At 35.1% G+C, this 576,716-nt stretch overlaps 4 protein-coding genes across 5 annotated transcripts; 3 read left to right on the top strand and 1 right to left on the bottom strand.

Annotated features, from left to right (window-relative positions):
* Positions 1 to 116,889: 116,889 nt before the first annotated feature.
* LOC126972314 (transcription factor BTF3 homolog 4-like) lies at positions 116,890 to 118,091 on the top strand. Its single transcript, XM_050818979.1, has one exon. It carries the CDS (start codon positions 117,060 to 117,062, stop codon positions 117,582 to 117,584), a length of 525 nt encoding a protein of 174 aa, XP_050674936.1. The 5' UTR covers positions 116,890 to 117,059; the 3' UTR covers positions 117,585 to 118,091.
* Positions 118,092 to 123,407: 5,316 nt separating this feature from the next.
* LOC126972301 (TGF-beta-activated kinase 1 and MAP3K7-binding protein 1-like) lies at positions 123,408 to 128,487 on the top strand. Its single transcript, XM_050818956.1, has 6 exons — positions 123,408 to 123,785; positions 124,374 to 124,508; positions 124,727 to 124,832; positions 125,086 to 125,350; positions 125,960 to 126,116; positions 127,688 to 128,487. Exons 1-6 carry the CDS (start codon positions 123,649 to 123,651, stop codon positions 128,223 to 128,225), a joined length of 1,338 nt encoding a protein of 445 aa, XP_050674913.1. The 5' UTR covers positions 123,408 to 123,648; the 3' UTR covers positions 128,226 to 128,487.
* Positions 128,488 to 135,836: 7,349 nt separating this feature from the next.
* Positions 135,837 to 498,267, bottom strand: LOC126972303 (26S proteasome regulatory subunit 10B). Of its 2 annotated transcripts, XM_050818958.1 has the most exons (9): positions 147,165 to 147,342; positions 146,813 to 146,932; positions 145,885 to 146,021; positions 143,435 to 143,533; positions 142,637 to 142,786; positions 141,881 to 142,004; positions 139,101 to 139,311; positions 137,164 to 137,329; positions 135,837 to 135,947 (listed from the first exon to the last, which is right to left on the bottom strand). In XM_050818958.1, the coding sequence occupies exons 1-9, from the start codon at positions 147,247 to 147,249 to the stop codon at positions 135,870 to 135,872; spliced, it is 1,170 nt and encodes a 389-aa protein (XP_050674915.1). In that variant the 5' UTR covers positions 147,250 to 147,342; the 3' UTR covers positions 135,837 to 135,869. The 2 variants fall into 2 exon arrangements, with proteins under 2 accessions (XP_050674915.1, XP_050674917.1); XM_050818960.1 differs by lacking the exons at positions 146,813 to 146,932; positions 147,165 to 147,342 and adding an exon at positions 498,263 to 498,267 and having other exon boundaries at positions 145,885 to 146,019.
* On the top strand, positions 223,580 to 224,437 carry LOC126972589 (ommochrome-binding protein-like). The gene has a single exon (XM_050819445.1). It carries the CDS (start codon positions 223,580 to 223,582, stop codon positions 224,435 to 224,437), a length of 858 nt encoding a protein of 285 aa, XP_050675402.1.
* Positions 498,268 to 576,716: the final 78,449 nt, after the last annotated feature.

Raw genomic sequence — 576,716 nt, 5'->3', positions numbered from 1 at the left:
AAACTAATATATATATTTAAAAAGCTCAGAGCTGCAGCCGATTTCAGCTGTTTAATAACTGTGTACTTTGCGCTTGCCCAGTCTCTTCTGGGGTATTGCCTTACGGTATGGGGTGGTGCCGGTAAAACAGCCATGCTAAGGGTCGAGCGTGCGCAGAGAGCAGTCCTGAAAGTGCTAGCAAGGAAACCAATCCGATATCCGACAACCGATCTGTATACCCTTTGCCAGGTCCTCTCAGTTAGACAGCTATTTATATTTCAAACTGCTCTTCGCAAACACTCCGAAATTACATTTGACCCTAAATGCTGTACCACACGCCGCTCAAATAGGGTATGTAATATTGATTCACGTAGAACCATAGCTTCAAGTCGCCATTACAAACACATAAGCTCTAAAATTTATAACAAAATCAAGAAAAGCTTAAACATCTACCCACTGACCAAGAGGAAATATAAAGCGAAACTTGAATCCTGGTTAAAAACATTAGATCATGAAAATACAGAGAAACTTGTGGATGTGTAAAATATTCATCACTCCCTCACACACCTAAGAAAACCACACACAGCACTAATGTAACAAACTTCACTTACTATATACGTATCTCAAACACTCACCCACACACTTCACCCAAAACTAAACACATAATGTAATAATAATGATGTATATATTTCAAATCACATGTCCTGTACTAGTTTTTAATGTCTTTTATTAATTACCGTACTCTGTTTACTATTTAGATCTTTGTGCATGGAACATCATTCCTTATTGTATTCGGAGAAGGGCGTTGTTAGCTGTGCTGCAGTTTATACTTTTGCAGCTATCATCGTTTTATTTGTTTGTATTATCTTTGTTAAATTGTTCCAAATAAAAGTTTTATTTATTTATTTAATTATCTTTGACCTCCGGGCAAACTCCTCCCCTGTTCTTCTCCACTCTTCTTTATTTGCAGATAGTCTAATCCAGGTTCTTCCAGCCATTTTCACTATTTCATCTTCCTAAATTCTCATTTGCCCACCTATTCCCTACTACCTATTTCTATTGCAACCTCTTGGGCAACATGGAGTGATAGATTTCCTCCATTAATTGGGTTGTATTATCCAAAGTCAAATAGTCAATGTTACATTTAACTTTGACTATCTGACTGAATTTAATACTGTATTCAATTAAACTTTAACTAAGCGCTTTTGAAACGTCACCATAGATATTTATTTTATATTACTGAATATATCATATGTTACCGTATGGAAAAAGGAGAGTTCGAGAGAAGAACATACAAGAAACTGAACGGCCACTCTTTTTAATCATACAGATTACTTTACAATGGCTGTACTTAACAAATTAATATGTAAGGGGCTGCATCCAATATATGAATTATGTTAGTTAAAAGCGTTTTAAATATCAAATATTTCATAAAAAGTAATAAATAATAAACTGTATAAATATAAATTATCTTATATTGGATGCATCAAAGGGTTGTATAGCAGCGCATCAAGACATTGATTTTAAATGAACATTGTATATTCAAATGTTATGAGTCTTCTTGAGTGTAAATCCTACTAAGATTTCTCCTTAACTAATTCGACACGTGTTACACATCTTGTGTATCCATGTCTTATATTCCTGGAAACACCGCTGAATTTTCTTCTATAGTTTGGTTTTACGAGGATGGATTTCTACGGCAATATGGAGGAAGGCCATACATCCAGATGCTAACGATGATATTCAAGTTTATGGTGGAATGTGAATTCAGCTGTACATAATGGAGTGCTTGTCGCCACGTTAATGTGAAAGTGAGAGTTGGGTATGGCAGCATTAACGCAGTTGAGATGCGATCACTGCGTAGTATGTGTGGGGTAAGACTAACTGATAGAATTCCGAATGCGGTAATACGAGCACGCTGTGGTTTGAAAGAGGATGTTGTGACAAGGACTGAAAAAGGAATGCTGAAATGGTTTGGACACGTGGAGCGAATGAGTGAAGAAAGAATGACGCATCAAATATATAAGGCAAGTGTGTGTGGGCAAATCGGTCGCGGGAGACCTCGTAGAACATTCATCGACCAAATTGGGGACGTTTTGAGAAAATGAGAGGTCCGAAGCACCCGCAACAGGCGAGCATGTAGGAAAAGAGTAATAAATGTAGAGGAAGCGCGTGAGGTTTGTAAGGATAGAAGCAAATGGCATTCTATTGTCTCTGCCTACCCCGACGGGAAGAAAGCGTGAGTGTGTGTGTTTGTGTGTGTGTGAATTCAGCGGCAAGAATAAACAACGCAAAATTTAAACTAAGTTTAATATTTATTAATAATTTGTATATAAGTAAAATATTTTCAGTTGACTCATTCTATTATCACAAGTTAAAAACAATGTTACATGCCGCTTACGTCAATTGTTTTTGGATGACTTTGCGCATTACGTATTTCTTTTTTTTTTATGACAATAAGGGACAAGACGAGCATGACGTCCAGCTGATGGTAGTTGTAACGCCCTGCCCATTACAATGCAGTGCCGCTCAGGATTCTTGAAAAACCTACACGAGGGGCACACAAGTGCGCTCGTCACCTTGAAATTTAAGATATTAAGTCTCATTTACCCAGTAATTTCACTAGCTACGGTGCCGTTCAGACCGAAATACAGTAATGCTCACACATTACTGCTTTACACGCGCTTTAGGCGCCGTTGTGGCACCCATAATCTAGCCGGCATCCTGTGCAAAGCATGGTTCTCTCTCCTGGTTCTCCCACCGGTTCCTCCTTCCAAGGTAATAAGGTCGTGAGCCACACTGTAGCTCTTCTTTTTAAGGACGGTTTCCGTAACTTCATGTCATATACGCCTATTTTGCGTGCGAGAGTGGTAGAGGCTACTCCAACCAGTCAAGCTCCTCCAGGCAGTCATCCAACTGACTTAACCATGCCAAAGATAGGTAGGCTTAGGTTTTTTACGCCTGTTACTGCAGGAAAATGTAACAGAACTAAATACTTAGTATTGTTTTAAAACGCATAAGTAGAAAACATTCTAGAATCTACGAATAGTTTGAATTCATTGCGTGTTAACCGTTTGATATCGTTAATACATTGAGGCCAGCCTTCTGTTATTTATCGTTACATATCTAGCAAGGATCTTAGTTTTCACACTCTGAATGTGTTAAGAGTGGAAAATACCCTGAGAATCATAAGATTTTCCTTCACCAACATCAAAGCGTATTTCGCTTTTGTAAATTCAACTAAAACCCTCTAACTTAAGAGCTATAATAGCTTTTAAATAGGCACTAGAAGCCCATGACGTATGTCTATAAATACATTTAAAAAACAAACTCAGTACTATATTACTCCTTATCAGCTTTCAGTAAAGTCCAAAATAGCATTCATGTGTTGTATGGTGTGCCACAGTTAAGAAGTATACAGTTCAAACTGCCCAATTGTGCGCTATCAAAATAGTTAGACTTGTGGAAATAAATTAATGATAGTTAGCGACCTAAAAAGTTCCTAATCTTCAAAAATCTGGGCATTTTTTTTTGTAGATACAGCTTGACGCACTAGAAATTTGGTGCTGGAGACAAATGCTACGCGTATCTTGAACACAACGCCGCACAAACGTTCTCGATACTTGAAGAGCTCAAGGTGAAAGAAAGGCTTTCATCGATAGTCAGAGCGCGTATCCTCAGATACTTCGGAAATATCACGCGAGGTGGGGATCATGCCATAGAGAAACTTGTTTACTCAACATGTGCCAGAGAAGCAACATCCAGGGATAACTGGCGTAGAATCTTCGTCGTTCGACGTGACCACGACTGCTCTGTCAAGAGTAATCCGACAAAGAAGAAGATATAGGTTGCTGAAAGACAGAGGGATGGACAACGAATTCTCAGTAATAAGGCTAATGGTAAATATCGTTCTTATGTGGATTTCCAGAAAGAAGAACTCTATACTGACACAACCTCTAAAGTCTAATCGTTTCACTGACTTGCTTTGCCCATCCTATCCAGTCAGTGGATAGTCGTGTCTTACTTTCAAAAGTTTGAATCCACTACTAGTGTAGCGCGAATATCATTTAATCAATCGAATTTTGGTATAATTTAACGCAAACAGTTATTTCATTATATTCCTTTTTTGCCATCGTTCTTTATATTTTGACTCAGCCATTTACCATCATAAAAAGAAGGTAAAATTTAGAGTTAAATATAAAATACTTTTTGCAGATGACAACGAGTGCTGTAACTGATTAACCCATTAGTGTTTTCTTATGGGAGGGTAAACCGGTTCGTAACGTAACGCGTTACGGCGCCAGTCTGTCTGGCTTCCCTTTCTAGTGGCTTCCCTTAAAGTAAAATTAGAACAGTATTCCAGCGAAGCTACAGAGGAAACATATGGTGTACCTCAGGGCAGCATATTAGGCCCTACTTTATTCCTAATATATATAAACGAACTGTGCAATCTTACAATCGATAATGCTAAAATTTTTTCGTACGCTGATGATACAGCCGTTGTCTTTTCTGGAAGTACCTGGGCAGATGTAAAAAATAGCGCTGAAAAAGGAATGGCTCAAATATCTGCTTGGCTGAAGTCTAATTTACTATCATTAAATACTTCTAAAACAAATTATATATGCTTCAGTATTTATAATAATAATCAGCCCGATGGCAACTTTAATCTGAAAGTTCATAACTGTAAACTTAGCAAACATAATAACTGTAACTGTCCCCAAATCAATAAAGTAGATAATTTCAAATATCTAGGAGTCATACTTGATCAGAGGCTCTCCTGGTACCCTCACCTTGAGCAACTGGCTGAAAGAGTCAGAAAATTAATATGGGTTTTTCGCTCGCTGAGGTACGTGGTCCCAAAGAATGACAAATCTGAGAACGATAGTGATTCCTCTAACACTGCTAAAGAGAATATATACTGCACTAGTTGAATCCATCCTAACCTACTGCATTCCAGTGTGGGGAGGTGCTGCAAAAATAAAGTTTTTAGACATTGAGCGCTCGCAACGAGCATTGATTAAGGCCATGTATTTCAAACGTTACAGATATTCTACAGAACAACTTTACCTTGAGTGCGGTTTACTCTCTGTGAGGAAACTGTTTCTGAAACATGTTTTAATCAAAAAACATAAAGAAGTACCATATCTCGTAAATAATAAACAAAGTAGGAGGCAACCTAACGTAACTAAAGTCCCTCGAACAAAAACAAAGTTTGCTAGCGCACAATACAATAGTCTCTCAGCTCAAATTTACAATAAAATAAATAAAAAACTACATATCCACTCAAAACAATATAACGATTGTAAAAAAATCGTAGAGAAGTGGTTAAAGTCTCTCGACTATGAGGCAACGGAGATTTTACTTAAACAACTTAAATAATGTACAGAGTATAATAACTTATCCAATGTTTACATAGATCAGACAGAAAATATTCCACACGCACTTAACATATATACACGCACACAACACTCACAAAAACACACAGTATCGCACGCACACACACACTCACATATAGTTACACATATTTATCATTTATGTTTATAATAATAAAAAGTGACTTACATGTTCGATAAGAATTAAAAATCGTTATTGTAAATCTTTGTCGCTGTAATTGTTAAGGTGTTCAAAAGTAACTTTCCAAATATTTAAATTGTAAATTTATATTCATTTCATAACCTTTTTAAATTTATATTCATTTCATACCTTATTATTATCTCACCACCATGTCAATAAAACTTTTGTCAATAACACATTGCTGAATTGGAAGAGCGGAGACACCTGGTACAGGCATTATTTGCTTAAAAGGTGACTCCGGCCACTAGCTGCTGTAAACTATGATTTTAAGAGAAATAAATTATTATTAAATTATTATTATTATTATTTCTCTCTCGCGTTATGTAAGCTGCTCCTCCTCTCTCACTCTAAACAACTATTACCAGTGGGAGGCTCCTTTGCACAGGAGGCCGGCTAGATTATAGGTACCACAACGGCACCTATTTCTGCCGTGAAGCAGTAATGTGTAAACAATACTGTGTTTCGGTCTGAAGGGTGCCGTAGCTAGTGAAATTACTGGGCAAATGAGACTTAACATCTTATGTATCAAGGCAAAGTCCGCAATTGTAGTCCCGCTAAGAATTTTTGCGTTTTTCGAGAATCCTGAGCGGCACTGCATTGTAATGGGTACGGCGTATCAATTATCATCAGCCGAACGTCCTGCTCGTCTCGTACCTTATTTTCATAAAAAAAAATATTACTTTTATAGGATTATATAGTTATACTAAGAATGTGCATACAGAACCTAGTGTACATATTCAAGAATTGTAACTAAGAATAAAATATATTTTATAATCAATAAAAGGTTTATTAATAAAAAACCTTTCCTTACATTATCATATTAATATACATAAAATTTAAGTTATAATAACCTAAAGCTTTTCTCAAGTTAAACTATTAAAATATTAAATAGTTCATTCATAATAAGTTTATTTTCTGTCGTTCTGTGGAGTGTACCCAAGACGTACTCGTTTTTTTCATTTTATTGTTTTTACCATAGTAAAATAATAATTATGTATAGATAAACAGAGTGAATAATCCACAAATCTAATGTTACATTCAGTTTACACGCGGTTTAGTCTTTGAAAAGTTGATTTATTTTAATGTGTGTGCAGGTTCAAATTTTAAACTGTATTTCTCTATACTGTGGTTGAAGCTTTCGTCAGATGAATACAAAACAGGCTGAGTTATTAGACATTTAGAAGGGACAATATATTCAAAAGTCTCGTATCTGTCTATATAATGTCACATCAGTAACTCAAGGTGCGCGTGCACAGATTAATAAGTAAAGTTTTAATTACTGCATCCGTTTATGATATCAATATTGTTTTAAAATAAGAACTTCACAATTAATCTTATATTTCTTCTTTTCAGTAAGTGCCTTCGTTATATTTGTCATTGCGTACAAATATGCGGTACAGAAAAGTTTGATAAAGTCTATTTCAATTTTCTTCATTTGGTTTTTATTTGTATTAATATTGAATATTTTGAGGTATATATAATACTGGCTACTACTAACAATTTTTGTCTCCATAGACTTACAAAAAATGTAAGTTTTAAAAATAAAAAATGAACTCTGTTTTTAACTAAATAACTCTTTTATTATTCTGAACAATTTATTTCTCATAGTTTAAATAATTTTAAACGTAGTATAGTTTAACGCTAATATTGTTCAATTTATATTGTATCTATATTGCAGAAGAAAGCTGTCGATGTTATACCATTCAATATATCTCTTGTCTGATTCCATAATTTTTCTAATTGAATAATGCTTAAATATTAATTTGCTGAAATGTAATTTAATACTCTGTTTATGTTATTTAATTGGGGTGAGACCTAAAAAAATATATGTGTTAGTTATTAATAACTAATTGTACCTATCGATGCTGATTTTGTTGGAGGAATAAATAAATAAACTCTCTCCGTTCAAATTATAACTTTCTTGCTTATATAACTTGTAGATGTAGTGTAAAGTTGGTGTATTGCTTATGCTTCACCTCCTGCCTACAAACCACACCCTTACCTACGAAAAGGATGCCTAAATCCTTATTATTCTGCTCTTCGCATTTATTTATTTATTCCTTGCAAGACCTTCCATAACAGATGGATAGGACCTTAACATAAGACCTTCCATTTTTAAGGAACTTTCTACAAAGTACAATCAAACAGGATATTAAACCCTCGATAGAAAACCCTACAACATCCTTCTTACACACCAAACCTGGCCCCAATTGATTGCCATTTTTTCCACGATCTGCACAATTCCTAACTTGGTAATAAATGCCTTCACCTTCACCATAAAGTTGTCACTCATAGTCCACTGTGCAGAGCCTGCATGGCATGGCAGAAAAGACGGTTGCACACATCTTTCTAGAGTGTAAGAGTGTTGCCACATACCAGGTCAAACGCCTGGGGTCACCGAGGACTCTCTCCGCGGTCATGGGTGACATAAGAGGTTTGATAAACGATCTTGAGTAGCTGGGATGGCAGAATTAGCCACCCACTCCACCACGTAAAATAGGCGCGCTGTAATCATCGAGTTGTGAATAGCCCGTGATAGACTAAGTGCCGTCACGGTTTGTTGCGTCCAGGACCCCAGAGTTGTAACGCAAAGGCATAATGTATAATAATCATAATAATCTTTCCGTGAGGTACTAGAAATGTATAGATGAGAGGGTAAATCATAAAGGATCTTTCAACAAGCGCTTGCTATCTTTAAATTTAAAGAAAACAAAGTGTGTGTGAGATATTATCGATATTTTTTATTCGTTTTAAAGGTCTATCGTTGCCATTATGTATGGAATCCTGCAAATATCCGCCACAGCTTCGCTGGGTGGCGCGCATCTGAAATGTCCAATTTTCCATGCCTCTGTCGCATAAATCTGAATGTCAGCAACTACATGGGCTATATTGACTTTGAGGACAGTTGCGGATTGTGGCTTGTTTCCACACATCTGTGACTAAAGAAAACTCCACAAGAAAAAGTTTAACGGGATTAAATTGCACGATCTCAATGGCTACTCACATCACACCCACGTGAGATGACCATGTGTGAAATTGCTCGTGCAGAATATCCAATGTAGCGAACGATTCTATTGAAACCATATGTCGTTAGTGTCCAGATCATCCAATTCAGACCAAAAAAATTGGTAATCATCTATTGCACTCGCCTTTAAAAGTGATAGCCAGGCCAACGTCCGCGTCGTTCTCAAACAAATCCCATGACGCCGTCAGACCAAATTCCTTAGCAAACGGTGACTTTTTCGGGATGCATTGGACGCTCTTGCATCACATGTATATCGGTATCGTCCCAAATGCGATAATTCATCCAGTAATGGGGCTCGTCGCTGAAGATCCTTCTTCGACGGAAATTAGCCTTAAGTCCTTCCTTAAAGGCCGGCAACGCTCCTGTGATTCCTCTGGTGTGTGTCCTCAACGGAATGAGGGCAGAGGTGATGCCTTAATACCTGTACGCTCGTTTGTCCTCCTTTTCCCTAAAATAAAAAAAATCAGTTATTACAATAAGGCAAATTTCAACAGACTCATTAAAAAAAATACCGATCTCCAAAAAATCTGTTATTACAGTGGTAGCAACTATTACATGTGAATTAAAAGAGGAAAGAACGAGATGCTCTTGAACAACAATAATTACCGTACAATATTCTAGTAAACAATACTTAGATCTAAAATAATAGATAATTTTACATTCAATTACATATCGTAGTCGCTATCTCATTCTCTCTGTATCGTCATCGCTTTCACCCGTAATTATGTTACTACTCTACATCCAAGAGGTATGATTAGCAAGTGATTAGGGCCCATTCAACGTAATTATATAATTATTTATTTATGCTTATACGCTGGCAGTATATGCAAGAAATGCAGATGTATCAATATGTTCTGTAATTATTAATCAGGTCCTTTTGATTGAATCAAATTATATTTAAATATGTTGGCTAGTTTTGAGAAAACGAAATCATTTTACTACTTGTCATGATATTCTTTTGTGATTGATTTATTTATTTACAATGACTCTTAATTAACCTTAAAGGTTTTATAATAAATTAATAATTGTTCTTTATCTGGAAGGGAACTTTAACGGTGAGAGATTCGTCTCATATGAACATAGTTAGAAGCAATATTGTAATTCATTTCTTGATTGCCGGCCATTGAAACACGACTTTTTCAATAAAAATATGTTGTTTAATAAATCAGGACTTACCTACAATGAAATTTTAGTTCTACTGAGGATCTCAATCTCAGTTTTGAGTCCTGGCAAAAAAACCTCACGAAAAATTAGTTTCGTGACAATGTAACAAATTGAAAAGACATCATAAGTGAACTCAAATCAATTCATAACTTTCTTATTTATGTATTTTAAGAACAAAGTTATTTAATTATCATGAAAAATAATAATAGGTACATATGATTAATCTGAAATTTAGCATATACTGCTCAACGAGTAAGAATAGCATGCAGTAGGTAAGGCTAACTAGATTGATACTCACGAACAAATGAATAAAATGAAGGTAGATTATATTATAGATTAATTAAGCCCTACTGCAATTGTTTTTAGTTCAAATTTTTTCCTATTGGGTTCCGTAGTAACTGAGTTCGGTCTCTCTGTTTGTCACAGGCATCTAGAACTGAAGAAACTGTTATATAAATTACTGACAGTAGAAGGTAGTAATTTATCTAGATTTAGAAGAATTTTTGAACTGCTAACATGTTTTAATTATGCATAATCTATGATAGTTTAAGCCCTGTAGAATTTTATTGCGCTCATAGTTGATCGCATCGATGTCCACAAACATGTCCTCTATGAAATGTAAAATACAGATGACGTAGCAAAATCATTTCGCCTGAAACAACAATATCTAAATATTTCGTAATATTGTTAAAGTATCAAAATATTTTAAATGTTGACCCATTTGAAAAGAACTCTAAACGATGTGAGACGCTACTTAGAACGAGCCGTTCTGTTTTTCAACAAAGGCCCCATTTATATGTGAATGGCATTTATAGCCTTTAATAATTGGTTTACTAGCACCTTGTTAGTGGGTTTGATTCCGTCTGCCACTCAATGTCTTGTTAACAGACCCTCTATTACACCGTCGCGTAATCCACTTTTTTGTAAACTTAACTTATTTCAGTTTGTACCTTTTTTATTAATTTTGTTAAAATATCACTAGAATAATGATTTATATAAACATCGTAATATGAGCATTAATGTCAAAACGTTTTTTAATTTCATATACTTTTCTAAAATGCATAGCACTTGTTTGGAAGTGATAATTTTTTTTTATGAATATAAGGTACGAGACGAGCGGCATGTTCAGCTTATGGTAATTGGGTAATTTATATGCCCTGCCCATTACAATGAAATGCGGCTCAGGATTCTTGAAAAAGTCAAAAATACTGAGTGCCACTACGATTGCGCTCGTCACCTCGAGACATAAGATTTTAAGTCTCATTTGCCCAGTAATTTCACTAGCTACGGCGTCCTTCAGACCGAAACACAATTACGCTTACTCATTACTGCTTCACGGCAAAAATAGGCGCCGTTGTGGTACCCATAATGAAGCCGGCATCCTATGATAAAGTAAAAGCCGTAGTAGTCTTGTAAGCTGACATTGATACATGTAATTTGGTCAAGTTATGCTTCATTAACTTTAAAAAAATCTATGAGTGGAGTAGTTGCTTCTATTTATGTTACAATTTTTAACTATTGCTGTAGTAATTAATATTACTTTCCATGTATCTATACAACAATGACAATCTAAAATAATTCATTCTTTGCATCGTATAAATGTTTTATTTATGTTTATAAAGTTTTGGTTACACATCGGTGTGAATGCGGCCAACGCTGTTTGTAAAAATTAGCTCATAAATACTTTACTAAGAACTCATTTAACATACGCGCTCATTAATACCAATAAAGTTTGAGTAAACCCTTTATCTTGTTCGTTTTATTGTTCATTTCAGGCATGTTTGAGCTGTTGTAAAAGTTTTTAACAATGGAACTTAATATGTACTTCCACAAATTAAAATCATCTAAACGATACACTCATTGGTGTGTTTGGAAAATTATAATTTGTTTGTTTCCAATACTTCCAGTAGCCATACGCTTGATATTTTAGATATTTTAAAATGTCAATAATTTTATTTTAATGTTAATAGTAGAGAGACGATTTTTTTGTTCAGTTTTACCGCGAAAAGTACTGAAGCGATCGGAACAATACCTTAACATGCATGCATGCATGTTTCGGAGAAGGTTTGATTATAGGAAATGTTTTTGATTACTTATCTGGAACCTATATTTCTTTATTTAGAAAAACTACACAAATAAAACTGAATACAAAATTTTATGAACGATGCGGGATTCGAACCGCGACCTCTCGCGTTCGTGCGAGCGCTCTTTCCACCTGAGCCAACCGTTGCCGTTACCAAGGAAAATCTTTTATGCTTTGTTCAATTCTTAGGTTTGTTTTTAGTTTTATTTATGTGATTAATCCCAGAAGTGAGAGTTATCACTTTAAATCATAACAAATTGTTTAGAAATACTATATTCGCAATACAAATAAGTCAGTCAATCACATTTCATTACATATGACAATTTATACAAAGAGCGGACGCGGGGTATTTAATTTATATGGAAAAACGTTATATAATAATATGCTTCTTTGAGTCCTTTATTGTAATGGTGTCAGGGGTATAAAGGTTCCGGTAAAATGCACCTTATTATGGATCACTGCGCTGTATACGGTCTTGTGCCCAACACTAAAAACTCGCTTTAATAGGCTGGGCAGCCTGGTCAAGAAGAAGCTCGAAGAGGATGCCGCCGAGAGCTGGGAATTTCAGATTACCAACTCGGCGCCCCCAGCTCGCCCGCTGCGTCACCCCGACGGAGCCTTCAGATACGCAGCGGTAGAGCGTGACGACATCTTCGCCGAACATCTTGAACGCCAGTTCCAGCCGAATCCAAGTTCTGACGACGCAGCTCACGTGACAGCAGTTGAGAGAGAGGTCGCCGAATATCTCGAACGACCGATAGCGGCACAAGAAGACGCGGTGTTCTTCTCCCCAACAAAAGTGAGAATCTCCATCCTTCGTACGAGGCCCAAAAAGGCCCCGGGTGTGGATGGTATTACAAACGCCAGCCTGAGTCATCTGCCGCGTCAAACGATCGCGGCGATGACGCGACTCTTCAATGGCATCCTGCGCTCGGGGCACTTTCCAAGTATCTGGAAAGAAGGCCTCGTTATAATGATCCCGAAGCTGGGGAAAGACACCGCACTAGCACAAAGCTACCGGCCGATAACTCTTCTGGCGACCCAATCGAAGATATTCGAATCTCTCCTGCTGAAACTCCTGAGACCCCACATCGAGCTTAGGGAAGAACAGTTTGGATTCCGCGCTGAACACAGCACCACGCTGCAACTGTCCAGGGTACTCCACACCCTCACCGCTTCTCTAAACAAGAGAGAGAAAGCTGTGGCAGTATTCCTGGACATGGAGAAGGCGTTCGACCGTGTTTGGCACTCTGGACTCGTGCATAAAATAGCTGCAACCTCGACACCTCCCCGCCTGGTGAAGATAGTCGCCAACTTCCTCGAAAATCGTCGGTTTCGAGTAAGGGTAGATGATGCCATCTCATCGTCCAAAATGATGATCGCCAGCGTACCGCTGGGGAGCTGCTTCTCACCCCTGCTGTATGCCAAATACACAGATGACATCCCGCTCGAACCGACGGCAACTCTAGCGCTGTATGCAGATGACGCGGCGTACATTACCACGTCACTCAATGTGACGCACGCCGCTGTGAAGATGCAGCGCCAGTTGGACACCATACCAGAATGGCTCAAAAAGTGGCGACTATCGGTGAACGTGGGCAAAACCCAGGCGCTCGCGACCGAGAGTGTGCTCACAGGCCAGCATAGGTTGCAGCTAAACGGACAGGACATTGCGTGGTCCCCGACGGTAAAGTACCTCGGGGTCACCATCGACCGCCGGCTCAACATGAATGAGCACGTCACGAAGACCATCGCGTCAACAAACGTCGCGATGGACTTACTTCGTCCAGTGCTCTCCTCAAGCCTCCCTCTGAAGGTGAAGGTCTTAGTGTACAAGACCCACCTACGCAGCCGACTCACGTTCGCGGCGGCTGCATGGTACGCGCTCGTGAGCCAAACTAATCGGAAAAGGCTTCAAACCGCTCAAACCAAGATTCTCCGTCGCATCACGGGCGCACCATGGTACGTGAGGAACCAGACAATTCAGAGCGACCTAAGAGTCGAGAGCCTGGACGACTTCATTTGTCTTCTCGCCCTCAACATGTTCGCGCGTGCCGACGCGTCCGATCTCCATCACCTGCGAGATCTGACACCCTCGCACGCGCGACCACCTGACGGCCGCCGCTATCCGCGCGATCTCGTGCGGGACGAGGATGAATAGTGACGTGTTTGCACCTCGCCCGGCTGATTGCCCTATTTCTTCTTCGGGGCTGATTGCCAGGGTCCGCGCAAACCGGTGATAACTCACCGGACTTGACACCAGAGCTGAGGGAACAGGCGCTTCCTCAGCTCCTAAGATTACCACTAAGGGGTGTATCCGCTCCCCCGGCAAATGACACCATTTAAAGCGAAGAAAGGACAGCAAGAAGCAATCGCTCCCACCCCAATGACCTGCCCGTATCCACGGGCGGCGAGTGTAATCTGCTCCAGGGGACAAGAAGTCCCGATCAGCATTCCCCCACCGCGACCTCGCAAGCGCGGCGAGAGAAGAACAAGACGATACGGTCTTGTAACACGAGATCACAGTCACAATATTAACTTTATATTAGAGCACCTGAATCGACGCACGCACACATACACTCAATTTACATGGCCGCTAAGCAATCTTGGGAAGATAAAACTATTGAGTGTACGCGTACGCCGCCGAGACTGGTCGCTATCCGAGTTTAATTAGCTGCGCCACGCCGTCCGCGTCGTCAATATTTTTGTATGTACCAACCCAAGCGCTCCGTCCAGACGTAGAGAAGTTCAAGGAGACTGCAGAGTTACGTTGCAGTCCTGTTTCATAAGGATCACAAGAGAGACTTTATAAAACGTAGAATAAAACGTATTTATAAATTCGAAAACTGATAACACATTAGTATAGCTAAACAATTGATAGTAACGCTTGACTTAATTTTAACACGCGTCTTATTATAGGCATAAAAGGCATTTATTCTCTCAAAATTGATTCCTTTGGAATTATTTTTGATGTCGTTTCTAATATACTAGATACAACTAGCGCTTCGGAAACAAATGGCGCTCTGAGAGAGAAGAAACGGCGGAAGAAACTCTCCCAGCTTTTAGCTTGACTTGTATCTATGTAATGTCTACGGAATTCTGTGCATACGATTTTCCCCCTCTTTATAATGTCAAACTGAACGCACACTTATAAAGAAGCGATGACAATATAATCATTTAAACAGACTGTCCCACTTTTATAAGCTTGGTATGAATGCTTCTTTGTATGTACCGTAATTTGAGTTATGTAATTTTTGACCCCTTCGAAATGTAAGATAATTTGAAACTTCGCACTCTAAGTCAAAGTCAAGAATACTTTATTGACATAAAATTTAAAATAGATTGCTCGTCAACGTCAATCACTAAAAATATAATTAAAATATATAACTGAAATTTCAGAATTTGGGGTTTTCCAGGAGATTTCTGAGCGGCACTGCATTGTAATGGGCAGGGCGTATCAATTACCATCAGCTGAACGACCTGCTCGTCTCCTCAAAAATACATAAATGTCTCTTAGTTCTCAGTTTAATATAAGCTCATGTGTAAGACTGTTGTTAATTTAATAATTTAAATAGTCTGTCTTTATTTTTTTCCCATTTTTAACCGCCCATGGTCAGCAACAATACTAGGGCTCATGCAATGCGCTGCCGGCCTTTAAATAAACTAGTAGAGTAGAAAATTATTTCCAATAAGCATTAACTATGAAAATTATGATTATATAAGAAAAAAATGTAATTTATTGAAATAAGCGTATTGGCACCTAAGAAGAACGGGCGCAAGAAACTTACCAGAGGACAAGATGCTACCAGGACTATAGGGACTAGACTGATAGCCACCCTCTACAAATAATAGTAATTGTAATTATCTTAAGGCACATTAATTGATTGTGAATATAATATTATCTAATAATGGAAACAAAATATGGAGTATTGCTGTCATCTCTGGTCTGGCGCACCCCAGTATCAGCTCAATCCATTGGATTATGGATAATTTGGAGACCCAGTGCTCTGTGAACAGCTAGATTACTTGGCGTTGCGTTGAGACGTTTTCATTGTGTGTCTTCTACCGCAATTCATCACAGAGAGTATTCCAAAGAGCTGTACACCTGATTTCTGCCACTGAACTGCCACGCACGATACACCACAAATTGGGATATCATCCCCACTATCTGGATGAGTCACGTTCTTCCACATGCGGTTTACAAGTAACCTTCTTCCAGGTACCGTACAAATCTGCGGAATGAGCTTCCTTCTGCGGTGTTTCAGGGACGGTACTTTAAAAAACTGCATAAACCTTCCTTAAAGGTCGGCAACGCTCCTGTGATTCTTCTGGTGTTACAAGAGAATGTTGGCGGCGGTGATCACTTAAAACCAGGTGACCCGAACGCTCGTTTGTCCTCCTTCTTCATAAACAAAAATACTTAACCCAACAGTTGTAACTGTTTAGCCCAACGTCGGAACCTGAATACCAACAGCTGACTGGGACCTTCCTAAAAATCTAAAGAGTAATAATGTATTACTTGTACTTTACTTAACCTATATACCACTTTTTTAGGTAATGAGAAAAAAAATGCGATGGTTAGATTGGTAAGTAATTGGTAATTGGTAATTTTCACCCGTCAAGAGATAATCTATTTGCTTTTAGATTCAAGATCATTGTCATTTCTAACCAGTTAGCGCAACTTTCTAAGAAAAAAGCGTTTCACTCGATTGTATGCAACGTGCAGTCATTATTAGATTGACAGATGACGACTATAATCTTGTAAAAAACGGAGATCGCCGATATCCACCACGTTTTCAGCAACTGTTCGCTTTCAAACTTAGCCGGATTATACTTCGTCGCCAATCGCCATACTGTAATTACTACTATTTCAAACTTACGTCAAATGTCTGCACGTTTCATACTTAACTAAATTTAAAATTTAACTAAAGCAGTCCTGCCTCTTATTATATAGTATTTACATCCTCGTTGATTTCTGACGTTTTTGAATTGAAACATCGAATAGATTTTAACTAACAAGCTGAAATATTAATAATTTAAATAGTAAGGTAAGGCTAAATACTTCCACTAAAAACGTGCAAACTTATTGCTACTAAAATTCTCAAAACCGATTTCAATTTCTTCAAATAAGAAATAAACAAGTTTTACTCCGAAAATAAAGCATTTAAAGTAATATAATTTAATTGGTAGATATTATTTAGACGTGATCGAATGTAAAAAACATTTATCGTAAAATTGAATCATTACCTCCAATTAAAACACGAAAACACACGGCAATAGCATTAAATCAATCACCGTAATCTCTTATCTAAACCACGTATGACCGTAACTAATGAGCGACAAACTCATTATCGGAATTCCCACAAAACCGATGTAATTATCGCTAAGCTAATCTCGAACTGAACAACCGAAAGTAAGAGGTGTTAAAAAACCGATTGGGACAAATAAACGATGTACAAAAACTGAAAAAAATAAGAATCTCTTGGGATCTTAATTGGGTTAGCCGGTATGCGAGGAATCTTGTGCGACGCGGTACACTCCGTTTTTTATTCCTTTTTTAAACGATTTATCGTTTTTTTTAATCTGTGATTGTTTTCGGCTCCGGCCGTATGTCAGTGTCAAAGCGGCGTCCGTCAGTGTTGTCATTTCACTTTTAAATCACTGTCGGATTTACGCGCGAATTTCGCGAGGGAAAAACGTGTTTGCTCTGAAATCCAACGGCTTTATACAATAGCCCCGATAAATAATGTTTTTACTCTTTCGTTCACGTGGTATTGTTATAAAACAGAAAAGAACAAAACATTTTTGTTTCGTCACACAGGGTTTTTATTTTCTTTAAAATGTATTTAGGTAAGCATCTGGCAACTAATTTATACGTTTTGTTTTAGTTTCATGAATTGGTTCAATTTTCACTCAGATGGAGTCAGACTTTCTTGCAATGGTGCAGTCTCGATTCTCATTAAATTTACTTTCCCCCATTTGGTTGGATTTAGTTATTTTATGATAGAAGTCACAATACATAGATTATTTAACAATAAAATATTATTCACAATTGTGTAGTTATGAATAAGGATCATGAAGTAACATTTATTCGATTTTTTATTTTTTTTATTTATTTATTAAAAACATACAGTTTCTTCTTAAAATATTATAAAGTCCTGTAAAACTGTTTACACAGTTTGTCTACAGAATCGAGCGAGTCTTATAAAATAAATCTTAAAGCGTATTTTACAAATGTTACTGCAACAATAAATATTGATTCAATAGTTTTTTAAATTTATTTTTGTTTGGTTCCCGTCGGATGTCGTCTAGCAAACTATTAAGCAGATGTGGTATTCTTTTCTTTAAAGTAATAGTTTACTCTAGGTACTTCACGTTTGCCTGATGTCATCGAACGGGTACCATGATTATGACTAATTAAGAATGGGCTATAATCTTGAGTCATGGTTATTTAAGGCTAATAGGTATTTGTGCTTTTGACTTATTGGGAGTATAATATTACAAATTTTAAATAACTTTGAGTTATTTAAAATTTGCTTACATTTAGCTTTTGTTTTTTTGTTAACAAGTAATTTTAAAAACCTTATTTGCAATGCTTCAATTTTATCAATATATGTTTTAAATGTAAGACCATAACTATCAAGAGCATAGCTCATAATTGAATCTACTAATGAATAATACATATTCAGGGGTGAATCTGTGAGGGGTAAATATGGTGAGTGAAATAATAACTAGTTTTTTTTCCAAATTCAGAACTATACCATTATCGTGAGACCATTTAACTACGTTATCTATGTCCAACTGTACTGAACTACACGTTTCAGCGAGGTTGGTGCCGGCTAGCAATATATATAAATCGTCGGCAAACATGTAAGATGAACAGAGCCAAATTACTTCACATAAGCTATTTACTTGCATTAGATAGAAGATGGGCCCACATCCGGACCCTTGTGGTACTCCACATCCCACCTTGGTCTCCTCGCTGAACGTGTCACCCACTCTAACACGATAAGAGCGTGAGGTGAGGTAGTCGCGGAACCATTGGTTCAGCGGCTGTCCCACACCACACTCGTCCAATCCGTTCAAAAGGGTGTCCGTTTCTAGTGTATCAAAAGCTTTTTTGAAATCGTAAAATATAGCGACAACTATTTTTTTATTTTCTAAATGTGTATATATTTCATTAGTAAATTTAGATAATAGTGTGTTAGTGCTTTTGCCTTTTTGAAATCCATGTTGGCATACATTTAGAATTTTTTTTTGTAGAAAGGCTCCAAGTTGATTCACAATACACTTTTCAATAATTTTAGTCTATGGTTAGAAAAATCTTTACGATCACCTTGCTTATGAATGGGACGAAAAATAGCTGCTTTTAATTTGAAGGAAATTTATGATGTCTAACAGTTATTAACTAAATTAGCTATGACAGAACAGACTTTATCAACAACTGACTTTATATCATAATAATATTTTTTTAACTACTAGTGACTGGTTGCCATCTCATGCCCACATCACACTTTACCACATAGCTGTCCATTTGTAAAAAATTATCACTACATTTATGTTTAATTAGGTTTATTTCATTTAAAAAAATTGAAGCAAACTTGTCACAAATCTCTTTTTGACTGCCTTGTGTTACCATATTCCTTAGTATCAGATCATCTAAAGATTGTCTAGGTTTACCCAATAAACTATTTATCTTATCCCATATTTTTTTATTATTTTATTACAGTTTAATATAGTTTGTTTATCATACCCTGATTTACACTTAATAATAGCTTTATTACACTTATTTCTAAATTTAGTATGGTATAATCTTTTTATCATATTTTTTGGCTCATTACACTATGGTGTAAAAGAGAAAGAAGAAAGAGATAGGTTATTTACAATATGTTGTTATCTCTTTCTTGTATCATTTTCTTTCCAATCTTCCAACTCTTATTATTCCTATTGTTTTTACTAACTTTACAGGTGTGCGTTTTGTAAAATTTATTGTATATGTGATTAAAAAGACAAGTAACAGCTTTATATAATTCTACTGGACACTTAATATTCAATAACTCATCAAAATTGGTTAATAATAGTTTTTCTCTCACTAAACGATTGTTAAGAACACGGCGGGTGATGGGCTGAACTGAGGCTGGTTGGTCTGATGCGTGAGGAGTACATTTCCATTTCATAGATGCTGCAATATAATAGTGATCGGATATCTTATGTTTTATTACTGCTGAGTCAATTAATACTAATGGTGCTCTAACGTAAATATGATCAAGACACGATTCTACCAATTTGAGGGACGTCCTTTAACAGCGACTACTGAAGATAACATCAGTGCTGTGCGACGCATGATAGAGGAAGATAAGAGAGTGACCTATCAGCAGATACGGGCAAGCCTAGCCATTGGTATGAGTCAAGTTCAAAAAATATCACACGAAAATTTAGGCGTTAGGAAGCTTTGTACCAGATAGATTCCCCATACTTTAACCGATGACCAGAAACCTTCGCATGGACTGGTGTCGCCAAATGTTAGATAAGTTCAACGGCGGTGACCTAAATGCTGTATTTGACATCATCACAGGTGATGAAAGCTGGATATATTTCTACGAACGCGAATCCAAAAGACAATCAGCTCCGTGGGTGTTTCCTTTCGAGGTTAGGCCGACTAAGACAAAGAAAGGAAGAATTCAAGGAAAAAAGATGATTGCCTCATTCTTTGGTCGGAAAGGTCATTTCGCCACAGTTGTGCTAGAAGATGGACGGACAGTTACTGCAAACTGGTATGTCAATCGCTGTTTGTCTGTTGACTTGGAAAAAATTCGACAGCAGCGCCCTCGCAGCAGGATTCTCCTTCACCACGACAATGCTTCAGCGCAGTCCACAAAACGGACTGTTGAATATTTAACTATGGCAAGTGTCGAGATAATGAGTCATCCTCCATATAGTCCTGACCTGGCGCCCTGCGACTTTTATTAATTCCCAAAAACTAAAGATAAAATTCGAGGTATTCGCTTTACGAGCCCTGAAGATGCGGTGAAAGCGTACGGAAATGCCATAGAAGAGACCCCCAAGGAAGAATGGGCCCACTGCTTTTCTCAGTGGTTCCATCGGATGCGACGATGTGTAGAGAGGAACGGTGATTACTTCGAAAAATAATAAAAGTATTGGCAACTTTCTACATTAAGCAGTTTTTCATTTTCTAAACATTTTCAGTTTTACCTAGGTACTACATCTTCCGGTAGTTTTTTTAAGGGATTTTAAGGATCTTGATCTTTTTATTTATTTATATATCATTTTTTAAGTTATTGTAGGTAAACCAGACAGTGTCTTTTTATTTTTATGGGGCTTGTTATTTTTTCAAGCATATTGGTTACTTCTTTAGCTACGGTATCTCTTCCCATGTCAATGTTAAAATTTATATATACCAGTAAATGGAGAGCCGATTTTCCCCGTTTATACTGTAAAAACCATTGAACCGATCAGAATAATACTTATACAATAAGCTACATCATGTTTTGGTAAAGGATTTAGTATATTATATGTTGGTGACTACTGATCCGGATCCCATATTTTTTGGACTTAGAAATGCCTGTATATTAGCAATACAAATAATTCAGTCAATGACATTTTATTACATATGACAATTCACACAATAAGCGGGCACGGGTAAGTACCCGTGCCCGCTTATTACCAGTAATCTATATGGCAAACTAACTTTTACCATGTCAGCACTTGTAATAATAATAAAGCCTTTATTCGGACAACAGATATACAATTATGTTTCGTAATATCAATGCACTGTTTTATAGATATTTTACAATGAAAGGTATTCGTGTATTTGGTGCTTCTTTACATTCTGTATGTCCGTCTGCCAGTTGGAAAAGACCTCCTCCATTCTACTACATTCTGGTCTATCTCTGGCTATTCTACTCCATGTTATACCAGCAACCATCATCATCCCATCGTTTTTGTTGTCTGCCTCTTTTACTTTTACGTTCTCTTGGGTACCAATGTGTAATTATTTTCCTCCATTTTTACTATCCTGACCATGTGTACCAACCACTTAAAAGGCTTAATCTTTTTATTATTATTTAGGGTTACGTCTTATATCTTGGTCTTTTTCATAATGTTGATTATTATTTTTCTCAACCCCCTCTTTGCTCCTATCATGCTTATCTTCATTGCTCGTTTGGCAAATAGCCATTCTATTAGTTGTATCTTTTGTTATTGCCCATGTTTGGCTCCCATATATATTAAGATCTTGCATCAACAATTTGGCTGAATAGAGGTCTAATTGATGGCAAAAAATTCAAATAATGCAATGCAATAAAAATTAGAAAATAATTGTCAGTGTAGCGAATAATGATCGATCAACTACTGAAGGCATTCTCAATCGCGCGTTTTTTTTGTTTCTTCTGTCGCACAGCCACTTTGTGGAATCAATTACCAGCTGCTGGTTTCCGGAACCCATACGACTTAGGGATCTTCAAGAAAAGAGCATATTCATATTCCCACACATAACGGTTTGCTAGGGTTTTAATAGATTTTATTAACATAGGCTTAAACTAAGCGCTTTAGAATTGTCATTATAAATATTTCCGTATGGAAAAAGTAGAGCTGGTGAGAAGAACATATAAGAAACTCAACGGTCACTATTTTAAATATCAATGAGTATTCTATAATACCTGTAATACACTTGCATAACAAATAAGTTTGTAAGGTGCTGCATCCAAATATGAATTGTGTTCAAAGTAAATTAATTATATTAATTCTTAAAACGTACTAGAGAATAATTTTTATAAATTTTAAATTATTCTACATGAAAAATTAAAATAAAAATAATTAAGGGTCCAGAATCGCAAGAAAAACTATCCTATCTCTGAAGTTGGAGGAAACTGGATACAGTGTGCAATATTTATTAAAATCGGTTCAGTAGTTTAGGAGTAAGTTAATCGCGGATAAACAAAGTGACACGAAATTTTTATATATAAAGATAAATATATTACTGTTCATCATTAAAGGGTTACTTTATTATTGAAGTTGAGCAAAATATAATTATGAATGTCTATAATGACTTATTAATTTGAGCAATAAGCTGTTTTTATAATAATATTTCTTTGAGCATCGTAAATATATCAACACAAATTTGTTCACCTTATTCTTTTATTTACAACAACAATTCTTCGGAAACTTCACTAAAACATTCAAAGCCTTACTCACTGCGCGATTGCACAAAGACGTTTCTGCGCAATTAAATCCTATTTTTCATTACAAGAGACATATATACTTTCAAACTGGCATGTATCTGACGGAAACGCTCCTGTGGTTCCTCTGGTGTTGCGAGTGAATGTGGGCACCAGATGATCCAAAATTGTGTTCGTAAAAAAAGTAATAAAAGTGCTTCTTTATTCAAAAGGGTTTATTCTTCAGCTTTGTGGATAATCATCCTTATCATCGGTGAGACAAACCAGTTGTTCCACGGAGATTTAAATCCTGGTTCACTCCTGTATTCCGTAGAATTTCCTGCTTTTCCCAGCGCCACGCTTCTTTTCTCCACTATGTCTATTGTAATAATGAGTAAAGCAAAACTTATCGTGAACTAGCACATGCGTATCTTGCGGTTTTTCAAAGTAATTAAAAAGGTTCTAAGAATGTTTATTGTAATACGAAAATAGTTTTTTTTTGTTATGAAACGGTGACATTAATATCAGAATCCTTGGTATCTATCGATTCTTGTCCAAGTTTGTCAAGAGATGAACCAATATCCGTGCTAAATACAAAGAATTTGCCAAATTTGCAATGTTTGTCACGACAAAAGATTTCAACAAAAATACAAGTTATATGTATTTTAGTATTTTTTACTTTATATGTATATATATATTAACTAGCTGACCAGACAGACGTTGTTCTGTACATAATAAATAAAATACTGTTTTTTATGAATTTGTCAATAATTTTTCATTGTAACATAATATGCTCCTTGTTGTTATAATGAAATTGTTTCACTGTAAGTAAGCAGAACTGTCAAACCACGCGTCAAAAATACTCTCACAGAAAATATGTCCAAACAAAACAAATATTGTAAATAAAAATAATTATGGGTCCCAAATCGAAATAAAAACTATCCTATCTCTTAAGTTGGACTAAACTGCACTCCATGAAGTAATCCCCATTTAAATCCGTTCATTAGTTTAGGAGTACATCGCGGACAAACAACGTGTTACGTAATTTGTATATATTAAGTTATATATATCACAGTTACTAGAAATTTCGCTTATGTGCCTATGACTGAAAGTTTTGAGCTCATATTGTGATATTAATAGATGCGAAGTAAAGTTATTCCATGTTTAAAATTACTTCTCCCTGTCATGTTATTCTGTAGTGTCAAACTTAAGATAAAGACAAACGGCCTTACCAATAAATTTGACATAAAGTTAAAAACCTAAAATAAACCCCGCATATGCTAACTGTTTACAAATTGACATTTTGCTTACGATCGGTTTATCCGGACGTATAACGTTTCCCGCGTTTATTTGCAAGGCTGCTTGTCATTCGGAAAACTTCAGAATTATCATTGTATTGACAGTGTTGTCAGCGATATAGTCAAGTTTATTCGTAAGGCCGAAAAAGTTATAAATTTGGAATAAGTTTACTTCGCGTTTATTAATAACGGTTTACCAGTGGGAGGCTCCCTTGCACAGGATGCCGGCTAGATTATGGGCACCACAACGGCGCCTACTTCTGCCGTGAAGCAGTAATGTGTAAACATTATTGTTTCGGTGTTGAAGGGCGCCGTAGCTAATGAAATTACTGGGCCAATGAGATTTAACATCTTATGTCTCAAGGTGACGAGCGCAATTGTAGTGCCGCTCAGAATTTTTGGGTTTTACAAGATTCCTGCGCGGCACTGCATTGTAATGGGCAGGGCGTATCAATTACCATTAGCTGAACGTCCAGTTCGTTTGTCCCTTATTTTCATAAAAAAAACATAGATTGAGTTTAGTTTTTTCCGTCTCGCACAGTGAGTAGACCACAAAATATCTGCCATTATTTGACTAATGGTGCACCGTTGCCCCCGCAGTTTTTACACGGCATTCACATCGTTACTTTAAATATATATTCAAAAACGTTATTTAAACAGACAGTTCGTTAATTGGTACATTAAGTCGAGGCATTCGGTCAAAATCAATATTTTTGTTTATTCAACTTGTCAATTTGTGGCGCGAAAGCCTTATGATGTATGGAAGCTTTGTGCACTAATTAACTATGTCTTACTTTGTGTTGTTCAAATTTGTATAATCCTTTTATGAAAATTGTAACAAGTATGCATTTAAACAATTTGTTATAATTTAAAGTGATAACGCTCACTTTTGGGATTAATTACACAATTATATATTAAAAAGAGCGCAAAAAAAGAATGCTGGGAGAGTTTCTTGCGCAGCTTCTTCTGTCTCAGAGCGCCATTTGTTTCCGAATCAGTAGTAGTATCTAGTATATTAGGAATGACATCAAAAATAATTCTAAAGGAATCAATTTTGAGAAAATAAATGCCTTTTATGCCTTTTAATTTAAATAATATTTATGAACGATGCGTCACTCGAACGGATGCCTCAGTGGAAGGTCGCTCGCACGGAACGCGTAGGTCGCGGTTTTTTCCTGAAAAACAAGTTTTTTTATTCTAAATAGACGTTTACAACCAGTTAGTGTACGTAAAATTTGCCCACCGATTCGAAAATATACAGTATGTAATCGTTAAGTGTGACCCGTCGATTATTCCGTAACTATTACAGATATCAAAAAACTTTAAACTGATATCGAAAATACGTTTCCTAATCAGTAAAATAACATCAATAACTTTTTTTAAATCAAACGAGAAGTATTCAAAATTTACATATGCAACTCTCATTAACCAAAATTCTGTACTTCAAAATTTGCGTTGCATGCTCTTATAAATTTCCAGCTGCTTAACCTTAGTGTCAATTGTGGTTTAGAGATCTGTTGCCTTCGCTCAATATCTGTTAATCATCTTTCGTCCTTAAAGTCCTTATTTTTATCCTCTGAAGTTAGAGAACGTTTATCAAGGTTAGAAAAGTTCCTTCTATGTTCTACTAGAAACATATCTTTATGTTTGTACCCGTTCACTTATTTTCCTGTAAAACTTTCCTAAATTTAATTTTTATCGTTTTGTAATGAATGCCCTTAATGTAATCTAGGTAATACGTAGATAATCTAAACCAAACCTATTTGTGGCAATCCCCAAAATCCCGAGCTATAAAGTATTTAAGTGACCCTTAAGTGAAGTTACTGGAGTTGACCAAATCCAATTTTTTTTATGACAATTATGGACGAGACGAATAGGACGTTCAGCTGATGGTAATTGACACGCCCTGCTCATTATAATGCAGTGCCGCTCAGGATTCTTGAAAATCCCCAAATTACTCAGCGGCACTACAATTGCGCTCGTCACCTTGAGACATAAGATGTTAAGTCTCATTTGCCCACTACGCTATAGCGCCCTTCAGACCGAAACACAGTAATGCTTACACATTACCGCTTCACGGCAGATAATTGCAAATATCCTTGGATAACTAATAATAAACTCTCCTGATACTTGTCTCGTGGCAAATAAAATACATTGTTAAGTGGAAAATAAAACAATAACCTTTATGATAAGTTCATCGGCTGACGAGTGCGCGTAATTAATTTCACGAGTCGCCAGCTCAAATCAGTAGCGACGCCATTTTAACTGCTGACAACTAGAATGAAGAGCTTGAGGTATTGCTAATTATTCCTTTAATGATTTTTACTTTTTTTACTGATGAGTTATTTTTGTCTCTTTTCTTATCTCAAAGTGGCTGTTATATTTTTAGTCATGTACGAACTGCTAGTTGCAAATTCGATAAAGACATTGTAGTTAGTACTAGATCATCTATACATGTCATAGATTTTTTTGTCTCATCACTAATTTAGCTGTATTCATAATTAATGATCTACTAAGCAATGAATTAGTATTGTCGCTGAAATTTTGTATTGTCTGTGTTAGTCTTTTGTTGACCATTTTAATTTCTTTGTATTGAGAAAAGTTCGGCCATTTTATTTGTTGAGAGCGGGAATAAAGAACTCGAGGAAAAGAATAAAATTAAGTTTATATGTATTTATTAAAGTTTGTTTTAGTATGAATATTGTATTAAATATATAGTTGTCTTGTACCCATAGTACAGGCTTTGCCTAGTTTAGGGCAAGATAATTTGTGTCAAAGTGTGTCAATATGATATTATTATTATAATAAGTTTAAATTATTTCACATGTTGATATTATAATATTGGTGTAATAATATTTTTATTTATTTACAGTATGTGTAGATGCATCGTATGTCCTCAACAACTGTATAAAGGTTTTCTTTAATGAATTATTTACCTTTTCTTAAACTTACTCAAGTTAGCCCAACGTTAGAATTTCATAGATTGTACTTCGATTTATACCACATTTTCTAATTAAACCTAGAATTTTCTGAAATTGTTGTTACAAAGTTTGAAAACTAAGATGACGAGAAGAAACAGCTGTATCAAGATAGATCATTGATTTGTATTTAGGCCTGCATGTGCTTAAAACTATATATAAAATTTTACATTAATTTTTGGTTGAAAAAAGATTTAGGTTATAAAGTAAATAACATTTTTATTTACTAGCATAGTACCTGCACTATGTTAATATTATTATTTTATGATTCCCAACGCGAAGCTAGAATAGTATGCGTTACTCTATCTCTCTCTGGGGTCGGTCCCTTCTGTCTCAGGTTCTTGGTCAATATGAGGGTTGCACCTGTAGCGGATGATCTGCCTCCACCGGTTTTCGTCGCGTCTCTTACAACCGTGAATAATTTGGATGACAACTCTTTAATTTGGTCGGTCGATCTTGTTGGAGAACGGCCCCGCGATCTATTGCCTTCGGTATTCCCAACCATAATTCGTGCGCAAGTGGCCAAAATATATAAAACAAAAATGATTTACTGTTGTTCTGCGTCGTTATAATAGTTCTACCAGAAAAATAAAATCCTTATTCACTTAACCGAGATAATTTTATTGGCTTTTCATCATTATAATAATAATAATGATAATTAGCATCACAGCATAACATCTTTACATCAATCTATAATGCAGATGAAATAAATCGTTGTTTATTTATTAATAACTAGCTGACCTGGCAAACGTTGTTTTGCCATAGAAATTATATATGTGAACCTTCCTTGAGCTTCAACGAATCTACTACAAAAGATTTCATTGAGAGCGGTCGAATAGTTTGGGAGTTATCAGGGAACATACAAACATACATTCTCTTTTATATATAAAGATAGATAATATCCTAGTGATGCTTTTTTTGCACACCGTAACAAAGCGACGATGTGACGTCATCGACGTCAGGTCTAGAGATTAATTAACCGGGTAGAACATATCCAACGCATCTGTCATGCTTTTACTGTAACAAAGGAAGAAAGCAAGCAAATACGCTAAACAATAAATAACACGAGCATTCGTCGTACTGTAGGAGTAATTGAAATCAGCTAACTATCTGAAATATAGCCAGCTCTGAACAGGCGAACACAACGGGGGCGTGCGCAGACTAATTAAATTCTATAAATAATACAACTACCCTCACGTTCGGCGATGCACTTACATAGTATTATTGTTAAAGCACCATTATATTTATTAATTATACACTGTAATAAGCTAACTTTTATAAATTTGTTTTATCTACAACCATGCTTTAAATCCTCTATTAAAGATTCTAAAACAGTTAGCTTACTGCTAACATTAAAACACCCATTGTCCTAATAACTATTACATCATCCAAACGAGTGTTGTAATGAAATTCAGTACAACATTAAATCATCCGTTTTCTCTCTCTTTTTTTCTTCTCTCTTCTCCTTTGGATGATATTATGGTTACTAGGACTGACTTTTTAAATGCTAGCAGTAAGTTAACTGTTTCAGAATCTTTTATAGAGGATTCATATTATGGGTGTAGACAAAGTCTGTTCTGTTGACTGATGAAGAATTCCTTTACGTTAAGATACCTAATCCTGGATGTCCGAACATGCTTAAAATTATAATGTATTTATATCAAAATTAAGAAGAAGCCAAACTGATAAAATTTAAGCACAATCAGTGAAGGATAACAGAATCACAACTCAGATACGGCTGCAGGCGTGTAGAACAGTGAATGATGTTAGTAGTTTATTAGCTATTTGCTACAAGTATTTCCAAGGCAAGGCAGTGAAAAATTGTGATTTGATTTCAATTAATTCAAGAAGAAAGAATAAACTATATACGTTAATAATTTACCTAGAATTAAACCCTTCAAAAAAATTTAATTTTTCAATAAAATACCAGACAATAGACTCACTGAGGAGAAATTCAAGAAATTTAATTCTTTGATAAAGAAGGTTTACTATTGTATAGTAGATTAAGTAATGATAATAATGCCCGGTTCTTGTCTGGTTCTGCGCAGGCCATCTAATATTGTGTAATATTTTAACTAAGTAGGTTAAGTTGTATATATTATGATTTAAAAGATGGGCTGAGAGTTTCTTATCAGTTATTCTCCCCATATCACAGCCCCTTTACGAACTGATGTAGCTTTTGACGTTTAGTAATTGTTGTTGCGAAATGCCATGCTCCTATGGTGAATAAAAATATTTCTACTGCGATACGCTCGCCACTGAGACATAAAATGTTAAGTAACAATAGTCCAGTAATATCACTAGATACAGCACCATTCAAACCAAAACGCAATAAGGCTTGCACATTACTACCAAGTACCAAGCCTCCAACTGTCAAATGTTGCTCAACTTTGTAATCGTTTAAGGAAATACTTAAGAATATTACTCAGCTAGATAACACCTACTTCGAAGCATAATTTTAATAATTATATCAATTATTTTTTATACCTTTTCGCTTTCTAACCGTTCGTGATACAGAAAATTAAAAACAAACCGATAAGTCGATAATTTCGTGCTTCCAAAGTTCGGCCGCGGGCGAATATTATTTTATGAGAGCAATTTGGGCGTTAAAGGCTATTATTTGGGCCAATATCGGCCCAATTATAGGCCCCTTCTCAGAACAAACTCGATTTAGAGTTTTGATTTATCTCGTGGTAATTTATTGGTTTAGAATACTCAGTAGTATGATAATTATACCGTGCTTTTAATGACACACAATATTACTGGTAACTGTTGGTTTGTCGCAACGTAAATTGGTGGTATTGGTATTTCATAGGTATCTAATCCAGTGTTCCGATGTTTGTGAAGTGAACTCCTAAACTAATCAACGGATTTAATGAGGATAACTGCATGGAGGGAGTTTAGTCCAACGTGAGAGATAGGATAGTTTTTATTTCGGTTTGGATACCATGTTTTTTGACAGTAACTTACCAGGGCTAATGCTTTCCATAATTATTAATATTCACTCCTTGAGCTATACGTACCATCTGTATGTATATAGTAAACTAGCTTCGTCCAGTTTCACCTTCTTCATCTTTTTAAGTTTTTAAATCTTTTACTTACCTAGGTAGCATTCATTCACATTTCCCTGTAATGCGTACCTTCAAGATAAGCGAGTCATCATTATCATTTCAGCCGGAAGTCATCCACCGCTGGACAAAGGCCTCCCCCAAACGACGTTCGGTCCTGCGCTGCCCTGATCCAACCTACTCCGGCGATCTTGACTAGATCGTCGGTCCATCTTATGGGAGGTCTATCCTACCAACACTACGTCTTCCAGTACGTGGTTGCAATTCGAGGACTTTACTGTATATTTATTTTTCAAGATTGAATTTACTGAGTATATGATATATTTTGGAAATCATTTACGTTATGTTGGTACTTTTTTCACCTAAATGAATAACTGAATCTTTACTTAATTCCGCTTTGTTCATTATTTTAATTACATAACAGAACCGTCACATGGTTTTCTAAACTTTTTCATCTTACTCGTAGTCAGCTTTCTTCTACGTTCAACCAAGCTGTGGAAATGATCTTCCTTGTGCGGTATTTCCGGGACGATACGATATGGGTACCTTGAAAAAAATCACGTACACCTTAAAGCCGGCAATGCTCCTGTGACTCCTCTGGTGTTGCAAGAAAGTGTGGGCAGCAGTGATCACTCACACCGGGTGACCCGTATACTCGTTTGTCCTCCTCTTCCATAAAAAAATACGTAGCACGATACCTGGCGCTGATATATATGTAGTGGCAATGGGTAATAAGTAACAGATAATCATACAGTTAGTTCTGCTGATATCATCACTTTCTTTCTTTTTCGTTGAGTGTCTTCTCCTCAGTGGAGGTTGGCAATCATAATGTACACACACACATGTAAATGAGGTATATTAGCAGTCTTCCCATAAATACTGAAAAAAAGAAAGAACTTTTCTATTGCAAATAACATTTATTACTTTTACAGTGTGTTAGTTTAGTACATAAATATAAAACAATTTCAAATATAAACTACGGCAACATTTCCTTACTTTTATCTTGGTTCCTGAAGGATAACTATTACTAAAACTGCTGTCCATCCGTCAGTCAGTCTGTCTCTCTGTCTGATAAACCGCAATTGTTGGACGGCAAAAATCTTAATCGGAGTGGTCTCCATTGGCTGCAATACAGTCCTTTAAATGATGAGGCCTGTTATCAATAGAAGCACGCACTTCTTCCATGGGAAAATTCTTCACTGCCAATCGTACGTATTGTTTTAGGGACTCCAAATTATCTTTGCGCTTAGAGCAAGCCGTACTCTCTAAAAGTGACCATAAATCATAATCTGGATTAAGATCGGGACTAGACGACGACCAGTCTTGCCATCTGGAGAGCAAAGCCAAATTGGTTTCGAAGAAACTGGGTGTCATAAAAAGAGCATGGCAATACTTCAAGCCGGCCCACATTCTAGCGCTGTACAAAGTGCAGGTCCGGATACATATGGAGTATTGCTGTCATCTCTGCTCTGGCGCACCCCAGTATCAGCTCGATCCATTTGACCGCGTGCAACGCAGAGCAGCTCGAATTGTCGGGGACCCGGTGCCCTGTGAACGGCTGGATCACTTGGCGTTGCGTAAAGACATCTCTTCATTGTGTGTCTATTACCGCATTTATCATGGGGAGTGTTCCGAAGAGCCGTTTCACCTGATTCCTGCCGCCGAATTCCACCTTCGCATGACACGCCACAAGTTAGGATATCATCCCCACCATTTGGATGTGTGGCTGTCCTCCACAGAGCGGTTTTCAAGGAGCTATCTTCCACGTACTACAAAGCTGTGGTATGAATTTCCTTGTGCGGTGTTTCCGGGATGATACGACATGAGAACCTTCAAAAAAAGCGCGTACACCTTCCTTCAAGGCCGGCAACGCTCCTGTGATTTCTCTGGTGTTGCAAGAGAATGTGGGCGGCGGTGATCACTTAACACCAAGTGACCCGTCCGCTGGTTTGTCCTGATTTTCCATAAAAAAAAAGAAGTCCGAAACTTTCCTTTTTAACCAAGACTGTGTAGACCAAGCTTTATGACCCGGCGCCGAGTCTTGCTGGAAGGACCATTCTAGGTTATTGAACATGGTGTTGCCAAGGGGCTTCACTGCCTTCTCAAGAACGGTATATTGATACACTTGTGCCGTTGTTTTGATACCTTTTTCACAAAAGTATGGCTCAGTCACTCCTTCATAGCTAATACCCCACCAAACCATCACTGAAGTCGGATAGTGCCCAAGTTGCACTCAGTCCACTAATTGGGAAGCTTCCTTAGAGCTTTGAACATAAATACGGTCATTTTGTTTGTTAAAATGTTGCTCAATTGTAAAATTTTCTCAACCGTAACAAAAAATTTCTGTGAGCTCCCTTTGCGTACCGCTTCTGTAGTTGTTTCGAGTTTATCAACCCATTCTTTTTTAAATTATAAGAAATGACTAGTACGTCTCTTAAAGTCTGCAAGCCCTAAGTCATCTTTTAAAATACGCAACATGGTTCTAGGTGCTATATTCATCTCCCGAAACAAAATCTTTTGCTTTCGGACAGGATTCCTACGAGTTCTTTCCCTTACTGCTTTGACCACTTTTTTCGTACGAACACTACGTGGACGGCCAGATCTTTTTCTGTCACAAGCAGAAGAGGTCGCACTGTACCTATTAATAGCCCGGTACACAAATATTTTACTAAAACCATGCGTATGGAGAGTTTTTATAATTGCATTTGGCTCCATACCTACTTTGTGTAATGCAATCACAGCGATTCGGTTATCGTTATCACCCCACTCCATTTTAATATCGCAAAATATTGTACAATGTATTGGCGCCAAAATGAGAAAATTTCAATGAATAATCATATAAAAATTACATATTCCAAATTCAAATGTAATATTTTGTTTATTTTAATTGTAACAGTATTTATGGCCAGACTAAGTATTAATAAGCAAGAAGATATAATAAACTCGACCGGAGGATCATGATTGAAGGTGGAAGAAACTAATTTTATTTAAGCTAAGTAGGACTCGCATTTGCAGGGTTCTGGACAATCTCCTAAGTTACAACTCTATATATTTTTTGATACTTTCTTAAGTAACATTGTTTTTATTACTAAGTAGGCCATTTTGAATACTTTCAACATAGTTATTCTTTATATATGTATGTAATAGTGTAGATGGCATTAATTTTAATATAATACACACTCTTTCAAAAATTTTGCCGTCCAACAATTGCGGTTTATCAGACAGAGAGACAGACTGACTGATGGATGGACAGCAGTTTTAGTAATAGTTATCCTTCGGGAACCAAGATAAAAGTAAGGAAATATTGCCGTAGTTAACACCAGACAATTTAAAAAACCATAACATCTCAATAGCACTTTCTAAACACTGCGCCATTAGATAGATTATGTCCACAGTGAGGCAGCCCTGGGGCCGCTGGTGTAGAATCACCCGTTAACTCGTTTAATTTATAGCTGTTGAAATGTTCTTCAAATTGTTATATTGATGGCGATCGTGAGTGATAGGGCTGCCACTTAATAATTCAGTTATTTTTTATTCCATTTGATTTTTCAACCGACTTCAATTAATGAACAGGTTATCGATTTGCTTGTAGTTTTCGTGTGTTACCTGAGGCGAGGTTAGATTGTAATTATTACAATTCTTTTTTGTTGTGTTCTTATATATTATATATTTTGGAAAAGAAGGACAAACGAGCGTACGTGTCTCCTGGTGTTTAGTGATCTCCAACGCCCACATTCTCTTGCAACACCAGATGAATCACAGGAGCGTTGCCAGCCTTTAAAGTACCCATGTTTTATCATCCCGGGAACACCGCACATTGAAACTCATTCCACACCTTTGTAATTCGTTGTAGAAAGCTTACTTTAAAACGTAAAAGAAAGTTCCTTGAAAACCGCACTGTGGAAGACACATTCAGTCTATAGCTACGTAGGGTAGGCAATTTTGGTTTGAGAGAAAAAGCACCGTACTCGTGTTGCTGTCACACTTAAGATATTAAAGTATACTAATGAATTACATGGAGTTGACAACACGAAATATTTTTATGTGTAAGATCTTCCAATAGGCACTCTATGTACTTAAATCTCTTTTTTTTCGCGCAATAATTCAATTGACAGTTTTTTTTTATATTTATAAATGTCTACCCGCGAATTGGCCCTCGTAAGTTGGTATAGATTTCGAAGAGCAATTTGCTCACAAATTTTACAAATCTTTTCGCATATTCTAAATTAAAAGAAACCTCAGTTACGCCTGTTAACACAGTGAAAGTCTCATTCAAATCAGTCCAGTCGCTCCGGTAATCAAAAAGTATGAAATTTTAATCTAAATCCGACTCAGCGGAAAGCACCACGCCAGTTAATAACGTGGGTAACGCGCAATAAATAAATAAGATAAAAAGATATTTAATTTATTACTCATACCATAAGGGCTCAAAATCAAAAAATATCAGCACAGCCCTAACATAGCCCCGCCTACAACTCGGTGCAAGCTCGGAGGCGTACTAGAAGCCAATTTGATTGAGCACACACACAGACACACAAACAAACGATAATGAAGCACTTGGAGCTAACTGCGTACATTTAACAAATACTGCTTATTTAACTTGCATTTTACATAATTATTAGGTGCTATTTACTTATTACATATCTAAGTGGGCTCAAGAATTAAGTGTAATCTATCTTATTGCTTGAAACGTGATTTTTGTACGCGGAGTTTTAGCAACGTTCTTGTATTTTAAAAGATGAGTCCTACAAGTGGGAGGAGGTTCATGGATGATGGAAAAAGCATGGTGGGGTTTTTCCAGTGGCGTTTTTTAATGCCACGAGACAGTAATGTGCAAGCATTACTACAAAGCGCAGGTCCGGCCACTTATGGATTATTGCTCTCATATCTGGTCTACTTACGCCAGTATCAGCTCGAATAATTTCACCGCATGCAACTCAGAACTATTAGATCACCTGGCATTTCGTAGAGACGTCGCTTAGTTGGAGTGGGGAGTATTCTGAAGAGCTGTTTGACCCGATATCTGCCGCCGAGTATGCCATCTGGAAGTCTGGCATTTCTCTATAACTCTAAAACTTACACATGTAAAATATTATAAATATGGGAATGTCGGGTAAAAAGAAACGCAGTCCCTTATTTTATACCACAGTAACCTTGAGCAAATATAGAGAAATTCAATTTAGCACATACAACTATCGTTTTAGACTGGATCACTTACAATTCGAGTTGCTCTGCGTTGCTCGTGGTCAAATGGTTCGAGCTGATACTGGGGTGATAATAAAAAGCCTGGTCGCTCCATTCCCAATCTGTTGTATCACGAAGAAAGTCATTTATGTTATAGTAACCTTTACACAGACGTTTTTCAACAATACTTTCTAATTTGATAGTACATTTGTTTTAAACATTTTCTGGGATCTTGTTGTAATATACATCGTCCCAAAAAAGACTTACTAACTCGATTTAGTCGAGGAGTAGGCATCATAAGTTTATGTTTGTTCCTAGTGTTAACAGTATGGTTATGACAGTTTCTAATAAACTCACTTAATATGAATATGTACATACATAACATTATCAATAATGTATTGAGAGGCAACAGTCAAGACGTTTATTTCTTTAAATTTCGCTCTCAATGATTCTTTAGGACTTAGGTTATAAATACTGCGAATAGCCTTCTTTTGCAACACAAATAATGTATTGATATCGGCAGCGTTGCCCCATAGCAATATACCATAGGACATTATACTATGAAAATATCCTAAGTAAACTAGTCGCGCCGTATCTACGTCCGTTAATTATCTACTCTTTTTAACCGCGCATGCTGCAGATCTAAGTCTATTAACCAATCTTTCAATATGGGGGCCCCATTATATTTTGGAATCCAGAGTAATGCCAAGAAATATAGCAGATTTCACGAGTTTTATCACCTCTCCGCTTAAAAAACACTCGTATCAACATTTGTGACATTTGGTACGGTAAATTTTATATATTTAGTTTTCTTGCTAATTAAAATATAAAAAGTTGAAGTTTTACTTAAATGTTGCTTTAAAAAAGAGTCAGTGAGTTTGTTGGCATTTCTTATTAGCGAATGTAAACCTTTCAGAAAATATGGTATATGACAAGTATGGTAAATACGTAAGTACCCTTCCCTACTCTGTTGTATAATTTATGACTTTGACATTCATACTCAGATGCAAACAAGGCAAAAGGTATCACTTGGAACGAGGACACCCTCTTCGAATACTTAGAGAACCCTAAGAAATATATACCAGGAACCAAGATGGTGTTTGCTGGCTTGAAGAAGGCAAATGAACGTGCAGATCTAATTGCGTACCTCAAAGAAACTACCAAGTAACTTTGACAAGTTTAGGAAATTATTATAAGAAGCATATTCCAGTAGTTACTGGAACCAACTTCTTATTTCTTAGCCCAATCAGTATCATCTCTTATTTTAATGTATTTATTATTCATCCACTCAAATGACAAAATACAATTGGTATTTAATATGAATATCAAATAGATAATGCAAAACCACTGTGTGTGTGAATGTTATTATGCATGACCGTTAGGAGTAGTGCAACATTGCTGTGAATGCTTTTGATGAAATTAAATTATTGACTTCGACATTCATAAAACCATATTTGATTTACATTTTATTTGAAGTGTCGAGCGGGCCCAACCCACACTTGGCAGGTTTTAAGGGTTTATTCCAATTCCCACAGCAGCTCAAAGTAATGTTTGACCTCTCACCACTTCCGGCTGCTAAGTCTTTGTGATCACCTAATGGTGTTGTTTAAAACAATATTTAGTCACAGATTCCTCTCAAGATTCTTATGTGAGTAGTTTTTAATAGTTGAAGTGTTGGTTTTGAAGGAATTATATGAATATTTACGAAGATAAACATACAAGTCGACTAATATGGGAAATGTCAAACATTTATTATATGCAGGTCGTCTCACGGCCACAAGGAGGGGAAGTACCTCAAATATTGTAAGAAGACTTTATTTTAATTTAAAAAGCAAGTTTAATTTGCATTCATAATTTTTTAAACAATTTCCTAAATGAACCGGGTTTCGAACATAATCCTGTCAGTTGTAGGTCCTTAACTTTGACATTGGTCAGCTATTCATTTATCTGATTAAAATTTATTCCTTTTAATTTTGATGTTATGTTATGTAGCAAAAAGTAAGCCTTATGATGAAAACTTTAGATCGGTATGAGGCTTTTTTTTCTCGTGTGGCGGTTTCGAGTTCCAGTTCCATGAGGCATTCATTTAAAAATCTATGATTGTAGTTTAAATTCTTTGTTAAACTAAAATAAGGTATTCTTTCAATAAAATGTTACATCATCAATATTTAAGTTACTTCCCCTCTATGTTGCATAATCGTGGGACGTTCTGTATATTCGTGATACTTCTTTAGGAGCGTTCGGGAAAAAATATAAGAGTGAATTACTATAATTCGCGCGAAAACCGAAACCCAAATTCGATACCCAGACGTAAGTTAGTGTACTAAACTTTTTTTATGAAAATAAGGGATGAGACGAGCAGGACTTACAGCTGATGGTAATTGATACTCCCTGCCCATTACAGTGCAGTGCAGATTAGAATTATTGAAAAAACCCAAAAATTCTGATCGGCACTACACCTGCGCTTGTCACCTTGAAACATAAGTTGTCAAGACTCATTTGCCTAGTAATTCCACTAGCTACAGCGCCCTTCAGACCGAAACACAGTAATGCTTACACATTACTGCTTCACGGCAGAAATAGGCGCCGTTGTGGTACCCATAATTTAGCCGGCATCCGGTGCAAAGGAGCCTTCCACTGTCTACTGAACCACAACCTATAGACGAGAACTAAATAAATTACAAAATGTATAAGTTGTAAATTAAAAAAAAAACATTCTTTTCTAATTATAATAAAACAATTTTAACAATATTTAAATAAATTTTGTTTTACTTAATTATGCGATATAATAAGATGTATATAATGTGACTCACTTTTACGCAAAAATATAATGTAAAAAAACAGTTACAAGTACACACGTTGTAATGCTTTAAAAAGTGTTTTATTTAAATGTGTAACACTCACGTTAATCAAAGAAAACTCTTTGTCAATATTATTAAAAATAATTAATCCGCGCGTTGGACTTATAATCAAGCGTTTTAATCCTTTAAAAAGTGCTTTATATATTGAAATACATTATAAGAAACATATCACTTCTGTATCGTTACAAGTAAAAATGTTTCGGTTGTAAGTTGCCAACCTGTATAGCCGAGTGGTTAGCGATCCTACCTACTAAGCTAGAGCACTCGGGTTCGAATCCCGGTAGGTGCAAGCATTTATATGATGAATATAGATGATTGTTTCCGAGTCATGGATGTTTAAATGTATTTATGTATGTTTATATGAATTTATGTATGTTTTAGTAAGTATATTGTATTAAATATATCATTGTGTGTAACCCATAACACAGGCTTTATATGCTTAACTTGGGGAAAGATAATTTGTGTAAAAAGTGTGTCAATATTCTATACATATAACAAATTCTAAACCTCCCGTGTAGGTACCTAAAACATCAATTTTAATAACAATTTGTTATTAGCAATGTATGTAACTAAATATGAAACGCGTGTTCAGAATAAAATATTACTCATATGAAATATGTATCTGATAAAATCTCCAGAATAAATTATATATTAATAGTAAACTATCTAAATATACTCAGTCCTTCATTACAATCCGTACTTTCTTACTTCTTAGACCTATGCATGTTTTGACAGAGCTTGTGGAGAACAATATAATGATTAAAATCATTGTACTATTATTGTGAGAACAATATAATAATTGGAATTATTGTACTATTATTGTACTCAAATAAAATTGGAAAAACAAAATTTTATGAACGATGCGGGACTCAAACCCACAACCTCCGGCGTTCCGTGCCGGTGCTCTAACCAACTGAGCTAACCGTTCGAGTGAGTTCGTTGTAAAATCTTGTATGCCTTGTTCAAGCCACAACCTGAGAGTTCAACTTTTATTTGTGAATTAATCCTAGAAGTGATTGTTATCATTTTAAAGACATAACAAATTATTATTGTACTATTACCTACTTAAGTGTAAAACTATGTTCTTGCTTATGCATGTGTAAACAGAGAATTGGTTTAGTTTTGTATAAACAAAAAAAAACAAAGGGAACGTAAAGTAACTACAATAATTTTCTTTGAATTTAACAAATGATTAATTAATTATTTGTAGTCTTTAAATTACAATGTGATAAAGACATTAGAGATTTTCGTCAATAATTTGAATAAACAGTCAATAATGTTGTATTCAGTGGTTTTAGGTGTATGACGCTTTAACCAAGTTCCTTATATCTCGTTTTGATCAATTAGAGTTCATTAGTAAAATGCGTAGATTGCGAAAAAGTGTTAGCCATTATTTCTCTTCCACTATATGAGAGAGAGAGTTAAAACACAAGTCAAATCATATTGCTGGAAAACAAGACTTTTTAGAAAACAGTCTTAACTTCTTACGCTGTGGCCACATTGTGTGGATATATATTTTTTTCTAAAAGACCTGCACCAAAATTTATAAATAAAAAATATATTTGATGCATGTCGTAATGAACTTACCTACCAGAAATGTCCCACAACCCCACACTATATTGTTAGCACTTTAGCACTATACAAATGATTGACGAGAGACGAGACGAGACTTGTCTCTTTTTTTTTGAGTCTCGTGCCAGATTTTGGCGAGACAACACGTCCTGAGGATGTCTCGTGTAGAGGCGAAACACGTGTCGAATTGTTTAAAAACAAATATTGGTGGAATTAACATTAAAGAAAACTTAAATCATTTGTATAATTATGGATTTCTGCAAAGTAACGCCTACTTCAATAAATTTACTTTAGCACTACTTAAAAATGTATATATACCCGTTCTTAAATTGATTATATCATAGATTGTAATAAACAATGGAAAGAGTGCTGCTCTGTCTAAACATTTATTAGTACAGTAATGTTCTATACGTGTTAAATTGATCATCTGCAGCGAAGCTAAGATAAATCTATTAGATTAGCCAGCCTAATAACGTTTATTATTAACTATGTAATCTATAACTTTTGAAGTCACAACTAACGTACAATAATGCATTTAAATTAAAACCATTACAGCGTTCATTTAAGGTCCATTTCCATCAAAATTTGTCCGTAAAATAAAGACTAACATAATTGGGCACAAAACAAATTTCCATTGATACTCGTGATGGGAAAAAAGTATAAAATGCTTGTCGATGAGTATACGAAGTCGATATTCGAGGCAATACAACACTAAAACAGTATCCGGCCAATAAACTTGCACCTTAAGTTTAGTGAAGAGGAGCCATTATCGATTAATTTATCGATATACGTAACTTTGTGAGTGTATAATAGGCCACTTACAGACGCCGCAAATTGTCGAGAATTGCATTGGCTTAAACAAGGTGTCAATTTAGCAGAGTTATGAAAGTTGAAGTTCTTGGAACTATTTGTTTTAAAGTCTTGCATTGGTATCGCGTTTACACGTTATTTGTGCATTGATTGGGCGATAGTGTGGGCGTTGCTTTATGGTTTGCTTTATTGAATGCGAACGTGAAATATTATAAATTGGCTTATTGCAATTTGCTTGTTCCTAGCCGTGTACAATTAGTGATGGGATAAATTGGCTATAATTATTAATATTGTAATAATTTATCGAATAAATCATATATTTTCAAGTATAAATTATTCATTCCATTATGAATGTACGTAGGAATTTCGAACAGTGTTTGTATTTCAAATGAAATATTAGTATGTAGACAAGCTAAGTAAAGTAACTCTTATTATTCAGGCTTTAAAAATGAGAACCAGTACGATTACAATATAAACATTTATGTTCAGTTAATCACTTACAGATTTGAATTTAATTCTTCGTATAAGAGCTGAATGCACACTAGTAAGTAAAATGGCCCAATATTATTAAAACAATGAAACACAATTTTTTGTTGAATTAAATGTTATTAAAGATATTTAAAAAATATATTTGTTTTTCCTTTCGGTATTCCAATTTACAGTAGATAATGTTCACAAACTTACCTTGAGTAAAAAAGTGACCGACTTAATACATGTACACTTCTTGGAATACTAATTTATTTTTAGCAAAATCAAATTCAATTAGAATTCACATATTTTAGGCTTCAATTTAAATATGATATAATGCTAGTATATTGAGATGATCTATGGTACGTCATGATATCATAGGTGAGAGTAATCACCTATCAACAAACACTCGCATTTTGACATATTAAACAAAAAACCCAAAAGCGTCTATCGATAATAAATAATAATTATCGACAGCGGCCCATGCCTACGCCACCGAACAAGATTTATATCACGTCATTACGTATAAAATATTTCTTTTAAACATATAATTAGTTGTTATTAATATAATAAATAATGTTCTCGTTGCCCCGGGGCCCGTTCGGATTAATAAAGGCGTGTTCGACTTTCATTTGTTTTGTTCACTAACTAGTGTTTAGTTAATGGCGTGTTTGGGACACGATGGCTCGTTAACGCTACCATTTATTGACTTGACTTCCATTTTTGAGCCATTGATGGAATTTCTAGGGATTCTATTGGTGACACGTTGTCGTTTTAGCCAATATTATCAATAAGAAGATTTCGTGTCTTACAAAAGACTTGAGGGACATTATAAGTATTTTTATTTTGATATCGTGGATATACCATAAATACACTACGAATTAATCAGATTAACTGCAAAAAATAATAGACGGACTGCGATTCCAAAATGGATCTAATGAAGAGGGGCCATATCAAAAATAATACTAGAGTTTGTATGAAAGGCATGAACATATAGTGTTCTATAACTGAAAAGATCTCCAGTGAGATTTTCAACCATTTGACATAGATATAGCTGTAGACAAGAAATTACTCGCTCATGGTTATGACTTTTCATGTCTGTGTTTAAAATATTATTAAACATTCATAAAAATCGTCACCTTTTTGCTCTAAATAGTGATTTTCATTGTCACCACACTGTAAATAAGGAGTTGCTGGTTCTAGTATACTTCTTAAGATACAAAATTGCTTTAAACCTAAATATATACATTCTTATTACAAAGTACAGCCGCTGTTCAGGCGTTCTTAATAAATTTATTTAAATATAATATTAAATATAAAATTCCCTGCTGTGAGTCTTGCTGTGAAACAGTGGAATATCTAAACAATCGGACAGCCTGGGCCTAGACTGTACCGGAATTACAAATAAACTTGGCATAAAGTTATACTGAGATCAAACCTGGAATATACAAAATGTTGACTATATCGCTGACAACACTGTCAATACAATGATAATTCTGAAGTTTTCCGAATGACAAGCAGTCTTGCAAATAAACGCGGAAAACGTTATACGTCCGAATAATCCAATCTTATGCAAAATGCCTATTTGTTTATACTCAGTATAACTTTATACGAAGTTTATTTGTAAGGCCGTAGTTGTTTTATAGCAATTTAGCAGTGACAGTACAATATTGTATAATATTCCTGTCAACAAAAATTTAAATCTCCACTTTACAATCCTTACTTATTTCTTCTTTTATTTCAGACTACACTACTACTATTATATTAAGTTTTGGGTAAGTTTCTTTCAACTCCATTTAGACAGGCGTCTTACATAGAAGAAGCAAATCATAGCAAAGAGGGATGAGTTGAAAATAAAATACCGCATTCAAAGCATGCAATCGATAATAAATTATTACTGATATATAAAACAATCTTGAAGACAGTGTGGCAATATGACATACAACTATGGGAAACTGCAATCACATCTAACATCAATGTTATCCAAAGGCAGCAAAATATTATATAAATAAATATTTCAAGTGGACTGTGGTTTCTTACTAATGCTGAAATACATGAACACATACCAGTGGGAGGCTCCTTTGCACCGGATGCCGGCTAGATTATGGGTACCACAACTGCGCCTATTTCTGTCGTGAAGCAGTAATAGGTAAGCATTACTGTGTTTCGGTATGAAGGGCACCGTAGCTAGTGAAATTACTGGACAAATGAGACTTGACATCTTGTCTCACGGTGACGACCGCAGTTGTAGTTATATAAATTATTAAAAAGCAACCAACAAATTTTCCAATAGCAAAGAGATATATTAATAAAAACTCATATAAATATAGAAAAACATATATGATACTTTACGCACTTTAGGTTCATGAACGTTGGAGAACTTGTAAGGCAATTAATTACTTGGTACATTACAAAGTTCTGTAAATATCCTACCGTTCATTATACCATCCACTGAACACATTATGAGACCAAGCCAGTAATTTCTGATAATTATCCTTAACTTCAGCAATTTGCGTACACAACATTCGGTGAAATCGCCATCAAATTCAACGCAATTATTACAAATACCCATCCAAACTGAACCTTATACCTCGGACTTTAGGACATAAAAGAGAATTAAAATTAATGTCCAATTTCTTTGGTAATTAACGTTCGAATGTGAATCTTAATCGGTTGCTTTAAGGTTGATTGGAGAGGAACTTTGGATTTAGCAAACACGGTGCTAGCACGATGCTATTATTGAATTTATTTTAAATAATAACGGTTAATCACACGAAATCATCAGACGGTGCAGCCTTAAAGATGCTGTAGGGATGTTTGGTTGTCGGTAATAAAATCGATAGCAAATTAGTTAACCCTTTTCACGCTATTTTATGTCTCGCTTTAGCATAGATCTATTAATTGAACTGGAAAAAAAAGGGGGAAAACGATTATGTATTATTAAAATATAGTATTAATGGGATTATTACGGCTTTTCGAAACAGCTTGTGATGAGAATAATATCTTATTTATAAATTTATCACTAATGATATAGAAATAATGGTATTGTATTCAATCGCATTTAAGGTAAATTATTATGTAAAAACAACGTATTGATTATAAATATTTAATTTGTTTAGCAACATCTTGAACACGAATAAGTGCTCGGTAATTGTGATAAGGATCGATTGAATGTTTGCTGAAAATGACGAAGTATTAAATTATAGCCGTCTTCTATTTGTATGATCTTTGTGATCTGCCATAGTGCGATAGTTTTCCAGTACTTTAGCTCCTAGAGCATAAATGGAACACCTATTTACTGTTAAGACGCGTTGCACTTTATGTGTCCTTAATAAATGTAATATAATATCGATAATTTACTTCGCTGTAGTGCACACATCACTAGTGCCCGAGGCGGTCGCTGGGCGGGGCACTCATTTCCCTCCAATAATTTATACCCTCATCTTTAAATAATCGCTCTTCAGCACTTTTAGCGAGGCTTAAACATGCATCGCTAATTATTGGTTTAGTGGGGCTATCTATAGTAATATATCCTAATGTACATTTGTACGTCCTTTTGTTTGAACTTGGAATACAATGGCGTCGGTAGGTAGGCTGCTTACAAACTCAAACATGTTATTTTTCTCCTGACTTTTTTTAAGTAAGAAATATTAGTCAGGAAGTCAATGAAGTTATCAGCTTAAAATATAGACTCTACTAGTAAGGAATCAGCGAGAAAAATCAAGTTATTATTTTTTCTTTTAAATAAATACTCATTGCTAACATAATTGGTAGATTCAGAAATTAATTCGATTCGAGAGCGCTTAGTTTAAGCCTACTTGAATAAAGTTTATTTGACTTTGACTTTGAACTATTGATAGATATTATCATCTATTTTAAAATCATCTAAGTGTCATCATCAAGAATCATCTTAGAATCATCTAAGTGCATTACCCAAGAAACTAAAGCCAATATTAGAAAATATAAATAAATGACTAACCTAGAAACAAGACGCCATAAACCGTTTTTAACAAGCCGGTTAACGATCACATCAATATATATGACCGCGGCCGCAAACAACCAATTATGTAATTAATAACCGAATAATATTAATCAACGTTTATAGTTAATTTGCGTTTTAATTAAGAAATTCTTCGTTAATTAGAGATGTAGACGAGAGACCGAGTGTTGAATTGTAAATTAGTTTAATTCGAATTAATATTCTACTAATATGTTGGTATTATAAATGTTAAAGTTTTGTGGATGTTTGTTACTGAATCACGCTAAAACCGCTAAATGGGTTTGAATGAAAACTGACAAATTTACGCTGTATAACCTGAATTAGCACATAGAAAATAATTAAATAATTGTTAAATAACCTAATTTACTTTATTCGGGAAAGCACACCTAAGTTAAAGCTAAAGCCACCGCCTGCAACTTTATAAGGCGCAAATTCGGCCTCACATGGAGTACTGTTCTCACCTCTGGGCGGGTTCCCCACAGCCACCAGCATCTTCCATTTGACCGCATACAACGAAGTGCAGCTCGAATCATCGACAATCAAGTCATCTCCGATCGAAAGAACGCCTAATTATATATATTTATATATTATACACGTACACTATACTTACGCGTTTTTTCACGTCCACTGTTCCGATTAGTACTAAATCACTGCTTTACTAGCTGGTAGATTTTAAGCCCGGGTGACATATTTGACGCGGCTATGTCCATTGTTCCATACATAGAGAGAAGAAAACGAATTCCGTTGGTGATAACTTCTTGTAGAGTTGATCTTTTTTTTTTAACTTGAGCCCACTGAACTAAATTTTTTTATCACACATTTCAAAGAAATTGTTTTACACCTCCTGATAAATGCAGATTTCGTATCACAGACAGATGATACGTGTATAAATAATGCAAAAGTAAAGTTGTCTATCATATTAACGATTGATGTTGATTTTTCCAGGTTATAAAAAATTGTTTTATCGACTGGTGTTCGAGCAGTAAGAAATACGTAGTCTACATCTTTAACTACAGGTATAGTTGTATTGGTTAAATTTAATTGCTCGATTATTGCTCAAGGTTACACTGGCGTATAATTTTTTTTATGAAAAAGCAGGACAAACGAGCGTACGGGTCACCCGGTGTGAAGTGGTCACCGTCGCACATATTCTCTTGCAACACCAGAGGAATCACAGGAGGTCGGCCTTAAAGGAAGGTGTGCGCGTTTTTTTGAAAGTACCTACCCATGTCGTATCGTCCCGGAAACACCGCACAAGGCAGCTCATTCCACAGCCTTATAGTACGTGGAAGAAAGTACCTTGAAAAACGTACTGTGGAGGAACGCCACACATCCAATATGATATCACATATGGCGGGTATGATATCATAAATTGTGGCATGTCGTGCGAAGGTGGAATTCAATTTTTTGCGTCATGCTGGAGTATGTGTGTACGTAAGGGAGGATATCTGCTGTCGCCGTCTCGGCAATTTTGAGGGTAGGGACCTGTCTACTCTCTGGCTCCGCGTAGATTTTGAGGACTGCGTCCGCATCTATGCGTGTGTCTACAGGTCCCATAGTGGTAACGCAGAAGCCGATCAAGCGGCAACGACGACGATGTGCTTGCACAGATCCCCTCCGCTGAAATCGTAGTCTTGGATGATTTCAACGGACACAATGCCGAATGGCTTGGATCGCGTACCACAGACTACGCAGGGCAATCTGTGCATAATTTTGCATTGGCGTATGGTCTGTCCCAATTGGTTGAGTCGCCAACGCGGCTCCCGGATGTGTATAGCCACATGCCGTCCTTATTAGATCTTCTGCTGACTACACATCCCGATAGTTACCAGGTCTCTGTCGACGCCCCTCTCGGAACGTCCGACCATTCAGTCAGGAGTGAAGTGACTATCCGACGCCAACGTCGCAGACCACCAGCGACCCGCCGCGTTTGGCACTACAAGTCAGCAGATTGGGATAGGATGCGTTCCTTTTTTGCATCCTACCCTTGGGTCAAGGTTCGTTTCCCTTCGGATGTTATTCTTATACCAAGCTCTGTACATATAGTACCAATCGGTGGCAGATCACAGCCCTGGTTTGATGCGTCAGTTAAAGCAGCACCTGACACACTGCAAAAAACAGGCGTATCGAACTTGGGTTGCGGCGCTGGGCACATGGATCCGAACTGCAAAGTTCTTAAGAGGAAATATAACCAGATTTTTTTAAGCAGCAAATCGCCCGTGCGAAATCGAAGCACGTCGTCAAAATCGGCGAGCAGCTTTCCGTTACCCGATCGGAACGCGCAATTTCTGGTCATTGTCGGTAACTTCAACCAGCCGTCCCTGCCGCCGTTGCACATGAGGAATAACACCCTGGCCCATTCGGCAAAAAGAAAGCCGATCTTCTGTGCGCTCTTTTTGCCTCCAACTCGACTCTTGACGAAATCGGAAAAACACCGCCGACCATCCCGCGGTGTCAGACCTCTATGCCTGAAGTACGGTTCAGACAGAAAATTGTTAGGCGAGATCCTTTTTGCGTTGGACGTCAGGAAGTCGAGCGGGCTGGATGGCATATCTCCAATCGTGCTTAGAACGTGTGCTCCTGAGTTGACGCCGGTGCTAACGCGTTTATTCCGGCACTCTTATTCAAAAGGCGTAGTCCCTGACTCATGGAAGTCAGTCCTTGTCTATCCGATCCAAAAAAAAGGAGACAGTTCGGATCCGGCTAACTACAGGCCTATTGCTATTACCTCCCTGGTCTCCAAAATGCTGGAGAGCATAATCAACCGCCAGCTCTTGGTATACCTAGAGGGTCAACAGTTGATCAACGACCGACAGTACGGATTTCGCCATGGACGGTCGGCAGGTGATCACACAGTATACCTAACACATAGATGGGCGGCGGCTACTATCATACATTGCTATGCAGACGACAGCACTGGTGATGCCGTATACACGGACCATGCAGGTCTCTCTCGGGAAATCGTCAACCAGTACCGGGAGAAACTTGTGTCTTCTATCGAGTCCTCTCTTGAGAAGGTCGCGGAATGGGGTAAATTGAACTTGGAGTTGCGCATTTATCACGGGGAGTGTTCCGTATAGGCAACGGCAGGAATCAGGTTAAACACAATAAAACTGATTCCTGCCGTTGAATTCCACCTTCGCACGACACGCCACAAGTTAGGATATCATCGCCACCACCTCGATGTGTGGCGGTCCTCGACAGTGCGGTTTTCAAGGAGCTTTCTACCACGTACTACAAAGCTGTGGAATGAACTTCCTTGTGCGGTGTTTTTGTATCCCGAGTAAATTGTTTTCCCTGGTGTCGAATCGATGTGGAACTTTAGGTCTCATTTATGGTAGTGTTTTAGAATTTTTCAGCTGAGTGCGAATTTTCATACCTTCGGATGTCTAAATTATCCGGAATACTTCTTATTTAGATTTCTATGGTGTGGTCACTGGTTGCAGTACTGCCCCGGACTAACATTACACATACAGTTCTACTCCCACAAAAACTCCTGTTCCATAAAGAAGTATAAAAGCATAAGTGGCGGCACTAAACTAAACCTGTTAGTCGTTGACATAAAAATACTTGTTAAGTAGACAATAAGGCTCTATAACAAAGTACTTGCCCAATTACTTGTCTAATCCAAAAGCTGTTAAATATGAGAGCATTATAAAGCCTTCATAACTCTCAACAATAACCGTGTATCTTTAATATGTATTAATATGTGATACATTATCAGAGATTATGGCGAGATTATAATTAATTCATACGTCCTCCATGCACGCGAGAATACAACAGATCATAATACTCTGGTCAGCAGATCAATTTATATTTAGACAGCGCAGATGCTCTCCACTTTATTTCATTCGTTTGGTGTTAGAAGCAGTACAACTAATTGAATGAGTAGTCTGCGTCAGAGGAGTATTGCCACCGTCACAGATATTTATAAAGCAAAATGCGAGTAAAACTTGTATGTTAGTAACCGTAAGTGAAAAATGCAATGACTGACCCCAGGTCAAATGCCGCATTAGTGTCCTAAAGCAAAGCTTACCAATAAAAAGGTAACTGTTTGATGGTCTCAGCATGGTGTAGTGAAACAGGCCCGACTCAAGAATCGATCTTCACCATTATTGCTCCATGAAAATGAGGCCTCATACAGCACAAGAAACCGTTTTAACTCTACAGGAACAGCAATTCCGCCAGATCTTGCTCCAATGGACTACCATTTTTTTCGTCCATTGGATAATTTTCTACGTTATACGTTTTCTTCTCATGAGGCAGTACAAAATGCTTTCATACAGTTTGTCTAGATCACCACAGTTCTATTGCAAAGGCATAAATGACCTTCCTATTAGATGGTAGCAATGTATATATAATAATGGTAATAATAATAATATTGTCTTAAAACAAGCAGCCTTCATCATTCGCATAATTAGATTCCGCTGAAAACTTAAATAACCACTCTGGTATGATCATGAGTGTCGGTCGGCAGTTGTTTTTATAAACTGCTAAAGCTATTGCGTTGTGTTGGATTTTAAATTGTTTTAGCGAAATGAAGTGCCCTGTTTAGTCAAAGCACAGACTCTATTATTACATACATCTACGCAATCTCAGTATTAAATTGTTAAACTGTTTGTCAATGAGAGAAAGAGACGCAAACATTCCGCTGCGTGCAAGTGAGACGCACTGAGAATTTACGTCACAGCGGGGCATCTCCCTTCTACACTATCTTTTTTCTCTGAACTTAATAACGATGTATTTACTTTACTGCAATACATTGCTCGTCTGGACTAATATAGAGATTGAATATATTTTATTTTTAGCGATATGACATTTTACAAATTGTAGAACGTTATCATATTCATATATGATAATTTTATATTTAAATAAAAGACTTTAAATAAATGCTATTTTTGATTAATAAGATATTCGATTTTTGCTGACCCCAAAAAACATTTAGAGAAATAATTTTCGCACTGTTCCTAATCCGTGAATATAAATTACTACCTACACATCTTCACGTACTATCAATTACCTTAAAGTCAGGAGTCACTAGGTACTCACAAACTCTAGAGGCAGAAGGAACGGATCTCTATGGAGTACTTCCATCCATGGCTTATTCCAATCGCGAACTGTTTGATACAAGCTAACATTCTTTGTACTCTGACCTATCCCCTTTCCAATAAATTCCCTATAGGATCATGGAATGCACGGCTGGTTTTCCCCAACACTTCCATTCACTGGGCACATTGGCTTTTGTTTGCATAATATTTATTTTTTTGTTTTTATTAGTACATATATATATATATATAACTACATTTATGTATACATTATTGCGCTTTCTCTGCTGATCGTACATCCTTAGTCGACGATAGCTGACTTGATAGTTCAGTCTCATAAATAAAGTACAAGAAGTTTTCACTTCAAATACTCTTAAATGGCAGGGCATTAATGTTTTCATATAAGTCACATGATGCAGGTGAGCATGGCACTTGATGTGGACATTTTTTATGTGCACAAAAGGAAATTGGAGCCAGGCAGTGACGGAATCCAAAGGATGGCAAACGACATCAAGGAAGGCAGTTTACCAGATGGGAGAGTGAAATTAAGTTAACAGCGTGTCTCAACTGGAGGAGAGTAGAGGGAGCCTATTCTAATTCAAATATTTTTATTCAAAATGTAATATGAAACCATTTATTTATTGATAGAAGTTCTCCTGAAAACGTGCTCTGCAAAAGACACGAAACAATCGGGTTAAATAAAATTATAATAAAACTGAATTTTTGCGCAAAAACCTAATGAAAGTATATAGTTACAATTACACGCATTTTAATACTATACAAAGTATTTTATTTAAATGTGTAACACTCGCGTTGATCAAAGAAGTTACTACACTTATTGAAAGTCAAAAACTACCTCCCATTCGGAAATGAATTCCTCAGAACTGAGACAAACCAAGAGCCACGACGAAATTAGGGAAATCTTGTAAATTTAGTTTAGAATTATTGTACTTAGTTTCGGAATAAAAGGGCTCATAATTATTATGAGTCACCTACCATAGTAAATACTTGATGGAGTCATGCTCGTCTGTTGATGAAAACAGGTCAAGAAGAATATAAATAAAAGGAACAATTTTAAATTGATAACTTCTTATAAGAGGGTAAACCGCTTCGTAACGTAACGCGTTACGGCGCCAGTCTGTCTGGCTTCCCTTTCTCTCACACATACGACTCCAGTAGGTAGGTTCTTCCTCTCACTCTAACCAATTGTTACTTTTATAGGATTAAATGATTGTATTAATAATATATGTATTCAAAAATTGTAACTAAGAATGAAATATATTTTATAACCAATTAAATATTTTATTAATAAATAACCTTTCCTTGCATTATCATATTATTATACATAATAATTATGTAAAAAACTAAGCTTTTCTCAAGTTAAACAATTTCAATATTAAATAGATTAGTTAAAGTTATCACTTCTGTTGGGCATCCCGAGACTCACACGTTTTTTTTATTTTTATTTACACGGCGGCCATTTTGAAATCCGCCATGTTGGTTATTATTGTTTGCCGTTTACTGATAGACTGATGGACGGAGGGATGGCTTACCCTTCGGCTATGGAATCAAAAAACTATCCAATCTTAACATAATGCTCCCATTATGCTTAGATAGTAGATACATAAGATATAAACAGTGTGTTATTTATAATCAGCTAAACCTTCACGAGTCCGCAATGTATGTTGTGTATCGTATATAATAAGGTTTGAAAGCAAATTGTGCATAGTAACTCGTTTAGTAAAGACGTGTTAGTTTATTTTCATAACTACCCGTATCTATCACTGTTAACGATGTTTATTCAAGCTCTTTTGACATGGTAACCACACTTTCTGTAAATTTATGATATTTATTTCAATGTTAGCAAGGTAATACTTTAAGCACATGAGGTTCGTGAAGTTGGCTTAAGTTTTACTTCTTGTGGTGAAGTCGTGGAAAGGGTCGTTCCTCAACGAGAAAAGTGATGGCTAGTCTCTCATGGTAGGCTCTAAAACATTAATGTCCGGACCTTTTGATTAATTTAATTTATAATCTTGAGGTTTGTAAGGATAGAAGCAAGTGGCATTTTATTATCTCTGCCTACCCCGACGGGAACAAGGCGTGAGTGTATGTATGTATATTGACCGCGAACTTGAGTATATTTTGTTAGTTATATTTTAAATTGATTGAACTTGATGCCTCCACGTTTTTCGAAGACAAAGTGACTTGAGAGTCGGACAACGAAGAAAAGCGACTCTGCTCTTCATCTGTCCATCCTTCTGTCAGGGGTCTGTCATCTTATAAGCCGCAATAGACAGATGAAATTTTGACAGAGTATGTATATGTATTTCCGCTATAACAAAAAATTATTAAAAACCAAGATGGACAATACAGAACCCTGTGTGAGGGAGTCTGATCTTAATAATTGATAAGTATTTTCTGTTAGCGGTATGAAACTCTAAAAATGTTTACTTATGGTCTTAATGGGCGAACGCTTGCTTACATAAATCCCGAATATTTCAATTTGGTGGTCACCACAGCCCAATATGATGAGGCTTACGATCATATACAGCCACTAATGATGTTGTTGCTTCTATTATACAGTAGCCTCTCCTAACTGTCGGGATTCGAACCTACGACCTCTAAGAGAGTCTGTGCTTTATGCTAATTATTCGCGTATTTAAATAACTCGTTAGTGTAAATCGAATTCATGTGCAACCCAAATAGATTTTAAGAAATGAAATTTAAATATTCTGTAGGAGTATCATCACCATATCAGCTGGAAGACGCCCACTGCTGGACAAAGGCCTCCCCCAAAGATCTCCACGACGATCGGTCTTTCGCTGCCCTCATCCAATTGTAGAATATATTAATATAACTTTTTAAACTATCATATTTTTAAATTAACCTATAGCTTATAATATACCGGGATATTTAATATTATTATATTATTTAATTATTTTCTTTTTTAATTCTAGAATTAAGCTAAGCTTACCGTTGTTTATGTTTATATTGTAGTTATAAAACTGTGTTCTCGGAAAGTTTATTTTGTAAATTATTATGAGAAATAAAATTCTTCAACCGTTAACCATAAAACTAATATAACATTGGTTCGAGGATTCATTATAACTGTCAAATTTTTGTAACATGCTAATAATAAGTAAAGGTAACAATTTACCCTTCCCCAAGATATGCGTGACTCTAATCGTGATTTCTGTGTTAAATTGTTTCTCGGCCATTTCTGGACCGATTTTAAAAAAAATTGAAACTCATTTTCAAAATTTTCTAGGTTATTGACGAACAGACAGAATTTTGAATTTCGACTTGATTAAATTATTATAATTAAAAACAAACATGAATGACCAAATAAGGCGCTTATTAATCATGTTTAAATATAGCGCCAAATTCCAAAAGATTATTTTTATTGTTTCTGTTTGGACTAATTTTGTTTTGTTTTTGTACACAGACTTAGTTTACCTCGCTTCGTTCAAATACACACCGCAGCGAAGTGGTACGACGACCGACTGCGGCATCCTAGTGTACTCATAACTCTTGTGTTTTACTATTTGAAACTACATGCGAACACAGCAGTTCTAATGATTATCTGTAGAGATTCCAGATTCGTTCTAGATACAGAAAGTGTGATAATATATATGATATTTTGTATTTTTCGTATTTATTTATTTATTTACATTAAAGCTTACAAATGAAAATACTTACAGCTAGCATCAGAAAACCACACTGGTTTTGTAATAATATATGCTAACAAAGAGTTAAATCTAGGTACGTTAACTACAGAGCATTAGTGCTAGTCAAATAAATTGTATATATATTTATTTTAAGTGATTAAATGTATGATTTCAGTTTTTTCTTAATATTACGAGGATTTATACAGTTCCTACAGTTCCAGTACATCAGTAGGTAATTCATTAATTAGGCGAGGAACTAGGTAAGCATTCGTGCGTTGACCATATCTATTGAGCGCGCTTGTTACTATTACTTGTCTCACCTCGACCTCTTATTAATAAGCTTTAGATAAACATTACTTTTTTAATCTATTCTATTCTACGTGCACTGATTTTGATGAAATTCGACGTAAATGTTACTCCAGACTACGCTGACGGCATTCATGAATATCATTCCCACCATCTGGATGTGTGTGTCCACAGTGCGGTTTTCAAGGACCTTCTTCCACGTACTACAAAACTGTAGAATGAGCTTCCTTGTGCGGTGTTTCCGGGACGTTACGACATGGGTACCTTCAAAAAAAAGGCGCGCACACCTTAAAGGCTGGCAATGCTCCAGGGATTCCTCTGGTATTGCAAGAGAATGTGGATGACGGTGATCACTTAACACCAGGTGACCCGTACGCTCGCTTGTCCTTTTATAATCTTATATTATGTGTAAACATTACTGTAATGTGTAAACATTACTGTGTTTCGGCCTGAAGGGCGCCGTAGATAGTAAAATTACTGGGCAAATGAGACTTAACATCTTATGCCTCAAGGTAACGAGCGCAGTTGTAGTGTCGCTCAGAATTTTTGGGCTTTTCACGAAACCTGAGCGGCACTGCATTGTAATGGGCAGGGCGTATCAATTACCATCAGTCCTACTCGTCTCGTCCCTTATTTTCATATAATAAATAACTGTATATTATGATTTAAGTCTAGGAGTGGTTCTTGATACTTATTCTCATTCAAGCTGAATTGCTCCGTAGTCACATTTATAAGTGTAATCTAATTTCATAAATAAATAATTGATACTTATTCGATTTTGTAATAACACAGTTTGTATTCTTCGTGCACCCAAAATTATATTCTAGCGCCCTTACGAATCGCTCCTTCAAAATAAAACATTCAGATGCCAATGACCTGTAAAAAAACCAAAAGCTGACATCTCAATAACTCAGTCTCAAAGGAGCGTTAAATAAACACTTCAAAGCGTGACTCCTAATATCTTTATCCGTTTTAAAATATCAAATTATAATATTAAGCGTTTTGAATGTGCCTTCATTTATTTACAAGACACAATGGACCCCTGGGCAGAGCGAGCCGGGCTACCAAGAGATCGGTGAGATTAGAATTAGTTTATATGCCAACTCCAATTATTAATAGTCTTGTGTTATTAGCTTGCTGATGACTATTTAATTCGGTGTTACTTGTTATTATTTGGAATGTAGGTATTTTAATAGAAGTCATAAAAATTATGTACTTTTAAAATTAAAAATCCGGACGACCGAGCTTTGCTCGGATTTAAAAAAAATCTAATAGGACACCTGGATTCGACCCAGGGCCTTCTGCTTTCCGAATCACCCAATGTCCCATCTGAGCTATTAAAGTCTTGTATATAGTGGCTAAATTTACTTTTGTATTCTAATGATATTGTAGTATTTCTCATTAAAACACGGATAAAACTACATTTCTTAAAATTGTTACCTAGATCTATTTTTCGCCCCCGAAACTACCTGTATACTACATTTCATTAAAATCGATGGAGCCGTTTCCGAGATTCAGATTATATATATATATATATATATACAAGAATTGCTCGTTTAAACATATAAGATTCCTTGAGTATTTCGGATATAACACCGTTAACTAAAGAAACGATGCAAGAAATTCTCATAGCGTTCTATTTTATGCTCTTTCAGATCAGCAGATTTTTTATATGAGCAAAACAGGCTCATATGGCAAATAACACCAGGGGTCAAGAGATGCGTCGCCGTCCTTTAAGTTGAGAGATTTCTCTACGCTGAAAGGTCCCTAAGGTTCGAGAAAACTAAAACTGGTAATAGATTCCACAAAGTAGATGTGCGAGGCAAGATGGTTCTCGCAAAACACGCGGTTGTAGAATGCCAGATGTCGACATGATTCTGGTGGTGGTTTTCGACTGCTGGTATCATCCCAAAAAACTCCTCTGACGGGTAGTGCTACCCGTGATATATGCGGTAGAAGATGCAGAGAGAACATAACGCCAAAAAATCAATTTAACGCCAAGCCAGCCAAAGCCTTTGGTAGTTTAAGTTCAAATTTTTTTTGGAGGTAACGTGATCATTGGCAGGGGCTCTATTTTAAGAGAACATTCATCTACCCTGAAAACTATTATGTCTTCTATGAAGCTTACTAAAGTTAGTAACTATCACTAATTTGAGCAAAAAGGTTATATTTGTGAGGATTTATAAAATTTTCACAAATATGCATTTAATGTACAATCATAACTGGTATGTTTTCTTTAAAATTTGTCTCTAAGGCGTAATCTGCAGCGCAAAAACTATGTAAATGAGTACAATATGTGCCCATACTAAAATACTAAATGTCTATTTACCAAACAAACTTGTTACTACATACATACATCGAGGGGAATGTTGGGTGAAGGAACAGCTTCATCAACACACATCATGTCAAAATGCAAAATCTTACGTACTACGTAATCTTACGAATTACACCAACGATCCGTTGGTGTAATTCGACACTTCAACCTTTAGGGTTATATTTCACCGGGACACCGCGGTGGCGCAACCAGTCGCCATCTTGGTGTCCGTAAGCTACCAAACTAGACACCATACAGACAACAGAGTCATGATGTGTTCGAGCTGATTGCGATACCAATTTCGTGACCAACCAAACGGACACTAGGTGAGTTCCTCTCTATTGAGCTTTTTTCTACGGAATAGGAGGACAAACGAGCGTACGGGTCACCTGTTGTTAAGTGATCACGGCCGTCAACAATCTCTTGCAACACCAGAGGAATCACAGACGATTCAAGCTGCTCTACGTTGCACGCGGTTAAATGGATCGAGCTGATACTGGGGTGCGCCAGACCAGAGATGACAGCAATACTCCATGTGTGGCCGGACCTGCGCTTTGTACAGCGCTAGAATGTGGGCCGGCTTGAAGTATTGCCGTGCTCTATTAATGACGCCCAGTTTCTTCGAAGTCAATTTGGCTTTGCCCTCCAGATGGCCACGAAATTGGCAATCGCTCGAGATTTCGAGACCCTGTATTCCGATACTAGGGGAGGCTTTAAGGGAAGTGTTGTCGAAGAGCGGTGATACGACAAATGGAGTTTATTTAGTGGTAAACGCGCAAACTTGAGTCTTCTGGGGGTTAAATTGGACAAGGTTCAATTTACCCCATTCCGCGACCTTCTCAAGAGAGGACTCGATAGAAGACACAAGTTTCTCCAAGGCTGGCACTGGTCGACGATTTCCCGAGAGAGACCTGCATGGCCCGTGTATACGGCATCACCAGCATTCACGGGCTTCGGGTTAGAGCAATATCCGTAGACAACGACCTGTATGCTGCGCCCAGTGAGGAAGCTGGAGGTCCACTTGCACAAGCTCTCGGGAAGCCAAATGAGGGAAGTTTTGAGAGGAGCACCAAAGGCTATATCCAGGCTAACTGCCAGGCCTTCCCCCTTGCTTTCAATAGCCGCCGCCCATCTATGTGTTAGGTATACCAGAAGATCACCTGCCGACCGACCATGGCGAAAGCCGTATTGTCGGTCGTTGATCAACTGGTGACCCTCTAGGCATACCAAGAGCTGGCGGCTAATTATGCTCTCCATGATTTTGGAGAGCAGGGAGGTAATAGCAATAGGCCTGTAGTTTGCCGGATTCGAGCTGACTCCTTTTTGTTTGGATCGGATGGACAAGGGCTGACTTCCATGAGTCAGGGACTACGCCTTTGGAATAAGAGTGCCGGAATAAACGCGTTAGCACCGGCGTCAACTCAGGGACACACGTTCTATGCACGATTGGAAAAATGCCATCCGGCCTGCTCGACTTCCTGACGTCTAACGAAAACAGAGCTTGCCTAAGTTTTCTGGCTGAACTGTACTTCAGGCATAAAGCTCTGACACCGCGGGATGGTCAGTGGTGTTTTTCCGTTGTCGTCAAGAGTCGAGTTGGAGGCGAAAAGAGCGCACAGGAGATCGGCTTTGAGCTGTATACATTTTGTTGGTAGCAGCAACTGGTTGCGCCACCGTGGTCTCCCGGTGAAATATAGCCCTAACACAGCCGTTTTGTGGAATCAGTCAACAGCTGCAGTATTCCCAAGCCTACTACTGTTTAGACTACTACTTAGAAACGAAACAAGACTATATAATAAGAGAATAGACGCACCTTAAATACACACTCTAAAACTTCCTAGCCATTCCATGGCGGTTATAACTTTCCATCAAGTGATTCTCTAGCAGATTTGGAGCTACTAGATTAAAATACAAATATAATATTTATAAGGATACAGGCTTTTTTTTGAATATACCGTATCACTTAACATATAATTCTCCATAAAAAGATCTTTAACTAATTCATGGTTACTACGGTATAATTCTACATTAATTCGGTGTAATAAGTAGTCTATGAGTATATCTAGAGTAATAAATGCGAAAATTAATGAAGAAATATGGATAATTGTTAGTCATTCAGACAAAAACTACGAAACGGATTTCATAATAATAATAATTAGTCGGAAGATGTCCACTGCTGGATCGGTAATGCACTGCCCTCATCCAACGTATTCCGGCGATCATGACCAGATCGTCAGTCCATCTTGTGGGGGGCTTACTAACACTGTGTCTTCCAGTACGTGGTCGCTATTCGAGGACTTTACTGCCCCAACGGCCATCCGTCCGTCGAACTATGTGCCCTGCCCACTGCCACTTCAGTTTCGCAATCATTCGGACTGTGTCGGTAACTTTGGTTCTCCTACGGATCTCCTCATTTCTGATTCGATCTCGCAGGGAAACTCCGAGCATAGCCCTCTCCATTGCCCTCTGAGCGACCATGAGCTTTAGCTTTTAGCTTCATAAGGCCCATAGTTAGCGATCACGTCTGCGTACACGAGTCATCACTGGCAACATACACTGGTTGAAAACCTTCGTCTTCGCACACTGTGGTATTTGGGACGAGAATATTTTAAGGATTTAATAATACATTACAGAAATATAGCTTATGCATCAGAATAACTTTACATAGATTTTGAATTTACATAGATTTTGTATCATTTTGCTTACAGGGATATACTGCAGTAAAGAGATTTCTGGCTCTCTACAACCCGAGACAAAATTTCAGATTGGGCAGCTCTCCCGTTCATAGACTCAATAAAACTGGTACATATTTAAGGTATATGATGTTTGTATTTTACATTAAGTGATTTGGACATACAGTTTAAAAATATGAGAATAAAATTGATTTGAGTGTTATCGCTAATTAGCACCTACTACATACTGCGGATGCTCAGAGATGGGGTGAAAGGGCGTTTGTGAAGAATACAATGTGAATGGTCTGAAGCCTGGAGGAGGACATACGTAGGCTACTGCGGAAGCTAGTAGATTAATGTAAGGTGTAATAGCTATGACGTAAGACGTATTTATGAACACTTTTTCTGATACTTAATCAGAATATTAGTAAATAGCTAGAATAAAATATATAGATATCTTTGAATTTACCGTGACTTAATAAGCCCAGTTTCATTTAAGTCGGTAAGCCGAAGTAAATAAAATCAATTCATAAAATGGCGACATGTTATCCAATCTTTATATTGCACGTTTTAATTTTAATAAATAAAGTCATTCGTACAATAATCGCGATTTCTCGCTGTGACTGCATTTTGCACAAATTACTTTCGATACCCTGCTTTGTATACATTATTACTGGTTTACAAATAAGGTTTAAAATCGCTGATCAAACGCAAAACTAAGTTCGTACTTCGAAACGTGTTTAGTCCCGATGTGTTTTATCGAAAAACTTTATCAAAGTAAATGTTTTTATATTTACAACATTGAATGTTCAGACCAACTATGTTTCGACGGAGCCAGAACATTTTATAAACAGATTATGATGAAATTAATGACATTTTGTGTTGTTTTAAAATCTTTCTTTAAAAATTACATTTAATTCCAACAAATGCAGTATTGCTCTTGTCTAAAGCAACAACTTGTCTTGAGCAAAGCTCTTCGAATTTTTTGGGTTCCTACGTTTTTCTACAATTGTTTAATATGATCCCTTCCTCCAAATTATCGCAGAACACCATAAACTAAAAAGCATTCATACTATCTAGATGTATCTACTCAGTGCGGTTTTCAACTACCTTTCTTCCAAATACAACCAAAGTGTACAGTGCAACCGCACATTTCTCAAGTCAGCATTTTTACGCGACACGCGCGTTTTAATAATTAAGTACTTTAAAATTGCTTCAGTATGATCGATCCGCCAAGGGACTCGTTCGTGCTCATAATCCTTAATTCTCCATCAAGGGAGTCGCGATTAGCCATAAATCAGGCCATAAATTAATTAATATCAACCTATAGTTTTGCCACCAAGGGCCGCGTGTGTTCGTTACCTTTCATTTCATACATTCACAGTCATTAGCTCATTAGAAAAAGTATTCCGGACAATATACTATTTTCCTTACTGACTATCGTAGTTTCACTCATCTTCAACATTCAAAAGAGCCCGTATGGTCATCAACAGACCATACCCAAAGTGTGGAGTTAGAACTTTGAAACCTAAATGTTTCATAGACTAAATCACTATTGCCGCTATAACAAACAAAAAACACAAAATTTCAAGTGTTTATAATTTTTTTTTGTCTATAAACTTTCTCTAGATGTCTTTTATTTTTATTTCTAGTTCTAGATCAAACTGGATTAACCATCCACAGCACGTCTAACGTATGGCTCCATCTATATATAAACAGTCAATGGTATTATTATATTTGCAACATTGAATGCTAATAAAATAATAAGTCCGCCATTGATTCGTGCAACACCCAAGGTAATAAAAACAGTACAACGTGTTCTTAATGATTTCATTTCAAGTGAAATGTTCATTTTATGATATTTCTTCACTTAATTGCGGATGCTATTAACTTAACTAGCTTGATCTGTGGTTTCCACTGTGCGTGATTTAAACATTAAGCAGCTCTCTATAAATTAGGCAACGGAACAATCAGAACCATTTAGCAAGAGCAAGAATCATTTATATTTTAGACTGTCAAGATTCTACTTTTACCATTTGCCACCACTAAGGAAATGAAAGAAGTCGTCATTCACGAGCATGGCGCATGGACCAGCCCTCGCTTTTCTCGACCATATATTATAAATGGGAACCCAACGTGCGAGCCGCGACAAAGTCAAAGTTAAAATTCTTTATTTGCAAGAAACATTAACAGCTAAAGTTGTTTCAAATTCAAGTTGGCCAACGAAAAGCCAAGAGAATGTAGTAAAATTAATCACTAAAGTTTATTCTAAAAAGAATAAGATTGGTGCCAGTTACCACTTTGATATATTCGTGTATTGAGTAAAAACATTTTTTAAATAGCGTGTTTCTATCTGCTCTTGAAATAATTCAAATAACAAGAAAGATGCATTCTGTATCAGTTCGCTGGCTAGCAAGGTCAATACCGTCTATCTTGGAGTAGAGTCACCTGGTTTTGCAAAAGACCGCATTAAGCGTGGAGCGAGGCGTAACACAGCGGTCTCCTTGAAATTTATACTTACGTCTGGACGGAGCGCTAGAGTTGTACATACAAAAAAAGACGAGGCGGACAGCGCAGAACTTGGACAGCAACCAGTCTCAGCGGCGTACAGGGTGGCACTCAATAGTTTTGTCTCCCCAATATTGCGTCCGTGCAGTCCGTGCGTCGATTCTGGCTGTCGACTCCAGCATGAAGTTAAAGTGCTGTCCTATTGCGGCATTGTGATGCTGTGCCCTCACCAGGCGATCCAAGTGAGAACGCTCGGGAAGAAATTCTTCGACTCCAGCAGCGTCGATATCCTCTCAAGTAGTAACTCTTCAAATACTCCTGTCATAATCTGTCTGGGCGAGAAATGGTGTAGTTAGCGCCGGTTCTAGATCCGTCTTTATTCCTTTGAACTGGCTTCAAAATAGAAGGAGGACTGATTTGAAAAATATTGTTTCAGATTGATTCCCATTTTAAGAAATGAATCTCATGTTTGAAAAATTTATTTTACCTGATATACTTTCAAGTTAGTGCTAATATCCTGAGACTAATTAGACTGAAACTAGTATGGACAATGAAATAAGTATTGAATGTCGTTATTTTGAGGTTTAACTTGGCACTAAACATATAGTTAAATGTGTTCTTTTTTACGAATTCAAGTTTTGATTGATAAATTTCTGTGTTTATGTGTTTTACGTGACACGTTGTTTGTCCGCGATGGACTCCTAAACTAATGAACGGATTTTAATGGAGATTACTTCATGGAGTGCAGTTTGGTCCAACTTGAGAGATAGCATAGTTTTTATTTCGATTTGGGACCCATAATAAGTTTTATTTTCAATATTTGTTTTGTATGGAAATATTTTCTATGAGAAAATTTATTGACGCACGGTTTGACAGTTCCGCTGTGAAACAATTTCATTATAACCACAGCATATTTTACGAAATAATTCTTGATGTTGTGAAATATTATTGGCAAATTCCTATAAAACAGTATTTTTTTATCTACAGAACAACGTCTGTCGGGTCAGCTAGTATCTGTATAATATTCGATCAATTTCATCGTACAAATTTGGAATAAACGGAGAATGGTTTGGGATCATATATGTATATAAATGTTTAATATGTTACTTTGTTATCTTTGTGTGTGAATATATCGGGAGCTTCGCCCTAACCCTCATTAAGTCTATATACAAACAGTTTATTATTTTTTTGAAATGCTGAAGCTGCCTACCTAAGGGTCTGTAAATAAATCATTACCATCCCAACCTGTCTCGGATTGTTGCAAGTCATTCTGAGTCACTTGTGATTTTAATGTGCCATTGGGTTCACTATAGTTATTTAAATACGGTTTATTTTTACAGGTATGGAGCTAAAAAATGAGAAATTAGCTCTCTGAGCGACCATGAGAAAGCTCATAGGCCAAGAGGGCGATGGAGAGGGCTATGCTTGAAGTTGCCCTGCGAGATCGAATCAGAAATGAGGAGATCCGTAAGAGAACCAAAGTCATCGGCATAGCCCAAATGATTGCGAAACTGAAGTGGCAGTGGGCAGGGCACATAGTTCGACGGACAGACCGTTGGGGCAGTAAAGTTCTCGAATGGCCACCACGTACCGGAAGACGCAGTGGAGAGGGACCGACGGTCTGGTCAAGATCGCTGGGATACGTTGGATGAGGACAGCGTATGACCGATATACGTTGAAATTTTTGGGGAAGTCTTTGTCCAGCAGTGGAAGTCTTCCGGCTGATGATGATGATGATGGAGCTAAAGATCCCTCTCGAAGGAAATTTTAAATAGTTTTCTGAAAAATACTTTTTTGATTTGCATGGCAGTTAGATACACCATCTTGGTGCTTTTATAATGGAACATGGCCGGACATATTTCATGAATGATTGGCAAACGGTGGATATTATAAACCATTAGATGGAAGGGACCTATACTTACTTACTTCTGACGAGAATACTCCGATAATTTGAGTCCTGTGCGATATCATGCCAATTTATGATTTTCATCTCGCACAGGTCAGCGTTCACCCGCTCTTTCCACCTGTACATATTGAAGGATTGGCGAACAGACTTGAGAATAACTGACATAGATACGGTGCGACTAGTTACTTTAGTTATGTCCTATGGTATATTGCTATGGGGCAACGCTGCCGATATCAATACAATCTTTGTGCTGCAGAAGAGGGCTATTTGCGCTATTTATAACCTAGGTCCTAAAGAATCATTGAGAGCAAAATTATAAGAAATTAATATCTTGACTGTATCTCAATATATTTTGATAATGTTGTGTATGTACATAGGCATATAAGTGAATTTGCTAAAAACGTAATAACCATAATATTAACACCAGGAACAGACATAAGCTTATAATGCCTACTTCTCGGCTAAATCGAGTTAGTATGTCTTTTGTTGGGCCATGTATATGCTTCTACAACAAGATACCAGAAAATGTTCAAAACAAATGTATTACGAAATTCTTGTTATAGCGACAATACTATTACACACTATCAAAAATTCAGCTGTTTACTGTTTATGAGATACATTCAGCAGAATCATAGCTTAGGGTTACAAATTGGGTATAGAATCAATAATGAAAAGGCAATGTTGATGGAATGGGTGAAAATAGATTATTTTCACACCAGAGAAGACTCTACTCTCTAGATAAGACTCTAACCTAATACAGTAAAGACTGTAACCAATAATAACCTTTCAAATACTTTTTTCAGATCTGATAAATAGTTTCACAAATAAAATGGCTTACAGTATAGTTTATGCAACTTTATAAAGTCATACAAAGATTAAATAAGAATAAATGATATTAAATACACATATTTATAATATTAAGAATCTCTCACTAGTCTCAATCTCGTCTACTAGAGGAACTAATTTGAAAGTATTGATTACAAAATTGTTGGAGTAAAGCGGATCACTTTTTTACCTACTAGACAGAGAGTGAACATACTTGTTAAGGTATATATCGATCAGTTAATTCTCATATCATAATTTATCAACACATCTCACGGATCTCTAAATATTGACGAGATCATAACAAAGCGAGCGGAACCCCAGATCATTAGCCTTCATTACCTGCTGATATGTGTCGTTTATCAAAACATCATTAAACAAATTAAGTATCGCTTCAAACAAAGAACCGGAATGACTTAACGAATCGTTATATTGAAACAATTCATTACGATCATTTATTTTAGAGACTACATTTCGGAATGCCAAGGTTCCTGGTAAAAAAATTGTCATTAGGCTGTGCCGATACACATCGATATTTTCATTGACACTTTTAATGAAATTTAAGTGCATTGTCTGGAAGAGCATCATAATTAAGCAAAATTGGTGTTTTCATTTTTGGTAAAAAAAAATATAATATAAAAGCGCAGGATATATAATACCATCTCATGTGTTCGTACGCCCGGCACTGCTTCAATCTGTCATAATTTATGGTGCTTTATGAGAATCACTAGTTTTATTTTGAGAAGTTCTTTACAACTGTGTGTAACCTGTGTGTATGTTTTGTCTTGGTTGTTTAACGAATGTAGACCGACATAGTATTATTTATTTTATTTTCTTACTTTCTTTATAGGTAATGTAACTGTTTATTTTATGTTGGAAGATCACAACGAGAAATGACGCTTGAAGAATATCGTAGCTTCTTTTTTTATGGAAGAGGAGATTAAACGAGCGTACGGGTCACCTCATCTTAAGTGATCACCGCCGCCTACATTCTCTTGCAACACCGGAGGAATCACAGATGATGGCCTTCTTCTTACGTAAATTTAGTTGCGCAGCTCCAACGTAACTATTTCTTGATTATTTAGCTATCGAGTGGTATAATTAAATTTTGGATGTAGATGGTAGATATGAAGTTACCAAACCAATCTGTATCCCCTGATCGGTTACCATAATTTTTCTGGATTGCTTTTTGCAAAATGTGTCGTTTACTTCACAGCGTTAAGGTTACAAATGTGCTAGGTACTGTTACTGCAGTAACTGGCACTTCACGCTGCGCTCTTAGCCCTGAAGATGGAAAGGATCATGTGCCAGTAATTATTATAACAGCTACCAAATTCTTAACGGAGCACAAGTAAAACTGCGCCGCTATTTTGTGCCTCATATACACGTAGTTATAGTACTGCCCTAAACACTAAGGTAAAGGTAAGTAAGGTAAACATATTTAAGGGTGAGTACAAACTCCTCAAGTTATTCCACCACCCTACTTCATGAATTTTTCTAAGGACTAAGGTCTAAGAACAAATAATTTTTAAAGGTTTGTCCCTCGCGTATCTCCTGCCATTGTCAGTACGTTCTAGTCACAGAATAGGTAAAAATCTCTTTAAACTGTTCAGTGGTTCTAGTGACCAAGCCTCATTTTTAATGTAGCTCTTTGGGAAATGTTTGAACTTGAATAGTTTTTATCCAAAACCCAAACACAGACCTTTCCAACAATATGTTAGATATTTCCAAGAATATATCAGAGCCCAAGGTCTGTACCTATGCTGGTTGTTGAGGAAAAAAATCCAACGCCGTGTTTCAACACTTTCTTTGTATTTTATATAATATTTATGTATGAGGTATGGACAGAAGTAAATACTAGTGTCAAATTAGTGATTGGGCTCATACCAGCACATGGAGTTATAAGCTGATAATATGCCATCGTGCCATGGGGAGAAGCATGTTACATGAAAGAAGACTAGACAATATCATAAATAAATACGTTAGAAAAACAAGCAAAGTAGCAGATGTTGAATTCAAAATTAGATCAATGAAGTAGAAGTGATGTGGATGTATAGTTCGTGGTTTAGATAAATTGAGCAAATGGTTCACAGTCTAGCAGCCAAGAGATGGGAAAGATACAGGTAATGTACCTAAACAATGGCGAACTGATATTGATGCTGTAGGCAGTGCTTGAAGGTAGTTTAGGTTTATGCTGTGGACAGATATAGCCAGAATTGTGTAAAGCATATTTTAAGGAATAATGTATCTGTGTGTAGGAATAATGGATTCAGTGCCAGTCTTGCAATTTATGGGCTCATACAGCCTGTGCAGGCCCTGAAGGCGAATATTATATTTGTGATTTTTGCCGTTAAGTTTAATTAAAGTCCAATACATTTAATTTGGCCCCCCCGGGGGTCATATAACCCTAACTTAATGTTATGTTGTGAAAATGTTCTTTTTGACAATAAATAATATTTTTGATTATTCTGTGGTTATTTTATTTACTCTACAGTTAGGCATGCATAAGCCAATGAGTACGGAACGCTATAACGTAGTTGCTTTATTTGTAAGTGTAGTATTTTTTACATGAGGCCTCAAAAACGAAGTAGGGGGCCACATTACCACCATGTCCTCTATATAAAAGAAATTTTTATAACTAAAGTCAAACAATTGTTAACTGTCGTAGTTTATCTAAATAAAGACTTGTTTATTTTTTTTATCACTGACCCCGAAGATACAGTTTTAACTCGTTTTGGGGTCAGAGGTCAAAAAATGTTAATAATTAATATTATACAATAAATATTGTACATTTAGTAAATTAAGTTACTTGCAGTGAGTGTAAGAAAAAGATGAAATAAAGTATTATTATTATTATTTTATTATTAATCAACTTATTTCTATTAAACCGTTTTTCGATCAAATGTTTATAAACCACTCCATACTCCAAATAAATATTTTGTTGACGATCCGTAACAACAAGGAACTGCCTCAGATCCTAATCTGACGATTTATTAACAACCAATGATTCGCCATTTTGCAACTTGCAACTTGTGACTCAATACAATGGAATGTTCAAGAACAATTATTGTTTAGTTTGACAACATTTTTCGCTGTTAGATGGTATTTTAAATTTTTGATTTTATTTGAATTTACGAACTTCTCTTTTTTAATTTTGTTGTGTTAAGCTATGAATACTAGGTATCTATTAGCAGGAATTTAAATTGGTTGTATGAAACGCTTAAACTGGACTATTTTAATACACTATATACCAAATAGGCTTGTAATAATTCATTTAACCGAGTTTTTAAAGATGATCTTCAGCCACTTAAAGAAGTCCGATTCACTTGATAATTTGCGCACTTATCAAGGGCTGATGATAATACAATTTTAAGTGATCACTGTCGTTCATATTTTCCTACAATCACAAGAGCGTTGTTGGCCTTTTAGAAGGTGTACACACTTTTTTTAAGATATCCATGAAAATCGCCCTGGAAATGGAAAAACGCGAAACGGAAACAATAGTGAGATTTGAATTAGTTTGTAGAATGTGGTGTGATTTTCTTGATTACGCGGCTAGAATCAGGCAATGACGGGTATTTAAAACTTCCCGTGATATAACGAAGCGACTTCTCTATCTATACGATCAGCTCTCATCTAACACCAGAAAAATCACAGTAGCGTTACCGGCTTTTAAGAAATGTGTATGCTTCTTCACAAGGAACCCATGTCGTAGCGATCGGGAACACCGCACAATGAAGCTCATTCCACAACTTGATTGGAAGAAAGGAATACCACACATCCGAAATTTCCACACAATGCCATATATTTTGCCGTTCACAAAGAAGTGTGCGTTGCACATGGCCAAATGGATTGAGCGGATTCGGAGGTGCACCAGACCAGAGATGAGTGATGATTCCATGTGTGGCCGGACAACTGCAGTTTGTAAAGTGTTAGAATATGGGCTAGCTTGAACTATTGGCTTGCTCTATTAATGGGCTCCAGTTTATTCGAAACCCATTTTGTCTTACCCTTCTAGATGATCTCAGAATACGGAACACGTAGTATTTCGAGACACATTATTACGACATCAAGGGGATGTATTTCAACCATTGTTGCCAAGCGTTGTCAAAGATTTGTGAGATGGAAAAATGAGAAATTTTAGTGTTTAACGCGCGAAGTTAATTCTTCTAAGGGTTCAACGACGCATTTTTCGTCCTTTCAGCGACCTTCCCAAAAGATACAAATTTTTTCCGGCACTGGTCAATGATAATCCGTGGGAGACTTGCATGGCCCGTCTTTACGGCATCTGCGATACTGCCATTTGATTAACAGTACAGGAGGCATCCAACATATAATTGATATGCGGAAGAAATATTCTGGAGATAGCCCAGGGGTTTGGGACACACAGCTGGTATTAAAATTGTATAATTTATAATTGTATAAATAATATATAAGTTTAAAAAAGACAAAAGTATGCTATGCCTAAATTTTTTCACTGAAGGGAAAATGGAAGTGGGCACTTAGCTCGATACAAGGACGATAAATGTACTAATGACCCTAAGGTCAGTAAAGAAGCCAGGGCCGAGAGGCACCAGAACGAGAGGTCGACCAAGCGCCAGATGAGCAGACGAAATAGTACCTAGTGGTGGCGGGTGGAAGTTGGCTGGAATCAGCTTCCTCAGAGAAATATGGCATACTCTCTCTGGGAGGCTTTTATCCGAACGGGGTATATACAAATAAAAATCCATATATAATAAATACAGGAAATTAACAAATATAAAATAACTCATAAAAAAGACAGTTTTAAATTTAATAAAAATTAACAAAGTTTATATTATGTATATGAATTTATAATTGTGCTTTGTATGGAATTAAATAAAGCTCTGTTATTATTATAAGTGTACAAATGGAAATATTATAGCTATATTTACAATACTCTGACTTCATAAAATTAAAACTTACACATTACGTGGAAGCGTACCTAAAATACTGGCAGCATTTCCACGATGGATAGCTAGACCGATCCGATGACCGAAATAGCTGCCAGTGCTTGGGTTTTTACGGCACGAAGATAGTGCTTTGTTCATTCTCCGCGCCTCTGGGCCCCACGGGCTAAGTGTCTCGACTAACTTGGACATGAGAAGAGAGACAAGAGAAGCCAGAGTGTCAACGGAAGTCGCATCCCGCACTAGCGCCCTTCCCCATGCCCAAGCCACCAGCGTGATTCCATCAGGTTGCTTGCCATCGCAGCGGGTAATTCTGCTCTAAAAAAATGAATGATGAAATGAAATAATAATGAGAAAATGTGTAAAGAAATGTCATTTGATTTTACAGAGCTTAGGGCCTGGGCAGCAACCCTTGAAAATAAAATCTAAATACTGCGCCCCGTAAGGAAGCTACCTAACAAAATTACCATACGTATCGTATATCTAGATAACATAACAATTTAATAATAAATAGGCTAACATTCATGTACATATCTAAGTAATAATTATAACAAAAACGATAAAATGCATAAAGCAACAGATGAGAGATAACAATAATTTGTCGCTTTGACCCAACCATTAAGAGCTTTAAGATTTTAAATACAGTTTAAAACGACGTAATTTTATATTATTTATTACGCAGATTACCAGTAACATGATATGATTTCGAAAGTTATAAAATTAACGCGTTATTTTGTCACGTTTGTACGCTTAATGTCTTTTCTTTGATGTTGTATTTGATATGTTAATCAATTTTATGGAGTTTATTTTATATGAGGTTTCATTACCAATTTGTAATTTCGTCGCTTACAACCTTTATTTGTGGTGGAGTTAAAAGGAACCTTAAAGTAAGTTATAATAAATACATAAATGTAACAGAAAACAGAAAAATTACTAATATTTTTTTAAGTTTTATCATTCTCAAATTTTAGAAGTTACAGGGGGGAGGGACACATTTTATTACTTTGGGAGTATATCTCGCGCAAACTATTTGGAAAATCTATATGTTTTTTGAAGACCTATCCATAGATCATATGGACTTGATGAAAAAAAAAATTTTACTAAGTAACCCCCAAATTTAATTGTTTTTTTTTTTTCTATTTTTGTGTGAAAATGTTAATGCGGTTCACAGAATACATCTACTTACAAAATTTCAACAGTATAGTTCTTAAAGTTTTGGAAAAAAAGTGGCTGTGACATACGCGGACGAAAGACATAACGAATCTATAAGGGTTCATTTTTTGCCATTTGGCTACGAAACCCTAAAAACCTAGGTTTATATAGGTATTGGTAATCCCTGCATACTTTTTTTACCTAGAGGTCTAGTATGAGCCTATTTTGTGAGGAAATACCCTGAGTTCAAATGCCTAAAAATAAATCTATGTATAGGTTTCCTCACAATGTTTTCCCTTCACAATAAGAGCGTCGTATCATCATCATATTCATCACTTCAGCCAAAAGACGTCCACTGCTGGACAAAGGCTTCTCCCAAAGATCTCCACGTCGATCGGTCCTGCGCTGCCTCAACCAACCTGTTCCGCCGATCTTGACCAAATTTTCGAAATAAAATTAAATGATTAAATTATAGAATATCCAGAGCGTTGATGATAGAGTTATTCCCTGTCTGGGCGTAGAGTACTCATGTCCATCCAGTAGTAATTGCTATATCACTGATACAGGCCATCCAAAGAAGTTGATAATAGTATGCTAGCGCACTTTTGATGTTTTGAGCTGTAGTTGTCAACCTTTAATTCAAATTCAAATATTTTTATTCAAAATAGGTTGTGACATCACTTATTTAAAGTCAAAAACTAACACCCATTCCAAAAATAATGCCTATGATCTGAGAAGAATTGGCGCAACTAACTCAACAGGTATACACTCATTTTTTCTCATCAAAAAATATGTTTACAAAGTAATATTGTACAATTAAACTTATTATTTAACAGCCTGAGGGCGGTCGCTCCATTCCCAATCTGTAGCATCATTAAGAAAGTCATTTATGATATAGTAATCTTTACCACACAAACGCTTCTTAACAATTCTTTTGAATAACGTAATACTTTTGTTTTGAATATTTTCTGGGATCTTAGCCGTGTAGTAGTATTAAGTTTATGTCTGTTCCTGGTGTTAACATTATGGTTATGAGTTTCTAGTAAATTCATTTATGTGCCCAAGAACATACATTACATTATCAGGATTAATAAACTGTTGTTTGAACAAGAGTTACTGTACCCAACCGTTAGTTTTACCGCCATTAAATTTTATCATCAGATGTTTTGAGTTTATTTAACGAAATGATTTGTCTTTTCAGTCTTCTTTTATCTACTATTGCTACAAATAAAAACAGAAATTTATATGTTACTACTATAGCAAATAAGCTTTCGGCACTTCTTTTCCATCTAAACCAATGTCAAATCGCACATTTCGCAGCGCCCCCAGTATACCATAGTTTTCGCTACACGATTCTTAATTACTAATATATCTGAGATAATGTTTTAAATTAGCAATTAAATAACAACATGTGACATTTAAAATGACCGAAAGTGTCTATTAGATGTTTATCGTTATTAAAAAACATAATAGCGACAATGTCGGATGGAGTTGGGACTATCAGATCTTGCTTCGTGGAAGGATGATGGCGCGCTGAGATAAGCTAAGGTGATGTATGCGCGACTCTGTAATTCAATGGACCGCCAATTTCATGTACTTTTGAATTCACTATGCAACCAGTAGATGTAAGGAAGACTACACAAAATTTCTTGGAAATACATACAATACGGGTTGCACTCCGGGAGTGCTGGCAGAAGTGAAAACTTGCACATTAACGTTGTGCATTTTTTTTTAACTCTCTCCTTCCCACAAGCACACAGCCGGTCCGAGGTTCGAGTCTCCTTAGGAGACGCTAAGCGACTGTTGTTGCGTAGTCTTTGCGGCCTCCACGGCCCATGTCCTATGTCGCTGTAAAAGCATGGCTAACAGCATAGAGGAGGTTTTAGTCGATTTATGTAAATATGTAACTGTATTTCCTCCACTCCAAAAAAAAAAGTTGTGCATATTTGAATATTTTTGGAATGGTCAGGGAATATTATCGCACGTATTGCTCTATTTGTAAGTATAGAAGTACTAGCATATATGTTTTTTTTTTGGTTAAATACAGTATTGATTTATTTCATTTACAATTTATATCACATGTAAAATGTAACACTTCAGGACTATTACACTTATATTACATTAAAAAGTATATCTCTCAGAAAAATCAACTTACATCCATGATTTCAAAGAATGTCTTGCGAATTTTCGATCAGGTCACGTCCTAATGCGAGCTTAACATTTTATAACTTTCTCAAGAAAAGTGCTCAACGCCGTTAAAGAAGTTTTCACTATAAAAACTTTTATATTATATTCAGGCTTTCGCTTATAGACCGAGTCTTGTCAAATCGACCCTTGCCAACTTAACACATTCCAAAACCCTAATCCTAGCTGCAACAAAAAGGCTACGTCAGCTCACTGCAAAAGCCATAATAAGATTCATGAAAACAATCATTCTTAGCAGTGAGCTATAATGTGTATAAAGTAGTTATTACAATAGAAAAAGGGCTACCCTGAAACTTACTATTTGCACGTTTACCACAAAAAAAAACATTTTTCGTATCACCACTCTTCGACAACACTTCCCTTACAGCCTTGCCTAGTATCGGAATACTGGGTCTCGTAATCTCAAGCGATTGCTAATTCCGTGGCCATCTGGAGGGCAAAGCCAAATTGGCTTCGAAGAAGCTGAGCGTCATTAATAGAGCACGACTATACTTCAAGCCGGCCCACTTTCTAGCTATCTACAAAGCGCTGGTCCACACATGGAGTATGGCTGTCATCTCTGGTCTGGCGCACCCCAGTATCAGCTCGATCCATTTGACCGTGTGCATCACAGAGCAGCTCGAATTGTTCTGTGAACAGCTGGAACACTTGGCGTTACGATATTGTTCCGAAGAGCTATTTCACCCGATTCCTGCCGCCGAATTCCACCTTCGCAAGACACGCCCCAAGTTAGGATATCATCCCCACCATCTGGATGTGTAGCAGTCCTCCATAGTGCGGTTTCTAAGGAGCTTTCTTCCATGTACAATAAAGCTAAATGAATAAATAACTAAATAAATAATAAATAAATGAGTATGTAGGTACGCTATGGGTACCTTCAAAAAAAGCACGTACACCTTCCTTAAAGGCTGGCAACGCTTCTCTATTTCCTCTGGTGTTGCAAGACCATATGGGCGGCGGTGATCACTTAACACCAGGTTGTGACGCTCATTTGTCCTCCTTTTCCATAAAAAAGACCCAATTTACCAACTATAACAGACTTAGTTCAGCTGCTCTTACAGTCAGGAAAATCTGTAGGTAATGGCCATAGATACATCGCGTCTTGTGTATGCTATGGGGGCCCTCCCTCATGAAATTCAACAGATCCTTATAAAACAAATGAGAGTAATACTTTGAATATACGGCACGTCGAGCAGATTATCAAAATAGGTTTTAAATTCACTTATTGAACGTCAATAACTACCACCCATTTCAAAAGTATGCCTCAGACCTGAGAAGAACGGGAGGCAAGAAACTCAGCGGGCTTCTTTTTTTAACCGACTTCAAAAAGGAGGAGGTTCTCAATTCGATTGGTATTTTTTTATGTATGTACACCGATTACTTCGTTATACTATCGCTATAATGTATTATCTTACAGTAAAATTTATTTAATAGGCACCTGAGGTCGGTCGCTCCATTGCCATTCTGTGGAATCATTAAGCCATAGAGATACACACACATTTACACAGATATAGACATTATAACTGTTACCTCACAGTACATATTCACTGTTCTATTGTATGCATATTGAAATAAAAGTAGTTGTAAAATCTCAGTGAAGTCAAAAAGTTTTACAATGACCTTCATAAGGAAGCGAATTTTACAGAAAAAAACGAATTTTACATGATACAGTCAATGTCAAGCGATAGAACTGTTTGGTCAGGCGAATACCATTAATAACTCTTTTATAATGTTATTCTTTAATATAGCACTTTATAAGTCTATGTTCATTTTTACTTAGTTTTTAATTGTTATGTAAACGTAATTATATTTAATCAAAAAATAAAAAAACTACTCATAAAGGTAACATCCTTTTGTTTATAATAATATTGACACACTTTTACACAAATTATCTTGCCCCAAACTATGCATCTGTGCTATAGATTGCAAGACAATACTATATTTAATACAACTTAACTGTCTTATATAATAATATTTACATAATATTGACACACTCTTTACACAAATTATCTTAATAATACGATATACTTACTGAAACATACACAAATTCATATAAACATACATAAATACATTTAAACATCCATGACTCGAAAACAAACATCGATATTCATCATATAAATGCTTGCCCTACCGGGATTCGAACCCGGGACCTCTAGCTTAGTAGGTAGGATCGCTAACCACTCGGCTATACAGATTATTAAGTAATTACCTAAGAACATCGTATAGTGACCATATCAATATTAAAAATCTTTTATGTATTAATTAATAATTAGATTTACTAGCCAGAGTTAGTTGAACAATTCTCAATATTTGGGGGAAAGTGAAAAATCAAATGGACAAAGCAGCAGCAGAACTTAATAGCGACATTAAATGATCATACGGGTAAAGCTACTGAACCATAATCATAAAAAATTAATTAAAAATAAAAATACATAATAAATAAATCCTAAATAAACCAATTTTCAATAAAACATCATTTTGGAACAGCCTGTAATTAATCTAATAGCCGCGAGCTATCGTAGACACACTACTTCCACAATGCGCCGTAGCCGTCAGAACTCATAGGTGAATAGCCCCTAAAAAGTGATTAAAATTGTGTTTTCTAAATGTATAATTTGCCAGTTTCAAATTTTCAAAATTTCAATTATTTACTTTAATTTTCAATTTTTTTTTATGATAAAGTGTGTATTTACTCATGTGTTCATTTATATCGCCATTGTAGCGCGGTATATGTGTTAATATCATAGTATCGTCCTAAATAATGCATCGATAATATTAATTGATGCAATAAAAAGCCACAAACATCGGAGCCCTTGGGACCATCACCTACTTAAATAACATGAATAATAGGCGATTAATCTTCACAAACAAAAACTTAAATTGACTGCAGTGTGAATCATGATAGGTAGGGCTGTCGCGTCAAAGGTTTAGTATAAATATTATTTTAATTTACATTCCTTCCAAATAATTATTACATCCTTAAAATAAAATAATATACGTATGCATTGAAATTGAAAGAAAATATAATAAATGTGTAGTCAACATTTTGTTTTCTAATAATATTTCTTTTTTCTGCCTGCAAATAGTATCTACTCAGGAAATTTAAATGGAAATGAATTTTTCCTAACAGAGAAATTAGAAGATTTTATAAATTCTAAAAGGATATAAGAGGGACAAATTTACTCATTTTAATTAGTATCCATTTATTTACGGCCTCTGTTAAACTGGTTTACCACATATGTTGCAGTTGCCATAAATGCATTTCAGTGGTATTGTTTTTAAGCAAAATAAGACACATTTCGTCTGCTCGAAAAATCAGCTGGTTAGCACATACTTTATGATTATATTATGTAGATCGACTGGTGTAATAACGAAGAATATGGTATATATTGACGTGAAATACGATTATTATTAAAACTAAATTTAAAAAATGATTTACTATTATTTTAAAATTAGAGACATCCCTATGAACAATGACTAAATTTAGTTGTTCTACAAAACATTACAAAAGGACAAAGTTACAAAGCGACGTTTTTTATTAATATCCTATCGATGGAGGCTTGCTGAGGACGATATATGGATAATAATCCGTGATATATACGCTATTTGAATATTAACGCCCGTTCGTACATTTGTATCGGTAAGAAGGGACGCACACTTAACACCTTCTCGTTAATATTAAATAGTGTGAATAAAACGTCATTAATGAAAATTTATTGTTGTCATTTTTATTTATCATAACTTAGGAAATGGTTGAGCTCTAATAAGATGAAACTCTAAATCAACATTTACAGCTTAATTGTTTACAATATATTTTCATTACAATCTATGTAAAATGATGTAATAAAAATACTCAAGCGTGAAATACACGATTATTCGATTGAGTTAAAAAAAAACCTTCCTTGTTGACTACGGAACTGACAAAGGCGCTCGTATGATTGTTTTTCAAAACTCCCAAAGACAGAAGTTCAAGTGAAAGAGTTTGACTAACTTTAAAGGCATAAATGTAGTCACAAATTAAAAGAGCGATATGTTGTAAAGAAGAGCATAGGCGCTCTAGACTTGTAATGCTGGAGAAGGATGCTTTGAGTTTCGTGGGCCATATTTCCCACAAACCAGGAAGAATACTTGGTAACGAGCATTGTTTATTTGATATACAGCACAATTGACCAATAAATCTGCTTACAAATATTCGATTGTCAATATTGGAACTATTGGACATGTTACTGCCACTCAAAATTCTCGAGAAATATAATAAACACGTAGAATATGGAAATAATGCAACACAATAAAAAAAGCCAATAACAGATCCTATGGTTGGTGCATCATAAGGTTTTCCGCGAGAGATGGAGATCTTTGATTACTAGCACAGGATAGTGGGTAGCATGTATCCATGGCAATATAACTTCGAAGAGCTTAAAGATAAAATAAGAATGAAAAAGGTCTTTGTTTGGAATTTTAAAAATGTTTGAAATAATAAATAATTTGAGTAATTATTGTCCATTTCCGTAAATAGTTTTTATTGTAAATTTGAAGAAATGTTTTTTTATTAAACCAGACATTTTATATTTTTTGCACAACAGATCTCAGTGTACGCGTACCCTGAGGCGATGTTATCACAACATTCTGGAAAGGACATGTGGCGAGCAATAAACTAATTGGGCGATGCTCGCGCGCACCTTAACTGGATTTATTCAATTTTGTCTTCATTTCACACGGACTATAAGTAAGATTGAATCTTGCCTCTCAATTAATTTGTCTCGAATATATTACTATGTTAATTAGGTGTTTTAATTAATGCTAATGTTACTATAATGTCAATTTGTGAGTTTCATATTACTCGGTCTTTGATAAAATAATATTATTTATAAATGAAGGGTCAAAGTATAAATATAGTTATTTCAGAGCTCTATAATGCTACTTTATATGTAAATTTCTATAAAATTATCTCATCCGAAGGTCATGTATGCCTTTTGTAGAGCTCTGCGGACCTGAACTCTGTGAAAGCATGTTGCTTCTTCAAAAGATTTTTATAACTGTCCAAATCACGGAAAAATGGTAGACTGTTGAGACCAGGTCTTTTGTCTGAGGGTTTCTAAATGCATGTCTTCGAAATAGAAATATATTTATTGTAGAAATATATTATGTAAGTGACAATAACATGAATGACAAGTCTTGAAGCGACATCAGTTCGTAAAGGGGCTATGATATGGGGAAAAGAACTGATAAGAAACTTCTAGTCCAGCTTTTGAATCATATAACAACTTAGCCTATTTAATAAAATATTATACCATTTTGGGTGGCCAAAGCAGAACCAGGCAAGAACCATTCATCATTATCTTCTATATAATCTACTTTACTATAACGGAAGTACTGTAAGACTTCTTTGTCAAAGAAACTCTAATATATTTCTTGAATTTGTGCTCAGTGAGTCCTAAGTATACAGTGTTGTATTTTATTGTAAAATAAAATACAAAGAACTATGAAGCCTTAACTCTAGCTAACTTATTAAATGGTTGTCCTGTAGAGTTGAAACTGTCTCTCGAGCCGTGTGAGATCTTATCATAGAGTAATAATTCGGTTTACGAGTCAGTGCTGTCAAACTGTAAGTTTTTCCAGTTCAGTAAAATATACATCTGCTGTTATTCATTGACCGAATCTAAGGAAGTTGTAGTGAATCACGCCACGAAGTGACCACCAGACACTTGTCTTCACTTTCATATGAAAGTACCTATATAGGTAAGCGTGGATTTTTTTTATGAAATAGGAGGACAAACGAGCGTACGGGTCACCTGGTGTTAAGTGATCACCGCCGCCCACATTCTCTTGCAACACCAGAGGAATCTCAAGAGCCGGCCTTTAAGGAAGGTGTACGCGCTTTTTTTTGAAGGTACCCATGTCGTATCGTCCCGGAAACACCGCACAAGGAAGCTCATTCCACAGCGTTGTAGTACGTGGAAGAAAGCTCCTTGAAAACCGCACTATGGAGGAGCGCCACACATCCAGATGGTGGGGATGATATCCTAACTTGTGGCGTGTCGTGCGAAGATGGAATGAGTCAGCTATTTGCCTACTTGTCTAGATGCACTTACTAAACTTAAGTATGTGTCTTCTTCTTAATATTTGTATCATATTTTGTGATATATAATGTTGTGTAGTAGGTATTATGAGTATGTAGTAACTTGCACACGGTTTTTTGTATAATACGTTTTCTTTTGAGACAAAATAAAATATTTGTATTTGTATAGCTATTGTGATGTTGGCTTACGATTAAATATCTTCATACTTACGTCGCAAGTCACCCCAAAGTCCTATCATTTCTTTGCCGGTTCAACATCATAAGACAAACTTCGACGAATGCTCCTCCATGTACGTCAGTTAATTTAATTTAATTCCTTGGGAGTTTCATCAATTCATCATTATTTACTTTTGTAGCTGCTCTTCCTCCGGTTTCATTCTTCAAGTTGAAAATGCCTCTACAAAATTCATTAAAACCAATAACTCATTGATTGTGATGGTAGTTACAAACAGTTACAGATGATTCAAAAAACAAAAATGTAAAGTAACCAAATTAATTAATCAAAATCATCAAAAAATTGGTAATTAAGTATGCAATGGGATAGGATTCAAAAGCTTAACACTAAACATGGAGTAATTGACAAATAAAGAATGTTTTAATCGGTTCTGATCAATGATATTAGCATTAAAATAATTATCATTGGTTCTGATTAGATCTTTGATGGAACTCACGTTGGAACGCTTAAAATTTTTGGAAATAAAATATATTGATGATTATAAACTCCTTGTGGCTTGTCTGGTCTATTCATCAGTTCAATTTTACCAAACAACCCGTTTTTTAAATAATACTAAACTAACTTGTCGCTGAAAATACTAAAGTCGCACATCATTTGCCAATAAATATTTAAGTAGTACCTTTCAATTCAATTAAAGAAGAGATTTTTTTTCAAATCTAATCAAAAGTTTAGATTCTATAATGTTTATGTAATAAATGTCTATGGGAATAAAAAACTGTACTTTTATATTTTTCCATGTAATATTTCCATTATTATTTGTCCATTATAAGAACCTTGTTTTAACTTTAACAATTATTTAAGGAAAATTAAAGAAAACCAAACAATAAAACAGAAAATAATTTTAAATAAGCATAAACCACGAAAAGTGTGATAACGTAACATAATAAATGTATTTGCAGATGAATGACTTCGCAGTTATACTAATAGGTTCCTATTGGATACCTGATAGGGTGCGGAACCCTAAAGGAAGTTAACAAACACAAAGCATCTCATACAACGTCATACATTATTTAAGTGTTTCGTCTGTCTGTATCACACTAAATCGATCAGCGGATATAAATTCAAGCGCGCCAAGTTTGGAGACGTATCAACTATTCAGAACAAATCTGAGGCTAGTATGGCCGGGCAAAAACGCGTCCGAATCGACATCAAATGCGATACTCATAAATATATACATATTCTTGATGTTTGGTGCAAGACAAAAGCTGTTTGATTTTTTCCAGAATTATTAAATAACAAAAGTTCTTCAACATGTTAATATTTGTTATAGATGTGTGTTTTGTGAATGAATTTTAGCACGACCAACCGGTACTTTAAGTTTACTGTTAAACTCCTGCACTGGGGTTCAATCATAAGTATAAATTAACAGGGTGGGCACCAATACAATTTCTTAATATCTAACATAGATATATTTTATGTGACTCCCCAATTCTCGAAATCAAGTATTAAAACGGATATAAACAGAGTATTACATAGGTACGTTTCAGCATCACTAATATTAAAAGATGACCAGATTAGAAAAATGATTTAAACATACAAGATAAAAATTTAAGGGTATAAAAGATATCATATAAGTAAAATCATTGCAAATTAATTAAGGCTCTTAAACATAAGACTTCATCAAAGTCAAAGTCATATTATTGATTTTAAACTATTATCTACATATGGGTTCATCTTGCCAGACATGGAAATATTTAAATTTTTTAACATTAGAGCATATAATTGAAATTAATAATAAAGATCAAACCACAATGTGACGACGTGATCAGAATATGAAATAATTTGTGACAATGTATTTACTTAGTTTTCTATTTTAAAAAATCTGCTAGTAGTAAATTATTGGTTATTACATTATTGGTAAGTTCGTGATACCCTGACGCTGCGTCGGTCGACCATAACTTTCTTTTTAATATTTCAATAGCTTATGGAAAATTCATAAAAGTCTATGTTTTATTAAACAAAACAATGTCTCTGGGGCAAATGATAAAGTTATATATTTTGGTAAATTGTTTTAGAAGCTATTTTGGTGCTTGTTAGATCACTACAAGTGACACTATAAGAGAGAAGAAACGTGATAGTATGATACATGCCATTCCGAGATTCATTTTCAAGACATTGGGTATGTCTTGATCGCTTGCGCTTGTAACCTAACCCATGCACAAAGATAAAAGACAAGACCGCATTGAACCTTGCGAAAAACTTGTGAACCCGTACGTAATGGCCGAAGAACATTTGTAAAATTATACCGATTGTTTAAAATGACGTCCCCACCTTCGCTGTCACTCACAATTTATGGAGCCATAGATGAATTACAGCGTAGAATAGACAAGAATATTCTGTCTTCAGGTACCTTCTATACAATATGTTTATGATCTTGTCAATAGAAATATAAAACGGGCTTCTTTTTTCTCAGATCAAATTTGAAATTCGATTTAGAAATTGCTGGATTGAGAGAACGTAATCCTCTTTATTCGGTTTCCAATGTTAGTAGATTTTGGAATTACTAAATTTAAGTGAAGTTTTTTTTCGAGAGGAGCAAAATACATTTACGTATTGAAGACCCCGAAACGGGGCCCATATGTCCAGCTCGGGTGTAAACACCCCCTACCGACTAAAAACCTCCTCGGTGCTGATTGCCCTATAGGCTTTTATAGCGAACCGAGCGGGAGTAATACGTCAAGTAAAAAACTATAACAGAAATTAATTACTGCGGAAAATTTTTAAATCACTCATGAACCATGTATGCTTATATCAACGTCGAGATAAAAAATATAGGTGTCCTTGGGCAAGTTCAATTACTTTTTTTTTTCAAAAAAAAAAAAGTTTTAATACTTTCACTATTTTAAACTGATCTCGTTGTAGTTTATAACGTTGCATATATAACACTTTTAGATATTTTTTGACAAAGCATGACAGCTCTAGTATTTTTGACACTCATTCGTAAAATTAAACAAATGACTGAAAGCTATATCAGCTATCTAATGCAGTTGAAAACGCTCCTTCTACTTCATAGCAACTCTGAGTCAATACGAATGCGGGCATTTTTTGTCGAATCAAGAAGTGTCTCCTAAATTAGTTGGTTCTATGTATAATTTATAAGGTCATTTATTAAATATCGCTCCAAGGGAAGAATAAGGGCTTTTTTTCTTACCATTAACTAATTTTAGTTTATTGTAGCGTTTATTCTTGATTACACGTCGGGCGCTTATAGTGTAAAACCATTTTTGTTATTCATTTCATTGTGAATGAAATAGTCTATCCAGCTATAACCATTTTTCACTAAATTAATAATAAAAAATGTATAATACGTCAAATTATTGCTGTAGTCTTTGCTTTTTTAATAACATGTTGTAACTAAAGAATCATAAATTGACCTCGGAGTAGGTAGTTAGTTTAAACCTAAACGTTCGGTTAATATTACTCAAAATTACATTATTTTTCTTTCCAAAAATGCAATAAAGAAAATCACATCGGGTGTTTGTCTTAATATTCTTAAGTCATCAGTTATTAATAATTAATATTTATTTTAACCTATAAATTTAATCGTACGCCCTGATCACCGTTTCTCGCCCTATGAGCAAGGACTCTACCACGCATTAAAGCCTATGTAAATTATTTTCATAGAGACTACATGCGTCCTAATATTATAGTTTGAGAAAATCGCTTACCGCTGTCTATATGTCTGTATATGTCTCACTGACCCACGCATGGATTTTGATGTGATTTTTTGATCAATTAGATAATTTTTCCTTTATATTATACTAATTAATGCTTTCTACAATAATTTTACATCACAATGTAATCAGATGATGATGACTTATGATTTAATTTTAGAGTAAAATTAGTAAATCTTACTATTCTCGTTTTTATAATAGGTGTGTTGTAGTGTTTGTGCCAGTATGCAATAAATGTAGTTTTGTAACTCCTATTGGCTGTAATTGATAGGTCGCTGATTGCAGTTTTTTCCTACTTTTTGAGACTTATCTTTATATTTTGGATAATTCACTCTATATCTTTATAAACTATAGCAGTATATTATTGTAGTTTCAATAAAATCTATTCAGTAGTTTTTGCTTGAAGAAGTAACAAACATACACACACACTAATAAACTTTCGAATTTGTGGACGGGTAGAGGTGGTCGTTAAATCAATAAACTGTTTTTATTAACAGTTTTATATTCGTTAACAAATTAACTGTTTTTCTACAACGAAAAAACCTATTGAACATAATAAGCTAATAAATTCAATCAACGTCTTCGCCCGTTACTCACAATAAATGAAGAAATTGAATGCCGCACTAAAACAGCTTAATTCAAAACAGTTGACGAATTTGCGAACGAAAACGTTGACTTGATATTATATTGACGAAATAAAAACCTAAATTATTAATAAACGCATTAACAGAATTTTCAAAACCCGTTGACCCGTTTAACAGTTTTTTCAACCTGTTGACCATTGACAAAAAACAGTTAAATTAAATTAATTTAAAAACCTTCAATGACACACCTTTGGACGGGCGCTACTTGCGGCGGCTAGATGATCCTGATATCGAGAAATCTGCTTCAATTTTGTTTAATTTAATGTTTTCCTATACATATTTTTATAGTTATATCATTTTAAATGCTCATATAACGTAAGAAAATCATTATATAACGCTCGCATTATACTTTTATTTATTTAAGTTGTGAAATGATTTGATATTAAAACCTTATTATGTTATTTATGGCAAGTAAATAATATAATAATAATAATATTGACACACTTTTTAAGCAAATTATCTTGCCCCAAGTTAAGCATATATAGCCTGTGTTATGGGTTACAAGACAATGATATATTTAATACAATATACTTACATAGTAAATAAAAACACAGTAAATAAAAAGAATATTGCCTGAAATGTTATGTCAAGTTGATGATATGTTTTTCAAGGAATTTTGTGAAATATTACATCTTTCTCCTCAAGTTGTCGCCAACGGTTGTAAATTCAGAAGTTGACAGCAACTGGTTGGTAAGTTGGTGGCAACTTAATATTATCTGACACCTACTAGTTGGTTAGAAGCTCAGGCTATTGGGGGTCTTGTTATAAACATCTATTATTTTATGCAAATTACCTGTAGGTACATGATAATTTCGATATTCCATATCTGCCAGGCGTCCCGTCACGGCTTACGCTCAAGAAGCCATCAGAGGCCCTCTACCGGCTGTCAGACGGGGCTGGGTTTGAAAGGTCTTCTTAGACTCCTCTCCCCCTCCTGCCCAATTTGATGCAAACCAGCCTAAGTCTCATTAGCACTTAATTTTAGCGACACACACTCCCTGTGGCCTGTGCATTAGATAAGAAGTGAAATATGTAATAGTATAGTAATAAAGTATAAACACATTAATTAATTAATTAGCTCCTTCACTTTGTGTTTTAATTATATTGAGTCTGAGGCCTCAGGCCGAAGCTGCGGCGCCCTTCAAACCGAAACCAATAATGTGTACCTACACATTACTGCTTCTCGGCAGAAACAGACGCCGTCGTGGTAACCATAATCTAGCCGACATCCTGTGCAAAGGAGTCTCCCACTCGTTAAGTAGATTTAGTTCTCAAACAAATTACGATATTCTTAAAGAAAAGCATCGCTTTCTGTTAAAAAAAAGGTATTGAACTTTATTAAATCGATTGAAAAAATTTCTTTCAATCGCGTCAGCTGTATCGGAAATAAAAAGGTTTGAGGTATTCCGACTGTTCTATATGAAACTATAATACATCAGCGGCATTTTCACTATCATCTACCGTAAATAGGTACACCATTCTCTCATGATGGCTAACAGAGACACAGGACAAAAGCTAGCCTTATTAAAGAAGCTTAGTAATTTAATAAATGCATGCCAAGGCCCGGAGAAAAACGTCCAACAGGAGAACGCGAATCCCGGTGTGAATCAATCCATTAGATGTTGGTTTTTGCCGGGACAGACGGACAGACTGGCCACGTATTATGTTGTCAAATGGATAACGGTGCGGGTGTATCTCATTACAACATTTTTATTTTTTGTTCGAACGGTGCTCTTGAATGAACTTGAGAGTGGCTAGTTGGGAGAATTTTAGGATTGTGAGGGAAATTTTATTAAGCTTGATGTATCTCTGAGCGAAAAGGACTTGTGTAGGATGAACGACTGACGATCTCAAAGGCTAGTAGTTAATAACCCTGACTAACGGGCATTTCCAATATTCAGTCTATCTCCGGTTGTGGTCTACTTGAGGTAAAAAATCGTAACTATCGTTGACTTTTCTGCCCAATAACTCATCTTATCCGTACACGCTCTCTGTCAATGGAACGATGTATAGCTTACCAGAGATTGAAGTTTGTATGGAAATTGCAACAGTGAACTGACGATAAGAATAACTTATTGAGTATATTGGGACAGCTTGAGATTATTGACAGCTAATTACTGACAGTAGAAGGTAGTAATTTATCTCTACCTGTAGATAGTATATTGGGAACGGCCGTGAGGGTCTCGGTTTCGAATCACCGTAGATATACAAACATTTATGATGAATAAGACGTGTTGACCCGGCAAACGTTGTTTTGCCACATAAATTAAGTACCCTGCGTCCGCTCATTGTATGATCTGTTATATGTAATGAAATGTCCGGATAAGTAATCATCAACATACTAAAACCTCCTCCGAAACACGCTGCATCTATGATCATCTTCAAATCACTTCAGTAGTTTTCGCTATATAAACGAGCAAAAAAAATGGCTCTCCATTTATGAGCATAGATATGTTTGTGTTAGTTTGTATAATGTAGTACAGGCTATGTCAAGTTCATCTTCAGCCCGAAGACGTCCACTGTTGAACATAGGCCTCGCAAAAGAATTCACAACGACTGATATAGGGCTGGGCTGGCCTTTGTCCAGCAGTGGACATTTTGCGGCTGAAATAATGATAATGATAATCTTGGAGGTCGGCCTCCCACGTAGTCGCGATTCAAGAACCTGCCAAAGAAAGAGAAAGAGATGTGGCCTCCCTATTGCCACTTCAACTTACAAATTCTCTACGCTGTGTTCGTAACGTTGCAGAGAAAATTTAAGTCTACTCTGGAGCAAGAAAAGTTGTATGAAAATACGTTTATTGTTATTATTAAATAAAGGCATAAAAGGCACTTATTTTCTCAAAATTGATTCCTTTAGAATTCTTTTTGATGTCATTTCTTATACTACTAGATACTACTACCGCTTCGGAAACAAATGGCGCTCTGAGAGAGATGAAGCGGCGCAAGAAACTCTCCCAGCATTGTGGTAAAATCTAAATAATCGAAATCCTTAATAATTTTTTATTTAATAATGTCGATTGTATGTCTTCTAACATTTCTAATCAGCCCAAAATCAGCTGGGATACTTAATTTCTATTCAGAATTTCGAATGTTAACCATCTGTCTTCATCACCAGATCACTTCGAATTTAAATGATACCATTATAACACACCCTTTCGGTCTTACGAATAAACTTGGTATAAAGTTTTACCAGATAATAAACCAAGAATATGCAAAATGCTTACAAATAGACATTTTGCTTACGATTGGATTATTTTGCAAAACTGCTGACATTTGGAGAACTTCTCAATTATCATTGTATTATCAGTGTTGTCTGCGATACACGGCCGTTTTCAATAACCTATCTATCCTAAGTTTAACATACTAGAGGTAGATAAATCTATCTATTCAATAACCTATCGACGTAAAGCATTGGACTATAACTATATTGGACATTACTTTGGATAGATAAGATCTTGTCATTAACGGCCGTCTCCAATATTCAGTCTATCTCTTACTTGAGATAAAAATCGTAACTATCGTTGACTTTTCTGTCCCAATAAACTTATCGACAGTAACTCACCATATCCGTACATGCTGTCTGTCAATATAGCTTATCAGCGATAGAAGTTTGTATTGAAATTGTAATTCACACGTACCAACATAAGACGAAAAGAATGACTTATCGGGTATATTGGGACAGCTTCAGATTATTATTACTGACTGTAGGAGGTAGTAATTTATCTCTATCTGTTGATAGTATATTGGGAACAGCCGTAAACGGTGGCAGCAATGCATCCGTAACTAAAGATACGTTATTAAAAACGGCCGATAGTCAACATTCCTGTCACTTACGATTGGTTGGTTGTAAGTAGTCGCTTCGTTATTTTAATCTTGATATCCACACGTCACGGTCCCGGATGCCATTTGTGGTCTTAAGATTAGTTCAAGTTCACCAAACGATAATTTCTTGTTAAAAATACAAAATCGCTTAATTTGTAGTTTGCCTCTAAAACTTGAGGTGCTTCTTTAGTTCCTCAGAACAACATTATTTACGCTTATACGTAACCGAAAAAAAAAATCTAAATAGAATAATATTATAAGAAGTTCTGGAACAAAAAATATAAAGAAACGCATGAATTAAAAACTTCTTCTTTCTAAAGTAGGTCAAAGCATCGCTCCCGTCGGACAACTAAATATTAACACAAACGCCTAACCAATCATAGACAATAATTACCCCGAACCATAGATAACACAATCTTGATAGAGAGCTTGTCCCCACAACACAAATTGCTTAATACAACACGATCATGGGGGAGCTATTTATTTCACCCTAGGGTATTTAAAATGGGGATTCGAAGGATTGGAGTTACAAGTTTTTGCAAGGTATAAAAGTCAACACCATTGGAAATTAAGTTATTGTGATATACAGTTAAGAGGTTCCTCGCTACAATAGAGAATGAAATTGCATAGAAAAAATAAATTGCGAAAAATGTTTTTTTTTTTAATGAGATAAAATAAGAAGACGACCACGACATTCACCTGATCGGTCGATTATTGATTATTTGATATTGATTGAACTCAATTTTTTTTAATGTAAAAGAGGACTTACGAGCGTACGGCCTGGTGTTAAGTGATCACCGCCACTCACATTCTCTTGCAACACCAGAGGAATCACTTGAGCGTTGCCGGCCTTTAAGGAAGGTGAACGCGATACTTTTGAAGGAACCCATGTCGTATCGTCCCGGAAACACCTCACAAGGAATCTTATTCCACAGCTTTGTAGTACGTGGAAGAAAGCTCCTAGAAGTCAGTACTGTAGAGGAGCGCCAGACATCCAGATGGTGGGGATCATATCCTAATTTATGGCACACCGTGCAAACTTGGAGTTCGCCGGCAAGAATCAGGTGAACCAGCTCTTCGGAACACTCCCCGTGATTATAGTATATAAATTGTTCGTCACTTTGAGACATAACATGTTAAGTCTTTCAGCCCAGTGGTGCTATTCACGTAATTTCAAAATAGTTGATGTTTAGTTCCGACCCTATCCACGTTTTGTTCTAGGCTGGTATTCTCCTATCACCCCTAGAAAGTTAATTGAATCGGAGCCTCGCGTCAAAGAGATTTGAGCCACAAAGTCGTACGAAGTTACCAGTATTGTTCCACCAAATTTTAAAGTATTTCTACTACCATTAAAAGTTTTATCAGCTATGCTATATTATTTTAACTGTTAAAACTTAAACGTTAAAACTCTGCAAAATACACATCTCCCAACAATTGGATCTAAATCAGAACATAAATTCATCGCAATTATACTGAACCGTCTATTTGTGTTGCAAGAATACGAAATTTAAATTAATAATTCAACTTTTTGAATTTTGACTTAAAGGTCGTTTCGATCCTAATCTCGTTTTGTTACTAGATTACTAAATTTCAATTTTTACTTATGCAGGCCCACGTCTTATTAATTATTACGTAGTATTTATATCCTCTGTGATTATGGTCGTGATTCCTTTGGATGAAAGTGGACAATTAAAATTTCTTCAATACTGTAGAGAAAAGACTCATAGCCAGATTTTCTTTTACAAAGACTTGCTCGGTACTTATATAAGTACTAATCAACAAATGGATCTCGTTTTTTATGTATAAAAATATACAAAGCGGGTGATGTCGCATGTAACAGCTAGTGTAGGAATAAATCTGTTGAAACAAATTGTTTATTTGCGAGGCGAGCATGTCAACTGGACAGTTGATTGTTCCTAACCAGTTCTTACTGTGAATACTGCGGAGATATTTACTCACTGAGAAAAAGTAAGGCTTGTTTAGTTACTAAAAATAATATAATTTCTTACAATGCCGAGGTTTTAAGCGGAATTAAGTGACTAGAGTTAATGCTCAAGAATTCCGACGTGTTGGTAAATGCTAATAAAGTTTAACTTCTACATCTATATATATTTAAGAGATTTCCACGTATATAGTCACTCATCACGATATCTCTGGAACCATTAGAGCTAAAGACTTGAAATTTGCTAGGAATATACTTTTCGCCGAGTAGAGGTCAGTTAAGAACGGATTTTACGAAATTCTACCCCTAAGATGGGTTGCGGGGGCGTTATATTATATATGGCAATAAGACGTTTGATGGGTCAGCTAGTATTTTGTATATTGTATCATTTTCTGACATAAATAAATAATGTTTAATTTATGAGGGTAAAATTATAACAATAACAGTTCTTAATAATTGATTTTAATAAATTTTAAATTTATAAGTGAAGTAGTAAGTAGATATTCAACCTATCGTCTTACAAAATGTTCCTTAGCTGGAAGGTACTTAGTATGGTGGACACTGGATTTACATAGTATTACATTAAAAAAAGAAGTCTAGGTAAATGAAATGAATGAAATCACTTTATATTAAATCAATATATTTATTTGATTTAGCAAAAAATACTATGATGCCCGAAGAATCGACCAGAAACCTGTCTTCAGTCTATAAGTAATTTTTTAGTGCTTCGATAGTGTTCTTCAGCAGTTTTGAGAAAAAGACAGCAGATTACTCTTAAAGTTAGAAAGGTTTAGGGCGCATTTTTCTCCATCTGGCAATTCTTGTGGGCATAGCTTGTTAAAAGTTTTTTGTTTATATATTATTATATATTTAATAACAATATTGTGTTACGGTCTGAAGTGCGCCGTAGCTAGTGAAATTACTGGGCAAATGAGACTTAACATCTAACGTCTCTAGGTGATGAGCGCAAGTGTACTGCCACTCAGAATTTTTGGGTTATTCAAGAATCCTGAGCGGCACTGCATTGAAATGGGTAGCGCGTATCAATTACCATCAGCAGAACATCCAGCTCGTATCGTCACTTATTATCATAAAAATAAAATAAATATGGACTTCTACGGACCTATATATTTCTTGTATATAGATGAAAATATGATCAATCATGGTTTAATTTGTATAACCGAGTGGTTAGCGATCCTACCTACGAGTACTAAGCTAGAGGTACCGGGTTCGAATCCCGGTAGGTGCAAGCATTTATATGATGAATATCGATGTTTGTTTCCGAATCATGGATGTATGTATTTATGTATGTGTATGTTTACATGTACTTATGTATATTTAAGTAAGTATATTGTATTAAATATATCGTTTCTTGCAACCCATAACACAGGCTATATACTCGTATGCCTAATTTGGGGCAAGATAATTTGTGTAAAAGTGTGTCAATTTGTGAATAGAATGAGAGTGTATATAAACCCTTAGTACAAACTGCGTGTCCGTAGATATTTATCGAGAAGTTAGTGTTGGAGGCCACGAAACGTCGATATTTGCGAGTCTAATGTACTGTGAGACGCGCGCTGCGTATGCGGTTATCTTAGAAACATACGTGCAATATATTGTACGTGCCCGACAATTGATTATTTGAATTCAAGAATAGTATTCAAATTTCGAATTATACGTGAGTATCCATAATCAGGCTCTTGCCATATTTTAGAAAGCAGTTTACATATGTATTCCGTAGATGCATACAGACCTCAGTGTTGTTTATACCCGAGGACTGTTGTAACCAGCCAGTACACATTTTTAACACAAGTATAGCTATTGTTAAATACTCTATTGATTGAAAAGGGTGGCCGTTGAGTTTCTTGTATATTTTTCGCACCAGTAGATTCAGTAATTTAAAAAAAAATATAGTGACGATTCACGCGCTTGGTGCCTATTTGAATAAAGTTTAATTGACTTTGACAAGTAGACTTCCTCTCATATTTCATCATAAATATTCAGTTCTATTTTAGGCAATGTTCGATATAATGGTAAATAATTATTACTTGAATAATAAATAGCAATTACAACCTTCAAACCGTTTTTAGAAGCTACGTTTATTTCTACGCCCGTGTTTACAAATGATTGTAGAGTCAGTTTGCTCTCGTTTTGGTCGAGTTAACGACTGCTGAATTTGTAAACGAGCGTCGTTTTGATTGACGCTGTGGACACACCAAATGTTAATACGACTACCTTTCGCTCAGTAATAAAAATAAATTTTTATTCTAGCAGGTATTATATTTGTCCATACAATTGATGTCCAAGTACCACACAGTAAATTTCTGCTGAAATAGTGATAAGATTGTATTCGCGTGTTAGTTTATTACTGCTAAAACTAATTATGACAGTAATCACGACCATCATGCACACGAAGCATCCTAACACAAACAATTAATTCAAGCTCTATGATGATGCATCCAATATAATAAATAAAATAAAAAGAGGTTTATTATTCCTATACATATATTTACATTAAAACACCAGATATACAAATATGTATATCTTTAAATCAGTGTCCTTTTTAGTCCATTTAAGATGTTTATTTATTTTATTTATTTATTTAAGGAAAACCAACAGCTAATACAATTTCTTTAGAAACTTAAATAGTAACAGATAGCCAATTACAGGTTTTCACTAATAGAAGTAATATAAAATATGTACGTGAACACTATTTTTCGGCTCAAATTCATGACAATAAAGATACTTTTAAACAGATAACAAAAAACAACTCTTAATTAAAAAAGTTGAGGGTTATGCACTGCTTTGCCTTGGAAATGCTTGTAGCAAATATGTCAATATCTAATAATCTACTAACATCATTCACTGTTTTACACGCTCGCACCATATATGAGTTTTGCCTATAGTTACTACTAACAGCAGGAACACAAAGTGGAGGGCTATATCTAAGAGTTTATTGAGGTACATTAAAATTAACTTTATGCAGCAGATCTGGGTAATCGACATGATTGCTTATAATTTTTAACATAAATAAAAAGTCGCCGTTTATTCGCCGTTCTTTCAGTGGTAAGAAGTGAAACTTTTTACACAAATCAACATAGCTATTAGAATCGTAAGGTACCTTAAATCTAAATCAAAGATATCTTAAAAATCGCCTCTGAACACTTTTTAGACGGTCAACATACGTACTAAATGTAGGATTCCAAATTGGTGAAGCATATTACAGATTACTTCTAACAAAAGTACAATATAGTATCTTAATAGTCTTAATATTATTAAAATTCTTTGAAATTCGCTTAATAAAACCTAATGCCTTTGAAGCGTTGTTAACTATCTTATCAATGTGATCATTGAATAGCAACTTAGAGTCATGGTAAACGCCGAGATCCCTCGTACCATTGCATCTAGAGAGCACCTGACCTCTTAATGTGTAATTTGTTTGTAGGATGTTAATCTTACGGGTATATGTGACTACTGAACATTTTGATGTATTAAGTTCTAGTTTATTAGTAAGACAATACTCCTCTAGGCGGTTGAGATCCTCTTGAAGGGCAATCCTGTTGTAAATGTCAAGGATTGATGTTATTGAAGAGAATATTTTCATATCATCAGCGAAGGAAAGTAAATTGGAAGACTTAAAACAGGAATCTTAGATAATAAAAAGAAGTGGACCAAGTAGTGATCCCTGGGGAACACCACTAGGAACTGGAACCCAACTAGAAATGTAGTTATTTAGTACAACAACTTGTGAACGATTATCTATGTATGACGAGAACCACCGTAACAAGTCACCCCGTATTCCCGACTGAGATAGCTTACATATTAATGTATTGTGGTCGATTTTATCAAACGCCTTACTATAGTCGGTGTAGGTTACATCAACTTGCATACCATTATCCATAGCGTCAGTAATAAAATTGTTGAGAAGTAAAAGATTAGAAACAGTAGATCTACCTTTCAGAAATCCATGTTGGAAGGGACTAAAGGTGTTTTTTAAGTTAGCTTACAATTGCTTATATGTGACCCTCTCAAAGACTTTAGCAATAATGCAAAGTTTTGAAATTGGTCTATAATTCGTAATTTCAGATCGAGACCCTTTCTTATGTACTGGTGTAATATATGCCGATTTCCATAACTTAGGGACAAAGCCAGTAGAAAGTGATTTACTGAAAAGTAAGGAGATAGGAAGAACAATAGTGGAAGAGCATTTTCTAAGAAAAAATTACGAAATCTTATCAGGGCCTGGAGATTTAGTTATATCTAGCCTATCAAGTAATAATTTTATTTCATGCACATTAATATCAATATTTTGAATATCAGAATTAATATTTGAATCAGAACTACGAGTTAAGTCACCGTTATCTGAAGAATAAGAGGATATGCTTCTATTGTTATGTGTCGTGGGGTTAAGAAATGTTGTTTGAAAGTATGTTGAGAACGCATTACAGATAGTTTCTCCACTTGTTAAGCTATTATTTTGTATGTCATTAGACTAGGCATACAATGAGATTGTGACCTACTTTTCACAAACTTCCAAAAATGTTTTGGATTTTTTATAATTGAATCCTCAGTTAATTTCATATACTGTTCATAGCAAATAGATTCTAATTGGTTAACTTTATTACGTAATAAATTATATGTAAAATAATCCGATTTGTTACCGTAGTTCTTAAATTTTTTATGCTATTTACTTTTCTCCTTAATCGCTTTTATCAGAGCTGAGTTACACCAAACTGGATACGAATAGTTCCGTGCACGTTTTATTGGTATATACTGATTTTGAAGGGCATATACCGTTTCATTATCATATCTACGATGGAACAATGATCGCGTCTTAATAATGTGGAAATCAAGGGTATCCCTATCAAAAAAGATGAAAATTTATTCACAATCCTAGACAAAGTCAGCACGAAGATCAATCATGTTGTGCCAAGGGCTCAAATCAACTATATATCTAGGGTTCCTATGCACAACTCAAAGGAAAAGCTGATAATCGTCAGCTTTTTAAACAGATATGTAAAAGAAGACTTCATCGCAGCGGCTAGGGCGGAAAAGGTGACGACCACGGATATTGGCTTCACAGGATCAATAAAGAAAATATATATTAATGACCACCTCAGTATGGACCTTAAGAAGCTTCTAACATCTGCCAAAAACGTTGCTCATGAGAATAATTATAAATTTGTGTGGGTTAAACATAGTAAAATTCATGTGCGCTGTGATGAGACATCGAGAGTGTTTGTTATACGCCAAGAAAATGATTTAAACAAGATTGTTTAAAATGTGGACATCCCCATTACCTAAGTGTAACCTTTATCATTAATAATTTATCGCTTGTGTATAATATTTCAGTATTGATAAGTTATAAATTGTTTTGCACCCCTGACTTGCTTATAACCGGTCACTTTTACAACTTTACTTTGTTAATTTCGATAACTAAAACGTACAATATGTTTGTCTCGCTTACCCTTATGAGTTTTGATTATTATTGCCATCTTCATCGTATGCCTCACTGTTCTTACTTAGACACAGTATTTAGAATCTACCCGCAATTTCTTAAAATTAAGTATTTATCTTATAAATGCACGAGTTAAACAATACCGCATACCTTTAAAATTATTATTAAAATGATTCGTATTATGTTTTTAAGTAATAGTATTGATAATGTCTTATAATATCTATAATTTAAGTATTTTTCTAAACATAACTTTATCTATAATTTATTTATCAGAACGTCCGTGGTCTAAGAACAAAAACTAATGAAGTTTATCGTAAAGTCTGTATGAATTCTTATGACGTAATTATATTTACTGAGACGTGGTTAGAAGACAGCATATCTGACTCCGAGTTCCTGGATGATCGGTACCTAGTTTGGCGACGTGACCGTGATTATAGTTTAATGGGTCAAACAAAAGGCGGTGGTGTTTTAATAGCTACACGTAAACATTTGCAAGTTAAGTTGCTGCCGCAATTTAACTCAACAGCAGAAGACCTTCGGATAAGTGTACGCATCAAACAAGCAAATACACGTAAGTGGATTGATTTGTATCTCTGTGTTATTTATTTGTGCGAGCAGAATAACGGCTTGTCATTTAGTAATCAATTGGCAAACTTCCTCATAAAATTAAATTATGCGTCATCAGTCAACCATTCCGATGCTTTTTTTGTTATTGGTGATTTTAATTTAAGCGGTATCGTTTGGCAATCTACAGATACTAGTAGTTTTAATAGTACTTGCATGAGTTCTTCGAATGAGTATTCGCTAACGGACGAAATGAGCGCATTTTGCCTGCATCAGTTTAACGGCATACTTAACAAACAGAACAGACTATTAGATCTAGTTTTTTTGAACCACTTAATCTATGTATCCGAGTGCACCGATCCTCTTACACCCATTGATACTTACCACCCTGCTTTGTTGATAGATGCAAAATCATTTGAAACCACGTTATTAGATCACGCGCCGCGGCTCCGCTATATTTATGATAAAGGTGATTTTCAAAATATTAACAATAGAATTAGAGGTATTGACTGGGAAGGCGAGTTTTTATCTCAGCCTATTGACGAGTGTCTTACCTTCTTAGTGTCAATGTCTCAGCCCCATAGCTACCTTGTTCGCTTGGAGCTTACCAAATAGATGTGTGGGAGATAGAGTCAAGTGCTTTGGTAATGGTCGATGAAGCCTCAAACATCTCAAAGGCGAGGCAAAGAAAATTTTTGTTTTCAAAAACTCTAGAGCAGGAACTTCATTACCTCAACACCGTTGCAGACTTCTTCCTTTTCACTATATCTGTTCCCGAGCTGCTGTACTTATATGCAGAATATCTTGCCTCCAATATACGATAATTTATATTTATAGGGATTATTCAAATTTATTTCATGAAAAATTTAAACACGATTCAGATTTTATTTCATGCAGCACTTTACAAACTTTTATGTATATTACAGCCAATGTATGATAATCTATTTGATTGTTGAGTTTATTGTATATTCTTTTCACGAGCTCAACTTTTTCCGAACATATGGTAGATTTGCTAATTTATATTAAATATTTATAGTGACGATCAAAAGCGATTAGCTTAAGCCTATTTGGATAAAGTTTATTTGACTTTGAAATGAAATGATTTTTTTCAATGAAACATTATACTTAAGATGTTAACATACTATTATTGATTGATAGCTTTCAATCTCGGACATCAACCTTATAACCGATAGACACGTAAAAAAAATCAAATGCTGTAAGGTAGGTAGGTACCCCAGTAGGACACACACCCCAGTAGTAACACACATATTTTATTTAAATCCACAGTAGCCAATAGCGATCGTTTACGATATGTTGTGATCATTAACTGACCGATTATATCATTATTAGCTTTCAGTAACCCGCGCCACAGACGAAGTTGCAAACAGAAGTCTGTAAAGCTACATAAGCTCAAGTGTTGATAGATATGAAGTAGGTATTTAGTGGTTTATTTGCAAAAGGCCTACATCCCGATGTAAAGATGTATTAGATCTTGCCTATGCGAGAACAGTACATGGAAAGAACAGGTTTATACTTCGGGCATGTAGCTATTATAATAAAGCATACAGTCATATTGACTTATTTCATGAAAAGTTAAATGTTGTTAAATGTAGATATACAGATACTGAATATATATTAAATTATTGTTTATTTTGTTGTGTATTTAAAACAGAGTTCTTATTTGTTTCGTTTAATTCTTCAATATCCGGACGACCGAGCCTTGCTCGGATTTTTAAGAATATACAAAACTTGAACAAAAAAAAAAACTAATAGGACATCTGGATTCGAACCGGGGTCTTCTGCTTTCCGGATCACCCAATGTCCCATCTGAGCTATAATAGTCTTGTATATAGTGGCGAAATTTACCTTTGTATTCTAATGTTATTGTAGCTGTTTCTCATTCATTCAAACATGGATAAAACCATTTTTTTTTAATTGAAACCTAGCTAGATCGATTTATCACCCCCGAAATCCCCTGCATACTTAATTTTATGAAAATCGTTGGAGCCGTTTCCGAGATTCAGATTATATATACAAGAATTGCTCGTTTAAAGATATATTCTTCATATATGTGTCAAATGTATCTGTATCATAGATATAAGTGCAGATATAATATAATATGACAAGGTCCCTATTTCAGCGCAGTTAAATAGGCATATTATAAATTTTTTTTATAATTAGGGACGAGACGAGAGGGACGTTCAGCTGATGGTAATTGATACGCCATGCTCATTTCAATGCAGTGCCGCTCAGGATTCTTGAAAAAACCAAAGTTTTTGAGCGGCACTACAATTGCGGTTGTCACGTTGAGACAAGATGTTAAGTCTCATTTGCCCAGTAATTTCACTAGCTACAGTGCCCTTTAGACTGAAACACAGCAATGTTTACATATAACTGCTTCACGGCAGAAATAGGCGACGTTGTGTTACCTATAATCTAGCCGGAATTCTGTGCAAAGGAGCCTCCAACTGGTAAATTATGTCACAACTTAGATCATAATATTATTATATTCTAGCCACAAAGATTGTAAGGAAAAACTGATAAAAATAACAGTGATAAAACATATCAGAATGCTTAAATAGATGGAACCTATGTACTAATTGATAATCGATCCGGTTTACTTTTTTGGAGTTAACTATAGGAATGTTTGAGTCTTATTAAATTTTGTTTATTATCAACGTATGGTCTGTTTATTTCCATTTTAGTTAATATAATCTTCTCAGTGTATCGGATAGCCTATTTTATCAATCTTATCATCTATATTTCTAACCTTGTTACATTTTATAATGGTTGAAGATTTTTTTTGAAATGTTGATTGCTAATATCACTCTATAGAGCTCAGAGGTCATATATATAAATACATTTAAATGTTTTATAAAAAAATGGCTCTGTCGTAAATCCTATTACTCCACTGCTGAATATCTAAATGATCGGACAGCCTGGGACTAGATTGTGATTATTTTATAGCGATAGAAATGACTGTACAATATTGTATATTTTTATTGAAAGGAGCGCAAAAAAAAGAATGCTAGGAGAGTTTCTTGCGCCGCTTCTTCTCTCTCAGAACGCCATTTGTTTCCGAAGCGGTAGTAGTAGGTATCTAGTAGTTATTAGAAATGACATCAAAAAGAATTCTAAAGGAATCAATTTTGAGAAAATAAATGCCTTTTATACCTTTTATAGATTTGAGTTCATAATATTAAATATCTTATCTATTCATGTTATCGTCATGTTAATGTCTATATTTACTGTTATAGCCATTTACAATGAGGGTACCCGAAATTAGGAACGAACTACAAAATATTACTGAATTGATTTACAAAAACACTCCGTAGCGAGCGAGTTTCATGCAAATTTCCTCAAGACTTTATCTAAGAGAAAATCAATAGAGACGTGAGAGAAAGAGACGCATTTATTATTACTATAACGAGTGAGAGTAGGACAGATGCATTCCCCCCTTTCAACTAACCATGTTTGATGTTGGAAAATTAGCCTGTAAAAGGCTGAGAGACTAATATTCAAATTTGAACCCTACTCCATTCGTTTAAAGACACATTTTGTGTAACCGTAGTTCCTGAAACGAATCTTTATTTTACATTTGTTGTAATCGATTTTGAATCGTAATCGAAGGAGTTAAAGTTCCTATTTAAACGTTGTTTTACCTCGTTGTAATTGGTAGCGATTTAATAATGGTGATAAATGTGCGGATATCTGAATAGTTAGCGTTTATGTTTTTATTACTCAAGTAATTATATGTATATCACTTATTTAACAGAGCTAATTATGTAAATTGATGGTATAATAATTAGTTAGTTTCGCCGTAGTCCAACTTTACGTCAAACATGCAATTCGTTGCGGTACCGGCTAAAATAATTACGTACAGATGTCAAATAAATTAGAAATAGAATTGTATTTATTTACAACAAGGAGTGACAACGACATAACATATTATTGCAACAACACTTGCTAAACGTCATGAATGTACATCAGTTTGTAAGGGGCTTTGACATGGGAAGAATAACAGAAGAACTTTTAAATCATACAACAACTTAGCCTACTTAATATCTAATATATAAAATTCTCGTGTCATGGTGTTAAACTTTGAACTCCTCCGAAACAGTTTGACCGATTCTCATGAAATTTTGAGTGCATATTGGGTAGTTCTGAGAATCAGACAACATCTATTTTTCATCCCCCTAAATGTTAAGGGAGGTCCACACGAATTTATTTTTTTAATTTTTTCTTTGACATTTTTTTAAATTTGTTTGATTATCAGTCAGCATTAAAAATACATACCACTTCAAATTTTCACCCATCTACGATCAACAGTTACTTTTGTATCGCGATTTTAATATCGGCAATACAACGTTTGCTGGGTCAGCTAGTAATATTATACAATTTTAGGTGGCCTGTGCAGAACCACTCTCAATTCAATCTCATGAGTCCGCTGGTCACACACGTTACTTATGTAGACACTCGGCTAATTTAGATGTCCAAGCTACTTCAATTGCAACCAGGGCTGCTGCATCGGCTTCTGAAGACATCAAACTGAAGCTAACATAATAATTCAAAGTCAAGTCAAAGTCAAAAAATCTTTATTCACTGTAAAACTTTATAAGTTATTTAGTGCAAGTCAGGATGAAGTACATAAGTTACAATAGCATTCAAATGAGTATAACAATATTCATTAACAAAATTTAGAACATTAATTCCAACTAACCCAATAAATAATCTTTCACATTATAATAGGCCTTAGATGTTAATTTATTTTTTACGATACATTGAAATTTTTTAATAGGTAATATTTTAATTTGGGAGTTTATTATAAAATATAACACAATCCACTTTAAAAGATCTAGCAATTTTACGGAGCCTAGTAGATGGAATTGCGAGTTTATGTTTGTATCGAGTATTGACACTGTGTACATCAATATTAGTTTTAAATTGGCTAATATGTTCATGTTTATTTAATTAAAAAGAAACATTTAGTTATTTAGGTAAATCTTGCCCTGTACGAAGTAGCAGTAGTTTCAATAAGAAAATTATTTTTTTGACATTCATAAGTGTCATTTCCGTGACCTACATGAATAAAGTCATTTTGATTTGATTCGTGGTACCCCGGGTCATAAAAAGAATAGGAAAGTCTGAGACCCCAGGGGTTTCTAAGGGCATTTACCAGTGGGAGGTTCCTTTGCACAGGATGCTGTCTAGATTGTAGGTACCACAACGGCGCCTTTTTCTGTCGTGAAGCAGTAATGTGTAATGTGTGTTACAGTCTGAAGGGCGCCGTAGCTGTAAAATTACTGGGAAAATGAGACTTTAAATCTCATCTCATCATGTCTCCAGGTGACGAGCGCAATTGTAGTGCCGCTCAGAATTTTTGGGGTTTTCAAGAATCTTGAGCGGCACTGCATTGTAATGACTAATGGGCAGGGCCTATCAATTACCATCAGCTGAACGTCATACACGTCTCGTCCCTTATTGTCTTAAAAAAATATTGTATCTTGTGCATGCTTTTGCCTTTTTCTTCCTGAACGCTAGAGCCTTCTCATCTTGGAAATATTTCAACGGTAGCACATGCAGGTTTGAAGTACCCGAAAACTTTACGTGGAGAAATATGCATCCTTTGCGTCACCATCTCAGATTAATATACAATCTGAGATGGTGACGATTTGTTCTTGGGATTCATCGGAATTAACATTCATAAAATAGTTGTGTAAACGCCTCACATACCTAGCTAAAGATATACCATCTTTGTGCTGCAAAAGAAGGCCTTTCGCGCTCCTTATAATTTAGGTTCTAAAGATCCATTAAAATAAAAATTTAAAGAAACAAACATTTTAACTCACAAATAAAATTTTCTGAACGATGCGGGCTACGAACCCACGACCTCCGGCGTTCCGTGCAGGTGCTCTAACCAACTGAGCTAACCGTTCGAGTACCGCCTCGTTATAAAATTCTGTTTGCTTTGTTCAACTCTCAGGTTGTGGCTTCATCTACAGGATCTACTTTACAGTTGATAACTTGCTCAACCCCAATAGTTGCATATTAGGAAATTGACTTGAGATGTCGCTCTTGTAAATCTAAAAAATATGTTATGTTTTTAAAGTGATAAACCTCACTTCAAGGATTAATACACAAATAACATTTGAAAAACAAAATTTTATGAACGATGCGGGATAAAATTTTGTTTTTCAAATTAAAAACATAGCATATTGTTAACATTTTAACTGTTGCATCTCGATCTATTCATACATTAGCGAATTTGCTAGACACTGTGATGATCACAATGTTAAATATCGCACAGTTTCCGATTTCATGCTCGTATTCGGGCCGGATAACGAGTAGGTTTTGAACGACTGATAATTTTTACAGTATCTACCTAATTAAGATCTAATCTACTCTTATATTTCCTTCATTTTGCTGTAATATGTGTCTAATTTTAATGTTATTCGAGTATTGTGTAATCTTAGTAATTTTTTAAATTTTAAATTTAATAATAATATACCCGACAATTTAAAAGACATGACATGTAATCAACTTAAGAACAACATGGCTAATAAAAAATTGTTTTTATTCAATAAATAACTATTTAAATTTAAGAAAATTTGACATATAAATCTGACATGAATATTACTATTTTATTAGAATTATAATTGTATTGCTAAGTGTATACTTAATGGTAAGGTTCAATTTTGTATGAAATAAAATGTTATACTACATATATTTGCATGCCTTGTAGCTAGAATAAGAGAAACGTAATCTTAATAAGACCGATTGTAAAACTGACCTTATTCAAATGCAAATAAAGATTATTATTATTATTATTATTATTAGGGTGATGGACGAGTGACAGCTCCCGCTCTGTATTGTTATCCTAAATCTGACGCTCTCGTGTAACGCTCAAATCTGACGCTTAGTTCGGATAGAGCCCGCCCGTCAAGCTGCCCGAGCCTCCGTATAAAACTTCGCTTGTAAAATGACCGCCATCTTGTAGAACTGTCAAAACATGAAAAAAGTAATCGTATTGGTCCCCGCGGCGCGCACCATTTAATTTTAACGCGAAACTATCGTAACCCGACACTGGCTATGTTACGTGTAACTCTACACTTCCAATCACATTTTATTGTGCGGCAAGCAATATAGCGGCGACATAATAAATCCTAAAACGATAGATATGTCCTCTGAGGTTTGCTCCGCTTTAGATAAGAAAATTGCTTAACATACCTACAAGAGAAAAGAGAACTTATTGAAAAAATTCTGTTTTGATTGTGTGTATGATCTTATTTTTTTTATAACCATTTTACAATTTGTTTAATGTTAATGTTAATATTAAATATATTAACATTTACCTTGGATCACTTATACGTCCAGAACTACTGCGACAGCTGTGAAAACGTCGAAAAAAATTGAGGTTGACAGTGAACCTCTATTTTGAGCAATGCACGCATAATAACAGTGAAAAGTGACATACAAATCGCTAGTGTAAGTAGCTTGTCACACACATTAAGTAATAAACCTGGCCCATTTCATCGGTTTTCTAGAAGCAAGAGGCTCTATCTAGTATTAATTATCTGAGACATTTACATTATTTCATTTCCATAAGTAGGTACCTAGTGCGTGGATGTGCTGTGTATGTTTATTGAGATTTGGCGGCAGGAAATTCTGTCGAAGACTCACAGTGAAGCTACATCTTCATGCATTATAAACTTTGGCATAAACCGTCTTCGACGACGTGTTCCGGTCATAAGCCATAATGCTAAAAAAAGGGATCCATTTACTTGTCCTCTCTTATGAATCCCAACATAAATTGGAGAATATGTACGGTCATGAAGCAATTTAACCGGGGAACAGAGAAAAGTTCTTTTAACAACACTAAAACTAACAAAATAGAACAAGCAACTTTGTCGCAAGACAACACAAAGAGCCATAGAGAAAACAACTTTCCCGCCAATTCTATTCAATATGTCCGCAGGCCATAAAAATAAAAAGCACTTAGAAAAGGCAACAAACCTCTTGCGATACAATTTGGCAAGAGTGCCCAACAACTTGAATTGCTATTCTATTTCGTAAACAGATATTGCTTGTCATTACAATAATGTTTGCTAACTCAATGTGTATCTACTTATTGACATTTTACAGAAACTAACCTAAATCTAAACCTATTATACGTCTGCCGTTAATCCATTGTACATAAAACATTTTAATTATATAATATGTAGATAGCATCTGTTGCAGAAAGGTATTACCGTGAAACTGGCAATAATTTGTAGATAGAAAAAGAAAGCAGTACTAATTCGTTACCAGGCCATAAAATCGAAAAAAAAAACAGTTGGTACTAATTTGCCGCCAACTAGACATCTGTCAAATTTCGCGCGCGAATGGGTGGTCGTTTCAGAAATCCACTTATCAATCTCGGAAACGTGTAACTAAAATTATGTCATCCACTAATCCTTTAAAACACTTTCGAAGCAAAAAATGAAGATTAAGTAGGATTTAAGAGTTCGTAATGTGATATTTCAAGTGTCTAGAGTTGTTAAGGTTTTATTTATAGTTTTTAGTTGCCCGCCCTGAAATCGCCTGAGCTAATTGAGAATTATTGGTAAATATTGTTATGGGTAGGACTTTAATCTATTTATATATTCAGATACATGTTATTTTTCAGATGCAAACTATATGTCATTATGCCGGGTCCACCTTTAACGAACGAACAGCAGAAAGCTATAGAATGAAGGAGAAAGAATAATAAGTGTGGCGAGATGAACGAAAATACGGGATTTTAGACATTTAACTGATTATAGTTTTAATTCTTTGTCAAAGATCTAAGCTCAGATCGTATTATATACATACATATACTCAAAAATTTCTTTTTCAATAACTTATACTAGGATATAGACTATCTGACAGCTCGATAATGCGTAACCAACTTTGATATGTTAATATAAGCGGTAGCTAGTGTTTACATGTTTAATATTAAAAAAACTGAGAAATTAAGTCCAAGCGTGGCTTACAGCTTATGACTTGTCAATAATATAATATAATAATATTGACACAATTTTTACACAAATTATCTTGCCCCAAGTTAAGCATATATAGCCTGTGTTATGGGTTACAAGACAATGGTATATTTAATACAATATACTTACTTAAACATACATAAATTCATATAACATACATATAAACATACATAAATACATTTAAACATCCACGACTCGGAAACAAACATCCATATTCATCATATAAATGCTTGCACCTACCGGGATTCGAACCCGGGACCTCTAGCTTAGTATATAGGATCGCTAACCACTCGGCTATACAGATCGTCAATGAAAATGGGTTACAGTATCAATAGATTTCTTCTCTTTTGCTGTATTTCGGCTTAAGATTTTCTTCCCTCTCGCCCGCTTATTCTATACAATAGTATATTGTAAGTCTACGGTTACATATAATATAATATGTATAACATTGTATGTAAAACAATTAGGCTTAATACACAAATAAAATTTGAAAAACTAACATTTAATAACGATGTGGGACTCAAACCCACGACCTCTGGCGTTTCGTGCCAGTGCTCTGCCAACTGAGCTAACCGTACATAAAATTTTGTTTTCAAATTTTATTTGTGTATTAATCCTAGAAGTGAGGGTTATCACTTTAAAAACATTACAAATTAGGCTTAACTAATTAAAAATAAGTAAAATAATTCAATTAGATACAATATTATATCTATCAATGTAAAAAAAATTAAAGGATGTATAACGAATTATCTGCAAAGAGCTTAATATTGCAACACTATTTCAGTCCTCAAACTAGTCCTCTATATAACCATACCACAATTATTAAGAAATGTACTGTCAATAAACCAATACACAAGTAATACAGAACCGTGATTGAAATTAAGCCTTCGAACACAATGTAAAGAAGAAAACTCGTTGGAAACTATCGAATACACAAAGGTCCGATATGTGCACAGCAGTTCAAATAAAATAAAGGAGGATTGTATCGAAACAAAATTCAATCACAATGTACCCGCTATCGGCCGCGCGAATCCGTTTATTTTTTATATATCGCTATTTGCCAATTTTATCCAGAATGCCTCGAATTGTTTTAGAATTCACTTTATCTTTAGGTAGATGGGGTTATATTCTGCAATTCGACGTAGACTAATAATATTATAGTTACGCATAGACAATTTTTTTTTTATGAAAATAAGGGACGAGACGAGCAGGACGTTCAGCTGATGGTAATTGATACGCCTTGCCCCTTACAACGTAGGGCCGCTCAGGATTCTTGAAAAGCCCAATAATTCTGAGCGGCAATACAATTGCGCTCATCACTTTGAGACATAAGATATTAAGTCTCATTTGCCCAGTAATTTTACAAGCTGGGCGCCCTTCAGACTGAAAAATAGAAATATTTACACATTACTGCTTCACGGTAGAAAAAGGCACCGTTGGTACCCATAAACTAGCCGGCATCCTGTGCAAAGGAGCCTCCCAGTGGTGATCTGTGCAAGAAAGAAAAAAATTTCCAACAAAGATCAAGCAAGATAGAAAAGGTTAGGGAATCTATGGTGATTGTAACCGATTTTGAGTTAGGTCGTAAACAGTCAACAACGTGTGGCATTACATCCTTAGTATTTTGAATATTCAACCGCTAGTTAACGCACTCATTGACAAATCAAAACACGTGAAAATAAAATAAATAAAATTAAGTAAAAACATAATTATCAGGGTTAAAGATGGTTAAAAGTCTGGCGCACCCCAGTATCAGCTCGACGCATTTGACCGCGTGCAACGTAGAGCAGCTCGAATTGTCGAGTACTCAGTGCTCTGTGATCGGCTGGATCACTTCGCGTTGCGTAGAGATGTCGCTTCATTGTGTGTCTTCTACCGCATTTATCACGGGGAGTGTTCCAAAGAGCTGTTTAACCTGATTCCTGCCGCCGAATTCCACCTTCGCACGACACGCCACAAGTTGGGATATCATCCCCACCATTTGGATGTGTGGCGGTCCTCCACAGTGCGGTTTTCAAGGATCTTTCTTCCACGTACTACAAAGCTGTGAAATGAGCTTCCTTATGCGGTGTTTCCGCGACGACATGGGTACCTTCAAAAAAAGCGCATACTTCTTCCTTAAAGGCCGGCAACGCTCCTGTGATTACTCTGGTGTTGCAAGAGATTGTGGACAGCGGTGATCACTTAACACCAGGTGACCTTTTAAGCCTGTAATTTTTTTTATTGTCATTGCGAGTTACTAGCCCAGTGCGAGTAAATATACTTCACACATAACTATTATATTTATTGGCAGGTGTGTAGGTTTCCTCGCGCAATGTAAGACAGTCGAATAAATGTGTAGATAATTATATGAATTCAAAAATCGAAAATATATTCGAATCAAAGCGTCCCGGATGAGAGGCAAAGGGCTTCGCCATTCCGCCACTTTATTGTTAGCTCTTTACTCTATAGTCTATACCTACCAATAAAATAAAGAAGAATTATTTTTATTTTAGTATGTAAGTATATATTTTCATTTGTTATTACTAAATTTAAATGGGTGCTACATGAACGTGCCTATTACAGACGGAGCGACCTCTTACAGTTAATTAGTAAATTGTATTTGTTTAATACGATCAATAATTATTACAGCAATCACGACCATCATGTTCACGAAGCATCCTTACACAAACAATGAATTCAAGCTCCTAAGATTGATGCATCCAATATACGATAATTAATAATTAAACAGTATTCTTTATTGATTTTTATGAAATAACAAATTTAAATAAAATATATATAAATTAAAAAGCTTTTAACTTTGAACACGATTCATATATCTATTGGATGCAGCACCTTACAAACTAATTTGATATACAGTAGGTATATATTACAGTATTATATTGAAATTGAATTAAAAAAGTGGCTGTTGGTTTCTCGTGTGTTCTTCTCACGAGCTCTACTTTTTACGAACATATGGTAGATTCAGTAATTTAAAAGAAATATTTAAACTGATGATTCTAAAACACTTCGTTTAAGCCCAATTGAATAAAGTTTTCTTTTATAAGCGCTAGTATTACCTATACATTTAAATAAAACACTTTTTAAAGAAACAACAATTGGCGCCAAACTTCATAATGACAGCTAGCTTCTGCAACTAGTGGTTAATCCTTGAAGAAGTGTTTTATATAAATGAATAAAGTTGATTTTGACTTTGAATAAGAAGAAATATATATAAATTTATGAACTACATAATTGCAATGCAGTTAAGTTCAGGATTCTTGATTAAATTTTTGAAAAATTTCGAGTGGCACCGAAATTCTCCTTTGCACAGGAAGCCGGCTAGATTATGGGTACACAACGGCGCCAATTTCTGCCATGAAGCAGTAACGTTTGAGACATAAGATGATAAGTCTCATTAGCCTAGCAATTTTACAAGCTACGGCGCCTTACAAACCGAAACACAAACCAACATTCACATTCAGGCTTCCTGTGCAAATAAGCCTCCCACTGGTAAAAATAAACATGAGATATTGAACCAACATCATCTAAACTATTTCGATTTCCCTCGTTAACAAAGACCGTAGCTTGTTGTAGACAGCAATCCTTAAAAATACTGTTTTTGGGAAATAATATGTCTATTTCCAGCTATAGTTTTTGTTAAGTGACAGAATGATAACGCAGTGTAATAATTGCTTAAACGACAGACTGGAACCAAAATGGGATCTGATTAATTACTAGTTAGCGAGATACAACTAAAAAAGCATCGTTCATTGTCGAGGCGTATTTTTTGCCGCTTTTTTTATTGGGAAACGGATGTATCTACATATGTGACGATTTATTGTTTGAAATGGGGATTTTACGTTTTCATTTAAAAAACTAACAACTCTTTATTTTAGTACAGTATCACTACATATTATAAAACAAAGTTCGCGATAAACTCAAAAACTACTGCATTGATTTTCATGATGTTTTCACCAATGGATAGCGTGTTTTCAGTCTAGTATTTAGTTTGTTAAGTTTTTGAACACATATTTGTATACATTATTGATTTTTGTCAAGGATGTTGGAAAAAATAATCCGTCTGGAAGCTTTCAATGAAAACGCTATCTAAGCCCTTGAGATATGTCCACGATGGCATAATATATAAATTTTAATACTTTAAAAATTTGGAAATAATAAGGGGCTGATATCAAAGTTGTTTACACAAATACGATATTAATCCTTATCATTCTTTGTTACAACATATTATAAAATCATTCAGAAATAGCTGTCAAAGTGCTTTTGTGCCTGTTTGATATTCGCCATTTCGGCGCTGTTGGCCAAGTAGCGAGAGTCTGTGGTACTAAAACTAGTGATGACAACCTTAGCAAATATCGATAGATGTTGGGAAAGTATACATAACACGGAAAACGAACGAAATTAATTCTTACTTCAGAGTATTGTACGTTCCTACGCAGACATTTGTATTATATGTCAAATTGGTTAGTGGTATTTAAACAGGTCAGTGTTTCCGATGACTTTAAACTACATTGCTCCCGTTAACTCATCTATTAACAGAACAGCGTCTGTCGGGTCAGCTAGTATAATATAAATTACATTATATTGATAGATACTTACTATCAAGTACAATATATTTTTATAGTTTATATAAACTTCGGTCTTTGAAAATGTTAGCAAATTTATTTTCATTTCTAACCTACCTAATAACAAACAGTTTTATATAATGTAATATCTTAAATCTTTGGAACCTAAAAAATATTGGCTAGTAAACCTGGAATATTGATTAGAATAATAAAGAGACACTTATAATAGCTCTGGCTTTTTAGTATGGCAGTATTTTATTAGTTTGTTTGGCCGTGTTCACGAAAATAAATAAATTTAAATAGTGTGCGGTTATTAACTATACTTAAAATATTTTCTTTACAAAAGCTAATCAAGATAAACGGGATACTTTTAACTTTAATGCTCCACCGTTTTACACATTTGCACATAGAGGCGCCAAATTTAAATGTGGAAGAACATCCACCAAAGATGAACCTCGCTTGGGTGGCCCAACAATGGTGACTGAAGAAATGGTTAAAAAAGTTTTAGCTGATCGTCTTGTCACAGTATGTTTTATAAAGCGTACGATTCTTGATACGAAGAATCAAAAATTTTGATTGTTAGTGTTCACATCAGCTTACACGAGCGCTGAGGGTTCAACTCAGTAATTTTGACGCAATTTTTGTATTTGTTCTGCATTTAAAGAGCCAGTAGCAGTAACTCCACAGACGACATATCAGTCATGACCTCTTCTTTACTATCCCAGAAAATAGAGCCTTCGATCTTTCCGGCCGCCATGAAATTTTTAGGAGTTGGAGGTGATGGTTTGGATCATAATGGTGAAGCCATGTTTCATTCATGGTTATAAATCGAGCAAAGAAATTTTCAGAATATTGATGTAACAAATTTGTTAGGACGGCGAGGTAAACTAGTAAAAATTGTTTTGTTTCATAAAGATAATGCACCGGCACACAGATCCACCGTTGCCATGGCTGCAATTCAAGATGCTCGCTTTGAAATACTTTTTCCATATTCACTCTAACTAGTACCTACTCAATGATCCCGAACTATTTCCAAGGTTGAAGGAATATTTGACGGGATAGAATTTAGAAGATTATGAAGAAGTAGTTGCTGCCGTTTTACCATTCATAGGTGCGTAACATGAACTATAAAAAAAGCAATTTAAATTTAGTAAAGAGATATTCCAAGGTTATTAATATTATGCTAAAAGGCTATATTACCTTTTGACATACGCAAATAATGTTCAATTATTGTTAGGTTACCATAAAAAAAGCAATTCCAGCAAAAACATGACCACTCCTTAAAAAGAGACAATAGATCTCTGTAATTATCATAATAAGTTAGCTTTATGTTTCTTACTGTTTGATATGGAACAATTCTTTCGCTTTTTACTGCTGTGGTGTTCTATTTACTGCCGTTAAGTTTTGATGAGTTGCTCCGTCGATATTTATTAGCTACATGAAACTACTTTTCACCACCATCATGGCATTCGACAATTTTTTTTTTTGATGATAAGGGACGATAGGAGCAGGATGTTCAGCTGATGGTAATTGATACGCTCAGCCCATTTCAATGCAATGCCGTTCAGGATTATATTTAGCGGCACTACAATTGCGGTCGTCACCTTGAGACATAAGATATTAAATCTCATTTGCCCAGTAATTTCACTAGCTACGGCGCTCTTCAGACCGAAACAATAATGCTCACATATTACTGGTTCACGGCAAAAAAAGGTGCCGTTGTGGTACCCATAATCTGACCGGCATCCTGTGCAAAGGTACCTCAAACTGGTAACAAGTAATTTGAAACCTTGCAATATTTTGTGGAATTGTCTGCTGCCAGTAGGTATTCCAATACGACATAGATGTCGTATACTCAATGTCAGCATACTTACTGTCAGAGATGTCCTATACGTTCCAGAATTCTCTCTTTTCAAAGGCCTGCAAAGCATCTCTAAGTCATCTGTTATTGCAGATGTCCATGGGTGGTCCACCTCTCATCACGTGATCCTGAGCAACTGAAGAAGAATGTATTTTTCGAGCTTCTAATGACGATACTGTCTTAACCATCCTACGTCAAATATATTTTGTTCAAATTGAAAACATTCCGACGCAAGCACTTAACTAAAGAGGTTACTGTTTTCACTTGAGTAAAACGAATCATTACTCAAATAAACTCAAAATTACTCACAGCAAATCAACATAAATATAATTATAAAAAAGCTATAAACACGTTACAGACTAAATATAAGTGCATTAGTTTATTATTCGGTTTTTGTACAGTCGCGACGATATTTATTTATGTACAATTTCATTCATTCATGGACTTGAGATAAATAATAAGCAAATATTAGTTTCTAATGTGACCATAACATGTATTTTATCAATTTTTACAGGCTGAATAGTATAAAATAGCTTATAACTAGAACTTTCATTTTCAGAATTATTAATATTAGTACTCGGAGTCGGGGGTAGAGCTCAAATTTGTCAGTAATTCCTACAAATATATATTATAAAGACTATATTATATGTAGTAACTAGTATAATATTATAACCATAAAAGGTTAATATTTTATCAAAAAATATTGGAACATCATTGATAATATGAAATTTCCTGAGGTATAGCTTAAAAATACTTTAGCATTTTGCCAACGACTGTACATCTATCATCAAGTCAACTAAGTGCGCGCGAACCGCGTTCAATATTCAAATATATTTTAGCGAAACATTTTGTAATACGAACGAGAAGTACAGTTATCGACGCGTTCCGAAATTATTAATAGCTGTCATATTGTTCGTGATGGCGCGAAGATGTTCCGATGACAGCTTTATGCGCGGCCATTTTAAGTGCATTTAGTTTAAGTTCAGATAAATATTTATAAGCTGATAACTTGATATTACCATGTGTCGATTGACGAATATTTTTTATTAAGGAGTTGTGTGTGTCTTTAAAAGAGCTTTCAGTAATAATTACTGAATTCATTCCTTCTGTTAGCCTCAGACAAACGAGACAACCCATCAAAGACAACAAATTCAAATTATAGTATGAGCACAAAGAAATTCAAACTTCGTAAATGATACTACGTTTATGTTATGGGAATGAAAAATGATCGTAAGGGTCACCTGCTAGTAAAAGATAACCGAAGCTCATAGGTACTCTATTGTATTGTCTGAGGTGCTGATGTAAAAGTCTGCCTTCTACGGTCAGATCGGATGATTTACCGAGATGAGTCCAGGTGCCACTACATGGAAAATAATCCTCACCATCTGGATATGATGATCCACCACAATACGGATGCGGTTTTTAAGAAACTTTCTTCCACGCACAGCTATGGAACGCATAAGCTTGTGCGGTATTTCCAGGATAAGAATAAGAAGCAGCAAAATCTCAGCCCACCCCGAAAGAAAAGCATTATTATGTGTTTTTATAATTCTTAATGTAAGTATTAACAAGTTAATGTATTTATTTTTATTAAATTTACAACATGAAAACAGAAAAATAAATTTGATTTTTTCCAATGATAATTTTGGCATCAAGATTGGTAAAGATTTTTTTTTTGAAGAGTTGGACAAACGAGCGTAAGGTACATCATCTGATGTTAAGTGATCATCGCCGCCAACACTCTGCCGCAACACCAAAGTAATCGTAGGATGTTAAGGCCTTCAAGGAGGCTCACTTCACAGCTTGGTTCACCGCGCTGTGGAAGAATACAACACATCCGGATGGTGGGGATGATATTCTTTTTTGTGGCGTGTCGTGCGAAGGTTAAATTCAACGGCAGGAATCTGGTCACACAAAAAAGGAACGTCTCTACGTAACGCCAAGTGATATTGTCGTCGACAGGGTACTAATCCCCGATAAGAACGATCGAAATATCGGGGAACCGTCAAATGGATCGAGCTGATACAAAGGTGCGTCAGACCAGAGATGACAGCAATATTCATAATTATGTGGCTGGACCCGCGCTTTGTAGAGCGCTAGAATGTGGGCCGGCTTGAAGTATAGGCGTGCTCTATTTATGACGCCCAGTTTCATCGAAGCCAATTTGGCTTTGGCTCCCATATGACCGCAAAATTGAAAAATTGCAAGAGATTTCGAGACCCAGTGTTCTGATACTAGGCGAGGCTTTAATGGAAGTGTTGTCGAAGAGCGGTGATACGACAAATGGGGCTTTTTTTGTGGTAAACGCGCAAACATGATTCTTCTGGGGGTTAAATTGAACAACGTTGGAGCTTAGACTTGAACGTCGAATATCTTCTCCATGTAGGTACATACATACAGAATTACAGAGCCATTTTGCAAAAAAACACATTTTTCAACTCCTTTATTGTAGAAATAACATCCGCACAAAAACAGGATCCGATACGATATATTTAACTAATTTCTGCATACAATAGCCGCACGATGGTAGGGGGATCGTCCGCCATCTTAGTGAGGGCAAGTTCCAGACAGCCGAAATTTTGTGTACGAAGCTTGTATTTATTAGGCTCCATGGCGCGGCTACAGCGGTCTATATCCTTCCATGATTTCCATGAGAGTCAACCTTGCCTACCACAGAAGTCTATATTCTAGGGAAAGGACTAGGGAGCGAACGGGATTATTAATCTGAAACCTCTATGGGCGAGGGTAAGCCTGATCGTTGGCATGGCGACGCTTTTTAAATTGTAGCCTATATTTTTCTATTTAAATGTAGCGCTGCCAGTTAAAGCTTACATGTAATCTTAATATATATAAATGACGTGACACATTGTTTGTCCGCGATGGACTCCTAAACTAATGAACGGATTTTAATGGGGATTACCTCATGGTGTGGTGTTTGGTCCAACTTGAGAGATAGGATAGTTTTTATTTCGATTCAGGACCCATAATTATTTTTATTTTCAATATTTGTTTTGTAGTGACATATTTTCTATGAGAGAATTTAGTGACGCACGGTTTGACAGTTCCACTGTAAAACAATTTCATTATAACAACAGGGAGCATTTTTTACGAAATAATTCTTGATGTTTTGAAATATTATTGGCAAATTCCTATAAAACAGTATTTTTATATCATCTACAGAGCAACGTCTATCGGGGCAGATAGTAAAATATACGTTATCTGTGTAGTCTATAGAAATGTCATTAAATTAGACCGCGAATACCTGCCTGATTTGATGAAAAGTAGTTTTATTACGTATACTATAATTTGAATTGTCACACGTTTGATAATAAGTACTTACCTACCTACCTATGTTGCCTACTTACAACATTGTACATATTAATATTATTACACCACAATAAACAACGAAGGTATTATTGGCGCATTATATTATCAACATTATGAAAAGGCTTGCCAAATCCATTCTTGCTCTACTAATGTGAATTCAAAAAAATTTGGAGATCATTTGTTCGGTCAATATTATTTCAACTATAAATACACCATTTTCTTGGCAATGTATCTCTGCACATACATCAAAGTTTGAAAAACTGTAAGTCTATCATTTTCTTGCTAAAACGAACAATATCTATGAAAATATTTAGATGTTTTTATGCTCTTTGAACGCAAATATTTTTTTTTAAAGTTGGCAACAAGAATGAACTGTCAAACTCCTTTAATTTTCAACCGACGACGTGCTCCCGCGCAAACAAGTAAGAAAAATTTAAGAAATTATGTATCAGTTATTATATGCATGTTTTTGTTAAGTTATAAAATATAATTGTTTTTCTACTAAATTAAATAATTTGCAGTATACATAATTATCTGGTGTGTGGTTTTATTCACATTTTAAATTGATTTATCTCGTCGTGCACATTACCAAGTGACCAACAGTTTTGTGTTTATTTGGGGTGTATCTCGTGGTACACACTGCCAACTTCTCTAAGAAATTTTACAGAATCTTCCTGTATCTGCACGTGCACACTGCCAATCTTAATAAGCGATTCATTATGCTTAAAAAAGGCTTGCTTACTTTCTTTTTGGGTAAATAAGTTGTATGTGCTTTCAATAGGCAGAAAAATACTTGCTATGGTTACAGAACTCAATCAATCATCAAATGATGTGGAAAATTCGGAGTCTGATTGTGTATTTGACAATATTATTTTTCAAAAGCACTTCAGTTATGAATCTTCACCGGTTCCTTTGCTTCCTTCTTCGCTTTAAAATCTTCACTTACTTAATGATGATGAATGTGACCTTCGAAAAGTGCAAATGATATCCTATTCCGGCCATTCAGTACCAGCACAACCCCTTATTGGAATCATTTCCATGGACACTTCAGCTCAAGATTCTCTTCTTTCGTCCATTCCTCCATCACCAACTGCCTTCTTGAATTTTTGTCAAACCAAAAGATCTAGGATTAACCGAATAATACCTGAAACATCTGAGCCATCGCCACGAACATTAGAAGCTTCACCATCATCATCCAACATAAAGAATACGCGTTCTAAGCAGTCAGGATTAGCTGTAAAGAGACCAGCGCCTATACAAAGAAAGCAATTAAATTTCTATTGAGTAAACAAGAAATTTTAACACGAGGCTGAAATACATAATACAGAGTTACCAACTACGAACAGTATTAAAACGCCACTAGAATATTTCCATTATCTCCTCGATGACAACCTGAATATGATAACAGAACAAAGTAATTTATATTCAACTCAAACGATCGGTCGGTCTCTTTATTTTTCAAAGCAAGTTGGCAAAACAGTTATTGCAATTAATTTGGGAATTGTGAATTACGATTACGTGGTGCCGGGAAGAAGCTTTAAACCGACAAAGCTCTAAAGAAAAAAAAGGACGAGGCTCATACTCTCAAGTCGTGTTCAATAAAAATAAAGTATGCATTGTAAAATGGCATGATAATAAAGTTGTCACCGTTGCTGGAAGCTATGTGGCAGGGACGCCAGTTGGTCTCAAATCGCACATGGGAGGTGTAGATCTTACGAACATGTTGCTTGCCCTCTACAGAACTGCAATGAAAATTCGTACGTAGCACTTGCCAATATTTTCACAGATCTTGTTTGCTATGTGCGTAAATAATGGCTGAATTTAATATATGATCATGTAATAACAAGGCTACTGAAATCTGGGAGACAATAAATATCAAACAAACCTCGTACTGCAAAGCCAACTACTACGACAGATTTGATCGATATAATCATTTTCCGACATTTGGGCCCAAGGGTCGATGCAAACTTTGCATGAAAGGGCAGACCAAGGTTATGTGCATGAAGTGCGGTATGAGACTATGCCTTCTGCCCGTCAGAAATTGTTTTTTTAATTTCCATAGCAAACATACTTGAGGTAATCCCATTTTGTCATATTGTTTCTCAGAGAAGCTTTTGTATTTATTTTTATTTTTATTGGTTTTTCAACAGGAATGACATTTTATGTTATTTTCTTTATATTTTAACTAAACGAACTGATTTTTGATTAAAAATGCAATCTTTTTACTTATTTTTCTAACCAAGTTATATAAATGAAGTCATAGGTAACCTGACTATGTATTTATATAGATACATTAAAATCATAACATATTATAAAGGACTCTTGGCAACAGTGCCAAGAGTCCTTCATAATATGTTATGATTACTTTACATGGATACAGATCCATGTATAGGAAACATGTGGTTTTTTTAAAACTTCTCACATCGGATTTTTTTCTGTATTTTTCTAGGCATCTTTGGGACCCAAAATTTACGCTATATAATAAATATTTTGATATTCAAAGCCTTTTTTCTCTGCCAAGTTAAGGGTTAACAGCAAAAAGTAGAGTTAGTAGAGATGCAATTCGTTATTTTTAACTTTTTACCTCTTGCTAACTTAGAATCTGTTACTACTAGCGTCATCTAGTGTTGAAACTACTAACTAATACCTCACTAAATCTAATATGACAGTTTGCATAATAGCGCCCTCTGTAAAAGAATAGTTGAAGCTGAAGTTTCAACTCCAGTAAGGAATTATATTATTTTAGTCGTACTTTTAATTGAATGCAAGATTTAAAATATAAAACTTATGCATTTGGCAGTTTTTTTATTAAAGAAAAATTATATATTTTTTTGTGAAGTTATTAATTATTTTTCAGTGCACTAAGCTACGTGCAAAGGAACATAGTGAGCACAATGCTAGCAACATTGAAGTGACGGAAACCAAAAATACTTTGTCGCAGAGCCACCATTTTCCCTTTGTAACTTAACCGGTGTTCAAACACGTGCGTACGATTAATTTACATGGAAAACTTCAGTGTTAGCGTCTGAAACTATAATATAAATACTGTATAAACCAGCGCGGTGTGTTTATTATAACGTGACACGTGTGAAAGTATCAAAATGAACACCGAAAAGCTGAAAAAACTGCAATCACAAGTACGTATCGGCGGTAAGGGAACCCCAAGACGTAAGAAGAAGGTTGTCCATGCGACTGCTGCTACAGATGATAAGAAATTACAATCGTCACTCAAAAAATTATCAGTGAACACGATTCCTGGTATTGAAGAAGTAAATATGATAAAAGAGGATGGTACTGTGATACATTTCAATAACCCTAAAGCTCAAGCTTCTCTTGCTGCGAATACATTCGCTATAACCGGTCACGGCGAAAACAAACAAATTGTTGAGATGCTACCAGGTATTCTCAGTCAATTGGGGCCTGAAGGTCTCAATCAATTGAAGAAGATAGCGTCCAGTGTAGCAGCGCTTGATGAAGACGATGAGGTACCAAATCTAGTCGGGAACTTCGACGAGGCTTCAAAGAAGGAGGCTAAGGAAGTCGCACCTGAACAAAGTGAAAAAGAGAAAGAAAAAGAAAAAAAACCAGAGCCTGAAACCAAAGCTGCAGATAAAAAAACCGACTAAACCTGACAGCAGTAATGCTCACCTGATGAAGTGAATGCTAGGGTTTCCAAAGCCAATGAGGTGTGTCTCAAAGCATTTTACTTTTTTATTGTTGTGTTCATAATAAATGTTTAAAACAGTGCATTGTATTTTGTGATTGGTGATGGTCATTGGTGCCTTCTGTAGTGTTTTGTCGCCCATGACTTTGGAAATACCTGGTGCAACCATTGACAAACCTTACAACCACTAACATTTCAATATATGATTAAACTGTTATTCTCACTGCTAAATGAATCTGTTAACTTTGGCATATATAATGAACTTTAAAGATTTATCAAAAAATAGTTATAGTGTGGTGAAACCATCTTAAAAACTTAAGTTTTAAGTCTGGTCATTGCTTCATATAGAAATATAATTAGAAACAGTCCGACGTCTGCTCAGACATTATTGTATAATAAAAAACTAAAAATTGTAAAATGTGAAAGATGATTGAGGTTATGCGAGTTTGACATAAACTTTGATCTGTCAGTATTGTTTTATTTTCTACCTATTCATGCTTATATTATCAAATGTACATGATATTTAAAACTCAATCTATTTATATTTATCATAAATGTATTGATTGTTTCAATTTAGTATGCTGATTCATGAATATTCTGTAATAAATTAGAAAACACATTGGTAAACACTTGTCAGGAAAATGTGTGTTAATTAAATAATTTTACTTGATATTCCAACCAAGTTTACAGATTATGATAATTTTATAGCTTCAACTAATATTATAGCCAGGTCAAAGGTGTCTACAGCTGACAACGGAAGTGAACTAAGTATAATACAAATTCATGTCAGTATAGGTGCAGTTGAATGTTTGAGGATTGATATATTTCAAAGGTAGATGAGCTATCAGCGAGCATTTATTTGGACTTCTTGCTTGTGTGGGACAAATCATAACCATCAATTGTTAGCTATTATTCATATCTGATTATCTTAATTTAGTATGAATGGTTGTCATTAATAAATACTAGATAAAGTAATGGTTGAAAAAGTGGAGCTGCTAAGGAATTAAATAAATGTTCCGTAGTGATGGTATTTATTTATCCACAAAAGATTTCCTGATTTAAGGGTATTTGTTGTTTATATACAAACCAAATTAATCTTCGCCAGGTCTATATTTTATGTATGATGTTATTATGACTAATATTTTCCTTAATTTTGGTTAGTTAAAGGTCTATTTTGATGATGGTACCAATAGTATTTCACATATACATAATTGAAAAGTTCCAGTGGAATTTCATGGTCTTCATCAATTCCTCTTTCAACAATGGTGCAGCACACATCATGTTACAAGAATTCTATTAAAATATTACAATTCAAAAGAAATGCGACATTCTCCATTTTTATGGCCATGTTTCTTCATTTGAAAGCTATAAGGCTCCTCAAATATTATTGTGATACCAACATTTAGTGTTTTTTTTAATAAATCAAACATGTATTTATACTTCATTTATTAAAGAAACCAACCCAGTGTTATGCAAACAACACAGATTGATTGACCTTACTTTTGAAGTCATTTGAAAATGTTATTATTATTGAAATATTTTAATAAGTCGTTTCTAGAGTTTTGTGAAACATTTAATTTGTAGTGGACTGGCACTTCACAATTAAGTTTCAAGTTCCAAATCTCAGGCATTGCGGGCACCTGGTGGTATATCATCACTGCCACCAATACAAATAAGAAAAACCACAGAAGCAAACTGTGAGTTTGCATATTAAGTTTCTTTACCCGAAGTGTATCCTTTATGTGGGCACATTATTTCTAAGATTCAGCTGTCTGTCTTATCAAGGCCTATTATATTATATTCCTTAAAGGCCGGCAACGCTCCTGTGATTCCGCTGGTGTTGCAAGATAATGTGAAAGGCGGTGATCTTGTAACACCAGGTGACCCGTACGCTCGTTTGTACAGCAGAGTACGCACAGTGTTTTACCGTTGCCGCTGCGCTATCAAAACAAAATAAAAAACAAGATGTCGAATTCCAAAATGGCCGCCATGCAAATTTAAATAAATAAGGTTTCTTTCATCGTTTATATTTTATTATTGTCTGATATCTTGAACAATGGTAAGTATCCCTGCGTGTGCGTGTCCGACTCACTTTATACGGAGCTATAAACATCGCGAAAAGAAGTCACCTTTCAATGTTCATTACTGAAAAAAACTGTAAGTACTTAGGACCACGTGACAGATTCATATTCACTTGCCTAAAGAAAAAAGCCGCTCTAGTTGCCCGGACGTTTCAGTAGATAAAGCATACTCCCTGCTTAAAGGCCGGTAACGCATCTCTTGAACCCCGGTGTTGGGGCTCATGTCCATGGGCGGCTGCCTCATCACTTCCCATCCCACGTGAGCTCGTTTGCCCCCTGATAAATAAAAAAATATAAAATATTTAGAAAGTTATTAGTTATAATTATTTGCGTTAATCTATTGCTATGTTACGAGTATAAATAATAATTTTTAATAAAAAGCCCGCTAAGTTTCACAAAAATCTACTGCTTTTATTGATTTAATTGCAAGTGCCTTCCAATTTTGTATTGTACGTGGGTCATATTTTATTATTTTTTCTAAATTACATACATCGTTTAATTTAATCTGTTCTTTTTATTTCATCAGCCGGAAGACGTCCACTACGGGACAAAGGCCTCCCCCAAAGATTTCCACAACGATTTTGACCAGATCGTCGGTCCATCTTGTGGGGTGTTATTTCATCAGGCTGCAGTAATTGCTGTACGAATCAGATTTACCAAAGTATAATATAGGTACAGTTAATATTTAACAAAATAAAATATGCTTATCGTTGCATGAATTTACAATCGTGGGTGTCGAATAAATTATTTTATCTACTATGACTGAGTTGTGTGGTTAATGTTTGTGGTTAGATAATTTGATAGCACTTGCATAATTCAAGAATTGGAAATAATGACTAAAGCCAGCTCCGTCAATACCGTGTTTCTTTGCGGGCATTATGGTAAAATTTTCACGGATGAAACGCAATAAAGTGACACGAAAACGTGGGACGTTTTTGTAAAACTTCTCTGCTAGCGTTGTACCGTGCAGGATTAGCACGCGGCCGCGAGTAAGTAGAACATCTTTCCTACCAGCGTTGTATCGTGCAGGTGTAGCGCGCGGCCACTAGTAAGTAGAACATCGTCCCTACTAGCGTTGTATCGTGCAGGTTTAGCGCGCAGCCGCGAGTAAGTAGAACATCTTCCCTACTTGCGTGGTATCGTAAAGGTTTAGCACGCGGCCGCGAGTAAGTAGATCATCTTCCCTACTAGCGTGGTATCGTGCAGATTTAGCGCGCGCCCGCAAGTAAGTAGAACATCTTTCCTACCCGCGTTGTATAGTGCAGGTGTAGCGTGCGGCCGCTAGTAAGTAGAACATTTTCCCTACTAGCGTTGGATCGTATAGGTTTAGCGCGCGGTCGCGAGTAAGTAGAACATCTTCCCCACTAGCGTGGTATCGTGCAGATTTAGCGCGCGCCCGCGAGTAAGTAGAACATCGTCCCTACTAGCGTTGTATCGTGCAGGCTTAGCGCGCAGCCGCTAGTAAGTAGAACATTTTCCCCACTAGCGTTGGATCGTATAGGTTTAGCGCGCGTTTGCGAGAAAGTAGAACATCTTCCCTACTAGCGTGGTATGGTGCTGCTTTAGCGCGCGCCCGCGATTAAGTAGAACACCTTCCCTACTAGCGTTGTATCGTGCAGGCTTAGCGCGCGGCCGCTAGTAAGTAATACTAGTAATATTTACATTGACACACTAAACATATATTATCTTGCCCCAAACTAGGCATAGCTAACTATGGGTGTAAGACAACAATGTATTTAATACAATATACTTACTTTAAACGTACGTAAAAACATCCATGACTCGGAAACAAACAACCATATTCATAATATAAATGTTTGCACCAACCGGGATTCGAACCGTGGTTCTTTAGCTCAGGGTCACTTACCACTGGGCTATATGGGTCATCGTTGTTTTTTCCGTGTAGTGTGGAAATTTTTAAGAAATAAATCGGAGTTTAGTTTTATACAAAAATTCTTCCCGCGTCACATTTGATTTAACTATAGCCACAGAGCACCAGATATATTATAAATACTTATCGTAAATATAAATCAATCTTAATTGAACTTGGGTGCTATATTAGCACTCATATTTTCTGGTAAAATTCTGCATTTCCATAGTAAAACTCAATGTGACACAGAGAGAGTTTCAAACTTTGTGAAACTCTCTTGAAAGCATGTTTGTTCTTGGTATCGATATTGTTTGAATTGATTCAGTCAATGCCAGACCGTGAGTTTTTTTTCGGGAGGCATGGTACAATTTCACTCAAAAACTTTGACTGCAGATGAAAATATGTCAAATAAAAAAATAGTATACTTACATGCCCTCCATCTGATATCTGGATTTTACCTCAGGACTACTACCTATTCTTCTAATCCTCCATTTGGAATAGCGCATTCGGCCTTGTTTTACCTGAGGAAGACGCAAATATATCGTAAACCCAGAAACCCGAAATGCACATTATAAATTCTCGGGATGGAAGATTGAGCATAAATACTTCGTAATTCCTGCAGGATTTTCTGATGTGTATTTTAGTCGTATGTGTGTTATCACCGTCCTGTCATTTCACAGGTAAGGTTAACCTAGTATTAGAATTATAGGCCTCAAAAACTCGAGTAAATTGTCGATTCCGTGGTCATCTGGAAGGCAATATCAAAATTGCTGAATGGGAGGTCGTCAATAGAGCGAGGCAATACTTCATACAAGCACATATTCTAGCGTTCTCATCTTTTGTCCAGTGGATCCTAGTACCAACTTAAACCACTTGAGACGGAAACTGCTTGAAATGTTGGGCACCCACCACTTAAACTCATATGTGTCATTTCCTTGACCTACATGAATAAAGTGATTTTGATTTGATTTGCTATGAACTAAATACGTCTTGATTACTTATTTAGTTTTTTTATGAATATAAGGGACGAGACGAGCAGTACGTTCAGCTGATGGTATTTGATACGCCCTGCCCATTACTATGCAGTGCCACTCAGGATTCTTGAAAAACCCAAATATTCTGAGCGACACTACAATTGCGCTTGTCATCTTGCGACATAAGATTTTAAGTCATTTGCCCAGTAATTTCACTAGCTACGGCGCCCTTCAGATCGATACACAGTAATGTTTACACATTACTGCTTCACTGCAGAAGTTGTGGTACCCATAATCTAGCTGGCATTCTGTGCAAAGAAGCCTCCCATTGGTAATAAAGTTGCGTAAAAACGCTGATGATGAAAGAAATTTCAGGGTGTGTTCGATCATTTATTCCGAAGAGCTTTTAACCTTATTCCTGACTGACCTTATGCAGTCCTCACCATCAGGATGTGTGGGGCTCCTCCACAGTGTGGTTTTCAAGGTAAGTCGCTACATACTTTTAGCCGTACAACTAAATTGCAGCAGTAACTTTATTGCGCGATGTTTTCGGAACGATACAACATGGTACCTTCAAAAATGCCAGCAAGGCTCATTTTATTTCTTTGGTGGAGGAAAGAGGAGTGCAGGAGAGTGTTGGCGGCGCTGATCACTCATCATCAGTAGACCCGTAAGTTGGTTTGTCCTTCTCTTCCATAAAATACTTATAGTAGGTAGACTATGTTTTTCAATAAACGCTCAAACAACTTAAACGCCTTATCTGTCGTAGTAGTATTTATATAGGTCATTATAGTAGGCTATGGTACGTCTGTAGTCCCTAATCTGTATAAATAGTCTTTGGTATATAATTATTTATTTATAATTTTATATTAAATGGTAGGTAGTATAATTAGTATTAAGTAAACAGTCACAGAGTATATTATATAATATTAAACAGTATTTACTAAACACACTAATAAAAGATACTAGTAGTAAAGTAATATAAACATGGGCCTTCACAATTTAATATTATTAATTGTTTGATGTTTCTTCTATTGCTTATTAAGCCTGAAAGACCTAAGCTGTTTGAAATTTTAAAATATTTCTACTTAAGTACCTACAATGATAGCGCGGCCGTGGACAGATGATTTACCAAAGTGTAGGAACACCTGTGTAGCTTCATATTTCTCTCAAGTTGGTGGGAGTTCAGGGTCTTCTGAAGATTACCTTTGCTTCTACTGCCAAACAGAAGACAATTCGTAAGTATATTTAATTTTGAAGTTAGCAGTTATGTCTGTTATTATTTGGTCACAATAAATAGTAAAATAATATAATAAGCATATAATAATTATGATTCTAAACAGCCAGTGGTAATTTAAAATACAAGAAAAAGTTATTTTCTCATTAATCGTTAGTTACTTTATAATACAACCTTGATATGAGGATGACTTAAAAATAGAAAGCAGATAGAAATTTAAGTTCTTTATTGTCAAATACAAAGTATTAGTACCACCAGTACAATATTTGTACTAGATGGAAGCACATCTTCTACCAAATGTTTATAAGTCTGTCATCCGCACCAAACCAATCATTAGCAAAATGTCTATTTTTAAACATTTTGCATATTCACAAGAATATAAAGTTATACCTAAGAATAATCCAAATTATTCTTAGGTATAACTTTATACCAAGTATAATGAATAAGATATAAACATAAGAATGTAAACATGTGTACTTCTTCATATAAACTTTGGCTATGCCAAATCCCACATTCCTCCATTTGCATGATATGTTTAAAAAGGGGCACAAAGCATTGTTGCGTATGTAAGACAATGTTTTAAATCCAGGTGTCTCTATGGAGTATTTGAACCACACAATGGCATGGAAGCGGCCAGGTTTATTATGCAAAGAGTGGCAGCAGAGTTGCTGCTACCCCCACCATCTATTAGCAATACTGATGATGAAATAAGAGAAAGACTCAGGTAAGATATAATTACACTATAATTGAATAATTTGATGAAAAAGTAACATACTTTTGTTATTTATCAATCATGAGTGAGCATGAGTTTAACATGATAAAAATTGATCAACCATTTAATTGCTGTGAATCTGAAGTTTAAGTACATTTTCTCATTCCTTTTATTTCCATCTGGTGGTGTATAGAAAAAATTCTTCATATTAAAATAAATAACAATTTCAGAAATGCATTTCTATCAGTTGAGAAGGCCTACACAGAAAACTATGATGGAATGATTGCTGAGAGAACCAGCTTACAATACCAGCTACAGACATTAAATGAAACACAGGTAACTTTAATTTACTTATATTATTTAGTGATAACAATAAGGTCTTTATGGTGGGATGTAGTGTGTAAACTTTGATTACAGTTTAATTTAAATATACTTTTGAATATGTGATTTGGATGGATGTAGTCCATAATATAATCTCATAATAATGTAATAAGATTACATAAAAAAAACTATTTGCAAAATAGTATTAGTTATAAGTATTTGAAATGAAAAATATTTGATATAATAATTCTGATAATATTTTTCTCAGATATCACAGAACTGTGACAATATATTGCACCGTTTGAAAGAGATTGATCAACATTTGTCTGGCGGTGCCACAGTGGTGTTGGCCCTTGTCCACAACAACAAATTGTTTGTGGCTAATGTTGGAGAGACCAGAGCCTTGCTGTGCAAAACTGATGATAACTCAGTGTTACGGGTTGTACAACTGACGGTTGACCACAGTTTAAATAATGAGGATGAGTTGTTGAGGCTTTCACAGTTGGGATTGGATGTGAATAAGTTGAGAAATGGTAAGAATAATATAGATTTTATTTTGGTGGTTGTAGCTTTGTTGAGGAAGAACTTATTTTTTGTTTTCATTCTCGGTTGCCATAGCTACTGAAATTACTAGGCAAATGAGACTTAATATCTTATGTCTCAAGGTGACAAGCATAATTGTAGTGCCACTGAGAGTTTTCTGATATTTCAAGAATCCTGAGCAGCACTACATTGTAATGGGCATGGCATATCAATTACTATTGCTAATGGCTGAATATCCTGCTCGTCTTGTCCCTTATTGACATAAAAAAATATATAAGACTTAACAGCTAACTAACTAATATAATATAATAATAAGTCTGGGTTTGGATTATGATACACAATTAATGTATTTCTAGATGTTAGGAAAATCAAATAGATAATATCTTATGAAATGTACGGTGTATAGTTGGCCCCTTGTGAGGAGGCCTATATCCAAAGACAAGCTGTATAGTAAGCAAACTTGTTGCCAAATTATATTGTAGGAATTTAGCAATAAAGGCTATTATTATATTAAATTCTTGTATGAGTCTTCATTTCAAGTCTGCTCATAGCTTTTGTAATGAATTAATTAATAATAATAAAACATTGTTTTATTCCAGTACAGTACCTCGGTAATCAAACAGGCACCAGATGTCTGGGTAACTATCTGGTGAAAGGACTGTACAAGGCATTCCCCAGTATAAGTTCTGCTGCTGCCGAGCCGGTTGTGGCTGCTCCGGAGATACATGGACCCATTGATCTTGATCAGTCTTGCAGGTTGTTACTTTCAGCATAATAATGTGTTCGAAATAATAGTACTTACTAGGTAAACTTACAGCTTATATATAAAATGCCTAAAATATTTTTATTGAAATATTTTTTTTAATGACAAAACAGTTAAGACGGGTTAGCGAATTTTAGAACTTTAGGATTTAAACTCGACTCACAGTGGATATATTGTTTCTATTGAAAAAATAAATTTTGAATTCGAATTAAGTATTGTAAGATGTAAGACTTTCCTTCACACATGGGATAGTCTTATAAAAAAACAAATACAATATTGTCTCTTGTAAAATATTTTATCATCCAGTACTACATTTGATCTGTTTTAAATTTAAAATATTTTTTTTTCCTCCAAATAACAATGAATTCACTTAAGCGATTTAGAACTCCTTGTTACAGGTCTGACCATTTCTTTTGTGTATGCATGTATGTGCTATTGAAAAAAATTACGAAAACTGTGCAAGATCAATAAAGGAAATAAAACGAAATAAGCAATAACTACTTATAGTACAATGCTTAATATTTAACCATCTTTCCAACATTTTAACAAAATACGCCCTCCCTCTTACCCGACTTTCAACCAATGCATGTAATAAGTCGAACAATTTTTTTTTCTATAGAATAGGAGTGACAAGGGTAAAGGTTATCTGATGTGAAGTGATCACCACTCATACTGTCTTGAAACACCAGAAGGAATCACAGAAGACTATTTAGGTAGATGTACACATGTGTAGGTGCTTGTTTTGTAACATTTCATCCTGGAAACACTCTAGCTCTTCCCAAACCTTAAATTCATTTAATAGTTTGGTTGTAAGTGAAATAAAGTTCCCTGTGAAACACCACAAATTCAGACGCTGATTATGGTTTTCTTAGATAATTTATATGTTTAGATAGAGCCTCTAGCTGATAGTGGAAGGCTCCTTTGCACAGGATGCCGGCTAGATTATGGGTGCTACAACACCACCTATTTCTACCCCAAAGTAGCAATAGGTAACCTAGTGAAATTACTGGGCAAATGAGATTTAATATCTTATGTCTCAAGGTGACGAGCGCAATTGTAGTGCCGCTCAATATTTTTGGGTTTTTTAAGAAAGGCAGGGCGTATCAATTACCATCAGCTGAAATCCTGCTCATCTCGTCCCTTATTATCATAAAAAAGACAACCGAATAAAAAAGGCCAGTTTTATTGCTCTAGTGTGCGTGACAGGCTACGTCATGCACTTGCAATTGGTATTGCAAGTGCATGACGTAGTTGGTACACTTTGTGTTAGTATGCGTGCATTGCTCAAGATATAGGTTAACTATCGACCTTAATTTATTCCGACGTTTTCACAACTGTCACAGCTTATCTAGACATATTAATGATTGTGACATAGTGATGTTTTAAGTTTGAGACAAGTGGGACGTAGACCTATGTAGCTTTTCGAAACACTCCCCATTGTCTATATGTACAACAATAGCAATGACAATCTAGGTCTGATATTACAAAAGCCCAACAATTAAATGAAACTAAATTATGTAACAATACCAATGTAATATTTAATCATCAAAATAATCTATTTTAGGTTTTTAGTTCTCGTAAGTGCAGGGGTATACAGAAGGATACAAGAAGTGAGAGGCAGCTATGAAGAGGCAAACAAACAATTAGCACAGAAAATTGTCGAGAACTTTCGTAAACAATCCGATTTTAGACGGGTCTCCCAATCCGTTTTAGAAGAAATAGAAGATGAGTTCATGTCTTACTGTGTCCAAAATAACCTCACGCCAAAACCAAACACCCATATAACCTTGCTTATTCGAAATTTTAATTTTCTCCCGCCAGTTTCGAATGACAGCTGTCAAAAGAATCAATCAGTCAGATTCAACCCGATAGTGCAGGCCAAGTCGAATACGATGATCCACGAGATCGATTCGGAGTTATCGTCAAACGATTGCGAATCGATTGTCGATACAAATCGTTCGATTGAATCGACATCCGATATTTATCCGAACCGGCCGTATGAGAAGGATAGGAGGATCAAGGGCTATGTTGATTTCTCTTGTTATTACGAGAATGTCGCAAAAGCTAGAAAGAATGGGACTTTGCCTAGTTTTATAAAATAATTTAAATGAAGTATTCAGTCATTGTGAAGTCTGATTGCGTTCAACAGGGTTAATACCATATTGGTAATATGCAAATCATCTTGTAAATATCGTAAAATATGTACGATGTTACATTATATTATGTTCCAACACTGCATCCTATTTTACATAATTTATGTTAATGTAAATATTTTTTTACATAAACTTGCATAAAATTGCTGATATAATTATTTTTCCAAAGATTTATACTATTTGTAAATAAATATTATATAATAAATCGAAACGTTCGTTTTTCTTATTTATTCCACATACTTTTAAGCTTTAAAAGCTGCTTTGCGGATTTAAGAACCCATTTATTTGTCTTTGTAATTTAATGATTAACTTTTTTTTATGGAATAGGAGGAAAAACGAGCATACGGGTCACCTGGTGTTAAGTGATCACCGCCGCCCACATTCTCTTGCAACACCAGAGGAATCACAAGAGCGTTGCCGGCCTTTAAGGAAGGTGTACGCGCTTTTTTTGAAGGTACCCATGTCGTATTGTCCCGGAAACACCGCACAAGGAAGCTCATTCCATAGCTTTGTAGTACGAGGGAGAAAGCTCCTTGAAAACCGCACTGTAGAGGACCGCCACACATCCAGATGGTGGGGATGAAATCCTAACTTGTGGCGTGTCGTGCGAAGGTGGAATTCGGCGGCAGGAATCAGGTTAAACAGCTCTTCGGAACACTCCCCGTGATAGATGCGGTAGAAGACACACAATGAAGCGACGTCTCTACGCAACGCCAAGAGATCCAGCCGTTCACAGAGCACTGAGTCCCCGACAATTCGAGCTGCTCTACGTTGCACGCGGTCAAATGGATCGAGCAGATACTGGGGTGCGCCAGACCAGAGATGACAGCAATACTCCATGTGTGGCCGGACCTGCGCTTTGTAGAGCGCTAGAATGTGGGCCGGCTTGAAGTATTGCCGTGCTCTATTGATGACGCCCAGCTTCTTCGAAGCCAATTTGGCTTTGCCCTCCAGATGGCCACGGAATTGGCAATCGCTCGAGATTTCGAGACCCAGTAATCCGATACTAGGCGCGGCTTTAAGAGAAGTGTTCTCGAAGAGCGGTGATACGACAAATGGGGTTTTTTTAGTGGTAAACGCGCAAACTTGAGTCTTCTGGGGGTTAAATTGGACAAGGTTCAACTTACCCCATTCCGCGACCTTCTCGAGAGAGGACTCGATAGAAGACACAAGTTTCACCCGGCACTGGTCGACGTTTTCCCGAGAGAGACCTGCATGGCCCGTGTATACGGCATCACCAGTGCTGTCGTCTGCATAGCAATGCATGTTGGCGGTGTCCAACATATCATTGATATGCAGAAGAAACAGCGTGGGAGATAGCACACAGCCTTGGGGCACTCCAGCGTTCACGGGCTTGGGATTCGAGCAATAACCGTCGATAACGACCTGTATGCTGCGCCCAGTGAGGAAGCTGGAGGTCCACTTGCATAAGCTCTCGGGAAGCCCAAATGATGGAAGTTTTGCGAGGAGCGCCTTGTGCCATACACGATCAAAGGCCTTCGCTATATCCAGACCAACTGCCAGGCCTTCCCCCTTGCTTTCAATAGCCGCCGCCCATCTGTGCGTTAGGTATACCAGAAGATCGCCAGTCGACCGACAATGGCGAAAGCCGTACTGCCGGTCGTTGATCAACTGGTGACCCTCAAGGTATACCAAGAGCTGGCGGTTAATTATGCTCTCCATAATTTTGGAGAGTAGGGAGGTAATAGCAATAGGCCTGTAGTTTGCCGGATCCGAACTGTCTCCTTTTTTTGGGATCGGATGGACAAGGGCTGACTTCCATGAATCAGGGACTACGCCTTTTGAATAAGAGTGCCGGAATAAACGCGTTAGCACCGGCGTCAACTCAGGGGCACACGTTCTAAGCACGATTGGAGAAATTCCATCCGGCCCGCTCGACTTCCTGACGTCCAACGAAAACAGAGCTCGCCTAACAGTTTTCTGTCGGAACTGTACTTCAGGCATGGAGCTCTGACACCGCGGGATGGTCGGCGGTGTTTTTCCGTTGTCGTCAAGAGTCGAGTTGGAGGAAAAAAGAGTGCACAGGAGATCGGCTTTCTCTTTTGCCGTATGGGCCAGGGTGTCATTCCTCATGTGCAACGGCGGCATGGACGGCTGGCTGAAGTTACCAAGAGCAGCTTTCGACAACGACCAGAACTTGCGTGTTCCGGTCGGGTAACTGGAAAGCTGCTCGCCAATTTTGACGACGTGCTTCGATTTCGCACGGGCGATTTGCCGCTTAAAAAATCTGGAGGCACGGTTATATTTCCTCTTCAGAACTTTGCAGTTCGGATCCTTTGAGCCCAGCGCCGCAACCCAAGTTCGATACGCCTGTTTTTTGCAGTCAGATGCTGCTTTAACTGACGCATCGAACCAGGGCTGTGATCTGCCACCGATCGGTACTACAGAGCTTGGTATAAAAATATCCATGCCCTGCAGTATCACATCGGCTACTGCAACGGCGCAGGCACTAGGATCATCTGAAAGGAAACAAACCCTGCCCCAAGGGTAGGATGCAAAAAAGGAACGCATCCTATCCCAATCTGCTGACTTGTAGTGCCAAACGCGGCGGGTCGCTGGTGGTCTGCGACGTTGGCGTCGGATAGGCACTACACTCCTGACCAGGCAATGGTCGGACGTTCCGAGAGGGGCGTCGACAGAGACCTGGTAACCATTGGGATGTGTAGTCAGCAGAAGATCTATTAAGGACGGCATGTGGCTATCCACATCCGGGAGCCGCGTCGGCGACTCAACCAATTGGGACAGACCATACGCCAATGCAAAATTATGCACAGATCGCCCTGCGTAGTCTGTGGTACGTGATCCAAGCCATTCGGCATTGTGCCCGTTGAAATCACCCAAGACTACGATTTCAGCGGAGGGGATCTGAGCAAGCACGTCATCAAATGCCGCTTGAGCGCAGCCCATGAGGTGATCCGTTTCTGCGTTACCACTATGGGACCTGTAGACACACGCATAGATGCGGACGCGGTCCTCTAAATCTACGCGGAGCCAGAGAGTAGACAGGCCCCTACCCTCAAAATTGCCGAGACGGCGACAGCAGATATCCTCCCTAACGTACACACATACCCCGGCATGAGGCATGAAATTATGCTCAATTTTGTACCCGGGGTACGTTAAATATGACGTATCGCTAGGTCGAGATATCTGCGTCTCCGTAAGGAAACACAAGGCCGGCTGCGCCGTCTCAAGGTGGTGGTGGACGACGTTTAAGTTGGAGTGAATTCCCCGGATGTTACAAAAGTCCACATTTAGCGTGGAGCGGGGTGCCGTGGTGTTGCTGCCCTGTTTGTCCTGTGACATACGCGGTACTGTGCCCTCCCCAGAATACGAGGGGCAGCCCGAGCGCGAATGCTCGGGGAGGGATTCTCCGGCTCTACAAGAGCCGGTACCCTCCTGGGGTAATTTATTTTTTAGGACCGCTCTCATATTTTGTTGGGGGGGGGGGGGGAAGGACGGGGGGGAATGGCCTCCGGTCCTCGACACTAACCTATGCGAAACATAGCGGCACTAGGCCGCTACTTCACGCCGGTATTCTGTGCGAGTGTGGTAAGTAACCCGGACGAGTCTGGCCCGATTGTGCTGACGTCATAAGGCAGCAGCGTGACTCTCCCACTTTCAAAAAGCCCGTAGTCGCCTCTTACGACACCCTTGGACCTGGGACTACCCTATTCTTTTTACGCCCCGAGGCAGAACAGGGCAAAGCTATCTCGTTCGTTAAAATCGGGGAATACCCGTGACCCCACCCCCGCTTGCGTCGCACGCATCGCATCGGGTTGCGTTCAGAAACTCACTCATACTCATACAAACTCGGCGCCTCTACGGTTTAAAATAACTAGTACTTTTTCTCTGGTTCAAAGAACTGCCGCCGTTTTAACGTTGAGCTCGTAAGGAATGTAAACTAAAACCCTAAACGTAAAATGAAACCATAAACGTGAATAAAAATAAACATTAAATATTGAGAGACTTGTTCAATAAGCGTTATAGATGTTTTGTTGTTTACAAGGCCTATGTTGCGCCTATTGTACCTACTTACTTGTCGATACTCCACTACAAAAAACAATCATATAGGTAACAAAAATAATTTAGGTGGCAGTGGCGGCGCGGCGCCCCTACTGTCTTGGCGCCTGTGTGCGCCGCACACTTCGCACACAGGGGCGGCGCGGCCCTGGCTGACGGTGATTACGGGATCCCAGTGTACTACTCGGTATGGTAATCCAAAGTGATTCTAGGCCAATACATGACCATTCCGATTTCTCTTGAGCAAGTAGATTTCTTTTACAACAAATCATGACACCACCGCCAGTTTTCTTTGCAGTTGCACTAAAATCACGATCGCACCTAAAAACGTCATAACGGCCATCACATAATTCTCCATTATGAAAACCATCTGTAAGCCAGGTTTCCGTAGCAATGATAATGTCATAGTCATTACACAAAATGTTAAGTTTAAGATCGCTTGTTTTCGTACGTAGCCCACGAACATTCTGGTAAAATACTTTTAGCGCATTAATCATTCAAAATTATAGTTAAAAATATTTTAGTTAATTTATGACAGCACAACTTTTATAACTAAGCAATACGACGCTTTATCTATTAACTAGCTAACCCGGCAAACGTTGTTTTGCCATATAAAGTATAATTCACGCGATAGTTTTATAAGTATAAATATTGCCTATATTATAGCCTGTACATCATTTTGTTCTATTGTCAATAGTTTTTGCAGCGCACGCAAAAATAGGTTTTCGATTTAACACCTTGTGTTACAAAATAGAAATTTTATTACGGATCCCTAAATTTGAAAAAAAACATAGCCTATAGCCTTCCTCGATAAATGGACTACCCAACACTGAAAGAATCATTCAAATCGGACCAGTAGTACCAGAGATTAGCGCGTTCAAACAAACAAACACACACTGCAGCTTTATAATATTAGTATAGATATGTGTGGTGTGTGTGATGTGTTATGTAAGATGCATTTAGTGAGAAAAACATTATATAAATTTTGATTAACAAATTCCACGAAATAGAAACCAGAAGTTGATGTATTAAATTTACAAAAGAATAAGTTAGATATTTTCATATGTGAAACATAAAAGTTGTTGAAGTTATACAATTTTTAATAAATCTTTTTTTGTATTTATAGTTATGGCAGGTGATTCGTCATTTTTCCTTAAAAAAATCTGACAATTTCTCACCCAAAGAAATTTGTAGGACTTTTTTCCTGCCAAATCCTTCGATTCTTTCAAAAGAGATTTATTATCTGGGGTCAAATGCTCAAAGACAAATAATCTGGTAGGTGAACCGCTCTATCCAATATCCTTTGGTGTGATACCTTTAGTTTTCCGCAAGCCAGATAGTATTCTATCCTTAGTGATACGGTCTTTTAACTTTATCACAGTGGTTTTGGGCGTTTGGGCGTACTTTTAAAAGGCTTAACTCGGTGTGCAAATTCTATTTCATCAAAAGACAGTTCTAAACCAGCATGTTTGGCGATTTCCACCATAAGTGTCTTGGGGTTTTCATTTGGCGCTTCCGGTAAACCAACAATTTCAATATTTGATAGCAGGCACCATTGCTGCTGCTTATTAATTGCATGACGTAGTTCCGATATCTGATCGTCCTTTTCAACAATATCAGCTTGCAATTTCACAACATCTTGCTTAAGGTCATGGTGTTCATTTTGAAGGACCTGATATGATTCTTGAATTAAATTAAACTGTGATGAGATAGCCTTTACTTCATCCTTTATCTGTTTCAAAAGAGAACTCTTTATTTCCGCCACTATCTCTTCCTTAATAGTTTTTAATTTTTTGTCTAACAACTGTTCCAAATGAGGCAATAAATCAGATATTTGAGATGGATTACACACGTTGATAGATGGCTGAGTAATAGACCCCTGAGGTTTGGAGCTACGGACTAGCGTCTTGCTATTATCTCCCACTTTCCGCTGTTTTATCAGGCATGATGGGCATTTCCACTGGTTACGTGACAACAAGGAAGTTTCATCAAAGTTAACACATTCAGAATGGTATAAAAGTGAGCATGAAGTGCATTTTATACGTTTTTGAGTAACATTTATACTATTGCTGTACGCCTCACACTGTAAACTCATGGTGTATTTATTTCGCTTTAGTAATTTATTATAATCTCCAAAAAAATAAAATTAAGTAAATCTTGTTAAAATAAATTGGGTAAATTTTATTATTTAATATGGCAACACTTCCGATGTCGAAATCACGATGGCAACTGTCAAACTATTCAGAATATGTCATTTGTCGCTTTTTGTGTTGACTTCAAACATTCAGGTTTTTTATCACCTACCTCCAACTTAATTTCTAAATTATCAGAACTGGACGAAGAAATTCTGTGTTTATTCAGCTAAAACGGAGATAAAGCACTGATTCCCGGCCGTCATTTACTACTGTAGTGTGAGTAATCGCCCGTCGCACTCCAATAGGTACTCGTTAGTTATAGACTCGAGAATTAGCTATCGGAACTACTAAATTAACTACTAATTTAAATATATTTTCTAGCTCTAATTGTCTTTTTAGGAGTTAGGAGAGAAGTGCTATGGGTACAAATATCATATTGAACGTCTAAACTTCATAAATTTGCCAGTGTTATGTTATTGATTGAAGGTGTGAGAAGTCTGCTATATCTATACATAGCCACATTTACTCCACTTGCTTAAAATATCCTTAGACAATAAGCAGCGATGTAAAACATTTATTCAGAACGTAACTTGATTACGAATGTTGAATTTAGAACCCGATTCAGACAGTGACAGTTAACACACGAGTAAGGGGAAAAATGTGCTTACAGTGTCTAAGCACACTTTTGTCGTTCCACTATCGGATTGCGAATGATGTGTATAGAATTTGGTTGTATTTTTTTTTATATAAGGGGGCAAACGGGCAAGAGGCTCACGGGATAGGGAGTGGTGAGGCAACCACCCATGGACATCCGCAACAACAGGTGTCAAGAGATGCATTGCCGGCCTTTAAGGTAGGAGTATGCTTTTTTCTTGAAGGCCCCTAAGTCGTATCGGTTAGTTAGGGAAAACAGCAGCCCGTAATTGAATCCAAACAAGAAATTTCGCGCGATTGTGGAATGCCAGACGCCAATGTGATGCGGGTGGTATTTTGCATTTTGACGTAGTGTTCAATGTGGAATTCGGCCGCTCGAATCAACCCGAACAGCACTGAGCACTCCCCGTGATAAATGCGGCACAAGATGCAGAGAGAACCCACATCTCCACACTCTAATTGGAGAAATTTCCTTTAAAAAAAATGGATAAAACTTAAAATATATGTTATGATCTAGCGATAAATAAAATAATTCATCGCACAACAGTTACACAAATAGAAAAAATAAATCAATCCTTTTACAAAGTTAAACAATTTATTTAAATTAAAATTAAGAACAGAATTTTCTCACTCATTTCAGTGAAATATGGTAGGTACCTTTTATTATTGTTTATTTTTAATTTGGTTTACTCACTGATATTCAATATGTTACGAGTAATAAAAATCTCAATAATACAAGAAGCTATTTTATTATTATTTAAAATTAAACGGGCTTGTAGTCTAACTTGCTCTCCAATTTCTTATTATCGGCAACTTTACGGACTGCCTTCATTAGATCCTCCTGAAAATTAAAATTGACATAATATTACGTAGATACCTAAGTACAATTATTGTAAATATATTAATGAAAATGGTCTTTGTTTGAAGCTCTTTCATGTCTTAACCACTGATTGTATCGACATGAAACTACCACCATTCGATGAGAAATTTATCCTGGATGGTTTATGGATACTTATTTTAATTTAATTTATTTCCTTTTAAAATTCGCCCAGCGAAGCGGGCGGGAACGGCTAGTCTATACATATAAATAAAATTAAAGTATCTATGTGTATCATTATACTAAATTGGCAATCCAAGATTGATATTGTAATCCATTACCTGCTTTTGACATTTAAATAACTAATCTATGAAACGTTTTGGCGATATGAGATGACATATTGTTATTTTTATATTAGTATTTGAATGAATGTGACAAGTAACCATTTTGTTAACTTTTAAGGATTTGGAAATACAAATTGATTATAAAATTATGCTTCTAAATAATCTAAATTAACATTTAGTATCCGGAGAAGGCAAAAACATACAAAGTATATTCATACCGCTGCTAACAGTTGTAAGCTTGATCGATATAATTATTCCAATTCAACGACATCAATTTCCCATTTAATTAAATTCGTCATTCATGAGCTAAATTTTTCATTTTTAACAATATATTACCAAAAAAACCGACTTCAAAAAAACTTTTACAAAACAATTTTTTAGTGCATATTATATGCAATAAAAATTTAAATATCTATATATATAAAAATGAATTGCTGTTCGTCACCTTTTTGTAGTTGGTTAAAAATAGTAATCAATTCTCATTGTTGCATAACATTTGCGCCAGCTATTCGTAAAACTTAAATTTTCATCTTATTATATTTTGATTATAATATAGAACTGGTTATCCTACAAGTGATTATATAAAAAACTTTGTAGGTACCACAAGGAGAAAAATGAAATTCTTGTCATTGGGTGTAAATGTACAATTGACTTCGCCCCATGTGTAGGTAGTAGGTACTAACTACACCATAGACATAAAAAGCATTCATTTTCTCAAAATTTGTTTTGTTTGGAATCCTTTTTGATGTCATTTCTAATACTACTAAATAAATACTACTAAAGTTTCGGAAACGCTCTGAGAGAGAAGAAGCGGCGCAAAAAACTCTCCCAGCATTCTTTTTTTTTCCATTGACTGCTCAGATTCTCCCCTGGGTGATAAGTGTATGAGTCCATACCTGTATGATATACTCTCTTTCCGCTCGGATGGCGAACAGGCCAGCCTCTGTGCAAACGTTCCGAAGATCAGCTCCGTTGAAGGTGTCCGACAGCTTCACGACAGCCTCGTAGTCCATCTCACCGTGCTTCGCGATGGGCTGCGCGTGGATCTTCAGGATCTCTAGCCTGCCATAGTGATGTCATGTCTTTACACTTGTTATATCTTGTGTGGAATATTGAAGAAAGGGAACAATTCAAAGAAATTCATATTACATATGAACATTTACGGCCAATATATTTATATCAATCTCTTATATAAATTATAATTTATACAGTAAAATAAACGACAATCCTTAGATTAAGGATTGGTCTCCGCGGCCCTCCAACTAGATGTGCCGCATGTTGTGTTAAACTTTGCTTAGGTTAGAAACTAAAATGCCGGGTTGCGTAGTAAAACAATACTACAAGAAATAAGAAAGATACTGGGATCACATATCATCAGGAAGTATTTTGTATTTTAATAATTTCAATGTAAAACAACACGAAGCATATATAAGTTACAAAATTTGAAAGATGCAATTGGGTGTCAAGATGCCACGCACACAAGCATCTTTACAAATAGCCAATACACACTACAATATAAATTTTCCGTAATAAAAAAACTATTGTTCTTAGGTAGTGCGGTATCGAGTTTGACCACTTAGCCAACCGCCCTAATGACGAATTATCCATTAATCGTAGTATTTCAACTCTCCAGCTGTTGTCGCCCCATCTAAAGAATCAACATTACAGTTACTACTAGCCTACTATTGAAGTTGCTCTTTCAAATCTGAGCAATTTATTGGGTATTTTTAAGTGAAAATCTTATATAATGTTAACCGAGGGTCGAAAGAATCAATTTCCGAGGTATTTAGACTCCCGAGCGCAGCAAGGGCGACTATAGTCCGAGTAGGAATTGATTCTTTTACCCGTGTTAAACACTCTTTTCATTTCGTATAAGAGGAAAATAAAACTATTTGTTTATCTAAATTATTCATAGATAATCTGTATATATAAAAATGAATTGCTGTTCGTTAGTCTCGCTAAAACTCTAGAACGGCTGGACCGATTTGGCAAATTTAGGTCTTGAATTATTTGTGGAAGTCCAGAGGTTTAAAAGGTGAATAAATAGAAAAATAGTGCTAAATTAAATAAAAACAACAAATTTGTTATTCCTTTGATGTGTCCATACATAATTTCTATGAGAGAATTTATTGACGCACGGTTTGACAGTTCTGCTGTGAAACAATTTCAATCCGACAGCAGGTTGCATATTTTACGAAGTAATTTTTGATATTATGATATATTATTGACAAATCCATATAAAAACATTATTTTATTTATTATATACAGAACAACGTCTGTCGGGTCAGCTAGTATGTAATAATATTACCTATTTAAAATTAATTGTCAAATTAGGACAATTTATGTCGACTTTTTGAATTTTAAGTATGGAACTCACCGCGTAATTGTTGAGGCTTATTCCGCTCAAAGAAGTTTGTACTAAGTTCACACTGGCTGTTTAGAAAGTCACATGGCTGCAGCATTTTTTTTATTAGTTAATAGTTTTTCTTTTACATAAAACTCTTCACAGCTTACAGCAGTTCTATTTTTAAAGTTCATTCCGGCCCTTAGGTGGGAAGTAATTTGTATGAGTTATTTCCTCTCTGTGGAGGGAAGCAGCATTTTCTACCTAATAATCAGATCAAAACAAAAATACTTTCCGAGTAATGAAAATTACTTTTGTGTGCGTGACAAGCTACGTCTTACACTCACGATTTGTATGGCACTTTGTTTTAGTTGCTCAAAATAGAGGTTAACTTTAAACTTAATTTTTTCCGACGTTTTCACAGCTGTCATACATAGTCTCTCTAGACGTATAAATGATCTAAGAACAAAATGAGATACGTGAACTCACCTAGCCTGTTCATTGGGCAGCGGTATCTCAATCTTTCTGTCCAGTCTTCCGGGCCGCAGCAGTGCAGGGTCGAGGGTGTCAGGTCGGTTGGTGGCCATGATGATCTTCACCTGTCCCAGAGAGTCGAATCCATCCATCTGGTTCAGAAGCTCCATCAATGTGCGCTGGATCTCTCGGTCGGCGCTTGTGCCCTCGGAGAAACGACGACCACCTGCCAAGTACAAATACATTATGATTCAAATTCAAATATTTTTACTCAAAATAGGATATTATATAATAATAAATCTTTATTTGTTGCAAAAAGAAAATACAATTTTCCTTAAAATTACCCTCGAACTATGACAGCCCATGACATGGAAGGGCAGTTCAAACATCAACATATTTTAAGGTTTTCATTTCGTAACTTTTCACTTCTGTCATCAGTCGACTTCGCTTGGGATTTGTCTGTTCCCCAGTATTTTTGGCCAAGATCCGGGTAAGGGACCATTCTATATGTGAATGTGGCCTTGAGGAAGGTACTCTTGAACATATTTTTTTCTATTGACCTAAATTGTCAATTCCTTTATATGACCTTCTACCGAAGGATATCCCTCGCCCCATCAACATTCCTTTTCTTCTTACTTTATGCCATTCCCCTTTCATAATGATTTTTTACAAATTTATTTTCCGCAATAATATTAAATTTTAATTTCTATCCTCCATACTTTCTACGCTTCTATTAGGCACATATTCCCACTTATATTCACACATTTCTCCCTTAAATTTAGATTAGATACTAACAAGGTAGTTAAATTATGAGTGTTTATTACTAACCGTACTAGCTCTTGTTGCCTATTCTTCAGTTCACAAAAAAAAACACAGATATATCAACCGATCATTTCCTTTTAAATCAGCTCTTTATATACTTCAATCAGCTAAATGAAAATAAAAAATCTCTCCACCTTGACGTTGGCCGAATCGTCGACATTCAGTCGACGGAGTCAGTTAATATAAAAAAAATATGGTGGATATGCAACTAACGATGATAACAATAACATTTAATATAGGTATAATATTGGGTGTGTGTTGTGTGTTTGTGTGTGCGTGTGTGAATATGTGTTTAGCTTAACAATATGTTATGTTTTTAAAGTGATAACCCTCACTTCTAGGATTAATACACAAATAAAATTTGAAAAACAAAATTTTATTAAAATTTATTAATCCTAGAAGTGAGGGTTATCACTTTAAAAACATAACATATTGTTTAGATTTACAAGAGCGACATCTCAAGTCAATTTCCTAATATGCAAATATTGGAGTTGAGCAGGTTATCAACTGTAAAGTAGATCCTGTAGATGAAGCCACAACCTGAGAGTTGACAAAGCAAACATAATTTTATAACGAGGCGGTACTCGAACGGTTAGCTCAGTTGGTTAGAGCACCGGCAAGGAACTCCGGAGGTCGTGGGTTCGAATCCCGCATCGTTCATAAAATATTGTTTTTCAAATTTTATTTGTGTGTTTAGCTTTTTGTTTATCAAATGCTATATCTAATAGAGGTAGACATTAACGAATAAGGATCAAATCAAATACCATCCATTAGAAAAAGTATGACTCAGACCTGAGAAGAACGGGCGCAACAAAATCAGCGGGCTTTTTTTTAAATATGTATAGAAAATATGGTTATAGACTACAAAGTAATATCGTACAATTAAACTTAATATTTAATACCATGAGGGCGGTCGCTCCATTCCCATTAGTGGTTGTTAATATCACAAATCGCGTTAAAGCTAGGCCACACAAAACATAATAGTACAACAGGAGGTTCACTTCGTAAAATACTTAGTAGAAGTATATTACAGCCATTGTAAAATACATTCTCTATTGGACTGAAAAGAGTGGCCATTGAGTTTCTTGTATGTTTTTCTTACGAGCTCTACTTTTTCCGAACATATGGTAGATTAAGAAATTTAAAAAAAAAATTATAGTGACGATTAAAAAGCGCTTATTTTAAGCCTATGAAGTTTATGACTCTGAAATCAATTAAAGAAATATGGAATATTGCTACGACACAATTAAGAGCAATTTAGATCACACAGCCCTATTGGTATTGGTAAAGGGCTCCTGTTTCCGCAATTATACCGCTTAGTTGGGTCCATTTTGCCAGCAGTGTTGGCCAGTCATTCCAACCAGCCCAGCTCCTTCCAGAAGTTTAGAACACTTCTGGAGTGTTCGCAGAGTTCCTGGAGCGACCTTGTATTTACTAAGGTTTTTGCCCGTTGGTTGGCCACACCAGCACATTCCAGGATTACATGAGTGACCGTTTCATCTTCGGTTAGACAGCCCCTGCACCTAGGACTGTAACGCCGATTGTAAATAGGTGCTTGTTCAGTGATGTGTGACCCGTTAGGGTGGCGACCATAATTCGGATGTCGTGTATGTTTACGCTAATAAGTCGACGTGTCAGTTACACAGCCTACTTTTATATTAACCTAGAAGTTGTCTCTCTCCCTATCGCGTAAATCTTACCTCTTCTGACGCCATTAGGGTTGTCTTCTTTTAAAATAATAATTTAATCTGAATAATAAAATGCCAGTTAGGTATGTGCCTTTTACTCTACTTTGTGAACAAATGACGTTTCAAATTGGACTCTCAAATTACAAAACTACCCGCAAAATTTTATGAAAGAAAAATAAACACTGATATTGTAGTACTGACACATAGTTTGTAAGGAGTACAAATTATTGTTTAAATATTACAAGAAACATACAAAATTATCGAAAAGTGGCAGCATAAACTCACCAATAGCATCAATCTCGTCCATGAAGATAATGCAGGGTTGATGATCCCGAGCGTAGTTGAACATCTCCCTAATGAGTCTGGCTGACTCTCCAATGTACTTGTCCACTATGGCTGAAGATACCACCTGCACGAGGGCACACAATATTATTTTCAGATAAGCCTATTGGTTTTGTTTATGGAAGGCGTAACAATCTAAACATTAGATGAGAGTGCACAATAAGAAGACATTATTTAAAATGCCAGGATATAAAAATGTATAGATACGGCATTTTCTTTGATTAACGCCAGTGTTACACAATTTAAATTTTAAACGATTAAAACGAGTGTAATTGTAACTGTAACATTCGTTTTTACCTAAAAGTTACATTTTTATTATTATCTTATTGAACCTGACGTTTTCACAGCACATTTTCACGTACGACTGTGGTTGACAGGAGTAGAGATATTATTTGTTTTAGTTGTCATTATGAAGTTTAGCACTATTTACCACCAAAATACCACCTCCGTGGCAACAAACGGCAGAGTTGCCTTATATTCTGCTATTAATAGAGAAAATTAATTATTTTTTTATATTTTTATTCAATAGATTAGATCTCTATACAAAGAATATTAAATGCCGAAAAGCAAAGTATTAAAAAATACTTGATTATTATCTATTGATAACCAACTTACAGGTCCAGTTCTTTGCTTGCTTGGTGATAGGGTTGTGGTTGACAACTAAAATGGATGTTACATAGTAATAAGACCAGAAGATACCTTTAAGAAGTTAGCATCAAGTTGTGAAGCAACAGCCCTGGCTAGCAATGTCTTGCCTGTACCGGGTGGGCCGTAGAGGAGACAGCCCTTAGGTGGGGTTATACCGACACGAACAAACAACTCTGGGTTCATGAGTGGCAGTTCTATAACCTGAAAATATAATGAAATTTGTTAGATCTGTAAGAAGAATTTGTAGAATAAAGAAGATCTGTAAGAAGAATATGTAGAATGTAAACAATGAAACAGACAGAAGAGCTTTTAGCCCTTGTGATTATGATTGCTGTAAAACCTTTAACTATGTATTAAATGATTTTTCAAAAAAAATATAACTCACACAAAAATTAAATTTCTGTTCATAATTTTTCATATACTGCATGACAAGAAATCAAACAGTAATCATAAACTCATAATTACTTATATGAGCACAGATACCACATGTACCTGGAAATTACAAGATTTTAGATACACTGTTACAGCAACATTCTATACATATAGACAAATCTCGTTGTTAGACAATTTACATTTGAATAAGCTTCGACTGCTATATCTATACATTGCCGCATTTACTGCAGTTGTTTAAAATATTATTGGTGAATAAGCATCTATGTAGTACATTTATTAAGTTTAGCTTATGTATTTTGAAATAACCCGATTCGAACAGTGACAGTTGACAACTAGGGAGAAAAATGTGCTTAAATTGTCTTTAAGCACATTTTTGCCATTCCGCTATCAGATTGCAAGTGATAATATGTCTTTATGTGTGTACAGATCAACATTGAGTGTAACAGTAGATAATACCTCTCTCAACTGCCGAATCTGCTCTTGCAGACCACCAATAGCCGAGTATGTGACGTCTCCAGGGTCCTCATGGCTCATGTTGTATACTAGAGGATCCACCTGAAAATATACAGTTGTAACTGTTACTTATTATTAACTAATAAGTATTATCAGCCATGTAATGCACAAGTGTGTTTATTCAAGTCTAAAAAAAACCCCATTTGTTGTATCACCACTGCTTGATTAGACTTCTATATATAGGAATACTGGGTCTTGACATCTCAAGTAATATGGATCGCAAAGCCAAATTGGCTTCGTAGAATCTGGGCGTCATAAATAGAGCAGGGCAATAATTCAAGCCGGCCCACATTTAAGCTCTGTACAAAGCGCAGGTCCGGCCACATATGGAGTATTGTTGGCATTTTTTCCAACAATGTGGAAGTTTGTCCTACAAAGATAATGTGGTATTACCACATGTATGGCATATGTATTATAAAAACCTATATTTGTTTCATATTTTTTTAGATACCTTGTTCAACTCCTTGGTTTTAAAAATCGAATACCATTTATTTATTTAAAAAAAGATTCTCAGTCTTGTCACAAGGTCTTTTCAAACTTGTTTAGTCATTGAGAAAATGGAATTGACTTGAGAAAATTCTACAGCGATGATTTATTATGACTTTCAAAGTGGTTTAACACAAAAACAGTGTGTTGACCGGATGATTTCTGTATTTGGTGATGAAGCCCCATCCAAAACAACAATTTATCGCCTATTTGCTGAATTTCAACGTGGACGTGTCAAGCTCAGTGATGGTCCCCGTCAAGGTCGTCCAAAAACTGCAGTCACCACAGAAAACGTTGATGCTGTGCGTAAGCTGATTGAGGAAGATCGACATGTGACATACAGCGAAATTCAGGCAACTTTAAACATTGGCATGAGTCAAATACAAATAATATTGCATGAACAATTAGGTATAAAAAGGTTGTTTTCCCGATGGATACCGCACTTTTTGCTGTGTGAAGAGCAAAGTGGCTCGCGTTACTTGATGCGTCAGAACTCTCGAAAGATTCCACGCAGGATCCTCAAATGCTGCATACAACATCGTATCAGGTGACGAACCCGAAACAAAAAACCAGTCACGAGTTTGGGTGTTCAAGGATGAGTTAAAGCCAACAATAATTGTTCGTTCACGGAGTGTTACAAAAAAAATGGTGACCACGTTTGTCTCCAAAACCGGCCATGTTGCGACTATTCCTCTTGAGGGACAAAGAACGGTTAATGCAGAATGGTATGCTAGCATTTGTTTGCCACAGATCGTTTCTGAACTCCGTGAAGAGAACTGCAACCACGCATCATCCTCCATCACGACAATGCGAGTTCTCACACCGCGCACAGATCAAAAGAGTTTTTAGAGCAAGAAAACATAGAATTATAAGACCATCCGCCGTACAGCCCCAACCTAAGTCCTAATGATTTCTATACTTTCCCTAAAATAAAGAATAAATTGCGTGGTCAGAGATTTTCATCACCTGAAGAAGCTGTGGACGCCTACAAAACGGCCATTTTGGAGACCCCAACTTCCGAATGGAATGGTTGCTTCAATCATTGGTTCCATCGTATGGAAAAATGTGTCAAATGTCGCGGAGAATACTTCGAAAAGCTATAAAAACGTTTTTAAATAGTAATGTTGTGTCACTTCCTTGATTCCCGAAATTTTCAGTGCCGCCCTCGTAACACACAAGAGATAGTTGAGAAAGTTGGCAATGGATTTAGTATCCCATAGCACGAATTAGGAGGTAAAAATATTGTAGTTGATACAATATCCATGATCATAATGCTACCACTCATATTATAAGGTAATCCACCATATTTAAGAAAATAACGAAAAAAAATTCTAACCTAAAATGGATGTCATATAAATAAAATTCTACATGAGCACTGGCATGGCTGTGTGGGAGGCTTAAAACTGTTAAAAATTTAAATGAAAAACAGTGAAATGTAGCAAATAGTATGGGACAGAAAAGGTCAGTAGTGTATGATATGGTTTACTTGAAAATATAAATTCAAAATTCAAATTCAAATATTTTTATTCAAAATAGGAATTAAAATCACTTATTGAACATCAAAAACTACCACCCATTCCTGAGAAGAATGGGCGCAAGAAAGTCAGCGGGATTTTTTTTTAATATAAAATATGGATTACAATGTGATATCGTACAATAAACATTTATAATTAAAGAGCCTGAGGGTGTTCGCTTTATTACCAGTCCATGGTGTCATTAAGAAAATTATTTATGCTATAATAACCTGATACATGAAACATCCCAATACAGTGTTGTATTTTTCTGTAATTCATGTCTTTTTTGAACCATCAAGGAATATCCTTTGTTAGATATTGGTTAACTTAAGGGGAAACAGTAACCCAAATTTACCTCTTAGCTTATAAGTAATAAAGGTGAAGTTTACATACCTCACGGGGCAAGTGCCTCATTATGGTCAAAGTGGTCATGTCCAAAGCAACCCTAGTGCCTCCTTTTAGCTTCAACTTGTCCAACTGTCGACGACAACCAACAACATATCGGGGTCCATTGGTTGCTTTTACAATAACTGGAATATAATTAATAATTTGACTATTAGTAAGCAAGATTAGCAACAGATGAGAACTATGAAAAAAATTACAAAGAGTGAATTCAAAATAACATTGACTAAGTCAAATAATATATACAATAAATAGTTTCCAAAATAGGTTTCATCAACTCAATCAATAAAAAACCATTAAATTAATAAAGCTATTGTAGCCATAAAAACTGTTTGTTAAAAGTTAAAATGATTTTTCACAATTCTTGTAATACCCTCAATTATAAAATTTTATTTACAACAAAATTTATTTATAATCATCAATAAAATATTAATGAACAACATATTGTTCTAGCTACTCAAATGAAAAAGGGACTGCATTTTAGGGCCTAACTCTTACAGAAAAAAAATATAGAGTGATTAAAAATTTACAATAGTTTTTATTATTATTTGCTCTCTATTTACACTTAAGTGAATGTGTTTTCATGAACTATTCATATTTTTAATAATTTTTTAAATAAATAATTTATAATGATGTGGACTGCATCACATCACATTTGCCTCATAAAATTAGACTTTAATATATTGACATACTAAGAAGCAGCATATGGAGTACATTATATATCTAAGCATTTTTTCTGAACTTTGATGCATAACACAATGTAGATTGTAGCTATATTGGGATTTACCAGATACCTGAACTGTAGTAATGGGCACAGTGTATCACTTGGAATCTTGCTGATCTTGTCAGTATTTATATAAAAAGAGTCAACTTGCCTAATTAGCAACATGTTTGTGATGGCTTAATGAGTACAACTTACATTTCTCCTCTGTAAGCTGCTTGAGTACTTCACCCACAATCTGTCCAACACTTTGCAGTGCTTTCAAATCATTCTCGCTTTTATCGTACTGCTTTGTGAGATCCTTCAATTGTTCACGCACTGAAATTTTTTAAATTGACATGATGATAGTATAGTTACAAATGGACCATAGATCTTGTGACACAAAAGAAGATCTAAATTAATAATCGTGCCAATTATAAACGACATATTATAAACAGTTTAATTTAACAATTTTATTAATTTGTATATATTGTGTTTAATATAACAAAAAGTACAGAATTTAAGCAACAAAGCAATTTATTTAGTCCACAATAACGATGATATTGCTCACTGTCTTTAAGCCTAGATTCTACTTCTTTGTGTTCCATGAGTTTTTTTCTATAATCCTGAAACGCCTTTTCTCTTTGGGAATCCATTATTAATATTTATAAAATACAAATTCCTATTTCTAAATTCAAGCAAAACAAATCAAATCGACGATCCTCACAATTTCTTAATTCTTACGAATCATGACATTTGACATTTTACCATCGCAATTGACACTTTTAAATAATTTGAGTATTCAGCAGTGGCAACGAGGTCATCAGCTCAAACCACTACATTTACATATTCTAAGACTTTCACTCATATTTTTTACACACTTTTCACCTACTTACTCTCTTACCAAAATAATTAATTAAGTCAATCGCTTGAGCAGAGCTTATTCTTTTCGAATATTCCTTTGTTGATTAAAAAATATATCACACTTTCAAAGCGTATGCTGCCTATAACTTTTAATCTTTTATAAAATAAAAAGTAAAATGTATAAGCGTCGTCTTCTATCATAAACACATCTGAAAACATAATTAAAATTAGCTAGATGTTCTGGGTTCGAATCCCGGTAGGTGCATGTAGGTAGGTAATCATTTAAATGATGAATATGAATGTTTGTTTCCGATTATAAGATGTGTATTTGTATTTTTGTATGTTTAAGTAAGTGTATTATAGTATTAAATATATCGTTGTCTAGTACCCATAGGACTGGCTATGCCTAGTTTGGGGCAAGATAATTTGTATAAGAGTGTGTCAATATTATATTATATATTATATTATTTAAAATTCAATCGGCCTTGAGTAAAATTTTTCGAAATGCGAAATTTTTATCAGCGAAATATTCCAAATTTCAGACCGGGTTGATATTACCAATAAATTTAATGTTCTGGCCCCCAATATTAATGTTTTGTAACTCCATTATTTCCAGTTTCAAATGTTTCAATTCCAACGATATTAGATGATCACATTAAAAAATTTAATAACGTTTCAGACAGATTATTTAAAATTAATTCTCATATGACCTTAACTATTATTCGGTCTTGTTTATATGTTCCAAAATTTACGTACCTCTTAAGGTCTAGCCCGTTATGGATATTTCCAAATTTACTTGATATAATTGATATTTCAATTAAAAATATTTTTGAAATCGTTTTGAATTGTGCGTTTACAGATCGTGCATGGTCTCAAGCCTCTTTACCGATACGGTGTGGTGGTTTGGGTACTCGCAAAGTTTCGGTCGTTACCTTACCAGCATTTCTATCTTCTGTTCATAGTGCGCAGCGTTTGGTTACTAGAATTGTAAATCATGTACCAGGTAACTCAGAGATTGCGTATTTGAACGAAGCTAACAATGCTTGGCTAAATATTGCAAATATTCAAAATTTTCCAGAGAATTTAATGTGTCAAAAAGCATGGGACGCACTTCTTTGTAAGTCAGCCTTTGATGATCTTTTGATCTCATCTACCGACAGAACAGAGCGTGCTCGTCTTTTGACCGTGACACAAAATGAGTCGGGCTTTCGGTTACAAGCCTTGCTCGCGGAGAATGTTCAAAATACAATCTTCGCGCCTCAATAAGGCTACTGAAAACCCAAGCGCTGGCAGCTATCTAGGTCAACGTCAGCTAGCTATCCAATGCGGAAATGCTTCCAGTATTTTAGGTACGCTTCCACGTAATGATAGTTTTAATTTTATGTAGTCATAGTATTGTAAATATAGTTATAAGATTTGTTTTCTTTGAATTATATGTATCTCATTTAAAATTATATTAAATAAATTATAGGTATATTATTTAATTTAATTTAAACTTACCTTCTACATTTACTTCTAAACGGTCAAAACGGGTGGTCTCTCATTACTAAAAATAATTAATGATTGGGCAGCAGCTAGTATTCATAATATAAGCTGACAACAGCTTAACAAATGCAGCTTTGCAAATGAGACTTGACATCTTATGTCTCAAGGTGACGGTGCTGGTCGGAAAGATATGCCACTATGGCATAAAAAGATCTACGCTTGATTTTCTGATTTCTTATTCAAACAATACAATCCAAAAAGTCGAAGTCAATTGCAGGAGATCTCGCAGGACTCTTCCCAATATTCAAGAAAGGGTTTTTTTGACCATTCTTCTTTTTTTCAATCTCACATTGTATTGAATTTAAATTATTGGCACAATTTAATTTAAGAACAGCAAGAAAAGTGGATACCAGTGGGAGGCTCCTTTGCACAGGATGCCGGCTAGATTATGGGTACCACAACGGCGTCTACTTCTGCCGTGAAGCAGTAATGTCTAAACATTATTGTGTTTTTGAAATTACTGGGCAAATGAGACTTAACATCTTATGTCTCAAGGTGACGAGCGCAATTGTTGTGCCGCTCAGAATTTTTGAGTTTTTCTGTTGAAAAACTCAAAAATCCTGAGCGGCACTACATTTTAATCGGCATGACGTATCAATTTCCATCAGCTGAACGTCATGCTCGTCTCGTCCCTTTTTTCATAAAAAAAAGCTATATAAACTTTATAGTATGATATCATATTATTGTTATCTTGCACCTTTTTTGCTAACTTGAAAACACCAAACTATTTAAAAATGTGTGTTTTACAGCAAAGGCCATACATATTAGACAAATACTTAAAAAGACAAAAAATAAAACAATGACAAGCCACACACTTGGATGTCATCACCATCATCTGGGTGTCCAGCGTTCCTCTAATCAAGCTTCCTGGCAAGATGTTACCAGGACAATATGACATGGGACATGAAAGTGCATACACTTTTCTAGAAGGCCGTCAACGCTCCTGTGTTAAAAAATAGGTAAGGCCGGTGGAAATTGTTTTATTTATTGGAATTAAATTAAATAAAAAATAAAAAATTTGACCTCATAAAGGATTGACTAACGGACTCAGTTCTGCAGCATACGTGATTAAAAAGATTCTTTTGTATGGTTTTTAGATTGACGAAGTTAGTAAGTATATTGGGACTCTTCAATTTTCAAGAGAAAGAAAAATATCGTAATCTAAATAATATAGAACCATATATAGTAGGGGGTATCGTTATTGTACTTTTAAAAAACTCAACAAGAAAAACGATAGGTATATTGCTCGAACCCGAAGCCCATGAACGCTGGAGTGCCCCAAGGCTGAGTGCTATCTCCTACACTGTTTTTCCTGCATATCAATGATATGTTGGACATCTCGAACAATGTTATAAATTACTATGCAGACGATAGCACGGGTGATGCCGTATGCACGGGAGATGCAGGCCTCTCACAGGATATCGCGGAATGGTTTAAAATGAATATTTTATTTATTTTCAGTATTTAGTTAACTTTCTAATTCTGAAAAAATACCGTGGGTACCTTAACATAAGCTTACAACTTCCTATTTCCTAAACGGCAGTTAATGCTCCTGTGTTTAAGGCATATATATACATATATATATTATTTTTGCAAAAATTTCATCAAAATTAAAGAATTAAAAGATATATTTAAAACATGAAAGAAGATAAAACAATATACAAAAGGGACAGGAACCCCTCAGCGTTATCGCTTACAAGGATTTCTACAGGAAAGTTTCTGAATTTCCCTCGCGATAAAACTTCTTTTCGACTGGCTATCTTTTATTTTCAAACAAAACACTCCGCCGATTTGCAATGTTTTGTACATTGGGATAGAGACCGCTTTTTTGTTGAACAAGCCTGATGAGATTCTCTTAAGTATACGTCGTTTGCATCAATACTTGGTTCTGAATTGAATTGACTTAGATAACGATCTAAATTAAATTACAAATTTCTCTTCCTAGATATTCATCATCAGATAATAACAATAAATTTTTATAGCTAATTAACTAATATTTAATAATAAAAACAAACTTCATTAAATCGTTATAACTTGTACTATTTTGTCTAAAAATTTTACATATACTTAACTAAAATGTGAGATACTCACATGTTGAAAAATTGTGACTAAAACAATATAGCCTAGGATTTTCTTTATCTGCCCTCCTATAGCCCATATGGAGGGCCATATAGAAGGCTCGCTACGCCCATGAGTCTGAGGGACACATGGACGTAGTTCCTGAAAAACATTCGAAGCCACAAACATCACATTTTTAGGAATTCGTGTTTGAAGTTGCATAAATATTAGTGTATTCCATGTCATGTGGGTTGGGCTACTAAGTCATGATGTCATTTAAAGAGGTGACAGTAGGGCTGCCATGTTTTGTCAGTCCATTAATATAAATCACGTGATCAGTTTTGTGTTCTTAACTCAATTTCGACATGATTGTGGTTTGGAACGTTTTTCTGGATTTACGTCCAAATATAATTACTATTTGAATAAAAATATTTGAATTTATATTTGAAGAAAGTAGTATGCAAAGAGTGTAGAAGACGAGAGAGCATAGCATCGTAAGTGAAAAGTTCCAATATCACACTGCATGTAACATAGAATTTAATAGTTTTCTTCAACAATTCAATAAAAATATATTGTTAGAATAATGGACGAAAACGTTTTGTGATAGTTCCTAAAAATAAATGATCACACTTGAAAAGGTGGTTTTTTTTTATTATTTTTTAAGGTGCATTAGGTGCGTGTTTTTCTAATTTCCTGCTAAGAAAATTGAAAATTGAAAATTTGGGAAGTTATTGGTTTTACCCTGTTTTATGTAAATCGAGATATCATCAGATCTCGACGTTTTAAGGTCCTAGGAAGCTTCCCTGACTATTCCCGCGATGGTGTACATACGTCTGTATGTATGTGTGTGTGTTGTGTATGGATGAATATAAAACCTCTTATAACTTTTGATAAGGGCTCGACCGATTTTAGCGTGGTTGGCGCCATTCGAAATGTCTTGACCAAACTTAAAATTTGAATACAATCCGGACCGGATTTTAATAAATCTCAAAAATATTACGATAATAAATTTACATAATATGTGTTTTTGTTTGGAATAACTTTTTGAACGGCTTTTTCAATCGATTCTAAAAACTAATCAACTCTTAAAATCAAATAACCACGTTCATAGTCACCAAGCCGGTCAAAATCGGTTGATTTGTTCGTGAGTTATTATTGACGTAAGAAAACCGAAAAAAGTGGTTTTTCGGAATTACTTCCAAATTGTCAGTTTGATCAATTGAAACTCAAAGTTTTTTTATGAGACCCAAAAACTTTCATCGAATGCCGCGTGAAAATCAGTTCATTCATTCAAAAGTTATTGCCGTTTGAAAATTAAAAAAATAGTGTTTTATTAAGACATTTTGAAAACCTTTGTTAAATATTACCCAATGAAGTAAAATCTGTAAATTTATTATATATTTCATTAAATATGCATGTTTGAAAACTGTGATATATTTTAACAAAATAAATTTTAAGTTCCTGTTGAGAAAATTGAAAATTTTCAAAAGTTGGGAAATTGTTCATTTTACCTCGTTTTAAAAAATTGAGTTTTCATCAGATATCCTTTCCGATTCCTGACAATTTTGAAGATGATATCTGTATGTCTGACTGCATGTTTGTGTGTGTGTGTGTGTGTGTGTGTGTGTGTGTGTGTTGCCATTCAAAAGGGCTTGAACAAACTGAAATTTTTAATACAATTTGAACCGATATACGAGTAGCTTGAGAAATCTCAAAACAACTACGAAAAAAAATTTCTAAATGACTAAACGGCCTTACCGATCGACTGAAAACTGCGTGAAAACTCTCTGCTCCTATCACAGCGGAATGATGTAACAAAAATTAGGGCGATACTACGGATTCCGTAATAGTATAGTTTCTTGAGTAGCGTCTGATGCTGGACTCAATCAAAAGCCTTAGATAAGTCACAAAAAACACTATAAAGGCCATGTGACTCCTTGCAGGCGTCACAAATGTTCTCTAGTAAAAGGATACCAGCACCCCCGCGAGTGAATCCGAATCATTTTGGATTAGGTAAGTTATTGGATTCAAAAGGTTTCTGAAATTCAATCAAGACGGAAGAATAGATATCGGTGCAAAACTAGGCGACTGAGTCGATCAAATATTTAACAACATAAAAACTGATATGCCCTCTAGATCGGGCGATTTATGACATATATTAATTTAATCTCTTTGATTGTATCATAATTGTTTATTTAACTAAATTTAAACTCAATATTGCAACCAAAGAGAATTTCAACACTACGTTCATTACAACTGTTAACATTTTCTTCTAATAAGGATTCTGCGATGAGGGAGGAATGCTAATGGTGCTGGTAAAACTGGAAAATGTCTTGATGAGTGTAAATTATACAGTTTTTCCCTACATTTTTGAATCCGTACAGTGGCTCAACCACTAAAAATAGGGCAGTCAGAGAATGAGACCTTTTTTCGACCTTCTCAAGAAACACTTCGATACAAGTCCAAACATCTAGATACAAGTGCATCCAAAACTCGTCAACGATTTCCCGAGAGAGACATAACATGCCCGGTGTAGACGAAATGAAGATAAAAATACATATATTTTTTTTAAAAATGGCCCTTTTCATCTGTCGTCAATTCACATGAAACCGAAGTATTCAACAAAGAAAAAATAATTAAAATATGTTTCAACATTCATCCGTCATTGTCGTTGTCAAAGTTGGCGGGAAATTGATTGATACACAGCTTTTGATCAGCTACCGTTGTGCTAGACAAGGGTCTAATTAATTTTTTTTTATTATGAACCTACTATATTGTTTTTGGTTTAATTCTTAACAGTTTGTTCTTAACAGTTGTTACTTTAAGTGATATTCCTCACTTCTAGTTTGAGCATCAACTGTAAAGTATATCCTGCAGATGGAGCCACAACCTGAGAGTATTTTTAAGTGATATCCCTCACTTCTAGTTTGAGCTTCAACTGTAAAATATATCCTGCAGATGGAGCCACAACCTGAGAGTTGAACAATACATACGCAGATTTATGATCGATGCGACACTCGGACGGTTGGCTCATTTGGTAAGAGCGCTCGGACGGAACCTTAGAGATAGTAAATAGAGAGGAAATTGGTATAGTTTAATTCTTTTTGTGGTTAGCAGTAATTCCACCGGATTGCTAGGCGTATTTTAATTGTTTACAATCCCACACACTTCACGGGCATCCTAAGACAAAGGTATTGTGATCACGTGGCATTCAATCCGAAACGAAACAGTAGATACAATCACAGTATAAAGAAGAAGGATAGAGTAGGGGTCGTCATGTGGAAAATGCCGACAGCGACTAGATACTAATGAAAGTTTTATATTATTATAATCTTATTAGGCATAAAATTATTAAAAAATTACGTTATTTGAAAATGGAACACGCCGAGAGTATCTTCCATTTTAGTTTGTGTCATTTGTTAAATTGTGTTGCGGCAGAGCAATTAATTTAATTCTGTGACGATTCCTGAAGAGGATGAGTAAAAGAGTGAAATGAGCGTACGGGTCTCACCAGAGGAATCAAAAGAGCGTTGCCGATCTTATAAAGCGTCAAAATATGTACGTTACATATGAATTGGAAAACCAAAAACGCATTCGTTCGTGGCGGGCGAGGATTTTACCGGGGGCTCCTTAGCGAGAGTCAACGGTTCAACCTATTGTGCCACAGACGCTTATAAATCTTAATTCTCGTGAAGGTCACGTGGCGTCTGCTGTTACTGCAGCTATTATTGGTCCACGTTATCGCAGGACCTCACACGGCTCTTCTTCGGTTATAACGCTACATAACTTTTAGAAACTCCGACATCTCCTTACTCGCTAGACATACCCCCAACAACAACTTTTTTTCTCAAGAAGAAATACAATGTCTTCACACAGTTTGTCAAGTCTATGTCCGCAGAGTTCCTTCTCGTAAGGGTCTCTATATATTTACCATTAAAAAATACATTTTTTTCAATTTTTCACCACAAAACAGCAATTCCATAGGTACTATGATTTCTAATATTAAAATCAAATCAAAATCAATTTATTCATGTAGATCAAGGAAATGACACTTAAAAATGTCAAGTTTTTATTTTCTTTTTAAATTTACCGCCACTTCGCAAAAGTTGAGCTGGTAATAATAGTTGGCTGATGTAAATTAATACGTAAAAACTAGAGTTATTGAGTACAGTAGACGCATCAATCCACATATACTATAAATAAAAGTTTTTTAATAGCAAGCATTAATTAATTAATTTAAAAGCATTTTATTAGCAAATTGTAAAAAAATATAATAAGTTTCTAGTATCAGGATCAACCTGCCAACACAAGCAGCGCCCGTTCACGAGCATGACGCATGGACCAATATTCAATGCATAGATTAGGATTTTATTAATTATAGAAAGGTTGTAAGAAAAGGCGCCCAACAAAAGTCTTATTGTCGACGTACATAAAGATAGTAAAACGCCCAGTAAAAAGTAATTGCTACTTTTATACTGTTTCATCTTCATCGCAGTATACAATGATAAAGTTCACAGCAGTGGATAAACGTAAGTAGAACACAGTTTCATGGACACTAAGATTCCTTATAGTTTTCCAATAATTTGGTGCAATCAAAATTGTGCTAGCCCACGCTGTGCAGTGAGAACTAACTTCATATAATATTTTACGACTCAAGTTATCGTTTAAAATGTTCAACATAGCGCAAACTATTAAAGTTTCACATTTTCTCGGTATTTTCACGTTTTCAAGGGCCCTTCAACTGCCTCTTAAGGAGTGCGGAATTTCTTCTCTAACTAAGAGATAAATAATGTAATATAATATGTTTTGTAGCGTCGTTTTATACCTGAGGTTTTTCGAAATTTTTTTTCATTACTTTCGAAATTTTGCGGTTTTAGTGGACCACACCTATATTTTAATTGTATGTTATATATTTCTTATAATATATTACATACAGTAGAACCACAGAGTCAGGGATGGATACTTACGTATGTAGAATATACTACGAAGTAATTAAAAAACTATTAAAAATGTTTAAAGATTTAATTTAACATAAAATCGTTACGCAAGCATAATCAAAACTAAATTTATTTTTTTAAAGTTTCAAAAAAGTTATTTTTTATAACGATGCCTTTTCATACGGTGGTTCGCCGTCATCATCTACAGAACAACATTTATTGAGTAAACCCGGACAAAACAGGGGCAAACAACCCACAAAGAAACTAATCACAAATGGGCAGCTTGCTATAACGCATGGACTGAAACACATTTACAACAATAAAACTTCGTTTCACTAAAGTAATAGAATATCTATCTGATTTTTTACTGCCTATATCTTGCTTAGATCTCCGTAAAGGCCAAAATAAGCTGATAAAACTTCAAAATGCTCCTGCTATCCTCGAAAAGGAGGAGAAAATTTGATAAAAGCTTCTAGATGTTTCAACTATAAATTGCTGTAAGAGTCTTGCATAGTCTTCGTAAAAGCCAGAATAGAACTGACAGAACTTTAAGGATTCGAAAAGGCCAGAGATTTTTTTAATATCAAGATGCTTTTATTGCTTCAGCAATATCCTGCAATATCCTCATGATTTTACTTTTGTTCAGCAGTTCTTAATAGTTTTCTTTTTCTCGGTCTGGTATAATATAATCCATGGATCAGTTACATCTGCCGAGAGCTCACGTCTTTAAATTGAAAAGGCAAGACTATTTCTTGATTAAATATTAAAAGTATGCTTCCTCAAAATGGGTTGTAATAAGTTGAATACCGAGATGCTAGCGTTTATCGGTGTTGGCAATAGAAAAGAATTTCCTCTTGTTTTTTCCTTTTTTGTAGTAAGTCTTAATCTTCTTCTTTCTCTTTATCTGGTATAATACAATCCATGCAACAGTTACACCAAGGAATACAAGAGACGAACGGGCTTACAATTAATGGCAATATGTAAACTAGTAGACACATTTCATTTTAGTTTAGCAACCAAACATCTTTATAGATTTATAGATCTAGATTGTTAAATTGATTGAGTAAATGCAGTTGTGTATCTAGACTTAATTCGTTTTTTTAATTTTTCTCCGTTCACTTTTAAATTTTGTTAATTTTTATTTTCATTTTCACTTTTTTATTGATAGCAGAATGACGTTTAAATGTTTAATCACAGAGTATTTATAAAAAAGATAGATGTTTCAGAATCAAAAAATAGAGGTACAACATACATATTTTTTTTTGCCCATTAAACCTAATGGTTTTTTTTGGATCCGAGTAATAATATAAATCTCAATCAAAAAATTCTTCTTTTATTGTATTTTGGTTTGAGCTAATGGGCTCGTTACCAATGCTCTGAATAAATAATGAAAGTATAATAATTGTCTACAAAAGCAGGTTAGTTGCATAAAAATAGTGTCAATAAATGAAAAAGATTTTGGTTAGCAAAATTCAGTACTGGAAAAGGGTGGTATATAAAAATAATCTATGTTTAATAAAAACCAATAAGACTATTGGTATGGTGTAATAATCCTTTCAAGTATCTGGAAGAAAGCTCCTAGAAAACTGCACTTTGGAATTTTATTACTTGATCGTTAATAATAATTATAATATTTATCGTTGTAATAATGCATTTATGTATTTGATACAAAAGTGTTCGGTGTGGTATGTTACAATGCAGTTATGCTGATGAGAATGAAATTAAATGTTTAGTATTATATTTATATTTAAAATTCTTCTGTACGTGTGTTGACAGTGAACTCCTCCTAAACGGCTGTACCTTTTAGGAGGATTTGAATGAAATTTTCTGTGTGTGTTCAAGTGGATTCGAAATTTAGATTCACAATTGTACTATCTACTTTTTACAGCTGGACCGATTTTGATGATTTTTTAGATTCTTAATACAGTACATTAATCATTCTTCTGCGTATGTTAGTGATCTCCTAACGTCTGAACCGATTATTCAAATTTAACACGTGTGTACAGGACAACGTCTGTCGGGTCCGCTTGTGTTTAGTATATTATATATTAGTGGGATTATTTTGGTTTGTCACAGAAATGTCTACAAAAGGGTTAACTGAATCTAAATATTCCGAGGTCAATTTATGATTTTTTAGTTAATTAGTTTTTAGTTTTAGATTAGAGAAAATAAAAAGTACATCAACCATCCGACGTATTATATCATACACTATTATATTTAAGTTTTAAGAACTAAATTAAGAGTAAATTTTCGGTGTTTAAAATCAATTAACGCCAATTAATCAATAAGGCATAAGTAGTTGTTTTTTGTTCAATTGAGATGAAGCAATATTTTTTAGGTTTTCTAACCCATTCCAAACACAACTCCAAAAGCGGCGTGATTGAAATAATCCCTCGCATTCAAATTCCTCAATTGAAAAACATAAATTGAAAACGTAAGCTTTAAAAGCATAAATGGGTGTGTATTCAAAACTATTTGTAAGGAAATCTTGACAAATTTCGGTGATGCCTTTATACTCGTATCGGGTGCTCTATTGAAAAGATTGGTGTAAATAGACAAGAGCAGAGATACTAAGAGGTATTCAGTTAACCGGTAATTCAAATACCAGCGTTACATATTATGCATCTCACATTTTTAGGGTTCTGTAGCCAAATGGCAAAAAATGGAACCCTTATAGATTCGTCATGTCTGTCTGTCTGTCCATGTATGACACAGCCACTTTCCCAAAACTATAAGAACTATACTGTTGTTACTTGGTAAGTAGATGTATTCTGTGAACCGCATTAACATTTTTACACAAAAATGAGAATGATAATACTAAAAAATATATGATGCACATTACCATGCAAAATTTCACCGAATATTGCTTTGAACAAAATCTAGTAAGTTTACGAAATCTGGTTTTTTAATACGAATAAATGATGAGAGCTCATTTGCACTGTATGATTTTGAGCAAAGATTTTTTACCTTATACATTTCAATAATTTAATATCATTTTCCCTTTTAGATAACTTTTATATTACTTTACTTGCTGCTACGGAACCCTTTATGGGCGAGTCCGACTCGCGCTTGGCCACTATTTTCGTCTAGCACGCTGATTGATGAGCCATTTTGATCATAGAAATCTAAATAATAAAGACTACAGTTGCGTTAAGCATATCGCAAACAAACAAATATTCAAATCATAGTACGATTCCAGATTGAAGTATTAAGGAAAGTTGTAAATTAAATTTGAAAACAATATTTGTGAACGATGCGGGACTCGAACCCGCAACCTCTCACGTTCCGTGCGAGCGCTCTTCCACTGAGCCAACCGTTCGAGTGACGTATAGTTGATAATATCTTGTATAATTTGTTCAGCTCTCAGGTTGTGGCTTTATCAACGAAAAAGAAAAACAAATTGTTTAGAAAAGCGACCCAAATATAAGGAGACCAACGACGACTAATGTCACATCATATTAGCAGCCACGACCACTCTGACGAGAGTGACCGAGAGAGAAGAAGCACATCTTAAACAGCGATCCCCATCTGGACCTCACCATCGAGTTCGTTGACAAACGTATAAAATATACTCTGAAGCTGGAGGCAATCCAGCTCCTTGACAACAATGATATAGTAAGATGACTAAAAAGAACAAAACTTTTTCAGTTAGTGTAGTGTTAGTGAATTAGTGTAATCTATATATATATATAAATGAATTGCTGTTCGTTAGTCTCGCTAAAACTCGTGAACGGCTGTACCGATTTAGCTAATTTAGGTCTTGAATTATTTGTGGAAGTCCAGAGAAGATTTAAAAGGTGAATAAATAGGAAAATGCTGCTAAATTAAATAAAAATAACAAATTTGTTTTTCCTTTGATGTGTCCACACATAATTTCTAAGAGAGAATTTATTGACGCACGGTTTGACAGTTCTGCTGTGAAACAATTTCATTACGACAGCGGGGTGCATATTTTACGAAGTAATTTTTGATGTTATGATATATTATTGACAAATTCATATAAAAAATATTATTTTATTTATTATATACAGAACAACGTCTGTCGGGTCAGCTAGTACAATATAAAAATAGTGATATTATAAAAGACACACGAACAAAGTGACTTCCCCTTAATAGAGACATTATGAAAAGTGATAACAATCATACTTAGTTCAGTTTTTTAACAGTTTAAGTTAAAATAAAATTACTTTGCAAATTACTTATCAGCCTAAGTTGAGGCTATATTGTAATGCAAGTGGGGCAAAATTATAATAATCATATTACTATGTTCCCTAGAGGAAAAGAAATAAATTATGCAGATTTTTTGGTCCGAAACCGTCACAAGATACTCCAGAACATTATCAGAGTGTCATAATTATCTGATCAATTGTTTAGGAATGCTAGGAAGCACAAAAAATATCATTCCCAATATCCCACCGCTAGATTCAGCTGGTACGTGTGATTTTGATTAAACTTACTTTAAATAAACCTTTACGAAGTATGCAATGCATTAGCGATATTTTTCCCATGAAAAATTGGCCGCAAGTACCTGTAATTTATATTAGTTTAATCAATTTTCTGATGAAAATTGTACCCATATGTTTTTTTGGAACGAAGTTCCTTACGGCAGGCTTGGAGGGGATAGGGATAGGAACCGTAAGAAAAAATCCGTGGAAAAAAGTGCGTGGAAAAGTGCGTGGAATAAAACCGTTAAATGAGACGTGCGCAGGCGCGACAGTCGCATACACAAGCGAGTAGTGTATATATTATCAATATTATTATATTAATATATGATAACGATTATAGCAATATTAGAACGATTTTTTTTGCAATTTATGTCGATTCTACATTAGCCGAAGGAACTTCGTTCCTACCTGGTGTCCCACGACACCACATAATTTTTTATAAATTGTACGATTATATAGGAAATTATGTCAAGAATTGAAAGCCGGTTGCCAGCTCTCAGTCAGCCGCAATATAAACGTTGCCAGGTGTAAACAGGTACATATTTGTTAATAATTTTTAGTCATCTATTTTTTTTTGTAATTCTAATACAAAATTGAAGTTTTATATTTACTATTTATGGTAAATCATGCCAGTTTAAAATGGCCGCAAGCAGAGGTAGCTATGATTTTAATAAACGATTTTTGCTCTAGTTTAGTGTGAGCAAGTATTAGTTATTTAATCAATTTTACCTAATTTTAAAGGAAATTATGTAAGAAGCCGCAACGTTAGGGTTACCAGATGTGAACAGGTATTTTATTAATAATTATTTATAGTCATCTTTTTTACTAATTTTACATATTTATTAATAATGATAATGTAAATAAATAAAAAACTTTAAAGTAGCAAATATGATAAAATGTTAGGTACCTACTATGGAGACCATACACTCCATGATAATGTTGATATGCATAATAGTAAACATGATAATTTGAGAGTTAATCCTGTTACTTTTGTGTTACAGTGATGCGCACGCATCTTAAAATTTCACTCTCACCATTTTTCATAACGCGCCTAAAGAAGTACCTATAGCTTCAAAAAAAGAAGCCCGCTGAGATTCTTGCACCAGTTCTTCTTAGGTCTAGACTGTCTGTCTCAAATTGTTTTAGTCTTTGTAGACTAATAATAATAAAAGAATAAATTTGGACACGAATAATAATAATAAAAGAATATTTCATTGTAACAATGTTATAATGAGTTCAATGTTTTGAGTTCTTTAATTCAATTCTTCTCCTTTCGCCTATATTGTACTCTTCTTCTTCTTCAATATTTACCACGTAACATCGGCAGCATTTCAAATCTGTGCCAGAAAATGAAGTCAATATTAATATAATATACACACTAACTGTTAATTTGTTTGCGTGGCTAATTCACAGTTCGGTTCTTATATTTTTTTTGCCTCGGACAACAAAAGAAATAGGTCAAGTATGAGTCAGATAGCACACAAAGAGTTCCGTACCAACTTACAAGGAGATGTACGTACTTAAGCACAAATTGACAAAATATAAAAATTAATCACCCGTTATCGGGATATCAGGTTGTCTATACGCTAATGTATTCTAAGTCTCTGAATAATGGATGGAAGGACGAACGAGTCTTAGAAACAGAGTACATTGGACCCCGATCCCACCAGTCGATCAACGATCCAATACAGTCTGTTCTGGAGTATCCCAAATCAGCTCGAATCATTTGTGTAATGCAGAACTGTTTGAGTTGTCCAGTCTAGGATACAGTACTCTAAGAACGAATCTGCTGTTCTTCTATAATGTTATTTCATTATGAAAGCTTTCCCAAGAGATGCTTTACTTAAATCCTGTAGTTGGGAATGTAGGAGTCTAATAAAGGCATAAAGGCATAAAGGCATAAAAGGCATTTATTTTCTCAAAATTGATTCCTTTAGAATTCTTTTTGATGTCATTTCTTATACTACTGGATACTACTACCGCTTCGGAAACAAATGGCACTCTGAGAGAGAAGAAGCGGCGCAAGAAACTCTCCCAGCATTCTTTTTTTGCGCTCTTTTCAATAAAAATATACAATATTGTACAGTCATTTCTATCGCTATAAAATAATCACAATCTAGTCCCAGGCTGTCCGATCATTTAGATATTCAGCAGTGGAGTAATAGGATTTACGACCCACTCTCATCACATGGAGTCAAAAATACACTTCAAGCTGGCCCACACTCTAGTGTTCTACAAAGCGCAGATTTGATCACATATGGAATATTGCCTTCATCTCTGGTTTGGTGTACCCCAGCACAAACCATTTAAACGCTTGCAACTCACAGCTGCTTGGATAGTCAAGATCCAGTGCTCTGCGAACGATGAGTAGAGACGTCACTTCTTTGTGTGTTTTCTACTGTATGTATCACGGGGAGTGGTCCTAAGAACTGTTTGACCTGATTTCTGATTCCTGCCGCCGAATTCCACCTTTGCACTACTTCATCCTCGTACGTACGCAAAAAAACGCACATCCATCTAAAGGTTGCACACCTTGAAACTTATTTCGATTTGCACAGTGTAAAAAATCAACGGTATTGAAAAATACTTAACTGTTAAATTACCCTTAAGATTCAATACCAATTAATTCATGGCGTAAAAAGTACCATCCGCAGGATTTACTATCTTCTTGCCGAATAAGCAAGGTGAAGAAGCAGATCTGCTTTGTTCTATCAGAGCACTCTATACATTGGAGTACAATAGTACAAGTTTACGAGTAATTTGCACCGAAAACACCATTTGGTGGCAGTACTGATCCCAACAAATATTGATAACGCACCATCATTTTAAGAAAAAAGTATTTTTAAACAGTACCTTTAACACACAGAGGCAAGCAAGACAGACAGGGCAGAAATAAAGATGGGAAACAGCATAATCTTGGAGCACACACACAGAAACACATTCAATTATTTACATTTTCATGATACATTCTAGTTTGACACTTGTGTACAGAAATTGATAGGTTCTACAGAGAAGGTAACCCATATTCATTATTACTCTGCTGCAATCGACTAGAATAGGACTACATAATATTGTAATACAATAAATTGCTCTATATTAATATAGTGTTAATAATATTCTAAATGTTTATAGATAATATTTATATATTAGGCTCTGGTTAACACGAATGTCAGGCAATTTTGATATACTTTTTTTAGAGGCTTACCTTACCTTAGTTAAAATAGAACTCTGCTGGAATCAGCGAATAAAGTGGGAATTTTATTTAGAACAGTTGTAGCACGATACAGGATCTCGCTGCTTATCGGTCTAGTTTCGTATATTTCGCAGCAAGTATCGCCCGCTCGGCTCATGTTTTTGTTTAAATTGAAAATAATTAGTAAGTAATTATTAGTAAACGGCAAAGTCGAGAAGAAACTGTTAACAGGATTTTATGAGTGCAATCCTTGTTTGTGGGGCATGCAAATTATAAAAACCGAATTTAAAAAAGCTCTGTGTTTAATTCCATCGTAAAATAATTCTCCACAACTGAGAATGAAATCCGAAAAATCGCAGAGTCAAAACGAGTCTTTCCTTCGGTGATATCGAATCTCTGAAATGTGTGTCTTGTGACTTGTTTTTTTTATAACGGCTTTTACTAATAATACTTCTAAATCAACTGCGGTCATACGAATACAATTGAAATATTGTTGACCATCTTCCAGTTTTTTATTGCTTCACGTCTCCTAGATATCGATTCTCAAACCCAAATTGATCTTTTTTTCTTATTCAACAACAAAATTTTTAATGCAGCTGCTACACGTGCGCGTGTTTGCGATAAGAAGAAATTGCGATATTCCTATCGCGACACTCGTAAGCTCTTGTGTTTAACACCTCCGCGATAAGTTGCGATAGTATGATCCGCGACCTACTCACAAGACATTTATAGCAGAAATAAATTGCAGGGATTAGTACGGCATGTAAACAATATTGCAAGGAACTCATGTAAGACTACCGCGAGTTTGCTTGTAAGTGGAAACGCGATTATACCCTGTCTAAATATGTTTATTCGACGCTTTTGAAAGTTGGCAACAGTCTTGTTGATAATATCAGATGACCCGTACGTATGTCCATTTGGGCGCTTCTTACAAAAAATAAAAATATTATTGAATTTTATGATTCAGTTCAAGTTATTGACCATTAAATTTCTGTCGACACGTTCCAATGCTCCCGCATTAAGTTAAACTGGTGTAAATTATAAATTCCGTCAAGCACAAAGTTTTCAGTACACGTCGTTATAACTTTCCAACTTCAGAAAACAAAGCTACGAAGTTAAAATTAATATATATCTCGACCCAGAGTCTCATGTTCAACGCCTTCGAAATCTAATAGATATGTGAGAATATACACAATTAACTGGATATTGAGTATAAATTTAATTCGGATGAAAAAGAAATTCATTATCTTGCAAATTGTAAAATATTACATATTCAGGTTTTAATTAAAGTAAAGTAAGTTCAATTAAATTCATTACTATAAATTGTGGCCAATACTCGTCCATTCCAAAAAATGCCTCGCGGAAAAATGCTTTTCATAAAGAGATCATTGTATCTTCTTCGTCGTGTGCGATCTCTTCGGCCATTAACAACTTTGAGCGTAGTAGCACGGAACGATAATCTAGAACTCAAAGAAATTCTGTTAGATATTTAAGCCGTGATGACCACCTTCTATCTGATCTCTGTTTCCCTTATGATAAGTTGCAGTAGCTGGTACTTCTGTAACATACATTTTCTTAACTTTCTCAGCAGTTCATAAGTTTTTGTCATCAACTTTAGAACTATCTCGTTCTGGATATCTCCATGAAATCCTGCTGCAATTATAAATATAAATTTGCTATAAATATAAATTTCAAATACCTTTGAATGAGATAAGTTACAGAAAACTCGGTTGCTTTTGAGGAGAATTTGACGCACATAGTCTATGTAAAAATTCACCTATACACTCTAGTCATAATTCTTGTTCCCTATGCACCCAATGTATCAGTTTTACCATTGTTACAATCTCTGCCCATTGACGCTCACATCAGCACTCATGGTAGCGAAAACCTCTTTATATAGTGTAGAACTTGAAACGGCTGTTCTTTTAAGTAGAAGACGTCAAATCAGCTTTAATAACTGACTACTAATTGAGATCCATAACATTATATACTACTAAGAAGATGCATACGTAGAAAGTAATAAAGTGCAAAGAAAAAAAATCGATGTACTTACTCACACCTTAAAACTTAAATGCAATGGGCAGGATACATATCGCTTAGCTGATAATGGTAACTAATAGGTGGACGCTCAAAGAAAATACATGGAAAGGGTCAGAAGGGACGAGGAATTTTGGCTTACCAGATAGACGGCGGACTGATGACCTTATTCAGTTTTCGGCTTCTGGCTACTGTCGAGCAAGGATAGGAAACATTGGAAGAAAATGGATTAGACCTTCACCCAAGCAGGGGTCTCTATCAAAAATTAATAAAAAATTAAAAATATTAACCACTTATAAAATTAGACGAAACCTACTTACATTAATAACTTCCTCAGCTTTTATGCTGCTTTATGATGCTTTATTACATTACATTACATTATTGTAAACTTGTATATTATATAATATTAACAGCTTACTATTACTTACTGTTAATTAAGATCCAAAATTTGCAAGCGGAAATACTTCAATTAAGTAAATTTATTGCTTCAGTGCGCCAAATTTTGTTATTTTCTAAACCAATTTTCAATTACTGGCGTAAGTTCGCGAGCATCTCCCACGTGACGTTGCTAACTTTCTGTTGGCCAAAGCACACACGGACTAAAAAAATATGTGATCTAACCGCTGTCCTTATTTAGTTCATTTTATCTCATATCAAATATAAAATATTTTTTATATTTTCGTTATATCTTTGGGATTCTTTAGGATATATAATAATTATCTTACTATATTAGTAATATACATAATTATAATAATCTATCTAGATCCTTTTGACAGATTGAGATTTAACATGCAACAGAAGAAGACGTAACATACATAGAAGCATGGAGACTAAAAATCTCTTCTTCTTTTACATTCTCAGTCTTTTACATCATATTAACGTATATACTCAATGTAACTAATCTTAAGAGATAGCTCTTTCTTTAAGACTATCAGTGTTTTTGTTGCAAGACTTGATATTTGGTTGAGGAAATAATAAGTTTATTACTCAAAGTATACGCAATTACATTATATTCAAAAAAATGTAGAGTAGCTGGCTGTAACAACTTTTTGAAAGGATTAAAAACACTCACTTTTTATATTAATTATAACGAAAATTAAAGCAATTGATTTAAAACAGTATAATAACATCTCAGCGTCACATTTTAATCCATATTTTTTTTTTAATTTGTGATACTCAAGTTGACAAAACGCAATGCTATGGTATAATTATGCAGCCAAAAAAATGATAAATGCTTTCGATCTATTCACTCCTGAGTCTCTAGTATACCAATGAATAATCAGTATATTATTAATTTGTTGTTTCCATTTATAAGGACTTTAACATTTGTAAGTTTGTTTAGTTCATTTTGATGAACAGTGTGTCTCACGACAGGGCTGATCTATATTGGTAGTATTGTCAGTAAACTTGGAGGAAACTTGTCTCATATCGATGGGAGCGTTAGTTTGCGATGTTCTGTCGACATTCTGTAGTTCTATCATAAGTTAAGAGCACAATACAGCCACGTCTACGTACACTTCAGCTCATATTGTATATACACTGTGTTCCAGACATGCTTCAGCTATACAGAACGAACAAAAGGGAACTTAAAATCGTTATATAGGAGTTGAACTTGCGTACTGATAGTATCACTTCATCAATAATTAAAATATACTTAAAATGTATAACCGATTAATTTTTATAAGCACTATATTTTACAGTAACATCTTTCGATGACATTTGGAAAACTCAGGACTTCATTCACATTTACATTAAATAAATTTATATTAATTAACATTTAAGCCTTCATTTGGACTACAGTAATGCTTTTGACTGCGTAGACCACACTTTCCAGTTATGTAATTTTTCTGTGTGTTGGATGGAAGACGTGGCGTTTTTTACAGTTTTCTGTTTTTTTTTTAAAACAGGTGTCTAAGTTATTCTTAATGGGTCTATGTCATCTTGTAGTTATATGCCTTGAGGCGTCCTGCAGGGATCTATGTTGGGCCCGTTGCTCTTTTTGCTCGTTTTTTTTGGTAATCGTTTCTTTTTATTATAAATATAGTCTATCTAAATAGATATGAATGTAGTATCTAAATAGATACGACATTCATACTGATGACATATAAATAATATTTTTGATTATTTAATTAAAAAATCGATCGTCGTGGAGATCTTTGGGGGAGGTCTTTGCCCAGCAGTGGACGTCTTCCGGCTCAAAATGATGATGATGAAATAAACATCATGAATGCAATTAGTTTAACATTTAATTAGATATGAGTACATTTTCAATAGCTACACTTTGTGACGTACGCTGCCGCAAGTCCTGCAGACGTCGGAATAAATAATTGGACTAGACATCTGGATTCAAACCGGAGTCTTCTGGTTTCCGGATCGCCGGATGTAACCTTGTAAATAATGGCAAAATTTACCTTTGTATTCTTATGTTAATGTAGTGTAGTAGTTTTTCACAAAATCACGGATAAAACTACATTTTTTTAAAAATTGAAACCTAGCTATATCGATTTATCACCGCCGTTTTAGCGCCGTTTTGGAGATTTTGAATAAATATATTAATTTAATAGCTTCTGCCCGCGACTTCATCCGCGTGGAACTCATTTATATCGTAGCTCTTTACAACGATGATACGACTCGCTTGACAGACTCTAGCAGGCAGGTTGATGAATAAGGTTTATTCGCTATTTTCGCTATGGTGGTAGAATTGTGCTGAAGTTTACCAACAAAGTGATATTACAAATTACAATGCATTTTTGTAAATACATGATATTATTGTTGTTTAAACAACAATATTGGTATTGTTTTTGCTATAGTACTTCCTAATACACTACATTAGTTGTTCTGCCAAACTGTTCTAGTATGACCAAACTGCTCGGCGAACTTACTCTAGAACAAGCCAAGTAAAACTGCCCGTGTGAGAAGCAGTTCCCCCCTTAGGTCAATCCCTGCCGTTTTTAACGACTGACCCTGTGATTTATTAATAGTCATTGCAAAACAGACCTTAAGGGGAACTGCAACCTTTTAAATTCAAACGGGTAGTCAGATGGTATTAGAGGTATGCGTGGTATATACATGGATTCACCTCTAGCGCAACCAGTAATGACAATGGCTTCTACCACATTGTTATGTAACGCTTTTATACGCAACCTGGTCCGGTTGTACAACTTAGGAGGGTTCAGATTACGCAGTAACATTACTGGAGCACCCACTTTAAGGACAAGTTTATAAGTTGGTAGTCCAGGCGGGTTGAGTGCATTCAAGAATTCCACAGGATACTGAACAGCATCATCCGTATTTACTACAGAGTCCACAGAGTTGTATTGAAGTTCTGCGCCTTTAAACGCCTTCAAAAAAGTGTCATTAATGACAGAAGCTTGGTCGTTCTTAGGACTCACAATAGCACGTTCACACAACCACTCCATGGGTTTATTGGGCAGGTTTTGGACATCTGGGTAAATTCGGGCTATTAGGTCTTGAACGGTGTGCACAACTGACGCAAGTTCTGGTGGAATTACAATTTTGCCCTCAGTTATCGGATATTCTCCATTCCCTATTTTAAGCAAAAGATTGGAGAATTCCCCGGCGCACACGTCGCCCTTAAGATGCACTCGCATGTTTTTTGTAATGTTTAGTTTTTTAATTAAAGGTGAAATATTTGACGCCTTAATGCATGCTTTGACTTCGTCAGCTCGAGTTACCCTCGGTACTACGGGCAGAATCTGACGAAAGTCTCCAGCTTATTAAACTGTGACCCCTCCCATCGTGAAGTTGTTCCCTCGGATGTCTTTTAGGGTTCTATTTAACTCTTCGAAGGCCCCCTTGTGCGACATAGTGCTTTCGTCCCAAACTATAATTTTGCAATCGCGCAAACACTTGTGCTGCGTTGTTTGTTTTGGGATATTGTACAATGGAGTTTCAGTATGATTAAGATTTATTAAGTCTGTAAGTAAAGAAAGTAATTCAAGAGGCAGCCTGAAAGCCGTGTGAGCAGTTTTGCCTCCCTCCAGTAGTGTGGCAGCGATTCCTGATAACGCGATAGCCAAAGTGATACCCCGGTTATTTCTTACTTTTGCTTATATTAAATTTATAAGAAAAGTTTTTCCAGTGCCACCAGGAGCATCTAAGAAAATAATGTCCCCGATCTCTCTTTCAATGCTGGCTAGAATTTGTTGATAAAGATTTGCCTGTTCGTCTGTCAATAATTAATCGTGATGCGATACTACCTCTCCCAGGGCGCAAGGGTCATAATTTGTCTCTAGTTATTCGTGATTATCCAGGTTTACTGCGGATCTTTTTGGTTTAGGTAAACCGAATTGATCCAAATGTTTTCCAGCTTGTGCTAAAACTACATCTTCGATCAATATCAAGCATCTGTTAAACGCCTCATTCATGAATAACTCCGAACCATTTTGCAATTCTCTTTCAAGTTGCCGTTTAATGTCGTCCGAAAAACTGTCCCTATATTTTTCCCAAAGGCTTAAGGGATCAGTAAGTTGACAAAAACCTATCATTATTGTGAACAGTTCGCGCGAGAAACGCATAATGCAGCTTTTTCTAAAGTTATGTCCCAATGTTTATCGTCCTGTAGCCAAGGGTGTTACACACTAATTGAAATGTTGGATGGAGGATACGGTTGACAGTTTTTAAATATTCGCAGGATATCGGCCCTCTAACCTCATGTAGCAATAAGCGTAGGTGGTAGCACGCGGTGTTATTTGGATGTATCGTATAGACCCTACCGAGAAAAACGGCAAAAAAACACGTTTGTTTTATGGAAGCCACCTTAAATATTTATTTTATTCTGTTTTTAGTATTTCTTGTTATAGTGGCAAAAGGATCTGTGAAAATTTCAACTTTCTAACTATCACGGTTCATGAGCCTGGTGACGGACAGTCAGATAGACAGACAGACAGATAGGCAGACGGATGGACAGCGGAGTCTTAGTACTGTTCCGTTTTTGCCCTTTGGGTACGGAACCCTAAAAAAATTGAGGTGGGCACTCCATACATGTAACCAAATGTCAAAAAAATTTATTTAATCCCCTATTTTTTGTGCTCAAAAAAAGCGTTTCCCCATACACTCTTTGCACCCCTATTTAGCTTCTGCCTGCGACTTCGTCCGCGTGGGTCTCGTTTAAATATTGTAGCGCCATACAAACCTCCACACCCCTCATTTCATCCCCTTAGGGCATGTATTCCGGGATAAAAACTATCTTATGGCCTTCCCCGGGTCTCAAACTATCTCTGTACCAAATTTCATCATCAAAATCGGTTCATACAAACTTTGCACCCCTTTTTAACCCCTTTAGGGGTGAATTTTTTCAAAACGCTGATTGTTATTTTCCTGTATTGTAATAAGGAGTCCATACGCAAAGTTTCAAGTCTCTTACTTATAATTTTACTCCATCCCCATACAAACTTTGCAACCCTTTTTAAACCCTTTAGGGGTGAATTTTTTCAAAATGCTGAACCTCATTTTCATGTATTATAATAAGTAGTCCATACGCAAAGTTTCAAGTCTCTTACTTAATATTTTACTCCATCCCTATATAAACTTTCAACCCCCATTTCACCCCTTTAAGGATAAAATTTTCAAAAATCCCTTCTTCTTGGATACTTGCGTTATGTAAACTACCTGTTGTGAAAAAATCAGCTTTCTAGGTTGAACGGTTTGGGCTGGGCGTTGATTTAAGTGAGTGAATCAGTCAGTCAGGACTTTTACGTTTATATATATAGATTAAAATTGCTCGATAAAAGGTATAAGATTCCTTATTTTTTAATAGAAAAGATGAAAAATCAAGGATAGATAAGAATCACTAAATGGTATGTGATGACCGTGGTCTTGACTCTCTTGTAACAGCAGGAATCACAAGAGCGGAAATAAAGAGCAAACACTGAAAACTCAAAAACAGTGTAACGAGGTGTTCCGAGGATTAAACCAAGACGCCGTGGTTAGTGTCAAAGTTCTAACTTTGATCTAATTTCTATCATTTTTCATTCCAAATGCTTAAAACTATTCAATGTCGTAAATAATTTTCAGAGTAGAATATTAGTTACCCTTGACTGATTGTTATAAGACCTAAATATTCCAAATTAGTCGGATATCTCTCTGTCACGGAAACACTGCTGTGTGCAATCTCCGACACTGTTTCTTCTGCATATCAATGATATGTTGGACACCTCCAAAATACATTGCTATTTAAACCACAGTACTGGTGATACCGTATACACGGGCCATGCTGGTCTCTTTCGGGAAATCGTCAACCAGTGCTGGGAGAAACTTGTGTCTTCTATCGAGTCCTCTCTAGAGAAGGTCGCGGAATGGGATTAAATTGAACCTTGTCCAATTTTACCCTCAGAAGACTCAAGTTTGCGCGATTACCACAAAAAACCCACTTTTTGTATCACCGCTCTTCGACAACATTTCCCTTAAAGCCTCGCCTAGTATCGGAATAGTGGGTCTCCAAACATCGAGCGATTGCCAATTCCGTGGTCATCTGGAGGGCAAAGCACGGCAATACTTCAAGCCGGCCCACATTCTAGCACTCTACAAAGCGCAGGTCCGGCCACATATGGAGTTTTGCTGTCATCTCTGGTCTGGCGCACCCCAGTATTAGCTTGAATCATTTGACCGCGTGCAAAGCAGCTCGACTTGTCGGGGACCCATTGCTCTATCAACGGCTGGATCACTCGGCGTTACGTAGAGACGTCGCATTGTGCTTCTTCTACCGCATGTATCACGGGGAGTGTTCCAAAGAGCTGTTTCATCTGATTCCTGCCGCCGAATTCCACCTTCGCATGAATAATTTATATATCATATCCACCATCTGGATCTGTGGCGGTCCTCCACAGTGCGGTATTCAAAAAGCTTTCTTCCACGTACTATAAAGCTGCGGAATGAGCTTACTTGTGCGTTGTTTCCGGGACGATCCGACATGGGTACCTTCAAAAACAAGCGCGTACATCTTCCTTAAAGGCCGGAACCCTCCTGTGATTCCTCTGGTGTCGCAAGAGAATGTAGGCGGCTGTGATCACTTAACACCAGGTGACCCGAGGCTCGTTTGTCCTACTTTTCCATAAAAATAAACAAAATGTATCCACATACACATACTCGTTAAAGAGCAGAAATAAAAAGCAAATTGTTGTCCATTGTGATTAGGGCCTTGTTTTTGATTCCTAATTACACTGTTACCACCGCCACTTACAAATGATATATTTGACAGCTAAGATTATGCCGTCCTCTATAACGACTGATTTCGGTCAATTTTGTTTTGTGATTCTGTGAATATGTAACATAACATTATCAAAACTGTGCACGTTATGGATAGCTTAACTATTTATCTTGCGTGATGCTATTTTTAATTCAGCCATTCACGGACGAGTAAAAAAAGAAGGACTTCGCGCCGTGATATTAGCAGTGAAGCACCGTTATGCTAGTGTGTTACGGGGGATACTAGTTACACAATTTTTTTGTCCCTTAAATAATCATATATGGCCACAAATACTAATATAGTATCGTTTTTACACTTTTCACAACGCACGACGGCATTTTTAAAATATTCAGACGATGACAATTCTCATATTGACTGCCTATCGCCCTGTAGTAGAGTAAGTGTGAAAGTTTACACGTTAATCGGCTTTTTTTGGTGCTACACTGTTATGTAAGGTGACACGGAGTTCTTATTTTTTTACTAGTCCGTGTCAGCCATTATTGATATTTTTGTAATATTAAAAACGTTATTTTAGAAATTAAAAAATAACACTATAAGCTTGTGTTAAAAGTTATTTTCCTTATAGAAAAAAAAATATATACAAGATAAAAATATTTTTAAGATGTTTGATCCTTTTTGTTGAATGATGCGGACTTGTTAACTTATTGCGTATGAGAAACGGAACGCATCTTTTTTGTGACAGCAGACAGTGTATTCTTATTATTTCGGTTACGAAAATTTTAAAACGTCGAACAGCAGCTGTTGTGATGACGCAAGTTTTCACGAGTGTGAGGCTCCTTTGCACAGGATGCCGGCTAGATTATAGGTACCACGATGGCACCTATTTCTGTCGCGAAGCAGTAATATGTATGCATTACTGTGATTCGGTCTGAAGGGCGTCGTAGCAAATGAAATTACTGGGCAATTGAAACTTAACATCTCATGTCCCAAGGTGATGAACGCAGTTTTTGATATTTCAAGAATCTTGAGCGTCACTGCATTGTAATGGATAGAGCGTATCAGTTACTATCACCTGAACGTGCTGCTCGTCTTATCTCTTAAAATATAAATCTGAGAAGTCTATGTTCGCTCTATCGATCTCAGCCTAGGAGATCTGTAGACAAGGCACTACAGGAAGTGGGCAAAAGTGGGCAGAAATGAAGACCCAGAACAAACAATTACTTGCAATTGGGTGATCTGCATCTGTTTTTTTTTTCTATAAAAATAAACCAATTTTCAAGAATTTTATGAAGGGATACAAACCTAATGAAACAATTCGTTAAAGATTAAAATTGTATATTTGGTACTTCGTATAATTTCATTTACATTTGAGTCAAGAATAATTAATAAATACAATTTATAATTACATATTTTTAAACAATAATAATACTTAACGAAGGTTATTAAATTAAATTTTGAATTCAATAAACGATTAGTTAAGTCATAGGACAACATTATAATAATTATTTAAACTTTAGAACAATTTTATTGAACTTTTCTAATAAATTTATATTACATTGAATATACTTTAGAATAATTATTCTAATCAAAACTTTATAGATAATATATCTCAAAATTTGCTAGGAGTTAATGAGAATAATTGGTTTACCTAAAATAGACTGTACAAAAACGGTACTACTGAAAACAATGCTTGCGAACATTGAAAAATGGCTGTTAAAACTCAATTATGTATTGCCGGTGAGTTTAAGTAATTTGTATTTACAATTTAGCAATAAATTAGAACAATTTGTATTACATTTTGATTTGACTTCGCATTTAAAAAATTACAATGTAAACCACGATCATATCCTATAAAAACTGTTATATTACAACCATTATATTTTAATTATAAATGTAGGATTGACATAAAAAGCAGGGGCTCTATGCATTATTATGTCACCCTAGATTCCTATATCGTTTCGAATCTCAACACTAGGTTTAAAGTTAAACAAAACTTATATCGATTACTTGGTGTTCTTGATTAAGTGACACGACAAACATATACATCACACATAGGTACATTGGAAGACAACTTGAATTTAAAAAAAAACAACGAAATTATTTTATACAACTTCTATTGCTTTTATTTAGCTTTGACGACTTACAATAACCGCGCTAATAATTTTATATTAAACTATTAATATTAATTATAATTATGAAACTACGTAAGATAAAATAATTTAGAATTAAATTGTCGTTGTTGTTTTTAATAACATTATTAAGTTTAATTTTTAATATTTACATATTATTATAAAGAAGTGGTATAAGCTAATGTCAGTCGTAGGTAAGATTATTCTACTAATGTAGGTATTAATATTAACAGATTTGACTGAAACTAAGCAAAATATTTCAAACAGCTTATTTACAATATAAATTTGCTAATAATTTTATACTAGGCGTATACTTTAGATATAAGCTATTCATAAGATTAGAATCTTTACATAAGTTTTGGTGTTCATTTTATTTAACCTAGTGTTAAAAATTAACCTAATCTCGCTTAGTTACGAGAATTTTTAGCGTCCAGCGCTTTGAAGAACAATAATATTTGCACAATAATTATTATAACTTCAATTCATTCTAATATCAACTTAAAATAAATGAATCTATAATTATAAATAAATAGTTTTTTGGGGTTCACAGAGTAGGGGTGGATACTAATGTATTAACTTAAATTTATTCGGTTAGCAATATTCTATAAATATAAATTTATTTACAACTGTTTGATATACTTATCAAAATAATGGCTTACTATTTCATAACTGTGGCCTCAAGGTAAAAAGGGATCAGTCATAAAACTTTCAATATGAGTAAGTATGTATATAAATACTTGGCACAATTTTAAATGTTTGTCTGTCTGTTTGTGCCGGCTAATCACCCAAATGGATTGGTTGAATTTGGCGGAACATAAACTGTCAGAGAGATCATGACATAAGGAGTAAATAAGGCTAAGGACTTTCGTTTCGTAAATTTTATTGGGCAAATGAATTGAAATTTTATAAATCACGCTTTCTCTGAATAATGATAATTGGTGTATTGAAAATAGGGCTAAAAGTTTAAGTATTATTGTGCAAATAGAAACACTAAACTAATGTACATAATGTGCATTTATTGAAAAGTGCGATTGATAGGCACAGGGGCACAGTCATTAGTATTCAGGCATTGAGAACTTTTTGACCATTCAAATCTAAACCGTTAAAAGTTAAAAAAAAAAACAAATAGCATGAACTGAAATGGCGAGTTTTTTTTTGAAAAAATAATATAATACATATTTTACATTACACACATGAAAACAGGTTCGTACGCACGTTCTTATTTTTTCTATACATACTAAATTACGATAAAATCAAATTAAAGGTAATCGCCCCTATTACGCGTTGGAGTTGTTCCGCGTTATAGGAAAACGCGTCGTAGGGGTACTGCCGTATAACGCGTTTTTACGTCCTCATAATTCGTAATAATAAAATAATAATTAAAACAATTCGTAACAAGTATATCCAATTGTTTGCCTACTTTTTCTATTTTATTAAGGTTCTTAATACTCAAATTTAATAAAATAATTTAATTTTGTAATAAAACAATCGCAAAGGTACGCGAGGCTTATTATTAGGAACTGTACAAATCATTATAAATTTAACAGTACAGAAATATGTATTTTGGAAATCCCCGCGTTATAGGGGGGATTACTGTACTTGGAAGTTAGAAGCTAGATGTAATAAAAAATAACTACAGTACTAGTATATTTATATCATCACAAGATATTTTAGCAACAATATTATTACGTATTTTATCTCTTTACCAACTATTAAATTATGAATAATCAATGGTAACTTGCGCTTGTAATTCGTAAATGCGTTCAATATTATTAAATTTCTTCGCATTTTTGTATCATTTTTTATCTACTGATTCTACTTTCAATTGGAACAGTAACTTATTTTCCAAGTATTTGTGATAAAAGATCGCAACTTTGAATATCAAAAAGTTCGCAACTTGGACATAACTACACATCTTTACAATAATGCAGACTTAAGCATTCTACAGTAAATGTAATTAAATCCTTATGATTCAAAATTACCTTCTTTATATTAGGAATATTTTAAAATGTCTTTGAACAAACTTATTTATAAAAACCAAATATTAAAGTACTTTATTGTTATAAAATAATTTTAAATCCTTACTTTGTACTAATGAAATGACAAATACTTTAACAATTATTAATTTCATGAAGGTTTTAATTAAATAGCACTGTCCACTTTACATAATTACAATTTCTGCTTGATAACACGTTGCGTTTTACAGACAGTGAAAAAAGGAAATTTTAATTTATATCTTTTACCTTTTCTATTCATTCTATTGCGGCTATAAAGTAGTACTTATTTGATGGTACTTTTTTTGTTTGGTGCTCGAGTGGTTTTGAATGTGTCAAAAGCAAAAACCTTCAGTACATACGTATTAAGAATTGACTGAAACCGGTATAAAATCCATTCGAGTTGAGTCAAGAACCATTACAAACACTTAAACACTTTAAGACGCAAAAATAAAGCATTAAGTATGTCATTTTCGCAAATTTATTTTATTATTAGTTTGTCAAATGTGCTGAAATATTTAACTAAGAAATAACGACATATGCAATGGTTAGACTCTTCATAAGCCAGAATATCTGAATCTATTTTGTTATAAATTCACAACGTGTAATCTCGACTCAAAAAATGTCCGTTTTCACTCCTATTGAAATCGTAACTAATTGAAATTAATGTTGGACTGTCTCAGCTGTGCACTGCTGCAATTATAAAAATGTCATAATATTACTGTTTGTGATGCAATAAAGGAACATATTAATCTTCATTCTCTTAGGAATTGATTCAATACACTTTGACATAGACACAAATTTCAACAAGAATAAAATACTAACACATGGAAAATATACAAAGAATCACTTAACATAGAACTTAAAGCAATTTAAATAACTTATTTCAATTGAAAAAAAATTTAACGCCACTATTGAAATGTTCAAAAAGTCAAACCTGAAGTCCAATTCCATTGTATCACAAGTTTAATGCATATTGTAAAGACCTGGGCCTGCCCTTCTCTCAGCCAGCATAATCCTGCTGGCAACACATTTGTAGCAGCACAGGTAAGGCAAACATCACTTGAACAGTATCCTTCTGAAGGCTCTTCGAAAATCCTTGTTGAAAATCGTGTAGATCACAGGATTTAGGACTGAGTTCATGTAACCTAACCAGAAAGCTATCGCAAACGCGCTGCCGGGGATTACGCAGCGTCTACATGCTGCTTTTAGGATATATAAGAAGAAAAATGGGAGCCAACATGCTATAAAGCTCCCCATGATTAACCCTAATATTAAAGTTGCTCTTTTCTCCTTTTTTCTCGCCAATCTCCGCTTTTCTCTCTCTGGGTCTCTTGGTTTGTGTTGCTTTGGTATCGCAGGCTCAATTTCGGATTTCGTTTTGCTTTTTTCGTGTCTGCGCGCGTCTGATCTCTTGCCGAATATCGGTTGGCATATTCGAAGTTTTAGCGGTTTAACATTTGCACAGCGTGTGGCCACTCCGGAGTCTGATGATGAAGGTTCTAGCTCTGACACCATGTCCATGTCAATTGCGACACTCGGTGTCCGACATCTTTGAGCTTGGAGCTGTAATTCCCCGTTCACTGATAAGGTTGACTGCCTGTACTGGCACGATGCGAGGGGATTTCTAGTCATCTGCGCTGAGGTGACAACCTGTGGATAAAGTCTGGATTAGTATAATGTTTATGTCAAGAATGTTTAGTAGAAATGGTGCTTTCTTGTTCTTTTTTTATGCCAATAAGGGACAAGACAGCAGGACGTTCAGCTGATGGTACTCGATATGCCCTGCCCATTACAAACTACATGTAAGCATAATTATGTTAACAATAACATTACATATTATTATATTTTATAAGTAATTAAGATTTTTACACAATTACTGTATTTTTTATAATAATATAGTAATATCATGTTCTTTCAATATTTTTTCAAAGAAACAATTTTAATAGTAGTAACAGAAATTCTTAACATGTAACACTTATTGTATATTTTATATTTTAAGTACATTATCATTCATTTTTTTAAAACCAGATAACCATTATGTTTGAAAGAACCTCGAAAGATATCTTCCATTACTTTAAACGTGCAGCCGTTACCGTCCCTCTTAGATTAAGCTTTTTTAAGCTTTCGACGGATAAAGCTTTTAAAATGAATCGCATAGACAAATTGCACTTCCAGCTTTAATGGACGCAGTAAAAAAAATCGAATTATCGCTTTCACACTTATTTTTTTCAGAGAGATTTTTCATTACGATTTATGAGCAAGAAATAGACGAAATTTCGCAGTTATTAAACCACTAACGGCACATTCTATTGTCGAATTCAATCCGAACTTGGCAATAGATTTTTGGCATTTCAATAACATTTTGTTGATCTCTTTTTTCCTTTGTTTTCAATCCTTTTATGGGTGACGTATTAACATTTGTAGATTTGTATTTGTATGAATATGGTATATCAGTGTTTTCTATGCTATATGGATTTGTATATCAAGATTGATAGGGGGTACCACAAGGGTCTATTCTTGGACCGTCCCTCTTGCTAATTTACATAAATGATCTGCCTAACCTTGTAGATAAGAAAAACATGGTAGTATTGTTTGCGGATGACACTTCACTCATATTCAAAGTGAAAAGTAGCCAAGTTTTATATAACGAAGTAAACAATGCTCTTTCTGACATCGTGTACTGGTTTAGCGCCAATAACATATTGTTAAATAGTCATAAAACTTAATAAATTAAATTTACTGCGCCAAATGACAAAAATGTAGATGCGAATATTTTATTAAATAGAAAGGTGGTAAAACCGGTGGAATCTGCTATATTTCTTGGCATTACTCTTGATTCCCAATTGCAGTGGGGTCCCCATATTGAAGGATTGGCGAATAGGCTTGGTTCTGCAGCATATGCGGTTTAAAAAATTAAACAGTTAACTGACATAGATACGGCTCGACTAGGTCACATTAGTTATTTCCATAGTATTATGGAGTGCTATATTGTTATGGGGTAGTTTAGCCAACATTTATACAATTTTTGGTCTGCAAAAGCGGGCTATTCGCGCTATTTAATCATTCTAATGAATCATTAAGAGAAAAATTAAAAAAATTAACACTTTGACTTTTACATCTCAATATATTCTTGATAATGTTTTATATTATGTTTGTACGTGAAGGAATTTGCTAGAATCTGCGACAATCACAATGTAAACACGGGGAACAAACATAAACTTGTTATGCCTACTACTCGGTTAAGTCGAGTTAGAGTCTTTTATTGGGCGATGTATAAATGCTTTTACAATATGATCCCAGAAAATGTACGAGAAAAATGTGTTACCAAATTTAAAAGAAGTGTTAGAAAACGTTTGTGTTGGAAAGGTTAAACATACATAATTAAATAATTGCTTAATGATACCACAGATTAGGAATGAAGCGAACACCCTCAGGCTCTTTAATTATCATCGTTTATTGTAGAATATTATATTGTAATTTATATTTTATATAAAGAAAAAACGGTTGCAACGTGAGTGCCGGCAGATGTGAAAACTTGAACAGTAACGTTGTGCTTTTTTGATTATTTGGAATGGTTAGGGAATAATTTCTCTATTAATTATATTATATTAATAATTAATTATTATTATAATAATTATAATTATTTATTATTTATGTGGTTAAATATAATATTAATTTACTGCGCGCTTTACAGCATGTTGGCTCCCTTTGATTCGATTTAGACCTGGGTGGTGCTTCAGTCTCTCCAGAGGTGCCACATTAATTACCGATATATCTAAGCGTTGCAGTGTTTGTATAGCAACGCCACCATGTCAGTCCGTCTCCAGGATCAGATTTCGAAGCCTATTCGACTGCAGCGGGAAGTCAGACAAGGCGATGTCAAATCGCCCAAGCTATTAACCGATGCGTCTTAAGGCTTCTGGACTGGAACGGACTGGGCATCAACATCAACGCCGAATACATCACTCACCTTTGGTTTGCAGACGATATCGTAATCATGGCAGAGACCAAGGAATACTTAAGCCATATGCTCGACGGCCTCAATACGGCTTCCCAAGGAGTAGGTCTCAAAATGAAAATGGACAAGACGAAGATCATGTCAAATGTCCATGTCCTACCCCTACCTACTCCCATAACAATTCAGAACTGTTCTCTCGAAATTGTGGACGAGTACGTCTACCTCGGACAAACAATCCAGTTAGGCAGGTCTAATTTCGAGAAAGAGGTCACTCGTCGAATCCAACTCGGATGGGCAGCGTTCGGGAAGCTCCGTAAAATCTTGTCGTCCCAAATACCGCAGTGCCTGAAGACGAAGGTTTTCAACCAGTGTGTGTTGCCAGTACTTACGGTACGCAGGTCGCTAACTATGGGCCTTATGAAAAAGCTCATGGTCAGAGGGCAATAGAGATAGCTATGCTCGTAGTTTCCCTGCGAGATTGAATCAGAAATGAGGAGATCCGTAAGAGAACCAAAGTAACCGACAAAGTCCACGATTGCGAAACTGAAGTGACAGGGCACATAGTTCGACGGACAGATGGCCGTTGGGGCAGTAAAGTCCTAAAGTCCGCAGTGTTGGTAGGCCGCCCACAAGATGGACCGACGATCTGGTCTAGATCGCCAGAATACGTTGGACGAGGGCAGCGCAGGACCAATCGTCGTGGAAATCTTAGGGGGAGGCCAACTGCGATGCCCTATGAAACATGAAATTAAGTAATCTAAAATATCTACTTCAATAATTTTAAACACCTGCGTTTTTGTTAAAATTAATATCAAAGCTGCTACCATTGTATTTTAATATAGCAACATTACGAAGCAAAAATATAAAGACTTTATTACTAGCCTTATGTCAACACGGTATTCTTGTTATCTGCCTTCAACTATCAACGCCAAAATGTTTGCCTACGTTTAGCAAAAGTCCAAAAATACTGACTATGAAAGCCTGCCGGACTTGGATTATATTATACGTATCGATTACTCAGGTTGATATGATGTTTATGTTAATATTTTTATAATATCACTTCTGTATATGTCTCCTGGCCATCTATATTTTGATATAGCGTTGCTTGTCGCGTCTCTACAGCACAGTAGTTAACATGCGATAAAATGCCGCGTGCATACAATTACTAAGTGGTAAATTCTGTTCACTATCAACTCCGAGATCTATCCTAAAATGATTTATGTATTCCCCCAGCTTACTCCATACTGCTAATTGGAGGGTACAGCGAAAATAATCTATTTATTTTGTTGTTGTGTGTACTTTTTATTGTTGTGACTTGTGAGCGATGAGAGACACCTACTCTCAATCTGACATAAGACGTTTAAAGTGACGCTTGAAAGATAAGGCTTTGGTACATAAAAAATATATGCGAAACATGCAATGACGTTCTAAACATACATTGGATACATACAAAAAATAAGTTTATTTATTTTAAAATAAAAAAATATTAATTTAAATGATAAAAAAAATCACCAAATTTTTTTACAATAAAACAAAAAATCATCGTATCCATACTAAAATAAACATAAAAAAAGTGATTTTTAGATGTTAGTGATAGTGATATTCAAATATTTTTTTTTGTAAAAATGCAGGTTTTTAATATTATTTTTAAACATCAAATAAGGCTAGATTGGAAGGCCTTAATTTAAAAATCTTTCAAATATAAAGCTTTAAAAATATTTAAAGACCACTAACGGATATGTCTTTTAATTAAATTGGTACTTTCACAGTTTATACCGATCATAGATGTTATATTATATACAGATATTAACAATCTATTAAAAGATATACATATAAACCTCATAATATCATCCTTATAATGCACGCAAAATCTTTAAACGCACATAAAAAAAACAAAGGAGAATATATGATTATATTTTTAGTGAAAGGGGTAAAAATACATTCCACTTATTAGTGCATAATGTTAATTATTAGTTTATTTTATTCATTGATTTATGTTAAAATTTAATAGCTTGTTTTATTCATTGGCCCATGTTAAAGCTAAACGAGAACTCAACAATATGTCTGAAACATAATGTTTGTCGGAACTTGTAGCTTGCCGACACATTAGTGCATTTACTTTGGAGAGCCTCCAAACACCTTTCGCTGAGTAGCTTTTAGTCGATATTAAGCTCTCCTGACTTCAAATAAGTACTTACTGTACACGAATATTACATGGACCGAATACTTGAGGTAAACGGTATATACGTAACAGCGTTCAAGTATACATTATGGATTTAAATTTCTTTTGGAACGCTAGGGAAGATTATGTGTACCACAACGGCGCCTATTTCTGTCGTGAAGCAGTGATGTATAAGCATTTCTGTGTTTTGGTCTGAAGGGCGCCGTAGCTAGTGAAAGTACTGGGCAAATGAGAAGTGACAACTTTGTCTCAAGGTAACGAGCGCAGTTGTAATGCCGCTCAGAGTTTTTGGGTTTATCAATAATCAGCTGAACGTCCTGCTCGTCTCGTCCCTTATTTTCATAAAAAAAACCAAGAAGAAATAATTTAAAAAAAGCTAGGTAAAGGACCATCAGACATTGTAAAATATATCAACAACTATTTCTAACTCCAGAAAGTACCCAAGGAATTACCATAAGAATTGGATGAGCAAACTATGAGCTCGTTAATTAAGCTCTCACAAAGCCGAAACCCGAGGGATGGTGCACAAACTGACTCAATCTACGGAGCTCCCAGGGGTCTACCGGGTACACTAACGGTTTAATGATTCGCAACGCACTAACAAACTGTGTTACATGCAACTATTTAACTACGGTTTAATGATTGTAATTATCTTTTCTAGTTGGTTCCTACCAATGGTTAAACTCATAACATTCCTATGTTATGAGTAAAACCATATAAAAATGGATTACATTGCTTCGAATTCTTGAAACGCTCCGGATATTGAAAGACTTGTGCAGAATGACGGTAGTACGAAAAACAATTGTGTAGTTTTATGAAACCACGAAGCAAGTGAAACTTTTTCAAAATAAATAGTATATTAATATTAGCATAATAGCGAAAGAAAAAAAAACAAATTTATAGATATTTCACTTTAGTTATTCATAAAATAAAAATTTTGCGTGGGATTCGTACCCACGCTCTCTTTCGGGACTAAGAGATTTATTTAATCTAGCACCTTCAACAACTCGGCCAACCTGACTTAAAAGTAGTAGTTGAAATTAATGATTCAATTTCACTCCTACTCGTGTGATAGATGAACGAAAAATTTAGAGGCGTTGTATTAAAAGTTTCACTTTAAAAATAAATGACCTTAATTTTATGTAAAAAACAACCAGTTTAGTAAAAAGACTTGTTATATTTGGATTTTAATAGTTGCAGCTTGTGGATGAGTTTAACGTTCAAATCACTACTAACTCTCTTGTGGCTGTCACTTCTAGTGCCTTGTTGTTTAGATTTCTGTGAGTAAAACCAGGTCATCAAACTACTCTTTGAAAAGAAAAGGCTTTGAATTGTTTGTACATGCTTGAATTTAGTGTTCGTTAAAAACCATTTTATACCAGCCTCATTTTTAACCGAAACTTTGTGGAAAAACTTCAATTTTTTATACTCTAAGGTCCCCCTTCCTACCTTCAAAGAAAGAAAGAGCATAACTACTCTCATAGGCCAGCAAAGCATATTGAAAGAAAGGATCAAAGCAAATAGGTTTTGCAGGTGTGCAGTGGATTTTTTTTATATTCAGGTTGAAAATCCCTGTTGACCTTCATAAAATTCACAGGGATGATCATGTTATCGTCTGAAGATGAGGATACGATATGGAGCTGCATGTTCAATGCTAATTGAAGTCTATAGCAACTTTCTTGTTAACTTGATTCACCACCAAAATCATAAAAACATCGTGGTGCGTTTTACGAGTGAAATTCTTTGCACAACAAATATCGCTTCCGAATTTTTAAAACAATGTTCAATGAAAAAATAAAAGATAATCATACAAAATAAATGTCACTTCTCTCGGTTCCATTTTCAAAAACCATAATTGTTTTTTAAATAACTGTATTACAAATGACTAGTCCAAAAATTTTCAGAACGTACAGTAAAATCATGCAGATTAGCAGGCATATTTTCAAAATTTCAGGCACACTAACACAAAGTGTCGTACAAATAATATAATAATAATATTGACACACTTTATCTTGCCCCAAAGTAGGCAAAGCCTGTTCTATTCGTCCAAGACAAAGATATATCTAATACCATATACTTACTTAAACATACATAAATACGTATAAAAATCCATGACTCCGAAACAAACATCCATATTCATCATATAATTAATGATTGCCATCTACCGGGATTCGCACCCGGGACCACTAGCTTAGTAGTCAGGGTCAGTAACCATTTGGCTTTATGGGTCGTCAATCGCGAGTGTAAGACGTAGCTTGTCACACAAACTAAACTAATATTCCTGGCCTGTTTTCATCGGTTGTCTAACAGAAAGAGACTATATAGACGTATAAATTATCTAAGTAAACGTATAAGCATTCTTAAATTTTTTAGAGGTAAAAAAAATTCAAATTCAAATATTTTTATTCAAAATAGGATGTCATCACTTATTGAAAGTCAAAAACTACTACCAATTCCAAAACGAATACCTCAGACCTGAGAAGAATGGACGTAACAAACTGCTGGAAATCAGTTACACCAGAATTCAAGAACTACGTTGCCCGCCTTTGAGATGGGAGTAGACTTGAAGTCGTATCGGCAATACAGCAGCTGGCAGCTAGCAGCTGGCAGAGCTATGAGCATACACTATCATTTAGCTAGTAATAGTGCTCTTCAATGTTGAAAATTGGGATATTTCTGTAGTTTTTATCCGCGTATCAGGGCCGATCGATTTTGGAGTTAAAGTAAAGAGTTAACAACTGTTGGGATTGATTTAGGGCATATCCTTTATATCGACGATAACATCAGGCTTTAGGTCTTCCTTAATGTTGCGCAAAATATTGCTAGTGGGGGGAATCTTTATATTAATTTACTTTAAGTATAGTTATATGTATTTTAAATGATAATTGTAGATGTAGGTAGTATTTGTATACCGTAGTTACCGTTCGTGCTGTGAAACACGGCCCCCTGAAAAACAGCGTCTAGGCTCAGCTTTCAATGTTTGAAGTATTTTTTATTTTTCTTTATATCTTAGGTTTAGTGACAAACTGGTGTGACCACAAGTCGTGAATGTTAGTTTGCATATTATGTTGAAGTTATTTCTTTTTTAATACTATAAATTATGACAGTTAAAAGCTTATTTTTATTAATATTAACATTTTTTGCGATAGATTTTTGTTTCCTTCTATTATTTGAGTAATTTTTCTTTTAGGAATAATTATTTAGGAGATTTATTTATTATATTAGGAGCACGAGGACACCCTAATATTTAATGGTATTTGATAGAGGATGTGTTGGTATACTAACATTCGTATATACGAACATACGATTAATACCTATTTTATACTTAGCTTTTGAAGTGTCTTGAAAATGACTTTGTGCAAGGCAATTTCATAAAGTGACTTGTGTGGCAATAAGTTTCTAGTGACACGCGCGATCCTAGAATTCCAGACAGACACGTAAGCAAGTGGCATTTCGCATTTTACATACAGTGAGCCGCTAGCTCATTCACTCTTTTTAATATTGAAATAAATACTCAAATTCAAATATTTTTAATCAAAACAGGATTTTACCATTCGAAAGAGTATGCCTCAAACCTAAGAAGAACAGATGCAAGAAATCAGCGGACTTATCTTAAATCTTCTTGTTTTTTTAAATATTACAATATAATATCGTACAAAAAAAAAATATTAAATGGTCTGAGGATGGTCGCTCCATTCCCAATCAGTGTTTTCATACTCAGTGCTTTCATAATAAAAGTAATTTATGTTATATTTTTAATCAAATTTAACCAATACCTTAACTATACAAACATATCTGTAATAATTAAAGTTAAAATAAAACTCGATCTACACAGGATATGGTGATCAACTTCTGATCTTTGATGACAAAAAAACTTTAGGGAAGCAATTACGTGATAATATGGCGATCAAAAGCTGATCTATGGTGTCTAAAATACTATAGGGGAGAAAATACGTTTTACCCCCCTTTTGCATGGGTGGCAAAAATAACGTTTAGATCAGATGTCTCATAAAATATTAATTTCATTACCTTTAACGTATCTTTTCTCTCTTCGCTCTGCGGGATTGTGTCGCCCGCTTCGCTTGTGGACACGTCCGATGCGAAATCACACGTCACCGTCGGAATGGCCACTTGATGTGTTTCTATTGTTGATATTTGACTTTCCCTGAAATCAAATTACTCATTTTTGTTCTGATTTTGTTAAGTTGTACGGTTACTTTGTGGCTTTATACCGCCTCTACCGCAATAGCGCCCACCATTCGGGAGTCAATGTTAACTTGTAATCAGCACCTAAGTCAGCATATTTTTATTTTTTTTCATACTCGTAGAAAAAGTAACATAATTGGCCACTGTAACACTCGTGCTGTCTTTTGTGACATTCGGTTTCGCCTCATTGCCAGCTCTAATAAGTTGCCAGTGGCACTACTAACTATTTCTTAAAACGGTAGTTAACATACAAATAAAATTATTTTGGTTCCATACAAACCTACATTAATAAAGCTATGTATGATAGATACAATTATAATATTATGATATGCTAAAAGCTGGTGTTTACTCTACAGTAACCTACGTTATGAAACCAGCAGATTACTAGATCTCCAGTATTATTCAATTAATAATTTTAGCATTGACAGTAAAAATGTTGAATTTAGAATGAAGTTGCATGATTTTTGACTGCTTTACAATTAGGTATCAACTCTGATCTGTATAAATACCACTGGACAGGCTGTTCCATATGTTTGACAGCAAATTTTTGTACCTATTTGAAGCGCCAATCGCTAGCGTCCAGAAAACTAATTTTGACATATAATACAAATGGCTGCGTACAATAACTCTGAAGTATTTTTACATTTTGATATAATTTCGTTCGTTTTCCATGTGACTTATTCAACTGTTCAAGAATCAGCGTAATAAAGTACACAATTTTTTTTTGTAAATAGTTTCCCACCATCTATGTTGTCCACTAGATTGTCATCACTACTTTTAGTACCGCAGACTCTCGCTATGGCCAACAGCGCCAAAATGGCAAATATAAAACAGGCACAAAAGCACATTGACAGCCGCCAGTCCAGTGGTATATAGTAGAGGTCAGTGGATATCAATGATCACCTTCCACTGCTATTCCACGAACTAATTGAGAGTATTTCTTATCATTATCTAGAAATAATTTATGAGAATGTAACTACCGTTGACTGCATTTATTAGAATAAGTACTTGCCTATTATTATTAGAGTTACTAGGATCTACAGCGACTGGCATTGTTAGTGACGAAGAAGGCATCGGCCGCGTTCCTCTTGGCGCATTTGAGAAACTCGTCTGTTGTTCATTCTGGAATCGAAAATAGAAAATTAACGTTTTGATCAATTTGAAGGAAATAAAAAGTATAATAATTATAATATACTCATATATGAAAGTAAGAAGTTATATTTCTTTGGATACGCAAGTGAAACATAGCTCCAAAACTTTTATAACCAAATTGACAAATTACAATCTTCTTTGACTTTTATGTCTTAATAAACTTATCGACGGTAACTCACCTTATCCGTACACGCAGTCTGTCAATGGGACGACGTATAGCTTACCAGCGATAGAAGTTTGTAAGGAAGTTGCAATTCACGCTTCCCAATATAAGGCGATAAGAATGACTTATCGGGAATATTGGGACAGCTTCAGATTATTGACAGCTAATTACTGACAGTAGAAGGTAGTAATTTATCTCTATCTGTAGATAGTATATTGTGAACGGCCGTAAGAGTATCATCTGTTTATCAAATATCTTGTAGGTATATTCACTTTATACAGTACTAGAAGAAGATTTATGGATTAACTTCATGGTATCATAAAAAATTCACTCTCATCTTTATCACCAATGTGCTGTACGAAGCATTATTTCAAAGTTGATAGAATTTATGTTAGTTACCGCAGCATTAATAAATTATCAAGGGCTGAGATTATTTGCAGACGGTGAAGGCAGGAATATAATCTGTATAAACCATATAATTTTGTATGAAAAGAAGTATGGAACTAAACAAAACCCCGGATGAAATAAAAAAGTATTAATTTTTAATTCAGTGTTGTAGAGAAAAAGTTCTAGTTGATTTAATAATTCCTGAATTTCGTGAGAAGATTTTACAGTAAAATAGGTACTTTTTACTGTCTTCAGATTGGCAAATAATAACAATATAACCATTAAGTATATTTTATCAAGTTTATTAGAATACACAAACGCTTGATGCTTCTAAGCAATATTTATTTATTATAAATATCAAAGAAATGAGGAAGATGTTCAATTGATGGTGAATGAATTGCATGAATTGCAGCTGAGAATTATCAGAGAGCCGAATATTATAAGCAGCATCAAGATTGCACTCATCAACTCGAGACATAAAATGTTAAGTCTCATTAGCCCACTGATTTCACGGCGCCCTTCGATTCGAAACACAAATAGTCGTAGCACACTATACTGCTTGGTGGTAGAAAAATGTGTTGGGGTGAATCTCTCTATTCATCTAGTATATTGGACTTAGAAGCCTCTCAATGGTAGAATTTTGTAGTATCTTGTATAAATTTTCAACTATCTACGAAAGTAGAAATTAATTACACTCTGTTTAAATTTCTGACCACCGTTGTGATGAGATCGATCGTCGCCCGCCACACATACCAATGTAATTTGAAAATGAATTTAAAGAAAATAAATTTATTTTGGAAGAAAAGCTTTCGGTTGATTTAAAAGATTTCAGTTTTCGAATTCGTGTGTACGTTTATTAACGTGTTACAAGAGAGTTTGGGTTGCGGTAATTACATACCATCTGGTATACTCGTTTGTCTCCCACTTCTCCTTTATCCTCGCGCTATCCCATTTTAGTTGGGGTCGGCTCTCCTAATCAGTCTTCGCCAGGACGTTCTGTCCTGGGTCGTCTGCGCATCTATTTGGGCTTTTTGTAGATCTTTGCCTATAACTGATTAAAAATGCATAAAGGCATAAAATGCATTTATTAGTCCCAGGCTGTCCGATCACTTAGATATTCAGCTGTGGAGTAAAAGGATTTACGACAGAGCCATTATTTAATAAAACATTTAAATTTATTTATAGATAATGAGTGAACAGTGGCTGGCAATTTATTATAAAAGCCATTGCCATGTTAATTGGGGTTTTCCGCGTCCTCTTAGTCCGGCGCACTCTCTTGGTAATATGATATTTTGGACGCCTCATGACATGCACGTACCACCTCAATCTAGTCTCCAACAGCTTTTCTGCCCAACAAGTAGTGCCCACCCCCGTGACGTGGAGGCGCCGGCCAGGAATTGCCCCAGTGGATAACAGAGAGGGATTCCATATTCCCTGGGGCCGGGTTAATGGTAGTATGTGTACCTAAACCAAAGTCAACTCCATTCAAATTCAAATATTTGTATTCAAAATAGGGTTTAAAATCACTTATTGAACGTCAAAAACTAGCACCCATTCAAAAGAGACTGCCTCAGACCTGAGAAGAATGGGCGCAAGAAACTCAGCGGGCTTTTATTTTTATATAAAATATGGATTACAATGTGATATCGTACAATAAACATTTATAATTAAAGAGCCTGAGGGTGTTCGCTTTATTCCCAGTCCGTGGTGTCATTAAGAAAATCGTTTATGCTATAATAACCTTTCCCACACAAACGTTTTTTAACAATTCTTTTAAATTTCGTAACACATTTGTTTTGTACATTTTCTGGGATTATATTGTAGAAGCATACACATCGCCCAACAAAAGACTTACTAACTCGACCCAACCGAGTAGTAGGCATAACAAGTTTATGTTTGTTCCTCATGTTAACATTATGAATGTCACAGTTTCTAGAGAATTCCTCAATGTGCTTATGAACATACAGAACATTATCAAAAATGTATTGACAACAGTCAAAATGTTTATTTCTTTAAATTTTTCTCTTAATGGTTCTCTAGGACCTAGGTTATAAATCGCGCGAATAGCCCTCTTCTGCAGCACAAAGATGGTATTAATATCGGCCGCACTGCCCCATAACAATATACCATAGGACGTAATACTATGAAAATAACTAAAGTATACTAATCTCGCCGTATCTATGTCAGTTAACCGTATATGCTGCAGAACTAAGCCTATTCGTCAATCCTTCAATATGGGGGCCCCACTGCAATTTGGAATCAAGAGTAATGCCAAGAAATTCAGCAGATTCCACTGGTTTTACCACCTCTCCATTTAATAAAATATTCGCATCTACATTTTTGACATTTGGCGCGGTGAATTTAATATATTTGGTTTTATGACTATTTGACAATTTAACATTGTCTTCCTCTTACATAAAAAATAATAAAGAAATAATAGTAAACTTTTATCATAAACCCACCGTTCGTGGCCGAGGGTTCTTCCGTATCCCCCGTCTCGCGCGAGCTTTCGCAGCGTAGTATATCCTGATGTACACGAACACCATGATGCAGGACGGGATGTAGAAGCTGCCCAGCGCGGAGTATATCACGTACCCGATGTCGTCTGATACCTGGAGGAAGAAGTAAGAGACCTTAGTGGAATTTCCTTCAAGAGTATCATTAAACTAGCTGTGATGATGTTCGAGTGGAATACGTGGAACCTGACTATAGAGCTAGAGATTAGAGGATTTATCGTTGTATTAAATAACTCGAGTTCACGCTATAATTATAAGAAAATGGCTAACGCTATTTTCAAAAAGCGTTGAAAGCCAGCCAAACTATTTACCAGTGGGAGGCTCCTTTGCACAGGATGTCGGCTAGATTATGGGTACCACAATGGCGCCTATTTCTGCCGTGAAGCAGTAATGTGTAATCGGTCCGAAGGACGCCGTAGCTAGTGAAATTACTAGGCAAATGAGACTTAGCATCTTATGTCTCAAGGTGACGAGCGCAATTGTATAACTGCTCAGATTTTTTGGGTTTTTCAAGAATCCTGAGCGGCACTGCACGGTATCAATTACCATTACCTGAACGTCCTGCTCGTCTCGTCCCTTATTCCTTTCCGTTTCGTTCCCAAAAACAACATTAGCTAATATATGTATTATATTTTTTTTGCAAATAGCTTACTGATTTAATAAAGTTCTGATTTTTTATCAATCAGTGACAATAAACTATAATATATATAATAATATTAAAAGTGCCGGCCAACGAAAAAAACATTTTCAACTATAAAGAATATTATCCTTATCATTTCTTACTATGGAATCAAAGGAGTGGAACTGATACTTTAGCTGTTATAAGATATTTATGTTTTGAAAGTCGCCTACATTTTGCCAAAAAGTATTTTTACAAATGTAAAAATTAATTTTCATTGAAAAATGTACGAAAATAACCAACATTCACTTCCTATAAGCATAAACAAAACGTCAGTATTCAACGTACTATTTTGAAACTATATCATTCTTTATTAGGGTAATGAATAGACAAGGAATATATTTATTTATCATAGGGAGTGATAATAACAAAACGTATTGCCACAGCACTTGGTATATGTCATAAAGCTACATGTGCTTGTAAAGAGGCTTTGAAATGGGGAGCAGAACTGATAAAAACTCCCAGCCGATCTTTTAAATCATATCACAACTTAGCCATCATAATATAATACAATGCAATTATGTCTGTCTGCGCAGAAACAGTCAATGCATTATTTTTTTCTATAATCTACTATACTATAATATGAAGCCTTCATAGTCAAACTAGCAATAAATTAATATATTTCTTAAATTTGTGTACGATGACTTTTAGTATACTGTGTGGTATTGTAATATTGAATACCACGATCTATGAAGAAGCCCTTAGTCCTAGCTGACCTAATAATGTGTATTACTGATCTCCAACCGTTGGGTGAGCCCAATGGTTATGCTTATACGTTTGTAACTTATTCTTTAAGAAGTTCACTTTCAGATTTATCTAAAGTTCTGTAACGATGTTGTGATTTCTCTGATATTGCAACTGGAGATGGGCGGCGGTGATAACTTATTCTCTTTTAACGGGGATGCTCGTTTGGTCTCCCGTTACATAAGAAAGACAAAGTTGTAAAACTTGGAAACATTGAGTTTATGTAAGGATATTTCTACCCCACACCTAATTTTAAAGCAATAACAAGGCGAGTTAAAACTTTTACACGACAAGGAAATAACCTTTCTCCAACTTTCCTTCCCTGTCGCAATAAAATCTTATTAAGTGTGCTAAATAAAGTTCTTATCACAATTCTTTTACACATCGGGAAATATAGCCACTTTCCGAACAATATTTACACAGTTGGAGCCTCTCATAATATCGCATACCGTAAAACTAATAGGGCGCCCTCTTAAAATAACTTAATTCTCCCCACAGAGAAAATGTTTATTTCCTTGCTGAATCGCAAATATTTCTACAACTTTTATTTAGACTAGTTGAAGATTGCAAATGGTAAGATCACATACATACAAAACAACACAAACTCCATTCTAATATGAAACGTATTATAATTGATTAAGATCTCTTTTTGCACAGCAATTTTAAAGCAAAATTTTTGTATGGATTTTCCCATTACATTACGTCAATGATCCTAACGCGGGCAGTAAGTGAAAACGTGACCTCTGCTCTCAAAATTGCTCTGTGAATGACGTTTAGCTACAGAGACGAATTACAATATTGTGGGGCCTCAATAGTGCTACTGGAAATCCAAGCTCTAGTAGATATTTCTGTCAACGGATCAGCTATCCAGCGCTGAAATGCTGAAAGTATTCTTGGTACGCTTCCCCGTGATGATTTTTTTTTATGTTATCATAGTATTGTAAATACAGTTATAAGATTTGTTTTCTTTGAAAGATAATAATGAATTATGAAGGTGGGGCCTTTATTGTAGTCAAATTCCACATCTTTGGTACACAGATCCAGATGAAATAAACTGTAACCCTTAACTTATATTTTAATATAACGTATATAACGTTGTTATGCATATTATGTATAATAACAGGACGACCGAGCCTTGCTCGGATTTTTAAAAATGTACAAAACTTAAACTAAAAAAAAGTAATAGGAATTCTGGATTCTAACCGGGGTCTTCTGCTGTCCGGATCACCCATCTGAGCTATTATAGTCTTGTATATAGTGGCGAAATTTTGTATTCTAATGTTATTGTAGCTGTTTGCGTAACCGATATTCTCATACTGTGCACCAGTATGAGTATATCGGTGACGCGAACCCATAATAAGAATAAGACTTTTCCCCTACCAAAAAGTGTAAAGACAAACTGAAGACAATGTGAACTAGATTGTCTTCCATTTGTAAATTAAAATTAAAATTAATCAACTGATTAATTTACCTAATCAGGTTTGAGATAAGCGGCATTATTTAGGGCTTCACAATCGAGGGCCTCAAAGCGCAGAGCCGTGGCCCCTGTTTGATTATATTTGGTGAAATAACGCTCCGAGATCGCACATTATATCGTAATGGGGTTGAATGCCTTGACACGCTTTGTACGAAAAGGCTGACATTTACGGACAACTTTGTGTTATTTTGTGTAAATACGAGATAGTACTCGTAGATATCCATATCTTTTATTTTATTGGATGCGAGTGGTTTACACGAGTAGTTTTCTATTAAGTGACAATTTCTCTCATCTCATCTCTGGTCTGGCGCACCCCAGTATCAGCTCGATCCATTTGACCACGGTGCAACGCAGAGCAGCTCGAATAGTCGCGGACCTAGTGCTCTGTGAACGGCTGGATCACTTGACGTTGCGTAGAGACATTGCTTCATTGTGTGTCATCTACCGCATTTATCATGGGGAGTGTTCCGAAGAACTGTTTCACCTGATTCCTGACGCCGAATTCCACCTTCATTTAAAGAAAATTGGTGTGTCTGTTTGTAATATTGAAGTAACCATTTTTTACTAAATGTTTATTATGAATACTACTAATACTAATAATTTTTTTTACAATTTTTGTCTGTCTGTTTGTTCCGGCTACTCCGGCGACTTTTATTGGCAGGTAGCTGATGTAATAAGGAGTAACTTAGGCTACGTTTATTTTAGAAAAATAAAGCAATGTCCAAGAAACTCTAAAAATAATTTATATGGCAAAACAACGTTTGCCGGGTCAGCTTGTTTGATACTAAAGCTGCTCAACAAACTCTTTTCAAGCTATATACAAATCGTAATCAAACATCTCTGATATTTGACTATCCCTTACAACCAGTCTCCAGAGAATCTTGGTGAGTTAATAACTCGAACCCCAACATATAATTAACATCCGAAAGCTTAACAAACTTGCAAGCCCATGAATGTTTCGGCCGTAATTATCATACACAATGCACAGATTATCTCGAGGATTACGTAGTTTTGAAAAGCATTTTCCCTAAAACAGCTTTATTATAAACTAGTATTTTGCAACTCATTACTTTTGAACGTTCAACATTTTGAGTTTACGAAATTTCATCTAAATTTCAATTTAACACGTTTTAATCAGTATATTCCTAATGTATATTATAATGATAATAACGGACAGATGGCCGTTGGGGCAGCATTGTCCTCGAATGGCGACCTCGGCGTCTATTGTGTCCATCTTGTGGACCGACGATCTGGTCAATATCGCCGGAATACGTTGGATGAGGGCAGCGCAGGACCGATTGTCGTGGAAATCTTTGGGGGAGGCCTTTGTCCAGCAGTGGACGCCTTCTGGCTGATGATAATGATGAAGATATTATAATAAATTATTTCACTATATGTATTTATAGAAACTGATTTGTCATTTGGCAGTAGAAAAATTGTCTAACGACTAAGTTTAACAGAATTACATCAACCCAAATCACTAGGATCTACTGCATTTTCTTTTATTTATTTATAAGGTAGTGCGTGTAATTACATACAAATCTATAAAAATATCAGTTTAATTAATTTTGTATTGTTTTGGTAAGTGTAACTATTATGGCGTACACAGCACTAATAACATACACTTTACTTATAATACAATTCTAATCAGATTCATATGAATATTTTACTTAAATTTATAATTAGTTGAAAAGGATCTTATAACGATTCTCAATCTTAATACTTAAAACAATAAAAGGAACCATGAAAGATGTCCAAAATTGGTTCTGTACGCGAGTGTAATTCATGATTGTGTCTAACAAAGCCGACGATAGGAGATCTTTGGCAAGTATTTGTGAGGGATGATTGGACGTGGAAGATGCTTTTTATGAAGTAAATAATAAAAGGATTTCGGATATAATGGAACTGCTATACAAATATATTCCAGCAAGAATTATTTAGGAATTTTTTGAAGAAGGCATTATTTAGGGCTTCACAATCGAGGGCCTCAAAGCGCAGAGCCGTGGCCTGTTTGATTATATTTGGTGAAATAACGCTCCGAGATCGCACATTATATCGTAATGGGGTTGAATGCCTTGACACGCTTTGTACGAAAAGGCTGACATTTACGGACAACTTTGTGTTATTTTGTGTAAATAGATATCCATATCTTTTATTTTATTGGATGCGAGTGGTTTACACGAGTAGTTTTCTATTAAGTGACAATTTCTCTCATCTCATCTCTGGTCTGGCGCACCCCAGTATCAGCTCGATCCATTTGACCGTGTGCAACGTAGAGCATCTCGAATTGTCGCGGACCTAGTGCTCTGTGAACCGCTGGATCACTTGGCGTTGCGTAGAGACATCGCTTCATTGTGTGTCATCTACCGCATTTATCATGGGGAGTGTTCCGAAGAACTGTTTCACCTGATTCCTGCCGCCGAATTCTACCTTCACACGACACGCCACAAGTTCGTATATCATCCCCACCATCTGGATGTGTGGCGGTCCTCCAGAGTGCGGTTTTCAAGGAGCTTTCTTTCACGTACTACAAAGCTGTAGAATGAACTTTCTTCTGCGGTATTTACGGGACGATGCGACATGGGTACATTAAAAAAAGGCGTTTTTAATTATTATGAAATTCAAATTTGAATACTAAAAGTTCTACGTTTTCACTTCTGTAAACGTGTAACTGTAACTTGTGGCGTGTCGTACGAAGGTGGAATTTGGCGGCAGGAATCAGGTGAACCAGCTGTTTGGAACACTCCCCGTGATAAATGCGGTAGAAAACATATTTGTTAACCAATCAGATTTCATTATTTCCAAATCTCCTCTCCACTTAGCTTCGGTGGAAATGCATGAAGCGGAGGGGAGAGGAGATGTCTCATTTGTCTATAGAATTTTGTGCCGCATCGAGCGATCTCTCTCTTTTGAAGTTTTTGCTATAAACACAGCTCACATCTCTTCTCCGTTCTGGTGGAAATAACCTGACAGCTTCGCGGCTTATCTCCTCTCCTCTCCGCTTTGATGGATACCGGGCCTAAGTGATCGAGTTGCAGAGCACCGGATCCCCGACAATTCGAGCAGCTCTGCGTTGCACGCTTTCAAATGGTTCGAGCTGAAACCTGGGTGCTCCATACCAGAGAGGACAGCAATACTCCATATATGGCCGAACCTGCACTTCGTAGAGCGCTAGAATGTGGGCTTAAAGTATTTCGTGTTATAATATTGATTGAGATATTAATGTGACAGAATTTTTAAATAGTTCCAAAATTATTTTACCTGAAGTTAGTCTCACGGCACGGATGGTATCTACAACGCATTGCTCATCCTACTAATATTATAAATGTGAAAGTTTGTATGTCTGGATGTATGTTTGAACTTCTTTAACGCAAACACTACTGAATGAATTTTGATGAAACATTACAATAATATAGCTTTTACACTAGAATAACATATATGCTATAATTTATAAAAATATTGTGTGAATTATCTATACATTTAAATAAAATTGGAGTGTCTGTTTGTAATATTAAAGTAACCATTTTTTACTAAATGTATATTATGAATACTACTAATACTACATTTTTTACAATTTTTGTCTGTCTGTCTGTCTGTTTGTTCCGGCTACTCCGGCGACTTTTATTGGCAGGTAGTTGATGTAATAAGGAGTAACTTAGGCTACGTTTATTTTAGAAAAATAAAGCAATGTCCAAGAAACTCTAAAAATAATTTATATGGCAAAACAACGTTTGCCGGGTCAGCTTGTTTGATACTAAAGCTGCTCAACAAACTCTTTTCAAGCTATATACAAATCGTAATCAAACATCTCTGATATTTGACTATCCCTTACAACCAGTCTCCAGAGAATCTTGGTGAGTTAATAACTCGAACCCCAACATATAATTAACATCCGAAAGCTTAACAAACTTGCAAGCCCATGAATGTTTCGGCCGTAATTATCATACACAATGCACAGATTATCTCGAGGATTACGTAGTTTTGAAAAGCATTTTCCCTAAAACAGCTTTATTATAAACTAGTATTTTGCAACTCATTACTTTTGAACGTTCAACATTTTGAGTTTACGAAATTTCATCTAAATTTCAATTTAACACGTTTTAATCAGTATATTCCTAATGTATATTATAATGATAATAACGGACAGATGGCCGTTGGGGCAGCATTGTCCTCGAATGGCGACCTCGGCGTCTATTGTGTCCATCTTGTGGACCGACGATCTGGTCAATATCGCCGGAATACGTTGGATGAGGGCAGCGCAGGACCGATTGTCGTGGAAATCTTTGGGGGAGGCCTTTGTCCAGCAGTGGACGCCTTCCGGCTGATGATAATGATGAAGATATTATAATAAATTATTTCACTATATGTATTTATAGAAACTGATTTGTCATTTGGCAGTAGAAAAATTGTCTAACGACTAAGTGTAACAGAATTACATCAACCCAAATCACTAGGATCTACTGCATTTTCTTTTATTTATTTATTAGATAGTGCGTGTAATTACATACAAATCTATAAAAATATCAGTTTAATTAATTTTGTATTGTTTTGGTAAATGTAACTATTATGGCGTACACAGCACTAATAACATACACTTTACTTATAATACAATTCTAATCAGATTCATATGAATATTTTACTTAAATTTATAATTAGTTGAAAAGGATCTTATAACGATTCTCAATCTTAATACTTAAAACAATAAAAGGAACCATGAAAGATGTCCAAAATTGGTTCTGTACGCGAGTGTAATTCATGATTGTGTCTAACAAAGCCGACGATAGGAGATCTTTGGCAAGTATTTGTGAGGGATGATTGGACGTGGAAGATGCTTTTTATGAAGCAAATAATAAAAGGATTTCGGATATAATGGAACTGCTATACAAATATATTCCAGCAAGAAATTACACGTTACGTTACCGGAAATAATAATAAAAGGATATATATACCCTTGGAACTGCTATACAAATACATTCCAGCAAGAAATTACACGCTACGTTACCGGAAATATTAATAAAAGGATATATATACCCTTGGAACTGCTATACAAATATATTACAGCAAGAAATTACATGTTACGTTACCGGAAATAATAATAAAAGGATATATATACCCTTGGAACTGCTATACAAATTTATTACAGCAAGAAATTACATGTTACGTTACCGGAAATAATAATAAAAGGATATATATATATACCCTTGGAACTGCTATACAAATATATTACAGCAAGAAATTACATGTTACGTTACCGGAAATAATAATAAAAGGATATATATACCCTTGGAACTGCTATACAAATATATTCCAGCAAGAAATTACATGCTACGTTACCGAAAATAATAATAAAAGGATATATATATACCCTTGGAACTGCTATACAAATATATTCCAGCAAGAAATTACACGTTACGTTACCGGAAATAATAATAAAAGGATATATATACCCTTGGAACTGCTATACAAATATATTACAGCAAGAAATTACATGTTACGTTACCGGAAATAATAATAAAAGGATATATATACCCTTGGAACTGCTATACAAATATATTACAGCAAGAAATTACATGTTACGTTACCGGAAATAATAATAAAAGGATATATATACCCTTGGAACTGCTATGCAAATATATTTTATATATATGTATAGCAGTTTTATACTTAGTTACGTAGTTATAGATTACTGAAAATAATCTTTTATTTGGAAGAGAAGGTCAAACTAATATACGCATTGGGAATTCAGAAGACTGAATGGAAGTGAATGAAGGGGAACGCCGCCGCTTACAGTCTCTTGCGTCAGCAGAGGAACCACAGGAGCATTTCCGGCATTTTAATTAGACGTGAGCACTTTGTTTGAAGGCAACATATGGTGTCGCCCACAAAAGGAAATTTCGTAGAAGCGCAGGTAGTTTACATCGCCTAGACATTTTATATATTTATATTGATATATTTTGACAAAAATAATCTTGCTACTAGACAAAGTCTGTGCTATGAGTTGCAAGACAACGATAGCCAATAGTTCTGAGTGACGTCACATATGCGCTTGTCACTTTTGGATGTTGAGTCTCATTAGTCCAATTATTTCATTAGCTACAGCGACTTTCATACTGAAGCACATTACTGCTTCGCAACAGAATAGGCGCCTCTGTAGTACCCGCTTGCCCCCACTGATCATAAGTATTGACTTAAATTAAGATTAAGAGACTCATTAAGAAAATACCCTATCGTATCAAATAAACAAAAACTTTCTGCCATGCAGTAAAAATGCATTTGTGTGCGCTTCCTTTTGGTTTCTCTCAGTTAAATCTAAATTCTATGAGTTAAAACCTAGATCCGGAAATCAATGTTGAAAGAAAGGACGCAACCAGCACAGAGTTAGAACCAAATGAAAACTATAGACGCGGTTTTTTAAAGGCCCAGTGAACAATGATTAGCAATATTGTGTTTTGTGTACGGAAAGTCATTGGCGATAGAGTCGCTCTTTTTTTTTAAAGTCCGGTGAACAATGATTAGAAATATTGTATTTTGTGTACAGAAAGTCATTGCCGGTGAATGTGGACGGCTTCCAAGAACTTGAACAATTGCAAACTAGTGCCATTTACACGGAATCAAAGACATACCGTTACCTAGAGAAAATTGATACTTATTTACTCCGCAAATCTGTAAAAGCTTTTATTTTTCAACTGTTCCGTACACGAAGTAATGAAAGAGAATTGGCGCCAGTAGCAATGGAGGGTAGTGAAGAATTTTACATATCAAATAAGTCAAGTGTCATTTGCTCGAATCATTTCTGCTAATTTATGCATCACTAAAGGACTTAACCGTATAAAAATTCATGCGCAAAAGTTATAATATTTTTTTTTAACATTAAAAGTATTGTAATCTTTTTCGAAAGTATTGCAATATATTTAGTCAAATTGACGCACATGCAAAAGTCCACGTACACTGCATATGCCAAAAAGATGTCTAAGTCTAAAAGACCAATTTTAATAAATTAAATTTATTTGGGAACTTAAAATTTTAGTAACCAGTTTACCGAATTATTTTCTCTGGATAAAAATATTATATGTGAGTGTTTGTTACTCTCATAACAGATTACCTTAACTTATTAGATCCAAATCCGTTTAGTTGGAGCGATAAAGAGTAACACATAAACACAAAAACTAATAAATAAACATAAAATTTTTCTCCTTTATAATATTGAGTGTGACTTTTGATAAAAACGTAAAAAACCCCTGACTGAACAGATCTTGATCAGAAAATAGTGACAGACTGACAAACGTTAAGCTTACAGCAACCCCCTTTTACGTCAGAGCTTACAAAAATACTTAACTGCTACTCCTCTGGTGTCACTGTCCAAATCGCGCTCTAAATTCAACATACGTAGCTTAAACTGAAAGAATCGTTACATTGTTGCCTATTGACCAATAATATTTTAAAATACTGGAGTAAATGCAAAAATGTGTAGATATGGCAGTCGAAGCTTCATCATGATCATTTCAGCCGGGAGACATCCATTGCTGGACAAAGGCTTATTATGGTATAATTTGTGGCTTGTGCCATATTTCGGCCTTGTTTTTGTAGCACGTGAATTGTCGATATGTATAGAATGTCATTGGACTTAAGTAATAGTTTGGTCAGTTTGTTGATGTTATGACTATCAACGAGTGACTGAGTCGTAACAACGGTACAGTTATGTGAAGATACTATTCTTGAAAAGGAGAAGGACAACACCACTCTTCCATAACAATGAGTGGTGCTTACAGCATAACTCAGCACTTCAGTTCAATTAAGAAATGATCTGAAATATAAATAACGATGCAACTCCGCGTATTTACTTTGATATGAAACAAAGCATCTCACGTTATGTCAATAAACTGTTCTAGATACTTCCACTAAATTAAAAATTCCCTTTGTTAAATTTGCACTGAATAAAAACGTGCCAACTAGAATGTAAGGGTTGTTGCACATTGCGTTCTAATAAAAAACTCAAAAGTCTAAAAATCTAGGTTATTCCAAGTTTGATATCTTGCAAAATATATGATTTTAAGCCACATTTTAAAAAGCCAGGAAAAAATCCCAGTTACTATTTGGAAAAAAACCGGACACCTAAGAATGGCTTTTATCAAAGCAAATTTATTAAGCGGCAAAGGAAACAAAAGTCTTGCTCTTGGAAAAGGTGAAATATTTCAAAACTTAATACCAATATAAATATATATTTTTACAAGAACGCTGCCGCCCACTGGTTGATATTACATTTCATATCTCATATTATATATATCATAAGATATATATTATATAGATATGGAAAATTAACTCCGAACTAATCAATACCTTCATACTTACATTACTCCAATTGGCATAAACGTGTTCATAGCTAAAATTATGTATTATGTTTTGAAAACCGACCGACCCACTCTGTGCAAGGCAAGAACAAGAATTCTGTTTTCTTTAACACTCCATTCTAATAATATTGTGATTATGAACGTCAAGTTGTGACAATATTCATAGTTAGATTTATTTTTAATTACTTCAAACAAATTCAATGAAAGAATTCGTTACTCAACATGTGCCTGGCCGATGCTACGCTTGTGCAGAATATATCTAAGCCTACTCGCTTATCGATTTTGTTATTCCACAAGTAGGAATTTGGCCTGTATTTGGATTTAACAAATGGTGTATGTATAAGAGGATTGACACGCAAAAGACTAACAGGGGTATTAATTTTTATCAAAATTAATAGCTCGGGACAGTCAATTAAATTGGAAGTAATTTTCAAGAGGAAAGATATATCTGCTATTTCTCTTCTCATGAAGACAGGGACTATATGAAATCGTTTGCAAAGATTATAATAGTTTTCTCTTTTAAAAGAAATTTTAAGTCGAAAACATAAATACTTAATAAATTTTAATTGTATCCTCTCAATTCGTCTAATATATGTGTCGTATTGTGGATTCCACACCTAGATATAAAGTCTATTATCCGCATCATTGTCCAATTGTTTGAAACATTCCAATCTCATCTAATTACAACTTTTACATTATATTTATTTTATTACCCGGTATGTCACAAACTTTATACTTAGACTATAGAATTTAGGTCAACCAAATAAGTCTGGACAGAACGACTTGAGGACTTACAATAAAACGATATTACACATTTCACTGGCTTCCAATTAAATTAGTCGCATCAATTCGTCCAACTTGATTTAAGAAGATTTTAAACAAAAATTGAGAGCTGCAACTTCAGTTTGAGTACATGGAAAGCGAATCCAGCTTTTGTTAAAACTTTTTAGATAAATCTAAAGACTTTCGGATCTAGGTTTTATTCAACTCATAGAATTTAGATTTAGAGAAACCAAAAGGAAGCGCACACAAATGCATTTTTATTGTGCATGGCAGAAAGTTTTTGTTTATTTGATACGATAGGGTATTTTCTTAATGGCGGTGATCACTTAACACCAGGTGACCCGTACGCTCGTTTGTACGCCCTCCTATTCCATAAAAAAAATGCCATCTCATCAAATTAATTATTTACATCATATAAATAAACTTACCGGTGATAAGTCACGCCATCTTTTTTTCCGTCGTTAACGTTTTATTTGAGCATTTTTTTTGTAGCACACTTAGTGATTTACACTTGACACATGGTTGACACACGAGTAAGAGGAAAAATGTACTTTCATTGTCTTTAAGCACACTTTTGCCGTTCCCCTTTCAGACTGCAAATGATATGTCCATATGTACATAGAACGTCATTACTTTGAGCGTAGTAAATTCAGTAATTCTGTTTGTTAAAAAAATGTTGCTGGATAGTAAATGTTTCTTCGTTAATAAATGAAAGATTTCTAATAATATTATATGAGAAGCTACTATTACAATATACTAATACTATTGAAAAGTATTTAAATTTTGAAAAAAAAAAAATTACGTATTTCATAAAAAAAAACGCTTTTATACTCGTGATGAATTTTTCAGCATGCCTAACTCTAATCTAACTAATTTCAAGTATTTTTTTTAGCATTTTACTTAAAATGTGGTCAAGATAGCTGGAATAGGTTGGATGAGGGCAGCGTAGGGCCGAGTGAGAGTGTCTAAGTTATTCTTAATGGGTCTATGTCATCTTGCAATAATATGCCTTGTGGCGTCCTGCAGGGATCTATGTTGGGCCCGTTTTTTTTGGTAATCGTTTTTTTTATTTATATTTAGATACGCCATTCATACTGATGACATATAAATAATATTTTTGATTATATAATTAAAAAATTCTAGGTAGGCCTTTGTCTAGAAGTGGACGTCTTCCGGCTGATGATGATGATGATTTAATTAAATGTTTTATTTTTAAGCTGTGTTGAATTTTTTCTGCAAAAAATAAACTGCAATCCCCAAGCAAGGTCCGTTTAATAAATCTAGGGGCAGTTAACATATGTTCACGTTTCAGCCTCTGATTCACAATTGCCTCAGTTAAAGTACCTTTATTATGAAACAAACAAGATCAGCCCATCGTTGATCGCATTGTCGATCAATTACCATCAAGGCCCACGTTCATGTGTTAATGGCTGATATAAAATCAAAAGTGACATCGATGGACATTATTTATTTGATGTCTCTGTAATGTCAAAATAACAGATTTTTTATAAATATATAACGCGGGAAATATAGTATCTGTTTGGCATACAAATGACAAAATTTTAAAATGTGTGTATTTTTATGTCATTTTCGTATTAATAAATAATTTATATTTTACAATTAAGTACTACAGGGTAAAAATATGAAACTATATACTCTTTTATGTTTTTCTATGGTTTTATAGGTTAATGTATACGACATACAACGCCACTCGGACACTTTTTGACGACCTTTTAATAGGCGGTGTCCACAAAAATAAAATAAGCCTATGAAATTGAGAAAATCCATTTCAATGGTCAGAATGCCACTTAAACGTGAGTAGTAGTGAGTAGCAAAGCGCGACTATGGTTTTCTTATTAATCTAATCATAAATCTTTCTACATCCCCTCTCATATATCAGAATTCCATAGAATTGTATTCTGCTTTTATTTTATACTAAAAGTACGTAATTGAAGACTTTTCACTCCTACGCTGAAATATGTTAGCATTAATAAAGTACCCGCAAGGAATACAAATGCGGTAATATCGAAACCGTCACGTGAACATTATTCTCGCGTCTGCAAATTAATGCCGCGTGCATTACGCTGCTTTTACGAAAACCTGTAGGCATAAAATGAAGTGTACCATCTACGTGTGCTTGTTCTTTGGAAATAAATTGTATTATACCTAGTGTTGTGCCGTTTTATCGATGTCGAAAAATAGCTATTGAAGTAAAAACTTCTTCAGGTGCACTCAGCACTTTGTTTTGTAGGCATTGAATGAGACAGAGCTGTAGGCTCGGATATGTATCGCTCGGTGAAGTCAGCTCGAGTCGACTAAGGCAGCGCGAACAATCAGAGTAGCTGGAGTGATTTAATAATTATAATTAGAAACATAGTGTGCACTGTACACAAAAATTTTGTTGTAGCACCTTCATGTCAGACTTAATGATATCGAAAACAGCAATGGTTCGGGATAACGCTCAATTGAACGAGAGCCATACTCTTTTTGGAGATATTCTCGATGGTGCGAGAAAAATGTAGTGCAACACAACAAAAAGCGAGGCTCTACTCGTTCAACTGCTCGCTCAGCTCCTTATGCAGAAATCGTGAATAATTCGGTCTGTTTAACGTGTTGTCGGTGAACCATTCTACCTCCAAGCTGTCTGGGGACCAGCTGGCTTGTGTCACTGCACTGGAAAGCATTGCGCAACTCCAGACCAAGTGCAAACCATTCGTCGTATTCCCTGCCAACTGCGGTGTAGTTACAATAATTGCGCCCCAGGGTACACGAGCATGTTAAAAATATACTATTCATTCGAGTATTTGATGCACGGAAAAACACGGAAACACACAAACAAAGAAAATCAAGCAATCGACACGAGTGAAAAATTTGCACATCTGATCCAGAAGCGAGTAGACGGGTGACCAACGGCCGTTCCCAATATTCAGTCTATCTCTTACTTAAGATAAAAATCGTAACTATCGTTGACTTTTCTGTCCCAATAAACTTATCGACGGTAACTCACCTTATCCGTACACGCTGTCTGTCAATGGGATGACATATAGCATTCCTTAGCCAAATTTCGCAAGACCATTTGCAGCATCATTCAACTCATTTATTAATTTACAAAAATATGTTTATTTTGTAACTTATTGTATATAATACCTAAAATTAATTACTTCTGTGCATGCAGTGTTTATTTGTAAGTAATCACTACATTTAGTTATTAGTTTTTAGTTAACTTTTTATATTTGTGTGTATTATTGTAAGTGATTGTAAATAAAATAAATTAAGTCAGCTGGTATCTATACATATAAATAAAATTCGAGTGTCTGTTTGTAATATTGAAAAAACCGTTCTGTCTGTCTGTATGTCTGTTTGTTTCGGCTAGTCGCTGATATGGCTGGACCGATTTTGACGGGACTTATACCTAGGTAGCTGATGTAGCTACGTTTATTTTAAAAAAATCTTTTGTTTTAGAAAAATAAAGTTATGTTGCAATGTCCAAGAAACGGTCTAACTCTAAAAATAATTTATTTGGCAAAACAACGTTTGCCGGGTCAGCTAGTATACAATAAAAGATTTTTGATCATATTTAATATAAAATTTTAGTGAAGCGTTTACTCATAGGGGTTTTTATATTTAATCAAGCCGGCAACGCTCGTGTGATTCCTCTGGTGTTGCAAGAGAATGTGGGCTGCGGTGATCACTTAACACCAGATGACCCGTACGCTCGTTTGTCCTCCTATTCCATAAAAAAGAAATTGTGGTATTTTACTTATTTTACTGCAAAAATATTCTACAGGAATATTTGAACACAGTGTATTTATATATTTCAAGAATGTTTTATCGATATTTAAATGTTAGTTCAAACGTCTTGCTCATTTTAATGTGTTTTTATTTTTATGTATTTGAGATATTGCTTACATTTCAATATTGTATGTGTTCTTCATGTTAATGCTTAATACAAATAATAAATAAATAGTCTTGGGCTGATTATTTTTCAGTTTTAACAATTATAGTTCAATTATCGTAAAAAGTCATTTTATTCGAATCTTGAAAGTGAAATCCTATAAATTTTTTGAATGGAATTAATTCAAAACATAATTTATCGATAAAGATGTTAGCTTCACTAAATCTTAAAAATGTTTACCGTTCCTGCAATATAAACACGGAATTTTTCTGACTATTATCATACTATGTAAAAATTTAATATTTTAATGTAGATATTATGACGTGCTTAATAAACATGATGAGATAAAATAAGATGCATTAATCATTAATTTATCTTATACCTTTAAACGAGCAATTCTTGTATATATATAATCTGAATCTCGGAAACGGCCCCAACGATTTTAATGAAATTTAATATACTGTTCGTTTCGGGGGCGAGAAATCAATTTTAAAAAATGTAGTTTCATCCTTGTTTTAATGAGAAACAGCTACAATAACATTAGAATTCAGAGGTAAATTTCGCGTCTAAATAAGACTATAATAGCTCAGATTGACAGGACATTGGGTGATCCGGAAAGTAGAAGACCCCGGTTTGAATTCAGATGCCCAGTAATTTTTTTTAAGTTTTTTACATTCTAAAAAATCTGAGCAAGGCTCGGTCGTCCAGATATTATATACATATATCTATAATTACAGTTGGGTGAGTTTGTTTGTTTGTAACCTAAGATTAATTACACGTCTAGATAGAGCCTCTTGCTGCTAAACAACCGATGAAAACAGGCCAGGTTTATTACTTCAGTGTGCGTGACAAGCTACGACTTATACTCGCGATACGTCATCGAGGTATGTCACTTTGTGTTTGTATGCGTGCATTGCTCAAATAGATATTTTCACAGCTGTCACAGTCTATGTAGACATAAATGATCTAAGTTTGTAACTATCTTACACCTTATTTGCTGAACCGATCATCATGAAGATATTGCCACCTTTGTTATGGACCTTACCGTTTTGGGAACCAGAAGTTTCATTCCCTGAGGCAAGTGATATGACAGAATTCTACGCACATGATAGCACGGGCGTTACACGATGCAAGACGTTGTTTCATTGTGTGTCTTCTACGATATTTAACACGGGAAGTGTTCCGATGAGGATCCTTAGAGACACTCAAGAATACTGCTGGCTCACCTACAAATTGATACCAGACATTGGGCGGAACGTATATACCCATCTATATATAACACATTGAAAAGGACGAGGCTAAATTACAAAATTCAGATTAAAACGCTGTTTAGGATTTGGAAGTGTCATTCATAAATTAATCCACCCCATGTCTAATGTACAAAAAAGGCGAAGGCCTCACCCTTTTCGTTAAAAATGTTCAACCGATTTTCTAACAATAATACAGTCACATACGGGTCTTGCCTTGCCTATTTCTAAGGCGTAAGGTCAACATAAAAGGCGCGTAACAAATAGCTACACATCCACATTCATTCGCACGTTTTTTCAGACCCTACTTTTGACAAAACGTTCACAGCTGAATAAGATTTACTGGAATAGCCTATACCCCTTGTATTGTGAAAAATGTGTCGCATTACTCAGCAATCAGTGTAATGGACTATGTTGGTATATCCAGATTTAGGTTTTCATGGCTTTGTATTATTCACTTTTCTTATATTGATTATAGAACAAAATATGGACATACAGCATGAAAACAAAATTAAGTACTGCTCGACTGGATTTCTGGCTCTTAAACAGGTATCGCGCATGAACGATCACCAGTATCACCAGTCATAATATCACTGGTGATCAAAACGCAGTATCTGATTGCCATTGCATTTAAATTGATAGAAAATACAGATTATATGATAGCGCATTGGCTGGACGCTATGATTTATTGCTACCTATAGATGTGCTTTACTTAATACTTTCACATTCCTTTTCTTTAAGTAGAGATTCTCTGCATTTCAGTGCAACTGTATTTCGTTATAAGTCTCAAATTAGCAAATATTATATTATTGGCTACAAACTCTAAGCTTATTTTTAAGTTTAGTGTTTATGTATATTTGTAACAAATTTTGCCAAATTCGGGATGATGCCATTGTTTTTTTAATTTTTTCATATTTTATGGATTTTTTTATGAGAAAGTACTTACATATTAGCTTTGCCAGGACATTAATATTCGCGGGAGATTCTCCATCAAAAAGGATAGGAAAATAGGACACATAGCTCATATTAGACCACACAACATATTTTGTGCATTTGTACTAAAAATTACTAGCTTGCTATTAAACTTTACTGAAAATAGCAGCTCAACCATTGGGTCGGTTAAACCACCTGCCGAAAGTTTTTGGCACAAAATAAAATGCGACTACCAGATTAACAAAAATATCGACTTCAAATATGCATATTACTAAAATTTTGTTATTTCTAGAAACCAATATAACGTTTCGAATTGGAATATTATAATATATATTATAATATACACATTTATTATTATAACTACAAAATATGTAGTAGACACGAACTATTTTTTTACTCTTCCGTGGTGGTAGAGAAGTTCCTTTGCACCGGATGCCGGCTAGATCCACAACGGCGCCTATTTCTATCGTGAAGCAGTAATGTGTAAGCATTACTGTGTGTCAGTCTGAAGGGCGCCGTAGCTAGTGAAATTACTGGACAAATGAGACTTGAAAACTTATGTCTCAATGTGACGAGCGCAGTTGTAGTGCCGCTTAGAATTGCACTGCATTGTAATGGGAAGGGCGTATTAATTACCATCAGCTCGTCTCGTCCCTTATTTTCATAAATAAAAGTAATGCATGCGGGTGTCCTCTTCATAACTGATAACCTCCGTCCATGCTGCATTGCAACACCGGAAGCATCACAAGAGTGTTGCCAGACTGGGGCGGGTCAACGCGATTTCTTTGGAGGAACTCATGCCGTATTAATCTGGTAACACCGTGCATGGACGTTAATACTAATAAACTACATATTATTATTGTTTACATTAGTTCTTCATTGTGTTTAAGTAGCTTAATTGCTTATTATCCCGCTCGATTGACCGTAACTGGCCGAACTATGTAAAGCATTCAGGACTTAGATTGTTAGTGTAATACTCAAATTGGATTATGTTTAAGCCTCTAAAGTCTATGGCCTCTATTGAAGATTAAGTAGAAGTTGTTCTATTTCTCTGTCTCGTATTCTATTGTTCATCAACATGTAATAATTTCTTTCTGTTCTTAGTTATGGTGATGACTATTTTCGAGATCCAGTTTTTTTTTATTTAACGACCTGTAGATTTTATTATTTTTTAGCTACTTTCACAGGTTAGTTCTCTAAATATTATGAAACATTTGTATTTATAATAAACACTAGCCGTATTCGAACCATGGTGGGTACTTTACTTTACTTTATCTAAATATTAGGTAATCAAAATGTTATAAGAGTCAATTCCTTATGGTTAGACTATCGCCAATATTATATTATATAGGAGACAGTTTAAATGTATACAGACATTCCATTGGTATGTAAGCTTTCAACGCTCTGTATTTTATGGGAGTTGTGCCATATATTTCATTAAAAAAACAGCAGTATAAATATAAAAAATACTTGGCGATGATATGTAATAGTACATAGTTTGTTGCGCCCATTCTTTTCAGGTCTGAAGCATTCGTTTTGGAATGGGTGGTAGCTTAAAACTTTCAATAAGTTATGTCACATCCTATTTTGAATAAAAATATTTGAATTTGCTAGTTGCAGCTACTCGTACATAACTACTTATTTACTCGTGGTCTTCTAATCATCTGTGAGGCGATATCCTTGACACAGACAACTGTTCTAGTAACTTCTGACTTACATTTCTATTCAAGTCGCTAATTGTCCGTTCATTAAGCAAAACTTTTATTACATCACCGTAATTGTAGTGTATTGTTGTGTAAAGGATCATTAATTTCAATTACTCTTTTTCAAGTTAGGTTGGCCGCGCGGTCTAAGGCGCTATATTTAAGCACTGGTTCCCGAGAGGGAGAGTAGGTTCGAGCCCCATACCTGACAATTTCTTTTTCATTACATTATACTTTTATTTTATGAATACGTAAAGCATAATTTATAAATTTGTTCCTGTTCTCTCTATGTTGTTATGAATATGTTATTTTGTGAAAAAATGTTGCAACTACTTCGTGGTTACATAAAACCATACAATTGATTTTACTAGGTACTAAGTCCTAAATAGAACTGGCAATTCATATAGAGTATTGTTTTTCATTTATAAGTTATCAGATAATAAAATTGTCGTTCAATACGAGGCACGAAATATCTTTATGAAATAATATTGTCATATTCAGGTATTTGGATCATTTCAGATATACGCCCGATTACCTGAGGTAATGATATCGATAAGGTGTCCTCATTATTTCAGACTGATGTGGGTGTGCCGACGTATACCCAAGGTTGTTATATTACATTGTCACCTTTCGATTTTTATTGAATATTTCTCGCTTGCCTGTCCAGTCCAAATTGAGGTGACGTTTTTAGAATATCTCCTATGAATTATTGACAACATTCGTTGAGCTCTTAGCATTTAAATCTATTTGGTATTTTTTATCAGAAAATATAACGAGAAAGACATTAAATCTGATGGCATATGTTACGCCCGATTAATGCTGCCCATTACAAAGCAATGATTCAAATATTTCTAAGATATGTATTTTACCCGTAGGTAACCACTTGGGCATGTCAGTAACAAACAAAAATCGAAACTTATATCTAATGAGGTTTATTCTTACAGTTAATGGCAAAACTAAATTTCTACTGGGAAAAGAAGTGCAAAGAAGACCCAGCACAACATTAATACAATTTAATTTTACTAGAATAGGTTAGAATTACAATTTTTATTGGTTGCCTATGTTGGGCTAAGCAGGTCACTTCCACGCTCGTTTATCATTTAAAAAGTCATAAAGATGCCTTTGATGCATTATTTTTTAAAGTCAAAGTTCCTATTGGCCAGAAACATTCACAAGTTGTGACAAATTGAAGAGTAAGCACATCTGTCTTGACAGACATGCAAATATTTCAGTGGTTTCGTTTTATAATATTACAACCTCATAATTACAGCTTTTAATTTTAATTTGACCAACGTAAAACTATACCTAAAAGACCCTACAATATACAATTACAATAATTAATGAAAGGTTAAGAGATAATAGAGTAAAAAAAATACAAAAAATTACAATATTATAAATAGTGTTGGTGCCAGTTACCACTTCGTTTGATAATATTCGTTTATTGAGTAAAAACAATATTTTTTTAATAGTGTTAATAATTTAAATTTAAATCTCTTTAACACTGTCTCCTCTCTTATTTCTTTTGGTAGTTTATTAAATATTATTACACACATAGCATGACAGTTTTTTTGGTACAAAGTGGTTCTAATGTGGGGTAGTCGAAGTCTAGTAGGATCACTCGATGGAAACAGAACAGTCGCCCAGCCAAGTGAATAAATTTAAATTACTCATAAAGTCATAACAAATAAACTAGCCTGTAAGTAGCCTGTAACAGTCAGTATGTTTATGTTTGTGGAGTTACCCCATAGCAAGATACCATACCTAATTATAGATGCCTTTAAACCGTGATAGGCAATGATTGCAGCTTCTTTTGAATAGTCTTTCTGGTTCGCCTAAGAGCGAAAACAAATTTATGTTTCCTTTTAACCAGTGATTCAGTGATAACAGTCTTAATTATACTGATTTACAGGAATTTTAGATTAGGGACTTCTTCAATTGATTTACTGTGATAACTTATACTTTTAAACATATAAGAATTAGTCTTTTACTGTTTGTTTTTTGCTTTTTTGTTTCTTTCCATCTTTGTTTAATAGTTAACTTATACTTGTTCAGAGAGAGTGCTTGAATTTAAATTGAAAAAGCTACAGGTATCGTGTGGTAAAAGCATACACCTCACCCCACAAACGATTCACTAACTTTACAAAGCCTGCTGAAAGGTGCCAGTTTATTATTTTATTCATGTTATGCAAATCAGTTTTTTTTTCAAATTGTGAAACATTTTTCTTCACATAGAGTACATGTTCATAGATATATTGTAACGTTTACAACATAAAGCCAAATTGGCTTCGAAGAAGCTGAGCGTCATTAATAGAGCACGGCAATACTTTAAGCCAGCCCACATTCTAGGGTACTACAAAGCGCAGGTCCGGCCACACATGGAGTATTGCTATCATCTCTGGTCTGGCGCACCCCTGTATCAGCTCGATCCATTTGACCGCGTGCAACGTAGAGCAGCTCGAATTGTCGGGGACCCAGTGCTCTGTGAACGGCTGGATCACTTGGCGTTGCGTAGAGACATCGCTTCAATGTGTGTCATCTACCGCATTTATCACGGGGAATGTTCCGAAGAGCTGTTTCAACTGATTCCTTCCGCCAAATTCCACCTTCGCACGGCACGCCACAAGTTAGGATATCATCCCCACCTTCTGGATGTGTGGCGGTCCTCCACAGTGCGGTTTTCAAGGAGCTTTCATCCACGTTATACAAAGCTGTGGAATGAACGGGACGATACGACATGGGTACCTTCAAAAAAAGCACGTACACCTTCTTTAAAGGCTGGCAACGCTCCTGTGATTCTTCTGGTGTTGCAAGAGAATGTGGGCGGCGCTGATCACTTAACACCAGGTGACCCGTACGCTCGTTTGTGCTCCTCTTCCATAAATAAATAAATAAACGTTTTTTTACAAAACAAACAAAGGTTACTTTTTGGCTTCCAATCATACCGCGTGCCCTAGCAGTATAACTTAGTTAATTACGTCAGAATTTAAACTTCTTTATTACAACCCCTCCGACCTAAGTCCACAAACGTCTAGAACGTTCTATTAATTTCCTTAATTTAAACAAACACAGCTTATTATTTCAATTCAAATCAAGAAAATTTAAATCAAGAATATAAATATATTCATAATATATAAAAAACGCAGTGTCGATCTTTTGAGTCAATACAAAAGAATCACGCAATGCTACAAATTATTGAAAGGTTTCATAATAATAAAAGTTTTTGAAAGAGGTATTGGAGTTATTTATTTATTCATATATAGGAAACAAACAGTATTATGATAAATATTGACAAATCTTAAAACTCATAGTTTCACAAGTAAAGGTTCCAATAATTATACTATAATTTTAATTATAAGATAACCAACGATAAGATTTAAAAAAAAGTTTTAAGTTTAAGTTACTTAAAAAACAAATAAAATAAACTAATTTAAAACTCACAAATATGAGAGAAACAGCAATAATACGTAATGGCATGATAAAGCAAAACGTTAACCTGAACTGAAAACTTGCCAATAACGTTCAACGCATTAAGGATCCAGAAATAGGGAAATTCTCATAACATTCCGAATTCGCTGAATATAACGTAATGTATCGCATAAGCTAATAAAGCATTGTTAAGGTTACATATATTAAGAAAATACTCCCCAGTAAAGTTACAACATTTTCCATTTCAAACAATTTCGAAATATCAATAATTGAAAAATTTTCAACAAAAAAACAACCGGCTTCAAAAACACTATTTCAAAACAATAGATATAATATGCACTAAAAAGTATAAAAATAATTGCGTATTTTTATACGATATAATTAATTATTCTAATTCTAGTTACGATTATTGTCATTTTTGGAATCGGTGTCCTTCCGCCGCGACCCGCTCTCGTCTCTCGCCTCCTCACAACTCAAGCACATCTCACCTATGTAGTTACAAACCTATCTTGGCTGACACCAACTCCAAAAATTACGATAATCGTAACTAGAATTAGATTATTAATTTAGATAAAAAATACGCAATTATTTTTTATACGTGTTAGTGCATATTATATCTATTATTTGAAATAGTGTTTTTGAAGTCGGTAGTTTTTTTGTTAAGATATTTTTATTTTATGATTTTTAGTGAATTTGAAGTACACTAGCTAACAACTTGGCTAAATATGTGTAGATATACTAAATTTTTCAATGCAGCAATGAACGTAAGCGCTTCGCAATTAGATTTTTTTTTTTTTTTTTTTTATGGAATAGGAGGACAAACGAGCATACGGGTCACCTGGTGTTAAGTGATCACCGCCGCCCACACTCTCCTGCAACACCAGAGGAATCACAAGAGCGTTGCCGGCCTTTAAGGAAGGTGTACGCGCTTTTCTTGAAGGTACCCATGTCGTATCGTCCCGGAAACAGAATATTATAGATATTAATATATTACAGACAGAATTCTGCCACACCCGTACTGTAAGTCGTTAAGGAGTCCCATTGATCATCATATTCGACTACGACAATTACTTGGCCATAACTATGTTACGGTAGATGACTTAAATATCCGGATACCATAAAAAAGATTCGGCCGAGTATCGTTAATTTGCTCCTAAGAATTGAAGAGTTCCGTTACTTTGTCATGGATTCCGTAATCAGAACCTAACCAAACTCTCACCAAGTCATCTTTGTAGTATTCCTTTCCTATTAAAAAAGAATCATCGAAATCAGTTGGTGCGATATTGAGTTACTTATAAATTTAGGTATCCTAACGGCACAAAGTATTGGCATTCCTCCACAGTGTGGTTTTCAAGAAACATTCTGGCATGTTCAATAAAACTGTAGAATGAGCTTGATGTAGTGTTTCAGGACGATACGACATGGGCACCTTCAAAAAGCGATGTCCTCCGTTACGAATACCTGCTTAATCGTCTATAAGTCATCTAAGATGCGACATGCTTAACGCAGCTGTCCCTTCTACTAACCCAGGTATATTTTGAGAAGCTATAGTATAAGTTTAAGGTAAATGATTGATAATAATTACATATTCAGTTCGTTTAGATATTAAGATACCTACTCCATTTTCAAGGTATTTTATGCCACGTTCAGCCAAACTATAGAATGAGCTGCTTACATGACGATACGACATCGGTACCTTAAAAGAAAAACACTTGCACCTTGGCTCGTTTAATTTCACTGGTATAGGGGTGATCACTTAGTAAACATAAAGTGGCCCGAGTACACTTGTTTGACATTTTTTTATAAATATAGATGTATAATCGAGTGACAAATCAAATCAATAACAAATCAAATACATATATTTCTCCCAATATGTAGTATAGTTACAATAGTACAGGAATACTTATTCTTAAAATGTTAAATTACAGTTGGGAGACAGGAGCTCAAACTAGGTAGAACCTGTGCTATGAGTCTCCTGGCCCCCCATTTGAACATCCATGAAAAATTTTAAGTGCGTAAAGTTTCGGGAGCCGAATCGTAGCAGAGCAAATTTTCAAAACGTTTACGAATTTTATCATTCTTTAGCAATTTATAAAATGAGCTCGATATTTCCATTCAACCCAAGAGCGGTTATTTCGTCGGAAAAACAAAATTATAAGCGACCCTTGCTGTTCGCGTAATGAAGGAAAGGTGGCTACAAAAACACATTGTTTTGGTACAAGTTAATTTACTAAACAATCGAGAAATTGCTGGGATGACTTTCAATTTTGAAGGAATGTTGTCTTTAGAATTAAGAATTTGCAGCTTGTTTGAAAACTTTCCATCTTATTAGCAGAGGAGAGTATATTGCTTAAACCTGTCACTTTTAAGATATTATCATATTATGATAATGCAAATCGGGTGCGAGTCGGACTTAGACACGAAGGGCTCCGTATCTAGTATGAGTAATACAAGATAAAACTTACTTATTAAATAGTTTTGTTAAAGAAATATTTGAAGTTAAAGATTCTTAAGAGGCGCTGTGAACTTTATTTTGGTTCTTGCTCGGCTATGTAATATTCGTTCGGGTTAATTCGGCTCGAGTTGACTAAGGATTCTTCCTTAGTACTTCCTTTATCAGTGAGTAATTCTATGCTAGTGAGCATTTCTATTTCGTATTATTAACTTTTTTTAGGTTTCACTTCCATCGCGTTTTTTATTTGCATTATTCTACAACGGTTTTCTCCATATTAGTTTTTTATATTTCTTGTTACAGCGACTATAGTAATGTACACTCTATCAAATCTGTTATTTTTTTTTATGGAAAAAGGAGGACAAACGAGCGTACGGATCACCTGGTGTTTAGTGATCACCGCCGCGTACATTCTATTGCAACACCAGAGGAATCACAGGAGCGTCGCCAGCCTTAAAAGCGCACAGTGGAGGACCGCCACATATACAGATGATGGGGATAATATCCTATTTTATGGCGCGTCCTGTGAAGGTGGAATTCGGCGGCAGGAATCAGGTGAAACGGCTCTTCAGAACACTTCCCGTGATAAATGCGGTAGAAGATGCACAATGAAGCGACGTCTCTACGCAACGCCAAATGATCCAGCCGTTCACAGAGCATTGGGTCCCCGAAAATTCGAACTGCTTTGCGTTGCACGCGGTCAAATGGATCGAGCTGATACTGGGATGCGCCAGACCAGAGATGACAGCAATACTTCATATGTAGCCGGACCTGCACTTTGTACGGCCCTAGAATGTGGGCCGGCTTGAAGTAGTGCCGTGCTCTATTTATGATGCCCAGCTTCTTCGAAGCCAATTTGGCATTGCCCTCCAGATGACCACGGAATTGGCAATCGCTCGAGATTGATATTTTGATAGAGCTATATATTATATATAGCAAGCAGTGTACGAGATACAGCTCGTTGACATACAAACAGACGGAAAGTAAAGAATTTGGTAGGTTCATATTAGCTGACCACTACCGTAGAAGACAACAACGCTATATATAATAAAGTTGACACCGAAATGTGTAAGAATTTTTTTATGGTTGAGGAGCACAAACGATTGCTCGTTTGTTTAGGGGTCATCTGATGGTATGTGATCACCGAAGCCCATACTCTCTGGCCACACCAGAGGAATCACAAGAGCGCTGCCGTAAATAAACGTACTTATTATGAAGTCGAAAACCGAAAACACATTGATACGTGACTTGGGGGAGAATTGAACCGGGGGCTGCGTGGTTAGAGTCAACGGTTCAACCTATTGTGTCATCCACGCTTTTTTAAATCTAATAAGTCATGTAGGGAAACCTGTTGCGACTTGGCACTATGTGTGCCAAGCCATAAGGCTGGCTACATAAATTGTTTCGATGATGATGTATTCGGCACGACACTACTGACTATTCAATTTGAAAATTGAATGTAGTCACTCACCGCCATTAAGCCGGTGTTTGGTGTTATCGAGGTTAGAAAGTTTTTTGGGGAAAAAAGTAAGTATTTATAGTATGCTTTGAATGCTGATTGTTTTAAACGTTTTATAATAGTCACTGAACTTTTACTTTTTAACTTGTATTAAAACAATCATAAATTTACGAGATGAGTAAACCCAAATTATTTGAAATCCACGGTTTTGTTGAAGTTGGAATAGTGTTGTACCTCGGTCACTGTCAATCAATTGTACCATGGTTAGTGGCCTTCTCGATACAATATGGACGTCACTTGAGTCATAAGATGTTAATTCTGCCCTACAAACCAAATCATAGTAATGCTGCACTACCGCTACACGCCAAAATATGCCCCCGCGCTTCTTAGACCTATCTGTAATCAGATCTCCTCAGATACCTTTCTACGATGTAAACCCTCAAAAGAACTTCAAGCAATGTAATTTAATTATGTACCTCATACGCGTTCATCTAACTTTTCCTGGCAAACATAATTTAGCTTCATTTTGTTCAAGCATTGTAGCAAAATGGGCCAGATCTCCCGTGTATACATTGCCAGCACAGAGCTGAGAACTGGGGATTTCTAACACACCAGCAGAATACAAATTGTTTCCAACAACTTTTGCTCTTCATTAGCAGCACCGGGTTAACTAGAATTTAATCCAAGTTTATAAACAACGTGTTAGATTGTTTTCCAAATAGCGTTCACTAACGACCCACTGTTTTTAATTGGCGTAGTATTGCTTGATTTATCGCGGTTGAACACAATATTTTACTTAAAGCTATATTCTGTTGATTATAAACTATCTTTAATATTTATTAACACCGTTTGAAGCTTTCACGGTTATTCATCAGATATTTAGGCGTTTTTGTAATTGCAATTTACATTTATTTGTACATTATACAGAGTGACTTTATCAGATGGACTGTATGACCAAATCCAACAATTGGTGAAATCTTATTGATATTATCATGGGCATCTTTGAAAGAAAATGGTTGGTTTTTAAAACATGCCGCTTGAAATATCAAAAATTTTGACACCGTGTATTAGAACGAATATTTCAATGTATTTTGTAAATTTAACTAACTTTATATTTACAGTACTACAATTACATTAAATTGGAACTATCATTACGGGGAAAGTCCTCGAATGGCTACCACGTACCTACCGAAAGACGTTGTGTTGGTAGGCTCTCACAAGATGGACTGATGATCTGGTCAAGATCACCGGAATAGGTTGGATAGGGCAGTTTAGGACCGATCGTTATAGACATCTTTGCCTTTGTCCAGCAGTGGACGTCTTCCGGATGAAATGATGATTAGGGAGAAGTGTTCCAAGAATACTGATCCGTTGACCGAAATAGCTGTAAGTGGTTGGGTCTAGTAGTCTTATTGAGGCGCGTAGAAAGTACTTGGCAAATTGGGACCCACGTGTGTCTGGACACCAAACACCTCAAAGATGACTCACTGAGACCGACATATTTGCGGTGCTGTCTGCAGCAGTTGAAGCAGCAGCCCCAGCACCAATTGACGTAACGGAAGGAGAGAAGGAGCCAGAGTGTCGACGCAAGTTGCGTCCCACACCAGCGCCCTTCCCCGTGCCCTAGCCAGGGTCATGTATTCTGTTGTATGCAAGAAGCAATTGAAAATAGCATGGTATAATGACACCGCTAGGTGATTTCAAAACATCTCCCATTATTCCGTTGGTTTCTATGTGCAATCAACATAAAAATATTGAAGAAATCGAAATCCAATATTTTTCGGTAGATGGCTAAGCTGAGTTATACTGTACAATGTACGATATATCGATCAAACAATGTCAAATATATTCTCGTTGGACATGGGTTACTAGATGATAAATTTCAAAATTCTGAGTTAGAGCCAAATTAAATTTCCATTGAAATATGCCGATATTTTACGAGTTTTATAGAACGGCAATTTAAAAAAGGATGTCGCTCTTTAAATATAATAACCGATTCTTAATGTGTATGTTTGCTTTGCTTGCTCTGTAGTAATATTTATACAAATAATTGTCAACAAACAATAATTATAATTCAGAGTTACTTGTCGGACTCTTTTCATAAAGAAAACACACTGGAATCATTTCATACTTAATAAAGAAAAGTGTTTATATGGCTATTAGTAGCAGGATATCTCATAGCTTATTGAGGACTATTAGAAAAATGTTGGAAGGTAAGAATAGTAAGTAATCATTTTTTTTAGGAGGACAAACGAGCGTACGGGTCACCTGGTGTTAAGTGATGAAGGTGGAATTCAACGGCAGGAATCAGGTTGAACAGCTCTTCGGAACACTCCCCGTGATAAATGCGGTAGAAGACACACAATGAAGCGACGTCAAGTGATCTAGCCGTTCACAGAGCACTGGGTCCCCGACAATTCGAGCTGCTCTGCTTTGCACGCGGTCAAATGGATCGAGCTGATACTGGGGTGCGCCAGACCAGAGATGACAGCAATACTCCATGTGTGGCCGGACCTGCGCTTTGTAGAGCGCTAGAATGTGGGCCGGCTTAAAGTATTGCCGTGCTCTATTGATGACGCCCAGCTTCTTCGAAGCCAATTTGGCTTTGCCCTCATTGCCGTTAAAACTGTTATAAACACAGCATTTTGACATATTACTAAAATGTTCAGTAAAAAGACATAATAAACATGAATATTCAACATCCACCGCTATTTCGTGGTATTCCTATAACAGATTTCGTGAAATCCCTGGTATCGTCATTTCCCTGCGACATATACATAGCTTACAGAATACTAGCGTTAAAACTAACAAGATGTGCGAGAGAAAAGAACACCGTAAAGAAGATACAGCAATAAAGAAAAAGAAAGCGAATCTATTGTGACTATAACCGCTTTTGATTGACAAGTCGTAAAGAATCAGCCACACTTGGAATTACCTTCTTACCCCCTTATTCATAATGGTCCGCTAACTTAAAACAGCCGGTCAATACAAGAAGAGTGTGAATTAGCAATACTTTAAGTTAGCAGACTATTATGAATAAGGGGGTTAGTGTTTTATAATATTAAACCTCTAGCTAAAGCACACATGGACAATTTAAAATTGGTCACACATTATTGGGCTATGATGCCGTCATACGCTAGTCCAAATTCTAAGTCAATGGAACAAAACGAAATGCTGCCTAACATAAACTCTCCTTAATGTAGGAACCTACATTGTAATTATAGTAAATATATTGAAATACCAAAACAGTATTGAAGTAGGAACCAATTAATAGGTATTATTATTTGTTAATCGTTATGTTTATAATTTTATATTTTATGTGCCGAAGATGTGCCTATTCAATTAAAATATGAAACCTGTATCATATTTAATTTGTGAGAGACGCGTAAGTGACCCTAAAAGACAATTTCTGGACTCAGTCTGTCTTTATTTATAAGGTTTCGGTTCTACTATCTAATTATAATTTATCACAACTAATTATTATTTTTTTTTCTTTCAATTAGTGGACATAATAATATAGTTATTATAATGTTGCCCCACGTGCATTACAATCTAGTTTTAACTTAGACTAATAAGTAATTCTACTTGAACTTAAACTGCTAGATAGATTAGAACTAAGAATGTGTCCCTTAATACATTTTTTTATGTCTCTATTAAGGGGAAGTCACTTTGTTCATGTGTCTTTAATAATATCACTATTTTTATATTGTATTCTATATTCACTAATTCACTAGCACTACACTAACTCAAATGGTGAAGTCTATGTAGATGAGCTTCAGCATATTTTTGGATAACTTTGTCAACAAACTCAATGGTCAATTAAAATAAATGATGTATATATTCAATTGTAAATAACGTTTAACACAATTAATTTGTCCATTACGAATTTCTACTAATATATTATTATTCGCTTCAGTACCCTACCCGACGTTTAAGCCTGCGAGGACGCTAATCTCATTGAGCCTAACATTCGTGAAGTGACAGTGTGGTGTGTAAAAACAAGAGTAGTCTAGCTAATCGGATTTTAGTCCTACGCACTTTAGATAGAGCATCTAAAATACACTATCTATATGTCGTTCTCCGCTACTTATAGGATTAGATTTTGAAGTTAATCTTCAATTTGTGAAATAATCAATTACAAGATTTTACTACAACTAGGCTCAGTAAAATAAACAATTCTTTTGCAAGCAATGGTATTTAATTTTACAATAAATTACCAAAAAGTGTATCTGAATTAACAATAAATAAATTTAAATATTTTATAAAAATACAGACTTTCGCCTATATACACTTTGGTTTGTTAACGCTGAATGCTTAACTCTAAGGGATATTGAGGTACCTCAGACAAGAAAAATTAAGATTTCTATGTCTGTTGGCATTCAGTTTATTTCAATGAAACACTTTTTAAAGGATTAAAATTATCCTTTTAAAAGTGTTGTATTTATATGTGTAACACTCGCCTTAATGAAAGAAAATACTACATTCAAATTATGTTATATCGTATAACCTCAAATAATATTTTACGGTATCTTTTCTGGTGTTTCAATGTGACATAAGCGATAGTTATCACTTTTCATCAATTGAGCTATACTGACTGACTGACTAAAAAAAATTATTTAAAATCTTTACATTGAACCAACAAAGCGTTACATGAACCATTCAATTACGTCACTCATCAATATGAAACCCAAAGTGTTTATGATAAAACGTAAAATATAACAGAGATACTTTGTTTCAGCGAGAATACTGTTGGAATGCTACAAAAATCATTGAACCGTCCAAAAAACAAGAGCCATTCCATCTGACATTGTAATTTACAAACGAAATATAAACAGGGAATCCGGCGAAGAACTTCTGTTCACAGTCTTATATAGCGATATAAAACTAAATTAAACGCGATAAAATGTTATTGCTTCTACTGCTAACCGTGCCCGATGTAGCGGTGGAAAATAATGTGAAAAACGAAAAGGTTTCGTGCGATGGTCTCTTGTTTCACGATGTTTACTACGACCGCGAGATTCTTGTTGGAAATTTGGGTAGACCGTACAATTTAGTGGTTCATAAACAAACTGGCGTGTTACTGTTTAGCCACACGGTACAGAATGGAACTGAGATTGATTTTGAAATTATGGCATGCCATTTTAATAAGGAACCTAAACAATGTGACATTATTGGAGGCATACCAGGTGGCTACGCAATAGCTTATGATTCAGCTAATGATGATATATATTTTGGGGGTCATGATGGCATTTACAAATACAATTTTTTCACTAAATCTGCAGAATTTTTCGATGAAAGAGGAAAATCGATTTGGGGTCTTTTTATACGAAAGAACTTCTACTACATTGAATATCCAACTCAAAAGCTTTACGTATACCAAAATGATGATTTTGTCAAAGTAGCCGAAGCGGTGAATATAGAAATTGATAATTTCTTCGTGTCAAAAGCAGGCGATATTTATTTCGCTAATAAAACTGCTCTTTATAAAGTTGAATCAGTAGGTAGACGTACAGTTGTTCTTAGTGATGAAGTGATGGTTCGACAAATTGCTGATGATAAGTATGGTGATATTTACATTTGTGGAACGGATGGTATTTATTTAGAAGACAAACCATTTAACAGAATAAAAAGAATTGCTGAAATAGACCATGCCTTTGGAATTACATTTGATGGAGATGATAATGCAATATATGCAAATAGGAATACAATATACAGACTGCTTCCAAGTAACACAACAGGAACCTGTTATAATGAAAATTAACATGATGATAATGATACTACAAAATTTATCGAATTAGTGATTTTTTAATCAATTATATCAAAATAAATTGTGCCTACGTTCTGTTCTATAGTGAATATAATATTTTTTTAATATTAGAGGGATAAAGAAGCTCATCTGATGAAAAGTAAAACCAGCCATTTGTCTGACATCTGTAATACCAGAGGTCGTGAAGTTACCAAATTTTATTGGTTGTCGGTGGAACTGCAGCAAAATGACTCTTACAAAAAAAGAAAAATTTTGTATTTTGAAAGGCCGCTTGTTTTATTTGGCTGCTGATATTAATTGAGCAACTCCTTTGATCGTCAAGCCCCTCGTAAATGGATGCGATGCGTTGTCAGATAGAAGAAGCTGGTACTTGGATATCACCCGCCTAGAGATGAAAATTTTAATTTATATGAGGCCGATTTTGTGCTTTATATTTATAGTGCAGGTTTCAAGTGAAGTAATGTTTTGCCTTCTATTCTTTGTATTGTGACTTTTGTGGAAAGTTGACCACGAATACGCCAATGTCAGGTTGGGGTAGACTACCAAGTAATGAGAAAAGGTACGGTATTGAAGAGCATTCCAGTTTTAATGGTAATGATCAATGTGTATATACAACAAATATACAAGCTGTCATTAAAATTAGAAAATGGTTTAAAAAATATACCTACACATATATAATTCTAATGTTAGTGTTAAGTGACCCCTATAGCTTTAGACGTATGCGGCATATTATTGAAATTACCGGTTCATGGTTTTTCTTGAATTTTGAGAACCATGCTTTTGGTGGGATATCAGATTAAAGATTTCCATAGAATATACAATATACATAGAAGATACATGATGTGACAGTTTCTGGAGTGACCTCGAATAGTTTATCCTAAATAAAATAAGACAATTTTATTCATGATAATAATTTCTAATAATGAGCAGGAATCAACATTAAATATTTTTCTCATATTATATTTGAAGTTTACTCAATACAATTGTACTGGTGTTTGAATAATAATGTTTTTGAAAACATTATTGTATTTGTATGATACATGAGCCACATTATTATCTCATTACTATTCAACACGCTCATGTGGAATCATCTGTTTATAATTTATTAATTTGTAATTTAAATACGAGATCAAACGTTCGATATTTTAATTGACTCTTCAATCAGAAATTCAGAGGTATGTTATTTATGTAATCAAATAAGATGTTCATATATCTGAAATATGTAAATGTATTTATCGATTTTTTTATTCCAGATTTTAATTTATATTCAGATATGTTACGAATATTGTTTATTATATTTGTAGTAGTTTCATTAGCAGCTAGCTTCTTGGAAGAAAACTGTAAACGCATCAGAATTGGAACTAAGTGGTATGACAAAGAAATTCTTTGGTCACAGCTAGGTAGACCATATAATTTAAATATTCATAAGGCTAGTAATACATTGCTGTTTAGCTATTCAGTACCGGAAACATATTCAGAAGTAGATTTCCAATTAGCTTATTATAACATTGATGTAAAAGAGTACGCAATGATTCCTGGAATTGTTGGGGGATGTTCAGTGGCTATAGATCAAAAAAACGATGAAATATATTTGGGTGGTAGTGATGGTATCTACACCTACAATATGATAACTAAAATAGCTGATTACTACAAGGAGAAAGGTAAAAACATTTGGGGATTATTTTATAAGCGAAACCTTTTTTACATAAGCTATCCCAACCAAAAATTACTAATGCAAATAGATGACAAATTCGCTGAAGTAAAAGAGTTTGAGAATATTGAAGTAGATTACTTTCATATTAGCGAATCTGATGAAATTTTATACGCGAACAAATCTGGATTATATAAATACGATAACAATAATTCAAAAACATTGGTATTGAGTGAAGTATTATCTATAAGACAAATATCTGAAGATCTTGATGGTACCGTATATATTTGTACCAGTATAGGACTATATTCTTACAATAATAATAGCTTACAAAACATATTAAGCTTGAAAAATTTACATGGCATTGCGTTTGACAAAAATAATAACTTTATTTTAAGTGACGAAAGAAATATATTCAAATTGATACAAAGTAATGTAGGTTGTATGGAAGCTGAAAATGACGATAAAAGTTGGTAGAAGAACTAGATGAAGTGGATGAGTTATTATTGTTTTAACAGGATAATACTTAACTTATTTGATATTTAATGTTACTCGTTCCGGTTTTATGATTTTTAGAAGTTCTGTTTATATTTAATTTTTCTTTGATGTGTTTTATTATATTTAGAATAACATTTTGTCTGTGTACAATGTAATAATTGTACGTGTAAACGTTAAGTGTCAATGAAACAATGTTATTTATTCAGCACTTGGGTACTTACATACTTGTCAAAAATTGTAAACAAATATGTATCTTAATTAAATTACTCACTATCTTATTGTGACAGTTGTATTTCTCTTTGTGTATCGCTTTTGTCAATAAGGTCATCATTTACAGTGTAATAAGCCTCTTTAGTTAAAATGTTCTTGATTACCGATTTTAATATATTAAAGGGAAATTCTTGTAGACACATTGGTATTTTATTATAAATGCGGACACCCATTCCCACTACTGTACTTTTTGCAGACAATAATAGTCAGTACGCAATTTATGTTTGTGTCATGTGATGAAGGTGTGACTTCTCACTTTTCTTTTCAAACTAATTAAAATTCTGACTGACATGCATTACATTTGCATAAATTTGTTGAGAGGCAACCGTTAAAATACCTATGTCTTTAAAACACGCCCTTAGGGAAAAATCTTGAACCTAGTTGATAAATTGATCGTACCGCCCATTATTGTAATCATCAAATTAAATTTATTCATTAATTAATATTAGAATTGAAATTGAAAGTTTGAATAAGCCGAACATGATCACATCGGCTGGCGACAACGTCGGTAATACAAGCCAGCGAAACGGTTAAGTGGCATTGGTTTTTGGAGCTTTGGAAGTAAAATTGTTAAAACTAAATATTTTGTTAGAAATACATTGTCCTTTATTGTAAATTATGAACAAAGCGCTTGCATTTTATTGTGTTCTTAATTTTAGTATAGATAGGTCGTATTTATGTTTAACAAAAATTAAAATTAACTGATCAACTTTGACTGAATTTAATTTAGCAAAAGACTTGAGGGCCGCCCCGAATATCTTATTATTAGAATAATAATAGTGCATTACATCTTTGGATGATCTCTCTTCGTTTGTTTATTTATTAGTAAAATTCATAGTTTCGTAATGTTTTTCTTTTTCAAAATAAGGGACGAGACGACGTTGACGTTCAGCTGATGGTAATTGATACTGCCTGCATTACATGCAGTGCCGCTCAGGATTATTGAGAGATTCAAAACTTCTGAGCGGCACTACAATTACGCTCGTCACCTTGAGACAAAAGATGTTAAGTCTCATTGGCCCAGTAATTTCAATAGCAATGACGCCCTTCAAACCGAAACACAGTTATGCTTACGCATTTCTGCTTCTCGGCAGAAAAAGGCGCCGTTGTGTAACCCATAATCTAGCCGGCATCCTGTGCAAAGGAGCCTATTGGTTTTTATGGAAGGAACTCGATTATAAATACAGGTGCGCTTAATAGTATGTGACCACTGTGGCCTTAATATCTTGTTACACCAGAGGAATCACAAAAGAATCGCTTACCACATAAAGTGTCGAATCAACTAGATATGCATTCGAAAATCGATAACACATTGGTACGTAGCGTTCATCCGCTAATCGTCGAACCAGGCAAAGTATTATTTATTTAAACAATTGATTATGTTTTTAAAGTGATAACCCTCACTTCTACAATTAATACACATATTAAATTTGAAAACAAAATTTTATGAACGATGCGGGACTCAAACCCACAGCGTTCATCCACAACCTCTTGCGTTCCTTGTGAGTACTCTCCAAGGTTATGGCTTCATCTACAGGATCTTATTTACAGTTGATAACCTGCTCAACCCTAATATTTGCATATTAGGAAATTGACTTGAGATGTCGCTCTTGCTAATCTAAACAATTTGTTATGTCACTCGAACGGTTAGCTCAGTTGGGAGCACTCGCACTGAACGCGAGAGGTCGAAGGTTCGAGTCCTGCATTTTTCATAAAATTTTGTTTTTATATTTAATTTGTGTATTATTTATTTGCATAAACATGTTAAAATGATGTTCATGTTTGCCATATTTATGCCATTAGACATTACTAAATAATTAGTTGCATAATTATTAATTTAATTAAAATTGCATTTTATAATTAACTAATACACGTAAACGTTTTGAGCCGGTGCTTCATTTGTTGTCAAATTTATGATAATGAATCATAAATTATTTCTCTATTTGCATCCGATCAATGATTTGATTGATACTGCCATTTGATACGCCACTTGAGCTATTGCCATATCATTGTATGGTAATGGTGTTGGATTGTATTATCATATTACTTGAGTAGCTGCAATATTGTCAACATACAACACGTGAATACTAGCATTAATGATGGACTTAACTCATTTACCAGGTTGCTTGCACTACACACAACTTCATATACCGACAGATATTTTGTTCATCTAAGGTTAATATTACAAAATCATTTAAAGCTTGCTGACTCAAATGGAATTCTGTAATATTTGATTTCATATCTGTAAATCTATCGTGAATGTATTTATGTATGTAAGGAGTCCATTTTAATTTAGTTTGTCTTTCCATTTCTCCCTTTTCAGGAACACTCTGCTGTAAGCCGTCGAGGCTTCTTCGATAGGATCCAATTTGAGGGTGGTATATTTCATATCGACCCGGAAACACCGCACATGGAAGCTCATTCCATAGCTTTGTGGTATGAGGAAGAAAGTTCCTTGAAAACCGCACTGTGGAGGACACAACTCGATGGTGGGGATGGTATCCTAAATTTGTGACGCGTCGTGCAATGGTCTTCAGCGGGATGATCACAGGAGCGTTGCCGGCCATAAAGGAAGGTGGACGCGCTTTTTTGAAGGTTCCAATGTCATGCTTCTTGAAAACCGCACTGTGGAGGAACGCCACACATCCAAATTTGTGTTGTTTCGTGCGAAGGTGGCATTCGGCGGCAGGAATCAGGTGAAACAGCTCTTCGGAACATTCCCCGTGATAAATGCGGAATAAGATACACAATGAAGCGACGTCTCTACGCAACGCCGGATGATCTAGCCGTTCGTTGTCAATTCGAGCTGGGATTCAGTGAGATACTGGGGTTCGCCAGACCAGAGAGGAATACTCCGTATGTTTGTGGTGCCTGGTCAGTCCTGTCTTCAAGGTATTTTATCTTTATATTGATAATATATTATTTTAAGTTATTAAATTACTTGCCTTACTATTTACTGCACTTGTTACTCTTTTGAGTTTTTTTAAAATAATTAATCACTCCTTTTTTTAACTTATGTCAATACGTTGAGTAATTTTGATACATAATTAACATACATTGTATAAAATAAAAGAAAAGGTGAAACTATATATATTAAAAATATAAATATATATATTAAAAAGAGTTACTTTGATGCGTAACTAGAGACATGAAACATTGCTTTCTCATTAAAGCTCAAGTTATTCGAAGTGGTTGTAAAATCTTTGACCTTCATTAGTGTAATTTTTAATAAATATATGATATTTCTTTATTCTTCTTAAGGAATTCGTTGTTAAAAATACTATAGTAATCATATATTCCAAAGGATTTCTTGTAATTAATTACTAAAAAAAAATTATTGAAGTAGGCGTTACTTTGCGGAAATCCATAATTATACAAATGATTTAAGTTTTGTTTAGTTTTAATTCGGCCAATATTTGTTTTTAAACAATTTGACCCGTGTTTTGCCTCTACACGAGGGATCCTCAGGACGTGTTGTCTCGACAAAATCTGGCACGAGTGTCTCGTAGAGTAGAGTCTCGTGCCAGATTAATGTGGCGAAACACGTGTCGAATTGTTTAAAAACAAATATTGGCGGAATTAACACTAAAGAACTTAAATCATTTGTATAATTAATTACTAATTTAAAATTGTAATTGGCTCGGCCGTATTATTAAAGTATAATTAAATAAATAACGGAATAAATTTTGAAAAAAAGTAGTTTATGCCTTAAATGATGTGAGATATTATTATAGAAAAGAATATATAAGTTCGTATAAAGAAAATGATTTAAAAAGTACATAGTCTTAAATTATCTTCTACGTTAGTACGTAAACTGTTATGAATGAGTTAACTGGCATCAATTAGTTTAGAGTTATGGAACTTTCTTTACTTTAACTAGAACAGAATTTGAATTTTTAAATATTACAATTTTTATGAATAATAAACACCTACGTGACGAAAGGAAATTCTTCATGAAATGTTATCGCAGAATCGTTTCAGTGTTCACGTACACCATTAGTGAGTACTGCTTTAATTGTAAATGCAAATTCTGTCATTATGCGTTCTCATAATTCACAGCAAGAAATATTTCTACGTCATATTTTCACTAAAGTGTGGTAATGGTATTATTATTATGATGATGCCTACTACTCGGCTAAGTCGAGTAAGTCTTTTGTGGGGCGATGTATATGCTTTTACAACAAGATCCCAGAAAATGTTCAAAACAAAACTATTACGATATTCAAAAGAATTGTTAAAAAACGTTTGTGTGGTAAAGGTTACTATAACATAAATGACTTTCTTAATGATACCACAGATTGGGAATGGAGTGACCGCCTTCAGGCTATTAAATAATAAGTTTAATTGTACAATATTACTTTGTAAACATATTAATTATTCGATGAAAAAAGAAGCCCATTGAGTTTGTTGCGCCCATTCTTCTCAGGTCTGAGGCATTCCTTTTGGAATGGGTGGTAGTTTTTTGACTTTCTATAAGTGATGTCACATCCTATTTTGAATAAAAATATTTGAATTTGAATTTGAATATTATTTCTGAAACTACATTTGTGATTCAGGAACTAATGACACATACAACTAATAGAACAGTAGCGTAACTTAGCGGTCTCCTTAAAAATGTATACCTACGTCTGCACAAGTGCTAGGGTTGGTACATACAAAAAGATAAGCCACGCAAGATAAGTCTCGGCGGCGTACGGCGTGGCACTCAATAGTTTTGTCTTCCCAAGAGTGCTTAGTGGCCGTGTTAATCGTGTTTATGTGTGAGTGCGTCGATTCGGGCGCTCTAGTTTTTAAGTTAAAATACTGTTCGATTACTATACTTAGTCTGGCCATAAATACTGTCAAAATTAAAAAAACAACAAAATATTACATATGAATTTGGACTCTGTCATTTGTATAATATGATTGTTCATTGAGTTCTCTCGTCTTGGTGCCAATACATTGTAGAATATTTTGCGATATTCAAATGAAGTGGGGTGATAAAGAGCACCGAATCGCTGTGATTGCATTACACAAAGTAGGTATGGAGCCAAAAGCAATTTTTAAAACTCTCCACACCCAAAATTTTTGTGTACCGGGCTACTAATAAGTACAATGTACTTATTATTATATATCTCTGTCACAAACAGATGACTGTCATATGATAGAAAAAGATGTGACCGTCCACGTAGTGTTCGTACGAAAAAGGTGGTCAAGGCAGTACGGGAAAGAATTCGAAGAAATCCTGTCCGAAGCCAAAATACTGTATCTAGGGAGATGCAGATAGCACATAGGACCATATCACGTATCTTAAAAGATGACTTAGGACTTGCAGCCTATAAGAGACGTACTTGTCATTTCTTAACTGATAATTTAAAAAAGAATAGGGTGGTAAAATCGAAACAACTACTGAAGCGGTACGCAAAGGGAGGTCACAGAAAAATTTTGATTACGGATGAGATTTTTTTTTACAATTAAGGAACGTTTTAACAAACAAAATGACCGTATTTATACTCAAAACTCTAAGGAAGCTTCCCAATTAGTCAACAAAATGCAACGTGAGCACTATTTGACTTCAGTGATGGTTTGCTGGGGTATTTATTAGCTATGAAGGAGTGAGCCATACTCGGCACACGTGTATCAAGATACCATTCTTGAGAAGGAACTGAAGCCCCTTAACAACACCATATTCAATAAATAAAAAAGGTCCTCCAGCAAGACACGGCGCCGGGTCACAAGCCTCGGTCTACGCAGTCTTTTTTGGAAACGAACGATTCGGACTTCATCAGAGTTGAAGACTGGCCGTCGTCTCGATCTTAATCCGCTGGATTATGATTTATGGTCAGTTTTATAGAGTACGGCTTGCTCTAAACGCCATGATATATTGGAGTCCCTAAACCAATCTGTACGATTGGCAGTGAAAATTTTTCCCATGAAAAGAGTGCGTGATTCTATTGATAACTGGCCTCAACGTTTAAAGGACTGTATTGCAGCCAATGGAAACCACTTCGAATAAGCTTTTTATATTTTGAATTGTTTTATAAATTAATTGTTATAAATGTAATTTGCAATAATATTGATTTTTCTTTGTTTAAGTATTTATGTAAGACTGGGTATTGTGCTAATGAGACTTATACAATCCGTCTCTAAACTTACATATGCACGTTAATGAGAAAATAAATAAACACTTGGATTTACCCTATGATTTTTATCTGGATACGTATTCAGGGAGCCTCCTGGCCTACTAATCACTCATATTATACGAGGTTCTCATAATAGGAATAAAAAACCTAGAGGAAACTAAAATGATCCGCAATTTGGAATAAAAATTTATTGCTAAAACTTGCAGCTTAAGAAATCGAAAAATTCGAGAAGAAAAAACACAGAAAAAACTAATTTTAGTAGATCGATTGAACACGTATGAATAAAAATACAATTAATATTGAAAGCAATTTACATTAACTATATTTCGTAGTACAGTAGTCACAATTATTTATATAACTATCAAGACGAAAGTACTTCTCTTCCATGGAAAACATAGTTTAATACGTGACTTCTACATGCAGTGTTGTATGCTGATATGTTGTTCATTAAATGAGGTTACAAAATGCAGGTCCGTTTCGGTTTTTTTACCTTTTCGTTGAAATCGTCTTTTGTTTGGTTTTAAGAAAATGACTCTTACTCCACCACGCGACAGACCGAAACAGATGGAGGAAAGCTGTAGACGAACTTAAGCGGAGTCACGATCCTCAGCAATGAGGGAATGACTGTGAAGGACAAGAAAATGAGAAAGGCTTGCCAGCTTCGTCAAATTGTTATGGAGATATTTATTTAATTTTTATATTTTGTAAGCACGCTTTTTTGAAAGAAGGTGTCCATGTCGTATCACTGGCAACAGAAATTCAATCCATAATTTGATTGTTCGTGGAGGAAAGTTTATTGAAAATTACACTGTGGATGAACACACATACGATCATAAGAAAATATTTAAATCTGCAGTTTGTGGATCGATGGTGGATGACACATAATAAGGCGATGTCTCTACGCTATGCCAAGGGATAAAGGGAAAAGGTAGAAAGGTTGAATTATATATATCATTGTTGATGGAATAGTTAAATAACGTGGTACAGTTGCCTGATATTTTTTATAGTCGGTTATATTTTCCCTTGTTATTAGTTGTAAGATAAAACTAAAGAGCCAAACAAGGATTTGTCTGGAGGCATTATAAAGATAATAGGATATTTACATAAACATCCGAGATAGTAAACCTCTAAGCATCTCTTAATATTTCTACACTGATACTACGTGCCTGCGGATTACATTTACTGTTATGAACGGAATTTTACAAAGACTCTTTTGAACAACAATTTTGCCTCATATCTGGTTTTTGTTTGGTCTTTTTCGTACCAATGCTGCTTAATTGTTAATTTCTGTATCAAAACACAATCCATTATTGCCGAGCCGACCTTGATATTTAAATCCCTTTCCTGCTTTGGCATTTAAATAACGAGACACAGAACGTTTTTGTTCTTTTATTTCAATCCATCTGTTATGTCTCGCGTTTAGCACTCTGCAGTCTTCATGGGTACGTGCGCTCCCGGCCGATGACCGATTGGAATTAGCGCTCTCACTAAACTGTGTATTCGTTTTATAGCACTCAACGTCACACTGTAAACACATATTTAGTTCAGACTAGATGTCAAGACACTACACCATCTATGGCGTGGCATAATATTAGTTTTTTTCACACACAAAAATAACATGTTATAACCAAATATTATGTTTATTGTTTTTCAAAGTACTCTCCTTTAATTTTATACATTTTTTCATACGATTGAACCATTTGTTAAAACAGGAGGACGACAGATCTGATGGCATGTTTTCTACGTGCTGATTGAATGCTATGCACTGCCACTTCGGAATTGGTAAAAGCGAAACCTCTCATTAAATCTTTGATTTTGGGGAAAATATAGAAATCACAGGGTGCTAGGTCGGGACTATGTGCATGTTGGGTGACGAGTTGTACTTTTTCGGAAGCTAAAAATGACTCAGGTTTGTTCGCCATGTGTGAAGAAGAGTTGTCATGATGTAGGAGAACGCGTCTTTTTTATCGTCTTTCGCGAACTTTTTTTAACACCCTGGGTAAACAAATGGTAGAATACCACTCAGCATTAACACTCTTTTGATTTTCAAGTGGAATTGTGCAGTTGGGACCCATAGCTGAGAAAAATCTCAGAGAATTGTCTCATAGGTAATCGGCGAGTTTTCTACAATTAGCCGCTTAACAGTAGCTACATTATTTTCGTTGACTGCAGTTGAAGGCCGCCCTTCACGAATTTCGTCATGTAAAGAAACCCGACCGCTCTCAAATTCAGGAAACCATCGCCTCACGGTGCTCAAGCAAGGTGCTTCTTTCCCAAAAGCATTTTGAAGACGAGCCGCACAATCTTGCGAAGAGAGAAAACTTTTAAAATTATAGAAAATCATCGCTCTAAAATCTTTTCGGCTTATTTTCATTTTCGTTGCGTACGTAGCAAAGTTCTACGTAACACAAAATCATTTGTCAATTGTTTCTTATCACACATTTTGATGATGATTTCCTGCCAATTGTTATTTTTATTACTAAGAAGGTTGTAACGTTTCAAAAGATATAACATTCGGAATTCAAATAGTTCAGATTAGCTAGAAGTGCAAAACTTTTAGTGTGTCCCATGTATGAATGTGATTGATAAGTTTCTATATTAATGGATTTGGCCATGAGATTTGGAAAAAAAGATCGACATATTGAAATGAAGTAATCTTCAAAGAATAAATAAATACTAAAATGATTGAAAAATAACTTTTTCCAATTAATCTAAGGTTAGATAGAGCCTATATTGAAAGCAACCGTTGGATATCTTTTTTAATATAGGGTATATACTATATTTTAAAGTTATAATTCACAGCGAGCTTTAAATTTTAGTATAGGTCATCACTAAAATATCTATGGTTAAATAAATACAGAATTCACTCCATTGCAATCAATTTCCATAAAACACTCACTAAAAATTCTGTTTGATCCAATACACGTTCATCAGATAACAAACTCGTGCCTCGACATAAATTGAATTTGTGACTCGCTGAAATAAGGCCAAATGGGACTTTATCCAAAAATATCATAGTGATGAAGCGTGCTAACTAAAATTAATTCACAACTACTATTTTGGCACAACAACTCTTCGAATTCAAATACAAGTTCAAATTTGAACCCCTGAACACATATTGAGCTCTCTGGAACGGTCATGAAACGGCGGATTTGCTAAAATAATAATAAAAATGTAACTTTTACGCAAAATCTAATGTAAAAACACAGTTTCAATATACGCGTTTTAATCCTTTAAAAAGTGTTTTATTCAAATTTAAATTCAAATATTTTTATTCATAATAAGATAATATAAAAAAAATATCACTTATTGAACGTCAAAAGCTACATACTACCCATTAGAAAATGTCTGCCTCGAATCTGAGAAGACACAATAAACTCAGCGGGCTCCATCTATTTTTTTTTATAAAATTTCGTATTGAGGGCGCTCGCTCTAATACCGAACTGTGGTCAGTCCAAAGAAAGTCGGTTATGTTATAGTAACCTTTACCATATAACAATTCTCTTAAATTTCGTAGTACTTTTTTGCTTTTAACAATTTTTGGGATCTTATAATAATAGTTTCTGTAAAAACCATAGGAATCACATGCATATATCACTCTAAATTCTTATTTAGACAACCTACTTACCTACATCATTAAATAGAAAAGAAAGAGCGCCATCTCAATTTACTAATATGCAATTATTTGGGTTGAGCAGGTTATCAACTGTAAAGTAGATCCTGTAGATGAAGCCATAACCAGAGAGTTGAACAAGACATACGAAGATATACGACCCATGCGTACTCAAACGGTTGGCTCAGTGGAAGAGCGCTCGGACGCGCTTTAGATTCCCGCATCGTTCATACATTTTGGTTACAAATTTAATTTTTTAAAAGAAAAAATGAAGAATATCGTCATATAGTTTATATCATCATAATCAATATTTTGGGTACGACGTATAATTTCTGAAATATTAAGTTGTTCAGATATGTGCTGCGGAGCGAGGACGTTCTCCACTGTGACAGTTTGAGTGGCGTGCGATGTTATGACGTCACGCGAGCATCTCCCTTCGCATGAAGTATTAAATAATGCGGAAACGAAAATTATTGTGACATCAAACAACTCGGTTTATGTCACTGAAACAAAAATTAGTTTATAAATATATGAATTTGAATATTTGGAGGCATATCTAATATATAAAATTCTCGTGTCATGGTGTTAAACTTTGAACTCCTCCGAAACGGCTTGACCGATTTGCATGAAATTTTGAGTGCATATTGGGTAGGTCTGAGAATTGGACAACATCTATTTTTTTACACGATTATTACAATTTTCTACACGTTTTTTTTTTACATTTTTTTTTAAATTTGTTTGATTATGAGTCAGCATTAAAAAATACATACAACTTTAAATTTTCACCCATCTACAATCAACAGTTACTTTTGTATCGCGATTTTAATATCGGCAATATAACGTTTGCTGGGTCAGCTAGTATATATAAATTCAGTGCCCTGATGTTTGTAACCAGTGAACTCTTAAACTAATGAAAGGATTTTAATGGGGATAACTTCATGGAATTTAGTTCAACTCGAGTGGATAGTTTTTATTTCGATTTGGGACATAATTATTTTTATTTCCACTATTTGTTTTGTATGGACATATTTTCTATGAGAGAATTAATTGATGCACGGTTTGACAGTTCTGCTGTGAAACAAATTCATTATAACAACAGGGAGCATAATTAACGAAATAATTATTGACGTTATGAAATATTATTGACAAATTCATAAAACGGTATTTTATTTATTACTGGCTGACCCAGCAAACGTTGTATTGTGTTATTATAAAGTAATAAAAAAAAATATAATTATAATTTTTGGGGTATAAAAATAGATGACGACCAATTCTCAAACCTACCAAATATATCGTACATGAAATTTATCATACTACAATAAATATAATATTCGATTTCCATCTTGCAACCCTATTGCGGATGGAACAGAATAATATAAAAATCGTGATACAAAATACAAGTTGTATATATTTTTTAATGCAAAATAAAAAAAACAGTGGCTCACCCTTATTATTTAGGGATATGAAGATGCTGGCCGATTCTCAGACCTACCCGAAATGTGCACAAATTTTCATACACATCGGCTTAACCGTTTTGGGGGAGTTTGATTACAAACACCGGGACACGATAATTTTATATATCAGAAGATGTACTGAACAATGTCTGTAGTGTCAGCTAGTATCATTTATAGGCTTCAAATTTTTCAAATGGTATATAATATAATAATAATAATATTGACACACTTTTACACAAATTATCTTGCCCCAAATTAGGCACACGAGTATATAGCCTGTGTTATGAGTTGCAAGGCAATGATATATTTAATACAATATACTTACTTAAACATACATAAATACATTTAAACATCCATGACTCGGAAACAAAAAAACAAACACTCGTATATGATCACTGCATCCAATAGTCTTGTGTAATACCAGAGGATCAGAAGTACTTAATGATTAAATTTCATCCATATTGCGGATTATATTAAGTTTGGGGGCTTATTATATTGTATAAGGACATCAAAGGATTAGTACCGCTATATATCATTACAGTGACGTCATAGTGGAATGTTTACTTGATTAAATAGAGGATAATAAACGTGGCGCCTTGGCCGACAAGGATTATGTATTGTTTTGTTATTAATAGGATTACGAACATTCTATTTGGTGCATATCAAATTGAATTGTACGGGATAAATAAACATAACAAAAAGCGGTTCGGTTCTTATATATATTTTTTTTTTTTATGAAATAAGGGTTTCAGCTGATGGTAATTGATGCGCCCTGCCCATTATAATGCAGTGCCGCTCAGGATTATTGAAAAACCCAAAAGCTAGAGACATTAGATGTTAGTCTCATTTGCCCAGTAATTTCACTAGCTACAGCGCCCTTCAGACCGAAACACAGTAATGTTTACACATTACTAATTCACGGCAGAAATAGGCGCCGTTGTGGTTCCAATAATCTATCCGGCATCCTGTGCAAAGCAATCTCCCACTGGTATATTCTCAAGTTGACATTAAAAAGCCTGTAATGATTTAAACATGCAAAATACCATAAAACTAGGTATTACCTATTGCTATACCTACCTACCTAAAATAGATTTAGTTGTCTGTGGCACCAAAACAAGTGTGCTTTTTGACGACATTACAAAACGGCGTAGTATATTGACACTAATATTCTAGGCTGAACGGTAAAAAATACTTTCTTAAGCCATAGAGTATAGACTTTTTCAAAGACTTCAAATAAAAGTACTTATATTACGGATCGTGGCTATATACATGTCTGTCTTTATCTGTAAAAGAGGAAAGTAGAATTACATAAACAATGTATAAAAGAACAAAAAAAATAGTAGCAAGTTCTCTCAACTGTCATTGATGTGATCTGAATCAGGATCATTTAAAATTATGGAGTTGTATTTCGACAACGAGATCGAACATCGAACTCCCGAATCACCAGATAGGGATTTGTTATGGCATGTGGAGGACATTTTGAGGGGCTGCCAGATAGCATGAGCGATAGTGATCATTGATTACTCATCACCATTATTAAAATAAAAAAATATATTCACCAAATCCAAATGGTTTCAATGTAGCTGTTGAGATAAACAGTTGCTCTAACGCGTGAAGCTGTGTTTTTGACCTTCACGCTGTGGGGGGCTTATGTTGTAAGTATTATGTTATTTGTAACTGCGACCCAGTTTTGAGAAGCCCTATATTCATAACGAGCACTTAACTCAACGGCCAGAACGGTAACTGTGCAGTACCTACTAATGATGACATCGAGCTTTTAGTGATGGGTCATTAAACGAGCGTACGATGAGCGGATTTAATGGCCACACAATTGATACACATTTTTATGAAATAGAATTTTATAGTGATAATAGAGTATATACTACCTACTATTATTTATCAGTGGGAGGCTCCTATGCACAGGAAGCCGGCTAGATTATGGGTGAAGCAGTAATGTGTAAACATTACTGTGTTTCGGTCTGAAGGGCGCCGTAGCTAGTGAAATTACTGGGCAAATGAGACTTAACATCTTATGTCTCAAGGTATCGAGCGCAATTGTATTGCCACTCAGAATTTTTGGGCTTTTCAAGAATACTGTGCGACACTGCATTGTAATGGGTAGGGCGTATCAATTACAATCAGCTGAACTACCTGCTTCATTAAAAAAAAAACTAGCGTTAAGACAAACAAAGCGTGCGAAAGAAAAGCAAAACTCTAACGGAGCTACAGCAAGAGAAGAAAAAGGAAAGTGAATCTATTGTTAATGTTAGTCAAAGTCAAATAAACTTTATTCAATTAGGCTTAAACTAAGCGCTATTGAATCGTCACTACAAATATTTCTTAATAATTAATAAAATGATTTATTAACTATAAAAAGTCGACCTAGCACCACAAGCAGCACCCGTTCACGAGTTGACGCATGCACCAGCCATCGTTCCCCTCGCACATATTTCAGGGATGGAGACAACCCGGCACACGACACCGCCGCAAACAATGCCTTTCAGTGAGCATGACGGACCAATTACAAAATTAATGCTCACAAAGCAAGCCCACAAATGATTCCTTAAAACGCTAATGCTAATGCCTACTACTCGGCTATGTATATGCTTTTACAACAAGATCCCAGAAAACGTTCAAAACAATTAATTCCACCTTCGAACGACACGCCACAAGTTAGGATATCATCCCCACCATCTAAATGTGTGGCGCTCCTCCACAGTGCGGTTTTCAAGGAGCTTTCTTCCACGTACTACAAAGCTGTGGATTGAACTTCCTTGTGCGGTGTTTCCGGGACATGGGTACCTTCAAAAAAAGCGCGTACACCTTCCTTAAAGGCCGTCAACGCTCCTGTTATTCCTCTGGTGTTACAATAGAATGTGTGCGGCGGTGATCACTTAACAACAGGTTACCCGTACGCTCCTTTGTCCTCCTATTCCATATAAAAAAAACAAATGTATTACGAAATTTTAAAATTTGTGCTCAGTGAGTCCTAGTTTACTGTGTGGTATTTTATTGTAAAATAGAATATTAGGACTATGAAAAAGCACTTAACCCTTATTTATATTACACGATACTTAAAGTTTGCTCTTTCCTTTGAAAGTAAATGAAAGAATTCAAAACACATTTTTTATTGGATTAAGTAATGTTTTTTCTAACATAAATATTGTTCATATATATTATGTATTGCGAGGAAAGGGTAAGACTGTTTATCTTCTTGAATTTATCCCGATGTTTCTTGGGTGGATTTTATAAATTGCTCTAAATGCCTCCAGTGAGCTTAGAAGGTAGAAGACTGTACTAGTCTTCTTTTAATGATTTGATTTTTTAAAGATAATGAATAGATAAAGATAATTTTAAGAAAAGTTCACGGGAGTGTTCTTTAGAGCTGTTTGGCCTGATTCCTGCCGCCGAATCCTACCTTCACACGACACGCAACAAATTAGGATATCACCCCATCACACCATTTGAATGTGTGGCGTCTTCCACGTATAACCAAGCTGTGGAATGAGCTTCCTTGTGCGGTGTTTCCAGGACGATACGACTTGGGTACCTTCAAAAAAAGTGCGTATACTTTTCCTAAACTCCAGCAACGCTCCTGTGATTTCTCGGGTTTTGCAAGAGAATGTGGGTGGCGGTGATCACTTAAAATCAGGTGACAAAATACCAACAATAAAGGAGCTCGTAAGGATTGACGCATGTAAAATAAATGTTCATAATTTATGAATATCAGGACACAACAGTTGAATATGCATGTTTGAGGCATTGCCAATAATAATTGACGTTATTAATTTACAAATACCATAAACATTTTTTTTTATATAAGAGGGGGCAAATGGGCAAGAGGCTCACGTGATTGGGAGTGGTGAGGCAATCACCCATGGACATGTGCAATAACAGGTGTCAAGAGATACGTTGCCGGCCTTTATGGTGGCAGTATGCCTTTTTCTTGAAATTCCCTAAGTAGTATTGGTTCGGGAAAACAGCAGCCGGTAATTGATTGCAGAAAGTGGCTGTACGAGCCAAGAGGCTCAATATTTTATTATTCCTTTGACTAGCTTAGAATGTAACTATCAGCAATTTTAATAAACAATCAATATATTTTTTTTTCTATCTTGCTTGTTGCGTCCGCCTGTTAGAGCTTTAATAGTCAGCTACGTATCTAAGTCTAAGATATTTTATATTTTTTACTTATCAGTGTATACAGTGTTCGTAGCCTTAATTTATAAATAAATAAAAAAAAATGTTTCGGTGTGTCGGGATTATATTATTAGATTTCCGTACCCAAAGACTTACTAACGAGAAACCTACAGATTTTAATTTAACATTAAATAACTTAAGCCGACTGAGAAAATTACTCGCACATCTCATAGTCTAGACTCTAGAGCAATGGCACTATCGAAAGGCCCTTCAATTCGAAGCAAAAACAATGATCACTTGTATATAATGTATGTTTATTATTATTGTTAAACTACACCGCTCTAAGCATTAAGCGGCTACTTGTAATTGAGCAACGTCTGAGTGTTTCGTAGATCAGTTTAATCTATTCTCCCTTTCGAATCACTTCGAACTAATACCCAGTTTTATTCTTTCAAGTCTTTGAGTCTATGAGAGTTAGAAGTATAAAACATGAATAAGTCAAAAACGTATATTTTTCTGTTGTTATTGAGCAATTATCATCTGAGCATGATGTATACAATAATTCATAAACAAAATGGGTGCGCTATATATCTAATTACATATTTTTTTGACGTTTGTGTATTTTTGTTGAAGCACTTCACATAATACCTCGGTAACACTGAAAATGTTTAGAAAATGAAAAACGGCTTAATGTAGAAAGTTGCCAACTTTCATTATTTTTCGAAGTAATCTCCGTTCCTCGCTAAACACATCGTCGCATTCGATGGAACCACTGAGAAAAGCAGTGGGCCCATTCTTCCTTAGGGGTTTTCGTACGCGTTCACCGCATCTTCAGGGCTCGTAAAGCGAATGCCTCGAATTTTATCTTTACTTTTTGGGAATAAATAAAAGTCGCAGAGCTAGAGTCCTGACCTAGGGGTCAGGACTGTATGGCGGATGACTCATTATCTCGACACCTGCCATAGTCAAATATTCAACAGTCCGTTTTGCGGAGTGCACTGAAGTATTGTCGTGGTGAAGGAGGATCCTGCTTCGAGGGCGCTGCTGTCGAATTTTTTCCAAGACAACAGGCAAACGGCGATTGACATACCAGTCTGCAGTATCTGTCCTTCCATCTTCTAGCACAACTGTCGCGAAATGACCTTTCCGACCAAAGATTGAGGCAATCATCTTTTTTTCGTTGACTTTTTCCTTTCTTTACCTTAGTTGGCCGATCCTCGAAAGGAAACACCCACTGAGCTGATTGTCTTTGGGTTCCGGGTTCGTAGCAATATATCCAGCGCTCATCACCTGTGACGATGTCAAATACAGCGCGAGACGAATAAAGTTATTTTGATTTATCAGAAATTTAAAAACTTTATTATAAAACATTAGACGTATTCTCAGACGATCTTAGGATGTAATGGGCCCGTGTGTAGCCCACTCAGCGAGTTATTATGTATAAATAATAAATATACTGGTGAATAGTCTTAATATTTATAGTATAATATTAATTTTATAGTATCTAGAATACCTAAATACGATTCAAATAAATTACAATGTTAGCAGTAAGCTAACAGTTTCAGAATCTTTTAGGCGATGCATAGGGTGTTGATAAAGTCTTGTATGCAACTGTTGATAATTAGTTAAACACTCATGTGATAAACCCACATTCGTGTTTTAATACGCCTTATTACACAATAGTTGCATAAATAACTAGTGGCTAAAATTATATCAGTATTTACGTGTTCCGACGATACTGCGTAAGAACTAACTTCTTAAATTTCATCAGAACATTATTCACTCAGCTCTCAATTCAAATATTGTTCCTGCGATGAATATTAAAGACAGAGCAAAGCCCACGTCAAAGTATTATTAGGCCTTCATCCTTTTTGATATTCTTAATGGATGGTATAGCTATAATCTTGTTACAAGAAGCAGAAATATAATTCCACTAATGGTGCCTATATTATATTTGCGCTCATAATTCAATCAGTCTATGTTGGTTGTATCTTGCTTTGAAGTGCATATGCTCTAACTAGTAATATGTAGCTTCAAAAAACGAGAGGAATTACTAAAATGATATGGGCAACAAATATTTTTTACCGACTTCAAAAAAGGAGAACGTTCCTAATTCAACTATATTTTTTTTGACTGTTTGTTTGTTACCTCAGAAATTTCCACTGGGTGTACCGATTTTCAACATTCTTTTTTATTTAAAATTTGTTGCCTCCCGTGTGGTCCCATTTTAATTATTATTATTTTTGGAGTAGGTGTCAGCTAAGGTTGGATTGTAACTACAAATTTATTTATATGTGGGATGTGCTTGTGCTTGCGGGAGACGTGACAAGGCGAGAGGCGAAAGCGAGGCTGCAGCGGGATGACACCGATGCTAAAAAATAACAATATTTGTAACTATACGCAATTATTTTTTTACTTTTTAATGCATATTATATTGTGTTGGAAATGATATTTTTGAATTCAGCAGTTTTTTTGTTAAAAAATTTTTATGCATATGGAATCTGAGGGATGTACATTATATTATAAACTCAAATTTTTTTGTCTTTCTTTCAAATTAGTAAACCATCTAGTCGGACTTAGTTACGATAATTTTGTATTTGTTTGCAGCCATGCTTTCAACTTTTGTTGAGAAGATCTTTTGAAACCTACTAATAGAAGGGAATTTCAAGCGCAAAGTTCGAGTATGACATAACTTAACATAACGTTAATTATATATGATTTTAAGTGTGCATTGTACAATGTATGGTTTTTCAAATAGGAACATTATCTCGCCATCAAACATTTACGGTTTAGCGAGTACAACTTGTTTAGTTTTTAAACAGTCGTATACTGTTTAAAATATAAAAAATAAATTGGCTTCCATAAGCAACTTTTATTCGTTGATTATTTTATTTTATTTTATTCTTCCTACTGTGGCTTCTGTGGAAAATACACCACAAGTTAGCCAACATCACGTTAAAGTACACCACCAAACTTAGAGTATTTCTAATTAAAACGGCAGTGATCGGTGCTAAGATTGAAACAAGTTTATTTTCTTATTAAGTATACCTAAAACAAATGTACATGCTCTTACACTATAAAGGATATACACAAATATATTTATCTAAATAAGTATTTAATGGAAGTGGGGCGGGGAAACTCAGTAGGTATAAAATTGTAAAAAAAAAAAAAAACAACCGAATTCAAAAACACTATTCCAAAACTTCCGCCGCGACCCGCCTTCGCCTCTCGCCTCCTCACGACTCAAGCACATCTCACCTATAACTATGTATGTAGTAACAAACCTATCTTGGATGACACCAACTATGGGACCACACGGGAAGTACCAGCTTTCGAATAAAAAAAGAATTATCAAAATCGGTTCACCCAGTCGAAAGTTTTGAGGTAACAAACATAAAAAAAGAACATACCGAGGAATTGAGAACCTCCTCCTTTTTTGAAGTCGGTTAAAAAGAAGATTGCATTAAAGGTAAAAGATAACAAAATATGTCTTTGTAGTTTATCTTATAACGTTTCGTGGCCCCGACTACCATGAATGCACCTTTAGATAGAGCATGTTACAGTATCCACAAATTTGCATTCGCTTCAAAGGATAGTCAGAATAACAAAAGTTAGTACATTTCACAAGTCGAATGAAGTGTACGTGGATAAACTGACAGGCAGTGGTACAAGTCATAAGATATTATTATGGTATTTTATTTTTATATTAATCAAGGTTTAGAGTGCCCGGAACGCGTCGGGTTTATATAAAATCTCTTGTGTCTCTATATGTTTTTAATTGCACGGGTACCACAACATTTAAATGAGAATTTTGGTATCTTAATTCATAATTTTGTCTGTTATTCAGTCTGTTTATTTAGTATAGTGTTTAATTAAGGCATACATGTAATTATTGAATGAACAAATTGAAATGAACTGCTAAATAAATTTGGTCTAAGAGTACCAGTAGGAATTCCACGTAAGCCTATTACTCCACTTCGTCGAACGATCCAAGGTACCAATTCCCCAGTCCCTCGATTATGTAAAACTTTAAATTCTTATAGCGTACCTGATATTGACATATTTGCTAATTCCTTAGCCAAATTCCGCAAGACCATTTGCAGCATCATTGGTAATCTTTAATAATGTTATAATTGGAAAATTTATGTAACTGTGTATAACTCATTTATTAATTTAAATAAAAAAATGTTTAATTTGTAACTTATTCTATAATACCAAAAATTAATTATTTCTGTGCATGCTGTGTTTATTTGTAAGTAATCACTACATTTAGTGCCTAGTTTTTAGTTCTACTTTTTATATTTGTGTGTATTATTGTAAGTGATTGTAAATAAACCTAATAAATAATAAATAACATTTCAACAGTAATCAGAAATGTAAAAGTAAATGCGACATAAAATGAATCAAGTATTTAATTTTTTTTGGGGTTACGCTAAAAAAAAATTTATGACGGATCTGCACTAAAAAGGGGTCAGGCGAAGCTAAGGCGTTTCCGCCGTAGCTTTTAAACCTAAATAGCACAGGTCAATAGTTTTCTCATGTACCGTAGTAGAAAAATAAAAGCTATTATTATTCATTTTAAAATTTAAGATTAAAATAATTTTATCGGGATATCTTTTTTATTTTTTTCATATAAAAGGAGGCAAATGGGCAAAAGGCTCACGGGGCGGGGAGACGTGAGGCAACCACCCATGGACATCCGCAACAACAGGTGTCAGGAGATACGTTGCCGGCCTTTTAGCTATGGGTAAAGGTATGCTCTTTTCTTGAAGTTCTCTAAGTCGTATCGGTTCGGGTAAACCGAAGCTGGTGTTTTTTTTTATAATTTTGACACACTTTTTACACAAATCATCTTCCCCCAAATTATGCATATATAGCCTGTGTTATGGGTTGCAAGACAACGATATATTTAATACAATATACTTACTTAAACATACATAAATACATATAAACATACATAAATGCATTTAAACATCCATGACTTGGAAACAAACATCCATATTCATCATATAAATGCTTGCACCTACCGGGATTCGAACCCGGCACCTCTAGCTTAGTAGGTAGGATCGCCAACCACTCGGCTATACAGGTCGCCTTGATTGACTGATTGATTACACAAAGTGGCTATAAATCTTTATTTAATTTAATACTTAAGCAATGACGGGGTGTTTCACTACAATTATTTAATTATAAAATAAACAGAACCGCTTCAGCCTTCTTCTTGTGCCACAGACGCATCGCGGAAGAAAGTAATTTCTGAACGGAGATGGAAGTTTATTCGTTAAAGTTTGCTCGGAGACGTAGACAATGTAGTGTACGTTATTGTGCTTACCCAATCATTCGAGTTGACATAATATCCACTGGGTTATTCATGTGATTAGGATTATGAAGCATACTGCACCGTGATACGTGCTGTTTTGTCGTTTACAAGTAGCCAACAATATCTTAAAGCCACGCAGGAGCCCCAAAACTCTTATTGTTTTATATGTCATCGAAGATCACATTACACTTAGACCCTGTATCAGAATGTAGAAGTAAAGTTGCCAATTGTCATAGGCTAGATAAAACGACATAAAAGTTCCGAGAAACACAGACTGTATTTCACAATAAGTTCGCCGTTATGTTTATTTCCCAGATGACTTACAGGCAGGATATATTTTTACTTTAAATAAATTCTTGAAATACCAAAAAATTCTAAGAGGCAATATAACTGCGCTCGTCACCTTGAGACATACGCTGTCAAGTCTCATTTGCCCAGTAATTTCACTAGCTACGGCGCCCTCCAGACCGAAACACAGTAATACTTACACATTACTGCTTCACGGCAGAAATAGGCGCCGTTGTGGTACCCATAATCTAGGCTTCCTGTGCAAAAGAGTTGGTTGTTGGACTGGTTGGTTTGGCAACCTCACTATCTAAAGTTCTGTTTGACTAAATTAAAAACTATTTCGATTACTAACTAACGTAACGTAACTATTATGCAAATTATTTCATGTTTTTAAATTTTTATTGGTATAATGCTAAAAAGCACTTCTTCAATTATTTTCACAATTAAATCAATCGTCATAATTCATTTGCAATTTCATGTATGATATTTGGGAATGTAATCAAATGTCAGGAGCCTTTCAATGCTTTAATAAGTCAAACATATCCGACACACAACACAGATCGGGTGACCCTAGCGATTGTACTAATTACAGGCTTATAAAGCATCTTATCCAGTTTTTACGAAATGTTAGACTCCTTAGTTTACGACCATCTACATTACCACTTTATCACTATGTCAGGAGCTACATGGTGTTATAAAAAGGAGATCAGTCGCCAGTAACTTGACAGATTATACAGATTATTGAAAATGAAAATGATTTTTTTTTATTTACGTGAACTTACAAAAAGCATCTGTTAATAGTCATTAAAAGTTCACAAGTGCGCAAAAGCGTCAAAAAGTAAATTACGTAAGTAATTAAAAATACGTCAGTGGATGCTACAGGGTCGCAGAGACTCGCGATATGCATGGTACCGTACTCCAAACTTCTTTATCCTCAATATAATCCTTAATATTATAGTAACCTTTTCCCATTAAAACAGTTTTTATAAATGTCTTGAATGTTTTGTTAGGCAATTCTGTTATGGTTGTAGGGAGCTTATTATACAATCTAACAGAATTTCCCAAAAATGACTTATTTGCCTTAGTGGTTCTAAAACTGGGTACAGCAATTTTATGTTTATGTCTGGTATCAAAGTTATGCTGTTCACACTTTTTAACATATTTATGCATATTTTTCCTAGTATAGTAGGAAAAATATGATATATATATATAATATAATATACTAGCTGACCCAGCAAACGTTGTATTGCCGATATTAAAATCGCGATACAAAAGTAACTGTTGATTGTAGATGGGTGAAAATTTGAAGTTGTATGTATTTTTTACTGCTGACTCATAATCAAACATATTTAAAAAAAATGTCAAAAAAATAAAAAAATAAATTCGTGTTAACCCTTAACATTTAGGGGGATCAAAAATAGATGTTGGCCGATTCTCAGACCTACCCAATATGCACTCAAAATTTCATGAGAATCGGTCAAGCCGTTTTGGAGGAGTTCGGTCCCGCACACCGTGACACGAGAATTTTATATATTAGATATTATATATGTCGGAGGAAGCCATTGAAGGAGTTGCTTGTTGATTGTACGATACTGCATAAAATTGTCTCTTTATCATGTAAACACATTTTAGAAATCTTAATATAATTTAATACGAATTTTTACATTGTTGTAAATCCTAAAACATGTTTCTAATAACGGATTTGTGATTATATTTAAAGTAGGAAGTTATTAAGTAGCCATTGTCAACTGAATTACTGTTTAACGCATAGTGTGCAATGTTTAATGTTTATTGAAATTGTAAAAGCTTCTAATAACTTTTAATTTGATCTTACTTTATAAGTTACATTTTTCCTAGACTAAATAACATTATTATCGTAATTTAAGTAACGACCAATCAGAGCAGAGCACGTGGCTTGAGTGAGGTCGAGGCGCCATCTTTATATAAGGCAGTTTGACAGTTGTTACGGGTTCAGTCGTGGAGTGAAGACGGATCGAGTTGGGTCCTTGAAGTTGGTTCGTTAGTGGTGTTAAAAAGTGGCGCTTTGAACTCACTGCTCGGTCTTAACAGTTATAATTTCTCTTTCTGATTATTAATTATCGGCTTGAATGTGTAACTGTGATTTAAACGTGCTGAAACTAAATTAAATATTGTGAAAACTATAATCATCGTGTTTTGTGCTCGCACTTTACCCTCATGACGCCCACCAAGTCCTCAACCACTATAGATGATGTCGTTGAGAAAAGTGTTTCTCCGACATCAGAAGTGGGATCGGTGCCGGCACAAAATGAAGATCTACGGACACCAGCAGAAGACGGATGGCGCGCATTGTTTGAGGCGCAGCAAACCAGCATGCGGCTGCTCGTGGAGGCGCTATCCAACCCACCGAGAACGGAGGACAAGACCATCACGCTGCCTAAATTTGAACCGGAAGTAGCAGACAGCGACGCACGTGCTTGGCTAGCAACGGCGGACATCTGCTTATCGGACCGCAATATACAGGGAAGTCAACTAGTTCTTATACTTAGCAAAGCCATGAGAGGTTCAGCCGCAACATGGTTTTCCCAAATAGCTTTTCCTAATATGAAATGGATTGAATTTAAGGAAATTTTTCTTTCCCGCTTTGATACGCTTGAAACGTGTGCAGCGACTATACTAAACACCCTTAATAGTAAACCGCAAGAAGGTGAAAGCCTCGCTGCATATTCAAGTCGTCTGTTTACTCTGCTTATGTCACGTTGGGGTAGTTTAGGTAAAGAGGAGATAGTGGTATCGCTAATACTTGCACATATGGGGCAAATCGAGCCGCGATTACAACGTCACATATTTTCGGAAGAAATAACTACCCGCATTAAAATGCAGCGAGAGTTGATGGCCTTTTCTTACCGCAAAAGAAGCTACCAAGAGGCAGCGAAAACTGTTACAAGCGCTGCACATGATAATAAACGCCCTAAGTTAAGTTCCATATCGACTAAATGTTACTCTTGCGGAAAATTTGGACATAAATCCTTTGAATGTTTCAGCCGACCACAAGACAAGCAGCAAACAACACCGTTCTCCGAGCGCCCCAACACGGCCGTTGCTACTCGGACCTCTGTCACTTGTTTCAAGTGTGGTATTGAGGGCCACGTAGCATCACGGTGCTCGAAGGCATTGCCGGTTGCACCAGCAGCGGCACCCGGCGTTGTGAAGCGAGTGGACATGTGCGATGTGAGACCTGTCACCGGAATAATCACTCAATTTGGTGAGCGCTTCTCGTTTTGTTTTGATTCCGGGGCTGATTGTTCCTTAATTAAAGAGAGCGTCTCTCGCAAGCTTCTTGGTGTATTACAACATGCAATTGTTACCTTGACCGGTGTAGGAAAATCTAGCGTATTATGCGACTCGCAGATCTTATGTGGAGTCACTCTTAGTGGTCATGACGTAGAAATTTTATTTCACATTGTGCCTGATGATTGTCTAAATAACGACGCTTTGATCGGACGCGACCTGTTGGCTTTAGGGTTATCAGTACATATAACAAGCGATAAACTCACTATTGTTGAGAAACCCTCTCAAGTCAACATTTGTAACGTGGGTAGTGCGGTGGTTGATTTTTGTAACGTAGATACCGATATGCCGGATGATCTTAAATCAAAGTTATTAGACATCCTAAACATTTTTAAAGACTCGTTTGTCGAAGGTACGCCTACCAGTAGAGTAAAGACAGGTGAACTAGAAATTAATTTAGTAGACCCGAACAAAATTGTCCAACGGCGGCCTTATCATCTCAGTCCGGAAGAGCGAACGATAGTACGTAATAAGTGTAGTGAACTATTGTCTGCGGGAGTAATTAGACCAAGTAAGTCTCCTTTTGCTAGCCCGATACTTTTAGTAAAAAAGCGCGATGGCACCGACCGGATGTGCGTAGATTACCGAGAATTAAATTCCAATACGGTTCCCGACCGGTACCCCCTGCCTCTAATCGGTGATCAAGTTCAGAGACTCGCAGGCGCGCGATTTTACACGTGTCTTGACATGGCCAGTGGGTTCTATCAAGTGCCTATAAATATAGAGTCAAATTCAATTGAAAAAACAGCATTTATTACCCCTGATGCTCATTATGAGTTTACTGCTATGCCATTTGGCTTAAGAAATGCCCCCTCTGTGTATCAGAGAGCCATCAATACAGCTCTAGGTGACCTAGCGTACTCTTACGCAATCGTTTACATGGACGATCTGATTATACCCGCGGACAGTGTGGAGCAAGGTTTAGAACGTCTACAAGTTGTGCTAAAAACCCTCACTGATGCTGGATTTTCATTCAATTTGAAAAAATGTGCCTTTTTAAAGAAACAAGTCCAGTTTTTAGGGTATGAAATATCAGAGGGTGAAATCAGACCCAATCCTCGCAAAATAACCGCGTTGACTAACTCCCAACCGCCGCGAACCATTAGTCAACTACGACAGTTTCTGGGCTTGGCATCTTATTTTAGGCAGTTTGTCAATAAACTTTCACTTAAGATGGCACCACTTTACCGTTTGCTAGCCAACAATAATACAAAAATAACTTGGACCACAGATTGCGAAGCAGCTCGGCAGGACATAATATCAACGCTTACTTCATCCCCGGTTTTGATGCTCTTTAATCCGGAGCTGGCCATAGAGCTACATACAGATGCGAGCAGTGAAGGTTACGGCGCGATCCTCTTCCAAAGAGTAGACTCAAAATTACACCCAGTAGAGTACTATAGTAAACGCACTACGCCTGCAGAGTCTCGATACCACTCTTATGAGTTAGAGACACTAGCAGTTGTTAACTCTGTGAAGCATTTTCGTCATTATTTGTATGGCAGAACTTTTACGGTCGTTACTGACTGCAACTCGCTGAAAGCGTCAAGGGCCAAAGTAGACTTAACCCCTAGAGTGCATCGGTGGTGAGCCTTCCTCCAAGCCTTTGATTTCGATATACAATACAGGGAAGGCAGGAGAATGGCCCACGTCGACTTTTTCTCGCGAAATCATTTACCCGAGACAAACAACATCGCCGCCGGTGATACTCGTAGTTTAAATAGAGAAAATTACGTAGTAGAAAAACGCGTCAATATAGCTGAGCTATCTTCTAACTGGTTACAAGCGGAGCAACGGCGAGACCCCGAATGTAATGAAATCATTAGTAAATTTGAAAGCGACGATTTGGACTTAGAGAGTTGTAAAATCTACGAAATGCGATCAAATGTTCTCTACAGAAAAATTCAAAGGAACAATCGCAATATTTGGCTTCCAATTGTACCTAGAGCGTTTCGCTGGTCGGTTATAAACCATATTCACGAATCTATTCTTCATTTGGGATGGGATAAAACGTTAGAAAAGGTATACCAACATTACTGGTTTCCAAAAATGGCTAAATACGTCCGAAAATTTGTTGAAAATTGCATAACATGTAAAGTAGCTAAATCACGAAGTGGTAAACAACAGATAGAGTTACATCCTATACCGAAAACTAATATACCTTGGCACACGATCCACATCGACGCCACAGGTAAGCTCAGTGGCAAAAACGATCAAAAAGAATATGTTTTTGTCCTTGTAGACGCTTTTACTAAGTATGTGTTACTCAGGCATTCCACAAGAATTAACACCGATAGTGCGATCAGCGCTCTTAAAACGTCCATATCTCTCTTCGGGACCCCAGTCCGTGTCATCGCGGATCAAGGCAGGTGTTTTGCCAACAAAGATTTTAAGAATTTCTGCGCAAGTCACAATATCCATTTACACCTAATAGCAACAGGCTCTTGCCGTGCGAATGGCCAAGTAGAGCGCATAATGAGTACACTCAAAAACATGCTATCAGTCGTAGAAACAAGCCCAAATAAGTTATGGCAGGACGCTTTAGACGATGTCCAACTCTCTATAAACAGCACTATTCATAGAGTGACTAAAGCAAGCCCTCTGGAATTGCTAATAGGTAGAGTAGCTAGACCGTTAAATTTGGTAACAGTAGACGATCATGAGATTGAGATAGACGTGGAAGAGGTTAGAGAACAAGCCGATAGGCTTATAAAAACAAACGCATGTCTTGATAAAGCACGGTTTGATAAAAACAAGGCAAAAGTCATATCGTTTTCTGTGGGGGATTACGTTTTAATAGAAAATCACGAACGGAATCAAACAAAATTAGATGCTAAATATAGAGGACCCTTTGAGGTAATTGAAATACTGGACGGTGACAGGTATCATCTCAAAAGTTTAAGTTGTAATCGCACTTGCAAATACGCGAGAGACCGCTTACGTCCACTTCCCCATTCTTATGTCCCAATGGAACTGGATCCGTGTCTCTCAGAAGACTGTGATGGTAAGATTTTCGTATAATACCTTCTGTTCGAATGACTGATCCTAAGTGTACTATCGTGTGATAAAGCGTAATAATTTTATCTAAGGTATTTTAGTACTAAGTAAATGGTTAAAGTTTGGCATAGTTTTGTTAGAGGCGTGGTGGCCATTGAAAGTAAAACTAGTTAAGGGCGAGGTGGCCATTGAAAGTGAAACTAGTTAAGGGCGAGGTGGCCATTGAAGGTAAAGTAGTAGAGATAAAGGCGAGGTGGCCGTTGAAAGAAATAAGTTTTTCAAAAGGCAAGGTGGCCATATGGATGTTATTGTTATGTTGAGGTTATTAAGGTTCTGATATTTTCTTAGTCAGGAGTGGCCGAACTACACCAAAATATCTTATTTCAGATAATGATGATGCGCGGCCTTCAACATCACACGAGGGCGTGTGATATGTCAGGACAGCCGTGTCGGAGGAAGCCATTGAAGGAGTTGCTTGTTGATTGTACGATACTGCATAAAATTGTCTCTTTATCATGTAAACACATTTTAGAAATCTTAATATAATTTAATACGAATTTTTACATTGTTGTAAATCCTAAAACATGTTTCTAATAACGGATTTGTGATTATATTTAAAGTAGGAAGTTATTAAGTAGCCATTGTCAACTGAATTACTGTTTAACGCATAGTGTGCAATGTTTAATGTTTATTGAAATTGTAAAAGCTTCTAATAACTTTTAATTTGATCTTACTTTATAAGTTACATTTTTCCTAGACTAAATAACATTATTATCGTAATTTAAGTAACGACCAATCAGAGCAGAGCACGTGGCTTGAGTGAGGTCGAGGCGCCATCTTTATATAAGGCAGTTTGACAGTTGTTACGGGTTCAGTCGTGGAGTGAAGACGGATCGAGTTGGGTCCTTGAAGTTGGTTCGTTAGTGGTGTTAAAAAGTGGCGCTTTGAACTCACTGCTCGGTCTTAACAGTTATAATTTCTCTTTCTGATTATTAATTATCGGCTTGAATGTGTAACTGTGATTTAAACGTGCTGAAACTAAATTAAATATTGTGAAAACTATAATCATCGTGTTTTGTGCTCGCACTTTACCCTCATGACGCCCACCAAGTCCTCAACCACTATAGATGATGTCGTTGAGAAAAGTGTTTCTCCGACATATATATAAATTTTTTGATAGATATTTCTCTTATATTCTCCACTACATGTCTAAAGCTGCTACTATGTCTACCAAAACACTGTATAAAATAAATTTCAACGATTTCAACCTCTATAAAAGACATTACTATCACCGCTACCATATTTATTTTCTCATGATGTCTATGTATAATACCTACATGTCCCAGATATGCTACTTTACTTCGCTAGTAGGTGCACCACCACATCTCTAAAGCTTCTATAAACTATTATGATTATTATTAATAGTATATGCCGCTGTATTTGTTGTTCCTATATTTCCCTGTCAACCAAAAGTATTTCCCCATTCATACAAATTTAATAAGCCTATCTAAACTCTAACAGAATTTTTCGCTGAAGTATAAAAGTGAAATAAATTGGCTAACGTGTGAAATATAAGCCGGTGGCCATATTTCATCGGCGCTGCGTCAGGAACGAGTCCTGTGGGAGTGATAACCCGCGCAATTGCTTAACGGAATTCCACAACGGGATTAAAATGCTTAGATGCTCTAAAACTTTTTTAACTAGCTGACATTATAAGGGCAGGGGATAATTATTCAAATAGGTCTTGTTCTTGGGTCGCGAAATCAGAATAATTCGGAGAAAGTTTGTTAAATTATGTTATGTATTGCTTTTAATGTTGTTTAGTAACTGCCGTGACCATAATATTACATAATAATGTTTATTTATTTTGTGTTTTATAGAAACCCTTTGCAAGTGAAACAAGTAAAAAAAGATTAGTGCGTAAGAAAACACGATAAAAGTGAAAACTTCTCCAAGCGAAGTTAACAATATAAAATGTTTTTATCTATTCATAAAGTAGGTACTAAAAAATCAAATAAAATTAAAATCACTATATTCATGTAGGTTTTGAAAATGACATTTATGAATGTCCAAAAAAATATTTTTCTTTATTGGATTGCCACTGTTTTGTATAAACATTTATATTTTCGTTTTAAAAATCATTTCAATTACAATATTTATGTAAAGTGACGCAACAAAAATACTCAATCGTCAAATAGTCAATGCCTAAACATTTATAATAGTATACAAAATTATAATTACGTATAAATTAATCTGGTTAATTTTGTTCTGACTGATCGCGCTCACTTACGGCCGTTCCCAATATCTATCTTCAGATAGATATAAACCTTCTAACTAAAATAACTACCTTCTACTGTCAGTAATTAGCTGTTAACAATCTGAAGCTGTCCCAATATACACGATAAGTAAATTCTTATCGCCTTATATAGGGACGTGGCAATTTCCATACAAACTTCTATCGCTGGTAAGCTATACGTCATCCTATTAACAGACAGCGTGTACGGATAAGGTTAGTTACAGTCGATAAGTTCATTGGGACAGAAAAGTCAACGATAGTTACAATTTTTTATCTCAGATAGGCCATAACCGGAGAAAGACTGAATATTGGGAACGGCTGTTAGTCACTTACGGCTGTTTTCAGTAACCTATCTATCCTTAGTTAACCTTACTAGAGGTAAGACAAATCTATCCTTTTACGCTTACTTACATTTCAATAGCCTATCGATATAAAGCATTGGACTGTAGCTATATTGGACATAACTATGAATAGATAAGATCTAGTCATTAAACGGTGACAGCAATGTATCCATAACTAGAGATACATTATTGAAAACAGCTGTATGTCGACTCAAGCCTAACTTAGACAAATCAAGTTTAAGTCAAAGTCGAGCTTGACAGGTCAGTCACTCAAAATCCATAACAGCTTAAAGATGTTTTCATTTCAAAAATGGTCAGTCAATAATAATTGCTGATTTATAAGTGAAAAATTATTACTATGAATACATCGCATACATCAAAAAATTGCTGTTTATATTTTTTCTATTTCTCAATGACCAGCCGGTAGGTCTTGTTTTTGATATATTATTTATAAGAACATTATTTGTATAACATAATATTAAATAGAGCTAATTATAAATTTGAAACTAGACTTTATGTTATATTAGAATATTGGCTCATTTAGTATTAATACAGTATTTGTACATTATAATAAGATTTTCTTTGATGAATATTTTATTTAAATAGTAATTTGAGAAGATCTAATGTATTTCAAACAATTTTATGCAGAGAGATCTCACATCAAATCCAACATCTCTACAAATAATTTGCATAACAAATTTATATCAATATAAAATAAACTGCTCCAACATAAAAATATTCTGCTACAACAGATAGCTTCTTCAGAAAGTGAATTATTTAGCTTAAGAACTTTACTTTTACCGACAATGTTCAACTTGCATTTTAACTTCATAAATAAATCATTTTTGTATATAACACAGCACACCTGGCTATTGACAAAAAGAAATAGCCTTATAATTTAACACAAGATAGTGGTAGACCGATTAAAAAAATTTGATCGCGAATTCGAAAATGGTTGGTTTTTGGAACGAAGTTCCTTACGGCAGGCTTGGAGGAGATAGGGATTTTGCTGCGGGACCGAACTGAAAAAAATGTGATAGTAAAACCGTAAGAAAAAGTCCGTGGAATAAAACCGTTAAATGAGACGCGCGCAGGCGCCACAGTCGTATACACAAGCGAGTAGTGTATAATAATACCTTTCTCTTTCTAATGGACTTTATTATGTGAGTGCAAGAAATCTTAGCAGGGTTGACAATCTTGTCATTGGCAATCAAGTAATAGATGTAATATAACTTAAAAAAAATTTAAATGGATAGCAACTCTACAATTGTTCCATACATTTATATAACATTACATTTTGGTTGCATTAAACTGTATCGTAATTTAAAAACCCTTCTAGAGATGGCGGTAACATCCATTCGATGACCACGTAACTTTACTACGGCATGTAAGATGGCGCCACGTTCTCTGTTTGAAAATATTTGTACAATTTTATGAAATATGATTTGAAAAATATACAATTTACTTAATAAGTGCAACGAAAGTTCTCAATTAAAAAAATTTTTTTTTTTTTTTACAAATTGTGTTGATTCTACATTAGCCGAAGGAACTTCGTTCCTACCCGGTGTCCCACGACACCACATCTTTTTTATGAAAATAAGGGACGAGACGAGCAGGACGTTCAGCTGATGTTAATTGATACGCCCTGCCATTGCAGTCACTCAGGATTCTTGAAAAACCCCAAAACTTCTGAGCGGCACTATAACTGCGATCGTCACCTTGAGACATAAGATGTTAAGTCTCATTTGCCCCGTAATTTCACTAGCTACGACGCCCTTCGTACCGAAACACAGTAATGGTTACACATTTCTGCTTCACGGTAGAAATAGGCGCCGTTGTAGAACCCCTTAATCGAGCCGGCATCCTGTGCAAAGGGGCCCATTGGTTTTTATGGAAGGAACTCGATTATACATACAGGTGCGCTTAATAGTATATGACCCCTGTGGCCTTACTATGTTGTAACACCAGAGGAATCACAAGAGAATCGCTTACCGTATAAAGTGTCGAATCAACCAGATATGCATTCGAAAACCGATAAACACATTGGTACGTAGCGCTCATCCTTACTCGTCGAACCAGGAAAAGTGTTATTTATTTAAACAATTGTTTATGTTTTTAAAGTGAGGCCTACTTATATAAGTGTATTAGGATGATATCCTGATTTGTGGCGTGTCGTGCGAAGGTCTTCTTTGCTCTTTTCTTCCAATAAAAAAAATAATAGTTATTTCCTAAATGAATTCCGGGTATAATTTTAAGCTTCTGAATTCTAATGTTCCGTAGATCTACTTTTAAAAGGACGTGAGTTTCCTTTTTAACCTAAATGAATATGATAAATCTAGATTTTTCTAGATTCAGTATTCCTTCCCCCATTATAAGTTTACTATAATTTTATTCTCGAAGGTCATCTTACTAATAAGATTGGTATATTTGTTGAGATTCAACAAAAGCACAATTTATTCCATATTGTATTTTATTTATATTGACAGAGAAATTCCTATGAGAAAATCTCGACTGCTGCTTAATAAAGCAAATATTTTATCGACTTCCTAAGCTTCTGAACTGAGCCGATTATGTACATGAGAAGCGAGAGATGTATTCATGCGTTGGGGGCCCCGGGGAAATACTCATATTAAGTCGTACGGTTACTTATGGTCGTAATGTTAGATTTATAGATCAGAATGGAAGTCCCACAAAAACTATCTCTGAAGTCGGTTATTGGCCACGATGCACTCTGCTGACTAATCAGGAAGCTTCTATTAAACTTTGAGCATAAACTCCATCATTTATTAAAATATTGCTTGATATATATCTCGGAGATTTATTTAAAATCAGGCGTCACGGTGTCTGTATCCTCCATGTTGTTTTAAGTTGATCAGTGCGCACAACCGGCGCGGGCGGGGAGTTCTCAATGAGCGCTCTACTGATGGACAATAATAACTAACTTCAATCACGTCACCGACAGTGACGTACACAGTGACAACTTCAAACACACTTTGAAAGATGACGTTCGCCATCAGTTCAGCCCAATACACAGAGTAGAATATAATCATACAGGCCATATTACTTTTATTGTAATTCTCCGACATATATTCTCAGCGGTTAAATAAATATATTCTTTGACCTTCCTCTATTTACCACTTCTGTATTTGTTATAATTTTACCATTGCATTCATTTATAATAATTGGTTACATTACTAACAGTATTTAAACTCCAAGTCCTAAGCCATCTTTGGTTATAAGCAAACACTAGGGAGAAGAATATCTAAATAATAAAACATTAATCTTACAAGATCTTTTGCTTTCCGACGGGATTTATTCGAATTATTTCCTTCATTACTTTGATCGCTTTTCTATTATGAGAATTACGTAGAGGGCTAGATATTTTAACATTGGTTCTATCGATAGGAACACACTTCAGACTAAGACTAATAAGTTAAAGAATTTCAAAAATTGCCGTAACTACTTTATGCTACTAATACTATCACAGCAATTCTGTGATCCCTTCCTACCACATACAATACATTTTAATGTCGCTACCCTAATTTAACGCTGTAAGTATGAAGGAAAAGGTTACACACACCTGGAAATAAATTCAAAAATTTAGTGAAATTAACCAACTCGCTGTGGGCCTAGTAATAATCCAGGGCAGTAAAACAATTTTATAAAAAAATATTTATTATATATTATTGAAAAAACAACGAGACAGAGTTATTTTTCAGACGCGTAATATTTACAATAATACATAAAAGTAGTGCAAGCAACTTAGCTTGGAATATGTCATATAGTGCCAGTCTATCTGACAAGTTTCCTGGCACGTTGCCAGCGAGTGTTGGCACCACTGGAGTTTAATTGAGCTCGGATATGACGCACTGGTTCAAACTAGACGTAACTGCTTCAATCTGAATCTAATATGAAAAATGCAATTATGACTCGTATTTATTAAGATGTTGTTTGTTAAAAATTAACCTGCGTTCAAATTAAAATTTAAATGATTCTGTTCAACCTTACATTTTAAATCTTTTATTAAAAGTGCGAATCTAACGGGCGGGAGAAACTGAGTGGGATTTTCTTTTTTTTATTATTGAATGAAAATTACCAGTGAAAGTCAAATAAACTTTATTCAATTAGGCTTAAATTAAGCGCATTTGAATCGTCACTATAAATATTTCTTTTAAATTACTGAATTAACCATATGTTATAATAACAATTAATTCTTTAAATTATCCTATCCAAAGGTTTATAGAGTCTCTATGCTCAGTTATACATTAAAATTATAATGTAAACAAAAATACGCTTTTTAAAGTGAAAACTTATTATTAAATTACTATATTTTAGTTTTAAATTCAGTCTCTAGCGATATAACTACACTTAATGATATATCACTTATGATAATAAGGGACGAGACGAGCAGGACGTTCAGCTGATGGTAATTGATACGCCATGCCCATTACAATACAGTGCCGCTCAGGATTCCCAAAAAACCCAAAAAATCTTAGCGGCACTACAATTGCTCTCGTCACCTTGAAACATAAGATGTTAAGCCTCATTTGCTCAGTAATTTCACTAGCTACGGCGCCCTTCAGACCGAAACACAGTAATGCTTACACATTACTGCTTCACGGCAGAAATAGGCGCCGTTGTGGTACCCATAATCTAACCGGCTTCCTGTGCAAAAGAGCCTCCCACTGGACTATTTCTAAGTCAGTTTTTCACTTGACATTGAAACACTCAGAGTCACTCGTAATATATATAACAAATAGATGTTTTAAGTTAACAAAGAAAGTGCAACGAAATATCTAAAAGCAGAGTTTATAAGACACCAATATATTTTCTATTAAGATAAGCCAACCACAATGGTTTCAATTCGTGAATAAAAAACGTACACTTCATTCTAAGTCTCTTCGCCGCAATCCGATTTAGCCGCGTTGAAGACGCTCAAGCCGGCTAAGTAGATACAATCTGGAAAGCTAATCCGGTTCACACTGGATGCACCAGGCTTTCATAAGATAGAATAGTTTCTTTTTTTGCATTTTACTTAAAAAAATTGTTTGAGATAAATTGTTCTTTGTGTATATATTTATTTATTTATAAGTATTTCATCATTTCTAATATATAAAATTCTCGTGTCATGGTGTTAAACATTGAACTCCACCGAAACGGCTTGACCGAATTTCATGAAATTTTGAGTGCATATTGGGTAGGTCTAGAATCGGACAACATCTATTTTTCATCCTCCTAATTGTTAAGGGTGGTCCACACAATTTTTTTTAATTTTTTTGACATTTTTTTTTAAATTTGTTTGATTATGATTCAGCATTAAAAAATACATACAACTACAAATTTTTCACCCATCTACGATCTACAGTCACTTTTGTATCGCGATTTTAATATCGGCAATACAACGTTTGCCGGGTTAGCTAGTTTTAATATATAAAAGGGGCAAACACACAAGAGGTCTACATGATGTGAAGTTGTAAAGCATCCTCAGGAGATGTTGGAGGAGCGTTCGGAAGGAACCCGGGAGGTTGCGGGTTTTAGTTCCACATCGTTAGTAAATTTCGGTTTCAAATTTAATTTAATTGAGGGCCATGTTAAAAGTCACGAAGAAATAGCCCAAGGTTAGAAGGACTTATACGATAAGTTCTTTAGATCCTAAAATATTATAAATTGTAAAAATGTGCTTTGGTCTTCATACAATCTCTCAACTTTGTATGAACTGTCCACTACTGTAGTTTTTAAGATACAACCTTGTTACAGACAGACGGAAAAAAAAGGAGTATCTGCAATAGAGTTTGGTTACTCCTACTACGGACACTTAAAACCAGTGAAATTAAATCAATTACTTACATTTATTACTCTTGAAGGAATACGGTTTATCAATCAATAAAATCAATTCAAGATATGGCGGGTCTAGGGATATCTGCCAAGGGTCTTGGTGTGATTGCGATGAGTTTCTTGCTACTTCTTCTCATTAGCTCAACCCTTTACGAAGAAGCGGTAGATTCAATAAGAAAAAATATTTTTTTTGACATTCATAAAATCATATACAATATTTGTGCTGCAGAAGAGGGCTATTCGCGCTATTTATAACCAATGTCCTAGAGAATCGTTGAGAGCAAAATTCAAAGAAATTAACATCTTGACTGTTGCTTCTCAATATATTCTTGATAATGTAATGTATGTACATAGGCACATAAGTGAATTTGCCAGAAACTGTCATAACCATAATGTTAACACCAGGAACAGACATAAACTGATGATGCCTACTACTCGGCTAAGTCGAGTTAGTAAGTCTTTTGTGGGGCGATGTATATGCTTTTACAACAAGATCCCAGAAAATGTTCAAAACAAAAGTATTACGTTATTCAAAAGAATTGTTAAAAAACGTTTGTGTGGTAAAGGTTACTATAACATAAATGACTTTCTTAATGATACCACAGATTGTGAATGGAGTGACCGCCCTCAGGCTATTAAGTAATAAGTTTAATTGTACAATATTACTTTGTGAACATATTTATTCGATGAAGAAAAAAAAAAGCCCGCTGAGTTTGTTGCGCCCATTCTTCTCAGTTCTGAGGCATTCATTTTGGAATGGGTGGTAGTTTTTTGACTTTCAATAAGTGATGTCATATCCTATTATGAATAAAAATATTTAAATTTGAATTTGAATTTGTCATTTCCGTGACCTACATAAATAAAGTGATTTTGATTTGATTTGATTTGATTGTAAGTCTACCTGTGTTGTTAAATGTTATATAACGTACTTAGCTTTATGAGCTACCTGTGGTTCCCTGCTGGAATGAAGCCAGCCTTGCTTGTTGCATCTCCGAGCAACTTCTATTGAAAGACATTACTGTCGTGAAGCCTATTTCAATTTCATTGCTTTACAAGCTTTTGATGAATTTGTTAAATTAACATTGTTTTGGGAGCCGTGTTGCCCAGGACGAATGACGAAATTAAAACGAACATGAAAATAAACAGTTTAAAGATGATTGATTCGTAGGCATCTTTAGTAGTGGGAGGCTCCTTTGGACAGGATACCGGCTAGACTATTGGTACCTATTTCTACCGTAAAACAGTAATGAGTAAACATTACTGTGTTTCGATCTGAAGGGCGCCGTAGATAGTGAAATTACTGGGCAAATGAGACTTAACATCTTACGTCTCAAGGTGACGAGCGCAATTATTGTGCCGCTTAGTATTTTTGGGTTTTTCAAGAATCCTGAGCGGCACTGCATTCTATTGGACAGGGTGTATCAATTACCATCAGCTTAACTCCCTGCTCGTCTCGTCCCTTATTTTCATAAATAAAGGTACTTATTGTACATTATCGAAGTGATAACTTCTTATAGGAGGGTTAACCGCTTCGTAACGTAACGCTTTACGTTACCAGTCTGTCTCGCTTCCCTTTCTCTCGCATACGACAGCGGTAGGCAGGCTCCTCCTCTCTCACTCTAACCAATTAATACTTTATACACAAAATTCTAATGTACATATTCAAGATTTGTAACTAAGAATAAAATATATTTTAATAATTAATAATAATCAATAAAAGATTTTATTAATAAATAGCCACATTATCATATTAATATACATAAAATATAAGTACACCTAAGCTCTTCTCAAGTTAAACAATTTCAATATTAAATAGTTCAACTTAGATTAGTTTAAATGTCGTGTTTAAATGTGATGAACCTAAATAACTTATGTAAATTGGGTATTTTTGTTACTTAGCGTAGATTATATAATAGTTTTATAAAAAAGCAATAAAGTTTTTGTGACTGTTATTTTTGTAACTGAACGAATAAATGAGTTTTGATTATATTTAATGTTTTAATAAAATTTTGCAATCTATGATATTGCATATAAAAATTAATATTTAGACAATTTAAATGTAAATGTAAATGAACAATTTAAGGACATTGTCTTCAATTCATGAAAATTTCAGTTTTCCTCCGGCATGTATTTTAAACGACTTAAAAAGGTAGAGAGATTCTTAATTCACATATTTATGCTTATCACTTCCGAACTCGTGTTTCATTGAATAAATTTCAATGCTGTGTTTGGACAGGATACACCTAACTAACTCACCGTGCTTTTTGATTTCAAAAGTTTTGGCGTAGTGGCTTTCATCCAGTAAGAATGAACCCTGAGGAGGATCAGCCAAGAAGATAATTAAGTAAGGTAACCCGATTCACGTCATAAGTACCACGGAATTAGCGATATGGGTTGATCCTATTAGCCTACAATAACGACGAGAGGAGGATAAACGATCATACGGGCGTGCATTGTAGCCCATTTTCTCTTGTAACACCACAGGAATCACAACAACTTTAACAGTAAAATAAAAAGCTCTAAAATGACTAACCCGTGATAAGACTGACCTTAAAAAAAGCAAATGCTGCTCATGAAATAAAGACTATTGAAACACAGAATGAACGGCAAGAAAACGAAGTCTTCGCACGCAGTAGTAGAAACCCTGAGAATGAAAACATCGCATCAAGGATGGATTAAAGTACATGGTAGTACAAACCATTTAATTACTGCTGAAGCAGTCTTAGTAATGAGGTTTTTAATATGCATTAACAATGGAGTTACCAAACCATTAAATGATCACAATGTATTTTCGCTAAGATTGATAAAAAAATGCTTAATAGAAAGGTATTAAAAAAAATACGAATTTAAAACCATCTCATTAGGAAAGCAAAGAGCCCTCTGCCTCTAGCTTCCAATGCATAAGTAAGAGAGTTTAAAATTTCAAAGCGTTCACACTACACCCTCTGCGTAGAAATCAAGTGGTATGGTGCAGGCTTGAATAATTAGAACCTTTGTGGAGTCGCGGCAGCACGGGCTTACGTCATAAAATAAACAAAAACTGGCTTGAGTTGTAATCGTAATTAAAAATAGGCCAAGTGCGAGTAAGACTCGAAGGGCCCCGTATATGTTTTTTAAGTGAAAACAACTTTAGTTGTTAGCGTTGTTGTTACTGACGCCTCTGTACATAAGACGTTTGTTTATATACTGTGTATGTACGTACAATTTTATAATCTTCTATATATTGCTGTTCGTTAGTCTCGCTAAAACTCGAGAACGGCTGGATCGATTTGGCTAATTTTGGTCTTGAATTATTTGTGGAAGTCCAGAGAAGGTAAGGTGAATACATATGAAAATGTTCGAAATTAAATAAAAACAACAATTTTGTTTTTCCTTTGATGTGTCCCCGTCGTTCACAAATCAAATCGAAAGAATAGTTTAAAATGAATAACTAATTAGAATCTTTATATCGTTCGAACTTTCTCCGGAGGTAAAAAAAAAATTAAGTTTTTGTTCTAATTACTTTATATGGCAATACAACGTTTGCTGGGTCAGCTAGTAATGAATAAATAACACTTCATTTAATAGTATTTCCTGCACAATAAAATATTACCTGACGATTAAAAAAATACACACTACGTTATTGTTCAAGTTTTCACTTTTGCTTTTTTGAGCAACGGTAAAGAGTGAGCAAGATATTCACCGGATGATAAGGCTCTACCCATTACAATGTAGTGCCGGTCAGGATATTTGATTGAACCCAATATTCTGAGTGGTCTAATTGGATTAGGCTCGTCACCTAGAGACGTAAGATCACATAAGTCCAGTAATGTCAGCCCTTTAAACCGAAAAACAATAATGTTTGCCCATTTACGTTTGCTTCACGGCATAAAAGGCAATTATTTTCACAAAATTAATTTGTTTAGAATTATTTTTCCGCTTCCGAAGCAAATAGCACTCTGAAAGTGAAGAAACGACACAAGAAACTGTCTCAGCATTGTCATTGTTATTGCTATAAAATAAACATAATTTAGTGCCAGGCTGTCTGATCGCGTAGATATTCAGCCGGGGAGTAGTACTTAAGATTTACGAAAGAGCCATTTTTTTAAAACATTTAAATTTATTTATTGATAATGACTGAATAGCAACTGGGACTTTATTATAAAAGTGTATAATAATTTTAGCGGCATTATACGGCAGAAAAACACGCTACTCTGGTACCCACATAGCCCGCATCCCTTACGGTTATCGTTAAGAATACACTTTTCATCTTATGTCCCAATTCGATCCAATATATAATCATTTCTGTATCGATTCAACAAGGAAACACAAGTTTCAACACACGTTTCTTTCTGCAGATCAGTCAAATCATGAGGCACCCATTTTTTTATTTTTTGATTTGACGCAAATGAGTCAGTATTGTCGGAAAGGTAACGTTAAACCATGCCGCTAATTCCTGGGTAGTTTAGCTCGGATCGGTTACCACCATCTCTTTCAATTCATTGTCATCATCAAATTATTATATTCCATATTAAATTCCATCACCAAAGCGTTTAAAGCAAAATCGCACGGTGCGTTCATTAGCAGTCCCCTCTCCAAACGCAACATTGTTATTGCGAGCAGTTTCTGCCGCATTAGTTCTGCGTCGGATCTCGTATTAAAAAATCACTCAAATTTTCGAAGGATAAATCTTTCTTGTCTAAGCTGAATAAAAGCAACTGGAAGTCGATAATCGAATGTTGCACATTTTAAAAAGAAGAACTACATAGGTACCATGTAAAAAAAGGTTTCTCTCAAAAATCTCAATCTCAAACCATGTAGGTTCTATGTCAATTCGAAGTACCCATTACAATAAAATGGTAATTTTATACTTTAACCCCTATTAACAATCACATTTGGTTTAGAGACTATTTGGTAAATAGGTATGTGAAGGCTAGTAGCCTTCACAGGCTTGCAAAATATCACGGACTAGTAAAAAATACAATAATAATATATTTTTTTTTACTCGTCCGTGCAAAAAATATATGTAATAGTAGTCAGTAGCTGATAATCATGATATCATCCATGTGAGTATATCAGATACGCTTCCTATCAAATTTATTGTAAATTTGGAATGCTGAGATAAGAATTTGTAATGAAAAATTCTGATGCATGTTATATGATTTTATTTCGTACGACAAGTTTTTGATTAAAAATCTCGCAACATCTCGGTCGCAAAAGGATTTTGATAAGAATATTAAAATTTCAACTCAGTCGCGTTTTTGCTACTTAAACTTAACTCAGTTAATTAAAAGAAGTTTTAATTATTCCGAATACTAAGCCACAATCAATCAAGATTTATTCCAAAAAGTTTCACAAAGTTAATTTTCCACTTTTTTGTGTTCCAGGAGAGTATTAATACTTAAGCTAAATTTGAAATTAAATATCTTTCCGAAATTTTTTCTTGTTTCTTTAAAACTTAATTATTAGTAGTTACGTACCAACTTTCTCATATTTATAAGAAAGGTCGTTCGTTTGCCATGATCTTAGTAAAATTATTCAACAAGAAAATTAGTTTACTACACTCATTTGTCAATATTTCGGACCTGGCTCATCTCATTGCTGTCAGCCAACGCTAGGGTTCTGGCTCAAGCCTCCTCCTTCGAGCAATCTTGCAACACTTATATAATATACTAGCTGACCCAAAAAATGCTGTATTACCATATATCCCAAAAATTGTTATTATTGTAATAAAAAAATTCAATAATAACAATTTTTGGGATATAAAAAATAGATGACGACCGATTCTCAGCCCTATCAAATATATCGTACATAAAATTCATCGTACTACAATAATTATATTCGATTGCCATCTTGCAACCCTATTACGGATCTGTGGATGGAACAGAATAATAAAAAATCGAGATACAAAAATAGGTGTTCATCGCAGACGGATGAATATGTGAAGTTGTGAGTATTTGTAATGCTGAATCATAATAAGAATATTTAAAAAATGGAAAAAAATTACAAAATATTAAAAAAAATATTGGGAGTGGTAGTTTTGGATTGTTTTTGAATTAAAACTACTCACTTTTTATTCACACAAAAACAAATATTAATTATAAATTGTGTTTTAGCTGTGAAACTTACGAGGTTACGAGAGTTGTAGGCCCACATTCAACAAAATTGTTAATATAACCCCAAAAAGTATTTCAAAAATAACCATTTGTTAAGTATTGCCAAGAATATTAAATATTTTAATGCTATTATAAAGCTATCTCCAAGGGTATGTATCTCACGCTCTAAGCAAATATTTCTTAATTACATTAGATCTCACAAGGCCTGGTGCATATAAAAAAATATTTCAGTCTCAATATTCCAAACTTTGCAAAATAAAACTCTCCCGCATTTTTTCCTCCAATTGTGAGTGTGAAAGTATTCCTTGAACAGTTCTTAATAAATATTCCTCGATATCAGTTATGCCCTTTGCCGGGCAGTCGGAGGCTCTCGCAAAAACTATGCTAATATTATACAAATATAGTGAATTTTGCCATTTTCCTTCTTATCTATTCAGAAAACCGACGAGGGAATGGAATACGATCAAAATGAGGCACCGTTTTATTTTTTATCATTCTGAAGGCGCGTCTGGAATTTCGTTTATTGTATACTCTTGACTGTTGAAAGTCTGTTATATCAACATAAATAGTTACGTTGAGTTGCATCATATTAGCTGTTATAGTTAGTGTTTAGGTCAAATTTAACGTTAACAGTAACGCTGAGTTTAACATAGACTGTGGAATGTGTTTTACCATCGTTTTCCTTGGCATTGGTAAAGTTAAAGTTAAAAAGAGAAAAGAGAAGAATTCCGAATTATTTGAAACTTTTTTTATTTAACATCAACAATAACTTTAATTGGCGAAGATTGGACGATTACGGTTAACAGTTAAAGTTATGACGTCATCTAAAATTGTCAATTGTTTGCTTAACTGGTACGGTAAAATGTTTTTTATTGCTAAAGTTAGTTTGTTGGAAGTTTAAGTTTATATTTTTAGTATTTACCTGTGAAAAATACGCAATTTCAGAACATTCCAAGCCTGACTATGATCAATCCAGATAACGTGACTGAAAACGCTTGCCGATTCTTGCGAAATTCTTTCAACTTATACAATAAATTTCATTCAAACATGTCTCAAATAAATTTTAATCTGACTCTAACCGCATTAATACTACTTAAGATCTATCAATGAGTTATTTAGTTTCTCTAACCTTTGACCCTTCTTAAGTCTTGACTTATGTATCTGACAAGACCCCTGTCTTAGTTTTAACATGTCCACCCATCCGTGAAGTGACTGCAATAATTAATTATAGTAAAGCAAATCCTGTACGGATCTGGCAAATTAGTGTTTATTGAGGTGCTAGTGGCATTGTTTCGCCTTTCGCAAGCAATTCACTGATGAAGAATCTAATTGTATCAATATCGCGATCTACTGTATATCTTTTAGCCTACGAGTCCAGTATTTTTATGTCAGAATCAAAATACCAGTAAAATGATTTTATTTACACTACTAGAAGATCCAGCAAACGTTGTATTGCTATAAAAAGTAAAAAAAAAATTAATAATTAAAATTTTTGGGGTATAAAACATAGATGACAACCGATTCTCAGACCTTCTAAATATATCGTCCTACAATTATTGTTTCCACTTGCCATCACATTGCAACCCTATTGCGGATCTGTGGATGGAACAGATTAATATGTATAAAAATTGCAATACCACAAATAGGCGTTAATCTACGATTAACTACTATGAAAATTTGAAGTTGTTTGTATTTTAAATGCCGGATCATAATAAGATAAAAATAAAAATAATTGACAAAAAAACAACAAAAAAATATTTTGGGATAGGTCACCCTTATCATTTAGGTGTATGAAATGAGATGTTGGCTGATTCTCAGACCTACCCGATATGCCCACAAAATTACACACAAATCTGTGTTGGTAACAAACACCGGAACACGAGAATTTTATATATTAGTTGTATATATTTTTGCAACCCATAATATTTTAACCGCCTTCAAAAATGGAGGAGGTATTAATAATTTAAATCGGTTGTTTGAAGTAAAACCTGAACGTGCTCCGAATCTATTAATCTATATATAAAATTAATATAAAAGTATCATTAATATATTATTCAGGGCGTATCAATTACTATCAGCTAAACATCCTGCTCCTCTCATCCCTTATTTTCATTAAATTATCATATAATTTACATTAAATAAATTCTCTGAGATGGACAAGCCACATACTTCGAGATAGTAAAAATAAATGAACTAAAACTATAACTGAATGGATCGTTAAAGGTTCTCACAAAAAAAAGGTGGTGGGCTGACGAGATAATACAATCCACTAGAATGCTACGGCGAAGACTCGCGACATGTGGAGACACCTGGAGGAGGCCTATGACGCGTAAGAAGGACGCGCTCATTGGACACCAAAGTGCATAAAATTTTTTTTGTTATATTAGATAACTTTTTGTAAATGGAATCAGCAGTAAAGGCTTACTTATTTATTTAAATAAAGTACTCTTCTTGATACAGAAGAAGGCGACAAAGGGATCTCGCATTTTATGCGTCTTGTATCGCATCACGTAATCTTCCCGGAATACTTGAACTTATTTTGCTTATTAAATTTATTTTATTTTATGAAAATAAGGGACGAGAGGGGTAGGACGTTGAGTTGATGGTAATTGATACGACCTGCACATTACAATGCAGTACTGCTCACAATTTTTGAAAAACCCAACAAATCTGAGCGGCACTACAATTGCGCTCGTCACCTTGAGACATAAGATGTTAAGTCACATTTGCCCAGTAATTTCACTAGCTACGGCGCCCTTCAGACTGAAACATATTAATGCTTACACATTACTGCTTCACGGCAGAAATAGGCACCATTGTGGTTCCCATTATCTAGCCGGCATCCTGTGCTAAGGAGCCCCCCCACTGGTTAATTCCAGCATCACATTTACTTGCCTTTAACCCAGTTACAATAATTGTGAATGCATAGCTTTTATCCACAGTAATATTCTCAAAAAGAGTTTTCTACCGCGCACTCCAAAATTAACGAGCAAAATTTCATCTCAGGTATGTCCATAAAAATCGTTACATAGAATATTACCACAGTCACAAAACGACCCAGAAAGTATTTCGCAAAACTCACAATGAAATACCTTCGAATGGACAATTCGACCTTTCGGGACACAGGACTACGTTCCTGGGATTCTTTATATCCAACTAATTTTCAATAACCCTTTCAAAGACATAAATTCATTAGCGAATGAACATAGGGCCCTTTCGACCCACCGTTGAAGAGGGTCGCTACGTGAGAATGGTTAAAGAGTTCCGTACCAATGATTTAATGCCTGTGATCCGTGGTGTGAAGCGAGGCGATATCTCTTCAATCGATTATAATGTCCACACATTTTGCTATAAGCACGTACTTCTAATAAATAACAATGTCAATAGAAATGTTATTCATTTCTAATAATTTGATATGGAATTTTATTAGAAAATTTTCATAATAGCATGGAAATAGAAATTTTTTTAATCATCAATACGTCTACAATCTTATAAATATTAAAAACAACTAAAAATATTTCATTAATAATCTAAAATTGAGATGAAAAGTCACATGTTAAGACACTTGAAAAAAAAAACAGTGGACCAAAACTATTACAGAATATTATGGAGACACCATAAAAGGGAAAAGACAGATTGACAGACAGACGTGTTAGATGAAGAAATTACATAAATAGCAGGGTTAAAATGGTCATGAAAGCTACATACCTCTCACTATGGAAAGTGTTCTACGTAATAGGCTTTTTCTGTCAATATTACAATCACAAATGTGATTCCTTCGAGAGATGATGACTACTTACTCTTTTAAACAGTCTTCTTCTTGTTCGCGTTATCCATTTCTAAATGTAATACAAGGTTTTCGTAACGTTGGTCACTAAAGCCTTCCACTCATTTCGGTCAATGGCTTTCCTTATTGCGGTCATAAGTGATAGGCCAGTAGTGTCTTGATCTGGCAAGCTGCTGGTTGATCGTTCACGTGATCTTTTGCCCTCCACCTTGCCTATGACTTTCAGTTTGTCTAAATTACTGGGAAGGCGTCGGGCAATGTGGCCAAAAATAACCAAAGATCTTTTGACAGCAGATTCTGGACAATCTAATATCAATGCAAAGTTGCTCCAGGATAGACTTGTATCTTCTCTTAGCCGTCCACGGTATGTAAAGCATCTTTGTAATAGTATTACTAACTCAAAAAAAAGAAAAAAAAATGTAACATCTTAGTTAACACGAAAGTGTTGCAAGCTACGATATTTGCCTATTTTTAGATAACGATAATTTCGGTTTAAATAACTTTATTTCTCATTATGACAGACAGTTCCGCCTACATTTTAATCACAATGAAACGATTTCGTCGCAGTCTAAAACCATCCAATCAGGACATCCGGTTTGTTTTATCAACGCCTATCACCCATTTCACGTAAGATAGAAAATTGCACAGCTTGATTTATTTGATGAAATATATAATCGAAAATAAAATTTATTTATTAATACGGCTTTACTCTCGTTTTTATCGCTGTCGGTACCGACTAGTTTCGGTCCATTCGGAAGTCCTTCTTCAGGGTGAGTGTGGTCGGTTCACGATAATGTCCCATAATGGGTAACTGATATATATTTTTGAGAGTAATTCAGTTTTAAATTGATATACTTGGCTTATGTCATCATAGTATTGTAAATAAAGTTATAAGATTTATTTGCTTGTTTTACTAACTTCATTGGTAAAGTGGGAGGCTCCTTTGCACAGCATGCCAGCTAGATTATGGGTACCACAGCGGCACCTATTTCTACAGTGAAGCAGTAATGTGTAAACATTATCGTGTTTCGGTCTGAAGGGCGCCGTAGCTAGTGAAATTAATGGGCAAATGAGACTTAACATATTATGTCCCAAGGTGACTAGCGCAATTGTAGTGCCGCTTAATATTTGGGTTTATCAAGAATCCTGCGCGGTACTGCATTGTAATGGGCAGGGCGTATCAAGTAACATCAGCTGAATTCATAAAAAAAATAAGTGAAAATTTCTTTGGGCACCGTGAGCCCATTATTTTACAGATATTGAATGAGACTACACTGTCACGGTCGGTTATGTAACGCTTGTTCGTGTAACGTAACTTGACTAAGGGATCTAATCAATATATAAATGTAATATATAGTTACATAAATATATATTACAATAATAATTCATTTGTAATGGGATTTAAAGTCCGAAGTACGATATTATTAAATTTTCTCGAATAAACAAAGCAATAATTGAAGTTCAAATTTAGTTTGTAGACTTGTATTGTTTTGTACCAAACTTAACTTTAACGAGTTAGTTTTCTCTTAATTTATTTATATTATGACAAATTCAAAAGTTTCCCGGCGTCTACGTAGATTACTTTTATCACTTTACGAAATTACAATACCTTATTTACCCAAATAAAATTTGAAAAACAAAATTTTATGAACGATGCGGGATTCGAACCCACGACCCGATGAAGCCACAACCTGAGAGTTGAACAAAGCAAACAGAATTTTATAAGGAGGCGGTACTCGAACGGTTAGCTCAGTTGGTAAGAGCACCGGCACGGAACGCCGGAGGTCGTGGGTTCGAATCCCGCATCGTTTATAAAATTTTGTTTTTCAAATTTTATTTGTGTATTAATCCTAGAAGTGAGGGTTATCACTTTAAAAACATAACATATTGTTTAATACCTTATTTATTAATACGACTTTACTCACGATTTTGTCGGTATGGGTATCGATTAGTTTCGGACCATTCGGACTAAACTCACCCTTATGAAGGACCATCCAATGGTCCGAAACTATTCGGTACCTATACCGATAAATCGTGAATAAAGCTGTATTACTGAATAAGTTAATCGTGTCTCACGAAAGTTTTAATAATAAAATACCTCTACCGTTAACATGGTATTGAGTTTTTTTTATGGAATAGGAGGACAAACGAGCGTACGGGTCACCTGTTGCTAAGTGATCACCGCCGCACACAATCTCTTGCAACACCAGAGGAATCACAGGAGCGTTGCCGGCCTTTAAGGAAGGTGAACGCGCTTTTTTTTAAGGTACCCATGTCGTATCGTCGCGGAAACACCGCACAAGGAACTTCATTCCACAACTTCAGAGTTTTACCTCATTGTGGAATTGTGCAGCTAAGCCACGGCTAAACAGCCTCCTTAGATATATGCCTTAAATGGTGCAAAACATTCAACAGTGAAACGCTAATAGACGTAAATATAAGACAATACCAAATTAAATCATTAAAATCAAACAATAACATGATATAGAAATATTAGTGGATAATTTAGTGAAACAATAGCGACCCTATCCAGGGCTACACAAAAGGCATTCAATAATATCCACGTGCGGAAATTTCACCAATGCTTTGGCGTTAATGAATTTAAATGCTCTACACGCCGGGCGAAACATAGCACTGTCGTAAAATTATATAAGCCAGTGGAGTATAATTTATAGCATTTTGAGAGCGAACGTCACACAGTGAGATTTGAAATGAATATTAATGTTACTACTCCGCTACTAATACCCGGTATTTTGTTATCTGGCTGTAAAATGTGTTTGGTTTGGAGATTCATTTGTTATGTTATATTTAAAGAGCTGGGTTCATAGTTGAGCGACGTAAGTATAAGCTCTTTGGTGTTATGATTGATTATAGATACTTTTAGTCAATTATCATTGGGGGCTTTGCCTGCTAATTAATCATCGAATTATACAAATATAACAATAATTTTATAAAGACAGAATAGTTTATTTGTCTTGACACTTAGCATTATTGTACAAACTAGATAATTATAGTTTAGGATTTAAAATGAAAAAAACAAAAAATCAACTGACTTCAAAAAAACAATTCCAAAAAAAAAGGATTTGTGTGGTTTTATGAAACCACGGTAAAAGTGAAATTCTTTTTCACATTTTTTGGAATAATATTCCACTAAGAGTATAAAAATCACTTTATTAATCTTAATTTTATACTTGGAAAATTGGTATGATAATGGGAAATAATAAAAATAGACTAAGTCTCCAACTAATATTTTTATTGAACTCTGTGTCGTAGCCCTGGTTAAAAATATTGATTGAAAAGTATTAAAAATGATTAAATTTGGATACTTATGTATACTTTCAATTCTTTTTCATGTACATATAGATATACAGTTTACATGGGGTGACTGATTTCCAATACTTCACAGTCAATATTTCTTATCAGGGAGAGTACGACATACATAATACTTAACAATTATTTATAAACACATATTAAAAATAAACAAAATAGCATGGAGCACTGGCACAAATGAGTAATAGTCTATGCACTACACGGTCAGCTGCTGCGAACTATAAGCACCGCTCGACCGTCACGCGACATGCAACACACAGACGAAAAAGTTTGAGACGATGAAATAAAAGTTACACTTTAACAATAGGAATAATATACACTAATAATTAAAAATATATTGCGTAATTTTAAACAAACTAATAAATATAATTTTAGTTACAATTATTGTTATTTTTGGAATCGATGTCCACCGCGGCCCCGCTCTCGCCTCTCGTCTCGTCACGTCGCGCATGCGACACAAGCACATCTCACCTATAACTATGTCAAAGAAAATCCCGCGGGAACCATAAATTTTTCCGGGACTAAATATGTCTATGGCCTTTCCCAAGCTCCAGTCTATTGCTGTACCAAAAATCATCAAAATCGGTTCAGTAGCTCCGGCGTAAAAGCGTAACAAACAAACTTACATTCACATTTATAATATTAGTAGGGATACTTATTTATTTTATCTATCAAAAGCAGCATCCGCTAGGTACGTTATAAACTTATATTTATATTTATAAAATATCTGTATGAATTCCACGGCCGTATAGTCCTGTAAAAACTATATGCCTTTCAAAACTGGCGTCTCAAAAACAAACCTAGGGCTCTCAGCACATATCGATAGGATTTTACCTTTATATAATAGTATAAATAAAGTTCTCGTCATTGATATAATAGGTGATAGTTTTCCTAAACTCAAAAAGAAGCTAACGGACAGACGGATTAGTATTTTTATATTATTTTATTGTATTCGTATTTGGGTTTTTGAAAATTTTATTATTAGGTTTTTTTGATTTTATTTTTAAGTGAGCTCCAATTGTCTGTTATTTGTTCATTGTAGAACCAGCTAGTTGAGAAAGAAAGAAGAAAGAAAAAATGTTTATTGACGTCATTATACATTCTGATAATAGTTCTTAAAGTTATACTAATCTAATTATGATCTAATGACGCCAATGGGCCCCCAACTCAGCATAGTTGTGATTTCGAAAGAATCCACAACGCTGGTCTTCCGTGGAAACCCAGAGAGCGCTACTAACGCACAGTTGACTGTTACAGCTTGCTGGATCTTATAATATCTTGTCCCTCTTCTTCTCCGTTTTTTCTGCCTCTAACTAGTATCTCTATTGCAAGCTGTGGCAATCTTTAAGTGGGTCTACAGTTTAACAATATTCTGCTTCTAACTAGTATCTCTATTGCAAGCTGTGGTAATCTTTAAGTGGGTCTACAGTTTAACAATATTCTGCTGTAACTAGTATCTCTATTGCAAGCTGTGGCAATCTTTAAGTGGGTCTACAGTTTAACAATATTCTGCTTCTAACTAGTATCTCTATTGCAAGCTGTGGCAATCTTTAAGTGGGTCTACAGTTTAACAATATTCTGCTTCTAACTAGTATCTCTATTGCAAGCTGTGGCAATCTTTAAGTGGGTCTACAGTTGAACAATATTCTGCTTCTAACTAGTATCTCTATTGCAAGCTGTGGAAATCTCAAAATGGGTCTACAACATTATGAACCTCATTTTGTTTAGTTTAATAACAATTAATTGTAACCCGTTGATTATCCTTAAATAAATAAATAAAAATAAAGAACTATTTCAAATAAGTCCGGTGTGAATACAATTACTAGTTGTTAGAGAATGACGCACGTTTCAGTAATAATATAGGTTGGTGGGTCGCGGTAATGTATCGTGAATGCTCTTCTGAATGAATTACCTTTGTGAGGTAAGCTTTATTGTACTGCTTTGTATATGTTATTCATTAATTATAATGTGCGCTCTCAAACGAAGAACGACTTCAGCCCGACATTTGTCTCATATTCTGCAGAAGCCTATCTTAAACATACTCGTTATGCCATACAGAGAGATAAATGTGTGTGTCTTTTGTATAAGATACATAATAGCTTTAAGGGTAAATGTATACACCTCTATAATAAAGTCCCAGCCACTGTTCAGGCATTATCTATAAATAAATTTAAATGTTTTATAAAAAAATGGCTCTGTCGTAAATCCTATTACTCCACTGCTGAATATCTAAATGATCGGACAGCCTGGTACTAGATTGTGATTATTTTATAGCGATTGAAATGACTGTACAATATTGTATATTTTTATTGAAAAGAGCGCAAAAAAGAATACTGGGAGTTTCTTGCGCCGCTTCTTCTCTCTCAGAGCGCCATTTGTTTCCGAAGCGGTAGTAGTATCAAGTAGTTATTAGAAATGACATCAAAAATAATTCTAAAGGAATCAATTTTGAGAAAATAAATGCCTTTTATGCCTTTTATTATTTATAAAATGAGGTGACGAGACTAGTTATAGCTGATAGAAATTGATTAATAAGTCGCTCTAGATTATTGAAAGTCTAAAATTCTAAGCATAACTGCGATTGCTGTCTTTGAATTGTTTGTTTTGTTGCCCAGTAATTGAATCGCTTCAGCGCCCTTCTAACCAAAACATAAACATTGTTATCACTATCGTTATTGTTGAAAAACAAAGCATTTTTGTAGTTTTCCGTTTTGCTGGAACAATTTGTAAAATAATTTCTCACTGTATTGCATAAATAGGAAGCTAGGCTATGTGAAATACATGTCTATTTTAGCTTAATAATTAAATATTATGTCTTTTTTGAATTGCTATTAAGGAGTGGGCAGATTTTCAAATGAAATCAATACATCTTTTCATATTTGCAGGATTCAGCGTTTTCATCTTAAAAAATAATAAAATACTAACAGATTACAGAAACAGAGAGAGAGAGAGGAATGGGGACATAACGCATATTCCCTAAATTTTTAATATAAGAGGGGGAAAGAGGCTCACGGGATGGGGAGTGGTGAGGCCACCGCACATGGACATCCGCAACAACAAGAAATATCTAAGTTGAATCGGTTCGAGAAAACTACTTTATTTATACTAGGATGTAAAACACTTATTGAAAGTCAAAAATTTTTATAATTGTACCAGAAAAGCTGTATTATTTCGGTATCAATAATACTCCTGTGAGATATGTATAAAGTTGTAATAATATTTCAATTTCTTGTAATAAAACTATAAAAGCTTCAGTCCTATTCATATAAAATACTTCCCGAGTAGCATCGCTCATATTGAAGCTGAATAAAACAGAATTCAATAGTTTCCGATTGACTGATCTGTGCATTGGAGCCAGACAGTTCTGTGATCAATGTTTTTTTAGAGAGGATTTTATTTCTGTGGCTTAGAACAGCATGGAAATATTTTTTATGACAGCCATCAACGCGTGGGGCTCACTTGATTGAGTGATCACCTATCTCACCGCCAATACCTCCGATTTGAGATTTAATTATAACACTAATTGTTTCTGTGCGTGACTATATCCGTGTAAAATTCGTGCTGAGCAGTGGACGTCTTCCGGCTGATATGATGGTGATTTTATTTTATTAGGGTTAACAACAGCATAATACAAAACATTCACTTATTATTAAATGCAAAAACGTAGTAAATTATACTAATAGAAGCAACGTTTAAAATAATTAAGAAAAAAATATGCGTAACCTAATAATAACACACATAAGAAGAAGAATTATATATATATATATAATTCTTATGTACGTGTGTTGATAGTGAACTCCGCCTAAACGGCTGGAGCAATTTTTAATGCTTTTTTGTGATTGGTTTAGATTCTCAATTCAGTCCATATATAATTCTCTTGCTCATGTATATATTAGTGAACTTCTCCTAACGGATGGACCTAATAGATTTAATAGATATAGGTAATAATGAAGTTTAATATCACCATCTTTCATTTGCTTAATCATATAAGGCCGCAAAGAGAGACCTAGTCTTAAAAAGTCCTAAAAAATCATAACACGGCAGAATGTTTCCTTCCCATTCAGATTACGAAACTTTGTTAAAATCGGTTAATCTTTGGAAGAGATAATTGTGAAGTACGACAACCTCATTTTTGAGTTAATTGCACTTAATTTTTTGTCAGAGCTGCAGTTGTCCTTATTGCACTCATGATTGACTGGCCCACGTTAGCGCGACGGCTTGTTGGCCCCAGCTAGGGTTTCATCTTACATTTGCAAAATTCCAAATTCTGAACGTCTAAATATTGATGTGGCTATAAGTTCCTCATCACTTCTTATCGTTAAAACTCAATATTTGTAAGATTTTTTTGTAGAAATTAAATTTGTCACCAAAATTTATGAACGATGAGGGATTCGAACTTCTGAGCCAACCGTTCGAGTGACGCATGTATGTAAGTCTTGTTCAACTCTCGTTGCGGCATCTACAGGATCTACTTTACAGTTGATAACCTGATAAACTCCGAAAGTTGCCTATTATGAAATTGACTTGAGGTGTTGCTCTTTCAAATCTAAAAAAATTGTTATTTTTATAATAATTAATATCCCTCATTTCTGGGATTAATTAAAGGGATAAATTATATTTTTATCTTTTCAAGTTTAATATTACAAATTTAACCATGTTTGTCAATTAACATTTCTACATCATACTTAATAAAAGAACCCAACTCAACTCAAAAAGTAATTAAACAATATGATTTCCCGCTATAAATCTCAGTCGGCGAGGAAGAGAAATCTCACGACGAGGAGAAAATTGAATTTTTTATATCGTAAAGTTAATTTTGTGTATACATTATTCGGCTTTGTTCGACCCTTCCGTATTTCTAAGGGTTTTTAATTTATTAACATGTGACATGGGTAGATTTGTAGTCTTATATTAAACGTGCTGCCCTTTGCGGTGAAGGGCACTGGTTTGATTTTTACGGTGACAACGTTATTTATCACTGTTATTGTGTCCTTATATCTAGTAACACAAGTTCTACTAACATAGAGATATCTTTATCCCTAGCTAACTAAAGTTTGGTTGAGGGAGGCGATGGCTGGTCCATACTTCCGCTACTTGTGGTGGCTGGATGATCCTGTTATTGGAAAATTGCTTCATGTTTCAAAAAAATGATGAAGATGAAATTGAATATTATGCTGATGATAATAAAATTTTGGCTGATGTTGTAGACATTTCAGAAAATCCTGAGGATGTGGGTGATTATCCACAAATAATATTTGACGGAGAGATTGAAATGAGGAGGTTAAACAGCCACCACTATGATCGACTTCTTCAGCTAGTGCCACTCGTAATCTTAATAAAAAAAAAATTAAATCTTGTTGAAGAAGTTTTATCATTAAAAGGCAAATATATAAACTACCCGCAGAACATACTTACCACCCCGTTCAATTTTTTCCTTATTTCTTTTAAGTTTATTTGCTCAAAAGAATAGAAAATGAATGCATCAAGTATGTAATACAGAAAAATGTTAACTTCAGCGATACTATTACCGTCTTGGAGCTTCGTAAAATTTTAGGCATCCTTATTTATTCTTGTATAATTTCCCAAATGCGCGGTCACATTGGTCATTATATAGATTTGCACCTATCGCTGATACTGACAGTAAATCGCATTGAAAAAAATCGTTAAATTTTTCATAGGAGTGATAACAATAATGGTTGGTCAACCTAATTGCCACAGATTGCACAAGATCAGATCTGTTATCGATTACCTAAACAAACATTTTATGAGTGTTGTTTTGATCACGGACTGTCGGTAGATGAACAAATGTGTGCAACCCAGAATTCACACTGTGTTACACAGTACCTGTGAACCATACCCTACATTAGGTGGAGTTTTAAGTTTTTTGTCTTATGTAGCTTGATGGCATACACGGAAAGCTTCGAGATCTATTCAGGGTAACGAAATATTGAAAGATTACAAAATGAACCTGATTTAGGTGCCGTATCCAACACAGTTATCCGTTTGTTGCGACCTGTACCTCGAAGAGTTAATCTAGTATAATGATTTCGATAACTTTTACATAAATGTTGCTTTATTCTATTAACTACGGGAAGAAGGAATCTGCTGCTTGGAAACTGTGCAAAGAAATACACTAGAAAAGACCTGCAAATTGCCAGAAAAAAGTTACAAAAGCTTATGTTCCCGGAGGGTTATTCTGTGAGCTGGCAGCTACTAGTTGGAAAGACAATAAACAGATTTTATTGCTTTTGCCTAGCGTAGGAGCAGGACCAGTAGAAACAATCAAATGGTTTGAGAAAGCTATTATCAAAAGCAAAAAGCTACTCTTGAAACTCCTTACCCAAGAGTCGTGAAAGAGTACAATGCTCATTAGGGCGGAGTCAACCTAACGGACAGCTATTTAGGTAGTTACCGTATCAGAATGAAGTCTCGCAAGATTATTATCATAAACTATATATGGCGTTTATCAGCGCTTAGGTGCTCTAAAACAAGTACTGACTAAAAAAGGAGAGAATCTGAAACAAATAATGAACTAAGCTGACTTTAGAACAGATCTAGCAGAATCTCTATGGAAGTACCAAACTTACAATCATGATAATAAACGTGGTCGTCCAAGGTCTATACACTCAAAAGAACTAACAATTGGGAAAGCAAGGACAACTCGAGCACATGGACAAATAATGCCAAGAAAAGACGTCCGTTTGGGCAATGTAGGGCACGAAAGAGAATATTCTAATGTGAGAAATAAATGTAAATATAATAATTGATGGAAGTTGACATCTGTCCTGTGTTTAAAATGTAAAGTGTCTTTGTGTGAGAACAGAAATAATGATTGTTTCTCTTCATTTCATAAAAATGTCCCATAAAATATTAATCATATTTTTAATTTTAATCACCTTTTTTGGGGCGGTCAAGTGGCTCAGCTGATGGATACTGAAAACTCATGAATACCTCCAGGGTTAAGAGATGGGTTGTCGTCCTTTAAAGTGGGAGTTTGTTCTGTGCTTCAAATATGTGTCGAATTGAATACTGTGTCGTATCGTGTCAGGAATCTTTGCCGGCAGCCAAATTTTGATAAACCAATTTTAACCTATGAGTTTGATTATTTTCACCATGAAAACCTTAAATTTATTACCAATTACAAATTGCTTGCCGCGAAGCAGTAATGTGTAAGCATTATTATGTTTCGGTATGAAGGGCGCTGTAGCTATTGAAATTACTGGGCAAATGAGAGTTAACATATTATAATCTCAGAAGTTATAAAATAATACACGAATTGAAAACCTCTTCTCTTTGTAGTTGAATCAAGAAAAACCAACGATCCAATCTCAAAAAGAAAGTCTTTACCAGGCATCCAGTCTCTTCAATAAAATGTTCCTTAGAAGCGCACGCAATGTATTTCCCTTCTTTACATTTGAGATGATATTTCCAAGATAATACGAGAGACAAGCCACAAGTAATTGACTAGAATCGGTTCAACACCGCCTGTGTTATGGGGTGTGTTCCAAGTGATACGCGCTGAGCGGTTAAAAAGAATTGCAACATATACATTCTTCATCGGTTATGTCCGTATTGTCAAACTCTTATACTCTTTTGCACCACAGTATCAGTGCAAACTATAGGTATTTTATCGTGATTAAACACAGACATCCTTTCAATGTGCGTCTTCTACCGCATCGATCATGGGAAGTATTTAGAAAAGCTGTTAGATCCATTATTTTTGCCGAGTTCTGGCTTTACATGGCTCGCCAAAATCTGAAATATTATTCTCATCGTGGGAATTATTTGTAGTCTTCTTTAGTGTGGCTTTCTTCCATGTATATACAAATAATTTTGCCGTGAAGGCACAGTAGACATATGTCGACTGTGGTAAAGGCCTGCAAAGTTGGTGCCTGGGCAACAAGGCCGCAAAGGCCGGCCTGATCTTTTACCATCAGGTGACGACGCATATGTATGCTTCTCTTTTGATCTTTTTATATTATATAAAAATACAAAAGTAATTTAAACATAGCATAAATAATTTATGTTGTAAAACCTTATAATTAATAATAATAAAAAACCTAAATAATCTGTTAGATGTTATATCGCCATAACAGGAATTCAATAAAGAGTTTATTATAATAAATAAAAAACAATGTCCTACTTTAAAAAGTGAATTTTTGTATTGTATTTTTTTCTTACTGTAATTTATATTTTTTTGTATTAAGAATGTTTAAATTGTATTTGTGTATTTAAATTATTGTGGTAATTCTGAATAGAAATCACGTAATTATTTAAGACTGAATTGCCATTGGTTATTTACGGACACAGTTACATACGTACGAAAATATCCACGAAATATTAAAGTAAATGGGATATCCAGAAATGAACGAGAATAGTTATGATTTCATTATATAAATTTTATTATTATAAGAATACAAGACGAAAGTAAAAAAAAATATTGCATTATCATCCGTGTCACGATAAAAACCGTCGGCTTTAAATGGATGAAAATCATGTTGTCATACATAGATACATAATCGTACAGTTTTGGTGAGTCAATATCTCCTGAAGATGTCTCTTGATGAGGCAAAATACTTAAGACTAAGAAATTAAAACTATCGTCATTTATCAATATTTTATACGAATGCAATATTTGACGTTGTCTTATTAAGTTCTATTTAAAGAAGTATTAAGTTGCAACGGAACCCCTATAAGGTTAACAAGACCTGAAACTGTTTTTCATGACTGAAATGTTCCACAAAACGTATCCGTTACAAAACTTAATGTAATTCGACTGTAAAGAAAATACTAAGCAGCTTAAAGCTTATAACTTGAGCCACACATATAGAAGTGAGCTTCACAGGCAAGTGGGCACGTATCCTCCCCGTATTGAAGTATGGCGAGCGTGATTAAATACCTCCTACAGAATTATTAACTGTCTATTAGATCATAAGAAATGTGTTTATTACTTTGCACGTCTGTGGACAGCGACGGCACTTTAGTAGATGTATTTGTTTTTCACACAATTTTAATCTATTTAAAAGATATTATGGTATATAAGATATTCAATATGTTATGTTTTTAAAGTGAAAACCCTCACTTCTAGGATTAATACACAAATAAAATTTGTAAAACAAAATTCGTTCATAAAATTTTGTTTAGATTTACAAGAGCGACATCTCAAGTCAATTTCTTAATATGCAAATATTGGGGTTGATCAGGCTATCAACTGTAAAGTAGATCCTGTAGATGAGGCTTCACCTACAACATGAGAGTTGAACAAAGCAAACAGAATTTTATAACGAGGCGGTACTCGAACGGTTAGCTCAGTTGGTTAGAGCACCGGCACGGAACGCCGGAGGTCGTGGGTTCGAATCCCGCATCGTTCAAAAAATTTTGTTTTTCAAATTTTATTTGTATATAAGATATTTCCACCTACGTGCTTATAACGATATCTATGTATCTCTGGAACCATAAGGCTATGGCATAGACTTGAAATTTGCTAAGAATATTCCTTTAAACCTCGGCTATGTATATTTTCTGGAGTGTTTGTAGGTTAACTGTTTATGTTGATTTTGACTCTGTACATTCTTTAACCAAAGTAGAAATCTATGAGTAAATAAGTAAATAAGATCTTTATTTGTTAGCAAGAGTAATATAGTGTTGTAAATACATTGTAGCTCTCCAAGTCGTGCCCGTTATTAAGCATATAAATATTTCACAATTGAATGAAAATCAATATTTCCATAAAAGTCTGTCCTTTTAATTTGTCAATAGCTCGTATACCTAGGTTACACTGAAAATGTTTAGAAAATGAAAAACGGCTTAATGTAGAAAGTTGCCAATAATTTTATTGTTTTTTGAAGTAGTCTCCGTTCCTCTCTACACATCGTCTCATTCGATGGAACCACTGAGAAAAGCAGTGGGCCCATTCTTCCTTAAAGGTCTCTTCTATGGCATTTTCGTACGCTTTCACCGCATCTTCAGGGCTCGTAAAGCGAATACCTCGAATTTTATCTTTAGTTCAGAATAAATAAAAGTACTCGCAGGATGCCAGGTCAGGACTATATGGCAGATGACTCATTATTTCGACACCTGCCATAGTCAAACATTCAACAGTCCATTTTGCGGAGTGAGCTGAAGCATTGTCCTGGTGAAGGAGGATCCTGCTTCGAGGGCGCTGCTGTCGAATTTTTTCCAAGACAACAGGCAAACAGCGATTGACATACCAGTCTGCAGTAACTGTATCTTCTTGCATAGCTGACGCGAAATGACCTTTCCGATCCAAGAATGAAGCAAACATCTTTTTCCCTTGAATTCTTCCTTTATTTACCTTAGTTTGCCGATTCTCGAAAGGAAACATCCACTGAGCTGATTGTCTTTTGGTTTCAGGTTCGTAGCAATATATCCAGCTTTCATCACCTGTGACGATATCAAATACAGCATTTGAGTCACCGCCGTTGAACTTATCTAACATTTGCCGACACCAGTCCATGCGAAGGTGTTTCTGGTCGTCGGTAAGTATGGGGAATCATCTGGTACAAAGCTTCCAGACGCCTAAATATTCGTGTAATCTTTTTTGAACTTGACTCATTCCAATGCCTAGGCTTGCCCGTATCTGTTGATAGGTCACTCTCTTATCTTCCTCTATCATGCGTCGCACAGCACTGATGTTATCTTCAGTAGTCGCTGTTAAAGGGCGTCCCTCACGCGGATCATCATTGAGTTTGCTACGTCCACGCTTAAACTCGTTAAACCAATTATTGTAAATAGTGGCACGAGATTGGGCTTTATTAAGAAATGCTAATCGCAGCCAATCATAGCTTTTTTGTAACAAGAGTTTTAGATTTGAAGAACTGCCTTGTGTGGTGTTTCTGGAACGATACGACATGGGTACCTTTAAAAAAGCGCGTTCACCTTCCTTGAAGGCCGGAAACACTCCTGTGATTCCTCTGGTGTTGCAAGAGAATGTGGACAGCGGTGATCACTTAACTTGAATATCATCTGGATAAATACCTAGGCGGTGTGGCGGAGGTAGGACGCTAGCCGGCTACGTGAGGTGAAGTGAGTAAGCTCACTTCTGAGGTATTAAATCATAATAATGAAATAATAAAATATGTTTGTCTGTGCCTTTTAATTAAATTCAGTCGAATGTCGAATAATATTTCAAATTTGACATAAGCGAAGCTACGGGCAAATAAGAGCTCAAAGATTTGTTCGTAGACGTGAATATGTCGGCATGTCGACTCGCGCGCCTCGTACTTTATACACATGATCGGATTTTATACGGCCGAACCATCGGACGTAGACTGGTAGTGGACCATATTCGATGGTATGCACATTGTCCATCACACAAAATAATTATTATTACCGTCAGGACTGTACCGAGTAAGACCAATTGGTGCGAGGCGCCCACCGGAGCGTCTATATAATATATTTATAACCTGCCTGTTTCAAAGCTAGTAGGGAAAATTTTCTACTTACTCGGGGCTGCATGCTTTAAGTAATAATATTTTAGCACCTGAAGTGTAGAAGTCTCTTGTTTTCATTACGGATCCCTAAAATACTCTTTGATATTTAGAACAGCTTAACCCTGAAACGGGCCGATGGTAATAAAAACACGCACTCTAAAGGTTTAATTTTAAACTTTATGTAAATTATATCAAACAATTTCAGACACCGTTTTGTTTGTGTTATTTTTTAATTCGCGTTCATTTTTTATCTCAATTTATGTGCGAAAATACTTTAACGGAATAAAAATATTGCTGTTTTTAAGTCACGCCGGCAGAGTTTGGTGGCTTATGGCTCGAAATGAAAATGAAAATGTTATTTTTTAGTTTGTACAATTATTTTTAATAAAATTATATTTATGACCCATTTAGCCCAGTGGATAGTAAACCTGCCTGATCAGCTTGAGGTCCCGGTTATATTAATATGATGAATGTGCATGTTTGTTTCCGAGACATGTTTTTTTTTATGTATGTATGTTCAAGTAAGTATATCGTTTTATATTTATCGTTGTCTTGAAACCCATAGCACAGCCATATATGCCTAGTTTAGGGTCAAAGTTTGTGTAAAAGAGTGTCAATATTATTATTATAGTATATTAACTTGTGCCGTATTTTTTTATATATTTTATAAGCGTCTGTGGCGTAATAGGTTGAAACTCTCTTAACCCTCACCAAGGAGTCTCCGGTTCGTTCCTCACCCGCCACGAACCAATGAGTTTTCGTTTTTCGAATTCATACGTACGTTATTTCGACGCTTTATTTTGTTTTATGTAATTAAGGGACGAGACGAGCAGGACGTACAGTTGATGGTAACTGGTACGCTTCGCCCATTACAATGGAGTGCCACTCAGGATTCTTGAAAAACCCAAAAATTCTGAGTGGCATTACAAATGCGCTCTTCACCTTGAGATAAGATATTAAGTCTCATTTGCACAGTAATTACACTAGCTACGGCGCCCTTCAGACCCAAACACAATAATGTTTACATATCACTGCTCCAAGGAAGACATAGGCGCCGTCGTGATCTAGTCGGCATCCTGTGCAAAGGAGCCTCCCACTGGTATACAAGGCCCGCTCTATAATGTCGGTAATGCTTTTGTGATATCTCTGGTGCTAACAAGAGTGTGTCCTCCTCTACCATAAAAAAAATATCCCACCTCAGATTATTTAGTAGTTTATTGAAAGTGAATCTACCACTCGTTCGGATAGTATAGATCGAACTATGGAAATCTAAATTATAAGGTGCTAGAAGTGACCACCAGCGAGTTAGTAGTGATTTAGTATTAACTGGAATGGAAGACGTGTAACAACGCGTACATGTGTATTTCAGTATATCTGACTGCGAAAATTACCACATTTTACAAGTATACCAATCCAAATATTACATTTCACGGGAAATTCTTCATTTAAGTAAACTGTAGTTTTGAAATATAGTATATTATGGATTATGGCGAAAAAATTTTCACTATGAGATTCTTAATTTATTCGTTTTGCCGCCATTTTACACACCATTACTAGATAAGTACCTCAATATCCAGATCGTAGTAAATGTACGAAGGCAAGGAATAAGTAGGTACTTATATATTTCAAATTAAAATATTTTTGTTCAAAATAGGATATGAAATCACTTTGATCATTTATTGAAAGTGAAAAATACTACCAATTAGGAAATTAATGTCTCACACCTGAGAACAAGGGGCGCAAGAAACCTACAATGATAGTTTAAATAGCCTGACGGCGGTCGCTCCATTCCCAATCTGTGATATCATTAAGAAACTCAGTAATCTTTACCACATAAATTTTTTAACTTAATTCTTTTGAGTATCGTAATACATTTATTTTGAAAATTTACTGGGATCTTGTTGTAAACCCATCTTTAGGGCCTAGGTTAAAAATAATGCGAATAGCCCTCTTCCACGGTAAAAAGATGGTATTAATACCAGCAGCATTGCCCCGTTGCAATATACAATAGGACGTAAAACTATGAAAGTAACCCTAACTTCTGGGATTAATTAAATTAAATTTGTTACCAAAACATATGAACGACGCAGGACTCGAACCACGACCTCTTGGGTTCCCAGCGCTCTTCCACTGAGCCAACCGTTCGTTCGAGTGACGTATCGTTCGTAAATCTTGGTATGTCTTGTTCAACTCTCTGGTTGTGGTGTTTGAGCCACTTTTGAGTTTTGAGCCCGAGAGGTCGTGGGTTCGAGTCCCGCATCGTTCATAAATTTTGGTTACAAATTTAATTTAGGTTTTTATGGTTCAAAGTGTAGAGGATCGGGTGAAAAAATGCGTATTTAAACCAGCAAATAAATTTTTATCTGGTTATCAGAATATCTTTCTGTTAATTTCCGAAACAACTTGACCGATTTTGATACTTATTTTACTGGCAGAAAATTCATGTGGTAAGGAGAAAATAAGGCTTCTTGTATCTTAGAAAACAAATAAGAGTTACGTGCAGTGTATAATCATTTTCCATCATTTTAGTTCACTTTTGGTGTTTGATTCCTTTTCTACTTTGTAGTACCTAGTTTTCTTTTGTAGTTCCTAGGTAGTACCTAGTTGTCTATTGCTCCTAGTGATATATAAAATTAATTGAAGTTCTATATTAATATAAAAAAAATGTGTTTTACATAAGGACGTCATATTGCGTCACTATAAGCAATGAGCATTATTATTCCTACCAAGACTACTTTTTGAAATTATTATTTGATTTCAGTTATCAGAATGATCGATTATTAAATGAACAACATAGCGACTTAGTTAAATTTATATCCGAATATTAAATGCTGCGCAAATAATTATGAAGTAAAGCTGAGTAAATTATCAAATTTAAACAAATTACCAACTCCATGAAATCAAACTTCTTTCATAACTCTGTGTTGCTTAACTAACGTAATAATTCCGGACATTAAAATTTCGCTGTCGATTGAATATTAATGCAAGTTTGTTTAGGCCCTATTTTATCTTTAACGACTTCGCTAAAATTCGGTTGATTATGCTAATTTACATGGAGCTATAAACTTCTGGATACGTTATTTTTGTTGAGTTATTGAGCAATAAAACTTGCAATTTGTTTCATTGCAAGTAAGGCTTTTACAGTTGTTTTTTGTGTGTTTTAGTGGGATGACAATAAAATGTGTTATAAACGAAGAGTATGCACGACTGAATTCACTCATATTATTTTTATTGAGCAGAAGACAAAAGTGCGTACAAGTTACGTGACGGTAAGTGATCACCGCCGCTCATACACTCTTGCTGAGAAATGTCAGGAACATTCTCATATTCTGAGAAAAAGAAACGAAATTCGAAAAAAACGCTGTGTTATAAACACAAATACTAAATTTATATATTATGAAAAGGGTCTTCGTATGAGGCTCTTTCAAGCCTAAACCACTGATCGTATCGACATGAAACTACCACCATTCGATGCGAAATTTATCCTAGATGGTTTATGAACTACTTTTCGAATTCCAATGTTCCTTCTTTTTCAAAATTCGACCAGTGAAGCGGGTGGGACTGGCTAGTATCAATATAGTTTTGCCCGAGTCCCGATGCATTATTTCTTTATTTTATCTCTATTACGTTTTTTCGATATTTCGGATGTACGGCACTTATCAGTGCCATCGTGGGCCTATAAGTCAAGGTACAGAAACAGTTAAGGGTACAGGGAATAGTTGCATGCAATCCCAATATTTTTAAGAATTCCAATGGGAGCATTACACCGATCCATGTTACCATATCTATCGTAACATTGCTCTACGTGTTCAGCAATTTGTCTCAAGTTGAGGAGCAATGCCATCTCGTATCTAAACAGAACCCACTCATCTAACGATCCCGACACCGATAATACCTGGGCTACGTTCATCGGTTTAATTAAGTGAACGGAAAATTTATCCAGTGGAGAATATTTTATGAAGAGACAACGATCAGGGTTTAATGTTTATATCATCACTTTGTTCAATTAAATTGACTGTTCTTATTCTTGTCGTTGTTATTATAAGATTATGAGAGATTCCATCTTTAACCAATGAAATTGGAGCGATGCCTGAGTAAGTAGAACATATTCCCTACTCGCGTTGATGACGCAGGCTTTGCTTCAGAGGCGAGAGGTTTTTGTTCGTAGCTTCGCTAACATCTAATCTAAAATTGTCACGTAAACTTTTATAACTTTTTACTATCCTTTAAATTTAAAAGTGACCAACCTACTACTTCTAAGTGTGTAATTAAATTTTAATATAACATACAAAACAAAAAAAAAATTTTTTGAAAATAAATTAAAATTTGACTTTCCTATTGAATAATGATTTATAATTAACTAACTGACCCGAGTCTCCAATAAATTTCATAAATTCCCTTCTTTGCTGAACTCTCCTCCACGGAAAGAATATTTCTACTGAATTTCAACTCTGGCTTTATGGTTCCGGAGATATCTGATGTGTCAATTAAATTCAAAATATGTTTTGAAAGACGACAGAAAGTGGACAACTAGTAAATTATTCATCATTAAAAATAATACAAATCATGATTTCACTTTACTAAATCTCTATCACTGCTACCGGAACAATATGGAATATGCGCTGAGAGAGAAGAAACGGCACAAGAAACACTACCAGTAAGTATTGTATTTTTTTAAATACAGTTGCTCAAAAAGTGGCGTATTGCCAACAAAATCTGTCAACCCTCACCTTCGGCTGCGCCTCGACTCAGGTAGACATATTTTGTCGGAACTCTTTGCAAGGCTTTCCGCACTCGTAATGAAATATACTATTTAAAGCTCTTTAATTTTTTTAAACTCTAATAATACAATATAGTTCGTCATTTCCTCCAACACTCTCTTGCAATGAAAAAAAGCACCACAAAAAGTTTGGTTGCCTCTTGGAAAAATTTGCTCGCTTTTTTAATATTATTACAATTATATCGACAATATGTCTCTGCATTATTTAACAAATAATCAATTCTTTTGTACACCTTTTCCATATTTTACTAAATTATTTATCAATTTCCAGACTCATATACAATATTCTGATTCCCTTTGACTATTCATAAATAACATGAATATTTAACTTTTCTATCAAAAGACAGTCTGCAATACGTTCTCTTTGCTCAAATATTTCAAGATTTCAGGTATAAGTTTGGCAAACTAATAAATTTCATCATTCCAATACTAAAACTATTCCTAACTGTGCTTTAAATAATAACCGAGTGAGTCAGCTAGTAATTTTAGAAGTTGGATCGAGGTCCAGGAAATAAGCGATTAGGGAAAGGTTAAACATTAACTGGATTATTATAAGTGAAATATTCTCACTACATATATACGTGCAATTAATTGATTTGAAGTTATTTTTGATCTAAGCCAAGTTATAATAAAGTTAAATTCTGTGTCTGTGATGTAATTGCCTGAAAGACAGGATGACTTAGCTAGTTCAGGCACGGGGTAAAATAGTTTTTAAGGAAAAATATGGTGTTTATTATTTTATTTTGAAATTTAATAATTTTTGAATAAATAAATTGAAAAAAATGAAATTGAAATGTAGATTTAGTCCTGTGATTATGTTAAATATGATTAAATATACATCTCGGACAGTAATTAAGTTAGTAGTTAATAAAAAAAAGGATTATATAGCTTTACATAGCTGCTAAGAAACCATTGTTAGTAATATTAAAATGTCAAATTAATTTTAAATTGAAGAATGGGATTGAAATAAATTGTATAAAATGTAATGTAAAATGAAGAAATCGTTAATATAGATTAAATGATAAATGACTTTTTTGCCACTTCTTCTCAACTTTTCCGAAATGGTGGTAAAATCTTTGACATTCATAGTGACATTTTGACCTAATTGAATAAATGATTTTTCATTCATTATTCAATTGGATTAATGTGATTGACTCTGAATGTTCCGGTTTAGTGCTGAATTTGCTATTTGCCACTCAGCTGAGAAGAAGTTACAAGAAACTTAGGGAGCAAATGTTTTTGAAGAGAACATTTCTTTAGGGGTGTAGAGAACTTTTTTTTGATATGGATCGTCAAGTGATGAATAAATCATAACTGTTATATTGGGCATACAAATTGGAACCGTATAATATATGTTTTCTGCAATAAAGAAATTTCATTCATTCATTCATTTTAAATTTTGAATATTATTCGGCTGAGTAGGATTGCTATAAACGTATACGTTACCTACAAATGAATTATTTTCTGAAGCTTACTTATATCTTAAATTTAAATTGTAACAGTCGCTATTTTCAAACAATTAAATTTTTTGTTTTTAATATTTATTCGAGTTATATCTTTACCTCAAAACCACCACTCATTAAAGCCACCAACCTACGGCTAACAATGACAGACGTATTACGTCATAGTAACTCTAGCCAATCAAAACCATTTACGTTTCTCTCGTTCTAATACAAAACAATTTATATGTATTTTCAGTTATTTGTTAAAATATGGTCTTTTTAGTGGTAGTATAAAAAGCATAAAAAGTGCGTTCGCAAATGATTTTAAGAAATCAAAAAATGTATCATAAGTGTTTCCTTATATCTATGTATGTATAAGTATTTCTATTCTAAATCTATAGTTATAGTTAGACTAAGCAAATTTCTTTCCATATGTGGAAGCTTGTAATTAGCATTTAGAATTATGTTTACTTGAGCGATTTGTAAATGTTGCTGTAAGCTTCCCAAATAAATTAAAATAAAATAAAATATGTAACTTTTTTATATAATTATTAATGCAAATTGTTATCATTATCATCAAATAAATTATGTACCATTTTTCTTACTGTCAAATTGCCTATTTTGATTAGTTCGTGTATCACGTAAGCCTAGATTTAATAAATCAACGAGAACGGAGAATGATATAAATTTGATAATTTACACCTCACCGAAAATAAGGTTCTAGCAGCATTAAAATCTCTGGACTCATCAAAAGGTACTTGGTCTGATGCGCTGCCTGCAAATTTCCTTGATAGAACGGCTTATGCCATTTACAAACCTTTACACCTGATTTTTATACTAATTATTTAAGTTTTTTTAGTGTTAATTCCGCCAATATTTGTCTTTAAAACAATTCGAGACAGACAGTCTCACGAGACTTTGGCGAGACAACACGTCCCGAGGATGCCTCGTGTGGAGGCGAAACACGTGTCGAATTGTTTTAAGTGCGATCAGTCTCGTGCCAGATTTTGGCGAGACAACACGTCCTGAGGATGCCTCGTGTAGAGACGAATATTGGCAGAATTAACAGTAAAGAAAACTTAAATCATTTGTATAATAATGGATTTCCGCAAAGTAACGCCTAATTCAATTATTTTTTTTTTACCTGATTTTTAATAAATGTATCTTATATGGTGTTTTTCCTGAAGTATGGATACGTGCAAACATTGTACCAGTTTATAGGAACGGCTCTAATCATTTCGTGGAAACCTATCGTCCCGTTACTAGTAGAGGAACTGTTTGACAGTTCCGCTGTGAAACCGTGCGTCACTAAATTCTCTCATACAATATAAGTCCATACAAAACAAATATTGAAAATAAAAATAATTATGGGTCCTAAATCGAAATAACAACAATCCTATCTCTCAAGTTGGACCAAACTGCACTCCATGAAGTAATCCCCATTAAAATCCGTTCATTAGTTTAGGAGTCCATCGCGGACAAACAATGTGTCACGTAATTTATATATATTAAGATTATAACAAAAATTAATAGAGACTATTGAACATACAAAATATTTTTTTAACTACATATTTAGAGTAAAGAGTAATTAATTTTATGCCCTTGAATATATCTTTTAGTCACAGAGATTAACTGCTATTCAAACACAAATCATTGTTCATCGTCCCAAATCTAAAATTGAAGAATTTCTGAACATTCATTACAGAATATTTCATTAAGATAAACTATTGAGATTTCAATAAATTTTTCCAATCAATTGAGTTTCGTTTGGAAGCAGGGTCCTTAATTAAATGTCTGAAGTAATGAGAACAGTTTACAGGTGTAGAGAGTAGTCATTAGTATTATATTAAGGTGAAGATAGAAATTATGTCTTCTGCAATACTTAAGGCGTTTCTTAATAGAATTTGGTTTGGCCAAAAATTCTGAGTGGCACTACAATTGCGCTCGTCCCCTTGAGACCTAAGATGTTAAGTCTGATTTGCCCAGTCATTTCACTAGCTACCGCGCCCTTCAGACCGAAACACAGTTAATGTTTACACATTACTACTTCACGGCAGAATTAGGCACCGTTGTGGTATCCATAATCTAGCGGGCTTCCTGTGCAAAGGAGCCTCCCACTGGTAAAGGTGTGTTCGAGCTCCGCTGAACCTTTATGTCCAGTATTTTTATATTAGGATATTTATTTTAATGTATCACTGTGAATGGATATAAGCAATTACAGTTTTATTATATTCAGAATGTTAACACTCGGAACGATAAACGTGCAACGCAGAGCTGCTCGAATTGTTGGGGATCCAGTGCACGATTACCTGATGTTGCGTAGAGACATCACTTCATTGTGTGTCTTCTACCGCATTTATCACGGGGAGTGTTCTGAAGTGCTGTTTGACCTGATCCCTGCCGCCGAATTCCACCTTTGCACGACACGCCACTAATTAGAATTTCATCTCCACCATCTGGATGTGTGACGTTCCTCTAGTTCCTCGCAGTTTTCAAGGAATTTTCTTTATGTTAAACCAAGCTGGGGCATGTGCTTCCGTGTATGGTGTTTCCGTGACAATACGACATGGTCACTTTCAAAAAAAGGCTCTACACCTTCCTTAAAGGCCGAAGACGGTCCTGTGATTCCTCTGTCGTTTGCAGTGTATCGTGCCCATCTTTGGTCTTGTAGGATCGCTTTGTGGCTTATTATTATTATTACTTTTTAATTTTTGGGGAACTAATGGAAAAAATACACCGGCCGCTCATGATGTCCAATACCAGAGGTTGAGGGTTTGAACAACCCTCTTATTGAATAAATTTATTTTGTTATAATTTTATTTAAAAAGATTTGACGCTTGTTATGCTTAGATTTGAGAAAGTATCGTTTTTAGATGTATAGTAGATTTCATTGTTCAATAAGTGATTACAAAAAAAAACGGACAAATATCGTAAATAAATTAAGGTTTGATTTTTTCACAGTTTCAAGAGTCTACAGATCTGAGTATATTTGAATTTCAACTTGATACCACCACGCGTTCCCGAGATAAAGGGTCTTGACAGAAAGACAGACGGATGGTCAACAAAGTACTCCTATAAGGATTCCATTTTTATCCTTTTGAAGTACGGAACCCTTAATATTAGAACTAAACAATAAAAGTTAAAATATCCTTAAGTTTTATCCGTTAGCGGTGCTGTAGCCGGCAGGTAAATCCACAAAATGACTGTGAGAAGTTTGTTTCGATATGTGCGGTTGTGAAACATTAACGAGGAAACGGATTAACTTTCGCAATTTGGCATGTGGTTGGATGGTAAAAGTCGGCTGCAAGCATCACCTCAAACAATACTTCAAACACTCCCCGTGATATAACAGGGCATGTAGACGGTAGAGTATTAAGAAATACCCAAAATTCAAATTCAAATATTTTCATCCAAAATAGGATTTAATAGTATATTACGCGTATATTAAGCACCTAGGGAGAAAAGTAGGTCATTCTCACCCGCAGAAAAGTGACAATCGCGGATGGCAATGTCCTACTTATCTCACGAGGCGCGTATACGATTCTTTTTCCCACCTGAATGAAAAGGTCGTGTTGCCGGGAGAGAATCGGCCAATTTTGTCCCTCGTACCAGGGACTAAAAGACAGATTTTCATCGAGGTGGGGAAAAAAAATAACTACTTGAACGTCAAAAACTATAACACATTCGAAAAAGTATGCCTCAGACTTGAGACGGACGCGCGCATGTAAATTTTGTCACAGCATAATGATTATGAACAGTAAAATTTATTAGTCTAGGGGTGGTCGCTCCATTTCTTATCTGTATGTAAAGGAGGTAAATATTATAGCAATGGCTGTGGAATGGAAATAAAAATATTTGATGTGAATAAAAATTTAAAACTAAACTTAAGAAATATTTTGTCAGCACTGCCTTCAAATTAGATTTTTCATTATATTTTGATCAATATTTGGTAATTATTTTTGTATTAAACCAATGTTCTTATAGACATTAACAAGAGACTTGATCCTGCAGACAAACTGTCCAAACAGTTTTGCGGGACTATGTTATATTAAGATTCTTTCTGTATATGATTAATAGTAGGTATAAATAAATAAACTTTAAGCAGTTTTGAGAGAGGAAAACATTCAAAGTCATACAATTTTACATATAATAGTTAGCTGTACATGCAAATTACTTTGTTACGTAAAAATATTTCAATATTACACAATTTAAAATTTAAATTCAATTCATACATCTCTGATTTTAAAATTCCAGTTTCCGAGCCAAAATTTTTACTCAAGAATAATTCATTCCCTCATTTCCCTATAAAGGCCAGCCATTTCCTGCGCTCTGAATAGAAGACGGCTTAAGACTTTTAGTAATATAGGTATTAAAGCATTAAAATATATTACTCTTTCACCAGACTTATTTTTCTGTAAATTTTCTCAAATGAAAATACATCTAAGTAAAATAGAATATATTCAGTAGAAAAACGTTGATATCTGAACTAATATTATAAAGAGGAATAGATTGTTAACGGAGGGTCGAAAGAATCAATTCCCGAGGTATTTAGACTTTTTGGTGGTTTTTAGATTTTTTTACCCGTGTTAAACACTTTTCTTTTCATTTCGAATATGAGGAAAATAAAACTATTTATTTATCTAAACTATTCATAGATAATATGTAATAATATTAGTATTACCTATTTAAAATTAATTGTCAAATTAGTTTTTTTTTTTTTTATATTAATTCGTTCTTTCGAACAGGCTATAGCCAGGGGCCTTACTGCCTTGTCGTTAGTATTTTCATTTCTTTGGTATTTATTATTTTCACTATTTTGTTTTACAAAAAGTCCAATCCAGTTTTCTCATTTCATCTTACATTATTTCCATTTTCCTTTTCCAATTATGTATATTCGATAGCGAATATTTATAGTAGTTTCTTTCATCAAATCCAATCCAGTCTTAAAGTCATCAGTTATTTTACCATTTCCGTTAATGTATAATTCTCTAAAGAATATTTTCCATATTTTCCTTTTAGTAAGTCCAAATCCAGTAATATAGTCTCTAATAATTTTCCCCTTTTCTTAAAGTCAAATCCAGTGTAATTTGCATAACTTTTTAGAATAATACCTACCTATTTACATTATCTGTTTAGTTCGCGAATTGCGCTATGCTATTACTAGTTGTATATGTACAAGTTATAACGTATTTACATAATTATAAACAAATTTACAACGTATGTATCTACAAATTACAATGTATTTACAGTACTACATACAAATTTATACAAGGACATATAAGTTGATGTGTCCTTTAATAGATCTATTACTGAGAGCGGGATTATATTGGGTGCACCATATATTTCCAGTAGCTCATCCATCAGCACAAGGCGCTGTATGCCAAAGGACGAACAATCAAAAAAGATGTGATCCAGAGACTGATCTTGTTGCTTATTACAATGGTCACAAAAAGGAGAGGAGACAATTTTTTTGCGATGAAGATGAAAATTCAATCGATAGTGACCAATACGCATTCGTGTTATTGTAGTATAGAACTTTCTGTGAGCGTTATTTTTAAACTTACAAAACCAGGGTGTGCTATTAACGGGATTATCTAACAAAGTATACGAATGAGCCTTATTTTCAACTTCTGTACAATTGTACCAATATCTTCCCCAAAGAAGAGTCATACGCTGTTTTAGATTACTTATTATATCTGTATATGGTATGTTAATGTCTAGATCTTTGCAATCAGGATATAGGGATAGATCGGATATATTAATGATAGTTCTAGCTAGAAAATCAGCGCTTTCGTTTCCTGCTACTCCTATATGGGACGGGACCCAAACGAAATCCACTTTAATATCGATTAAACATAGTTCGAACCACAATTCCTTTATAGCAAAAATGATGTAATTGATGTTAGCACTCATTTTGTTATTTGACAAACTTTTTAACACACTCATACTATCACTAACTATTACCCACTTCTTATTAAGTTGATTTTGTTTCTTAATATGCTTTAAAGCAAAAAGAATAGCGACGGCTTCAGCAGTAAAAATACTGGCATATCTATTAATCTTAAAGCCAATACCCTTCCTAATTTCAGGAAGGTAGATTGCAAAAGAAACATTATTATTGTTTTTTGCGCCATCCGTATAAACAAATTTACAATTAGACCATTCTGACAATAATACATGAACCTCCTCTTTTGAAGTTAAATTTGGATCTATTACAACATTAATTGCAGAATATTTACATCGAAAAGAACCTGCATGGCAGGGAAGTATATCATTATTCCGATGAATATTTAAATCTTGTAGAAATTTAAAAAATGAAGAAAAATCTTGCAAGATAAACAACTGTCTCGGAAATGAAGACGATTGATAAGCAATAAGATTCTTAAGAAGATTGTTCGTCGGCAAGCTATAGAGCTTTAAAATAAATCTTTCTTTAAGATAACTAAATCTAATACACAAAGGAGGAAGGTTGGCCTCGATTTGCATAGCAGCTATTGGGCTAGTTTTAAGTGCACCCAATATTGTACGCATACATTTATTTTGTATTTTATCCAGACTATTAACAATTTTGCTGTCTGCGGCGAAACAATGAAAGCCATATTCAAAATGACTACGAATAAGCGATTTATACAAAATTAACAATATTTTAGGGTCCGCTCCCCACGACGTTGCACACAAAGATTTTAATACATTATAAGCTTTATTCGCTTTAATTATAACACTATCTGTATATTTTTTCCAAGAAAGTTTTGGAGTAAATGTTACACCTAGAAATTTTATGTCACATGAAATAGGCAGTGGAATGCCATTGTATAAAATGGGAGGTAATATGATGCGTTTACGACCAATCACAAAGACTTTTGATTTGGTTGGATTTACATTTAAATTAAGATAAGAAAAGTATTGATATAAATTTACAAGTGCTTTATTAATAGTAGCGGCTAAATTAATCAGATCAACTCCCGATACATAGACGACTAAGTCATCTGCATACTGTAGGTTTACTATATTTGGCCCCAAAATAAGGTTCAATCGTCTTATGTACATAATAAAAATTAAAGGAGACAATATTCCCCCCTGACAAACACCTAGAGAAGAAAGTCGTGGTCCATACAAATGTTTATTAAATTTTACATATACTTTTCTGTCAGTCAAAAAGGATTGCATCCAATTTATTATTTTACCTGGTATCCCTAACATTGATAACTCGTCACAAAGCACGGCAATATTTACACTATTGAAGGCACCTGAGATGTCAAAAAATACAGACAAAAGATATTGATTACTTGCTAAACATTGATGCGCATCAAGCTGTAACTGCGCTATACTCTCCCTAGAAGACCGACCTTTGCGAAAACCAAACTGATTATTAGGCAAAAGACAATTTTGTTCTATAAAGAACTCGAGACGTTGTTTTAGAAGCTGCTCAAATATCTTCCCAACACAAGACGTGAGAGCTATAGGTCTATAAGAGTCAGGTAACATTTTATTTTTGTCTGGCTTTAAAACTGGGATTAAACAGTCTGTTTTCCATTCTGCAGGAATAGTATTCTCCTTCCATAGGCGATTAAGATTATTTAAAAAGATGTTGAGACTGTGGCAATTAAGTTTTTTGAGTAAAATATATGGAATGGTATCAAGACCGAAAGATGTATCTCTTCTAGTAAATAAAGCGGATTTTAGTTCTTGTAAAGAAAAAGGCTCTATCAAATATTTATTACTATCATTAACAACATTTACATAGTTAGTTAACTCATTTGATACAAAGTCAGAAGTATACTTTTGTAGAAAATCTGGAATCCAACTATCATTCAACACACTGTCAGGAATGTAAGTTTTGTTAAATTTGCGCATGTATTTCCAAATTGAAGACAAAGGAGTACAACGATTAAATGAATTGCACAAGCCTATCCAGCTATTTCTTCTTTCACTTTTTAAGATAAGTTTTTTTAAAGCCCGCAATCTCTTAATCTCCACATAATTTTCATCAGTGGAGTTGTTTTTAAAATTAATGTAACCATTTTTAGCATTTAAAACTGCTTCTGTACACCTCTGATTCCACCAAGGCGACCAAGGATATTTAAAAGATTTTTGTGAACAAGAACTAGTAGCATTATTACTATTAGAACTTTTGGAAAACAGACAGCTAGGGATTGACTGCTTGGCAGCAGAAAGTAAAATATTACAAAAGGAATTAAAAGCATCTATTGAAGATAAAGTGTCAAATTTAACATCATCCAAATAAGAAACAACTAAGTTACTATACATATTCCAATTCACCTGCTTATAATTAGGGTGAGTGGGCAAATGTAGATTATTACATAATGTGTTTTGCAAACTAATACTATCACTACTTACTGCCATTTTTATTATTACAGGGAGATGATAACTACTGCCCAGAGGACTGTCAATAACTGACCAGTCACATAAAAGAGCCAAAGATGGAGTTACCAAAGTCAAGTCAAGAGCATTAGGACGCCAAGATGGAGATCCTATTGTGGTAGCTTGACCATTATTCAGAATAACAAGACCATTCTCATCTATAACCTCTAAAACATCTTTACCTCGAGGCAATGTATCAACACATCCCCACAACATGTGATGAGCATTGAAATCACCTGCAAATATCATTGGCTCTGGAATGGACTTAATTAAACTGTTTAAATTGTTTTTATTAAATGGAGGATTTGAATTGGAAGGACTGTAAAAACTCACAATACTCAGTTCTTTGTTATTAATTTTAATTTTAATGCAAACATTTTGTAGAGCACTATCATAATATGTATTTATGTTAGAAAATGTGATATTATTATGAATAAAAATTGCTACACCATTGTGTTTATTACCACAATCATTCCTTATTGTGTTATAGCCTTTTATTAAAAAATACTGATGTGGTTTTAACCAAGTTTCCGAAATTATAGCAATATGGATATGATTTTCATATAAAAACCTTGTAAAAATAAGCCTATTACTAATAATACTTTGAGCGTTCCACTGCACTATATTCAATGTATCCATAATAACAATTAACTAGGTGTCTTTTTTCTAAAAGTGTTATTCAGAATTTCCTTAATACTATTTGAATTTATAGTTAACTTATCTTTATTTGTACAAATTTGTAAAACTGCTTCAACCAAGAGGTTCATAAATTTGTCAGATTTTATAAGATTGCTCAGGTGTGTGTCAATATACTTTGAGTTTAATTGAGGGAAAGCAGATTCATTGAAGAGATCTGAGTATCTAACACTACGGGACTTCACTTTGTTTTCTTCAATTTTTTGTTTTTTCAGAGGACAGGTAGATGAGATAGCTATGTGATCTCCACCACAGTTGGCACATTTTGTTAAAGTTTTTGGACACATTTTAAAATTGTGATTGTCAGAACATATGGAACAAACTTCATTGTTTCTACAAAATTTAGCAATATGGCCAAATTTCATACAGCGTAGACACTGTTTAATAGGGGGTACATATACATTAACCTCATGCCTCCAGTGATCAAGTGTTACATACTCAGGTAACAACGTTGATGCAAATGTGACTGCAACAGTTTGCGTTGGAACAAAGGAGACAACACCCTGTGGGTCCTTTACTCGCCGCATGAACCTTCTCACAGCAATAACTTTTTTACTCGATGCAATTAATTGATGAATTTTTTTGTTGGAGTAATCAGTGGGAACAGAAGTAAGAACTCCAGTGACCTCCGTTTCAGAAGCCGGAATTGAGGCAACCATCTCCAACTCGCTAAGTAACTTTTCATTTTTTAAAAATACATTCGCATTGTTAGGCAGGTCAAAGGTAACACCAACTTTAAAAGCATTAACGGACCTCAGGTGCAACACACCCGATACGCAATGCCTCCTGATTCCATTTGACAGACCCAACCTGTCCTTGTCTGATATTTTGACTTCACCCTGCTTGCGATTGAGAAATACAATAAATTCCTTCTTATTTGAATTTTCGTCGTATAACCTATAATAATTTGTCGCTCTATAAGGGGTATACTTCTCTTTATCCTTTCTTCTTACAATGAGACGTTCAGTCACCTCCGCGTCAGATACCGAGGATTCGGATAGGGGAAGTTCGTCTGCTGGTTCTGCGTCGCTCTGGCCGTTCTTCGGCCTTTTACCTGTACGCTTCCCCATGGCGATGGGGAAGCGCACTTAACAATTTATATATACAAAAATCGAATATTTATAAACCAGGATAAACAATTTACAAGTATGAAAAATATATGCACTATGAACAATAATTTAAACAATTTTTTTTGTATAAGCGCGCCTTCCTTCGTTCACTCGTTCCCGCCCAATCTTGTCAAATTAGGACAATTTATGTCGACTTTTTGAATTTTAAATATGGAACTCACCGCGTAATTGTTGCGGCTTATTCCGCTCAAAGAAGTTTGTACTAAGTTCACACTGGCTGTTTAGAAAGTCACATGGCCGCAGCATTTTTTTTTATTTTTTCTTTTACATAAAACTCTACACAGCTGACAGCAGTTCTATTTTTAAAGTTCATTCCAGCCCTTGGGTGGGAAGTAATTTGTATGAGTTTTTCCCTCTCTGTGGAGGGAAGCAGCATTATCTACCCAATAATCAATTAAAACAACAATACTTTCCGAATATGAGAAATGAAAACATATTTTGTGTTTTTGTACGTATGTTTGTAATGTTTTCATAGAAATACTCATGGACGGATTTCAAAACTTCTTTCACCATTAGAAAAGTGCAACTTTACTGAATGACATATACTTTTCTGCAAAATGATTGACGTAAAAAAAATTAAATTTAATATAACACCTAATTCAATAAATTTTCTTATTTTCTTGAGTTACATTGACGGATGCCAGCTGGATTGTAGATAATATTATTTCTGAGATTGACAGTGGACGTTAGAGGGATTGGATAAAAATAGATTGACTGTACAAATTTCTAAAGCGAATGTGGGACGTATTGTCGGTATAAGCTGACCTAAGCGGATAAATCATACTTTTGGGACTTGTATCGCACGGGGAAAGCTCACGGGTGTTCTACCGAGATTTTACTCACCAGAAAATACGTCAATGAGAAATTTCATCTGGATCATATCGATGTGTGGCATTGCCCAACTGCGTGGTTCAATGAAAACTAAAATCGTACAATAAAATTTATTATTTAATAGCCCGAGGACCGCTCCATTCCCAATCTGTGGTATCATTACTCATTTAAATTTATACAAAACTCATTTATGATAAAGTAACCTTCTTAACATACAAACGTTTGTAACAATTCCTTTGAAATTCGTAATACATTTGTTTTGAATATTTACTGGGATTGTTGTTAAAGTATAATATTTTTACATCGTCCCACAAAAGACTTACTAACTCGACTTAGCCCATTAGTAGGCATTATAAGTATGTTTGTTCCCGTTGTTAACATTATGGTTATGACAGTTTCTAGAAAATTCACTTATGTGCCTATCTACATATTAACTTACATTATCAAGAATATATTGAGAAGCAACAGTTAAAATTTTTATTTCTTTAAATTTCGCTCTCGAAGATTCTTATGCTTCCCATTACATATATTATGTTTGTATACACTATGAAACCTCTTATCTTTCACCTCTGTTTAAAAATGATTTCTCCTTTTAATTATATGAATTGTATCTTACAACGTTAAAAGGGAGGAAACTATTTAAGTAACCAAACTTTTAATATAAATTCTGCATGTACCTGTCAAGGTTTCCATTAGTGAGACGCCCAGCCTAGACTACGAGCATCAAGCAAATAATAAATTACTTACTAAGGCAAAATAATTAATTTAAATTTGTGTGGTACAATTCAAAAGAGATGCTATACCTCTATCTGCTCAACTTAAATACAACAATAAGGTATAAATAAAAAGAGTATCAGTCATAAGGTTGTATGTTGGAAGTAAACACTTATCTCCTCAAATTTGTTAAGCTTTTCGTTTGTTTTTATAGGTCAAATTATATTTATTAACAGGGAATCACGCGCCGCACAGTTCGTTTTAATTTTTATTGATTATATTATTTAGTAATTTTTGTTACATTTCATTTAATTTATTATTTTAATATTTATACTGTAAATTAAAGGTGCGTATTTTATTACTAATAAAGTGCTGGATCACTTGGCGACGTCGCTTCATTGTGTGTCTTCTACCGCATTGATCACGGGGAGTGTTTTTTTTTTGTGTTCCGAAGAGCTGTTTAACCTGATTCCTGCCGCCGAATTCCACCTTCGCATGACACGCCACAAGTTAGGATATCATCCCCACCATCTTCATGTGTGGCGGTCCTCCACAGTGCGGTTTTCAAGGAGCTGTGGAATGAGCTTCCTTGTGCGGATACGACATGGGTACCTTCAAAAAAACCGCGTACACCTTCCTTAAAGGCCGGCAACGCTCTTGTGATTCCTCTGGTGTTGCAAGAGAATGTGGGCGGCGGTGATCACTTAACACCAGGTGACCCGTACGCTCGTTTGTCCTCCTATTCCATAAAAAAAAGTGTTTCCCATCCAACATCAATGTTATCCAAAGGCAGCAAAATAGAAGATTAAGAAATATTACAAGTGCACCGTGGTTTGTCACTAATGCTGAAATACACCAACACCTAGGTATAAGCACAGTCAGGAATGGAATAAGGCTAGCCTCAGAAAGATATAAAAGTAGACTGTCTTGCCACCGCAATCCTTTAGTAACACCTTTTACGTAAAGGTGGCACTTCACATGGCTATTTGTATTTGTGTATTTGTTATATTTGGCAAATAATTGCCATGTGCGGACAGTTTATTTGGCAGTGTTGGCCTTATTTGCCTATTTGACAAATACGGCCAATACCAAGTACGCGTTACCGTGCGCTTGTCGGCTTTTCGAGGCACATCAAAGGGGTCAAATAAGCAAATAAACCGTCCACACAATGGCCATATTTAGAAGCGCACGCGCCGTGAACTTGTCCGGACGTGCTTTTGTGTCTGTGTTGTGAGTGAGAGAGTGTCTGTGTGTTTGTTATTTGAATGCCATGTGTGGATGGTTGTATTTCCCTTTATTTGCATGTTTGCCTGAACGTCATATATTTTGCCAAATACAAAAACACCCAATAGCGAACTCAAATAGCCATGTGAAGTGCTACCATTAACGCTTGAATCGCTATGATGTGCAAACACTTGACTCCAGACAGTAGGTAAGTTAGTATGATGAGTAGATGCTTCCGCGGGGAAGCACACTCTGCACGTGAGAAATGGGAACACATCTGATTAAAGTCTAAGATTGATTGCAGATACACAAAAACAAAAAATAAATAAAGCGTTTATTTTCGATTCTTTTTTATTATAAATATTATTTTAATGCACAGTTTTACTAAAAAAAAATTCGAAAAGTTCTGTATTTTTTATAACAGCTTTCTATAATTTGGTCCTTACACCTCAGTGGAGTTGTACGATTACAAACATATTATTAGAATCACACGACTTTATAACCTCTTCGTATTTAAAATCAATTTAAAATTATAACGCTAATCTATATTCGTTAATTTAATTTATTGCCCCGCTCTATCGTAACGTAAGGCCATAAATAATGTGCCAGTTTATTTCATTATGTTATAAGCAGGTACCGCTTGTGACTTAGTCCACAATACAAGGTACAACTGGGCTGGCACGCATTTTGTACGCAAAAACGTATAGCTCATCCTCGATATTAATGCTAAGGCACAACTTGGATGGCGTTATGCTGAACGCAATCAATGCTAATTTTATTACAATATTATTTTATACGGAAATAAATTTTATAAACTTAAAGTAATTTTATTTATTCAATGAACAAAATTATCTTTATATATATAATAATAAAGACATACTGGCAAAATCTCTAAGATTTATGTGCGAGCGGTAAGTTCGCATTACAATAATTGTTTTAATTACTTAAGACTTAATATAATATATAGTAGTATTATTAAAAATATACATCATAGGTATTCCAGGTTATTAGCTTCTAGATAGTATTTAGGTAGGCTAGTTTCCTCATATTTTGTTTTCTTTCATTTTTCTTAACATATAGAGTAAACATTATAAACTCAACAAACATGTGTCTCAAACCTGAGAAGAACATGCATAAGAAACTCAGCGAGCCTTTTATAATATTATCGTATTACAATTTTTTTTACATTAAATATCCTGTCGCTCCATTCACAAGGTGTTGTATAGAAAGTGTTTTTTGCCATAATAAACTTTACAACACAAACGTTTTTAACAATTTCTACATTATCTAGCATCTTGTCAATCACGTGAATTATCATTCGGCTCTAGGACAGCCGGCACGGTAGTATTACCCGACGGATGACGTCGTTCGAGTCTGCATGGTGGTAATGAAGGCCAGCGCTGCGGTAAAAGATGAGTCATGATGAACAAAAATATATAAATTCTTGTTCATCACATACCACACGTAATAGTTCCGCATAATATATATGCGAAACTGTTATAGACAAACTAACTGCTATTAATAAAACGCATAAAAGGCATTAATTTTCTCAAAATTGATTCCTTTAGAATTCTTTTTGATGTAATTTCTAATATACTAGATACTACTACCGCTTTGGGAACAAATGGCAACTCTGAGATAGAAGAAGCGGCGCAAGAAACTCTCCCAAAGTTCTCTTTTTTTGCTCTCTTTAATGAAACATACAATATTGTACTACACGTTTACAATTAGCTTCATCTGCAGCTTTGCTTTTATAGTCCAGGGATGCTCAAGCTTGAACTGCTGGCGATCTACCTCAAAATTGTTAGACTACGATCGATCGGCTCTGAGAGGCTTCAAGTATGTATGATGATGGATTGTCGTCTAGGTAGAGTGTAGCGATGACATAGATATTAGTTTTGCGCAAAATATGCATTTTTTTAGTCAAGGTAAGTGTAGGTCTGCTCTTAAATGTCAATGAAAAAACTCATAATTATTATTCAAAATTGCGAGTTCATTGGTTCTTACAAAACAAACGCATTCTAAAGTTCTAAGCTTAACTAAAGAGTGACTTTGGACGCTGAAGCGTGACACTGCACGTCCTGAGCATACTTTTCATAAGATGGTACGTAATTACCGATTTTAGTTTGTTATACCGGATTTTTTTCTCGAGATCGACTCAAAAAGCACTCGCGATCGACCTGTCGATCCCGATCGACCGTTTGAGCACCCCTGCTATAGTAATAATGAAAGTTGCCAGCTCCGAAATAAGGTCACAATATGTATTTTAAAAGTAACTTGTTTAGTTTGTAGTATTTGTTTTCACAAACACACTGTAATGTGAACACCAATGCTTTTATCTTTTGCTGTTTTGCACCTCGGAAAGCCGTGGATAAAAAGACTCATTAAATTAAATGTAACGAGAGCTATTTCGAATATAAAGAACACAGATTTATATATATTTTTTTATTTGAACTATGTAATTAGTATTTTTGTTTTAAGCAGAAAAAATATTATAATTGATTCACTTATCAATATCGTACAGGAACATTTTAAATTAAATAAATATTTGCCACACTATGAAACTTACATGTAAACCCAATAAGATGTCATCATGAGATCATTTACAATCTGTTACCTGAAACAAAGAACGATACAATTATAATTTTAAAAATAAGTTTATGAAATTATTTGTGTAAATTATTATATGACGAATTGGACTGCAACACCAGAGACAAAAACTATGATGATATTATCAAAATGCACTTTGTAGGAACATTGCCAGATACAAACACTATTTATTGTGGTACACAATTAAAGTTGTGGTGTCACCAGAAAATACCACCCTGCGCATATGGGCAATTCTATTGCTACTTGCATTATGTTCCACAATAACTAAATAACGGAAGAGAGCTAGAAGTTCATTAAACTAAAAACATAGCTCAATCTTAAAATTGCGCAACTTTTGACGTATAGCACTTGAATGTACGTGAAACTTTAACCACTTTTTAGATTTTTTCAAGTATTTAAAACAAACAATTTTACACGGATCGAACTCGGATCAACTGCGCGCGTATGTACTCGCTTCTGAGGGTGAAGGGGAAGAGGTTTAGGTTAGGTTAGGATAGGTTTAACTAGTATCGAAAATAAATAGCACAAGATTGGTATACTTTACGTGAATACGTGTCTAGATTCATATCAATGTTTTTTAAAGGATGATATGTTTTTATGAATGTAGAAGACTAACAAGCATATATAGGGGTGATCCCTGATAGTACGTATAACACCAGCAGAATCATAAGAGCGTGGCCGACGTTATAAAACATCGAATATATAAACGTACATATTATATGAATTCTAAAACCAAAAACATATTGGTATTGGATTCGGTGATTTATGTTTTCACTTTGTCGTTCACTTTAAAAACACAAGAAATTGTTTAGATTTGAAAGAGCGACATCTCAAGTCAATTTCCTAATATGCAAATATTGGGGTTGAGCAAGTTATCAACTGTAAAGTAGATCGTGTAGATGAATCCACCACCTGAGAGTTGAACAAAGCACACCAGATTTTATGATGATACGTCACTCGAACGGTTTGCTCAGTTGGAAGAGCACTCGTACGGTACGCGAGAGGTTGTGGTTTATTTGATCATGTATAATTCCATATTTTATTAGGTTATTTTATATGTTTAGCTTATTTAAAGTTTAAGTGGAATTTGAATTCATCATTTATTTATGCCTTACTAAAAGATAATGTGTAAAAAGGAAAAGATAATATGAAACAATGTCAGCTTGTTTGTGTGGTTCTTGTGTATCTTCATTTGTTCCTAATCGCTCGCTATATACATCTGAATTAATACAAAAACAACAATGAAACAGGAGACAAATACAATAGCATTAATACAAAAATAAGTTAAAAAAACAATAATTTCCATCCAGCAAATACTCCTCACGAAATACTTTATAATATCTAATTTCAGAACGACATAACAAATTTTCTTTGTACAAAAATGAAATAGGAATATTTCAACACGTTTTCCGTTCCTCATATCTAAACGAATTTGTTATGGAACGCATTCTAAAACCGAGCCAGGTTACTTTAGCTTTGGCATAACTCTTGCGGAATACAAAACATTTATTTAATCCAATTTCGGATTTAGTTTTAAAGGAAAATAGATGAAATTGAATTAAGTGAAGCGCTACGGAATTAAGTATAGCGCTGCGCTAAAAGAACTTTGTTTTATCTATGTTATAGTTCTTTGTCACGTTTTAAAGATTTTTCTACTTGAAACTGTAATTCGTAAGTTAAAGCTGGAGTACCTCGTAAGGAACAAAGAAAACTCTATCGGATCACTTCGTTGTCTCTTTGTCCGATTTTCCTTAGACCCAAATTCTCAGAAACACCTGAAACGAAGAAGATATTTACCTCAAATATAATAATCGGTGGCTATATACAAAGGAAAATGAAAAATTACAAAAAAAAATATACAGCCATTTTAGAATGAAAAAATCTATGCCTATTTTCATAAATAGAAATGTACCTCATCTAATTTTCATTATTTTAGAAGTATGAGATTTGACGAGCAATAAACTCATAGCGAGTTAACAAAGGAAAAATCCAAAAATCATTGCTTAATGTTATACTTAAGTATTACAATCCAATCCTTTAAGCTCCTCAATAAAACCGATAGGAAACTGTACTTTGTACTGCTAATATACTTTTAGCCGACGAAGCACACCTTCTTTCATTATTTTACGCTTTACATTTATTGCTTGATCTGTTTCTATCTTTTAACTCAGTTGGCATAGCTTCATTTCCACATGTCACAGTTGTAAATTTGCACACGTATAAACATATACATATGAAAGCCGCACTACAATACAATATTTTTACAAATACAACTTTATATCCTCAACAGGATCACCGGGATAGTCAAAAATGTCACACATTCAATATTAATGAAATCCTAGCTTTGATGTTATTGTGTAACAAAAGGAACAAAATAATTAATAGCCGCCTAATTCAATTTCAATTTCAATTTAAATGATTTTTAAATTACTAAATAAAATAGTAATACAAGACTCTTTCTTAGAAGCTAGTTAACAACAGGCACAGGCCTGAACTAGGTAATCCTGTGTTTCAGGCGTAAAGAGCTGATATCGAAACTAAATAATCACAAAAAAGGAAAACTTAACAAAGTAATAAGGTATAAGTTAATCTACAGTTTAAGTATATAAGTTAAGAATGTCTTCAATGTAATGACTATTAAGTAATACAAATAAAATAAGATATTGTTTATTTTAACAATAAATTGTTACAGTTGCAAAATACATAATGAATGTTGAATTAAGTGTTATAATAACAATATTGAACAAACAGATGCGTCTAATATAAAGCATCAAAACAATGTTGGTCTCATTGAGTCATACATCTTTGTGCCCTTTAGTGTCGAGACATTTGGCCCGTGGGGCCCAGAGGCGCGGAGAATGTTCAAAATACTATCTTCGCGCCTCAATAAGGCTACCGGAAACCCAAGCGCTGGCAGCTATCTCGGTCAACGGATCAGCCTAGCTATCCAACGTGGAAATTCTGTCAGTATTTTAGGTACGCTTCCACGTAATGATAGTTTTAATTATAAATTTATAAATTTATTATTATTATTAATTTAAAATATAGTTATAAGATTTGTTTTGTTTGATTAAAACAATTATTGTGTATAACAGTGATATTATGATTGGTGACGCAAAGGCTACTTTACACGAAATGACCCCATTCCAATCCAATACGTTTGAAACCATAATATGGTTGAATGTTTCACGTGGATCAAATTACAATGGTGTGGAGCCCTCAAACCGGAACACTACATTCTAAGTACATTCCTATTATGCAATTTGAAATGGTTCACATATACGAACGAGTACATAGCTTACAAACGCGATTTACTAACAAATTGCTTCAACTGTCGTGTTTTCATTTCCTGTATTTTGAATTTCACTCCTATCAAAACTAATTATATTATAAGCAACTTTTTAGGTGAGTATGTTAATAAAACAAGCGGCCATTTTGCATAACATCGTTCAAATGAAATGAACAAGATTAATGAACATTGAGAATTGGAACAACTTACTATCAATTCCGAATTGTTAGTATATGCAAATGTATTAATTTCAGTGATGAATGATGTATCGTATATATTTGGACTGTCAAAATAATTGTATTGAATTTGATCTTGATTGGTCTATCTAAAATTTTTCGCCGTTTTCTAAGTTCCAAGACATGATTTCGAAACACCTGAAATATTTATAATATTGACATACTTTTACACAAATTATCTTGCCCCAAACGAGGCAAATCCTGTACTATGGGTACATGAAAACGATATACTTAACACAATATACTTACTTTAATATATATAAATACAAATAAACATCCATAAATCATTTACCTACAGACTGGCATCAATCTTGCGATGTCTCTAATTATTATTTTTTAAATTCCTCTGAGTCGTATTATGAGCTTCAATAGCGTGGAACGCTTATATATAATAATAAAACAATACCTTATCGTTTTCAAACCATCAATCAATTGAGAAATTTCCAGATCTGCGTTTCTTGCCCGTAATATGCGTGCATAGATTTGGGAAGATTATGCCAAAAATTTACATGTGTGCCTTGGATTTATTTCCTTTTCAAGGATGTAACTTATTAATAATATATATTTAATTTATTTAATATTTATTTCATCTATATTTCATATGACATAATTATAAAAAACAACATTATCAATATAAGTAAATATAAAAAATACAGTCCCGTCAGCGTTGGTTCAAAATTCCGCCAGTGGTGAGGGTGACTGACTGAGGAACTTCCGCACGATGCGTGCCGTTCCCAAAACAGCTGCTTTCTGTAATTGACCCTTCATCCAATTATTAAGCGAGAGCCTTTTGAGATGATGGTTGAGGGTCTTTGTTATAAGACCGTTCTGTAAACGACTATCGGGACAATTATTGTTGAATCAACATCCCACATGTCAGTAACCTCGTGCGCTAGGTCTAGATACTTTGACAATTTTTCTATATCAGCTTTCACGAGCTTTTTATCACACGGAATGGTGATTTCAACATTATTATTATATATTATAATTTAGTGTTAGTATAGGTGTTTTCTGGTAACTATATCTTTTATGATGGACTGGATTAATGGAGGCATCATAAGCAATAAACTCCTGCTAATTCCTTTCTCAAAGGAGTGGTTTTGAAGTTAGTGGCACTACTACAAAAAGTTATTACATTACATCCATAAATGCGGGTATTTCAACTAAATATTATAACTGTAATCTAAACAAATATATTATCAATAAACAAGGTAAGATTGTTTCACCCAAAAATAACGAGTTAGAATATACTACGCTTCTCCCTCGCAGTCAGAATGTTCCGGGATCGAGTTTCTACACGTCAGAACGCTGGTTATTTAGTGCATTTACCGGACGTGGGAAATGTATAAATAATTATTCGAATGCGAGATACGCCAAAATTACAATTGAACACGATCGTACAGTAGTTGGAAATTTTGTATACAGTCAGCACTGCTGCCTTTTGTAGGTCTTAGCCTTCTCATTCATTGTTTTCCATAGCGTTCTTTCCCTGGCAACCCTTTTCAAGATGTTCTCTTATAAAGTTACCTCAGTTTTTACTAGATACAGCCTTCCCATATGCATCCTGGGTCTCTCAGAATCTTTGATGACATCCATAGTTAAAATAAAAGTCCGTTGACTTGGTGGCGGAAATGTGCTCACTGTTCCGATTCTTATGTATTTAGATCTGACTTTTATATACCTAGAGCCTTCGTAGGGGGAGCAGATACTCCATTCACTAAACTACTTGATAAGTCAAAACAAACGGCACACTTACTGGCAGAAAGTAAATAATGAAAAGAAATGTTTCTCAGAGAGTACTTAAGCACTTAGTAAACTGCTGGTATTTTGATATTAAAACACACACTTCAATTTTATTTAAATTTATGTAGAGATAATAATATGAATCAATTTATAATCTAACGTTGTCAAAAGTTAATTTAAATGTTGCATTAAATCAAAATGAGACAGAATATTTATATATAAAATCCAGTAATCCGTAGGATGATCGTGTCCCGCATGTGATGTATCGTATACACCTGCTATCTGTTCTCGGTGTGGATCCGACAATGAATGAGTCTTTTGAGACTTTTGTTACTAGACTAGTGACCTACCCTCGCTTTGGTTATCAGAATAAATTAATGCATATTTTCAATATAATCTTCTCTGTTTTAAGCGCACTCCTAATAATTACTTGTATGGCCAATATTTCATTCAGTGGGTTACTTGAACCCATTTTGATTTAAAAATTAACACAGTAAAATGTGTGTGATGTCGCACCAGAGTAACATCACCTCATCTCCTCCCGTGGGTGTCGTAAGAGGTGACTAAGGGATAGAAACCACGGAGGATGGGTAGCAGCATCTTTTATTAAGAGCACACCTTCTATGGCGATCGCCAACCCGCCTGCCAAGCGTGGCGATTATGGCAAAACCCAATAATGATAGACACTATAAGGCCCAGGCCCCCAGTTCCTGGCGGCCCGCTCGTGGTGGCCATGGTAGCAGGCACATAAACGACGGGGCATATACTAAGATCCCCGGGTTTGGCAAGGCATTACCATAAACAATGACGGTACGCAGATGTGGTCGCTAACTGACTAACTAACCCTGATGAGAAAGCTCATGATCGCTCGGAGAGCAATGGAGGGGGCTATGCTCGGAGTTTCCCTGCGAGTTCAAATCAGAAATAAGGAGATCCGTAGGAGAAGCAAAGTCACCGACATAGCCCAAATAATTGCGAAACTGAAGTGTCAGTTGGCAGGGCACATAGTTCGACGGACAGATGGTGATGCAGGACCGATTGTCGTACAAATCTTTGGGGGAGGCCTTCATCCAGCAGTGGAAGTCTTCCGGCTGATGATAAAACACAATAAAAACAGCTTTTATTACTGAGGACTAGCTAATTAACAAATAAACTATAGATACGTTTATACTATATCTAATTTGAGTTTCCCTCACGGCAAAGGCTAATTGTTTCCAATATCCCCTTTCACTTGTAACAAGTGGTAGGGCATCACTGTTCTTGTCATTGCCAGGGTAGTCGTGGTTCACATCTGGTTATTTTTCTAACATAATGATTTGAGACCAATTAGCTCCAATTTTCTTGTTCTACTTTACACCGATGTCCTGACCTGTCAATTTCCATGTTTAACCGACTTCAAAAAGGAGGAGATTCTCAAGTCGACCGAATTGCACCGACTTAAAACCTATCAATAGGAAGCACATACATATAATAGTTTTTTATTAATACTAAAGGTATTAGGTTTACAAAACAGGTGTGTGATAATAAATCTTTAATGAATTATTTTATACCTTTTAGTTTTTGTAGTCGGTTTATTAAACGGAATTTTTATTTGAGTTATTATTAAGTGTTATTAATACTCTTCTGAGTTTATTTCTTAATATCCCTTTATGTCTAGAATACTCCATGTCGCATATTAATCCGCTGCTAGTTAGCTGGATATTTTTTCTTATTAAAAAAGCACATATCGGTTCTTACGTATTGTAAGAATTTTATAAATGATTGATGTAAAAAGTTAGAGCAATTTAAATTTTTTTTTCAAATGCATACTAAGCGATAATAAACATAAATGTTTTACAATTACTTTAATTGCTAAATCGCAACGTTTATTTTTTCGTTACGTGCGCAACATCAAAAATTGTATACGACTTTTCACAAAAGCGTGTTAAGATATATATCAATTGAATTGAAACTTCATTGTTATATTTTACTCTTTTACTCCAATATCAGACTCAAATAAAGATGATATGCATTTTAAATTTGAATTTGAAAATTTTCGCTCGTTTAATACTTGAAGTCAAATAAAAAAAAATCAGATCAAAACATATATATTGAAAAAATATCTATACAGGCGCTGCACAGGGGAAGCAGCGCCTGTATAGTGGCAGAAGTAACGGCTGCGCATGTACTGCTGCTTTGTCCAGGTGTAGCGACTGGACTCCACATCTTGGCACCCCTGATACACAACACTTTGGAAGGAGAGGAGAATGCTAAGTTTTCTGGAGGAGTTATAGTGGCGGGAATAACAAAAATATTCCCACACACGCAAAATAACCGCACAGTCTTCGAACTGCGGAAACTAAAAGGTATTAAATACAACCAATGATAATATTATTAAACTGCATCATTCAGTTAAATGACGTTTATTTAATTATTATTATAAAATTATTTTATACAAAACGAATGAAATTAATTTGTTTTTTTGTTGTACAACTTATAAATATTATTATATTGAAATTTATTTAATTCTCGTGCATTGACAGACATATGAGTTATAAGAGGCTTGGTAGCTGAAGTTTGATACAAATGGTCTAGTTGGCCAGCTAACGTAAGGGTGTCGGTTTGCTCGGGCATCGTGAAAATTCACTGCGACAATATTTTCCTGTCGCCCCAACAGGAGTATATCTTTAAAAGGATTCCACTTTATTTTGTATTGGTTATGAAGAAGCCATGTCGAAATTATTAATAAAACTTTCCTATAAAGACCAAAAATACTATTACTATTCTACTGAGTAAAATTTTAGTGAACTTCACTTATAATTCGTTAGTCTGGGCTACATGCGGTCTTTTCCATTACAAAACGAAGAGTTTAACAAACTTTTCAACTATTAAAACAACTTTCAAAACCTACTAATAATAAGAATACTCCGTTCTTACCGAATCTCTACATTTTTAAATAAGTTATTGCAAAAGTTTGAAAAGTTTTCACCGCGAAAGCTTCTACGATACGTAAAAAGCTTTGAATTAATATTAAATAACGCTTTATAGCGCCAGCGAGATGTTTTTACGTAAAGCTTTTGGTACTTAGCTCGCGTTTTGTCGGCGCTTTTTTTAAATGTACTGTGCTATTAGGGTTGGCAAACATGTTGCCACATTTTTTATCATGTGTCCTAAGTATTACGCCTAAAGCCTGTGCTTACAGGCTTTAGGCCTAGAGATATAACCTTATAGTATCATACATGGGCAAAGGTTATTTATAAGATTACGTGGATTCAAAACGTGATGTATGAACAAATGTACTATTTCTGAGTAATGGTAATTAATGTTTTTAAGCTTTATGATCACGGATTTTTAACATTGTTATGATTATGATAGACCAGTGCTGAAGCCTTTTTATTTTTTTCTTTTCCAAAAAAAAATACTACTTCATGTGTATCACCACTATTATCCCTATAAAACGTATAATAAAAACCCAAAAAATATTTAATATAACGTCGTGAAGAGAATCCTTTTTGCACGAGCTTGAATAGAACTTGATCGATATTATTATGTTAATAAAATGTTTAAAATGTCTTCCGTTTAGGAGATTCCATTAAATATAGATAGTTCTAGACCTAAAAGTTGATATAAAACCTATAAATACAATAAAATAATCTAACAGCAATTAATTATGATTAGAAAGACAATTCTCAAAATAAATTTTAACAAAACAAACTTTGTTCGCCATTTTAATTTAAAAAATAACGTTGTTTAATCACTGTTATTTAATTAACGTCGTACAATCGTAATCGAGTAAAGTATTGTAGCAATGTAAGCTGAACTCTCACAACAAGTTAGATTGTGATTAGAAAAGTTTCACTCGTCTGAATTTAATAATGAGAAATTGTCCCGCTCCCAAATGGTTGAAGTCTTGCCAGAATGCTTTGAGTGAATGTTATTTTTGACATCAGATGATTTTGATAGCGGTGCTCTGGTGCCTTTAGAAATTTAGATTAATTAGCAGATACCCGCGACTTCAGATAACGTTGTAAATTGGTAATTAAATCTGATTGCCATCACAATCTTATAGTTTTTTTTTGTTATAGATTATATATACAGTAAAGGCTCTTTATTAGCGGGGTATATGTTCCGTAAATATGCCGCGAATACAGAAACCGTGAATACGGAATGGTAATTTATATGGGATTTTAAGGGATACGTTCTTAGGTGACAAAATAAAACACAAACTTAAAAAAAAAAACAATTTAATTGAAGTTTTTGACTATACTTATCAATCATCTTCAGGCTTAGGTTGCCTAAGGATTAAAGAATTTTGTAATTTTTTCTTGCATAACAGTTTTTAAAAGCTTCTTTAGTTCAAACTGACATTTAGCAGTGGCATTAGCAATTTTCCTCTTAAAAATAACACTTCGTTCCATAGACGGATCAATTTTCATAAAGAAATCACAAAGCTCATTTGCCATTCTTACACCTTCACTAAGATTTGCCAAATTATATTTCACATTTCCAGTGCTTGTTGAAGCCTCTTCTTCAATGGTCTGTGAATTTAACATTTCCCATCGCGTCCTATTCCATTCACAATTATGCAACTATGTAGGAATTCTTTTTATTAATATGCATGTACTATGTACCGATTACATCCGCGAATTTTTTAATCCGCGAATAGTGAAAACGCGAATGAAGGAAGCGTGAATAAGGAGCTTTTACTGTACAAGATTTATCAAAGATACGTCACTCGAACTTTTTGACCTTCAATAAGTGCTTTCACATCCTATTTTGATTAAAAATATTTGAATTTGAAAAAACGGTTGGCTCAGTGGCTCAGTGGAAGAGCGCACCCAAAATTTGATGTTACAATAAAATTTCAGAAGGCAGCGCATTATTAACGATATAAATTAGGCCTCCATTTTAAACCCTGTGGTTATTATTATTGTATTTTTTTAAATATATAATGATTGAGCATAATCATAAGAAATTGACATTTGCCATGAGTATTACTTTCATTGTAGAACTTTTGTTTTACATGCAATATTTATTACTATTTGCTTGTAAATCTTTTTATTGAAATTAAGCAATAAAACAAAACCACAGTTCTTTTTAAATCATTTAAAATAATATTTGTTACGCGATGTTCAAGAGGCATTTTTTTACTACAAAATTCAATCATCAATATCATAAAATATCATAGAAGTTTCGGTGGTGCAATAGTATGAACTGTTTCTTTAACCATGGAGCTCCCGGTTCGATTCTCGCCCGCCACGTATTTTCGGTTTTGAAATTCATATTCTGCACACTCTTTGGTCTATACCACTCTTTTTTGTGTGAAAATAAGGGACGAGACGAGCAGGACGTTCAGGTAATTGATACGCCCTGCCCATTTCAATGCAGTACCGCTCAGGATTCTTGAAAAACCCCAAAAATTCTGAGTGGCACTACAACTGCGCTAGCCACCTTGAAACAAGATGTTAAGTCTCATTTATCCAGTAATTTGACTAGCCACGGCGCCCTTCAGACAACAGTAATGCTTACACATTACTGCTTCACCCATAACCTAGCCGTCATCCTGTGCACAGGAGCCTCACTCTGGTGTTACAAGAGTATAGGCTGCGGTAATCACCCTTATGTATGCTCGTTGGCGCTCTTCTCTTTAAATTAAAAAAACATAAGCCATCTAAAAAAATCCCAATCTGTTTTATTTAATACCTCGTTTTCTCTAGAGAACAGAACTGAGCCGAACCACCGAATTTTAAGTCCGACAATCAATCGAAACCGTATTGCATTTATTTAATACTTCACTTTATTATTCGGAAAACCGTCATTTTGCGATATTTTCGAGGCATCGTTCAATTTATAAAGTCAATTTCAATTTATTAACTTATTGGATAATGTATAGCGTAAACGGTATTTGTTTCGATTGAAATGAATTAATATAACAGTTAAAATTGAAATAACGCTATAATACTAAGTAATAGTTTATCAAATCAAGAATAGTTTTAAGGGTTCCGCACACTTATGTAAACTCTATTACTAAGATTTCGCAATTAAGTCAGCATACATCCAAAATATTCAAAATTCGCAGTAGCTAGGCAGCTGTGAGTGTTTATTGAAGTGTAACTTCTTTACGAACGCTTCACTTGGTGGATGCAAACTATGCTGGTGAGTGCGTGACGAGAGCGTTACGAACCAACGCTAGCGTTACGCGAACGGTGATCTCTTAGCTTGGGGAGTAAGCTGGTGAATGCGAGACGAGATCTTTAGTATAGAACGCTGGCGTTACGCGAACGGTACTTTCTCAACTTGGGGAGTAAGGCGGTGAATACGAGACGAGATCTTTAGTAAAGAACGCTGGCGTTACGGGAACGGTAATTTCTCAACTTGGGGAGTAAGCTGGTGAATGCGAGACGAGATCTTTAGTATAGATCGCTGGCGTTACGCGAACGGTACTTTCTCAACTTGGGGAGTAAGGCGGTGAATACGAGACGAGATCTTTAGTAAAGAACGCTGGCGTTACGGGAACGGTAATTTCTCAACTTGGGGAGTAAGCTGGTGAATGCGAGACGAGATCTTTAGTATAGATCGCTGGCGTTACGCGAACGGTACTTTCTCAACTTGGGGAGTAAGGCGGTGAATACGAGACGAGATCTTTAGTAAAGAACGCTGGCGTTACGGGAACGGTAATTTCACAACTTGGGGAGTAAGCTGGTGAATGCGAGACGAGATCTTTAGTATAGATCGCTGGCGTTACGCGAACGGTACTTTCTCAACTTGGGGAGTAAGGCGGTGAATACGAGACGAGATCTTTAGTAAAGAACGCTGGCGTTACGGGAACGGTAATTTCTCAACTTGGGGAGTAAGTTGGTGAATGCGAGATGAGAGCGTTAGTAAAGAACGCTATCATTACGCGAACGGTAATTTCTCAACTTGGGGAGTAAGCTGGTGAATGCGAGACGAGATCTTTAGTATAGATCGCTGGCGTTACGCGAACGGTACTTTCTCAACTTGGGGAGTAAGGCGGTGAATACGAGACGAGATCTTTAGTAAAGAACGCTGGCGTTACGGGAACGGTAATTTCTCAACTTGGGGAGTAAGCTGGTGAATGCGAGACGAGATCTTTAGTATAGATCGCTGGCGTTACGCGAACGGTACTTTCTCAACTTGGGGAGTAAGGCGGTGAATACGAGACGAGATCTTTAGTAAAGAACGCTGGCGTTACGGGAACGGTAATTTCTCAACTTGGGGAGTAAGTTGGTGAATGCGAGATGAGAGCGTTAGTAAAGAACGCTATCATTACGCGAACGGTAATTTCTCAACTTGGGGAGTAAGCTGGTGAATGCGAGACGAGATCTTTAGTATAGATCGCTGGCGTTACGCGAACGGTACTTTCTCAACTTGGGGAGTAAGGCGGTGAATACGAGACGAGATCTTTAGTAAAGAACGCTGGCGTTACGGGAACGGTAATTTCTCAACTTGGGGAGTAAGCTGGTGAATGCGAGACGAGATCTTTAGTATAGATCGCTGGCGTTACGCGAACGGTACTTTCTCAACTTGGGGAGTAAGGCGGTGAATACGAGACGAGATCTTTAGTAAAGAACGCTGGCGTTACGGGAACGGTAATTTCTCAACTTGGGGAGTAAGCTGGTGAATGCGAGATGAGAGCGTTAGTAAAGAACGCTATCGTTACGCGAACGATAATTTCTCAACTTGGGGAGTAAGCTGGTGAATGCGAGATGAGAGCGTTAGTAAAGAACGCTATCGTTACGCGAACGATAATTTCTCAACTTGGGGAGTAAGCTGGTGAATGCTAGATGAGAGCGTTAGTAAAGAACGCTATCGTTACGCGAACGGTAATTTCACAACTTGGGGTGTAAGCTGGTCAATACGAGACGAGAGCGTTAGTAAAGAACGCTATCGTTACGCGAACGGTAATTTCTCAACTTGGGGAGTAAGCTGGTGAATGCGAGACGAGAGCGTTAGTAAAGAACGCTGGCGTTACGCGAACGGTAATTTCTCAACTTGGGGAGTAAGCTGGTGAATGAGAGACGAGAGTGTTATGAACGAACGCTAGCGTTACGCGAACGGTAATTTCTCAACTTGGGGAGTAAGCTGGTGAATGAGAGACGAGAGCGTTAATAAAGAACGCTGGCGTTACGCGAACGGTAATTTCTCAACTTGGGGAGTAAGGCGGTGAATCCGAGATGAGATCTTTAGTAAAGAACGCTGGTGTTACGCGAACGGTAATTTCTCAACTTGGGGAGTAAGGCGGTGAATCCGAGACGAGATCTTTAGTAAGGAACGCTGGCGTTACGCGAACGGTAATTTCTCAACTTGGGGAGTAAGGCGGTGAATGCGAGACGAGAGCGTTATGAACGAACGCTAGTATTTTTAATTCGTTATTGAACAATTTTATAAATTAATATTTTGTTTTACTTTAGTCGTGTGGTCTAAAGTCAAGTCAAACTCTATGAAAACTGTACTGTTTATAGTATGAATAAGAAAGACATCTAGATACTTCAGTTACACGTGTTATGTAGGTATTTACTCAAGCATCTCAAATAAAAGATTGAAAGTTGTCTTAAGTTATAATTGAAAAAAAATAAAAATTACTAAGAAAATATTGAAAAATAACATAGATATTAAACTGAAAAGAAAATAACGTTCCAACCCAAGTTTATGTGACCTTTACAAGATTCTTAAATGAGGCGTTAAATTTATCACGTATTTGAGGCGTTATATATCATCTGGATTTAAATTTACATAAAATAGATCAGGGATTCCAAACCTTTTACCCTATGTGCCTCATCCAACGTTATGCAAGTAGGCACCTAATACATTTTAGTGAGAGGAGGATGTCGTGTTGTGTGGCTAACTTCGCATGGATGGCACCGTGCTTGATAATACCGTCGAGAGCATGATAATTTTTAATAAACAGTTATAGCTGAAGTCTGAGGGTATTACTTGGTGAGACAAAATTCGGAATGAATATATCCAAGGCACCCTTAAAATTGCAGCTATACATAATAAAATGCAGGAAGGCCGATTACGCTGGTATGGGCATCTAACGAACACCACAATACGACGAGACAAGTCATGGATATGGGTGAGGTGAAGAGAGGCAGAGGCCGTCCACCAACTCCCTGGGCTAGAACCATGAACCAAGACATGACGATGCTAGGTCTACGCCAGTAATTACCCAATATCGCGAACAGTGGTCATCTTGTATCAGGAGAGCCGACCCCGAATAGGGAATGTGCCAGGGGAATATATAATTATAATACAGCTGAAGCCGCCGCGCCCCTCTTGAAATACCTCACACCCCCCAAGTTTGGCGCGCCTCACTGGTTGGGAATCCATGAAATAGATAATTAGAGGCCTCTGTACTTAAATTCACTTTTTTAACACCACGTTACTAGGGTTTGTTGAATGTTTGTTATTAAATCAAGCACAAACGATGAAGAGTCTAGGAAGTCGGAACTTTGCAGCTGCCGCCCCAAAGGTGACAGGTCCACTCAGTCGTTAGCATGACGAAGGTCTTCTGCTGTCTGCTTCAGGGCCACTACACACCATGGCTTGCCTCGAAGTTGGTATCTAGGCATCTCAACAGGCTGCTGTTGGTTCATTTACCTGAACGCTGACCTATCTCTGCAGATTCCAGATACGGGATTAGCAGAGATAGGTCACATAGGCTTAGGGTATGTAGACATTAGTAACGATAGAAAATTACCGGCCCTTCATCCACAGATACTCCAAAGCTCGTCAAAATGAAAAGGAACGCCAAGGCGCCATATCTGACCTAGTTCGCGAGAATGAATAATGTCGCCTTGACATATTATGTCAACTACCGATTAACTACACACACACACACACAAACACACACAAATTTAAAGTCATCTATTGTTATTAATGCTTTTCTAGCTACTAGTACAGATGTATACTATTTTAATAATTGTTTCCTTATATCTCGGGGTGAGGTGATCTGTAATACAGGGTCAACCTACTTCAGACACCAGCTACAAAATACTAGCTGTTAAAAAATGTAACACTATTGTTATACTGTCTTAGCTTTAAGATCTTTGTGAGGAGAAATAAAAATAGATATTTATAGACTCAGGTATCATTGATTAGCCATAGACAACTTTAAATATTAGTCGTGTTAATTGGGTATATATATTGGGTATAAGTATCGTATTATAATATAAATTAAATTCACTACATTGTTTATGCATATTATGCTACAATTTATCAAATTGTTTTACAGTGTATCCTATATAGAAACTCGAATTCCGCACAGACAAGGTGACAGATAGAAGACTCGTTAAGTATATTAACCAGTGGGGTGGTCCTTTGCACAGTATGCCGGCTAGATTATAGGTGAAGCAGTAATGTGTAAGCATTACTGTGTTTCGGTCTGAAGGGCGCTGTAGCTAGTGAAATTACTGGACGAATGAGACTTAACATCTAATGTCTCAAGGTGACGAGCGCAGTTGTAATGCCGCTCATTGCTGCATTGTAATGGGCAGGGCGTATCAATTACCATGAGCTGAACGTCCTACTAGTCTCGTCTCTTATTTTCATAAAAAAAAATCATATCATCATTTAGGTACATTATCAAAGTAAAACCAAACTCTCATAAAAACAACATCAAACAGCGAGTATTGCACAAAATATTGCCAATAAATGGCGGGCCGCTTTAAAATGCTTTTGACTTCCAATTCCCAGTCCCATCCGTCTGTCCAATACTCATTTGCATAACACAATATTCGCTTTTTATTATTTTTTGAATTTCAATGCGGTCGGCCTCCAGTGGAGTAGTAAAACGAATCGCCAACGTGTGGGATATCACATGCCTGTGTATTAACACTGTTTATTCAGCAACGATACCTTTAATACACACATATACATGTTTACTCTATTACTACACTACTCATGTTTACTCTAACAGTATATAGTCATAGTGAACGTGAAATAAACTTTAAGTAAGTAAGTAAGTAAGTATATCTTTATTTGGAACAAACACTACAAATACACGTAAACATTTACAAAATATAATAACAAATAATATTAAAAAACTTATCTAAAAAATTACTATAATATGCCTAATCTAATTAAAACTAACATACATTAAAAACTAAAGTAAGGCTTATTCTATATCAACATATTATGGTGGTGTTTGCAGTGTTTTGTCCCAAAAAGGTTTGCTACTCAGCATGTATTTATTCAATTAGGCTTAAACTAAGCGTTTCGAATCGTCACTATAAATATTTATTTTAAATTACTGAATATGGCAGATTCAGTAGATGTTAAGAAAAAGTAGAGGTCTTGAGAAGAACATACAAGAAACTCAACGGCCACTATTTTCAATCAACAGTGTATTTTACAATGTTTGTAATATACATAACAAATTAATTTGTAAGGTGATTAAAGTTAAAAGTATTTTAAATATCAAATATTGCATAAAAAATTATAAGGAATAAGCTGTATAAATATAAATTATCGTATATTTGATGCATCAACCTTAAGAGATTGAATTCATTGCTTGTGTAAGGATCATGAATATGATGGTCGAGGTTACTGTCATATCCAAAAAATCTGGCACGAGACTGGCAGTCTTGCATGTTGGTGACTCAACATGTCCTGAGGATGCCTCGTGTAGAGGCGAAATACGTGTCGAATTGTTTAAAAGACAAATATTGGCGAAATTAATACTAAAGAAAACACAAAACATTTGGATAATTATGAATTTCCGCAAAGTAACGCCTACTTCTATAAATTACTGTCATTATTAGCAATTGCTAAGTAATACAACAATGCAAGATGAATTTATGAGAAAACTATGCAAAGGAGTCTTGGAGATTTTGATAATAAAAATTTCTAATAATATTGATAAAAACTGTATGTTTTTTTTAAAAGTGATTCCTACTCAAGGATCGCACCCATTGATTTTGAAAAGAAAACATCCTATATAAACATACCATATGATAGAGTCGCTAATAAGGTTCAAATTCTCTGGCATGCGGCAAAGATAAGTAAAATGTTGGATTATAAAAAACTGCTTCTAATTTAAGCGTTCACACCCTACCTTGTTCAAAATAATGATTTTCTTTGCGCAATTAAAAACCATAAAAGGCATTTATTTTCTCAAAATTGATTCCTTTAGAATTATTTTTGATGTCATTTCTAATATAATAGACATTACTACCGCTTCGGAAACAAATGGTGCTCTGATTGAGAAGAAGCGGCGCAAGAAACTCCCAGCATTTTTGCGCTCTTTTTAATAAAATACAATATTGTATTGTCATTGCTATTGCTATAAAATATCATAATTTAGTCCCAGGCTGTCGGATCACTTAGATATTCAGCTGTGGAGTAGTAGGATTCATAACAGAGCTATTTTTTAACGAAACAGGCTGGGATTCGAAGCCAATCAGATTTTTTTCTTTTTTAAGAATCCGTAGTTGCAATGCATTGCAATAGTTAGGCCGTATCATTAAGTATAATGTGAAGCTACATATCCACGTGCTGTCACTTTGAGAAATTAGGTGTTAGGTCTCATTTGCCTAGTAATGTAACTAGCAACGATGCCCTTTAAAACAGAATATAATTAAGAATTTTGTGAAGGTTACGGGTATGTGTTAGTAAGGAATGTATAATGTTAATAATAACTACTTAGATTCTGGACTGGTCTCAGCGCTCCAACTAGATACCGCAGGCGTAGTCGTAAAGTGCGGCAACTAATACTACGCCCAAGTGGGTGTACTCTAGTCAGTCTCGAACGATGTGTGACGTTGACGTGCCACATGTTCTGTTAGGCTTTGCTAACAATTAAAATTAAATTGCCGGGTTGCGTAGTAAAACTTTGTAAAAATAATACTACAAGAAATAAGAAAGACATCGGTATCCATATCATCAACAAGAATTTTGTATTTTATTAAGTTCAATGAAAATAACACGAAGCGTATGTAACAGAATTTGAGTGTCGAGATGCCACGCACACAAGCACCTGATAGTTGCCGTAATAAAAAAGCATATGTCATAACCAATGGAACTGAAAAAATTTGAAAAGATGACCTTATTTTTTAAATGAGCCTATTACTTGTAAAAAAATACGTTTTCATGTGTTATAAATGTGCACCCTAAATAATTCATGTCCTAATTACATAATACAACGACTGAAAGTTGGCATTTTGCTTTCCACCAATTTTTGGTTTAATCTGACACCGATTGATTGTTTTTTTTTTTAATGAAGAAGTTATAAAGGAGCTTTGTCTATACCGTTTCAAATTAGCTTACCACAGACATGCGGGTAACTAAATAATTTAAAACACCACAGATTTTCATGTTAAATCACTCTGCCTCTAATTATTATATAAGTATTCTTAAGCTTGCATGTAGAGCAAGATAAAAACATAACAAAAACAAAACGTTTTCGATAACTCGCCCTATAAATCAGAGCAGGCAGTGAGTATATGAGTTATGACTGTTCCGGGTTCATATGGGATACAAATTGACGATACCGCACTACCCTCAACATTGCTCTTATAAATCCTACACATAAAGTTATATAAAAGTATTTTAAGAACGATGAAATTACAATGGGGCCCTTATATTGTAGGACTGCTTACCTAATATATTTTTTTATGAAAATAAGAGACGAGACGGGCAGGACGTTCAGCTGATGGTAATTGATACGCTCTGCCCATTACAATGCAGTGCTGCTCAGGATTCTTAAAAAACCTCAAAAATTCTGAGCGGCACTACAACTGCACTCGTCACCTTGAGACATAAGATGTTAAGTCTCATTTGCCCAATAATTTCACTAGCTACAGCGCCCTTCAGACTGAAACACAGTAATGCCTATATATTAGAAATAGTTGCCGTTGTGGGATCCATAATCTAGCTGGCATCCTGTGCAAAGGAGCCTTCCACTAGTAAATAGACTTAGTTCTACAATGTACGAGTTTAAAGTATGAGACAACTAGCTGTTATATTATGTTTTTAAACTTATTATTATGACGGGTACTCATATATCATATTATATATTTTATTAATTTGATGCCAATATTTCAACCAAATTGCATGAATCGTGGTCACGGCAGAACTGCGGAGGCGGCGAGAGACTCTTGACACTAATAGTACATCAATCTGTCCACGTGGCGTCTTATTCGTTGTGGTCTTTGATTCCCTAATCCACGACACACACAACACTACAATATCGGCATCAAATTAATAAGATTCCGTTACCGTGAGTACCCGTCATCATAATTACTACACTTGCTGTTACCCGCGACTTTGTCCGCGTTTACTAGCTGACCCAGCAAACGTTGTATTGCCGATATTAAAATCGCGATACAAAAGTAACTGTTGAAGTTGTATATATTTTTTAATGCTGACTCATAATCAAACAAATTTAAAAAAAAAAATAAAAAAAAAAATTCGTGTGGACCACCCTTAACATTTAGTGGGGTGAAAAATAGATGTTGTCTGATTCTCAGACCTACCCAATATGCACTAAAATATCATGAGAATCAGTCAAGCCGTTTCGTAGGAGTTCAATGTTTAACACCCGGAAACGCTCCTGTGATTCCTCTGGTGTTGCAAGAGATTGTGGGCGGCGGTGATCACTTAACAACAGGTGACCCGTTTGCTCGTTTGGCCTCCTTTTCCATAAAAAAAACATGTCACGAGAATTTTATATATTAGAGAATAACACTGCCGCAGACTTTTCTATAAACCAATAAGAGAGGAAAATAGTCCCACCATACATTGATTGTTTACGTCTCAAAAGGATCACTAGGCAGAGTGTTGATGAAAGCTTCCAACCAGCTAGATTTATTCCGACATCTTCAACAATCTTTGTCATATTTCAACCACTTAATACTAAACCTTAATAAAACCTTAACCTATTTCATGAATCATTCTGTCTTTTATTACAAATCACATAAAAATTCAATAGTTTTTAAGTTGATCGCAGACAGTCATCACTTTAAAAAGCGGCCAAGTACGAGTCGGACTCAGGACTTATGTAGGGTTCCGTAGAAGCTAGTAACATAATAAAACACGTATGGGTTTGATGAAAAAATTTTTTTGAGTTTCAGTTCTAAGTATGGGGAGCCCCCAAAATTAATTGTTTCTTTTCTATTTTTGTGTGAAAATCTTAATGCGGTTTACAGAATACATCTACTTCCCAAATTTCTTCTACGTTTCTACTACTCGTACCAAAGTGGCTGTGACATACGGACGGACAGACAGACAGACATGACGAATCTATGAGGGTTCCGTTTTTTGCAATTTGGCTACGGAATCCTAAAAATGATTTTAATTGTTACAATTTTAAAAAACACACACATACACTTATAACAACATAATTGTGCTTAACGCCACCTAATGAATTATTGAATATTTTAAAATTATGAAATAAAACAAAAAAGGGATTTATATACATACAATGCTAACAAACCAGAGTTGCTTAAATACTTTTACAAAACTAAATACAATAATGCTAACATTAAAACAATAACGTAATCCTAAACAAACTTAAAGCTTCCTTATAAACTTGGTAGAGCTTAATCTGTTGACAAAATATTGAGTTTCTAAACCGTTTCCGGCTCGATTCAAGCCAACTTCCGTTAACGTGATTTCGTTTTCGAAATTCAATTTTGATTTCACCATGACTTATTTCGACAATGTTGTTAACTTTTGAAGTCATGTTAGAGAATAAAACAAGTATAGGGATGATATTTGAAGCACTAGCTGATCAAGTCTCTGCTTCACTGCGGTTCATTCCATAAAAAATAATGATCTGTTCAAAGTCAAAACAAATTATAAATTCAGATATACTTTATTTGAATAGCTTTAAAAAACTAAAAACGCTTTTAAACCATAAACTTGGTATACTACCGTAACAGACGAACCCTGTGAAACTGAGGAAATTATCCTATGTGTGAGAAAGGGACGGAATTAATGAAGACCATTAAACCATTTGAAACAGTTTAGTATCCATTAGTTTCTCTCCGACTAAAGTATCATTTCACAGGTTCTTCAATACTACTTTCATGATGTTAATTTTTGTAGAATATGTGCACTAAAATACTAAATATTACATGTTATATACGCAGAAAACACTCTTTTTTCTATTATTTCTATTCAGATTATATTAATTAATAATAACATGTGTTCGAAAATAAAATATTGTATACGTGAATATGATGCCGTTTATCAATATTTGTCATAGGGATTATCTAAAAGCAAAATACTACACATTTCACTAACTCTCTAAAATCTACACATTAACATTTTAAATTTAACTAGCTACTAAGTTTATGTTTGATGTTAAACCAAGCGCTTTTAATCCTCATCAGCAATATATCTATAGGCCACACACTCCGGAGGGGTTCCAACCATATACCGTGCCAAGCCCTAGATTGGCACCCTCATGGAAATCAAAACGCGGCCGTCTAAAGCAAACCTGGCGGCGGACTGTATTTGACTAAGAGAATGACACCGGAAAGACCTGGAGTGAAAGAAAGGACCGATCGCTATGGAAATGCGCTGTGGACGCTCTCTGGACCCTACTCCTATTAGGGTTCAGAGGGACTTAGATGAATGAAGAAATTATGAATCTATATATACTAATATATTGAGAGACGTTTTTTTCCTTCGGTTGTTCTGCGAAAACTGCTGAACCGATCGAAATAATACTTATACCATACATGCAACGTATTTCGGAGATGTTAGTATATAATTTATGGTGATTACGTATGCGGAACGTATATCTTTGACTTGGAAATACTTATATAGGAATGTATATGAAATACTGACATTTCATTACATATGACAATTAATGAGCGGAGCGGAGGATATGAGCTATCATTTCATGAATGGAATGGAATTTAATGGATTCGTCCGCATTGTTGACACCAGAATAGACATATACTTATAATGCCTACTACTCGGCTAAGTCTGATGTATATGCTTTTACAATAAGATCCCAAAAAGTGTTCAAAACAAAAGTATTACGTTATTCAAAAGAATTGTTAAACGTGGGGGCTGGATGATCTTGTTACCGGGAGGTCTGCTTGATGTGTTTTTTTATTATTATTATTTCCTTTAAAGTTAAAGTTATTATATATTTTATTTAATGAAATGCTCACATAATGCCTCTATTTATTTATGGTATGTGTGGATTGATGCATCTACTATACTCAATAACTCTTGTGTTTATAAGTATTAATTTACTTTTTTTTCTTTTTTTGACTTACTCATGTAAGCCTTTCAGTTTTTGACTTTTGAGTATTTTTGTTGCGTCACTTTGCTGATATTGTTGCTGCAATATTGTAATTGAAATGATTTGTAAAACAACTAAAATGTAAATCTTGACTTAAAAGAGTGGCAATGAGTTTCTTGCTACTTCTTCTCATTAGCTCAACCCTTTACGAAGTAGCGGTAAAGTCAATAAGAAACAATATTTATATATTTTTTTTTGACATTCATAAGTGTCATTTTTGTGACCTACATGAATAAAGTGTTTTTGAATTTGAATTTGAAGTTGTGTGGTAAAGGTTACTATAACATAAATGAATTTCTCAATGATACCACAGATTGGGAATGGCGCGACCGCCCTAGTCTATTAAACATTAAGTTTAATTGTACAATATTACTTTGTAAACATATTATTTTGATGAAAAAAAGCCCGCCGAGATGGTTCCGCCCATTCTTCTCAATTCTGAGGCATTCGTTTAGGAATGGGTGGTAGTTTCTGACTTTCAATAAGTTTTTTTTGACATCCTATTTTGAATAAACATATTTGAATTTGAATTGACATTATAATATTCACTAAGCCGCATTACATAGACAGGAAAATGAAAATAAACTACTATATTGACCTCCGGCGTAAGAACATAGAGTATATTTTTTTTTTGAAAAAATAAAAACTGTATTCAAAGAAATCTCCCAACAGTAAATAAATAAAATGTATCTCTATTTTTCCCTCGGGAACGATAACAACTGGGTTATCCTTGATCCCTGACTCTTGTGTATGTCTTAGTCTTCGCATCTTTTATTGTTTGCTTGTTTGCGATTCAAAACACGGCATCCGTAAGTATTTAATGTTAATTCCAATTTGGTTCCTTAATGCGTTACTAAATCACATTTCAATTCATATTAAAAATGCCCAATCTATATATATGTAATGAAAATGGTCTTTGTTTGAGGCTCTTTCACGCCTAAACCACTAATCGTATCGACATGAATTTACCACCATTCGATGCGGAATTTATCCTAGATGGTTTATAGCTACTTATTTTTATTGTATTTGTAATGAAATGAATGAAATTTAATGTATTTCCTTTTAAAATTCGCCCAGCGAAGCGGGCGGGAACAGCTAGTACTTATAACTTAAATCCAAAATGGTTTTTAGCTGCACTCCTTGCCGCCAAATGCGGTCCAAAACAGACAGTTATTTTATTATAATTTAATAAATTTGTTTCAATCTGTCTATAAATTTATTCGAAATTATTTTAAAATCGGTAAGTCAAATGTAATATTTATTTTACTTAGTCATTGTTTTCTTTAGGTATTCATGAAAAATTAATAGGTTAAGACTTTTGAATACAATTTCATAAAATTTTTTCGTTATAAAAATGTCTTAGATTATTAATTATACATCTTGATAGGCTTTGATAGCTGTGAAAACGTCGAAAAAAAATTGAGTTTAGAGTTAACCTCTATTTTCAGCAATGCACGCACACTAACACAAAGTATCATACAAGGCGCGAGTGTAAGACGTAGTTTGTCACGCACACTAAAGTATATACCTGGCCTGTTTTCATCGGTTGTCAACAGCAAGAGAATATCTAGACATAATATAAATAATTTAAGAAAATTGTATTTAAAAGTCACAGAAGCTTACGTCTGTCGCATAGATTTGATGTTCTGCTTACATGAGCTCTCCAAGTATTTAGGCATTTACATCACATTTACCTACAAATAAATAAAGCCGCATCTAAATCCATACGTTTGACATTTACAAGTTCCAGACATACACACAGATACACGGGTTAAATTTAAACTTAAGGTTAATCACGTCTAATTTTCGCAGTGGGAGGCTCCTTTGCACAGGATGGGTACCACAACGGCGCCTATTTCTGCGGCGAAGCAGTAATGTGTAAGCATTATTGTGTTTCGGTCTGAAGGGCGCCGTAGCTAGTGAAATTACTGGGCAAATGAGACTTAAGATCTTATGGCTCAAGGTAACGTTATTGTGTCAAGTTGAATTTGTTGGGTTTTTCAAGAATCCTGAGCGGCAATGCATTGTAATGGGTAGGGCGTATCAATTCCCAGCAACTGAACGTCCTGCTCGACTCTCCCTTTTTTTTTATAAAAAAAAATAACGTAGGGGGTTAATAAAGGTCATAAGACGGTCAGATTGTCGTGTTTCCTTTTAATCCCATAAAACAGATCATCCAACCAATTTTCAATATTTATGATTACATTATTCAAGTTAAAAACCAGTTCAATGAATGTAGAACAAAAAACACAAGTTACATGTATTCATGTTATGAAAACAGAAAACATTGTTCAAACTGTATTGAAAACATTCCAAAACTTCTTTTTTTTTTCTCGGCGTTTCCGTGAAGCAAAAGCATGACATAACATGGAATCCAAAGCATTTTTACAAAGTTACGCATTGCGGGGGGCGAACGCTTTGGGCGGGAGCCAGATATTTTATCTTATCTATGGTAATGCGTAATTTCGTTTAGTAATTACATAAATCAGTTTCAGCATGGGTACCCTTATCAATTAACTATGTAACTAACTCTATGGTACCGTAGCAATGAGTTTTAGTATTATATTATAATATTTCCCGCCATTTAATATTTCGAGGCTAAGTAACAATAATGGAATGGTGTTAAAGAAAAAAGCATTGCGATGATTGCATAATTTTTAAGAGACTTCACTTCTTCTTATCATCATACAAGTTTTGGGGGCCGCGTGTTACATATAAAAATACTGTTTAAACCAGAATTTACTGAAATCCAATAATAATATAATAATTTTATTGTTAAAAAATGAAGTATTCCGTTCTCTTTCTTGTATCACCAGAGTAGAGGTGTCTCATTTTATTACAGGACTTATGGCCAAACTAGGCAAGTCCAAATACAATTTATTTAAGAGATAAAAAAATAGAAACACTAAATTTTGTTTGGTAACCTATTCTTTATTAAAAAATCTCAGTCACAAAATACATACACACATGTTACCACATACACACACACACTTTCACACAAGGATACCTTATTGATTACATATGTTTAAAATTTCCTCACTTTGCTATACAAGTTTTTATATCAAGTAACTTATTTAAGAGTTTTGTTTTGGCCTTACATTATTAAATCTTTGTTGGCATATATATTGTACTAGCTGCCCCGACAGACTTTGTTCTGTAGATAATAAAAAAAATACTGTTTTATAGGAATTTGCCAATAATCAAAACATAAAGGATTATTTCATAAAAAAGGCTACCCGTTGTTATAATGAAATTGTTACACAGCGGAAATGTCAAACCGTGCGTCACTAAATTCTCTCATAGAAAATATGTCCATAAAAAACAAATATTGAAAATAAAAATAATTATTGGTCCCAAATCGAAATAAAAACTATCCTATCTCTCAAGTTGTACCAAACTGCACTCCATGGAGTAATCCCCATCAAAATCCGTTCATTAGTTTAGGAGTCCATCGCGGACAAACTACGTGTCACGTAATTTATATATATTAAGATTATATGACCTTGCTAATAATTGATGTATAGCTGTAGAGTTTATGAAATAGAAATAATACGCCGCAATCTAGATAGACAAAGTCGCGGGTGCTAGCTGGTATGTATAAATCAGCTAAAACACTTAAACTTAATTTGTTTTTCGTAAACGCTTCGCAATGATTGAGTGCACGCAACTTTACAAAGCTCTAACTTGTTTTTTAGCCCGTGATAAATCACTGAAAGTGTAGGCGTCAGAGGACGTGTTAAATTGTTCTTGATCGAAGAACAATTAATTAGTCTAGGAATTAAGTTCGCCCCAGTAATTAATCTGCTTCCAATAAAGCCAAAACAATGTTCATTTTAACTGAAATCTTTTTGAGTTGAACAATTCTTGGGAGATTTCCATGCGCAGGCTGGTTGGGTAAAGCAACAGTGTCTTTTATTGTTACTATAACTGTTGGCTTGGAATTAGATCGGCTTCTAACCAGTACCGACTTACGTAGTAACTACGGACTCTCCAAGCAAGCATAACTATGTTTCAGTATGAGACTTACCCCCTTATTCATAATAGTCTGCTAACTTAAAGCATTGTTAATTCTCACTCTGTCTTCTTCTATTGACCTAAGTCAGAATGAGAAAAAACACTCCTTAGCGGCTGTTTAAAGTTAGCGGACCATTATGAATAATGGGATTATTATATTGTGTTACGCTACTGCTTGTGGAGGCGAAATAGGGTGGATCATTCCCTTCCCTAAAATATGTTCGAGGGAAGTGATGGCTGGTCCATACGATTGTGGTGGCTGGATGTACCTCTCACCGGGAAGTCTGCTTTATTTTTTTTCATTTGTTTTTTTAAATTTAAGCTATTATGTGTTTTTTATATACAATCAAATTAGTTTTCACCACCAAATTGATACTTTTTAAGAATAGTTAAGATAAAAACCAAATTAATTTATAAGTAGGCAGAATAATAAGTAATATTATTATAAATAAATTTCGAACCTAAAGAGATACATTAAAATTATTAACTTAGTTGTTCTAGAATCCTGAAGAAAACTCCCCGACTGTATCTGTATCTGTTCCAGTAATCATTTCTTTCTATAAAAAATTGCATTACATTCCATTGAAACCTTACTATTCACACTCTTTTTCATTATTGAGTTTAAATAAAGATTATAATTAACTTTTATAGTATATCATTCAAATAAGAATACGCCAAAATATATATTTAATGAAAAAACAACTTAGGTATGAATGTTGAGCACTCCGTGTAGTATCATATCCGAAAAAAATTGTTTTCATTTTGTACCTAATGAAAAGTTAAACACTACAAAACAAAATAAGAAGATAAAATCACACTCGGGCGGATTTAAATAAAAAATAAATCACTTTTTTCATTTAGTGACAAAGTTTTTTTCTATTTACGATTGATATGTATATATATATATATAGTAGAGATAAAACGGAATACTGGGTCTCGAAATCTCGAGCGACTGCCAATTCCATGGCCATCTGGAGGGCAAAGACAAATTGGCTTCGAAGAAGCTGGGCGTCATTAATAGAGCACGGCAATACTTCAAGCCGGCCCACATTCTAGCGCTCTACAAAGCGCAGGTTCGGCCACACATGTAGTATTGCTGTCATCTCTGGTCTGGCGCACCCCAGTATCAGCTCGACCCATTTGACCGCGTGCACCGCAGAGCAGCTCGAATTGTCGGGGACCCAGTGCCCTGGGAACAGCTGGATCACCTCTGGCGTCGCGTAGAGACGTCGCTTCATTGTGTGTCTTCTACCGCATTTATCACGGGGAGTGTTCCGAAGAGCTGTTTAACCGGATTATATATAGGATATCATCCCCCCCATCTAGATGTGTAGCGGTCCTCCACAGTGCGATTTTCAAGGAGCTTTATTCCTCGTACTACAAAGCTGTAGAATGAATTTCCTTGTGCGGTGTTTCCGGGACGATACGACATGGGTACCTTCAAAAAAAGCGCGTACACCTTCCTTAAAGGCCGGCAACGCTCTTGTGATTTCTCTGGTGTTGCAAGAGAATGTGGGCGGCGGTGATCACTTAACACCAGTTGACCCGTACGCTCGTTTGTCCTCCTATTCCATAAATAAAAGAAAATTCCCGTATAAAAATAAAAGAGCATATAAATGAAAACAATTAGCTGAAGTAGCCAAAGCAATCATTTTAAACATAATAATATGAAAATTATGATAGGCTGACAGGAATTTAATTATCTTTAGTTTGCTCAATATATTTGTAAACATGTGTCCATTGAAATTATCGTTTATTAAATGTTCATACTTTTATCAATATTAATTTTGAGTTTATTTTGTATGCTATCACAATATTTGCTATATTTCTGTTATCTTTTTTACGTATTGGAAAATTTATACATACCTTGATTAAGATAAGACAAAGAATCTGATCTTGAAATATTTCTTAGGCAGCAGTTATTGTTGACTTAATATTTCAACGAGAAACCAATTTAAAATATATGTCACTTGTAGAAGGCGTGATATATTATGTTCATAGTTCAAATTATATGTCTAGATAGACTGTGACACTTCCGAATACGTCGATAAAATAGCGGCGAACAGTTAGCCTCTATTCTCAGAAACTCATACACTCCAATACAAAGTGACATTCATATCTTGTCCACACGCACTGAAGTCATAAGCCTGGCCTGTTGTCATGCGTTACCTAGCAATAAGATATTTCGTCTGGACGTATTAAATCATTTACTTACCAGTGAGAGGTTGCCCGCTAGATTATGGGTACCACAACGGCGCCTAATTCTGCCGTGAAGCAGTAATGTGTAAACATGAGCGCAATTATTGTAGTGCCGCTCAGGATTTTTGGGTTTTTCAAGAATCCTGAGCGGAACTGCATTGTAAATGGCAAGGCGTATCAGTAACCATCAGCTGAAGGTCTTGATTGTCTCGTCCCTTATTTTCATTAAAAAATCTGATGTTTATTAGTTTAGGTAATTTTTTAATAAGTTATTGAGCGAATAGATACCTTTTGTTAAGTTTAACCATCATAATAGTGACAACATGATCATTCATAACGCAACAATAAATTATCGATACTGTTATTTCCTTGCGATTTCTTGGGCACCCTAGCACAAGAAAGTCTGGATAAACAAACTTCCTATTAACCGATGGTAACTGATCACTACTGTACATCTTGGTTATCCATATCAGAATCAAAAACTTGCTGAGTATTGCTGCGTGTAAGAGTAGTAACATTGCTGATTAAAGATCGCACTTTAGCATGGTTATAAAAATATCCATGTATTGTTTCAAAATGTACATGAGAATCGAAAAGCAAGAAGTCATTTAAATATGTTCAAAAGAAAAGTGTTTGAATTCTGAAGTTATAAATTTTACCTCCACTTTGGAGAGATTCAATATTGATGAAAAGTGGCACAAAACTCAATAGTTATTAAATTATTAAAACTTTCATGAGTCATTATTAAATTATTTATTAAACCGGCTCTACCCACGTTTGATCGGTGTACACATTACATCTCAGTAAGTAAGACAGTACAGTAAGAGGTGGGACGTTATCGCGAACCCACAAAAACTCCTGATGAAGCACCTCCGAATGGTCCGAAACTAGTCGGTACCCACACCGATAAAACGTGAGGAAAGCCGTATTAATAAATAACTTATAGTCACATTATCAACAAAATAACAGACTTATTATTTTACAAATTTTATTAATCTATATAAGGTGATGTTAATAAAGTCTCCAATGTTTTGACTTACTAATAAAAAAAATGTTATAAGCTACTCTGAAGTGAAATACAAGTGATCCCATGGCTCACCTCGCTATCAATCATCATTATATAAAAATGACGTTGATATGAAGTTGACTCCGGTGCTAACGCGTTTATTCCGGCACTCTTATTCCAAAGGCGTAGTCCCTGAGTCATGGAAGTCAGCCCTTGTCCATCCGATCCAAAAAAAAGGAGATAGTTCGGATCCGGCAAACTACAGGTCTATTGCTATTACCTCCCTGCTCTCCAAAATCATGGAGAGCATAATTAGCTAAAAAAAAAATATTTAAAAATTAATAATGATTACCACTGTCTTTCTTGGCACGTTTGGCCGCCCTCGTAACACCGGGTAAGTAAGCTCTCACAGTTTGGTTGTAAAGAGAAGAAAGTTCTTTGAAAACCAATGACGTAGGAACGCCAGATTCATTTGGAGAGGATTATATTTGACTTCGAGGCGTGTGGTACAATACTAGAATTCAACGATAGTAAACACGTAATACAGTTCCTCGAAAGAAGCGTTCGTAGTGCGTTTCTATCACCATTGGCGTTTACGGGTGCATCAAAAGTTTATCAGAACTAGTCGATAGCAACACATATTAATCGTAAGTAAAGCCGACTTAAATAAATATAGTTAATAATATACTGTAGCAAACAATAAGTTTCATAAAGAACAAGGTGGTATGCATTCAAACATCTTTTGAAGTTTAAGTGCCTTCTAATGTTACACTATCTAGTAGTTGAGTAGCCGGCAGCTAAATGATGGTGTAAGCTACATGATATACGCGTTTTTTATGTTAATTAAGTCGATAATTACCAACAGATTTGCAGACGTAGTATGGGCTAATCAACGCTTATAAAATCTTATTATTTATTTGATTAATAATCGAAACCATGTAATGGTATAAAACTTTTATCTGTCGTTTATAAAAACCAGTCTCGCGAAACTCTCTAAGAAAAAAGCGATTCACTCGATTGTATGAAACGCCGAAATCCACTACGTTTTAAGCATCTGTTCGCTTTCAAACTTAGCTGGATTATACTTCGTCATCATATCGGAAATACTGTATCAAACTTATGTCAAATCTCACTGCACCTTTCATACTACACTAAATTTTAATTTTTACTTTGGCAGTCCCGCTTCTTATAACGTAGTATTTACTATAATTTTTACTGTAATGTCGCTTTTTTACTATAAAGTTTTTTTATTTTGTATAAAGATTTTATGGCCTGGTAACGAGACCTTTAAGCCATGAAAAGAACAGTATTTTGGTGCCACAGACAAATATATCTTGGTTAGATATTGAAGGCTCATAGAAATATTAGGTAACGAGTGGAATAGTATGAAACTTATGTGATAGCAGGTGATTTCCGATCTGTGAAATTAATAAAATTTTATAAATAAGAGAAAGCAATAATTTGCCACGCTATAAAAATGGGACTACATGATAATCCATTGCGTGTTAAATCGCTGAGTACTTATGACTTGTACCACATTTATACGAAAGTTTATTACTTGTCATCACACGCAATACCATTACGACTGCTTTTTATGAACATAAATTATATAGTTTTGTATGTCACCGCTATATCAGTGTACAACATAATATATGACTTAATAGTGTCTTTATCAGTTTTATGTTATTTTGGTCGTCTTTGTATAATCGATAGTGACACTGATATAAACTAATCTTTTTGTAAGATATTGTGTATTTATTTTTGTTCTCACGTTATTATTAAATATATAGTATGATTTTACGTAGTATAAGATACTCGAATATTGGACTTTTTGTATTCTAGCCATATGATGTGTATGGATTAATTCATCTAATATATCCGTATCTGTGAAATATGTGTTAGGACGCGTTTTTGTTTATATTTTGTATCTCTTCCTATTTGTTCAGTTCTTGTGATGTGTTTGTTATGTTTCCTTGTAATAATAAATAAATAAATCCACTGTTTACTCAGTAACTCTTGTGTTTTTACTTAGTAATATATATTTACTTTCTTTTTACCTACTTGTGAAAGTCATTCAGTTTTGAAGTTTGAGTATTTTTGTTGCATCAGTTTTTCATATATTGTAATTGAAATTATTTGTAAAACGATGTAGCTGTGAATGTTGATTTAAAAGAGTAACAATGAGTTTCTTGCCACTTCTTTAAAAGAAAGCTCAACCTTTTCCAAAGTGTTGGTAGATGAAGTAGAAAAGAAAACCTACTTGAATAAAGGGATTTTGATTTGATTTGAATATCCCAATATTATTTGAATACTGAGTTATACTATGAAAAACAATATTTTTTACATTAGTATTGGTCACTGAAAATAAAAAATTTTTTAGGCGAAGGTTATAGATAATTCTTAAACTAAGCTAATAGTTTAGGGTATAATTTGTACGAAAGTCGTGATTACTACGAATCTACTTTTTTAATTATTATTAACAAGATCAGAAAAAGAAGTTGAAAGAATTCTCTTGTGATATAAAAACCATTTTCTTAAACACACGTAATATATATTCAAAGCACGCATGCCCGAACACCTCACAACTAATGTGGGGTCATAATATTTGGTTATGAAACTCATAATGGCTGGTTAACTGCTGTAACTGACTCAAGTTTATGACTCATACATTATGAGTCATTAATAGCGTATTTTATGACCGCTACACAATATGGATGTTTTGCCTCCAATTGCCGCTACACAGCGGCAATTGGAGGTAAGTACAAATAATTTTATTTCCAAAGCTTCCTTACTGCTATGCAAATCCCTGACACACGAGGTAATAATAATAACCTTTAGGCGTAGTGACGTCCCTCGCTTCATTGTGTGACTTCTACCGCGTCTATCGCGGAGAGTATTCCGAAGAGCTTTTTCACCAGATTCCTGCCGCTAGACTCCATCTTTACACGACACAAAGCCACAAAGAAGAATATCATCTACACTATCTGGATGTGTGGCGTTCCTCCACAGTGCGGTTTTCAAGAAACTTTCTTTCACATACAACCGGGGTTTCCGGGGTTTTTAAAAAACACGTACACCTTGGTTAAACACTGGCAACGCTCCTGTGATTCCTCTAGTGTTGCAGGAGAGTATGTGCAGCAGTGATAACTTAAAATCGAATCATTACCTCCTCTTCCATAAATAAAATAGACCACGAAGTACTCGTGGCACGATGATGCCATGATGTTACATAAAATATTCAGTTTTTTGGAATAGACTCCTCAATTGGGTCCATATTGGTTTTCTTTGCTGGTTACTCCATAAGATCAGAACCTCCTGGGATGTTCGCAAACTTCTCATGGTATTTCTCTTATTTAAGGGGCTTTTTTCATTTGGTCTTTAACTTGCCACATTCAAATTCATTTGTAAAATAAATAAGATTCTTTTTAGGAATTAAAAATAATGCTTCACATTACTCGGTTGCACGCTAAAGTGTCACACTAAGTGAAGTTCCTTCTCTATACCACTTAATAAGCAGTTCGAAGCAAGTCGAGAGCGCTTTTTATTCCAAATTATATAACATAAATTAATATTTTATGTTACCTGAAGGTGGTCTTAATAGCGTGTACTATTTCACATAAATATGCCTATCAACAAAAATAATTATTCAAATAATATTTTAGAACCATAAATCAACACGTTTAAACAAACTTTATAATTGGATGTAGTTCCTGAAAAACGTTCTAAGACACAAACATCACATTTTAAGGAATTCGCGTTTAAAATTTAATAAATATTAGTGTATTCCATACATGTGGGTTGGGCTACTAAGCAATGATGTCATTTATAGAGTGACAGTAGTGCTGCCATTTTTGTCAGTCCGTTAATATGAATTACGTGACCAGTTTTGTGTTCTTAACTCAATTTCGAAATGATTTTGGCTTGGAACGTTTTTCTGGAATTAAGTCCAATTTTAGTACAGATTTTTAACACCCCAAAAATAATGCATTATAAACCAAACATGGAAATAATTGCAATGTTTCCAGTACAGATCGATCCCTTAAACTATCTCAGGATCTCAGGATCAGACAACCGTCTGGAACAAACTCCTGTGCAAGAATATCTTAACGACGTTCAGAATTGGTTTTATTCCATTTTGTGAACTAGTAATACAATTTAAGCTAAACGGGAGTTGGTACAAAAGCAGTAAAACAGAATCCAATCTGTTTCGTTGGAAGCTAAGCGTGTAAAACTGAGGCAAACTTTCTATGGAAACGTCAAGCGCGATGAAGAATCGTCTAAGTTTTTCTATTTTCATCTGAAAATAAAATATATCCACATCCATTTTGCTAAGCTTCGAACGAAGAAATAAACGAAGATAATGTTATGAAGTACTTTACTTCCCTCTCAGTTAAGACTTACTTGCTTGAATATGTGAGGGTCAGTTGTGCAATAATAGGCAGAAACATTGACTCGTATCACGGTAATCTCGGTTCGATTCTCGCCCGCCACGTAACAACCAAAAATCGAAAAAAACATGTTTCCGATTTTCGAATTCATATTTACGTTTATTCTACTTTATAAGATCGGCAACGCTCTTGGGATTCTTCTGGTCTAAGAAAAGATATTCTGCATGTCGTTTGTTGTCCTATACGATAAAAAAAAAACAAATATCTTCAACAATAAAGGCTTTCTGCATACTTCCAATATTTCTACATTGTTGCATGCATGTATGTATGCACGTTTGTCCTAATCTTTCGTAAAAAAAAGTGTGCTTTTGCATGTGTTATGTTATGTTATGGACAAACTAGCTGACCCGACAGACGTTGTTCTGTACATATTAAATAAAAAAACTGTTTTCATGCATTTATCAATAATATTTCACAATATCGAGAATTACTTCGTAAAATATACTCCCTGTTGTAATAGTAAAATTGTTTCAATAAATTCTCTCATAGAAAATATGTCCAAAAGAAATATTGGAAATAAAGATTATTATAGGTCCCAAATCTAAATAAAAACTATTATATCCCTCAAGATGGACTACACTGCACTCCATGAAGTAATCCTCATTAAAATCCGTTCATTAGTTTAGGAGTTTACTGGAAACAAACATCAGGACACTGGATTTTTATATATTATTAAAGATATTGAAAAAATAGATTAAAGGTACTCCTTTACCTACCTACTTTAGTACCTACGGACGTGGCTTAACCTCTTGTATTATGTGTGCGACTATATATTTTTTTTTCAAATTGGAATAAATAAAATTGCAACGCCAGAGGGATTTTTACATGTTAACCTGGACGTGGTGCAGGAAATTTCTTGAAAACCATACTGTGTGTTAACGCCACTCATCTAGATCGTGAGGATAATATCTCTCAGCTGTTTCCCATACTACAGGATAATATTTACAATGTAACATCTTTAACAGCGTTACAAAAAATTTAAACGAAAAAATACAGTCCCAACCCACAATTGACTAAGTTTCGATAACCTTTTTTTGTTTTATTTATTTGGACATAAATTCAGATGCATCATTTAACACCAAATAGATATAATGAGATAGAAATAAGGATCCTTAAGCAATTTATTTTAATTTTCGTGGTTTTGGGTGGATACGTTTCGTATTTTATTGCATCTATCAAGGTACGCTATCTAGGTCTATTCGGGTTTATTTCTGCCACTAAAATCAACATTTATGATGAAATAACATCAAATTAAAATATTCTTATTCAAACTAGGATATAATATCACTGAAAGTCAAGAACTACCACTCAATCGAAAAAGTATACCAGAACGGAGAAGAACGGGCGCAAGAAACTCAGCGATTTTTTTTATTAAAATATGACAATGTAAAATCGTACAGTAAAATTTATCATTTAAAAATCGTGTTCTATTGCCTTAGGGTGGTCGCTCCATTTCCAATCTGCGGTATCATTAAGAAAGTTATTGTTATAGTAACCTTCAGCACACAAAATTTAAAAAAATAGAATATTACTTTGTCAAGTCAGAGCTGGCTGTGGTTACAAATATTTTGTGTATCAACAAAAATATTTACATGAATAATAATCCTAAAGTGACTTAAGAACGGCAACTTGGTTGGTTAATATTTAATACTTATTTTTTTTAATTAGTATAAATAAATATGTTTGTTATAATATAATAATATTGTTATTTTTAGAGTATCTTCAAAGTTTACCATAGGAATACCAAATGATGACTACTTAAATGTTAAATGGTTTATTGTTAATCATAGCTTTATTTTTTATCTGTTAACATTTTGACTGTTGCTTCTCAATACATTTTTGATAATGTTTTGTATGTTCATAAGCACATTGAGGAATTTTCTAGAAACTGTGACATTCATAATGTTAGCACGAGAAACAAACATAAACTTGTTATGCCTACTACTCGGTTGGGTCGAGTTAGTAAGTCTTTTGTTGGGCGATGTATATGCTTCTACAATATGATCACAGAAAATGTACAAAACAAATGTGTTACGAAATTTAACATAATTGTTAAAAAACGTTTGTGTGGGAAAGGTTATTATAGCATAAACGATTTTCTTAATGACACCACGGACTGGGAATAAAGCGAACACCCTCAGGCTCTTTAATTATAAATGTTTATTGTACGATATTACATTGTAATCCATATTTTATGTTAAAAAAAAAGCCCGCTGAGTTTCTTGCGCCCATTCTTCTCAGGTCTGAGGCAGTCTCTTTTGAATGGGTGGTAGATTTTGACGTTCAATAAGTGATTTTAAGTCCTATTTTGAATAAAAATATTTGAATTTGAATTTGAATGTGGTGATTCATTAACAGTTACAATGTAGTCATACGTATAAGCTTGTAAAATATTCAAACGTACTGTAACTTACCGTTATTGAATGACAATGTAAACATAAAAAGATCTATTTAAATAAATTATTTATATTCATATATCCCCACCAACTTACAAATCTACATAGATTAAGAAACATTAATTAGAATAAATTTAATGGAACTTAAAAATGTTTACGTAATAACAACGTTTCGTGTTGATTCATTCGACAACAGCGACTGAATACAACATTGAATTGTTTTGCAGCGAATGCCATTTGTCTAGGACTGCTGAACGACGTTTCCAAGCGATTAGTTCTAATCTAAAACACTTAAATCCACTTAGTGTGGTTATAGGACGTTTACCCTGGAATGGTATCATTGTCTTAATTCGACAGAGATATCTAGTTGTAATAATAAAGTTCCTTATAACAGAAGATGTTCTGTATTGGTATAATATTTATGTAGTATTTTTTTTTATGAAAATAAGGGACGAGACGAGCAGGACGTTCAGCTAATGGTAATTGATACGCCTTGCCCATTACAATGCAGTGCCGCTGAGGATTCTTGAAAAACCCCAAATATTCTGAGTGGCACTACAACTGCGCTCGTCATCTTGAGACATAAGATGTCAAGTCTCATTTGCCCAGGAATATCACTAGCTGCGGCGCCCTTCAGACCGAAACACAGTAATGCTTACACATTACTGCTTCACGGCAGAAATAGGCGCCGTTGTGATACCCATAATCTAGCCGGCATCCTGTGCAAAGGAGCATCCCACGAGTAATACCCGCGACTTTATAGTATTTTTAGGTAGTATTTTTTATTTCTTAATAAACTCAAATAATACAAAATAAACTACTGAGGTTAATACATTCCTATAAGCTACCAACTTTAGAACTTTTATCCCCCTTTTCATCCCTAGGTCTTAATTTAGAAAAGGGCTAGAGCAATTAATATTTTTTTATTTCTTAACAAGTGCTTAAATGCAAAGTTTCATTGTGCTATCTTCGATAATGACGAACTTTCATTCAAACTTCCTACCCCTATTTCAACAGCGATAAAAGATACCTACGTCCTTTCCCAAACTCTTGTCTACCTCTCTACTAAAATCGGTTCAGTGGCTTAGGCGTGAAACCGTAACAAATAAACTTACATTCACATTTATAATATTAGTATATATAACTACAGATATTATGGTTAACTACTTTGAAGAAGTCACAGATATTAGTTAGTTACCAATAGAAGTTAAGACGTATAGCTATAAAATAGCAATAGTTTGCTTGAGTTATAATTAGAACTTAAATAGTTGTAAAGTCATTATAATAAATACATTATATACTTTATTTGCCCACTATGGGGTGCCATGGGGAACTCTAAATATTCATAGCTGACATTATGTATTTTTATATATTTACTAGCTGACCCAGCAAACGTTGTATTGCCGATATTAAAATCGCGATACAAAAGTAACTGTTGATCGTAGATGGGTGAAAATTTGAAGTTGTATGTATTTTTAATGCTGACATATAACCAGTTAAAAAAAACGTCAAAAAAAAAAAAATGGCATGGACCACCCTTAACATTTAGGGGGGTGAAAAATAGTTGTTGTCCGATTTTCAGACCCACCCAATATGCACTCAAAATTCTTGAGTGCTAATTCCGCCAATATTCGTCTTCAAACAATTCGACACGTGTTTCGCCTCTTCACAAGGCATCCTCAGGAGATGTTGACTCGCCAAACTCTTTGAGTTTGAATCAAAATATTTGGATGTATTTATAATGATATGTAAGTACCTATAGTATGTATGATAAAAAAATGTTCAATATAGAAATAGAATAGAATAGAAGAAGAAACACAATAACACATTATAGATAGTATCAACACAATATATTATACATCGTAACATCTCAGTGTTACTGTGCAATAAATAAACAGGCATTACAATAGATAGAGCATCGTTTTCAAACAAAATTATATATTGAACGATATTTGGTAAAAGAACCGCGAAATGCCAGCTCCTGCGTATTTTTGTGGTGATAAAGCTGGTGCTCCAGTACAATCATACAAATAACTTAGCTATATTTTGTGCGTTACTATAACATTAAATCTGCAATTTTAATATTATGTAATTGTGCTGAGAAAATACCGTCTTTTCTGCTCGTGCTCGCTGATTCCCCTGTGCCCACCGCCGTGTCAAGCACTAGGAGCATAAATTCGCAGTGCTAGAGGAGACGCAACCGCAAACTCAAGTAAAGCCGATATAAAAATATAGGTAGTTAAAAATTCACGAAGGTTTTTTTTTTTAATGAAAATCAGGGACGAGACGAGCAGGACGTTACGATAGATGTTAAGTCTCATTTGCCTAGTAATTTCACTAGCTACGGTGCCCTTCAGACCGAAAGTAATTACACATAACTGCTTCACGACAGAAATAGGCGCCGTTGTGGTACCCATAATCTAGCCGGCATCCGGTTCAAAGAAGTCCCACAGTTTTTTATAACAATTGAGGTACTTTATTAGAAATCAATAAGACACTATTAATTTATGAATAATCAACAAAATTTTTGTATTCTGATTTTTTTTAAAAAAAAATTAGGACAAACGAGCGCACGTCATCGTCGCTCAAATTCTCTTGCTCTAGCGGAATCACACGAGTGTCACTGGCTCTTAAGGTGGGCACTATATTTCAATGTATATTTTTTTACTTACTGCTCTCAGCTTGACAACACAATTTTACCAAGCGTCCAACTTTCGATTGTTATTATTTATAGCGTACCAATTATTATTATCGCTAATAGTGGTCGATTGGCTCAACGCAGGAAATATGAGAGAAACCTTTTATCAAATTTCACTTACCCAACGAACCCGAGACTAGGTTGCGATTATCCTCAGCAAAATTGTGAAAACATTCGTTAGTATTACTCGTTTTTTGTACCTGAATGTGCTTTTGATTTATTACGTTTTGCCGCCTTTTTATTGTTATTTGTTTGCAATAGATCATTTTTTGTTAACCCCACGTCTGATTAGCTAAATTTTGTTGAAGGCATGGTACGAATCCAATTGTAAGGTTGTTGTACGTTTTACAATTACTATTGGTGTTCTAGGTGTGAGTGCCGAATATTTAAAGGCACAATAGATATCACATCTTAGCCCTCAGCGCGACGAGCGCAGAGCGATGTGGTTGGGGTCTCGTATTGCGTTGCGACTTGAAGAAATCTGTAACTGCTATTGTCAGATAAAACAAAAAAAAATTGTCTCTAACCTTAAAAAGTAGATTATTAGCCGTCTAGGCTATAATTATAATATATTATTGTGATAACTTTTTATATATTATAATTGCCAAACTAAAGTGGCAGTGGGCAGGGCACATAGCTCCATGGATAGATGATCGGTGGGGCCGTAGGTCCATAACAAAATGGATCGATGATCTGGGCAATACCGCTGGAACAGGTTGGACGAGGGCAGCGCAGGACCGGTCATCGAGGACGTCTGAAATTATGAGCGTGACCAGAGTGACATCAACCACCTCATGCTTTTTTTAATTTTTTTTTGTTACACAATATTCTTTTTCGTTTTTGCCTATTGAAATTTTTTTTTCTTCCTATTATTTGATTTTCTATAAAAGCCCATTTTTTAGTTTATTTAGCTATTAATTTTGTGTATATATTGCTATTTACAATTTGAATCATTAATGTAATACTGTTAATTATAAAAATTTCAATAAAAATATAGATGGCGCTGATTCATAAGCTCGCGGGTCGCAACGGCTTGATAGAGCGTTAAACAACGGTACGTTACATGACAGCAAATAATATAACTTTACTACTTCATCATCAGAAGACGTCCACTGCTGGACAAAGATCTCCACGACGAACGGTCCTGCGCTGCCCTCATCCAACGTATTCCGGCGATCTTGGCCAACAAGATGTTATGACTATGTCTTCCGGTACGTGGTCGCCTTTCGGGGTCACCTTACTGCCCCACCGACCATCTGTCCGTCGAGCTATGTGCCCTGCCCACAGCCATTTTAGTTTCGCAATCATACTACTATTTAGTGCGTCAGTAATAAATTTCACATCAAAATATAACCATAATCCATTGTGTAACAATTATAAAGAACAGGTGTTGACTTCTACTCGTTTCCTCTCCCTGGCATTATAAGTTGTCACAATGACATTCGAAAATCTTATAATCACTCTTCGGATTGATCAACTTTCTCTCCAGGAATTATTCAATTGGGGGTGAGCCTCCCACTGAATACGCGTCCCGGAATTATAGCTACCATTACTTACTTACAACTAAAATAGGCTTTTGAAATTGTGAGTAGAATGACAGGGAATTAATTTGGCGCTGAGAAAAATGTCGCGTTACTTGTAATGGGTGACAGGGCCTTTGTTGCTTATTCGGTGACAATAAGATTTTGATGTTGAATTCGAGAAGTTTCTATAGCTTTGTATAGCATACAATTTAATATTTTGAGACAATATATTTCTTCGAAAAGCATATCGCGTTATATAACACACAGCATATTGATAGAAATATAAAGTTGGCGTGTTATACTTATTCCAAGAGATTTTAAATATACAAAAAGTTTTCAGTTTCTCGTCGTTATATCCATAGAACTGCTGCTGAAAAAACATTTTTTTTAAATATTCATTTAATTATAACGATTTATTATACATTAATTTAATTAAATTATCGGACCTACATACTCATAGAGAGTCTGTTGGGCATATTTTTCGACCTTCTGAAGATATGCCAGCCCATACAAGAACACTGCCTTCACCGCACTGAACTCTTTCTGCTTCTGAGAAGCAGGCTTGAAGATATCGCTCAACAGGTAGCCTGTACAATTTACATTTACCTTCTACTAGAAGTTAAAAGTGAGAATTGGGACTTGGGAATCTGTGAACAAAATCACGACTATTCTTCATCATTCCACTAAATGTGTTCACGAGCGTATCGCAGTCTTGCTACTTGATGCTCCCTCTCAAGCTTAGGGCCACTCAATCCACTCCTCAGGGTTTCTGATTTCCATCAGCAAGTTTTCTTCTCACTGTACTGTCACTTTTGTAGTCTCCTTGGGTCTGAATCTGATACTGGACTTTAACTGCATTTAGGTGGTGATCATCACAATGGAAACAACTTTTTGAGATAGTTTTTTTGTGCCGCTTCTTCTCTCTCAGAGCGCCATTTGTTTCCGAAGCGGTAATAGGGTCTAGTATATTAGAAATGACATGAAAAAGAATTCTAAAGGAATCAATTTTGAGAAAATAAATGCCTTTTATGCCTTTTACCCCATAACGGTCTTCTCGGGCACTAATACTGGGTGTGCCATTACAAGCACCTCACAGATGGTTTCCATTCTCTTCGTACCTTCACTTCAACTCTTAGACCGTTTGTAACGTCAAACCATGGTGGGTCTTGCAGTACGACACACACAGATGCCTATTTCCAGAGAAGTCATGATCCCTGCACTTTCTTCAGGTGAAGAGGAATGATAAATGAAGCTTATGTGCTTTTGTCTAAGCTTTTGTAAAAAGACTCATGGATCAATAAAACATTTAAAACAAAAAAAATACGGTAAAATTGATGATACTATTTTTATTTTTGAAGTTTGATTCAGCCATTTCTTAAAAAAAGGTTACCGAATGTTCGAAAGTGAATGTTTGAAAATCATTATGAAATTATTTTTAAGTCAATTTTATTTTGAAAGTAGTCTTCTAAAAATCTTGTGTACTTAAAAAGTTATTGCAATTTTAAAAGTGTGACACTAAGGTTTGAAGGCCATTGTAGTTGGTTATGGAGGGCGACGCAACCGATGTTCACAAGTAGAAGTATGACATTACATTAATTACATAACAAGTTTGAATGATTATTATTTAACACAGTCTAATATTTGTAAGGGTGTAGTCATTTCTTAGAGTTTGTGAATTTGTTTAATGTTAATGTTGTAATTCCTCAAGTAATAAACGCATAGGTTAGTACTGTGGTCTTCAAAAATATCCAATCAGATGCTGAGATTTTGATAAATCATAAATCATTTATTTTGCCAGAAAACATGCAACAATGGGTGTAAATAATTTTAAGGTTTCAATGTAACTGGCTATTTCTGGCATGCAAAATTATTATTAAGTATTAATTAATTTCATTAGATTTATTATTTTCATTTCATTACAAAATTCTAGTTATTTTTAAAATTGATTTAACGTTAATAAACTCTATATTTTAAGCACTTAGGTCAATTTAAACTTATGTATTATTATTAGATGTCATTATTTAAAGACTAGAATTAATATACTATTTTAAAACAGCCTCTTACTGTTAGGTTACCCGGAGAAATGAATATGCTCATTCAACTCAATATTTTTTCCTAATAAGTAAAAGAAATTTGAACGAGTCAGAGAGAAAAACAATTATTTATTCCTCTTACACGACATCGGGGTATTCTAAGAGTAAGATAGAAAATTTCCAAAGGACTTTTTGGATTGGATTTCCATACACAAACAGTCGATAAAAGTAGAATTTCAGACGGAAAATTTATTGGACTATAATCAAACAGGAATCGAACCCGTGAAGGGCCTCCTACTCAGAATTCCACACACGAGCGAACGCGTCAATTTCAAAAGTCATTCAACATTAGAAGGGAGGCTCCAACAAAGGATTTCCATACAAAAACTGTATTATTACAGTGTTGTACATCTATTATAAAGGAATCTTCGAACAATAGCTTTGACTGATGGATTGTGTTAATGAAAACTGTATGTTATATTTTGAAATTTCTCTCAATTTTTATACGCAGTGTCATGTGACTAATGAATGTAATGTTGATAGTAATTTTAATAAGATTTTTGTTTTAATTTATATTTAATGATTACAGTTTGAAGTATTATATCTTTGTGCCGTTTGGTGTCGAACTCTTGGCCCGTGTTCTTTGTGTTGCCAGTATTCTTGGGACACTTCCTCGTAATGATACTTTTAATTTAATGGAGTCATAGTATTGTAAATTAAAGTATTGTTTTGTTAGAGTAAACTATATGGCTAGTTTTACCTTCCCTAATACAAATTTTAAAATTTTTGATAACATAAATTCAATGAAGTGATTATCTAGTTATACAGTACATACAAACGGTAAAATCAAAAGAACTTTGATTTTTTAATGTATAGAAAAACATCATCAAAGCTTGTTCGGGTCTTCTAATACTTGGAGTAATAAAGTCAAAAATTATAAATAAAACAATCCCTATTAGCAGACCACACAATTAATGTATTAATATCAGCTGCATGCACTAAATATTGCAACATTAACAATTTCTCAATGTTTTGAGTTTTCTTTAGTGTTAATTCCGCCAATACTTGTCTTTAAACAATTCGACACGTGTTTCGCCTCTACAGGAGGCATCCTTCGGAGATGTTGACTCACCAAAGTCTGACACTAGACACATGAGTCTCATATTGGCGGAATTAACACTAAAGAAAACTCAAAACATTTGGATAGTTATGGATTTCCGCAACGTAACGCCTACTTCAATTAATTGACATTAACAATGTTAATTACAACCTGAGACCTTCACCGATAACTAAGAAAAACAACGACTACAAAGTGATCCTTTGAGAGCGATTTGTTCTCTTAGAGAAACCTCAATATCAGTCAAGTGTGAGTCAGATTGGCACGAGAAGGGTAACGTGCCTTTGTACATTAATTATTGTAATAGAAAGTCTTGTTTCTCTTGCGTTCGTTGCTATGTTTGTTGTTTAACTAAGCGTCTCGTTTAAACCTGTTGAAACGCTAGAGCAAATCAACAGGTTTAAACCATTCCAAAGCACTGATTTGACATTCAATAACAGAAACGCGAATGAAGCCCTATCATTGATCAGGAAAAACCTATGCCTACTCACCAGTATGCTAACTTGGTACTGTCGCCTAAATAAGCACCTCAATGTGGTCGGAATAAAAAACGAAAGAACTTGCACATTTTGCCTTGAGGCCGATGAAACGCCTCTTCATCTATGACATAAGCGAAACACCATCCTTGGCGACTATATGACTATATGCTCCCAGATGCTGTTTGCAATACTCGCGTTTTTTTTTGTTTTTCGTGAATTTTATTCCACAGCAACCACAATAGATACAGAGTCCCATAATATCGTTTTTTTTTTTATGAAAATAAGAGACGACACGAGCAAGGCGTTCAGCTGGTGGTAATTGATACGCCATGCCCATTACAATGTAGTAGCGCTCAGGATTTTTGAAAAACCCAAAAATTCTGAGCGGCACCACAGTTGCGCTCGTCACATTGAGACATACGATGCTAAGTCTCATTTGCCGATTAATTTCACTAGCTACGGCGTCCTTCAGACCGAAACACAGTAATGTTTACACATTACTCCTTCACGGCAGAATAATTATTGGAGACGGAGGGGACAATCAAGCATACCTATGGATTTATTTATTTGTTTATTAAAGCCTATTACAATATTAAAACTATTACTAATTAATTTACAATATTTTATATATTATCCCACTGCTGGGCGAAGACCTCCACCTTCTTCTTACATTCGTCGTTATTGTTTGCTGTGCCACATCACTCCTTCGTAATTTACTAGATCGTCTCTCCATCTAGTGCAAGGTGTATATGGGCGCAAATTGCCACCTACCGTCCATAGTTGGCAACTATTGATATTTATGTTTTAGTTTATCATTAAAATGATTATAATTATTGTAGATATATCTGAAATATATATGATTTAATTACAAATAGCTATTTGTAAACATAAAACCGTTATTTATCAAGGTCTGATATTTAATAGACACTGTTTTGACTATTTGAGACAGAGTTTACATCCTATGTCTCAGGGTGACGAGCGAAATTGTGGTGCCACTCAGAATTTTGAGGTATTTCAAGAATCCAGCGGCACTGCATTGTAATGGGCATGGCGTGTATTGACACCATCAGCTGAATGTCCTACTCGTCCCTTAATGTCGCAAAAAAATTCGTGGAGTCAATGGTTCTAACGATAGCGCCACGCACATTTAAGTCACACTTATATTATAATATATATGTACCCATTAAAATATATTATTTGTATATTACGCCCTTTGGCATTAATTAATCTTATTCGATTTATAAACGGTGCGTCACGTGTGCTGTTCAGTGACTAATCGTTGTTGGTAATCGATTTTTGATCTCACTCGAGCTACGTGATCAATTGGAAGTTATTTGACGCACTGGCGTAATGCGTGCTTCAGCGTTATTAAACTAATGACTCGTAAATACGAAAATCACGAATCTGGAAATCCAGATTTTAGGATGGCCGTGGAATAAGGCTTAGTACGGATATTTAGTATCCGTAGCACTGCGGACTGAGTAGTCGACCTATCTGAAGCTAAGCTAAGCTTTCAGGTATCTTCAATTAGAGCGTGTGCAAATTTCTTCAAGGCCAGTAACGCTGCAGTAATTCTTTTGGTGTTGATAATCCTACTAATATTATAAATGTGAAAGTTTGTATGTCTGAATGTATGTTGAACTTCTTTAACGCAAAATCTACTGAATAGATTTTGATGAAACTGTACAATAATATAGCTTACACACCAGAATAACAAATAGGCTATAATTTATAAAACTATAGTGTGAATTATAAAAAAAAATTAAAAGAAGTGTGATTGTTGCTAATGAATACAACTAGCGCCATCTCTTATCAACTAGCAAGCAAAAGATCAATACAATTTATATGGCAACAATGTTTACCGGGTCAGCTAGTATAATCTAAATGAAAAATAATAAACGACCAAAATGCGAAATTCCACTCTCATCATTTTGATGTCTGGTATTCTACAAACGTGGGTTTTGCGAGAACTCTTCTTGCCTCGCACAATCACATTGTGGAATAAAATACCTGCTGTAGTTTTTCCGAACCGATACGACTTAGGGCGATACGACTTACCTTGCCCAAATCATACTCCCAACTTAAAGGCCGACAGTGCAAGTTTTAACCCCTGGTGTTTTGGATGTCCATGGGCGGTTACCTCACCACGTTTCATCACGTAAGCCACGATTGCCCCCTCTTTTATAAGAAAAAATAAGAAGATACTAGAAATAACTTACTCGTATTACCACCTTATTGACCACCAGCGAGTCAGTAGTGATTAAGTATTAATCGAAACAGCGGTCGTGGAACAACGCGTAAATATGGTATATTTCAGTACATCTAACATCAACCTGCAACTAACTACACCTAGCAAAATATGTTTCTCCATTTCAAGTTTTTTTAACTAAACTGTTGTTTTCTTAATAAAAAATTTCGCGATCTTTTTCACTCTCAAATTTTTAATTTATTTGTATTGCCGCTTTTTTGCACACCATCGCTGCACAAGTCCCTAATATCCAGAGCATTGCAAGCGTAAGTAGCAATGTATTGTACATATAGCGATATTGTGCGGTTAACTCGTCCGCTTGATTGGCCTATACCGTAACAAAAAATGCAACATCATCAGTAAGCCATAAAAGTTGCTTTATGACTTGAGATGACAGAGACATAATTTACAACGCATTTTATGATATTACCTCAATAACATCGTTCAGCGCCCACCGGATAGCCACTGACTCTTATGTTGAAGTATGAAATGTCTGCCCGGTGTGAGAATGTTATTTATGTACTCAGAACAATTTTACGTCATTTTAAAAGAAATTATGTAAAGAATTGAAAAAAAAGGTAGCCAGCCTTCAATCAGCCGCAACATTAGGGTTGCCACTGGTATACTATTGTAACTATTTACATTCACATGTTTTTTTTATTTTAGTACAAAATTGAAAGTTTGTATTTACTGGTCCCATCAAATCGGAACCATTTTTTTGGCAGAAATACCTAAGTAACGACTCTTGGCAGAAGCGAAAAACTTAATTTTTTTTTATTTGTATTAATAATATTATATACAAAACTAGTAGCAATAGACACGATATATTAAAAATTGCTACCGAATATTATAAAAATTTATACAAAAGTGATAAAATTCGAAAAACTACAAAAGAATGCATTGCTCTGACGGACGAAGAGCAAATACCTGAAATATTAAAGGATGAAACTATAAAAGCTATTAGGACACAAAAGTTCGATAAGGCACCAGGACCAGATCTCGTTACAAATGAACTACTAAAAACCACATTACCAGTGATGGCTCCAAAACTAACATATATATTTAACGAGATTCTCAGAACGGAAATTATTCCAGAGGAGTGGACCAAATCGATTATAATGCTACTACATAAAAAAGGAGACAAGACAAATATATCAAATTATAGACCAATCAGCTTAATGTCCAATGTTTACAAAGTGTTTTCCAAAATAATATTATCTAGAATAGCCAATACCCTTGACGAAAATCAGCCTAAGGAGCAAGCTGGATTTCGTAGAAATTTTTCAACTATAGACCACATCCACACCCTTCGACAAATACTACAAAAATTTAAAGAATTTAAGAAAACCTACTTTATCGAATTTGTTGATTTTAACAAAGCATTCGATACCTTAGAACATGAATTTATCTGGGATGCATTACATTTTCAAGGAATACAAACAAAATACATTCGAATCCTGAAAAACATTTACAAAAAGAGTACTGCACAAATAAAGTTTGAATCTACAGGTGAAGACTTTGACATTGAAAGAGGTGTTCGCCAGGGAGACCCTATCTCACCTAAACTGTTTTCAGCCGTCCTAGAAATGGTATTCAGGAAGATTCCGACTCGGAAGATTCAGATGAATTGGTCAAAGAAAGGACTAATTATAAATGGCGAAAATCTGAATCATCTACGTTTTGCTGATGACTTAATCGTATTTTCTGATAGCCCAGAAACTTTAAATGGAATGTTACAGGAGTTAGCGGATGAGAGTATTAAGGCAGGCCTTTCAATGAATTTAACAAAAACAAAAATAATGACAAATTCTGCACAAACAGTGCAAATAACAGTTAATAACGAGCAAATAGAATACGTTCAGGAATATATATACTTAGGGCAGTTAATATCTAATGAAGAATGTATGCAAAAAGAAATAGAAAGAAGAATAGTTAATACGTGGAAACGAGACAGCCTATGAGATGGGAAGACGACATCAAGAAAATAGCGGGGCAACTATGGACTCGTATAGCAAAAGATAGGACAGAATGGAAATCTTCGGAGGAGGCCTATGTCGGAAGACAAGCTGTACCACAGTAAAAACCGTTTGCCGATAGCATTTAGAGGCACTTTTTTACTATTTTAGTACCTAGTATGTAAAATTTGTACAGTAATAAAGGCTTTTTATTTTATTTATTTATTTATACAAAATTTACTTTAACAAGTCTGCAATAAGCTATAGTCTATGCTGCTTTAATTTTTTAAAAAAATAAAAATCACCCGGTTTAAATTTTTTTCGAGACTGCTGAAAAGAGTTGATAATAAAAGCACTTTTGACTAGGATTTACACGTATCAAGCTAATGTAGAGCGCATGAAAACCCAATCAGCAGCAGATTAATAATCATCTTATTAACCAATACCATTAAAATAATAGAAGCCTTATTGCTGAAGCTGTCATAAAATATATGGCTGACATTGTTCTTCTTTTGTTTTGAAGACCAGCAGTTGATTCTTATATCTATTAATACTATTAGGTTCAATCCTTCCTGTACAAATAACTTTCCGTTCACTTTAACATAAATTATTCATAGCATTTTTAAATCTGAGTATAATCTATTTTCAGGTAGGCGTGGATTAAGTACTCACCATAATCGCTTCGGAATATTAAATGCAAGAGTTTTATTAAAAATACCATTTAAAATACAATTTGAATTTCAAACGAACCGGCAAATTTAAGAATAATAAATTCGAGTTGAATTAACTCAAAATTTCAGGAATAATTCCCGTTAAAATTATATGTTTGTTAAATTACGTAGAGTAGTTTGTTCCGATGCATAATGCGACGACTAACTAGGAGCAATTTCATATGAGTGGTTTAAGGCATAAGCTTATAGTGGATTATTCACATATTGTATAAATATAATCAATTACTTCTCATCATCATTCATTAACATCAAAAGTTCTTTAAATATCTTAAGTGTAACGTAAGAAGGTCGGCAACGCTCCTGTGATTCCTCTAGTGTTACGAGAGAATGTAGTGATAACCTAACACTATCCAATACACAATTTTCCATAAAAATAAATAAATTTTTGAGGGTTAGCCTAGTTAGTTAGAGAGTTAACCCTGAGGGTTAGGAAAGGTAAAAGATACAAGAAAAGACAAATAGTATAAAAATCCGTCAAATTTAAAGAAAGATGGAAAATTTTAACCAATTGTTCTTGTTCAGCTTCTGATAGTGGGTAAATGTTTATGTTTTTCTTTATTTGTAAAAACTAATACCAAAAGGGTGAATTAGGGGTTGAGAATTATGTCTGCAATTTGCTTATTTTGAAGAAATAAGTCACATTGACACATGGATGTGTTTTGCTTATATATTGTGTCCTTTGTAGATAAGAAGTTATAACGTTTTGTAGATCGATATGATGTGAGTTGCTTCAAAAAGAGCAAGGCTCTTTAAAAACATAATTTTTCTGTGATTAACCTGATGTTGAAAGAGACTCTGAACAGCCTTTTATTACACATATGAGTCATGTAGTATTTATATCATATATAGTCACGGAATTTCTCTCCACGATGAAAGCTCTTAAGACTTATATCTTTGTTTGACAATGTTTACAAATATTACCTGTCATTCGTGTCACCTACAAGACAAAGCCAATGAATTGACTTCAAAGAAACTGTGAGTTACCAATACAGGGAGACAATATTTCAAGTCTGCTCATTTTCAAGTTTATTGCGTACATATAATCCACTTTCCATAAAACACTTTTTTTTTTATTCGTATTACTTTTTTTTCAGTTAAGAATACTCGTGATATATATATCATTACATAAAATATGATTTTTTGAGTGGTTCTGTAACAAAATAGCAGAACATCTGAATATACGGATAAATAATAAATTAGTATTATTTCAATATATTTTTTAACTATGCTTAAACGATAAAAATAATGAATCTTAAATCGCTTCCGCCTACGAATTAGACAGCTCACCACCTCTGCGGTACATTAGGTAGTGGCAAGTAATTGTTTCGCTGTAACGATTTGAATTTAGTTTAAACTATCCACTCGCAACAATGTTACATCTCGTTAAAACTTGCTTGGCGTTAAATATTATTAAGTAAGAATAAGTTTAAGTATTCAGCTCTAGGAATTTATAAAATACACAAAATTTAACACGTTCCTAACTGATTTAAAAAAAAAAGGAAGATATGAGGACTTGTGTATCTGTATGTATATTACCTCAGAACTCCATAGTTTTGCAGTGATTTAGATATTTTTTATTAGAAATTTGGTGTAATACTAATATAAAAAACCATCATCTGATTTAAATTTACAGGGATTTAATGAGATACAGGACTGATCTGGTGATGAATCTGGATATTAGATATTGAAATTACAATGAAATTATTTTGGGTGTATCCTAGTCGAATTTAGACGTGTAATAATTGTTATGCAACGAACCCTCATATAAAATGAGAATATTAATTAAGTCTGGCCTAAAATGTTGTTTAAAATTTAAAAACTTCGATGTTTTGTAGTAAAGCGTTTATAATGTTAGGTTTAAATTCAATCACTTCCCGCCATTTCACATATTATTTTTTGAGCTTACTATTATATTACAATAATGAATTTTATTTTATTTTATTTACAATGTGTGTGCGTGTGTGGGTTATACAGCTTTTGAACTCAATAACTTTTGTTTTGTGTTATTACTATTACTTTTTTGACTTACTCGAGTAAGGCATTGACTATTTGACGTTTGAGTATTTTTGTTGCATCACTTTACATATATTGTAATTGAAATGATTTGTAAAACGATGTAAATGTTGATTTAAAGGAGTGGCAATGAGTTTCTTGCCAGTAAATTCAATAAAGAAAAATATATTTTATTTGACATTCATAAGTGTCATTTTTATGACCTACATGAATAAGGGATTTTGATTTAATTTGAATGGATTGTTAAAGAAAACAGAATGGCAGCCAAACAAATTGGGTATGACGCTTACTCTCTATAGTCTACTGGGTATCAGTCGTATGTTCGTGTACCCTCTGCTTAAACCATTACATATCGGGATTCCGATTGGTTCAAAATTTCACAGTTCTAACTAGACCCAACCCAAATGATTCACCAAAAATAAAGTGGGTCTGGAGTTCATGGCCACTATTGTAACCTAGCCCAAATTAAATGTAATAGTAGATGGTATCCGATACTTAAGGAGAAGAAGGAAACAAAAAAAAATATTTTATTACACAAATATTAATAATATAGTAGACTTTTTATATAAAATTACATTTAAAAGATTATAACTAATATTATTACATGAAACAGAATTCATAATTTAACAGTTAAGTATTGAAAATTGGCAATTCGTTTTCCAGACCGAGATCTAATCGAACATTTGATCCTTCGATCTTATGAAAATCGGAAAACAACAAATAGCATTTACGACTTTCATGAAATTAGTTTTCGTAATTTTAATAATAAACATTATTATTCTCAAGTACGCAAGTATTATGAAATTTCAAATTTTGAAAATCGGAACATCGAAATTCGGTATAAAATGATTCAGAGTATTTGGGCTTTCCCAAATTAAGAGAATCAACTTCGTTTATTCAGTGTATAGTCAGTATTAACAGAAACAGATATTTTAGGCAGGCTCTATGAGTGTGCCTATTAACAAAACTAGTCTGAAATGGAATACCTCTTTTATTCATTAATAAACAAATGAATGAATTGAAACAAAAATTGTATAAGTGATGTCTATTCAACATACTGAACAATTTAGTCCATAAAATAAAATTCGAGCGTAGCTGCTGTGGTATCAATAGTTGGCACTATGCCAATCCATCTAGAACCTCGTCCTCAGGATTTATCAAGATTTCGTCATATTTGGGCACGTTACTCTCTTATTAGACGTGACTTTGAAGCTCGGTATTTTGATATTTTAAAAAGTTTTCTTGCTGATGGTTCAAAATGAGTACCAGGTTTTTGTGGTATCAATTACCGGCTGCTGTTTTTCCGAACCGACAAGACTTAGGGACCTTCAAGAAAATAGCATAGGTACCTTAGAGGCCGGCATCGTATCTCTTGAAACTTTTGTTTTATGTAAATAAGGGACGAAACGAGCAGAACGTTCAGCTGATGCACCCAGCCCATTACAATGCAGTGCTACTCAGGATTCTTGAAAAATCAAAGCGGCATTACAACTGCACTCGTCACCCTCATTTGCCCAGTAATTTCACTCTCTAAGGCTCCCTTCAGACCGAAACACAGTAATGTTTACACATTACGTGTGGTACCCATTATGGTACCCATAATCTAGCCGGCATCCTGTGCAAAGGAGCCTCCCATTGGTAAACTTGTTGTTGCAGAAGTCCATGGGCGGTTGACCCATCCCGTGAGCCTCTTTCCCGTTTACACCCTCTTATATCAAAAAAATGCCACGACGACTAACTCATCACGATTCTATACTTACGATCATTAAAATTATAGAGAAACTAATTAAAGAGTACGGTGTTTCGTTTCTCGTTTTATTGATAGCGTCACTTATAGGCATGATGACCAAAATTTTGCTGTTAATAATCTGACCCGCAAATTACTCTATTTTTATCAGTATGCTTTGATGACACACGAAAACACGCGTAAGTGTCGTGTTAGTTGAACACGCTTCAGAAATCAATAATGGCGCGTAATACATATAATATAACAACCAAAACTTTAAAGAACGCAGCGATGAATATTGAGCAGTGACGTCATTTATGTTTCAGTTAAATTTAAGTGTTTTATGCTGTTATTATATGAAATATCTTTTAACTATCAATATTTATATATAAAAACTGGTCATATTGGACTGGTTATGTATAGAAAATTTCATATTTTTTTTTTTTAAGCCTATTTATTCTTTGATGATATATTACTGTATGTAGGTATTAATATTATTAGTTGGTAAGATGTCATTGTATTTTATTTTCTATTTTTAGACTTTGGCGAATGATTTAATTAGAATACACAACAATTTGGTGAAAATTGGATAATATATTTAATAAATAACGTACAATTTAGATTTACGAGTCCTTCAGCAACGAATAAGTTCAAAGAGGCTGATTCATTATTTAGTGCAGCATCCACCGCTTATGATACATTAAGCATGTATTGTTAAAGATCTGTCTACTATGTACTTCTCTAACTAGCGAAAAAAAATGTAATAATAGGATTCAACTTTCGAACAGCGTGTAATTTAATTCTCCTGGGATGGTAAGGAGGACACAACAAAGCGATTGATTGATGCAGTGGAAATGTATGCTAAGCTAGAAACTAAGAATATAAGATAATATAGAAAAAAATACTATATAAAATACAGTCTTAAAATCAAACTAGTTAACATAATAACATTAATGACACTATAATGTATATAATCGTGACGTGGCGCTAAGCGAGTGTAAACATTGACTTAGTGTTTAAAAATTTAAATAAAAAGAAATAGTGTACATGTATGAGTAAATTATGTTTTAAAATATAGTTTCCACTCTAATAAAACATATATATTGTTGGCAAAACTTAATAATCTTTAAATAAAGTAAAAAGTGCAGTTCAAATTTTGTGATGTTGTGGTCGGAACTATTGCATCATCTTCGACGTTAAGCTAAGCTAAGTCATTTGTTGGAATATACCTAACGTAACATTACCGCCAGCTGATTGAAGGAGAATAAAAGAGAAGTATTTTTTGTATTTTTTGTAGTGAAAATAATATAGATTATTTAATTAAGTACCTATATAGGTTCCGACGCGAGTTCCGAATAATTATTTTCGTATTATATTAAATTTATGTGCAATTTTTATCTGACTATATATCGTCAGGTAAAGTGTGAATTAATGTAATTAAATCTGTGCTGTACATGTATACTAAGGAATTCAAGTTTTAAAATTCGTGAGTTCAAACAAAATATCGGAACATTAAGTTTTACAAGAAAGTGAACATTTGAATTCATCAAAAACGTTGATAAATATAATAATTCACCAATAATAAAACAATAATATATATTTTATAAACAAAACAATTATTATTTTGAAATGATTGTGACTTAAAAAGTGCAGGGTAGTTGTAAAACATTTGTGTGAATCAGCCGAGTGCCGGATTACCTTGTCTCCACAGTACGCTCGACATTGAAGACAATTTAACTAGTGCTAACAGACTAATAAATTCGCAAGTTAGGTCATAGCAGCGTTGGAGTATTGTGTAGTGAGGTGGACTGATTCGGCGGAACGTCGAGGGTTCTATCCACGGTGCCATTTCGACATCATTTTTTTTCTATGTTTTTTTTTTATTCTTATTTGAAGTATTTTAATTCTTATTATTATTATTTATTTTGTTATTCTTTAATTAACCGCGTGGTACAGTAGATTTTTAAATTTTACAAACCATGGAGACTAATAACATTACTCTGAGAAAAAGAAAACCCAAATTTCACACTTCATTTTGTCTAGAACAAGACGAGTCAATGGACTCATTATGTTCGGACACAGCAAGAAGCCTGCCAGACTTGTCTACAATAGTTACACAAGAAGAAATTATTGATTTAAAAGAAGAAATCACAAGTCTTAACATGCAGCTAAATAGTGCACACACGGAGATTTTCACACTATCAGGAGAAATTAATGAGTTGAAGAAACTAATAACGGAACAGAGAAATCAAATAGAAGTCCTTAAAAAAGTGTGTTTTAGTCCAAGAAACAATAGCCCTATAAACACTTCTTTAAAAAAAGGAATAATCCTACATTATTGGAATTAGCTCAAACCTTACAATTAGATTCGAGTTATACTGAAACAAATCAAGAATCGGAATTTCCCACCAATTCAAGTACTAAGGAGTCCCTATAAGAATCGGAGTCATCCTGCATTTGTTTAGAAAAAACTTATGAGAAGACAGCAGTATGTTCGAGTGAGGGATGCGTCCCTACGCCAACTACGAGTACACAGGGAGAAACCTTCAAAATAAGGGAAGATGAAATAAATCCTTCATCGGTTAGTGACACGGACACCAAACCTGAAAATTCAAAAGAGAATTCAGACAAAATGCGAATTATGATACTTGGCGGACAACAATGTGTTAATTTAGCAAGATCCCTTATCCAATCACGTCAGAATACTAAATACGAAAACTATCAAATATTTTCTTTCGTTAAGCCTCATGCAACGTGCGATGAACTCGTTGCGACGTTTAACAATGCTGAATTTAATCATAATGATAAAATAATTTTATGTTTAGGCGAACAGGATAGTAATCCTTACAAAATTATAATGGAACTTGGTTTTTTCTTAAAGCGTCATAATAAAGCAACAGTTATTGTAACCAGTGTACTGCAAAATTACTACATTAATGAAAGAAAACTGAATAATTTATTGGAACTGACTTGTAAAAATTATAAAATCATGATGAAAGCGTCATAATAAAGCAACAGTTATTGTAACCAGTGTACTGCAAAATTACTACATTAATGAAAGAAAACTGAATAATTTATTGGAACTGACTTGTAAAAATTATAAATGACATCTCTATTGTAATTAAATGTAACAATTAATTGACATATGATATAGAAATTAATAAAACAATAAAGGACACAATTGAATGGCTTACTGAAAATAACCTGACTGTAAATATAAAAAAAACAATGTATATGCAGTATTATAATAAGAATGGGAAAGGAAAAGATATTAATGTTAATTATCATAATGAGAATATTAAAGAAGCACAACTTGTCAATTTTCTTGGTATTTCTTTAGACAGCAACTTGTCCTTCAAGTCACATGTTGACAAAATTAGCAAAAAAATTAACCAACATGTATTTGTCCTCAAACGCGTATCAAAAACAATAGGTGAAAAAACAGCGCTAATGGCATAATTAAAAAATTGAAAATTCTATCGCTGCCATGCCTATACATTTATGAAATAAGCCTATTTGTTCAAAAACATATGTGTGATTTCTATACAAAAAAAAGCCAGAAGGTTTTAAATACAAGGTATCCAAATAAACTCATAATGCCCTTCTGTAGAACTGCATCTTTTAGTAGAAATTGTTTCAGCATGTCTGTGAAAATATATAATAAATTACCCAATGAATTGAAAGATTTACCGTTCAAAGTTTTTAAAAGAATACTGCATCAGTGGTTAACAAATAAGTGCTTCTATAGTTTAAATGAATTTTTCAATACAAAATGAATTAGTCTATTTGATAATAATATATGTAAATTAATATACTTTTATGACATTGAATTTGTTAATATTATACATAGGTACTAAATGAATTATTAAGTTATTTACGTCTCATATTATAATATTATATGAGTATTAAAATTTCATTTTATAAATATTATTGATATCATTGTGAAATCCGACATGTTTCAATATAACAGTACGATTAGTGTTTAGACAATTTTGTAACATATTTTGCATGTCAATTGACGAAACATATTGGATTATCCATTATATTGTTAACACCTTAAGTACAATGTTTCCTGCAAATAAATTTCATTTCATTTCATTTCATTTCATTTCATTTCATTTCATTTCATTTCATTTCATTTCATTTCATTTCATTTCATTTCATTTCATTTCATTTCATTTCATTTCATTTCATTTCATTTCATTTCATTTCATTTCATTTCATTTCATTTCATTTCATTTCATTTCATTTCATTTCATTTCATTTCATTTCATTTCATTTCATTTCATTTCATTTCATTTCATTTCATTTCATTTCATTTCATTTCATTTCATTTCATTTCATTTCATTTCATTTCATTTCATTTCATTTCATTTCATTTCATTTCATTTCATTTCATTTCATTTCATTTCATTTCATTTCATTTCATTTCATTTCATTTCATTTCATTTCATTTCATTTCATTTCATTTCATTTCATTTCATTTCATTTCATTTCATTTCATTTCATTTCATTTCATTTCATTTCATTTCATTTCATTTCATTTCATTTCATTTCATTTCATTTCATTTCATTTCATTTCATTTCATTTCATTTCATTTCATTTCATTTCATTTCATTTCATTTCATTTCATTTCATTTCATTTCATTTCATTTCATTTCATTTCATTTCATTTCATTTCATTTCATTTCATTTCATTTCACTTCACTTCACTTCACTTCACTTCACTTCACTTCACTTCACTTCACTTCACTTCACTTCACTTCACTTCACTTCACTTCACTTCACTTCACTTCACTTCACTTCACTTCACTTCACTTCACTTCACTTCACTTCACTTCACTTCACTTCACTTCACTTCACTTCACTTCACTTCACTTCACTTCACTTCACTTCACTTCACTTCACTTCACTTCACTTCACTTCACTTCACTTCACTTCACTTCACTTCACTTCACTTCACTTCACTTCACTTCACTTCACTTCACTTCACTTCACTTCACTTCACTTCACTTCACTTCACTTCACTTCACTTCACTTCACTTCACTTCACTTCACTTCACTTCACTTCACTTCACTTCACTTCACTTCACTTCACTTCACTTCACTTCACTTCACTTCACTTCACTTCACTTCACTTCACTTCACTTCACTTCACTTCACTTCACTTCACTTCACTTCACTTCACTTCACTTCACTTCACTTCACTTCACTTCACTTCACTTCACTTCACTTCACTTCACTTCACTTCATTTCATTTCATTTCATTTCATTTCATTTCATTTCATTTCATAAAATAAAACAAGAGTTGGAACACAACTAAGATTAATTTTCACGAAACAAATGACATAAATAGACCTAAGAGCCATGATTTTGTTTTGTTTTACTACTAAAAATTAAGTTCGGTAGAATTTTACCGTATTCTACTAGGACTTTAAAAAAATATATTTTCACGCAATTGATTAATGTTATCACAAATTGAAAGACATTTGCACAATTGCTACCTCTTTTACCTGGTATTGAGGTGAACGGGTTAAGCGATCCTGATATAAAAGGTCTCGACAGGTAGTCAGACGATCAGCAATGTGATCCTATAGAGGCTACTTAATCAGGGCTCGATATCCGCAAGGTAACCAACAGTAACCATCCATCTGTGGCTCATAAACCGTAAAGAGAGCTTAAGTTTGGAAAGAGAGTGTACGAAAGACATGGTGAATACTATAACGGCCACGAAGCAAAAACAATATATTTGGATCTAAGAATACAGTGTATTTTCTTTGATTAACGTGAGTGTTACACATTTAAATAAAACAGTTTAAAACGAAAATTTATTGAATTAGTCGTTACTTTGCGGAAATCCATAATTATACAAATGATTTAGGTTTTTTTCAGTGTTAATTCCGCCAATATTTGTTTTCAAAACAATTCGACACGTGTATCGCCTCTACACGAGGGATCCCCAGGACGTGTTGTCTTGCCAAAATCTGGCTGAGACTGAAGAAACCCGAAATCATTTGTACAGTTTAAAACGATTAAAACGCGTGTGATTGTAATTGTATTTTTACATTAGATTTTTGCGTAAAAGTTTCATTTTTATTTTACTCAACCCGAAGTTAACAAGACCTTTCCAGATCTCGTTTTTAGAGGGACTGCAGATGAAATAAGTCAAATATAAGTATTTGTCGCAGTTGTTATAATGAAGTTTAGCGCCATTTATTGGTTTTTAGTAAAATTTACTGACACTAACTTTCACGCAAAAATCTAATGTAAAAACAGTTACAATTACACGCGTTTTAATCCCTTAAACGAGTTTTATTTAAATTAGAATACAGTGCTGTATCTTGCACGATGGTACGGAAACATCACAAAACATTTCCTTATTTTGCAAACAACTTCTACCCGTTTTATATCTCAAACAGTTCCCCAAGAAGACGTATTACAGCGGTTTACGTGAAAACTTGGACTTTACATCAGGACTATCTGTAAATCACGTTGATGTTTGATATTGTTTTGATTCAGATATGTCTTTGCAGCAAAATAATATTAACAATGTTTCAAAATTCGCAGTGATATTTGAATTTTTTTGTTGTATTTATGCTCAAAAATATACATATTCAATTAATGTACCAAAACTTATAGACAATCTCGGATTTGAACCCGCACCTCTAGAGATTCGCTACAGCCAACCGTCAGAATGACTCGTTATCCGTTAGCCTTAATATGTTTGTTCATGTTTTCGAGTTGTGGCATTAAAATTATTGGTATTATAGTATTTATTGAATTTGTAGATTTGACCAAATTGTTAGGATTAGCAATTTACTCTACTTGAGCTTTTTAAGGCGGAAATTTAAATAAGCCAGGATCAAACAATTTGTTATTTTAAAGTCATGACCATAATTGCTTAGATTTGAAAGAGCGACATATCAAGAACATTTCCTAATATGCAGTTATTAGGGTTGAGCAGGTTATCAACTGTAAAGTAGATCCTATAGATGGAGCGATAACCTGAGAGTACCACAAGTACAACAAGAAATTCCAAAATTTACGACCCATCCGTACTCGAATGGTTGGCTCAGTTGCAAAAAGCACTCAGATCCCGAGAGGCTGGGGGTTTGAGTCCCGCATAGTTCATAAATTTTGGTTACAAATTTAATTTGTTTATCCGGGATTTCATGGAAAAACGTATTTTTACAATTTTCCTCATGTGGCAGAGATCACTTGCCAAACACAATTGAATGATCATAGTAAAACAATAAATACTGATAGAAATAATGTGTTTCACTGGTATTTTCATGTGGATATAATTAAAGATCGATGTTAATATATTGATGACATTATAGTAAAACGTGGACATCACCGGCAGATCTCATGATATGCAGGGAATCGTTGACCAGTGCAGGAAGTAACTTGTATCTTAGCGAAATGGGGTCAAATGAACCTTTCTTAGTTAAACCCCTTGAGCAGTTTAACAAATATAAAAACTCCATTGGTCAAATATTCGATAGTAACTTCTCTCAGTGACGACATAGAAGACAAGACTTCAAGTTTTTTTTAAAAAAAGAGGAGAAATAACGAGCGTACGGATCACCTGATATTAAGTGATCTCCGCCACCCACATTCTCAGGTAACACGAGAGGAACCACAGGAACGTTACCGGCCTTTAGAGTTACTTCAAATCAGTTGACATTGTATAGAGGGTCTTGTGCTATTGGCTTTTGCAGGTCATCAACGCTCCTGTAATAACTTACAATCAGATATAATAATATGATTAAGTTAAACTAAGTGTACATTGACAATCACTTCCTCGAGAGAGCGGCAATAATTGAAACACTGAATGAAGCCTTTCATATCTATAATGAAATAACGTTTATGCGTCAATTTTCGCAACCCGTGACAGATGCCGTTACCTCACAATTATACAATATTATGGAGGGGTAGAATAATAGAATTTGGGTGAGTGATAAGGTACAAGCATTTGCCTTGTATCAAAGACAATAAATACATAGAGCGATCATCGGAATTTTTTGAAGTGAACCTTCTTTACAATCGTTGTGATTTGAAACTAGATGAAACGAAAAAGCGAGACGATAGAGACACAATTAGGTTGTGTATTCAGCCGTCGACAGAATGAGATAGGAAGCATTATACAATGTTTTGGTACCAAGTGATCATAGTTGAAGAAGGGATTGTCTTATGTATGACGTGAGTATACCTTTACGTATTCTGACGTCATGCGCTCAACGTATTACTACATAGACACCAGGAGAACATAAATATGGTAGTAGTGGTAGGAAGGTATTTCATAGCGGTTAAAATCATCTGCAACATGTACCAGGACTTCATATGCAGTCTAGAGGTTTAATGTAAATTTTGCATCGGATACAGCGATTCCGTTGAATGAGTTTTTGGACGCCAAATCAATTTGTATCAACAACAAGATCAAAAACAGTAATTGATGCAGTATTCCAAAAATATAAATACTATATTAAGACCAAAGTATTTATTTCATACTTTAGTTACCATTAGCCTCTTGTGCCAATAATCAAAAATGTAAGCTCTGGGTCTTAATAAATCAATGTAATATATATGAATGATGATGACACTAAGATCATTACTAAAACCTACAATAATCCTCTTCCCGAAATTTTACGTTCGTCTCATTAACTTGAAGCTAAACTTTTTGAAGGTTTCTCTTCTACCACATGTGAATTGAACACATGTTTTTTTAAACTAAAATATGTTCCCAAACGATGATGACGCAATCTAGATTCAACAATTACAATAGCTGTAATAGAATAATTAGAATGCATAATCCAGCTGTCGAATAGGAGAGACTTTGCTAAAACTTCATTTTTAAAGGCTACCGAATTCGGGAGAGCGTTTGTTACCAAATTAAAATAATATTCTAGAACAGCCTTATAAAGTTATTTGTTTCATTCGAATTATTGTGAACATAAAATATATGTGATAACTTACGAAAATATACTTGTATCAGGTCGAGCTGTTTCACCCTAACACAAGTCTTTTGATTTCAAGTGTGCCTGTTGTACAAAGTCAAAAAGGCCATTATTTGTAAATTTAAAACAATGTTTAAAAACTGGACCCCAAAAATAGCAAACATTACAAGCTGATGCGTTCGTACATTTCACAATATTTCCCAATCACTTTCCTTGGCCCTACACTCTGCGCTACGTACAAACAAGTACGACCTCTACAATGTTATGGTTTCCTCAATAAACCAGCACGTACCTTGTAGGCTGGATTTTTAAAAAGGTTCAAATATGATAAGTCTTTCATTATATACAAAAAAGGTTGCATATTTGCGACCTTTTAACTATTTTACTTAACACTATGATGTTTACTTTTTTTAAAATATTTGAATTTATAGTGAACTTACCAAATTAATGGTAGCATAAACCATATAGGACAATGGTTGGTGACCCTAACATTTAATAGGCTAGAGGACCCCAGTTCGAAAACCAGTAGGTGAAAAAATTAACGTAGGTCACACTAAATTTTTGCGTAACTTAAAAAAACAACATATTATAACCAAAATATTATGTGTATTGCTTTTTAAAATACTCTCCTTTACATTTTAAACAATTTGACATGCGATCGAATCATTTTTTGAAACAGGAGGACCACTGATCTGAAGGCATGTTTTCTACGTGCTGATTGAACCTCTCATCAAATCTTTGATTTTGGGGAAAATACAGAAATCACGGGGTGCTAGGTTGGGGCTATGTGCAGGATGGGTGACGAGTTGTACTTTTTCGGAAGCTAAAAATGACATTGTTTTGTTGGCCGTGTGTAAAGAAGTTTTTTCATGATATAGGCGAACGCGGCTTTTTGGTAGTCTTTCCCGAACTTTATTTGACACCCTGGGTAAACAAATGGTAGAATACCACTCGGAATTAACACTCTTTTGATCTTCAATGAGAAAAAAAATGCGATCATTTTTTAACCAACGTTTCTCGCCTGCCTCACTTTTGTGCCTCATTAGCATCTGTGAGCACCATTCCACGTCAGTCAAATCATTTCCAGTGAATTGTATATTCTATTTCTAAAAAGGTTGCAACGTTTAAAAAAATGTAACATTCGAAATTCAAATAGTTCCGGTTAGCTAGAAGTGCAAAAGTTTAAGTGTGTATGTAGAAAATGAAATGAATGTTTGTTTCCGAGTCATGGATGTTTAAGTATGTATGGATGTACGTTATACTAAGGAGCTAAAACAGTGGCTGACTGTTAAAGCCTTGTCAATCACAATGTAACGTTTATTTATTATAAAAGAAGAGTTCAAATTACTCATATTGTTTGACCCAATAATGTTTATTAAATATTTCAATTTCACACAACGGCTGTTGAAAATTTTTAATATAAATTTTAACACTGGGAAATTGAACATTGTTTCAAAGAACATTTTGCTCAAATGGCTCATAAATAAAGGATTTAACAGTACATTTACAATGAGAAATTTACATTCAGCAGAATATTATCATCCCAACATACAAATGCGTTAATTCGTATTTCATTCCAGCAAATGTTTATGTAGCCTATGTTGCTATTCTATGACACAACAACTCACCTATAAAATGAAGTATTTGGTAGATCATTCTATCTTTGTTCTGAATTCTTTCAGTAGAAACTTAGTGATTACTTGAAATTAGTACCTTCTTACTTAGATTTCTATGGTTGCAATATATTACAAAACGACTTATAATGTTCTATATTAGTGCTAAGAAATCGAAGACCTTCTGAACTTCTTCGCCTGACACTAATGCTGAGTTATTTCATGTTATTTATTTAGTTTTTTTTTTGTTTAAGTTTTTTTTTTGTTGTCATCGGTTCTTAATAAGTATGCCAAATTTCGAGTTAATCCGACGTTTTGAAGGGGGTATAAATCATTTTCAAAGATTCCGTTACATATTTACATACGTATGAAGCTATCAAAAGCGTATTCAAAACCATTAGTAATTGTATCAGTCCTCTTCGACAACCTATGCCTCACATTGTATCAGAATACTGCCGCACTTAGAAAGCACAAAAAAAATCATCATTAAATTAACCCTAATGTTAACCGTATGTAACAAATTATCATCGATTTCGTTAATTGGTGGTTCCTCTCAGAGACAATATTTAATAATAAATTCATTATTTCGACCAACAAAGAGTAATAATGCGTTAGTAACAAAGTAACTTAAAACCTAGTGTTAGTACAAGATATCTTAAAATCTACCCCTTCCTAACATAGTACAGAACCAACTTGTCAGCATATGTTGATACATATGCTGACAAGATACATTGTCAGTACCTGAACCAGTGCTGTGATCACACAATCGATCGTATGCAAAAATGCTCTCAAAATACCATTGGGGCTAGCCCGGACCCAAAGAAACAGGGATGTACACCGCTTACGCATTGTCGCGTAAAAACAATCTACGCTCGCTTCAGCAATCATCCCCGACGCACTGCAGGACTTAAGGAAACATAGGGATGTTCTAATCATTATCGATACATATCGATGAAAAAAAAGAGTTGCCGTTTAAAAAAAATATTTGACAGAAATAATGGTTTTAGCAGTGGTACTTCTTCTTCTTAGTCGGACACTCTTGTCAGAGTGGTCGTGGTTGCGCTCACGAGGTACATGGTGGAGTGTTCGGTGGGTCAACATCCTTTCTGAGGGTATGTGATTGGCGATGTGCTTCCATTTCTGACGGTTAGAGGCGTTGCGAGTACACTGGACTATGGTGGACTCAGTAGCCTTTGTGATGGCGTCTATCCAGCGGGTTGGCGATCGACCGCGTGCTCTCTTGCCCTCCACCTGGCCCTGAAATATCAGTGTCTCCATCGAGTTCTCATTTCTAGAGACGTGACCAAAGAACTTCAGTATTGTTATTTGCACAATTGACGATAGTCTGTCTTTAATACGAAGCTCTTTGAGGATGGATACATTGGTGTGAAATGCCGTCCACGGGATCTTTAGGAGGCGTCTCCAGCACCACATCTCTAATGCATCGATTTTACAGCGGTCCTGCAGTCTCAGAGACCAAGTTTCGGCTCCATAGAGAAAGTTTGGAAACACAAGGCATTTCATCAATCTGACTTTAGTCTTCTTGGTAATCCTCCTGTCCCTCCAAATCTTTCCCAGTTGTTCCACTGCAGACCTGGTGATGGCGCACCGTCGTCTGATCTCGTCACCACATCCTCCAGTACTTGATATAGTAGAACCAAGATAAATATAGTTCTGAACCACTTCATAGTTGGCTATATAGGGTACGTTGGTTCCAATTTGTTCGGCCCGGTCTACTATCATCACCTTCGTCTTGTCTCGGTTAATAGTAAGGCCGAATTGGAGACTGGTACTTTCTAGACGGTTTAGAAAATTTTCCATATCTTCTCTAGTCTGTGCGAGAAGGGTAGTATCATCAGCGTATCTGAGGTTATTTATCACGCGTCCCCCAACAGATATTCCTTTGTTCCAATCTTCCAAGACAATGTGCATAATATACTCTGTGTAGATGTTAAAGAGTAATGGCGATAAGATGCATCCTTGTCGTACACCGGCCTCAGTCTTGAATTCGCTTGAAAGGGTATCATCCACTCGTACCGCTGCAGTACCGTGCTCACACAACCTCCTTAATAGAACTATTAAATGGGGTGGTACACACATTTCCGCAAGTATCTTCCAAAGGTGTGTCCATATGACCGTGTCTAATGCTTTGCGAAAGTCCACAAAGCAGATGTAAAGGGTTGTATTGAATTCTCTGGCCTTCTCAATAATCTGACGCAGAATAAGAATTTGTTCGCGAGTGCCTCTTCCCTTAACAAATCCAGTTTGCTCGGGTGCAATCTGCCTTGAGAGGTAGGCCAACAGCCTTGTATTAATTATGTGGAGCATCACCTTACTTGCATGAGATATTAAGGATATGAGTCGGTAGTTGATGCATTTCTTGGTGGACCCTTTTTTGTGCAGTGGAATGAAAACGGATTTTGACCCATCGTCAGGCCATATTCCAGTCTCCCATATTTTACAGCAGATGGTATATAAAATATCAACTCCAGATTCTCCCATCGCTTTGAGGACTTCTATTGGGATCTCATCACAACCTATGGCTTTATTGCATTTGAGGTGTGTAATTGCTGCTCGTACTTCATCCCGCATGATGTCGGGTTCACGGTCAAGTATGTTGTGGGGAGAACATGTGAAGCTTAGTACCAAATTATTGGAAAATAGTGATTGACAATATTCCTTCCACACATTCACGATATCCTTTATCTCCGTAAACGTATTCCCAGCGGAGTCCTCAACAGCCCACGTCTTAGGTTTAAATTGGCGTGTTATGTATCGCACCTTATCATGCAGATCTTTGGTTTGATATTCGTCGGAGTGCTGTTCCAGTTCATGACATATCTTACTCAGATGGTTATTGCGGTCACGTCGGCAAGCAGCTTGTATGATAGCTGACTTAGCATTTAGCTTCGTAATGCTAGCACCACTGGCTTTAAGTTTTCGGCGCTCATCAACCAAATACCAGGTTTCTTCCGTCATCCAATGTTGTCGTTTTGGTAAGACGGTTTTCGGTTGTGACTCAGCAATCGCCTCCACAATATATGTTTTTGCCGAGATCCACAAGTAGTTAGAGTCATTGTTTCCGATACCTGCTCTCCATGCGGCATGTCTGTTCTGTATCGAGGTGGTTAGTGACTTTCGATCGTTCACCTCCATTCTTCTAGCCATTTTAATTTGTCTTGCTCTTTGCAATTTCAATCGCAGGTTTCCAATGAGCAGTTGATGGTCGGAATGACAATCAGCACCGGGAAGGGTATGTGTATTGGCAGTTGAACCTTTCCATCTGGTTCTCACTAATATGTAATCTATCTGATTGCGGTGTTTGCCATCAGGGGAGGTCCAGGTATATAGGCGTCTAGGCGTCTGGGATGGTGTTTGAACATCGTGTTTGCTATGGCCATGTTGTTATCGGCTGCAAACTCTATGAGTCGTTCACCCCTTGGGTTACGAACACCATGGCCATAGTTCCCAACAATATGTCGTATGCCCGTATTCATTGTGGTTTTTCCCACCTTGGCGTTAAAGTAATAAATGATGGTGATTAATAGCTCTCTTTTGGGGATCTTAGCTATTGAAGACTCAAGTTTACAATAGAAGTATTCTACTTCTTCATCTTTGGCAGAACTTGTAGGAGCATACACTTGAATTATGTTGAGTGGGGTCGGTGATGCGCTAAGTTTAATGGAAATAATTCTATCATTAATTGGGTAATATCCAAGCACCGAGTTTTTACATAATTTAGGGATCGCAATAGCCACACCCGAAAAGCTACTTTTATCGTTGCTGGAGAAATAGATGGCATGTTTCGATGGTATAGGTTATAGATGGTAGATTTGTGTATGGCCGCTATCTTTCCAATGTGTCTCACTGATTCCCGTGATAGTGAGTTTGCATCGCTCAAGTTCTTGTTCCAGAATATGAAGCTTTCCATCTTCAAGAAGCCCTCGAACGTTCCATGTACCTATGCGAAGATCGTTTCTTAAATTAATATTCTTTCTTCAGCATTTTTTCCATAGGATGCCTGGTTGCCTGCATCCTGATGGCCGGTAACCCATTTCACACCCTCAGCCCCGGAAAACTCAGGGCGCCGGTCGCTACGCGGGTTGCCAGGCGGTCTTACTCTGTCTTTAAACATACTCATCATTGCAACTCTCATGGGATAAATAATGTAGTAGGTTCCCGTTACTTTCTACATCGCGGTACTATAACCTCAGTGGCTATACTAATCCAAGAGTGAACCGGTTCAGAACATATGGTTCTTTCGCTTCACTTCGGTACTGATGGTTACCGCTGCCCTCCATCAGGATCCAGGTTCTACGCCCCTGTAGCTTGCCTCCTCCGCTGGTTAGTCCGTACCGACAACTGTTGTCTCCGCATTCACCACCGTTGAGGTCTTCACCCGTAACCCTGGGCACGGGTTCTGCGTTATACCCCGCAGTACTGGGTCCCTGCTGAACTCCGCCATCTACACACTCCGGCTTGCTGAAGTGTAAGATGCCCACCCCCGCGACATGGACGCGCCAGACAGGACTTGCCCAAGTGAAGAGTAGAGAAGGTGGCTCTACTCTCCCAGGGGCCGGGTTAATGGACGTGTATAACACCACGCCCAAGGGCTGTGGTACTACTACCTACTTATTAATACTAACTAGGAAATACCAAATTATCACCTTCTCTAACTTTAGACATAAAAAGCATTATATCTTACACAGGGCCTTGCTAGCTAAGATTGCGGCCTTATTCTTTACCTTTGGCAAGAGATGACTAATGTCACTGAATGAAGATTCTCAGTCAAATGTCAACCAATTCACTATTTTGTTTGTATCGTCAATTGTATTTATTTGTACAATCTTCAAAAAAATAAATAACGGACAGCTCTAATGATATTGATACCTGAGGGTCTTGACCGTTTGAACCTTCTTATATTAAAAAAAACTAATATTGTGGAAACTGAGTTTGTTTTAAAGCTTGAAAACTATTACAAATATTATAAGTAAATATTATCATATTGCTTTTGATATCTCGTAAACTCTAGGTCACCTTTGAAGTTGTTTGCTACGCTACATCGCCTCGTGCTACGTCGACCGTAGTACTAGAATTGTAGCTGTATCCGAATGTTACTACGAGACATAGATATGGCTTAGATAATAATATTATATTGTGAGATACTAAAGATAAATTTTGTTATTTTGCGGTGATTTGCAAGGATAGAGGTAATTACAATAATAATTCTGAAAAAAATTGTTTTAAATCTAAAATATGTAAGTACACATCACATACCATCAGGTGGCCGTATGTATACCCGTTTGTCCCGCTGTTCCAAAAAAAATAGCATAATAATTGCAAAAACGAATACTCGAAGAGTTTCTTAAGCCATTTCTTATTTCTCAAAGCGTGAATTATTATCGCCGCCGTTTATTAATCGGCACCAAAAACAATAAAGGAATTAATTTTTTATACCTTTTTATGACTCTGTCTTACAAACACGGATAGGAACTTTTTTAATATAAATCTCGCTAATCATCTGATGCCTCACCAGGTTTATTTGCCTTAATATTTAGACAGGTAAAGTTAAAGATAGATTTAGAATGTACTAGCGTATATATGACCTGACAGCGCGATAATGTTCGACCAATTTTGATTTGTCATTTGTGTGCGTTAGCTGCTAGTTAAATATTCAAAACACTAAGGAGCTAAACAATTTGTTACGTTTTTAAAGTGATAACCTTCACTTCTAGGATAAAAACACAAATAAAATTTGAAACGAAAAAATTATTTGAACAATGCGGGACTCGAAGTACTCGACTCTAGTAAATATTCTAATATGCAGATATTGGGGTTGAGCAGGTTATCAAATGTAAAGTAGATCCTGTAGATGAAGCCACAACCTGACAGTTGAACAAGGCATGCATGATTATATGACGATACGTCACTCGAACGCTTGGCTCAGTTGGTTAGAGCAGTGGCACGGAACGCCAGAGGTCGTGGGTTCTTTCAAATTTTGTTTTTTTAAATTTTATTTGTGTACTAAGGAGCTAATTCCAAGCGTGGCTGACTGTTAACGAACTGTCAATCAAAATGGGTTTTTGCTATATCTTCGTTAGAGATATTCTTCTATCTTGCAAGTTTTGTTCGTCTATACGCTATTATATAGTAATTCTATGATATTGGCAGTGATATATACCACTGCGACTGTAACAACAGATAATAAAAATAAAAAAGTATATTGCCTAAGGTGTCGAAAAAGTAGAAAACATATACGATATCTGGCGGGCGAGGATAGAACCGGGGGTTCTGTGGTGAGAGTCTACGGTTCAATCTATTACACCACCGATGCTTCGTTCACTAATTCATATTGCTATTATTTCGTACGTAACGGTAAAAATATTTACACTTGAACCATACAGCAGTTTGCCCTTTGAGCGTAAAGACTGAATGCATTTTTAGATCAAAGCTACAAATGACTCAACAATACCTACAGCGTTCTAGTTTTATTTTGCGACATATTTCTAGAATGTTATTTTATGAGTCATGAAATTCTTATAAGGAAATTACATGCTTATTGAATCGGAATACAATACTTGAATAGAGAGACAAGATTTTGTATTGTTTAGTGCTCTCACTCTGTTCACGAAGACTTTGAAGCGAAAACTTCTTTTTGTGCGTTGGACATTAAATCTCGAGCGATTGCCAATTCCGCGGTCATCTGGAATGCAAAGCCAAATTGGCTTCCAAGAAACTGGGCGTCATAAATAGAGCACGGCAATACTTTAAGCCGGCCCACATTCTAGCGCTCTACAAAGCGCAGGTCCGGCCTCACATGGAGTATTGCTGTCATCTCTGGTCTGGTGCACCCCAGTATCAGCTCAATCTATTTGAACCATTTTCGTGCAACGCAGAGCAGCTTGAATTGTTGGGGACCAAGTGCTTTATCAATGTCTGGATCACTTGCGTAGAGACGTCGCTTCATTGTTTGGCTTCTACTCCATTTATCACGGGGAGTGTTCCGAAGAGCTGTTTCACCTGATTCCTGCCGCCGAATTCCACCCTCGCAAGACACGCCACAAGTTAAGATATCATCCCCACCACCTGGGTGTGTGACGGTCCTCCACAGTGCGGTTTTTAAGTAGCTTTCTTCCACGTACTACAAAGCTGTGGAATGAGCTTCGTTCAAAACCTTCAAAAAACGCTCCTGTGATTCTTCTGGTGATGCTAGAGAATGTGGGTGGCGGTGATCACTTAACACCGATTACACGAGAAAAAAAAATATTTGATATTTGAAAAACCATTGAACTTGCGATACTATTACCGTTAGCGACACCTCTGTTTATACAATGTGCCGGACACAATATCTGTAAATACAATGTGTCCGGCATGTAATAATATAACCTAACCTTAACCGGAGTAGTAACTATAAACTATTTTATCGACGAAAATACCCCATATTCAATTCAAAATACTATCATTCTGCAGCTAAATACTTTAATTTTTATCTTAGCAAAATTCGCTTTAATTTGTAAAACAGCAGCGGTTAAAGTTCTACGTCTTGTAGGGGCTTCATGTTGGTCTTATTTTAAACGCAAAGGTGTGGCAACTAATATAGTGTAGTAACTAATACTATAAAATAAGCTGGCAAATAACTGTTTTTTTGTGATTGCTGAAAGGAGAAAGTTTATTTTTTACAGTATTTAAGCACATCCGGGCGTTTTTTGAGAAAACTACATTAACCCATCTTTTTCTAATTTCATAATAATATTTGAGTAGGGCAGCAAATACGAATCACTTCTCTCGGTTTAATATATAGAAAGAGAATGTTGTCTCTCGCCGGGACATAATGTATATATATATATATATATATATATATATACATTATGTCCCGGCGTATAAATATATTATATATATATATATATATATATATATATATATATATATATATATATAATATATTTATACGTTCATGTTGTTCATGTTTCATTTTCACGTTTATACATGCATGTTGGAACTTTTTGATATCGGAAAAATCTATTGAATCGACACTACTACCGTTACCAAATACATTTCATTTAAAAGTATTGCCTGCACAATAAAATATGTCTTGACGATTCAATCGCGCGGTCGAAGTCGCGGGTATATACAATTGATTTTTTGTTTTTGAAACTTTGAAACGTTTTTTTTATCAAAAGTAAGGGATGAGACTAGCCGGACGTTCAGCTGATGGTAATTGATACGCCTTGCCCAGTTCAATGTAGTGCTGCTCAGGATTCTTGAAATACCCAAAATTTCTGAGCGGCACTAACAGTCACAAAATATAATCAACTCGTAACTGGAGATTGTTACGAGAGAATACAGAACATTAATGACAAGATAACGCAACATAAAGATCATTTTCATAAAGAAAAGACTTCATTCGCTAACTCGCCACGCCAGCCCAACGCTTAGCACAATATTCCTCAAGTGCCACCAGATGTCGCCAGCTATCAGGAACCACTCCATCCCAACAAGTACTTATGTATTGAATATATATTTATATTATTTTACTGAATCTGAAGGCTTTCAGAGCATAATATTGATACGATAACAAACGGAAAATTCTCAAAAATAGTTGTTTGATATACAACATTTTCTACATTATATCAATTGCATACTAAAAGGCATAAAAGGCATTTATTTTCTCAAAATTGATTCCTCTAATATTGTTTTAGATGTCATATCTAAAACTACCACCGCTTCGGAAAAAAATGGCGCTCTCAGAGAGAACAAGAGCCCAAGAAACACTCCCAATATTTTTTTTTTGCGCTCTTTTTAATTTTTGATAACTATCTTACAATTTTCATAGTCTGATGTTTTGCGCCGATTACGTAAAACAGCCAACAAAATTTAAATCAAAAACAAGTGTCATAATGAATGAATTTCAAATCTTTTAAATTATTTATTTACGCTCATTAAATCGCAAACAATAATGGGCAGCAAATTAAAATTATATACCTACTTTATAACCGGAAACGGATGTATATATCATTACTATTATGAGAGCTACTATTAAGTCAACAATCGATGATATAATGCGGGCGTAATTGTGTACTTCCATAGACTGAACGTCCGTTTCCGGTCACCGGAAATGCTGACATTCAGACCGGAAGCGTGAAGCATACATCGCGTAAAATTTATACACTTGCTATTGAGCAGATGTTTAACGGTTTATGAATAAAAATGAATTTTAATTATTTTTATTGATACCATAACGCCGATTTTATGGTTAAAGCGAATTTCTTATCGTTAAGAAGGATTCTGTATAAAAAGAACAAAGAGGCCACTACATGAAAGGTTCCTTGACATTAAAGTATTATCATGAATAATGTCGAGTAGAAATGTGTCAGAAAAGAAAAAAAAAGGTGTTTGAATAAGATTAAACGACAGAAGTTCATCTAGGCGTACCTATAAATATTTTTCGTTCTATATTGATAAAGTTTTTTTTATGGAAAAGGAGGACAAACCAGCGTTCGAGTCACCTGGTGTTAAGTGGAACTCTTGCAACACCAGAGGAATCACAGTAGCGTGCGGCCTTTAAGGAAGGTGTACGCGCTTTTTTTGAAGGTACCCATGTGGTATCGTCCCAGAAACACCGCACCAAAGTTATAACATTTAGGGTATAGGCACATAGTGAGGGTTATCACTTTACAAAAATAACAAATTGCTTAAATTATATATAGTTGCTATATTTAGGTTAAATGTTTAGCTCTCGATCAGCTTGTAAACATAACTTTGAAGTTGGAACTGTGATTAACGATTTCAATACCACGATAAAATATTGTGTAATTGTTTGTAGACCTAAATAAATAAAGTTTTCCAATTCCAATTCAAATATTTTTATTCACAATATCACTTATTGAAAGTCTGAAACTATCACCCATTCCAAAGTGTTTTGCCTCAGACATGAGAAGAACGGGCGCAAGAAAGTCAGTGGGCTTCTTATTTTTTTATAATAAATATAGTAACAATATAAAATCGTACCATAAAATTTATTTAATAGCCTGACGGCGGTCGCTTCATTCCCAATCTGTGGTATCATTAATAAAGTCATTTATGTTATAGTAACCTTTATAACAATTCTTTGGAATTTCGTAAAACATTTGTTTTGAACATTTTCTGGGATCTTGTTGTAAAAGCATAAACATCGCCCAACAAAAGAGTTACTTACCCAACTTAGCCTAGTAGTAGGCATTATAAGTTAATATTTGTTCCTGGTGTTAACATGTACATACATACATGAATACATACGCTGAGTTTGTTGCGCCCATTCTTCTCAGGTCTTAGGCATTCTTTTTGAAATGGGTGGTAGTTTTTGACTTTCAATTAGTGATGTCACACCCTTTTTTGAATAAAATATTTGAATTTGAACATAACATTATCGAGAATAGACCTTACCCAGAATAAATTGTTGCGAGAAATCGCAAACGAGAGAAGAACAGTAATTTATATCTTCAATTAGTTTGTAATTAAGCCTACGAATAAACATAGAAGATTAGCAATCATACCGTCGCCATTTTAAAAGTAAAGCTAAGCATGGAGTGTACAACAAATTGTATTATACTCTGGGGACCGTAAATCTCTGGATAGGGCTCCATATAAATTACTGTTACGCAACGAACAGCTTACAAAATAACCTTGGTTTCGTAATGTTGGCACGATTTGGCGAAGTATATTTTTTCTTGAAAACTATCATTGTTTTGCTTTTATTTGACTTTCAATGCTAAAGTTCCCTTTCCATCGTATAACCAATGATCTCACTTTTATTTATTGACAGTATGTGTGGATAATGAGATAACTGTATCGAAATGGTAGTCATAATGACATTTTAACATTTATTTAAAAACTAAATATTTTTAGTTTTTCTAATTTTGTTGCATCACTTTCCACAGATCGTATTTTGAGTGAAAAGTTAACTGATATAAGTGACAATCTTTGTTAAGTGTTAATTCCGCTAAGTCCAACAAAAAATACTTCGATACATGTTTTTCCTTCACACGAGGCACATTCAGAAGCTGTTGACTCTCTTAAAAGCTGTTTTTGAAAGTCAAAAGTTTCTGAAGTTGCCTCGTGTGCCTAAATCATGGCAGCTTGGCCAGCTCACCCATTTGTAGACCTCGGTAAGTTTTTTTTTCCGATGCTCAGATTAGTTGATGCACATTTTGTAAGTAAAGCATAATATGTGTTTAGTAAATTCTTATTCAAATTCATACATTTGCCACTTTTAGTATACAGTTTGACTTTTAGATCTATATATCACCGGGACACCAAGGTGACGCAACCAGTCGCTGCTACCAACAAAATATATTTTATACCTCTTAGGGAATAAGTCATCTGGAGTCTGTTTGGTTGCGCAACTTTTTACCAGTGGGAGGTTCCTTTGCACAGAGGTCGGCTAGATTATGGGCACAACCACAACGGCGCCTATTTCTGCCGTGAACAGTAATATGTTAACATTATTATGTTTTAGTCTGAAGGGCGCCGTAGCTAGTGAAAACACTTTGCAAATGAGACTTAATATCTCATGTCTCAAGGTGACGAGCGCAATTTTAGCGCCACTCAGAATTTTTGGGTTTTTCAAGAATCCTGAGCGGCACTGCATTGTAATGGGCAGGGCGTATCAAATACCATCAGCTGAACGTCCTGCTTGTCTTGTTACTTATTTTAATAAAAAAATATTTAAGTTATAAATAAAAAGTCTCAGCTTTACTGAAACTTTTTTGTTTTATTGCATTATGCAGTAACCTTTAGACATAAATCAGGTACAAATGTGTGAGGAAGTTACATTAGGTACTTCATTGTAATGAGCAAGGCGTATCAGTTACCATCAGCTGAAAGTCCTGTACGTCTCGTCCCTAATTGTCATAAAAAAAACTAATTTGGTGGCGTGACCAGCTTGGACAAGTCATGACTCTGGTGTGTATATGGTTGCTAGTGTGGTACCACGGTTGTGGTGTCTCAATGAAATATTATAGCCCTAACACTAAGCAATTAGGATGATTTAAGATTATAGTTATTTATTCAACTGTTGTATATGAAGGGGTATTAAAACACGATGGTGGGTTTGGGCGTGATAATAATATCACATGAGTGTTTTAATACCTCTTGAGAGTGGCGGAGTTGATTTAGAGAAAGTGGAAGAAATGAGAGATTTAGGAGTTATTATAGATAATAAGCTGAAATTCACTTCTCATATAAACTATTGTACCACTAAAGCAGCACAGATGTTGGGTTTTATCAAAAGAAATAAAGATTTAAATTCCCTCAAACTATAATTCTACTCTACAACTCCTTAGTCCGCAGCCATGTCGAATATGCGTGTTGCATGGTGTCCTTTTTATGCAAACTAATCACAACGAGTTGAGAGTATTCAAAGATTATTTGCGCGTCACTTAGCATTCTGTTCTCATGGTTTTTCGCATCGACAACCCTTTGAGGAACGACTGGCTAGGTTTAACATGGTCAAACTTAGAGACAGGAGATTGATGTATGACCTAGTTTTTCTTTACAAAACTATTAACCATAGAGTAAATTGTACCTGCTCAGTCGCGTTGCACTTAAGGCACCTTATAAGTATCCGAGAGCTAAATTTTCCAAAATTTTCTATACCCCGTCCTGTAGATCAAATCTAGGCTTACAGTCTCCGGTTAAGCGCATTCTTGAGGAGTATGATTTATTCAATGTTCGCATTGAGTTGGACGTATTTCATGACTCCTTATATAGTTTTAGCATTTCAAAATTTTGTTATATTATTGATATTGATTATTTAAAATTTAAAATCATTTAGTATTATTACTATCTCATAGTTATTTGGCAAAATTATGTACACCGTTATTGTTATACATATCAGACACAATACCCTGTAATATATATACTAGTTTGTAATGATATGTGTAATGTGGTTGCACTTATTAAATAAATTAAAAAATACCTAATCATCAACAGTTGTATATAAGACTTTATCTACACACATAATATGAATTCTCTACAAAAGAATCTAAAAATGTTACCTTACTGCTTACATTAAAAAAGCCAGTCCTAGTAACCATAATATCATCCAAAGGAGTGTTATTATGAAAGCGGATGATATAATGTTGTACTGAATGTCATTACAACACTCGTTTGGATGATGTAATGGTTATTAGGACATTGGGTGTTTTAATGTTGGCTATGAGCTGTTTTAGAATCTTTAATAAAGGGCTTAATGCGTGTAGTGAGTGTAATGGGTGTAGATAAAAAATGTTACGATAAAATTGACTAGAGTGAACTTAGCGCCTACGATATAAAATGGGTGTGCGCTGAGCAGGAGTGAAGGGACGGTGAGCCGTTTGTGAATAAATTTGATATCGATGTGTGGAGCCTGGGGATGGACAAAGACTACTTTTTAATAAATAAACTGTGTGGGTGAAAGAGCAGGCGAAAGCTAGTAGCTAAATAATTTGAGGAGTGTCTGTTAAGTAAAATTTCAGGAAACAATAGAATAGTGAAATAAAGAACCAAGCTATAAATGTAATCGTTTTTTTTTCTCTATGTTTGAAGGAGGGAACTAAGTTACCCGTAGTAAAATTTTTTACCCTCTACACACAGAATTTTAAGAGATAAAAAAGAAGTATCTTGTATTTATTGTCTTATGGTCAGACACCTAATAAAATATAACCTTATGGTTGGACTCTATTGTAAATATAACCTTATGATTGGACTCATTTGTAAATATAATTTTATAATTGAATACGGTTAAGAATCGCTTCTTGTATCGACAAAACAGAGCACTTGAAAGTCTTTGTTGTTTTGTGTTTACAGGTTTTTTTAAAGTTCGTAGCTAATGGGTCCTTATCAATGTACTTTCTGAAATAACACGAAATAAAGATTTTGTATATATTCCATGACACATTGTAAATTATAGTGATTCTATCTAGCTAGCTAGAATAATACCAATGAATAGACACTTACTTTCTTTTGTTCCTAGGTTGCTTAAATCTGTTTTTGTGCCGAGTGCCGCTGTTAATAGCACTAACGGTTGTCTCCATTGGTGATATTATCAATTAAATACTACTAAAGAGTTGAGGGATTCGTATAGTATATTATTTTAATAAAAAGCAGGCAGAACTAAAATAAATAAATACATTGCAATGCGGCCGCCCGGCCATAGATAGGAATTGCGTGCCGAAAAGAAGAAAGTATCATTCATTCATAGATAAAATAATGCACTCCTGTCAATTTGGACAGTGGCTGTCAAACTGAGTTTTTTTTTTATTAAAAAAAAATAGATTGTAAATCCAAAATAGACCTCAAAAAAACGACCAAGAACCGTTTTATAAATATTGTTTGAATGTGTTTTAGCAATACGTTTTTTTAGACAAATGTAACCTTTTGTACGGTTTTATGGCGAGTTTATGAATTTGTATGTAAATTAAAAGCTTATTGGTCAAAATTTAAATCTTTTGCAAAAAAGTTAAAAAGTTACAGCGTTTTGGTCAGTCATGCTGTCTTTAAGTCACATTTTATATAATAAAGAAAGCGTTTTGGACAATTTTATTTAGCCGGGATTGTACTTTTTAATGTACTGACCCAGAATCAAGAAAAAAAAATCATATTTCTATTTTTGTAGATATAACCTTTTGCGTGAATACTCCTCATTTAGACACTTAAATTAAATTCTCTCCGTTCCTTTTTCTAATGAAACTAGCACAAATATTATATTTCAGTGTAATGGGGTGTCACATAAAAATGTACAGTCGCCGGGCGGTGAAAGGTTTAATTTCCTCAGCTTGATCTCATTCAGACCGTTCACATTATTTTTCAAACGAACCATTGTTTTAGTATAGCTCATAGCGCTATACGATTGGAGTTTTAATAATGTGGAATGTTCGATATTACAGGATTAGTACTGAGCTGATAAAAACAAGAACGAGACGAGATATCTCACTGGGTAACCACGCAACATTTTAGATTCTTACTTTAAAAAATGCTGATAATTTTTCTCTGTTTTCGATTATGCTATTTGCAGGCGGATTTCATTCTTCAACAGATATATTGTATCCTTTTTGGCTATACCAGCAAATTAAATAAAATACTTTTTAAAGGAATAAAACGCGTTTACTTGAATTTGTTACATAAGTTATTTGCGTAAAAGTAAAAATAAAATAAAATTTATTTATTTAACCCGACGTTTCATAACCTTTGCAGAAGCACGTTTTCAGGGGGACTGCTGGGGTTGATAGGAGTCGAGATAGAATTTGTCATAGTTGTCATTATGAAGTTTACCGCCATCTGTGGCATCAAATGTAGTTAGTATTTGCTGTAGAATTTACAAACAATATCTTCTTCTGGTATGTGGAGTTCAAAAAAAACTTTCACGCAATTAACTAATGTTAAAAAAATGGTACAACTAAACCCTTTTAATCCCTTAAAAAGTATTTTATGTAAATGTGTTACATTCACGTTATTTAAATAAAATAATACTAAAAATACTTTTATCACGAATTAAAAAAAAAGAGTTAATTTTCAATAATCAATTGAGCATTTGTTTATCGTAGTATTAACTATTAAATTATCTAAGAAAGTGAACGCTAAATCATCAAAAATAAAATAAAAATATTATGTACTTTTCGTAATTTTATTCATAATATTTATATTCCTCTTCAATGGCATCTAGCATTCCAATAAATACCTTAAGAAAAGAGGTAAGTATCTTCTGATTTTCACTTTCAATAAGAAATAAATTAAATACATACGACATAAGATAAGCCTCTCCCCCTTTTTTGAAGTCGGCTAAGAAACCTTAGTTCCAAATCTCAGCCCATGCTTTGGGCTGCCACTAAAACGATTTATAATAACCTCCTCTGCTCTTTTGAAGTCGGTTAAGAATATCTGAAATAGCATTTCAATTATTATTTCATTTTACTCATACATCGTTGAGCTGTACAGTCAACGGTTATCGAATAAATTAAACGATGTATGCCTGAAGCTTCCGGCTTAAATGTCAGCGTTTCCGGTATCCGGAAATAGACGCTCTGTCTAGGGTACTACTCAATTATTATGCGTAGGTATTATTCAGCGATTGATTATTATTTTTGAATTGAATTTAACGAAACACCATACATAGATATGACATTATCGAGTGAGCCATTGCTCACAGAATTCTCGTTCAAGTTTATATACTTAAATATAATAAACCCTCCAATTAGACCTGGAATTACTTATGAACTCAAATAACATTGCTAATATGTGAATTATGGAACATTTTCTAAAAACTCATGAGGTCATGTTTAATTTCAGTAATCACCAAGTTGGTAGTTGTTTGATTGTTGTTGAAATTGTTAACTTAAAACGTTAATTGTTATAACACTTAAAAATTAAAAAGTTACTACAACGTTATATTTTACTGCGTAGTTATATATCACAATTTGTTAATTTTATTTATGTTAGCAAGTACAATCTACATATTAGGTTCTTTCGTGTTTATGGAACGATTCCTGTGAGGTGGGATCTTTAGCCAGTCTCTACGTAGCAACAACGTGTTGAATACTTAAAATTATCGTATACATGTAAATCATGTGTATGTCTATATTTTGTGCGTGCGTTGATTCGGGTGCTGGAGTATGAAGTTAAATTACTACAGTTTTATTACCGTCTTAAGTATTTAATCTATGTTAGTATTGTGTCAAGTGTCACTTTCATAAAATTAAGATTACAATGATAGCTTTACAGTTCTGGAATACTAGAAATTGATGGAAGTGACGATACACATCACGCATACAATATCATGCATATTAAAAATATAACTTTTTAACTAAAATAAGTAAATCTAATACAAAAGTATGAGTAACTATTTATTTATGTTTTATTTCCATATAAATAAAATGACAACTACAAGTTACCACATAAAATCGAAATCTATGTGATTTAATAAAATACATGCATAAAAGGTTTAAAAAATTTAAATATTATTTGTTTTCATACGAGAAAGTAAAATGGAAACAAAAACTTTTTTGCACACTGTACTTTCCCAAACGACATTTATTGAGCCAGGTGTCATGTTAATTCGCCCGAGTTGTAGGTACCTGTATGGCACTTATTTCAAATTTATCAATAGGTAGCACATAAAAATCTAGTACTTTATTAATATTATAAGTAAGTGTAGGATTTGCATAAGAGGTGTCTAAAATATTGTATAAAAATAATTATCTGATATTTAATATTGACGTTATTTAACTAAACTATGCGGTTGTATTAAATATTTTTTTTTAATTAAAATATTGTTCTTCTTACAAACGTAAAATACCAGCACGAGTGAAAATTTTAAAAGGATTTTGGAGAAAGTATGCTGGGAGAGTTTCTTGTGCCGTTTTTCTCTCTCAGAGTGCTATTTGTTTCCAAAGCGGTAGTAGTGTCTAGTATATTAGAAATGACATCAAAAAGAATTCTAAAGGAATCAATTTTGAGAAAATAAATGCCTTTTATGCCTTTTTATGCCTTTTATTATAACTTCTTGCATGTGTCCACACATAAAAGTACACACATATTTTAATAATAGTTTTATACTAGTTAGCAAAATATTTTGCTAACAACACAAAAAAATCGTATTCTTGTTAGCTAAATATTTGATTTGATAGCCATAGATAGGGGTGCTTGAAAAAAAAAGTCCACCACCATTTGGAGTTAGAATGATATATTTTGGATTAAGTATGATTAAATGAAAGCGATGTCATATCACCAGTACTAAAACTGTAAACAAAATTTCAATATGATCCTCCGATCATATTGAAATATAGTCCCTCCGGACTGTTTTAAAATTTACCGATAATTTCCAAAACCCCAAGAGCATACAATATATTCTATTATAAATGGATTGCATACATTTCCAATTACATCCATTTATATATCACTGCTTTACAGCATTGTTAATAGCTCGGTTAATTCATAAATAATGTATTAATTCATCTCAGTGGGAACTCCTTTGATCCTTAATGGCTTGTATATAAGCTTGCTGGTTCAGAGTTAGTCGTGGCTGATATTTTAATAAGTCTTTATTATCGTATTATCTCAAACTCTATGTCTACCTCATAAATTCTGTAATAGAGAGGGTCTAAATTATAATTAGTAAACCTACCTTCGAAAATATTGTTAATTATCTTCTATCGCATCTATTTTGAATGATAACTTCGAAACATTAGATTTAAATTTGTTTTATATTTTCATATATTTAATAAGTACGTGGGATATTTAAGTGGAGTAGCAATGGGCTCACTTGAAGATCGCCTACGTTAATAGCCCACATGAATAATGTGCTGATGATGGAGTGTTTCTATAAACTTCTAGCACTGTAAAGATTCACGATAAGGCCAATATGTACCTGTACATTACAATCTTCTTTTTTCTTTCAATTTTTGTTTATTTCTTGCGACTTCGCTTTAGCATATTATGGTCTGACGCAATTATTGCGCCAAAACGTATCCCAGTCTTGGAAGACCACACCTTCACTTCTGGACCTTCTGACATCCCAGTCTGATCTTTAGTATGGTAGATGATGTATATGCTTTTACAACATTATCCCTGAATTGATACAAGTCTTTTATGTGATAAAGGTTACTTTTATAAATTTGAACTACAATGACATTATATTGAATTATAATGATAGATTGGGATTGGAACGACTGCCCTCAGGCTATCTAAATAATAGATTTTATTGTCATCAAATTTTATAAAAAGAAGCTCGTTAAGTTTCTTGCCCGTTCTTCTCAGGTTTGAGGCATAAGTTTGGGTGAATGGGTGGTAGTTATTGACGTACAATTACGTGATTTAATCCTATTTCTAATAAAATATTTGAATTTGATTTGATTTGAAATTTCCAAAAGGTTACAGAAATGTCAGTGTTGACAGATAAATTCAGCCTTTTACCACCACATAATACACAACAAAGATAACAAATTCCAAGAAACAAACTGTCTTTCTTTTCATTATCATGTAATGTCTCAGCATTATAAAAAATATGATCTCTGCAAGGCTATGCAATATACGAACAGTCGAAAGTTGATTTACGTACTTTAGTTTGTTAAGAAAAGTAATTAAATTGAAGTATTATACGTCAATATTAGTATACAAATAGTTTGAGTATTCTTTAGTGTTAATTCCGCCAATATTTGTCTTTAAACAATTCGACACGTGTTTCGCCTCTACACGAGGCATCCTCAGGACGTGTTGTCTCACCAAAATCTGGCACGAGACTGGGATCTAATTATGGATTTCCACAAAGTAACGCCTACTTCAATTTTTTTTTTTCAGTATAATTACACTACCAGCAAACGGTGAGAAAATAAGAGAAAAATTTGATAATGAGATATTTTGTAATAACATGTGATTTAAAATTTTAAGAATATAATTGTTAAATATATAGAAATAATAAAGATAAACTTTTTATTATAAATAAAAGCAAAGTTTGTAATGCCAATGCTCCCCAAATGTATGTATACATATATTAAATAATAATAAATGGAGCTTCGTTTTTTTGTTGGAAACTTCTGAACCGATCCGAACTTTAATATGAGATATAACGTGTTTCGGCGAAGGTTTTACCATTTTATTATGATATCTTACGGCCGTTTTCAATAACCTTTACTTACTAGAGGTAGACAAATCTATCCTTTTACGCTTACTTACATTTCAATAACCTATCGACATAAAGCATTGGACTATAACTATATTGGACTATGGATAGATAAGATCTTGACATTAAACGGTGACAGCAATGTATCCGTAACTAAAGATACGTTATTGAAAACGGCCGTTAGTGATTACTTATCTGGAACCAATATTTTTTGACTATATAGGTACTACCTATAAATTCGCAATACAAATAATTCAGTCAATGACATTTCATTACATAATATGACAATTCACACAACCAGCAGGTACTTAGTTTAAATGGCAAAACAACGTTTGCCAGGTTAGCACTTATATATAATCTTAATATATATAAATTACGTGACACGTTGTTTGTCCGCGATGGACTCCTAAACTAATAAACGGATTTTAATGGGGATTACTTCATGGAGTGCAGTTTAGTCAAACTTGAGAGATAGGATAGTTTTTATTTCGTTTTAAGACTCATAATTATTTTTAATTCCAATATTTGTTTTGTATGGACATATTTTCTATGAGAGAATTTATTGACGCACGGTTTGACAGTTCTGCTGTGAAACAGTTTCATTATAGTTAACAACAGGCAGCAATGACGTTCTATACATAATATAGAACGTCATTAAAAGGGAGCATATTATACAAAATAATTCTTGGTGTTATTGACAAATTCATAAAAAACAGTATTTTATTTATTATGCACAGAACAACGTCTCTCCGGTGAGCTAGTATATTATAAAAGAGAATGCATGTTTGTATGTTCCCTAATAACTCCTAATAATATCCTTTTTAATAGATTCGTTGAAGTCACGATCCCACCCAAGCATTTACCATATCTCTCGAACCGTTTATTGACAGAACTACGTCTGTCGGGTCAGCTAGTATATAATATATATAATACAACTACGTCACAAAAACACAATATACATTCTCAAATTTCAAAGCTTTGAGAACAGATTATATAAAATTCGTTCGATTCATTGGCTTTCTTGACTTCGGGAATTATTTAATGGGTGAAAGGGATCTGTCTTCAAAGCCTCGTTTAACTTTGCGAGTTTTTTCCAAGTTTCGTGTCAAAATCAAAGGCTCTGACAGAATGATCCGTATGTCGCGAACGTTTGATTTATGCTTTTAAGAAATTCAACATTTATTCGGTTTCAGATTTCCTTATATTTGTGTGAGTGATTTGAATTCGCGCGAGAGAATATCTTTTATTGAGATCATTACATTTGATTGAAAATTGAATGTGAAATTGCAAACTTTAACTTATGGAACAGGATACCTTAGCACATGTTATTTTTTCTTCAATCTCTATTTGACCATTTTGGAACCAAAATCATATTCTTTATTGTGTTATTATACTGGCAATAGTAACACCTTAGATTATAAATACGTCTAGATAGACTGTAACAGTTGCGAACATGTCGACAAAAATAGCGGTGAACTGCTTACCTCTATTTTGAGTAATCCACGCACTAAGTGACATACAAATCGCGAGTGTAAGTTGTAGCTTGTCACGCACACTAAAGTAATAAAACTAGCCTGTTTTTATCAGTTGCCTAGCAGCAAAAGGCTCTTTCTAGACGTATTAAATATCTAAGAGTAATTAATACTCTCTCTCTGAATTTCTGTTGTTTAACTACTGTGACTTCTTAGACACAGCCTACTGATAGAATAACTGAGAATATATTTAATTATTTGAAGTGAGTGGAGCTTTATATCACTTGAGAACGAATTCTCCATTCTTAAGAATTAATGCCACCTTATTTAAACCGTTTTTTTTTCAGTTTTTTTTTAATCTATATTTTGAGTTATAAAAACCGCATCAAATGAACCTATGACTTAAGAATTCAAATGTTTATTTATTTTTTCTTTATCCTAGTGATTCTGCTTAGGATACAAAGTCAAACTAATATAAATATTGTATTTTTGTCGGTTACCTGTATAAATACCATATTTCTGTAGTACCACCATAACAAAAGCAAACAATTGCTTTAAAAGTACTAAAGTGTCACTTCTTGTTTTATCCATATGGAGTAAATAAATCTACTGTATATATATATTGGTGCTGGGGCTGCTGCTTCGACTGCCGAAGACAGCAAGCGTCGCAAACATGTTGGTCTCAGTGAGTCATACATCTTTGTGCCGTTTGGTGTCGAGACACTTGGCCCGTGGGGCCCAGAGGCGCGGAGAATGTTCAAAATACTATCTTCGCGCCTCAATAAGGCTACTGGAAACTGGCTACGAAGCGCTGGCAGCTATTTCGGTCAACTGATCAGCCTTGCTATCCAACGCAGTAATGCTGCCAGTATTCTTGGTACGCTTCCACGTAATGATAGTTTTAATTTTATGTAGTCGTAGTATTGTAAATATAGTTATAAGATTTGTTTTACAAATAATGATAAGATATTTGTTAATTAATTTAATTTTCACCTACCGTCAATAAGGCAGGTGTTAATATATTTTATTAAACTGTAGACCTTATAACATAGTAGTAATTTTTTTCATCACGCATAATTCCACAAAACTCTTACGGGCTTGCAAATAAACTTGGTATAATATAGTTCCTGAGATTAAACCAAGAATACGCAAAATGTTTAAAAAATAGTCATTTTGCTTTTGATTTTTGTCCGAATAAACCAGACATTCAAAAAACATCAGAGCAATCATTGTATTGACAGTTCTGTCAGCGATAATATAGTGCACATTACTATTCTAGCTAATTCTGGATTTATGCTTTGAGTGATGTTTGTTCGAAAAAATTTAAGCGAATTTAGTAAATATGAAAACACTTCTCTTTTCCCAATCAGCAACCCAACAAAACTACAAGTACCTTGTCGAAGAACTACATTATTTTAGAGAAATTGATTTTGTATGTGCATAAAAATCTATAATCATAATATCCCAAAGATAATAAGAGTTGTATCGTCAAATAGGAATTTCTCATCTAAATTGAAAATATACCTTAGTCAAAACCGCTTATTTTCATTAGACGAATATTTTCAATTAAAAAATTTACATTTTTCTTTAAATAATATAATTGTAACTAATGATTTAGAGTTACTGTTTGTTGTAAAATTTGCTCATAATTATTTCATTTTTTATTATCATTTAGTTCATGCAAATAAAAACTTTGACTTTGACTTTTGACAGTGAAATTATTGTATTGTCATTGGTACTCGATACGGATGCAAATTAAGTAAATCGGACGTTTTAAAGCGGGTGGAACTCAAAGATTCCGTTTCAAACAAATATGCAAAGATGCATACAGGTGAAGCCAATGTAAAGCGTTTTAAAACGGATGGACGGGCACACAGCGAAGTATTAGTAATAGGTTTCTCACTGGTTGCCTTTCTAGTAGGGGAAAATTCAATCTGCTTTATGAACATAGCACTCAATATTTTAATAAGCGATCGAACCGTTAAAATCTCGTCCAAGCTTAACATTTTCAAATTTTCAAGCAAAATATGGTAAACATACTGGTATTAATATTTTATTGATAGATATAGATAAGAGTCGAGTAATTTTGAACATATCTTATAGCAACCACGCTTTTTTACAATACAATAAGTAATAAATACATTAATTACACTTTTCCTAATTTAAAGAAGCTTATTGAAATTTATTTTCTCATTATACTTTTGTTTTCTGTTACAGAATAATTTTTATTTTATTTAACCTACTTGAGTTTTGCTTTTTTTTGTCTTAAAACGATGTTAATATAGTAGCAGGGAAAAATTTTTTTTCGGTGTGTGTGCTGAGTCACAAACAATGAGTTCAAGCTCTAAAGATTGATGCATCCGATATACGATAATTTATATTTCTATATTTAACTATTTATTATTTTTCATGGAATAATTTATGTTATTTAAACACGACTCATATATTGGACTTTACAAATTAATTTGTTATGTATATTACAGCTATTGTAAAATACTCTATTTGATTAAAAGAGTGGCCGGTGAGTTCCTTATATATTCTTCTCACGAGCACAACTTTTTACGAACTTAAGGTAAATTCAGTAATTTAAAAGAAATATTTATAGTGACAATTCAGTAGTGCTAAGTTTAAGGCTATTTGAATAGTGTTTATTTAACTTTGACTTTGGCTATATTGTCATCAGTGTTTGATGTGTGTAAAGCTTAAATTAAAAACAAACCTTTTGAAGGATTTAAAAATCCGTTAAAATTCCGTATCATACAAACAGACATATAGATGCCAATAAAAGTAAGATAGACTATTGATATTATTGCATTGTCATCGGTGCTATGATATAATAATAAAAATAATGGAGAGTATTTGCATAGACACAACCAAGTAGCCAGGATTATCCATCAGCAACTTGCTCTTCGATATAATGTTGTGCATTTTGAAGTCCCGTATTATAAGTATACTCCGGAGCCAGTTCTGGAAAACAGCCGTTCCAAGCTCTACTTAAACCGATCTATCATCACGGACAGAACTATCATTGCTAATAAGCCTGATATTGTGTTGGTAGATCGGTTAGAGCGTCGGGCATTTATTGTTGATATCACCGTTTCATGTGATGATAACCTTGTGAAAGCTGAAATAGACAAATTATCGAAGTACCTAGACTTAGCACACGAGGTTACTGACATGTGGGAAGTTGATTCAACAATAATTGTCCCAATAGTCGTTTCCGGTCTTATAGCAAAAAGCCTCGACCATCATCTCAAGAGGCTCTCACTTAATAACTGGATAAAGGGTCAGTTACAGAAAGCAGCTGTTTTGGGAACTGCACGCATCGTGCGGAAGTTCCTCAGTCTGTCGCCCTAACCACCGGCGGAATTGTCGTGAACCAACGCCGGCGGGACTCTATTTTTTTATATTTACATTTGTAATATTGTTTTTTTATAAATATGTTATATATATAAATGTAGATAATAAGATAAAATTATAATAAAGAGAATAATAATAATATAAAGCTAATATAATAAGGTGGGTGAAAAACTCATTCAAAGATTCCGAAGGTAACAAAGATACATAATTATCCAAATGTTTTCAGTTTTCTTGAGTGTTAATTCCGTCCAATATTCGTCTTCAAACAATTTGACACGTGTTTCGCCTCTACACGAGGCATCCTCAAGATATGTTGACTCGCCAAACTCTGGCACGAGTTCCTAATTATGGATTTCCACAAAATAAAGCCTACTTCAATAAATTTTCCAAAGATACATAAACAAATTCATACATGCCTGTTTTTGGCAATCCAACAATGTAAAACGAGACACTGAAAGTAATAACTGAACAGTACTGCTTCACAGAATTGAACGAAGATAAGTTTTTACTTCCGTAATTGAAGCAGATAAATCAACGAAGTTTATCTGTAGAGAATCGTTTTAGTGAACGATTCGGATCACGCCAGAGTTATGTTCGGCTCATGACTATCTTGAGATTTACTCTCGTCACTTCGTCCTCGCGAACTTTGCAACGAATTGGAATCATTCGCTTTGATTGTTATCATAATGGGGTTGTGCTTTAAAGAATTGTTTCTGAAATGATGTTTAAATAACTTATTATAAGCACCATTACAATACCAGTGGGAGGTATTACCTTTGCACAGGATTCCGGCTTGATTATGGGTACCACAACGGCGCCTATTTCTGCTTTGAAGCAGTAATCTGTAGGCATTATTGTGTTTCGGTCTGAAGGTCGCCGTAGCTAGTGAAATTACTGGGCAAATGAGACTTAACATGTAATGTCTCAGAGTGACGAGCGCAGTTGTAGTGCCGCTAAGAATTTTTGGGTTTTTCAAGAATCTTGAGCGGCACTGCATTGTAATAGACAGTGCGTACCAATAACGATCAGCTGAACGTCCTATTCGTCTCGCCCCTAAATGGCATAAAATATAATCAATAATTTAAGATGACAGTGAAATTTCTACACTGTAAGCATCGGGTGACAAGTACGATTTCCATTTTTATTTAATGCTATAAACGTAGGATTAAAACTTCATTCATAAATTGTTTTTTTTTTTTATATTTATATTTGTGATGAAATATTTTGCAAATTGAAATTAAAATGTTCTACTTTAGGTTATTGGTCGAAAATTTTACATTTTACCAAGTAAATGTGAAACAATAGATCCTCAATAGATGTTACGTTTATCATTAAAATACCTATTCATTTATCATTACTATGGTATTGTCAGTACCTGAACATGGTACATGTGCTGACAAGTCGGTTCTATCCTAGATTAGGAAGGCTTAGATTTTAAGATAAGATTGAAAGTTACTTTGTTACTAACACTTATTAATATGATCTTTTGTTGGTTGAAACAAAAGAGTTTTTATTTTATTAGAAAAATAATATCTATATATATATATAAATTAATTGCTTTCGTTAGTCTCGCTAAAACTCGAGAACGGCAGGACCGATTTGGCTAATTTTGATCTTGAATTATTTGTGGAAGTCCAGGGAAGGTTTAAAAGGTTTGAATAAACATGAAAATCCTCGGATTTAAATAAAAACAACAATTTTGATACCTAAATAGGTAAAAAATAAACTAACTTAAAACACGGGTAACACTTAAAAAAAGGAGTCCTTTTGTTTGTTTTATGTTTATTTAAAAAAGTTTAGGACTTTTATTTATCGATTAAGGTAGTATGAAGTCTGCCGGGTCAACTAGTAGGTTATAAAAATAGAATCTTTGATATAAGACTGCACATGACAGGAATGTATGAAGGGAGTTACGCAAGGCCTATAGCGAGGGGCAACCAAACAAAGTAGTTTTAATGTATGGAATGAGTTAAGTTCTAATTAATAAATTTATTAATATTTTAAAAATTATAAAATTTTATGAATTTGTTCAAATATTATTCCTAATCAACTAAGTGTAGTAGAAGTACCTGAATTTAAGGGTTGTTTAATTTTTTTTTTAATAATATTGACACTCTTTTACACAAATTATCTTGCCCCAAACTAGACAGATCCTGTAACTATGGGGACAAGATAACGATATATTTAATACAATATACTTACTTAATACATTAATTCATATAAATATCCATGACTCGAAAACCAACATCCATATTCATCATATAAATGATTGCACTTACAGTGATTCGAACCCGGGACCTCTAGCTTAATAGTCAGTATCACTAACCATTAGGCTGTATGGGTCGTCAATTACTTAGTAATAATTAAAGATTCTTATGAAAGGTTAAATTAAACCATTTTTAAAAATATCTTCTTAAATTTGGAATTGAAATAAAATAGCAGAAATTCAAATATTTGCATATAAATCCCCTCGTGAGTTGAATGCAGAGTTCTGGAATGCAATACTGTTCTGTGACCTTTTTATAATTATTGATGACCATAATCAAGAGTGTCTCGAAAAATTTAAACAATGCAATATATTTACCATTTTAACGTAAAAATTCACATTAAAATGTTTGTTCCGCCTTTCTTCTTCACACATGTCAAAAAATTTTTCGCCATATCTCGTGCTTGGCGATAAATAAAAACTCGTTTCATTTGGAACGGTAACTAGAGGTAACAGTGAGTTACCAAAAATACTAAATTATATTTCTACTTTTATTAATATAAATATTTTAATAATGAATAAATCCTTAATGATCCGTGCTAACGAAATAAATCCGAACAAATTAAACTATAAATAAGTCTCGAACATCATTAATATGTCTGTTGAACTGTAACAACATATTTACTATCAAGGATTAATTTCAGATAATATTGCTTTATATGTGTTATTTCGTAAGTTTTTATCAATAAACATGAACATGGGGAGACATCTTATCTAATTTTATAGCGAGAGTTGTTTGAACTATAGAATGATTTATTTATTCAACAAAATGCATGCAGGCACTTTACCAGTGTTTGAATATAACATTAAATTAAACAAAAAAAAAAGAAACAAGTAGGTATTAAAATGTCAAGTTAGACTTTATACAAACAAAGCATAAAATAATAGTAATAATTAAAATGTCAATATAGTAAAAGTCCAAATTCAATTATTGTCAATAACTTTAAAATATCCTTAACCGTTACGTAATCCTTAATATAAGACAAGTTACATAACGTCATCACCAAGGAGTTCAGAAATATTACAATAGCATTTATTTATTAGACACTCATGAGTTTTTTACGATTTCACGCCAGAACTCAACCGATTCTCATGGTATTTTGTACACAATTACCAGGGGAGCAGAAAAGGACATAGCAAACATACATTTTCAAGAAATTTTGCATTAAGAAAAATTTGTCAAGAAAAATGAAATTCTTTGCGAGTGCCAAATAATTGGTCTCTATGATCGTCCGACATATCTATAAGTGCGCCGGACAGGTTTGGGCAATTTAGACATAGATATTCTTTATTCGACACAGTCACAAAAAGCTACAATTTTGGACTGAACTATTGTATGAAGGCCCCGAACCGTCAAACTCAGTCTAAATGAAAATTATTACTATGCTTAAAATTTAATACAATAGCATCTATTTAATACAAATTTTGACTATAAAAGAAAAAGAAAAAATTATAAAACTACTTATACTACAACAATTTAAATCATCAGTCGCGGCTTTCGTGAAACTTTTTTGTTTTATTGCACTGTGTGTGTGTAGACCTTTAGACATAGATCAAGTACAAATGCGTGGAAGTTAGATTAGGTACGTATAATAAGATAAAATGTTTAAAAATATGTCTATTTAAAAAGTGTCTAATCGATGCATCTTTGACGTCAATGTAATGAAATGCCTCTCAGTTTCGTTACTAGACATGAGAACTGGAAATTATATTAAGGATTCGTGTTATGAAGTGAAGTTTTTTCCGTTGCTGAATAAAGTAGCTGATATCTACTTACCAAACTACCTTTACTGTTTTCAGTTTGAGACCTCAGTAAGCTGAGATGCTTCTTCTTGCAAAATTATAGAAGAATAACAAAAATATAATGGATTGAAACATCTAGTCGCATATTATATTTCCAATTCTATTTCTTTCCTTTTAAACTAGATTCTCAATGTTTATAAAACATTGTTAGTAAGTTATCATAGAACATAGAATATATTATGATTATTTTATTAGATTATGATTACTTTATATCAATAGCAATGACAGTACAATATTGTATATTTCATTAAAAAGAGCGCAAAAGAAGAATGCTGTGAGAGTTGCGCCGCTTCTTCTCTCTCAGAGCGTCATTTGTTTCCGAAGCGATACTACTATCGCTTCGGAAACAAATGATATACTAGAAAATATAATTATATATTATTATATATATAGATAATATAATATACTTATTAGAAGTGACATCAAAAACACAATTTTGAGAAAATAAATGCATTTTATGCCTTTCATGCCTTTTATGCCTTTTTTATGAACCACTATAAATGATAAAAATCTTAATACAGCCTCACAATATCCTTATAAGTTAATTACTATCTCTAATTCTTATTAACATAGTGTGCATTCACCTTTAGCCATAGATCAAGTGCAAATATGCAGAGGGTACATTAGCTATAATATGCAAATGTCTTACAGATGAAAGTGTCGAGTCGCTGCAGTCGGAAGTGAATGCAACAACGCTCTGTGTGGATATTAGACGTTAGAGCTCGTGAGCTGTATATATAAGATGTTTGGCCCATGTTTTAAGAGAAAGAGAATATTTAAAAAGTACACAGCGCTACACATATTATGTTCAATGAAATACACCACTGGGAGATGCCGGCTAGATTATGGGTACCGCAACGGCGCCTAATTCTGCCGTGAAGCAATAATGTGTAAACATTACTGTGTTTCTTTCTGAGGGGCGTCGTAGCTAATAAAATAACTGGGCAAATGAGACTTAACACCTTAAGTCTCAAGATCGAACGCAATTGTCGTGCCGCTCAAAATTTTCGGGTTTTTCAAGAATCCTGGGCAGCACCTCATTGTAATATTACCATCAGCTGAACGTCCTGCTCGTCTGGTCCCTTGTTGTCATAAAAAAAGACACACGCAAAGTATGTATAGAGTACTATTGTATAAATGGGTACATTTTCGATCAACCCACTATCCAAGCTATATTAAGTTACTAGTGTTAAAGTAGCTTTGCACCCCGGCGGCAGTTCAAACCGATTTATTATATACAATTTGAAATAGAATTATCGTGTTTCTACTAAAATGCGATTGGATTGGTAGAGAGAAAAAACGACGTTATTTGTAAAAATTGGTTTTAAAAAGGCCACACCTATGTAAAATCGCTTCCCGCTTACGTTTGTACTACACTGTAATATAACCTGGAATGCAGCTGGAATGCTCTCGTGGACGGGATTAGGGGTGAACCTGACGTCACAGACATTAAACCACCTTACCTTGGGCCTGATGTGCAAAAATTTGGCCTGCTCTATTTAAAACGTAACTACATTAACATTATTATAAATAATTAAACTTGTACATTAACCGTTTACAATTTATTTAGATGGTGGAGTAACATGACAATTAAACAGATTTCAATAAACTTATTTTAATGTTAACATGTTATTTATAGAAAAAAATGTTACACGACGATACGTAATTAGTATGAATTCGAAGAGTGTGTTATGAAATTTCAAATGAAGCTCATTGAAATATGTGACTTTTAAATGAATAAAATGCGTGTTGAATTACTGTATATCAAATTAGCAATGCATCAATTATTTTATGTGCAGGGCTTTTCCCATTATCGATCAAATAAAATGGTGGCGATGGCAAGAGATGGTATGATACTGGCGGCAGCTATCTCGGTTAACGGATCAGTCAAGCTATCAAACGCGGAAATGCTGCCAGTATTCTTGGTACACTTCCCTGTAATGAAAGTTTTAATAATTATATGTAGGCATATGTCGTAGGTATGTTGTCAAAGCCGTGACATTATAATTTCACTAGTGATATTACAATAATACGGTAGATTGTCAATCGACTTCATTTCTTACAATTTAACGGTCTGGTTTTAGTGAAATTCTAAGTATAATAAGTCTAGGTATATTACAAATGAACTTAGCAGTTAAGACGTCGAGCGTTCTGATTGGTAAAACGGTTTTCATACGCAATTTGCAAAACAATAAAAGTAAACATTGGAGCGTGTATATATTTCCATCTAAAATTATTATTGAAAAAGTAGTGTTTTAGTATTACAATTTGTTTATTATACTAATGCATATCTTTAAAAAATAATGACTACAAAATAAATACAAAAAGCAGTCCAATCGGAGACGGCCTCATAAACTAATGACCAGTAAAATTGTGAAAATATTGCCTTACAATATCACTATAGTGTACCCGTGAAATTACAATGTCACTAAAACCGTTAAATTGTAAGAAATGAAGTCGAACGACAATCTATCGGTTAATTATAATATCACTAGTGATATTGTAATATCACTAGTGATATTGTAATATCACGTCTTTGACAATATACCTGCGACTTATACATATTGTAAATAAAGTTAAATACATACTGTCGTAATTATAATAACTATTATAGATTAAAAGGGGAAATTCAAATTCACACCAACGTTTGTCACAATTCGACTTTAAATACAATAATCTCGCAATTAAAACCAAACCAAAAATTACCTTCAGATACCCGACACGTCAATATGAATAAAAACGTAATGTTATTTAGAAGTGATTTTATTCAATTATATGATAATATGTTAACTATACAAATGATTAAAGTTTTCTTTAGTGTTAATTCCGCCAATATTTGTTTTTAAAACAATTCGACGCGTGTGCGACAAGATTTTGGCGAGACAACACGTCCTAAGGATGCCTCGTGTAGAGGCGAAACACGCGTCGAATTGTTTTAAAAACAAATATTGGCGGAATTAACACTAAAGAAAACTTAAATCATTTTGTTTTCTGTCTAATTATTTATAAGTATTTTCTAAGTATTTGTATGATGTTTGTATAAAATAATATTTGCCTAATTTTTATCAATGATGCACAATTAGGTTGACTAATTGATAAATAAATTTAATAGGTATCCATTAACCAAGATAATATCTACATAGATTGTTTCAGACATTTCAAATGATTTATTTATTTATTTTATCAAAATACACACTATCATTACAGTATATTCCAATGCGATAGAGGTACATACAATATCTCACTTTTTTACATCCTTAAATTTTATAACATATTATAAATAACGCTACTCTCGTGAATTCACCCTGAGTGCAACAAAACAGATCCGTATGTGAGGCGGTGAATGGCGAGTGAACGGCGGCCGACGTCGGCGCCATACGTACCTATCCGGAACAACAAAATACAGTCTACTCAATATATCCGCATTATGCACCTTCCCTCTAAGTAATTTGATAGATATGAGATCAGCGCCAGGTCCCTTCTTACCCTCAGCTCGCTGTATCCTACCATACCCAAAATAAATAATGTCGGGTACATAAGTGGATAAAAAGGGTAAACCCCGTATAGCCTCATATACAGGTACCGTATAAATTTATTTTGTATCCGCTCTAACATTATACTGTACTTGGCTTCATGAGGAGCCCAGATAACGGCGTTGCATTCTAACTGGCTTCTAACCAAAGCGTTATATAAATTAATAATTGCCTTAATATTGGAAAAACTACAAGCCATACGTAATATAAACCCCAGATTCCTAAAAGCTTTCTTACAAACCTTAGTGACATGATCACGAAACGTCAAGTTGGCATCAAGAATCACTCCAAGATGCGTGACTTCAGATACCCTGGTCATCTGCGCCCCGTCTACGTGGTAGTTAAATAATGTTGGATTACGAGATTTGGAGAAAGTAATAACTAAACATTTTGAGGTGTTAAACTGCAATAAATTGTATTTACTCCAGGCTACAGCCCTGTCGATGTCGCTTTGTAATTTCTCACAGTCATTCTTTCCTTTTATTGGTAATGAAAGTTTCAGATCGTCGGCGAAGAGCAAGCACTTCGCACACTGAACTACCTTAGGAAGATCATTAATCATCATAATAAACTCTAATGGACCCATATTACTGCCTTGAATAACACCGGATCTGGTAAAATAAGGCTTTGATGTATGTCCAGCATAATTCACATACTGCTGTCTATCAGCCATATAGCTGGCCATACGGTTTAATAGTTGCGGCGTGAATCCAAACCCAGCTAACTTTTTTATCAGCACATCGTTATGGACTAGATCAAATGCTTTTTTAAAATCAAAGTAGGCTGCATCGACCTGTCCGCCACCATCAACTACTGGAATAATATTTACCATGTGGGTTAATAGATTGCTTGTGGTGTTTCTTTGCGGTCTTTAGACCAACATGGGTTTACCCATGTTGAGCATCTGACAAGTAACATTGTACCTGTGCTAAGACGCACTTTTGAATTGCTGACTCAAAAACCTTTGAATTTTGAAAAAGGGTAACAAGACAAACAACCAGTGGGTGGCTCCTTTGCACAGGATGCCGGCTAGATTATGGATACCAAAACGGCGCTTATTTCTGTCGTGAAGCAGTAATGTGTAAGCATTACTGTGTTCCAGTCTGAAGGGCGCCGTAGCTAGTGAAATTACTGGGCAAATGAGACTTAACATCTTATGTCTCAAGGTGACAAGCGCAACTGTAGTGCCGCTCAGAATTTTTGGGCTTTTCAAAAATCCTGAGCGGCACTGCATTGTAATGGGCAGGACGTATCAAATACCATCAGCTGAACGTCCTGCTCGTCTCGTCCCATATTTTCATTAAAAAAAATGCGAGTAAAATAAGATGACCTCAGCATTTTGTTGTAGTACAAACAATGTAACGCCAACCATTAACAACATTAAGGAGAGGTCGAATACAAATTGTATAAATCCTCGAAATGCTCCTTAAATCTTTGCCAAGACGTGAATAGCTCGTGAAAGTATTCATAAAGTTCCGCTGTTATGAAATAGCTTACTGGAATTATTTTAACTGCAATAGTTTTAGAATGTGTTTACTACATTAGCCTCGGATACGGAATATCTTATTCCACAGTCCACAAACACGTTTAGATAGCTTTAACAAAATAATATAACGTTTATTATTTTAAAGCAGCTTATCAGCAGCTTTTATATAGCTTATATCTATACATAAAAATTGGAGTGTCTGTTTGTTTTATTGAAACAACCGTTTTTTACTACATTTATATGAATATATACACGGTACATACACCAAAATATAATTTTTTACAATTTTTCATCTGTCTGTATGTCTGTCTATTTGTTCCGGCTAAACTCTGAAATGGCTGGACCTATTTTGACGGGACTTTTCTTGGCAGGTAGCTGATGTAATAAGGAGCAACTTAGGCTACGTTTATTTTAGAAAAAAATCTTTTTTGTAGAAAAATAAAGTAATGTTGCAATGTCCAAGAAATGGTCTAACTCTAAAAGTAATTTATATACAAATTATTTAAGTTTTCTTTAGTGTTAATTCCGCCAATATTTGTCTTTAAAACAATTCGACACGTGTTTCGCCTCTACACGAGGCATCCTCAGGACGTGTTGTCTCGCCAAAATCTGGCACGAGACTCTCGAGAGAGGGAGTCTCGTGCCAGATTTTGGCGAGACAACACGTCCTGAGGATGCCTCGTGTAGAGGCGAAACACGTGTCGAATTGTTTTAAAGACAAATATTGGCGGAATTAACACTAAAGAAAACTTAAATAATTTGTATAATTATGGATTTCCGCAAAGTAACGCCTTATTCAATAAATTTTCAGTAATTTATATGGCAAAACAACGTATGCCGGGTCAGCTAGTACTTTAATAAAACTGTAGAGTCAACGGGTCTTTCTTTGCATTGGATACTTTTCGAAAAACCCATTGCAGGTGATAAAAACAAAAATACGAATTAAATATAAATTCGTCTCGCTGTCTTTTATTGTAATAAATCTCTGTAAATACTGGTCAGACTTTCAGGAAACTTTCACAAAATACCTTTAGCGTAGCCTGGCAACATCTGTATCTGATTAAGTTATATCAGAACAACATAATGGCTATTTACTATGATTTTCATCACTGTACCTTTTTAGGTAATGATTTATATATAGTGTGGCCAAAATTATGTATAGTTTCAATTATTCATTCATTATCGTCATCATCAGCCGGAAGACGTCCACTGCTGGACAAAGGCCTCCCCCAAAGAACTCCACGACGATCCGTCCTGCGCTGGCTTCATTCGAGGGCTATTCTGCCGAACCGGACATCTGTCCGTCGAACTATATACCCTACCCACTGCCACTTGAGTTATGGAATCATTTGGGCTATGTCAGTGACTTTGGTTCTCCTACGGATCTCTTCAATTTTCGATCGCGCAGGAAAACTTCGAGGATAGCCCTCTGTATTGCTCTCTAAGCGACCATGAGCTTTCTCATCAGGCCCATAATTAGCGACCACGTCTAAAAACCTTCGTCTTCAGACACTATGTTAATACACTGTAAATATTGATTACCTACATTACATTTATTATTTAACTTAAGTTACTAACGCTATTTTTACGAGTGAGAGGCTTTATTGCACAGGCTGCAAGGGCAGCACAGCCATGCCTTTTTCTACTGTTAAGTGTTTCAAATTCAAATTCAAATATTTTTATTCCAAATAGGATGTGAAATCACTTATTGAAAGTCAAAAAAACTACCACCCATTCCAAAGTGAATGCCTCAGGCCTGAGAATAATGGGCGCAACAAACTCAGCGGGCTTTTTTTCTTCATCAAAAATATGTTTTACAATTAAAGTAACATTGTACAATTAAACTTATTATTTAATAGCCTGAGGGCGGTCGCTCCATTCCCAATCTGTGGTATCATTAAGAAAGTCATTTATGTTATAGTAACCTTTACCACACAAACGTTTTTTAACAATTCTTTTGAATAACGTAACACCTTTGTTTTGAAAATTTTCTGGGATCTTGTTGGGAGCATATACATCGCCCCACAAAAGACTTACTAACTCGACTTAGCCGAGTAGTAGGCATCATCAGTTTATGTCTGTTCCTGGTGTTAACATTATGGTTATGACAGTTTCTGGCAAATTCACTTATGTGCCTATGAACATACATTACATTATCAAGAATATATTGAGAAGCAACAGTCAAGATGTTAATTTCTTTCAATTTTGCTCTCAATGATTCCCTAGGACCTAGGTTATAAATAGCGCTAATAGCCCTCTTCTGCAGCACAAATATTGTATTAATATCGGCAGCGTTGCCCCATAGCAATATACCATAGGACATAATACTATGGAAATAACTAAAGTATACTAGTCGCGCCGTATCTATGTCAGTTAATTGTCTAATTTTTTAACCGCGTATGCTGCAGAACTAAGTCTGTTCGCCAATCCTTCAATATGGGGGCCCCATTGTAATTTGGAATCTAGAGTTATGCCAAGAAATATAGCAGAGAAGATCGAGCGCAGTTCCTTTTATGCCATAGTGGTATAGCTTCCTGACCAGCGTTGAATGTTGAACACAATCAAAAGCCTTAGATAAATCACAGAAGATTCCAAGTGCATTCTGCGATTCCTCCCAGGCATCAAAAATATTCTTGATCAGCTCAACACCTGCATCCGTTGTTGAACGTTGCCTAGTAAAGCCAAATTGTTTCAAATGAAGTAACTTATGACACTATGTCAGAAGAGCATCCCGACTTAAATATTGGTGTAATTTTACTATGTTTCAGAAGGTCAGGAAACACGCCACTATTAATACAATTATTAAATACTATTGCAAGATATGGTGCTATGACATCAATTATTGAACTTATTATTTTAACAGAAATGCCCCATATATCAGCAGTTTTTTTCATGTCAAGAGATTTAAAAGTTTTAATTATTTCTCCAGGGCTAACAAAACTAAAATTGAAACTTTGTTGACATCCTATAACATTTTCCAGAAGAAGTGACTCAGCAACACTGGTGGAGGAGACAAGAGTCTTTGTGATAGAAACTGGAATCTCAGAAAAAAAATTCTCAAAAGCAGTAGCAACTTCCTGCTGAGATTGAATTATTGTATTGTTTATTGATAGATTATATTCAATGTTGCGGTCTTTCAATCTTCCAGATTCCCAGTTAATAACATTCCAAGTCATTTTTATTTTATTTGGTGTATTTTTAATTATTTGTCTGATATGTATAGACTTTGCAATAGAACAAACGCTTTTAAATAATTTAGAGTATTTTTTAACATACTCGAGAAAAGATGCATCATGATTATACAATGATCTCTCACTATACAGTTCATATAGCCTTTGTCTGCTCCTATGAATGCGAGCTGTTGCCCAATCATTAAATGACAGGAGACCACCTGATTTGACTGTCTTAGAAGTAAATATAGAAGCAAACTCTGTTTTAATTATTTTAAATAACATATCATACATTTCATTTGGATTAATATTATATTTGAATAAATCCAAATTTGAGAGTTTAACTGACACATTGCCTCTATATTTCTCCATTCGCCTATTATTCACAGGAACAAACGTAAACTTTTTAATTTTAGTACATTTCTTGACCTCAATATTAAAAGAGGCTAATTGACCAAAGTGGTCTGAACTCAGTTTGTTAATTATTGCCTGAGAAAATTCGTTTTGTATTGTGCGGTACCTATTGAATTTACTGAGGTAATGTTAATTAACATCCTTTGCATCAAGGTGAGCAAAAGGGAAGATAAAACTAATAAAGGAAAGTTGAACAGACATGCCATGATTTATGGATTACAAGTCATTAGGATCTATCAGAGATTTAAAAAGTTCAAGTTTTTATATTCTAACTAATTTTGAGTAAACATTTAAATTATTATTATTTATTACCATTCTTTTACTTACTGAAACAAATGAAATCTTAAACTCTGATAATAATTTATCCTAATGCGCCCACGGTAATAATGTTATGTTAATTTGTTACGTCTTAATTGCAAATAGATTAGCGAGAAAAGTTAATTGTTGTTTCGTATTTTGTGTTCACCCTAATTGGGTACATCCGCAAATTTCGAATATAGGTCAGGACACTTTTCAACACAATATGCCACGTATTTATTTTTGGAGTTTACTCCTTAAGAATCGATTTTCATATAAGGCGCCCGGTATGAGAAAAATATGGAGAGTAAAACCTACTCATCAAATAATATACCTATTAGGGTGTGCCAAAATGTAACTTCCTTGATGGACCTTTTAAAATTTGGAATTTTGAGTTGCGTATTAACAGGAGTTGTGTTTGAGCATTTCCTGACATATTTTGAGCGTTAAGGATTTATTTGATTTTTTAATTAATATGCTTTTATTAGCTTCTGTGGTATGTCTGTCTGTAACCGACTCCATTGGACTTGATTTTGTTTAGTACCTGTTCAAAGACAATCGTTCTTGAGGAGTAAACTCCAGTCGTGCGTTGGAGCTGACATACACTTTTTTGAATTTACAACCATGATAGACTTTAAAAATTATCTTTTCTTATGGAATAGGAGATAGATGAGCGTAAGGGTTACATAATTACACGTACAAGTAATAAAGTTGGAGTATTTATGTTGATGTTAAAGTGTGAAATGAGATCGTTGATTCTCAAATACCTGAAGATAAATTAAAAATGAATATTTTAATTTCGCTACGATACGTATTACAAATGCTTTTCCTTTAGGCGAAGAGTAAGCAGAAGACACGCAAACATGGTGTTTTTAGACAAGTTTTGTGGTGAAAGTATAGCATTTCGAGCTTTGAACACTACTTAATCCTTTTACACATATTCTTAAGTCTTATTTGTAGGTTGCTCATGCTTGCTGTTAGTTATAGTTAACACTGCCGAGCCTTTTTGAACTACCACTTTACTTTGAAGTTAAACAAGTTTTTTGGCATGACGTGACGCATTTTTTTGGTACTTCTCTCAGAAAAGTTATTCTTATAGCTTGTACTTTTTTGTGTAGGTTTATTTATTCAGATTAGTAGTCAATAACGAGGATTGTAAGCATATAAACTGATTTCCACGCAAGAATTTTGAAAATATTGGCTTTGTTGGGCCGGCAGCCGTGAACTCATATCGCTCAAGGACGCTGGCATTTAGTGTCGCCTTAATTCAAAGACACAACACAACAACGCATCTCTTCGCCTCTAGTCAAAGTCAAAGACAAGTAAACTTTATTCATTTAGACTTTCTTTAGCGCTTTTGAATCTTGACTATAAATATTTCTTTAAAATTACTGAATCTACTAATATTATGTTCGTAAAAAGTAGAGCTCGTGAGAAAAACATACAAGAAACTCAACGGCGACTCTTTTAATCAATAGAGTATCTTACAATGGCTGTAATATAGAGAATAAATTAGTTTGTGAGATGCTGCATCCAAAATATGAATAGTGTTTTTTTAATATCAATAATTATTTGTGTGCTATTGCTTGTTTGCCCCCTTTTACATCACAACATATTATTATGAAACAAAGTCCTACACCGCGTTTGTCTGTTTGTTCGCGATAAACTCAAAAACTATTGCACCGATTTTCATGCTGTATTCACCAATAGATAGCGTGGTTCTCGAGGTTTTAGTTTATAATTTGTTAAGTTTTTGTAAACATTTAGAGGTATTTGTCGGAAAAAAATGAAAAGGAAGCACCAGTTTTCAAATAAAAAAAGAATTATCAAAATCGTTTCACCCAGTCGAAAGTATTGAGGTAACAAACGTATAAAAAAATACCTACGAATTGAGAACCTCTTTTCTTTGTTTTTGAAGTCGGATAAAAATACAAAGAGAATAAATCTATTGTATCATACAAAGAGTTCTTAATAAATATAAAAGAATGATACCACCAAGCTAGCATGTCAACTAATAAGATTATTTTTAACGATTGCCGACTTTGATCAATTTGCTGACTTCGCTTGTATAAATCTTGTCATATAATAACGCTGTAACTCAATATCTTTCAGGAAACATATCATATAATTTGATGTGAGTGTGATGAATGAGTTTATTTCGGAAATTGATTGTTCTATCGTATCTCAGATAGAATAATGGAATAGGATCGTAAAAATCAGTAAAAAAATTCAGGATATTGTTTTGCCCGCGCATAAATCCACCTTATGTCTCAAGGTGACGAGCGCAATTGTAGCGCCGCAAAGAATTTTTGGGGTAATTCAAGAATGCTGAGCGGCATTGAATTATACTGGGCAGGGCGTATCAATTACCATCAGCAGAACATCCTGTTCGTCTCGTTTCTTGTTTTCATAATAACAATAAAAAAATTGAGAAAAACAGACCAACATACAAACGGACAAATAGATAAAGCTCTTTTAGTACTATTTTGGATTCATGTTTGTAAAACATACAGTAAGTATTCTTAAAAATTATTCGACGTATAGTTTTTTTTATATCTTCTATATATATATATAAATGAATTGCTGTTCGTTAGTCTAGCTAAAACTCAAGAACGGCTGGACCGGTTTGGCAAATTTTGGTCTCAAATTATTCGTGGAACTCCGGAGAAGGTTTAAAAGGTGAATGAATATGAAAATGCTCGGAATTACATAAAAACAACAATATTGTTTTTCCATTGATGTGTCCCGCGTCGTTCACAAATCAAATTGAAAGAATAGTTTAAAATGAATAACTAATTAGAATCTTTATATCTTTCTGTCTTTCTCAGGAGGTATAAACAAACATAATTTTAGGTACCTATAGTTGGTAGATTTTATGTACGATTTAATATTTGTTAGGTCTGAGGATCGGTCGTCATCTATTTTTATATCCCAAAATTTTTAATTATTGATTTTTTCTTTTTACTTTATATGGCAATACAACGTTTGCTGGGTCAGCTAGTAAGATTATATTATATGTAACATGATATACAGATATGATGATAGATACAAAAACATATATACAAGTTAGTAATTACGCAAAATGACCTTCATTGGATGATTTTTCTATAAGAAAAGCAAATTAAAATTCTCAACTTAAACATTATCGCACAGTTTTAATGTATATCGGAGTTCAACGCCCTTGCCTGGTTGAGGGAAATTTATGATTTCCATTTCCGTTCAGACTGAAAAATTTCCCGACACAACTTATTTTCACTTAGATTTATATACGTATGGTCTTGCTCCGGTTAAGAATTATTATTTTAATATAAAGGAGAGCTTAAAGTAAACATAAAATACATTGAAACGTTAGTTTATAGTTTATTTTGATGTTTGAAATCCACCCAAGCAACTTATCCGGTTAGGAATCTGGTTAAATTATTTTGACCTAAATTATTTAAGTCTCATATTCTGATAGAATGTGATAGTAAATATTTTAAATGTCAGTAAGATGGAATAAGTACATTTTGTGCAAAAAGTTTCTAAATAAAGATAATTAAGTGTTAATACCTCATCCAACCAATCATCGTAGATTTGATAAGCACGCCATTGTAATTTGATAACAACTATTAACAAACGTTGTTTTCTAATATAAAAATCTTAACAGACAATGTTTTTTATTTTCAATAGTGAAGCGGCGCGCTTCTAATTAAAATATTAAAAAAAAAACATCAAAAACCTATGTGAGAAAAATGCAATCATTTTATTTAAATTTATTTATCTTTATAATACTTGTATGATAACCAATAACACAAGTTAAAAAGGTTATAAATTGAGAAATATATTGAGCATGGTAAACATATCTTTACAGTTATATGACTAAATGCTATTTACACAACGATACAAAAAGTTGATAAAAAATAGCATCTTCATAAATAATTTCGATTATTTTAATGTCAATATTTAAGAAATCGTTATCGAAATTAGTAATTGGAACAACAAAGGAAATTAGTAATTGATTAGTAGTCGAGCTCTCAAAAGTAAAATAAATGGTTGGACTAATAATAGACTTAAAATATGTTCAAATACAGCAAGATAGAAAAGATAAGTGATTTTATTGTAACTGTAACCGATTATGATTGATGATATGACTGTCAGCAATGCTTGGCATCAGCTTCTTAGTATTATGAATATAAGACCATCAGCTAAAGCAAACATTGACTAACGGCCGTTTTCAACAACCTATCTATCCTTAGTTTACCTTTCTAGAGGTAGACAAATCTATCCTTTAACGCTTACTTACATTTCAATAACCTATCGACATAAAGCATTGGAGTATAATTATATAGGACATAACTATGGATAGATAAGATCTTGTCATTAAACGGTGACAGCAATGTATCCGTAACTAGAGATACGTTATTGAAAACAGCCGTTAGTAGACTGACTGACAAAATTGGTCACACATTATCGAGCTGTCAGGTATATTATTGGGAAAACAGGAGCCCTCATACTAAACCATCGAAGGGACTTGGGGTTCACTGAAAATGGATGTTTTAAGAGTACAATATCTAGTCATCTTTTTACTATCTTGAATTGTGATTGTGATTCTTTTCGCATTAAAAATTATGTTTTAAAAGTTGTTTTCGAATCAAGTATTGTGATATTGAGAAATGCTGATTGCATCCATTCTTAAATATGCAATTGAAAGTGGTTTCTAAAATTTCGTGAAAAAAAAACTAATAGGAGGCTATATCAAATCATTAGGAATTAGTTTGTAAAACTTATCAACTTACCTTAACATTTTACTTTATTGTCACTTACCTTGCATTGTGGGAACTGCTCCATTGGCCTGCTTACCCTCCATCCCAGGAGTGGAGGAATGCAGACCAATGCACTCATCAGCCACACAGCGGCGATCATGAGAGCTGCTCGGGCTGGTGTTCTCTTCTTCAGATAATCCACCGCCTGATAACAAGGAGATGTGACTCCAATTAATGACAAGCAATACATTATAAATGACCTATTGGCCATAATGGTCTGTGAACCTAAAAACTACGCTAAAGGACCCTTGTTCGAATCTATGATGAATATGAGTATTTGTTTCTGAGACATAGACATATAATTTATGTGTTTACAATAAATTCAAAATAATTCAACAATAACTGCAAAGGAATGGCTTATCAATTTTGAAAAAATAAATTTCCCGCCCCGTCTGTCTGTACGCAATAATGTCAAAATACTGAATATATTGCAGTATGCAGAAAAACAAAAACAATAATATAAAATAGACTTATTGACGAACAGACAATCATAATTAAGGAAAAACCAAAGGAACAGCTCATCATCATCATCATTTCCGCCGGAAGACGTCCACTGCTGGACAAAGGCCTCCCCTAAAGATCGCCATGACGATCGTTGACTTGACCAGATCGTCAGTCCATCTTGTGGGAGCCTGCGAGGACTTTACTGCCCTAACGGCCTTCAGTCCGTCGAGCTGTGTACCCTGCCCACAGCCACTTAAGTTTCGCAACCACTTGGGCTATGTCGGTGACTTGGTTCTCCTACGGATCTCCTCATTTTTGATGAGAGACAATAAGCTTCGTAATTGGATTCGACGGGTGACCTCTTTCCCGAAATTGGACCTAACCAACTGGATCATTTGTCCAAGGTAGTAGTACTCGTCAACAATTTCGAGAGTACAGTTCCCAACTATTACGGGAGTAGGTGCGACATCGGCATTAGACATGATCTACGTCTTGTCATTGGGAAACTGTATCGAGGCCATCGAGCATATGGCTTAAGTCTTCCTTGGTTTCTATTACGATATCGCCTGCGAATCGAAGGTGAGTGATGTATTCGCCGTTGATATTGATGCCCAGTCCATTCCAGACTAGAAGCTGAAAGACATCTTCCAATGCAGCCGTGAACAGCTTCGGCTTTGATCTGGTCTGTCCAGCGCATAGGGGAGCGTCCTCTTGACCTACTGCCATTGACCCTTCCCTCAACAACAAGTCTCTCTATGGCATGATCCCCACGTCGTGTGATATGTCCGAAGTATCTGAGGATACGCACTCTGACTATAGATGAAAGCCTTTCTTTCACATTGAGTTCTTCAAGTATCGAGACGTTTATGCGGCGTTGTGTCCAAGATACTTGTAGCATTCGTCTCCAACACCACATTTCTAGTGCGTCAATCCTTTGTCTCTCTCGTTCTTTGACTTTCCATGTTTCGGCACCATATAGTAGTATGCGAAACACTAGAGATCTCACTAACTGGACTTTAGTTGTTTTGGTGATATTCCTGTCCCGCCATATCCTCATCAACTTCTGCATTGCAGATCTGGTAATAGAAATTCGCTTTTTATTTCGTCTTCCGAGCCACCAGTATTAGCGACAAGTGATCCTAAGTATATATATGACTGTACAACCTCGCAATTAGCAATCTCGACTATATCTGGTGCATTGTTTTGACTTCGATCGCCAATCATAATTTTTGTTTTCTGACAATTTATTTTAACGCCATACTGGAGGCTGGTACGATGTAATAATTCAGCAATGTTGTCCTTACTTGTTTACTTCGCTATTAACGCTGTGTCGTCGGCATTTAGGAGATTGGGTATGTTTTTGCCGCCAATTGGTATGCCATCTGTCCAGTCTTCTACAGCTATCCTTATAATGTGCTCCGTATGAATATTAAACAGAAGAGGTGACAAAATGCAGCCTTGCCTGACTCCTGCAGAGAGATGAAGTGGGTGGGACGTGAAATTATCCACCTTTACTGAAGCGGAGCCATGTTCATAAAGGGCTCTGAGGATATGCACCAAGTGCTTGGGCACTCTCATCTCCAATGCCAATACAAACACTTAAACGCTTCGATATATCGATAAATCAAAATGGCACCTCTGAAGAGACTGAAGCACCGCCCAGATCTCGATCAAATCAAAGGCTTTCTCGTGGTGCACGAACGCCAAGCATAGTGGCAGGTTATACAGAAGACGGAGGACGTCTTCTGTATAACCTGCCGCAGCGTATGTATGTGGTCTATGGTACTAAAGCCTTTTCGGAATCCGGCTTGTTCGGGAGGCTGGAAGTCGCCGAACCTGCGTACGAGACGATTCGTGATAACTCTAGAAAACAGTTTATATACATGGCTCAGAAGTGATATGGGCCTATAGTTCTTCAATAGCGTTATATCACCCTTTTTGGAGAATAGCGCTACTATACCTCTGTGCCATGCTTGTGGCGTTTTGCCCCCGAGGATGACGGAATTGATTATCTTCTGGAGGATCTTAAGAACAGGAGTACCACCAGCTCTCAGGAGCTCGGCTGTAATTCAATTATCACCCGGCGCCCTGTTGTTTTTAACCTGTTTTGGGGCTATTCTAATCTCGTACAGGCTAACTTCTGGGATATCTTCGGTATAGTGTCGGGTTAGTTTGCCTCTTGGGTCTTCAGCTTTGCTTGTAACAGGTGTTCGTGCAGTCATGTCTGTTTGTAGAACTTTTTCGTACTTTACAACCCTGCAAACCTTGGAAGAGACATCCTCAGTATTGTTAAAATCAGTTTTGCGTGGAGACCATCTTGGATTACAAAATCATTCTTTGTAATCCAGACAACCTTGAAACGACATCCATCAATGTTCTATTAAAATATTGCGCGTCGGCCATCTTGCTATTCCTAGAATCAAGATGGTTTTCTTTCCTTAAATAGCTTTGTTTCGCCATCATTATATATGGTATCATATATGGTCCCGACCTGTTAAATTTGTACAGCGGTCCCTAAAAATCTCTTAAATAATTTTAAAATGAAATGCCCTATGTTTTTTTCTTTATCTCTGACATCGTGTGTTAATTACTTCATGATAATTGGTTGAGTACTTGTTATTGCGTGAAAACGTAGCATTCATATAAAGTTCGTAAATTTGATACACACTTGGTCCAAAATTTCATTTTATTTTTATGCTAGCTTCGTGGTTCATTTTCTCGTACCGAAAAGGAATTTTTGTTGACATCACGAACAATGTGTTTAAGTCAACAAAGTTGTTTTAACTTCAGCATCTGTTGTTACAACATTTAAGCTCACATATATGTATAGTTATATCTTAGTATGTTTCGCAACAAAGTCAGAAGGAAAGAATGGAACTGAGAGCAGCTTAGGAACCCCGGGGAGGAGACACGGAAATATAAATTGTGCTTGTTATCGCGTCGTCCGATAAATTGAGACCGTTGGGTGTTTGTTAGAGAATTGTTTACTTTTAACCGTTACTTTACATTCCTTTTGGAAACGTTCAGCATTGCTGATTGCATAAGCAATTTGTTTTGTTTTGCTAAGTGATAACACTCACTTTTGGAATAATTACACAGTTATATAGGTAATAATATTAAACAGTAAAGCAGATCCTGTAGATGAAGCCACAACCTTAGAGTTGAACAAAGCATACGAGATTCTATAAACGATACATCACTTGAACGGTTGGCTCAGTTGGAAAGAGCGCTCGCACGGAACGCGAGAGGTCGCGGGTTCGAGTCCCGCATCATTCATAAAATTTTGTTTTCAGTTCAGTTTTTGTTATTTAAATGCAAAGATAAGTCAACAAACTTACTTACAATTGTATCACTTTGCACGTTTAACTAGCAAACATTGTTTTTTTTTATATTAGAGAGTAAGAGACCAGAGTTCAAGAGATGAGTCAGCCTTTGTGATGGGAGTATGCTATATGAGTTACCTAAGTAGAGGTACCTAGTTGAGAATACAATAGATAGATAATTCCCCAAATTTGCTGTGGGAGGTAAAAGTTTTCTTACAAGTTGCTTTATATTTTACTTTTGATAATAATATGATATCGGATGGTTGTGTCTGAAGTTAACTAATTTGCACTATACTTCTTATACTCCATATACATAATATTTAGTTTCATTTCAAATGTTTGTAATTGTTGTAAATAATTAGATACAAAAGAACAAATAATGGATAACATTACTAGCTGACCCAGCAAACGTTGTATTGCCATATAAAGTAATTAGAAAAAAATTCAATAATTAAATTTAGTGGACTATAAAAATAGATGACGACTGAGTCTCAGACCTACCAAATTTATCGTACTACAATTATTATATTCGATCTTGCAATCATATTGCGGATCTGTGGATGGAACAGAATAATATAAAAATCGCGATACAAAAATAGTTGTAGATCGTAGAAGGGTGAAAATTTGAAGTTGTATGTATTTTTCAATGATGAATCATAATAAAATTTTGTCAAAAAAAAAAATATTTAGGGGTGGGTCACCCCTATCATTAACGGGTATAAAAAATAGGTGTTGGCCGATCCTCAGACCTACACATAATATTCCATACGAATCGGTCTAGCCGTTTCGTAGGAGATTGGTAACAAACACCCCGACACGAGAATTTGTTATTTTAGATATCGCTTAGCAAATTCTTAAAATCTTGCATTAGGTACAATTGTTGTTATAATAAATAAGCATGCGTCTGTGTAGAAGAGAGATAGACACATCACAAGTCGAACGCTGCCTGCCTTTTCATCACTTGTGCCCCTATCACTTGTTCCGCTCTCTCTCTCTCTTACACGCTCGGCTCAATCAGAACGTGACACTTTATCGTGCGTGCGTTCATCGACTTATAAAACGTTATCACGTCAAAAACCCGGAAATCTGATACAAAAATACTTTTTAATACCCATCGTCAATCAATTATCCTCCCAAAATCGGAGAGTGCCATATGGCATTAGATTTTTCAGATACACCAAAATGAAAAGTGTCGTACGACATTGCCATTACCGTTTAGTGACAATTGAACTTAACGCGTAAGCAAGGGTTGTTGTTTTAAATTCAATTAATAGATATATAAAGACTTCTTGAAATACAAAAAAATATGAAATGATTAAAAAGATACGATTTCACATTATAATTCTCATGACGTAATATTAAAATACGCCCCATCAAAAACAGTTTCCAAAAGTTTTCATTAATTTCAAACATGTCTGAAGGAAGTTTCGTAGAAGAAGTAATTTGAAACGCAACAATCGTTCCTTTCAATATAATAAAAAACTTGGTATTCAACAAGCTGTATGAGATAGCACGTGCTCAGTCTGTAAATAGAATGCATTGCAACATATTTGTGATTTATTCGATGCACGTCACTGTATTGCCGGTACAGAGGTTCTTGGGTGAAGTATTGTGTTACAATTCAAACAAAGATGATCGATATCTTGTCAATACAAGTCATGTTTCAAATTTAAAAACTAGTTGAATCGTTTGAAATGTTATTTTTCAACGGCAGAGTAGGACTGACTAGTAAAAGTACTAGTTAGACCAGTGTATTACGTATTGCCATTGCATTTTGTAAGTAATTTATGTGAAAATGTTCGTGATTATTGTATTTCATTCGGCACCAACATCAAAATAATGTACAGAAAAATATTTTTTTTTTCTTTTTAGTTACGTTGCTTTTGAGTACATGAATGATTGAAATAGGTATTTGTTTAGTTAACTTTTTTTCATTATCATTCAGCCAGAAGACCTCACCCAAAGATCGCCATGACCTCATCCAACCTATTCCGGCGATCTTGACCAATTTTTTTATCTTACACATATTATACCTTTCCAAAATCCTGAACGTGTCAATATTGATAGCAAAAATATCTTGGGTCCGTTTCTGACTAAATGTTTGCTTTTGAACCCCGAAGTGGTAGTAATTCGTAAAATATATAATATGATTTAAACAATATACAGTTTGACTTTCACTTTGATCAACTCCAGCCACCATTTACACTGTACTACTGTTTCGGTTTTAAATTGAATTTCAGACGTGTGGAGATTTAAGGGCTGTACATATTTTATAAATGCTAGTTGGTAACCCCCTCGATACTCATTGAAACAAGACATCATAACTGTTTTCTTTGATAACTTAACCGGCAACCAGCAAATAAAAAACAAGCTGGGCGTCATACATAGAGTACGGCAATACTTCATGCCACCCAGATTCAAGGGCTGTACAAAGCGCAGGTCCGATTACATGTGGGGTATTGCTGTCATCTCTGATCTGGCACACACGTCGTACAACGCAGAGCTACTCGAATTGTCGAGGATTCAGCTCTATGAACGGTTAGATCACTCGGTCACTTAACATCAGGTGACCCGTACGTTCGTTTGTCCTCTCTAAATAAACACGAATTAATTATTAGGTTACGGCCGTTCCCAATATACTATCTACATATAGAGATAAATTATAACCTTCTACTGTCAGTAATTAGCTGTCAATAATCTGTCGCAATATACCCTATACGTCATTCTTATCGCCTTATATTGGACGCGTGAATTGAAATATCCATACACTCTATCGCTGGTAAGCTATACGTCGTTCCATTGACAGACAGCGTGTACGGATAAGGTGAGTTACCTTCGATAAGTTTATTGGGACAGAAAAGTCAACGATAGTTACGATTTTTATCTCAAGAAAGAGACTGAATATTGGGAATGGCCGTTAGTCAGTTTGACCGTTACCGTTGGTCTCGTGGAAAGATGCCATATCTCGGTCAGTTATGAAGATATATCAAGCTATCTTTGACACATTTATTTATTAGTCGACCAGTGCACACCCACGACTTCACTCGCAATGATGTTTTTTATATATTTCAATGAACTGAACCCGAATTAATTGTTTCATTATTCTGATGTATAGCTGACATGATATATTTCCGTCTGTTGGTCAAAACTCAAAATAACTCTTGCACCTAGCATAGACGCAATTTAAGGAAGAGGTAACGTATGATCCAGTAACTCCAAATCGATATACAAAATATCTCTGTGTATAGTAGGCTGGTATTACTTTATATTGATGTCAACGATAACAATATATCAACTAAGATACAAAGCAACTTCCAAGGGTAATTCGCAGCAAGAGCTAGGTCGCAATAGAATCTCAGAGCATCAAACATCTCACCAGAATCCATTAGTTATGTGCAACTGTGATAAATCTGGATTTAACTGCACTGAGTCGGTGCTTTGTACGTGAGCAATGTGGAGTGTGATAAAATAATAAATTACCAGCAAAATAATATAGATGAATTCGTACGAATTCGGATTTAGCTAATTAATAGAAAATTCTAGAGACGATTATAGTAGATAGTTCCTATTATTTAATTTACGCATCGCTGAACTATGATTTGGTGACGAGTGCTGGCCTAATGCTAGTAGCTGGGCTTAGTAATGTATGTGGTGGTCTCCGTATCGTGTATGCGAAGGTGATGCCATTGGGTATAACGACATGTCGAGGTCATTTAATATGTAACAGGTAGTCGCATGCCTTCTTTACCCTCACGATAGGGATCAGGTAGTATTTTCTTTGATTAACGCGAGTATTTGTAACACATGTAATTCTAACTGTTTTTACATTAGATTGTTGCGTTAAAGTTACATTTTTATTTTAGTTAACCCGACGTTTCAAGACCTTTCCAGATGTCCAATTGTAACTGTTTTGTCAGAAGGATGTCTGACAAAACAGTTACGATTACACGCGTTCTAATCCTTTGAAAGTGTTTTATTTAAAAGGGCTTAGGTATTTGCCTTGTCGTAAAAGCGTCATGAAGGCTCATTAAGTGTTGGGTGATGGTGTGCAGCTCAAGATTGCGGTGAACGTCTATGCTCAAACATACCACGGCGCAACAGTGACTGTGCGCATTAATTGATTCAACTACTTGCTGACGGTGCAGATGGCGTGATCAGCATTAGAAAATTGCTACAACTTGTTCGCAGGTACAAGGACAATCTAGGCAAAAATATAGTCCAGCACTCCAAAGCTTTGCCCTGTGGTATAACATCGAATGACAACAGTGGCACCCATAAACAAAACGCATGATAGCCATTCTAATGTCTCTTATCTGTTCTGCGGTTAGCAACGATATAAATTTTCTTCTACGAGTAAGCGAACGATTTATTGATAATCTACATTAAAGTTAGCAAAGTTCTGGTATTGTAATAAAGTATTGGCGGCGGTGACCACATAAAGTCAAAGTCAAATGAACTTTATTCACATAAGCTTAAACTAAGCGCATTTGAATCGTCACTATCAATTTTTCTTTTAAAAAACTGAATTTACCATATTATGTTCGTAAAAAGTTGAGCTCGTGTGATGAACATTTAAGAAACTCAACGGCTTGCAGTATTTTACAATGGCTTTAATGTACATAATAAATTAGTGTGTAAAGTCCAATATATGTTAAATTATATAATTTTTCATGAAAACTAATAAATAATTAATTGCATAAATATAAATTATCGTATATTTGATATATCAACCTTTAGAGCTTGAATTCATTGTTTGTGTAAGGATGCTTCGTGAACATGATGGTCGTGATTACTGTCACAATTAGTAATTGCATCCAACAAATACAATTATTCATTAACTATAACAGGTCGACCTGGCACCACAAGTAGCACCCGTTCACGAGTTGATGCATGGACCAGTAGTATGACCATGTTCTGAGGTTTTGAAATTGATAAGTCTATTATAGTCTGTGGTAATAGCTTTAACTTTGCTGGGATTAAGAGTAAGTTTTAAAGTTCTCCGTGTTTGAAGCAAGTTGTTCCCATCAGCATTAATGGAAAACCCAAAACCTCAATTGTTGCTCGTCGCATTCAGATATAAGATATTAAGTATCAGCAGCCCAGTAATCTCAATAGCAATGGCGCCCAAAAACACAATAATTCTGTACCCATCTACCTGGTATAAAAAACCTAAAACATATCTATAACAATTTCGAAGTTCTTGTGATTCTTCATAAAGTCATATAAAGTCAAAAGTCATTAAAATAATTATTGTTCTAACTGCGTGATTCTTACGGTGTTTTTTTTTATGATAATAAGAGACGAGACGAGCAGGACTGTCAGCTGATGGTAATTGATACGCCCTGCCCATTACAATGCAGTGCGGCTCAGTATTCTTGAAAAACCCAAAAATTCTGAGAGGCACTACAATTGCGCTCGTCACCTTGAGACATAAGATGTTAAGACTCATTTGCTCAGTAATTTCACTAGCTTCGACGCGCTACAAGCCGAAACACAGTAATGTTTAAACATTACTGCTTTACGGCAGAAATAGGCGCCGTCATCCTGTGCAAAGGAGCCTCCCACTGGTAAACTGGTGTTGCGCTTGATCTATTGCTGTATGGTCATGATAAAGCAATAGAGACATTTTTATTATAAACATGGAAACACATGTGTATAGAATACGTAATAACTCAGGTATCATAACTACTTAGAACAAGTGGGTTATTTATGTATAAAACTGGATTCTAGAAAGGGACAAGTCTAGAATGTTAATTCTAATTAAAATATCAAAATTAATTTTGATTTAGTATATGAAACTGATATTTATTTCTTAAACATGTTCGCACTATAAAATGCCTTATACAAGACCACCACTTAGATATTACTTAACAAAATTTACTTTGGACAGTATGAAGGAAGGGATGAGTTCTGAATAGAATCAGCTTATTTCAAAGAAAATTCACCAGCTTAAATGAAAATATTCCAGCGCTACTTAGATTGACAGTTGAAAGGGTGGGCTTACTGTCCCAGAAACATTATTTAAATTTTAAAGTCAGCATTAAATAGCATAGAAGCTGCATCGTTTCTGAATTAATGAACTGTCAAACTGTTACAAGAGAGTGTCCTTTGGTGTTACAGCTACGGTTATTACGTCAATTTAAGATACATTTTCTTTGGTGTTTTGGAGTGAAAACTTCTTTAGCACCGTCGTGATTTTAAAGTCGATGAAACGAAAAAGCGAGACAAATGAGACAGACACATAAAATCATAAGATTTAACGTGGGAGAAAATAAGATGGGAAGCATTATACAGTGTATTGGTACCAGGCGATCATAGTTGAAGCAGAGATTGTCTTATGTATAACGCGAGTATACCTGAATAATTATTATTAAATTAAAAGTCATGCGCACGACATTTTACTAAATAGACACCAGGAGAACATAAATATTGTTGCGTAGCAACGCTTCGAAGTATATGACGGGAGTTGTCAAACTTCAAGAAATTGTTAATTTCAACAGCTCCGTCAGCAATATTCGTAGCTCAGCGGAAAAGTGTTTAGTTTAAACGCTGTAGACGCGGGTTCGATACACCTACCAGTGTATGGAATTTTTTGGCTTTTGTAAAGTTAATGGAAATTTCTAGTAAGTTCAGGATCAAATCGAACAGAAAAAAAGGGATGGAAAATGTGTAAGCAGGATAAAAATAGTTAAAAGAATTTTCTAGTACAATTTAAATTTAAAGATGGAATGGGAGAATTATTTTGAAAATGGAACAGATCCGGGGGTATATAAGCCGTACTAAGCGTGGCCTACGGCAGTTCTAGTTCTGACTCGAAAGTGTAAAGAAGAAGAAGAAAAGAAGAAGTAGTGAAAAGTGGAAGTGTTCCAAGAAGAAGAAGATAGAAGAGACCTAGTGTTCGGTGCAGTGTGACGCGTTGAAGGTACTGCCGTCCACAAAAGGAACAGCGGTAGACCGGCAAGTGCAAGTTCAGAAAAAGTGAACGCAAATAAAGACTCGTTCCTATAAGCGGAGTCTTATTTCCAATCCCTGACCCACTCCCGTGTCAATTGGTGTCAGAAGTGGGATTGGAAAGATGCCATTAGTGCCCAGGAACGAGAAGGGAGTGACCACGCGAGCGGGAGCAGCTGCAGCAGCAGAGGATGAGTCACAAGAAGCATCCAGCTCTGGACTCAGTGCGACCGTGTCAGCACCGCAGACACCTGCCGTAGACCGCCATAATGCAAAATCAAGCGCGCCGACAGGAGAAGCAAGCGCGCCGACAGGAGGAGCAAGCACGCCGACAGGAGGAGCAGCTGCGGGGCTTGCAAGAGGAACAAGCGCGCCGACAGGAGGAGCAAGTGCGCCGACAGGAGGAGCAAGTGCGCCGACAGGAAGAGCAAGCACGTCGACAGGAGGAGCAGCTGCGAGGTCTGCATGAAGGCCTCTCCAAGGAAATTTTATCCGTGGTGCAGAAAAACTCCGCCCGGATTGACGCTGTGGAAAAGGAGATCACCCGTATTGACACTGTAGAAAAGGAGATCATCCGGATTGACACTGTGGAAAGGAAGATGGGGGAGATGGAAGCAACCATTCATCAGCTCAATAGGAAGGTCGTGTGTGGGGGTCCTTCAGCCCGCGGAATCACATCGACCAGAAGTTTGAAAGTACCCCCTTACGACGGCAAGTCTTCCTGGGCCGCCTTCAAGCTACAATTAGAGACGGTCAGAAGGGCAAGTGGTTGGAGTGACCAAGAAGCACACTCTGCCCTCACACTAGCACTCCGTGACGAAGCACTTTCCGTATTGGAAGCACTCGGCGCTGGGAAGGAGGAAGTAACCTACACGGACCTTCTTGACGCGTTGGAGGCACGTTATGGCGATAAACACCTTGAGCATGTGTATCGGGCGCAGCTTAAGGACCGCAGTCAAAGGGCCAACGAAACTCTGCAGCAGTGGTCCGTGGAAGCTGAGAAGCTAGTGCGTAAAGCATATCAGTCGTCGCCAGCTGCAATAGAAGAAATGTTGCTCCAAGTGTTCATCGATGGAATACGGGACGCCGAAGTAAGAGCAGCCGTACGACTGAGTCATCATACTAGCTTGAAGGAAGCGGTGGCACATGCATTGGAAGTGGAAGCAGTTCGCCAAGATTCTCGGGCGTTGAGACTCCGCAAAATTGTACCAGCAGATTCCAGCCGAAGGCAAGCATATAGCCCAGTATGCTATGGGTGTGGGGAGCGAGGACATATTAGGAGCACTTGCCCCAGGCGTGACGCAAGGTAGGAAGGATGCGGCGATCTCAACGTCACCGCTGGAGCAGCAGGAAAACTAGAAAAGGCCAGGGCAGTGGGGTGGGCGCTGGCCGGTAGAAGCAAAGCCCCAAGGATCTTCGTTAAGCAGACATGTGACGGAAACACTTTAGTTATAGAAGGAATGATAAATGGAAAATCTTGCCGTTTCACTTTGGATACAGGAGCCTCACGTACAGTCGTTAGCCAAAGAAGACTAGAGAGCATCGGAAGACGACATATGCGAGAAAATGTAAACTTAACACTCATAACAGCTACCGGCCAGAGCATACCAGTCCAGGGAGAGAAGATCGTGGCCATGAAAATCGGGAGTACGTTGTAATGGCAAAAAGTGGTAATCGCGGTAATCACACATGACTGCATCATTGGGTTGGATTTCCTTCGAAATCATCAGTGTACGATTAACATGAAACATGGTGTATTGAAGCATGGAGGTGAAGAAATTCCAATAAAAGGCGGAACTTTTGGGAAAGTGTTGAGCTTACGAGACACTACTTTAAATCCGAGATCGCAGTCTCTTGTCCCGGTAGTCCTGCCAAGGGATGACAGAGGAAGACCTTGTAAATGCGCTATAATAGAAAGAGAGACATCGGAGACGACATGGATCCCAGCCAGGACTGTTGTGGGAAACTCCCAAATTGCGATGGTTCCCGTGTTTAATCCTCATGAGGACAAGCAAATCATTAGGAAAGGAACAGTGATAGGAGCTTGTGAGGAGATAGCTTGGTTAAGAAAGTGTGAAGAAGGGAGGAAAACCGTAGCTGCAAGCCAGGATGTGAACATACAGTAACTTCTGGATGGCTGTAAGGATAATCTTACCAAGTTACAGTTAATAAAAGCGAGAAATTTCCTGCTACGCTACGCCGGGATGTTCTCGAAGAACGACGGGGACATCGGAAGAACTGGTTTAGTGAAACACAAGATCGACACAGGAGACACTGTGCCGATACGGCAAAGACCAAGACGTATTCCGTTTGCACGTGACCAAGAAGTGGAAGACATGATTCGGGATATGAAAGAAAATGGTGTGATAGAACCGTCATCGAGTCCAAGGTGTTCTCCAGTGGTTGTGGTGAAGAAGAAGGATGGATCAACTAGATTTTGTGTAGACTATCGGCGTTTGAACGATGCAACTAAGAAAGACAGTTATCCATTGCCAAGAATCGATGACATTCGATTCACTTTGTGGCATGACGTGGTTCTCTACTCTTGATTTGAAAAATGGCTACTGGCAAGTCGATCTGGACCCTAAAGACAAAGAGAAGACGGCTTTTTCATACGGAAAAGGGTTATGGCAGTTCAAAACAATGCCCTTCGGATTATGCAACGCCCCAGCTACTTTCGAAAGGTTGATGGAGCATGTGCTGGCCGGTATGTTGGGAGAAACCTGCCTTGTCTACTGAAGGTGCCAACTTGAAGTTGAGTCCAAAGAAATGTTCCTTCTTTCAACGTCAGGTGAATTACTTGGGGCACGTTATCTCGGAACAAGGCGTTGCGACGGATCCTGCCAAGATAAGGGTTTTCCGATGTTGCTAAGCCCTTACATCGACTGACGGAGGAGAAAAGAGCCTTTTCCTGAGATGAAGAATGTGAACAAGCTTTCTTAGAGTTGAAGGAAAGACTATGTGAATCACCTATCCTCGGATATCCTGACACAGAGGGAAGATTCATAGTGGATGCTGATGCTAGCAACACCGGAATCGGTGGAGTACTATCTCAGAAGAGAGGAGATCAAGAAGTTGTAATTGCATACTTTAGCAAATCTTTATCGAAGCCGGAGAGAAACTACTGTGTAACTCGTAGGGAGTTACTGGCCATGGTAAAGACATTACAACATTTCAAAAAGTACTTGTTGGGTCGCAAATTCCTCGTAAGGACTGATCATGCCGCCTTGAAGTGGTTACTAGAATTCAAGAATCCGGAAGGACAAGTGGCCAGATGGATTGAACAACTTCAAGAGTATGACTTTGAAATCGAGCATCGAGGAGGAAAAAGTCATGGAAATGCAGATGCGTTATCTAGAAGACCTTGTCCGATGGAATGCAAACATTGCATTCGTCAGGAGGAGAAAGAGAATTTTATAATCCGGCTGATCAGAACAGATTCGATTGACGAGAACTGGAGCAACGATGCAATGAGGAGAGCTCAGGAAAATGATAAGGATCTTCAACCACTTTTACATTGGCTTGCAAGTGGTGATCCACTTAAACCAAAATGGTCTGAAGTGGCTAGACACAGTACGGCTACTAAGAGTCTCTGAGCACAATGGAATAGTTTTGTGATGCATGACGGGCTGCTCTGCCAGAAATGGGAAACCCCGCAAGGAAAGGATTGCCATCTGCAATTGGTCGTTCCCAGGGTGAAGGTGAACGAGATCCTGAGAGCTTATCACGATGGTTCTTCAGGTGGACATTTGGGAATAAGATGAACTCTCATAAAAATTAAAGAACGATTTTACTGGTTGCATTGCCGTGATGATGCGGAAGACTGGTGCCGTAAATGCAAAAGTTGTGCAGCTGTCAAAGGACCTCAGACCCGGAGCAGAGGAGCTATGAAATTGTATATGTTGGGGCTCCGTGGGAGAGAGTAGCTCTGGACATAGCCGGACCGTTTCCAGTCACCAAAGCTGGAAACCGTTACATAATGGTGGTGATAGATTATTTCACGAAGTGGCCGGAAGCATTTGCTCTACCGAATCAAGAAGCAGTTACCGTTGCGACAAAGCTGGTGAATGAAGTTTTCTGCAGATTCGGTGTGCCTTTGGAGATGCACAGTGACCAAGGGCGGAACTTCGAGTCACAAGTATTTCAAGAAGTTTGCAAGATCTTGGGAATCCATAAGACCAGAACTACGCCATATCATCCACAATCAGACGGGATGGTGGAGAGGTTTAACCAAACATTGGAGCGACATCTGGCACAAGTAGTGGACAGTCATCAGGATAACTGGGATGAGTACATTCCACTGTTTCTTATGTCGTATAGAAGCGCAATATACGAGACGACAATGGTGACTCCTGCGTACGCCAATTTTGGAAGGGAATTGAAATTGCCAGCTGATTTACTCTCAGGCTGTCCACCGGATAACCGAAAAGTATAACAGAATATGTGGATGAGTTACGGAAAAAGATGGTTGACATCTACGAGGAAATTAGAACAACTGGGCTTAAGGCAAGTGAACGGATGAAGACCCGCTACGATCGAAGAGCTAATATTCCTAGTTTTGAAGAGGGAACCCTGATTTGGTTACACAATCCTGTGAGGCGAAAGGGGAAGTCTCCGAAGCTCCAACCAAGTTGGGAGTGACCATACAAAGTAATCACAAGGATAAATGATGTGACTTTAAGGATCCAGCGTACCCCTCGAAGTCCCCCGAAAATCGTACATGTCGATCGGGTGGCTAAGAACTACGGAAGCAACGATGATCGGGACGATCATGTCTTGGGAGGGGGCAGTGTTGCGTAGCAACGCTTCGAAGTATATGACGGGAGTTGTCAAACTTCAAGACATTGTTAATTTCAACAGCTCCGTCAGCAATATTCGTAGCTCAGCGGAAAAGTGTTTACTTTAGACGCTGTAGACCCGGGTTTGATACACCTACCAGTGTATGGAATTTTTTGGGTTTTGTAAAGTTAATGGAATTTCTAGTAAGTTCAGGATCAAATCGAACAGAAAAAAAGGGATGGAAAATGTGTAAGCAGGATAAAAATAGTTAAAAGAATTTTCTAGTACAATTTAAATTTAAAGATGGAATGGGGGAATCATTTTGAAAATGAAACAGATCCGGGGGTACATAAGCCGTACTAAGCGTGGCCTACGGCAGTTCTAGTTCTGACTCCAAAGTGTTAAGAAGAAGAAGAAAAGAAGAAGTAGTGAAAAGTGGAAGTGTTCCAAGAAGAAGAAGATAGAAGAGACCTAGTGTTCGGTGCAGTGTGACGCTTTGAAGGTACTGCCATCCACAAAAGGAACAGCGGCAGACCGGCAAGTGCAAGTTCAGAAAAAGTGAACGCAAATAAAGACTCGTTCCTATAAGCGGAGTATTATTTCCAATCCCTGACCCACTCCCGTGTCAATATGGTAGAGGTCATAGTAATGTCTTTCATAGCGGTTGAAATCATGTGTCATCCTAACAATATGTACCAGGACTTCATAAGCAGTTTAGAGGTTCATGCGCTATGCAGGTTTCACTTCTCACATGTGTACTTTGTACGCACGCAATTTTTCGGTTTTTGTAACGGAGAAGTATCATCTGTTTAACATTTAGAGCTGTTGAGATAATTAAATATCGTAATCTTTTCTTTATAAAAAATAAGGATAATTTCATAAGTAAATAAGGGATGAGACGAGCAGGACGTTCAGCTGAGATGGTAATTGATACGCCCAGCCCATTACAATGCAGTGCCGCTCAGAATTATTAAAAACCCAAAAACTCTAAGTGGCACTACAACTGCGCTCGTCACCTTGAGACATAAGTTGTCAAGTCTCATTTGCACAGTAATTTCACTAGCTACGGCGCCCTTCAGACCGAAACACAGTAATACTTACATATTACTGCTTCACGGCAGAAATAGGCGCCGGTGTGGCCATAATCTAGCCGGCATCCAGTGCAAAGGAGCCTCCCACTGGTTGGTACTATTTATAAGTACTATCGACAACATTGAATTGTGACCAACCTAAATGTCATCTTCCTACAATCATAATAAACAAGATGATCAAAATTCTTGAACATACCTAAGTCACCAATTGTCACACAATATTTTTCCTCAGATCATTTATATTATATCTAGTGACAGCTGTCAAAACGTCGAAAACAATTGTCAACCTCAAAGTTAGCTATTATTTTGAGCAATGCACGCACACTAACGCAGTGTCATACAAATCGCGAGTATAAGACGAAGCTTATCACGCACACTAAAGTAATAAACCTGGCCTGTTTTCATCGGTTGTCTAGTAGCAAGAGGCTATATCTAGACGTATAAACTTCATCTTTTAACTGTTTGTATGATTTAAAAAAAATATCATCAAAGTGGGACATGAATCAATTTTGCGCGTTCCATGGGAGCGCTCTTCCACTGAGCCAGCCTTTCGATTGACGTATCGTTGATAAATCTTCTATATGGTGATCAACGCTAAGGTTATGGCTTCATCTACAGGATCTACTTTACAGTTGAGAACCTGCTCAACCCCAATATTTGCGTATTAGGAAATTGACTTGAGATGACGCTCTTGTAAATCTAAACAATTTGTTATGTTTCAAAGTGATAACCTTTACTTTTTTATTTGTGTTATTAATCCGAAAAGTGAGGTTTACTTTAAAACGTGACAGCTGACTACATAATGAGATATTAAAGAATTTTTTTAAGACCCTTAATACAGCAACAACAAGGTCAAAATAATACACGCTGAAACTCCCATCTCGCAAGAATAACGTAAAAACATAATATTTTTATTTTGATATTACAGAGACTCATCCATCATTTTATTGAACGGGCATTTATCAAATTATAACTTTATTGTATTTGATACAAAACATGCCGTAGGGACTCAGAAAATATAAACTTCGTACAAGTTATTTTTCATGGAAAATATGCTTTGAACACTTTTATACACAACTGTTTATATTTGAAACTTAATTTTCATGTTTTATTTGTTACAGAATCTAAACTTTACATTGATTTATGTAAATATACGAGGGCGGCACTGAAAATTTCGGGAATCAAGGAAGTGACACAACATTACTATTTAAAAATGTATTTATTGCTTTTCGAAGTATTCCCCGCGAAATTTGACACTTTTTTCCATACGATGGAACCAATAATTGAAGCAACCATTCCATTCGGAAGTTAGAGTCTCAAAATGGCCGTTTTGTAAGCGTCCACAGCTTCTTCAGGTGATGAAAATCTCTGACCACTCAATTTATTCTTTATTTTAGGGAAAGTATAGAAAACATTAGGGCTTAGGTCGGAGCTGTAAGGCAGATGGTCTAATAATTATTAATGTTTCCTTGCTCTAAAAACTCTTTTGTTCTGTGCGCGGTATGAGAACTCGCATTGTCGTGATGGAGGATGATGCGGCGGTTGCAGTTCTCTATACGGAGTTCAGAAACGACCTGTGGCAAACAAATGGTAGCATACCATTCTGCATTAACCGTTCTTTATCCCTCAAGAGGAATTGTCGCAAAATGGCCGGTTTTGGAGACAAACGTGGCCACCATTTTTTTTGCAACACTCCGTGAACGAACAATTTTTGTTGGCTTTAACTCATTTTCGAAGACACGAACTCGTGACTGGTTTTTTGTTTCGAGTTCGTTCGCGTATATCCAGGATTCGTCTCCTGATACGATGTTGTATGCAGCGTTCGAGGATCCTGCGTGGGATCTTTTGAGAGTTCCGACGCACCAAGTAACGCGAGCCGCTTTTTGCTCTTCACAGAGCAAATTCGGTATCTATCGGGAAAACAACTTTTATACACCTAATTGTTCATGCAAGATTATTTGTATTTGATCATGCCAATGTCTAAAGTTGCCTGAATTTCGCGATATGTCACATGTCGATCTTCCTCAATCAGCTTACGCACAGCATCAACGTTTTCTTTGGTGACTGCAGTTTTTGGACGACCTTGACGGGGATCATCACTGAGCTTGACACGTCGACATTGAAATTTAGCAAACCAGCGATAAATTGTGGTTTTGGATGGGGCTTCATCACCAAATGCAGAAATCATCCGGTCAACACACTGTTTTTGTGTTAAACCACTTCGAAAGTCATAATAAATCATCGCTCTAGAATTTTCTCGAGTCAATTCCATTTTCTCAACGACTAAGCAAGTTTGACAAGACCTTATGACAAAACCGAGAATCTTTTTTTAAATAAATAAATGGTATTCGATTTTTAAAACCAAGGAGTTTTCAATTAATAAGATTTTAATATGACAGGAACAGTGGAAATATTCCATTCCCGATACTTTTAGTGCAGCCTATGTATTACTTTGATCTGCCCTTATTAAAACATCGTCTTTGTTATTTATAAACGCGATGTAAAGTTTTTCCTAATTTAAAACTTTTTCGGCCTTACAAATAAACTTGGTTTGAAAGTTATACCTGAGGATAAACAAAGAATATGCAAAATGTTTGCAATATTGTTGACAACACTGTCAATACAATCATAATTCTAAAGTTTTCCGAATGTCATTTATCCTTGCAAATAAACGCGGGAAACGTTATACGTCCGGATAAACCAATCGTAAGCAAAATGTCTATTGGTACACATTATGCGTATTCTTGGTTTATGCTAAGTTATAACTTTATGACAATTTTATTTGTAAGGCCGTTATGTTACCTTTGTCACTACACACTTACATGACAAGGAGAAGTATTTTTATTTATAATAATATGACAAAAGTTATGATTTACTGTATTAGCAATGTGATATATATATTCCCCTGGCACATTCCCTATTTAGGGTCGGTCCTCCTGATACAAGATCCCCACTGTTCGCGTTCTTGGGTCATTACTGGCGTTGGGCCTAGCATCCTCATGTCTTTGTAAACAGTTCTAGTCCAGGTAATTGGTGGGCGACCTCTGCCTCTCTTCGCCTCATCCATATCCATGACTCGTCTCGTCATTTGGTGTTCGTCCCTACGCATTAAATGCCCATACCAGCGTAATCGGCCTTCCTGCATTTTATGATGTATAGGTGTAATTTTAAAGGTGCCTCGGATATACTCATTACGAATTTTGTCTGACCGTGTAAGACGTGTATAAGCAATGTGATGAAGTTGGAAATTTATAAAAATTTTCGTAGCCAACGCTCGTGTTACCATAGAGATATTACCAATTCCGCGCTCCTTTGTAAGGTCACAAACGCATCGGTCTCGTGGTGTCTGTCATTAGCACCGGTCCCCCGCGTCCCCCGGCCTGTCAAAGAGCGCGTTGGGCCTAAATAAGTTATTACTTCAATCAATTAGACCAGTGGCATGTCAGTGTATGAAATAAAGGGCGGTAGTGGTCTCCTCTCAAGTCTCCCTTCGTCGATCTTAACCGAATAAGCGTTACAAAGTCAAGCATAACAGCCCAGTTTAATTAAATACTCTCAAAAAGGCATTGTGACAGTGCGCAAATTTCGAATTCCTCGTTTTGACGAAAAATCATAGCCAATATTTCATCTTACATTTTATTTTAAAATTTTTCGGTACACCGAACGCTGTCTATCTACACCGTTTGTCTATCAGAAAGCAAACGTTTGTTTATCAGCAGGGTATCTCATGCATGTGGGGCTGTGGGAGGCTCCTTTGCACAGGAATCCGGCTAGATTATGGGTACCACAACGGGGCCTATTTCTGCCGTGAAGCAGTAATGTGTGCGCAATACTGTGTTTCGGTTTGAAGGGCGCCGTAGCTAGTGAAATTACTGGGCAAATGAGGCTTAACATCCTATGTCTCAAGGTGACGACCGCAATTTTAATGCCGCTCAGAATTTTCGGGTTTTTTGAGAATCCTGAGCGGCACTGCATTGTAATGGGCAGGACGTATCAATTACCATCAGCTGAACGTCCTGCCTATCTTGTCCCTTATTATCATAAAAACATAAAATGTGATACCCTACTGATAGACAAACGAACGCATTGTAGCAGAGTCTTAGTAATAATATGTGGCACTGTTGGGTATGCCTTGAGTACGGAACACAAAAAAGAAGACAACTTTATTAGTGTGAAAAAAACGTTACTAACTGTCAAGATGCATTAGACGAAAACAAATGTTTTTAAAAGCACAGTGTTATATCTTTTGCGAAGATACGAAACCCTTCCAGTTCGATTTAAACGTGCACTTGACTGGTTGTTAAAAAATCTTAACTTAAATTTAATTACATAACACTGTTGAGTTTTATTTGATATTAATTAAATTACAGATGAAATTACAGAATTAAAAAGAAAATAATTAATAATAATAATAATATTAATATTAATATTAATAATTTAGATTCGGAAAAAAAAATTGTTAGTAAAATGTCCTTAATTATGTTAGTATTATTATAACTAAACAGGCACATGAAGCCGCATAAATTATAATATCATTATTAAATTATTATTATAATCTCATTATTAAATTACTCAATGTTAATCAAACTAGAGTACTATCGTACAAAATAAATAACCAATACAGTACAGTTATCCGTAACATGTAAACAGAAAGCGATTGCAATCCGAACAAAATTAAAACTGCTCTCCACAAAATCACCACTGAAATAGATCCAACTGAAAAAACAAAAACAATTTAAATTTCAACGTGAACGATCTAAGCCACCAATTGAAATTCCAACTGCATTCACCAATAAACATGCAAAGAAATGGTATGTTTGGTATGAGTTATAAACTTCTGCAAATCCCATATAGATTTCCCTGGCGTATATTAGCTAGTATAAAACACTCCACAAACAGAATACGGCTGCGTTTCAACAGTGTTTTTTAAATAAATTTAGCTTAAAATTGAATAACGCTTTGTTAAAATTAAATTATATTATTATGAAAGTGACGCAGTTTGTACTATTTTGCAATAATTATTAATATTAATATTTTTTTTTATTTATTCATGTTATTTGTTCAAGTAGGTAAGTAACATTAGATACACAATTAATCTTACACTAATCATTAATTAATTATTCTAAATTCTAACAATAAAAATTTTGCACATTTAATAAGAACAGCTGAAAAATCTTTATGTATATAATTCTTGTGTGCGTGTGTATGTCACTGAACTCCTCCAAGATGGCTGGACCGATTCTAATGAAACTTTCTGTGTGTATTCAGGTGGATTCGAGAATGGTTTAGATTCACAATTGAACTACCTCCTAAGCGGCTGGACCGATTTTGATGATTTTTTGTGTGTTGCAGTGAATTTGAGATTGGTGTGTGTCTTCAGGTGGATTTGAGAATGATTTTGATTCACAATTGAACTACCTCCTAAACGGCTGCACCGATTTTGATGATATGTTTGTGTGTTCCAGAGAATTTGAGATTGGTTTAGATTCTCAATTCTGTCCATATAATATAATTCTCCTGCTCATGTCTATGTCAGTGAACTCCTCCTAACGGCTGGACCGATTTTTCAAATTTAAGACGTGTGTACAAGACAACGTCTGTTGGGTCCACTAGTACAAATATAAAAATAAAACATAATATTATAGCTGTGAAGACGTTATATGAATGTTATCACAAGAAATAAGCGTAAGACGAAAGTAATAATTATAGTTTTACATAATCAGTGCTTCTAATAATTAATTAAAATATTTTATGTTATTTTAGTTGTCACTAGAATTAAACTAGGCTGGGCCTGTATTTTAATACTTTAAATTTAATACTTTAATTTTAATACTTCGAGATACATTGTTTTTTACAGTAACTTCAGTACTTAAAAGCGTATATAAGAATTTAACTTATAACAAAAAAAAAATTAAAAGTTTTACGAGAAAATAAATAACATTTGTCTATCATACATATTACTGGTTACTTGAGATAATAATAACAAACAAATATTTTTATTTTATGCAATAGAATTTACAGTCTATTAAATTGAATGATGCATTTGAATATGTTAAGAGGATAACATAAACAATAATATAGTGATACAAACAGACGGCAATAGCAATAAAAATGTAATTTAAACTCATAAACATAATACATGGGAACATTGTAACAGAAACGAATATGGCGCATGCAACACTGACCAATTGTCCACAAAACAGACATTGTTTTTCAGTATAAATTATAAATATGATCATTTATGATCATACACTTTAGTATCAGGAATGCTCTAAATGTCTTGGTACAGATACATTCGTTTATTCTTCAGAAACTTATTCGTTTAACGGAGAACCAAATTATGTACGAGTAAACACTCTTTCCTGGATTTTTCTAGCTTGTTGTCTACTTGGTGAGAGTAAGAATAACAATACAAACGACCGTACGGGTCACCTGGTGTTCTAAGCGGCAATTGGCAAGCGGCTACAATTGTGCTCGTCACCTTGAGACTTTTTTTTTTCATGGAATAGGAGGACAAACGAGCGTACGGGTCACCTGGTGTTAAGTGATCACCGCCTCCCACATTATCTTGCAACACCAGAGAAATCACAGGAGCCTTGCCCTTAAGGAAGGTGTACGCGCTTTTTTTGAAGGTACCAATAATATAATATAATGAATAATTATTTATCTTAATACTTTTACCTCTGCACTATCATTAAATTATAAAAACATTGTGATTGTCAATGAATTGCCACACTAGTCGTAACTGTTTTATGGGATCAAATAGAGCTATGATTACCCATAAGCCATTTAACTTGACAGTCATCATTTGGCATTTTATATGGCATCATTTTTGGCATGGTATATAATAATATAGGTATTAATCTCTTATTATTACTTCTGGGTTTAGCAGCTGTGGAGAATTCCACCTTGACTGGTTCTGCTTTACCAGACGTGAAATTTGTTTATTATTGCCTTATTTTTCTGGGTGAAACATCAAATAATGCCTCACATCTGTCATAATCTCCAAGCGTTTGCTTTCTGCGTCTTGACTCGACAAGTAAGCAGGACATGCTTTGTAACAGCTGAATCACACATATTTATATCCACAATTTGCTAGTACAGCTTCAGTTTAAAGGATTACAATAAACGATGTAGTATCGTATATTGTAATAAACTACAAAGCTGTGAAATGAGCTTCCTTGTGCAGTGTTTCCGGGACGGTATGACATGGGTACCTTCAAAAAAAGCGCGTACACTGTCCTTAAAGGCTGGCAACGCTCCTGTGATTACTCTGGTGTTGCAATAGAATAATTTTCCATAAATAAATACTGTTGCAGTACAGATTATTTATTTTTAGTGTTAATTCATAAATTTAAATTAAAGCTTTATAAAATTTAATTAAATAAATAAATATCGACTACCTATGAAATTATGACTGTGTATGAGAACAAATACTAACAAATTGATGCTCGATTATAAGTCGTTCGAGCATAATCACTGACAAGGCCAAACCCGATGTTTTCTAATCAAAATTTAATATTAGGAAAGCTTTTCTTGGAAAGTATATCTTCATACTTCCTCAAAAACCAAGACATAATAGAATCTAATGTTTTCATTCCGCGACATCATACAATTTTAAACCAAATTTTGAAATTCTTAGCGAACCGGAGTCTAAAACCTTTGTATAACATGAGGAACATTAAGAAAATTTAAGTAATATTATATGTAAGCTTTATCTTCAGAAAACTTGAGCAAGCGTGTCACTATGAGAACGGAACATGATGGCGGAATATTTTAATATTCAAAAGTAAAATGTTTTAATACAACATTTTTATGTAAATTTTAAAGAAGTCCTTATCAATTTTATAACGAGGCGGTACTCGAATGGTTAGCTCAGTTGGTTAGAGCACCGGAACGGAACGCCGGAGGTCGTGGGTTCAAATCCCACATCGTACATAAAATTTTGTTTTTCAAATTTTATTTGTGTAATATAAATGATACCATAAACAACGCTCTACTCACTATCACTGACTTAGAATATACTAGAGTGTTTTACTACCCCATCATGGGTGACCAATTTTCATATGTCGTTAACGTTAGCTAAGACTAGGTAGCTATTGCTGAGCGTGGCTGACTATTTACGACTTGTCAATCAATATCGGTTACAGTAAATATAGATTGATACACAAATCAAATTTGAAAAACAAAATTTTATGAACGATGCCGGATTCGAACCCACGACCTCCGGCGTTCCGTGCTGGTGCTCTAACCAACTGTGCTAACCGTTTGAGTACCGCCTCGTTATAAAATTCTGTTTGCTTTGTTCAACTCTCAGGTTGTGGCTTCATCTACAGGATATACTTTACAGTTGATAACCTGCTCAACCCCAATATTTACATATTAGGATTGACTTGAGATGTCGCTCTTGTAAATTTAAACAATATGTTATGTTTTTAAAGTGATAACCCTCACTTCTAGGACGCCTCGTTTTAAAATCTTGTTTGCTTTGTTCATCTACATCGTTACTCGAATGGTTAGCTCAGTTGGTTAGAGCACTGGCACGGAACGCCGGAGGTCGTGGGTTCGAGTCTCGCATCGTTCATAAAATTTTGTTTTTCAAATTTTATTTTGTGTATACTAGAGTATCTTACTACCCCATAATAGATGACCAATTTTCATTTGTCGTTAACGTTAGCTAGGACTACGTAGCTATTGCTGAGCGTGACTGACTATTTACGACTTGTCAATCAAAATCGGTTACAGTAAATATAGATTGGCTTTCCTTTTTTCTATCTTGCTGTATCTCCTTATGATATGTTCTTCTCTTTATTTGTCTATATTCAAATTCTAATTCAAATTCAAATATATTTATTCGAAATAGGATGTGACATCACTTATTGAAAGTCAAAAAACTACCACCGATTCCAAAATGAATGCCTCAGACCTGAGAAGAATGGGCGCAACAAACTCAGTGGGTTTTTTTTTCATCGAATAAATATGTTTACAAAGTAATATTGTACAATTAAACTTATTATTTAATAGTCTTAGGGCGGTCACTCCATTCCCAATCTGTGGTATCATTAAGAAAGTCATTTATGCTATAGTAACCTTTACCACACAAACCTTTACGGATACGCAATACGAATACGCAAGTACATTCACTTGTATAGCGTTCATGTACAGTACGGTTCTTAAAGAATAATTTATCATGTACCGTCTAAACATGTCACTAGCATTGAAACTTTTGAAAAAGCACTTCTTGTCTTCTTGAACGCCGACGCCGTCATTATAATAATTATTTATCTGGGAAAGGATGCACAGAAGCGATCAGTTTCTGCTGGCTAGAATCAATTAATAAAATTCTTTATTTGCGTATAAAACTGTTACAATGGTACAATTTAACAGGTTCACATGACGTTTCAAATTGTTAATAAAATTAAACACATAACAAAATTACATAATCAGGCTGAAATATGTCTTTTAAAATAATAATATTATTATTTATTTGTCTTATAAAATAATAACAGATTATAACATAATAGAATTATGTTTAATTAATTATTATTAAAAAGTTTCACATTATTTTCATGTCATCACATTACTCGCATGTAGAACTTGCGTCTGATGAAACTACTCTCAGTGCGATTTATTTTGTTTTAACCGCAACTGCAGTAGCGTCAACGTGTTCGCATTCTGTGTTTGTTACGTCTTAAAAAGCTATCATTATCATTGTTATTTTTCTGAATAACTTCTTTGATTTTATAATGGAATAATGAATAACAAAACGTAGGTATTCTCTAGGGGTATGAAAAAAGCAATGACTTTGACCCACAAAGGCAACACGAGCGATATTTTGAAATAATTAAAACCAAAATTAATTTAAACACAGGCCCTGCCGCAGACTTACTAATAATGTAATAATTTTTATATTAAGATGCTTTCAATAATAATGTAAAAGTTTATTAGGTAAAAAACCAATGCATAGAGAATTTGTAGTGATATGAAAAAAATCGAAACAGCTGAACTCCAATGTTTGTTCCTCACAAACATAAATTACATTAATACGTAGGTACGTTAAATAAATACGTACTCTATTATCCAATTGTTGTGACACTTCTTCAGTGTAAATTTCGCTAATATTCGTCTGCAATCAGTTCGACACGTGATTTGCCTCTATACGAGGCATCTCAAAGAAGTAATGAAAAGCAAAGATATCAAAATAAACATAAAAAGAAAACTCTATAATACTTGTGTACTTCCTGTATTGACCTACGGTTGTCAGACTTGGTCGCCTACGCAAAGACTGATTAAAAAACTAGAGACTTGCCAAAGAGCCATGGAGAGGAGTATGTTGAATATTAATAAAACACATAAAGTTCGAAACACAGACTTAAGACAGAAAACAAAAATCACCAATGTCACTAATGCTATAAGAAAATTTAAATGGCGCTGGACGGGACACACCCTTCGGGGTATAGACAAATGGAGCAAATGTATCACAGAGTGGTATCACAGAAATTTAAAAAGGAAACCGGGGGGATAATACTGGAGATGGTCAGACGAACTTAGGACGATAGCAGGCAAGACATGGTATAGGTTAGCTAAAGATAGAAAAGAGTGTAAGAAGTTGGAAGAGGCCTTTGTCAACAGACAACCAGATAGTGATAGATACTTAGTTAAGGATAGTTTGTAAGTATATATGTAAATAATACTATCTGAATAAAGGCGTATATTATTATTATTATACGAGGCATCAATTGGATAATTATGGATTTCCACAATTAACACCTAATTCAAAAAATGTACGTAGTATGTAAGTAAATATATTATAGTACGAAACTGTAAAAAAATCGATGTATTGATTCGATTGCCTGTCCAGGGAATACGTTACATGCGTCTCCAGTACCACATCTCGAGTGCTTCTATCCTTTGTCTTTCGCGAGCTCGTATCGTCCACTTTTCCACCCCATATAGGAAAATTGGGAATACAAGGGCGCGCATTAACGAGGTCTTTGTGGGATTGATTACTTCTCTTGTGTTCCAGATACAGGAATATATATATATATACATATATTATTTCAACTGCGTGAATCGTGATCACGGCAGGACTGATATGTAATGTAATAATAATAAGTATGTTAAAATTCCACGATGATCAAATTTTTTTTATGACAATAAGGGACGAGACGAGCAGGGCATTCAGCTAATGGTAATTGATACGCCCTCCCCATTACAATGCTCAGAATTCTTGAGAAACCCAAGAATTCTGAGCGGCACTACAATTGCACTCGTCACTTTATGCCTTTTATGTCTTTTAAGTCTCACTTGCCCAGTAGTTTCACTAGCTACGACGCCCTTCAGTCCGAAACACAATAACGTTTACACATTACGGCTTCACAGCAGAAATAGGCAAACTGCGCAAAGAAGTCTCCCATTGGTATGCTAATAAATGTATACAGAACAAAATGTAACTCTTAAGTTTTCTGAGAGAGACTCATAAACCATTTTGAAGTAAGGCCCCTTTAAACGAATATTAAGCAAAGAAATATGAAGCACACCTTGTAAGTAAATTGTTGAGAAGAAAAGCCAAATATATTTCACCGCAGTTTTTGTTCTTATGATAACGTTAAAAAAGCAATAAAGACAACTTTATGACCTCATAAATAAATTAGAGTTACCATTTGAACACTAAAAGGCTTTTGTGGACATTAATTAAGTCTTTTTAATTGGGTTTTAAAGTATGTTGTCTTTTCATTATGGTTTATTAGTTTTTTATGCAGTATTTGATTAGTTAGAAGGTAGCTCTTAGTATAAAAATTCTAAGATTGAAGTATACTGCTGTTACCCGGGACTTCGTTGTTTTGACATTATTTACTTGAATAACGGCCATTCCCAATATTCAGTCTATCTCTGGTTGTGGCCTACTTGAGATAAAAATCGTAAGTATCGTTCACGTCTGCCCCAATAAACTTATCGACGGTAACTCACCTTATCCGTACACGCTGTCTGTCAATGGGACGACGTATAGCTTACCAGCAACACAAGTTTGTATGGAAATTTCAATTCACGCGTCCCAATATAAGGCGATAAGAATGACGTATCGGGTATATTGCGACATCATCAGATTATTGACAGCTAATTACTGACAGTAGAAGATAGTAATTTATCCGTACAGGCTGTCTGTCTATCTCTGTATGGGAGGGGATGTATAGCTTACCAGCGATAGAAGTTTGAATGGAAATTGCAATTCATGCTTTCCAATATAAGGCGATAAGAATGACTTATCGGGTAGGTATATTGGGACAGCTTCAGATAATTAACAGCTGATTTTATTACTCACAGTAGAAGGTAGTAATTTATCTCTATCTGTATACAGTATATTGGGAAAGGCCGTTAAACATATTCTTAATCTAAATCTAGTTAATCACAATAATTACATCAGAATAATAATTCACATGTTTTATGCCTCTCTGTCTGTCTGTTTCTCTCTCTCTCTCCTTCTCTGCACTCCCTCATCAATGACAATCATGATCATCGTCAGTTGAGGATGCTGGTGCTGAGATACATCTCATGCAGATCATGAGGTCCTCCATCGGTGACTGTTCGTTGCATATCTGATAACTAAGCAAAACTTAGTCGAGGGTCAGCTTTTCCTATTTTTATCTCCAGTCCGCAACTGCCATCTTTGATTATTCATTACTAAAGCTGCCCAGGTAAACTTTTTGGTCCACCACCTCGACCTCCGGGATGTGGGCAATGCTGGATAGTATTCAGGCACAATCTACGACCATGAATTTCGTCTTGCTCCTGTTTACTGCGAAACCCATGCAGCTGCTTTCGATCTTGCGTCTCTAGAACATATCTGAGATTAAAAATCCGTTTTCCACCAATGCGGATTCTCTTGTCCCAGGATTCAAATACGCCGAATATGATAAATTCGCCATTAATATTAAACAGGCCAGGGCACAAGATTCAACCTTACCGCATCACTTTTGTTATTTTGACAAACGAGCGATTCTCAACATAAAGATGTTGAATCAAATACAAATGATTTAAGTTTTCTTTAGTGTTAATTCCTCCAATTTTTTTTTTTAAAAACAATTTGACACGTGTTTCGCCTCTACACGAGGCATCCTCAGGACGTGTTGTCTCGCCAAAATGTCTCGTGCCAGATTTAACACTAAAGAAAACTTAAATCATTTGTATAACTATGGATTTCCGCAAAGTAACGCCTAATTCAATAAATATTGAATCAAGTCAATAACATGCTCCGGAATTCCCATCTCACGTAAAATAGTCCATTGCTCGTCCCATTGCACACAGTCAAAGGCCTTGGTGTAGTCGATGAAAGACAAGAGAACCGGGCAGTTAAAATCCCTATTTTTCTCGATGACTTTGTCGAATGTTGATAAGTTTTTCCTTGTGCCTTTGCCAATCACGAAACCAGCCTGTTCTTCCAGTATTTGGCTTCTGAGGAAGTGATGGAGCCGCTGGTTGATGATGTGTAAAATAATTTTGCTTCCAAGTGAAATTAATGCAATGGTTCTATAACTACCATAATGCCATCTTTTTCTGGCACCTGTCACACTTGACGGCCTTGATAACATTTTCCATATTTATAATATTACTATCGAAGTTTGAATTAATTAATTTTGTATGGGCAGGCTCTAGGTAACGAGCATTGCATAGTAATTTCTTAACCGGACCATATTTTATGGAATCGAACGACCCACTCCACGACGCCGACACCATTCTTAACCAAACCTTGCAAATCGTCTTTATTCAATTACAATTTCAGGTTAGTCTCTCGATGATTTATTTAAAAACGTTTAGATAATATATTCAGATTAGACGCTTGTTACAAAATATATTATACATATAGGTAGACGCCTCTCACAAATTGTTGTATGAAACAAAACTCAAACTTTTCGCAATTTGAATCGCGGAACTGTGATTAAATACCACGTTGAGATAGCATGTGCAAAACAAATTTCATTGAAATCCGTGATAAGTCTTGTAAATGTTGGCAATCTGAGTTAAAAAAAATTTTTATCTTTTTGTCATTATTGCCTTCATCAGCCGAGTTACCTTGCTAACTCGTCTGATTTTTAGAGTTGAAACACAATTAGTTTATGACAATAAGGGACGAGACGAACAGGATGTTCAGCTGGTGGTAATTGATACGCCCTGCCCACTACAATGCAACTCTCAGGATTCTTGAAAAACCCCAACAATTCTGAGCAGCACTACAATCACGCTCGTCACCTTGAGACATAAGATGTTAAGTCTGATTTGCCCCGTAATTTCACTAGCTATGGCGCCTTGCAGAACGAAACACGATAATGCTTACATATTACTGCTTCATGGCAGAAATTGGTGCCGTTGTGGTACTCATAATCTAGCCGGCTTCCTGTGCAAAGGAGCGTCCCACTGGTATTCCAATCAATTGTCTCGAATTCCTATATAATGAAATATTTAAAGAAAAAAATATGTTTGGTGACTTTAAACTGTATTTCACAAATTTTTTATCCTCACTCAACTGATTAATATTTTCCGATATTGAATAAATGTTACATGTCGCTTACGTAATATGATTCTATACGGTATTGTGCACTTGGTATTCTTTATATATTCGGGTATTGATGGGATGAATGGGATTTCTATACCGCTTTTTTTATAGAAAAGGATGAGAAACGAGCCACCCACATACTCTTACAACACCAGAGGAATCACAGGAGCGGCCTTTAATTAACGCTCTTGCTTGAAGGTAACCATATCGTATCGTCCCGGAAATAACTAGGAAGGAAGCTTATTCCACAGCTTTGTAGTACGTGGAAGAAAGTTCCTTGAAAACCGAATTTTTATCTATTTTGTAAGTATGGACTTAATGGTGAAAGTAAACACTCTTATAATGTAGTCCCAGCGGATGTTTAGACTTTATCTATGAAAAAATACATGTTAAAACCTCTGCTGTTTATACTACTCAACTGCAGAATAACTGTCCTCTGCTTGAGGCTGCATTATCATTATTTAAAATCAATACATAGCATTTAATATTATTCCATAAATGGTTATTATATGTAAATCTCGAAAAAAACAAGTAGTGATAGTTTATGCGCTGCTTTCTCTCTCGGCCTCTTATGTCATTATGCCACACAAGTCTTCCACTATATTGATATTTGTCCATTCCCAGATGTTTTGCAGTCACTATTTCTTTATATGCCCAAAGTCACTTCCCTTCATTTTTCCTATTATCACAAGTAGGTATTCAATATTCACATGACCCAGATATGCTTTTATATAAACTTTTCTTCGTTTTACTGCCTGCAATAGTTCCCAGTATCTACCAACGCGCCGGAGTAGCTCGACTTTAAAATCTTTCCTAGCCCAGCTCATGCAAGGCATTCTTCAGTATTACCATATCCCGCTATCTTTTATAAACAGAGATACATACGAAGCTAAAATAGAGCACATAAAGGAGGATACCATCATAATACAAAGAGTAAAGCATTAAAATTTTTACAAAAAAACAACCAACTTCAAAAAAGCTATTCTAAAACAATAGATATGATATGCACTAAAAGGTAAAAAAAAAAATTTTTTAAACAAACTTATGACAATAATTGTTATTTTTGGAATCAGAGTCCCGCCGCGGCTCCGCTATCGCCTCTCGCTTTTTTAACGTTGCGCGTGCGACACAAGCACATCTCACCTATAACTATGTATGTAGTTGTAAGTATACCTTGGCTGACACCAACTCAAAAAATAATAATAATTGCACAAAACACTGTATCACTGTAATTGAAATGGGACGACACGGGCAGCACCAGCTTTCAAATAAAAAATCATCAAAATGGGTTCACCCAGTCGATAGTTCTGAGGTAAAAAAATAACAAAATACGGTCGTCTACCTCGTCCTTTTTTGAACTCGATTAAAATTGCTCGGATATGGGAAAAAATGTATAAAGCTCACTAACATTGTTGGCATACAGTCATAAATTAAGATTAATATAAAGCGATCTAGTTTATATTCCAGACGCGTCCCTGTGGACACATTCCATGTCTTAAAACTTTGCTGAGTAAAACACACCTTTCTACACTTCAGATGTTGTACACAACTATGTTCCCTTAGTCGTGAATTTTAAAATTGTGTTGTTAAATAATAAAAATGCTTGGGCAATCTTCTATATACTTTATATAGCAATTGCTTCAGGAAAGTTTGTTGTGATATTCAGAAGACCCAAGTGCTGATTTTAGAAACTAGGAAATATCAGAGACAGCCTCTCAAAGAAAAATTTTTAAAGAAATAAATATTATGACTGTTCATTGTTAGTACATTTAAGAAAATTTAATATACGTTCATAAAAATCGTCACCTTTTTGCTCTTAAAAGTCATTTTCATTATTGTACTAGTGTTATAATAATGAAAATAAGGGATTGCTTGTAATTAATTCTAGTAGGCTTCATAAGATACACGATAGCTGTAATGTATATATACACTTTTATAATAAAGTCCCAGGCACTGTTCAGTTTTAATTATCAATTATCTACAAATAAATTTTGTTTTTCTATTAAAAAATGGCTCCGTCGTATATCCTACTACTCCACAGCTGAATATCTAAGTGATCGGACAACCTGGGACTAAATTATGATTATTTTATAGCAATAGCAATTACAGTACAATATTGTATATTTTTATTAAAAATATCGCAAAAAAAGAATGCTGGGAGAGTTTCTTGCGCCGCATCTTCTCTCCCAGTGTGCCATTAGTTTCCGAAGGGCTGGTAGTATCTAATATATTAGAAATGACATCTAAAAGAATTGTAAAGAAATCAATTTTGAGAAAATAAATGTCTTTTTTATGCCTTTTTATCGAAGACAGATATATTCGGTCATGGCCGTAATCTTAGAAATACTCGGTTCCTCAGTCGCTTTACTAGAATCGTACCGCGGCTTGTGTGAATATCTAATATATAAAATTCTCGTGTCATGGTATTAAGCATTGAACTCCTCCGAAACGGCTTGACCGATTTTCATGAAATTTTGAGTGCATATTGGGTATGTCTGAGAATCGGACAACTTCTATTTTTCATCCCCCTAAATGTTAAGGGTGGTCCACACGAATTTTTGATTTAAAAATTACCTAGTTTAAAAATACTTCTCTGCCATGTAAGTAATACCAACTGTAGTGACAAAGGTAAGATAAGGACAAAAAGTTTTAAGTTTGGAATAATTTTACTTCGCGTTTGTTTATAACACAGACTGTGTTATAATCCACGGTTGAATATAAGCCATTCTAATGTATGCTCGTACCACTGAGCCCCATTTTTGGCTATTCTCATACAGCTTTAAGCAACTGTGCGTACTATGTTATCGCTTTAGATAGTTGGTGGACGCCCTACACGACGATTTCCGAGTAGCGGTCTCACCTCAAGAATGCGGTTGTCTGTTGTGCATCGAACGTAACGTGTCTATTATAATATGTAAGGCTAAAAAAATATATAACGCAACAACGTAAGAGCATATTCTGCATTTATGATCCTTTAAATTATGTTTTGTAATTAGTATTTTAAATTTACAAACTTTGCTTATGTTTTTTTTGGTTTGTAAATTTTGACCTTACTTAAATCTACCGACATTTCAACACCCGATTATCATTTTTATATTGAAACATAAGTTTTTATTTATAAAACAGGCGGATAAGGACGCATACACTTGGTTTCTATTTTACGCCAGCCTTCACTTAGTTGAGTCGTAAGGGCTATATTTTAACCGGGACACCATAGAGGCGCAACCAGTCGCCGCAACCAATAAAATGTATATAGCCCAATAGAGAGTTACTCACCTGGTGTCTGTTAAGTTGCGCAATCATTTTGGACTCTGGTGTCTGTATGGTGTGTAGTTTGATAGCTTACGGATACCAAGATGGCGCGACTGGTTACGCCACCGTGGTGTCGCGGTGAAATATAGCCCTAAAACACAGCGTGACTCTACCAGATAAAAAGTTATTTATAGACTTGTATGATCCCATGGTCTTGAAATGTTCCTATTTGTATACAACACAAGGTCGTACAAGGTAATAATCTCGAAGCTTAACAAAAAGATTCATGAGAAGACTGTTGTCTACACAGTAAGCAATTTTAAGAAAACCACCGCTTATCTTAAATATTTATCATATTCAGAAACGGAAAGTCTACTGTAACCTACTCACCAAAATTTAAACACACATACACACACACACTTATACACACACACACACAGACACACAAACACACACACACACACATATTTAATTTTTATTTATTATTGTTTTGTTTGGCATTGTTATTTGTCGAGGAATCACTGAGCTGAAGATACAGCTTAAACTAGTTTCGGGGTCAGAGGTCCACCCCTTTTAATATCAGTGCAAATCCGTTTTTCAATGTTGTACTTTTAATAATTTAAGTTTATTATATTTATTATTCATATAATATTATGATAAGTTTATTAATTCGTCTATACAACGCTGAAACTATTATCAGATTGAAATTTTCATCAAATCGAGTTAACCAATGAAACTCGAATGAGTTTGTGAGTAATATTGTTTACGTGAACGCTTTGGCATTGCGAAGTCACACGTTACACTTCACATAGACGGGAATCGATTAATCGTTGCAACTTTACCGGAGCGGAGCTGAATTAATTCAGTTCACAAGTAGGTGTCCGTATTTCAAGAGAGTGTTCGTTAGTCTTCAATATAGATTGTAGATAATTGTGTGCATTAATTTAAAGTGTATCAGCACTCTTAATTAATAATAAATTACTAGAGATCTCCCATTGGTCAAATTCATGAATTGCGTACATCACTTTTGTTACTGAAATTTTACAAAAGTCACATATTTTTTTTTGAGAGGAGGAAATACAGTTGCGTATTTACGCCCCGGAACGGGGCGTAATATGTCGGACTCGAGTGTCCACGTAAGCGGACACCCCATACCGACTAAAACCTCCTCTATGCTGTTAGCCATGCTTTTATAGCGACATAGGACATGGGCCGTGGAGGCCGCAAAGACTACGCAACAACAGTCGCGGGGCGTCTCCTAAGGAGACTCGAACCTCGGACCGGCTGTGTGCTTGTGGGAAGGAGAGAGAATGAAAATGAAGATGAAAGATGAAAAGATGAGAATAACACACTCGCCGGCGAGTGTTGTGATGTTTTGTGTAATGTATGTAAGTGTGTATGTATGTGTTTATGAGTGTATGTATGTATACTTGTATGTATGTAAGTAGTGTAAATGTTTGTGTGCATGTATGTTTGTGTTTGTGTCGGTTTGTGGAGTGTGTTTGTGATTATGTAAGTGGTGTATGTCAGTCCGTCAGTCAGTCCGTGTGTGGAGTGAAACGATTACAGGACGAGGACTAATGTCTCGTCGGGTATCAAAAGAATGTGTGGTTTATCTAGGTTGCGGGCCGCTGGCCATCGTCAGAGTGACGAGTGCCAGTGGTTTGCGGCGGTTGACCGCGCCTACGCCTGCGAAGGCGGTGTGTGCGTGTGTTTGTGTGGGTGCCGCGTTCGCGATGGTGATGTCGTCATCAGGGTCTACGGTGACGTTCCTGGGACGTCTTATTGGGCTGAGACTATGGTGAGGGGGGGTGTACCCACATGCCTTCCTAACCAAGATGTTGGGATGGTTAGGCGTCTTGTCAAAGAAGCGTCGCGAGATCTCTTTAAAGTGTTCAGCTATCATCGGAAGCTCTAGATCGCGGTGAAGATCTACGTTTCGGATGAACCACAGGGCTCCGGTTCCCATGCGTGTGAATTTATTTTGAACTACTTGCAAACGACGTAAGTAGCTCGGTCGGGTGTGCGCGAACACGACGCTTGTGTATGACAGTATGGGCCGTACGATGGTTTTGTACAGCGTCACTTTGAGTTTGAGCGGAAGTTTGCTTCGCACACAAGTGGATAAAGGCGACTGAGGACAAATCGGGCTCTATTGCATACCGTATCGATATGTTTCTTGAAGGTCATATTGCTGTTGTACGTGACTCCTAAGTATTTGTAATCCTTCACCCACGGTATGGGTGCTGGACACTCGGAAACTTGGGAATGTCGCTCGTGAAGAGCGAGAAAAGAGTGGGAGAGAGGACTGAACCCTGTGGCACACCAGACCTGATGGGTGCCCTCTACGCGATATCGGAAGGAGCGATCAGTAAGGTAGGCTCGTATGATGCGCACGAGCCTGTCTGGCACTCCCAGTTGATACAGCTTGAATAGTAAGCCGTTGTGCCATACCTTGTCGAAGGCCTTCGCGACATCGAAAAACACGGCTGCCGTGGTAGCGTGAAATTGACGCCGTATGAGAATGTACTCGGTGAGTCGGTGAGCCTGCTGGGGACACGAATAAGCGGTTCTGAATCCGAACTGTATGTTGGGTATCAGGTTAAGCTCCGCGATGTAATGATTAAGACGCGCGAGAATTAATCTTTCGTAATGTTTCCCGATCGAGTTAATTAAGCTAATAGGCATATAGCTACTCGGATTAGCTTTAGGTTTATTGGGTTTTGGGATACCGATAACAATAGAATCCTTCCTTTGTTTGGGGAACGCGCAATTAGAAAAAATAATATTAAAAATGGTAACCAATAAAGTAATAAGAGTCGAGGGTAGGATTTTAAGAACCCTATTGCTTATAGTGTCGGGCCCCGGGGCCTTCTTTGAAGCTCCTTAATAATTAGCTTCACTTCTTCGTAAGAGGTGGGTTTTATTGCATCACCTGAAGGGCTCAGAGCGGAGCGACGTTCAACTTCACGATCAACTTCGTCAACGTGTGTCGGGTCGGCTGCTGCATTTGGAGAGCACTGACTCTCGAGACTATCGGCGAGGCATTCAGCCTTCTCATCGTCATCGAGCGCCGGCTGCAGTCCCGATCTATCCAAAGGAGGCATGACAGTAGGCGGCTCCTGTTTGAACGCGCGAGGCAGCTTCCAGAAAGCCACATGTGATGACTTAAGGTTGCCGAGCAAGCGGTCCCAACGTTCGCCGCAGAGTTCCGCGATACGTCCCGTACCACCCGCTGTAAGTTGCGGAGGTGGCGCCTATTCTCGACCGACGGATACCTATCGTAAACTCTAGTGGCTCTGTATTTCTGCGTGAGTAGGTCCCTGACCTCTGGTGGCAGATTTAGGCGATGCGGTTGCATCGTCGGGACCTGCCTGGTGCATACCTTGATCCTATTCTGTATGTGTGACGTCACATGAGAGATAGCACTGTGAGCCGTGTCAACCGAATCGATGACGTCCGGTATAAGGTCAAGGTCGTCGGACTTGATAGTCTCGAGTTCCTTTTCCAGCCGTTGCCAGTCAATCACTGTTTTCGTCGGTGGTTGAAAGTTAACCGGTGGGCCTAGATTTAGGACGACGGGCCGGTGGTCTGACTCTAATTCGTGAAAAACTTCGATTGAATTTACATTGAGCTTTACATTTTTAAGTAACGCAACGTCTAGAATGTCGGGTAGGTGCGCGACGATATCCGGATATCGTGTTGGTTCGTCAGGTGCTATTACTGAATAGTTCAGCGTGTCTGTAAGATAATCTAATAAAATTCCGTTTCTATTTATGGCTCTACTGTTCCAGCTGGAGTGTTTGGCGTTAGGATCGCCGCCCACTATGACTGCGGCCCCGTGGCCGAGTAATGCTTCTATATCTGTGTCTAATATTTGTTTGTTAGGCGGAAGATAAGCTGAAATAACAGTGATCGGCTGGTGATTCGCCATACTGACTCGGATGGCAGAGGCCTCGATGTTAGTGAGGATCGGAGGATCGATAGGTATACAGTGTAGAGACCTTTTAAAATCAATGAGGGTACCACCCATACGGGTGGTGCGATCATTCCTGACTAAGTTATAATTAGCGATACGCCGATCTCGTATACGTGGTTTTAGAAATGTCTCTTGCACTAAGAATAGGTCTAAATGATGTTCGTGAGCGAACTCCTTCACCAAGTCTAGTTGAGGCTTAAGGCCTTGCGCGTTAAAATACGCTATACGGAGCGTATGTGGTTTGACCCGTCCGCTTATGTAATTATGAATCGCGAATGTTTTTAAATTTTCTCCTTATATCGGAGATCGCGCGGAATACTTTGGCGTTGTCTGCCATAAGTTGGAGGAGCGACTGCGGGTCGTCCCGGACAGTCACGAGCCTGTTGGCCAGGGCCGTAATTTCATCTATGTCGAACTGCTCCGACAGCTCGAACATGAAGGCAATGGCGATGCCGCCTAGGTTGCCTGGTGACGCGGACGCGGGCGCCGGTGGTCTCGGTCGCGGGACCGACGCCGCAGCGGTGGCCGGAGGGGCGCGGGGGCCGTGGTAGGCGCTGGTGCTGTCTCCTTGGTAGGAGACTTTACCCAGGCGTTCGTCTTGGGCGGTGGGGCCGGAATGAAGGGCTTTGGCTTCTTGTTCGGCCCCTGGGCCTGACGCAGCCTGGACAGACCCTTGCGCTTCGGTTTGGGTGCCTTTGGACACCCGCGGTAGTTTGCAGGATGTCCTTCGGTACCACAGACCACGCATGCCGGAGGCTCCGCGCACACTGTAGGGCGGGTGCACTCAGGAGTGCCATCGTTGCCAAGGCACTTGACGCAGCGAGCTTTCTCCTCGCAGTTGCGGGCAGTGGCCGTATAACTGGCAGCGATGGCACTGCCCTGCACGATTCCGTGCAGAGAGCACACGGCCTTCAAATCGAATATCGCCTTGCCCTCCTTAAAGAGGTCGAGAACGACCAGCACCAGGTTCAGTGGCGACCTATCAACGCGTTTGTGCATGCGATGCACTTCATTCACAGGGTAACCCTGCTCTTTGAGGTCAGCGTGGATATCTTTCGCATCTATTTCCTTTGGGATGATCCTGATAACGACCCGCAGTTTTTTGTCCTCAGGGAGGGCGTACGTGTGGAATCCAACTCGTAGCTCCCTGAGTATAGATGTTAAAGAGCGGTGGTCCGCAATTGTCTTCAGCTCTATCTTAATAGAGCTGGTATATGCCTTGGCCGTGTATTGCAGCGATGAATGTATCGCTCTGCGTACTGCAAGCCACTGGGCCCTGTCGCTTATGAATAGAGGCGCAAAAGTCACATAGTTAATGTTCATTTTTACACGCTTCTTATTAGCAAACAAACATACATATATGTGAACATGTTTGTAACCGACCCATTTGGGCACGATTTTGAACCACTTTAAACGGCCAGATTTTGGATTCAGATACATGAATTTGATAAAACTATTCCATATTTCACTTTGCAAAATAAGATTCTTGTTAATTTATATAATTTTCGTCTATCGTCTATAAGGCAGGAATTGATGTTAATTTTAAATTTCAATATAAATTTTCTATATTTTATTTCGGTTTTCTATAAATAGCGTGTTTTTAGTTTTTTTTAACTACTATTTTTCTATTTTAAACTTTTATCTGTCAGTTATACAGTCATTATCACTAATATAAGTACATAATGTATTGATCCTTTGAAAGTCTTCACTCTATGGCCTAATTAAAGCATTGTTTACTATACTATAATGTCGCCAAAAATGCACGCTTTTTTAAACAGTCCAGTACCCTTATACTTTGAGGGTTCCATGTGTTATAACTAAACAAAAAGTACAGGAAACACTTTTACATAATACTAGTGCTACATAAAAAAATATTATACATACTGGGATGACCATGAGTACATATACTGTATTATAATATATATTCATGCTCATGGTCGCTCAGAGGGAGAGGGCTAAATGAGGAGATCCCTAGAAGAACCAAAGTTACCGACATAGCTCAAATAATTGTGAAACTGAAGTGGCAGTGGGCAGAACACATAGTTCGACGGACAGATGGCCGTTGGGGCAGTAAAGTCCTCGAATGGCAACCACGTACCGGGAGACGCAGTGTTGGTAGGCCCCCCACAGGAAGGACCGACGATCTGGTCAAGATTGGCGAAATACGTTGGATGAGGTCAGCACAGGACCGATCGTCGTGGAAAACTTTTGGGGAGGCTTTTGTCTATCAGTGGACGTCTTCCGGCTGATGATGATGTTGGTAATATATATTCAATCGCACTAACTCTTAATACCACTAGAATTAGCAAATGTTATTAATGATTAATTATTAATATTGTTACTACTTTTGTTGAATTTAGTTCAGGTCACAAATTATTATATAATTTTTGTTTCTAATTTTATGTTTATATTATGTTAGCAATCCTTGATTTCATGTATTTTAGACTAAAATATCTGCAACACCTGTCTATGATCGGCTTTATGCTGGGGTTAAACACAATTTCAAAATTAAGGCTAAGTTCCACCAACTAAGCTTAAACAGCTAACTAAAAAAATGTGTTGCACCATTTAACAATTTTTGGATGATGTCATAACGTTTACTGCTTACCGTAACCGTCCAATCTTCGCCGGTTACAGCTATTATTAATGTTTAATAGCTCAATAGCGACCTGACAAAAGTTTCAAATAAATATTCAAAATTGACTTGATATCTCAATTATAACTTTAAGAGCGCTCTCGCACTACATAAGGTCCGGAGTAGTAGTAGAACTAATTCTATGGTAGTTTACGCACTATATTCGGCTTACGTCATCCGATTTCCTTCTGTCAACCGATAATCACTCAGTACCAGTGGGAGGCTCCTATGCACAAGTACCACAACGGTGCCTTTTTCTGCCATGAAGCAGTAATGTCTTAACATTATTGTTTCGGTCAGAAGGGCGCCGTAGCTAAGGAAATTACTGGGCAAATGAGACTTAACATCTTATGTCTCAAGGTGACGAGCGCAATTGAAGTGCCGCTCAGGATTTTTCGGTTTCTCAAGAACCCTGAGCGGCACTGCATTGTAATGGACAGGGCGTATCAATTACCATCAGTTTAACGTCCGCCTCGTCTAGTCCCTTACTGTCATAAAAAAAATATAAAACTCCATTCCGGAGAAGATTATTGACGGATCGCAGTAGCCATAGCATTATCAAAGAATACGAGCATATAATAATACAAGTAGTTTTATTTGTATTCAGAACGAATCCATCCGAACCGCTGTGTTCGTGCACAGAGGGAACGGGACGGTGATTGTAAAAAGCTCTTTTGAAACGTCGGTCCATCAAGAGATGTTGCACTAGCAGATAGCATTGCCAGAAGTCGACGCCGATTGCAAGGACTCATGATCAACGACGTGAATGCTCTGCTGTCGCTCCGCGTAAAATGCCCTATGCCAAAAAGTGGCCACTGAATTGCTTGGATTTGGATCAGAGATCGGACTAGTGCGTAAGCAATATACGAATTCGGTCCAAAATTTCTTGAACTGTATTATCACGGGTATAGATCGGACTCTGATCGGAAGTAGTACGAAAGCGCTCTTACTATGCCAAGGAATATGATGCGATGGTGCAACACATTCCGCAGTCTATGTTAAACGTTAAATTTGACTTAAACCTTAACCACACTGTAGACATATAGCAGTATGGAAAGTAAGCCTTGTTGATAAAATACTTACCTACTCCTGCGAACACTCTATTGAAGCAATAGTGTTGTCAGGTTATTTTTCTAACCGACTTTAATAAAGCAGGAGGTTCTCAATTCGACTGTATTTTTGGAACGAAGTACCTTATGGGGAGTTGCGGAGCGTAAAAAAGTATTAAGCGTAAGATATACAGTACATACATACATACAGTAGTAGAATAGTCTACATGATGAGTATTATGTAATGTTTTTAACAACATTTTATTGAATAGTCAAAAAGCCGTATACCAATACGCTGGCCTTTTTAAAAAGATCGCGGAAACAAATAATAACGTGACACTCGTCTTGACGCGCAAGACCGCGAAAACCGCTTAAGGGCCTGGTAGATGCGCATATATGTGTGAGTGTGTCATTTCGAACGGTTGTAGATAGTTTCCGTACTGGTACATATGTCTTCTCTGCCTTAACCATAACAGCTATTATGTTGCTACCCAGCCTTAATATTTTATAATAATAACCTCACCTCATAACAGAAATTGTAAACTGATAAATAATTTTCTTTCTTTCCAACTTCTTTCGGGTACATAAAAGGCACACTAATATTTTTCGCGAACAATTTCATGCTTAAAACTATCATACAGTTAAGCATTTGCATCACGCACCGTCGCGCAGACAAGTTATGAACTTAGAACATGTCAGAATATAATATAAAAGGAACATGATTTATTATATTAAATTTTTCTTTCAGTACCAGGGCGTCATGTGCTTTTATATTATTTTCGTTTACGGAACCTTGAGCCAGTCAGTCTACGTATCAGTATTTGATTGTATTTAATATTTTCTTTTATTGCACGCCTTACAGAACGTGAATGTACGGGAGTGGTATATTAACGATTGTTCAGATATGCGTCAATTTCGTACCATAAAATCATTGTCCATGCCCCAAGTGAAATAAGAAATTGAACAAATTATGGATTTATTCTTAACAACAAAAATATTTGAATAATATAATTTCTGAATTACATTGTTTACATTTGATTCTTTTTTTTAATGAAAATACGCAACGAAACTAGCATGACGTTCAGCTGATGGTAATTAATACGCCCTTCCCATTACAATGCACTGCCACTCAGGATTCTTGAAAAGCCCAAAAATTCTGAGCGGTATTACAACTGCGCTCGTCACCTTGAGACCAAACATGTTAAGTCTCATTTGCCCATAGTAATTTCACTAGCTACGGCGCCCTTCAGACTGAAACACTGTAATGTTTACACATTACTGGTTCACGGCAGAAATAGGCGTCGTTATGGTACCCATAATCTAGCTGACATCCTGTGCAAAGGAGAACATAAATGGTAATAAATATAATAATATTAAGATATATTATATTGTGTCAATATTTGAAATCCCAATCATAAAGTGTACATAAAATGTTTTGCCATCGATGACATTATTGCACAACTGCTAGAAAAGTTATTGAATATGTGAAGAGTTTCCAAACTAAGTATTACCCGCATATCGGCATTGTGCAATCTATTTCATGTAAACCAAATGGCCCCTACTAGAGTTACTCGAAAACTTGCACTTTTTGAAAGTGATGTGTATATTTTCAACCGATTTAATAATTAAGAAGAACGTTCTCATCTCGTGTGTGCTTTGCTTTGTGCCAGGGTAGTTTGTGGATGACACTTCACTCATATTCGAACTGAAATAAATCATGTTTTAAATGACGAAGTTAACAATGATCTATTTGACATTGTGCACTGGTGTAGCGCTAAAAACCTATTGTTAAATAATAATGAAACTAAATATACAAAATTTACCGTACCAAGTGTCAAAAATGTGAATGCGAGTGTTTTGTTAAACGGAGAGGTGGTAAGACCGGTGGAAGGTGCTAATTTTCTTGGCGTTACTCTTGATTCCAAAGTACAATGGGAAACCTATATTATGGGATTGTCTAAATATACCTACATTATGAAATATTTTGATGTCAAAGGAGAAGCAACTGCGAACTCATTATGATGTATATAAATGATCAATACCTACTAAAGGAATCACATGAATTTTGCTGGCCTTTTAAAGGGTCTATGAAGTATTTTGAACGTAGTGTTACTTTGTTTACCCTTACATAAGTAACAGGAGTAACCAATCATTTACTTAATAAAAACGTACGAACGAGTTAGATCTAATTGCATGGGATTATGCTCAATATCGTTGTCAAAAAAAATAATATTATTTTGAGTACCAGTAATATCTTAAAAGCGCGATGATACGATGATAAAAGCTTAAAATAATTTATTAAATGATGCAATATTTCAACATTTGTAAGAAATATGGTACTTATAATAAATAATTTTTGACGAGGTAATGACCGGACATAAAAGTAGGGACCGTGAAATTTGGATTTTACTCTTCATCCTTACATAAATAAAATTTAATAACAAAATTTTATGAACGATGCGGGACTCGAACCCACGACCTCTGGCGTTCCGTGTGAGTGCTCTTCCAACTGAGCTAACCGTTCGAATGACGTTTTGTCTTGTATGGTTTGTTCAACTCTCAGATTGTGGCATAAATTAAGTTAATTTGTTTTTTAAAGTGATAACCCTCACTTCTGGGCTTAATACACAAAAAAAAATTGAAAACAAAGATTTATGAACGATGCGGGACTCGAACCCACGACCGAAGTGAGAGTTATCACTTTAAAAACATTCACAAATTTTTCGACCTTAGTTTGTGAAACTCACCATACCTTAAAATTGTAGGTGATCACTTACCATAAAGTGACTACTATAACTGTCAGTTAGCGGCTGGTGTAAAATATATTGAAGTTGTGACTTCAATATGAGTATGAAATAGTGGTGTGGTATTGACAAACCATTGGTAGGGGCGTAAAGCTGATTTCACACCCGCCTTGACTCTGTCTTGCGCGACTTATGAACTTACTGATATGTCGTATTGAATTTAACTTTTAAAATCCCTCATCTTTTGAGATTTTGAGCTTTATTAGAATGCATATTGATTAATTTTGCTGTGTATGAGAATATCTTGTATCTTTGCAGAGATTTTAGTGTACAACTAATTCGGGAGCTAGGTATGTTTTTAATTTGTTCTGAAGTCAAATTGGCAGTCATAATATACTTCAATATAAGTTTACAATGCATTTGTTTCCTATCACAATATTACAAAAAATGATTGATTATTTAATGAGTGGATAATAAATCCTTGAAATCTAAATATTTTTTCGTTCGATATAAATATTTAAAAGATGAGTCTTATGTTTTGGGCATTTCTTGTTTGTTTGGTGCTAGTTTTATATGTTCAATAAGTGATTTAAAATCCTATTCTGAATAAAAATATGTAAAATTTGAATTTAAACGAGCAAGTCTTTACAACTACCAGTTAGAATGAAAAAATATTTTTGTAAATACTTACTACTGAAGCTGGATAGCAGGTTTATCAATAAACAAAATAATGCTGATTACAAATCAGGCAAGCAAACAAGAATAGCTTCTACCAGTGCCACGTGTATCGATAATGTTTTTACAGATATAATAACTACTAGTAAAAACATAAACCTTAAAAACATAGCTTGTACAAAAAAACAAGTCTCCACTCAGTCTTCTACCGTGAAAACTTGTGAGATCTATGTCATAACAAGCTGGTCAATTTATATAGTTTCAACTTAAGGGTCCTTCTGTCTTAAGTTATTTCACAATTAGCCCACCTAACAACATCTTATGTACCATATCAATTTTAAAAATTCTTTATGTTTTAAATAAATAAATTAATTTGGCCCTTGCATGACACAAATACATATTTTTTTAAATACAATGTGGCATACAAATTATATTAAATTAGATTATTTAGTTAAGTGCCGCTTGTCTTGGCTCAAATTGACAGATTAGGCTTGGAACTGAGTGTTCCAAACTTGAAACTTAAAAACCAAATAATGATTAACGACAAACAACTTTCGGGCATGTTACATCAGACCTCATGGAAAAAGTAGGGGGCTTGTTAAAAATTTCTTCCATTTTACGAAATACATTTCAACCTAATGATTTGTGAAATTTATTTTCTAGTAAATTATTAAATTTATTAAGCACTATAATTACTACTAAGTCGGTCCTGATTACTGATGCAACAGTTGAATAATTATGTTAACGAAATTGTACGTTTATAATATATGCCTATATTATAACATCTTTAAATTTGATGTTTCTAGCTCTAACGTTATAAAAACTGAGGTAAAATCTATTCAAAAGAAGTGCAAGGATAATATTTGGGACATATCTTTTAAATAATCTGTTAACTTATAAACATTGATTGATTTTGGTGCGCCTGGGTTATTTAATCATTGTATAAGACTATGGTTAATTTCCTGACGTAATGAAACGTACCAAAGTAGTTCCTCTGCTAAAATAAGTAAGTAAATAATGAGGGTGTCTTGTGTAACATATAATTTATTAGGCAAGGAAAAGGTAATACATATATCATTATAGCCCTTATGAAATATTATAATTGCAGGCCAAAACAGAGCTACAATATAATAATAATTATTATATTTGAGTTTCTCTACATAACACATGTTTAAGTAACATATTACAAAGTTTATAAACGTACGCTATACAGGATGCCACAGATTTTCCTTCGCTTTTAATAAAAATAGTTACAATTCAGTATTTTACAAAATTCTGTTTAAACTTATAATGTATTTCATAAAATATACATCATATTACATCATTAATTGTTAGCTAGATAATATATTTGATATTATATAAACAAAACAAAAAAATATTAAAGAATCTACTTGATATAAAAAAAAATACAGCACAGATAATAGAATAGTATGTATAATATTATGGTTACTTCTGTGTGTGTGTTTTGGCACGTGGGGACATTTGTGTATGTGTGTTTGGGTGAGTGTGTGGGTATGGCCGTGAGTCTTTTTAACCTTCAGTAATCGGCAAGTGCCCCCGCGCTGTGGTATGCCATAGATCGGCGCAGGAGTGGCGCGGGCGCAACGGCCTGCCAATGCGTATAATTTTTCGTGTATTAAGGCGACACTAAATGCCAGCGACCTTGAGCGATATGAGTTCACGGCTGCCGGCTCGCCATCTATGTAACAAAGCAAATATTTTCAAAATTCTTGGGTGGAAAACAGTTTATATGCTTACAATCCTCGTTATTCACTACTAATCTGAATAAATGAACCTACACAAAAAAGTACAAGCTATAAGCATAACTTTTCTGACTGAAGTACCAAAAAACTGCGTCACGCCATGCCAAAAAACTTGTTTAACTTAAAGAAAAGTGGTAGCTCAAAAAGGCTTGGCAGTGTTAACTATAACCAACAGCAAGCATTAGCAACCTACAAATAAGACTTAAGGATATGTGTAACAGGATTAAGTAGTGTTCATAGCTCGAAATGCTATACTTTCACCACAAAACTTGTCTAAAAACACCATGTTTGCGTGTTTTCTGCTTACTCTTCGCCTTAATAGATTGCTTATAATCAGGATGATATAAGAGAATGTATAAGAAAGCTATAAGACCAAACAAAATAAACTATCCTATGAACAAAATGAGAGTCAGAACTTGGTCAGGGCGTAAGTGTGTCGTACGGCACTTTCGATATTGGTTTATAATATGAAAGATCTAGTGCCAAAGTGCACTTCCCGATTAGGGTAATTTAGTCGTTTTTACTGCTGTTATTATTGTTTAATAATATATGCTTAAAATTAAGAATAAAATTAATAATTTTGAAATATCATAGGTTCCTTCAGGATGATAATACTATAAAATTATATGAAATCTACAAATTACTAAAAAGTATGGCTTTACATTTTATGTTCGTGATTTGTGGTATACTTAAATTTAATATCAATATTAAAAAATTAAGTTTTTTTTCGCTATTACTCAAATAATTGTTTTCTTGACTCGTTTAGTAAGAGTAATAAATGAAGAGGAAAAAATATTTGTAATTAACTGTATTGCTACAAATTGGAAAATGTTATGCTCCTAAACACAGGGAAACTTAGGAGTTAGAGCTCAGCCATGTACTAGTAGATTGTTGTCATAATGTAGACTACATACCTACCACTCCAGCAAAATATCAATTTTCTGGAAAGGCACCAGCTTTTATGTCTGTTTCAAAAAACAACCAAACCTACTGTCTGTATGTGCCTAGTTTCTTTAAGAAGTCCGAGCAATAAAAACTACGTACCTACTTGTCTAGATGCACTTACCAAACCTAATGTACGTAGGCTTCTTCTTAATATTTGTATCTAAAGGTTGTGATGTATTATGTTGTGTAGTAAGCATAATGATTATGTAGTAACTTGAACGTGGCTTTTTTGTATAATACGTTTTCTTTTGAGACAAAATAAAATATTTGTTATAGAGAGCTTACGATTGTTGCTTCTGGACTACTTTGCACACTAGCTGTCTCTTTACTATAGTATTGAGGTGAATGGGATTTTCTACGCGATTAAGCCACACCTATATTATTTCAATATATTTAGAATGATTGCATTTCAACACATAATATTAAAGTTATGCTCTGTGGAATAAAAAAAAATAGCAGAATATTTTCACTCATATTGAATCATCCTATATATGAGGACAAGAATAGCAAAGTTTGCGAAGCATTTATCTAAAGAGTAAACATGTCGAACAAACAGAGTCCTACAATATCTGGGCCGCAGTCTGTAGCGCGTTGCCAAAATATTTCGTTACTTGAATTTTATATTTAACTGAAAATATTTACTTAAACGACCTTTCAAAAACAAGTTACATTTCAAATGTAAAAGTATGAGAGGATGTTTTGATTCTTACGGCACAAATAACTAGTCTGGCCATAAATATTGTTAGAACTTATACACTTCGAATTTTATTTTTTGAATTCAAATTTGGAACGCGTTTATTATGTTACAAATACCGATCATTTCCCGCCATTTCACTTACATTTTTGAGGTTAATAATAAACATATTAAAGGCATTTCAAAAGCTAGGAATTATTCATATGTTCGTATAACGTATTGTCGATAGACAAAATACATCCTCAGCTGTTGTAGACCATAAAAGATCGGGGTCCAAAATGACTGCAAATGCTGTTAAAGTCAAAATCCGCCAAAATAGTTGCGTAGAGACGTCGCTTCATTGTGTGTCTTCTACCGCATTTATCACGGGGAGTGTTCCGAAAAGCTGTTTAACCTGATTCCTGACGCCGAATTCCACCTTCGCACGACACGCCACAAGTTAGGATATCATCCTCACCATCTGGATGTGTGGCGGTCCTCCACAGTGCGGTTTTCAAGGAGCTTTCTTCCACGTGCTAAAAAGCTGTGGAATGAGCTTCCTTGTGCGGTGTTTCCGGGACGATACGACATGGGTACCTTCAAAAAAAGCGCGTACACCTTCCTCAAAGGCCGGCAACGCTCCTGTGATTTCTCTGGTGTTGCAAGAGATTGTGGGCGGCGGTGATCACTTAACAACAGGTGACCCGTACGCTCGTTTGTCCTCATATTCCATAAAAAAAATCCTATCAGAAAACTAAAGGAGACCGTCCGCGCCATAAATTATCCCTTATATAGCCATCCTTCTCTTACCCATCCCTACACGACCTACTTCTTCTAGTGGAAGACAGGCCACAGAAGAGCCTCCGATGTAAACGCAAGAACAGTTCTTTCGTGGCACCCAGCGAGAGAATTCACCGCTAGTCTGTCTGCGTTGATACAGATGACAGACATCGCTAATTAGTGGATCACTACATAGTCAATATACCTACCGCACCGCGAGTGAACTCGTAGGTACTCCAAAATACAGTCCACATCAACACTGCTTGCAAGTGGACAACAGAGAGAACACCTCAAAGAACGCGCATACATTTTTAGTACACACACCTGAGATATTTTGGCGAAAAATTAACATGCTCGGTAGGGTTCTTTCACGTATCATCAAGAATACTTAAAACTTGGTGTTTATTGTTGATAAATAGGAACAGCGCATAATCGATGCCTACAGTGAGTGGCTAGACAAAGTGTTGGCTGATTACCTAGATAATTTATACGTCTTAACCTCTAGCTGCTAGAGAACCGATGAAAACAGGGAAGGCTTATTACTTTATTGCATGTGACAAGCTACGTCTTACACTTTAACTTAAGTGTTAGTGTGCGTGCATTGCTCAAAATAGAGGTTAGCTTTACAGTTACAGGTTTACACCTGAAATTTTTTTCGATGTTTTCACAGCTGTCACAGTATATCTAGACATATAAATAATGTAACGCTGATTGTTTCAAAGAAGCTTGCCAACAAGCGGTTGTATAAGAGCAAGTTGAGATCATCCTGCGTAAGTCATGGTTTGATGCAGGGTGTCGTATCAAGGAGTCACAAAGATTCATTTTTCTGGAAAAAAAAGATTGAAGACTTCAGAAAAATTAAATGAGTACCTAGTTTTATAGTCGATAAAAGGCTGAAAACCTGCCAAAACTTCAATCTTGCTTTCAATCACAGCCGCATGACTATGTTTTTTTTTATGAAAATAAGGGTCGTGACGAGCAGGACGACAGGTAATTGATACGCCTTGCCCATAACAATGCAGTGCCACTCAGGATTCTCGAAAAACTCAACATTTCTAAGTGGCGCTACAATTGTGCTCGTCACCTTGAGACATGAGATGTCTCAAGTGTCTCAATAGTCTCATTTGCGAAATAGGCGCTGATGTGGTACCCATAATCTAGCCGGCATCTTAGCTGGGTGTTTTGGTTAACTAGAAGATATCCATCTGATCGGCCTTGTCAAAAGTCATGGTAAATTTTGAGGTAATATGGCCTCCCTGGTTACAGACAAGCTTATATTTCACCACTTATACTATCTTAGCAATCGAATGGACCAGGGCTGACTTCCTTGAATACGGAACCAAGCCCTTTTATAAACGGGTAACCACGGAAATCAAAAATATATTTGAAATGTATCTCCCATTATTTCATCTTATCATATTGTATTAATTTTATGAAAACAATATCGAGATATTATGTCCTTGCAAAACTTAAAATACTTTATTATTAACTTTTTCTACACTTTAAAATCCTAGTGATCCTGGTTGGCTTCAGAGATAAAGTAACACAGATATAGCATTGTCGTCGGTGTTTAACATACCTGAAAAATTTTGTAGTGCTTGGTTGACTGCAGAAAAAGTTGCCGCTGTGGTACCCATTTAGTAGATATCATTATATATTTGCAAAAAAACACTTATAGCTAAAGTTGTTACAATAGTGAGACTAGACAAATGTTTCGTCTTTACAGACATGCAAATATTCTAGTGGTAACGTTTTATAATTATTATTAATTTTTCATACTTTTACATTTAAATGTAACTTGTTTTTGAAAGGTCGTTAATATTATTATTAACTAGCTTAAATCAATAACTGCTACTTTCAAGTTGGCTAAGGTAAAGCCATACCTACAAAACTCTAAAATATACATTTACAATTCTTTTTTTATTCAATTATAAAAAAATGAAGATAATTTTTTTTAAATATATATATCACTATAAGTTATTATAAAAAGAATAAGATTCGTGATAAAAGATAAGTTCTATTGATATAGTCGCGTATTGAGAAAAAACAATATTTTAATAGTGTAAATAATGTAAAATTTAAATCGATTTAACACTGTCTCCTCTCTTATATCTTTTGGTAATTCATTAAATACTTTTGCATACATAGTATTACAGTTTTTTGGATACAAAGTGGTTCTAATGTAATAAAGATTATCCTCATTAAAACGAACTGGGAGCATTTTCCTTTCCTGAGGTTTATTAAAAATGCGCACAGCGTCGCGTTCTTCTGATTTATAATTAATATATAAACAACAATGACAACAATCAAACATCAAGCTTGTTCATTTATATCTGATTTCGTATTCAGAGTAATTCTCGCCCGAAACACTTCTGTAACAATAAGTTTGTTCTTTGTTCAGTTACTTGTGGAATTGAATTTCCAATAATTAGCTGTCCCTTCAGCGAAGATGCAATTTGACAAGAGATGTTGAACTTTCATAAGTTACTCTAACCATAGACTAGTTGGCAGAATATTGCAAGTTACGTAGGGGGTATGTGGGGTGACCACATCATGAATTTTGGTCACCCCACATACCCCCTACGTAACTTGCAATATTCTGCCAACTAGTCTATGGTTAGAGTAACTTATGAAAGTTCAACATCTCTTGTCAAATTGCATCTTCGCTGAAGGGACAGCTAATTATTGGAAATTCAATTCCACAAGTAACTGAACAAAGAACAAACTTATTGTTACAGAAGTGTTTCGGGCGAGAATTACTCTGAATACGAAATCAGATATAAATGAACAAGCTTGATGTTTGATTGTTGTCATTGTTGTTTATATATTAATTATAAATCAGAAGAACGCGACACTGTGCGCATTTTTAATAAACCTCAGGAAAGGAAAATGCTCCCAGTTCGTTTTAATGAGGATAATCTTTATTACATTAGAACCACTTTGTATCCAAAAAACTGTAATACTATGTATGCAAAAGTATTTAATGAATTACCAAAAGATATAAGAGAGGAGACAGTGTTAAATCGATTTAAATTTTACATTATTTACACTATTAAAATATTGTTTTTTCTCAATACGCGACTATATCAATAGAACTTATCTTTTATCACGAATCTTATTCTTTTTATAATAACTTATAGTGATATATATATTTAAAAAAATTATCTTCATTTTTTTATAATTGAATAAAAAAAGAATTGTAAATGTATATTTTAGAGTTTTGTAGGTATGGCTTTACCTTAGCCAACTTGAAAGTAGCAGTTATTGATTTAAGCTAGTTAATAATAATATTAACGACCTTTCAAAAACAAGTTACATTTAAATGTAAAAGTATGAAAAATTAATAATAATTATTAAACGTTACCACTAGAATATTTGCATGTCTGTAAAGACGAAACATTTGTCTAGTCTCACTATTGTAACAACTTTAGCTATAAGTGTTTTTTTGCAAATATATAATGATATCTACTAAATGGGTACCACAGCGGCAACTTTTTCTGCAGTCAACCAAGCACTACAAAATTTTTCAGGTATGTTAAACACCGACGACAATGCTATATCTGTGTTACTTTATCTTTGAAGCCAACCAGGATCACTAGGATTTTAAAGTGTAGAAAAAGTTAATAATAAAGTATTTTAAGTTTTGCAAGGACATAATATCTCGATATTGTTTTCATAAAATTAATACAATATGATAAGATGAAATAATGGGAGATACATTTCAAATATATTTTTGATTTCCGTGGTTACCCGTTTATAAAAGGGCTTGGTTCCGTATTCAAGGAAGTCAGCCCTGGTCCATTCGATTGCTAAGATAGTATAAGTGGTGAAATATAAGCTTGTCTGTAACCAGGGAGGCCATATTACCTCAAAATTTACCATGACTTTTGACAAGGCCGATCAGATGGATATCTTCTAGTTAACCAAAACACCCAGCTAAGATGCCGGCTAGATTATGGGTACCACATCAGCGCCTATTTCGCAAATGAGACTATTGAGACACTTGAGACATCTCATGTCTCAAGGTGACGAGCACAATTGTAGCGCCACTTAGAAATGTTGAGTTTTTCGAGAATCCTGAGTGGCACTGCATTGTTATGGGCAAGGCGTATCAATTACCTGTCGTCCTGCTCGTCACGACCCTTATTTTCATAAAAAAAAACATAGTCATGCGGCTGTGATTGAAAGCAAGATTGAAGTTTTTGCAGGTTTTCAGCCTTTTATCGACTATAAAACTAGGTACTCATTTAATTTTTCTGAAGTCTTCAATCTTTTTTTTCCAGAAAAATCAATCTTTGTGACTCCTTGATACGACACCCTGCATCAAACCATGACTTACGCAGGATAATCTCAACTTGCTCTTATACAACCGCTTGTTGGCAAGCTTCTTTGAAACAATCAGCGTTACATTATTTATATGTCTAGATATACTGTGACAGCTGTGAAAACATCGAAAAAAAATTCAGGTGTAAACCTGTAACTGTAAAGCTAACCTCTATTTTGAGCAATGCACGCACACTAACACTTAAGTTAAAGTGTAAGACGTAGCTTGTCACATGCAATAAAGTAATAAGCCTTCCCTGTTTTCATCGGTTCTCTAGCAGCTAGAGGTTAAGACGTATAAATTATCTAGGTAATCAGCCAACACTTTGTCTAGCCACTCACTGTAGGCATCGATTATGCGCTGTTCCTATTTATCAACAATAAACACCAAGTTTTAAGTATTCTTGATGATACGTGAAAGAACCCTACCGAGCATGTTAGTTTTTCACCAAAATATCTCAGGTGTGTGTACTAAAAATGTATGCGCGTTCTTTGAGGTGTTGTCTCTGTTGTCCACTTGCAAGCAGTGTTGATGTGGACTGTATTTTGGAGTACCTACGAGTTCACTCGCGGTGCGGTAGGTATATTGACTATGTAGTGATCAACTAATCATATATCAATCATAGTCATCTGTATCAACGCAGACAGACTAGCGGTGAATTCTCTCGCTGGGTGCCACGAAAGAACTGTTCTTGCGTTTACATCGGAGGCTCTTCTGTGGCCTGTCTTCCACTAGAAGAAGTAGGTCGTGTAGGGATGGGTAAGAGAAGGATGGCTATATAAGGGATAATTTATGGCGCGAACGGTCTCCTTTAGTTTTCTGATAGGATTTTTTTTATGGAATATGAGGACAAACGAGCGTACGGGTCACCTGTTGTTAAGTGATCACCGCCGCCCACAATCTCTTGCAACACCAGAGAAATCACAGGAGCGTTGCCGGCCTTTGAGGAAGGTGTACGCGCTTTTTTTGAAGGTACCCATGTCGTATCGTCCCGGAAACACCGCACAAGGAAGCTCATTCCACAGCTTTGTAGCACGTGGAAGAAAGCTCCTTGAAAACCGCACTGTGGAGGACCGCCACACATCCAGATGGTGAGGATGATATCCTAACTTGTGGCGTGTCGTGCGAAGGTGGAATTCGGCGTCAGGAATCAGGTTAAACAGCTCTTCGGAACACTCCCCGTGATAAATGCGGTAGAAGACACACAATGAAGCGACGTCTCTACGCAACTATTTTGGCGGATTTTGACTTTAACAGCATTTGCAGTCATTTTGGACCCCGATCTTTTATGGTCTACAACAGCTGAGGATGTATTTTGTCTATCGACAATACGTTATACGAACATATGAATAATTCCTAGCTTTTGAAATGCCTTTAATATGTTTATTATTAACCTCAAAAATGTAAGTGAAATGGCGGGAAATGATCGGTATTTGTAACATAATAAACGCGTTCCAAATTTGAATTCAAAAAATAAAATTCGAAGTGTATAAGTTCTAACAATATTTATGGCCAGACTAGTTATTTGTGCCGTAAGAATCAAAACATCCTCTCATACTTTTACATTTGAAATGTAACTTGTTTTTGAAAGGTCGTTTAAGTAAATATTTTCAGTTAAATATAAAATTCAAGTAACGAAATATTTTGGCAACGCGCTACAGACTGCGGCCCAGATATTGTAGGACTCTGTTTGTTCGACATGTTTACTCTTTAGATAAATGCTTCGCAAACTTTGCTATTCTTGTCCTCATATATAGGATGATTCAATATGAGTGAAAATATTCTGCTATTTTTTTTTATTCCACAGAGCACAACTTTAATATTATGTGTTGAAATGCAATCATTCTAAATATATTGAAATAATATAGGTGTGGCTTAATCGCATAGAAAATCCCATTCACATGACAACTTATACACAAATTATCTTGCCCCAAACTAGGCATAGCCTGTTCTATGGGTACGAGACAACGATACATTTAATACAATATACTTACTTAAACATACATAAATACATTTAAACATCCATGACTCGGAAACAAACATCCATATTCATCATATAAATGATTGCACCTACCGGGATTCGAACCCGGGACCTCTAGCTTAGTAGTCAGGGTCACTAACCATTTAGCTATATGGGTCGTATATATATAAGATAAGTATAATATAAGAGATTTCTACCTATGTATTGCCTCATCACGATATCTGTGGAACCATAAGGCATAGAGACTTGAAATTTAGTAGGAATATTCTTTTGACCGGGTAGATTTTTATGTAAATCCACCTCCATCAGCTCATGTCAAGTAACCCATGTCATAGCCGAACAACGTCTGTCGGGTCAGGGTGTATTACCAACATAAAATTTTCGTGTCGCAATGTTAGTTGCCAACCTCTACTGAAACGGCTTGATCAATTTTCATGAAATTGATGTAGGTCTGAAAATCTGTCATAATCTGTTTCCGTATCCAATTTTTTTATTGCATTTTTTATGTAAATTTATATGTAAATATATAACGTTTGCCCTGTCAGCCAGTAAATTGTAAAGTGATTATTTTCCGATGAGGTGATAAATGGTCCATATATTGCTTTCTGTTAACAAGTCTTTTTTTTACTGAATGAATTTTTTATTTGATTTTTTTTTCTATTGTACATATTTTTATTCTATTATAGATACACATTAAATTAATTTTAAATTTCAGCTAACTCAATGTCAAACGGCCGTGGGGCCGACACTGATATAGCTGTGGAGCTATTTCAGTGTCAGGGATTATAAGTGGGAATGTATACCACAGAGCCTTCGAATAGCGAATGATGAATTATTAATAATAGAGTGACGCACACAGAGCACATTCAGTATTGATCGAGAAATACAATTTCGACGAAACATTCATCACAATATGAGGGAAAAACCCGCAGATGTCAAATTTTCTCGTTGTTAGCAGAACCTTATGTTGCGGACTGAGTAATCGCTTTCTGCAATAAAGAAATATACGTTATTCTTATTTGTTCACTATATTAATCATCTTAGCTGACTCGAATGCGCTACAACTCGTTTCAAATTCTCGTGCAATTAAGATTTCTGAAACTTTGTAAAATACGTTGGATTAAATTACAATTTAAAACAAATTTAAACAAGCAATTCTTGTATATAATATATAATCTGAATCTCGGAAACGGCTCCAACGATTTTCATAAAATTTTGTATACAGATAGTTTCAGGGGCAAGAAATCGATCTAGCTAGGATTCAATTAAAAAAAATGTAGTTTTATCCGTGTTTTAATTTTAAGGTAAGGTAAATATCGCCACTACACACAATACCTCAGATGGGACAGTGGGTGTTTCGGAAAACAGAAGACCCCGGTTCAAATGGACGTCTGGCGTCCTATTAGTTTTTTTGTTCAAGTTTTGTATATTCTTAAAAATACGAGAAAGGCTCGGTCGTCTTGATATTGTACCTATAATGAAAGAAGCTGTGATATTTATAAAATTTCGCAATAACGTTATATAATATTATATATTTTTAATCTTTTATCATTGCGGAACTTTAGCGTACCTAGTAATTATTACGACGGGTCCTCAAGTGTCAGTGTGTCAAGAGTTTCTCGCTGCTTCTGCAGTTTAGTCGTGACAACAATTCATGCAATTGGATCGAATTATCGGCTATAAACTTTGGAGAGATTGATACACCCTGCTCATTACAATCCAGTGCCGCTCAGGATTCTTGAAAAAACGGAAAAATTCTGGGCGGCTGTACAATTGCGCTTGTCACCTTGAGACATAAGATGTTAAGTCCTATTTGCCCAGTAATTTCACTAGCTACGGTGCCCTTCAGACCGAAATACAAGAAAAAGGCGCCGTTGTGGTTCCCATAATCTAGCCTTTCATAAGTAAATGGATATTTTGTCTTGTTTCGTAACAATTTTTTATATACTTGATAATATTGATGTATTAATTTGGAACATTCAGATGTTCTAATGCTTTCCCATAAATACATTTATGAGATGTAGACTCAAACACTTTCATGTAGTCAATACTTGCTAGGTAATGATTTTCCTTAAAGCCAAGAATACAATATATTCGAAGCATTGAAAATTCTTTCACAATATGCAATCTTTAACGCAGAATCCTTTGTAGTGGATGTAGTTTAATGCTTTGAGGTGAGTTTGCTCAATAGAGTAAAGTTCGTGCAGTGCAATAAGTAAGGTTACTCTCAAGTTGAGACACATGGTCAGAAAAAATGATCAATTGCGTCGATTGTTGTAATATTTAAAAAATTCAATTTTTCCGTTTTGTTTTGTCTCATTCAAATTTTATTTCTTTATGTTTTATCAGACAACAATAAGTCATTTTTTTTTATGGAATAGGAGGAGAAACGAGTGTACGGGTCACCTGTTGTTAAGTGATCACCGCCGCCCACGATCTCTTGCAACACCAGAGGAATCACAGGAGCGTCGCCGGCCTTTAAGGAAGGTGTACGCGCTTTTTTTGAAGGTACCCATGTCGTATCGTCCCGGAAACACCCCACAAGGAAGTTTATTCCACAGCTTAGTAGTACGTGGAAGAAAGCTCCTTGAAAACCGCACTGTGGAGGACTGCCACACATCCAGATGATGATATCCTAACCATTGTTACAGATTTACATTAAATCATTCTAAAGCAACTATATATTCAACTCGAAACATATCTCTACTTATAAATAGAGAGTCGCTTTTTTTCCTTCATATATACGTTATAGTGCGAAAACTACTGAACCAATCGGTATAATACTTATACCAAAGGTTGCAACGTGTTTAGAAGAAGACGATTACTTATCAGGAACCTATATTTTTGACATTGAAATACCTGTATATTCGCATTACAAATAACACAGTCAATGAAAGTTCATTACATATGACAATTACTTACCTTAATACTAGTAAAAGTACTAGGTATTGAAAATAGAGAGAGAATAAAAAATAACTGATAACATTTACTGTGAGACTTTGTAGGCTGACTTCGCTCTTTAGTAAGTTTCGAAACATGCTGTGGATAACAACTGATTGACAGTACGTATTATATTATGATTTACATTATTATAAATTAAAGCATTCAAATACAGGGGTATATGCTCCGAATATGAATTTGTCACATTCAGGATTGCTCCGTGGGGTCCTAGCGCTATAAGACTTTTTAAGTAAATAGCAAAAAGGTTAGTCGACATCGCAGGAGACCGAAGAGCTGGCAGCTCTCTCGGATAAAGAATTAGTCTAGCTATTCAAAGGGGGAACGTTCCCAGTATCTTCGGAACCTTGCCTCCTTTTAATAATATGTCTTAGTTATAATATTACCTTTTTTAAGGTTTTCAGTTTTAGGTTCACTGTTCTAGCATATTTTTTTTTATTTCTGTAATTGATCTTTTATAATTTATAGTTTTAATAATCGATTATAATTTAGAGTTTTTTCTTTGAATAATCATTGGAACATTGAGGTTTTCTCATATTAAAAGTGAAATACGTTCTGAATTCTCCAGCAGATGTATAGTTTCGATTATCAGTGTCTATTTTGATTAAATAAAAACAGAAATCATTCGACAAAACTACGCCTGTATTTGAAGTTATCAACAAACAATTTATCCGAGAAAGTTAATTGGAGCCCGTGATTTCATTTATAAAATATTAATTCACTCCAACTGAACTGTCAAAAACTTATCTCAGTTAACCAGATTCCCGTTGAGTTGTTGTTGAATCAAGTTGCGTGCACCCTCAGGTCATTTCAAATATTATTTTATAGCTATGATATAAGTAATAATAATTAATAAAGTTATTTAAAAAATTTAGAGTGTATCTTTGTATTTTTGGAATCAGGAGAATAAATCTGGTTAATAGAACAATTACATATGTAAGAGAACACGTTTATAAAAAGGCATAAAGGGCATTTATTCTCTCAAAAGTGATTCCTTTAGAATTCTTTTTGATGACATTTCTAACATGCTAGATTCTACTACCGCTTCAACCGAAACAAATGGCGCTCTCAGAGAGAAGAAGCGGCACAAGAAAAATGTTAATTTTTGAAACTAGCCCGTTTGTTCCCTCTAACAAAAAAATTGTAGTATTTCTAGTAAATACATAGCTTGAATAGCTTAATTAGAATTTATATTTTGATTTAATCGAAGTACTGGTTTTCTTTACAATACCAACTTCTTAAATATCAAGAAGAGATAAAGTGTGGTTTGTCTTACGGCGCGGTTTTAATTGATGTTAAATATAATTAGTTCGAATAAAAGTGATGTATATTTTTTAAGATTAATTGAAGAGCGATTTGCGGTGTTCAATAAAATGGCGAAAGAACAGAATGCATTCTTACCTTGTACTATAGATGCTTTAAAAATGTACTCTGAATGCTCTAGCGGTGATTCCAGGGATATTAGTGACATCTAATAGTTGACTTCTGGTGGACTTGATATTGGAAGATCTCGTGCTTACTGCGGCTATGTTTTTAAATCAATTCCTACACTTAAAGAGAGCGCCCCGATACCCGAGTGAAAGGTACATCAATATTATTCCAACTTATGAAAACATTTTTACAATTGTAGAGCATTACCACAATCAAAATGACAAAGTGAATGCTCCAAAGAAGATACACAAAGTTGTCGAAAATGTGCAACGTGGACAACGTGGGAGTGTAACTCATGTTTTTTTGTATTATCAAGGAGTCACAAAGCTTAATTTTTTGAACAAGGATTGAAGGCATCAGCCAAAGTGTGTGAAGAGAACACTATCTTAGTTCGTGTTATGAAACCTTTTAGCAACAAGTTTTTTAAATGTACCTTTGCATGCCAACTAGACTCTGCTCGTTGTAACAAGGCACGAACTACGCAAGTATGACTGAAATTCAACATTCCGGGCTTTATAAAGGCTGAAGTTTGGGTCTTGTCGACCTAGATCTTAAACCCTTTTAAAGACATGAGCGTATATATAGTAAATTAAATACATGCAAAATATTACAATAAATAATATAACACAAAGGTTGACTTTCTTAATGATACCAGAGATTGGGAAAGGAGTGACTAAGCTCAGGCTATTAAATAATAAATTTTATTTTACGATTTTACATTCTGACCTTATCTTTATAAAACAAAATAGGCCCGCTGAGTTTCTTGCGCCCGTTCTTCTCATGTCTGAGTCATACTTTTTCGAATGGTTGGTGGTATTTGACTTTCAATAGGTGTTATCATATCCTCTTTTTGAATAAAATTATTTGAATTAAAATTTGAATGAATTCAAATCAAAACTCAGACAAAAAACCGCCCATTTTAATCTTTCTTAATTTGTATTTTTATTTTCGTATTTTCATATTAAAACTGTAAATGTTGTTTAAACTTCGAGCCAGTGTGTCTCCACGTCTGACACGTATGGTCTTAATCTTAGTTGCAAGAGAATCCGAGGCATCAAGCCAACCTGTGGCTTAAGCCCTGATGGGAAGCTAAGCTTGAGTGAGCCGTGGTCTGAATGAAAGATTTGTATTGAAATGGAACAGATTTACATTCAGTAATTGTTTTGACTATACATTTGTTTAGAAATATTCTGAAACTGCAGACGTGCCTTTATGTAAATTTAAGGATCAAGTAGAACTAATGTAACTTATTTTTTAAATTAAACGAGCATATAGTCCAACAATATTAAATATTACAAAATTTCAAAATTAAATCTTAAGCTTAAATTTTGATCAAGATGTCGATTGTATCAAAGTTCAATTTAATATTAAATTATTTTCATTTATATATTTATTTTTCACTGAAAAGGACAACAATCTTAACAACCTTACTTACACCTTCCTCAAAGGCCGGCAACGCTCCTGTAATTCCTCTTTTGTTGCAAGAGAATGTGCCGGACGCTCGATTTTCCATACAGAAAAAAAAACTATCATAGGTACATATAGAGGAATCACAACAGCGTTGCCGACCATAAAAAGCGCCGATTAAACGAATATAATATGTATTCGAAAACGCAAAACATATTGGGAAGTGGTAGGTGAAAATTTATCCGGGGGCTCTGTGGTGAGAGTCAATCTATTGTACGGAAATTCATTAATATACTGCTTATCATAAGATTATTTATCAACAAACCACGATCTTATGTGTGACGATACATAATTTTACACAGCTTATATCTCCTTTATAACAAAGGATAGGTATTGTACGAGCTTATTTCCTTTGTGAAGAAGCAGCTGTAATAATGAAAGGTAATCAGGATAAACCATGGTGTTTCTTGATCACAAGTAGATCTACAATGCCTTGTTTATCTCAACATATATATATATTTGCATAAATTAATGATATTTGTTGCAACTGTCGGAAAAAATAAGCCGTCTGGGTGCTTTTTACGAAAACGCTGCCTAAACCCTTTCAGATGTAACAAAATAATGTACGGTGGAATTGTGTATCTTATTTAGGTCTACATAAAAGCCTGCAAGGGCATATGCCTACATCTTAAGAATAACATAGTATATCTATTTTTATACTTATCTTTTTCAACTTAATATAATTGCTTGATGCGAAACCACCCTCCCCCGCACCGTATTGCCAACTTAAAACAAGGAACAGTAATCGAAGGCTATGATCATTCAGAAACACGTGTTTGTTTCATTTTTAACTAATCAAATGAGATTACAGATTCCCGATGACTTAAGATTACATTATGCCCGAATACTAACATAAATTTTTTTTTTATTGACAGAGCAGCGTCTGTCGGGTCAGCAAGATTAATATATTTTATTCCTTAAATCATTACTACTTCTAGATAGACTATGACATCTGTGAAAACGTTGAAGAAGTTTAGAATTAACCTATATTTTGAGCAATGTACAACCTCCTACTCCTCTCCAAACTTCCATCATTTGGGCTTCCCGAGAGCTTGTGCAAGTGGACCTCCAGCTTCCTCACTGGGCGTAGCATACAGGTCGTTGTCGACGGATATTGCTCGAACCCGAAGCCCGTGAATGCTGGAGTGCCCCAACGCTGTGTGCTGTCTCTTCGACAGCACTGGTGATGCCATATACACGGGCCATGCAGGTCTCTCTCGGGAAATCGTCGACCAGTGCCGGGAGAAACTTGTGTCTTCTATTGAGTCCTCTCTTGAGAAGGTCGCGGAATGGGGAAAATTGAACCTTGTCCAATTTAACCCCCAGAAGACTCAAGTTTGCGCGTTTACCACTAAAAAAACCCCATTTGTCGTATCACCGCTCTTCGACAACACTTCCCTCAAAGCCTCGCCTAGTATCGGAATACTGGGTCTCGAAATCTCGAGCGATTGCCAATTTCGTGGTCATCTGGAAGGCAAAGCCAAATTGGCTTCAAAGAAACTGGGCGTCATTAATAGTGCACGGCAATACTTCAAGCCGGCCCACATACTAGCGCTCTACAAAGCGCAGGTCCGGCCACACATGGAGTGTTGCTGTCATCTCTGGTCTGGCACACCCCAGTATCAGCTCGATCCATTTGACTGCGTGCAACGCAGAGCAGCTCGAATTGTCGGGGACCCAGTGCTCTATGAACGGCTGTATCACTTGGCGTTGCGTAGAGACGTCGCTTCATTGTGTGTCTTCTACCGCATTTATCACGAGTAGTGTTCCGAAGAGCTGTTCAACCTGATTCCTGCCGCCGAATTCCACCTTCGCACGACACGCCACAAGTTAGGATATCATCCTCACCATCTGGATGTGTGGCGGTCCTCCACAGTGCGGTTTTCAAGGAGCTTTCTTCCACGTACTACAAAGCTGTGGAATGAGCTTCCTTGTACGGTGTTTCAGGGACGATACGACATGGGTACCTTTAAAAAAAGCGTGTACACGTTCCTTAAAGGCCGGCAACGCTCCTGTGATTCCTCTGGTGTTGCAAGAGATTGTGGGCGGCGGTGATCACCTCACAACAGGTGACCCGTACGCTCGTTCGTCCTCCTATTCCATAAAAAAAAAATGTACGCACACTAACACAAAGTGTCATACAAATCGCGAGCTAAGTTATAGTAGTCATTCAAAGGTTTCTTTTCGGATATTTTGTATCTGAGTTGTCGTTGTATATAACTGTACATTTTATTAAAAAGATAAAGCAGAAATATCGGAGGCTATGATTTGCGGAGTTAGCATATAACAGTTATATACGTGTTGTCAATAGTAGTACGTCATCAAATATTCAATAGACAAAAGGAACTTAAGAAGAATACGTTAAAATTAGATTTATTAACTTCTTCTGCCCACTAAACCGTGTTGAAAAATCATTTTATTTCAACTTTTCTGCCCTCATATTTATACGTAATAAATGACGTAGTTACGGCCTAGTTGACATCAATGCATTGCGACTTATAGAGAAAAAAATCCTTTCTTTATTATTTACTTTTTTTATGGAAGAGGACTACAAACGAGGGTACGGGTCACTTGATGTTAAGTGAACATCGCCGCCCACATTCTCTTGCAACACCAGAGGAATCACAGGAGCGCTGTCGGCCTAGAAGGTAGGTTTACTCGATTTTTTTAACAAAATTCGAAAAAGGAAGAGTTTCTCAATTCACCGGTATGTTTTTTATGTTTGTTACCTCAGAAATTTCTACTAGGTGAACCAATTTTGAAAATTCTTTTCTTATTTGAAAGCTGGTGCTTCCCGTGAGGTCCCATTGCAATTGGTCCAGACCTGACAATGACATCCATGAGGAAACCATAAAAGTTCAACAAATCTGCAATAAATTTACCAAAAAATTTTGTTCTCGAGTTTTAAGCCACTCACAACGGAGTGAATAACTGTTAAGTACAGTGGCATACCAGTTGTCAAAGTTCTGAAAGCACTCAACTCAATTGTTGCATATTTACTCACGTGTGCTTTTGAACCGAAAACTTCTTTAGTACCGTTATGACTTGAAAGTCGATGAAACGAAAAACCGCTTTCGTACCAGGCGACCATAGGTGAAGAAGTGACTTGATGCGCACGACGTATTACTACATAGACACCAGGAGAACATAAATATGGTAGCGGTGATGGTAATGTCTTTATATTCATATTCATAGCGGCTTAAGTCATGTGTCATTCTAGCAACATGTACCAGGACTTCATATGCAGCTAAGAGGTTCGTTCACAATGCAGGTCTCACTTCTGACATGTGTACGCACACTTATACGCATTACTTAAAGGCTAATAACATTAAGGTGTTAGGGTCTACTAAGCCTCTGGCTTCCTCTTATAGATTTATAAAAACAATTTCGAAAAACGTTTAAAATGAATCTTAAGAAAAGCTTGCGGAACAAATTCCCTTTCGTTTTCTATAAATTCGTTGCCTCCCTCCTCTTATCCGTTTTATTTGCACGTAAGCGCTTGTACGCTGACAATCCTTATCTGAAGGCAAATTATTACACTTCCAAATTATTTCACACGAATACGGCTTTCAGAAATATTATAAAGATAATGTTGAGAAAATGTACTTTTATTTTTTAATCTTAAAACACATCATGTTATAAATTTTATATGTGACAATTTTTTTGAAGATTTGAATAGGTTAAGTAGATTCTGTAGATCTATAAAAGATAAACAAACCAACCATACATTTTTTTGTTATATCTCAAAGAGATGTAATCTCCCATCCTTATGGGTACGACAACGGCGCCTATTTAGCTATAGAGCTAGTGAAAGTACTGGGCAAATGTGTAAACATTACTGTGTTTTAGTCTGAAGGGCACCGTAGCTAGTGAAATTACTGGGCAAATGAGACTTAACAACTTATTTTTCAAGGTGACGAGCGCAATTGTAGTGCCGCTCAGAATTTTTGAGTTTTACAAGAATCCTGAGCAGCACTGCATTGTAAAGTATCAATTACCATCAGCTGAATGTCTTGCTCGTCTCATCCCTTATTTTCATAAAATAAAAATAAATAAACCTTCTCGATTTTTTTCGGCATTTTCACCAATTATCGTCATATTTTAACATTATCAAATACTTCAACATAACATGTGCTCTAGAGTTAAAAGCTTTGTTAAGTGACTCTCATTAGCTAAATTATTTCAAAGTGAAGTAGTTAAGCTATGGGCGTATTAACAAGTTTGCGCAACACAGATGAAGTTAGCCAGTCAGCTATTCAATCATTCAGTTGGTAAGCACACAAATGTCAACATCGTCCACTCTAAACATCACTTCAACCGAGCCGACTGCTAAACGCTTGCCACAGACTAGCGACATGCAGTTTATAAATAGATACCTAAAAACCTCTCGTTTCTCACCAATTCTCTTCAACATAAACAGCTTTAAAAACAGGTGGTAGTGTATAAAATGTTATTGACTATGTATTTTTTTAACCTACTTTTGATATTAAGAATACCATAATATAGCTACTACTAAAAATACTCACGAGAAAAAACACATAAGCCTGTCTGTAAAGTTTTCACAAATTCACAGTAACTTATTATCAAGTAACCGTAATTTCCATAGTTATACTTTTATGATATCAAAGGCTATATAATTTTTTTAATGATATGTAAACGTGTTAAGAAAAACTAAAATAACTCCAATAATTTTATATATAAATGATGTGGTGGTAAATATAAATAGAAAATAATTTTTTTGACATTTATAAGTGTCAATTTCTTGACTTACATGAATATAGTGATTTTGATTTGATTTGATATGATAATTTGCCGATAAAACGACAACGAAAATCTTCACTTTATTACCACAGTATAGGTTACCACGGTTACCTGTTGCTATGAATTACTAAATACATACAATATACTTGAAATACTTATAAATGACCCGACAGCTCGTTAATGCGCAATCATCTTTGAATTGTCAATGTGAGCGTTAGCTTAGTCGTTAGCTAGTTTATATTCATAATACTTAGGAGTTAATGCCAAGATTGAATGACTGATTGATTTGATTTACGACTTGACAATCAAAATCAGTTACAAAAACATTAGATTCGCTTTCCTTTTTTATCTTATCTCCGTTACAGATGTTTTTCTCTCTTGTACGTTTTGTTTGTCTCTATGCTAGTATATTGTAAGTCTATAGATAAATAGATGTCTACAATTTACGCTATATTAGACGATGATTTATCGACTTCATGATGTCGGTAAATCGATAGTGTCTCGATTTACCGACATAACGCGCGCGGATCAAAAAAAAAATCAGTCTCACCATTTGAACCATAAGATTTCTTCAAAAATTGCACGACTGACCTTAAGTTTTGAAGTGAAAACTGTTATTAGCGCGGTACGCATATTTTTAGATGAGATAAAATCTCTGGACTCGCGACACCGTTACGAGACGCAGCTATAGTTTGTGCATATAGCAGACCACGAACGCGTCTATATAAGTAAAATGTAGATATATTATTTTAATGTATTACATATTATTCGAATAAAAAAAAATCCTATTTTAGTAATCATGAACTATAGTTTCTATTTTCGATTGTAGTAATTTAATTGATAATGATGATGATACAAGAGTTATCGAAATTGTTAACGATGATTCATAAAAGAATATTAAAGGCATTGTAAAGTTTATAATAATTAATAAAATACAATTCATAACCCTAGTACCCATCTTAAACGCGCCAAAATAAGTTTTCACTACTGTCGGCTCTCCCAGAGTGCAACCCGTAATTTGATTTTTAAGTACAAGATATACTGTGGAAGACTTAAGTTGCGCTCTACCGCCTTTTTATTCATTGGAATTTGTAAAGCACCTACGACTTCCCACGGTTATGAAAGTTTATCAACGCAAATGTGAAACTGACAATTAAATAATCTGTGGTTTGTGGTTTGATCAAACGCTATGAACACGAAATTCTGGATTTCAGATCGTACAGACATAATGTGAAGTTTGTGTTTGTAATAAATATCATATTAGTTCATCTCAGTAATACATAGGCTGCACTAAAAGTATCGGGAATGGAATATTTCCACTGTTCCTGTCATATTAAAATCTTTTTAATTGAAAACTCCTTGGTTTTAAAAATCGAATACCATTTATTTATTTAAAAAAAGATTCTCGGTTTTGTCATAAGGTCTTGTCAAACTTGCTTAGTCGTTGAGAAAATGGAATTGACTCGAGAAAATTCTAGAGCGATGATTTATTATGACTTTCGAAGTGGTTTAACACAAAAACAGTGTGTTGACCGGATGATTTCTACATTTGGTGATGAAGCCCCATCCAAAACCACAATTTATCGCTGGTTTGCTAAATTTCAATGTCGACGTGTCAAGCTCAGTGATGATCCCCGTCAAGGTCGTCCAAAAACTGCAGTCACCAAAGAAAACGTTGATGCTGTACGTAAGCTGATTGAGAAGGATCGACATGTGACATACCGCGAAATTCAGGCAACTTTTTGACATTGGCATGAGTCAAATACAAATAATCTTGCATGAACAATTAGGAGTAAAAAAGTTGTTTTCCCGATGGATACCGCATTTGCTCTGTGAAGAGCAAAAAGCGACTCGCGTTACTTGGTGCGTCAGAACTCTCGAAAGATTCCACGCAGGATCCTCAAATGCTGTATACAACATCGTATGAGGTGACGAATCCTGGATATACGCGTAAGAACTCGAAACAAAAAACTAGTCACGAGTTTGGGTGTTCGAAAATGAGTTAAAGGCAACAAAAATTGTTCGTTCACGGAGTGTTGCAAAAAAAATGGTGGCCACGTTTGTCTCCAAAACCGGCCATGTTGCGACTAGTCTTCTTGAGGGACAAAGAACGGTTAATGCAGAATGGTATGCTAGCATCTCGCATCATCCTCCATCACGACAATGCGAGTTCTCACACCGCAAACAGAACAAAAGAGGTTTTAGAGCAAGAAAACATAGAATTATTAGACTATCCGCCGTACAGCCCCGACCTAAGCCCTAATGATTTCTATACTTTTCCTAAAATAAAGAATAAATTGCGTGGTCAAAGATTTTCATCACCTGAACAATCTGTGGACGCCTACAAAACGGCCATTTCGGAGACCCCAACTTCTGAATGGAATGGTTGCTTCAATGATAGGTTTCATCGTATGGAAAAATTTGTCAAATTACGCGGAGAATACTTCGAAAAGCAATGAATACATTTTTAAATAGTAATGTTGTGTCACTTCCTTGATTCCCAAAATTTTCAGTGCCGCCCTCGTAATACTGCGGTGGCCTTTACACTCGTTTTATTATTCATTCACTCGTTATTTTGTTATTATTAGTTAAGTTTTTTTAGTTTGTAAGTTTTGTAAGTATTGAAGTTATTTCGTAAGTAAACGCATTTTTATGGAATATTTATATATTTGAATTCAATTTCAAAGTCAATTCATTGGCTGATTAGTTTTGATTATATTTTGTACTTAATAATGTACAAAACCTATTAAATGGCACTTTTGCTAATGATTTCCGACCGCTTTTTATATTCAATCGCAATCATCAATTAGCAACCTGAGGAGGCCTCTCGCCTTGTCGAAAAGCGTCGTGAAAGCTGTTTGAAATCTTGAGCGATGGTTGGCATTTCAAAGAGCTTTTACGACGCTTCTTCAACAACGTAACCCACCACCTTATTACCTTGGTGAAGGAGGTTTGTGATGAACTATTAAAGCACTTGAGTATGAATCACATACGACGATCTCGACAGATGCTAATCAATTCCAATCACGATACCACTTTTTTTTTATTAAAATAAGGGATTGGTCGAGCAAGACCTTCAGCTGATGTTAATTGATACGCCCTGCGCATTATAATGCAGTGCCGCTCAGGATTCTTGAAAAACCCAAAAATTGTGAGCAGCACTACAATTGCGCTCGTCACCTTGAGACAGAGATGTTAAGTCTCATTTACCCAGTAATTTCACTAGCTACGGCGACCAAAACACAGTAATGTTTACACATTACTGCTTCACGGCAGAAAGAGGCGCCGTTGTGGTAGTGATAATCTAGCCGGCATCCTATGTAAAGAAGCCTCCAACTGGTATAACTTAATGATGTCAGTGTTCAATTAACATCGTTAATTAAAAAATTGGCTATCAGTTACTTGTAATTTTTCTCTTTAAAGCTCAATTTTTCCAAAGTGGCAGTATTATTATGAATTATTTACAAATTGCTTTTCTTATCTCACTTTTCCCTAATTAATAAGTTGCTCAAAATGGATTCCATTGGCTCCATTGAATAGGTTTATACTTCTCTCTAATGACCTTGCTGCATTTGATACCATGACAGGATTTATCCTTGATAGAATATTAACAAAAATGTATGATTTCTAACAAAAAGTTTGAATAGGAGGTCAGTTTTCTTCCGTGTTAAAATAATAAAACAGAAAATTTGGTATTTTCTTTAATTTTTCAAGAAATTTTAAATACTAAATATGCAGTTATTGGTTTCTTACAAATCGAGGGCATGACTCCTTTCGCGACTTTCCTCTAAGTCTCGTAGTTTCCGACTTTGCCATCTCCCCCTTCTCAAAAAACTACCCTATTTATTGGTACTGAAAATTCTGAGAATCTTATTACTATGTTTTGTATCTACCCCTTCGAACAGTTCGTGACACGAACGCTACGCCAAGAGCGTAGCAACTGAAAAGAAGAAGCAAGCACACCACATAAGTGAAACGTGATCAAGGTGAGGTCAATAATATTAAGTACAACTATGTTCATCTGAACGAGGGCTACGTAATCGAGCGTTACGGGTCAGTCTAATTTAATATCAATAAGGTAACACTTTATTAATGTAATATCTTATTAAACTTTCCGCAGGGCCTAAAGAAGTTTTATGATTTCAGAATATTTATTATCACAAAAAGAATACAAAGTTTTCACTTCATAAATCTACCGTTTACGTCGATTTTTCTTCTATATAAATAATATAGCAGAATTATGTATGTATAATCTATCCAATGACGTTCTATACATAGTCATTGGATCTATTCAATTAAAAACCACCTAACCAAAGAGAATTTAAACACTACGTTCACACCTAACTATGCCCAATACAATTTTTATTTTTAAAATTCAGAATCATCTGATTACAACCAGCCAGTTTTACGAGATACTAGATACACCTGTAAAGCTTTTATGAATCTATCATATTCAAAAATAGTTTCTCAAATATAGATTATAATTGGATAGCCAATAACTCGATAAATCAGCGTTCAAAGAAAAAACAAAAATCTCCTTAGCTTTATAATTAGCCAATACTATTGCTATTAACTTATATTATTTGAAGTTTGTTATAAGCACATATGTCACTGTATATACATATGATATAATTGTATATTAGTCAAAGGAATAGAAGTTACGTTTGGAAATTCGAAACGAATCTCTCGGGCCATAAGGAAACTTAGATTACAAAGATAGATATTTAACTACGAGGAATGCTTTACTCCACCTAGGCTCTTCTGAATGTCTTTGACTAGATTGGAATCTAAATACTTGAGCTTAGATTCACTTCCATTTGATTTGAATGCCTTCTACAAACATAACACTATACCTTGGATCGGTGAAATAGGGAGTGGCTATTTGTGTGTTTAATTTGAAATATCTTAGCTTTGAATATATAGTAACCGTAAAGTTTTGTTCCACTGAATGGTAAATTAACCCTCGTACAATAGAGCCAGGAAAAATGCCGTTTAAAACACATTTTGATCAGTTTTAGCACTTGAAACGAGATATTTGTTATGATTCGAAGATTCTATGATTCCGGATTCTATGATTCAAATGATGAAAAAAGCTATGCTCTAAGCTAAATTGTAAGCCCCATGTAATTTATAATTTTATATTTTATGACATTTCTTGCCTCGTACAGCCACCTTGTGGAATCAATTACCGGCTGGTGTTTCCCTAAACCGATAGGACTTTGGGACTTAATATCAGAATAATATACTCCCACATATGTCTACTGTGCTCCCACCTTAAAGTATAGCAACGCATCTCTTGACACCAGCTCATGTCGCGGATGTCCATGGACGGTAGCCTCACCACTTTCAAACACGTGAGCCATTTGTATATAAAAAATATATGCACAAATATATTTATTTAGCATATTTTAAATTTTTTAACAAAATCTTAATTTTTTGTTACCTTACTGCATCGATATTATTATTGTTACTAGTTCAAATATTGTGATTCTCGATAATCTTCGTAACTTAGTAAATAGTTTGAACAATTTTGATTTATTTGATATTCTGAAGCAAATCAAAATCTATTATAAACTCAGCGGGCTTTATTTTGTCCAAAATTTATAATTATATAGCCTAGCTTTCGCTCCATTCCCAGACTGTGGGAATGGAGCGAATTAATATAAATCATTAAGAAAATCATTTATATTATAGTTATCTTTACCTCACTAACTTTAACAATTCTTTTAAATTTCCTAACACATTTGTTTTGTTCATTTTCTGGGATCATGTTGTAAACTGCCACTGTTCATGCATTATCCATAAATAAATTTAAATGATTTATAAAAAAAATGGCTCTGTCGTAAATCCTATTACTCAACAGCTGAATATCTAAGTGATCGGACAGCTTGGGACTAGAATATGATTATTTTGTAGCGATAGAAACGACTGTACAATATTGTATATTTTTATTGAAAAGAGCGCAAAAAGAGAATGCTGGGAGATCAGCGGCATTTTTTTTGTTAAAATTGATTCCTTTAGAATTCTTTTTGATGTCATTTCTAATAACTACTAGATACTACTACCGCTTCGGAAGCAAACACATTTGTTTCCGAAGCGGTAGTAATATTTAGTGCATTAGAAATGACATCAAAAATAATTCTAAAGGTGTCAATTTTGAGAAAATAAAAGCCTTTTATGCCTTTTTATGCCTTTTAAAAGCATATACATCGCCCAATAAAAGACTTACTAACTCGACTTAATCGAGTAGTAGACATAAATTGACATAAAACTATACTTAAGAACAAGCCAAGATTATGCAATTTTTTTACAAATAGACACATTTTGCTCAGTTGGTTTATTCGAACCTAAGATTCGGACGTATAACGTTTCCCGCGTTTATTTGCAAGGCGGCTTGACATTCGGAGAACTTAAGAATTATCATTGTATTGACATTGTTGTCAGCGATATTGTAAACATTTTGCATAGTCTTTCTTTATTCTGAGTTAAAACTTTATACCAAGTTTATTTGTAAGGCCAAACAAGTTTATGTTTGTACGTCGTGTTAATATTATGATTGTTGCAATTTCTAGAAAATTCGTCAATGTGCTTTATTAAGGAACTACAGAAACAACATTACCAAGAATAAACATACACTGGGGTCTCCTGGTGCTATGTTACGGCTGTCATATTCTTTTGGAAGACCAGCGAAACCACCACCACAAGAGCCGTCAGTGGCGAACTGGTGAATTTGAAAACCTCAAACGAGAGTGAAAGGTACTACCTATTACGTTACGCACGTCGACATGTCATATCAACACAATTATATAATTTTTAAGCTTTGCCGATATTTCGATGTAATTTCAAATGTCTTACTAACGAGAGTTATTGTATAACATAAACATCAACGTACGAAGTTCTTAACAAGCGAGTTTTTTTTACGTTCTGTCACCTAACTCAAGTGATAATCACGAAATATCACACTTACGATATGAGAGTTACAGAAAATTATATCGACATGTGTTGCAGAGGTTAGTCATAATTAAATCATAGCTTAACGAAAGCATGATGCAAGTAAAATATTTCTATTACTTATTTTTTCATGAAAATAAGGAACGAGACGAGCAGCACGTTCAGCTGATGGTAATTGATGACAATGCAGTGACGCTCAGGAATCTTGGAAAACCCAAAAATTCTGGGCGGCACAACAATTGCACTCGTCACCTTGAGACATAAGATGTTAAGTCTCATTTGCCCAGTAATTTCACTAGCGCCGTTCAGACCGAAACACAGTAATGTTTACACATTCTAGCCGGCTTCCTGTGCAATGGTATTATTATTACATATGAAAAATTAATGCAGGAAGTTATTTTACTGTAAAATACATAAATTAATGATATTTTATTCATAACTTGACATAAAGCAATAACTTAACATAATATACGATTTAAATACACACGTATATAACAAGACACATATTTTATACTGCTAGTTGTATATTTATACACAAAAGCACAAAAGCGGAGAAATTCACCAGTGGGATTGTGCTTCTTTGCACAGGATACCGGCTAGATTATGAGTACCACAACGGCGCCTTTTTATGCCGTAAAGCAGTAATGTGTAAACATTACTGTGTTTCAGTCTGAAGGGCGCCGTAGCTAGTGATATTACTGGCCAAATGAGACTTAACATCTTATGTCTCAAGGTGGTTCAGAATATTTGGGTTTTTCAAGAATCCTGAGCGGCACTGCATTGTTATGGGCAGGGCATATCAATTACCATCAGCTGAACGTCCTACTCGTATCTTCCCTTATTATCATAAAAAATAGGATTTAACAACCATAAAAATAATAAGAAAAAAAAATATATTATATACTTTTATACTATAGTTATACTTAGTTACTGTGGCAAATTATCACCTACTAGTCATTGAAGGCAGCAATATGTCTCATACTGACATATAACATGAAACCAGAACAAACGGCAAACAAACATGATATTTATATACAGTTATAATTCCACAATAGATTTTCCGGTCGCTAAGTAATATGGGGGATAACAATACCTTCATATAAATGACTATTTACGTATCTACGTTCTCATTCGCGCAGGGAATGAGGGGTCGGTTTATTTGTACCTTGCAGCGTTCTTTAAAAATAATTTTATTTATTACAATATGTCTGGAATTGCCCTATTCGAATATATAAATATTTTAACAAAAACGTTAAAATAATTTTATTTATTGATACTTACCCCTTTAATGGTATTGTGTCCGGGAATGGGATAACGGACTTTTTATGGAGATAAGTACCAGAATACCTGAATGTGCTCGGAATCTAATAAAGGGCTTGTTCTTTTAACTAATTTAAAAAAAAAGGACGAATCGGTAGTTTTTTGGAAATATATTGTTTTTGTTTTTATTTCTAAAAGATTACATCAGTTAGGCCTATCTCAGATTTAACTTAATTTTGGAAACTGAATGGGCCTTTGTATTCAGTTATCGATATATCTATATATTTGTATATAACTTGTCGGTGTTAGAAAAGAATTTTACTGTGACTGTTTTGATCCTAATTTGAAGAGGAGCAGCGAACCAGTTTCAATTACATATTCAATCTAATGCGTAAATTAAATCTATATCAATTTAGCTTATTTATAATGATTATACTTCTGCTTACTGCTTAGTATATAAATGATCGGTGATGTTTGCCAGAATAATAACTAATTAAGTAATTAAGAATTACTTTATTTATCATGGAGAGTGTTCCGAAGAGCTGATTAACCTGATTCCTGCCGCCGAATTCCACCTTCGCACGACACGCCACAAGTTAGGATATTATCCCCCCCATCTGGATGTGTGGCGGTCCTCCACAGTGCGGTTTTCAAGGAGCTTTCTTGAACGGACTACAAAGCTGTGGAATGAGCTTCCTTGTGCGGTGTTTCCAGGACGATACGACATGGGTACCTACAAAAAAGCGCGTACACCTTCCTTAAATACAGCAACGCTCCTGTGATTCCTCTGGTGTTGCAAGAGATTGTGGGCGGCGGTTGTGAAGAGAGGACAAAGGAGTGTACGGGTCAACTGATGTTAAGTGATCACCGCCGACCACATTCTCTTTGCGTTGCCGACCCTTTAACCTTGCAGACGAAAATAAATTCATATATGTATTTCAGCTTTCAGATTCGATTTTTATGGCAAAGCTTTGGAATAATTATTCAATTTTCATTTAGATTAGGTTTAAATCTTCGAGAAAACAATTCCATATTCACTCAGACATGGTTTATATTTCAAAGCTTCGTAAAAAATTATTTCAGATTCAAGATTGGCTTTGTTTATCTTTCAAATTACTCTCAGTTTTCTGCTATCTTAAATGTATCTTACTCACTGACCTCTACTATATACCACTGGACTGACGGCTGTCAAAGTGCTTTTGTGCCTGTTTGATATTCGCCATTTTGGCGCTGTTGGCCATGTAGCGAGAGTCTGTGGTACTAAAACTAGTGATGACAACCTTAGCAAACATCGATAGATGTTGGGAAAGTATATGCAAAAAAAAATGTGTACTTTATTACGTTGATTCTTGAAGTAGAAATAACACGGAAAACGAACGAAATTAATTGAAAATACAAAAATACTTCAGAGTATTGTACGTTCCTCGCTCGCGAGTGGTCTTTCAAATAAGCACAAAAAATTTGCTGTCAAACATATGGAACAATCTGTCCAGTGGTATTTATACAGGTCAGTGATCTTACTGGAATCCAGAAGATACATAAAATGTCCAAACTTCATTAAAAATCGCCAACATTCGTCATCCCAGGCCAACTATTGCAATGTGTAACTTGAGCCGATAACCAACAGACCGTTACATTTGTATTTGAACATTTCATTAATTTCACATTCGGAATTGGAACGCGTTTAAACAATGCGTGTTGGATTTTGGATTTCAAACACGCCCTCTGATTGTACTGTTAGTTCTCGAATGGAATTAGACAAACCAATTCAAGTTTTGGTCCCAAATGATTTAAAATACGGCGCGGAAGTGTTTAGTTAAAAAATAACGGATTGCACTCCAGGAGTGCCGACAAAGGTGAAATTTGAATATTTTGGAATGGTTAGGGAATAATTTTGCACGAATTGCTTTATTTATCAGTATTAAAGTATTGCGTATTTAAATCGTTTATCGTAGACAAAGACGACATTTTATATTACATAAAAAATTCAACACTTCAGAAAATTCAACTTTTGTCAATAATTTCGCTAAACAAGTTTTCACTTCAAAAAAATTCACTATGACACGTTATTTTCATTAATTTCTAGAAAATAGCGCATATGAATAATTGGAACTTTGTCATTCTTTTAGAGATTTTTGCCACAAACTATAGTGTTACAAGTTCTATTCTGAAACTGTATTCGCTTCCAAAATACACAAACAAAATTTTATGAACGATGCGGGACTCGAACCCACGACCTCTGGCGTTCCGTGCCAGTGCTCTGCCAGCTGAGCTAACCGTTCGAGTGACGTATCGTCAGAAAATCTTGTATGCTTCACCTCTCAGGCTGTGCCTTCATCTACAGGATCTACTTTACTGTCGATAACCTGCTCAACCCTAATATTTGCATATTAGGAAATTGACATGAGATGTCGCTCTTGCAAATCTAAACAATCTGTTATGTTATGTTTTTAAAGGATTATTTAGATTTGCAAGAGCGACAAGAAAACAATGGAATTTGATTGACTGCTTAATAAATTCGTCATGAGAAAATAAATAATTTACTAAATATAAAAGTCCTTTTTTATCGACTGCCTTACTTGAAGATATATCTTCACCGAAATTTTGTCTTTTTTGTTATTACACAAATAAAATTTGAAAAACAAAATTTTATGAACGATGCGGGATTCGAACCCACGACCTCCGGCGTTCCGTGCCGGTGCTCTAACCAACTGAGCTAACCGTTCGAGTACCGCCTCGTCATTTAATTCTGTTTGCTTTGTTCAACTCTCAGGTTGTGGCTTCATCTACAGGATCTACTTTACAGTTGATAATCTGCTCAACCCCAATATTTTCATATTAGGAAATTGACTTGAGATGTGGCTCTTGTAAATCTAAACAATATGTTATGTTTTTAAAGTGATAGCCCTCACTTCCAGGATTAATACAAAAATAAAATACAATTTTTTGTCATTTCGAACGTTACGAATCCAAATCGAGAAACAGAAGTACAGATTGTCGTGTGGTGTCATGAACACACACGTCATACTCAGCGCGATTTCGCTAACGTTTAATGTTATATGAACTGTCACTAATAAACAGATATTTATGCTGTGTATCGTTCACTGATTAATATTATGTGGAAACGATTTAGAAATGGATGTTTGTGAATATTTCGTCAAAATTACTCGAGTATAGGATCATTACACAAATATTGCTAACATATGTTTGTTGAATTTATATATTAATAGGACATGTGGTTTTGGATACCTTTATGAAAACATTGTGAGCAAAATTAGAATAAAAATTCAATCACTTTTTACATTTCTCTAACATATTATGAAACTTTGACAATGACCAAAATGCTCAAATAGGTAAGTCACTTTTTGAAAAAAATAAATTGTGTTTTAGTAGATTTTATAGATGGTTTCATCATTTAAGTTTTTTAAAAGAGGTATTAATTAAAAAAACATTATAAGCAGTATCTTTACTCGGATAGTAAATTATTTTCAATGCATTAATCTCCTATTTATTAAGTACTAGCTTTTACATGCAACTTTGTCCGCGTGCAATAGTTCCTTTGGGCAGCCTTTTTTATTTTTTTATATACTCACTTTGCAAATAATACACATAGAAACTGCTATGGTTGATAAATTTTTATAAGCTACAAACTATAGAATTTTCACCCCCCTTTTTTATCCCCACACAGGTGTAAAAAGCTAGAACAAATATTTATTGTATTATTCATGCGATAAAAGTAGTATCTTGGCACTCGCTGTTAATTCGCGTGAGTTTTTTCGTAAATGAAACTGTTGTTTGAGTACGAAATGTTCACTACTCGCACCCAAATTATACTTGACACATGCAAATTTAGATAAAGTGTCTAAAATAATATAAAAAAAAAGCATAATCGAAATATCGATAAAAGTTAGCCTATGTCCTTTCCCAAGCTCTTGTCTATCTCTGTACTAAATTTCATCCAAACCAGTTCGGTGGTTTAGGCGTGAAATAAACAAAGTTACATTCACATTAATAATATTAGTAGGGATTGTATGAAATGTCATAATATGACGATATCTTCGCTTTGTCGATTTATATTACCAATGTGGCTGTGAGTGAGACACACTGTCTCCTAAAATAATATTTTTATAAAAGTTAGGTGATGACAGTTTGTCCACTTTGAGGGTTCTCATTGATATTATTGGTAATTAATAATATTATGTAAACACTAAATGCGGTAATACGAGCGCGCTGTGGTTTGAAAGAGGATGTAGTGACAAGGACTGAAAAAGGAATGCTTAAATGGTTTGGACACGTGGAGCGAATGAGTGAAGAAAGAATGACGCATCAAATATATAAGGCAAGTGTGTGTGGGCAAGTCGGTCGCGGGAGACCTCGTAGAACATTCGTCGATCAAATTGGCGACGTTTTGAGAAAAGGAGAGGTCCGAAGCACCCGCAACCGGCGAGCATGTATGAAAAGAGTAATGAATGTAGAGGAAGCGCGTGAGGTCTGTAAGGATAGAAGCAAATGGCATTCTATTGTCTCTGCCTACCCCGACGGGAACAAGGCGTGAGTATGTGTGTGTGTGTGTGTGTAAACACTAAACCGCATAGGGAGATAAAAAACAAATACACTTTTCTAAGTATATCCACGTTATATTAATCAGAAACAACAATAACGATCAGGAACAAATCTTTGTTTCAAGAGTGAAGAAATTTAATATTTAATATGACAATATTATTATTTACTTTGTGAGATTTTACTTTGATTTTCTAAACAGCATACTGTCAATGTAATTTATTTTATATAAATATTACATAAGTTAATATAAGTTCCATGGTCTTAATTATTATTATAAATTCTTATATCATTTTTCCATATGCTTACTGTTACAGAGCTTTAAAAATATTCTTGTTGTTATTAAGTTTTAATAATTTTAATGTTTATTTATTGAACACATTATTATATCAGATGTCTATATAACTAGTCTTGCCATAAATACTGAAACAAAGAAAAAAACTGACCAAAAAATAATTTATTTTATCGCTTTATCATATTTTACCAGGCTCTTTGCAGAGGATGCTAGATTATGGGTACCACAACGGCGCCTATTTCTGCCGTGAAGCAGTAATGTGGAAAGATTACTGCTTTTCGTTCTGAAATTACTGGGCAAATGAGACTTAACATCTTATGTCTCAGGGTGACCAGCGCAATTGTAGTGCCACTCAGAATTTTTGGGCTTTTCAAGAATCCGGAGCGGTACTGCATTGTAATAGCCAGGGCGTATAAATTACCATCAGCTTAACTTTCTGCTAGTCACGTCCCGTATTTACATAAATAGATGTTGTTTATTATTATAATGAGATATAAGTATTAGCTTGTTTAAAGTACAGTGTGTATCCCAGTTTCCCATCACAAAGATTAGTTGGGAGCCGTCATTTCACGCGTGGCCAAACATTGGACGTCTTGGAAAATGGCTCTTTGTGTCACCATAGATAAGTGTCGAAGATGGAGTTACGATAGATCGATGGAATCATACAACAATATACACAATCTTAATTACAGCAATTTTATCCTTAAATTGTTGGATCTCAACAATTATCTATACATACTATAAGATTTTATACTATACTTGCTCGAAAGGTTGTATTGACAGCTGGGACGAAAGTGAGTTACTCATTTCACACCAATATGCAGGCAGATATTATGTTGTTTGTTGCTTCTCAATATATTCTCGATGATGTTCTATATGTTCGTAAGCACATTGAGGAATTTGCTAGAAACTGTGACATTTATAATGTTAACACGAGGAACAAACGTAAACTTGTTATGCCTACTACTCGGTTAAGTCGAGTTAGTAAGACTTTCATTGGGCGATGTACTATTTGCTTTTACAATATGATTCCAGAAAAATACAAAACAAATGTGTTACGAAATAAAAAAATACAGGAAAATTGAGAACCTCTTGTTTTTCAGATCAGTTGAAAAAGTGATTTTTACAATAAAATATATAAAATCACACATAACATTACGGAAAACTAAAAACTAAATTCGACACTTACCATCAACCAAAAATCAAAGAAATACGAAAGCAATTAATTTCTTACAAGACTGGAATGAAATTCCAATTTTATCACATACGTAAGCCTAGATAGAGCCTGAGCAAAAAGTCCTGGTATTACTTCTATATAAAAACGAAATGACGGATAGCAGTCCAGGTGCGTTTAACTACACAAACTGATTAATTGGACCCTAAAAAAGATCCCTAGCGACGCCATTTTGATAAGCAATAAGAGGCTTAGTTACTTACGGATTTGAGAATATATTTAAATAAAATATAAACACGATTGACATCATTTTAGGTGTGGTTAATCACCTTTTGGAATCATAATATTAGTTTGCTTAAATACGCGTTGGTTTCAAGCGCTTGAATTTTGATAAAATTCGTCGATTGATTTGCCTGCTTTCTGTCCATTTTATGCAATGTGTGTCGAGGAGTTAACAATCTGAGAAAGAAATCCAGCAAAGGATCAATAGATGACTATGGGACTCAATTTATTAAGTTTTTCTTCAGTATTCAGTTACTTATACCAAACAACTGTACATCAAATAAACAAAAATCAAGTAAATAACAATAAAAAATTAAAATGGTAATAATAATAACACAAACCAATGGTAAAAATCACAAAATCTCTGTATAGCAAATATTGTAATGTAAAAACCAGCATATTATAGTAATAGATGAACTGAACTAGCATGTGAAGCCATTAATTATATGTTTATGGAAAAGAAAAGAGGGAAGAAAATAATATGCTAATTCGCACATCTGTAACGAATGCAAGAAATTGAATTTTATATGGAATAAATGAATTTAAAAATATATATATGGATTTTAAAAAAAGGATGTCACACTACTATAATTAAAACATACAGCTGATTTCGGAGAGGTTTTACCCTGTAGAGCGACTACCAATAATTTTAATAATAATTAATGCAAGATATATATAAATAAGGAGGTCACTTGTCGAATCCAACTCGGATGGGCAGCGTTCGGGACGCTCCGTAAAATCTTCTCGTCCCAAATACCGCAGTGTCTAAAGACGAAGGTTTTCAACCAGTGTGTGTGGTTTCAACCAGTGATGGCTTAGGGTACACAGACGTGGTTGCTAACTATGGGCCTTATAAGAAAGCTCATGGTCGCTCAGAGGGCAATGGAGAGGGCTATGCTCGGAGTTTCCCTGCGAGATCGAATCAGAAATGAGGAGATCCGTAGGAGAACTAAAGTAACCGATATAGTCCAAACGATTGCGAAACTGAAGTGGCAGTGGGCAGGGCACATAGTTCGACGGACAGATGGCCGTTGGGGCAGTAAAGTCACAAGATGGACCGACGATCTGGTCAAGATCGCTGGAATACGTTGGATGAGGGCAGCGCAGGACCGATCGTCGTGGAAGTTTTTGGGGGAGGCCTTTGTCCAGCAGTGGACGTTTTCCGGCTGATGATGATGAAGATGATGATATATAAATAAAACTAGTTTATTTACCATTTTTTTTATTCCACATTTGAAGAGAGCAAGAGAATAAACAGTATTAGAAAGAAATCCATACCCCGACTTAGTGACCTTCAAAGTTCTAAGTTTGAAGCTTGGAGTGAACTGTCCCCAGCTTAAAGGCCTGCAACGCATCTCTTGACCTCTGGTGTTGCCTCACCACTCCCCATCACATGTGCCTCTTGTCCGTTTCCTCCTCTTATATAAAAAAGTAGTAAGAGATCTAATATTGATAGCATCAGTATTTCAAGATCTTGACCTTAAAAATTCACATATTCATGCGAATGTAAAAGGTCTCAACATGCCACAATCTGCCAGAGTTTACTAAAACTCCCTATCAATTAGAATATCAGACGTTTGATTTATAACGCGTGTCTAAGCACCGGTCATTAATAAAACTCTCAGGCGTCGGGTATATAATACTGAATTAATATTCTGAATACGGCCCCAGCTAATGGAATCTAAGGCCATTATCTGACCTATTTACCTTACATCTTCCTATTTAACTTGCAGAGCATTTTTAGGGTAACCTTTTCGGTATATTTCTAACGTTTATGGCGGTATAATGCTAGAGAAATATATAATAATATGTAGATTACAAGATAACATCAATACATTGTAAATGTCGATTATGTCCTCGTTCATAACAGTAAAAATTTACAATGTTAAATTAAGTTTTTTCATACATATATAATTTGATTTGTAAAAACTTCTTGAACCGCATTGAGCAATATTGCGTTACTGGTATGTTAAGTATGTAAATATCTTCACTTATTTTAAGTACCAGCTGCATCGTCCAAATTTCAACGTAGATTTTTTTTATATTGACCAACTGTTATTACCTTATTAACCTACTTATTGGGGTAAAAAATTCACCTCTAGACTAGCTCGGTCAAGTCATCACCGATAAGCTTGATAATCTTGCGTTACGAAAAGATATGGGGTCCCTCTAAGTATTACTATAATTCATATATGCGGAATTTCTCCTGGACCATGATGATGTCCGGCAATCTACAACCACTCGTTCCACAGGAGAATTTTTGCCTTGCCAGCTTGCCCTGGCAACATCTGCTAGCTACAGTATTTTTGACATGACTTGGTAAACTTTAAGTTAGAGCATTTAATTTAGCGCTCTCTTATTACTGAATTAACATTCTGAATACGACCCCAGCTAATAGAATCTAATCGCGATTATCTGAGCTATATACCCTATTATCATTATTTTTTATATTGTATTACATATTAGCTTGGATGAGGGCAGCACAGGACCGATCGTCATGGCGATCTTTGGGCTCGGAGGCCTTTGTTCAGCAGTGGAGGTCTTTCGGCTGAAATAATGATGATACTCTTGTACTTGTCCTCTAGTCTCTGGTGGATGTCCATCGCCGGCTGGCTTCCACTTTCCATCAGGTAAGCGACTAGTTTAGTGCAAAAATGAGGTTTGCAAGTGGCAAGGGCCTTTATAAAAAATGCTTTCATCCTTATATTGTTTATGAGGGATAATAATAAAATAATAATATAGACAGATGGATAGAATAATAAATAAACTGACAGGTTTTGTTCAAATTCATAATAAAAACAACTCTAACACGAGCATATTTAAATCAATGAATGAAATCCATACAAATTAAAAGATATGATGAGGTTTTCCTTTGTGTGCGTATCACGGAAAAGCTACTAAATAGATTTCAATTAATTCTTTTAAGTTTTATTCCTTAAACACTTGACTCTTATCTAAATAATTATGATAGCTTTATTTAATATAAAGTTACTAAGGTTTTACAACGATTTATAAGCACTGCGCGCTGAATCATATAATATATAATATGCTTAATCATATATTTATAATAGTATGTATGCAGACGAAGACGCTGGTATCAGTAAGTATAAATAAATCAAAGATGTATTTTTTAATTGTTCATATAGGTACATATTAATATAACACCCACAACCTTCTTGCGGGTGAAATTTCTAAAAATCCGTGACAACTTAGCTGACCTCTTCTCAAGGAAACGAGTATTTCAAGTCTGTAGATCCGATGATCCGAAGTATGTACATAGGTGGAAATCTCTTTGAATAGGATAATCGATATACAAAAAAAGCGTCTTCATTATGTAAATCTTTATAATACGAACAGCTGAGCTTTCTAATAATGTGAACTACACCTGCTCTCAAAGTTTATCGTATTGAGATCACAACTGGATCGAAAATGCGTCAATTATTTTCATTGACGTGCAACGTTGAACGTTAATGTTTATTTCATACTACATAACTTTAATATTGTACATGTAACATTTTACTGAAAGAAAACTTTATCTATATTTATAAAATAAATTGCGTTAGTCTCGCTAAAACTCAAAAACGGCCTGAGTGATTTCGCTTATTCTTTTTTTGCTGTGTTTCTTATTGTCAGGAAAAGCTTCTTGTGAAAGTAAAAATTAAGAAGTAAAAATACGGTAAATTAGAAAATTTAGGAATACTTAACCACCATATAATATTATTTCTAATATAACCAGTGAACGCATATAAAAAGCTAAGGTTAGATTCAAAGAACGCATTGTTTTATATGTTTTCACTGAATCTAACATTAGCACTTTGGACACTAAGCTTTTTAATTGTAACTTTATTACGTTTGACATAGAATTGACAAATGTAAAAAAAATTGACATCGTTGAAGACAGGGCGACGTCTGTCGGGTTAGCTAGTTTTAATATAAGAAACAATTTAAACTGCATTTATCAATTATTAAATTATTACCTGGTTGAACTGAGAATCGAACCGACTACGCAAGAAAAAAATACCCTGTAGCTTTTTCGTACCGATCGAAAGGCTTCATCGTAAGGCTTATTTTTTGCTTCATAATACGGCATCAGAAATAAAAGGAAAACCATGAATTTTAACATTTTATGTAAAATTTTATTCAGATTTTTTTTTGTAAAAATCTATGAACGCAGTTTAAGTTATTATTATAAATTAAATTCATAAAATTAAAATAAAGTTATCTTTCAGTGAAATGTTACATTTACAACATTTATGGTACTCTCCCTCAATGTGGCAAAGCCGTGAGACGCGTCAGTCAGTCAACTTGTCAGTCTACAGGAGACTGACAAGTTGTACGAAATGCTTATTACCGTGGTTTATTGGGTGACAAAAATGTATGAACAAATGATTCTAACGCGATTCCCATTAGCTTTTTTTTTGACTATTTTAACCGAATGTTACATTGGCCAGTTACAATTAAGGAAAAATTTTATGACAGCTTTTTAAATATTTTTAAGAGCTGTCAAACCGCAATTGCTCTTTGCCCTTTATTTATAACACATTTATAATTTATACGTCTACATCAAGTCTGTTTCTCTTAGAAATCCGATAAAAACAGGACAGGTTTAATACTTTAGTGTGCGTGTCAAACTACATCTTACACTCGCGATTTGTAGGACACTGTGTTAGTGTACGTGCATTTTTTTCGATGTTTTCACAGCTGTCATAGTCTATGTAGACGTCTTAATGATCTAAGCTATAACAACTTATTTGTTAAAATTATTTACATTTATATTACTCGTAGGTGTATTATGTATTTATCAATCAAGAGATCATTCGATTGCATTACTCGAGTATATTCAGGCCCTTGACTTCGCCTCCTGCTTAAAAACTGCACCCTCATCAAGAATCACTCTTCTTCATGAACGCCTTTCAACGCCTGTGTTGCCTCAACAATATACCATCGAAGAGCGTCGAAGACTCTACAGTTGAAGTATATTTACTGAATGCGCTTGTAAATGGAAATAAGATTCCCTTTTTAAAAAGAAAACACGGACTCAATATGAAAAACAAGTCGCCCGTCAAAACATTTCATCCCGTCTCCCAATATATGAACGTGTAAACATTTTATCCTATTTTCTTATTTCACGGTTATTTCGCAGTGGACCTGCCCTCAATGTATAATTCAAAACCGTGTACCGTATGTCATTGAGCCAAATAAAATGAGCCAAGCGTGTCCCGTCACAGACAAACGGGTTCTATATAATTCTACATATATAATTAGTTTTAAGATTAATTGTTGTATTGGTAATTATAAAGTTTAGTTTTCTTGAGTATTTTTCTCAAAGGTTCTCCTTTTTTAAATATCCGATAAATAAATCAAAGTAATACCTATCTATTCATTTACGTTATATAAATTACATTTATGAATGTTACGAATTTTATAATTCACCACAACTTCGCAATAGAAAAAAGAAGTGGCAGAAAAATCATTGCCACTAAAGATGTTAAGTTATCACCAGAGGAATCACTTTTACCAGTGGGAGACTCCTTTGTACAGAATGCCGGCTAGATTACCACAAGGGCGCCTATATCTGGCGTGAAGCAGTAATGTGTTAACATTATTGGGTTTGAGTCTGAAGTGCACCGTAGCTAGTGAAATTACTGGGCAAATGAGACTTAACATCTTACGTCTCAATGTGACGAGCGTATTTGCAGAGCGTTGTTGAAGATAGCCATGTCGTATCGTCCTGAAAAAACCGCACAAGGAAGCTCATTTCACAGCTTCGCAAGTTCCTTGAAAACCGCACTGTAGAAGTCCAATTTAAACGCTCAAACTGTCGTAATAAGTTATAAGAATTAGCCGTATTATGTGAACAAGAACAAACCTTAACCGGAACAAACGTTACATATCCGAGTGTGTCGGATCAGTATCATTCAATATTCACAACATGAATGAACTAAAGAAGATTCACTCGCTGGTCTTCGGAGTTTCAAATTTGCTTCAGCAAGTCTTCTTCTCACTGTACTGTCACTAATGTAGACCCTCCGGGTCTGAAGTAGCTGTTGCTGGACTTCAACTGCATTTTAGTGGCGATTTCTTAACACAGTGGAAATAATATAACGATCTTCTCGGGCACTGGTACACCTGGGTCTGCTATTACAAGGTCTCCTCAGATGGTATCCAGCCTCTTCGTACCGTCACACCCACCATTCTTGCAGTGCGACGCATACTGATGCCTAGTTCCAGAAAAGCCATGATCCGAGCACATTCTTCAACTGAAAGAGGCATGATAAATAAATGTTATGTGCTATCGATCTTGAAAAAAATTTAAAACAGAAAGAAAAATGTGAATGGTAAAATTGTAAATCGGAAAGGTAAACTTTGAAAAAGGAATGGTTTTGTTTTTGAAGTTTTTTTTCAGCCAATTCTTAAAAGAAGGTAACGACTATAATGTTTTTATGTAAAAATTAAATTCTCTTTGGAGTCCTTTTTATTTCGAAAGTATATCTTCTGAACTTAAAACGTTATCCCAATTTTAAAAGTGTGATACTTACTTTTGAAGGCCAGTGTAGGTAAGTGAATCTCAATCTAATATAATATTTAATATATTTGCAAAGCTTTTCTTATTAATTAGCAATTTATAATAAGGCTTTATGATTTATTATTCATTAAATGCGGACCCCTAAAAAGATTCTCCCTTGGGTTCGGGCGGCGGTAGAAGCGTTTGACAAAAAGTGTAGCAAAAACGGACAGGCATTTTAGTGATATATCAATATTTGAAGTATATTTGTATGAACGTTCTTTTTAGCTTGTAATATCATCCTTTTTAGACTTGTTTTTGAAAGGGACATACACCTATAAAGATCAATAACAATAATAATTTATTTCAATTCAAATATTTTTATTTAAAATTGGATGTGATAATACATATTGAAATTTTTAACTACCACCCATTCGAAAAAATATGCCTCAGATCTGAGAAGAACAGGCGCAACAATACTCAGTGGGCTACTTTTTTTATAAAAAAATATGGTAACAAAGTAATATCGTACAACTAAACTTATTAATAGCGGTCGCTCCATTCACAATCTATTGTATCAGTAAAAAAGTAATTATAGTAACTCTTACCATTACTCTTCTTTAGAATTTCATAATACATTTGTTTTAATTATTTTCTGGTATTTTGTTGTAAAAACATATATACATCACTCCACAAAAGACTTACTAACTCGAATTAGCCGAGTAGTACATAAGCATTATAGGTTTATGTGTGTAAATAAAATTCTTTTTTAAAGTATGGGGTGGAAAAATGGACGATACGAGCTTGAGAAAGATAAATGATAGAAGCTTTCGATATGTGGTGCTGAAGACATTTTACGGATACTCTGGATAGCTAAGCGCACCAATGCATCGATTCTTTTGCAGTTTTGTGTCCGAACGGTTTCTCTACAATCTGTCAGTTACCAGATAATTCTGACCTATTTCGGTCACATAATGAGAAGCGAAGATAAACATTGCAGCCGAGCCGAGCCCGCGGTTCCCTAACAGATGGAGCGATCAAGGGAAAGGCGCACCCTCGACAACTTCTGGTCAGTTGTCAGAGAGGCAATGGACAGGCGCCAATGGAAGCAAATCGTTGGCTGCCAGCAAGAGCATCCTTAACCGACAATCATGATCCTCAGTCATGAGGGAACGACCGCAGAAAGAGATAATTAAAACTATGATTGCAGCTATTTTTGGGTTAGGTTTTTGTTTAGGTTGTATCTTTATTATAACTAACTCTTAATAGTGATTTTAATTATTATAACACAAGAAATAAGCGATTGCTTGTAACTTATTCTAGTAGGCTTCATAACATACATAATAGCTTTAAGGGTAAATTTATACACTTTTATAATAAAGTCCCAGCCACTGTTCAGGCATTATCTATAAATTAATTTAAATGTTTTATTAAAAAATGGCTCCGTCGTAAATCCTACTACACCACAGCTGAATATCCAAGTGATCGGACAGCCTGGGACTAGATTATGGTTATTTTATTGCAATAACAATGACAGTACAAAACTGTATATTTTATTTGTTCTCTTCTCACTCAGAGCGCCATTTGTTTCTGAAGCGGTAGTAGTATCTAGCATATTAGAAATGACATCAAAAGAGTTCTAAAGGAATCAATTTTGAGAAAATAAATCCCTTTTATGACTTTTTATGCCTTTTGTTATTTATCTAACTAGATGTATCAGATCCCAATTTCAGAGGGATTGCTATTGACAGAAATAGTAGTGGTCATAGTTCATGTGTGAAGTTTTCCTCAGTATATTTATCTGTAGACCGATAGAAAAACCTTATGTAAAAATATAGAAACAATAACACCCGTTTATATGAAAATTTATTGAGTCTCGTGCCAGATTTTGGCGAGAGAACACGTCCTGAGGATGCCTCGTGTAGAGGCGAAACTCGTGTCAAATTGTTTAAAGACAAATATTTGCGGAATTAACACTAAAGAAAACTCAAATCATTTGGATACCCGTTTTTATGATTTAAAATATATTTCATTTTAAACAATGTACAACACTTGCGATAATCAAATAAAATAATAGGGATAATATATTTAAAGGTACCACGCATATATTATAACGTAAGAATCATAAAAATAAATAAATAAATGGCTCTGCTCTTAGTTATTGTACATACCGTTGCACATTAAATAAACAATAGGGCTGTCGGGCAATACCTTGTTACTGTCTTATGTAGGAAATTATATTGATGGTCTTTGTAGAAGACCACAGAAGACTGGTATGTAGGAAATTATATTGATGGTCTTTGAAGAAGACCACAGAAGACTGGTATGTAGGAAATTATATTGATGGTCTTTGAAGAAGACCACAGAAGACTGGTATGTAGGAAATTATATTGATGGTGTTTGTAGAAGACCACAGAAGACTGGTATGTAGGAAATTATATTGATGGTCTTTGTAGAAGACCACAGAAGTCTGGTATGTAGGAAATTATATTGATGGTCTTTGAAGAAGACCACAGAAGACTGGTATGTAGGAAATTATATTGATGGTCTTTGAAGAAGACCACAAATGACTGGCAAGAGAGTACATTTGCAGTTGTATGTAGTTTCTCACGTTCAATAAGTGATTTCAAAAAAATATTTTATAACAAATATTTGAACATTTAATATGTAATTAAAGTATATTCATAATGATGATGATAAAATATAGAACTAGAATGACTATTTCAATACATAATATAAATAAAATAAGTAAAAACTAGAAGAAATCTCTTATCTTTCATTTATGAAAATAAGGGACGATACGAGCAAGACGTTGAGTTGATTGCAATTAATACGCCCTGCCCAATACAATGCAGTACCGCTCCTCTCTAAAATCAGATGTACTTAAGTACTCTACTTCTTAGTTATCTAATATATAAAATTCTCGTGTCATGGTGTTAAACTTTGAACTCCTCCGAAACGGCTTGACCGATTTTCATGAAATTTTGAGTGCATATTGGGTAGGTCTGAGAATCGGACATCTATTTTTCATCCCCCTAAATGTTAAGGGTACTCCACAAGATTTTTCTTTTTTTTGACATTTTTTTTTAAATTTGTTTGATTATAAGTCAGCATTAAAAATACATACAACTTCAAATTTTCACCCATCTACGATCAACAGTTACTTTTATATCGCGATTTTAATATCGGCAATACAACGTTTGCTGGGTCAGCTAGTATTTATATAATCTATACTAATATTATAAAGCTGCAGTGTTTGTTTGTTTGTTTGTTTGAACGCGCTAATCTCTGGTACTACTGGTCCGATTTGAATGATTCTTTCAGTGTTGGGTAGTCCATTTATCGAGGAAGGCTATAGGCTATGTATTTTTTTTCAAAATTAGGGATCCGTAATAAAATTGCTATTTTGTAACACAAGGTGTAAAATTGAAAACCTATTTTTGCGTGCGCTGCAAAAACTATTGACAATAGAACAAAATGATGTACAGGCTATAATATAGGCAATATTTTATTACTTATAAAACTATCGCGTGAATTATACTTTATATGGCAAAACAACGTTTGCCGGGTCAGCTAGTATACACATAAAATTTAAAAATATGGAACAATAGTTTAATCATTAAGTAGAATCAAGTTAGGATAAGTCCTCATTGTTACATTTCATAATAGTTGTCACAACAATATGTAAGCTAGGTACCTGCTTATATTGTAGGTCTCAGCGAAGGGAGAAGGTGACCTTGAACAATTTGCGTATTACTGTTGTACCATTGTTTACTGTTTATATAAGACCATCTCGGAGTGCCCTTGAAACTAAAACGATAAACAAACTTTATTAGAACCGAGACAATTGCTATGCGTCGCGCTAGACGTATCTAATATTTATACCAAGAGAACATAAATGCATTTTCTTATATTGGTAAACATAATTATTTATGCATGATAGATATTTACATGTCTAAGTGAATATTTGGGGTTAAAGCATGAAACAGTTATTTGGTACTCGAACTTTTTTTGTAACGTTTATGTAAATATGGAGCACCAATCTTGTAAGTTCAGACATGCAAATGTTAATATTATAGGTATAATAAAATAAATCGTGGAACTATTTTGGGGATCAATTCACCTGATTATGCAAAATTTATAAACTATTATAAACCCATTCAGATTAGTTGCCAAGGTTTCGCAAAGACATAAAAAACTATATTGTAAATCGTAGTTTTTGTTAATTTCCTATTTTCATTATATCATAGAATGGTTGTTAATTATACTTATTTTATAAAACTATTTCACACATATTTTAGCAAGTGGTATTAACCTTAAAAGGTAATTCGACCTTTGTAACTTAGCATAATCTTCTTTATATATATAATTCTTGTGTGCGTGTGTATGTCACTGAACTCCTCCTAGACGGCTGGACCGATTTTATTGAAACTTTCTGTGTATCTTCAGGTGGATTCGAGAATGGTTTAGATTCACAATTGAACTACCTCCTGAACGGCTGGACCGATTTTGATGAGATTTTTGTGTGTTCCAGTGAATTTGAGATCGATGTGTGTCTTCGGGTGGATTCAAGAATGGTTTACATTCACAATTGAACTACCTCCAAAACGGCTAGACCGATTTTCATGATATTTTTGTGTGTTCCAGTGTATTTGAGATTGGTTTAGATTCTCAATTCCGTCCATATAGTGTATTTTAGTGGACTCCTCCTAACGGCTGGACCGATTTTTCATATTTAAGACGTGTGTCCGAAATTTCCGACAGGACAACGTCTGTTGGGTCCACTACTATAGACTAGTAGTAGTAGTATATATAGATATATAAAAATGAATTGCTGTTCGTTAGTCTCGCTAAAACTCGAGAACGGCTCGAACGATTCGGCTAATATTGGTCTTGAATAATTTGTGGAAGTCCAGGGAAGGTTTAAAAGGTTTGATGTGAAAGTGTTCGGAATTAAATTAATATAACAAATTTGTTTTTCCTTTCATGTGTCCATACTTTCTATGAGAGAATTTATTGACGCATGGTTTTGTCAAACCATTCTTGTTCTGCTGTGAAACAATTTCATTACGACAACAGGGTTCATATTTTTCAAAGTAATTCTTGATGTTATGATATATTATTGACAAATTCATAAAAAAAAACATTATTTTATTTATTATATACAGAACAACGTCTGTCGGGTCTGCTAGTAATAAATATAATATTGTTATTACCACTGGTGAAACTAACTAAATAAACAAATTAAAATTGTTTGATGTAAATCGTCTCATAATTATTTTCCTTAGTGGATGGTCTTCATCAGAGTTCATTCTTTGAAGATGAAGTTGCAGTGATTAAAGTAAAAACGTATGCTGCAGTTATAAGCTGTATTGTCTCCAAACAGAGCATTGATATTGCGAACTGTGTCTACTACGTCAGTTCTACGCCGGACCTCGTATTTAAGACTTACTTATATTTTCAATATTGATATGGAAACTATAAGATGTTGTAAGGTTAGCTAATTATATAATAACTTAAGACAGAAGAACCCTTAAGTACACGGGCCATGCAGGTCACTCTCGGGAAAACGTCGACCAGTGCCGGGAGAAACTTGTGTCTTCTATCGAGTCCTCTCTCGAGAAGGTCGCGGAATGGGGTAAGTTGAACCTTGTCCAATTTAACCCCCAGAAGACTCAAGTTTGCGCGTTTACCACTAAAAAAACCCCATTTGCCGTATCACCGCTCTTCGAGAACACTTCCCTACTTAAAGCCTCGCCTAGTATCCGAATACTGGGTCTCGAAATCTCGAGCAATTGCCAATTCCGTGGCCATCTGGAGGGCAAAGCCAAACTGGCTTCAAAGAAACTGGGCGTCATAAATAGAGCACGGCAATACTTCAAGCCTGCCCACATTCTAGCGCTCTACAAAGCGCAGGTCCGGCCTCACATGGAGTATTGCTGTCATCTCTGGTCTGGCGCACCCCAGTATCAGCTCGATCCATTTGACCGCGTGCAATGCAGAGCAGCTCCAATTGTTGGGGACCCAGTACTCTATGAACGGCTGGATCACTTGGCGTTGCGTAGAGACGTCGCTTCATTGTGTGTCTTCTACCGCATTTATCACGGGGAGTGTTCCGAAGAGCTGTTCAACCTGATTCCTGCCGCCGAATTTCACCTTTGCACGACACGCCACAAGTTACGATATCATCCCCACCATCTGGATGTGTGGCGGTCCTCCACAGTGCGGTTTTCAAGGAGCTTTCTTCCTCCTACCACGAAGCTGTGGAATGAGCTTCCTTGTGCGGTGTTTCCGGGATGATACGACATGGGTACCTTCAAGAAAAGCGCGTACACCTTCCTTAAAGGCCGGCAACGCTCTTGTGATTCCTCTGGTGTTGCAGGAGATTGTGGGCGGCGCTGATCACTTAACACCAGGTGACCCGTACGCTCGTTTGTCCTCCTATTCCATAAAAAAAAAAAAAGTAGGGACTAAATAAATTGACAGACTTGGTATTACATTACAGAAGAACTGAGTTGAGAGACTCGGTTTTTTTAAAAGCCATTTTTTGATGGTCTATTACCTATACCCGTATGTTTATTTTTATTTATGATTCCTTACAGCTAACAAAATGAAAAGAGTTTATTAAAAATAATACAGAATAGATACGCCAATTAAAAGGAATACTATTAACAGTACAATAAGTATGTGACAAAGTAGTTTAAGACAAAAACGAAAAATACTAGAAAAACTTACAAGAAAAAATTAAATAGAAATAAAAGAAGAAATCGTATCCATATTGAGTAACTGAAACGGTAAATAGGTTGTGTGGTGTGAGTGAATGTGAGTAGTGTGAGTGAATGTGAGTAGTGTGAGTGAACGTGAGTGGTGTGAGCCGAAAGCCGAATGAAAAAGTAATTGAACGTCAAACAATAAAAAGTTGTAATCAAAGATAATTTATGCACTTCGTGTTGTACTTTACATTTTTTACATTTAGAATGTTCTATTTGTCATGTGCCGAAATTTCAATCACGCAACATGGGGGTTTAATTTTAATACAAAATAGACAGTCCGCCAAAATGGTTATTGCATACTTAAACCTCTATTAGATTGCATTTCCATAGTAATAGAAGTCTCAACTCATATTAAAACAAGGCATAATATAAAGTTCAATATTAGAATTCCAAGCGATATAATACCTTCAATCTAAATAAATCCGAGCCATTATCGGCTTCGAGTCGCTGCGAACTGGTGAAAACCGCACAAAACTGGATCAAACCAGTTGGCTATTGGCTATTAGAGGTATCCTGGAAATTGGTCCGAAGTTCTCGCAATTATTCATTGTCAGATCAACTTACAATACGCTTCGACTTTCCTTAACCGCGATTTTCGATTGGATTTCAACAGCAAGCGACAGCAACGAAATTTACAGAAGGAGAAAATATTTTCTGAAATAATTTTTTATAAAACTTCTTGTAGGTTATTGCAGTAAGCATTAGATAAATATTTGTAGATTAAATTAATGTAGTTAAACAAAGTAGTATAGAAATCGATAAATTAGTAAATCAACAAAGTAGTATAAATTAGTTGTCTACTTAGCCTACCACAGATAAAATTATATTAATGACGACGACGACAACGACGAGTAACATTATGGCTCGAGACACCAAACACCATAAGCATTTAAGTCACTTAGACTGGTGTGTTGGGCCACCTTCAGCAGTTGATACTGCATCACTACAACTAACGATTTAGTTTTAACATTAATAAACAATAAAAAATGGAAGATAGTAATGACTAATGAAACAGCAAGCAGCAATTGGTCTGTTGACGTAAATTACACCGACGAGTAAAAAAAATAAGGACTCCGTGTAACCTTACATAACAGTGAGGCACCAAAACAAGCCGGTAAACGTGTAAATACGCACGCCATACCCCACGCATACACTTACACTAATACAAGCTGATCGGCCGCCATTATGAGATTTGCCATCGTCTGTGACAGATCAGTTCGCGTCGCAATAAAATATTTTAAAAATTCCATCGTGCGTTGTAAAAAAATGTAAAAACAATAATATAAAAGTATTTATGGATATATGATTATCTAACGGAGAAAAAATTGTGTAACTGGTATACCCTGTAACTGCACACACACTAGCATAAAGGTGCTTCACTTGATAATATCACGGCGCGGAGTCCTTTTTTTTATTAGTCCGTGCCTACATCGATGATTTTCTTCAGAGGGGGAGTAAATACTCTTACAACTTGAATATGCAAGGCACGAAACGCTTAAAAAAACTAAAATTAAATTCTTCCTGAATGAATAGACAAGAAGTTCACGTAATACAAATCTTAGTGAAGTTAATCCAATTATTTATAGATGAACTTCCTGGGAACGCCACTCGATCTCATTGTTCTACCGTGTTTCTTTGTTGCTCTAATAGAATGTGAATACTTTATGGCTTTGTAGTTGCACCTTAAACTTGCAGCTATGTAAAGATTTTCATTAAATAATAGCTGACCCGGCAGACCTCATACTACCTTAATCGATAAATAAAAGACCTAAACTTTTGTATAAAATAAACTTAAAACAAACACACAAGGACTCTGTTTTTTTAAGTGTTACCCGTGTTTTAAGGAAGTTTGTTTTTTACCTCCTTAGAAAGTTAGAAAAATATAAAAATTCTAATTAGTAATTCATTTTCAACTATTCTTTCTATTTGATTTCTGAACGACGGACGGGGGGACACATCAAAGGAAAACCAAAATTGTTGTTTTTATTTAATTCTGAGCATTTTCATATTTATTCACCTTTTAAGCCTTCCCTGGACTTCCACAAATAATTCTAGATCAAAATTAGCAAAATCGGTCCAGCGGTTCTCGAGTTTTAGCGAGACTAACTAACAGCAATTCCTTTTAAATATATATAGATATTCAGGGTATAAATAAACATTCACTCTTTCAGCAGGTGTGGTTGCTAATTGAAAGTAACGGTAAGTCCGGAAAAGTTTCTTGGGAAAACGTTTCTGATGATATTTTAGTAAATAAATTGAAGCCTTTTTCTCTTTACTTCTGAAATTACGTTGCACAAAACTGCTAATATTAATGGAAACTTTATGAGTATTTACGAGATAAAATATTTACTTTAATTGTATTGTTAGTCAGTATCACATATCTTTTGCAACATCTAACAGGTACCACTTTTAGGGTTCCTTACAAATAATTAAGCAAACGGAACCCTTATATTATCATTCGTGCATCTGTCTGTCCGTCCATCTGTCACAGTTTCACACAATATGCTCCGAATCTACTGGACCCTTTCCTTGCCATATACACCTATCCACACATCGACGTCTAGAAAAGATTTTTTTCAAAAGTCGGAAACAAATGGCACTCTGAGAGAGAAGAAGCGGCTCAAGAAACTCTTTAAGAGATCTATCAATTAATTGTCACAAAGAAATAGTGGATTCAAAATTCACAGTCATTAAGAGTATTGTAAAATATACGATATACGACAATTGAATAAGTAAAACAATCAGCCTGGCGCTGCTGAGAGCTTAGAACAGTTTTTAAGAAGACCTCATATGATTGGACAAACTCAATTTTGATTTGCGAGCTTCTGCTTCTTTGCATCTGCAGGAATTTATTTATTATATTATAGAGAAAAAAGAAGCCAGGGTTGGAGTGACCTAATCCCGAATAAAATCTGAAGCTCCACACTAACCTTTGACCTAACCCATGGTGGGTTTGGCATAATTTTGAATTATCATCGAAATTCGTTTAAAAAAAGAATGCCCAAAAATTTTTCAAATCACCAATATGCAAGTATGCACACAGGAAGTAGCCCAAAAACTCTTTGTAATGCTTTAAGTATTCTTCTGTATTATAGAATTTAATTTATTCATTACTCCTAAATAAAGTTCCTGAGGACACGGATTCGTTTACATTGTTCTACCGAATAGCTTTGTTGCCCTTAATAGAATCTGAATACTTTGTAGCGTTGTTGGTGCACCTTAAACTTGCAACAAGACAAAGTTATTCATTAAAATTCATTAGGAGAAAACAGAGAAGTTTCACACTCTTTGGTCAACTTTAGTTGCTAATAGTAAGTAATAGCCGGGAATGCTTACTCCGGGGTACGCTTTCTGTGTGATATTTTACCGAATAAATTGAATTCTTTTGTATCCTTTATTGAAGAAGTAACCCATATATTTCCCTTTGATTTTTTTGTTCAAAATAAAGCACGAATGTCGCTATATATTTTTGAACCGTGGTACGTAAACGGTAAGAATTAAAGTAAATTATATATCCTTATATATGTATATTATGATAAAGTAGTGTGCTAAATTCTCATTCAATCATGCTGAAGATGAATTGCTACTGTCGACTATTAAGTATATTTCACAGTTTTATATTATTTTTATTCGGACAAATACAGCGGAATTGTATCTACATATTAAAATGGTTCAATCTCGCTACCATTTAAATAAATTATTTTAACTATAATACATTTTATTATTTGATAGCTTTAAGGCTTTTTAAGGAAATAGCAAAAAGGTAAGTTGACATCACAGGAGACCGAAGAGGACAAACTCGGAGGAGAACTCGGACAAAGAATTAGTCGAGCTATTGAAAGGGGTAACGCTGCCAGTATCTTCGGAACCTTGCCAAAAGGGACTCCGCTTAATAATATATTTTAGTTATCATATTATATTTTTCAAGAACACTTAGCATTATTGTATTGTAGCAACATGCAACAGCCGCATAAATTAAAATCATTTGAATCATATATCTTTTAATAATATTGAATCGTTGATACTTAAGAAAAGATGTTGATGTCAATAACTACGAAAAGTCAAAATGGCCATGATGTAGTTTACTATAAACAAAATAATCTTTACGATATTTCATTCAAAACACTTTATCATATAAGCATCGTTGATGTAGAATAATGCAGATTCTTATCATCTAATAAAAAAAAACACACTCACCTGAGTAATACTCCAGTAGCGATCCAGAGATATGAGGCACAAATTCATTATAGACGCAGTACACAATAGCACGTCCATCGCGGAATGTATTTCACACCACCAAAACCCAAAAATCCAATAACCCATCAACTCGTTCGCTAACGAGAACGGCATTATCACCAAACCGAGAAAAAAGTCAGACACAGCCAACGAAGCGATAAACCAGTTCTGAATATTCTTTAACGCCTTTTCAGTCACTATTGCGATTATAACTAACATATTACCGACAACTACCATTATCATTAAAACCGTCACAACAACAGACGCAAGTATTATGTGAATGGGTGAGTACCCACTGGGATACCAAGTCTTGAAAACTAATTCTCCGGTATCGTTTAGGGTCGAGTTTAATTCGGTGCCATTTTGCAGCGCCCAGAACTCTTCTTGACTCAAAAAACTCGGTATGATACACGTTGTATTCGATAGAGTTTCATTCATTGACATTTTATTGAATAGCGTGCTATTTGGGAACATTTTGATTGCCTTTCAAGCCATCGACCCTTCTTTGTTCGGCCGTCTATCTAAGTATGAAACCGCTTGGCCCCCTGTTTAGAATATATTATTAATATTGCCTATAGGAACGGAGTTTTAAATCTATCAATACAAAGCACTTATATATTTACAATCTACGCGGCTATTTTATATCTAATATTGCTTTTAAATCACTAAATACACGCACCTAAAGCTAGTATCGATTATTTAACCGGTGTCGCATCATCGCGATCTACTATGCTTTCTTCTGTCCCAAAAACGATCTGTTTTCGCGAACATTTTCGCTTTTTTTTTCACATTTTATTTCATCACCATCTTTATTATATTCGAAAGTTACGACAGAGACATAAAGACTATATTTATATTCGTGAGCTGTAATTTTCTTAATTGGCGGACTCGAGCCAGTACCTGGAACAAAACAGTAGTCATTAGCATCAACTATAGTAATAACAAAATAATAATAGTATATTTGAAGACATGGTGTAGATAAACTGAATGTTATTGATTCTATGTAAAGGTAATATTTTTTGCAAGAATGTTTATGACGATGTTTTATGCCTAGTAAGCTGCGCTGCTAGGAAATTATATTTGTTTCAGGAAAGATATATAAAAAAAGTCCCTGCGATTAGACAGTGACGACGCTTTGTAAAATTTTAGGAGATCGGTGTATGGCTTTCATGTAAAAGAACAGTATTCAAGTCTGCTTTGAACAAGCAAATAAAAAAAGTGCCACTCTGGTAGAAAGTTTCTAAAGGCCTTTGACATTAGGAATACCTAATGTGTATAAAATTATATAACAAATTGCCTGAGGACTTGAAAATACTCTCAAAAAACATATTTATACCAATACTCTTTAAATGGTTGCTTGAAAATAATTTTTATAATTTAAATAATTAATTAAAATTTGTGTTAAGTTTTTGCATACTTTTAATATAAGCTGGTTAGAGGACACATGCACAACTCTGCATTTAACTCGCGCGATATCTGCAGTTATTTACTTATATAATTATTCCTACAGTCCAAAGAATTTAAAATGAACAAATAAAAACGGAATACGTTAAACGTTACTTTTAATCAACAATTGCAGAATTTTGTAATATCTCGAGACGTAGCCGACTTTATACTTGACTGGGTGTACGACATTACGGCTGTGATTAAAACCGCTAACCGCAAAATGATTTGTATTTCGCTGTTATTACGTGAAGTGTAATCTGTGATTGGAACTATGACAATGTTACTCATTTTTGATAGATTTCAACAGCTGTTACTACGGATTTGATGATGTTATATTTGAGCTAGCTTTTAAGGGATTATTTAAGTTTTCGTGGAAATGGCTCTGACTTCAAGCACATAAGAGCATGTTACACATTTACCTGTGGGAGGCTCGCTTTGCACAGGAAGTCGGCTAGATTATGGGTACCACATCGGTGCCTATTTCTGCCGTGAAGCAGTAATTTGTAAACATTACTGTATTTCGGTCTGAAGGGCGCCGTACTAATACTTAGTATTACTGGGCAAATGAGACTTAACATCTTATGTTGAGCGCAATTGTAGTGCCGTTCAGAATTTTTGGGTTTTTCAAGAATTCTGAGCGGCACTACAGTAATTAATAATAATCTGACACTAATACAATTTAGGTTATAATTCTCGAAATGATATTATTCGTTCGAGTCGTTGACGATTAGGCAACCAAGAGTGAGTGGGAGACCATAATTTATAATAACCTTAATAGTCGACCATCAAGCGAATATTACGTAACAATTGTTTTGCGTTACATCTCCCATAATTAAGGAGGCTTATCCAACTGTAAATAAGTATGTTAATATGCACCTTACATGTGTTTTTGAATCAAACTATACACAATATTAACCGAAATATCCTAAAAGACATATAATTGCTGCTCTATTGCGGTAATACAAGAAAAGAACGGGTGTTTAATACCTTGTATTATGAGCCTTATAGTAATAAGATCCACGTAACGGCCGAGTGTATTGAGAATGATAAAATACCTATCATACTTCTTGACGCCAAACGCGAATTATACAATATAATAAATCTTACGTGGAACCAAAATTGGAATACTGAAACTTCTAAATTGCACTATTTCCGGCGAGATGTTTTTGAAGGTGAAACCAAATATATTTTAAAACTTAACAGAAAAGAACAATGTATATTAACACGTCTGAGAATAGGCCATGCATCTCATGTACATTATATCACGAAAAGCACTCCTAAGTCTTGCCTTAGATGTACCTCACCATTTACAGTCAAACATGTTTTGTTCGAATGTGCTAGTTATATTTCTGAAAGACAAATGTTTAACCTAAGTAGTGATAGATACCTAATATTTAGTGATCCTGATATGTATTGTAATGTTCTACGATTCCTCAAATTTTGTAATCTTTTTAGTTTGATATAATTATTGTATTTGCGTTCGTGGTCGCTGATAACCTTGTTGTTCTAAGCGACCTTAAATAAAGGAGAAAAAAAAAAGATATTAATATCAAACTGCACGTTGTACTTTTTAATTACTTCTTCTATTACACGTAACGTTTTAATTAATGTCTTTGTGATTGTTAGTTCATCAGAACAGAACACTCGATGAATGAGAGATACTAATAATATGTAAATGATATTAATATGTCACTCCACAGTAGGCAGTAGCTATTGTTTATAACTTGTTTGATTGTTTAAGGCCTGAAAGTATGGACTTTCATAGTTTGATAGTTAGTTAGGTAGATAGATAGATTTATCGCTTCGGTACTACTGTAGCTGGTAAATGATTCCACAAAATGTCTGTTAGAAGGATAGAAGTTTCTTTCGAAAGATGCGGCAAATATTTCGCATTTGTAATAATGAGTGGTGGTTAAATTTGGCTGCTTTTTGCATAAGGCTAAGTATTCAATGCTATGCAATGCTGAAGAGTCAAGATAAATCGGAAAAGTCCAGATCGTCGAAGCTTCCAGTGCCTTTTCCTTGAATGCGGTTGTGTAAGTTAGAGTATCACTTCATATGTTACACAGTTTCCCGCCGCGTCAATGTTTTTGATTGTTTTCTTTTTGTTTACGACAATAAGGGGCAAGACGAGCAGGACCTTCAGCTGATGGTAATTGATACGCCCTATCCATTACAATGCAGTGCCGCGCTGCAGCGCTTGTCACCTTGAGACATAAGATGATAAGTCTCATTTGCCCAGTAGTTTTACTAGCTGCGGTACCAATTATTCACGACAAATTAAAAAAATTACTGAACTAATATTAATACGATTTTCACATAAAGTCAGAGTGATTCTTAAGGTAGGTTTAGTTGTATAGGGTTATACTCGTATATATTAGGGTTTTGTGTATAATTGTTGAAATGACGTTGATTATTGAAGAAGTCAAGGCGGCTGGGAGCATTCATCGGAACGACGCCTATATACGATATATTGTTTCTTTTTTGTAGCCCTACATAAAAGTTCCCTTTGGTTTACGTCTATCTTTTATCGGTAAAGTATCTAAATGTTGTCTTATTTCAGCTTAGATTTAAGATAACATTTAGGCAATTGTGAACTTCCGCAAAGTAACAACTAATTCAATACTATTTCCTTTTTTAATGAGAGGACAAACGAGAGTACGCGTCACGTTGTATTAAGTGATCACCGCCGCCCACATTCTCTTGCAACACCAGAGGAATCTAATACGACAAATAAAACACATAATATTATAACGTGCTGATTGGAAAGCCGTGTGGCTAGCTCCACGCAGTAGGAAGAGCCGATGCCGATCAAGTCGCTGAAGGTGTTGCGCCGCTGCCATCGCCGACAGCGTGATGTACGCGTTCATGCTGCTCTCTATGCTGTCACCCTTACATCAATTCAGATTCAAGTTACATACTTACTGTGGCCATAAATACTGGGATTCAATATTATTACAATTTGTTAAAAGTTAAGTCCCCATTTGATAATTGATTGTTGTAAATAGCTTTTAAGTTTTGTATTTCGTAGTGAAGTACTTTGAACGTATAGAACTTGATTATTTTGAAAGGAGATTGATCTAACATATTTTGTATCAGATCCAAACTGGTGTAAGAACCAAAGTATTTAAAATACGTAGCCATCACTTCGCCAGACTCTAATGTTGTCATGGAAAATGTGCATACATTAATGATTTTGTTATTTCATAAAAATTCAATATCTAAACTTAAATCTGATATTATTACATTTTAAGAAACAATTAAAAGGGCATATAATCGTAATGTATTTTTTATTATTATAATTAAATTACTTACAAAAAAAAACTTTGGTGAACAAGGAGATTATTCGATGGGAATTTTGAGGACCTTGTGGTCGTATACTGCTGAGTTTTCAGAGGATAGGACCTATATCTTCTTATCGATCAGTGACTACCACATGTAAGCAGACAAAAGTGGAACACATATTATCGGACGCGACTTTGAAACTTATTCTTTGACTTATGTAACACTTAGATACTTATGTATGTGTCATATCGAACAGTAGTGATGGATACTTATTAATACCTATATTTAGTCTTATGTTTACATATATTTGCATTCATTCAGTGTAATACTTACCAATATGCATATCGGTATAACAAAGACCAGACGAAGGTTTTAGTAGTTAAAATTATGTTCATTTTTGTGTCAATTATCTATATTACAGATTTTGCTATATTTGAAGTGTTTTTGTCTTGTTTGATTCTCCGCACGAAATTGGGACGCGTCCCTAGTAGGTTATTCATATTTCCTAAAAGGCATGGCTGGGATAAGATATTAACACATACATAATAAGAATTACTCAAAGAAAAAATATATTATCTTAAAACCCATTAAGTCATAAGAAATTTGTAGAACTAAACTTTAAGATTTGGCCTAAGAAATAAAAATACTTAGACAAAACATACTAGGAACACATAAATGAAAACATAGTGAGACGAATATTTAATTTAATTAAGCACAATTCATTCAGGCCATACTCCGTATTCATAACTCAGTGGAAATGTGTCAGTTGCGCGACCTTGGCATACTCTATGAATAGAGATAAAAGAATTAAGTTTCATGCTGTCGTTTCAATTTATGTTGCTACTATTCAATGATATGATAAAAGTCCTTATTAGATACTTATATAGCTGGTATCTCTTATCGTGCTAAAAGTTTTAATATAACAGATTATTTGAGTCTCGTGCCAGAGTTTGGCGAGTCAACATCACCTGAGAATGCCTGGTTTGGAGGCAAAACACGTGTCGAATTGTTTGAAGACGAATATTGGCGGAATTAAAACTCATGAAAACTCAAAAGATTTGGATGACAGCTTATATAATACTAGCTGACCCGGCAAACGTTGTTTTGCCATATAAATTGTATTGATCGTTTGCTTTCTAGTTGATAAAAGATGGCGCTAGTTGTATTCTTTAGTAACAATCACACTTCTTTTATATTTTGTATAATTACTCTATACACTATAGTTTTATAAGTTATAGCCTATATGTTATTCTGGTGTGTAAGCTATATTATTGCAAAGTTTCATCAAAATCCATTGAGTAGATTTTGCGTTAAAGAAGTTCAAACATACATCCAGACATACAAACTTTCACATTTATAATATTAGTAGGATTTCTGAAAAATACGAGTATATACACCATGCACAAAATTGACATGCGATGCATGATTCGATCGAAACAGTTTTTAGAACAGATACACTTCTGACCATGGATTATTTGTTTCCGTTGTTACGCTACTTCGTTTTGAAACGCCCTGCCCATTACAATGTAGTGCCACTCAGGATTTTTGAAAAACCCAAAAAATTCTGAGCGGCACTACAATAATTGCGCTCTCCACCTTGAGATGTAAAGCCTACCGAAACACAAAAATGCTTTCAGATTACTGCTTCATGGCAGAAAAACGCACCGTTGTGGTACCCATAATCTAGCCGGCATCCTGTGCAAAGGAGCCTCCCACGGTTACTATTCGGTTAATTCGGGTTAGTAAGTCTTTTATTGAGTATAAGTGAGTAGGTATATGCTTCTACAATTTAATCCCAGAAAATGTACAACACAAATGTGTTACGAAATTTAAAAGAATTGTTAAAAAACGTTTGTGTGGGCAAGGTTACTATAACATAAACAATTTTCTTAATGACACCACAGACTGGGAATGAAGCGAACACACTCTTTTATTATAATTGTTTATTGTACGATTTCACATTGTAATCCATATTTTTATATAAAAAAAGCCCGCTGAGTTTCTTGCGCCCGTTCTTCTCAGGTCTGAGGCAGTCTTTTTTGATTGGGTGGTAGTTTTTGACGTTCCATAAGTGATTTTGAATCCTATTTTGAGTGAAAATATTTGAATTTGAATCTGTGTCAAAGTGATAAGCGCAATTGCGATGCTTTTAGAATTTTGTGTTTTTCAAGAATCTTGAGCGTCTCACTTACCACCAGGGGTCTTGCTGATCTCGTCCAGTTTTAAATTAAAAAAAAACACAAGCAGATACAACAACAATATCGAAAAATAAAGTCGTCGTTAACACTTAAACCATTAGTGTCCCAGAAAGAAGTTAAAGTTAGTTAAAAATAACCAAATTGGTTGAATGAAAAAGAAAACTATTTAAAAAGTAAGTATTTCCGAATCACAAGTACATTTTAAACGAGGTTATTACGCGACGTCTTTGTGCCCCTTTCTCATATTTAAACCTCAATTTAAATATCATTTTGATATTCTTTTGTTATAAGGTACACAGTCTTACCACAGCACACAAAGTTATAGTTGGCCAATGCCTCAATTATAAAAGAAATTGAGCATTTAAATGCTAATAAAATAAATCATTGATTCAGTCACTTCTTTTTTATAAGAAGATATTTTGTCTTCTCTTTGTTTGTAATTTTATTAAATTTTCTAAAAAAAACTATTGATCACAAAATTATAATCCCATACACTTAACAAAAAGTTAAGTTTGAATGACATTGTAAATGTCCTTTGAATCATAAATGTCTCACTTTAGTAACTGTAAGGCATTTTTCAGTCAATATTTACCTAAAACAGAAAAATAATTTTAAAGATTCTTTATATAGACCAAAAGAAAGTAAGAATAGCAAAGAACAAACACGAAAAGTCTCTGGTGACAAATAGCAACAAAAATCTGAGTAATATTCTTATAACAGTGAAATCGGCACTCGCTGAGCTAAATGGCGACCTGTTCAATTATTAAAAGAAAGTCGGCCACCTGTTCACTAGGGATGTCTCATGTTATCGATACTTTTCCTCTTTGTCTCCATAACTTAAAATAAGATACGCCGATGAATTAAACTCACAGTTAGATTACAAAACACAAAACAAAACATCATCAATCAATCAATCCACTAACCAACGCCGCATCATCCAAATTAATTGATTTTTGTTGAACATTTTTTTATGATTATTCCTTCACGGGCATTAATTTATATTGAATATTGAATATATACATTGCTATTTTCTTTTATATAACCTCTTTCTACCGCTGCTCAAGCAGACGTCATACGAAGAAAGAAAAGTGTGTGCCTGTAACCTTTAGGAATAATTAATAGATACATAAATACATTATTCAATACACATTCCCGGGTTCGACTCCCGGTAGGTGCAATCATTTATATGATGAATTGTTAATTAATTTTTATTCAAGTTTGTTTCCGAGTCATGGATGTTTAAATGTATTTATGTAAGTTTAAGTAAGTATAATTATTAAATATTTCGTTGTCTTGTACCCATAGTACAGACCATGCCTAGTTTGGGGCAAGATAATTTGTGTAAAAATGTGTCAATTATATTATAGTATATATATTATAGTATTATTATAATATACATTAATTAAAGCCTTATTACCAACTAAGCACTCACGTATTGCTTAAGAGCTAGAAGCATTGTTAGATTTTTTATGTTATTTTTTTTCTATGAAACGCCCTTTCGAGATAAGCAACCTTTGAGCAAAGTTGGCATTTCATTCTCTACCTAGAATTAATAAAAATTATTTATACTTATATTATTAATATATTATATTATTTTAACAAGTGAGATTTTATTTATTTTACAAAAATGATATAGAGTTATATTGATATTATTCATTAGAAAATAAACACTAATGACACAATTTATTTTATTTATTGAACTTTCTTCAATATTATAATGTGCCTGGTATTCCACCATTTCATTTAACTGATTATTATTTTCATTTTATATTCTTTTTTTGATTCATTAATACCACTTGCACGTTTTAAAATATTCACTTATTAAATAAAATAAATGAAAAAAAAATTGAATTTTGCCCTGTACTTTTCCCGGGGCGTACAAAGAATAGGGGAGTCCCAGGCCCATGGGTGTCGTAAGAGGCGACTAAGGGCTTTTTAGAAGTGGGAGAGTCACGCTGCCGTCTTTTGACGTCAGCACAATCGGGCCAGACTCGTCCGGGTTAATTACCACACTCGCACAGAATACCGGCGTGAAGTAGCGGCGTAGTGCCGCTTTGTTTCGTATAGGTTAGTGTCGAGGACTGGTGGCCATTCCCCCCCTCCCCCTCCACCCGAATATGACAGTGGATCTTAAAAAGATTTTACCCCAGGAGGGTACCGGCTCTACCAGAGTCGGAGAATCCCTCCCCGAGCACTCTAGCTCGGGCTGCCCTTCGTATTCTGGGGAGGGCACAGAACCGCGCATGACCAAGGACAAACGAGGCAGTAACACCACGGCACCCCGCTCCACACTCAACGTGGACTTTTGCAATATCAGGGGAATTCATTCCAATTTAAACACCGTCCACCACCACCTTGAGACGGCGCAGCCGGCCTTGTGCTTCCTTACGGAGACGCAGATATCTCGACCTAGCGATACGTCATATTTAACGTACCCCGGTTACAAAATTTAGCATAATTTTTTGCCTCATGCTGGGGTATGTGTGTACGTTAGGGAGGATATCTGTTGTCGCCGTCTCGGCAATTTTGAGGGTAGGGACCTGTCCACTCTCTGGCTCCGGGTTTTATTTTTTTTTTTAGATTAAGATAGTCACATGCTGTCCTGATTGGATCTTCTGCTGACTACACATCCCGATGGTTACCAGGTCTTTGTCGACGCCCCTCTTGGAACGTCCGACCATTGCCTAGTCAGGAGTGTAGTGTCTATCCGACGCCAACGTCGCAGACCACCAGCGACCCGCCGCGTTTGGCACTACAAGTCAGAAGATTGGGATAGAATGCGTTCCTTTTTTGCATCCTACCCTTGGGGCAGGGTTTGGTTCCCTTCGGATGATCCTAGTGCCTGCGCCGTTGCAGTAGCCGATGTGATACTACAGGGTATGGATATTTTTATACCAAACTCTGTAGTACCCATCGGTGGCAGATCACAGCTCTGGTTCGATGCGTCAGTTAAAGCAGCATCTGACTGCAAAAAACAGGCGTATCGAGCTTGTGTTGCGGTGCTGGGCACAAAGGATCCAAACTGCATAGTTGTTAAGAGGAAATACAACCGTGCCTCCAGATTTTTTAAGCGGCAAATCGCCCGTGCAAAGTCAAAACACGTCGTCAAAATCAGCGAGCAGCTTTCCAGTTACCCGACCGGAACACGCAAGTTCTGGTGATTGTTGTCGAAAGCTGCTCTTGGTAACTTCAGCCAGCTGTCCATGCCGCCGTTGCACATGAGGAATGACACCCTGGCCCATACAGCAAAAGAGAAAGCCGATCTCTTGTGCACTCTTTTCGCCTCCAACTCGACTCTTGACGACAACGGAAAAACACCGCCGACCATCCTGTGGTGTCTGAGCTTTATGCCTGAAGTACAGTTCAGACAGAAAACTGTTAGGCGAGCCTTTGATCGTGTATGGCACAAGGCGCTCCACTCCAAACTTCCATCATTTGGGTTTCCCGAGAGCTTGTGCAAGTGGACCTCCAGCTTCCTCACTGGGTGCAGCATACAGGTCGTTGTTGACGGATATTGCTCGAACCCGAAGCCCGTGAATGCTGGAGTGCCCCAACGCTGTGTGCTGTCTCCCATGCTGTTTCTTCTGCATATCAATGATATGTTGGACACCTCCAACATTCATTGCTATGCAGACGACAGCACTAGTGATGCCGTATACACGGGCCATGCAGGTCTCTCTCGGGAAATCGTCGACCAGTGCCGGGAGAAACTTGTGTCTTCTATCGAGTCCTCTCTTGAGAAGGTCGTGGAATGAGGAAAATTGAACCTTGTCCAATTTAACCCCCAAAAGACTCAAGTTTACCACAAAAAAAACCCCATTTGTCGTATCACCGCTCTTCGACAACACTTCCTTCAAAGCCTCGCCTAGTATCGGAATACTGGGTCTTGACATCTCGAGCGATTGCCAATTTCGTGGTCATCTGGAAGGCTAAGCCAAATTGGCTTCAAAGAAACTGGGCGTCATTAATAGAGCACGGCAATACATCAAGCCGGCCCACATACTAGCGCTCTACAAAGCGCAGGTCCGGCCACACATGGAGTATAGCTGTCATCTCTGGTCTGGCGCACCCCAGTATCAGCTCGATCCATTTGACCGTGTACAACGCAGAGCAGCTTGTCGGGGTCCCAGTGCTCTGTGAACGGCTGAATCACTTGGCGTTGCGTAGAGACGTCGCTTCATTGTGTGTCTTCTACCGCATTTATCACGGGGAGTGTTCCGAAGAGCTGTTTAACCTGATTCCTGCCGCCGAATTCCACCTTCGCACGACACGCCACAAATTAGGATATCATCCTCACCATCTGGATGTGTGGCGGTCCTCCACATTGCGGTTTTCAAGGTTTCTTGCACGTACTACAAAGCTGTGGAATGAGCTTCCTTGTGCGGTGTTTCCGGGACGATACGACATGGGTACCTTGTCATTGTCATCCACCTCGTAGTCGCACCTTAAGAAGTTTTTCTTAATATAAATAATACCATCAATCAGTGTTGTGATCGATAGACTTTTGACTATTGGATTAATAGTGTTTGTGTTGGGTAACTAAATGTCTGTAAATCTTCATGTAGAGTTCATAATTAGTGCTAATCATAACCGCCGCCACCTTCACAATGCATCGCACACTGTTCAAGAAGCAAATATTAAGGAATTGTTTTTTTATAGTGAACTGTTTCCTATTGTTTTTCTTTGCTCTACAGTTCGTTATCCCGCTCAGCGTGATGCCAACCCATTTCTTTTCTTGTAAATCATTTCTAACTCAAACCCCAAAATATACAGTCTATTATTTTTTCATCACACGCATTATTAGATTAACCTGCAATGAAGATACTATAGTGGAATTCAAAGTAATTAAACTCTCGATAATTTCACAATGTCATAGGAATGAGCATAATAGTCAGAAGAAACAAAAAAAATCTTAACTAAATTTTATAATAATTCAGAAATATATGTGTAAAATTAGAAAAACATAAAGTAAACTTTGAAATTGCCATGATTAGGTAATATCAAAATTTTAAAAGAAAATAAATAATGTAATATAAAATATCGATAAATAAATAATGTTTGTTATTGTATAAGTTATTGAAGTATGGCATTAGGAAAATTACTATCATCTGCGGATTAACTCAATAATACTCTCACATGATTGTAAGATCCATTTTCAAAAAAAAAATCGATATCATCATCATTTTGAAAAAAATCTAATAGACTTCAGAAACTGAAAGCGAAGTGTTGGACAAGGTCGACCTCATTATAGTATTAAAATCGGGACGACCGAGCCTTGCTCGGATATTTAAGAATGTACAAAACTTGAATAAAAACAAACTAATAGGACATCTGGAATCGAACCGGAGTCTTCTGCTTTCCGGATCACCCAATATCCCATATGAGCTATTATGGTCTTGTATATAGTGGCGAAATTTACCTTTGTATTCTAATGTTATTGTAGCTGTTTCGCATTAAAACACGGATACAACTACATTTCTTATAATTGAAAGCTAAATCGATTTCTCGCCCCAGAAACTACCTGTATACTAAATTTCATTAAAATCGTTGGTCCCATTTTCGAGATTCAGATTTTATATACACAAGAATTGCTCGTTTAAAGGTTTAAGATATTATTAAATATAATTACATAATTTGCGACTAGTACGGCCTTTGAGAAATTATCAATGCACAATTGGTTTTTGGCTTTTGTGGTCCATATCTTGACCCCCTACATAACTTTAAAGTACGAATACATTTAATGCATAACTACAAAACAAACTTTCGAAACAATCGTTATTGTCAATCTATACTTTCATCTCGTGAAATAATTTATAGTTTCATATTTAATTCAGGCCGCTTAAAACTTGTCGTCATAAGTTAAGTTAAGAACATGAACTTTCAAATGTATTTGCAAGTTGCAACGTGTTACGTTGACTTAGTTGCCAAGTAAGCACAGGTGGCTCGAGAATTTTCACGACACCGGCATGTCATAAGTTTATCATGGACGATAAAATTGGCACATTCTTGATAAACTTAGAACTACTTTTATGTGATAATACATGTAATTCTTAATATGAAACTAATATTATTATTACTGTTAACTTACACTCGTAAACTTTATTTGTGAATACAACAACATGCATGGATTTTTCGGGTAGTCAATACTTAAAAAAAGAGATTAATAGAAGCCACAACCTGAGAGTTGAAAAAAAGAGATTTTATTGAAATTTTATGTTTACAGTTTTTGAACAAAATAACACTGGGCAGGTGACCTAGTAAGGCAGGGCTCAGATAATAATTAGTATAGAAAACACTGACTACTGAAGAATAAAAATTAAATACGCAACTACGTAATGATCGTAAGATTGAGGCTACATGGAGTCTCTCTTGATGTTATGACCACTAAAGGATGTCCACAAGGAAGTGTCATCGCGCCTCTAATACGGACCCTTGATGAGTTTCTCTATAAGATGGATGAACTTCGTGTCGACACTCAAGGTTAAGCTGATGATGATAAAGATTCGAGGTGACAGCCAAACTACTGTCTCGTACCTTATACAGAAAGCTCCTAATATAATATAATAATATCCAAATGGTGCCAATACCAAGAACTGGTGGTTAATGCTGACAAAACCGTCCTGGTGCCTTTTACTAGGAAGTGGATGTTAGATGGCGTCATATCCCCTCAACTAGTAAATCTATACTATTTTCCGATAAGGTAAAATATCTCTCACTTTAGACCAGAAACTTACCTGAAATATTCAAGTGGGCGGTATTTGTAAGACCACTTATATCATATGGCTCTGTGGTCTGGTGCAGAAAAAATTGGCCAAAAGACCGTAATTGCCAATTTAAGTAGCCTTCAAAGAACTGCATGCCCGATAACAACAGGAGCCATGACCTCCACGCCGGGAGCAGCTCTCAATGCACTTCTGAACCTGCCTACCCTAAACCTATATCTGCAAAAGGAGGCGAGAGCCGGCATGCATAGGGTAATGACCCATATGCGGATGAACTGGCTCTCAAACTCGAACTGCAGCCATTTAATCAATCCTTACTGAGAAGTCCTGTATTAGACATGGTGAGTGACGCCATGCTGCCGAAATTTGACATCATCAGCAATTTTAGTATTGAATCACCCACAAAACAGGACTGGTTTAAAAACCATCGAATTACTTGAAAAAATGAGAGCCTTAAGTGTTATACCGATGAATATTATAATTAACACTCATAGGGTAAATCATCTTCTTAGCTCAATATAAAATAAAAAAAAACATAAGAATTCACTATGCGAATACACGTATGAAAAATCTGATGTTTGAATATAGTCCTTTTCTAATTTTCAATTAGTTCATTAGATGTATCTAACTAATAGAAATAAATACGAATAAAATATTAGCTATCGACATGAATGACTCATCACTATTCAATCAAGCGACGTCCGTCAGTCACTCAAGCAATTAATTAGTCAACGGGCCATCGGCTCCCTTTACAGATTAACTCACTGATTCGTGTAGTTTTTCTATAGTTTTTCCTCTGTTTACATTCGGGCCTGTAAGGTGATCCTACATATTTTTTTAATAATTTAAGATAATATTGTATAAAATGTTTTGATTTCCATATTCATATCGTTTGGAACTGTTATATTCAAATAGAATATAGGGCAGACCTTGTGTTTATGTTCCCTGGGCTAATACTACATAGAAGCCTCCCTAATTATTAAATAAAAAAAATCAATTTTGAAGAAAACTAGTTTCACTAGTGTGTAATAGGAAAACAGAAGGAATATAAAATATTTTAAAACCCATGCTCTGCAGTACCAATCGGGGCCAGATCACAGCCCTGGTTCGATCCGTCAGTTAACAGCTGCAAAATACAGGCGTATTGACTCTGGGTTGCGCCGCTGGGCATAAAGGATCCGCAATGTTCTAAAGAGGAACTACAACCGTGCCTCAAGATTCTTTAAGCGGCACATCACCATGCTCTGCGGTTGCCTCATACACGGGACGTATTTCTCGGGAAATCATTGACCACTCACAGAAGAAACATATGTCTTCTATTGAGTACTCTCATGTTAACCCGCAGAAGGCTCAAGTTTGCGGGTTAACTACAAAAACATCCATTGGGGTCACCACTCAACGCTGGAGTTCTCCAAGGCCGCGAGCTATCCTACATTATATATCCAGGATATCAATCATTGTCGGACACCACCAACTTGTACTGTTTTGAAGATGACAGTACCTACTGTAGATGTCTTATGCATGGGCCATGCAGATATTTCTCGCGGAATCGTCTACTACTGCTGTGAGAAACTTGTGTCTTCTGTCGAATCCTCTCTTAAGGTCGCGGAATGGGTAAACTTAGGCCCCCAGAAGACCACTATTAACCACAAAACAATCAATTGTTGTGTTACCGCTCTTTGACAACACTAACCTTAATCCTTGCCTTCTATTGGAATACTGTGTCTCGAAATCTCGAGCGATTGCTTGTTCCACAGTCATTTGAAAGGCAAAGCCAAATTGGCTTCGAAGAAAGCTGAAAGAAGAAGCTGGGCGCCATAACTAGAGCACAACAATACTTCAGGCCAGCCCTCATTCTAATGCTCTACAAAGTGCAGGTCCAGCCACATATTGAGTATTGCTGTCATCTTCGGTCTGGCGCGACCCAGTATCAACTGGGTCGCGCCAGCTGATGCTAGAACCATTTAAACGCAGAGCTGCTCGAATTACTGGGAACCCCTAAAGTCGTTGAAAAAATTGAGCGTTTCATTCCTAAAATAGTTATTAATAATAAAGTTACTGAGCGAGTTCATTAGGTCCGTAATCTAGGAATAATATTTGAAGAGAATCTTAGATTTGAGAAACATATAAACTCTACTGTTGCGAACTGTTTTTATCGTTTAAAAGTACTCTATCGTATTAGGAACTATTTAAATACAATCCCTCGTGTCAGGTTGTGTGATGCTTTGGTACTGTCTAAATTTAATTATAATGACACTACGTATGGTCCTAGACTACGAGGCCGCACTAAAAGTACTATACAGCAAGTGCAAAATGCTTGCGCCCGGTTTTGTTGGAATATTCCACACAGATGTGTGTCCGTATCTTAAAGAAGCCAATATTCTGAACATGGAAAGCCGCAGGCGGCTTCACTTCGCTTGTATGATTTTTGGAATTATAAAAACAAAAACGCCAGCATATCTATTCGAAACTGTTATGGGCAACTGAGGGCAGGGTGTTGAATTTTATAACAAGGAACATTGTCAAGGCTAAGCTCTGTCCAAGCATCACACTGCGGCTTTCAGGGGAAAGTTTCAAGTACAATGTCGCCAAGTGCTGGAATAATTTACCACAGCCGCTACGGGGCATATATACAGTCTCGAATTTTAGAAAAAAAAATACAAAAAATACATGTAAATGACCAATACGTCCCTACATCTCCTGCCTTGGTAAGCACTGTTTAAATTTCATAGTATTATATAAAACTGCTACTCGTATTATATTTTTTTCTTCCTTATATATTTACACACAAACGTTTTTTATTAATTTTGTTATTCTCATTGTTAATCTAGCTATTAATCTATTTTTGTATAATATTTATTTTAGTGCAATAATTATATTTAGTTTTTAAAATATGTCAGTTTAGCTCCAAACTGACACAATGGGGTCACTGAAAATCAGTGTTGTGCTCATAATGTATGGACACAAAAATAATTGAGTGGACTCCAATTGGAAGACCACTGCAACGTTAAGTTTTATATATTGAAGGATTGGCGAATAGGCTTAGTTCTGCAGCATATGCGGTCAAGAAAATCAGACGGTTAACTGACATAGATACGGCGAGATTAGTATACTTTAGTTATTTTCATAGTATTATGTCCTATGGTATATTGTTATGGGGCAGTGCAGCCGATATTAATACTATCTTTGTGCTGCAGAAGAGGGCTATTCGCCGGATTTATAACCTAGGTCCTAAAGAATCAATAAGAGAAAAATTTAAAGAAATAAACAAATTGACTGTTGCTTCTCAATACGTTTTTGATAATGTTTTGTATGTTCATAAGCACATTGAGGAATTTTCTAGAAACTGTGACATTCATAATGTTAACACGAGGAACAAACATAAACTTGTTATGCCTACTACTCGGTTGGGTCGAGTTAGTAAGTCTTTTGTTGGGCGATGTATATGCTCCTACAATGTGATCCCAGAAAGTGTACAAAACAAATGTGTTACGAAATTTAAAAGAATTGTTAAAAAACGTTTGTGTGGGAAAGGTTATTATAGCATAAACGATTTTCTTAATGACACCACGGACTGGGATTAAAGTGAACACCCTCAGGCTCTTTAATTATTAATGTTTATTGTACGATATTACACTGTAATCCATATTTTATATAAAAAAAAAGCCCGCTGAGTTTCTTGCGCCCATTCTTCTCAGGTCTGAGGCAGTCTCTTTTGAATGGGTGGTAGATTTTGACGTTCAATAAGTGAAGTCAGTTTTTCTTCCAAAATAAATTAATTTTCATTTCATTTCAATTGTCAGGGATCCAGTGCTCTGTGAACAGCTAAAACACTTGGCGTTGCGTAGAGACATCGCTTCATTGTGTGTTTTCCACCGCAATTATCACAGGGATTGTCCTGAAAAACTATTTGACCTGACTCTTGTCGAATTCTAATTCCCTGATACACGTTGCAAATAAGGATATCATCCAAAATATCTGGTTGTCTGTTGTTCCTTTACAGTGCAGTTTTAAAGGAAACACGTATTGTACGTGAGTTCCTTAAAAACTGCTGAGCCAAGCTGTGGAATGAGCATCCATGTGCGGTGGTTCCGGGACAATACGACAAGGAAACAGTCACTAAAAGAAAAATTTAAAGAAATAAATATTACCACAGTACATTGTCAGTACAATTATGAAAATTTACTATACGTTCACAAAAATCGTCATCTTTTTGCTCTTAATATTGATTTTCAGTATTATAACACTAGAAATAAGGGATTGCTTGTAACTAATTCTAGTAGGCTTCATAAGCTATATAAAAGCTTTATGGATAAATGTCCCAGCCACTGTTCAGGCATAATATAAAAATAAATTTAAATTTTTTATAAAAAAAAGGCTCTGTTGTAATCTTATTACTCCAAAGCTGAATATCTAAGTTATCAGACATATTGATTTTTTTTGAAAAGACCGCAAAAAAAGAATGCTGTGAGAGTTTCTTGCGCCACTTATTCTCTCTCAGAGCACCATTTGTTTCCGAAGCGGTAATAGTATCTAGTATATTAGAAATAACATCAAAAAGCATTCTAAAGGAATTAATTTTGAGAAAATAAATGCATTTTATGCCTTTAGATAAAGAGTATTCAACTTCCGACGGCAACGCTCCTGTCACTCCCCTAGTGTTGAAAGAGAATGCGGGCAGAGAATTCATGATAAACCAAATAATATATCCTGACTCACAAAATTCCACCGATGGCTATAACTATCTTGCACTAATTTCAATTCAAGCTGATCTCATTTAGCTTTCAAAAACATAAATAAAAACGCCATATTACATAAAACCACGATATTTTCTCACGCAAACAACACTACAGTTTACATAATAAATAAAAATAGGATGACAGTAAATTTTTCTTGTAACTATAAATTATAGGTAGCCAATAAGCTGAAATAAACAAACCTTTTAATATTTTAGTCTGTGATATTTAGTGAACAAAATGTTGTGGGGGTTTGTAATATAGGAAATGGATGTAGATTTTGTTGGGAAAGATAAATTCTTTGCTACTCCAAGTTTAATTGTATGTACGTATGTAGGACTAAATCTCTGCCTACTATATTAAGTAGTAGTAGTATGTAATTCTTTTATGCTAATATTTCAAATACACACACAAAAGATTATTATTATTATACAAAAGATACGTTCTTATTCTGATTGTGATTGAAGTTTGAAGAAGAAGACAATTCCAATCCTTCGGAGTATTGGTAACAATAAAGTTTGCTGTTATATCTCTTTTTGATTTCATCAAATTAAAGAAACTTTCTCCAGGTCATCGTTCTCTCGACTGTTAATGATAAGTCAGAAAACAAAATTATTTTTAACTATTTCATTCCAATGTAAATAATAAAGGATGGTCACCGTTTCTGTACTGTGGAGTGTTGATTGCATTTCCCCACCTCATACAAGTGTGCACACAGTCATGTGAAACCAGACTGTCAGCAAAACATATTAACCTTTAATAACTACACAGTAATATTATTCGATGTCCGCTCGTTATAATATATATAATATACAGTTCTATTCCCTATAAATACATATTAACACAAAGTTTTCTACCAACATTAGTAAAATTATAATATTTTTATATATAATAGCTAATTAAATGCTCGCTTAATGATTTTATTTTATTTACGGTATGTGTGGATTGATGCATCTACTGTATTGTACGATAATAATATGTACTGAATAACTATATTTTTACTTATTAATTTACATTTTTTGACTTGCTCGTGTAAGGCATATAGTAATTGACGTTTGAGTATCTTTAATGCATCATGCAGATGCAGATTTTTTAAGCGGCAAATCGGCCTTGCAAAGTCAAAGCACGTCGTCAAAATCGGCGAGCAGCTTTCCAGTTACCCGACCGAAACACGCAAGTTCGTGCCACCATTGCACATAAGGAAGGACACCCTGGCTCATACGGCAAACGAGAAAGCCGATCTCCTGTGCGCTCTTTTCGCCTCCTACTCGACTCTTGACGACAACGGAAAAACACCGCAGTCCATCCCGCGGTGTCAGAGCTCTATGCCTGAAGTACAGTTCAGACAGAAAACTGTTAGGCAAGCTCTGTTTTCGTTGGACGTCAGGAAGTCAAGCGGGCCGGCATTTCTCCAATCGTGCTTTGAACGTTTGCCCCTGAGTTGAAGCCGGTGCTAACGCGTTTATTCCGGCACTCTTATTCCAAAGGCGTAGTCCCTGACTCATGGAAGTCAGCCCTTGTCCATCCGATCCAAAATCATGGAGAGCATAATTAGCCGTCAGCTCTTGGTACCCTCTAGGTAGAGGGTCACCAGTTGATCAACGACCGACAATACGGCTTTCGCCATGGTCGGTCGGCAGGTGATCTTCTGGTATACCTAACACATAGATGGGCGGTGGCTATTGAAAGCAAGCGGGAAGGCCTGACAGTTAGGCTGGTTATAGCGAAGGCCTTTGAGCGTGTATGGCACAAGGCGCTCCTCTCAAAACTTCCATCGTTTGGGCTTACCGAGAGCTTATGCAAGTGGACCTCCAGCTTCCTCTCTGGGCGCAGCATACAGGTCGTTCTCGACGGTTATTGCTGGAACCCGAAGCCCGTGAACGCTGGAATGCCCCAAGGCTGTGTGCTATCTCCCACGCTGTTTCTTCTACATATCAATGATATGTTGGACACCTCCAACATACATTGCTATGCAGACCACAGCACTGGTGATGCCGTACACACGGGCCATGCAGGTCTCTCTCGGGAAATCGTTGACCAGTGACGGGAGAAACTTGTGTCTTCCATCGAGTCCTCTCTTGAGAAGGTCGCGGAATGGGATAAATTGAATCTTATCCAAATTAACCCCCAGAAGACTCAAGTTTGCACGTTTACCACTGAAAAAAACCCCATTTGCCGTGTCACCCCTCTTCGACAACACTTCCCTTAAAGCCTCGCCTAGTATCGGAATACTGGGTCTCGAAATGTCGAGCGATTGTCAACTCCGTGGCCATCTGGAGGGCAAAGCCAAATTGGCTTCGAAGAAGCTGTGCGTCATTAATAGAGTACGGCAATACTTCAAGCCGGCCCACATTCAAGCGCTCTACAAAGCGCAGGTCTGGCCACACATGGAGTATTGCTGTCATCTCTGGTCTGGCGCACCCCAGTATCAGCTCGACCCGTTTGACTGCGTGCTTCGTAGAACAGCCTGAATTGTCGGGGACCCAGTGCTCTGTGAACGGCTGGATGACTTGGCTTTACGTAGAGATGTCGCTTCATTTTGTATCTTCTACCGCATTTATCACGGGGAGTGTTTCGAAGAGCTGTTTAACCTGATTCCTGCCGCCGAATTCCATCTTCGCACAATACGCCATACGTTAAATATCATCCCCACCATCTGGATGTGTGGCGGTCCTCCACAGTGCGGTTTTCAAGGAGCTTTCTTCCAAGTACTACAAAGCTGTGTAATGAGCTTCCTTGTGCGGTGTTTCCGGGGCGATACGACATGGGTACCTTCAAAAAAGCGCGTACTCCTTCCTTAAAAGCCGGCAACGCTCCTGTGATTCCTCTGGTGTTGCAAGAGATTGTGGGCGGCGGTGATCACTTAACACCAGGTGACCCGTACGCTCATTTGTCCTGCTATTCCATAAAAAAAACCCTACGAGTTAACTTCAATGATATCCAAAAAAGAAAATATTATTACTGTTAATCATAAGATATTAACAATCATTTTAAATTAATGACCAACAATTCAATGTTTTAATTGTTACAGAACACATGTGCAAATAGAAATACCGGAATAAATATTTATAATATCATCGTTACTCTCACCATTTTTCACTAACACGCTCTAAGAAGTGTGGTGTTAAAAATCTCAGTTTGGGACATACGGAAAGGCGTTTGTTGACTTCGCCAGAAGGGTTCTTTACACATAATGCCGGCTAGATAGAAAACTACACTAGTAAGGAAGCACTGTATACCTTTCTATCTTGAGACCTGTTTAGGAAGCCGAAGTGAAATAACTAGGCTAATGGGACTAACATCTCAAGTCTCAAGTTTATAAGCACAATCGCGAACTACTCAGAATCTTGATGTTACCAGAATTCTGATACGCAGTGTATTTCACTTCATTATTTATTTCAGCTTTGTCCACTGCTGGACAAAGGCCTCCCCTAAAATTCTCCATGAAGATCGGTCCTGCGCTGCCCTCATCCAAACTAATCTAGCGATCTTGACCAGATTTCGGGTCCTTCTTGTTGGTGGTACTACCAACGCAACATCTTCCGATAGGTGTTCGCTATTTGAAGACTTTACTGTCTCAACGGCCATGTGTCCGTTGAGCTATGTGCCCTGCTCACTGCCACTTCAGTTTCGCAGCCATCTGAGCTATATCGGTGACTTTGGTTCTCTTACAGATCTCCTCATTTCTTATTCGATCTCGCAGGGAAACTCCGAGCTTTCTTCTTTTTGTTTCACTTATCGTTAGTTGAACTCCTTGTTTATCTTGTCATTTTTTTCATAAGAAGATATATGTGCTCAGTTAGCATTTAAAGGTATATTCAGAATTATCAATGCTACTCAATTCAGCTCTATATAAATCTTACAAGTATTGGTTTCTTTGAGGCAACGTAATGTAATATACCTACAATAAAAATTCCTAGATGTTGTTAAAGAAAACTAACTTAACCACTTTAGTTTCCAATTGTAAAGTTTGATTGTTTTTGAAGACCTATAATCCCTAGATTTGCCTCCAAGTATAACTGTATCGCTTATGGAAAACTCTTCGGTAATTGAAATTCAGTTAAAAATATTACTTTACTAATAATTAATCGTTCTTTAATTAAATTTATCAGACACTAATAAATATAAGATTATAAGTTCAAATTCAAATATTTCATTTATTTATTTTTATTCAAAAAAGGGTGTGACATCACTCATTAAAAGTCAAAAAAACTACCACCCATTCCAAAATGAATGCCTAAGGCCTGAGAAGAATGGGCGCAACAAACTTAGCGGGCTTTTTTTTTCATCAAAAATATGTTTTACAATTAAAGTAACATTTACAAAGTAACATTGTACAATTAAACTAATTATTTAATAGCCTGAGGGCGGTCGCTCCATTCCCAATCTGTGGTACCATTAAGAAAGACATTTATGTTATAGTAACCTTTACCACACAAACGTTTTTTTACAATTCTCTTGAATAACGTAATACTTTTGTTTTGAATATTTTCTGGGATCCTGTTGTAAAAGCATATACATCGCTCCACAAAAAAGCATATACATCGCCCCACACAAGACTTGCTAACTCTAAGTATAAAAAAATATATATATATATATATATATTTATTTTCTTTTAAAGTGCTATCATAATGTAATATTTCTTAATATTTATTCATTTGTGTTTCGATGAATAAAAATAGAATTTTTGTTTGCTTAACAAATTTAATAAATGAATTACCAATTAAGAAAGCTACATTACTAAATTTTCCAAAAAATTTAAGATCCTTTCAAAATATTCGCTTTTTTGATATAATAAATTCCAATGTGGATAAGAACTATTATTGTTTTCAAATAAAGTCAGCGAAAGATATAATATTTTTATACAAGCGTAATAGGCAGCGTGCCATTATAAATATAGGTAAATATTATTGCTTACGTCGTGGTAGAGCGGGTGGTTCCCTTCCCGAAAATATTTTTGAGGAGGACGATGGCTGGTCCATGCGTCATGCTCGCGAACGGAAGCAACGTGATGATGATAATGCCATCGAAATCTCTGATTCCTCTTTAAAGTAATTTAATAATATTATATAGATGTTAAAATTTTCATATTGCATACATTATACCTATATTTATTTACAGTTTGTGTCAATCATGTGTGGGTTGATGTATACAAAAAAAAAGAATGTAGGGAGAGTTTCTTGCACCGCTTCTTCTCTCTCAGAGCGCCATTTGTTCCCAAAGCGGTACTAGTATCTAGTATATTAGAAATTACACCAAAATGAATTCTAATGGAATCCATTTTGAGAAAATAAATACCTTTTATACCTTTTTATGCCAAACAAATTATATATTTAGAAAACAAAATTTTTATCACCCTTACGTATTTGACAATAATTCGACACGAAGTTACGTACGATTGTCAGTTCCTACGCTTGAGCGCGCCTACTAAATTTCTTATAGATAGAAAGCCAATTCAGCTTTGCTTGCCAATTTTTTTTGTGGAAGAGGATGACAAACGAGCGTACGGATCACCGCCACCCACATTCTCTTACAACATCAGAGGAATCACAGGAGCATTGCCAGCCTTTAAGAAAGGTGTACGCGCTATTTTTGAAGGTCGTATCGTCCCGAAAGGAAGCTCATTCCACGGCTTGTGATGACAATTACACAAAATTATCAGATCAATTATTTCAATACTCGTAGAAGAATCAAGGAGTGTATTAAAGAGAGCTTTTATGACAAATTTGGTTTGTCGAGAAGTGTAGGGGACAAATTGAACAAGGTTCATTTTACCCCATTCCTCGACCTATGACAAGTACCGACTTCTGTTGATATGCAATATTGCAATAGTAAATATAAAATTATCCAAAAACACACTCACACTGAACATCATCTAAACAGAGAATTCAGAGACTATAGCTTGTTTTATAGCTATTGTATTAATACTAGTGACAACCCACTCGTCAGTCGCGTGTCTCCTGCTCTTTTATGCATGCCTGGTAGCTAAAACTAACCCTTTGTGAAATGTTTGAACCTGAATAACTTGATCCCTACCACATAGAAACCCAAGCTCTATTATCTGAAGATTTTCTAAGATTAAGACCTTGCCAACCATATTTTTTTTTTTGATGAAAATAAGGGACGAGACTACCAGGACGTTCAGCTGAAGGTAATTGATGCGCCCTGCCCATTACAATGCAGTGCCGCTCAAAATTCTTGAAAAACCCCAAAAATTCTGAGTGGCACTACAACTGCGCTCGTCACCTTGAGACATAAGATGTTAAGTCTCATTTGCCCAGTAATTTCACTAGCTACGGCGCCCTTCAGACCGAAACACAGTAATGCTTACTTACGTTACTGCTTCACGGCAGAAATAGGCGCCGTTGTGGTACCCATAATCTAGCCGGCATCCTGTGCAAAGGAGCCTCCCACTGGTAATAATAATATATTTATCATCTGTGCCTATTGTGCTGAGGCATAAAATTTCCAACGTCATATTTGTGCTTTATAATAGATTGAGGGCCATATTTCACCGGGATACCAGAGCTGGTCACGCTACCAAATTGGTTGCGCAACCAAATGGACACCAGGTGAATAGCGGCGACTAGTAGCGCCACCATGGTGTCCTGGCCCCAACAAGTACATATTGCGTAGTAAGTAATACAGTGCCTACAGTATAACGAGAGTTTAACTCATATTCCCAACTCGTTTGCTTTTTTTTTGTCGTTTGCTTGTCGTTTGCGTTTGCTCGTTTTTAACTGAAGAAAGCTAAAATAATATAATGCAGTTAGAGTACTAATATGAAAAGTTTTTCCTAATTATTTTACAACAGGTGGAAGGTATTTAGAACAAGGCCGTAACGTACGTACGTAATCGAATCTTTTAAAGATACTTAAGTACCTACATACTGATTTTAGTATCAAAAACGATAATAATCTTATAGAATCTTATTGTGATTCACAATTATTGTGAATGACTACTGAATTATTGATTTGAGTAGGCATACATAGTTTGATGGTGTCGGAACATCCATATAAAAATGACTTGTCATATCAAAAAATGTACATGTCAATAATCCATTGCGCAAAACATTCCGATAATGCAAGATGACCTATTTTTTAATGAATTCTAATAACTTATATCTTTCGACTCCCATATTTTATATAAACATCTTATCAACTTATGTTTATAATTAATATAAACTTGTACTTATATGATGCTTCCTTAATTTTTAAATTACGTGGGTCCATTCTCGCCATCTTCCTTTGTTGACTAAATAAATCGAATAAAAATTGTTTGAATTTTAAATAGTTAAAATGTTCATTTAAGATTATAACGCAGAGTTAATCTTTTAATCGTAACACTAGTAACTTAAGATACATCCCCGTAACTTGAACCATCCACCATAACACGAATATTGAAGAGAATTTACAAACATTTTTCTTTGAGAGTGCCCCATGTAAGACTACTTTGACAAATTACCGTCCTCTGGATACCATTCGTGAAAAATATCCGATAAATTTACTCGAATATTTTTTTCGGGCGCAGTTTATAGGGATATCGAAATATCAGCACACAAGTGGACATGTCTGAAAGAGTTATATACTGATCAGTTACTGGGACGAAATATTTATGTTTTATTTTCAGATTTGATGCGGCTATGAATCTAAAATAATAAGAGTATTTTTTAACAAGGCGATATAAAATTAAAGAGCCAGTGCGTGAAATTATCAAAAATTAATTGTCATAAGCACTATTTTATACTCAAACATTAAAAAAAATCATCAAGAAAATCTTAAATCATATTTCGACTTTTATAATCAGAACATATCATAGAGTTTATTTAAGTGTAAATGCAACAGAACACAAAAAAACAGTTTAAGATATCTCATCTCATCACGGAAAGATAGAAGCCACTCACTGGAATTTAACAATAATTCACTTAGTAAATTATTGTTTCAGGCATATCTTACCTACAATCATAAAATTGACCAGATTACCAAGATCAAGCCTCCATTATGTTATATTCAGCTGTGTTTGATGTTTTATTTCTGGTAGACAAGAACACACAGAGTTCATCACATAAATTATTCCCATCCTCACGTCTAAGCTATAAAAGCCAGAACAATAACATATTTTTTGTATGCTTTTATATCCAGAACAATACAGCTATTAAAATAATTTAGTATAGAACTGTACATAAAAATCTGTAATATCAAGTTATGAGGAGAGTATATTATAAATAAATCAAGCTCATGGAGACAATTAAATAAAGATCTATTGAGGTGGAACGACTCGCCTTAAATTTCTTACAAGTTAGAGATAATGATCTCGTCCAGGTCATAGATTGTAATTTTTGAAGTGAAAACTTCTATAGCCGCGTTGAGCACTTTTTGGTAGAGAAAAATCTTATACATTCGCATCACCGACATGCTCCTGACTGGCGCACGCGATAAATAAATAATTAAAAAAATATACAAATATACAAAATATATGTAGGTATAGTAATGCACTTTTGGATGGGTGAAATCTCGTGAGTTCACTTCACCGAAATGCTTATAGCAGTATATCTGTAGCTATACAGCTGACGTATTGTTCAACACTAGTGCTGTATCTTATAAGTGAAATTGAATGGATTTAGTGAAAAGTTCAATGTGTATATACTGTGCACGGTTGAAAAAGTGATTTTGATTAATTAATATATATTGAAAATAAATTGAAATTAATAATGTAATTATTGTTTTGAAAACCATGCGATTACGAATTTTATTACTAAAAGTTCTAATTTTTCACTTCTATCCGCACTCTCTTATTCAACTGCCAATTTTTTTTCGTTTTCTCGATTATGATCATGATGCCACGTTTCATCTATAGTATAACTTGGATATAATGGAGCTAAGAAATGTTCAGCATCTTGTTGCAATTTAATTCCTAACCGTTCATGTATAATGGTATGCACACTACCAGTCGCACTCTTTGTTTCTTCGACTGTTGGTGGCTGGATGATCTTGTTACCGGCAGGTCTGCTTGATGTGTTTTTTATTATTATTATTTCCTTTAAAGTTAAAGTTATTATATATTTTATTTAATGAAATGCTCACATAATGCCTCTATTTATTTACGGTATGTGTGGATTGATGCATCTACTATACTCAATAACTCTTGTGTTTATAAGTATTAATTTACTTTTTTTTTCTGTTTTTGACTTACTCGTGTAGTAAGCCATTCAGTTTTTGTCACTTTGCATATATTGTAATTGAAATGATTTGTAAAACAATTAAAATGTAAATCTTGACTTAAAAGAGTGGCAATGAGTTTCTTGCTACTTCTACTCAATAGCTCAACCCTTTACGAAGTAGCGGTAAATTCAATAAGAAACAATGTTTTTATTTTTTTTTTGACATTCAGAAGTGTCACTTCCGTGACCTACATGAATAAAGTGTTTTTGAATTTGAATTTGACTAAAAATCATAATGTATCTCGACGATCTGCTACAACAGTTTTGAAATTTTTTTTTCCACTACATTTATCCGACTATCCGAGCGAGGGTTTGTTGATGTTCTTCGGATGCTTAAATTCGGCACCCTAACGTGCAATTATAGAATACGGTGGAACATTTGCACTTAAAGTGTATTGTATATCTTGATTAATTTGTTCAATCCTGAATTTTTCCAAACCTCTTAATAAACGCACGCAATTCAATTTCCAACAACACGCTCAGACAAATTAAAAACAAAAGATATTATAAGTATTTCTTTTTTTAATCTAATAAATACCACCTCCAGCTTTACCTGACAGTATTTACTCTTTTTGGTTTCAATGAATCTGTCTATCCCTGTGTGAGTAAAAAGAAAACATTATACGCAATAGGAAAAATAACAAAAGTGGAATGTCCATAATTTCTTCTATTACGCGTAGCAAATTTATTTATTTTAATTCATGTATTTGCATTGTTTGCAGGGCAAACTAAAAATTATATTTTTTACTCCTTCTAATTTGTTAGTATATTTACTTACAGTTTCACTTAAACTTTGTCGTGGAGTCAAGTTACAAAGAAGATAAAGATACTCGTTTACGATGTACCCTTAAACCTTTTAGTGTCGTGCTATGTTTAAAAATTAACTTGATTTTGGACATCTGCTCGTAATGTGACTTGTTCCCATATAAGAATCTGTATATGAAATTTGTATGTATCGATTAAGCAAAATGATAAGAGAAAGTTTATTCAAAACGGTCACTATAACCGTAAAATGAATCAGAATCAGAATATCTTTATTCAATAAAATCTCGAGGATCACATTGAATATCCATAATTATACTATTGCACTATATTATACAAAAACTAGTCATAGCTCTACATCGGTTTACAAGAACCTAAGGTATTGTCAAGCTGTCATTGCGAGATGGAGCGACATCTGGCCAGGCTATCTTGGAATTTATAAAATCATGTATTCTATAATAGGCTTGACTGGTCTCTAATAATAATATAAAGTTTAAAACTGTTATAATTTCTTTTTGTAGATCTGAAACTATCCCAAACTTTAAGACGAATATATTTTTAAGACAGAAATTAGGTTAGACTGTATTGGACAGCAGCAAAAGTTTGCAGTGAACATAAAAGCAAAATGCGAATTTTCCAAGTCTGTGACTTTAGAAAGCTAAAACATATTTTCCATGTTTCGCGACAGACTGAGGAAGAATACGACAGGAGTTAGGATATAATAATTGAGTAGGGAATGAATAGCGAGGTGGTTTGGTTATACTGAGAATCTATTCAGGTGAAAGAAGATTTACTAGAATAATAATTTATTGTAAAACTATGGGTGGAATTTTTGGGAAATATTGATGTCCATATATTCCACGATCCGATCAGGGATATATTGGTCCAGAGTAAGAGTATCCAGAAGAAAAGGGTTGGTTTGACAGACTTGAAGCAATTGAAAGATTTCGGTAAATCTATAATCTGTAGAGTATAATGTTATCTAATGAATTGTATCGAATCCCTTGTTTACCTTTAAAGCTTCGTTGTGTACAGCTAAGCTAAGCTAAGCTAAGGAAATAATAGAAACATTGTGATTTTTAACTTTAACGAACAATATTTTAAAAATTCTGGTATAATCGAAGCATTTCACAATGTTGCAACGAGTGGCTGTCATGCTTACATGTTCAATGCACAAAGCGTCGTGTTTGACGTATGACGCCGTGAAAGCAATGGTTACAACATTTTTATGTTTATATTATAGTACTAGCTGAACTGGTAAACGTTGTTTTGCCATATAAATTATATTTGTAAACCTTCCTTGAGCTTCAACGAATCTATTACAAAAGATTTCATTGAGATCGGTCGAATAGTTTAGGAGTTATTAGGGTTCATACAAACATACATTCTCTCTTATATATATAGATTGCAACCGAGTTATCATGTTACTTTAAATGGTTTGTATAACAGAGGTACGACGAAGCAAATTATATCCCAGATCCCAAAAAATGTTCAAAACAAAAGTATTGCGATAATCAAAAGAATTGTTAAAAAACGTTTGTGTGGTAAAGGTAAATAAATAACATATATGACATTCTTAATGATTCCACACATTGGGAATGGAGCGACTGCCCTCAGGCTATTAAATTATAAGTTCAATTGTACAATATTACTTTTTATACATATTTTTTGTTGCAAAAAAAAGCCCGCTGAGTTTGATCTTTCTCAGGTCTGAGGTATTCTCTTTGTAATGGGTGGTAGTTTTTGACTTTCAATAAGTGATGTCACATCCAATTTTGAATAAAAATATTTGAATTTGAATACCATTGTGCTTGTATTTAATGAGCTATTAGGGTTCCACCATATGATAAGTCAGCTGTAAATGCTTCCCTTAAACAACAGGAGACCTACAAGAATGAAAGAGCTTTTTCAGGAACCTTCATCATCAGCCCAATTCAGAAATGTGTATATTTTTATGGGCGTAATGGTATGAATATGATTATTTTTCAAAATCGCAATTTCAAGTAAGTTGCTGGTAAGTTCGAGGTTCCTAGAATCAACACCTACTACGGAGATAGAACTCTGAAAAAACGCCTACCTTATCTATTAAACAGCTTGCCTGAGGACATCCGACTAGAAACCAGTAAAAGAAAATTTAAAACTAAACTTAAAAAATATTTATTGTCAACACTGCCTTAAAATTAAAATTAGATTTTTATTTTATTTTTATCAATATTTGTTAATTACTTTTGTATAAAATCAATGTTCTAATATGCATTAATGTATTACAAGAGACTTGATCCTGCGGGACTATTCTGTATTATATTTCTGTAAATGATTAATAGTATAAATAAATAAATAATAAGGAACACCAAACATGGGGTGATGAGACTAAGACAGTAAGAACTGTAGCAATTCCCGGTGTGAAAAGAAGTTGAGACAAGAGAAAGAATATAATAGAAACATATTTATTTACCATAGGGTGTGACACTAATATAATAAATTACAACTTCACTTGGTAAACGTCATGAAGTTACATAAGTTCGTAAGGGGGCTATTACACAGGGAGAAGAACTGATAAGGAACTCCCAGACCATCTTTTTAATCATAAAACAAGTTACCCTACTTAATATAATATTATATAATTTTAGGTGGCAACCAGATAAATTCTTTGCATCATATAAGTAAGTAAGCCTTCTTAATAATCTGCAGACATCTACAGTTCCAGACCAATATGATCTGAGTGTCTCGTCGTCATCGTCAATACCTCATGTGCCCTCAATGCCCTTAAAGCACAAAAAATTTACATATTAAGACTTAGATAATTTATACGTTTAGATAGAGTCTCTTGCTGTTAGATAACCGATAAATCAGGCCAGGTTTAATACTTAAGTGTGTATGACAAGTTACATCTTACACTCGCGATTTGTATGATTCTATGTGTGAGTGTGTGGCATTGCTCAAAATAAACTCTAAACTAATTTTTTTTGAGGTTTTCACAGCTGTCATAGTCTATCTAACCGTACATGAGTATTAATGATCTAAGGATTAAAACTACATCCAAATATAAGCTTCGTTCTTTCAATAATTTAACGCTACCATTCATGTCTACTTTTTTTTGGTCCTTATTATTAATGTGGCAATGGGAAAAGCCAACCCTTAATTATTACTAGGTTCTTTTCACTTCACTTTATGATATCCACATTATAAATTTTCGTCTTATATTAAAAGCGTACATGAGACATTAATTATCTTTTAAAAATTTCGTAATACTTTTGATGTCATTTTTATATAGTGATTAATATATAACGGGGGAAAACGTGTAAGTGTTTCCTCAACCTATAGAAAGTGGAAAAAGCGCCTATGAAGGGTTTCGTAGCAGAAAGCTACATAATATAAAAGTTCTTCAATAATAATAATAATTATATTGGAGTTGATTAAATGAAATATAAATTGCAGTTTACACATTATGACGTATTTAAAAAAAACTACACGTATCTGTTTGATGAATAAAAATGTTTGAGTTTCAGTTCTAAATATAATTCATTTATATAATTAGTAATAGTATATTAATAAGTTCTCTTCCCCCAAAATTTATTGTTTTTTTTTTTTTCTATTTTTGTATAAAAATCTTAATGCGGCTTACAGAATACATCAACTTACCAAGGTTCAACAGTATAGTTCTTATAGTTTCGGAAAAAGTGGCTGTGACATATGGACGGACAGACAGACACACATGACGAATCCGTAAGGGTTCCGTTTTTTGCCATTTGGCTACGCAACCCTAAAAACCAGCTGCCTAGTGCCTATGAACATCTGCACTAGACCAGAGATACTGACTAGAGAGACACTATACTAGAGATCAAGAGTTACAGCCTTTGAAATGGACATATTAAGAAACTGTACCAGTATTCTCATGCAATGTATGGTTCATATCATATTTGTGTGTATTATATACACTAACACCAACGCCAAATCATCAAACAAGGACATTCGCTGATAAGAATCGTGCCTGTATCCAATCAATATTTGCTGGTCCAGTATAAAGTAATATTCGAGTGACGATGAAATATTGCTGATATTCCGACATGATGAGATTCTGCGCTCCCAGAGGTACGAAACATGGATGCCCCGCTTCGATCACTTGAATTTTATATTAGTTTTATGGAATTCCGAATTGGATAAAGAAGTGAAATATCCAATGTTTTCAATATTTTTGTAGTATAGCTTGAGTTCAGAAATTTGAAACAGAGACGATTGACTTAGAATGTGTTTTGTTTACACTCTTGAAACCGTTAATATGCTAAATGAAATATAATTAAAGTTACAGTTACTTTATTTTATTTATCTTTACTAAAAATATGGAAGGTTTAAATTTACAATATTTCTTTGTTCATTTTATTTATGATGAAATTATTAACTATATAAAATGAAGTGAAACACTCACTCACACATACATATTGTAATGTGCATACATTAAATTGCTAAAATTTCAGTTGTTCGATAATACAATTACGCACAGACCATATTTACGCATTGGTTTACAACCGCCGTTCCATTCTAAATCACATTATACTTCCTGGTGGTCTATCTGAGGTGCCTTCTCATTAAGATTTCGATCAATGAACCAAACCATTACCAAAACTATGCCACATCCATTATTCTCAAGCGGTGTCAAAGTATCGAAGTTGCTCTCACAGCAAACATAATGGTCAAAATGTCGCTTCGTCTTTATCACAACGCAACAGGGTTTTCATTCCTGTGTTCACAAATATTATTTTGCCAAATAGAAGCTTGATATGGACAGTGACGAGTTAAATAGTTAGCTTAATAATCCCGAAACAAGTTGAAATCTGTTCATGTTCTTGCTTCTCACAAATTCACTAATTTATCGAGCTTCATCAACTTGAAACGGACAAACAAGAGGGAAGAAAGATACAATAAGTTACATAAAAATATGAAGACCAAATGAAGATTAAACTATTTCAAGGGAAACTATTTCTGCAGGTCACAGCTGAGCAGATGACATAAAAAAATGAAGATAGCAAGGGATAGAAATTGCTGGAAGAAATAAAAGAGTATTCCCAACTTAGGCGCTGTAGTAATTATGGCTATTGTAAACTTGAATGACTCCACTTTTCTAACTTCTTGGGCCGATTGGACAAATAATGTTAAATCCAGATTTTATTTATAATATTTATAAATTTAAAATATAAACATTTCATGTCACGTTGTTTGTCCGCAATGAACTCCTAAACTACTGAACCTTTAATAATCAAATTTTGCAGACTGTGTGCAGTTTAATCCTAGTTCAGATTTATGGTAGTTTTTATTTTGATTCATGACCGTTAATATTTTTTATTTCAAATTTTATTTCCGTATGATTATTGAATAAGATGTATTTTTGGTACATAGTTTTACAGTTAATAATTAAACTTCTTACAAATTTCGAATATAAAACAAAAAAAAAATTGATATAAATTTTGTTTTTGACACCGGTCACGAGCTAGTAGTATATAAAACTGTTCAAATGGATTAAAAGATCTATCTTAGATCGCCAATCTATGATTGTGTTTGGTTAAGGATATTGGCCGCTAGCGCTATTTGTACAGTTATTATTTGTTCATTTATTTTAAATCTTCAATAGGCATTTCTTCTTTTTTTTCGCTCCTTCTCATAACCAAGACAGCAATAGTCGCAAATATGACGGTCAGAGTGAGTCTTACATCATTTTGCCGTTCAGTGTCGAGACGCTTGGCGCGTGCGACCCAGAGGCGCGGACAATGTACAAAGTACTATCTTCTCTCCTCAATAGGACTACTGGAAGGACTAACCCAAGTGCTGACAGCTATTTTGGTCCTCGGATCAGCCAAGCTATCCAACATTTTCCACGTCGCAACATTCATTCATGTTACAACGCTGCACGTATTCTTGGTACACTGCACCGTAATGAGTGTTTTAATTTAATGTAACCATCGGTAGTAGGTATTGTAAACATAATTAAAAGATTTGTTTTGTTTGAATAAATATGTAAATTTATATGCTTACTTAGTCTGGCCATAATACTGTTACAATTAAAAATAAACAAAATATTATATTTGAATTTAGAATCTGTCATTAAAATATGATTGTTCATTGAGTTTTCTTATTTTGGCGGCGAAAGATTATACCATATTCTGCGATATTAAAATGGAGTGGGGCGATAAAGAGAACCGAATCGCTGCGATTGTATTACACAAAGTATGTATGGAGCCAAATGAAATTTTAAAAACTCTCCATACGCTTGGTTTTAATAAAATGTTTGTGTACCGGGCTATTAATAAGTACAATGAGACCTCCTGTTTGTGACAGAAAAAGATCTAGCCATCCACATAGTGTTTGGACGAAAAATATGGTCAAAGCATACGGGAAAAAATTCGAAGAAGTCCTGTCGGACAGCAAAAGATTTTATCTCAGGAGATGAAGATAGTACCTAGAACCATGTCGCGTATTTTAAAAGATGAGTAAGGACTTGCAGCCTATAAGCGACGTACTGGTCATTTCTTAACTGATAATTTAAAAAAGGATAGGGTGGTAAAATCGAAACAACTACTGAAGTGGTATGCAAATGAAGGCTACAGAAAAATTTTGTTTACGGATAAGAAAATTTTTACAATCGAGCAACATTTTGACAAAAAAAAATTACCGTATTTATGTTCAAAGCTCTAAGGAAGCTTCCCAATTAGTCGACAGATTGCAATGTGGGCACTATCCGACTTCAGTGATGGTTTTGTGGGGTATTAGCTATAAAAGACTGACTGAGCCATACTTTTGTGAAAAGGTATCAAAAGAAAACATCGACACAAGTGTATCAACTATCAAGTTACCATTCTTGAGAAGGCAGTGAAGCCCCTAAACAACACGATGTTCAATAACCAAGAATAGTCCTTCCAGCAGGCCGGCGCCGGGTCAAAAAGCTCGGTCTACGCAGACTTGATTGGAAACGAACGTTTTGGACTTCTGAAGAGCTGAAGACTGGACATCGTCTAGTCCCGATGTTAATCCCGTAATGATTTATGGTCAGTTTTGGAGAGTGCGACTTGCTCTAAACGCCATGATAATTTGGAGTTCCTAAAACAATCCGTACGATTTTCCCATGGAAAGAGTACGTACTTCTATTGACAACTGGCGTCAACATTTAAATAAAATAAAATAATAAAAAGGACTCTATTGCAGCCAATGCACTTAAAATTAGCTTTTCTTAACTTTAAACTAACACACTGTAAAAGTCATGAATGTTATTTTCAATAGATTTTTTACCTTTGTATTTATGGCACGACATATGGCAAACTAGGTAACTACTAACTACTACTAACTAACTGGCTAAACTACTAACTATCTACAAATTTTGAAATGAAAATGAAACGGCTCATTTCGATTATTTAATTCCGATGTTTCCACGAAGAGGGACATTAGAGACGAAACAGATGAGCCAACTGAAGCTTAAAAAAAAATCTATATATTTTCTGAAAATATGTTTTCGGGCTTGAATTGATATCAAACTAACCAATATCATTTGTTGGCAATTTCCCTAACTAACTAAAATAGCCCCATTTGGATTAAATTTACCTAAAACTAGCTCGGAAAGCAGATGTAATTAATTAGGTTACTAATTAGTAAGTATTTCACAGTTGAGTCACTTTCGTCGCTTTACTATTTAAAGCAACGGCGCACGAAGTAAATATTATACTAATATTATATGGTTAGCTTGAATTATTTGCGCAAACACTGGTTCTGTTTCTCTATTCATTTTGAAAACGTACGATATATTTTTAATAAATGCTTTTTCTTTAAATTTTCTCAAAATTGGACGTAGTTCCTGAAAAACTTTCCAAGCCACATGCATCACATTTTAAGGAATTCGTGTTTAAAGTTTAATAAATATTAGTGTATTCCATACATGTGGGTTGGGCTACTAAGTCATGATGTCATTTAAAGCGTGACAGAATCATGTGACCAGTTTAGTTTTCTTAACTCAATATCGACATGATTGTGTTTTGGAAAGCTTTTCTGGATATACGTTCAACTCCTTTAGTTATGCTACTACCGCTTTGAAAACAAATAGCGGTCTGAGAGAGAAGAAGCGGCGCATGTAACTCTCCCAACATTCTTTATGCGCCTTTTAATTCTTTTTAATTGATCAGCCTCATATTTCTTTGATAAAATGTTGATGAATTAAGACTTGGATTTAGATTTTTGGATATGGTGCGATCGCTACCCGGCAGGTTCGTTTAACAATAACAAATTTGTACCCGCATCATGTTCACATCAGGCATTCTACAAGCGCGTATTAGATTATTGAGCGTATTAGGCTTTTACGTAATTATTTAATAATAATAAAGTCGTAAATAGCTCTGAATAAATATATATAAAATATGCTTAGACATCTTAATTGTTTTAGTATTGGAAGATACTAAATTGTTAGTCTACACTCTTGAAAGATATTAAATTGTACTCTTGGAAGATACTAAATTGATATTCTACACTCTTGGAAGATATTAAATTGTTAGTCTACACTCTTGAAAGATACTAAATTGTTATTCTACACTCTTGGAAGATACTAAATTGTTAGTATACAGTATTGGAACATACTAAATTGTTATTCTACACTCTTGGAAGACATAAAATTATTATTCTACACTCTTGGATGATACTAAATTGTTATTCTACACTCTTGGAAGGTATTAAATTGTTAGTCTACACTCTTGAAAGATACTAAATTGTTAGTCTACACTCTTGGAAGATACTAAATTGATATTCTGCACTCTTGGAAGATATTAAATTGTTAGTCTACACTCTTGAAAGATACTGAATTGTTATTCTACACTCTTGGAAGATACTAAATTGTTAGCATACAGTATTGGAAGATACTAAATTGTTATTCTACACTCTTGGAAGATATTAAATTGTTAGTCTACACTCTTGAAAGATACTAAATTGTTATTCTACACTCTTGGAAGATACTAAATTGTTAGCATACAGTATTGGAAGATACTAAATTGTTATTCTACACTCTTGGAAGATATAAAATTATTATTCTACACTCTTGGATGATACTAAATTGTTATTCTACAGTCTTGAAAGATATTAAATTGTAAGTCTACACTCTTGAAAGATACTAAATTGTTATTCTACCCTCTTGGAATATACTAAATTGTTAGTCTACAATATTGGAAGATACTAAATTGTTAGTTTAAACTCTTGGGAGATACTTAATTGTTAGTTTACACTCTTGAAAGATACTAAATTGTTATTCTACACTCTTGGAAGATACTAAATTGTTAGTATACAGTATTGGAAGATACTAAATTGTTATTCTACACTCTTGGAAAATATAAAATTATTATTCTACACTCTTGGAAGATACTAAATTGTTATTCTACAGTATTGGAAGATACTAAATTGTAAGTCTACAGTATTGGAAGATACTAAATTGTTAGTCTACACTCTTGGAAGATACTAAATTATTATTCTACACTCTTGGAAGATACTAAATTGTTAGTCTACAGTATTGGAAGATACTAAATTGTTATTCTACACACTTGAAAGATACTAAATTGTTATTCTACACTCTTGGAAGATACTTAATTGTAAGTCTACAGTATTGGAAGATACTAAATTGTTAGTCTACACTCTTGGAAGATACTTAATTGTAAGTCTACACTCTTGGAAGCTACTAAATTGTTAGTCTACACTCTTGGAAGATACTAAATTGTTAGTGTGTCTTGGAAGATACTAGCAGGAACGCCCAGGTTAAAGGTTACACAAGGAAAGATTTTTTAGCAATTTGGTAACAAATTTTGAATTCCCAGTTTGTTGAAGTATTGACCTGCTGTTACACGACGACGAATCCAACGATTATTAAATAAAAGAATATATCTATATATTATACGAAATCGTTCAGATTGCTTCTTATAAGAGAATTTCCTCCGATTATTCAGACTATTTCTTACGCGTGAACAAGCGTGTCGTATGAGGTCCAAGTTACTTACTTTGTATTTTTAAGTTAAGTTAGCTTTACCCTCAGATAATTAATACGTCTAGAAAGAGTCTTTTGCTGCTAAACAACCGATGAAAACAGGCCACGCTTATTACTGTAGTGTGCGTGACAAACTACGTCTTACACTCGCGATTTATATTTCACTTTATGTTAGTGTGAGTGCATTGCTTAAAATAAAGGTTAACTGTCAACCTTATTTTTCATCTACGTTTTCACAGCTGTGTAGTATTAATGGTCTAAGAGTAGAACGGTCAGTATTCAAGAAATAAACTTAACTTGATAAATGAAAGTTATTCTATGTTTTGTATGAGGATTCTACCTTTTTTTACGAAAATAAAGACGAGACGAGCAGGACGTTCAGCTGATAGTAATTGATACGCCCTACCCATTACAATGCAGTGAAGCTCAGGATTCTTGAAAAACCCCAAAAATTCTGAGCGGCACTACGATTGCGCACGTCACCTTGAGACGTAAGATGTTAAGTCTCATTTGCCCAGTCATTTCACTGTAATAATAATAATCTGTTAGAATTTTCGATGAATAATAACTAAATCTCAATATGTACATAATATTTGCACGTGTAATGAAACGAGATTCAAAATTAATACCTCTAAGCCTATTTAATTGATTCATGAAACAGTGGCAAATTCATTTATGTCTGATAATTAATAATTTTACATAATGTCGAACCGAGGGTACGTTGCGATATCATTAAATCTATTCTTTATGTAGGATATCGTTAATGAGACCATCAACTATTGAATTGGATTTTGTTATTTTTTAATGGGGCCATAAGCGAAAGTATATACACATACACTTTCTTACATAAATACAATATATGTAAGAAAAAACATTACTAACTTTGACTGATTTGAATTCATTCAATTCAATAAACTAGGACTCCCATCCACCCATCTATTTCAACCGGAAGACGTCCACTGCTGGACAAAGGCCTCCCCCACTGACCGCTATGACGATCGGTCCTGCGCTGCCCTCATCCAAACTACTCCGGCGATCTTGACCAGATCGTCGGTCCATCTTGTGGGAGGCCTTTCGATTCGAAGAGTTTACTGCCCCAACTTCCATCTGTCCGTCGAGCTATGTGCCCTGCCCACTGCCACTTCAGTTTCGCAACCATGTGGGCAATGTCGTTGACTTTGGTTCTCTTACGGATCTCCTTCTATACTCTATACTAGGACTCACTGAGCAAAGTAGATGCAATGACTGCAATTTCACTGGCTCTGCGCAAGCCACGTTAAATTATATAGCTGTTTTAAGAAGGCTTGGAAATCTTGTTATGATTTAAATTTTAAGAGATGGGGTGGAAGTTTCTTAGAACTTCTTCTCTTCATGTCAAAGCCCCTTAACGAACTAATGTAGCATCATGACGTTTATCAACATGTTATGTTTCATTTATTTCATAAAGTAAGACCAACAGCGTACAATAGTTTTAAATAAAACCTAATAATGACAAAAAGCCAACTAAAGGTCTTCACGGATAGCAAGTTCCCAATATACTATATACAATATAGATCTATAAGATAGAGATAAATTACTACCTTCTACTGTCAGTAATTGGCTGTCAATAATCTGAAGCTGTCCCAATATACCCGATAAGTCATTCTTATCGCCTTATATTGGGACTTTATATCGCTGGTAAGCTATACTTCGATAAGTTTATTGGGACAGAAAAGTCAACGATAGTTAAGATTTTGATTCTGAATATTGGGAACGGCCATTAGAATAGTTACGAACACGTGATAGATATACTTATATCATAATTACATACTTATGCTCTAACAATTCAATGGAAGAATTGTAAGAGCATAAGTAAGAAAATCAGAATAGATCTAAGTCTACTCTCTCGCCATAAGTAGGAATTTTGCCTGTATTTGGATTTAACTAATGGTGAATGTATAAGAGGATTGAAACGCAAAAGACTAACAGGGGTATTAAATTTTATCAAAGTTAATAGCTCGGGACAGTCAATTAAATTGGAAGAAATTTTCAAGAGGAACGATAAAATATCTGCTATTCCTCTTCTAATGGAAGTGGTATATGAAATCGTTTGCAAAGATTATAATAGTTTTCTGATTCAAAAGAAATTTGAGTCGAAAACATAAATACTTAATAAATTTTAATTGTATCCTCTTAATTCGTCTAATATATGTGTTTTATCGTGGGTTCCACACGGGGGAAGCATATTCGAGTATACTGCGTACGAATGTGCAGTAAAGAATTTTAAATGTTTTGATTTTTTTGAACGAAGCACGTGTGCGTTGTACAAATCCCAGAGCGCTTCAAGACTTTCAAACCACAACAATGCTAAAGAAGTTTTGACTTCAATTAGAGGTAAGGTTCAATAAAGGGTCCTCGAATGGCGACCACGTACCGGTAGACGCAGTGTTGGTAGGCCCCCCACAAGATGGACCGACGATCTGGTCAAGATCGCCGGAATACATTGGATGAGGGCAACGCAGGACTGATCTTCGTGGAAATCTTTGGGGGAGGCCTTTGACCAGCAGTGGACGTCTTCCGGCTGATGATGAAAAGATAAAGGAAAATTCGTGACGAGAACTTAATTCAATTCCAGAAAAAAAATGATTGGATTTTTCGGAGGAGCATACCTTGAAGATGAATAAATCTGAATGAATGTCTAACATTTTATGTTTTATTAGCTGACCCAACAAACATTGTATTGCCATAAAAATATTTAAAATTTTGCAACCCTATTGCGGTCTGTGGATGGAACAGAATAATATAAAAATATATCAGTCTGTTCCATATAAAAATAGGTGTTGATCTAAGAAGAGTGTTAATTTTAATTTGTAAATATTTTTAATGCTGAATCCTAATAAAATAAAAAAAATTGTCAAAAAAATATATTTAGGGGTTGATGACCCTTATCATTTAGTGGTATCAAAAATAGATGTTGGCCGATTCTCATGGTAGGTCACCCGACAAACACAAATTTTCAAACAAATTGGTTTAGCCGTTTCGAAGAAGTTTGGTAACAAATAGCGGTACACGAGAACTTTATATATAAGAAGGATATTTTCCCGATACTTTTTTGCCGGACTAAAATCTTAAAAATCATGAAGGCTGTATGTAACATAAATCACAAAACGCTGATCGCTTATGATCTGTAACAAAATACTGGCTTGAAGACAAATGCCATTTTCTAAGAACTCTGACAAAGATCTCATGATTCCTATCCAGATATATTAGGCCCAATATCCGAAGCCTCCTTCATAGCGGTACTCATAAAGCGTTATTAAAAATGTAAAGTATCCAGTGTCGTTTAATAAACCCGTGATCTTATTAACACAGATTGAACTCTTAAGAGGAAAGTCGCCCAAATTTTACGACCCATTTACATTTTTCCGTACTAGAGTTATAATCTGTAGATAAATCAAATATGAATTTTAATGATGTTGTCGTATTTAGATAAGTATTTTAGAAGCGGTTTTTTTGACGTGAACATTGCTATTAATGCGCTGCGAAATTTATTACGTGAGTTTGAATGAGACTGTGCTGTCACGGTCGGCTATGTAACGTTCATTCGGATAATGTGGGCTCGAGTTGAGTAACGGAACATGATCAGTCAGACCACAGATAGAAATTTATTGTACACATTATAACTTTATCAATATAAATACGTCGTTCATTTTCCCTCTTACAATATCAGATATTCGACCAATACTTGATATGCGATATATTTGAATTGTGTCACTTTATGCTTTTATGGTTATTATGGTGATTTTGATACGCGACCGCAATTGCCCGTGAACATGATGCCTGTAGAGTCAAACGAAACATTGGTATTGTAAATAATGTTAGTGAAACCTAAACAAATATGCTTAAATTTCATTTGTATTCATTTTAATTGGCAAGAAACGGGAGTATCAGAAGGTGTAATATGAAAACTATTCAATATTATTTTAAGTTAATATCTTTTCTGTTAAGTTTTTTTTGTGTACTTCCGGGATGCCCACCCGCATGGATAAAGTTAGAAGTTAAACGCATCCTCCACCGAAGAATCATCTTACAGTTTCGGCAGGTCACCTTCAACTCTTCAGGATACCTAGTGTAGAAAAACACGTGTCAAATTGGTTTCAGCTGGCTTTTTTTTAGGTTAAGATATTTATTCTCATAAAGAATTATTACAATTCACTTACATGAGAACTTAAAATCTAATTAAGTTATACTTAATATTCGCATTGGCAGATAAATGTATCAAACAAGATGGTAAATACACAATAATATATGAGTAAGTGTTGATTTTAATTTTAATTTTGTAGATTTCTGTCAATGCATAGGCCGGAGATGTAATTTGTGCCAAGGATAAAGTACTTCCATAACACTTGTAAGTTAAGAAACAAAATGGATAGTTTTTATTGGAGTTTAGTCCTTAAGAATCGATTTTCATATAAGGTGCCCGGTATGAGAAAGATATGGAGAGTAAAACCGACTCAACAAATGGCATAGTAACGTTTTTGGTGCGCTTCATTTCTCGCACACCTTTCAGTTTCTTGTATTTTGAAGCTTTATTATATTATTGAAATTGATTTTTTATTATACTTTCATAAAGTTAAGTGAAAATTCTATAAATTATGGAAGAAAGTGGTTTAATAATAGTCCCGGAAAATCTGATAAGCACATGGCTACTGGAACTCTTGCAGTGTTACAAAAACATTTTACAGTGAGAACACCACCTTAAAGTTTTCGCATATACATACATATATCGCAATAAACATATATCATTATAAAGGTGCATTTTTTATATAAGTATTACACTCGTACAGAAAACCAGCTAACGCTGGTTTGGACTTAACAGTCCAGATGCCTAGCGTCGACATGAATCTCATAGGTTTGTGTCAAGAACCATCCATACCTCCACCACTATATGACAGCGGTCCTTAGAGATTATACCCTGAGACTGAGAGAGTGGTACCTTCATATATAGATATATCCGAATCCGTATTATGTTGAGGGGACAGTACCGCTTATTCTCGTAAATATAGTTCACAAATGATGTCAAAAAAGATGTTCTAACAGAATAAAGAAATAAGTATTAGTAACATGACTAAATAACAGACGATATACTGATAATAATAATATGGACACAGCCTAACAGACATTGACACAATTATGCACGGCGAGTAAACTGGTGTATATTAAGCCTAATGCCAAGTGATTGGTTCAGTAATTGCTTATCGAGATCTCGCTTAATCAAATCGTTCGGCCTGGGTGTAATCTAGATGAAGGTGTAACTAGTAAGTTACATATAAGTGTACTGCGTATATACCTATTTCAGTTCTGTTACAAATAAAAATGCATAATTTTTTTAATTAAAATTATATTTCTTTAGGCGCGTTATGAAAGTGGAATTTTATGATGCACGCGCATCACTGTTACACGAAAGTAACAGAGTGAAGTTTTTTTTTTTTTCTTCTTTTGGCAATAGCGTTTACTTTTTGCCAATAACGTAAATTAAAAGATTGGGAAACTAAGTTAAAAAGAGTGAAGTTGGTTCCTAAAATTTACTGACGTTTGCGACATTCGTTTTTTTTTGGTTTCTTCGACCATTATTAGGATAGGCAAAGGGTTCATGCCCGTACAGCCGTATTCGTATTTAATATTTAACTATCAAAGCCATCGTTGCAAGACTTTTACAATATTGTTCTTTCTAAAAACGTAGATAGCACGAGGAATAAATAATTTTAAGGATTAAGCTTTGTGAGGCCAAAGAAGTATACTTTTTTTTTATTTCATTTATTCAAGTAGCCATTACAAATTTCATAATATGTACAATATGCCAATCTTTGTAAGTAGTTTGTCGACAGTAGCTCTCATGAAACAATAATGCTACTTACAATATAACTAAATGATACAGTATTAAACCGAAAACAACTATTAAACCTAATGTTGCAGTATTAAACTTATTTGACAAATGCAAAAGAATACGGCATAAAAAAGTAAAAATGGTAATGGATCATATTAAATCCATTTCATACATTTCATGGGCAAAGTGACAGTTAAGATAATTTCGTAAGAATGCGTTTAAAATGATTTGTAGTGGAAGCATTTTTTAACAAATCTTGTAGCAGTTAATTTATGACAGTGGGCACTAGCCAGAGTTTTTCTTTTTTTCCGTAGTAGTTTTTTAATTATTTTGGGGATGTCTAATTTGTCTTTCTTTGACAGACGAATTGAGTATGTGTTTAATTTCTATTTCATAATCATTGTCTTGTTAGTGTTCAGTCATTATCACTAATTTAACTTTTTTTCCAATTGGTAGATTTTTGCGTTGTAGGTATATTGTATTTCTTTAAGTGATCACCTTTGGCTTCCGTCTGGTAATAAATACTATATTATAGAATAGAATATTCGGCAAAGTCGAGTTAGTAAGTATTTTGTGGGTCGAGATATATGATTTTACAACAAGATCCCAGAAAATTGAAGTATAGGGTATTTTCTATTATGAACTATGAAATTTGGTAAGTGATTCCGTCTTTTAATGCGAGTATAGAGGAAATTCTAAGAACTATACATTAGTTAGTCATAAAAAACAGGGTTTAAGCAAGAAACAGCAGTCCAAATTTAAAATTAAGTTAACCATATCATGTTGGGTATTGTGTGAAAGTACTTCATTGGCACAAGAATAAACAGATGTGTAATTATTTTGATGATTTATAGTGTTCTATCTATGGAGAATGAAATAAAATCTTTTCCCTTGTTTATAAGTATAGTTCAGTATCACAACATAATAAAGAACCCTCGGTGGACAAATCCTACTCAATTCTACTTTAATTTTTTTCAGCTGTCATCTAATCTATCTGCCATCGTAATATAATCTAGAATATGATCTATCCGTTAGACACGCTGCGACTCGTGTATAAATATAAGCAATGTCTAAATATTTTTGCACGCTAAACAACAGAAAGTCACACACACAGATTTATAAAAGAACTTTTTAAAAACAAGTGTTCAACATCTCTTAATATAGTTTATCGTTTTTGTAATAACACAGTAAATGTTTATTAAGTCAATAGTATTTCCACCTAGATTCTATTCAGACGTAGTGTTAACAAGATTTCTAAGATTAACGAACGCAATTTGAGTGAGAAATTCAAATCGAAAAAGTACAGCGCAGTGTTTAGCAATCGTAAAGCTAACGTCGAGCTTTGCATGCCTTTGATATAAACCGGAGCTATTTCAGCCAGCATTCGACTTCTCAAGCATTTTTCACGGCAAGATTTAAGTGAATTACGCTTTAAATTACCCCGACTTGGTTCAGATTTAAATAGTGTAAAATGTAAAATATGTAATGCCCTGCTTATCAGGAATATAGTCTCTCAAAGAAAAAAAAATATAGAAATAGAAATAGAAACACTTTATTAACAGTAAAACACACACCTTCAATTTACAGTATAAATCTTAAAGTAATAAAAAATTAAATTAAATGGAACAAAAATTATTAAAATATAAACAAAAACAAAATATTAAATAACTTTGTTGCGCGTGATTCGCTGCTAAAAGGAGCTGACTCAGTATATTGTTGGTCAGTGCAGAAGACACCAACACAACACTGGTTTTCAGCAGCCCCTCGTGACATTTGGAGTAAACAGCTGTTGTAGTTTTTCCATTGAAATTTTGTACATGTTGTCAATTTATAGAGTTATAAAATAGAATTATAATAATATATGACTGTTCATTGTCAATACATTTATGAAAATGTAATATACATTCACAAAAATCATCACCTTTTTGCTCTTAATGGTGATTTTCATTATTATATATATGAGACTTGACATCTTGTCTCAAGGTGACGAGCGCAGTTGTGGTAGCGCCGCTCAGAATTTTGGGTTCTTAAAGAATCCTGAGCGGCACTGCATTGTGGTGGGCAAGACGTATCAATTACTTATCGTCATCTTTTTCCTCTTAATAGTGATTTTCAGTATTATAACACTAGAAATATGGGATTGCTTGTAACTAATTCTAGTAGGCTTCATAAGATACACAAAAGCTTTAAGGGTAAATGTATATACACATTTTTATAATAAAGTCTCAGCCACTGTTCAGGCATAATCTATAAATAAATTTTAATGTTTTATTAAAAAATGGCTCTGTCGTAAATCCTACTAGTCCACAGCTGAATATCTAAGTGATCGGACATCCTGGCACTAGATTATGATTATTTTATAGCAATAGCAATGACAGAACAATATTGTATATTTCTATTAAAAAGAGCGCAAAAAAAGAATGCTGGGAGAGTTTCTTGCGCCGCTTCTTCGCTCTCAGAGTGCCATTTGTTTCCGAAACGGTAATAGTACCTAGTATATTAGAAATGACATCAAAAAGAATTCTAAAGGAATCAAATTTTGAGAAAATAAATGCCTTTTTTTATATAAACAAATTTTTAAGAAAAGCGCTTATACGGACGTTCAGGCCGCGCGGGCTCTCTAACCGAGTTTATCGTTATATTTTTAAAGTGAAAAAACATAAAACCTTGATCAATAGTTGTATACCTAATTCTTTGCTCGTGCCTGTAACTGTTTTTATAACGTCGACATGTATTTCAAACAAAACATTTATATGCCGATTGCTCTGCAAATATCGAGAATATGGTAATCCAATACAAATAGACGACAGTGAAAATATCTTGCTGAACCAGACAGGGAGTTAGGTTTACCAATATTGTAATAAACTCATTTTGAATTAATATATAAAATTTAGATAAATGAATGTCTGTTATTTTTTGTATATACATATTGTATCCCCTAAATTTCATTAAGATCAGTTCAAGAAAAATTTCCCTCTCGACCCTCCTCTCCATTACAAAAATTTTCGAGTTAAGGCAAAAATATAATAAAGCACGGGTAATAATCCTAGATATAAAAATGTGTGTATCTGAAGTGTCGTTTAAGTTTGCAATAGCAAACCATAAAACGTTTAAACAAGCGTTAAAAATCTTGAAATATGCCATGTCAAGTGTAGGAGTTGGAAATAGGTCAGGTTGACCATTCGGCACCATTCGTCTTGTAGAATGTATGTGACAGAGCCGGTCGGTCTCCATGTTCCGATAATCTAATAAATTAACTTTGTTTTCTCGGGATATTGTGGACAGTAATATTGTGCTGAAATACTGACTCTTGTGAGTGAGGGTCGCTGTAATCGTACTAAAACAAACAAATTACTGAACGTTATACAAGTAAAAGCGATAAATTAAAAAACAGAATTTCAAAATTTACAAGATTGAGAGAGATTGAGAAGATAAAAACTGTTTTCTAGTTTTTAGTTGTGTACCACATTGATCATTCACAACTAAATTATCTATTACAAAACGAAGAAACGAGATATATCAAAATCGATTGTATGTATGTAGTTCTTAGGGAATAGGACAAAAGAGCTTCAGACAAAGAGACATACTGATTTGTCCCGACCATCAATATTTATCATAAAAATCTTACTTGGATTCCCTTTTACATTCCACTACTTCAATGGAATTAGATTTGTGATGTGGAATGCTGGTAAGTGGCTGTCAATGAAGTAGGTTTACGACTCGGCAAAAAAACTCAGTTATTTTGCAACTGCTGCAATTACAGTCATGTTTGCTTTACTGTAAATAAATCCGCTAGTGTTCTACGCGGTCATTGTGAATTCAGACATAAATTATAAGTACATTGTAGAATAAATATTGTACATTTAGTAAATTAAGTTACTTGCAGTGAGTGTAAGAAAAAGATGAAATAAAGAATTATTATTAATATACAGATCAACACCAGAGCTGAGGAATAACAAGAACATTGCCGACCTTATAAAGCGTCGAATAAACATACAAATGCATTCTAAGACCTAAAACACTTTGGTACGTGGCTTGCAGATGGAACCGGGAACTGTGTGTTGAAACTTAATTTAATAGGCCACAGATGCTTTTATATGTATCAAAAATTAATGTATATATTTATTTATTTATTAAGGCTTACTAACTAGCCCCCTTATTCATAATGGTCAGCTTACTTTAAACAGCCGCTTAGGAGTGTTTTTTCTCATTCTGATTCATTAGGTCAATAGAAGAAGACAGAGTGAGAATTAGCAATGCTTTAATTTAGCAGACTATTATGAATAAGGGGGTAGATACATAATTTTACATATACGAATAAGATAAACATTAATAAGTGTTACTATTTATATATCTAAATAAAACGTATGCACGTCGTTACTAAACTAAAAAACTAATCCTAAAAACAAATTTGAAAAATAACAATAATGAATTTACTACTAATACTAATTACATAGTTACTAATCTATATTTAAGCCTTTGAATGACAAGGACACCTGTTTTTTTATAAAAGTTAATATTTGAATTTGATATTGAACGGTTTATCAAAACCATATTTACAAATTTTTAGTCCTCAACGCATTTAAATATATAAAAGGTTTTTTAAATATTGATACCCGCATATTACTGTAAACTTTCTCCGAAGGAAACAACGTTGTTGTTTATTAAAAAAAAACATGAAACGACCAAGCAGTACTCATCTTGAAAATTTAGTTTAGAATAAACCTCATTTGGCCCCTAACCGAAGGAAGAAGTTTAATTTTGCGAAACACATTTAAACTTATTAGCAATTATAATGAGAGTAATCGGAAGTTCCCTCGATCAATTCTCCCAAATACCCTGGATTAAATTGATGAGCTTTGTTGAGTGGCTCCAATAATGGGCTATTTTTTGAAGTGAAATCTTCCTAAGGCTCGTTGGACATTTTTTGAAGTGGGAAAAAGCCATTGAACTGACAACACTGTTACCGTCACCGACACCACTGTACATTTATTTATTTTATTTATTATATACAGACACTTTATACACATAATATTACATCATATTTGGTTCCTATACTAGGCGTAGCCTGTCCTGTAGGCAACCAATTTACATTCTATGGGTAACAATATGAACCGAAAGGTCAAAAAGTGCACTCTGTATGTATGTGTGTGTGTTTGTGTATGTGTCTGATTTATCATGTTACATAATATTAACATTATATGAATGCTAAGCTATCACTTTAAGAATAGCTTCCATGTCTGCATAAGTGAGTGTATGTAACCATCTCTGTATTTTAAATTTGATCTGATGGACCGAGCAATTTTTAATAGAATATTTTAAATTTACCTTGTTGTATATATATGTATGTAAGAATGGGTTAAATCTACTTGCAAATGTTGTTTTTATTATTTGTGTTGGAATCTTGTGTAATACTATATAACTATGTACATTTATATTGTGTATGTACGAATATAGATACACTACAACTCTTATCCCCTATTTCACCCCCTTGGGGGTTGAATTTTCAAAAATCCTTTCTTAGCGCACACCTACGTTATTTAATGAATATTTGAACAAAATTTAATGGTCACCTGGTGTTAAGTGATCACCGCCGCCACATTCTGTTGCAACACCAGAGGAATCACATGAGTGTTACCGGTTTTTGGGGTTAGCAGTGTAAAAATAGCTCATTAGACAATATATTTTAAAATACTATATATCTATTATGTATGCAGTGACGGATATATACTTTATATATACTACCATCATGCAGGTCTGTTACATTACAACAACGAAGTGAATCATGCAAATACAGGGGTCTAGGCTCCGACTATGATTTTGTCCCATTTGGTGTCGAGACCCTTGGTCTGTGGTGTCCTAGCGCAATAAGGCTTTTTATGGAAATAGCAAAAAGGTTAGTCGAGATCACAGGAGACCGAAGAGTAATTTTTTTCACAAAATTAATTATATTTTTCATAAAAGTAAATGAAAGGGAATTTGTTTGAATTTAAGTGCGTTTTTATTGCTACGTTTAGTCTTGATTTTATAATTTTACCAACCATTTAAATAAAGTTAGCGACAAAATAGAATTATTAGATATTCATTACGTCATGGAGCGACGTCATTTGACGGCAAATGAAATGCAAAGAGCTGTAGGGATGTTGCAAGCGGGAAGTAATCGATCTCAGGTATCTCGGCATTTTCGTATTAATAGAAGTGTTATTTGTCGTCTTTGGCAGCGCTACAATAATACAAGGGAACCCGCTGAACAGCATTCAGGCAATAAAAGGAATACAACCACTCGGCAAGACCGGTACATACAACTGAATGCAAGACACCAGCCGATGTTAATCACTCGAGAGATAAGTTTGAGGCTATAAAATTCAAGTGGTGTTGATGTAAGTTCCCAAACTGTGCGAAATCGACTGCATGAGTACGACCTACGACCTCGACGCCCAATTAGGTGCCCACCGATACGTCACGGGAATCGCGCTCGTCGAAATGAATGGTGTAGAGAACGCAGAACATGGACCCAGGAACAATGGGATAAAATTATGTTTTCCGATGAGTCGCGATTCGGGTTTAGGCCTAACACAAGAAAGGTACGAGTGTACCGACGGCCCAGAAATACTGAAGGGCTCAGGTGCATTCAGGAAGTTCATCCATACAGCGGCTCAACAGTTATGGTATGGGTTGGTATTATGAAGAACAGGCGAACTGAGCTCGTTTTTGTAAATGGAAACATGAACGCTGAAAATTACATTTAGGATGTTCTCAGGCCATCCATTTGCACAAACAGCTCGGCGAACCAGTCAATACTTGGCAACGGAGAACGTCCGAGTATTGCCCTGGCCTGCACAATCGCCAGACCTCAACCCCATCTAGCACGCATGGGACATGCTCCAGAGACGTGTTTTGAAGGACTTGGACGGAGTGACAACAACCCAACAGTTGAAGGATTTGCTACAATTCCATTGGGAGCGAATACTGCAAGATGACATAAACAGTCTCATTAATTCAATGAATAATCGTTCTGTATAGCAGAGGAGGCTATTCTTTCTATTAAGTTATCCTATTCTAAATTAACTTATAAAGATAACAGCTGTTACTTTTACATCATAGGACCCAAAACTATTATTTTAAAAATAAAATACAACGTTATAATGTGAAAAACCATCCTAAAATTGAAATTAGTACATGTTGCTTGGACTTTTTTGATGTGTGTATATAAAAACTATTTGTATATAAAAACACTGGACGACAAAATTATATTTATACGCGGATATCAAAGTCGTGATATTATTATTTCACTAGTGATATTATAATTAACCGGTAGATTGAAAATCAACTTCATTTCTTACAATTTACAGGCCTGGATTTAGTGACATTACAATTTCACGGGTACACTATACTGATATTTTGCCAATTTTATTGGTCGTTAGATTATGAGGCTGTCTCTGATTGGTCTGTATCTTGTATTTATTGTATAGTCATAATTTTTTAATTATGCATTAGAGTAGTCAACTAATTGAATCTTCTTTTTTTCACTTTCACTTTCAGTAGGTCCCAAAAACAAATTTCAATAACAATAATTTGTTTGTCCAGTAACCGTATTAATAATTATAAATTGTTCGTACAGTAACTGTATTAATAGACTCAGCATTAAAACAATCAGTAAATGATGGAATGAATGAAATCATCAATGAATGGAATCAGAAGTCCCCATGGATTATTATAACAGACTAAGTGAACCAGACCTTAAGAGAAAGAACTGAAGAAACAGCTGTATTGCTTCGTGGTAAAGAAGAACACCTTTTTTATGTTATACTTCTTTAGGCGTGTGATGTTAGAATGATGAGAGTGAAATTTTTAGATGCGCGCGCAACACTATAATACAAAAGTAACAGCGTGAAGTTGGCTCCTAAAATTTTCTGACTTTTGCGACATTTGTTGTTTTTTTTTTGTTTCTTCGTCCATTTTTAGGATAAGTAAAGGGTTCAAGCCATCGTTGCAAGATTTTTACAATATTCTTCCTTCTACAAACGTAGAATAGCACAAGGAATAAATAATTTTAAGGATTTTTGCATTGTTAGACTGAAGAAGTAGAAAAATAATGAGTTTCTTTTTTTAATTATTACCAGAAATCAGTGCAATTAGAAACTCATCCCAAATCTATACTAATATTATAAAGCTGCAGTGTTTGTTTGTTTGTTTGAACGCGCTAATCTCTGGTACTACTGGTCCGATTTGAATGATTCTTTCAGTGTTGGGTAGTCCATTTATCGAGGAAGGCTATAGACTTTGTTTTTTTTTTCAAAATTAGGGATCCGTAATAAAATTGCTATTTTGTAACACAAGGTGTAAAATCGAAAACCTATTTTTGCGTGCGCTGCAAAAACTATTAACAATAGAACAAAATGATGTACAGGCTATAATATAGGCAATATTTTATTACTTATAAAACTATCGCGTGAATTATACTTTATATGGCAAAACTACGTTTGCCGGGTCAGTTAGTCTAATCATAAAGCTGTCAAAAGTTATTACAGTAACTCGAAGGTTATCACACAATTGTAGGACTCGTAGCACAGAAACTGCGCAAGCTAAGCTAAATGAAAACTCCATTCATAGTTGAGTGTTCTTCTCTGCTATTTTGTACAAGTAGTTGGCCGGCTAGTTAACAGCCCTTCAGATGTGAATGTGAGATAATCAATACATCTCACTGCTACTGCGGCATTACCTTTTAACTATCACTCAAAAGTGAATCACGCTTGCAATCATGGCAATCTTTCAACAATCTTTTGTAATTGTATTTCTTATGGAGCGTTTCGGAGAACAATTTTCTTACGTTGAGTAATCCTATCCTAGTGTAAACAAAGAATTGGGATTTGTCAAACGTGTTTGTGGTCAAACACTCTCAAGAGTTGGTCACTTTTGTACAGGGACTTTATTTCCGAATTAGTTTAGCGGGTATTTTTGAATTCGCCGTTTTGGATATTTTGAGCGGCAAAAATTAAAATTTACTCCGTCAATGTTGTAAATGTATTGCGGCTTATAAGATACTGCAAACTGGATGTACAAACAGAGGGACAGTGGAGTATTAATTAGTAATAGGGTGGGTTCCTGTTGGTTACGCTTCAGATAAGGAACCCCTTAACAAGATTTCATACGTTGACTATTTTGAGATAAAGGCTTTTTTGGAAATCGAGGGTAAGAAGTAGTGCTGTGTATATCCGGAACTTAACATCTCTGATTTACTTGTAACCCTCAGGGTAATAGGTTGTCTGTCATTTGTCCGAAACCGGAAGCTTTTACGCGTTTATAGCAGGCAACAAAAGCCTCCACAACTAGCACGGCTGTTGACTTAATATTTTCACCCGGAATATTGATGACTTACCAGATATTTTATGAGATAGTGATTCGCTTCAATTTTCGAATGATTGCCAAAGACAAACGCGAGGCTTGTTAACACAGAAATAAAGTGAGATAGAAAGGCTAAATGGTGGCACCATATAAGCCTTAAGCCTACCCTATATTGCAAGCTATTATAATTTATGGAAACATTAAGCGACAAAACAGTACAAAGGGCAAATAAACATGACGTGATATGTTTCAATAAAACTTAGTTTAACTCGTTAATACTTAGCCTTTACCACGCTCGTCAAAATTAAACAAAAAATACCGTTTTCTATGGAAACTATAATAGTAAAATAATTATTAACAACTATCGTACAATATTACACAAGCAAGTAATGAATTTCAGTTAATCATAGCTCGAATCATGTATCATTTTCAAATGGCAAAATTTAGGCAATATAACACTTCCATCTCGATTTATTTCTTAGCTTACAAAATATTCATTTTGTGATGTAATAAGAGATCAGATTGACATACGGCTGCATTCTGGACTTGATCCCAAATTTAAGATGAAAGCAATCTTAATTCATACAAATACCAATTAAAAATACCACTATATTATCATCCCATAGTTCGATTAAAATCAAAGATCACCTTGACTTCAAAACAGAAAAAGATTCAAAACTTTCCATAGACACTCGTTGAATTGCCTAAAGCTGAAAATATATAGAAAATGTCGGATAGATAGCAAAACACAAAATGGTAGTAGCCAGGTCACCGAGCTTTCAGATCGGATGGCTCATGAAGCTGGAAGATGTGGAAGTGGCAGTCGAAGACCTAATGTTACGTTGACATCCGTCGCTATAGCAAACGTATTTCGCCTGTCATGATATTTTTAAGGCAGAGAAAGAGTGTACCAGTAGGAGGCTCCTTTTCACAGGAGGCCGGCTAGATTATGGATGCCACAACGCCGCCTTGTGAAAACATGATTGTGCTTCGGTCTCAAGTGTGCCGTAGCTATTGAAATTACTGGGCAAATGTGAAGCGCAAATGTAGTGCCGCTCAGAATTTTTGGAGCTTTTTAAGAACACTCAGCAGCATTGCATTGTAACCAGCAGGGCGTATCAATTACCACCAGCTGAACGTCCCGATAGTCTCCTCCCTTATTGTCATAAAAAAGTGTGAGATATCAGCAAATCACAAGAGCGTTGCTGACCTTATAAAACGTCAAATAAAAGCACACATGCATTGGAAATCTAAAAAAACATTGAGACGTAGGGGGTAAAGATCGAATTGGGCTCCTGACACTGTTCAGATTGATGATGAGGTAAATAAAATTTTGAACGAAATCCTGGATAAACAGAAACCTTAAATGTCCTTTTCAACCACAACTTTCTTGTATAATAAACAATAGATGAGAATGCCTTTCTATGAGACTATATAGGTAGTCGCTTTCATAGAAAATCTATTCGTGATGCCAAAACCACACTTTCTTTTGTTCTATTGTGAGCGATTGCGCTAACAATTTATATCTCAATACATTATTAAATATTGTCCATACAAACTAATTGTTAATTATTCTGTGGCATGCAATGAAATAAACGAGTTAGTTTGCTGAAACATCAAAATGTACCAATAGTTCTATTCATACCTCCACAAGTATTAAATATATAATTTAAGTTTTTTGTTTCTCCGAAGTAAAGCTGACAATGTCATTAAGTCTCATGACTTTATTAGTATTATTTAAACAATTAATGAAAAAAAACATTAATACTATTATTATGCTGTAACGTAATAACTACCTCGTTGCTCCTGTATGCCTTTTGAATCAAGAAAATCCAGTCTTTATACAACACATTTTATGTAGGGATCTAATATACCCTTATTAAATTACACACATTACAATACACACACATTTTTTTGAAACTGTTCAGCTAATGTAAGGTTCCCTTTCTGTGATCAAAGATGGCGGCACTACATTGTTGTTTAGTGTCTGTACTCTATATTTTATTCATCAGAATACATTCTTATTTACCCTCTACTATATACCAACGTCGGTCACACTTCCAACCATATTTCTCTCATATATTTGTGCAGTATACCTACCTTCATCCATCTCCTGTGCACAATCAAATCACCTAAATATATTCTTATGAACTAAATATTTGCTAACCTGTCACTTTAATTAGCCCCACAAATACTCCACAATTCTCATATCTACTGCATTAAAAGATTAATTGTTACAAATTTAATATTCAATGCATACATAGAAAAGATAGTCTGCATGATAGCTACCTAAACTGGAATACATAGAGCGCCCTTAATAGACGTTCCATCTTGTAGGGGTATCTTGTTTCAAAAACAATAGCGTCGTTAGCTGCACGCTTCTACCTGCACAGAACACGGCCGTTATATTGAACATATAACTCTTTGAATACTACTCGCAAACTATTTTGTTTGCTCTCTGAAAAGATTGTTTGTTACGAACTGGGTTAAGTCTTCTTTAATGCAGATTCCATAAAAACGTTGTCTTGTAATATTTTCTGTCGAATATTTTCAGATATGCTTTGTTTTAATGTTTTGAGACTGCATAAGGAAATAACCTTATAGAATCATTGATTACTGTATCGGTCTTCATTTGGAAAATATACGGTCTTTATTTAGGAAGTGAGGTAACAAGTTTTTACCAGAAGGAGACTTAGCGCAAGATGCTGGATAGGTGTACCACAGCGGCGCCTTTTTCTGCCGTTACTTATTTAAGTGCATGCAGTATAGTTTCATTATTATTATTATTACTTTTTAAAGACTAACTATCAAACAGATAGCAGTGTACTAATGAGGGACGGTAAAAATGTGAGGATTCCAACGTACGTTTCGGAGTTCCTCAGGGGGGGTTTTGGGCCCCATACATTTCCTCATTTATATTAATAATTTACTTAAAATAGAAATCGAAAATCTAAATTATTTGCGTATGCTGCCATTATTTTTGCTAGAAAAACGTAGGATTCAATTCGTAGTGCCACTCATAAGGGACTTACACTGGTTGATCTCTCGTTAAACTACAGCTTACTTGAAAACACAAAAAACGAAATATAATATATGCCACTCTTTTAATAAATCTGCGCAACCACCTAAAAACTTCAATATAATATACATAAGTCAATGCCAGATTTCCTATCGTCGAACCCATTGCCTTTAGCATAAGGCGCTGTATTATATAAAGCGACACGCTCAACCAATGAATCGATTACACATCATCTAACTATCAACCTTCATTCGAATTCTACTTCTTACACCCGAACTTGACTACAAAAAGAAAAATCCATTATATTTTTTTTATGGAAAAGGCGGCCAAACGAGCGTACGGGTCACCTGGTGTTAAGTGATCACCGCCGCCCACATTCTTTTGCAACACCAGAGGAATCACAGGAGCGTTGCCGGCCTTGAAGGAAGGTGTTCGCACTTTTTTTGAAGGTACCCATGTCACATCGTCCCGGAAACACCGAGCAAGGAAGTTCATTCCACAGCGTTGTGGTACGTGGAAGAAAGCTCCTTGAAAACCGCACTGTGGAGGACCGCCACACATCCAGATGGTGGGGATGATATCCTAACGTGTGGCGTTATTTCTATTTAGACCAAATATATAAATCTTTGAGAAGATATCCAATTCTTTCTTTTGTTCTTCGCGAACGACATACATAAGTACTAGTTTACCATGGACCAATATTGCTCATGCCTAACTATTGTTAAAAAAAGTTCCATAAAATATCTTGGAATATATTTGGGCCAACGTCTTACTTGAAACGTTCATGTAGAGTCAATTAAAAAACAAAGACGCTATTTTTCGATTAATAGATTGATGTTGACTTATGAGTTGAATACTTGAGTTTCTGTCTACGTTTTTGAAATGTGTCTAACACCTATATCTAAGCCAACACTAAGAATTTATTATTTATTTATATTATGCTTTTGTTAGTGTATGTCTGGTTAGTGGTAAAAAAATAAATAAAAATAAATTTGTAATAAAATTAGAAATCTAACCTGGATATTTGAAAACCATTGTTTAGTTTAATCTATATATACGAGTATATTTATATATATAATTCTTAAGTGTTGATAGACCAAAGAATGCCCTTTTAAAAATAACATTTTTCAACCCAAGACTAGATTGTTTGTACAGAACAATTGTATTAAGATTGCGACGTCCTGTATACATTAGAAAACTATACGTCCTTCATGTTACTATTCAATGACACAAAATGTATCCCTGATCCCTGCTACCGAATTGCCTGTTATTGAAAAGGAAAAATCATGTCATTATAAAGACAACTAAATGTTAAGACCATTTTTGTAAAGAGACAATTACGAAACAATCTAAAATAATCACGTCATAAACGATAAAATCATAATTATGAAAAAGTAATCGGCCCGTTGGGTACCGCGATTGCTTACACACGATCAAAAAAGGGTTCGGGTGCAAAACTCAAAAGAATGTCTGGACCGTTTTGAGTAGTAATAAGGCCGATTTTTTATGTCGATTTGTAACAACAGATGAAACATGGGTTCATGGTTATACGCTAGAATCAATAATTCAATCAAAACAGTGGACTCAATCGGAATGCCAGACTCCAAAAAAGCCATGGCTGTAAAGTCGGCTGGAAAAGTGATGCTTTCCGTCTTTTGGGATGCAGATGGGATGATTATAGATTACCTTCATAAAGGTCAAACAATTAATGGAGAATACTACGCTTATCTTCCAGATATATACTAATAAATACTAAATAAAGTGGAATTAAATGACGAAGTATTGCTACCTGGTTACGTGTTTCCCCATACTTTTAGGAAGAGCCATTTAACTAATAACTAAAAATATATACCTACTCAAAAGTATAAGAGAATATAAAACAAAACAATAACTTGTGTCTGAAGTAAAGTTACAATCACACGCGCACGCACACGCGCTCGCACAAAAACACAAAGAGAGATATCCCGTTCCTAAAATATTTTAATAATATATTTTCTATAGATTTAAACAGTAAACCTAAGATTTTTGGTTAAAATTTATTGATGTGGAACAGCGTGGTCTTTTGGCAAAGTTATTCCTCACTTAATAGAAGGTCACATGTATTATGTTTATACCATTTTTGTTACTGAAAAACATATTTCAATTAAGTTATTTTTTTAAATTTTTTGTTATTGAAATGGGCAGGGCGTATCCCTTACCATCAATATAACGTCCTGCTCGCCTCATCACTATTTCTCATAAAAACAAAACAAGTTACAAGCTCCTGTTATAATATGTATAAATACTTGAATAAGAATTTATTGCATGCAATAAATTCCTATCACAAAATGAATATTTAAGGTTATCTTAAGCATGTAACCTATAATATTTTCTCGATAATGAAGAAATCCTCCGCCTTACGTAATAAACTAAAACCACGATTTCGTTTTATATATACATAAACCGCCAAAAGTTTTAAACCATTTACTCTAAATTTACTGCATTTGTTATTCGGAACTTATAACAACAACACAATGAAATACAATAAATTAAATAAAGTTTAAAAGTAATAACAATTGTCATATCATAACATTTAAAATGTCGTCACTTCAAACTGTTACCGAAAAAATATTGGCAAAGGGAAAAAATTGATAACACAAAGATCTAGGAATAACATAGACGGAGCGGTTGAAGATGTAAAATATTTTATTATTATTATATCTATTGGAACGAAGTTCCTTACGGCAGGCTTGGAGGGCATAGGGATTTTGCTGCGCGACCGAACTGAAAAAAATGTGATAGTAAAACCGTAAGAAAAAATCCGTGGAAAAAAGTGCGTGGAATAAAACCGTTAAATGAGACGTGCGCAGGCGCGACAGTCGCATACACAAGCGAGTAGTGTAGAATACCTAATTGAGCTTTTTTTTTTGCAATTTATGTCGATTCTACATTAGCCGAAGGAACTTCGTTCCTACCTGGTGTCCCACGACACCACATAATTTTTTTAATTTTATTTTCGTATTGAGCGGAAGAGTAGTTTGTTTCTTTAATATGCTAATTACTGTCTGTTCTGAATGATTATATTGTATGTGATAGATATATTCTAATAAGATTACGAGACTGAAATGGCAGTGGGTAGGCATATAGTTTGACGGACAGATGGCCGTTGGGGCAGTAAAGTCCTCGAATGGCGACCACGTACCGGAAGACTTAGTGTTGGTAGGCCCCCCAGAAAAAATAGACCGACGATCTGGTCAGGATAACCGGAATACGTTGCAAGAGGGCAGCGCAGGACCGATCGCCGTGGAAAACTTTGGGGGAGGATTTTGTCCAGCAGTGGACGTCTTCCGGCTGATGATGTTGAGACATATTCACGTAAAAGAATAATCTATCTGTCGATTATTAGGCCTCTCTGCGGTTACCGACTTAATAACTGATTTATATGAAGTAAGTCTGAAGAGAAAACTGTACCGAACTGCTTTTTACGCGTTTGATAACCTTTTAACCTTAATTTGGTATAGAACGCACTTTACCCGCAACTCCAGGCCATGCGAGCAGACATGTAATTTGTATGTTATATGTTCGTATTTGTATTTGTTGTATGTATTTCTTACAAACGAGTTTGAAAGTCATTTGATAGTAATAGATTACCACCGTTCGTGGTTTTTGCATCATCAGATGAATTACAATTTGCTGGTCGTTTAGCTGACGTGGGTATAAGGCATAACACTACAAAAACATGTTGCGTTTGGTCTATCGATGGAAAAGGTGTTTGCGAAGCACAACTCTTTTCAAAAACAGTCTCAATGGAGACTTTCTTTTGATCTAATCGCAAGCAATGTACTCGTATGTTTGTAATAATCAGACTTCTCTGGATTACTGTGTAATAAAATTCTGTTTTTTTTCTTTCTTGTACTAAAAACATATATATAAACCCGTTTATATTGTTGTAGGTTATCCACTTACGACTGGATGCTATTTCATTTTATAATGTTATCATTTACTGTGTAATTGTTTTATGTCCCAAAATTAATAGATTTTTGAATTTCAAAAACTATTTAATATTCTCAGAATAGCTCTTGACTTTATTAAGAACTCAAGATTGGTAAGCAATTTTACTGAACATTGATTACTGATGTACAGACAGATTCTTTGACGACCCAACAGAGCTGTGAACTCAAAGATAATGTCACTCAATCATTAATTATAATGATGTTGTTTAATCATAATATTCCATTTCCAGTTACTTACCTAACTCTAACTTTCATTGGATCTGTAACAATTTACAATAGCGCTGCGTTTTCTAAATAAATTCGATCCAATCTTGAGTTTCAATTGTTTCTATTACTTCCGTAAGATACACAGCGACAACACAACGCTCCAGTGGCTATTACGTTTCCGGACAGATACAAGAATGAACCTTCACAGTAGTTTTCTAGGACTGCATTCAATAGATCCCATTATTTGTACTCAGTTTTATTTTTCTTATTCTATAAGAAGTATCAAAGTAAGTGGCTTTAAAATGGAGAACATCTTCATGAAATTGGTGTTTAAAGCCTCTTTAATGGGTATTGATTTTGTCTATTTCCACTGGCAAGAACTGCAAATATTTTCTTCAACTGTTTTCAACAAATTAGCTTCAATATTATGACGTCGTATTATCAATCAGTGACTACCGACGATCTGGTCCAGATCGCCGGAATGCGTTGTTTTAAGATTTGTTAGAATTAACTTTTACGCTAATAACATATGTGAAATTACAGTTACAATAACACGCGTTTGAATCCTTTTAAAAGTATTTTATTTGAATGTGTAATACTCGCGTTAATCAAAGAAAATACTAAAAATTCGTGTCTTAATAATTTTCTTAATCTATATTTGTGATAATGACGTTATAAATTAAATATGTTTAAAATAATCCCATCCAGATGGAACTTCCCAGTAGGAAGACTTCTAGCAGTGGGAGACTTCTAGCAGTGGTAAACTTCTAGCGGTGGGAGACTTTGAGAAATGGGAAACTTCTAGCAGTGGGAGACTTTGAGCAATGGGAAACTTCTAGCAGTGGGAGACTTCTAGCAGTGGGAGACTTCAAGCAGTGGGAGACTTCAAGCAGTGGGAGACTTCTAGCAGTGGGAAACTTCCAGCAGTGGGAGGCTTCTAGCAGTGGGAGACTTAGAGCAGTGGAGGACTTCTAGCAGTGGAAGACTTTATGCACAGGCAATCCAGCGGGGCCTTTTTAGCATGAAGCAAGTATGTAAAATTATTAATATGTGTCGGTTTGGAGTGCGCCGTGGCTCGTGAAATTACTGGACTAATGAAACTTAACATCTTGTTTTTCAAAGTGACGAGCGCAGTTGTGATGGCGCTCAGAATTCTCAAGGTTTTTCTAAGATATTCTCATATATCATAAATATAAACTTAAACATATATAAATAAACTAACCCATTAAAAATATTTTATAAATTTAATATTACGAACATAAACAACGAAATTCGTTTTTTTTTTGTTTTAAGATACTTTGTAAGACAAGAAATACTTTTTTTTATTTTTTTATTAAAATCACAATGTTACGTTCATTGAAATAATACACAAAATCAATTAATAGTTCAACTAAAAATATAAAAGTTAGAAATCATTTTATTTCATTTGTATAGTTTACATGTGCATCTTTGGTTTTGACACTCACCACGGAGCCACCGGTTCGATCAGATGTGTTTTCAATTGATTCGAGGCTTTATAAGATCCGCAATGCTCTCATGCTTCCTCATTTCCCTCCCTCATTGGTGTTCCAAGAAAATATGGTTTGCACTCCGGGAGTGCTGGCAGAAGGGAAAACTTCAATATTAACGTTGTGCATTTTGCAATGGTTAGGGAATAATATAAACTTTATTTCTCAGAAAAATCAACTTTCAATTTTGAATTTCACGTCACGTTTATAATGTATATATATAATAGCCACATTTTAAACAAATTTATTAACGGCATCCGTCTACAAACTAAATTGCTTAAAGTTAGAGAGCCAAAAGTTGTGTGCTTGAGGGTTTATTAAAACTCGTTGCCAAAACATTCCGAACAATATCTGGCAAGTCTTTATGTGTTAACCCGATCTTTAACATCCGCTGTATTATTTGACAATAACATATAGTTGTCGGGCTCAAACGATGCCTTTACAATTACATGGAATTGCAGTTTGTTCCCCATTTTAATCTATGATAGAATTTACAAGCATTATAGATGTCTTCTAGATAATAATGGCGGGTGGAAATATACATTTGTGGTAAACGTATATTACTCTCTTATCTCACCACAAAAGTTGAACGAGACGCTCCCATAAAAACTACAATTGGGCCAACAGAATACTGAAAAAGTTTATTAATTGTATTTTTAACTCACTTTTTTACTCTCATAATAGCGGTTACATTTCGCCGTGGAATAACAATGTTTATTCCATTGGGATTGGGTTTACTATCGCGTGTTATATAGACATATACAGATAGCTTACGTTCATGCATACAACATTTATAACATTTTAGCTTCGTAATTTTGAAACTTTTAAAATTTC

The sequence above is a fragment of the Leptidea sinapis genome, chromosome 26 (assembly GCF_905404315.1).
Source record: "Leptidea sinapis chromosome 26, ilLepSina1.1, whole genome shotgun sequence".
NCBI lineage: Eukaryota > Metazoa > Arthropoda > Insecta > Lepidoptera > Pieridae > Leptidea > Leptidea sinapis.
The sequence above is the reverse complement of the archived record's forward strand: the minus strand, read 5'-3'. Positions and strand labels throughout refer to the sequence as shown.

What these genes read in the sequence shown, in the direction of transcription:
- LOC126972589 (XM_050819445.1), top strand. Translation starts at nt 223,580, where the DNA reads ATGTTATTGCTTCTACTGCTAACCGTGCCCGATGTAGCGGTGGAAAAT.
- LOC126972303 (XM_050818958.1), bottom strand. Translation starts at nt 147,249, where the DNA reads ATGGATTCCCAAAGAGAAAAGGCGTTTCAGGATTATAGAAAAAAACTC. An exon ending in GCAGCTTACAGAGGAGAAAT is followed by an intron (nt 146,022 to 146,812) that starts GTAAGTTGTACT and finishes ATTATATTCCAG; the next exon opens with TTATTGTAAAAGCAACCAAT. An exon ending in AAAGAGAGTATATCATACAG is followed by an intron (nt 135,948 to 137,163) that starts GTATGGACTCAT and finishes TTTAATTTTCAG; the next exon opens with GAGGATCTAATGAAGGCAGT.
- LOC126972301 (XM_050818956.1), top strand. Translation starts at nt 123,649, where the DNA reads ATGATAGCGCGGCCGTGGACAGATGATTTACCAAAGTGTAGGAACACC. An exon ending in TGCCAAACAGAAGACAATTC is followed by an intron (nt 123,786 to 124,373) that starts GTAAGTATATTT and finishes TTTTAAATCCAG; the next exon opens with GTGTCTCTATGGAGTATTTG. An exon ending in TGTGAATAAGTTGAGAAATG is followed by an intron (nt 125,351 to 125,959) that starts GTAAGAATAATA and finishes GTTTTATTCCAG; the next exon opens with TACAGTACCTCGGTAATCAA.
- LOC126972314 (XM_050818979.1), top strand. Translation starts at nt 117,060, where the DNA reads ATGAACACCGAAAAGCTGAAAAAACTGCAATCACAAGTACGTATCGGC.